This window comes from Aptenodytes patagonicus, chromosome 3 (genome assembly GCF_965638725.1).
Source record: "Aptenodytes patagonicus chromosome 3, bAptPat1.pri.cur, whole genome shotgun sequence".
In the NCBI taxonomy this organism is placed as follows: Eukaryota; Metazoa; Chordata; class Aves; order Sphenisciformes; family Spheniscidae; genus Aptenodytes; species Aptenodytes patagonicus.
Genome location: NC_134951.1, coordinates 22,379,739 through 22,956,454, shown reverse-complemented (window position 1 = coordinate 22,956,454; position 576,716 = coordinate 22,379,739). Strand labels below are relative to the sequence as shown.

Here is a 576,716-nt window from a genome sequence, read left to right as displayed (position 1 = left end):
AGCCATGATACTTGATAAGAGGCATCAGCTTTGTGAAATCAAAATTGGTCAGAACAAATTAACTAACAATTTCTGTGTTTAGACTTATTCATTGATTCATTCACTTTATCTGTTTGGTCTGGGTGTCTGTTTTCACTGTAGGGCTTGAGACAAACATATTCATTGCTTTCCAGATAGGACCCATCTTCACTAATTTTGGCTTTATAAAACTTAAATGGTTAGTTAAAGATAATTGTTTAGGCCTCTGTTGTAAGTAGAGGAGACAGATAACTCTAGAGGGTAATTTAGTCCACTCCAAGTGCAAATCTATCTTGGGATGGGGTGAACTTTCATCAGAATATGTCTCTGCCTCTCCTTTGATTAGAAAAGTAGTATAGTTCATCATCTTGGTTGCCTAACATGGAGACAGTACATCTGGATAAGATAAATACCATCCTCTGTCTCCCTGTGATCAATCACTATGGAACACTCTTCCTGCTTATGTCCTAGTAGATCAGTTCTGATTAGTAATTAGGGTGCAGGTACAAGATCATGCTTCCCATTTTTTTTTCTTACTTGTTTCTTCTGACACTTTTTTCTTTCATCCAACATGTGATCAAAGCAGATGAAGGTTTCTTCCAGGAATGGAACTTGACATGTCTAGTTAAGAAGGTAAGGCTTGTGTTTTGCTTCAAGATCTGCTATCAGCTTACAAATTGCTTCTCCTTCCTCACTGAATTTCATGTCTGTAGTTACAGGTTTATTTTAAATGTCTTGTGAAACATTCATTAGAAACCAATACTATACATACACATAAATAAATACCCAAATGAGGAATTTAAAAGACTTTAGATAAAATAGTATTTGCACAATTTTGCAGGTTAATCTGCTGATTTCTATTGCCCTAACCATTACATGTCTTTGGGATATTTGATCTGAGGAGAATAAGATATGAGCTATGCTCAATTTCTAGTAAATCAGTATTTGAAAGCAATCTCTATTCAAAAAAGTAGTTAAGTTATAAGTTCATTAAAATAACATTTTGATTTGCCATTTATCGTTATTGATTTACCATTTATGTGTATTCTGTCAAGGAAAATTAAATTGTGTGGGTTTATCTAAGAATTAGATCTATAGAAAGATAATAAATATGTTTAAATATCTATAAACTCAAATGTCTGTGCAGGAAAAATATTTTTATTTTGTTTTTAAAGACTATTATTTCTGTATGAATGAGCCAAACACAAGTGGAATAGTCCTCCAATTGTATGAAACCGAGTTTTCTGGACACTCATGAGGAAGGCAACTAAAAACACAGAATCAGTGGTAGGAAAATATTTACATTTTGTTGCTTACTAGTGTGTGTTTTCAAAATTCTTAGCATAAATGTACTGTTCTCTTGACTTATATTACCTGGCCCAATATAGCAGCATACCAACTTCATGTGGAGTGATCAGAATCAGAAACTTAGCACTCTGGTACTCAGTGCAGTGTGTAGTATTTTGGCTTACTTTTCTTTTTATGTCCTATTTTTGGTACATCTGTGTTGCTTTCCAATCATTGCCACAAATTAGTCCTTCTTTTGCCTGGCAGCATTACTGGTGCTCTTCTGCAACCAAAGAATCCCAAGGGACTCTTCCTTGCTTGCACAACCTTAGCCAGGGCTTTAAAAAAAAAAAAAAAAAAAAAAAAAAAAAAAGAGAGACATCACAGGGTGAAAGTAGAAGAGATCCTCTTGAAATAAATAAAATTATAAAAATAGCTCTTTTGTTGACATTATACACACAGCTGAAGACAAAGTACTGGTAGCCTTTCTACTCTGCCCTTAGATGACTCTTTCAGTGTAGTCACAAATATCAAACTGAACACAGAATGTTAATGAAAGCTGAGTATTGTTTAGGCCTGAAGTAGACCATTTCACAATTAATTTCTAATTTCTTGGAATTTTGAACAGTAAAAGAAATCTTATAAAGACATAACATTTGATTCAAATGTAGTTTTCTAAGTCTAATCTGTCCATTTTACGCTCTCCTTTTATAGCTCATAAAGAAAAATAGAGCATGCACCATTGAACGGATTCACAGATAATATGGAGAAGGGGCTGATTCTATTTCCTGAGGATACTAAGCTTTTCAGGGTAGTAAAGTTGAGGGCTGACTGGGAAGAACTGTGAAAAGAACCTTTGAATATATTGAGTAACTGATAGAATAATTTAGTGTAGATTAAATGCAAAGTGATGTGAATGGGGAAAAAGAGTCAACTTCATCCACACAGTGATGGTCCTGAGATGTCAGGAATGAAAACTTGGCATTACAATTGGTAATTCTATTAAAATGCTAGTTCAGTGCTCAGTAGTGGCCAGAAAAGCATACTAAACACTAGGGATTATTAGGAGTGGAATAGTGAAAAAGAAAAACACAAACCAAAAAACCAAGACAATATTTTCACTCAACATGCTTGAAATAACAAAGATCAATTATGTTCAGTGTAATAATGCAGGTTTTTTAGCTTATAACTGAAAGAACCAACAGAATTAACACTATTCCTCTGGAAAGAAAAAACTCTCTTTTGCAATAAACCTAAAATTGGCATCCAGTCTTAAGTTGTCCTGAAATAATGGACTCCATAGCCATGACATTTGGGTCATTGCCCAGCAATAAATGCAAGAGTTTCACCTGGCAAGGCGGTTTCCGAAAGCATTTTGAAATATTTAATCAAAAGTTTGGAAATGTAAAAATTGACCAGCTCCGCTGGGTAATTCTGGCCCTTTTGGAAAGGATTAACGATTACATCTTTGTCATTTTATACCTTCTATTTTTGTGTGGCATTGGCAGTGTGGATTAGGACTTCCATTTGGTGGCACAAAGTGAGATGTGTGTCTGGAAAGACTCGGCAGAGCACTCAAGGAGCTGTCAGCACTAAATAGCTGCCATCTGCCTTTGCCTTCAAATTAATATGTTGCATTTACAGAAACTTGTTTAGAGAGAAGATAGGAGTCTTTCTCTTCCAATTCCCATCTCCATGAGTACCTGAACACAGGCTTTGCGTTTTTCTCTGATAGACCATCTGAGTGAAAGGAGAGAGAGAGAGGCTACAGAAACAGCAGCTGCTGTAAAAACAAAGGGGGAAATGGCATCGCCACTAACAAAATTACAAGCTAGAATGTAGAGGTAAGCAGAGATTTTCCCTTAACCCACAACCCTAACAAAATCTGATGGGCTTCAGGAGAGGAGAGAATGAGGAATGGAAAAGTTATCCAAAATAGATCATAGCAAAGCCTAAAGGGCATTGCTCTAGGTACCTCAGAGGTAACCATACGAGTACAAATATGCTGGCTGGTCATGCCAATACTTCTGCTGTCCATGTAGACAGGCCCAGGAAAGCCGGAAGAAATGCACCTGAAAAGTACCTCTTGTATAGATATAACTCCCATGCTGCATAAAAGCGAGATTCCTGTTGGGACTGGGTGACATGACTTCATGTCTAAAGTATGTATAAGAGCACAGACCAAGAACTAACCTTAAGTTCCTCATGTGGGATACAAAGGTAGGTTCATCAGAAGAACCAAACGACAATAAACACTAGAACAGGATTCAGCCAATACTGTAGCAATATCTGTGTGTGTGTATATATATATGAGAGAAAATTAAAATATATCATACATATTGCTGTCATTCAAAAGCTTTATATAAGTTCCTCATTATCACAATTTTTGCCACATTTCCACTCACCATAAAAAATGCATATTCATTTTCTCTTTCTTGTTCCACAGGATAGAATATACTATTCCATGATGTGATATGTATCAATACCATTTATATGGAATGGTCCTCTCCACTCAGAATGCTCTGTTCCTCTGATATGTGAACTCTGTGCTTGAACGCTCAATGTTGAGGGTTATCTATGGCCTTAACTAAGATTTGCAAATTTAAAATGGAAATAAAATCACAGTGTGTAGTTATACAACAGGTGCTTGAATTACAGGATAAAAACTATTTATCTTGGACACTTTATGTGCCCATATATTGCCTATAAAATGTGTTTTTCCCTTGTTACATGAGATGTTATAGTGTCTGTTCTCTGACTAAATGTGTTATGCATAACATAGAAAAGTTCTTATGATACTAAACCAACATTCCCAAATTTCAAATGTCAGAGTAGAAAGCAAATATAGACAAATTCTGGCAAAAAGTATAGTCACCCAGAAGAATGTAATACAGATGAAGCTTCTGCATAGAAGTAAAAATAACTGTAAATCATGTGTTATTGTTTTGCATTAATCCTTTCAGCTCTAATCACCCACAGCAATGACAGGTGGCAGATGAAGATGTAGTGGAGTGGAACTAAGTGGATATAGCACTCTCATTCATCCTGCTTGATACAGTATGTCTGTCCAGGATTTCTCAATGCCAAACAGTCCATTCACAGTAGTAATAGTTTTGAACGTGCTGCATGGCTCCCAGAAATCCTAGGCAAATATCCATTACATGTACAAGCTGATCTGTAGATCTGCTGTACATTTGATCTGTTCTTTTTCCACTTAGTGTGAATTCTCCGCAAATGTATAGTAGACGACCTGTGCACACTGTCTACCTGTGCAGTACTTGTCAGTGAACAGGACATATGCCCATGTTCAGGTTTACCCAAACATACAGACATCTTAAAACATGTTCTTCCACTCCATGTGCTCCACTCTATAGCCAAGGATCAAGGTACTCCTGTTCTGGGTGGCTGGCACACATACGAAATCATAAGAGGCAAGAGAATTTGTTTTGTTCAGCCTTAAGAAGTTAGCTAGTTTATTGTTGTCTTCAGATACCTAATGGAAGGGCACAGAAAATAGAGCTGGACTTCTCTCAAAGGCACATGGTAACAGGAGAAAAGGTAAAACCATAACTTGGAGCAAGGAAAATTCCTGTTAGATATAAGGAAAGACTTCACCACACAAATGGACAAATATTCAAATGGTTAAATATTGGAACAGGCTGCCAACAGGGGTTATGGAATTTCCATCATTGGAGATGCTCAAAATTCAGCTGGACAATGCCCTGAGCAACCTGACCCAATGAGTCCCCTTCAAGCAGGAGGTTGGACTGGGTGACGTCCAGAGGTCTTTTTCAACCTACATGGTTCTGTGATTCTATAATCTGTCTGAAAGAGACTGAAATTGGCTTCTATTGCTAAAAGTCTGAAAGTCACACTCTATCACCTTGTCATCTAGATGGTGTCTTTGCTATTGCTTAGCATAAAGTAAATGCAATGTAAAGCAAGCTTTTGTTTATCCCTTTCCCTTCCAACAAGACAATAATTTATTTCAGAGACTCACTTCATCCTGATAATCATCCCAGTGCTATATTTCTCTTCTTTCTTTGGTTATTTCCAAGCTCAGAAACCTGTGTCAGATTCGAGGTTGCTTATTCAAATAAAATCTATTGCATTAGAATTACTGTGATCTGCAGACCTTATAATTTTACAGTTGATTTGCATTTAATTGATTATGTTTGTATAAGTTAGCACTGAAAGAATGATTTGAATTAGAAGTTTTAGAAAAGTAATCCTTTTTTATTGATCTGGAATTGCCTGCTGGATTTTTTTCCCAATAATCATTCAAGTGATTATTAAAAATGTATTTATTCATTTTAAATAGTAAGAGTGCACATATATTGAGTGTTCTAATAAATCTACAGGTATGTACTAGCAGAACTTAACTCACTGGTTTGCCTTCAATGGTATAGCTCTTGCACCCTCTGTAAATAACATAGAATCATCTTGGTCCCTCAAAGAGTAATTGAGCAGTAACATATAGATTATAAGGACATTTTTAGGCACACAGCTCCCAGTGAATTTCAATAGAAAATTCTAGCTCTGTGTTTCTGGTTAAATGAACACCAATATTTAGAATCAGGATTTGGATGAAAATACAGGGATCAGTTCACTTAGAATGTATTCTCTCCAGTTATTTTCCAGTAGACTTTTTCTTTTCCTTAACACAAAAGCCAAATGATTTATTCAGTAAAGTGTTAGTGATAACTGAACATAGAAAATACATATCTTTGTACTCATGGTTCTATTTTTCCTTCTGTATGACACTTTTGTGAGCAATGGCTATTGATACTAGCTTACACTCCTTTCCCAAGATATACAGAATAGATTCAGACTTTTTTTTCAGTCATGACATCTGGGAAATTAGTCTTAGGTCAACATTGTTAGATTAACAAATATGTATGACAGTACTACTTTTTTAATTATCTTTCTTCTCAGAAAATACACCACAGGAAAGAAGAGGAAAATGCCCAGAGATTCCGCTCTGTTCTCAGGGCATATTCTGCTGCTTTAGGGCAGATAGAAATGTTGGTAGAAGTCTACACCCACATGGATAACAGCAGAGGACATTACTCACTCTGCGTCTGTGGTACTCCTGGGGTAAATTGCTACATAATAATCACATCCCATCCCATCGCATGCTTTTTTTTTCAGAATCTTTGTCACATGTTTCTCACTGACCTATTTAACAAGATAACTTTAAAATTACAAGTGACCAATAAGGGAGTCAGCAATCAGTCTAACAAATACAATTGTTTCTAAGTGTATCTGCAATACAGTCTGATTTGGATTCTGACAGGGGTTCTTTTTACAAAGCTCTGGGTCCAGATAAATTTTGTTAACCCTTGAATTACCAAGCAAGCTCAACTTAGCCTGAATATTAAGGCAGCAGGCTAGCATTTGTTGGGGATGTATACAACTTTTGTCAACGTTGTACTACTATCTCATGGTTACAACTGTGGTAGCCAAAAGTACGTATGAGCGATGACTCCAAGTACCACAGGAAACCTAATTGAAAGAACTCAGTAGCTGCGCTTTTGCTTTAGTTTTAGTCTAGAGCTGGTGCTAAATTCTGTTTGTTTTTTTGTGCTGTATGCATATTTAGCAGCTGCAAGCTGTCAGTACAGGAGTTGTCCATGCATTTTGTAGGTTTGGATCTGAAGTACCAGAAAATGTTCCAGCTGTAAACAATTGAGCTGGCATCCCGTCTGGCAGAGATAGGCCATAAAACCATTCTGTCAAATACCTTCTACTGTTGCCTCATACTGGGACTAGAGCCTGTTCTCAGCCCTGTGTGAAGTTTAACAGCTGCTGGGCCTACACTAATATGCCTGGGCACGTTGAGACATTTGGCCATAGGCCGTCACCCTGCCCACATGACAGGAAGAGCACATTATGTTTTTGCGTATTGTCTGGAAAGGTGCCCCAAATGGGCAGTTGAGACTTGGCACTGAAAAGCTCAGGCCATCTTGCTTCAACTATGGTCATATAATTTAGTGGCACTTTTCTGCAAGGGTTTTATTTCTAGTTGAGGAGACTCAATGCCTACTGGAATCAGAGAAGCAGCACGGAAGCACAGATGCTCACTTAAATAGCCATTAAAATGCTGTTTGGATAGCAAATCTTTTTAGCTTATTATTAATAATCAACATGATGTGATTTATTCTGAATTTGTACAGCTAGAACCCCTATGAACCAGAGCAATGGAGCCAAATCCTGTTATGTTAATTGATACACAAAAATCAGGCAAAAAAAACACAACCAGAAAAACCCACATGGTTTCTGCTCCAGCCACTTACAATCTAAGGGCAAGGACCATTGCAATCTAAGGACAAAACAAAGTATAAGGAAACTGGAAAAGAAGGTAACAGAGAGAAAATGGAAAAGTTTATAGGAGGTGATGAGAGGGGAAAAAAAAAAGGGCTGTCCACTTCATAGCTCCACTCAGGAACACATACAACAAAATGCATATCATGATCTATGTAAGCAACATACCCTGCCTCTTAGCAAAGCTTATTAGGTTAAGCAACATCCTGTACTTACTGGTTAAACAGCCTTGAGGCTGCCTCATGTATGGTCAGCTTTGAATCAGGACAGAACTTGAACCTCTTTACACTGTCCATAAACATTATCTATATTTAACATGAGAGGCCATAATCTCAGCAGCATAGTTATTGAAAAGCAGATCAGAGGAGGATTTAAGCAAGATAATGAAATAACTTTGCAGATATCTAGAAGGATTTACAGAGGTCAAAGCAGCTAGTTTGAAAGTGTAACGAGAGTTTGGGAGAGGCTAGCATCAAATATTGACCAAAGATAGGAAACGATCATTTATGGTAATGACTGAAAGGTTAATTTGCCAGGAGTAAATCATGAAGGACAGGAAAGCAAAGACAAATAGTTAATCTCTGGAAGACAAGGGAACTGGTGGAGGCATGAATGGAGAGGGGATGGAGAGGCTTTGCAATATAGGGCAAAAGTGCAGAAAACGAGTGAAAAAGTTGTTACACTAGCTGAGAGGGAAGATCCTAGGAGCTTGCCTGAAAGATTTATAGATGGGCATCTCAATAGGATGGATAATTTTTATTAGGCTGGCAGTAAACTCTTAGCTAGCTTCAACTGTACAAATTCCCAAGTCTTACTGAGCTGTTGCCAAGACCGAACATTTAGTCACCACAGGGGGTTGCAAAGTTGGACGTAGTAGCTATCACAGTATTTTCAGATTGTACTATAAAACATGTAGCCAGTTTGATGGTTTGACTGCCAATGCTTGAGCCTCCATGTGCTACCTACTGGCTGCACATGCAAGGATTCTCTCCTGGATCTGTTAGCACGGCCTCTGCCCCCAGGGCAGAGTCATGTCGGGATGAATTTGTTCAGCACAACAATGGCTGGAGCAGAGATTCACATACACATAGCCAGGACAGTAGCACCAATAGCCTTGTTGGGTAAGGCTATCAGCAGCATGCAAGGCAGAGCACAGAATGATTCGGTAGGGTTCCTAGTAGCATCGCCATCACTCTCTCCTAAAGGAAAAAGGAAAACATTGAGGAAAGAACAGGAATGAAAGAAAAAGAGAAAAAAGAAAAAAAATAAATCAGCCAAACAAAACAGCCCCTGCAAAACCCCAAAGCATTTACAAGAGTCCTTGAATGGTAAATGGAGAAAAGGTGGATTTCCTGACATTCTATTTGCTTTTCCAGGGCTGTCTCCATATGAATGAGTGACTAACTCTGTAACCAGCATAACTTAATGAAAGCTTTCCTAAAACAGACTTTAATATAATGATGGGGTGTCCTGGTTTCGGCAGGGATAGAGTTAATTTCCTTCCTAGTAGCTGGTACAGTGCTGTGTTTTGGATTTAGGATGAGAACAAAGTTGATAACGCACCCATGTTTTAGTTGTTGCTAGGTAATGCTTACACCAGCCAAGGACTTTTCAGCTTCCCATGCTCTACTGACTGAGGAGGCTGGAGGTGCACAAGAAGCTGGGAGGGGGCACAGCCAAACTGGCCAAAGGGACATTCCATACCATGTGACGTCATGCTCAGTACATAAACTGGGGAAAGCTGGCCGGGGGGGCCGCTGCTCGGGGACTGGCTGGGCATCGGTCGGTGGGTGGTGAGCAATTGTACTGTGCATCACTTGCTTTGTGTATTATTATTATTATTATCATATTATTATTATTATTATTATTATTTTATTTCAATTATTAAACTGTTTTTATCTCAACCCATGAGTTTTTCTCACTTTTACTCTTCTGATTCTCTCCCCCATCCCACCGGGGTGGGGGGGAGTGAGTGAGCGGCTGTGTGGTGCCCAGTTGCTGACTGAGGTTAAACCACGATAATGGGGGAAACTCATTCTTTGGAAGTTACTTTGAATGGCTTTTTGCTCATCTATAACTTCCTTGAAGTTCACCTGCAAGCACTTCCTTTCCTGGTTAAATCAGGCAGTAGAGATGGGAGTTTATACTCTTTACTGCCATTTTCTAGTCCTAAATAAAACATACTCATAGTTTAACCCAGATAATTTAAATATGTGGTATTTTTTTAATTAGCATTACTTGTTTCCAGAGTGTACAGTGTAACAAGATTTGCTGTGAAAACCACAAGTTTTACTGTAATGTAAGTAAATAATAATAATAGCAAGCTGAAATAATAATTAATAATAATAATAATATAATGGCAGACAACACTGGCATTAACCTACTGGAAGTAATGAGAGAATTGAGTCCACATTGTAATATCTATAAAATGTAATAATAGCATGCCGTATATCCTAAAAAAATCACCAAGCAGTTCTGTAGCTCAGAGACTCAAGTCTTCAGCAGAAATTTCTACTCTGTTCCCTTGATACCTTTTCCTATCTGATAGCCCTGCGTACCCAGAAGGTTCATGCAGTTTAATTCCCTCAGTAAATTCACTCTGTATTTCAACTTAACTGCTTAACTGCTAAGTAAAGACAATACATAAACTTTTCTTCCTGCATCTTTTTTTTTTTTCTTCCCATAATATCCTTTCAGGGAGAGGATTACTGTGGGGGGATCCTTCTTTATTTGACCAATAGAGACGTGATAAAACATACAGAAAGAAAAAAAAAAGAATAAAATGTCTATAGAAATTATAATTATTTTGAATAAAACACCTCTTATCTGTGGTCCTCTCTCCTGGTTTCGGCAGAGATAGAGTTAATTTCCTTCCTAGTAGCTGGTACAGTGCTGTGTTTTGGATTTAGGGTGAGAACAATGTTGATAACACACCGATGTTTTAGTTGTTGCTAAGTAGTGCTTATACTAGTCAAGGACTTTTCAGCTTCCCATGCTCTACAGACTGAAAAGGCTGCAGGTGCACGGGGGGCTGGGAGGGGGCACAGCTGGATGGCACTGGCCAAAGGGATATCCCATACCATGTGACGTCATGCTCAGCATATAAAGCTGGGGGAAGAAGAAGGAAGGGGGGGACGTTCAGAGTGATGGCGTTTGTCTTCCCAAGTAACCGTTACGCGTGATGGAGCCCTGCTTTCCTGGAGATGGCTGAACACCTGCCTGCCCATGGGAAGTAGTGAATGAATTCCTTGTTTTGCTTTGCTTGCGTGCGCGGCTTTTGCTTTACCTATTAAACTGTCTTTATCTCAACCCATGAATTTTCTCACTTTTGCCCTTCCGATTCTCTCCCCGATCCCACTGGGGGGAGTGAGCGAGCGGCTGCGTGGTGCTTAGTTGCCGGCTGAGGTTAAACCACAACATCCTCTAATTTGAAGAATCCTGCAGATATTTACAAAATGCCCAATATTTTTCAGAGAATCATTTGGATGACAAGTGTAATTCTCCTTCTACACCAGAACAGTACGAAGGTCTATGCACCATTTAGCTCCCACTTCAACTAAGAAAACAGAGCATTAACATGACTTCAGTGATGCATAGCCTTGTGCAAGTCCTCTGCAGAGGGTGAGTTTCACCCTAAGGGAAGGTTAGGTAGTACATTGTGTGTTTAAATAAATGGCTTAGTCTGAAAATTCTCAGAATAACAACACTACAGGCCATTCTGTGCAGGAACATGTGAAAGTTTATTCATGAACTGGCTCTCTGGTAATGAAATACCTACCAGATTTGTATCTCCTTATAATCACCAAGCCATTTCTGCATGGTGAATGGACATACCAACCTCCAGCCTTCTTTCTAAATCTCTTTCAAAGGATGCATTTTATACACCGGTAGGATTACTTAGGTTTTGCAGTGGGAGTTCCCAGCCTGTTGCCTTTGATTTCTTTGAGTTGTATGTATAACTCCTTGTTTAGATTGATACCTCTGTCTTGACCATTGGATATATTCCTGTAGATCACTGAGTATACCATGGGCAAAATAACAGAAAAATGGAAGTCTTAACCTTTCTGATGCCAATCCAAGATCTGTTTGCCACTTATACTACAGTCATTGTTTCAGCTGTTTCATTAATCATATGAGTCTGGCAACACAAAAGAAGAATACAGAATAATTCAGACAGAGAAATGCCAGTAGAAATACTTCGATGCATTCAACTGCTATTATTGTTCTTATTCCTCTGCATTGTCTTCTGTGTGATTTTATTACTAGCATATGAAAATAAGAGTGTATCTAGTTTTAGTTGCTGCCTGTCCTCATCTGCATTTCATTGTCTTCATTCTGTGCAAATGTTAAAGCAAGTTTCAGCATGAATTTGCAACTCCTTCAGATTCTGTTTCTGAGAGGTAAGTTCATAATTGGATTTTCATTCTTTCAGTGTCAATAACAATCTGTTTTCCTGTAAAAGAAAAATATGGGAAAATTAAAGTGTTGTATTTTACTCTATTTTCTTTTTCTTTCTCCAGACCATGAAATAAAGTAAAACATAACACTTTAACTTTCCCATTTTTCTTTTCACAGGGAAATATGAATGTTCTTTGTTATCAGTCTATGACTTCCAGAAGCTAGAATGGTACCAACAAACTCATTTTCATGTGATGCTCTCAAACAGGAATCTATCTCTTCCTAAACTAATGATAGATATCTCTGATTAAGAACAGGTGGCTGTGAATAGTAAAAAACTATTGCGATTATCAACATTTTAACTGTAAATGAAACATGGAGAGGGGTGAATTTTTCTCCCTGATACTGGGGACTGGATTCCTTATGCCTGTTGCACCCCTAGGAGTATAGCTTGGTCTTTCCTATTAATTCCCCCTTCGGGCCATGGAAGACAGAAATTAAATCCCCTTTTACCCTAATCTTCTCAAGGCTAAATAAACCTAGTTCCCTCAGTTGCTTTTCATATGTAACATCCTCCAGCTTCCTAATCATCTTAGTGGCCCTTTGCTAGACTTGGTCTACTTTGTCATTACTGGACCAAAACTGGACACAGAATCCCAAATGCAGCTTAATGGGTGTTGAATAGAGGGGTATAATCCCTTGCCTTAACCTGCTGGTTATGCTTATGGCAATGAAGTTTGGCCTTCATCACTGCAAGGGCACATTGCTGACTCACGTACAACTCCTGTCCACCAGAACCCCCAGGTCCTTTTCCCAGTCTGCAGTGATGTAGAGGGCTATTCCATCCCAAGCGCAAGACTTCATACTTGAACTTCACAAGTTTCCTCTTGGCACATTCCTCCAGTTGTTTAGGCCATCTGAGCAGTAGGCCTGGTCTCCAGTGTACCAATCATTCCCCCCCGGTCTGGTGCTATCCACAAACTTGCAACTTGCACATGCCTTGCGCTCTTGGACAGCATGCTACTGAAATGTTTCTGAGCATGCTCAGGTGCATATAGGTGTTTAGGCATTTTCAGGATGAGCAGGCACCTGATTCCATATGAATCATTCTCTTCTGCACAGGCACTTAATCCTGCTTCATTCATAACCTAGCAGCTTGTGTCTTGTGCTTAATCTCCCTGTGCCTCAGTTCCTTACCGGTAAAAAAAGAGATGATAAAAATAATGGGATGTTGTAAAGATAATTATCTGTGTTCTACCAAATGATACTTCCAAAACATAAAAATTACCATCAAATGAGAAATAACAATATCTGCCTCGACAAGCTATCATCTGAATGACCAATTGAACTAAACTGGGCACCTGATTTGTTCTAAAAGCATCACAAAAAAAGGAAGAGACATTCAGTGCAGTAAAAAGTAATGGACTAATTTGGAAGGTTTTTTATTGCATGAAAGGTAGCATGAAAGACAATGCAGGGAATCTGACAAAACTCTCTGCAACAGACTTGATTTTGCCCGAGAAAGTATTTATGGTTATACTACCCGTTTGCTTTGTCCAGCAACTTACATGAATGAATGTCAGTCCAGCAGGAGAAGCACTGATATGTCTTATTGCTGGAGTCCTATAGGTGTCACTCCAGCATCTGTGTGCCATGTTTGTTATTCCTCCTTCTTCTCTTACATAAATTTATACAAAATACTATCTCCCACCACCAAAAAAAAACAACCAACCAACCCAACTTTGGCTTCCTCATTTCTCTCTAAAAGGTAATATCCCATGTGACAATGTAGTTTCTGCTGACAAGTTGTGAATATACACAAAATACAGAGTAGCTCATATGCTAGTATGAGCATAGAGCACAGCTGTTTTCTCTTTCCTATGTTGGGTGAAAATTCTGCCTCTTTTGATGTTGTAACTTCAATTTTCCTGCAACATTTCACTATAATAAATCTTTTAAAAAATGAAAATCTGTCTCACTGATATGAATTAACACAGAAGCTAATCACCTGTTGATAATATTACAATATTACAAATGGTTGAGATTTCATTTATTAGACTGTATAATCTGTAGGGCCAGGTGAATAATTCATAAAAAAAAATCATTCCATTGACTTCCCCATTTTTGCTGTACTTGTATTGTCTGTCCATATATTAAAGCCTTCTCTACATTTTACTTATTCAAAGTTATTTTTTAGAATACATTTAGTAATTAATTCTTGGTCTCTAGATCATTCATGAGTGATTCAAAGAGAATATTGTGCATTCATACTTTGAAATATTGACTGTTGATTAGTTAGTTTTGAATTAAACTGTCAGCTCTAACAGTAAACTTTATCATCAAGAACTTTATGAAAACTTTAATATGCTCCAATAAAACAAATTTATATAAAAACTAAATCTTCTGGTAGTTTATCTCTGTCTTCCTAAGAATATTCAGTACATGTATGTCATCCATTCAGATTTTTTTCCCTCTTTGGAAACTGGCTTCACAATAATATCGAACAATTAAAATCATAATTTCTTACACACTTTCTATAAAATTACTTCAATGAAAGAAAAGAAAAACATTCAGAAATATGTTTGCATTTACAGGCTATGTGTTTTTGCCCTATGACAAAAGCAAATTTCAAAGCAGTTTTGTTACTCACAACCAATGCTTCAAGCTACACCTAAATTGATGAAATAACAGGGGATTTCAGGAAAGGGGGAATTTAATATATGTATGTGGTGTTCTTGTAAGAAAGTTTAATAAGAAAAGCCACTTTTTCATTTCATGTCAACCAGTCTAATGTTTTATCCAGCATAAGGAAATGAACCTGCTGTTTTAAGAAATCTTTTCCGATTCCCTCTGCAGGACTTTTAATATCTGTTAAATTGATGAAGGCCACTCAAGGAGCTCGTAATCAGCCTTGTAAATTTCTAGCAGAGTGTAACTCTAATAAGCTCAGACTTCCATCCTAAATCAAATCTTTTCTATACAGTTGCAAAATCTCCAAGGAAAGTTTGTAGCATAATCCGTTCTAAATAAATTATGAGACACCTGTCTGTCTAACGAGGAAATTAAAGCACAAGACAGAAAATCTGTAATTTTGCAACTATTAAAATGGTAACTTCAGTGTTGTGGGTGGCAGGAAGTAAAAATGTGCAGTCTAGGAAGTGAAACTCTAAACAGACATATTTTTTATTTATTTTAGGCTTATTAAATTGAGGGCATTAAGCAGCATCCTTTTACCATATCTATTGGTAAATATCAGTTGGTGATTAAATGTGTCACTTTGCTTGGTTTCTTTGTTGAATTCCAGGGAAATCTTGAGGCATCATTTTTTTAAAATTTCTAGTAATACCTCCTGTTAGGGCTATTGGCCATTTGCACTTGCCACTAACATTAGCACTCAACATTGCTCCCTGTATAGGGTTTATGTGACAAGGTGTTGGCAGTGGGGAGCTGCAGAGGTGGCCCCTGTGAGAAGAGACCAGGGGCTGCCCCGTGCCAGACACAGCCACTTCCAGCTGTTTCCAAAACAGACCCACCACTGACCAAAGCTGAGACCATCAGCAATGCTGGTGGCACCTCTGTGAAAACATATTTAAGAAAGCTGCACAGCAGCTGGGAGAGAGAAGTAAGAAAAAAGTGAGAGAAACAACTATGCAGACATGAAGGTCAGTGAAGAAGGAGGGGAAGAGGTGCTCCAGGTGCCGGAGCAGAGATTCCCCTGCAGCTCATGGAGAAGACCATAGTGAACCGGGCTGCCTCTGCAGCCCATGGAGGACCATGTCAGAGCAGATATCCACACTGCAGCCCGTGGAGGACCCCATGCGGGAGCAGGTGGATGTGCCCAGAAGGAAGCTGCAGCTCCTGGAGAGCCCATAGTGGAGATAAAGTGTTACAAACTGACCACAACACCAGTTCCCCATCTGCCATGCCACTCAGGGGTAAGAGGTAGAAGAGTTGGGAAAGAAGGAGAAAAGATGAGCCTGGGAAGAAGAGGGATGTGGAAGGAAGGTGGTTTTAGTTTGGCCTTTGCTCCTCACTATCCTGCTCTATTTTTAATTGGCAATAAATTAAATTAGTCTTCCCAAAGTTGAGTCTGTTTTGCCCGTGACGGTAATTTGTGAGCAACCTCTCTGTCCTTATCTTGACCAGTGAGTGGTTTTGTCTTATTTTCTCCCTCTGTCCTGCTGAGGTGGGGGAGTGAAAGAGCGGCTGGGTGGGCAACTAGCAGCCAGCCAAGGTTAACCTACCACACTCTTGAACAGAATTTGGTCTGTAAGTATTAAATATAGCATCTTTATAAAAGCTCAATAGGTTGAATATTGTTTTTTTGTTTATTTACTCTAAACAGCCTATGATCTTTCCAGAAACAAAGTGTTAACTAGAACAGGGAGCTCTGTAGAAAAGAAGAGGATGCTCCTGTAATTATTATGTTAGCCTTAGATTCAGAAACCTAGAACCAAACATTTTCTTCTTTGATGATATTGGCAAAGTACTATGGATTATGGAAGGAGTGATGGATCTGACTGTGAAAAATAAGGAAAAGATCTCTGCTCCCCTGAGAAGAAAGTATGCTAGATAATGTGAAATTACTGGATATTACTGCATATTCACTAATGTATTGACAGAAGAATAGATAAAAGACCAGCTGTGATTTTTGTCTTTTTTTTCTTCTTCTTTTGGTTCTTCTCACTTAAAAAAAATATAATAATTGCTGGAGTAGCTCAAAAATATCAGGTTTTATTTAAAAAGCAAAGTTTCTAGAAATTCAGTGACAGGAGTGAAAATCCATTACTAGAATTTTCTCCTAAACTTAATTTTCTTATAATACATTATAAAGAAAGTAATAGCCTTTTTTATAGATGCCTTAGGACAGTTCTCTGCTCTGCAATGGTATTTGGAGCATTTGGAATTTACATTTGCATTGCAAAAAACATTTGCAATGGTATTTGGATTTTTTAACTTCAATTTATCCAAATAGCTATTCCACAGTCTCTAACATGCTTTGTTTTCTAAAGTACAGAGATTTTATTTTATTTTGTTTATTTTTATTTTCACAATCTGATCCATCACTCCCTCCAAATTCCTAGAAATAGAAGCTTCATCTTCTGACTTTCCAGGAAGACCTCTAACTTCCTCCAGGTGGGCATAACTTCCTATATTGCCTACTGCATCAGTAGGAAATATGTAGGAAGAAGGAATATCCCCTTGCCCCAAGGACAGAAAACTAAAAGAGACAGAAAAAAACATATTAGGATTTTTGCTTCCTGTAAACCTATTTCAGATATGTGAGGGTGCTGGCTATATATATAAATAGGTAAATAAATAAATATTTAGACTGCCCAGAATCAACCAAAATTTTCTAGTATAGTCAGCCAAGTACTAGAATCAGTTTTATATTGACTTGAGCCTCAAGCCTTTGTATATTAGGGTGGAATTTTTTCATGTCTTTATATGTACTACCAATGGTGCTCCGGAAATTTGACTTAACTGAGCATTAGCTATTTTCGGATGACTTTCATTGTATCTCATTGCCTATTGAATTGTTGAATTGCCTATGTTCAAATATAAAAATAATAAAGTGAACAGGGGAGTTGAACTTGATGATTTCCTGAGGCCCCTTCCAGTCTGAATTATTCTATGATTCTGAGATTTTGCAAAAGTGATGGATGGAAAGAAAAGAACTCATAGATCACATGTCTGTAAAGCCTATGAGTGACGCACGTTGTCAAGAGCACAAATTTTGAATGTGGAAGACATCTGCAGAGGTTTATGATAACTCCAGTTCTTTATGGTTTGATGATGAGGGGATTCTGAAACTAGTCATTGGAAAAGGTAGAAACAACAGATCTAGAGTAACCTCCTGAGTGATGACCTAATCTCTTTTTGTTCCTTGCTATTGATGGTACTTGAACAATTCTTACTGTGGGCAAGACAGTGCCATCAATTTTCAAGCAGAAGTCCTCATTAATATAAATGGAGTTTTCTACTTAGCAAGAGATAAGACCCTGAGTTTTCACTCTTCCTTCACTATCCTTTTTTTCTCGGGTTTTTTCCCCTCCTAAACAGACCTGAATCTTTTCCCTAATATTCTACTTCCATTTACTTATTGCTTTAACCAATTACTTGATTCATCTCAAATCCATCACCTTGATAGTTGTAACTGTCCTCCCTGAAGCAGTAGTATACTGATATCTGTACTTCTCATGGACTTTTCCTCCTACTTTTTTTCTTCCCTTCCAAGGTTTAATTCTCAGTTCCACCAGTTGTGTTCTCTGCTCATTTCTTCAATGGAATACATAATAGAAATACTTGATTTCCCCTATTCATGGAATTAAACTCTTGTCCAAGTTACCTGATCATTCTTCACTGTAGATAAAATAAAGTCTTCCACATTAGTAAATTTTAATCATATTTAAATTATTATTTGCATCTTTCCATTTTATTTATACTGTTTGCAGCAAGGTGCCCAAATTAGACAGAAAATATCTGCAGTGGGATCTTATCAATACCATGGAAAATTATTTTTAAATACTAGTTATAACTTTGCTGCAGATGTCATTTACCACAGCAGTAGAAAACTAAAATAAAAGTTGTAGCAGAAATGAGAAAGTATGGCACTTTAGGGAATCTCTTCATATGTGCCGTAAGTGTAAAGATTATATTACAAATGTGTTTTGACTTCTGAATGAAGCTTTACAAGAGTACTCAAGGCATTTGAATAAATGCTTAAGATTAATACTTATTAGAACATTCAAAAATTTACTCCTTATTGTCACACCGGCCTGTTCTGTGATTCTGCTCTCATCACTTCCATCAGTCCACCTACTTATTGTATCCTTTCTCTCTCCCCTGTTAATCATCCACTTTTGGTAGCTTATGCTATAATGTTACTTCCTTGTTCCAGCATTTCCTTAAAATTGTGCCTACACATTACTGGAAAAATCATCAGAGAATTTGACTTCCAGCTGACATTCAACTGATAACTACTATGCTTATGTAAATGAAGATTGTTCAGAGGCTTACAACTGGAGTACATATTAATTACATTTACACTGGTACAGAGATATCTGACATCCAGGCAAACACCTGTCAAAATGTCAAGTCCCATTTCCAAAGCAGGGGAGGTGCTAAGTCTTCTCATTCAAAAGGTTGCAGGAAGGATTTTGTATTCCACTTAATTTAAAAATTTGCAGGACCTTGCTGCACATTTGGGGGTTGGAGAGCTGACAAATGTTGCTCATGAAGTTGTAAGGATGACCTTGGTTGTATCTTTCATCAGTCCCATGTGCCATAGTATAGGAATGATAGGTAATCTTACATGTCAACAATCTGTAACTTCAAGGAGCAAGTCACTCTGTGGAGTAGCATCACAGCGAGAGTTGTGCTTTAGCAATTCTAGCAGTGGATATCATGCTGTCATGTTCTAAGTAGAAATCTGCATTGACATAAATGGGTATTTCTGACTACTAATCAATAAAAATATCTGACATTCAGTCCTCTCTCTGCTTCCATAGTGTTTATTTTTTCTTTCTCCTGGCAGATACAGACTGTTTTTGTAAGTTGCCATTGGCGGCCTGTTTTGAGGCCACATCATCAGTTTTCCTCTATGTCTAATCTTTCCCTCATTTTTCTTTATTTTTTATCCTAAATTGGTCCATTGCAAACTTGTGCTAGTTTTCCCAGAACTGATTAAAAATCTTATTTAAATAGATTGTAATTAAATATATTCAGTTTAACAAGTTAAACTCCCACACATTTCAGATGTTTCTTTTTCATTGTAAAATATTATTTACTATTGTCAAAGCTGCAATAGCGGTTTTCCAACTTTTTTGTTTCATTTATTAATAACAAATTTATACATAAACTGGTCACCAGTGTTTTCTCAACAATACTTTAATGAAGAGTGCTTTATATTAGTGCAAGAGTACTAACGAAGGGATCAAAGTTAAAAAAAATAATAATCAGTGATGGCCTGATACAGTTTCTTAATGGTGAACTAAAAAATAGACTTATTAGTGAGTTCTCATCAGTCCTTTCATTAATATAACATGGTTTTCTTGAAAAGGGGATTCAACATCATCGATTTGACTTAGTGCCTGGTGCTCAAATCAGATCTGAAAATTGACTTTTTGCATTGGGCAGTAGCATGTCTGGAGTTTCCAAAGAACAAGTGGAGTCATTACATGTGGCAGAGGATAGGGACACAACCTTCTATTCTGTGCTTGGGCAATAACTGTTGAAGAATGGCAAGAAGCCTGATAAGCAATTCCCAAATAAAAATGAGGCAGTGAACAATGTTTGTAACTGATGGTTATTAGGTCTTCTAGCATGGTTGAAATTTGAGATTTGATCCGGGGAACCACCAAAGAACTTCACTAGGCACCAAATCAGCTTCTAAAACTTTGTTTCTTGACTACTACAAAATAGCTAACACCATCAGCACTTGGAGATGGGGAGTTCCCAGCATTAAAATCTGGGAGATTTACCACTACTGTCATGTTTTAACCTCAGCCGGCAACTGAGCATCACACAGTCACTCGCTCAGTCCCCCCACCCCAGTGGGATGGGGGAGAGAATCGGAAAAGTGAGAAAACTCATGGGTTGAGATAAAAACAGCTGAATAATTGAAATAAAGTAAAATAGTGATAGTGATAGTGATGATGATAATAATAATAATAATAATAATAGAAGAAGAATATACAAAGCAAGTGATGTACCATGCAATTGCTCATCTGCTCATCACCTGCCAACCGATGCCCAGCCAGTCCTGGAGCAGCAATCGTTGCCCCCTGGCCAACTTCCCCCAGCTTATATAATGAGCGTGACATCGTATCGTATGGAATATCCCTTTGACCAGTTTGGGTCAGCTGTCCTGGCTGTGCCCCCTCCCAGCTTCTTGTGCACCTCTTCGCTGGCAGAATATGGGAAGCTGAAAAGTCCTTGACTTAGTATAAACACTGCTTAGCAACATCAGTGTGTTATCACATTATTCTCATGCTAAATCCAAAACACAGCACTATGCCAGCTACTAGGAAGAAAATTAACTCTAACCCAGCTGAAACCAGGACAACTACTCACAGTTCATATGGTTGAAGACAGCTTATCTTAAATACTGTTAATACCTAACTCAGAATTAATATATATGCATATATTTTTCTCACATTATTTAAAAGATGTCATGCATTATTACACTAAATCTAGAATTTTAAAACTGTTGTCCAAAGTCTACAATTGAAGCCGGTGATAAAAAAATATATACAAAGAGAAGATACTCTTTTAAGTAGTCTTGTTTCTTTTAGTTATTAGGCGTGAGAAGACTATTTTAAGAGTGTGTTCAATTAGCTTATGTGGTGCATTTAATAAATCAAAAAAACTGAAACCCAATTAAAGCATTATTATTCCAAACAATGAGTATAATTAATCTCACTTAACTTTAACTATGTAAAATGTATTTAATTCTTGTGACCTGTATAAGGTAGCTATCCTAGTAGGAGACAAAATTACTTCTGAGTGTCCATTTCTCTATACTGACTGTAAACAAAGATTAGAGTGGTTCTCTTAAATGCTGAAATTTACTATAGCAGTTTCCTTTTTTGTAACAAATTGGTATTATAAAGAAGAATATGTTTCTCATCTTCCTTACTCTTCATTTTGTTATTGCTTTATCCCTTTTATTAACATCGGATCTTTAGGACCTTTTAGGAGACAGTGACACAAATTAAATAGTTCTAGAAACTCCAGTATGGATACCCACATAAGTTGAATTAAAGCTGAGATGACCATTTCAATTTCTGTGTTGCTTATGATACACTAGCAAACCTGCCCTCCAGATTGCACATCAATTAGAAACTAAGGGTTAGCAAGATAATTTCTTCCTTCCTTTCTGTACGCTACATTTTCTAGCCAACTTAAAAATAAAACAATCCTCCAACATGCATCCTTCTTTACATTGATTTCTATTTTACAGAACTTCATGTCCTTTAATTGTCAGTAAAGAAGAATGCATGCCCTTATAAAATATAATCATCATGACATGAAAAAATGTTTACTTTCTCCTCATTATTTGTTTTCCATGTTTCTCTCAATTTAATACTTCTGCTGGAGAAAAAAATGAACATATTTACAGAGTAGCAATGCAGACTGAGTCTATTTGCATCTGTATACTTCTTGCAATGCATGCCACTCCGCATTTACAAATCCCTATGTATGGTACTTCCAAATACCATTAACAAGAGATGGCTCATTACATCAACCACTGTAATATTGCTATGATGGAAGTTAAAAACTAATTTCATGAGGTGTCATGATCAAACTCATTTTTACATACAAGTTAAAATTAAAACCAGATCTCTATAGGCAAGGTTTTTTTGTTGAAAGCTCCTGAAAATTAAAAAAAAAAAAAAGGAATATATTTATCAGATAGTTTCATCCTATTAGTGTGCCTTCATGTTAAAGAAACTATTGAAAGTAGATGCTAGGACAAGATTTTTATATGTTGCTGACCAGTATGTATCAAAAATACTTTTTTTTTAAAGAGGAAACTCATTAAAGAATTGAAAAGTCTAAGAACATGCCTCAGTACACAGCATTGAGAATATAAATTAGGAATGGTCTAAAATCCAAAGGTCATACTCAGACTCCCATGCAGTTAATGAAAGGACTACTAGTATAAAAGCTAGTGCATAATCTACTGTTGCACATACACTCAAGGGAAAACCAAAAGGAGTTATCTTAAAATAGTATTTCAGGGCAAGAGGGATTGTCAAACTGTACAATATTAGTGCTAACAAAAGCAGATGATTAATCCGACGTGTCTGATATCCAAATTGTTTTGTAAAGCATTGATTGACCTAAGCTGACTAAGGTACACTAAATGGTGAAATGAAAACCACAGAAGGAGGTTATGTGTAGAACTGACATACTTCTAATTTGGTCTCTGAATTCTTCCCATCTGAACTGGGAACCTGATTGCCTAATACTCCCTGTATTTGCCTCTTTCCCTTCCTTGGACCTATGGAAAACTGAGGCAAGTAACTTACCTCCTAACTTAGAAGCTTCAATACCTTTAAAAAACCTGCCAGACATATTCCATTTCTATTCTCTGTCTGCAGTGATATCACAAAATTACTCTAACTCTGAATAGAACTGAACAGAGTTTCCACCTGTCTTTGAATGGCCACAAGAGCTGGATAACACACGTGATTTACATACTGATAAATCACCAAAGATTTTTTCATGTATGTGTATTTTTCCTTTGCCCAGATGATGATTTCAGTGGAACTAATGCGAATAGTAAAAGAGGATGATAGAAATATATTGCAGTCAGTGTTAAAATTGTACAGATTTTTCAACTGCCATAGTCCAACCTGGCTTCCAAAAATAGTTTTCAATCAATAAATGATTATTTCTAGTATTATTTTTCAGCTTGCAGCCAAAAATCTTTCATACATTAAAAAAACCTACGCATTCATTTGCAGCTATGCAGGTTGTTTCCAGTGAGTGTCAGACCTCACTATAATCTGTGATATATATTGTATATTGTCACTGGCACCAGTGGGGGTTTTTTAAGATAAATTAAATAACACCAGTTCAAAGACTTGACTCTAGCACAATCTATCCTTTCACACCTTCTCCTTTCCACTACTGCACCCAATTTATGTTTTTAGAAGATTTAGATTTATACTCCCAAATAGACATAATTCTGTAAATGTGCCGAGTGTATGTATGCATTCTTACAAACTAGACTTATAACTACAATTTAAGTCCAACAAACCAGATTAATTTTAAGATGGCTTTCCTTTGCCAGGACAGAGAAAAAAGCAACTGTAACATGCTGGGGAATCTGATCTTTTATATAGAAAGATTTAAATGTGTTCAACTTCCAAGTTTATTATTTCCTAGGAGAAAAATGCATAGGACTATATAAATAAGGTGGTGGATTGAAAGACAGCAGATGTTTGTGATGGCCTCAGTATGACTGTTAAGGATAAAACTAAGGTGAATTATTGCTTCCTATGCAAGATAAACTGATTTTAACTTAACTAATTTTAGCTATTAACTACTTTTTACACTTATGTCAAGGGCAACGAAGATACTATAAGGAGAGTATGCCATAATCCAAGTCTAGGAAATCTGAGGAATGGTAAAGCAGTCAGATGTGCTCAGTTTGAAATCATGCACCGCTGATAAAGAAATGCTTTGCTTCTTTTGAACCTTTATTTCCAAGTAGTAAATCTTTCAAGTGTCTGGGGCCCTTCTTTTTCATGTTAAAAATTCTGAGCGGTAGACAGGAGGAGTGTATTTAACTACTCATTGTCAGATATGTAAGATTTAAGTAACAGGATAATTTTAATGCTTTGAAGACTTACTCCCTAACTTCCACTGCTAATTTTAAAAAAGAATATCCTAAGTATCTATTGTTCTTGAGGCTGTGCCAATGTTCTAGTGGAGAGGACAGTACCTGCTCTGAACCTACAAATACTATGCACAATAATGAGGGACTGACATGAAAAAGTCAGAACAAAAAACCACAATTAGTTGTAAAATCATAACATCCAGAGTCTACAATGGATAAGTAATTGTCTCATCACGTTGTTGGTGATACACCTGTTGGTTCAGGAAAACTCTTCTTTGCTTCCCTATCATGCTTTGTTCTTATGTTTATAGTTCTTCTAACTATGAACTGTATTAGGGCCAAGTGTTTCCAAGAAAACTCATGACCTGACATAAAGAACATTTTTGTAAGAACAGGAAATAAGGCAGGAAATAATACATCTTACCACCCATTGAGGAAATATCCAAGTAGTACTAAGCACAAAATTTTTGTCACAACTATCTTATGACAGAACTTTTTTTTTTTTAATAACTTACCAAAATACCTATATTTGGGAAAATATTTAACTTTATTTTTTAAAAAAATAAATCTTGCAGCTGAAAAGCAAAATCCTGCAGGTTAATTCTCCTTTAAAACAGGACAATAGTCTAAGAATGAAGCTTTCCATCACTGGCAAGTCTTCCATGACTTCTAGCATAATAATAAAAAGGAAGGTACCATGGGAGTTGTCTCTGGCTATAAGACTAACCCCAAGAGAGAAAAGGATCCACGAGGCATCAGAGTGCAACTCTCAGAAATGCTTTGGCAGCAATTCAGAATTATTTCCTTTGTGCCACAAGTGTTTTTGCTTGTTACTTAATCTAATCATTGATTTCATCTGTAGCTAAACTTGAAAAATGCAGGGGTTTTAGATGAAGTTGCTACCACCCCTGCCTCTGATTTTCATTCTTTCTTCTGCTTCATTTCTATCAGTATATGAACTTGATCAAAGTCATGTGGAAAGATAAGGAAACATAGGCCAGTAAAGGTGACAACAAACTATACAGTGTTCCTAATAAGGCCTTCATTGTCTTTCACATGCTTCAGGGGAAAATCAGTAGGACCCAATAACTTCCCTGAGTTACTCTAAGGCACTGTATTTGTAAATTCTGCTTTGAAAATCTTTTAAATAAATTGCACTTTGCATCTGGGTAGCATTCACAAAGCAAATGAGGTAAGAGCTATGTTATTGGATATAGTTTTGTATAGCTTTCTTATTCAATATATGTATCAGCTTATAAAAAGGCAATAGTAGCTCTGTCAAAAAGTAGTATGAAGTACATGATAAGAACTGAGAAAAAGAAGGAGGAATCCAAACACTATCATGGCCTTAATATTTTATTTAATAGTTCTATTCCAGAGATAAAAATCACGAGTATACATAGAGACTGGAAATCTTTGAATTACACTAAATCTACACAGGTACTCTTGTCACAGACAATATTTTTTGTCCTTTTTTGTAGATTACTGTATTTTTTCTTCCTTCAAAGGGGTATGGCTAAGCAACAGAGTGAAGACTGCCGTGTTTTGGCTGGGGCACCCTGGGCAGGTGGAACTCATACAAGGAGATTGACTGTTCCTTGAGATGAAATGCAAGAAATTCCTGGAGGGCTACCGTGTGATACTGTCAACGGATGGAGTGAGAGTGCACTTCATTTGTAAGAGAGGAGCGAAAATATAGTTTATTGATATAAAACTGTGAGTTAAGAAAGTTCAATGGTAAATGTGACAGTGGTTTAACAAGATTCGATGGCAAGGTACACTTGATTATTGCATAGAGGACAGGGTCAGACAAAACTGTCAGGGAGACCCACCCATACCTCCTTAGAAGGGAACTTGTTGAGCAAGTGCTGACTGACTGCGAAGCACTGCAGAAGGGCAGGGGGCTGACATGAAGTCAGTCCTTACTATGAAAAATAGGCACTGTTTTTAGAGACTTAGGGGCTCTGTAGATTCTGTTGCAAACCAAATAAAACCCTTACTGAAAGTTTCCGAACTGAAATGAAGCTCAGAAAAAGGGATTCTGCAAGGTTTTGTAGAAACTATGGACGTTTCTCCATAAACTAATCTAAAATAGGCTGAAAGATATGAGTGTTTGAGAGGACTTTAAATTATCTGAACTGGTTCTTCATTTGTTACTGTCAACATGGAATGCCTAAGGTAAAGAACAGGGATTCTGATCTGCCTGATGGTTTACTGCACTACATTTCTTCTTTTTTCAATATTTTAAGGTTTTACATATCTAGGTTTTATGTCCATGATTCTTTCATGGGTTCTGTGGTCAGTTATGCAAGAGAAATGTGGAATGGCAAAATTGGGAATGAAAATAATAAAGAGCGTTGCAAGGGAATTAATTATAAAACATGAAAAGCTACTTAAATATATAAAAAGCCAAGAGCTCTGCCGGGAATTAGTTGAGCCATTAAAGGATGAGTGTGAAGTTAGTGACAGATACTGTAGGTGACAGCCTGAAAGAATTCTTTGCTTCACTATTCACACAAATAAACGGAGGGTCAAATCCCAGAGAGTAAGGAACAGTAAATTTTCCTGTGGAGAGAATTAAAAACTGTGGAACAGGGAAAGTTTAGAGGCTTTATGTCTGTACCAGAGCAGATAGTTCAAAGTAGTCTATTAAACGTGGTAAAGGTATTGAGCCTATATACCTTATAGCTGTGAATGATGATGGAAATAGCAGGAGATTTAGGAAATGCACCATACAGGCTTTTGAAAGTGTGTAAACAGCTAGGGAAAGTAGTATCACAGAATTGCTGATTCTGTGTCAGATTGCCCCTGCCAAGAGAACAGCAGTACAAATGGGGAGAGATAGGAATAAGGGGGCAGAATTTCTCTTCCTACTGGGCACTCTGAACAGAGCCTAAAATAGGTCCCATCATTTGCACTTACTAGAGGACAGAAACTGGCTTGTTGAGGAACAAACAAAGAGGTTTGAAGGACATTAAAGCCAAAATAGTCTGAATAGGGATAGGGAAGCTCTCTCCACCGTCTAGAGCACCCCTGCAACTGTGGTCCCCAAAGGCCTGCCTGTATACTTCCTCCCTCCCTCCCTCTTTAATTCAATCACTACTGAAACCTCACAGTTGCTGTGAAATTCTGTTCTGACAGTAAGGAAATTCCCTAGAGTTCTGTTGTGGTTGGCATTCTTTCCCTTTCAGCTCAATGGAAGAAAAAATAACTACATGAAATGAAGCAAAAAATGCATAAGAAGAGCAACTGACTCCCTGATGTGGACTAAGAGAGTCTGGGAGGGACTGTGGGGGTGTACTTAACTTGCACTCTGTAGTCCCATAGCAGGCTATGTTTGGAGTTTGCACTGGGAACTGGAGAACTCTGAGAGCTGTACCATCCTCACCTTCACTCTGCTGCTTTTCATGACAGCCTTTATTGGTTAATGTGTATCTCATGATACCGCTTTCACCTACCCATTTCTTCCAGCTATCCCAGCTCAAAGGGGTAGCTCAAAGGGATGCTCAGTACCATCCAGTTCTGTCATCGATTTCAGGTGGGACATGAGTCATGGTTATGAAGTATGTAGAAATGACATTGTTTTGTCCTGTTTAGTTTTTTCCTACTTCATACTGTTTTCTTAGGCAAGCTCTCATTGAAATCACAGGGAATTTTTATTTGAATACAGCTTTTCAAACTGAGTTATTTTCAATGCTTACTGTAACTGAGACAATAAAAATAATCTCTTTCTTTCATGTTATAGTCTTAGTGTAGTGGCACAAGATCAGGATGCTCCTGGGATGGCACTGTGATATTATTGCCTAAAGGTCTCACATTTAATATGCAGTTTTACCTTCATAGGAAATGAAGGTAATTAATTAATTAATTAAATTAAAATCCCTTCTTTGGATTTTGCTCCAAGATTTCTTTCTTATATTTTCCTCTTACATATCGTGTTCAATATTTAACTATGTTTGTCAGCCACTGGCATGTATCCTTAAGTACTTCAGACATTTATCTGAATGTCACACTCCATTATTAACTTATGGCTAGACTTATAGCCATACTTAAAGTTACCTGGATGCATAGACAATATTTATTTTAACATTATTGAAGTAGCATGCTTAAGTTGAAAAGTGAAAAACGCAGGTCCCATCTTTGCCAACAATTACACCTGAGCTTCATTTTCAGCATATAAGTAGTCCAAATTCCTTTGTAGGATTACTTATCTGCTCAAAATAAAACATCTGTTTAATTGATTGCAGAACTAACACTTCATTCTCTAATAATGTTGGTATTTCCTTTAATTTGTTTGTTATGGTTTTTGATAATGTACTTTCAGTTTTCTATAAAACTGTCTTCTAATTCCATATCACTGTAAAAAATGATTAATTTTCCAACCATATGGGACACTTCCTACAGCTTTTAAAATATTTTAATATTACTGTAATTCATAATGTGTTTAATAATGTAATTCTGAATAAAACAATCTCTCTTGTTAAAAATAATTAAAAACACAGGGGGGAACTTTTAAAGGAATTGTCTTAATTAAGAAATCAGACATGACAGTGCATTTCTGTTCATTTATTTTACACTACCTGGATTATAAAAGTCTCTTGGTTTTCAGCCTGGTAATATTAAATTGAGCTTAAAACAAATGGGCAGAGTGCATGGTCTGTATTGATTGCCTTACTAAAGAAAATAGTTTTATCCCCTGAGAATATGTCCAGCCTCATGTTCTTATTCCCTCACTTTTCCTGGTCCCATCCCTATTCCCATTCTTTCTCAGTTTTAGATCAGTGCACTGCCTTCTAGTAACTTACATTTTACACATTTTGCCTTCCCCTCCCAAATGACTAAAGTAATTTTGGGAATATATTTTAAACAAGACCTTCAGCTAGTGTAAATAACTGATGTAAGTGGAACTATGCTGATTTACATGCAACAATGATCAGATCCACTCTGGTTACTGTTCAGGCAGGACTCAGCCTGGGAGAGGCAAGTCAACTCAAAGTTCTTTCTGGGAAAACTGTGGACCCACTTGTCTTTCTGCTAACAGAACATGTCCCATTTCCATTCCACCCGTGTCTAAAAAGTAAAGCAAAGCAATGTTGTATACATAAAATGGAAAAGTTGCTCGTAAGGGTACAGCATGAAATAATTGGCTGGTTAGTAATGTGTTTTGCTGTGAGGAGTTATTTTTGTTTTCTTTTAGGAGAAATCAGTATGTTTGAGAGAAAAAAAGGTATGAATACTTCTTAAACAGGAACATAGGAGGTCCTGTCTGCATAAAAGGAAAAACTTTTTTACTGTGAGGCTGACTGAGTACTGGCTCAGGTTGCCCAGAGACATTATGGAGTCTCTATCCTTGGAGATATTCAGAAGGTTTCTGCACATGTTCCTGGGCAACCGGCTAGGGCAGGGGGTTGGACAAGATGACCTCCAGAGGTCCCTTCCAACCCCAACCATTCTGTGTTTCTGTGAAACATTTATGGTCTGAAACTCTAATATACTTTTATGTTTTGATTTATAATGGGTAATTTTTAAATTACATTGTTTTTTAATTCTATGTGGGCAGCTTGTTTTTTCTATCCAAACTAAATTTGTACATGAGGAGCTGTTCTTTAAAACAAAGTGAATTAAAATATCTTTCATATTAATTTTCTTAGAAGTGAAGGAAGTCAATAATTAAGTCCCTCTGGCTGCCCTAAACTGATTTTTTTTTTTCCTCAGCTACTAAAGTCTGTGTAAGATGGCAAGCACCAAATCACTGTCTGTTCAGCATAGCCTGCATTAGCAAATATGCTATTCAAAACCAAAACCCAGTAGATGGAAGTTCTCTCTGTATAGCAAAAAAATGGTGTGAAATATAAACAAAGTGTGAGTTCTGAAATACATTAAGATGAAACTGAAATATCTATAGCAGTTCTAATTGCTTTGTCTGAGAGTTGAAAATATTTCTTATACATCTGGTTTAGTCATGGGAACCTTTTAGCTTTTTGTCAGACAGTAAGAAGTGAGCAACTGAAGAACCATGAAGATGAATCTTTCATCAACCCCTGATGCTGGGACAAAATGTGTAACTTGCAGTGAAGTTCTGTGCACTCAGTGGACTGAAAATGCCAGCTCCTCAGCTTTAGTTAAGTGGTGCAAATGAGGTAAGGGCCATCTTGTTCATTATCAGAAGAAAATGTCTTAGGTCTAAGTTAAAATACAATTTATCTACACTGAAAAGACATTAAATGTGTCCCTGTGTCACCTGAGGAGAAAATCCCTCTGCACTCTCAAATGTTGCTCTTAGTAATGATGTCATTAAGAAAATGCATTTAGAAAAAATTCTTTTTCTTATGGTGATTCTCCAAGATGACTTTTAGAATCGGTAGGAACATCTGAGACTGAATGTCATGTTTCAGTTTTGCTACAAATATTCAAGATAAAGCAAGACTGGGGTGGAGAGGAATAAATTACAATGAAATGATGAAAATAGGGAGAACTTACCATGCTGATTATTTTAATTCATTCCACCACAACGGCAGCAGAGATTATTCATAGATGCCAGTTGGAATCCATTTATGAAGGCTTTTGAGTAGTCACCTAAATCATAAACAACTTAATATGCTTCATAAGGTTCATTGCTTAAAATCTGAATACTCTAACAAATCTTCAATTCCTTTTTGTAAATCTCCTTAAGTCTTATTGTCATGATACACACATATTGAATGCCATTCTGAAGTTTTATATCGAACTTCTTATCATATTTAAGTGCTTCCCAGCAATGATTGTTACTAATGTTGTCACAATACCAATCCTTTTAGTCGTTCGCAGTAATATATATGAACATTATAGAATGTCTAAGGGTAATTGCTGATGTTAGTCAAAAACATTATAAAAGCTTTGTAAGGATAATATTTTCCAGAATTTTCAGGAACAGTGTGTTCATATTTGGTTCTTTTAAAAAGTTAGCTAAAAAAGAGCTATCATGTATCTCTCCTTAAAAAAGATACTGCTTTATTCCAGAGATTATTCCTGCCTTGTCAGAAGAAAGAAGGTGCCAGACACAAGTTGTTTTATCATAAAATATGGTTATATCCCCCATCTCCCTCTTAAAAATAGCAAATTGACATAAGGCAATAAAGTTGATCTGATAAAACACCAAGTTGTGATCAACTTGCTGCTGATACTGTATTTCATGGCATACAGTTATCAATATCCTATGCCCTCTGCAGCAATATGATATTCAGAATTATGCATCAAACAAGGTTGTGCTCTGTCTCTGTGAATAGCTGTAAACCATGCTGAGATTCAGTGTTATGTTTTGATGTTTACAAATCAGACTCTCCTCAGAGATATCACCAGAATACACTACAGACAGGGATCTAGAAAACATATTGTGAAAATCTAACTGACTGAAAGTCATTTCTTCATCACAGTGATACTAAGACACAGCTGTTCTTGTATTTAGCAGATTTGAAATTTAAGTTATAAACCAGTAGTTAATCTGCATTCCACCTAGTTAAAACATGTTGTGGTCACTTGCACAAAACATATAAGATGTCTAAAAATATCAGCCATAAGCAGGCAAATAATAATATACTTTGGTATAAACAGGATAGTGACCAAAGAAAAAGACTGAACTGTGCTGTTATGTGGAGTGCTGGTTTTAATTTAGTAAGTTTTAACATTGAAGCTGTCATTTAATAGGAAAACTGTCCATTGCATTTGACACAGAAAAAAAATCTAATTTATTAATTTAAATTACATACTGAGGTTCATCTTACCATATCTGATATGCCATGTATTTATAGGTTATGAAACAACTTTACCCTTAACAGAAAAGGCTAAAGAAGAAAATGTCATAGATACATGAAAAATACTACAAGTGCAGTAGCATATCCAATAAATATTCCATCTGTCATCAGTGATGATGAACTTTTAGTGGTTGAACACTTTACTGTCTCTACAGATATGATAATTAAGTCACAACTGTTAGAGCTATTTGCCCTTAATAGCAGAATGCTTGAAAGTACTGTGTGCTGCACTGGTATAGCATAAACACTGAGATGAACCAAATTCAACTACAGGAAAACAAACATTCTCAAAAATACAATGATTAGCAAACCTGGAAATGTGTAGGCAAATAAAAGTAGACCAAGACTAATAGGTAATATAGGCAGCTCTACCCAATGCAATCAACACCTTTTAAAATGCATATAAATGAATTTCAGTCATTAAAAACATTGTCAAGACTTAATTAGGTGTCAAAATGCCTGTTTACAGTTTACTTCTTCATGAGTCTGTGGAGTTAATGCAATTATGCTTTATCAACAAGTATGCAGTGCTAATTTCATTTGCAAAATCCACAATGCCATATTATGCTATAAAAACATCACTGTGGACTTCATTTATATCTTATAAATACCCCTGATATGTGTATGGATTTATATGTACATTTTATATTAAAACACACAAAACATCCTTCATGGTAGCAACAGAAATTGTATATGCAAGTGCGTGCATATGTAAAAATACAATAGTTTGCAAATATTTCAAAATGGCCATAAGTATACGTAGTAGTTTTATGTGTTGCTAATCCAGTTAATATGGGAATTATTTGAATAAAATTTTAAAAATTATAGATCTTGCCTCAGAGAGTTATTTTTTAAGGAAAAAATCCTCAAACTTTGATGATATAATTGTATAATCATGATGCCATTTTGTGTCATTCTAAAAGAGTTGTGTTAAATCTATTAAGGGATGTGACTGAGATTTAAAGTTTCATAATTTTAACATCAAACCTATATAATGCTGACATAAATCTTTTCCACTTCTTTGTGGAGGTGGATGAATTTTGTTGAAATGTATTCACAAGACAACATTGAAATTTAAACTGTGATTTCATTTCAGTCCTACTGAGTAGGAAGAAGACTCTAAAAGGAATCTTCAAGATCCAGAAAATGCTGTTTCCTGTGTTCTAAAGTCTAATGTTTTGAGTGGCTTCTGTAAAATACTTTTTATTTTGGAATTTTGGTTTTGGCTGTGGTTTGGTTTGCGGATTTTTTTTTTGGAAATTTTTGTGGGGGAATCCAGTGTTGCCAACTTTAAGACTTCAAAAATGAGTTCAAAGGAGTTCAAAAACCAATCATGCTTAGGAAAATCACAGACTTTGCCACTGGAAAAAACTGGGAGGTTCCATTTTCAAGTTTGCCTCCCTGGCATTCTGGTCTTAACTAATATTCCATCTAACAGCTTGATCCTAGTCCCTGGGAGTTCAACAGAAACAAGCAGTTCTATGAGACAGAGACCTCATTCACAGGTAAAAGCAATGCTGTGTTCAGAAATTACACAGATACTTTGCAAATATTGACACTTTTGCTATAAGTCCTGAGGCTCTAATACCAAAAAGTATAATTGTAAAATGTAAGTTTAAAACTCATAAAAAGTCTATAAACCCCACAGGTTTTATAGGATTCTGTAAAAGAATCCTTGAAATTCTTTAATTTTACATAAATCAACATACCTTGAAATTATGATATTCCTCTCTCTTGCTGCCACTATCCATCTCTCTGTTTCTCTGCACCTTTTAACAAAGGACTGTGAAAGACCAACACTATTAAGAAGGGCTATTTAATGGATTTTGGTATTTTCGTTTGTGCAGGATAGGAGCTGAATGTTTCACACAGAGATATTTAGATGATAAATTATAGCAAAAAATTGTTCTCATATTTTCTTGCTAGAGGACTGATAAATATCTAAGCAGTGCACATAAAAATACTTATGCAGGTGGAACACTGTGTGGTAAGCAAAGAATGTACACACTATGGATGTATGGGGAGTGAAGAATATTTCACGATTTAAAAGAGAAAAAGAAGGAGCATTCAAATTGCATCTTTGCTGTAGAAATTTCACAGTTCATTTAGATCCAAACAGGAGGAGTAGGTGGTTAGGAATAAGCTAAGGAGAACAGAGGGATAGAAAATATTATTTAATACAATGAAGTGAGAAGAATGGTACTTGGAACTGGGGACATACAGTTGGTCTTCCATTCACAGAAAGTGTAGAAGAGCATGTCCAGTCACTAATGAGCTGTGTTACTGACCTCTTAATGGGAAAGAAAATAAATTATGGTGGTGTCAATTGCATGAGGCACTGCATATTATGTTTCATAGACAGATGGGAAGATACTATCAAGTCTTTACTCGGAAGGACTCTGTCACTGTTCTAGACCCATAGTACAAAAACACTTTTAGAAGAAACTGGCAGGAAAATAGCAAATAGATTTCCAGGGACCCTGAAATAAAATGTGACTCCACACTCATAGATCAGTGGCATGCATTACATACAATTAAGACTATAGCATAACTGGCATAAGGAGCAGCAGGCATCCCAGAGAAAGAAATACAACTGGATCACAGTTGCATCTTGGCTACAGCAATGAAGGGTCAGTTGCAGAAGGCGATAGATTTAAACCAGGTTTGGGGCCAAAAGTGGTATAGTAAGAATTAATCTGGTCCCTTTTGTAGAATTCAAAGGTAGATGGATCATACAGCTAATTCTTCCCCTGCAGAGATACATTCAGACTTTGAACCAAAGCCTAGTCCATAATCAACGTATCATTTGTTTTGCTGATTCAGTGACAAATTTTATCATATATGTGCAAAAACTTTACAATTTGGTCTCTATTCTTATAGCACCTTATAGAATGCTAAATGAATAAACAATGTTTGATCAAACTATTTGCGTTATCTCAAGATTTAGGCAGAAACTACTGCTCCCTTTTATGAGATTTGTTATGCTCATTTCCAAGCACAGATATTCTTGAAGATATTTACAATTGGATTGTGAGGCATGTATAGTTCTACAATAATACCTAAAAAATGTTTTTCGATGCTGAGTATTATTTTATGAAAGGTTGGGGTTTTTTTTTTCAGAAATGTAGAACACTTGAGAAAAGAAATGATTCATAGCTTTCAAGAGGAACACTTTGCATTCCCTCACAGAGAACTTTAAGAAAGATACCAGAGTTCTACACTGTATGGGGAAAAATTCCAATATATTTCAGTCAGTGGGAGTAAGACATGAAAAATGAATGTTTTTGAAACATCCATGCCTGCCATTGTAAAACCCTGGCAGCAATACTACTTAAGCCATTGACCACTAAAAAGAACACTATGGATTTAGACCATGGCTGAACTACTAAGCATCAGAAGTGGTGCAGATAAGGACACATCTGTTCAGCTTCAAACAGACATCTTGCAATTTATAGACACCTAGAACAGTTCTTAACAGCATTTACATGTGAAAAGGACAATGAAAAATACTTGTTTTACCAAATCTCTCCCCTTTTGCAATCCACCACTTGAGATAAATAGAGTAAATAAACAAACAATTAGATAAGGTAGAAAAAACCCAGACTTTCCCCGTCTGGGTTTTGGGAGCTGGATTTCCACACACACACACCCCCAGCATTTTAATAGAAAAATGGTCTTATAATAACTGGATGAGATCAAAGTCTTTACTTTGGATAATCAGACCTTCAAGAATATTGCTGTCTTCCTGTGTAATATGATCTAAATCTGAATGGAAGAAGTCAGATTCCGGTTAATAAAATAAAGTGGGGCAGATGTGGGTTCTGAAGGATTGGTTATGCACCTGTAAAATCAGTGGATTTTTTTTCTAAAACTCATTTTAATTCTTTCTTTCTTTCTCTTTCTTTCTTTCTTTCCTTCTCTCTTTCTCTCTTTCTCTCTTTCTCTCTTTCTTTCTCTTTCTTTCTCTTTCTTTCTCTTTCTTTCTCTTTCTTTCTCTTTCTTTCTCTTTCTTTCTCTTTCTTTCTCCTTCCTCTCCTCTCCTCTCCTCTCCTCTCCTCTCCTCTCCTCTCCTCTCCTCTCCTCTCCTCTCCTCTCCTCTCCTCTCCTCTCCTCTCCTCTCCTCTCCTCTCCTCTCCTCTCCTCTCCTCTCCTCTCCTCTCCTCTCCTCTCCTCTCTCCTTTCTTTTCCTTCTTGTACACATTTTCAAAGCTGCCTTGAAATCCTTTTTCTCTTCTTATGTTCTCCTAGCCTCTTCAGTGCTGCCTTCTCTCTCTAGGAGACAATATATTCATTAAGGTAATGCTGAATTACTGCAGCACTCACACTGATACTTCTGTAAACTCCATGTGGGTGGAAATCTATTTCTGCCTAGAGCACCACTGACTTCATGGGATGATAAAGCTGTAATATGCTAAGCAAAACAGAAGCATTGCCAATGTGCAACATTTCCTTAGGCTTTCTGAAAAATGAGGACAAAACCTGGTGTCTGAGCTTCATTTGTAATAAATGAGGCTCATAAACTTTCTTTTCTGGATCTGTGTTAATGGAGGATAAGATGCATAGAATCACCCCTGCACTTGTTTATTGCATGGCATTTCTAGCCCCAGGCTGCCATAATTTTATACAGGGTTGTATGAAATAGTTGCTTTCAATACTTTGAAGTTCTGAGAACCAAATAAAGCAAGCGGTATGATGGCTAACAAACACCCAGATTCTTCAAAAGGTGTCATTTCATAGCATAGAATAACATATTTTTACTGGGCTAATTTTTTATCAAATACCACAAGCTCTTTTACACTGTTTGAAGATTTTAAAGCAGACTCAGCCCCTTGCAAAAAGGTACTCTTGCAGTAACAGTAAGTTATTTCAAAATTAATTCACAAAGCACCAGCTAGTAGATATATTTATGTTCTAGATGCTCTTACACTGCTGTAATTATCAGTTGTCTTTAAAGGGGAATATAACATTACTTCTTCCCAGCATTTTTTTTCTAGAATTGAATTTGATATTAAATCTCATCTAAAGAAACACTAGATCTTAAGTCATTTTCTTAAAATCTGGAAAGGGGTATACATAGTTCTTTTAAAATGAATACACAGAAATCATAATAGGGCACATCAGCAAGAAAATTACTAGTTTTGGAAAAAAAAAAAGAAAAAGCCATTTGATAGAATCACATTTTAGACCACTTGTTGTGTTCCTGTGGTGTAGCACAAACTTTTCTATACAAAGAAACCTGTAATAAAGAGCTTTAAATACCAGGAAAGGAAAGCTCCAATTCAAACAGAAGAATGGCTTATTAGCTTTCCTGGTTATAATTAAAAGGAGTTTTGTTCAACTCACTGTCCACAGTCCATGTAATTGTCACTTGAAATAACATTTCAATAGAGTTGAACTACATAATGAAGCTTCTTTACCCTGATAATTAACAAGGTTAAATGCCATTTCTGTAGCACAGAAAAATTATTGTTTAAATACATCCCTAGTAAGACTGAATCAAACGAAGAGAAATAATCAGCAATAGAAGTATTTATTTTATATGTTCTAATTTCCATGTAAAACAAAAAACTTCTACGTATTCCATAGGTATTTTCATAATCACATGTACTCAAAATAACAAAAAATAATGTTAATATAAGAAAAATGAAAATAAGCAATGTTTTTCAATGACAAGATTTTTTTTTTCCTCTCTGTGCTTTATTTAAGACTATATACAAATTAATTTCACATCAAAATGAAAAATGCTGATGCTATGTATGGCAGATAAACTGAATAAAGTTTGCTTTTTATCTTACAGTTTGAAGGCATAGTATTACAGTATCATGGCCCATTACCACTGCTGCTTTCTCATTCCCACATCCATTTATTAACCATTCATCTCTTTTAGAATCTGGGTCAAAAATATTACCTGGTCCTCTGTGTTATTTCATGAAAGCTATCTTTAATTAGTTTTATAAGGGTTTTTTTTTAAATTATATAACTTTTGTCAAATAAAAATAAGGTTTGATACTAGGATACTATGGCTTAGTATTCAGCCTTCAAAATGCAAGCAAATGAATAGCCCTAAATGTTTGACTAGCATTGTATATGGGTAAACACACCCATAGGATCTTCCCTGGATCAAGGTCGTTCCTCAATACTTTACAGAATTAAATGCAATTTTCTAAGTTGGGGGTTTTAAAACTTTACATGAACTGCGGGACATTGGGTATGTTTTCACACATTGTGGGATGTTTATGTATATGCATGAACTACAGACAGGATTTAAAAAATACAACCAACAAACCTTTGGATTAAATTTCATTATTTCCTCAATATCTTCTATTTCAATTAAGCCTCATAGTCAAACCTATGTATCAGCTCTCTATAATAGCAGCAACTGGCCACCTTAAAAAGCAACTAGAACAGAATGAAAATTTGGACTATATTGTTACCAGAGATTGGCTTTCCCTTCCTCATACCATCTGCAAACAAAATTTACATGGTATTGCTTCAAGTGTAATCTACTGAATTGCACATCAGTACTGAGACACCTAAATTATCTGAACTACTTCTGAACAGAACAGAACTTTTGTCTTACCAAAACAAGAATACAAAAAGAAGAGACCTGGCTAAAAAAGTGAATTATAAAATTCAAACCCTTTAATTTATTTCTATCTAGTCTCTTACTGTCATAGTATGAAAGAAAAATAAGGAAATGTAAGGAGTTGAAAACTAAAGAACAATAAAATATATGCTTTGTAGCTGCTTAAGTCTTACTGTCACATTCTGTTTAATACTGTTGACTCTTTTAGTCCACTCAGAATCATATTCTTTATCTTATATCCCAGTAGTTGGCAGATGGCAAGTGAATGTAGCTACGCCTAGAGTTCAAAGCTGCTGATGCCTGATTATTATTGCGCAGAGATGGTGAATAAAGTTATGTCTGCCACTTGGTCCTGGTTAGTTTTATGAAGTTCAAATAGCACTCTGAGTTTTACTAGTAAAGTGGAATCAGATTACATTACTAAGAAAAAAGGGCTTTCACCTTTTTGGAGAAACACAATACATTTACTTTCATATTTTTAAAAGACTTTTAAATTATTTTACCCTTTTCTATGGGGGCAAAAGCATATTCCACCTTCTCTAGCTCAGGGTTATAAAATTAAGATTTGTGTATGTGCAACTGAACTGTAATTGGGGTCAAGGATGCTATAAAATTATCTGGAAAGTAAGACCAGTGGGGGAACATGAGAAGAACCAATATATTCAGTATGGAAGAAGTGAGGCAAAAGAGGGGAAATAACTACCCACAAAGACAGAAAAGGGTGATATAGGGGTTCTATGACAAGGTTTAGATACTTCTGTTACTGAACTGCCAATAACAGAAACAGTGATACAAAGCTATAGCCAGCTGCATTTAGGTTACATATTTTCGAGGGCAGGGTGTGTGTGTGTGTGTAAATCTCTGTATTAGTGCATCAGGCAGCAAAACAAGTGAACAAACGATCATTTAGAAACTTTCACTAGGTACACAAGTGCAATCTAATCAAGACATCTGACAGATGCAAAATGAATCAAGTCCATTCTGTCAAAATGCAGGAAGATGGACAAGGTACCTGTCTCTTATCTCAAACTATGTTCTTTTATTTTCCATGTGGAACCTGACCTAACTTTCATATGTGTAATAATAAAAAAAGATGAAAAGCTCTCTCACTTATTTTGTAAATTCTGAAGTGGACACTGTAGGTATTACAAAATGATGCACACTACAAAATAGATATAGATAGAAGATATTGGGTGAGAACAGAATCACAATGCATCTACCATTCCGGACTCTCTTATTCTCATTGTCTCCCAACTCTCAGCGTCCTGTACTCTGCTGGCTAGATCTTTGTAGCACAGATGTTCAGTTCCTGGCGGTTTTGAGAAGTGTTGCAGAAGGAAAGCATGAAAGAACTCAACAGTAGTATACAGTAGTATATTTCTGATAAGAAACCAAAGACTTTTTTCCAAAGCCTGGGTTGGAAAATGAAGTCCTGAATGAGGAACTCTAAGGGGAAACCTAATAAGCCAACTTGAATGAGTAAGCTAATCCAAGTCATCGTGTAATTGAAGTTTGAGAAGGGACTATTTCCGTAAGCCAAATTCCTGAAAAATGAGGACTCCTCTATCCAATCTACACATCCCCTTACTGAGGTGAGTGGTAATAAAAATTCCCTTTAGATCTGAAAAACTCTATACTGCACGGCTGATCTTTCCAAAAGTGAAAAAGTCCTCTAGCTTATAACTGATACAAAGGCCAGTCTTCCCCTTACCCTGGAAGAGCAGCAACTCTAACCTTGGCTTGCAGATATCTATAAAATTCTGAGTTTGCTCAAGCCACAGAACATTAAAAACATAAAACTGATGCCAGTGTCATTGAGCAGCTGTAAAGTCTGAGCAAAAGATGATGTTGTCTAAGGACTCCCCACCTGGAGTACTGTGTCCCCACCTGGAGTACTGCGTCCAGCTCTGGAGCCCTCAGCATAAGAAAGACACGGACCTGTTGGAGCAGGTCCAGAGGAGGGTCACAAAAATGATCAGGGGGGTGGAACGCCTCTCCTATGAAGAAAGGCTGAGAGAGTTGGGGTTGTTCAGCCTAGAGAAGAGAAGGCTTCGGGGAGACCTTATTGCAGCCTATCAGTACTTAAAAGGGGCTTCTAAAAAAGATGGCGGCAAACTTTTGAGCAGGGCCTGTTGCGACAGGACAAGGGGGAATGGCTTTAAACTAAAGGGGGGTAGATATAGACTAGATCTAAGGAAGAAACTTTTTACGCTGAGGGTGGTGAAGCACTGGCACAGGTTGCCCAGAGCAGTGGTGGATGCCCCATCCCTGGGAACATTCCAGGTCAGGTTGGACGGGGCTCTGAGCAACCTGATCTAGTTGAAGATGTCCCTGCTCATTGCAGGCAGGGTTGGACTAGATGACCTTTAGAGGTCCCTTCCAACCCACACTATTCTATGATTCTATGACTGTTACCTCCACAGTGTTATTGTTCATGGCCAGAGGATCACTGACCTGGAGAAATGAGGGGTCTACCCTTACAAAGCAATCCTGGAAACAGTTAGTAGCCCAATCAGACACTCTGTGCTACTTTAGCCATGAAATGAACAAAATGTTCATTGTCAATGACAGTGTACACCCATCTCCCTACCAATAAGAGAAGAAACTTGGTGACTGCTAAAGATATGGAAGAAATTCAGGTTCTCACTGGAAATTTTAACTGAAAATTGCAATTTAGTATTTGTGGAGGAAAGGGCTTCCTGAAAAGTGGCAGGCTTTTTTTAGCAATTTCCATTGTGTAATAAGTGTCAGTGGAATACGTGATAATACACAGATATTTTTAGCCATTTTAATAATCTATCTAAACTTAGGGTCCAAAGGAGAACAAAAAAATATGAATAGTATTGAATAATCAAAGTTCAGTGCCTTTTGTAAAAAGAATCTCTTTTAACCAACAACAAAATAGTCATTAGCAAAAACAAAAGCATTTTCCAATGAAACACAGAATGGGAAACTTAATGACATAGCATTATTTCTTCAAGTAAACCAAAAAAGACTGCTCTCCTTTTAACTATGGAAGTAGCTGTTATTTTAGGGACTAGGCCTGCAACGTGCTGTGTACCATGAGCTTGGTGATAGGCCTGTTCAATACAGTGGCAGAAGCAGAGAAGTCATGTTTATTATAGTGTCTTTGTCAGATTTAATGAAAACAAATAGCAGTATAGGAATGAGTTGAAAAGTCAGAGCTTCTGCCTTCTGATAGTAAGAGTAGGACTCTAACAAAAGCATTTCTGTGTTCCAACCACATTCTTACAATCCTTTTAAATTTAGTTTGCAGTACTAGACAGATAGCTCTTCATGTAAATGTTATGTGCAGTTGAAATGAAAATGGTAAATAATGCAAAAGTAAATTTGGTAAGCTTGGGGAAAAGTCTATTTACTTCAGACTGCAATAACAGAGTGTGAGGTATTGTTTTATCAACGTTCTTACAAAAATGAAAAAAAATATGCCTTTGGCATGTGTACTTTCAGTAAGGATGGTGGCAGCTGGGAATTAGTCTATACTACCATGTTTAAAAAAAAATTAATTTAGCTATATTGTCTAACAGATGTGTCCTATATGAGAATGTGTTACATATTAGGTGATTTATTATTAGGTCAGTTATTTAAGGGTTTTAATTTTGATGTATTACTTAGCAAACTGATGCAGAGCTAAACACTTAATTAAAATTTACACAATATCTCTGTCACACAGTGACCCAGGCACTGGCTACCATCTGTGATGTCATGAAGTGCTCTGAAAAATTAGATAACAATGCCAGTATTATGAATGGAAAACTACTGTAAAAATTGGCTAATCTTCAAAAAAATGTGACTCTTTACACTATTTGTGTACTTTTTAAAACAGACAGTTTGCCTAAGGAAACCTGTGTCCTTTTTCATTCTCCAGGGATATCTGTCCTATCTTTTTCTACCCTTCTTGCTAGATTTTTTATGAGAACAGAATCAAAACTAAAATGACTCATCTGTTTGGTTTTTGATGTTTTTTTTCAACACTGCTAGACAGAGCTGAGCTAGCTCTGACTAGAAACTAGAGTTTAAGCTATGTGTTGTTTATCACACACATTATTTATAAGGCACTCATCTATAGCTCAGGTGCAGAAGGTAGGCATGTCTCACATCTTGTCAAAATGCCACTCTTGCTGTCAATTACATGAGCTCTTATACCTTTTGTGAAGGAACAGATCACATACCTGAAACCGGGACATCCTAATCCTGACAGTTCAGCTGGGGAACATTTATATTCACTGATTGCTGCTATCACAGTATCTGCTTTGAAGACATGCACACACACACACGGAAGAAGCTGTAAGACTAACCTACAGGCATGAACTGAGCCATACGATGACTTATGCCTGCTTCTCCAGCTAATGGCCTGAACTGAAATACCAAAGAATATTTGTCCCAGTGATTAACAGCTCATAAAATGTTCTAAAAATGTTCTATATTTTTAGCCTGTACGATTGATCAGATGTTTAGAGTATTGGCAACACTGAGCATTTGAAAATCGGGAGTCATTCTTTGAAATATCAGATGTTAAGCTCATTTTAAACAAAATGCTCCTTTTTGTCATATGACACATCAGGATATCTTAAGCTCTTAAAGATTCCTCTTGCAGCAACAAGGGAATGGGAAATCTGCTTTATCTTAATATTTTTAAGGGAGAGCTGAGATTATGACATCGTTGTATGATTCCAGGAGTGAGGGATTTAAATGAGATTCCAAATACTGTAAGAAAACAAAATTGGACAGTTATCAAAATAGCAAAAAGGTAGAATGAAGAAAATTATATCTCTTTTCATTATTAGAACCAGTTGAGGAAATTACAAAGGGGATGAATCTTTCTGCTCTCTAATCGGAGGAGGAAGAAGAAGGTGCGAATTCAAGCTAAGGAGGCAGTGCCAAGGAAGAGCTGTCCAAAATAAAATTACAACAGATAAATCAAGTTGTCATCCTTATCATAGAATCATAGGATCTTTTAGGATGGAAAAGACCTTTAAGATCATCAAGTCCAACCGTTAACCTAGCACTGCCAAGTCTACCACGTAGGCACTGCAAAATCCTGCAAGAGAGTCCAAATATGTAGTGCTCAGGGGCACATTTACCAGCACGAAGACGGTAGCAATAATCTCTCTCCCTGTGGTAACATCACTGTGCTGAGCTGCCCTGTATGTCAGGGGACAGCAAAGGCGCTGTAGCAGAGCCCAGCCCTTCAAGCCTATGCTGCTACCATCACACCATCACCTGGGACACCCAAAGCTGTGTGCACTGGGGAAGGAAGGTCATTCTGTCCCCAACCAGTCACGGTCCCTTGCGGCACCTCACGGACTGTTTAAAATAACTGTCTGCCCAGGAATAACTAATCTTTTGCGAACCTCCATGTCCTTCAGAGGGTGGCAAGTAGAGAGAGAGGCCAAAGAGTGCTCTCCATGAGCTGTACAGGCACCCACCTGAGTGTGCAAAGTTACTGGCCTTTGAAATGCATTCAAGAAATTATTGAAGTGCATTTATAATTAGACATATATTCATAAATAAAAGGTTCCCATTAGCTAAATGGTCAGTCAGCTAACCTTGGAAACAAAGGAGATGCCTGTAATCCTATAATAGTGTCCCCACTTTAAGACCTTGTGGGAGACACACTCTAAAATCACACATGGCAATAGCTTCCAGGTCAGCTGCAGGGACGGGGTGCATTTGGAGGCAGCCGAGGAGGTGCCATTGCAGTTTGACACAGGGCTAGGACGGGTTGCAAGTTTGCCTCCAATGGCTGCCCCATAACTAAGCTGTTAATGGCAGCGTGGTTGCCACAGAGCAGAGAACCTTCTAGAGGGGCAGGCTGATAGCACCCCATGGCAACAGCCAATCGGCAGGTGCCACAGGAATTTCAGCCAATCAGAACCTGGGTATTGGGTATTCTCTGCCCAATCCCATAAGTGATAGGGTCTTGGGTTGCGGGGGAGACCCAGCAGAGAGCCCACAGGAAGTGGCCTTAGTGTCCAAGGGCTCATGGCAGAGGAGGCCAGGAGGCCGCAGCCCTGCCTGCGGGCCAAGACCCCTGTGCTGACTTTACCGGCACCCTCCTGGGCTGCCCCATCCTCCTGCCACATGACAGGGGGGTTGTGTGGGAACCCCTGTGCTGGCTTCTCTCCTGGAGTGGGAATCTCCCCCACTGCAGGACCTGGATGTTGAATCCCTCATCAACATTAAACAAATCCATGGCTAAACATGCTTTTGTACCTGAGCCTATCTAGTCCCCACACTGTCAGTTCAGTCTCAAACCACAACAGATGGCAACATCACAAAGCTTGGAACAGGCACTGCCACAGTGATGCCAGAGTGCTTGTTCTTGCCATGCCAGCACTTCCCTTGCTGGGCAGGGAAGCAGCTCATCCCATCACATTATCATGACGTTTCCCATTTCTTCATCCTCCTTTCCAGCACACTTGTACCTCCCTTTCCCTGCACCAGGCCCCTCCCAAATAAACAATCGGCCCTCTAATTACTTTTTCCCCCATTTTTCCCCATTGGTCCCATTTTTGCTACATCTGTAGCAAAATTTGGTATTTTTTATATAATCACACAAATAATCTTGGTTTTATATATATAAAAAGTACTACTGTTTTGGTTATCCAAGTAAGATATCTATCTAAGTAAGATAAGCCTCACAAGTGCCTATTACCCTGCAGGTCCCCAGTACTCCCCTTCAACTACTTGGGAAGTACAAGTGCTTCTCATACAACTCCCCTGTAACCACCTTTGAAATTCAGGTATCCCTCACGGCACTATCTGTAACTTCTGTCAGTTTCTTGCATTGTTATCTGTCATGTCTGGCAATTTCTCGTGTCATTCCTCATTGTATCTTATATCCTATTTGGTTAGCTTAACCTCAGACCAGAGACTAGTCAGTGGCTTAGTCACCTGCTTGCAGCCCGAACGGTACACAACTCCTAGTTTTTGCTTCAGAAAAATAAATGGGAAATTGAATCACACTGGAGGTTCAGGAAGACTCTTGACAGAAAAAGATATTGGAATGATTTCTATCAAGAAATTATGTCTATCAAGGTATGAAATTATGTATATTTAAGTCACCAATCTTGAAAAGTAAAACCAAACAAATAAATATTTTATCCACTGCACTTGAGTGAGTGTTTGAAGCTGACATTTAAATGACAAATAGATACCTGAGTGCAGTTCTGGAAATTCATCTGTTTAGTTAAAATGCATTCTCTTATAGACCCTGAATCTACCAGTATAGGCAGAACTTTTTCCTTCTCTACCATAAAACTGCCTTTCTTTAATATTTTTAAAACCACTTTTAAATACTCACTTTCATAATCAAGCATAATTTTTGGCCTGCTGCCTTTTATCAAAGCACTTACCATGTATTGCATCTTCACTTTTATTTTTTCAGTGTGGGCAGACCGACAGAGGTGAGCTGTTCTCTAGCAAAGGTTTTATACTGATGCCAAATAGTCTTTCATTTTGACATTACATTTCCTATATTTTTCCCTTATCAACAGCTTTTTTCAGTTTGTCTGCCCTTTATTACTCTAACCCCCAATCATTCATCTCTTTCACTATATATTATTCTGTCTTATATATGGTTGGATATATTTTATTTAAATGGATAAAATAATGGATGTTTTTGAAAGTTGCTGGTTGTTTTTTTCCAAGGTGCCGAGTTAAAATTCTTCACACTCATTCTAAAACAAGTGTTTCCCTACTAAAAAGAAACAGAATATAGGAATTTGTGCTGTGTTTTTAAAACACTTCCATTCATTAAACTAAGTGGAAAGGGATTTACTGACATGGATAGAAGCTTGTAATTAGAGTAGAAGCATGTTCTGACAAAAAAGTGCCCAACTTGCCAGAGGAATATGAGATTCTTTTTTAAATGTACTTCAAATTGCCCCACAGGCAGAGGTCTATTTAACCATTAACACAGACAAATCATTAAGTTATAGGGCCTTGGCAAGTTACCACACTTATAAAATGAGTTACAGTGACTCTAAAGTCATGAGAGCCAATAATTTTGTGCAAACTCTTATCCTGTCCGATAGATATTATTGCCCTTCACCACAAAACTTGAGTAGCTGACACATAAAGTTGATGACAATAGGACTTTCTTGCAGCCTTTTATTTTTCATAGTTAAGACTCTACCAGGACTAGTATTTTTTTATGTAAAATGCATTTTTAGATTTCTTTGAGGCTTTTTTTTTTACTTTTCTTTCACATATGTTGTTACTAATTGTTTACTGAGCAGAACTAGATAGCAATGGAGAAAGCAGAAAGACCTTTCTCAGCTAGTTTTACAAACTAGCACAGGTTGGTCTGGCTCTGGTCTTGAATGATCTTAAGAGACTTCATCTTCAGTCTTGTTCTACTTTTTATAAAAGTAAAATACAAAGTTTATCTCAGAGTAGCACATGGGTCATACTCTACCCAGAGGTGGGTAACAACTGGAATTTCTCAGGGGTCCATCCTGAGACCTGTCCTATTTAATGTCATCAGTGACCTAGCAATGGAGCGGGCAATGGGCACTGGAGTGCACTTTGATCAGGCTGGCAGAGGACAACAGTCTAGGGCACGCAGGTGATACTCTCGAAGGCAGGGCTGCCACCCAGACAGCCCTGGAGAGGCTGGAGGAATGGGGTAATGGGAACCGTATGAAATTCAGCAATGACAAATGCCAAGTCATGCACCTGGGAAGGAAGAGCTGCTGGCAATGATACAGACTGGGACCTGCCTGCCCGGGGAGCAGCACTGCTGAAGAGGCCCTGGGCATTCTGCTGGGCAGAGAGCTGAGCACAAGCCAGCAGTGAGCCCTGGCAGCAGGGATGGCCAACAGCATTCTGGGTTTCCTAACAGAAGCATGGCCAGTAGTTTGAGACCATGTCTATAATACCACAGCCAGTTTGGGCCCCATAGTACAAGAATACTGATAAACAGGAGAGAGTTCAGTACAGGCCTACCAGGATGGTCAAATCCTGAAGTACTTGCCCTGTGAGAAGAGGCTGAGGGATTTGGGCATGTTCAGCCTGGAGAAGAGATAGCTCTGGGTGGAACCAAACAGCAGCTCCCCCAGTACCTACAAGGAGGTTATCAGGAAGACGGAGCTAGACCATTCACAGTGGTGCATGGCAGCAAGCATAAATTGTCATAGGAGAGTTTCTGACAGGACATAAGGAGAAACATTTTCTCCATGTTGACAGTCCAGCAGTGGAGCAGGTTGCTCAGAGTGGTTGTGCAGTCTCCATTCTTGGAGGTTTTCAAAATGAGACTGGACAAAGCCCTGAGCAACCCAGTCTGATCTCATAGCTAACCCTGCTTTGAGCAGGAAGCTGGACTACAGACCTCCTGAGGTCACTTTCACCATGAATTATCCTATGATTCTGTGATATTCTTGTTAATAATTCACAGAATCCCTTGAAATTGCCAAAAGCAAAAATGAAAATGGTACAGGGATAGTCAAAGTGCAGTTCTGTGTTAATCATACACATCCCTTGGAGGATATTTTATTTTACTTATCCAGGTAGTATTCTGGCTATCATCCTTTGTGGCTACATTAGAAATACCCTAAAATCCCTAACTGAGTCAACTTACCATTTAAATGAGGGGTAAAATATATGTAATCGTCTTGGTACTGGTGTGTTCCCCGGCTGCTTTCCAGTGCTGAATTCAGCACTTATCACAATTTTGGCTTTGTGTAGCTCAGAGACCACCCACATAACCAGAGAACGTGATGAGCCTCATTGTATCAATTTTGACGGTTGAAGCAGCCACGAAAGACATCAGCCTGAACTTCTAGAACAAGAAATATTACGCTGAGTGAGACCAGTTTATCCTTCTGGTTACTTTGCTCATTTCAATGAGCTGAATAAGGCTTTAATAGTGTCAGCATTAGACGAGAAAAAAGATTTGTAAGCAGAGGTTACATCTACTTACAGAGGTAGCCAAACCATCTGTTACATACAGAAAAAAAAGAAAAGCTTTTGAGCATACATCCTTTTAATAAAAAAAAAAAATCTTTCCCTACAAACTGTGTTTTGCTATATCCAGAGCCCATCGTACTCACAGAAATGTACTACTGCTTAAATATTATTCCATTTTGGAAAAAAAATAATATTATCTACTAACGCGAAATAAAATGCTTTGGAATAACATGCCATTTCTCTAAGATTTGTAAAACAAATCCTGAAAGGACTTATTCCACATGTGAATTATTGGGAAGAGCAAATCTTTTGTTCCCTGAATTTTCTCAGGGATTTGTAAACTTAGCACTGAGACGTTAAGGCAGCACTGAATTTTTAACGGAAATTTTACATAAATTCTCCATAAATGCAGTGTGAAGCTCCACACAGGCACAGTCTTTGTGGGACTGAGATCTAAAGACACGGTAACTGCATCAAACTACAGGCTGGAGAACTCAAGGGCTTGGTAGGAAGGCAGGGAAAAGTAAGGGTGAGTATTTGTGGTTTGCCAGTGCATGCCAACCAGCCAGTGCTGGTTTGCATTTTACCTGGGTATGGGGCAATCATACTATGTCACTGTTCAAAAACAACACTCTTTCCTGGGGAATGACTGAAAAATGCTCTGTGCCACAAAAACATTTCTATTACATTCTTAAGTATAAGAAACATACAACAAAACACAGGCATTGGTGCATTTTATAGGGTGAGGATAAAGGGACTGATTAACACATTTGTTTTTCAATTCTTGCCTGAAATTTTGATAACACTAATCTGCATGCTTTTTGCTAGCTATGAGGTCTTGAATGCTCCCTGTTTCTTTTTCACTATCTGTAAAATCCCATTTATAAAAAAAAAAGTTAAAACAGATAAATTATTACTTTGCAGTTAGGCCTTTTGTCTATCAACAGACAGTAAAAGCATCTCAAGAAAATTCAAGATGTAATTTTGCCTAGAGCTATTGTTAATGCCAGAGGGAAAGAGTTTAACCAATAGAAATTAATAGTGCATTTTTTCAAACAATATAAACATAACGTCTTTCTCCCCTTCCCTCCCAGCTAAATATTTGTAAACATGCATGTATAAAATGTGTCCATTCTTAATAGAATAAATATACACTCACATAGCAGCATCTTTTACTACTTTATTTTTACCCTCCTTTTTTTTTAATACCTAGAATATAAGATAACTTTCTCAAAAGATTAATTGCAGAATTTTTTTGTAAGCAACAAGCTCTACATATTTTACCAGGAAAAAAGATAAGATTTTTTTCAAGGCTATTAAGAAGACAAAAACATTTTTGAAATATTGAACCTTAGAAGTACATGAAAGCAAAAATCTGTAGATAGAAAATACAGTGGTTATGCAGCTAGAGGCTGAACTGAGCAGTGAAGATTCCCTCAGGAAATATAAAGAGGCTTTTAAAATTTCTATATGTAAATGAATTTCCTATCACATTTTTCAACATTTAAAAAAAAAAAAAAAGGCGCTATTTAGCACAAATTAAGTTGACCTATACAGAAAAGCTATTTTCTGTCCACAGAGGAGTACAGCAAGAAAACTGAATTGTAAAAAATCCTCTGTCATAACCTGCTCTATGCTTGATTTCAAAAGGTCATCTGCATGAGTGAGAAAAATCAGACTTTTTCAGTGCCTGTTGAATCATTTTTCTGAGAATGAAAATCTGTCTCATAATGTAAATGACAGCAAGTGACTTTTTTTTTTTAAAAAAAGTTTCTTAGCCAGTCAGAAATGGAATAATATTACAAATTAGACTGTATATAAATCACACTATTATGATCAGAGAGTAAGAGCTGTTAATGTATACCGACCAGAAGGGGTTTTGACTTCTTGTACTAAGGCTGAAATGTTCTGTAAATCCTTGCCCTTCCCCAGACTCTATTCCTTTTCAATTTTCCAATGACAGTGTAAAAACAAAAACCAGCATATTAATAAAGTTAATCTTTTTCTTTCTCTGTACACTTATGTAAATATACATTTTTTAGATCAGTGGTAAAGTAGAGGTGGAAAAACGTGTGTTCATATTTTGAGGCATCTCAATTCAAGTGTTCATCTAATGCAAGAAGTATTTGGAAAAAAAATTAGGTTTGGCTGGTAAACTCCAGTTTCGGAGTTTTTCCAGGAATACTGCAACTGAGACATGTTTCTAGCTGAAACTACAGAAATAGGATGAAGTCACTAGTAGCAGTTATTTCAAAGCTTGTATAAGCCAGCAAAGGAAGGAAAGGTTAAGAAAGTCAGTATTGGAGACAAAATGTTTAGTTGACACTGCCTCTTTTACTTAGAAATTTCTCACCTTAATGACATGTTGGCATGTTAGCACTCTTTTGCTTTATTAAGTTCATTAAGTTTTTCATCTGTCTTCAGTGACCACTAGTACAGTTATAAGCAGGAAAACTCATCTCTTTCTCATCACAGAATCTATGCTCATAAATTGTAAAGCATAAGACTTAAGATGTGCCCTATTGAGTTCTTGGGTCCAAATCTATTTTGTCCAAATGACCTCTGGAAATACTGCATATCCTAAACTTCCATATTAACAGCAAAGGTTTCTGGCATACTGCAGGCAGCACCTTTAAAATCAAATTTTTACAACAAAATACTACCTATAGAGTCAGCAGATGATAAACAGAAGGTTCATAGGTGAGATCTGTCCAGAATGGAGTATTTTTTCTCTCAACTTGAGAAGTAAAAATGTGCGGTTTTGCAGCCTTTTACCACTGACACTCAGAGACAAGTTGCCTTTGGTGTGATTGTTCTTCTGAATCCTCTCCTAAATTGTGACTAGTTCTCTAAAGCTGCAGAGATCACACCAGCTACACACAAGTCTACTGGAATCCATGGCAGAATTCACATTATCTTCCACAGATCCTGACAGCCATATTCTTACTCATTTACAAAGCATGGTCATTAGTTCTCCCACTGATATTACTGGAGTCTGATTTTGGCCCTTGGACTTTAAACTGTAGGAGGATGTGTATGACAAATATTTACTTTATTTCTAATGAACTAAGAAATATGAAAAAAACAATAATCTTGGCCTAGCACTGCACTGCAGAAAGGCCAGAGCTCTGTGTCCTTGGGAGCCTTCTTCAGGAAATGTTATAGCACTATGTCAAAAGTATGTTGGGCTCCATTCACCAAGTGAAGAAGATGCATCAAGGATGTGCTCTCCCTAGGAAGCTTAGCCATCTTTTCTACGATCACCTTTGCTAAATTCCACCACACTGTTGGCAGAGTAGTAAGAGGAGATTCTGAGCAAAATGCAGAATGCCCGAAAGCAACAGTATGTCAGATGAGCAAGGATTATTTGGCCTCAGAGGCAATCACATTAGCAACTGCCAGGATAGATACACTATTCTGAGTTAAATGAGCTGGGATAGTGGGTTGCTGTGTTTTAATTTGAGAAATGCACACAAGAATCACCAGCCAGAGCTTGTCCACTGGCACGTCTGTCTCCTCTCTTATCTCATTCAGTTGTGACAAATTAGAGAAAACCATTGGCAAGGACAGCTATAGAGTCATCCAGCTTTTTAATACGTCTGACTTCATCTGGGTTCAAGGGGTTTAACCTTAAACCGGTTTTGGACTAAACAGGTATAAAACACATGTTTAGACACTTTCATTCCATATCAAGAGTAATGTATTTTGATTCATTTAAAACCTTTCTTAAATGTGCTAAGATAAATTGAAGAAGCCTTTTTAAAAAAAAATAAAGTTAAAATATCTACTTGTTCCAGGCACAGACTTACTGCGGGACTGAAAGATTATGAAAAGGGTGTATTAGAGTGACTTAGTCTCTATTTTAGCATTGCTGGTAACTGATAGTCACACAATGAGACTGCTCATGATACTGTGCGGTTTGGGCATTAATATCAAGGCTACATTCAGTTCTACACAAGGATTTCTGTTAAATGTGTTTGCAGCCTGTGTTCCTAATGGAGAGATGTGAGAAGACATACTATTCCTGCTCCCTCCCCTCCCCTCCCCACCCACCCCCACCCCCCACCCGCCTATTCCCCACAGACTTTTAAAAGATGGGCGTTCGCCCCTTAACTTTTTCAGAAGTGAATACTCTACTCAGAATCCCTCCCTGCAGGAACATGGCAGGTTCAGTCTCTTCCCTCTTTAAAGCAAATGGCTCCCACACAACAATTCCCAGTTCGTTCTGAGTTCAGCAGAAGCCATAAGAGCTCAGAGAGGCAGTAATACAGTTCAAAACTCAGCAGGAGTCTTAGACTCTCACAGAGTCAAATAGACTCTTCCAAATGCAGCCCTTCCTGGTTTCCATCTCCTGCTGAGTGCTGTGAAAGCCCACCTCTTGCTAAGCTGGAAGCCATTACCACATCTTTTTGTTATCTCAAGCTTGGCTCAGAGGTATTTCAATACTTACCTTCACTTCAGCCACAGCACATTTCTTGTGGTTAGATTTCTCCAGATAGGAATAAGAACAAGGCTTGCAAACTATTGCATCTTTGCACTCATATTTAACAATAACTTTCTAAATTATACAGCTCTAAAGCCAGTAACTGATCCCAAAGTATGAAGCATAATATAATTACACTTAAAACGGAGAGAAAAAAAAATATTAAAAAAAAACAAAGCAGAATTTTCCTTAATGTGCATCTGTCATTCTCCAATTCACAGCAGAATTTCTCTTTTGGTGTTTACACATTCCAATCATAGTTTAAAAGAAATAGTGTTATGTGTTTTGGTGGTGGATCTAATATAATATTCTAATCTCAACTAGAAATCAATTTAAGAGAAAAGAGAAAATCTCTCTTTTGAGAGAGGGGAAGGGGATTTCAAAACTAATTTTATTCTTATGTTACCACTGTTGGGAGAAATTGTATGGCACTACAGCAGCAGTTACTCCCAGCTCTTTGTTAGCATGTGTCTAGCCTCAAAAGCAAATGTTCAGCTACTGGGTTGAAGGAAAAGGATGTCTTTTAATGTCATTTTGAAGTAATGAATAATAGGATGGAATCCCTTGCTCTAAAAGGCTCAGAGCTACTTTAAAAAGGTGCAATAGAATCACGATCTTCTCACGAACTGCATGCAAATTCACAAGCAAATTCACTCACATGAATAATCCATCTCCTGCTGATGTCACTTTGACAGGATCAGTAAATAGTAGTTCCACCAAAGTGTATCATGTGTAATGTTCAATGAGATCAGAGACATTGAAATGCTAAATGTGATTTGTAAATCAAATCCAGATGGTATGATGGCATGATACAAATGTTTTTTCTATCCTGAAATTCTATCATGTCTTCTATAATCCATCTGGCATAAAGACAAGTGTTTGATAATCGAATCTGATGCCATACATTTAAGATCAGACCAAGCTCCAATTTTTTCACATGGATCCATTTAATTGTTTCCAGAGCTCTGTGGAATTCCACTTCAACAGGCAGCTTATGGTGAAACACTGGAAAAGATTGTCTATCCTATTCTTAAAGGCCTCTGGAATCTCCAGAAATACATCTATCAGAAATAGCATCATTGATCCTGTGCTGAAACAGAATTAGGATCCAGACTGAGCATTAGGTAACCTTCTGAGAGCCCCTCAGCTCTCTGATTCTCTTCTTATATCTAAGGTGACTTCTTATATCTACAGCGACTGATGTAACAGTCAGGACCTCCGTATGAGATTTATAACAGCTGTGCAAAGTATTTTCTGCCAGGTAAAAGCAAGTCTTATTTATTGTGTGTATGAGACAGGGACATGCAACCATGCTTTATAGTGACAGAACTTTAATAAACTCAAGTTCATTGTTGAATTTTTTTTCTACCCCTTCAAAACCTCTTTCCCGAGATTTTTCCCTTTCCAGGAGCTTCTCTACTTTCCTTTCTTCATTCAACAGAAGCTTATGTTTCCTAAGAATGATTTCCAGTACCTGGAAGTTAGAAAACCCCTTGGTTCTACTGGTCAGCAGTTGTTTTCTTGCAAGTCCTTCAGCTTCAATGCCCAATCCATTCAAGTACTTGCTCAGTGGGATTCCAGAGTACATAGCAAATTCTACATTAGGAAGTTGTAAACTGGGACATTTTTCTTGCAAGATCATATTAGCATCAGAAAAATGGAAAACTTGTTTCTCAGTAACTACCTAAAAAAAGTTTCCCGATCGTATCAGTAAGAATATTCCCTTCCAAGAACAGAAGGTAGTTTTGTTTTATGCCTTTACTACATGTCTTCTGCAACAAACATCTAGGAAGATATTAAAAATTTCCACACAAAGTCTTAATCAAAACAGAGCATAATAGACCTATCTAAAAAGTAACACTAAACTGGGCTGACTGATTTCACAATAAAATGACTGAACGTTACTCAAAGTTTTTCTTTCAGAACATAATACATTTAACAACAATTCTGGGAAATTCAAATCATGCTGTCAGTAAGACACAACTGTTTTGTTATAAGCTCCTTTTTATTATGAGACATTAAGGAGAACAGCCATTGCTCTGTGATAAAAAGTCTCTTCTTTCAGTAATACACAGAGGATTAATATATATGATTCAAGTGATAGAGATTTGGATAGATCCCTGTGCATCTAAAGGAAATCATTTCTTACAGCCTTGATCCTGCAAATAACTCAGCATAATTTTATTTCAGGTATGTGAAAAGTTTCACAGACCATGGTGCAAGTTCAAGAAATAAATGACTAACAGACAAAGATAAAATCATGTTTGATTGTAAAAACTGAAATGAATTATTAAAATACTTTTTAATTAAAATATTTTTTGTCAAACAAAATCAGGAGGAAGACCTAAATTTATCTCATTTTTTGTTTATTTAATATGAAATATAAAACATCAAAGTTCAGGGTTAAAATACACAGAAATATTTTCAGCTTATGAAGTACTCATAAAATAGAACACTAGCAATTAGATTACTTCATATTGAAGTATTTTAAGAAACTATTTAAATGAAAGATCATTCTCATCCCCAAACTGTATTCTTGTGGTAGGGTAATCCCAAGTTTCATGTGTTAAACAGCCAGTGAGAAAGCTGTATTTTTAAAATGTTGGTTTACATTAATGTTTATGGTGTGTCTTTAATTAAATATTTTTCTTTAATGTTATTTGATTTGTACTACTATCTGGCCATGTTTCTGAAGAACAGATAAAAGCATCACCATATAAAAAAGAAAATCCATTTGTATCTCACTGTGACTGTAACTTCACTACTACCTGAAAAGCAATAAAATGTTTCTGATTTTTGTAAAAGAACTACAGACTAGCACAAAGTTACCTGAAAGATTGAATTCAATGTATGGCTTACTGAATTGACTTACTTATATAAATCTTTCTTGCACTTTTTTTAATACTCAAAGCATCAATTCATGATATTTAGCTATTAGCTCTTCCTAACACCATAATCCCTTTCCTGAACATTTATATCTACCTCACCAATGTAAAATCCACTTATCTACCAAAATATACAAGAACTGATGAATGTTGGTTAAGTACAGTTTCTGGGCTACAGAGGTAATAGAAATAATAGAAATAAGGAAGGTGTTCCAAAGAGAGTGAAGACCTATTGATGCTCACAAACCTGTTTTGCTAGACATTACAAGTATAGACTCAAAAATAATCCAGGTTATTCCCATTTACATACGTTAGCAAGGTAGGAGGAAACATTGTGTTATAACACCACAGAGTTGCACAATGATGTGTAAATTCAAAATCGGTGAAACTAGTCCAAAAGAAACCCTTGCGTAACTGAGAAAAATAAGACCCTGCAATGAACAATAAGCAGTTTACCACAATTTGTTGATCAAAGACAGTGCAGCCACAAAAAATGATTTCACTGTGATTCATGAATTTCTGTCAAAATCTGACTCTAACATGCCCTGCTTGTTTGTGTTGTTACTCCATCATCACAAGTGGCTTCAAAAGGCTATTCCTTATTGTACTGTTCCTGCCTGGACAGTCTCTGCCAGGTGTTAGCACTCAGCACCAGCATCACACTAATGCTTCCTGCTCCCTCTGGACCCAAGTGCTGTTCAGAGGAGTATCATAACTTCTAAATAGGGTATTTGCCAGAACAGAAGTGAGAAAATGTTGCCAATCTTTTATGTGTTTTCCTTGGTGCGGAGCTGTTTTTTAGGAAAAAGTTGCAAAGTGAAACTGAAAAATTGTGTGCCAGCATCTAGGCAACTGAAGATGAGGGAGAAATGTGGCTTCAGCTGACTTTACCTAGAGTCACAGGAGGTTATGGTTGAACCCTTTATCTGCCATCAGCTACACTCCCTACAGTGGTTGATATAAAATCCTCTCTGATTTCACTTCCATCAGGATTTAAAAGCTTCATGAAATGAGACATTCAGGTTTTGGGGTTTTTTCCCCCCACATTGAACTAACCATTTCTTCCACCTTGCAAAGAAAAAAAAAAAAACAAACAGCAAAAAAATCCATTATTGTATCCCACTGAAAAGGAACAGTCAAAAATATATTATCACCTCTGACTGAAGGTTTACTAGTCCCACTGAGGGGATGCAGTAGTTTTGTAGATGTAGTAGTCTGTAGGAACCAAATGTTTGGCTAGGAATTCTGGTCCCGATCAGAAACTGTAGTCTAGAAACAAATTATTGCCAGCATTAAATGTAAATCAATGAAACAGCAAAGAAGGTGTAGTGTTTCAGTGTTGTACATCTGAGTCAAAATGCTCCCCAGGCTAGTCTTGCCTCTGCATAGCACATGCACAATCCCTTCCTCACAGCTGTACTTAAAAAGCATTCTAGCCAACACTGTTTTATGACTTGTCCTAGTCCACATTCAACACTTATCACCACCTGCACACAGCCTGTCAGAGGCATTTTTGATTAAACTGAAGTAAAAAACTGAACTCATAAAAAAAAATGAGCAAAGGCCAATAAGATGTATATAATGTCCCTCAAAATGTGTTGTTATGAAGATCATGTTGTAGTATTTCTTAAGCTACATCTCTCCCTTATTCTTTGAAAGACCAGATGGTGGCCCATTTGAAACATCTGACACCTAGAAAAATGGAGGCATAGCATCACTTTTGGTATGCCCTTCTAGGCACTAATGCTATGTCTTAGACTGTGATAAACTCTTTATTGTTCATTGCAGGGTCTTACTCTTTTCAGTTGCACAGGGCTATATATGTACTAGTTTCATTGATGCTGAATTTACAGAGGTATAGGTGAGCAATGTAGATCTTAGCCTTTAAAAGTTTTTCCTTCTCTGAAATCTGTAAGCGAATTAGAAGCAGACATTTTGCTGTTTTCGGGAGATAATATCACACCCCTCATCTCTGCAGTTCAAGTCAAATGCAAGCTTAAATAATTGTCAATAAAATTTGGGCAAGTGCTATGTAGTTTCTAATTAATGAATGTGGTTTGCACTAATATACCTTAAGACTGCTGAAGGTATAATTCCGTTATTGTCTGTTGAGTATATATTTCTGCTCCTACATGACTATAATATTTTAGGCAATGAATTTTAAAATCCAAAAGTACTCCCTATTTTTTCAAATAAGTATAATAAACCAGCAATAAGGACAAATTTTATTTCTTGGCAAAAACAAGTATTCTCATTCCCTGTTCTAAAAGATAGGTAACAGGCATTATAAAACTTCAGCATCTTTTCTATCTGATTCTGGAAATAACGGAGCATCTGTTACAGCTGGAACTATCTGCTGGCATGCCCTGTGATATACAGCACCGCGAAACAGCAGAACACTGTCTAATGGCCTTATTGACAAATATACATTCCAAAACTCTATTGCCTACTAAGGAAAACACTGGCTGGGCTTTAATTACATCAATACACCCTATTCAATGTGGAAAATAAATCTTAAAGAATTATCTTTTTAAGGACATGATTGTAGTGACACGTACAAATGGAAATACTTACACATTTTAAGAATCATCCATCTCATGGAATTAGTTAGCACAGTGGCCTCTAGGTTCTGGAAAAGTGAATACCAATCACAGGTAAAAATAGGTTTGGTTCCATACATTTGCTGCTCACTTCAACAAGCCACTGTTGGACTGTATTCCCAGAGCACGATCACTATTAATGCCATTGACAATACTGATTAGGGAGTGCCTATACCTTTTGTTTGCAGATGACTGCTGATGAGGCATTCTCAAGCACACATTCACCCACTGCAGTGGAGGGTGGCAGGGCAAGGGTGTATATAAGCACTAGGCAAGAGCACAGCTCCCACAGTACAGCAACCGGAGGTACAGCTGGGATGAGATGGGACAGCTCACTTGACTGCAGGGCTAGTATAGATGGACACAAGCTCTGCAGAAAGGACAGGATGGGAAGACAAGGATGGGGCAGTGGTTGCCCTGTATGTGAAGGAGAAGCTCAGACTTATGGACTTCTTGTATGGGACTAGATGAGTGACAGCTTGTGGGTCAGATCAGAGGAGAGGCCAGTGAGGGTGATGTCTTGGAGAAAGTGCATTACAGACCACCTGATCAGTGTGGGGAAGTGCGTGAAGTCTTCTTTAAGCAACTCAGCCTGGAGAAGAGAAGGCTTTGGAGAGTCCTTATAGCAGCTCCCCAGTTCCTACAAGGTGGTCATCAGGAAGACGGAGTCAGACTCTTCACAGAGCCTCTTGTGTGTGCTGGAAGGATGAGTGACAATGGGCACAAGTCGAAACAAGAGTTTCAGACAATATAAGGAGAAACTTTTTTCCCATGAGGACAGTCCACCAGTTGAGCAGGTTGCTTGGAGAGGTTTTGCAGTCTCCATCTTAGAGGTGTGCAGGAACAGACTGGATGAGGCCCTACCCTGAGCAACCTGCTCTGATCTCATAGCTGACCTTGCTTTGAGCAGGAGGTTGGACTAGAAACCTCCTGAGGTCTCTTTCAACCTGAGTTATTCTATGATCCTATGAAAATGGTCTATTTCTACAGCTCCATCTACTTCACAATTGTGGAAGCTTTTGCAGTAATGCTCAATTGGAATATGACACATACAATACTTGTTATACCCCTTTTGTATCATACTTGTCAACATAGGAGACTAGATAATAGAAAACAGTAGTTCCAAAGGCACAAATACTACAGATTTTATTACCAGGGAGACCAGAAGAGTCTTTTCAGGGTACAGAAAAGAAATATGAATGATATACACTGGTCCAGAGCTCCAGGGTTTGCAGTGTTTACCCCAAATGAACCGCTGACAACGAGTGTGAAGTTCTTCCAGAACCCAGAGGTACACAGATTTTATAGGCCAATACACTACAGTGAAGAAAGCCTTTGACCATTCATGCCAGCAACACATGTAACTTTTCAAGTCTGATTCAAAGGTCGCTGGTCTTAACTGAAGTCTTTGCTATTCACAGCTGATGTAAATTGGAGTCTTTGATTTTCATGGACACAGATTAAATTCCAGCACTTTTACCAGTCTAAAGGGAGGCATAGGAGTTGAGGTAACACAAGTCATTTAGTTAAACTATCCAAAATGCAAAATGTTTAGAAATAGTGTCAGCTTTCCACTTAAGTAAAAAGATGGCAGAAGCACTTAAATATAGAAATAGAAAAAAAATCATAATGGAATCCAGATCTGTTTGCAAGATCTCAGGAAACCACTGCAACACAGAGGAAAGCCAAGTTCATGTTTATGCGTTTCAATTTGTAATACCTTAAAAACAAACAAAAAAATCAGCGTTAGCCACTTAGGACTATAATTTAAAATCACATTTAAATAAAATAATAAAGTAGAAGCTATTCACTGACCATAAACCATAAAACTAGGCAAGAAAGTTAAAGAAGGAAAAGTATTCAAAGTGCTAGGAAGATACAGGGCCAGAATTACCTCTGGGAATAGTAACAAATCTGATGATCTGTAGTTTCACCAGTAACACATTCTTTGTTATTTTTACTGAGATAGGAAGTACCACAAATCCTAACCCCATTGTACTGCATGCTTTCCCTTACAGAGCTTACAGTCTGAGACAATGTGTGACCATGGATGGAAGAGGTATGGGTGGAGAAGTAGGAAAGGGTAATGTAATAACAAGCTAACGCTGGTTGTTACACATTGCCCCTAACACATGTAATCATTGATGTGGTTTAAGAATCAGATTGTGTGATCTTTGTTTGCATACTAATTTCAAGTTTGGCCCTAAATGGATTATTTTTTAAAGCCTGTACCCCAAATGATAGAAAGCATAAGTAAACATATAGGAAACATTGTAGTTGTTATACCTATGGTATTTTTGCAAAGCACTCTGGAGCACTCAGAAATAAGAGCTAGTCTGAATGTTGTGTAGTGTTATGCCTTCCCATAAGGTACCAATGTGTTTACTGAAAGGCACTGAACCCTATTATTGGAACAGAAAGATCAAAACCTTTTTTTGGGATGTAGAAACTGCAAAACAAATCAAAGTCATTGCCTTTTCTTTTTTCCAGTTTCTCCACATTTGCCATTTATCTGCCTGCAAAGAAAATGCAACTCAGAAATACAAAAAGAATTCTTCTGTTCCCATAGAGAGTTTCAAAAGAAAACTTGCTTTTAAAATGTAAATAAACCACTGTCTTAATATGAAGAGAAAAACAGGTGGAGGGAGGCAAACACACAAAAAAAAAAGAGATGAGATGAGATGAGATGAGATGAGATGAGATGAGATAAAATAAAATAAAATAAAATAAAATAAAATAAAATAAAATAAAATAAAATATCTCTTATTATTAGCTAAGCTAGAATGCAAAGGGATCAGTAGATATGCAAATATGCAGTATACAAATTCTCCAGCAGGCTCCAATCCTCTGGTGAATAGAAAGATATGCCTGGTATTTCTGAAAAAAAAGTATGAATAAATCAGATGTCTCACGTTATGTAAAAGTAATTTTTAAATCTGGGAACCTGTCGATTGGTACACAAATAATGTATGCAGTAGGAAAATCCATCTATTATTTATGTCTGTAATTGGGGACAGAAACAGGGAAGAAATGTTTATTCAGACCACAGCACAAAGCAGTTCTGGGTAATGAACCTTACAAGTACATATGGTTGTGATTTTCAGAAATGAGTGTAATAGAGGCATAACTACCATTAATTTTAATGAGTACTGAACATCTTAATGATCCTAGACAGCTTTTAAAATCTTATATATCTTTTTCCTGTCATCTCTGACAGTTCAAAACAAGACCACAGAGGTAACTTTAAGAGTTTGCAAGTAAGAAAGTATCCTCAATGTAATTGTGTTCCTTTCTTTCCCCAGTTTTTTAGTCATCAGTAAGATGAGGTGTTCCAAGATTTGAGGATTTAGGGGAAACTCTCCTGTTTAACAGCATGAACAGGAATGTGTCAGAGGCAGTGAGAATCTCTAAAAAGAACAGGTGAAGGCATGCCACCTGCGGCAACAATAGAAACTTTGACAAAGTTGGCGAGTCTCCCTCTGTGGTCAGCAGACAGCAATGAACCCCTCCAGAAGGCAATTCAGGTAACATAAGAGGTCTTCCACCCTAAACTGAACCCTGAGTTGCATCCTTCTCCTCTGTGTGGCTACACACAAGTGTTACTGCAACCATCCTCCTGCCCTGGATTCCCAAAGTTATATTCTGTGACTCCCTGCCTTTTCCTGCTGGAGAGCACAGATGTTGTCATAAGAAACAGTTGCCCAGCACAATTTCCTTAAACTCACCAGCTATACACCCTAATCCTTCAGAGCACTACTGCACAGTATTCAGCTGAGAAAATTCCACAAAGTCAGCAATCTCCTTTTGTCCTTCCTCCCACAGACTTTAAGCCATATTAATAGGTCTTTCCTATTTTTTAATACCATACAAAAAGTCAAAGCAGACTAAATTCACAGAAGGTTTCTTGAAGAAGGATGCAAGTTTTACATTTGAAATAAAAAAGCTGGAGAAGAGTAAATGGAAGGTGTGTGTGGGAGGGATAAAGAAAAGGGAAAATTATTAAAATGTTTGCAGAAGTGTGAATGAGTATGTGAATCTACTGACGCTAATTCGAACAGAACTGCTTGAAGTTTGTCCCAGTGTAGCTGGGATGGCATATGGTGGTTGTCAGCAAATTCATGCTCAGAATGTTACGGGCTTCTTCAAATGACAAAGAAGAGAGAAAGGGGACAATAAGGAGATAATCCAAAATGTAGTATGGGATAAACCATGTTGGCTGCAGCTGAAAAGAAAATAAATGGTCTGGTCAATTGAAAGCTATAAAGTAAAAGGACTTTCGCTTATTCCTATTAAAACCTTATTCAGGTGAGAAATCTACTTATTTTTCTCAAATGTAAAAGATGCTAATATTTCAGAAGAATCACTATCGGCAGTGGTGCATATTGTAAATACTTACCTGTTTACTTATTAATTCCATGAGTAGCAAGAGGAATGTGCTAGCCTATTTAAAATGACAAGATTTTGGAGAATCAGTGTCTTAGGGATACAGGGCAAAGAAAATATTTTTCTTTTTCATTTTCTTTTTTTTTAATTAGTGGCACTATCGCAGTTCCCACTAAAATTACCATACTCTTAAAAAGTACCCTCCTCTCCCTAATTGTGCAAGAAAGAGGCAATTATTGGTTACAAAAATACTCCTGAACACTCAGCTGGATAAACAGCTGATCCCTGTGTCACTGTAAATATATTTATGTTAGTTTTCAGTTTAAATCATGAGAACTGTGTATTTATCTTTACTTTGAGCATTAGTTAAAAGAAATTCTTCATAGCAAGCCACCCAAGAAACACCTTTCTGTTGTCCTTGATGAGTCTCAAGGTCAGTATTACCAAGTAGGTTCTCTATTCACCCATGCAATTAATTTCATATGAACAGTTCTCATTGCTCCTGTACAAAAACAACAACTTTCATGCATCACTAAACATTTTTCTCTGCTTTCATGTATTATACCAAGCCTTCATACTCAGATTTTAGTAAGAGACTGTTCCAAATTACTGCAAAGCACAATTTTGCATACTTGTGTAAAACTATATGCCAGACTCCACTTCAGATCTTGTAAGGGATGTTCAAAGTCATTCTCTAAGGTATAGAAAAATGAAATTACTAACAATTTCTACCATCCACTCTTGTATGATTCTCTGAGTTTGTGAAACTCAATCACAGTTTTCAGGCAGATCTTCCTGTACTTTTTTCTTACAATAAGAACACTTGCAACAGCAAAAGAAGCCCTTAATACTGAAGGTAAGGTGTGATTAAAGCCATAACAAGAGCAAGTTTTTTGCAACGGAAAAAAACCCAAGAGTCAGATACAACAGAAAAAAACCCCAACATGTGGATATATTGCTTCTTTGTAGGTAAAACATTTTCCGGGACCTTTACATTCAGAATTTCAATACTCTGGTAGCTCTTCATCATCAATATTTCAGAATAAACTGGACAGCTACCTCTACTAAAAGAAGTCTTAAGTTGCATTTAGCAGATGTTGGATTTCTCTTCACTTCCACTATTTCTTGGAATCGATCAGAAGATGTTCTGTCTGGGTAGAGCTGAGTAAACAGGTAGGTAAACATTGCTTGGACAAATAGTTCTGAACATATATTTTCCTTTTAAAAGCATCCTTTGAAACCTGTGAGTCTTTTCTATTTTTAGTGTTTTTCAGATAAGGAGAGATTTTTATATCAGCAACTTTCTGTGTCAGTGTCCACCAAGCAAAGATATGAAGTATATCTCTAATTGTGAATATTAATATTCACATGACTGGTAAAGAAAATTTGTAGATTCTCTAGGGCATTCCCTAAGTGTGTGAGTTTCAGCTTCACAACCCTAAGCCGAATATTTGGCCTCATGCCATCCCTCATCATCCTGCTGGTGTACAGTATGAATTTCATCCAGTTTTCATTGGCTTTGTCTCTTTTGTTTATTTTTTTATCTTTCTAACCTGCAGTTTTTGCAGTCTCATCGATGTACTTCTGTGTGTGCGGTAGCCTGAACTTGAAATACCCATCCAGAACAGACAATATGGACTGCCACAATAGGTCAGTGTTATCCTCCTAGACTGAAAGAGTCACAGCTTTGAAACTCATGTCTCTTGGATGGCAACATGATAATAACAGAGGAAAAGTACTAAATATCTTCCTCCCTCTCCTACAGTTTTTGATCATTCATAAACAACAAGAGACCACATTTGTGTGTTATTTCTTGATAGGCAGTTGACTGCCTCTGTGCATCTTCTGATGTTCTTGAAGAGAACAGTTCTTTTACGAGTTCTCAGAGATCTCATAAAACCATTGAGCTTGCAAAGGAAAAATGTCACTTTTCCTAACTTTCTGGAAACAGACACTTTTGCAAATAAAAGCAAAAGTCCTGCTAGCTTTTCTGTCTCGCTGTTATCTTCATTTCCTTGGAGCACTTGAAAGAACTCATCTCACCTAAAATAGACTTTAGCTATTTAAAAGTTACACTTATAGTCTAAACTAAGCTGTGAGTGGGGTCTCTCAGCAACCAAGGCACATATTTTTTTGGTGAAATTAATTGCTCGACGGAAGAACCTATTTCTAAAGTGAGCATAGGAAGTATGATTAAGTATGACTAAATTAGACCAGATGCTTAACCTTAGATGCTGAAGTTAATCTTACCAGCATCCCAATAACGCAGTCAGACAGCATGTACTGAATATTAAATATTGTCTTTGGAGCATTACGTTCTACGGCACCTTTGAAAAAGAGAGAGCTGACCAACACAGATGAGTCTCGGAGGGAATTTCTAGAATCTGGACTCTGAGATAGCACTATCATGTCAAACCCTTTTAGTGCTTTGGAAAGCAGCACAAGAAGCCACCAAACTGAGTTTGACCAGAAACTCCAGCATAATATGGTGAGTCTTGAAGAGGAACTAAGTGTTCAATATCTACTAAGCCAAAACTGAAGCCTGCTGCCTTCTGATGAGGCCAGGAAAAGCATGGAAGGAGAGCAGTACTATAACTGCCTTGATGATACTCACAGAGAATTAACTAGAGAGTATTACATAATGAATGCTACACTTGTCCTCCACCCAAAGTGAATCTTTCTGTTGGCATAGCTACTGCAGCATGTTTGGGGAACTCTGCTTCTGTTTTCCTGGTGAAATGAGCCCAATTTCTTTTCATTTTAAATTACCAAGCTCAAGCTGAACTGTGATGAGAATTTCACAAATATCTGATTGTTTTGGAAATATTTCTCATTGTCATTTTAGGGGAATTCTGCTTAAAATAGGATGCGTGTGTTTATATGCAAGTTTATAAATAAAATATTTAAATACAAGTAGTTTCCAGGCTGAATAGCCTGTGCAGTAGACACACAAGTGCTTTGTGATTGATGGTGCTTAGTAATGACAATAGATGGCAAATGGGGATTTAGACATGCAGCTCCTGTTATTGTCACTGAGAAATGTATATCAAATTCTAACACACTGTGCTGAAGGATAATCTCCAAGAATCAGACATTCTCTCTCCAGATTAGTTTATAATAGAATCGACTTTCATACCTAGCTCGAACAAAAAAGACCACTTGGCCATGAGAAAAATTGTATAAAAATGATTAGCAGTGTCACTCAGGTTAATTTGATTATATTCATTATTCAACCTTTTCTAGTGGTCATTTTTACTTTTCATTTCTGTTTCTCCACTACACCCCGGTCTTCTGTTGTATGATGTTCCTACCATCCACTTAAGTGCAACAGATAACACCCAAAAAATAATTATTCTCTCCTGGCATCTGTCTGAAAAGTATATATTAGGAAAAGTTCAGAGAGGGCAGGCAAGGCTTTTAGGAAGTTTAAGTAAGAAATCTGATAAGGAATAATGGAAAAGAGGCAATGGACACAAAAACCAAGAGTATTGTACAAATATTTGAAGATATAAGTAACCAGATAATAGAAGAAGCGTTTAAGGTATTTGACAATGATGAGCCACATCAGGTTTTGACAGGCAAAAAATTAGATAATTTCATAAGTCTTTTTATTTATATCTTGTAAGTTACAAAAATAGACAACAGAACCAATAGACTCAAAAAGTCTAGATGTCATTAGCATAAATGTGTAATCTTCTCTACTTTGAACTTCTTCCATGTTTGAGACCCATAATAGGCTGCTAATGCATTATAAACTGCTATCACATTACCAGTAAAATATTGATAAATACTTTTATAGCGTTATCAGAAATTTTAGGCCTGTTGGCAGTGGACTAAATTTCTCATTTTCTGACCCTATTTTTGTCCTTGACATCGTGTACCTCTTTTTTTCAAATCCTACAACTTTTCTGTTTTTCTTAGGTGTCACAGTCCTGATTTTGAAGTCTACCCATCTATGAAATGTAGAAAAACATAATAAACATGGAAATACAATTTATTAATACTAAATTTAAATATCTATATAGGTAGATTAGTATTAAATGAAAGATTAACATTAATATTTTTACTCAAAGTGTGACTTTTCAGTTGGATATCACTATGCTAAAAGTTATTTTAAGAAAACATTAGCTGTGAAGCAAATGAAAGAAAATATTGCACATTGTATATTTTAAGAAAAAATACTTCATGACTTTTCCATGTAGAAGAGATTGGTTATGCAAATACAACATGGAAACCAGCAAGGGCTCCTTTTGACCTAGTCCTTTTAGCAAAGACTTGTTTTCAAAGGCTGACACACAATTCTGTTCTCATCCCAGAGCTTCCTTAAGCTGCTTGTGGAATGATAGGTTAATATTAGAGGAGTCTCTCTTGTAAACATCGAAAGCTAAAAATGTTTGTGCAGTAAAGCATGTAGGGATTGTCTTTGGTATAAGTATTAGCCTGAATTCAGTATATTTGAGTGATAGCAGCCTTTGTGTGTGCAAACTCCACCAAAAAGAAAAAAAAAATGGACAAATCTGAAAGCAGGGTAAGAAGATAAATTAATTCCATTAAGGTTATTAAAGCCAATTAAATTTAATTTGAGATAATTATAGGCAAAAATTTTTAGCACGCTGTAAAACTGATTCATCAGTTACAAGAAACATAAAATTGAGTTTAGACAAAAGGTTAGTGCAGTAAGTCAATAAAGTGAATGCAACCATGAAATATACATCAGGGCCCTGAGGGCACCACCAGCCCTGACTGTTCCTGAACCCCCTCCATGGGGGTGCCCCTACCCTGCCCACAGCCCAGGACCCCATTTCAGCCCCCTGGGGCTGCCAGCCCCTGCCCCAGCGACACTGCAGCAGGGCTGGTCGCCAGCTCCCCCAGCCCTGCCTTGCCATGAGCCCCACTGAGCTGGGCCCACCTGTGGGCCCACGTCCTGTCCCGGCCTGGCCTGTCCCTATCCCCAGGGAGGTGCCCAATGCCTGGGCCTGGGGCTGCCTCAGTGCCCCCTGGCTGCCCTGCTCCTGGCTGGGGTGGTGGGACGGGCCCTGGCCGATGGGCCCTGCTGCCAGGCCCTGCTCTGCTGCCCTGGGGAGCATCCAGCGCCCTCCGCACACTGACCCTGGGGACCTGCCAACCTGCACTGCTCCCTGAAAATACACATGGGGAGAAAACTGCAGTATAAAACTTCAGAACAAAATAAATAGTGTGGGAGCTAGGAGTTCATTCTCCTGCATTACAACCTTACACGAACTTGCACATGTTCCTTAATGTCATTCACCCAGAGAAATATGAGAGCATGTAGCAGAAATAAATACCAGCCCTTCCACCACAGTCACATGTTGTTGCCAAAGTACTTGCAGACTCTCTCATCATCCATAAATTCTTATAATTTCAATCTACAGCTGTCAGCACAGTAGTAAACAGTTCCTCAGTTAATTTTACTAAGAATTCTGGGAATAAAAGAGATTACTGACTTCTTAAATACTTGCATCTTTCAACAAGCCTTTGCATTTCTTCTGCTGTTAGAGGGTATGAATGTGGGAAAAGGCCTTAAATTCTGTGTTCAAGAGAATACAGTACAATTTTACAATACAATACAAACAAATTTATGTTTGAAACATAAACATATGAAACAGTTTCAGAAAACTTAACGATCAACTTGAGCTGTAGAGCTGTTGTTCTTTATCATAAAGTGAGTCAACACCAAGGATTCATTAGTTGTTGATATTCAAAGATGGCCATACTATGAAAACGTAAATTTTTCATTACAACAGCACTTGTGTCAACAGATTGCTGATGTTTATAGTTAGAAGCACTATCATGTGTTTCTAATCAGTATTTTCATACCCTTTAATACACCAAAGGACTTTTGCAGGTTGCTTGTCAAGGCCAAACCAACTTCACTGAAAATCTGATCACATTGAAAATAGTGATAAATAGCCATCTACTACAATCACTTATTCCTGTGGGTGGACGTTTGGGTGCTTTTCATCTAACCTATCTTTAGATATCTACTGCAGAGATACCTACCTGTGACCTTCCCCCTCTATGATCCTTTCATAATTAGTAGAAAGAAATAGACACTGTAGACATTCATATGACCTACTTTAAGCATCTTCTTCAGGAGGAGATGAATTGCACCCTAGAGGTGTCAATCTCTCCTTTGATTATAAAGAGAGTTTTAGATCACTAGTCACATGTTCAAAGAGATGTCTAGATTTGGCCAGATGAATCTCACCCTCAGTGATGTGACTGAATAGGGTCTGAGCCAGGCAAGCCTTCTCTGAATGCAGCATAGAACTGGCAGTAGCAGAACTGTAAAACATCAATGACCTTGAGACATCCTGTTATTCTAGTTCAGTGTGAAAAAAAGGATGTTGGTATCTTTACAGTATTGACTACATTTTAAACCTTTTCTGTCAGATTAAAAAATGTATATGAGATTTATTTCAGAGTATAATCCACCTTTTTTCTTTGATCGTATTTTCAAAAGAGCTGCACTCATAAATCATATAGATGTTGTATTATGTATTGGTTTAATATAGTAACTATTTTTATTCTTGTCAACTTATTTTTTTTCTTTAGAATGAGTGTTGCAAAGTTTTTTGATGTTGTTTATGGTGTTTTGTGGCTCTACATGTCATTTTACGGATTAGAAACTTTTCACTCTCTAATACTTTGCTGAATGCAAAATACATTCTATTCTGTACAGTTGCAGTTTCCACTGAGTACATATTACAGCCAATTATTCCTCATTACAGTGTAGCTGTCTACTTATGTCAGACCTCATTACTGTATCTTAGAGTCAGAATACTGGTACCCAGGAGTTTAAAATATTTGAATACAAAGTAAGAAGCCCACAGATCAACAATCTTTTGTTTATTTTTAGTATGCCATTTTCATTAGATTGACATTTTAAAAGAACTTGAATCTAGGACCTTGACTTCCTTGTTCTTGGATAGCTGGATGCTAGTGTCATGAAATAAAGTATCATGTTTACTGAAACTTTATGCAATTAGCTTGGTGTGTCAGGAAAATCATTCATCAGAGTAAGTCAAATGAGACTTTTACAGGTCAGAGAATAAAAACAAAATTAATCTTGATCATGTTAAAAAAATACTACTTTGTGTCTTACACTTTATGACTACATAAAATACTGCAGTAAAAAGTACCCAGGGAATTTACACTGAGTTATTCTTGAACAGTAGGGATCCAAATATCATGGAGGCGCTCGTGTAACTAACAGGTTAGGGAACCCAGTTCAAAACTCACTCTCAGAGATTCTTGAGATCTCTGAGTGTCCCCATTTTCAACACTCTCAGTTTCAAAGTACCTCAAAGTCTGCTTCTGGTCATGCCCAAAAGTACCCCAGTCAGAGTACTGCTGTGCAATTAGTCAGCTAGGGGAGGACCCAGGCAAAGCATAAGGCTACTTGCAGTAGCACTTAGAGTGATTTTAGGACCTGATTCAAAGGAGTAATCCAAATAAAACTGGGATTTCACCAGAAAACTAAATTGCACTAACATCTGTAGCCTCCTAAGAAGTCTGGTATTCACAAAGACGACATCCTTTCACCCGAATTCCCTGAAAGAGCTCTTCCAGAAACTGTTCTCAGGGTACGAATAAAAAAATGTTGACAACTTTCTGATCTGTGCCATACAAACTGACTCAAATACAGGACTGGAAGAGTTAATACTGGCTTTGAGCTTTTGCTATAGAACTAGTTAAAGAATTTACCCAAGAAGGAAAAGTTATCTTCCAAGTTATCTTTAAATACATGCCCCATATTCCAGGAGAGTGTCAGGTTGTACAGGTCAGGTCAAGCAGAAGGCACAGCACCTCTCCTATTGAAACTGGGCAAAACCACAAAATTCACAACACGGGAGGGAAATCAGGCAAAAAACACATCTGTCTTTTATGGTCAAATAGGTATAGTCTACTGTGACAGAAGGGACTAGGGCTGGGTTCATTAACTATTTATTAGCTCAGTTCCACATAACACAAAGACACTTAGTTTATAAATTCATGTATTTTGGCTGCAACAGAGGTTACTTTAGTTTGGGCACCACCCTATGTTGGTTAGACTAACATTTCTTTAAAAGCCTCCTTTTTATTTTCAGCTATGAAGTACATGTGACAGAAAGATCACTTGACACTGCTTTCTCTGCTGAAAGTTAAACTGTAATTTCAAAGCCTTCTTACTGAATGCACAACATACACAAATGGAATTGCAGCGTGCAACTCCTAAGCGTGATAAAATATAGCAGTGGTAACAATGGGCAACGATAATCACTTTGCTGTTCCTGAAATGCTGTGCTGCCACGGAAAGTCAGCAAGTATTGTAAGACCCAGAGCATCCTCTGTTCTGGGAAAGGAACTGTGGTGGTGATGATCTTTTTTCAATATAATAAAATTGAGTGATTTCATAACCCAATTTAATTAATTAACCCTCATTAATACTTTTGTCCTAATTCAAGTTTATAATTTGAGAAAAGAAAGGAGAGAAAGAGGAACTGAAATATTAAAGTAACTATGGAATATAAGCAGAAACTTTTATACCAGGCAACTTTTATACCAGAGACAACTTTCCACTAGGCTTTCTCTTTGCTCCTGCTGTACACTTCAAAAGTCCGGTTGAAAATTCAGCTCTTTTAACAAATCAAAGCATGCTGGCAATCCTGCCTTGAGTTAAAGAATTCATAACTTGGTCAAATCTTCTTTAAGTTATCATACAAAACTGGTGCTGAAAGACCTGTTTTATTTACATAGTTTAAGTATATCTGCTGATTAATTTCCTACAAGAAACTTGAAGGCAATTATAGATATTTAATGACTCACTCCTTTACTAATCACCTTGATACCAAAGTTACTTGAACAGTTTAAAGAATTAATCTGTTCCACTATTAATTGTAATGAAAATTATCTTCTATTTCACTTTTTCTAATGTAGGATTACTTTAATCTGCTCTTTCATTTTTGTTTCTTACTTCTTTGTTCTGCTTTTGAGGGTTTTTGTTGTTACTATTTATAAAGAAGAAAGACAAGATAGTTCTCAATTTAAATATAAATGCTTAATAGATTAATCACTGTATTGATATGAATATTTAATTTTGGTTTACTGCTTTCTTCTGAATGCAGACAGTAACTTTGTAAAATAATTGCTATATATCAATAAGACAAAATGAATAAATAATGTATTTTAATATAACACTTTTATTAATACATACAGTTATTCTAACATTCATTCCCCATATCACTGAAAATAAGTTTGCATTAGTATATTGATCATTTTCAGGGCAATTCAGTGCAAAGATGCATATTTATACTTTAGACTACTTAATTTCTAGCTATCTAGCTACATACTACTATCAAGCTTACTACAAAACAGATTTTGTTTTGGCTTTCTGTATATTTTCTGCTTTGCTTGAATTTGTAGATGTAGAAAAAGAAATAGCTTGTTTCAATTGCTATTGGGGATAGCATACGGCTAAAAAAAAGAGACAAGTGTAGACACCAGCATATGTATTGAGCTAAAGCTAGAGAAATTATATTTTTAAAAGTTTCAAAGGTTAAATTTAGTAACCACCTGTGTTTATGATTATGTGTGTATGTGTGTATGTATACACACATGTGTATGTACATGTGATATAGGTATTATATAGAGAGATATAAGTCAAGGAAGAAATTCACGTCTGTGGAGATCTAAGCCAAAGAATCTCAGTGCAGTCGCTGTGTATTGATTAGCTCGTTATTGATTACTGCACTGTGCCAGAGTGATCCTGGCAATGTTCCATCTGGAGGAAAAAGTTCCTCCACATTATTCACTGGTAGAAGGGAATAGATGTTTGCTTCATTATCTACCCTGTGAATAAAAGCCATGGATATAAAATATTAGCTCTTCACAAGTTGTTGCAACAAATTATTTATCTCTAAGGCTCACAGTTTTAACACTCATGATCAGCAGCTCGTGATGATATAAGCTAACAAGTCAGACTAAAATGTCAAAAAATCACATGCTGCACCAAGCACAGAAGCCTGATGCTGCCATCGCTAAAACTACACAACACATGTAGCAGCTGGAAAATGCTGGAACAAGGACTTGTAACTTTCTGCCCTTTGTTTTTGTGATAGCTAAAGGGGTTTGTGGGAAGATGCCCCCTTCCCTCCTGCTCAGGACAGGAGCTCTGTAAGTGTTTGCGGTGTAAAGTCTATCCCACCCTGAGGTACCTCAGCAAAATAGCAGCTAAAGGAAGCATTAGTTGTTTGCCTCAAAATACTAAAAATAGTGCTTTTAAGTGTCAAAAGAAAAAGAAGCTGCGGAAGATAAGAGAAGAAACAAGTCGCAGTGTAGAGTCAAGAGTACATGCTTGTTCAGTGAAACACTTTGAATGGAAACGAAGGATGTAATTGCATATTGCAATACTGTCACTCAGCTGGATATCGTACACCTATGAGTAGTAATACATATCTGACTTCTTGATGTTTCTGGTGCCTTCCTTTCTCCTTTTATTTTCCTTTTAAGTTTGCTCTTTCACAGCTGATTTAGTTTTTATACTCTGTGTTACATTTCTCATTGTATGTTCATTTTCAGTTTTTTTCTGGTCTTTCCTAGTTAATCTCTCAGATGATCTCTGTTCAGCTATCTTCGGAAAGGATGGAGATGCTGCATCTCCCAGGAGCCAGCGAACAGAACATTAATAGCTGTCTCAGGCAATGCTGCATATTCCATATTTTCACCCAGAATAACAATTTTACACTCGCTGCTCCACTTAAAGCTATATCACTGAGACAGATCTGACGTCTCCAGCAAAAAAGCCCAAATTTACAAGAAGAAGATGCATAACACCATTGTCCTTAATACTAAGTTTAGCATCCTGGGAGTGCACAAAGTACCTGTCTCTGGGCATATGGGTAGAGTGTACTGCTACCCTGGAGTGCCAAGATGAGCAGATGGGGAGAGGAACCAGAGAAAGCTCTGGGCAGAAGAGTTAGATTAAAATAAAAATAAAAAGGGGGGGAAAAATGGAAAAAAAAAAGATTGTTCTGGTAAACTCCCTGATTCAGTTTCAGGAAGAAAAAAAACAAACAAACAAAACAAAAACTCCAGTGGTGATATTTTATCACGCACACCTTGTAGAGCCATTGTCCCAATTACTTGTTTCCTTTGGAGTCAGTTCTGTCTCCTTTGCCCAAAATGAGGAAAGGATTTTAGATGAGCCATCTTTCTGAGGCTAAAAGAGGAAAAAAAAAAAAGACTCAGAAAAACAAGGTGTCTGAAAATCATTGCTGATGTTAGTTTCTTTACAAAACATTTTAGCATAGTTTTAAACTATTTTATCTGATGATTTCATATTTCACAAACAAAAAGGAACCCATGTTTTCACTTAGCTGTGTGAACAATAATTCTGTCATTTCCTACTTTGTTTTATTTTGGCAAGTTCTTACCACTTTCACTATTTGCCTGGAGGCCCAGTATATTGTTAACAACAAAAAAATGCTTACATTTGTGATCATTAACAAGTTCAGCAATTTTTTTTTTTTTTTTTAAATAAAAGAACTGCTTGCTTTATGACCAAGATTATAAAACTCTTAATGCTGTGAATCAACTCTCAAGATACAGGAAATATGGACTATTACTCTAGTATATCTATCTTTCTGAGGTTGTATTTTGCTACTGAAACATAGAAGTGTTTGTATTTATATAGATAAAAAGCATTTAAAAAACAATCACATTTGTTTTACTCTAAGCCACAATAATATCAAATAGAGTGAGTGTATAGTTGTTAAAACACATCCTCTAGGTGTCAGAAAGGCTTTTCAGCCACAGTGTAAGTTAACTTGACTGAGCTTTTTTATGCTGGTGTGGCCAAGGGAAGAACCACTATACTTTACGTACACGAGCTACTTATAGAATCATAGAACCATAGAATCACAGGATCATTTAGGTTGGAAAAGATCTTTAAGATGATCAAGTCCAACCGTAAACCTAACACTGCCAAGTCCACCACTAAACCACGTCCCTAAGCACCACATCTACACATCTCCTAAATACCTCCAGGGATGGTGACTCAACCACTTCCCTGGGCAGCCTCTTCCAATGCTTGACAACCCTTCCTAATATCCAATCTAAACCTCCCCTGGCACAACTTGAGGCCATTTTGTCTTGTCCTATCACTTGTTACTTGGGAGAAGAGACCGACACCCACCTCGCTACAACCTCCTTTCAGGGAGTTGTAGACAGCGATAAGGTCTCCCCTCAGCCTCCTTTTCTCCACGCTAAACAACTCCAGTTCCCTCAGCCGCTCCTCATAAAACTTGTTTTCCAGACCCTTCACCAGCTTCGTTGCCCTTCTCTGGACATGTTCCAGCCGCTCAATGTCCTTCCTGTAGTGAGGGGCCCAAAACTGAACACAGTATTTGAGGTGCGGCCTCACCAGTGCCGAGGACAGGGGCACGATCACTTCCCTCATCCTGCTGGCCACACTATTTCTGATACAGGCCAGGATGCCATTGGCCTGAAGTCTCTCTTGATTGCCCTCGGACTTCTTGTTGCAACTTCATCGCTGCCTACCTGAAAAATCAATAATACTCTGAGGGCCATACCAGGGTAGGAAGTTTTCTCTTCACATCTTTAACCCGGGCACCAGGGAGGCAGCAGACTTCCCTAAGAAGTGGGTCCAGTCTGCATACTGAGCCTTCTGTTCCCTTCAGAAGGGATTCTCCTATGACAATGACCCATCTTTTTTTCTTTATGGAAGCAGTTTTGATGCAGGGCGTAGGCTGACTTAACCTCGGCAACACCTCCAAGCTAGAACAATGGTCCTTGTTATTGTTTGGTTCCACTTCGGTTCCTCATACCTATTATACAAGGGCACCTGGGAAGGTGGGGTAGTCACAGAGGAGACGCACCTGCTGCGCTGGGCAGGAACTTGTCACCGTTGCCCCCTATCCCTTAAGTCACTGTGTTTAGCCAGGCGGAGAGAGGATAGAGAATCTTCAGTGTCATGTGCCCTGTCTGCCTGTTGGGCTTGTCTCAGGGAAGGTAGGGTGCAATTCCAGTAATCTGCCTCTCTCTCGCACTCCCTGATACTCCTCAACCTACTCACCCCCTCCCAGAGCTCTGTCATTAAGCGGAGGAGTTCCTCTAGCTGGGCGCACCTCCCACAGTGTGCTCACTGCTGCCGTCCAATATTGCGTAAGAGCAGGGCACAGCCTGCAGCCTGGCTGGCAGCGTGTTCCCAACGGAGCTCTGTCTGGGAAGCTGCGCCAGTCGTGGTGGGTGCAGAGCTTAGAGAGGCCGTGGCTTTCTGCCTGGTGGATGCCATTGCTCCCTGGTCAAGCTGGCAGAGCTTCAGCAGCCTTCCTGCACGCCCTTCCGCACAAACTGCCATGCAAACTGCCGCGCCACGCCCCTGCTAACGTGCCACGCCCTGCTTGCCCACCCTGTTCACAGCACTCCTGGTCACTAGTGCTCCCTAAGTGCACTTCTAAGGGCTTCTTTTGTACATGTGGGGGGGCTTGGCTACCGTTGCTCAGAAGTAACTTCTTAGTTACACCATTACTTCTCAGAAGTAAAATATTTTTCTTCAAAAAGAGTGGGAGACACTTCCCCTTCCTCTTGTGCCTTTACAGAACAATGTATCAAGTGAGCTATAGAGCACTTTCTACATTTCTCTCTTCTATAAATTTGGGGTCTTCATTTCTCTCTCCATTTAGCTCATATGACAACAAAGTTCCAAAATATTTCCACAGTATAATCATAATAATATCTATGCTCTTGTACAGTCATGATTACAGCTATCATTATATTTTGCAGCTTCCTGACCCTAAGTACATTATGACACTGTAACAATTTATGTCCAGGCTTTTAGTTTGGGTTACTTAGTGACCGCTTTTTCTACTCTCAAACTTTTTTCCTCTCCCACCTATTTAATTTTGGTTCCTCCTCTTTTCTGTTCCTCACAAGAGGGGAATGGGAAGGAGAAAAAGAGCTCCCATGATGGTCTTTCTGCTAAAGGAGACAAGATCCTTTTATGAAGTGAATGGCTTCCAAACAAAATCCAGACTCTCAGATTGACAGCCAGCACTTTAAATCCTGAAGACAACGTGTTCAGTATGTTGTGTCATTCTTACATACTCTAACTTTACCCTCCATTTTTAAGTGTTAATACACATTTTCATCTTTTCATCCAACAACCATTTTTTTGTGTTCCCTTGCCTTGCCTTGCCTTGCCTTGCCTTCCCTTGCATTCTAAGAAGTTTGTACTCAAACCCAACAAAAAGCGTTGACAAAATCCTCCTGGAAAATCTGCTTTATTTTATATGATTCTGCGTGTATGCATAAAGTTTATGCCATTCTTGCAACAAACTTTCCAAACAAATGCTGGTATCACATTTTTTCCCCAATGTGTTTGAATTCAAAGGATATGTTAAAAATAGTGTGAAAATCTGCATGTGAAAATCTTCACATAAATATCTCATTAGCAGGAAATAGGTATCCAACCAGATACAGAATTTGTACTGATAAATCATTCATTAGTATTAACAGCATCATCTATAGGTAGATCAGTTAACAAGGGGTAAACCTTTATGGGCCAAATACTAAAACCATATTATCTATTACCTGAAAATCTTCTAGTAGCATGTTTTTTACTTATGCATGTATTTTAGCAAGTATTTCACTTACGTTAATGTCTAATTATTCTCATTTTACCTATTGTAACACACTTGGTGTTCTCATCTACATTGAATTTAGAACGAGAGGAAATGGCCTCAAGTTGCGGCAGGGGAGGTTTAGATTGGACATGAGGAAAAATTTCTTTACTGAAAGAGTGGTTAAACATTGGAAGAGGCTGCCCAGGGAAGTGGTTGAGTCCCCATCCCTGGAGGTATTTAAAAGACGTGTAGATGAGGCGCTTAGGGACATGGTTTAGTGGGCATGGTGGTGTTGGATTGACGGTTGGACTCGATGATCTTAGAGGTCTTTTCCAACCTTAATGATTCTATGATTCTATTCTATTAATTTGGGTTCTGCTGATACTAATTTATGTTCACTTCCACTGAATAAGACGTATCACCCTCATTAGAAGACACCGTCTTTGTTACACTTACTGTTATTGAATAGTTTTCATGTAAACTGTGTGTATTAACATCTATTGTGGCTTACTCATTTATCATAGAATCATCATAGAACCAGAATGGTTTTGGTTGGAAGGGACCTTTAAGGTTCATCTAGTTCAATCCTCCCTGCAACGAGCAGGGACATCTTCAACTAGATCAGGTTGCTCAAAGCCCCATTCAACCTGGCCTTGAATGTTTCCCAGGGGTGGGGCATCCACCACCTCTCTGATCACTTATGAAGACCATGAACTTGATAGTAACAACATAGAATATTGTATGATAAAGAGAGTTAACTTCAGCCTCTTGAAGAATTCAAAATATGAGCTGAAAATTCCATCTTTTAATCACTGAGTTTGCTAATAAATTTGATAATTTTGATAAAATAGAGGCAATAAGTTATGTCTTTGTTCCCTTAAAATACTTGCAATGCAAATAGAATGATTAGACTAACTTGCAAAACGGTCTTGAAGATCCATAATGAAGAAAAATAGTCCTACAGGTATACCTTTGCAACAATATCATATAAAGAATATCCTAAAAAGACAGAGAGAGTTTACTTTCTACGCCAGATCTTGCAAAGGCCTTCAGTTTACACAGAAATTGTTATCCACAAAATTAATAATTTCCATGGGCTCTTAACACAAGACAGGAGGTTAATATATGAACTGGATGTTAACAAGTCCCTTATCAGCAGGTTCCTTTGTTTAGAACTTTTCCCAAGGAAATAGCTTTAGCTGAATTGAGAAATTATATACAGTTCCTTGAAAACAGTTTGGGAAACAAAAAGAATGTGACAAGTTTTACAGAATGATGACTTTCAATGTTGCAACTACCACAAAGACTCTCCTTCTTCCACATGTTTTAAAGAGATAATGTTGACAACATTTATTATGGAAACTGAAGTGCCTGGTGTTACTAAGAGCCATTTATAGTGCAATCACATGTCTAGTTTAAAGAAAAGTCATCTTCATTCTCCACTGCAAGAGAAGCATATTAATCATGTCATAGAGTAATCTAATATGATGAGAGAAAAATAAATACATAAAATGCCAATTTGAGCTCCTCACTTAAATCATGGCCATCAAAAATGATGCTAGGTCTATCAGAATAATAGAAATAGTATACTGAATTTATAATTCAAAATGCTATTTTTGTAGAGCTTATCAGGTACTTGTTATCATAACAGGCAATTAGAGCAAAACCAAGTTACAATAGCTTTTTCATAGCACATTCACTGAGTGTAATGAACCTACCTTTGCAATAGATGTGATAAATATAAACTCAATATAGCTCAGTGAACCCGCTTTTACTATTTCCATAAAACATTATAGAAAGCTCCATGATATATCAGAAAAATAGTCTCTCTTCAGTGTTTGAACAAAAAGTGGAATAATCCTACAGTATGAGAAGTAAAATCTTCCAGACTAGATTACCTAAAATAAGTCTCTTAAAGGAACTGATATTTCAGAGAAGATGAAACTGTTCCAGTATTTTATTTTAAAGATCACATATATGTTTCTTAAATGAGTTTTACAAATAAGAGTGAAGGAAAATGTGCATAGATAATACACATGACATTTCAAGGGAGCTATTGCTATAGACAAGATACAGATAAATATTCTGTAAAACTGTCTTATGCAATGTTTCATAAACAGTTTTTATTCAAAATAGCCCATCTACTTAGCAAAGAATTATAGGTGGACTACTACTAGTACCAGTAACAACATACGGTAGGAAGAAGAAACCTGAGTTTAAGATAGTAGGGAAAATTGCGAAGTGATTTAAAGTCAGTATCATTAACCAAAATATGAGAAAGCATGGTGATCTTTGAAAGAACATTTTGGAACATTTATGCAAGAACAGTTTGGAGGAGTCAAGAGCAAGAGTAGGCAAGGCATGAAATACTCAAGGCTCAGGCTGAATTTCAGTAATGGGAAGAAAGACCACATTCTAGTGGCCTAACACTTATACATTGAGGCTCACCTTGGATGACTAATCAAAGAAGGTGGATAAACACAAAGTTAAGTCAATATAAGAATTTTGAATTTAAGGTCATGCCAGTGTGGTTCCTTCTAACTGTATATATAAAAGATTTTGAGGGAAAGAACAAGAATTTAGTAATAGACAGTATGAATTCCACTATGGACTTTATTAGAGTAAGCCAAATTTATGCACAAAATAGAAACTTATTTCTTATTGCATACATTGATGTACATTGTTATTTTAATTTTTAACTGTTATTTTCTATTTGTACCTTTCATGTTAATGATCTGGTTTGATCAAATTCATTTTTTTTCAGTTCCTATTAAATCTGAATAGTCTCCTCTTCTACATCACATGCAATATCATTTTGTTATAAATCCTAATTTGAATAAAATTAAATCTTAAATTACACATATACAAAATGCAGAAGACAATTATGCTTTAAATTTTAGATATTAAAATGACTAAACAACTAAAGAATTTTTAGTATTTCCTAGTGCATTCTCTGAGGGTCCATTTCATTCACGTGAATATGGAGAGTTGTACAACCAGCCCACGGAGATGCTCTAAATTTTCACTTGAAACCTTAAAAAGGGTTTGTCTTCACAGTTCACTTTATTTAGATTTGCGTTCTTCACGTGGAAGAGAATCCTAGATTTTTCAGGTTCATTTTAAAAGCTAGTTAAGCTTAAAATGAAATATGTTTTGATTGAGAAAGAAGAGGTTAAGTTTCTGAATGTTTTATAAGATTATAAAATTTGGAAAATTAGAAAAAGGAAAAATAAACAAAAAATGTGATTTTTGTGGTTATCCTTTTTCTAATTTTCTTCCAAGTTCCCCCAAACATAAACTAACGTGGGGTGAAGTCTGTTCAAGAGCACTCTGACCCCATAGCACTTGAGCTTCCTTGACTCTAGGGCAGCTAAAGTTTGGGGAGAGTTTCCGCATCTTGCACCTTCTCCTCACTTTCTCCAAGGTAGAATTCTTGCTGTATCAATACTGTCTTCCTGGTCCCCTTATGATAGATTAATGAGGTTCAGTAACACAGAGCACTATTAACATCCCTCGCTTTTCATTCTTTGCTGGTGTGTTACAAACTGCTGGTTTAGCAAGCAGAACTTTTTTGTCCTTCCTGTGGGCTTCTCAAGGTGTACCCTCCCATTGTGTCTAACAATTACTACTATCCTTTCAACTTTAATGAGCATAAGATTTGATCTCTGTGCATACCTCTTTCCAAAATCATAGTTTCTGGCTTACTTTGAGACTTTCACAAAGACCATAAATGATGTGTTAATAAGGAAGTCGTGCACTGAGGGTATTTTTTCCAATTCTACTTTGTATCTTTTGATAATTCTAGGAATTCCTAATATCAGGCTTATCTACATAAAATGTATCAGTGGAACCTTAAATCCCAGCTTTATCAGTTCCTGTCAGGCTAAGTGATCTTCAATGGATAGAAATGCAAAAATGCAGGTTTTTTTAAAAAAAAAAAAAATTTTTTGTTACACTTCAAACTCTTTAGGATCTCCTGAATTAATAATAAAACGTTTTAAAAGGGACTAAATGTTTTTATCAATTTTGTGTATTCCAATATTTGACCTAAAAACAATTTCCCTAACTTTCAAATTATTATTAATATTCATTATGAAACTTAGAAAGCTGAAGCAGGAACCAGACTAGGGGAAAGAGCTAAAAACTGGGTAAGCATTATTTATTTCTGGCTTCTCTTGCCTGTTGTTTCAGATGGCAGTAGAAATTCACACACTGCTACAATAAAACTTTATGTGACCCCAAAGAAGGCGTTGGATCTCTTTTTTAATGAAGTTTTCATTAAAATTAATAGGACAAAAAAAATATCCTTTGAACCTAAGCCATTACATCTGTCCAAGAAGGTGCAGAGCAGACAGCTCACCTTGATGCATAAGTGTCAGCAAAGCAACGTGCACTCTGCTGGAGCTCTGAGGCAAAGAAGCTGTAAAAGCAGGCTTCTTTCCAGAGGGCACAGCATCACTAATTTTAAAAATTCCATTGAATGAAAAAGTTATCCTTTATATGCTAATTGATTCAGTTCAAAGAGCAATTCAGTTGTTAAAACTATGAATAAAAAAAGAAAATCGGGGGGCGGGGTGGATCATAACTGGCTTTGTGGAAAGGAAGAGTAAAATAACTGTCAAGGAAAATGCTACCCAATTCTCATTAGAAAACTCTTCTCTCAGCTACCCTGGCTTGAGGGAGGGTATCCAATGGAAGAAAAGAAGATTAGTTTTTGTCACCTCACTGATCATGTCTGACTGACTAGTTTGTCAACACAAAATGTGAAATAGTAAACATTTTAAGGCTTATAAAAAACTTATAAATGGCTGCTGCAAACAATCACTCTGAGGGAGCTGGGAGTTTAATTTTTTGCTGTGCCCATGTTTCTATTTTCATTCAATATCAGAATTTAAGTTTATCTACATGATATATGTTGTGGCAAATAAATCAGTCCAGTTAGGCTTGGGCAGCATTTCAAGTGTTAGTAAGTATATTGAAATACACTTCGGTGGGCCTTGTGACGTATAATATCCCACGGATCTAGGAAGTTTTCCCATCCCAGGGAGCATTGAAAGAACTCATCTCATGGTAATGGTGCTTTTGTTACTCCTCAGGGATGTGCGAGACCCCAGATAAAACCCTCTCTCTGTCACTCTCTAGCATCATGATGGGATGCACTCATCCTCAGGTACCGGCTGGTACCACTGGCAGTCTCTCAGACTGCAGTTTCTCTGTTCTCCATTATAAATTAAAAGGAGGCAGGGATGTAGTCTTAGATACCATCACTTTTATCAGAGGCAGAGTGAGCTTCTGTGGGCCCCTGAATATCTATCTATTATGTTTATACAATAGAGCATTTCTAAAATGAGAGAGAGAGGGAAGGAGGGAGGGAGAGAGAGCACGTCTTGTACAAAGACTATGCTGCTTAAATATTATTGACTTGATCTTATTTGCATCTTGAACATGCCTCTCCCATTTGCTGGATGGGGAGCTAACCATTAAGCTAGTAATTACTGGAGTGCCACCCTTTGCCATTTGGACCAGAAAAATCTATCCTGAACCTAAAAAATCTTTCCTTACTTGATTGCTGGTGAAACTGTCACATTTGGAAAAAAAAAGTTTTTATTTTGTCAGCCTGGCATTTTATCACAGAAACTGGTTAGTCAAAAAATTCTTGACAAGCTTTAAACGGAATCCATCATAGTGCAAAAGTTCAATATTTTCTGACTAGCATTGCTGTAAGACTGAATGTTTAAAAGCTCCCTAAAACGTTTTAATACTCTTCATTTTTTGGAGACAGTAAGAGGAAAATTCTACAAGAGTTGATGTAGAAGAGAAGGATTAAATACTGCGCTTATTCCGTGTACCCATCTGGCTCCTGATCCTTGGACTGCCCCTGCATGAAATGATAGAGGTGGAAGGGTAACAGAAGGCAGATTTAAGGGCTGAATTTTCTAAGCATTTGATCACTAATGGCGTCTGTGGGAGGGGAGGCACTCAGCATTGTTCAGGATGAAGATTCTTGAAACATGAGATGTTCAAAAGAAAGATAGGGCACAGGTTACACAAACTGGTATCGTTCCACTGACATCAGCAGAGCCGTGATAACTGACAGAATAAAAATTTGACCCAGACACCTAGCACAAGCTTTCTATTGCATGAACTTGAGACCAGATCTATGCATGACAACAGAGTGGCCCCATGCAGCGGGTAGGCTGGGGAGAGCATCCCAGGCATGTCACTGGAGTATCGACCCTCCTTTCCTCTAAAAGCCGCAGGACCTTGCCTTTGCACTCCTCCCAGTACCATCCCCCTCTCCCACAGTTGCTTCTGCTCCCAGGCACCTGGTGTCCTCACTTGTCACTGATTGCCCCTGCTTATCTCCCTTCATCAGGTTCATCACTGCTGGGTGATGCTGAAATCAGAAAAGAAGCAGAAAAAACAAATGAGAGTCCTTCCATAGTCAGTTCAAGCCTCGTACATCAGGAAAGGCTTATCACTGGTTTGCTAGACAGTCCTGAACAGGGGTAGCTATCTGTCAGAAATTTAGTTGGGCAACTACAGGTGAAAATGTTTGCGATTACTGCAATGGCATTCAAACACTGCAAACAGCTATCCTGGAAATGACAGAAAACAGGATGGGTGTCCATTCCTGAGTCACTTGGAACAGACAGCTGATGTGTAAACACTGGTCTCATTTTCTGATGTGGGAAAGTGATCTCTAGCTTATGTGCTATCAGCTTTTTGTTACAAAGTTGGAGTTGGGTAGAATGAAACAGTGCTATTCCCCAAATCCAGACAAAAGAAGTTTTGTTTCATTATCACCAACATGCACGAAGAAACTGCAACACGAACAATATTTATATCTTCACCTGAAATCAGAGATCCGGTGAAAAATGCAATTTAAGAAAGGTGAATTATTATCTATATGACTCCAGAGAAATGGCTGAAACTTTCTTTCCTTTAAGTCTTTAACAGAGGTTATCTAAAGGCATTGAAAGTGAATTATATATTAAAATCTCAACATCCATAAGCAAGTTTCATATATTAAAAATGTAATTCATGTTTTTTAGTGTAACCAGTGTTACTGACTTTTATACTTGAAAGTCTTTCAAAAAAAAATACCCGTCATGGTAAATTATCATTTGCTTTTAACAAAAAGTTTTGTTTATTACCAAGACATTTCCTACAAGGGGAGAGCTGTAAAAATCTCTCAGACCATTAACTCCTGTCTATTTATAATTAATTATTGTATTACAGTAGAGTAGATATGCAAAAGCACCTCAGTGCTCCATTGTATTGTGCATTCAATTCACACAGACGCACAGAGCAAGAAACAGCCCTTGTCAGGCAGAGGTTATGATCTGAACAACACAGAGAAACAGAGGGTCAGAGAGATGAGGAGCTTGTACAAAGTCACATAGCAGATAGGCACTGGACCAGCAACCTGAATCCCAGAACAGTTCCTCTTCCGTGCCGCCTTATCATATGGGTGAAATAATTTTTAAGGACTCTTTTCTGGACATGAAGTATTTCCACTATAAATAGATGAGTAAATGTTGGTCAATGAATATAGACAGATAAATGGAAAAAATGTAAAACTGTGAATGTCTTTTTTTACCTACATCTTTTGGTGCATGCGACTTACCAGTTTAGAGGACAGGAAATGAGGCTGTAGCGAGCAAAGTAATCATTGCACTTTTATAGAGTGTCTTGTTAAAAGATGCACCATATCAAAGACTTTCAATGAGGGTTATACAGGCAGCTTCGAACAACTCTATTGTAAAATCAGACCCATAACAGGGCAGTAAGAAAAAGAACGGTGTTCTGTTAAGGGAAACTGAAATGCTGACTTGATGTAGTTTTCAAGGAAAAAAATATTTCATATATACAGAGTTTCAAAGTTCTTGTGTGAAGGAATTTATTCAAGGGAATCATCTAATTGTGCTATGAAAATGTAGCACCTTTCTTATAAAGAAAAACAGAAACCTTTATCATTTGCCTTAACATTACATTGATGTAAACTCCAGGAGGACCATCAATCTCTAGAGGAAAGGAGCCTGATTTATCAGGTGGGAAATAATAAATGTCAACACAAAAAATAACAAGGCAATTACATTTAACAGTCTGCTGACACTGATTGGCAGAAATAGTGACAGAGATTCTTATTTCGTAATGACCTAAGGGTTCATTTTAGAAAGCATCATTTCAAAAACTCAGGTTTTTGTCTCATCATTTTATAGCAGTAGGAATAATGACGTTCTTGTTCCTTGTAATAGAAATACATTGAATCCATGTTCAATGACGCGTGGCCACTGTATCTTTCCCCTTGGAGAAAGGCAATTGCAGCAGTGACATGAAAACTTCTGTTTGTGCTTTCTCACCACAAAGAGCATTTTCTGTGTGTATTTACAGCAGGGCTTGTGGGTCCAAGATGATTGTTAATAACTCCTCTTTCTGCTTAGTGATTCTTAACTGGGAATGGTAAGAGACAAATTATTTGCTATGGTAAGAGAGGCAATACTGAAAAATATCAAAACCAATACTATTTAGTTTGGAAAGAAGAATAAGAGGCGTGTTACAGAAGTATTAAATGAAGAATTATATAGAAAAAATGAGCTGGGACAAGATTATATGAGGAGCTGCCCAGAAGTGAAACTGTGTACCACGTGTAGATTCTGACATATTTGTTATGCTCAAAAAACACGGACTAATGATCTTATCTTTTTTTTTTTTTTTTTTTTTACATTTAAGGATGCTAGGCTATGTGTCTTGGTTCTGTGAGAAAAGAGAGCACTGTAAATACAATTACTACATTTCAAAAAGCAGATGCATTTTCACTTGCCTTATGAATATCTAGATATCTCACAGCAGGGCCAGCTACAGGATGGAGACCAGGCACCCACATCTGTAAAGAAATTGCTATATTTTATGTAGTTCAAAGGAAGCTAAAAAGAACAATATATGCAGCCTTTACATGAACCTCTCAGAGAACCTCTACATTATTTTCCAGAGCTTAATGACTAGTTTGGCAGACTACATCTTTTTTCTATAGTTTAATAGATTATTCATTATGTACTTCGCATTCATGTTATAGTTTCTTTTGATTGCAAAACATTTTGTCTGTTCTTCCTTCCCTCTGGACGATTTTAAGAAAGTTTTCATTTTTTCCAACGAAAGGATAAGATATAAACTTTTACATAATAATTTTATTCATTATATGTATGCATATACATTTTGTTAGATGTCTAATGCCATTTTTTTCCTTTGAAGGCATTACATATTTTTCCCAAAAAAGGGTATAATGAAAATTATTTCTGAAGCAAGTTTCAGTGAAACTTTTCAAGGTTCCTAATTTGAACATGCTATTTTTAAAATCACAAACTCTAAATATATGTATTTTTTTCAAAAATTAGGTGTGAGCCATCTGTTAGACTAGGAATAGCTTATGAACAAAGCAGGAGAACGGTAAAAGATCAGAATTCTCCTCCTCTTTATTTCTCTTTAAGAAGAAATGTAAGCAAGCAAATGCTGCAGTATTTCTCAGCTGAGACCCTAAAATTGATGGGTTTGAAAACCCCTGAGATCCATCTATCTATCAGCAAAAACAATATCAAAATACCAGCTTCAGAGCTGTTGTGAAGTTCAAAGCCTTTTGAGGCCTTTTATTGAGAGATAAAAAGCGTTATTATTCACTGACCAATTTGCAAACATATGCTATTGCTTTAAACTATTTTTATTTTAAATGACCAGAGCAGGTAAGCATATGTCGACTAAAATGAATGTTTCTCATACAACCCTCCTTTTTCTTTGTCAGACAGCTCTGCACTATAACACAAAGAAAAACCTGTCAAGATACAATGCCACTATATCTGACAAATGGGAACACACCATGTTTTCCAAAGTTCACTGTTCTTCTACATTTTAAACTTGATCTTGGTAAAGTAAATCACTATTTTACCCTTCTATCACTTGAAGAGTAAGAAAATATTTCTATTTTGTATAGGTGGTACAGAGACCCTAGGTAAACCAGGTCATTTGCCCTAAACCACTGAAAAACAGGGTAAGACCAAAATTGCTTCTGTGATCAGGGGACTATTGTGCTCAGAGCACAAAACAAGCTACAGAACCTGCCTTGGGGAATTTACAGAATTTATCCTAGATGTAAGCTAGACAGAAAAGATGAGTCTCCAGAGACCTGGAACATATGAGGCCAGGCAGCAGGCTAGTGGCAGAGAGAGATTTCTTGTATTCCTGCTCCGTTTCAATGGACACCTTGTTTTCCTATTGTATTTCACTGGACTGTCACCTTGTAGATCTCCTGCCCTGTTCCTTCCTGCTCCTGCACAGCATACCCAGCTGCTGCCCCCTCCTTCCATACCTCCCAGCACCTACCCAACAAAACCAAATGCATTGCCCAGAAGAGTTTATTCAGCTTGGCTCACCTCAAGGGTACACCTCATTATTCAAGTTGATTTACTTCATCAGAAGAGAATTATTGAATTAACACTTTTCCAGCCTTATTTACTTGTATACATGCTATTTGTCAATTTTTATTGACTTCATGGGAAAACAGGAAAAGTGCTTGTAGACTGCTATTTTACTGATGATAACCTGACAGTTGTTTTTACCAACTCCTCCTGGAAAATGCAGATACACCAGCTATCTAACTTGGAAATATTCTTAGTGTAGGAAACAGTTCTGGATTTTAATAAAAAAGCTATTTTCTTTCTTTTAATATTGGGAGAAAAAAAGTAGACTTGTTATTTTTAAAACACCATATATAACCAGATGGGACAGCAGGCTTTGAAAGAAGGGCGACTTTTATTGAAAAGATCAAAGGTCATATCAAACTACAAATGTCTTAAACTGTTCACTTCTAGTATCTTGTACAAGTAGTTTTATTTTATGAGGTAGAATTTAGTAACTCCTATTACTTTTCTTTCCACACCTCAGGCTACTAGATACTGTAAGTAAAGTTAATCAGTGTTTTTTTAAGAAAGCAGGTTTCTTTTGATAGTCTATGTTACAATTTGTATTACTTCAGAAATAAATTGCATAGTAATGGAAAATGCTTCACAATTCTTCCTGTGTCCCTCCTTCTCCTCCTCTTCCTTTTGATTTATAATACCAGAATGTTTTTTTCTGAAAGTCCTTGATCTTGGAGAGTCTAAAACCAGATGATGCTTCCTGGAAATCAGTTTACCAGGTTTGTCTTCTCACTTCACCTTTGAGAATAGATTCTTCCCTTTCCAACATTTTCATGCTCAGGAGAAATATAACAAATATATGTAATTCATTATTTTTCATTGTGTTTTGAATAATATCAGTTTTATTCTTTAACTGGTTGAAAAGAGAAACTTCCTTGGTTAGGTACATTATATTGAAGAAATAGTGGATAACCACTTTGTCTGCAGAGAAGTTAAGCTCCTGAATTCACAGAGTATTATGTGAAAACTTGTTAACTCATGATGGCTTTGAGTTTCCTTCAACATTATTTGGAATTACTGTTTTTAGTAATTATTGTAATCATTACTTATAATCTAGGGAAGACCTTTCTGGAGAAGGTTTCCTAGACCTAGCTAAGTGACCAGGACTCGTTGATTCCCTTGTGACATGAATTTAGAGATATTGCACACAGAGTGTATCTGAATGACACAGAAGCGGACAATGGGTGTAAATAATTGTTTTCTGTTCCAGCTGATCCTGCAGAGGCTCCAAATATATATGGGAAGAGTCTGAGCAGGAAGGAGAGCCATCTGAGCACATTGTTCTTTCAGATGATTTAATGGTTAAACAGCATTACAAAAGTCTACTATTTTTTTCTCTCTTCCTTCCTATGGGAAGCTACATGGATTCCCACTGATAGGTCTTGCATTTCAAAGCTTGTATGGCAGGAACAGGTATGCCTAGATTTTCCAAGCTATGTCTTCCTTCTAAGATTTTGAACTAACAGAATTCACATCTTCATGGCCAGATCAGTATTGTAAGACAAAGGGCTACTCTAGATAACTTTACTGAAGTTTTTCACCCTGGAGCCAGATTTACAGTGCCCTCTAAAGTTCATGATATTAATTCAATCCCACACAAACAATTTTTTTTAAAAAAACTTTTTGCATACAGCAAATATTTTAAAAATCCTTTGTTCTGCAAGTGTTTATGACTTAAGGCTCTTATCAGAGAGGTATTCAACAAACATAAAGCTTACTCAGGTATGTTATTTTAACTTTACTTTCTATAACAGCTGAGTCTTCAATTTGCTCTGCTATAGTTCAGGGCTCATTAACATTTTCATTATAAACCTTGATTACTCCGGCTAAGGATATCAGCTGTTACTAGTCGCATATCTGAAAATAAAGCAGATTTTCAGCCTTGAATGTATTTTAATGCATTATTAGGAAATTTTGAATGGTTGATTGGTGAGAAAAAGTACTTTATCCAAGAACAAGATGCACTGATTCAGGCTCGGTGAAATGTCTAAACTTTTGTTCATAGCATAAAAGCATTCTTTTTAATAATTTCTAACTAAACAAACTTGGACTGTGTAAATAAGTATGACTGAACACTATAAGGAAAACATTCAGTGGCCCTTAAAATTGGTAACACAAGAAAGGCCAGACTAAATGTTCATGTGATGCAAGATCCTGCCTCTAACGAGGGACAAGAGAAGATGCTATGTGGAGCTCAATACTCTCCATTTCATCACTGATGGAAATCATTACAAACATTCAGTATCAGAGATACTTAAGTAATTTCCTTGTGAAAAGACATGTTTTTTAAATCCTCATAAATCTTAAGTCGTTGCTTTGTTGAGCATGGTAAAACCGTGGATTTATGAAGGGAAAATCATGCTTGACCAATCTGACAGCCTTCTATGACGAGGTGAATAGATTGGTGGATGAGGGGTGAGGAGTGGATGTTGTTTACCTTAAGTTTGGTAAAGCCTTTGACGCTGCCTCCAGTTATTTGGCACTGTCTCCCTTAAACATCATCATAGACAAACTGAGAAAGTATGGGTTACATAAGTGGGCAGTGAGGTGGATTGAAAACTGGCTGAACAACCAGGCTGAGAGGGCTGTGATCAGTGGTACAAAGTATAGTTGGAGGCAAGTCACTAGTGATGTACCCAAGCAGCTGATACTGGATCCAGTACTGTTTAATATCTTCATTAATGACCTGTGCTATGGGACAGAATACACCCCCAGCAAGTTTGCAGATGATACAAAACTGGGAGGAACACCAGATGGTTGTGCTGCCTTTCAAAGGGACCTGGACAGGCTGGAGAACTGGGAAGAGAGGAATATCATGAAGTTCAACAAGGGAAAGTGAAAAGTCCTGCACGTGGGGAGTAATAAGCCCACACACCTATACACGCTGGGGGTTGACCGTCTGGAAAGCAGCTCTGTGGAAGACCTTGGAATCCTGGTGGACAACTGGCCATAAGGCAGCAATGCACCCTTGTGGCACAAAAGGCCAACACCCTTCTGGGCTGCATTAGGCAGGGTTGCCAGCAGGCCAAGGGAGGTGTTCCTTCCCCTCTACTCAGCACTGGTGAGATTGTATCTGGAGTGCTGTGTCCCCAGCACAAGAAGTATGCACTTACGAGAGCAAGTCCAGCACAAGGCCACAAAGATGATGAAAGGACTGGAGCATCTCATATGAGGAAAGGCTGACCAAGCTGGGACTGTTCAGCCTCGTGACAAGAAGGGTCAGGGTGATCTTATCAATACGTATAAATACCTGATGGGAGGGAATGAAGAAGAGGAAACCAGAATCTTAGTGGTGCCCACTGGCAGGACAAGAAGAAACGGGCACAAATGAAAACACATTTGTGAAAACACATGTTGTTCCATCTGAACACAAAAAAATATTCTTTTACTCTGAGAGTGGTCACACACTGGAACAGGTACTAAGAGTCTTGGGCTCTCTATTCAGTTCAATACATCTGTAATTGCTGATATGTTTGGGGAGCAGCTGAAAAGGAATTATTGATTAAGATGCACCAATAGCCAATATCATCACGGCCAGGAGACTAGTTGTCAGAATGTGGGAGCCCTAAGTCATGTTTGTATAACAAAGATTTGACCCTCAGCTTCTCCAATATTACATGAAAGATTCCATTATCAAATGCACATTTTTGTGTGTGGTAAGCTTGCCTACAGGATCTGCTCAGACAGAGTGGAAACACCTATTTTGAGGATCTCTCTTCATGATCTGAGAGCTAGTTCTCCAAGAAGGTTTCGTTGATGCCCAAGAAAGTTTGTGTGCATATGGGATTGGACAATGAAAAGCATCTGCCTAGGGAAGTTAGGTGCCTAAGTCTTTAAAAAGGAACCACTTCATAAGGGTTATAATATGAATGACATCTAAGCATATAGGTACCTAACAAGCCAGATACACACCGAGAAACTGGGTCTATATTCACTGGTGGATTATGACCTACAAAGGTTTAGAGGTCATAATTTTCAGAAGAGTCTGGATTTGCTAAGATGAGTTTTATGATTTTATTATTTTAGTATAAAGCAATTTCAGCTATTTACAAAGATCTGGACCAGCAATTTTAATCAGGCAGCTGGCCTTTGGTGTGATTGTGGGTATAGTCCTTAGAGTGCATTAAAGTCGAAATTTAGATGGAGATTTTCTACGTTTTTTTTTTTTTTAAGTTTTGTGTCTCAGCACGCCACCTCTTTAATATTGTAATGCTTAAAATTTAAAACTCCCAATTCAATTCTTTGCCAGTGTTTCCAGGTCAGCAAATTAGCAGCACAACACACGTTATATAGGGAATAGCTCAGCTACACAATCAAAGCTCCTCAGCGTCCTCCTTTTTTAGATTTATTCTGGCTTACTCTGCTGGGTGTGAACCAAATGACACATCATACACCTCAGAGATTTTTTTGCAGCTTCTGCTCAGACTGGAGAATTCCATCTGTTCTATTAAGGATCATTAACAACCAGGAAGGTATTCCAAACAGTTTCTGTAAAACCTAAAAGCCAAAATTATAACATTATTGTGATTAGTTGGTTTTTTTCTCATTCAACCAGAATAGCTTTAATCAGCAACTGGCTGAGGAAAACTCCATGGGACCCAGAGGCAGAGGGGCTCATTAAATCATATAAAGAGGATTCTGCACGTTCAACTGATGGTGAAAGTTATATGCTGCTATAGCAGTAAATTGTCTTTGGCATTACAGTATAAATTGTTACATACTGCATTTTGAAGAAAGAAGTTTATCCTATGAGGAGAAAAGTAAAAAGCAGAAGGAGACTGTATAAATTATGCCTGAAGTACTAGCAAACATATCCACAGAGCATTCAAAATCACACATTATAATAATGATTTACATCTGTAGGACCTGAATGTAAAAAGCTTGTATTTACCTGTTCTGAATAATATGTCTCCACTCCCTCTTCTATCTCAAGCTAAATTCTCTAATGAGCTCCATACCACCTTCAAATTGCACACATTCAGTTTTTCACATGGAAGTGGCATACACTTTTTCAAACACATTTGAAGTTAATATATTTCAGGTGGTGTAATATTATTACCTGAATGTAGTGTTGTCAACACTTTATCATCTCAAAGCTGGAAGACTTAATCTTTAAAATTCTAACACAGTATTTATGCTTCCTCTTAGTGAAAACCTACAGACTCACTCCTATAGAATATATTAAGCAAGTCGGTATAACTGAAAATGAATTGCATGGCCAAGATCCTCCTTTACAATACCAGTAGCCGTTTGTTAAGTCTCTGAAGATGCAGGACCGAGTCAGGAGGAAGCAAGGATAAGGGATTTTATGCTGTTTATGCACACCACATAGTTTATGTTAGGCAAGTTAACAGTTTATAATTCTATTTCTTTGCCAAGCAAGTATGCAACTTTCTCCATGCTATCTTGCAAATAGCATATATTTCAATATTTTAAAAATATTTGAATCATGAACAGTAAGTACTTCAGAGTAAAAGGGGCAGAATAATTAGTGTCATCAGTTCAGTTACAGTCAACTTACTGGTAAAACTTATCATTTCCATATGACTTTTTTCTTATTTATTAACTTCAAAAAAGGCTGCAATTCAGTACTTCTCAGCAGGGTTTATCACTCAAATAATTCTATCCAAGTCTGTGCAGTAATACATCTGATTAAAGTTAAATATCTTGCCTTCCTCATCCTCAAAAACTACCAAGAACAGATTTGTAAGTGTGACTGTTGTGAAGGGATCATAACTATATAGTGATGCTTACATTTCTCTCTTGGTTATACTGATAGATGTTGATTACTTTTTCAGTGATGACAGGTTCATAAGAAAGATTTTCAGAAGAGAAAAATTTCAGGTTTTTAGGAAGAGTGTAATAACAAACCCTGGTGAATGCATTCTCTTGCTTTCACTAACACAAATAGTGAATAATCCATAATTTTCCTAGAGTTATTCTTGTTGTTTATACTTACCTAAGTGTCTGTATCTCAAAAAAACCACAAACAAACCACCAACTTAGAGTACTATTATATTGTCCTAGTGTTCTCTAACAGTACCATATGCAACCACTTGTTTACATCTCTATATCTAAAGAGTTGACAGTTTTTCCATATATGTTTAGGGATGTAGCCACCTCAGACAAAAAAAAAAAAGAAAAAAAGAAAGAAAGACATAGCTTAGTAATAAGATGTAGGCATTCTGTTATTGCCAAATATAAACAATGAAATAAGACACGTGGTCTTCTAGAAAAGCTAAAATTTCCTGAAAGTTTTACTATCTGAATTTCAGAATTGTAAATTTCAAAATTCACTAATTTCAGAAGAATACAATAGAAAAAATTGCCAGATAATTCATTTACATTTAGATTTCCCCATTTCCTATGCAAATTCCACAGAAATTTGGAAAATGTGCAAATGCAGAATACTTTCAGATTTAGTCCTGTTTATAATGAAATTATAGCCAGGCTTACATGATAAGCTATGATTATAAACAATGGGAAGATAGGGAGAGTCTAAAATACAAAGTATTTAAACCTATGGGGCAGACAGCTAAAAATTAACTAGGAGCATCGTGAGGGAAGCTTTTCATACCACCTTTAGAGTCAAGATATTCAAGGAGAGCTGTAACAGAAATAAAATGACTGAACTTCACTGAAAGAACTAGGACATTGTTTATGCTGACTGTAAACTCGCATTTTCACCATTTTCTCTACTCAGTGGAATGAGTCCATTCCCTCAAAGAAACTCATCCTGCTTAAGCAGACAGGGGATTCTTGTAAAGAGCAACCAAGAAAGCCAAGAGACTAGGAGACAAGCTTGACAGTTTTCCATCTCTAGTTCCTGAGAGAAGGGATAACATCTTGACTGGTTGAGTTGTTCAGAGGTGATTGCTCTATTTGTTATCAACTTACCTCCTTTCTTTTGGTTAGCAAATCATATGCAACCCACTTAAACCAGGCTTGATTTTCTTTGATTGTATCCATTATTCATGGGTGTTCACTAAAAAGTTTAGATTACTATTTTTCAGAGATAGCTTGTGGCTTTGGTTATTTGCTATTAGTCATATGTAGTATGCATTCAATCATGTTGAACATTTCTGCTCTATAAATGGATAACTACTCTGTTATTCTGTTATGAAAATCACACAATGCATTCCTAGAGTGTCATGTTGATGACAGTCATTTGTACTAAAACGGGTTTGAATTTCAGACTTTCTATCCTCCATAGCCCAGAGAGTTGACTAAAGGTTAATGAAAAATGAATATTGATGGTCTTATGAAGTAAAAAAGTACATTTACTGACCAATCAAGTAAGTTGTGTTATTTTTAAAAATTCATACAGAACTTCAAAATCTTCCTAGAGTAGCTTTTCACATGGGCTGGGAGGTATGAAATAAGTAAAATGTGGTCCCATGGACATTCCCAAAAAAATCTATTAGATTTGTACTGAATTTGGTGTTAATGTTCTCCCCTTTTTGACTTACAAACATGACTTCTGGCAGATGTAGTAGTTTCTACCAAGAGCACCAGCCTAACTTTGTTTGCAACTGTAAACCGAGTTGAAATCAATAACAGGTGCATTTGTGTAGCTGAAAACATTTTTCAGTTGGTCTCCTTGCAATTCTGAAAGCAGAGTTGAACCTGTAGGCCACCATCTACACCAGAATGACAACTATTTATCATTACCTGTATTTAGTGGATAACGTTCAAAGCTCATATCAATCCTTAAGCTTTCACAGTCATTTTTTGCTACTTTCCAAGTTTGTGGCTCATGTCAGTTTTAATTTTTCATTATCCTCCTATTTAAACCATTACGGATGTCCTATACAGGATTAATAACATTTGACATACTTGTGTGTTTGTCTATCATCTACATTTATTAATGTAAAATAATACTTCAGTAAGTATGAACATCTCATAAATGACTGTTGCATCTTATTGCCTGGAGGTTTTTGTTCACACTTAGTCAAGGTTCAGAAATTTTTCAAAGATCAAGAAATAATCCAGCCAGCCACAAAACCAGGTATAAATTCCTAACTAGAATTAGGACTGGTCAAAAAATATTAACAATCATCTAAGAATGTTTATGAATAAACACACTAACTTATTTCCAAAATAGTATGTAACCAGGTGACCAGAACACTGGCACAACCCTAGTAATCAATTAATGCATTTTTAATAGATTAGTCTTCTTTAAGTTCAAAGGAAGCCATTCATCATTTATTTATCACATAGCTTTTTCATGTTTTTGTCTTCTTTTAAAAAAATACATATATATGCTAAGAAGCAGAATATATCCTGTGCATATTGTTTGAAATATTACTAAGAATAAACAGTAAATGATCAAAAGAAAGGTATATAAACTTCAAATTACCTAGTCTGTGCTTTGTTCCAGTAAATACATGTTCAACACAAATATATTAATAGAAAGCAGAACTGATTCCTTAACAATTCACAAAAAAAGACAAGTTTTGGTTTATTCAGTCTCAATTAATTCCTCTACTATTAAAAATAAGATTGGCAATCACGGCTGCTTTAAATAGAATTACTTGAAATCTAGCGGCTTCATTTTGTAAGATCATTTAATAATCATTTGAAAGAAAATGCAAGAATTCTAAAAACCAGTGCATTCCTGTAACCCTTTAACACCATGCTTAAATTGAAAACCATTTAAAAAGCCCTTGCTTAACTCAAGACGTACAGATGTATTTAAGACAACACAACAATTCTGTTAGGGTGAGGTTGTCCTTTGAAGGACCACAATGTTTGTTATGCAAGAAAGGCGTAAATGCACTTTTTAGTGTGGCATTTCACCAATAAATGAATGTTGTTCTTATTCTATATCCATCTAATAGACACACAGACACATTTTATGCATTATTTTTATGAATTTTCTCACTCTCCCTGGAGGCAATTCAAGTGTCAGATGAATATAAAGACTTCGATGAAGTTACTACATAAAATATGACAAGTTTCTCAGTTTGTGTTTATAAGTAGTAACCCTCTGCTAAAAGTCTCGTCCTTCTGCTATGACCTAAAAGTCTACTAGCAATCTGCTGGGAATGTCCTTTACGTTGTCTCTGCAGCCACTTTGAGAGCAATGGGCCCTGAGCTCCCGCCACAGACAGCCCTGGCTCCACAACTCATGCCGCAGCGGGAAACCCTGTGAGCAGGGGTTTGCCTGGGCTTCTTGGTAGCTACATCTCTGTTAGTAATCTGCACAGGGCCAGGGCAGGGATTCAAGTTATGGTAAGCTGTTGTCCATGATGAGTCTGTATCGCTTTGGGGGAAGAAAGCATTTAGCTGTATTCTATAAACTCTCACGAGCAGGGAACCATGCAAGGCCCATTTTATTTACTGGTCTAGGCTCATGTTGTTTACAAATACAGCACAGCTGGTGTCCATGCTGTAGGTCCAGCACCTGGTCCAACCCAGCTGATGCCTGTCCAGAGCCCTGGCATCACAGCAGGCAGACTGGGAGCTGGGGCACAGCTGTACTGTCTGAGCCCCCAGTTTTGCAGTTACACTGGCAAACCTATCCTGCAGCCATAAATCCTGATGTGCCATCACCAGATGCACTGTTTCCACTGCAGGGCCAAGATGGTTTTGGGGTGCCTCGTCTTCATGCGTTCGGCCAGGGAGTCAGGGCAATTCTGTCAGAAGCCCATCTGCCTCTCAGCTGAAGCGTGTCAGACCCCAAAGGCTCAGAGACATCTGACATTTCTAGGACAAAATTTATCTTTTCCTGGAAGTTTTACAGTCATCTCTGTTCAGGACAATTCTGCTGCAGGGATAATTTTCTAATTCTCTACTAGACCGCTGGTCACTGTAGCCCATAGCTCCTTATAGGGCATCAAGAGAGAACGCCATCGTTTGGGTGGGATGCCTTCTGCTGTCCCACTGCTACCTTCTGTCCCTTGGTGACACAACAAGCTCCTGCACACACAGAGCAATGGCCCTGTCCCTTCGCACATGATAGCAAGTCACAAACAAGATAAAACCAGAACAAGATACGGTAACTCAAAACTGATTTTGTTTCAGTCTCCATTACAAATAGAGTGTCTTTAACAGTGGCTTAAAAACAAGTATAGGTTGTGGTATAATGGATTAAAAATAAAGGCCTTTTTTTGGTTTTCAAAGAAACAAAACATATGCAAAGATCCATTGGTTTATATAATTAGTTCTATGGTCCTTGTTTTATGATATAGAAAGCAGTATACTGTAATACTGAGATTGATAATACTGAGATTGATTATTTGTGATGTTGGGCAGCCACAGCCTACATTCACTTGATATATAATTGATAATGCTCACTGCTTCAGAAAGCCAGATATAAAGTGAATAAGCCTGTGGGGCCATGTCAGCTTTTGATTTTCAGTCATGTTGAGGAGTGTATGCAGATCAGCTCTTCATTAATTAACTGAAATGTTTACTGTGGAAAAGCTTAATTACACTTTTAAAAAATTATTTTGTCACATTGAATTACAAAACAAATTAACAGCAGACACTGAACAGCATAAAGCATAAAAATTTTAAGAAACAATATTTGATTAAAATTATTAAAACTTCACATATTGATCCAATTGAATGCCTGTTGGTCATGCATAATATTAAGTAAGAAAAGAGGCTACAAGAAAATAGTTCAACACACATGCAAAACTTTATGAACTCCTGATCTATAAAACTATAATTGTCATTCAAATAAGAATTCTTTACAAGTGGGAATAGGAACTCATTTAGTTTATATAAACAAACTAGTTTGAATCAAATGGTCACCATTTAACCACATCCAGTCAGGTTTTGAATATCTCCAAGGATGGAGACTCCACAACTTTTCTGCGCAACCTATGCCAGTGTTTGACCTCCTCACAAAACAAAACAAAACAAAACAAAACAAAACAAATTTTCTTGTGTTCAGATGGAATTTCATGTGTTTTCATTTGTGCCCATTGCCTCTTGTCCTGCCAGTGGGCACCACTGAGAAGAGTCTGGTTTCCTCTTTTTCATTCCCTCCCATCAGGTACTTACACGTATTGATGAGATACCCCTGAGTCTTCTTTTCTCCAGACTGAACAAGTCCCCTCTCTCAGCCTCTCCTCACACAACAGATGCTCCAGTCCTTTCATCATCTTTGTGGCTCTATGTTGGACACACTTCATTAAGTTCATATGTTTCTTGTACCGTAGAGCCTAGAGCCAGACACAGCACTCCAGATGTGAACGTGAAGGTTGTGGCTGTCTGTGCATGTACAATTTCCGGTTTTTAATATATCATTGGGAACTGGGTCACCATCATAGTGGCATATCACTATGTTATGTCCATGTTACATGTGCATCAATTTGTATAATTAGGACTGACATTACTTTTCACTACAAAACACATTCTTCGATGAATTTATTCCCGTCAATCTGTTAATAATGTCAATGTGCTATAGCATGGGCCATATAGAGTGAGCCCTCTTAAAATAATACATGACACTCTTATACAATAGTGCTTTGTACCCATAATATATTAAATACCCACTGATTTCACTGACACCTTCATCAGTTCCACTAATTAGCTTGTTTCTATATATATTTACTCTTTTCCTTGACCTTAGCAGAATGCTACAAACTCATTTAGTGTCTTAATAGACCATATATTCAATAGTTCAGTAATTTATTCAACCTGTAAGGCATTGCTCCTTGATGTTATTGCCCAGTTTATGTACTCCACATAACAAATTCTCTTTACTTATAACAAACACTAATCAAATGGCAAAGGCATTCTGGCAGTCTGCTCCGAATAGTAAAGATTTATGTCAACAAGATTAACTTTTATAATCCTTGCTTGCATGGTATTTAGACATTGTGTAGATTAATGGATCTTACTCCTACAGCTGCAGATCTCTGAAGTTCCTTCACAGTGAACTTTATTTCCCTTTGGCTTTAACTAATTGAAGATAACTGCTCTACATAACTGCTCGTGGCATTAGCTGTGAAAACTCCCGGAGTCAGACAACGGGACAGTCCTTGTTTGTCAGGGACCTGTGTGATTTAGCTCAATGATGTAATTGGTAGATATGAACTGAACTCACAATTTTATGAAAACACATTACAAAGTTGAAATGTACTGTCAGAACACAACACAAAACAAAGCACTACTTTCCCAGATTTACTGCAATACTTAACAACTAGAGCATCTATCACTGAGGACATCTCATTAGTAAAGATACATGACATGAAGACAAAGACCATTATAGAGCTGAATGAAAATAGCTTTAAAGACAAAGTTCTTTGTGGTTTTTTTTTTTAAAAAGAGGTTCCTTTCTCCAATACTAAGGATTAAACAAAGTAGGAGAAAGCACATTTTTTTTTAATGCAAGCATGTTCTATTATCCTATCCAATTTAATATTACTTCCTTATGTGCTCCATCAAAGTTATCCACATCTAATCAAAGAAAAAATTACTATATTTCTACTTATTAACACAGCAAAGCAGAAATAGGAAAGATCAACTTCCTTTCATTTGCCACAGCCTAAAAGAATACACATGAACTTTTGTCATAGTTATCTTAAAGAATGATAATTTTTTTTTAGACCATTGCAACCTGATTGCTGGGTTACAGTTTCATAGATTCATTAATAACTTGTAATTGCTATAAAATGAATCTCTATGTTATCTCCCATGTAAGTCAAGATGTGTTTATTATCATCAATATTAGAAACTATGCCTTATTTTTTTTAGTACTGCCTTGTTCTATCATTCTAGTGTTGCCCCTTGTGGAAGGCCTGTTTTCAGATTAAAGACATGTAAACACAAGAAATGTCATACTGCCTTACAACAGCTGTCCTTCTAGCTCAACAGTCTGTCCCTGGCAGAGGCAAGAGGGGATACTGCTTAGGGAGAACCTTGCCAGTATCTGTGGTCTATTCCTGTCTTATTCCTCTAACATCCATTTTTAGATTCCTGCCCAAAAATTTTGATGCCTGACTATTCTATTTATTGACCTGATGATTTATTATCAAAAGGGCCTTTTTGTATGGAAATATTTTGTCCATAAAAAAGCCACATATTAGATTTTGAACTGAGCATCTTAACACTGTCTCTCCCCTCCACCACTTTTTTTCCATATTCCTTCTTCTACCTGTTTTGAACTTTCTAATTTTTCCAAAATCTCTCCAACTTTAGATTTCAGAACTGGATGAAATAACAGTTGCACTGCTGTAATTGAAAAAGGCAACATTACCTATTTCTTCCTGGTGTTCTCCTGTTTACTTAGCCAACGCTCCTGTGCACTCTAGCATCATACAGGGATTTCATGTTCAACTGGTAATCTATTACTACCTCTCAGCTATCCCTTTCCAATGGAATGGCATGCCAGCCTTCAATCATTTGTGGCCAAGTCTATGCTGCTTCTGGAGCATTCATCTATGGTCTGCTATACCACAGGGGAATGCAGACTAACTTGAATTTGCTATGTGAGGTGTACAGGTTTATAGCGTATTTATGCTTCTTCTCCCTAAAGGGTTTATTTACTTACATTGGGTAATTTTCTTTGTCTTTAAAATAAGATTGGTTAAAGGGTAATTGTCCTTTCCAAGATAACTCATTTTATTGTTCCAGAATCTAACTGTTAATAATATCTGATTTCTGTACTGCAGCACACTGACATAAGACAGTTAAAGGTACCTTGTGTCCTGGTTTCGGCAGGGATAGAGTTAATTTTCTTCCTAGTAGCTGGTACAGTGCTGTGTTTTGGATTTAGCATGAGAATAATGTTGATAACACACCGATGTTTTAGTTGCTGCTAAGTAGTGCTTACACTAGTCAAGGACTTTTCAGCTCCTCACACCTCCTCATGAGAAGCTGGGAGGGGGCACAGCCAGGACAGCTGACCCAAACTGGCCAAAGGGATATCCCATACCATGTGACGTCATGCTCAGTACATAAACTGGGGGGAGTTAGCCAAGGAGGGGGTGACCACTGCTCAGGAACTGGCTGGGCATCGGTCAGCAGGTGGTGAGCAATTGCATTGCGCATCACTTATTTTGTATATTCTTTTATCATTATTATTATTATTATTATTATTATTATTATTATTATTTTCCTTTCCTTTTCTGTCCTATTAAACTGTCTTTATCTCAAGCCACAAATTTTACTTTTTTTTTCCAATTCTCTCCCCCATCCCACTGCGGGGGGGGCAGTGAGCAAACGGCTGTGTGGTGTTTAGCTGCCTGCCGGGTTAAACCACCACACCTTGTCTTCAAAGCACAGACATCTTTGCATTTGTCCCATTGATTTTTCAGTTTTCCGTAAAACACTGATATTTTCTAGAATCCTTCCCAATTCAAAGAACTGATCTATCACCTTGATAACTATTGGACTTAACTGTTAATCAGTAGCTTTGTTAATGAAGGAACAAAAATGTTGAGAAGATGTGTACTGTTGTTTTAAATAAGTTGTTTTAAAAGTAGATGGACAAATGTGCTGAGACAGGGATGAAGGTAATCCAGACATTCTAGGTAAAAGTAGTAATTATTGGATATTGTATTATTGTATTCCTAAGCCTAATAAGATCCCTCTCTGTGTTAACATTGACTATTACTGAAATACCTTGTCATTGCCAGCTCGTAATCCTATAAACTCATCTGTGTTATTTAGGCATGACCTTCTCCCTGATTTCCTCTTACCTGCTGTATTGCTTTCAAATGTCCTGTCTTCAAAACTAGCTTCTGCACAATATTTCATTGCCTCCACCCATTTTCTAGCACTTCCCAACTGCCCTTATTCACTTCGCCAGTGAACCTTTCTGCATCCCACACGTAGCACTAGTGACTTTTCCTTGTCAGTCCTTCTCTATACAGCTCCCCTTTTCCTGCCATTCCCAACACAAGGAAGGCAATAGAGAAGGAATATGCTCAGAGGTATTCAGAATTCTGACAAAAACCAGATCCAGCATATTTTGCAAGGGTTTAGGGTAGAGGTAGGTAATGAAAGAGCCTCAGTTGGTGTCTCCAGATTCAGAAATTCTTCCTCTAGCAACTTAACCCTTGTTGCCTGGAATTGTTCTGAGACAGACTTGATGCCTGAAACAAACAGGACTGGTATTCTCCACTTTATTCATGGTTTCCTTTGTTGTTGTATAGGGGAGAAATGTTGGAAAGGAAGCAGATGATGAAAAAGGAGTTGTCAACCTCCAGCTGCCAAAAGGCACCCTTCCTTCTCCCACTTCTTCAGTGTCTCCCCTAGCTGCATAGTGGATAGAGGAGATGATGGCATAGGCAATGGCAGCAGAGATTGCACTCGAGGTCGGGGGGGAAGAGGGGTGTCACTGTACCTTCCCCTCTATGACCAGATGGGCATCCTCTGCTATGACTAATTTTAGCTTTGACACCAGACGTTCTTCCTTTCTTCTTTTAAATCGTGGTGTCATACATTTTATCATTAGTACTGTATAGCTCACTGCATGCTTAATGTTCTGTTTTGTCCTAATGGAGGATGTGGTAGGACTGAATCTCTGGAAAGATTATTCATGGTAATTTGCCCTTAGTGTCCCATAAGAGTAACATCAATAGCAACTGCAGGCTACTAACTCTGACAAAGTCTTAATCCACCTGCCTTCATAGTTTCCAGAGAAGTTTACATTCCTAATCCCTAGAATTTTTTATTAACAAAAGCAAGGAAATATTTCCTTGCTTATGACACCTGTCACATATTCCTCACTTTCCTGAGGATAGTAAGATCTGACATAGCACCTCTGCAAATGGGAGCAATATAAGTCAATGTATAGTAGTCTTAAGCACTATTAGTGTTTGTATATACTGCCTATCCCAGCTGATACTTCTTTTCATCAATCAACTGCTCTTCCTTTCTGCCCCTTATATGTTCTTTGCAGCATGCTCATATGATATAAAGAAGGTTTTCGCTCTCAGGTTGAGATAATTCTATTGAGATATGAAACATTTAATCCTGTGCAGCCAGAGAAGCTCATGTATCAAGGATGTCATTTCTGCCTAACCTGATCCTTAATTCTACTTAGATTCTATAGATAGTTGAACCAGACAAAAATGTTAAGTGACATGCTGAATTTAAGCAGCGTATACTTACATTCGGTTTCTTTCTGTCACCAACTGCACATTTTCACAAGCCATAACAAGCTCACCTGTTGCACAGTACTAACTGAATTGGTAATTAGGGTGCCAGAAATACTGAAAAAAACCCAGTACCATTTTAATTGTGCAACCTGCTCTGGCTGTAGCAGTGGAATACCTGTATATGACAATGTTTATTGCACCATATCACATTTTTAAAAAAAGTTACTTGAAGCTATTAAGAGATTAATAGTCTTGTCAACAAGCTTTTTGGAAAGAAAACTTTAAAATTTTTAACATCTCTGTTTGACAAAGGCAGAAAGTGCCAAGCACGGAAAAACATCATAGACCTTATTATCTTGTGTAATATCTGTCTCTTGTATCCATATTCATCTTTGGTCTTGTACTTTAACTGCAAGCTTTTCTGGGCAGTCCTTTTTGGTACATATTCACTGTTTAGTAGAGGATATAGACATTACCAGTGTCATTTTGCTGAAATCTTTTGAAAAGGATCCGCAACTTCATACAACATCTCTGAGCAAAACATAGAAGGTAGGTATTGCTTCTTTAAAGGGGTGAACTTCTAAGTCCTCTCACTTTAGACTGGACATCTATGGATAATGTTCAGTGGCTCCACACTTCTCTCCAAGGTGCCTTTGACAGAAACCTTGCCTTTGTAACTACAACAACATAGCCAGAAGTGAACTGCAGTAGAATAGCTAAGACTTTCTCAGAGAAACACTTACTATTTCCTTGATTAGTTTGCCCAAGCCAAACACAGGGAAAATGCCTCTCAGGCAGCCATACATCACTGTAGTCCTTGTTGTCTATATTCATCATTGCTTTTCCACTTCTGTTTAATTTTTTTTCCCTATTTTTCACTTGATTCCTGATCTCACTCACTATTGAAAGTCGTTGAGCAGGAGAGAGCCCTTCTCAGCAAAGTTTGGGTGTGGGAGAGCTCTGAGACCTTGGAAAACAAGTGCCTGGGGGCAAAAAGGTACATGTGGATCAGAAAAGGGAACAGAGGTGAGATTACCTCCACAGGCCCCAAAACACTACCCCTCACACAGAGCAGGTATTTCAGATGTTGAAATATTGCACAATCTATCTGGTAGAACATCCCCATTTAGTCTCATATTCACTGCAGGCAGTAATTGCAATCACCATGGAAGTGATCAGAAAGACGACGTAACTGCTTAGTTTGTCTTCGGTTGTTGTCTGTGCAGGGTGAGACTGAAAATTTCTGCTCATTAGCAGTATTGAAATTGAAGAAAGTGTTCATCTTTCAAAATAGACCAAAAAACAATCAAAATAAAGTAACAGCTACTATTTGGTAATTACAGAGAGTTTTTAATCCTATCATCAGAAAAAAAATCCTCTCACAGCAACAATGAATTTAATTTTGATGTCTGCATTGCCTTTTTCAATAGCAGCTGATTCTTTTTTCTTTAAAAAAGTGGTGAAAAGAAACATCATGCACACCATCATAATAAGTGCATGCACTTCTTCATTAACTTTTACCTTCATTATCCCATTGAAGATAAAATACTACTGGATTTGAAATGAAGGTGGACACTGGACATTCTTAACATTCATATGATGAATATTACATTCTCACTGAATAAAGAACATTTATACATTTTTATCCATTTTCCTCACATTTGCACTATCACTGTCCGTGATTGTCGCGGATGGAAGCAGAGCGAGACTGCACTTTACTTGTAAGAGAGAAGTAACAATACACTTTATTGATATAAAACAGTGAGAGTTCAATGGTAAATGCGACAGTGGTTTAACAAGATTCGATGGCAAGGTACACTTGATTATTTATTGCATAGAGGACAGGGTCAGACAAAACTGCCAGGGAGACCCTCCCCTTGAGCCATGAGGTTCAGAAAGGACACCCTTGCTTTCTAAACTCCTTCCCTTAGAGGAGTCTAGGTGCGGCTGGATCCAATCCTAGTCCCAGACTTGGTCAACGGTTTATGTCTAAAGGATTATATATGAGCAATTAATCCTTTATATCACTTAGCTAAGATTTCAAAGTTTAGCACGCTGTTAGTCACTTACCGAGTATCTGTTGCGGCAAGGAATCTCTCAACCTCAAGGAGTAACCTTGAGAGGTGTCCCTACTCAAGGGGAGATCCTGGGGTGCAGCCCCCTGCCGTACAGGATTGCTCAAAGGGCTGCTCACTGTTTATCAGGGTAAGATTATTGACTCATAGTCATATTTGCACACTGATAACTGTGGTTAGGTGGGCGTATTCCTCACCCTTGGTTACTGTGTTGTTATCTGGCTCCCGAATCCACTTTGAATGGACGCAGCTATCACTATCAGAATCCATTAATGACCGCCCCTGGTAGTTATCGCCTGAGGAGGGTTACAGGAGATAAAGATCAGGTTGGGCGGGGGAGCACACCAGGTTGGGCGGGGGAGCACACCATCACAGTGATGTGCAAGCTTGACTGTATATTAGTAGGTATTATCTGTTATGAAAATAGTACAAAATTCTTTGAACTGAACTAGAAATGTAGCATTTCCCTGTTTCTGCATGATGAGAATATAATTCTGAGAGTGTAAAATACTATTTGTTTTTAAAAGTTAAAAATAAAAGTCTTCCTTATCTTTCTCTGAAAGTATTAATGTTGTACAGTCAGGAACGATTACTGTCCAGAACTGAGCAGCTGTGTTATATATTCTCTGCAGATATACCATAGCATTTGGTTATTAAAGACAGATCTTCTGGAGATGGAACATTAGCTTTGCTTTAAACATGTTTTGTCATTCCTCTTTCTTCTTCAAGTTTATTTTTCCTTGAAAATATAGAAACAGAACCTTCTTAGACTTTGCTCACACAGAATACACACTGTTATAAAAATAAAAGACTATTAGCGATTAAATCAAGGCCTGATATAAAAAAATAGATTGGTTTCATCATTTTAGACAAAAATATATTCCAGTTTATATAGTATGTCATGTATGAAAAAGTATGTCATGAAAGTTATTTTAGTGTATTATCATGCAAGGATAGTTCATCTGTTATATCAAATCAAATTAGTACCTTTTTTGGCAATGAAGTTCAGAATTAAAATATTTTAATGTATTCCCTATGTGTCCTGAAATCATTCGTAGAATCTAAATCACTTTAGAACCTCATAAATATGAATAAACTCTTTTTTCTCATTAGGTTTGTTTGACTTTTGTCTCTAAAGTTGATAACAAAAAATGAATCATCCAGCAATGTATCAATCATGTGAGATTACAGCCATATGACTAGACAATATCATTAACAAGAAATTGTAACACATATTTAAAAATAATTTCCAATGGCAAAGGGTAGATAGCATACTTAATACCTTTTCAAAACAATCTAGACTTCTTATTTAGATGGAATTCTTCTCTTGAAAACTGTGGAAAGAGGTTTGAAATGAAATTCTAGAGAATTAATTTCAATGCAATTTTCTAAATTTCCACTCTTAGTAAAATGTTCTGATTGGAAAAAACAATTGCAAAGTTTTTCAAAACTATTTGAAAAGTTTGCAGCAGTAAAAATTAATTCCATACAAGGTGTCTGTCAGGTGTCATGTATATGTTTCAGTCAAACTTCGAAATTATGCATTTCATGAAATTACTAAAATATCACTTATTTCATTAGTAGATGAAAAATATACATAGACCTTATTATTTGGAGTCACTGGAATTATTAATGCAAAAGAATACATAAAATTATTTTTGCTAACAAGTTTCTAAATTTGCTCCTAAATGACAGATTAATACACATCACTTTATGGAACTGTTATTTAGTTTTCCACTTGAGACTGTTCCATGAAGTTTTCACAAGCAGTAGTCACTTCCCAGATTGACCAGTTTTCCTAAGAGAACAGTTTTTATATATGCTGCAGGGTGGGTAAGGCAGAGGTATTCCAAGTCTTTTTGACCTTCATTGCTGAAACTCAGATCCACAGAATCAGTCTCTTTTGGTACCTCTCATTTCTCCAAGGTTTCAAAGAATATCTCTGATGATGAGAAGAAAACTATTCTTCCCAATGTCAGTGTCACCATGGAACTATTCCTGGAGTTGACCCCAGCACCCTCTTCCATCATAACCTATTCAGGTAAAAAAGAGGTAAAAGATCTTCTGAGCACCATGAGACCATGCTGGAATCTTTACCTTTAGGTATCCCATCAGAGATTTAAAGATGAATCCTTTGACTTCCCCCACTCCTCCAAAATATCTCAGTAAATGGACCTGATGTAGGTTAAAAGTAGTTCACAGGTCTAAAAGCATTCAAAAGGGGGATGTTTTCACCAAACAGCAAAAGAAATTTCTTCTTTTCTTTACTTTCTAACCAGTTGGGACAAATAACCAAGAAAAATAAAAGAAGAAAGCATACTTGGAGTGTATTTGTGTACAATAAAGTTCCCGGAAGGGAAAAGAGCCAAAGGAAGCTCTACCTCAAGCTTACAGAGTTGTTGGGTACAGAGGAGCATGGACTAAGGGCTTGTCTTGCACTGTTTGAAACTACTATTAACCTCATCAGGAAAATGTTTCTTGTTGTATTACTTCCTATAAACACTATTTTTTCCAGTAGTGAGGCAATAAAATGCTCTTAATGCCAGGTTTCACCATACATATATATCAAATGGATATAGGTCTGCTGGCATAGATTTACATAGCTTACACAGTATCACAGAATGATTGAGGTTGGAAGGGACCTCCCATCTAGAAGCCCAGCTAGAACGTTTAGCCCAGCTAGGACGCAATCTGGCCACTGTTGTTAGAGACAACAAAAAATGTTTTTACAAATATATTAATGACAAAAAGAGAGCCAAGGAGAATCTCCATCCTTTATTGGATGCAGGGGGGAACATTGTCACTGAGGATGAGGAAAAGGCTGAGGTACTCAATGCCTTCTTTGCCTCAGTCTTTAACAGGCAGACCAGTTATCCTCAGGGTATTCATCCCCCTGAGCTGGAAGACAGGGACGATGAGCAGGATGAACCCCCCATAATCCAAGAGGAAGCAGTCAACGACCTGCTACACCACCTGGATGCTCACAAGTCTATGGGGCTGGATGGGATCCACCCGAGGGTGCTGAGGGAGCTGGCAGAGGAGCTCGCTAAGACGCTCTCCATCATTTATCAGCAGTCCTGGGTAATGGGGGAGGTCCCGGACGACTGGAGGCTTGCCAATGTGACGCCCATCTACAAGAAGGGCCGGAAGGAGGATCTGAGGAACTACAGGCCTGTCAGCCTGACCTTGGTGCCGGGGAAGATTATGGAGCGGTTCATCTTGAGGGCACTCACAAGGCATGAGCGGGACAACCAGGGGATCAGGCCCAGCCAGCACGGGTTCATGAGAGGCAGGTCCTGCTTGACCAACCTGATCTCCTTCTATGACCAGGTGACCCGCCTAGTGGATGAGGGAAAGGCTGTGGATGTGGTCTACCTGGACTTCAGCAAGGCCTTTGACACCGTCTCCCACAGCATTCTCCTAGAGAAGCTGGCGGCTCACGGCTTAGACAGGTGTACTCTTCGCTGGGTCAAAAACTGGCTGGACAGCCAGGCCCAGAGAGTTGTGGTGAATGGAGTTACATCCAGTTGGCGGCCGGTCACGAGCGGTGTTCCCCAGGGCTCAGTACTGGGGCCAGTCTTGTTCAATATCTTTATCGATGATCTGGATGAGGGGATCGAGTGCACCCTCAGTAAGTTTGCAGAGGACACCAAGTTGGGTGGGAGTGTTGATCTGCTTGAGGGTAGGAAGGCTCTGCAGAGGGACTAATCTAATGATTCTGTATCTTGAAGCTAAAATCATCAAGCCATAAACTATCCTGAACTATTGTAATGTCTTTTTTTTCAGAGTAACATTTGAGATTATGCTCAACAGAAATTAATTTGCTCTGTTTTTGCAGGTGAAAGATTAATTTTCTGTATTTAATCTACCTAGAGTCTCTAAGGTGTCAATAGTTTACTCTTGGTAGGTTTTGATTTCCAAGACCCTAGAAACTAAAAAGCAAACCAACAACTACTCAATCCCAGTGAATGGGAAAAAAAGGCAATATTCTAAAGTAGGATTTCTCATCTTTGTGAAGTATGCAATATTTACTGATAGTTTGGCAAAATTGCTTTCTTACTCTTGTTCTAAAAGATGCCTCCAGAACAGCACCTTATAAAAAAACACTTCAAATGTCAGTACTCCTGTCCACACTCAAGGCTCTTTAACTTCAGAACAGTGTAAGCGCATCTGTTCTACATTGTCACTTGCCCTTCAAATTCCAACAAGCCCTAATAGCTCTCCAACTAATCCATATGCACCTCCACACTTACACTGTGATCCCTTGCTTCACTTTATTTAGAACTGCCATCCAGCATGACCGTATAGCATCCCCATAGATATCGCTGCACCAATGTGACCACCAGAAAGCGATAAATCCCAACACAGGGGCAAAGCCATGATTCCAAGTGCCCTGCTCCACTCAGAGGCCATGAAGTCATGACAAGGACCAGATACAGACTTTAGCCAGGCATCAACATCCACAAAATTTATTCCTGAAACTTCTAATATATTATTGAATAAACTGATGGACTAAAAAAACCTAGAGGGTTTAGCATCTCTGCTTTAGGAATCCCTGAACCCCATGTCAATGGATGTTATAAAAATATTCTGGGGTGTTGTGGGTTAACCCCATAGGCAGCTCAGCCCCACGCAACCACTCAATCACTCCCCCCCTTCTCGCTTTTACCCTTTTTTTGAAGGGTAAAAGTGAGAAAACTCATAGGTTGAGATAAAGACAGTTTAATAGGTAAAGCAAAAGCTGTGCACGCAAGCAAAGCAAAACAAGGAATTCATTCACTGCTTCCCATCGGCAGGCAGGTGTTCAGCCATCTCCAGGAAAGCAGGGCTCCATCACGCGTAACGGTTACTTGGGAAGACAAACACCATCACTCTGAACATTTCCCCTTCCTACTTCTTCCCCCCCAGATTTTATTGCTGATCATGATGTCATATGATATGGAATATCCCTTTGGCCAGTTGGGGTCACCTGTCCCAGCTGTGTCCCCTCCCAACTTCTTGTGCACCCCGAGCCTACTCACTGGCAGGGCAGTATGAGAAACAGAAAAGGCCTTGGCGCTGTGTAAGAACTGCTCAGCAATAGGTGAAACATCAGTGTGCTATCAACACTGTTTTGGTCACAAAACCAAAACATAGCACCATACAGACTTCTATGAAGAAAATTAACTCTATCCCAGCAAAAAAAAGTACATGGGGAAATGTTACTATCTGCTTTTATACCCCTCCCAGATATTTGCAAATGGCCATTGTGAAAGTTTGTATAGATGGACTCCTGTATGACAGCATTGCCATTTTTATATAACGATGTCTTCTGATGGTTTTAAACTTTCACTACCAATGCTTTTTATAGAACCAAAGAGTGCTCTAAATTGAATACTCAACAGAGGGTATCCGGTTTTCATATATGCAATGTCACAAACCTACACCAGAATCTGCCAACAAACCTGGAGTGTAGCACACTCTTTTCAAGCCCCTTTTATTATCCAGACATAGATTTTCAGAATCTTGCAGGCTGTAAGATTCAGAATCTTACAGTTTGCAGAGCCCATCATGTACCTTCCAGACAAAGTTCTTTGCTTTACTACACCTTTTAATTTGTATTACAAAATCGAAAGTCTGGTTAAATTCTTCAGGATGTTAAAGCAGCCCTACATAAAGATATGCATCTTGTCAGATTTTATCCTGACATGTAAATGTAGATGATGACACTGGAAGTCATTCCAGTACTTTGGAAATAACCGTGTCTCTGAAACTGTATACAAGAGGGGTTTTATTTCTTTTTATAGAAATGTTTTGTAGAAATGTTAATACTTGCTATAGGATTCGGATTACTTTTCATACTTTATGAGTGAGAATTGTTTAGAAAAAGCAAAAGAAAAAGACTGACTTTAATACAGAAGTTGCTATAACAGGTGCACTAATGATAGAAAAAAGTATCTTAAACATATTTTAGCAAAGCACTTGGACATATGGTTGTCACGCCCCACCTGCGGGAAGGGGAGAGTGACTAAGATCCGCAAATCCCCTCGGTGTGGATTAAGGTGAAATAGCACTCAAGGTCCAAAAAACAAACTCCAACTGTAATGGCACAAACACTTCTATAAGCATCAACCCTCTATGTCTTAATATATAACACAAGCTAAGCGGCTTTGTGGTGAGTTGAGGTAGGCCTTGTATTACTTAACAACATCAAGAACAGAGAACAAGAAGGAGAAGGAAAAAGAGAAAGAGAGAGAGAGCTGAGCAGCAGGAAAGTAGAGAGAGAGGGACAAAGAGATCACCAGTCCTGGATCCAGCGTCGGACCTGCCAACGGGGGGGTCGGTGCGGAGAGAGAGTGCCCCCGGGGGCTCACGTGCGCCCCTATTTATTGGCTCCAGCCCAAGGTTTCTAGAGTCTTCTCTCACCCCAGCTCCAGGAGTGGTTGAGACATTAGTCAGTCAAGGAGAGTGACACCAGGCCCCTCCCCATGGCTGGCTTCTGGAGCTTTCCCTGGGGCATTGTCTGTGCTTACAGCACAGACACGTGGGCCTCGTCCCTTACACCACCCCGTGGCTCAAACACTCCGAGGTCCTCTTCAATGGTGGTGATCTGAACATAGCGCAGAGAGGAAGAGATGGAAGAGAAGGAGCGGCGAATCAGGCACCTCAGTACAGCAAAGCCGATAGCTAGACCGATTAATATTAACAGAAACATTACTAAGGCTTCTACTATCCAATCCCACCATCCCGTAAGTCCGAGGCTTTTGAGCAAAGTTGAAATCCATGAGGCTGGGTTCCAATTTCCCGTCCAATCACTCGGTAACATTGATTGGAACAAGTCTCCTGTCTTGGCTGTGATTTCCTGCATCCTCTGACGGGCTTCCTCGATCGTGGTCGTAGCATTGTGTATGGTAACGCAGCATTCTCCAGCCGTATGGTTTAGTACTCCACACACACCTTGTTCTTTAACTAGCAGCATGTCCAAGGCTAAGCGGTTTTGCAAGGCCATCTTCGACACCTGCTGTACCTGTAAGTTCAATTCTCCAAAAGCGTGTGAGGTCCAATTACTTAAAACATGCATTTGCCAGGTTAAATTTTCTAACACAAACTGGTGTCTTTTAAGAGTTACATATGGGGTAAATATATTTTCTAACATCAGAGATGTTGTCATGCCCCAAGTATAATAGTCAGGTATTTGGACTCCATGCACTGCCCACTCAGGTGCAGACTGGGGTTTTTGAGTATCTCGTTTCCTTCGGTTGTACCCAGAATTAATAAAGTCAAAAGTTTTGGAGGGGCACATTGATGGAATCCCGATGGCACAGCGTAAACCTGCCATTTCATGTACATGTAGGTGTGAGTACATCTTCCCATTTGAACATGCCCAAAAGGTACCTTGAGGGGCTAGATATTTAGCAGTGGAGCATGTTGATGGGTCGTGAGATTCGGCTAGTTTGGCTTCCCCTTCCCACGCAAGATTCCATTTTGTTTCGTGGGTGAGTGTAACTCCACATTTTAATGCAGTTTCTTGATTGATAATGTTTCCATAACACATGGGATCTCCAGGCTTAAATCCTGGTACTGAGAAACCCCAACAAATGCACATATCTCGGATCAAGGTTCGTAGTTCTGGTACATACCAGGTCTCTATTGGATCCCATGATAACGAATCACAGCTAATTATTCGTGAGCAGTTCATTAGAGGAGTATCCTCATAGGGTAGGGGATCTATTTCTCGCGTATGAACTATACTATCTGGGCTGGATAGGAAATGCTTAAAGGACCAAGCATATTCATAACGAGAACGATCATGGTGGGCGTAGCCACCCCATTTACTAGGAATTTGAATACACCAACCGGGGGAAAACGGGACATTATATTCGTGGTCTAGGGGTTCACCGTGAGGCGGGGAATCCCACCACCGTACCAAGTTACAGGGGATCTCCACCTCTCGGGGACACCATGTCCATTCCAGTACAAGATTGCAAGGGATCTTCACTTCCTGGGGACATAATGTCCAGTTCTTTCGGGCTGCGAAGGCAGCGCTTGTAGTTCCCTTACAAAGTTGTTGCTTCCAACAGGTAGCATTCCACATGTCTCTCCAGGTCCTGTTAATTGGAAATAGGTAGGCCACTGGAGAGGGTGTATACCATGTTGTCCCGCTATATTCTTGGAATGGGAATGGATCTGCTCCCCACAAACATTTTCCTTTCCCATGTGGATTTTGGATGCACTTTTGGTTTAGTATCTCTAGCTTTGAATTTAGAATTCGTGAGAAATTTAACCAGATAATGGCAAATTTAAATCCCGCTGACGCAGATGTGGGGAGGTCCACACAAAGACCTTGGTCTGTTCGATTCCAGATTCGAGTAAAGCCAGTAATCAACTCCCATGCCAAGTTAGGTTGGTTATTCAAACTCCCAGTTAGTTGAAACAAGATTGTACATTCACAAAGTAAGAATATAAACTTCTCCCACACCATCTCTCTCCAGTAAAGAAACAGAGCAAGCTTAGTAAAATCAGACAAACAGTGCAAAGAATGACCCACTCAACAACCGAAAGCTTAAGTCCCACGGTGAGCTTCTGTCAACCTGCAAAATATATTCATAAAGATGAACAATGATTAATAGGATGGAACAATCCATCGGGTATGGATTCGGTGACCCTTCCCATGTGCGTCGGTGGCCACCCAGGTATAGAGATTTAGCGGCTTTTTCAAAGTTAAAGGCACCGCTCCCACCGTCGGTAGGTCCACCAGGACGGGTTGTCCTGGATAATGGAGCAGATTCACCGGGTCTTTAGCCTCCCTTTTCCCAGGGAGTATGGACGGAGGCTTGGGGCAGAATGCGGTGAGTCGTGGGCACCCGTTAATTCCCCAGCGGCTATTAACTTTATATACTGCATCTGATAGTCGCTGTGCCCACCCAGGTTCGTGCGGTTTCAGAGCTCGCTTTAAGAGTCCGTTGGTGCGCTCGACAATGCCGTTTGCCTGGGGGTAGTATGGGGTGTGGAAGATCCACTGTATTCCTTCGCTTCGTGCCCACTCTTGAACCATCCCGGCAGTAAAGTGGCTTCCATTATCCGATTGGATTGATTGGGGTTTAGGTAGATAACTGAACCATAACTTTAAACCTTTTACAGTATTATCTCCCGTCGCTCGTCGTACTGCTTCTGCTTGGGTCAATCCCGACACCACTTCAACTCCTACTAGTACATATTGTTTTCCTTCAGAGATCCGAAATGGACCAATGTAGTCCACCTGCCAAGTGTCCCACAACCCTTTATTATCTCTTATGTGCAGAGGCGGGTCCTTAAGGGGGTTGTGCTCCCCTAATCGGGTGCGACATAAGCTGCACGCGGAAATAATAGTGTTACACAGCTCTCTGGTTACAGACCACCCTCTGCTAATTGCTTCCCTAAATAGATCTTTACTTCCTGAATGGCCTCGTTTTACATGTAACCATTCCAACAGGTGTTCCCATTTTTCCCCCTCACCTTCTACAGCCATTCCTGCTAAACGGGTTAATGAGTCCACCTGATTATTCAGAAGGTGAGCTGGGTGATTCCCAGCTTGGTGTGCGGCAACCCACCCTACTAGAAAGGGTTTCTGCTTGGCGATATTTAGGATTTCTTCCCATTTTTCTCGTTGCCACACTGGTACCCGATTGACCTCCCACTGATTCTGTTCCCAAAACGGGAGCCATTCGGTGCATCCCTTGAATACAGCATATGAGTCTGTGTAAATAAACACTGGTTCTTTAGTCTCAGCCTCTTTAACAATCACGCTCCACACAGCTACCAATTCTCCCACTTGAGCACTTCCCTCCCCTTCTGTTACGATTCGGTTCCCGGAATCAACATGCAGGGCTACCGCCCGGTATTTCCACGTCTTTCCCTCTCTCCTGGAGGACGCATCAGTGAACCACACGTTTTTCTGGTGGGGGTCAAATGGAGGGGCAGGTTTTATATAAGATGGGGGTGGTCCCTGATTTGATTGGTTGTCAGGAGGTTCTTGTATTTGGAGCATTTTAGGTGCTCCCTCCTCTATCTGGCGCGTATGGCAGTAATGATCTAATTGCGCATACCACTTTCTTATTGTTTCTCGTTGTGCAACCCCCGCAGGGGGTGGGGTTCCGGCCAGTACCGGCTTCAAGACCTTAAAGGGTCCTTGAAGAATGATTGGTTGTTGCCGTATGATTTTTTCAGCTTCTTGTAGGGCTAAACTCACCACAAAGAGGCCCTTCTCCCAAACTGAGTAACGCTTTTCTGCATCTTTGAAGCTGCGCGAGTAAAACCCAATGGGACGGGTTGGACCTTCCGGTCCACGCTGCCACATATGTATAGATAGTCCATGGATTGCAAAACCCCATTCAATATAAAGCGGGTCTGTTGGGTGTATGGGCCCCAAGGCCTGATATACCCCAGCCTCAAAGATTAACAACTTTAAGGCTTCTCCATGGATGGGGGTCCAGTCCCAGGCGGCCCTCTTGCGAGTTAAATCATAAAGGGGGCGGGCTATGATGGAGAAGTCTGGGATATGCTTTCTCCAAAATACCAATAAGCCTACGATATGTTGCAGCTCCTTTTTATTTCCCGGCATCCGTACTTGTTCGAGGGTAGTTAAGGTTTCAGGAGGAATACACACTGTTCCTCCCTTCCACCAAATACCCAGGAACTTTACCTCGGAAGATGGGAGTTGTACCTTTTCCGCTGGAATCTGAAGCCCCAAATTTTCTAGGTGAGTAATTATCTTAGATTGGGTTTGTCCCACCGCCGTGGCATCGGAGCCGCCGATCAATACATCGTCGATATATTGATATATTTTGACCCCCTCTGTGGGAGTGACTCGGGCAAGCTCTTGTGCCAGTGCGAAGTGTGCAATGGTCGGCGAATGGCGATATCCTTGGGGGAGGCGTGTGAAGGTGAATTGCACACCTTCCCATGTGAAGGCAAAGCGATCTCTGTCTGCTTCCTGTAAGGGGACCATAAAAAACATATCTTTCACGTCAATGGTTGCTAAAATTTGGTGGGCTTGCTCCTGTATAGTTGCGATTAATTCGGCCATGTTAGGCACTGCGGCTGTCAAGGGGCCTGTGTTGGCATTTAAACGCCGATAATCAATTGTCAGTCGCCATTTTCCATTGGGTTTACAGACTGGCCATACCGGGGAGTTATAAGGTGAGTAAGTGGGGATGATTATCCCTTGTTCTCGCAGTTCGGCTATCACAGGAGCTATTCCCTTCCTTGCTCCTAATGGTAAGGCATAGGGTTTTACATTAACAATTTTGGAGGGGGGGAGCGCGGGCGCCGATTGTAAAAGTCTTATGAGAGCTGTGGGGAGTCCAAATTTCCACTCCCTCCCTTTCGAGTCTACCCAGGCTCGCCCCTTCAATACATCAAGTCCCAAAATATTCGTAGGCAATACACCCAGTATCATCATAACCTCAACAGGGAATGTGTCCCCCGGCAACCAGCACTTGACTCGAGCTGTAGGCTGCGGTTTGGAGTTTCCAAACACATCCGTAACCCAGATTTGCTTTTTGTCGGTGACTATACCATTGCGGTTAGCAACGTCCGCCTGAAGTGCTGACATCTGAGCACCTGTATCTACTAGGAACGTAACGGGGGTTTTAAAGGGACCAAGGGGAAATGTTATCAATAGGTCCCCTTTACTATTTTCTGTGAGCCTTCTTAAATGGACCCACTGGCCGTCCCCCGGCTCACTTACTGGGGACGGCGCGTCCAGTTTCCCACTTCCAGGTCAATCAAATCCTTTTCGGGGGCGGTAGGAGCTTTAGAGGCAGTCATTGCCCCATAGTCCAATTGGGGTTCTGCCCTTATATTCCCCCGAGTAGGCTGTTCAAATTTGGAAGGCATTTTCTTTTTGTCTTTCCAGGCTCGGATGAGTTTTTCTAAGGCCATAGTGGGCATACCATCCATTATGTCCTGGGGAATCCCCTCTTCGATTCCCTCGGCCCACAATAGGTTTCTCTTTGCCCCCAAGGTTCGTGCAGGGGGCAGGGGTCGATCCTCCTGCTGTTCCGCTCTCCGCACTGCAGTTTTCGATTTGGTGGCTCCCCCCGTGATTCCCATCCTCCTACCATAATTTATCAACTCTTGGGCTACTTCGCCCCAAGTCATGGGCCCTCCTCGGGCTCGTCTCCCTCCTCGTGGGGCTAGTGCGTCCCGCAAACGGTCTTGCAGTTGCACTGCATATAGTTTCAAGGAATCAGGTAAACCTCGGATTAGGGGGGTCATTCTGTCGGGGTTAGCAATTAATAACATTGGGGAAGGCTGTTGAGGGACTAAACGCCTATCATGCATTAATTGAAGACAAGCAGCCTTTTGCAGACTCTCGATCAAGTGGTTCGTGGTCGGGGTTTCAATACACACAGGATCTCCCCTTTCCAAGGGGTCTAGACCCCCTGCCCAATAGGCAGCTCGCTGAGTTAATGACCACAGCTCCCTGGGGTCATCGGTAGTTAGGAAAACCCCTGGCCCCCAGTACCCCTGGGCCTCATCTTCTGACAACAGGATTCGGTCACCACCAGTTAGCGATACCCTCCATACATACTCTGTTTCAGTTTCTTGAGCCAATCTAGTATATTTCTCTTGGATTTTTGACATTTCGGCCGCTGAGTACGGCACCGTTCGGGTGGTGATTTGCGGAGCTCCCCCACCTTGGCCGTCATCAGTGGTCTCAGTTTTAATCACCGGCCTCATCACCACTTCCCCATTCTCAGGGTAAAATATTTCTCGCTTGATTTCTAGCTCTTCACTTGGGTACAAAGGTCTTAGGCTTTCCTTTTCAGCCATCTGGGCCAAGCTTGTAAATCCTGGCACACTATCCGGAACAGAAACAAGATCTGTCCGGTCGGGAGATTTTTGTCCCCCTTCCTCTAATTCGGACCGCAAAATTTTTTCTCGGTCCAGTGCATCTGATAGGGCCGCATGGAGTCGCTGAGTAGTGTTACGTTCAGCCACTAGTAGACCCTGCAGGGTTTTTATTTGTTCTTGTAAAGATTCAACCATTTCATCATTGGTTCGCTTAACCAGGTGCCTCTCCTTCTGGGCTGCCACTAGTGCTGCTCCCAACACCGCACACACCGTGGCTTTCCCTTTTCCCGGTCGAGCCTTTTGTTCTTTCATGAGGGTTGTGATTTTGTCCGCTACAGCTTCTGGGTCGTGCCAACTACTATAGGCCCATGCCATCCCTGGTGGGGAAGGGCATGCCTTATATTCCTTTAACTTTTCAACCACAGGGAGGCAGTCAAGCGCTGGCATTTCCCGGGCAGCCATGGCTTGCCACTGCTCGTACCTCTCCCGGCTTATAGCTGAGAGGTCACTTCCCGGCTCTCCCCGCCCGCACTCACCGGGTGGAGAGTCGGTATCCCTTAGGACCTTCCAACACTGAGGGGATCCTGTCCGTGACGCCAATTAATATGTCACGCCCCACCTGCAGGAAGGGGAGAGTGACTAAGATCCGCAAATCCCCTCGGTGTGGATTAAGGTGAAATAGCACTCAAGGTCCAAAAAACAAACTCCAACTGTAATGGCACAAACACTTCTATAAGCATCAACCCTCTATGTCTTAATATATAACACAAGCTAAGCGGCTTTGTGGTGAGTTGAGGTAGGCCTTGTATTACTTAACAACATCAAGAACAGAGAACAAGAAGGAGAAGGAAAAAGAGAAAGAGAGAGAGAGCTGAGCAGCAGGAAAGTAGAGAGAGAGGGACAAAGAGATCACCAGTCCTGGATCCAGCGTTGGACCTGCCAACGGGGGGGTCGGTGCGGAGAGAGAGTGCCCCCGGGGGCTCACGTGCGCCCCTATTTATTGGCTCCAGCCCAAGGTTTCTAGAGTCTTCTCTCACCCCAGCTCCAGGAGTGGTTGAGACATTAGTCAGTCAAGGAGAGTGACACCAGGCCCCTCCCCATGGCTGGCTTCTGGAGCTTTCCCTGGGGCATTGTCTGTGCTTACAGCACAGACACGTGGGCCTCGTCCCTTACAATGGTTGACATCCCTAAAGACATATTTAAGAAACTTACAGGTTCAGATACATATTAAAAAAATATCTGAGAAGTTCAACTCAGGCAAATATTTTTTCAGCCTATTAATATCTATTTGACACTTCTCATTATCTTGTTACATAACGTTCTATACTATTATATCACTGGTGTCACTCTACAACACAAACAAATCAAAGGCTGTCTTATCACTAAGCATGATACAAGTAGGAAATACGTCTGATTATACTGTGCAAGTTGCTCTGTTTTGGGTCTAAATAAATTACCTTTTTCTAAACTTTTCTCTGAGAATGAGGGAGTTGAAACTATCTTTTGCTTGTGTACTTGTAGTAATTTTTCTTCAGCAAGCCTAGATTGAATTTTAGGACACTATTCCCCAACCAAGAGTATATTTTTCATGTTTCATTTTAGCAGAGAAGAAATAAATAAAAAAAGGGGGGAAAAGACAGTGAAAAAAGATATTTAAAGAATTATACAGTGATTATTTTCCTATCTGAACTTACGTACTCCTTTTAAGAGGGCTAATCTCCATTTTCCTAATTTATCTGCTTAGTAGGAAGATATTATTGCCTGTTTAATTTTACATACTATTCTACAAGTTCATAGCAAAACCACATTTTTACTGTCTATCAGAAGAATAAGTTAAGAGTAGCATTGCACACAAAATGTGATGCAGTTCAAATTCAACAAATCATTCTTTCAAAGGATCCAGGATTACACTGTGTTAAACTGAACTGTATGCATATGCATTTTTACTCTGATCCTGGCAAATAAAATTTATATGCGAACTTTTTAAAATAACAAGCTGGAATTTTGCTAATACTATTCTTATTTTTGCAAAATTTCATTAGGATCTCTTATGTATATAATACTTGCAGTTTGCTTATAACATTTTTAATTTAGCTGTTCTTTCAGGTGTAAATATTCATCAAATTTAAATTAGTGAAGGCTTTCAAGGACAATGACAAGTAAAAGACAAAATATATGTACAAATATAATGCATGTATAAAAAGAAAACCAACAAACTACCAATTGCAAAGTCATCTATCTTATATCTGACACTATTTCTATTATTATCCACACTGTATCTAATACCTCTGTGCTTGGCTATATCAAGAAATATGATTCCTGTCTTTCTTTGCACTCCATCCTCATTTTCCTCTGAAAAGACATAAGTAAAGCACCAGTTCAGCAAATCTGCTATTCTTTTATCCTTTCTATCCCTTTCCAGCTATAATTTCAGTGGATCAATTTTCTTTTTTATCTTCAGTCTCCCATAAATATATTTGAAAAACAATTTACTATTAGCTGAAAAGCACTCTGCAATTCAATGATTAGTGTATTTTTGTGTCCCTGATTCTCCTTTTAGTATTTTTCTGATCATTTTTATGTCTACTTAGCAGACAGCTTATAGTTTGAAAACCTTACATTAATATTTTACTCTGAGGTCAAAAAGTTCTGCTAACCTGGATTCAAGATTTGAAGACCACCCTTTCAATCTATAACTCTCAGAAGGGAATGAGGTAGTGGTGTTGTTAAAGAGAAAAAAAAATCACATATAGTGAAAAAAATCTGTTCTTTATCATGCACGTTAAAGTATCACCTATTTATCTGTGTAAGCATTCATATAGCTGTCATCATCTCAGCATTTAACTGCTTCCCAACTATTTAAACAGAGTAACATATCTAATTGCATTTCTGCTCTTATCTCTCTTCTGAAGGAGACACAGCTGGATTGCTGTGACAGGAAGTTACAAAGGGAAAATACATAAAAGAAATAAAAGTTGTTTTTATTATAGGACGTGTTAAAATTTAACTGATTCTTATCTGCTGCATCAGTGGGCATCGATTCCTGTCCACGATGAGAGCTCCGTCCTCAGAAGCTCATGAGCCTCCCAGGACTGGCTGACCTCTCCACCTGTGCCAGCAACTACAGCTGAATGGAAAGAGAAGTGATCTCTGAAGTTGTGAGGGACTGGTCCATGGAGAACTCCATCTTTGAACTGCATTGTACGAACGTACACTTTTCCTTCTTTGTTACTTTTATTCCATCTTTGGAAGCAGTGCTATTTTTTGATCCAGCAATTCAAAAATAGCTGTGAGGTATCATCCTATGTAGTCCAGTGATTCACATTGAAAAGAAAAAAATAAACAAAAAAAAACCCTAAAACATAACAAACAGCAAAGATGCCAAAGCTACCTCTCTGTCAACTTTTTAATGGGGATTTTAAGATGGTCAGATGTACTAATTAAAGATATCTTGGAAAAGACTTTTTGTGCTATAAACTTCGAAGTTTTGAAAAGTTAAAAATTACAGTAGAAATATCTGCAATACAAATAGCAGTCTTTTTATCATGCTAAACTTTCCTCAGATGCCACAGTCACAACATTTTTAACAGCTTTTGCCTAAGGGTTTGGGATATTTAAGCTCCATTCTCTGTGTGCAGATTGGATTGGTCAAATGCAGAAAGAACTAATTCAGTAATATTATACTGAAGAAACATTCTATTGTTATATGCTAGGTCATATTACTTGTCATTTATGACTAGTTATCTATTCATGAAAATGTTCATAAATCCTTAAAGCATTACAAAATTAAGCATAAACAAGGGTGTATCAAAAATTTGCTCTAGCTGTGTTTTGTTTTCCTTCGCTACTTGTCATTTATTATTCTCTAGTCTTTAAAAGTTTCAGTTATCCAATTAAAGAAAATAAAAATATAATTTGATTTATGAGACATATCACACTCACTGAGTTGTCAATGTAAATAGTTTGCAAAGAGTACATAGCTGGCAAATTTCTAAGAAATCATTCATTTTATCTGTGTGAATAATGAATACATCAGCCAGAAAGAGAGGGTAGTTTTGCATAATCTTTATAAACAGGAACAAAAAAGATTACTTAAGTTCAGCCAAGAATTGGTTTCCAGAGAATAATTTAACCAGCAGCACTAATGACACTTGAAGTGTTGCAGCATATGGTAATTCAGGGGTGTGTGTCCCCCTCAGTATTTCATTTGTCTGTTCAAACACTATAAAAAATCATAGGCGTGCATATATGCACATATATGTATGTACATATACATTCAAAATACATTAATGAAATCTCTCTCTCTCCAGCTTTTATTAGTTATTTTCATTTCATATTTCATTTTCCTTGTTGCCTGCTCCCATCTGCAGAGAGTTCCTATCTAAGAGCCTACAAAGCTCTGGTTACAAAATATTGTTCTTAAAGAACCCTAATAATTAAGTTCTTGAATATATGTGAGCATATTTTTACATGTATATATTATAGACAGTGTAAGTCAGCAGTAAGGGCAGACAGAATGACATAAATTATTGATGATGATGATCAGGAGGGGAGGTGTTTGTAAGTTGAGCTACCTTCAGAGCTTCTGGTTGTTTTCTGATGGGCATTAGAATGAAAAACGTTAACTATCTACACACAGCAGAGCATGGCTCAGATTACCTCATCCTTATGCCTCCCACACAGCTGGTTTCAAGAGCTGTTGCATACCATAAGGTGTATGTTCCTCTATCTGCCCCCACCATTCATTTTTCCTCCACCGTTCTTGGTTTATTCCTTTATTTCTATGACTGTTTCTAAAATAGCCTCTTCCTATGAAAACTGTTTAAGAAACTTTGCACAAAACCAAACTAGTGCAACCTACAGAAAAAAGCCAAACTTGCCTATTCAAAGGCAATCTAAATTTCTGATTTCTTTGAAAGGCTTTCTTCCATTACTTTGAATTATTACCACTGTTCTAATTTTTCTAGGAGTACAAAGATTCCTAGAATTACTACTAAAATAAATAAATAATTTGAAAGGTCCTTTAGTAGGCCGTTTGTCTACTATTAACTTCTATTTAGCTTTGCCTATTATTTCAACCTAAATGGTAATATATCAGCAGCTCACCGCTCTACTGCACTGAATATGCCTTTTCCTGTTTTATTTTCCCCATCCCCAGTAAATCCTGAAACATGGTATTTTAACCCCCCGATGAATTTCTAATTCAGTGTCCCTGTCATTGTAATATTAATCTCATACAGTGCTTATCTTTGAAAACAGGAAAAAAAATACGAGAAAGACATTAGAATTCTTTTTAACATATTATGCTATGCCATACCAGCATAAGGCTTATAGTTTTACTGCTGTCCTTAGTGATGAAACAGAATCATGTCTTCAGCTCTCCTTGTTTCATGAAAGTTTCCACAGTTATCTGCCTTAGGGATTTTGTTCAATTTTATTTTTAAAAAAGTGAAGCTTTCATTAACGATTTTTCAATTTCTAAGTTGTCTCTGTCAGCTGCAGCCACAGTATCAACTCTTAGAGAGCAAGACCTGCCAAAGGTTGGGCTCTTGTTGGTTTGCTGTTATGTGACCCCAATTCAGCAAAACACTTAAATATAGTTACAAACTTCCTGTATACATACAGACACATTGACTGTGACTAATTTAATGCCTGAAATTAGAGACCTGTGCAAATCCCAGCATGAATTTAGGTCTGTATTTGCAAAATTCTTCTATAAATAGTGCTGCATTTCAGAAGAAAATGGAAATTTCAACAATGCCACTCTCCTTTACTTTTTATGAAGCACATTTTGAGGGAGGATTTTTCTTTTCCTTTGAGAAAATTTTCACAGCAAAGGTATAAACTTTGGACATCGCTGTGTGAAACTTTGTGGTAGGATTAGAGTTTGCAACTGCTTATGCTGTTATAGATAATCTGTTCTTGACACACACATGAGACTGGCTCATTTTTTCTTCAGGATATTACTGAAATTCAAGTTTTTTATTTGAATTGCTACAGAAAATTATGCACTTGGCTTGTTTATTCCTGCATCGATGGAATGCGGACTTGCAAACTTTTGAGCAATTCACAAAGCGATATCTTTGGGCAATTTATGACAAGTAAAACCAATAGGTGGTATCCAGAAATTGTCTTCCACTTATATTTTGGTGTTGCTTAAAGAATATGTGATAAGGCTTCATTGCTTGTCATTATTATTCATATTGTGGTAGCACTATGTAATTCTTATTGGAATAAAGGCCCTGCTACACCAAAGGTGTATTCTAGCGCCATGCTGCACTTACTTCCCCTAAAGAGCTACAGATGAAAAAAATAAAATACAGATATCCACTTCCTTGGGTGGGAATGTTGATCTGCTCGAGGGTAGGAAGGCTCTGCAGAGGGACCTGGACAGGCTGGGTCAATGGGCCGAGGCCAACTGCATGAGGTTCAACAAGGCCAAGTGCCGGGTCCTGCACTTGGGTCACAACAACCCCATGCAGCGCTACAGGCTTGGGGAAGAGTGGCTGGAAAGCTGCCTGTCGGAAAAGGACCTGGGGGTGCTGGTCGACAGCCGGCTGACCATGAGCCGGCAGTGTGCCCAGGCGGCCAAGAAGGCCAATGGCATCCTGGCCTGTATCAGAAATAGTGTGGCCAGCAGGAGTAGGGAGGTGATCGTGCCCCTGTACTCGGCACTGGTGAGGCCGCACCTCGAATACTGTGTTCAGTTTTGGGCCCCTCACTACAAGAAGGACGTCGAGGTGCTGGAGCGTGTCCAGAGAAGGGCGACGAGGCTGGTGAGGGGTCTGGAGAACAAGTCTGATGAGGAGTGGCTGAGGGAACTGGGGTTGTTTAGCCTGGAGAAAAGGAGGCTGAGGGGAGACCTCATCACTCTCTACAACTCCCTGAAAAGAGGCTGTAGCGAGGTGGGTGTTGGTCTCTTCTCCCAAGTAACTAGCGATAGGACGAGAGGAAATGGCCTCAAGTTGCGCCAGGGGACGTTTAGATTGGACATGAGGAAAAATGTCTTTACTGAAAGAGTGGTGAAACATTGGAAGAGGCTGCCCAGGGAAGTGGTTGAGTCCCCATCCCTGGAGGTATTTAAAAGACGTGTAGATGAGGTGCTTGGAGACATGGTTTAGTGGGCATGGTGGTGTTGGGTTGACAGTTGGACTCAATGATCTTAGAGGTCTTTTCCAACCTTAATGATTCTATGATTCCTTGAGTCAGTAGACTGGAAAGCACTGACCTTTGCAGGCGGTTTGCACCTCCAAAAGAGGAGCAATTATCTCTGGCATTATCACTAAGTTTGCAAGTGAGAGAAGATTCCTGATGCTAAATACTTAAGCTTACTTCAGTCACACAGATTCACTACTGGGCCAGTTAAAACAAATGATAAATGAATAATTCTAAAAGACATTAGTCTTCAGTCTGGAATTAGGGTTGCTGCCATCAGTGGAAAGCTTACATCACTCAACATGTGAGTTTTAGCATCTCTTCCACATTTTACATAAAAAATGTATTTCTGTGAGTAATTATATTGCAACTCTGTGGAATTAGCATAGGATCAAGAAAGATCTTGAAGAAAAATACTATTTGAACTTATTAATCAAGGGAATTTGTCTCAGTGTGGATACACAACTCTTAGAAACACAAAATCACAGAATCACAGAATGGTTGAGGTTGGAAGGGACATCTAGAGATCACCTTGTCTAACCCTTCTGCTTGAGCAGGGCCACCTGCAGCCAGTTGCTCAGGACCATGTCCAGGTAGCTTTTGAATATCTCCAAGTACGGAGACTCCACGGCCTCTCTGGGCAACCTGTGCCAGTGCTCAGTTACTCTCACAGTAACAAAGTGTTTCCTGATGTTCAGATGGCACCTCCTGTGTTCCAGTTTGTGCCTATTGCCTCTTGTCCTGTCACTGAGCACCACTGAAAAAAGCCTGGCTCCCTCCCTTCAGGTATTTATAGACATTGATGAGGTCCCCCGAGCCTTCTCTTCTCTAGGCTGAACAGTCCCAGCTCTCTCAGCCTTTCCTCATAGGAGAGATGCTTCCATCCTTTCATCATCTTCATAGCCCTTCACTGGACTCTCTCCAGTATGTCCGTGTCTCTCTTGTACTGGGGAGCCCATAACTGGACACAGTACTCCAGGTGGGGCCTCACCAGTGCTGAATAAAGGGGAAGGATCACCTCTCTTGACCTGCTGGCAATACTTTGCCTAATGCAGCCCAGGATGCCCTCAGCCTTCTTTGCAGCAAGGGCACACTGCTGGCTCATGTTCAACTTGCTGTCCACCAGGACCCAGGACACCAGGACTTAGCCAGATATCCTTTTTTTTTTTCCCAGACTGTAAAATAGATCTTTGGTTTTAAAACATTTTTTAAGCTGTTGTCATATATTTCAGTATAGCAGCTTTAAATTACACTGGACTTATTAAGCAGTTAAAAATTATATGCTACAATTTCTAAATAAACAAACGCTAAAGAGAGAAAGGGAGGAAGGAACTACTTTAAAGAAAGTCAGAAACAGCTGTAACATCATGTGACCTAATCTGTGACATGGACTAATCTCATAAATTGACTGAATAAAAAGAAATTTAGCATACAGTGCTCTTGCCATGTTCAGCCTCCAGGCTGTCTTCTAGTATACGATTTGTCATTAGATTAGGGACTTTTACTCACTCAGAAGCAGCACTAGAGGAAACTCATTTTCATTAATAGCTTTTGTGGCAAAGCTACGCAGACTTTCCTATGCCAGATCTCACTTTCTTCACTCACCTGGCATTATGCTGGGAGCCTGGTGGAGTAAAAATATCTTAAGTTACTTCTGTAAAGAATCTTTATACCAGATAACCATATGAAAGAATCAAGAAAAGGAATAGGATCATTATTTAATTACGGGTCATTTACACTGGGCGAAATTCTCCAGCCCTGTTTTTCTGGTTCATTTTTAATTTTTCAGAATCCATGAGTTGGGTTGGTAAATGATTCAGAAGTATCAGAATATGAGTCAAGTATATTTTGTGGCTTAGCAGAGTTCTTCTATGCTGACAGAGCGGGCCACAATGTGACACCCAAATTTAGGTGTTTGCACATAGATGTTTACATGTGCAGCATGAGTCTAAGCTCCTATTTTACCTACTGGGTATCATGGGCTGAGTTTCATCTGCCAAAATGTAGGCATCCGGTGTCATTTGAGATGCTCCAGTGTACTGGAAATATTTGCGTGGCGTTGGCAGATCTGACACATAACTTCCAAGAGATGTTTGACCTTTCAAAGCTCCATCTGAAAGCCATATGGGCAACTTTTGGGCATCACAAGTGGGACCAGATGGATATGTTCAAGAAACTGAATTGAACCACCGTCTTTAAGCATCTGAGTTAAGCCGGTACAGAGCAATGTGTTTACACTGCAAATAATCTGACCAGTCACAAAGTGTCCTCTTTAGACAGGAAGTCAAACTATTCTCAAGGCTCCATTGACTGGATTGACTAGAACTCTACTCAATAAAATTTGTTCTTAGGCACAGGGATTGATTTGGGTATGCAGACAGAAGTGTCAAGTGCCATTTGATATAACACTAGAATATATGAGTCATCTACATGTGGTTGGTAACATGACATAGGGACTAGGGTAGATGTGAGCCTTTCTGAGGTGCACCCCAGCAAAAAACTCCAGGCCACCTCAAGTGGCTTAGAAGTTTTGATGAGGGTGAGTCAAGCACCCAGAGTACCTGTTGCCACATACATGTAGACACAGGTATGTCAAGCTCAAACAGAATCTTTTGTCATCCTACATGACATTCTAAGATTGCCACCAACATGGAAATTAGATGCTATAGTACTAGTTTTGTTTTTACATCTGTTACTTGTGTTCTTCTTTACATAACTTTGGTAGATTTGGAGGCAATTTGTAATAACACAGGCTTCTTGACAGTTTTGAAGAATAGGTGGCATAAATAAGAACCAAGCTGTGAAGGTACTAGTAGACACTCTCATAAGCAAGTACAGAAGATATGCCATTACACTTGAGTTCTGGACTTGGTCAGATCATAGGTGAGGCAAGATACCTGAGACTATATATAATTGAAAGAGCACATTCACAGTGAAAACTTTTGGGCCCTTTAGTTTCAAAAGAGTAAGCATTCAATAGAGGGAAAGCAAACGCTTTGAAAAGACAAAGAACAAAGTGCTCTCTAGGTAGAACTTGTACAAATACACAAATGAGAAATGCAACCAAGAAAATGGGTGGCAGGGTCCATTCATTGTCATTGTGCAATTTTGACTCCAGAAACTTAGTATCAGTCACAGGGCTAAAGAAATGCAACTCTGTGGTTTCTGGTTTGTAGCTAGTTCAGATTGTGAGACCAGCTCCTCATCTACCTCTAAAGGACTGTGCCATCACACACTATAATTCACTTCTTAAGCAGTTCTCAAACAGTTCTCTGAACGACTTTCAAAAATGCATTGTATACTTATATTGCTATTTATGCATTCAAAGTGAAGATGACAAAATATTGCATGCCACTGTGAGATTGGCAGCTTATAATTTGAATATTCAGAAATAGAAAATGCTGAATAACAAGAACTATGATCATTGAACCAAATAATCTCTCTGGAGGTCTAGATGTGGTAACAAAGACTGACTTCACAGCAAGACTGTTAAATCTACAAAGTCATTAATCAAAAAGCACATCCATCTAAATGGACTCAAACTTGGGAGGAACACTAGAATACTATTAGCTGCAATTACAAAGGGATATTTACCTTTTATTTGAACAACCTGATGATGGACAGTATTGACAAAAAAGAACCTATTGCAGAAAAACAGTTGAAAGAAACCAAATCACAACTTTCCAAACAGTTTTGAGATGGCATTAAAGTACCAAGTGTGAAATGAGCTGTGGCTTCCTCAACCTTAAAAATTCAATCAAATTTTACTATCTACGTCTGCTTCAGTCATCTATTTTCTTCATAATGTTAACGGTAAAGTATTCAATAAGGTGCATTTTCTCACCATTCGTTGGGAAGCCATTAATAGACTTGGAGTTTACTGGAATATTCAATACACTGCAATATTCTGGATCTTATTTCCTAGTTATTTGATACAGCCCTCTGCCTCCAAAAATTAGGCTTAGCTATACAACAAAGTGTTCAGCCCCACCAAAAGGTTCACTTCCATGTGTACACTTTGATAGCACAAGACAATGTTGACATACATAAGGAGAAAAAACACTTAACTTCATAATGGGGACAGTTGTTCAGCCTTCAACCATTTGCTCCACAGTCCAAAAAGTCCTTAATTAATCTTTTCGTGAGTAAGCAGGGAATAATCAACATTATATCATTGCCAACGCCAGACCACTGTTCCAGGGTTGTCCTCTGGTGTTACTGCACAAAATAAAAGTCCATTTAGATGTTTGTAGTGATCCTGACCAGAAGACCATTGTTGATGGTTGGTTTAGTGATCCACATAGCAGTTAACCTGAGTAGGTCTGTGCTGTGCCTTCAGGTTGTGTTGTGCTGCACAAATCCCTTGGCTGCACAATTAACCTCAGCCATTGCCTTATACCAGAGGAGCCTGCAGGCAGCTCCTACTTGGTACCAGCAATTATGCCACCTCCATAGTCTTGCTTTTATCTAAAAGTGCAGCAAGAAGTTCTCATGTGAACATCTTTATGAATAGAGTTGTTTTCTTCTAAGAAAATTATTTAATAGCTCAAGTGTCCAAAAAGGAGGAACCTCCTTCCATGGACAGGATCTGCAGTGTGCCGTGGGAAAATCCGTCTGGAGTCCGCCTGATGCTGCATGAACACAGGGTGCCCAGCATTTGAAGGGACATAAGATTTACTTGCTCTCTGTATTCCTCTTCTTATTCTGTCTCAGTAAAGCAATTATCTTATTAAGCCATTTGTTGGGCCTTTCTTACTGAGATCCGGCAAGAGCCCTGCACCATCTCTCTCCTCACCCCCGCCCTGGTGCAGAACAGTGATATGATGTCTAATCAGTGCAGATCACGGCGACGTTAAAATTAGTAGCCATAACCTGTTTGTTTCATCAAGTTCCTTGGATTAAGGCAGCACAAGTACTACACTGGAGTACCACAGTACAGAGTATTTTTCAAATACTCTGAACAAGTGAATTTTGAGTAATTTTCCGTCTTCTCTCTGCTCCTGGGAAACATTTCCAAGATGCAGGTTTCTTAGTGTTATGTGTAGCATCTGGGAGCATTGCGCAAGGATCTGTCTAAAGGTTAATGAAGAATATACTTACAACCCAGCAGTCAGGCTCTACAAAGTTCAATACAAGGTGCTTCTTAGATTAACGTAGAAAGTTTTTTCCATGGGATAATTAGACTGCTGATGTTACTCACTTCGAAGTGGCACTTAAATAATTGTGATGACATCTGCTAAGTGCATTTTGAGACAGTCCTTTATAATTAATTACTCATTTTCATGAATCATGCATCCATCCGAAGTATACCTGTTACCACTAAGATGGTGGTAATGGAAATTTAGTAGCATTTTTTATTTTTTTAGTGCATTCTGGGGTTGAGATTTTTGTCCATCTTTGGTGGACATTATAGCTGAGTTATTTCAGTTAGACACCCTGACAGCCTTGATTCCCTGGGCTATATCTATACCTGCTAAATCATTGAATGTTCAGACACTGGTAACAGGCTCAAGTTGACAGAGATGCACAGGCTGCAAAGCTGTAGCAACTTCTCTTCTGGGCAAGGGATGTCTTGTGTGCAAAATCACTCCTGAGTATATGTGAAAAAGAACAAGAATTATGGTATAGTCTGCCTGTGTGCCTGGCGCTTTTAACACAGTTTCAAATACCTTATTATTCTCATAGTACAATGTGTGTATATATTTTTGTATATTTATGTTTGTTTGGTTTCTTATTTTTAATAAGAATTCCTTTTAATCTATGGATATATAAAACTTGTCTTAAAATGAATATAATGTTTGTTTTATCATGCTGTAAGTATGTTTTTTTCAGATAGGAGAATGTTTTGGTAACAGAATTATTACTAGTACACTATCACTACTGAGTAGTAGTATTTTATATAGAAGGTTATCATATCTAAACAAAGTCCTTAGCTATATATATCTTCAAAAAGCGTTATTAGAACTTTCCACCTAAGGGGTATCAATATGAGAAATTTCTGGCTGTGGCTGACTGACTAATAGCTATGTTTGGTGAGGTGACATGGCCCTTTTTCATTTTTAAGTGGTATGTAGGTCTCCCATATTTCTCCCTTATCCTCCAGTCTAATTTTTTCTAGATGTAGCCTTCCAGACCAGCCTACTTTTTACTTTTTGTCTTGTTGGATGCCAGTGGACTAAAGGGAAAAAATACTGTTCTGGGGTTCCTACCCCAGAATCCTTGGTTGTTGAGAAGGAAATTGAAAGATTATTTTGCTTTCATCATTTATAGGCAGGGTGAACAGCAAATTCCATAGTATCTGGGGCTGAGACACATGTATTCTGACAAAGGCCAAGGAGCGACTTTACAAATATAAAATAAAAATCTAAGGAAGTTGCAGTTATTGCAGTACAATAATAAATAATATCTATGCAATCAGTGGTATCTCACTGTGGTCTTCATCTACCTAATGGGAGGATACAGAGCAGAGAGGCAGGTACTTACTGGAAGTTTGTAGCAATGTGACAGGGGCAATGGACACAAGTTGCAACAAGGGAAATTTTGACTAGACGTTTTCCCCTCCAAGAGTGGTTAAGCATTGTCACAGACAGCCCAGAAGTCTTGTGGGATCTCCAACTTCGGAGATAACCAAAGCTCAACAGGACAAGGCCCTGACCAACCTGCTCCAGGTGACCCTGCTTCAAGCAGGAGGCTGTGCTAGACAATCTCCAGAGGTCCCTTACAAACTAAATTATTCTATGATTTTGTGAAACACTCTCTGTCCTTTTCCTTCACCCTTAATAAATTTTGTCTGTGATTCAGTCAGCTTTCCTAAAAGCTACACAATCTGACAATTCAATTTTAATTTAAATGACTACTCTGGAAATTATGTGAATGCTATGTCATGTTTTAAAATGTGTTCTAGCTTTGTAAGGGCCTCACCCTGGCACTTACTGTGGTAAAGCTGTCAGTGGTTTAAAAGTACAGTAGCGGTTATTTGTATTATTTTAATTAACATATACTAAAGACTTCATTATAAATACCCTGTTACTCTATAATGAATAATGATAGTTGTATAGATGTAGCACTGATTTTACAGTCCTGAAATTCTATTTTAAATGAAATCTAATGATCTGGAGATGTCATTCACTTTGGTGGCATGTTGCAGAATGCAAAAGATTTAATGCCATGCCTAAGCAAGTTGTAATTGAACTATCCAGAAATTTAATTTGGTTGCATGAAAAGGGATAGTAGCCAGATTTTGTATTCCCCCTTCCTATAATACAATTTATGTTCATTCTTTAACTGTCTTGCAATTATCATCAGTAGCTAATATGAGTTTATCAACAAATCATCAGTAACTTAATTTATACACATATTTTTAGGTTGTACAAGAATGAAAGTTTCATGGTGAATAAAATTTTAGTTAACAGGGGAGGTTGCACTGCCAACTGCTATGCAAATTAAAGTCACTGAAGCATTGTTCAAAGCTCTTGTGCAGATCTATTCAGTGCTGCAAATATTTAATTTTATTCTTTTTTAATTAATTAATTAGTGCTGCTTTTTGTATGATTTGTCATGTATTTCTGATGTGCACCAGAATCATAAATCCTGGCACAGCTGATAAGCATAGGAAGATCTCCTCTGGGACATAGTACCACTTTGGATTGAATGCAAAATAACAGATGCTTCGATAGTGATAATATTACCTTGCCCAATTACAGTGACTTAAATAACTGTACAAATGTTACAAATTCACAGGAATCATGTGGGCAATAATATTTACTTGAAATCAAACTGGATAAAAACTAGCAGATAAACCAAAACAGTTTAAAAATATGGTAACTATGAAGAGTTAACTATTAACTATTTTGGTTGGTGAGCAAAGGTAACCTCAAGTAGAAAGTTTGCCTTCTGTAGTATGGGGTAAAAATTCTGAAAGTAAGTGGAAGTGTTATTTTTGGCACTGGCCAGTAATGACAGCTGGATTCCAACTTCCTCTTAGCCAAGTGACTATATGAAGATGTAAGTACTCAGTGGCAGCTCACCTACGTCCAGCTGAATGGGCCTGGAAAGCAAGGCTTTCAGAGAGCCAAGCAGAAACTTCAGTTCCTCTGCCTTTGCTTCTGCCCTGAGGCAGGTGGCCCATCAGCATTTCCTTTGACTCACATATTTCCACCATCTTTCATTTCTCAGTTCTCCCACTACAACTGTTGGACGATGCCTTCCTTGCAACATCCTTAGTTACAGAAGGAGCTACGTGAACTTTAACACTTAGGAATTAGGGCTGTTATCTAATGCAGGCAATATTAGTGTCGTGGTTTAACCTCAGTCAGCAACTAAGCACCACGCAGCCGCTCGCTCACTCCCCCCTACCCCGGTGGGATGGGGGAGAGAATTGGAAGAGCACAAGTTAGAAAAACTCGTGGGTTGAGATAAAAACAGTTTAATAATTGAAATAAAATGATAATAATAATATGATAATAATAATAATAATACACAAAGCAAGTGATGCACAGTACAATTGCTCACCACCCGCCGACCGATGCCCAGCCAGTCCCCGAGCAGCGGCCCCCCCGGCCAGATTTCCCCAGTTTATGTACTGAGCATGACGTCACATGGTATGGAATGTCCCTTTGGCCAGTTTGGCTGTGCCCCCTCCCAGCTTCTTGTGCACCTCCAGCCTTCTCAGTCGGTAGAGCATGGGAAGCTGAAAAGTCCTTGGCTAGTGTAAGCATTACCTAGCAACAACTAAAACATTGGTGCGTTATCAACTTTGTTCTCATCCTAAATCCAAAACACTGTACCAGCTACTAGAAAGGAAATTAACTCTATCCCTGCCAAAACCAGGACAATTAGACAAATGAAAATTATTTAACTTCTAAAATCTGAAACTACTTCTGTGAAGATAATGTCGGCAAGGGTGGTCAGTACTACAGAGAAGCTTCTATATGGGGAAAGACCATAGGTGAAGCAGAACTCTGCACCTGGGAAAAAAAAAAAGAAACATTTTGGGATACAATGAAAATACAGAGAAGGTAAAAGATGAAGGGAATACTCATTTTTTTGCAACACAAGAAGTAGGTGGCACTTAAAGAAAAGGTCATGCAGTAGATTTAAAACCTGCAATAGGCATTGTGTTTGCTTGTTTGTTTTTTCAAACAGTGAATGATTAAATTGCAGAACTCGTTGCCACAGGATATCACCCAAAAGTATATATGCATTTAAAAAGGACGGGATGTTCATAGAAGATGGGACTCAGTCATGTCTCTGAAGTCTGGTGGTCCAGAGAACTCTGGATTGTAAATTCACTAAAACACAACTTGTTCAAAGACAGGAAGGTTTATCGGGCTTTACGTATCATATAGTTCTTACACTCTTTCCCTAAATATCTGCTGCTGACCAGTATCTGAGGTAGGATATTGAGTTATTTTGTATGGACATTTGACCTACATGTATAGATCAAAAGCTGTAGCTAGAGAATATAACTAGAGAGTGTAGCCAGAGAAAGCGTGAGCCATAGAGATTTTACTTTAATGCCACAGATCCGTACTTTAAATTTGTAGCCCCAGGATCCAACAAAAGCAATTATTTTTCCCCCATTTTTCTTAAAATAGAAACTTATAGTTCTGTGAACACTGGAACCGTTGATTTTTTTATTTCCTTTAGAGTTGTGCCTGCTGGTTAACTCTGAACTTAGGAAAAATAATTACCATTGTGGCATTATAACGCATTGGATCATTGATATCTAACTGTCCTTCAGTTATGGCAGTAGTATGGTTTCTTTTCTCTATTCCATGCCAAAGCTGTTCACTTCTTAATTTTTAATTGAGTGGCATATTAAAAAATTGAGCAAGAAACATTGGGAAACACTTACATATGTGCACCATGATTGTATAAAGCTTGCTTTTTCAGGAGATGAGGCTGTGGCAGTCCCTTTAATGTCCTCTGCCCTTGCTTTCTATAGTTATCTGCAGCAGCTACTCAGTGACACATTTCTAACCATTTCTTCTTCCCTATGACTGTTCGCAACCACTACCAATTCTACGTAAGATGAGCTAAGAAATTTCAAATATTCTGAAACTATTCTACCCAAATAAAATAGAAAATGTGATCCTATCAAGCTTAAGACAAAAGAATTCAATATTAAATGACAGTCATTTAAAACAGATTTGTATGTTCCATTTCATCAACTTGAAATATGCTTTCAAATGATTCTCGACATTTAGTAATTATGCAGTTTTGATTAAATCAAACTATATACATAAACAATACTGGCAGTGAATCTGTCACCATTTGTTTTCAGAGATAGCGCACCATTGACATGAATACAGGAGTACCCTAACTTTCAGCTATACGTTTATTCTCATGTAAGACTCAGAAATGTTTAATTCCATTTTATGAAAGTCTGAACTATGGGGAAAAAGAAAGATTAAAAAATTAGTCTTATTTTCAATGCACTCCCAGGCAGATTTGGCTCACAGATTTCCATCCTGCAAGGATGTGATTTCTAACATTTTTTCCTGCCTAAATCATGATTATTCTAGCAATTTATGAGAAGTTATAAGTCCTGGTTTTGGCAGGGATAGAGTTAATTTCCTTCCTAGGAGCTGGTACAGTGCTGTGTTTTGGATTTAGGGTGAGAACAATGTTGATAGCACACCAATGTTTTAGTTGTTGCTAGACAGTGCTTACACTAGTCAAGGCCTTTTCAGCTTCCCATGCTCTACCGACTGGGAAGGCTGCAGGTGCACGGGGGGCTGGGAGGGGGCACAGCCAGGACAGCTGACCCAAACTGGCCAAAGGGACATTCCATACCATGTGACGTCATGCTCAGTATATAAACTGGGGGAAGAAGAAGGAAGGGGGGGATGTTTGGAGCAATGGCGTTTGTCTTCCCAAGTAACCATTACGCGTGATGGAGCCCTGCTTTCCTGGAGATGGCTGAACACCTGCCTGCCGATGGGAAGCAGTGAATGAATTCCTTGTTTTGCTTTGCTTGCGTGCGCGGCTTTTGCTTTACCTATTAAACTGTCTTTATCTCAACCCATGAGTTTTCTCACTTTTACCCTTCTGATTCTCTCCCCCATCCCACTGGGGGGGGATTGAGCAAGCGGCTCTGCGGCCTAACTAAGCTTAGTTGCCTGCTAAGGTTAAACCACGACAGTCGTTTTTGGCGCCCAACGTGGGGCACGAAGGGTCCGAGATAATGACAGGTTTGATTGGAATGTGCTAGATCGAATTTATAGCTGTTATTGCTGTTTAGCTATTAATGGGCAGGCTTCTGTGCTTGCCATGGGGCTTGCTTGCCTTACTGTATATTAGAGTCTAGTGCTCGTTAGTGGCTGCTTTTTGCTTTCGCTGCTTGCTGTACTGCGGTACTGCTTATCATCTTACTCTGCTGTGCCTGGGAACATTTTGATAACAGCAACAGCCATGCGCCTGGGCTGGCAGATGGCCAGGGCATCGCTGCTGTTTCTGTGCTGCTGTACCGGACAGGCTGGAACTCCAGTGTGAACTCGAATCAAAGGGACTGTGACCTGTGGATGAGTCCATGCAGGAGCAGGACACCCCAAAGCGTCTGTGGCCGTGGATAAGCCTATGCCAGAGCAGGTACATCTCGAAGCGTCTGTGGCTGCGGTTACATTTGTGCTACAGCAGGTTTACTTCTGAAGGGACTGTGGCTGCGAGTAAGGCCACGCTGGAGCAGGTATATCTCTGAAGGCATTGTGGTCCATGGAGAAGGCCGTGCTGGAACAGGTGCATCTCAAAGTGACTGTGGATAAGTCTATGCTGCAGCAGGTGCACCCCTGGAGAGACTGTGGCTCATAGATAAGGCTCCACTTGGAGCAGGTACAACCCTAAGGGACTGCAGTCTGTGCGTAAGTCCAAGCTGGAGCAGGGGCAAGGGGAGGAGTTCATTGCAATGTTAAACCCTATAACCTGGCCCAAAGGGACCAGGGGTGGAGATTGTAATGGAAATACCTTTAAATTGTTGTAACCCATGATTTGAGTTGCATGTTATAGGAATTAATATAGCAGGAACCACCCAAACCAGTGGAGGACAAGCCTTACAAGAAGCAGTGCAAGTGCAGCAGTGACCTGACCTGAGCTGGCTTTGGTGCCGAAAAACTCCACAGAACACACCACCTCTGTCCCGAGTGACCACCATAACAGATGGAGCCCAAAGTCATGGACTAAATGAACTCAATGGATATTTCATGGACATTTCTGGACATTTTACAAGGGTGGTCCATAGACTAAGGGAATATCTGTGTGTTATATCAAAGGATGGAAAGCAGGGTGGGTAGTTAATGAGGTTGTACTGGAAAATATGGGACTTGAGCATGACGCAGATGGTATAGAATAAGGGGTGGATATTGTCCTGGTTTCGGCAGGGATAGAGTTAATTCCCTTCCTAGTAGCTGGTACAGTGCTGTGTTTTGGATTTAGGGTGAGAACAATGTTGATAACACACCGATGTTTTAGTTGTTGCTAAGCAGTGCTTACACTAGTCAAGGACCTTTCAGCTTCCCATGCTCTACTGACTGAGAAGGCTGCAGGTGCATGGGGGGGGGCTGGGAGGAGGGCACAGCCAGGACAGCTGACCGAAACTGGCCAAAGGGATATTCCATACCATGTGACGTCATGCTCAGCATATAAAGCTGGGGGAAGAAGAAGGAAGGGGGGACGTTTGGAGTGATGGCGTTTGTCTTCCCAAGTAACTGTTACACGTGATGGAGCCCTGCTTTCCTGGAGATGGCTGAACACCTGCCTGCCCATGGGAAGGAGTGAATGAATTCCTTGTTTTGCTTTGCTTGTGTGTGCCGTTTTTGCTTTAAACTGTCTTTATCTCAACCCATGAGTTTTCTCACTTTTACCCTTCTGATTCTCTCCCCGATCCCACTGGAGGGAGTGAGTGAGTGGCTGTGTGGTGCTTAGTTGCCTTCTAAGGTTAAACCATGACATTATACTTTATAAATGTAACTTATTTTACTCTTATATTGAAACCAAAATAGATAAGATTGAAAGACAGATGACAGTCTTGCTGAAATTACTGGGTTTGGTAGAAAATTTTTCCACTTTTTCTTGCTGATAGCTCTATTTGTGAATGAATGCTCAGCTAGTTTTGTACATTCTTGACATGGACATACACATTTGCATAGGTACACAAACATGGTCAGCAGGCACTAGATGTATAAAAGACAAGAAAATATTCTGAACAAAATCCTCTTTCAAAGATGTTCTCCTTCAGTGTTAAATGCATAACCTTTAATAGCCAATTTTCCTCAGCTATATTATGTTTTTGCTTATTTTATTTGACTCTTCATGGTCTCCTGCTGGTCCGAATAAGAGCTTCCCAGATATTTGAGTCATTACAGCATGGCGTTTTAGGTACTTTCCATGGTGCCAAGTATGTCAAGTCATGAAAATTATCTTCTTTTAGCCTGGGTCCACCTAGCTCTATGTGAGGAAGAACTTACCTAGATCTCAGAGCAAAAGAATTTTGCTCAGAAGGATTGCTTAATCCATATGTTTTTTAACACCCTCTGAGTGGTTGCAGTGCAGTTGTTATACTACTAATCATTCAAGACCCATGTCAGCTCATGTTGACATTGATATGGCTCAGCTGGCATTGATCTGTCCTTTCACTTCTCAGCTGCTCTCTGCTCACTGGAGAAGAAAGCAGAGACACAACTTCTATCCCACCTGCTCAGACCAGCTGAGGTACAACCTTGCTTTTGGGACTCCAGACAACACAGTCAGGGCTCAGCACACTGCTGAGGCTGCTCACCCCTTTCCAGTGACCCCTGAAGTAAAGATTTGGGAGGAAAAGGGCACTGGGTGCCTTAGTAACCTGCAGCCACCCTTCCCCAGCCAAACTTCTTTCTCCTCCAGCTTAGCATTGGTAGTACCACCTTTAATCCCTGAATCTCCTCCTTCAACTCCAGCACTGCCCAATGAAATAATCATTCTTCAGACAAAATTACAAAATTATAAAAAGTTTGCATCTGAGGCTGTTAAATGAAAAGCTTATTCCCTTGGTGTGAATAGGCTCTGATGTAAACAGCTGTTTCAGACTCCAGAAGTCAGTGTTTGAAGACCTCTCCCAACTCAGCTCTTTCTAGCTGGCTTTACTGTTGCGATCCTGATGGCAGCTGATATGTTATGGCAGGGGTTTCACTGAGCACCTCAAGGAAGCTGAAAGGAGGAGACAAGATCAAGCCTTAATTTCCCCAGACAATTTGGTTCCTTTGCTATTACTGGGCCTTAGCAACCCTCCATCATCTTCTCATCACGGTACACAAGATGACACATAAAGATCAAAATAAATCTATTAAAAATATATATAAACAGAAAAAAATTATTATACTGAATGTTCACTGGAAAAATGGCACCAATATATGCAGTATGGTGCCATAGATGCTTACATTAAAGCAATTGTCTCTGTAGACACAATGCAACTTTGATTAAGATTATTTTCATAGAATCATAGAATAGTTTGGGTTGGAAGGGACCTCTAAAGGTCATCTAGTCCAACCCCCCTGCCATGGGCAGGGACATCTTCAACTAGATCAGGTTGCTCAGAGCCCCCTCCAACCTGACCTTGAAGGTTCCCAGGGATGGGGCATCCACCACCTCTCTGGGCAACCTGTGCCAGTGTTTCACCACCCTCAGCGTAAACAATTTCTTCCTGATATCTAGTCTATATCTACCCCCCTTTAGTTTAAAGCCATTCCCCCTTGTCCTGTTGCAACAGGCCCTGCTCAAAAGTTTGCCACCATCTTTTTTAGAAGCCCCCTTTAAGTACTAATAGGCTGCAAGAAGGTCTCCCTGGAGCCTTCTCTTCTCCAGGCTGAACAACCCCAACTCTCTCAGCCTGTCCTCATAGGAGATTTGTTCCATCCCCCTGATCATTTTTGTGGCCCTCTTCTGGACCTGCTCCAACAGGTCTGTGTCTTTCTTATGCTGAGGGCTCCAGGGCTGGACACAGTACTCCAGGTGGAGTCTCACCAGAGCAGAGCAGAGCAGAGGGACAGAATCACCTCCCTCAACCTGCTGGCCACGCTTCTCTTGACGCAGCCCGGGATATGACTGGCCTTCTAGGCTGCGAGTGCACATTGCTGGCTCCTGTCCAGCTTTTCATCCACCAGTACCCCCAAGTCCTTCTCAGCAAGGCTGCTCTCAATCCCTTCACCCCCCAGCCTCTGTTGATACTGGGGGTTGCCCTGACCCAGCTGCAGGACCCTGCACTTGGCCTTGTTGAACGTCATGAGGTTCACATGGGCCCACTTCTCCAGCTTGCCCGGGTCCCTTTGGATGGCATCCCGTCCCTTAGGTGTGTCAAACACACCACTCAGTTTGGTGTTGTCTGCAAACTTGCTGAGGGTGCCCTCGATCACACTGTCTATTTCATTGATGAAGATATTAAACAGTACTGGTCCCAGTACGGACCCCTGAGGGACACCACTTGCCACTGATCTCCATCTGGACATTGAGCCATTGGCCACTACCCTCTGGATGTGACCATCTAACCAATTCCTCACCCACCAGACAGTCCACCCATCAAATCCATACCTCTCCAGTTGAGAGAGAAGAATGTTGTGGGGGACCGTGTCAAAGGCCTTACAGAGGTCCAGATAGACGACATCTGTAGCCCTTCCCATGTCCACTGATGTAGTCACTCCATCATAGAAGGCCACTAGGTTGGTCAGGCAGGGCTTGCCCTTGGTGAAGCCATGCTGGCTGTCTCGAGTCACCTCCCTGTCTTCCATGTGCCTTTAGCTTCTAGGAGGATCTGTTCCATGATCTTCCCAGGCACAGAGGTGAGGCTGACAGGTCAGTAGTTCCCAGGGTCCTCCTTTCTACCCTTTTTAAAAATGGGTGCAATGTTTCCGTTTTTCCAGTCAGCAGGGACTTCACCTGACTGCCATGACTTCTCAAATATCATGGGGAGCGGCTTGGCAACTTCATCAGCCAATTCCCTCAGGACTCTGGGATGCATCTCGTCAGGTCCCATAGATGTATGTAACTTCGGGTTCCTCAGGTGGTCATGAATCTGATCTTCTCTTGCAGTGGCAGGGACTTTGTTCCCCCAGTCTCTGTCTTGCAGTCCATCCACTCGAGAGGTGTGGGAAGAGAGGTTGCCAGTGAAGACTGAGGCAAAAATGTTGTTGAGTACCTCAAGCCTTCTCCTCATCTGTTGTTACCAGTTTGCCAGTCTTGTTCATCGGGGGGTCACGCTTTCTTTGACCTTTCTTTTCTGGCTGACATACCTGTAGAAGCCCTTCTAATTGTTCTTTGCATCCCTTGCCAAGTTCAGCTCCATCTGTGCCTTGGCCTTCCTGACCCCATCCCTACACAACCGGGCAGCGTCCCTGTACTCTTCCCAGGATACCTGTCCCTGCTTCCACTGCCTGTGCATTTCCTTCTTGCCCTTTAGTTTGACCAGCAGGTCTCGACTCATCCATGCCGATCCTTTGCCTTCCTTGCCTGATTTCTTACACCTGGGGATTGCGAGCTCTTGCACGCTACGGAAAGTGTCCTTAAAGAATCATAGAATCATAGAATCATTAAGGTTGGAAAAGACCTCTAAGATCATCGAGTCCAACTGTCAACCCAACACCACGATGCCTGCTAAACCATGTCCCTAAGTGCCTCATCTACTCGCCTTTTGAATACCTCCAGGGATGGGGACTCAACCACTTCCCTGGGCAGCCTCTTCCAATGTTTCACCACTCTTTCAGTAACGAAATTTTTCCTCATGTCCAATCTAAACCTCCCCTGGCGCAACTTACGGCCATTTCTTCTCGTCCTATCACTAGTAACTTGGGAGAAGAGACCAACACCCACCTCACTACAACCTCCTTTCAGGTAGTTGTAGAGAGCGATGAGGTTTCCCCTCAGCCTCCTTTTCTCCAGGCTAAACAACCCCAGTTCCCTCAGCTGATCCTCAGAAGACTTGTTCTCCAGACCCCTCACCAGCCTCGTTGCCCTTCTCTGGACACGCTCCAGCACCTCAACGTCCTTCTTGTAGTGAGGGGCCCAAAACTGAACACAGTATTCGAGGTGCGGCCTCACCAGGGCCGAGTACAGGGGCACGATCACTTCCCTACGCCTGCTGGCCACACTATTTCTGATACAGGCCAGGATGCCATTGGCCTTCTTGGCCGCCTGGGCACACTGCCGGCTCATGGTCAGCCGGCTGTCAACCAGCACCTCCAGATCCTTTTCCGACAGGCAGTTTTCAAGCCACTCTTCCCCAAGCCTGTAGCGCTGCATGGGGTTGTTGTGGCCGAAGTGCAGGACCCGGCACTTGGCCTTGTTGAATCTTATACAGTTAAGATCTGCCAACTCTGTTCTGCTCCCTTGTCCTGAGGGCAGTTTCCCAGGGGGTCCTATTGACTAATTCTTTGAACAGCTGGAAGTTTGCTTTCCTAAAATTCAGGGTCCTGACTTTACTCTTCGCCTGACCCATATCCCTCAGGACTGCGAACTCCACCAGTGCATGATCACTGCAGCCCAGGCTGCCTCCAATCTTGACATCACCAATTAGCTCACTTGTGTTGGTGACCAACAGGTCCGGTATCGCATCCCCTCTGGTAGGGCTGTCTATTACCTGCCTTAATGTATTCCAGGAGTCTCATGGATTGCCTACAGCTCACCATGCTACTTTTCCAGCAGATGTCAGGGTGGTTGAAGTCCCCCATCAGGACGAGAGCCTGCGAGTGTGATGCCTCCTGTAGCTGGAGTAAGAAGGCTTCGTCAATAGGCTCCCCTTGATCAGGTGGCCTGTAGTAGACATCATCCACAAGGTTCCCTTTGTTGCCTTGGCCTCTAATTCTCACCCATAAGCTTTCAACCTGTTTGTGGCTATTCTTCAGAGACAGCTCTCCACACTCTATCCATTTCTTGATGTAGAGGGCAACCCCTCCACCCGTCCTTCCTCGCCTGTCCCTTCTGAACAGCCTGTAGCCATCGATAGCTGCACTCCAGTCATGGGGTTCATCCCACCAAGTTTCAGTAATGGCAACTAAGTCATAGCTTTCTAGTAGCATGGTGGCTTCCAACTCCTCTTGTTTGTTGCCCATGCCACATGCATTGGTGTAGAGGCCCTTGAGCAATTTTTCCATACCTAACCTCTGAGATTCTCAATAAGAGGTGGTGGAAAAAAAAGAAAATGTTTTGTAAAAAAATGGAATATGTATTTTTCAATTTTTAATTGAAATTCTAGCATTTTAAATTATTTTGAATTAAGTTGGTTGTTGGGTAACTATGGCAGTCACAGTCCACCACAGAAGAGAAATGTCATTATTAGATCAACTGATACAGTTGGAAAAAATAAGGTTTAAAAACCGAGTCCTCCTTCAAGTCTGAAGCTAAATGGGTCCAAGTTGAGATTTGTTTTGTGAATTAATTAATTCATGAGCATGCAACTATATTTAACTATTATTGCAGCCACTGACATATTTGGGAATTATTTCCTTCAGTAAGAAATAAAAACTATTTTGGCATAGTTTAGCAGGTCAGCCAGTGAATCAGCAAGCTTGTGAAAAGCCAGAACTGATGAAATCTGCTGTGACCTTGAAAAAAAAGTCAGGTAAGTAATTCTTTGCACTTCATTCTGCCACTGAATTAATTATGTGGAAAAGGAGAAGTTGTCCTTGACTGTCTTCAGTCCTTGTTGTGAATCTGGGACCAAATGTAGTGGGTGAAGCCTGTTGTGCTTTCTGACCTGGGTTCCGTACATCCATACTGCTAGCTCCTTGTCCTGCATAAACCCCCGGGTTTTTTTGAACATGTTCTAAGAAACTTGGATGACTGCTTTGCTTAATACAAGGTTGTTATGCAACCTGACTTCTTGTTCAGTATTTTTTCACTTAGACTTCAGCTTTGCTCAGTCCTACTCCTTCACAAAGCAGTGAAGCAGCTAATTAATCCCTGCTTCAACTGAGGTGCTGTAGTCATTTTGCCTGTGTTTCTTGCCATGATGAAAAGGAGGACTCCATAAGTAATAAGATAGGAAGTTATTTATTTATCTTTAAAAACTGTCACCAAAAGTAAGGAATATTGGCATGTATAGGATACATTTATGGATTATACTGCAGTCAAATAGAATAAAATCAGGCTTGCTTTTAAAATGGTGATCAAAACCTTCTGTCAAACTTTCTTTTATGGAACATGAGAATGTCAGTCTTACAATGTGATCTAAAATTTAATTTCACCTTCTTCAATTGTTGTATTTGGCCTATTATATTGCGACAATTTAGAAAAAGAAAAAAAAAAAACAATCCACAACTTCCCAGGAAAAAATATAGTTAACCCACAAAACCATTTTGTACAAAAGTCATGCTACCAGTCTGAATTTAATGTGGCAGCTTGACATACAACAGTGATGTGAATAGAAGCGCAAGCTAGGCAGAGAGTGGGATGGCAATGACAGTGGTCTGCAGGCAAGGAAAGGAAGGGGCAAAGCACACGGACTAGTGAGGAAGCAGTACACGGAATAACAGGAGAAGACATCAGGTGTTCAGACTTGGAGCCAGAAAGATTACAAACCACTCGGGAATAAAGCACTCTTTTCAATGTCTATTAGGAAGTTTTCCTATTTCTTTCTACATATTTGCTGCTTTTTTGTATTTCTGCTGCTTAAAAAAGGTGTTATTTCTTGTGTGCTTTATTTTTAGAGAACTAGGAGTAGGTAAGAACCTCCTTACACCCATATTTCTGAGTTGCTGCTTCAGGTTTAAGTGTTCAGCTATGAGCTCTATAGTTTGAAAATTTGCTGCTTTCACATTGCTCTTTTAAAGAAAATCCCATTGCTGAAAACAGAGATGCTTGCAAAAATTAGCCAAGGGCATTAACTGAAAGGAGTTGCTGTTTAATATTTGTCTATAAATAGCATTAATCAGAGTGCTTCTCTTCTTGAGAGACCAGCTGTTGGGTCTGTTTAAGAAATACACACTTATTAGACAAGAAGCTGAATAAATGTTGCTGTTTATGTGAGAAATATAAAAACTTAAAAATACATATGTTTATATTTATGTATTTGGAATATATTCAATGAATTTGAAATACATATATATTTCAAGTATATATGTCAAATATATTTGAAACATATGTATATAGATAACATATTAAAAATACGTATTTATTTAAAATTTGGTGTTTAAAGGGTTGGACTGACATTACCACAGCAAAGCTTTTAGCCTCTCACAGGACTTGTACATGTTAGAGAGAAGCAGCCCCCAAAAAGTCTATTCAGAATCATTCCTCTAGGGCTTCTTGGAGTTAGGGTAGTTTCAGATTAGATGTTTATTCTACAGCTGATTTTCCAGGAGAAACTGCTACTTAACATTAGTTGCAAAGTATGAATCTAAAAATACTAATGTTTTTATGCCGCAGGTAGAGCATTGGCAGTTTAGGAAGTAGGCTGACCTCAGCCGTTAGACAGACATATCCAATGACAGTGTGTTTGAGTGGTAAAATAAGTTTTAATGTAAGTTATGTGAGCAAATCCCACAGGTTTTCCTCAGTACTTTCCCCTACTTCCAGAGCTCATTATCACTAATAATAGTGAGGTGACATCAGGAATAAAAAAAGTAGCCTAAGACCACCATTTATTTTGTTTCGTAAGTGGAGATTAGCTATCTATGTCACTAGAAAATGTTGTATTTCACTAGAACCTCCATGACTATTTTTCAGAAATTCACTCAAATGCAGGGGCAGTTCTTATCTGGACAGCAATGGGGTCCACCCCCACGGGAACTTCCTAACCCTCAATAAAATCTTACTGAGTTTTTTTTCCCCCCCTTGCTGAGTGTGGATGGCACATGTCAGCACCCAGCCCAGCACCACGCCATGCCAGGACAAGAAGTACACACTGCCAGAAGTAGACTGCACTGCCCAGTGGGAATACTCACCAGCTAAAAAGTGCTGGAGACACAGTTTCAGTGATATTTGCCTCATTGTGATTAGAATTATTTCACTCTTTCAATTTAAATCTCTATTTTTAGAGCTTTTAATACTTGCTTCTGACTTAATTCTTGGCAGGTGACTATATGAGGTGTTGAAACATTTGAGCTCACACTTCCTCCCGCTAAACTGGTATTGCATGTATGTACAACTGTTGCATATAGCAGAGATTTCTGAAAGTAGATGCTACCCTGCCATCTATAGCTTCTTCAGAAAGCTTATAGCTGTCAACGTGGCCTCCTATTAGCGAGGATCAGAGTAGCTCTGGAAAGTCATGTAGAGTCTCTGAAAATACCAGTCAGCCACAGCAAAATCATTTCTATGTTGCACAGCCATGTCGCAGTCCTGCTAAGCAGGAGGCTAAACAGAAATGAAGAGACCGATGTGAATACTTCCTCAAAGCCAGGAAAGAGCCCAATGTATTTACAGCAGAATTAATTCCTGATTTGGGATTCAGAGGTCACATCTACACCAGCATCAGAAAATATTCCAGGTCACTGGATCTCTGTATAGAGTCAGTAGAAAACCAACTACCAGACTTTGGCATATTTTTGGTCCAGGTCAGGTAACAGGTCCCCCAAAGAATTAATGAGTATTTGAAAGGAGTGTGTCTCCCCCACACCCCCTCCCAATTTGGAGACTAAACTTTTTATTGTTGCTAACTAACGGCCTCAGTGCCAGAGAATGGTACTTGGCACATTTAATTTGCTAGTATAGATATAGCCAGAGGGTCTATAAAGAGTGTTGTCAGAAGTATAGCAGATTTCAGATGCCATCTGAACTACTGTGATTCTTTAAGCTTATCGGGATTGTAATACACATAGCCAATAATTAAATGTGAGAAAACCTGAAATATGGCTTGAAAGCATTCTATTGATTTATTTAAAAATCTAAGTATGTTGGTTAGAAACCAGAGGAGCACAACTCTAAAGTAAGACAAAGTAAAGCACAGTAATTCTGCAGAGTTTATTTTATAGCATTGTAAGTACATATCCCACATATCATGCTCAGATTCTTAAAGATAAGTTTTTAATTGTACTTTAGCCAATGAATTATTTCCAACACAAACATAAAACAATAACAAAAACAGCAATAGGCTTACCAATACTTACAACTTTAATTTTCTGGTAAAGGAATATAAGACCATTAGTGAGCTCAGAACATTGTCCCTCTGGAGTAAAATAAAATAGCTTAATATTTTCAGAGCTGCTTAAAGCATAGAGCTACTGTATTTTCTCAAATTAAAGTATTTTCATTTCATTGTGCTGAAGAAATAATACTTCAAGTATTTATAATGCATAGATATATAACAACTGGTATTTTTGTTTAATAGCGCATAGAAAATAAGGATAATGGATTTTTGAAAAGTAAGCTTCAGCAGCCTCAGGGACCTGAGGAGGCGATATATCGATGAAGTGTTCGAATGACCTCTTAAAATTAGTTTCCTGGTTTACATGAGATGTAATATGCAAAGACAAGGTCCACTGATCTTATCTCTCCATTTTAAAAGCTTGCTATCCACGTTGGTAGCTTAACTGTTTGTACATTACAGTCCTTTTTCATTCATAAACACCTCAAAAAACCTCACTAACTGTGATGTTAGAGCAAAAGTGGAAAGGGCAGAAACACAAGAAAGCATCTTGAAATGCTGGCACAGAAGAAAAAGCAATTACAACATGGAAGCAATTTAAAATTCAAATACAGGGAATGCAGGTGAAATAGACCTGACACAGCCCCCCCCCCCCCCCCCGATCCCTTCATGAAGGTGAGAGGAGTCACAAAAAGCAATAGCATAAATACATTTTTTAAAACAAATTGCTGGCTCTGAGACATTTAACTACCTTTAATTAAGTCAGGAAGAACAAGTTATCAGACTGTGCCACAGAAGTTTGCAGATCATTGCATTCCTAACAAGAATAAAGCTTTTGAAAGATCCTACTTGCATTTCATAAAGCAGAAAAAGGTAAGAAGAATTTGAAATATTTAAAACAGATGTTTGTGATATTGAGTTAAACATCCAGTTTTCATGAATCTTTAGGCCCCACTTGGGATCAGATATTAATGGGCCTCGGTAGCCTAAGACTAAGAGAGTGACGTTAGAAGAGGTTGGATGTAAGTCCACTGTACCACAGTGAATTAAAAGCCAGAGCAATTCAGTCAGCTCGGATTGCATGTTCTGGCAAGGCGAAAAGGAGGACTATGCTGCACAACAGAAAATCAGGCTCCCACACAGCCATTTACTCCAGTAAGTGCACAAAATACTAACAGCTTAGCCTTTTCAGCAAGATACAATTAATACAGTAGATGTGGAATAAAACACTGTTTCAGCGTCCTGCCTTTCAACAGAACTGCTGTAAGGAAGATCGTTAAAATGTTCAGACTGGAACAGCATACAAAGAAGCAAAGCCTAAGTTTTCTGGAGAGAGGAAGCAGCACCGCACAGAACACCAGCAGGCTGCATAAAGATGGCAGCAGCTGCCATCAAGGGAACTTCTGATCACCAGGAATGATTTTACATGTATCAGCATCAACGGCACTTCTTCACAGAATTTGTTTGGGAAACTTTCAGGGTTGGATATCTCATCTAATTTTAGGTGTGTATTTGCTAGACCTCTGAGATGGTCCCCCAAGTTACTCAGACAGTCAGTGTTGCAGAAATAGCTAATCTTAAAAACATAATTTGACTCCTTCTAAATGCCTGTTTTAAGAAGAGATGAACTCCACCTTAGAAATTACTTTCTTTCCATCTTTGCATCAACTGCAAAAGTCCATATGAATTACTCGGATGTAGCTTAGGTAAGTTGTATAATATTAGTCAAATGTATTCTAACTCAGGCATCACAAGAGCTCATGAAGACAGAAACAAAAGACATACACAGAGAAAACAAAAATGCAGTTTAAGAGAACAAACTAAATGAAAGTATATAAAATGAAAGAAATTTAAAGCCTAAAAATAGAAAGAGGGAAGACAATTCCATAGCAAATAAGTTAGTGAGATCATGCTAAAGCCCGTGACAAAGAAGAAATATCAGAATCTTAAACTCTCTGTGAAAATGCATTCAAGAAATGTCAGATCTATCCTGCAAGTTTTGCATAGGTTTATTTAGGCTGAAGAAATAATTACACCCTACTTCTGGATTATTATTCCCAATATCTCACATTAGTTTGTTTTAGGGACCTGAAAAAGCAGCTGTTGAAAAAGCAGGCCAGTGTGTAATGTTGATACCTACTAGACATGGGTTCCAACTTTGATAATGACAGGAAATAAATTACAATTAGATTGTTAAGAATTTAAATATTTGGCAAAAGAGAACGGCTTTAAGTGCAGCACAACGGTTGTGTCCATATCAGCAAGTAGGAAGCAGACCCATAGGGAAAATCTTGGTGCCCAAGACCCTACATTCACCCTATAACCCTTCCAAAGTACTCTTACCTAAAAACAGTGTAACTGCTACATAGATTTTGGAGGAAAAATGAGTTTGGGCCAGCTGATATAGACTGTGGTTGCTGGATCATTAATCTTGCATGCTATTTATATAATATTGACTGTGAAAGATACTGTCATACATCTAGCTGTGATCAGGCATTTGTCTTGATAATAAATAGATGGTAGTACATGTATACACTGCATATATGAATAGAAAAGTGTAGGCTTCCATCTTTCTTTCATGAGAGGTATCTTTATGATTGAGAGGTGATTTTGCATTACTAAGACTATTTTCTGCTACCTGCTACAGAATAACTTAACTCTGTGCTTCTGAGCAAACAGCTGGGGCTGTCCTCCCTGCCGCGCACCAGCGGGTAACCGAGCGAGTGTGCGAGTGTGCCAGTGAGGTGCGTGAGTGAAGAAGTGCACGTACTGTGTGAGCAGCTGCCTGCTACTAACAAGAGTGGCTTGATTTTATTAATAACAGCCTAATGACTAAAGGGCATTCTAAGAAATTCTAGTTGTGATCCGTGTTTTCCCCCAGCTCAATCTGCTATCAGAGAAGGGGGATTACAATGGTCTGTCCAACCTACCTTTAGCTACCTCAAAGCAACCACCTAGAGTCTCTGCAAACACCAGACAAACATATCAATGTCTAATGAGTTTCATACCTTTGGCACTTCTTGTGTCTTTTTCTCTTTTGACTATCCAGAAGGCTTAGATAGGCCTGGACTAGATAGCAAGCTTTTAGACGGCTGAAGCAGGATGAAACCTTGCCACGGTGATGTCAAAATAATGTGTAAAACCCTTTCAGTGAGGTTACTTTCTCTACTGTGGAGATGTGTGTATATCACACATATAAGCATTACATCAAAAAATTACTTCTTAGGGAGTTACATATCTTAGAAGATTTTAAATTCCCCTGCGCACTGATAAAGAACAAAGGAACTTTTGTTAAAGGCAAGTCATATTGTGAAACAGCTAATGCTCTAAAATTAGAAATCCTGAGCACCCCAAACATAATCCTCAGCGAATGAGTCAATTTAGAGAATAACATTTCAGTTGTATTTAAAAATATATGACTGCATCCCTGGATTTTAAAATCTTTTGACTATTAAGAGATACCATACGACCAGCATATGACGTATGGTCATATGCTCGTCATATATGACGAGCATAGTCAAAAATATCAGGTGAAACATTCACATCGGGTTATACTTGCCTTTGAACCTTGAATATGCTTTGAACCTTCAAAATTTTTACACTGATGTTGAAATTTGCATCTCTTAGTAGTTCCAGTGGAACATAACATTAAAAGGTGCCATGAAATTGTATAGCTTGACAACCTGTAAATCATGGGCTATAAACCTTCACTCTGTTTCTTCTCTTTATCAGCACTCTTCTATAGGTCTAATAATACATATTTGAACTAAATAGCAATTGTATTTTACTACTCAGTGTTCTAATCTGATACTTAAAACTAACTTTGTGGCAATTTTTTTCCAGGATAAGGACCAATAAGAGATTAGAGCAAGCTGGTGGACAGAGAAGGTAGAGGACAGCTAAACATTCTGAAAGGAATTGGGAGATAGTGCTTGTGTATTTCTTTCAAGCCTATCAAGCTTGCTGTCATGTTCAGACTTACTGGGTTTTTTTAAATAAAACTGCCTGTGTAATTCTATTTACTATATCAGCAATGGCAGAAGGGAACTAAATTCAATGACTGATGGGTCTGCTGCAGTCCTAAGAATAGTCATAAAAAGTAGTCACATTAAAAATTAACAGTCAAAAAATGTTAATGTACTCTCTGATGGGTACATTTTTTCATTGTATTTAAGAGTTCTTGATTTCCAAATATTTAAACAGATCATCTCAAAAATATTTGTCATTTCCTAATTGTGTCCAAAGTATCAGAAAAAGAATTAATTTATAATCTCTATATTCTTAAAGTCTTTGCACTTCTCAGTCTGCTGTTTGTGATTTCCATTACCTGTTTTCCCCAAAGGTCACCTACGAGCTTGTTTGCTTTCATGGGATTACAAATACAGTCTGGTCACAGAGCAGCGGTAACTACATCTCATCTTTCTTTCCTAATTCATCCTGTTTTCCTCTTCTTGGCATATTCTCTGGGGATTTCATGCTTCCTCTTGCTACATCACTGTTATAAAACTAAAAAAAGTAGGTTTCACAGTGCTAATCTCACTTTCCTTATTTTTTTCCTTATCTTAAACCTTGTAGTATTCTGAACATTACTATAGTCTCCCCAGCTCTGAGTGTGAACCAGCATGACAAAGAGCAATAATCTCTTGCATGGCACCTATCCCAGCATGAGTAAAGGCATCCCGTTGCTGAGACACTGAGGTTGAAATGAATTCACATTGATAGTGCTTTATGATTACTCTTTTAGGTTATTTTGGTGATTTGTTTATTGTTTCTGCTTCTCTATTTCTTCTATTTATGCTGATTATCTCTACAGGAAAATGTTTCTTTACATGAAACGTTGAAATATTTGATCTTATCTTTTTTAAAAATTAATACTGTATTTAAATCACTTCCTTAAATAAAATTTTATATTAGTTTCAGTCATAATATTCTCCTTATCTATTCAAATATTCTGTTACAGTAGGCTTTAGAGTTTTACAAGTTACAGACACTACTTAATCCATTAAGAAATTATTTTGTTAGCTTTCTGCTGTATTTTACATAGGAAGGAGCTGATGCCTCCAAGATTAAGAGTTTCACCTTTGCCTTAAACATGTTAGAACTAATTTTGTAGACAGTTTCCTCTGAGATCCAGCCCTCAGTATATCAGCACAGATTCCTGAAAAGGTTAGTGCTTGCAATCACTTCAGTTCAATAACTGATTCATATAAATGCGTGTTATGTGCGTTGAGATAGAAGAAGCAATACTAAGAAAATGCAAACCCCTTGGATCGTCGGTTTATTCTCCAGCAGGAAAAAAGAACTGCAAAAAGCCCCAAACATTTTACTAACTGGCGGGCAGTCATCATTGTTTGCTACGGGGTTGGATTACAGGTCAGGAATATAAAGGCTGCTTTTTCTATTCCCACTCCAGGTGTACAAGGCTGCCATAAACCCAGCTGAGTTTATGTTGAAGGATTATCTGGGAATAGTCTTGTAGTACCTTCTGCACAAGATCATTGTGACTTTTACAGGTCATGTGGGCATGAAAAAAGGAGATAAGGATAGCACCCCTTTAACTTTAGCTAATGCCATACCTGTAATGCATTAAGGACAGCTGGCTTCCTGACAGTGATTTTTCAGATAGTATGTGAATTATATGAATAGTTTTCCAGTGAAATTATAATTTTAATGTCTCTTACAAGGCTTGGGTACACTTCACAACTTTTTTTATCCCTCTGTTTAACCTTAGGGAAATTGCCACGTGTGTAATTTCCAAAAATGTATAAGCCTTTCACTATTAATGGACTTCTTATCCTAAGTCAATTAAGAGCTTATTGAAAGTTCTGTCTGCCAAGACTTTTCTTCCCAAGCCTGTCTGCCTTTTCTTTAAGTTTCAAGAGCAGCATTTTCCCATATGATGTGTATTAAAACATGTCTATGTATAGGATCGGGAGCTTCTATACACTACCATAATACAAATAATTAAAAAAAAAAATCTTGATATCCAGATTGGTCAAAGTTACATTGTGGAAAGTCTCTGTACTTAGAGCTGAATAAAAATTTGTAACTGATTACAACAGATGAAATTAAACTCCTCCTACACTTTTAATGACAAAGGTATTCATTCCCTTACTGTAAGCATTGCCCCTAACGGGACTTTCAAAATTAGAATGATGAAACATCGTTGTAGAATTTAGTAAGTATCAGCACACTGTTCAAAACTGACATGCAAAAATTTTCATTGAGTATTCAGCACAGAAGTGGTCAATGGCTTCCACATTTAAGGTCTTCCGCTTATCTAATACACTTCATATATTCATGTATGTTCTCATTCATTCCAGACCTCATTTGTTAAACACTACCTGTCCTTGAAAGAGTAATAAGAGCATGTCTAAAGCAGCTTGAACAAGTCACACATTCAAACAGCTATTTGAAATTTTTGTATGTTTCTGCTGAAATATTTCAACTGTCTTACAACACCAGTTGCACACAAAAAATTAATTCCAGTCAAGATATGTCAAAGAATGAAAAGGTTTGAAATAGAAATCTTGCCAAATAAAACTATTGCGAGGAAACCCTTATTAATGAAAAACTCTCATTAGTGCTGTGGCATCTACATTATTTTCTGCCCCTGCCTTTGTATCGGATATCACTACAATATATTTTGAATATTGTCTCAGGACCACGCTTGGTATCACAGAAGTAGCTTTGAAGGAAGCCTACGCTCAGGCAGAGACTTCAGGTGAATTTCTTAATGTAACAGAGGAAGAATACCTGGATTCACTCTATTTATCTGAAATAGGTGCCCAACTTTGGCTTGTGCGGGCATCCTTGCAGGCAGCTGTCAAGCTGGGAGACATCTTCAGCGAGGGCCCAGGCCCCCACACCATACGCACATAAACTATTCCCACTGAGCAAAGGGCCACAAGAACAGTTCTCATCCGCGCGACTCCCAAATTACACAAGAGGGGAAGGGAGCAGAACGACACCTCTGTGAGGCTTCCTGGGAAGAAGAGAAAAGGGAGCTTTTGACTCAGTTGCTGCAGAACTCATAGTCTGCATTGCAGTCGATGGATTTTCTTTGATGAATGCTACCAACAGCAGGACTTTTGCTGAAGCTTTTCCTCAGACCTGTGCACCTGCAGAATACATTTCATTATGCAGCATAGGAGATAACCTTCATATATTATAAACTTAGCAAAAATGTACAAAGTAAACCCATTGTACATACCCAGTATTTGATTTGTGAACTCTCACAACTTGGTCTACTCAAAGCAAATGTTTACTAGAACACAAAGAGGCACTTTTCCACAGCAAGAGGTCTTTCCATGCCAAGTTTCAGCACTTGATACCAGCAGCAGCAGAAGCGGTTCTGTTAAAAAAATTGCAACTGTTTTTGTCTGTTTGTTTTGCTTTGTTTTTTCGTGTGAGAGAAACATCTTTCACTCTTCTTTTTCATGGTGTTCTAGAAATCGGTTAACTTACGTTTAAAGAGAAAGAACAAGCCTGTGGGAAGAGATTAGGTCTAGGAAACTGTTCCTCAAAGTCTGAAATTTAGGAAAGTGATGGGCAAGTGAAATATGTGCTTTGAGACTATATTGCTTTCTGCAATGAAAAATCGATTTTCCACAGACCTTTCTGAAACACATTACAAATTCTGAAAGTGTAAGAAAATCCATGGATTTTACTTCTTTTATTTAATTTTCAAATAATTGGAATTTATTTAAATATTTTGATCTTGATTGACTTACAGCATATCCCTGCACTTTGAGGGATCTAAATACAAAGGGGTTGGATTTTCTGGTTTATTCAGGGCACACTGGGGAATCTGTGCACAGAAGGTCAGATATTACAGATGCTGTTTACTTCAGCCTCTGTGTACCAAAGGGGAAAAGTAAACTCCCTGCAAATCTTCTCACACACAAAAATATATATTTCTGCAACACTGGAGAGCAGGCTGAAAGTAGCGAAAAACAGAAGTGTTTTTTAGTTAGGTGACCACTTTTACAAGATTTTAACTAATTCTAAATCCACCAAATGAGATAGATTTAAAATGACTGTAAGTCTGCACATATAGAGGCCTAAAATTCTTGTCACTGACTGATACTATGTTCATCATTAAGCACCTCTACTTGCAACACTGAGAAAAATATTATGCTGCCAAAAAGATGAAGTATTATCAGCAGAAGCAGAGGCAACATCCCATGTAAAAAGGAAAAAAAGAAAACCCCAAAACCCTGGTGTTTTCCATTTCATTTCTCCCCTACAAAAATGACAGTGTTTTTTAAAAGGTATTCTGCCACAGTGAAAGATTGCAAGGCTCAGAGATTGCACATACATTCTCTTTTTTAGTGCCAGTTTTACTCATAGGTAAAATTATAGTTATGATTCTACCTGCATATGTCAAGGTGCCATGCATTCCCCAAGGATGGAGAGGAGAAAGTCCTTGGAGGAGCTGCAATTCTCTTTGTCAACTCCCCTGGCCAGGCAATGGGAGCTAGATGGGGTAGTATCTCCATACAAAATACCTGCCTAAATAACAAAAGCAATCTTGCTTAGCGTGATTATTCAGCTGTGGTAGCTAATACGATAACAAATCATGGTGGGGTTTTTTATAATATCCAGATTGTTTTAATCCTACATAATTTAGTGGCCTAAATTTCTGTAAGATACATTATTTTCAGTTTATTCAAATCAATACACTATTTCAGCTGAAGCAGAATGTGGAAAATGGAATAATGATGACTGGTCGTTACTTTTTAAATCTAAATTGTAATTCACACTGAACTGCAATAATGTCAGCAAATGAACACAGAGGCCCAAAAGTATTTTTCAAAAATAACACTGAAATTTCAAAGGAGGAGCAGTCTTCTCATACTTTTTTTTTACCATGAAAGGTCTATTTCAAGATAAATAGTGGAGAAATCATAAGAAATGTTAATATTAATGCAAAACGCATTACCTATAACATTATACCTACACTGGGTTTCCAAACACAGCTCCTGGAAGGTTTTTTACGACTAACATTAGCACTTACTCAAAATAATAATGGCACAAATTAGACACAAGACTTCATAATTCAAAACAATTTGCAGATTCAAACAGAGATACTATCAATGGTACACACAAAATTGGGCTTGCAAATTAGAGACTACTTTTGAAAATTTGGCCCATTTCAAACGCTAATCGTAGTGGACTAGCTTGACTAATTTTAGTAGAATGGTCTAATATTACTGGTTTCTAACATTGACGGAAAACATCAGATTCCCCCAAACCTTTTAAAGGAAAGAGAGTAGCAGCTGATCATTGGCTTCAGATTTTACTTTTTACTTCTTAGTGATCTCAGTGAGGCAAAAGTTGGATCCTTTAACAAATGAGAACAGCTTCAAATACAAAGAAGTGGTTTAGGGAAACAAAACTTAACAATTTTAGTTGTGGTTTGCTTTGAAGCACTTGGAATTAAATGACCCTGAAATGTAAACAGGGCAAAACCTCATGAACCAGGTTACCATACTATAAGTGTTGGAACTAGTGTTGAGCTCTCATTCTATGATACAATGGAGAAATATGCTTGACTATGCTAGATGTCTTTACATTAAAAGAAAAGTGTGGGGGGGTTGTTTTGTTTTTTTAACAAAAGCAGCTGACCCTTCTGTAAGAAGACTGTCTTGATGTTGTGTCTTGAACTTTCTTCAACAGGCTGCCCAGGGAAGTGGTGGAGTCCCCATCCCTGGAAGTATTTAAAAGACGAGTAGATGAGGCACTTAGGGACATGGTTTAGTGGACATGGTGGTGTTGGGTTGACGGTTGGACTCGATGATCTTAGAGGTCTTTTCCAACCTCAATGATTCTATGATTCTATGATTCTTTAAGGATACACTGAGGCCCCTTTTTGAGATCAAAGTGGTACTCAGTACTTCGTAGTTTTCCTTCGTTTAAAACTAAACAAATGCTTTCTGAGCGTATGAAATCACTTGGCATAGGTTGGCATCAACTCTTTTGGGTAAAATATTTACCTAATAGATTAATTATGAAAGCACTAATTATTCTGTATGTCTGTAAGGCAAACTGTTCCTTTCTGGAAAAGCTTCAAAATTCTGACCTAGTGAGGCATTTCTGTCAGGCACTAAAAATTAACATACAAATTTACTGAACCACTAGCAAACTTTGATGTTTTAATTCTTTCTGCTATGAAGTGGGATGATCTTTTATTTCAGGAGTAATCTTTGATGTTGGCAGTTACACAAATAAATTAGGAAAATTAGGAAAATCCCAGTGACAGGAAAGGTGTTGATGAATTACGCCATTGCACGAATAGATTCTTAAAAGTGCAGATGACTGACTCACTACAAATAAATGTATGGTTCATGTAAATTCCTGCTAAATTAACCCAGACAAATATGTTGCCTAATCAGTACCCTATAGCTACTGCATAGATGTATGGAGAAGTAGTTTTACAGACATAGTTCTTTAGGAGGTGACTTACCGTTTCTTCAAAGTGATGATATCTGTTTCATTCAGTGTGGTATCATATTTTTAAACTTGTATAGAACAAAACACAGGTTGCAGATAATATAGAAGAGAGTGGCAAGATTGTTCAAAATCTTTTTCTATGGGTGGTTTAAAAGACATAGCCCAACACATTGACCTCACCGCCAGCATTTTCATTAAATTGCGCAATATTTATAACCCTCAAGTAACAGAATCAGTCCATTTCACTCTTCCTATGAAACACTGCGAAACTGGAGATGGCCTATGGTCAAATGCCGTAATGGTGAGAGGGCAGAAGGCAGCCCCCTCTGCTCTGGAATTCCCTTCCTAGTCAAGAGGACAGCACAAATCTGGCTTTTAGGTCACTATTCAGTTTCAGACAAGCTTAGAGGTTTACTAATGTATTTTATATTTATCAAAGGTCTTTGCACTGACATGATATTGAGCATGAACTGTTAGTTCTCACTGGTGTGCTGTTCACCACACAGAGCTGTTCTTGCCGATCTTCCTTCCTACCTTAGAGGAAAGCCTTAAGCAAATTGCAAGATCTTTTGAAACTTTCTCAGGAGAGAGTTGGAAGAAAAAACTCTATCTACGTTAGAGTTTTAGTTTGGATTCACTTCTGAAGTGAATCTTCTGACTTACCATGCTTGGGTTGGCACTGTGGTGTGGTCTCAGAGTGCTTAAACTGCATTTGGGTATTCATCCAGGACAATGATGTGTTGGCTGGAAATAAATTGAAAGGTGCTCTCCAACTGCTGGGGCGTTCAGTTTGGGAGACCAGACAAAAATTACTCTCCTTGAAACATGTATTGGGTAGGCATAAGGTCCTCACACCTGTTCTCTATTTCTGCACCATATTTTTGGACCATACTAATTACATTACTGCTTGTGTAGTCATAGCTGGTAAATTCAAGGAGTGATGGAATATTAGGGGATATTTTGGGTTGGCTGTTTGTTTTTTGTTTACAGCATTTCAAATCTTCCGTTTCCTGGGACATACTCAAATAATTTGTCTCAAGTTTCAATTTATGAGGGATTTACTAGTAATACTGGCTTTGGAGATTCTCTGTTCTATCCGCTCCCCTAGCAACTTATTTCCCTTTACTAGGTAATTTTTAACGTGGATTTGTTCAGGGATGTGGTCTACAGCAATACAAACAAAATTGTTTTGGCACAAGCCAAGGGGTAGCACACACAGCATGGATGTGGAAGTTTCTTAATCAAGTGCTATCACCAATAGCTCTCATAGTGGAACTATGGACTCAGCTATTAAAACTAAAAAGGCTTTCTCACCTTGCAAAATTTTGCTTTTCAGATTAGGTACATATATAGGATACACCCCCAAAATAAATAGATTGCTCCTTCACCTTTGAATGATCATATGACTTTACCCAGTAATTAATCATATTTAACATTATTTTGCTACTCCTAAATTTAAAACAGCCTCAGCTAATGTCTTTTCTCTTTACATAATCTATTATTGATTTCTTTTCCTATTCTCCCACAAATGTAAAGTCACAAGCACTGCCTCAGAGCAGATTAATTTCTGTACTAGTTAATGTAATAAGTGTCTTGACCTAATTCCGTTAACTATGTTCTGAAGTTAGTTTTATTCCTCCAAATTCCTAGTTTATTTATCCCAATAACTCTCTTCTAATAAAAAATAAGCCTAATTGTACAGAGGGAAAATAGGAAAATAGAGATAACAAGTGGTTTGCCCACTGAGACTTAAGAAGTCAATGACATTTTTCCAAGTGAGAAGATTTCTTCATTATTCTTTAGCTCTCCTTGCATCGCAGTGTTATTTCCTCAACCCTCCCTTGGAATTTTAGAATCACGTTTAAATATGTCATAATAGATTAAATCAGAAACGTTGTTGTGACTGCATGTATTTTTTTTTTTTTTAAAGAAGCTGTTGTTTTGGGGTTTTTTTGCCATGTATTGAGTTTTCTTTTTCTATAGGGGAATTCTGCTGTAACTGACTGCTGTCTATGAGTGACAAATGAGACACAGTGAAGTCTTATACATGACAGACAAAAAATTTTGGTTCCAAATCAAATTTGATTACTCTTTTATTACTGTGCATTACTACCTGAATTGGAGCCTCTTTTCTTCTTCTTTGTAGGAGCATAGAACTGAACTTCACTTTGTTTGGCACTTTGAAAAAGTCCAAACTATATATGGTTGAAGTTTCTGGGTAGGTCTTCTTGAACTATTTAGTAATCCAGATTGTTTCCAGAGTTCTACACTTCCTTAAAAATTATATTATAATACTTCATTTTTAATTCAGATTCCTCTTTCTTGATGCTGTTTTTCTCTGGGCATAATTAACAGTAGTATCTTCAGGGCCAAAAACACTTTTGAGCTTTTGAAAAACACTTTCCTTTCTATTTCCATCAGAATGATAACACAGGTAAACATATCACTGCACTAATTTTTAAATATTGCAATAGAAGACTAAAGCAGTTCCTTAATTTATAGAATCTAAAATAAAATAGTTTGCTTTCAAAGGAGAAGAAACAAAATTAAATAGAATGAAGAATGCTAGAAGCAAGTAAACAAACAAAAAAGTGCTGTCAACATTTTTGCAGCAGTATTTTTTCTTACTATACAAACAGCAATCCATACAATCCCCTTTCATTCTTCAGCAGACAAATTCTAAGTCAAAAAGAACTTATTTATATTAATTACCTTTTGCACAAATAATCCTCTTGCATAAAACATTAACAATGGCTTTTGTAATATATCCTTGGCGAGTGGAGAATTGTTCAGCTCTCTGATTTCCTGTTTACAGTGTATGGCCTATCCATATATATCGAATTGGATTGAATTTCAGACCCATCGAAAACCATAAATTCCAATTGGTATCAAAAGTAGAAGGAAGCTAACAATTGGTAAGAGGCCACAAAAGTAGATGATGATTACAAGAAGAATTAGAAGAATTCAAAGTCATGAGTGATCAATTAAAGTATATCTAAAACATCAGATAATAATTATATGCAGGTTGTTTTAACTAAATTATTATCTCTTGCTTAATAAAAACTACATCTGAATGTATGGAGAAGAGGCCACTGACTTGATCAGAATAGTAACAGCATTTTTACACAAAGTATGACATTTACAATTGGATCTTCGTCTCACTGAAGCTCACTGCAAACTCCCTTGGACATAAATCTTAGTAAGAATTCAGAGTAAACAGCTCACCTCTGACAGAAAGAGTAGCAATTGAATCAGTGGCTAGTTTTATGTATTGTCTTTCAGTACATTAAAACAAAATTGCTAAGAAAATCTGAAGGAACTGAATGGAACAAATCTGTTATTGAACTTGCCAGTTTCGTAAAGGAAATGACAGAAAGGTGTGGGGGGGAAAGCAAGTAACAGGACTATAGACACTGTTCTTTATATTGATTGAATTTAGAACTTCTGCTGTGATACGCACTCAAAATCGTATCTAAGCCCTGCCTCCACTATTTAAATCCCACCTGGGATCTAGAAAACCCGTATGGTTTTACATTCCTCATACAGGGTATCTGTGTAGTTGCAGCATATTGGATACAGGTCTCGCACTTGAAATGGTAAAAGTCTGAGAACATCCTCTCATATAAAATACTCTGAATTTGAGAGGGCTCTTTCTTCCCCTGATACTCTATCAAAGTTATTTCTACTTTATATAGTTTTGGTTGAATAACTACCTTCGCTGGGGTATTAAGATCACTTGGGCCATACTGGGCCATACACTATTTTTAATGCAACTAAACCAGATGCCATCTTGGCTTGCACGCAAATTTATTTTGGTAGCTCCACACATGCATCCCCAATTACTATTAGTACAAGACATTTTAGTGTCTTCAATTGACGCCCAGTTTTTTGGTCTCTACCTTACTTTAGAGAAAAAGCCTGTTCTGCAGAACAAAAGCCTCCCCCCACCCCCCAAATCAGGACTGAACTGGGTCATCTGTCTGTGTGTGTGAGTGTGTGTATGAGACAGAGTGAATCTCCTAGACGCTTCTTCAGAAATACTGATCCAGCAGGGTTTTATTTCCTCTTCTGCACGGTGGAAAGGGTGGTTATCCCCTTGAGCTTTATTCCCCCTTTGTACATTTTATCCCCTCTATACAGCTATAGGGTTTCATTTCTTACCTCTTTGAGCTTCGTTGGCTCCTCTATAAATTCAGAGCTCCTCTCCTCTAGGGAAGAAGCAGAAGACTGCTCCTTGGCCAAGGACATTTAAAAGGGGTTCTTCTGATTACTCCTCATCATCAATGAAAGACTTCCCACAGCGCTCTCTGCTCTCTCCCCCTCTCAAATTTTCAGCAAGTCCTTAAAGGTTTGCCTACGTTGCCTTCATACTCCACCACTTTGTTGCATTAGACCACAAGCAATTTATTTTGGCTTAACAGAACACTGATCGTATGCAGAGCCATGAATTTATTAGTAGTCTAATTAGTGTCTTGGCAGCCTAATACAACAAAGACATATATTAATCCAGTTACAATGATACTAACACATGTATTCCAAATTATCCAATTATTGCTAATCCCCATTAATTTTATTCTTTCAGTTATATGCTGACTTTCTGCAATCTAACCCTATCTCCTAGTGTTACACTTACCCTTCCCATGTCCTTCAGGATCCTAAAATTGACACTGCCAGCCCCACCTGAGAAGAGGAAGGGTTTGCACTGAGTCACCAGTGACCTGAGTTCTCTGCTGGGAAGAGCCTCCTCTTGCTTTTCTCTCTGCTCTTGGGTCTCCTTAGGGTTATTTTCATACAGGTCTTTTTGACTGCCCTGCCTCTTCTTGTTCCGCTCAGGTTAGTTACACAACGACCACTTATTTTTTTCACCGCTATGCTTACTTAGACCATACAATTGCAGAGTCAGCGTTAAGCTAAAGCAAAACCAAGTTGAGCAATAGCCTCCTAACTCTTAGGCAATTTTTCTGTTACAGATCCATAATTGCCCAAACTGAACTGCTGAGAAGTCCTGAAGTTAGTCATAAGTTCATTAGAAAGCCTGTGGTCAGCTGCTTGCAGTACAAAGGTGTATAAAAAATACTGGTTGCTTTTGTTTAGGTTCACTTAATCTTTGCATTTAATTCCTGTGTAATGACAGGAAATAAGCTTGATCAATACTTTATTTGTCCATTCTATGAGTATGACTGAATAATGTAGCAATAAAATAAAATTACAAATAACTTGGTAAAGGTAGCTAAATGTCTTTGGAAAAGTCATTTGGTATGAATATTTAGCACATGTTTTCCTATATCTTAGAATACAAGTATGACTGTAAACCTTAGAGCTTAAAAGGTAGAGAAAAATTGGATTTTAAAAAAAAAAAAAAATTGTGGTGCCAGAGCACATCGCAAATTTTTGCACTGTTGTAGAATGATGAGCAGAAAAGGGATATTACAGCTGCAATGAACATTTTCTTTTATTTCCTATTCTATTTTGCATGGGGACTATTAAATATAGACTCGCCTAGCATTTTTCAGGCAATAAAACCAGCAGCAATAAAAGCATTCTTACTTCCTTCTAATTGTCCACTTTTACATTTTTTTAACAAAGCATGTTTGTCTCAAGTGAAGCTGCAGCCACTTCTCTTTGAAAATGAGCTGAGAATTGATTCAAAAAGGTATAGTATAGTACAGTATAGTAATGCAGCTACTTGAACAATTCAAGAAATGTATTGCACCCTTGATTCTGCTCATGAATTACCCACAAATGAATCAACAAATCCATAAAATCATGTGCATCAGTACTGAAATTATTCAACAAACAAGGCTATGGAATTTTTGGCAGAAGTAGGCCATGAATTATGTACTCATAAGTTCCTATCTGATTTATTTATTGGTTGCCCAAACTGCATAACATTGCCTCTGTTCATTGATTATAATTTACCAATGCTTCGACTTACAATCAAGTTTATTTTCTTTGTGATACACATTTTCTTTCTTAATTAAATGAGTCTTGGCTACTTGCATACATTCATATGATTGAATAGATTTTGGTCAAATACTGTTGAAACATAAATAATGAATCTAAGCAAACAAACTATGTGATATGACAAATAGCTCACAATTAGGCTTATACATTGGCTACGAAATGTAATGAGCAGAAACCCAAGCGAAAGGGAAAGCTGGAAGGAGCATCACATGCTATCGCAGTGACACAGGCACTTCCCAAGAAGGAGGGTTTTCTGTATCTTAGTGCCTGTTTTCAGAACTGGTAATTATTTTGGTGCCAAGCAATTGTTGGAAAAAACTGAGTAGTACCAGTAGGTTTCCAGAATTCAGCTATTCCCCCTCTCACAAGCTGAGCACTTGTTTGTGCTTTCTTTAGCCACAGAATACTGTATTCCCTCTCGCATATTGGCATAGCTTCCACAGAACATCTTGGCATGCTGCTGTCTGTAAAGAACCAGCACACACAAAATACTACAGTTTGCAGAACATCAGCTCCTCCGTTTGGTAATATAAGGCAGATTTGAAGGACAGGCAAGTAAAAAAAAAAGTGCTTAAGAACGAGTATTTTAACAGCAGCTTCAAGAAACAGTACTACAATCTTGCTTGGTTTCACAGAGCCGTTTAGCCACTTGCTTGCCACTTACTACTTGCTGCTTTTACTCAGTTGGCGATGAGTGATGGAAGTCTACACTGATGTTTTCAGTTATCAAAACTGTCTGCTTTTGAAGTAAGAATACATACTGATCAGTCCAATATCCCTCTATAAACACTCGCTGGGAATACATCTTTCAGAGACCAGTTGTTCAGATACCCATTTCTGATAGTCTTTCATAATAACCTGCTCAGGGCAGCAATGACGAATTGCTCTCTTGACTAGCCTGGGATGTTGAACTCCTGATTGATGCAGTCAATACTCATTCCTGCAACAGTGACAGCCAAAAGAGTACAGGTTTGCCCTAGTCAGTCCTTGACTTTGGCAGTAGGGTGCCATGGTAAGGTGTACCTGTGCCTGAAAAAGGGGTCAGGAGCTGGGAAGGACGGTTTGGCAAACTTCCTTGCCATCTCTCCCACCCGCGGCTCAAGCTGCCTGTGACAGTGTGCTCCCACTCCCCGCGTAAGCAACGACCACCAGTGGGGGTCATGATGGCTGCATCCAGCTGATGCTGGACTTTGGGGATGGATGGCAACATAGTAGCTAAGCACTGTCTGGAGCAGTGACCCAAGCATCTTGCTGGTATGCAAATATAAGTCAATCATCTTACTCCATAGATAGTGGACAGACCAGGGCCCGTTGAGCTCTCCTGCACAGCAGCGGGCTGCACGGTGGGATCTCATCTTGAGTAGGGACACCTCTCAACCTTGAGGTTGAGAGATTCCTTGCCGCAACAGATACTCGATAAGTGACTAATAGCATGCTAAACTTTGAAATCTTAGCTAAGTGATATAAAGGATTAATCGCTCATATATAATCCTTTAGACATAAACCGTTGACCAAGTCTGGGACTAGGATTGGATCCAGCCGCACCTAGACTCCTCTAAGGGAAGGAGTTTAGAAAGCAAGGGTGTCCTTTCTGAACCTCATGGCTCAAGGGGAGGGTCTCCCTGACAGTTTTGTCTGACCCTGTCCTCTATGCAGTAAATAATCAAGTGTACCTTGCCATCGAATCTTGTTAAACCACTGTCGCATTTACCATTGCACTTTAACTCACTGTTTCCTATCAATAAAGTGTATGTTGCTTCTCTCCTACAAGTGAAGTGCAGTCTCACCCCATCTGCAACACCGTCTCCCGTAAAGGCATGAGATGCTTATTTCAATCACCCTTTCTCAGTGAACAGTTGTTCAAGGAAATTTTTTGTTTGTCTGTTTGAAGTACAGCAGCCTCTTGCTTTCATTTGATGTTACGGATAATTTTACTGCCTCTTTCCATTTTGCTACTGCTGTATGTACAGCTACAGTTTCTTACCCTACGCAATGAACTGAGTTCTGGACAGTGAGTTACAGGGTATTTGATGCACAGTATAGATTTGTGAGAGCAAGGAAGCGTTTGTCTTTTGAAGCAAAATAAGATACCTGTGAAATTTTAGTAATTTACTATTGTATATTTTAAGCATACTCTGGCAAATTACTGTGCTCTGATGGGTGGTGTTACTCCCTGTAAATTGCCCCTTACTCAAGAGCTTAATACACAATAAAATAAACATGGCAAGTGACGAGTAGGTTGAGATGGGGGTCTAATGCTGACTGTCAGCGTACTAGTGTCTCCCTTACTCCTTCTCCTAAATTGGGGGATGGCTAAATAGCAGCATCCTCATCAAGACAGGCAGCAGTTTCCTTGGGACATGTGGCATTTTTACCTTGCCTTACATGTGATTTCCAACTCAGAAACTTCTAAATTGTATTCCTTAGAAAAGTATGCTCTACTTCCCCATAGCTTTGATCTCTTCCCCCAACACAAAATTAAATGAAGGAGCATTTATTTTGGTAATAAAATATTAAGCATAATGAAGTTCACAAAGCAATTAAGTTTTACAAAAGGGCCTTTTTCCTGATGAATACAGCAAATACTAATGTATAAAAACTAAACCTGGAACATCTGCAAATTTTGGAGTTTATATTAAAACAACAACCTGACTTCAATAGCTGTGTGAATGTTTTTGTATAGACAGAGAAATGTTTATAATGTCTGCATAAGACATACCTACATTTCCTGGAAAATCTAATTATACCCTTTCATCCACTTCTCTTTAAAAAGCCTTTAACCTTGACATCTATTCGGCTTAGTAAAATAAATTATTTATTGTTTTAGTGGTAATAGTCTTCTGTTTCCATTCTCTAGGCCAAGTATCATCTCTGGATGTGTGCTTGTTTGTGCGAATGTGAGCATATGTATGAAACCAGAAGGAAATAAAGGGCAGGTCTGTAATATGATATCTTCCGAATTCAGCAGTTCGCGTCAGTTTTCATGGATACTGATTTTATTAAAGTCTTTCCGACAATTTGCAATTTTCCTATTCTCAGCTAAGTCAGATCTTAATGAAACTTTTTGGGCATTATATAACACCCCAGAATCATGAGTTTGACTTAAAATCATGGTATATTACTGAAAACATTCAGCATTCTCTTGACTTACTGTCTCTTTGTATGATTACTTTCTTGATATTTTGTAGATTTTTATGAAATCTCAAGGGCTAGAAATTTTCAAATAATTGCCTTATTCCAAATTATAGGATTTAATGTAATCCAGAAAAATAAAAACTGTCATCACTAAAATAGCTACTTGACAACTAGCTTCCATTTGTTATATTTCAGGAATAGCAAAAGCAAAATCTTTTGCAGGATCAGGGATGCAGTGAAACTGAAAAATTACAAACAGAGGAGAGGGAGAAATGCTTTTCACTAGTAACAAACTGATCAAGGCATCAACTCCTAAAAAGCTCATAGGTTTCTTAAGCTATTAAACCTGAGTGTCCCTTGAAAATACAGATATTTATTAGATGAGACTATCACAAATTGGCTTAGCTCAAATTACATATAAAATAATGAATTTTTTTTTTCTAATCCTCCCCCAAATCATATGTACCCACTTACTTTCAGTACAGCAACAGCATAGGAGAATATAATTTTGTGAAGTGTACTCATTAAATCCAAAAAGAACTAAGCATTAGTAGTTCCTTAGCTGTCTGATGCTATCCAGTTTTCAGTGAATTCCATAAATCATTTATGTAATTGTCAATGTTAAGATAAGCTTCTCAGGAAGTTATATATTGTGTGCAAGGCTTATTATATGCAATTGACAAAGATTTTTAAGTTTAAAAAGTCAGCTTGTAGATAAATAGAAACATTCTGAAAAGTAAGGACTTTCTATTCTACTTATCTCTGCAAGTCGTTTCCCACATATTTTCCCTGTATATTATCATACTGCTATGCCATTTATTTTATATTTACATGAACTTGCATCTCCACTTTTTAATCCCCACTTATATTTATGAAAGAAGAGCATGAAGAAGAACCATGAGAAGAAAAGCTGGATGTGGTAAGTTTGTAATGGCAGCAAAACTATTATCCGTACTAGCAAATATCCATCAGGACAGCTGCTGTTATTTGCTGGTTCCTGGCAACTCCCAGCCCTTGGAGCCTGGGGCAATCCATCTCCAAACAGGCTGCAGCTCATCTGTGTGGCTTTGCTTTCCTTGATTGTCTTTAACCTTAAGGAGGAAGACTCACACGTCTCAGTGCCAGCACACTCTGTGTGCACTTAAGTTCGTATGGTCATGTTAGGCTGTGGCCCAGACTCATCTCCTCTAACATTTCACACTGCCAGTGTGTCGTCACACACTTTTCTACAGGCATGGAGTGAGATAAATGGCTTTTTTAGGCGCAGGATGGACTGGGGCAGATTGGCTTTAGTGCGAGCTCCACCTCTTTAGGAGAATGGCACTGACTCCTTGCTGCATGGCAAACTCCAAGCCTCCAGGCATGGCAAAGAAAACAACTGAGGCACAGATGGAGCACCCCTGGAGAAGAACTGAAACCCCATAACCCTGCAGAGCAAACTGACCTCTTGTCCACCTCTCTCCATCTTCTGCTGGGCTCCAGTACATGCAAAGATGAATCAGTAGACAGAGATGGCAAGCATCATTTGCTTGTGGTAAGATGTGGTTTTATGGAGGTCAGGTATTTTTGGACAGGGAGACTGGGGGAGAGAGGAGTTCATACTAGGGTAAAATATAGCAGTGGCAGGCATTGTTTTGTATGGAGTTACCTCCAAGTAGATGATGCATGTTTCTTTCCTGCTTAACTCTTGTGCTGCTTCTACAAAAGCTTTTGCAAAAAAACCTGTAAAATTAGGTAGAGAAAAATCTTTAGAATTAACTTTAGAAAAAGTCTGGCCAGCTCCACTCACTCTTTTTTCTTGTTATATATTTGTGTGTGATAGCTTCTCATCCTTGCATGACAAGGCAGAGGCTTCAAAAGGGAATAGAGTTGTCTTTTCAAATTACAGTTAAATAAGAAAACAGAAGGGCATGTGCGTGAAACACCAATCTTCTTAAATTGATGGGAAAAGTTAAGAGCTTTCCCCTCTCTCCCCTCAGAGAAGAAAAATACGTCTACTAATAGAGTAGTATGTCAAGGACCAGGTTGAACCTCTTCTCTTTAGGGTCAGCCTCAGCATTGCCACCACAGACCTACAAGAAGTTCCCCCCAAACTGATGGCCCGGGGCATGGGCGGTGGTTAGGAACTTGGATGAAGGCCAAAGAGCAACGGAAGAGCAAAAGCTGATGGCAACGTTCAGGGGTGGGGACTTTTCCCACCGACAGACGGATTGCCCTGTGTTATCCAATGTCAAGGGTACCAACAATACTTGAGGGATGTCAAACGGCTCTTGGTTTTGTTTTGGAGATCAACGAGCAAGGGCCGCGCGCTTTACAGTGGCGGAAGCCGTGTGTGGCTGTGGCTTATGACCCCGACGCCAGGCGCAATTGCCCGGTATGGCCCGCAGGCAAGACGGGGCGGGGGGGGCCAGCCGCTTGCTGTGGCAGCCCCCCCGTACCAGCCTCGCACGGGCTTAACTTCACCTGCCCGACGGCCTTCCCCGGGGGAAGGGTGCGTAAGGCCGGAGCTCAAACCCGCCCTTGCCTCGGGCCGCCGCCCCGCGGGCAAGCGGCGCCGGTCGGGAGCCCCGCGGGGCGGCGCGGTCGGGCCAAGCCGAGCCGTACAGTGCAGTGCCGTACCGGGGAGGAGCGCGGTAGCGCTCGTAGCAGCACCCAGAGCCTGGCTGTCGGGATGCGGCCGCAGAGGGGAGGGGAGCGAGAGCGACGGCGCCTTCCCCCCGGAGAAGAGCGAAGTTAAATAGCCAGCGCGATTCCACCGCCTTCCTCTCCCCTCGTGGCTCCGAGCCTCCGCCGAGCCCCCCCGTCCCACCCCCCGCCCGCCCTGCCGGTGCCGCCGCCCCGCCCGGGCAGCGGGGCAGAGCGCGGAGCGGTGCGGTGCGAGCTTGCCCCAGGGAGCCGGGACGCCGGCGCTGCCGGTAGGGGCGGGCGTTTGGGAGTCGGTGCCTGAGGCGCCGCGTCCCGCCGAGCCGCCCGTCTGAGAGGACTACGCCAGCTGCATGGGAGGAGATGAGCGTGGCGGGGAAACAGCCTCCTCCAGCACCGCTCGAGCGCCCCGGCAGCCTCCTCGTCCCCACCTGGGCAAGTACCCGCTTTCCCCTCAGCCCGTCCCGGTACCAACTCCCGCGGCGGGGCGGGGGGTGGGGAGGGTCCCGCTGGCGGCGCTGCCCGGAGGGCGGGAGAGGAGGCGCCTGCGTGAGGGCAGCGGGAAGTGGGGCGGTGCAGGCCGGGCCGCCGTGGCGGGCTGAGGCGGGGGGAGCGGCGGGACGGTCGTCTCCGCTGGCTCATGGTGCCAGCCCCGCACGACGCCGAGGGGCTCTCGGAGGGACGAGGCGGCAGCTGCCGAGGCGCAGCGCGGCTCCCTCAGGCGGGGCGCCCGCCTTCCCGCGCTTCGCCCTCTCAGCCCGACACCGGCCGCGGGGGTGAGGAGCGGGGCGGGCACCGGCGGTCCGAGCGCGGTCGGCTGGGATTTGTGCCCCGCGCTGTGGGCGTTGTACTTGCTGTGATCGCGATTTGCAGCCCGCCGTGACAGGTTGCAGCGGGAGGGTCGAGTTTCCCGGGGACAGCGTTGAATCGCTCGGTTTGTAACCCAGCTGCAAGCCTGTGCTGACAAAAAAAATCAGCTACTTCGACGTATTTAGTACCTCATGCACTTCTAAGAGAAGTCCGTGAGGGAGTTGGAAAATAACTTGCTACTTCACGGCAACCTATTTGGAAAATCGTTTATGAATGATGCCCTCTGACAGTGGTTCTCAGCTGTCCCTGGTTTATATAAAATGTAGTAGGTATGCCTTGCATACCTTTTAAAATCATTACGGGCTCTGTGGTTTAACGCGCCGCTCTTTTTTGGCATGTAAAGTGGTTTTGTTGAAGTGTAATCACAGTGTTTTTCAGTCACTGTCTAAAAAAGTTATTCACTGCATTTATATAAAATAGTTTACTAGTGGTAAAATAAACAGCTTTTTATTTTTATTTGCCCTGTCCTTCGAGCTATTTCTGTGACCACAGCCTTGCAATTTTTAAAGGAAAGCTGTGTTATCTTCCTCAGGTTTTATCCAGAGTGTTGTTTAGAAGGCGACTCCTTTCAGCTGCATGAAGGATGACTTAAAGACGTGTTCCCCCCTCACAGTGAATTCATAACTGCTTTGAGCCTCTGTAATTGTAAAACTGAGAGTAAATATTTGGAAGATGCAAGTGTAGGAGCAAAGGGTACAGGATACCTGACATCATAAGCATGTACGACAACTGCACAGAAATCTGTGGAAAGAAACTGTTGTCTTGTGCTAGCCGGCTTTTGCACTGTATGCACTGTGTATTTGCATCTCTCTTTTGACTGTGTGTGGAGATGCAAACATTTAACCTTTGGGTTTTTAGAATTTCTATAATTCAAAAGGAAGTAATCGAATTAAACCTACTGTAGAATTCTCTGTGTTTTAAAGCTGTTCCACAGCTCTTAATTTGTAAGACCTGTTCCTGAAAAATAATCTGTGCAGCAATTACCTAAAATGTTAACAGCTGAGTAGGTTGTATGGCAGTTCAGAATATTTCAGCGTTAAAGGTGAGGGATAATCACTATCATTATGTGAAATTTATGACTGGTACTCTTGTAGTTATGTTAAATGTATATGTTTAAGGCCAACAGGACATGCAGTTCCTTATGGGACTTCTGCCTGGGGCTGAACTAGATGCTAAATGAATGGTGAACTGTCCTTTTGGACAAGAGTGGTAGAAACTAAAGGGTTGTGGCTATACAGTTTACCTGGACCCCAAATGGGAAATAGTACCATGAATCTAAAGCTTTGGCAAGCTGTCTGTTTCCAATAAACACAGAACAACTTAGCCTCACTTTCCGGAGTATTTTAAATAGAGGTGTATGATTGAAAGAAGGCATGTCTTAAAAAAAATGCCGTGTAGACATTAAGTTCAACAGGGACATCTTATGGCAGATACTTATTTAGGTGAGTTCATAACTGCCTGGCTCCCCAGAGATGCCACGTACTCAGCGTCTGGAGAGAAGTATGCTCAAAACGTCTTAAAAAAATAAGGACTTGTTTTATAATTAACAGTGTGATAAGTGCTTGACTTGCATCTTGAGTTATTTAACAGTATTGGAATCTAGGTCTGTTTCCCATGCTAAAAGAAAAAAGTATATTTTAATATCGGTGTATTGACTGTGTCTGTGCACATTTTTCTCAGAAACAAGACATAATAACACTAGTTACCATTTAACTACTAAATATTGCATGCTAAGTCCAATTCATTGTTGGGATTGTGGTAGCTAGGCAGTCTTAATACTTAAAGGTACATGTATTTTTTTTTTTCCTCTTCAGAAGGATGACAATTAAATACGACTCCTTGGAAAGTAACTCAGCATACTTTTAAATTAAAGACAGAATGCTAGATTTGAAATACAATAATAATGTATTTTGTACACTTGTATTTTTAACACTAACAAGCTCTTTTAAGAACGTTTCTCACAATATACCTATAAACTTCTTGAAGTGCAGTCATTTATGTTCTGTTCTATAGAACTGAAGTTTCAGTCAGACCTTGACTAATGTTTTGCCAGTCTCTTCTTAGTGTAATTTCTGATACTTGTTTCGTTCTTACTGAGAATGAAGACCCATATTCTTACTAAGCTGATTTCAGAAAGCAGCGTATGTTTCCTCTTATCTGTAGTGAACTTTTTGTTCTGATTTCTCATATAAATCTTCCCCCTCTTTGCCCTTAGAAATACTCAAGAGGTCAAATCCCTTAGGAATTATTACCCACTATGTCAGTGTGCCTGTGCCATGATTTTACATGCATTTTATGGTCCCATTGATCTAGTATGCATTAGATACTGTGGTTTTCATTGTGTTGCTAGAAGCATGAAAGGGAATGATAGCCTTACAGTCACTCGTACTGTTGATATGCCAGGATTTTAAATGAAGAAATAAAAGTGTGTAGCTCATTGCTATGTATAAAAAAACCTTGTCACTAGTTTGGGGTTTTTTTTGGAAGAGGGACTATTTTCTTAAACTTCTGTTGTGCATGTTACATGTAGTAGACCCAGTTTTCTAATAACTTCCATATGCAACCACAAAAAAGCTATCAGTAGACTTTTTTTTTTCAGCAGAAACTCAAAGGAAAAAGGTGACACGGAACTTTTTTGGATAGTGCTCTTTTCTGGAGTTACCCAAATTGTGAACTCAGTAAGAGGAGGAAATGCAGCACATGCAGATTTTCTATTTCTTTTCTTCTCTTTTTTTTCACTATGTCTATGTAATTTAGATACTTGGATAGAGGTGCTAATATAAATATTTACCTTTTTTTTGGAAAGCAAGTCCTGGGGCATTGATGCTTTTTTCAAAATTTGGCACCCACTAATACAGAAGCCTCCTGAAAGTGAACACTAGGTGTCATGTTACCACAGACATTGGTGTCTTGCCTTTTCCCTATCTATCTTTTTAGGGTCAACATTTAATCTTGCCATTTTCTTAAAATAGATGACCACCATTAATATTCCACGCCAGTATTTTGGTAGGCTTGGACTGCATTCAGTCATACTGTATGTGACTGTAAGAACTTCAACTTTCCTATGTTTTTTTATTAAAAGTTATATCAGCACTAAGATGGCAGGGATTTCAAGGTTATTTCCAAGATCTGTGTACGCCACAATACAAATCAATAGGATATACTTACTAATTGAAGCTTTTCTTCCCACACACTCATTTTCCATTAAAATTCTTGCTGGGCGAAAGCTGATTTCAGAAACTTTTGTCATGAACAGAATTTGTCTCCTGATTTGGGGATGGAAAACAAGAAAACAGATGACGGAACTTCATGACAGAGAGAGGATGTCCACATATTCCGTTGTGTGAAGCCTAATAATTACTTTCCCTTGTAGATTTTGTTGACTTCCCCTAATTTGGGAAGATGTTTTTTCCCCTCAAAGTCTGTAAAATTAATAGTTTTAAGATCCTGTTAAAGAAATTTACCAAGCGCTTACTAAATATCAGAGTATTCAAATGTTTCATGTTTCTTCACTTGGCTTCCCTGCCGTCACAAACCAAATCTGAATCCTGCTTCTACCTGTACATATCTCCATGAAAACAGTTATCAAACTGATAACAAACATATTCAAGTTTATGGCTTTAACATTTTTATGGAAATAAGACTTGTGCCCACCTGCTGCTCTGAAAAACAATGTCTGATCTCAGAAAAAGACCAGCGTTGGTATTCTTTTTACACCTCAGATCTGTGTTTCATATTGTAAGCAATTTTTTTCTGATGTTGTAAACATTTTATGAGATGAATATAAATAGAATCACTTTCACTTGGGAGTGCAGAGACTGCTGAGAATAGAAATGGTAGCAGAGCTCAGCAGAAGGAACAGGGCACGACAGTGTTCTTACAACACGGACACCTAATATTGCTTGTCAGTGGCATCATGATAATAGAGAAAGCAAACACAGGTCAGACTCATTCAGGTTGAAAGGGACCTTGGGAGGTCCACAAGCCTAACCTTCCCCTGAAAGCAGTGACTGTTGAATTCAGGCTGAGTTGCTCAGGTCTTTTCCCACTGCATCTTTAAAACCTTTAAGGATGGAGACTGCACAACCTCTGTGGGCAACCTGCTTCCTGCTGGGTTGTTTTCATGGTGAAGCAGGGGGCTGCTGTTAGCTCACCCCCAAAGCCATTTCTTCTTTAGGTTCAAGCCAGCCTAGCTTACTCAGCCTCTCCTCACAGGGGAAGTGCTCCTGCCCCCTGACCGTTTTGGTGGGCATTGATTGGACTTGCTCCCGTTTGTCAATGTGTTTCTTGTATTGCGGGGCCCAAAACTGGCTGCAGTTTAATGCGTGCCAAGTAAAGGGAAATGATTACAGGGATTGCATCTCTGTTGTTGCTTGGGCTGTTAGCCTTTGTGGCTGGCAGCGTGCAGTGGCGACTCTGTACAGCCTTTTGTCCACCAGGACGGAAGGATCCCTGGTCCTTTTTAGTATTACTCTCTTCCCTTCCCTCCCCCCCTCGATGTCTCAGACAGAAATCCTAAGCAACGAAAGTTTTTAAAAAGCAGATGGCTAGTAAAAGTGCCTCTTCTTTTCCTCCATTAGTTAAGAATGAATGCATAACTCGAGGGGAATTTAGCAGATTATTGTACTTGCTTTTTTGCATGGTTTCATGTACTTCCCCCCCTTCCCCCCAAAAAAAGCAGGGAAAGGCTGACGTTGACTTTCATCTGAAGTTAAGATTCATTTACTATAAAAACTGCATGTTAAAGTAAAGTACTTGGAATAATTTAGTGGATTTGCTCATCCTTCATATTACTGACGAAGCTGACAGTTAAAGCCAACGGAGGCCCAAGACTGTGCTTCACACCAGACACCCTTTGTCAGTAACACTCATTTAATACAGATACGGTCTAAATTTTTTTTGGTCTGTTCTCTTTGAAAAAGGCAGGCTGATTCTACCGTTTTGAACTCCTCTGTATCTGCTTGTCTGAACTTTCTGTCTGAAGAACAGTATGACTCCAGCAAAAGCTGTCGTGCTGGAACCCTTCTGCCACTCTTTATTTATGTATATCAGCAGGCAGATTTCTGTAATGAGATTTATAAACTCTCTAAAGGATATAACCTTGAAGAGCTGGAACCCTTTAGCACAACCTAATCAATATTATCTCATTTATCATCTCCTTGTGAAGTTCAGATTGTAGTAGGGACAAAATGCATTTGTAGTATTTAGAGACGTTCTGGGCAGGAAAATCAATGCAAAACCTCAGTTGTTTTGTATTAAAGAGGCATAGGACATGCTCATACTGTATGATACCATAAAACCATTAGCCTTATAATGCTTCCCTCCACCATACCAAAATTGCATGACTGTTTTATGCCTGTTGTTTTGGGATTTTTACCTTTGCACAGTTTATATGAGACTTCTAAGTCACCAGATGAATAAAAACTGAGGAGAAATTTTTCCCCTGAAAAGGCGAGTTCTGTGTAATGCGATCTGCTGTGCAAACTGCATCCGGAGTAGCTTTTTTCATAGGCGGTTATCATCCGCACTATAAACACAGTTTAGACTTCTGTGTCTAAATGGTCTGAATGGCCGACTCTCATAGCACTTCCTTGATCTAAAGCAGTACTGACTTCTGCACTTTACTTACAGAGATGTGTAGCAGAGAGGGGTTAAATGAGTTGTTGAGGACCACAGAAGCAGTCTTATCCAGACAGAGATGGAATCAAAGCCTTTCGGTGTCAAATCTTTATCATCAGCTCTTGATGATTCTTCCTTGCCACAAAATGGAAGTTTGGTGGTTGTACATTTTGATGGGAATTCCCCTTTTATGCCCAGTTTTGTGGGAGGCCTAACAACAAATGGAAAGAGTTCAAATGGGGCTCAGGGTAGCTCAGCCTGTGGTTTGTGATGGGATATTTTCACATAGCCAGTGGAAGAACAGTGCATTAGCTGCACTATGCATGCTGGTGGACAGAGCTTCCACAATGGTTCATTGTGGTTTGTACTAACAGTTGGTAACATCTGTCTGTACACTGGATAAACTGTAAATAGTAGTATACTAAGTTTCAGAGTACACTGTGAAGTGGGTGAGCATTATTGTTCCTACTTTACCAGTGGAGAAGCTGAAGGAAGGAGGTTTTAGTTAAGGTTTTGAGTTGGTTTTTTTGTAAATTTGGATTGAGTAAATTGTCTTTCAGTACTTTACATTTTCTGAATACATGATGAAACTTCTCCAAACATTATGTGGAGAATGTTTTTCAGTTTCAAAGTTTTCTTCCATATCTCAGTTAGAATTTGTTGGGGGTTTTTTTGGGTTTTGGGTTTTTTTTTTCTTCAGTAAATCATGCACTATCCTGTCCCATCCAATAATGGATGCGGACTTCTTTGGAGAATACTCATTCAACTTGTGAGCACAAACATACTTGCTTCTGCTGCTTGTGTAACTAAGTAGTAGTATGTTTAGCATCACCATGAATATGGATATATTATATTACGTAGTTTATATAATAGCTAATATGTAACATGAAAAATACAGAAAACCCGCATACATATTCAAAACAGTACTAAATGATATGGGAGATAGTCATGAATATTTATTTTATTTCCTCTACAGAAGCTGTCTTTTTCCTCTAGGTGCATGTAAAACTATTAAGTTTATTGGAGGCACGTGTCAGAAGAATTGATCTCATATTGGATATCACGAGGATGGATGCATATTTGGAAACTGTTCGTCACAAGCATGTGTTGCCATCTTCCTCTCCAGCAAAGGCTGTTCAATCAACAGGCAAAGAGATAGATTTTTCATTTGTTTCACTGGCTGCAGCTAAGACGTAGATACTGCAAGGAAATTCATAGGCACATATCTTCCCATACAAATTCCATCTAACGGTATTAAGTCATGTTTTTAGAAAGGCTTAAGGAATTACTCATAGGTGGTGGTGTGTTAATAAAATGCAAGTTTCTTCTACACTAATAAAATACTCTCTTCAAGCAGGCATTACAATCTAATTTTATATGATGTGTCTTTTCCTCTGTTTTTTTCAACGTATCCTGCTGTCTTACGCAGCATTTTTGTAAATGCAGCATTTAGATGTTCTTCTACCATGCCTCACGAGCCCCAACAGAATGGCAATATAAGGATATACAGTAATCTATGCTGTGTGCTCATTTTCAGAATACCATTGAAGCGTAAGTAAGCATATGTTGCCAGTTCATTCTGACAGTCTTGTTTTGTGATGTAGCTATTGCTTTTCATAAAATCTTTTCCTTTTCTAGTTTTGAATTGTCAGTGTAGTTATCAGTTGCATCAACACACTCTTTTATGCAACTATTTATTGTACTTTTCATTTAAAAGATGAATTAATTACTAAGGCATCTGGTGCGTCATATGGTGCATATGCTGGATGTGCTAAACAGAATACTCTTTTTTTAAATAATAAGAGAAAAATGACATTACATAAAAGGATTAGACTTTTTAGTGTGCTTTGAAGAGTAACTTTGCTGTATTAAAATCTCCAAGTCTGTTATTCAGGATTTTGTGATCATTAAAGGAATCTTTGATTCTACCGGAACAAGTGTGCATACCTGTATGTGTCTGTACTCGTAATACGTGAAAAATAGAGGGGAAAAGATGACACTATATTCTGACAAGAACTCTATTGTACATGGGCTAGTTATATGATACTTCTTCCAAGTGATAATCACAGAATAGGTTATGGTTAGTACCATTTACAATTCATAAGGCAAGAAATTTTTATTCTTGCTCTCTATAGAAATTATGTATCCTCCAAGGTTATGAAGCACTAAATGAAGACCTTCTCAGTCTTCAGATAATGTATAGGTAATAGATACACTTCAACCCACTGTATCTAACTCCACACAAACCTCCAGTTTCCTTGGTATACTTAAGTCAAACTTCACACTCATTTTACATTAGGAAATTACTGAAATCTACCATAGCTGAAATTACCAACTGACACCAGTTTAAGGTTGAATTACTAATTTGTTACATAGTGTCATCGCCAAGGGAAGGATGGCAGAAATTGGATATGGACCAATTTATTCACTGTTTACAGTTACAGATCTTTGCTCCCAATCAAGTGAAATTGATATGTATCACCCTTTTTACTTATAACGTTTCAGAAGATGAGGCTTCAATCTATCCAGTGTACCTTCCATTTTCAAAAAATTAATTTCCTCATTGAAATTAGACTTCCAGAAGTTTTAACAGCTGTGGTTTTTTTTTTTTGTTAAATGGGACATTACCAAAAGCATGGCACCGTCACAACTCAGTTTAAGCAATCAAGGTTGGAGATGTAGCAGGATGCGTTTGTCTCAAAGGACTTTCAAAAGCAACCTGATCTTTTCAGAAAACATACTGAATCCAACAAGAAAGCAGCCTGTTTTAAGCATATCTAGCTTAGGAATATGCGGGTATTCCTAAAAGTAGATAGTCCAGGAAGCAAGTCTGAAGTCGGAATTGTCAAAATGCTACTGCAGCAACCTACTGGTGAGAATTAATGAACTGAAATTCTTTAGATCTGATTTGCATACACAATCCCAAAGAGCTTTCTGTTGTTTATGACAGTCAGACAATATAAATTGTAGCTTGGAAGAATGCTTCCTTCTCCTGACTTTTACTACCTGTAAGTGAACCTTTAGAGTAAGAAAACAAAAATTAGATTTGTAATTCTTACCAAGGGCAAATTTGTAGCAGTTGGAACCATCTTAATACTTAATTATCTTGAGGGACTTAATACCCTCAAGAATATTTCTTTCACATGTCAGGAAAGGGGAAAGAATGGGTAATCTTTTACTGACTCCAAGTCAGGAAAAAACCCAAACCAACCACAATTAACAATCTGACTCGATTTGGTTTTTGTCATCTCTTAATTTTTTTAGTTTATTGTGTGACTAATTGTGCTTATGTGGTATTATGCTTATGTACCCCTCTACTTCTGTACTCCACTCATTTCTACACCTTCTTTATAATCCTTGCTTTATCACTAATTAAAAAAAAAAAAAAAATTTCAGACTTTGTCATTAGCTGAACGTGTACTCTTTGTAGGTGCTCCGTTTCACAGTTCATCACATGAGTTGACAAGAAGTAAACAAAAATGAAGACGGGAGAAATTTTTTTTTAATTTTTTTTTTTTTAAGAACAGAAACATTATAGGGTAGTTATTAAAGGGAATAGATGTGAAAGGAGTTAGTAGGCAGACAGGTGTTACCTAGACGTCAGGGAGCACTGGGTTGTTTTTTCTGGGTGACTTGTATCTGTGTGTAGTAGGAAAAGTCCATACTTTAGTCTCTGCTATCTCTGTTTCTTCTTTTCAGCTTTCAGTAGTTTGACAGACTTTCATAAATGTCAATAAGGTTAACTTAATGTCTGTTGTCTGTAGCTTTCATAGCTAAATGTAATTAAATGTAGTAAACCTGCTTGAGTTGACTGTAGTTCTCATAATTCTAGTGTCATTTTAATCTGACCAGGGTCAATCTAATTCTGTTTCACAAAAACATCTTGCTTCATCAATTTATAGCGTAAAATGAAGACTTCATCTTTCAAAATTTATAAAATTTCCCCTCTATTAGTCCAATATGCGATTCATTGCCAAGTGCCACAAAAAAAGTGCAAAGAGCGCTTCATGTTTATTTTTTAAGCAATTAGTGTTAGGGCTGTCTGCTCTGGGAGAACTATAAAAATATTTTTATATTTTGAAAATTAGCTTCAGGCTATGCTGCCTTACAAAAGTTATGACTTAGCCCAGCATATCTAGCAGGAGTAAGATAAATAAAACAAACCCCCCAACCTATTGCCATGGTTTATGGCACTGAGGTGTGAGATGAACGTAATGCAGTTCTATAAATTCCTTTTGGATGGAATTTATAAATGGTAAAAAATAGATTGTTTTGTAGAGCATCATTATTTTTCAAGTATTTCTGTGAAACTTTGGCGACGCCAGTCAAGAGAGTATTATCAATATAAATTGAAAAACTCTTGTCCTAGGGAGAAGGGGTCTTTTCCATTTAAATTAAGTAATCAAAACATTCTCCAAAATGAAAGATTAGGGAACATTATTTAGGGCTAAGGATAGTGTTTCTCTGTAACTGACATGTCTGGCTATGAGCTCTGCTTTAATTGTGGTGTTGATGTTTCATTAGGAGGGCTTCTGCTCACTGAGAGCTAATTCTCTATCTTAGATTTAATTGGATGTGACTTAAAAGAACAATCCAAGCAGTAGTCTGTGTTCTCTATATATAATCTGCAAGAAATACTAAAAAGTATTTTCTTTCTTAAACATAATGGAAAATTGTCATCTTGAACATTATTGCACAGAATAAAAATGTAGATACGCTAATTGTAAATTGCAATCTAAATAGTCTCTCATCAGCTTGCTTGATATTTACAGATCAAATATCTTGTGGAACTAATTTCATGTTCTTATGTGAAATTAAGGTGCTTTTACTAATGAGCTCTACAGATATTTTTTATGACTGTTTCAGTTAACTGGAATGTAACAACTTACCTTAGTTTTTCAAAACTTAAAAGTCTTCTAGTTTCTCCACTGGTGGTACAGGGTAACCTATGATTTAGAGGTACAGCCATACCTCGAGATCTGGGAGTTTCATTGGATGTGGTCAAGTAACTGCTGTAGAAGCAGAATAATACTCCGTTCAGATCGTACCCTTCTGAAGATAGGTTTTGGTATCTTTTACATTCTGTAGTGGGAATTACTGGCTACCGACTGCACTGAGGTGGCCATGGCTTAGCTTCAAGCACTGAAATGCATTTGATCATACTGTTAAACTGTTAGCATTTTCCTTAGCATAATTTTGTCCTAGGCTAATTAGCAGTCTTCCAGACAATATCCAGACTGTGACTTGGGACCGTTCCTGTGGGCAGCACGATTGTGGTTCATGTCTTCAGGGAGGGCAAAAGCGTTTAGATTCACTGATACGAGCTGTGCCAGCTGACCTCCAGGCCCTCAGCTGGTTTATTTGCTAGTATAGATGCTACTGCTTGAGACTTGTCCTCTTTGCTGTAGCTGTCCCGTTTGTCAGTGATAATAACCTGATGTGCTCAGAAGTGTTTGAGACTTGCTGACCCTTTTATTCAGGGGAATTTACCACCACTGAGCTCAGTAAATGACTTGTTTTTTTCAAAACAAGCAAATGTTTATATACTCTGTGGCTTGCAGAATAAAGCATAAAATGGTGATGGAAAATACTCATTCCAGAGAGTCTTTATTTCATCCTAGGACACGTGCATTAATATTTTACTTTGGATTAGGGACATGGTTTTCAGGTGAATCTCATTATCATCCGTATTTATTGCCATGTAGTCTGCGTTGTAAAGTGGTTTGTAGTGCAGCAAAGGTACATCCTATGTTAGTAAGTAGTGCATCTGAATATGAGTAGATTTGTGGCGTAAAACAGAGGGACTGAACGTTCACGCTGTATGAATCTTTGGGGTTTTATTTCAGATTAGCTCTAGCCTGATCCTGTGGACTGAACGCCCATTTGTGGTTGGGCTCTCTAGGTTTGCCCCTGGAGCACACCTCCAGCTCGTGTGCTCCGAGACCACACTACAATGCAGACCGTAGCATGAGAAATGGGAATGTCTGGGGGAGGTTTGCTTCAAAAATCTGTTTTTAGTGTTGTTGTGGTTTAACCTCAGCCGGCAACTAAGCACCACACAGCTGCTTGCTCACTCCCCCCACAGTGGGATGGGGGAGAGAATCGAAAGGGTAAAAGTGAGAAAACTCGTGGGTTGAGATAAAGACAGTTTAATAGGTAAAGCAAAAACCGCGCATGCAAGCAAAGCAAAACAAGGAATTCATTCACTGCTTCCCATGGGCAGGCAGGTGTTCAGCCATCTCCAGGAAAGCAGGGCTCCATCACGCGTAACGGTTACTTGGGAAGACAAACGTCATCACTCCGAACGTCCCCCCTTCCTCCTTCTTCCCCCTTCTTCCCCCAGCTTTATACGCTGAGCATGACGTCACATGGTATGGGATATCCCTTTGGCCAGTTTGGGTCAGCTGTCCTGGCTGTGCCCCCTCCCAGCCCCCCGTGCACCTGCAGCCTTCTCAGTCGGTAGAGCATGGGAAGCTGAAAAGTCCTTGAGTAGTGTAAGCACTATCTAGCAACAACTAAAACATCGGTGTGTTATCAACATTATTCTCATCCTAAATCCAAAACACAGCACTGTACCAGCTACTAGGAAGGAAATTATCCCTGCCAAAACCAGGACAAGTATGAACTAAAATGCTGATACAGATCCAAGCTGAATGTCTTTCAGATGCAACTAAACTGAAAGGTGTTTCATAGATGCACCTGATTAATTGCAGCCACTAATGAGGTCCATGGGACTGTGCTATAGCAAGTCCAAAATAAAACCTCCCCAAAATGCCCATGGTAGGAGTGTTGCATCCTTGACAAAAGCAGTTTTGCTTTGCAGATCTACTTCTCTTGTGATGCATCACTAGTCTGTCTGGATATAGGCTCAATAAATTCGATTCTATGTTTTTGTATTCCAAATGTGATTAAAAGGTGCAGCCGCCTTATTATCTGCGTGCTCTCTCCCTCTCCCTCTCTCTCTCTCCAGTAGTGTACAAATATGGAGAGTACCTGTCTCTTCCTTGCCCTCCCCCGCTAAACCCCCACTTCCCTTAGAATATTTAGGCTCTAGTGTAATGCATAGCACTGTAGATCAGGCTGAAAGAATAAATGTTTACAGCTCTTTCTCTTCCTCCTTCTTAGTACTCCTTCCCAATTCTCTTACATTTGAGAGGGTGTGATTTGGAGTATTGTTCTCAGATATGCTACGAGAAGATGGAAAATATTCCCTCAATTTGCAAATTCCCTTAGTTAGACAAACTGAGGAGCTCTGTAGAGGAAAGAACTTCTGCTGCTTGTTTTGCTCCTCTTCTTCATGGACTGCAGAGTACTCATCCTTACTTGGTTCTTTTAAGAAGTGGGGCAGAGCAGGTTGGTGAAGAATATTCCAGGCAGTAGACATGGGTAATTTTTGAGGCATGCAAAACACCCTCTTTTTTTCTAGGGGAAATTAGTCTTCCTATTAATTCATCAGGAGAAGTTAGGAAATAAACTGAAGATTGGGGGAAGATTAGAGTTAAAAAAAAATCTTTTGAAAATAATATTTCAGGTGCTTTAATTTTGGTTTAAAGCATCCTTGAACAAGAGATAACACCCATAACCTAGTAGTAATGTAGGGTTTTTTCTGCCTACAAAAAGCAATATATAAATGTGACTGCAGTTCCCAGTGCCCTAATGACTTAATTCCCCATTAGTCTCAGTTCCTGTTGCAGGTTGCCAGGTCTTGCTAGTATCTTTACTGTTAGTCTGCCAACAATTTGATTATAGTGGTAGTGAAGAGAAGTGAGTATACAACACAAAGTTTTTCTCATTATGGATCAACCAAATGGTAGGAGAAGGACCTTTTCTGGTTTGATCAAGTTTAAGGAGAATACATGTCACTTCTTCATGCATTACCTGTGTCTGTTTACAAACATTCCTCGCTATTTTGTCAGGTTTGATACTGTACTTTGTCTGGCACTTTGCTCTACTTTTCTTGCTCGCGTACTGTGGGGCTGCACTCCTGGTGGGTAAGGACACTGTCCCTGCCTGCCTCACGACCACCCTGAGCTCCCTGCTTACCTTCCCTGGTGGAGCAGCCCACTCTCGCTGCTCCCTGGCACCTGGAGACCCAAGTTGATCAGGATCAGATTGAGTTGATTAATCTGCATTTCTTCACTCCTTTGCCTTTACTCCTTTTTTTTTTTTTGCTGCAGTTGAAGTCTGCTGTTACTTCGTTTGGTCTTTGCAGTAGGATATTTGCTCTTTGCAGCAGCTTTCTGTGTATCTGAAGACTGTTAATGTATCTTCTGTACTATAAGCAGCATCAATCCCCTGACTCTTTGAATCACGCATTTTTTTTGCTTTCAACTTTTTCCAGTTGGCCCATATCTGTTTGTAAATACTGTTTATGGGATTCCAGCTGTGGCCTGGTCAATATGCTGAATTGAGCAGGATTGCTCTAGACGTGTCTCATGAAGTACTCATAATTACACATCCTGGAGCATGAAATAGATGATTGACTTATGTTCAGCTCATGATTTTCTCTAATCCTCCAATTTCTATTATGAAAAAAAAAAGGTTCCAATGTTTTTGTAGTTGTTTCTTTCTGTTAAAATGGTTTTGTGTGCTTGACTGTGTTGTTTAGCATCCAGATTTACAGCCTTTTTGATAGCAGAATCCCTTTATACGATTGCAAAGTGAACACTATTCTGTGGATAATCACCATATTCTGGGTACTATTAACAGTTTCACAACTGAATTGATCATGACAAAGTTTAAATACTTACTTAAACATTAATTCTTTTTTACAGCAGTGATAACTAGTTTAAATGTTTGAGTTGGGCTACTTGTGTGATATCTGTATAGCATGTTCTATAAAGAGTATTCAGAGCCATACACACCAATCAAGTCTACAGATCTACTACTACTCATTTGCTTGGTATATGTGGGAGGAACAGGATTAGTAATTGCTGTTCAGTTTATTTCATGAATTGTGTGGGAGAATTACTCTGCTTAAATTGCTGCTTAATTTTTCTTCACAAAGTAAACTGGGGAATTTGTGATTTAGGAATCAGAAACCTTTCAGGAATAGTATGCCATATAGCATGCGACTTCACACTCAGATGTACGTATGTGCGTATACTTTATGTTTTTCTACTTTGTCAGGCTGGAGCTAAGTTTCAGTTGGAGCTGGGAGAGTCTGCCTCTTTAAGATACCTGAAATATCTAGCTAGTATGTGAGATCATGATTCCCAGATCCAAGGTTCAAGTTTAGATTTGGTGGAATCTCCATCCTTAGAGATGCACAAAGTCATCTGAGCAATCTGTTCCCATGCAGTTTCATGGTGAAGGTGTTTTTCATTCATTGCAATTGTAATTCTAGTAATTATTTCTAAAAAGAAGAAAATGAAGAAACACAAGTAGATGAAGGCCACCTTTCAAAAGTTGAATTATTTGTTTTACCACTCACTGTCTTCTCTAAAGGAGAAAATCTGTAGAAGAGTACAATTTTGAGGATTATGAAATGTTCTTAACTCTCTTCTTTTCCAGAGTTTTTTGACTATTAGAATTATTTTATGAAGGAGAATAAAGGAAGCCTCAGTTACAGACATTTTTCAGAGTATATTAAATACAGATTTGGCCATGACATTTATCTTCTTGATCAAGGAAACTTCTGGATCTAAGTGATGTAAGATCTTAGTGTATCTCCATACTAATAAACAAAGAGAATTATATTCTGTCTTGCTGTTACTTACTTTGCTGCATGAGATTACTTTTGTAATAGTGAAATCTGTAGCTAATTAGGTCCAGCCATCTCTCCAGCCAGAGTGGAGTGACAGACTAGAAACCTCCTCCATGATCAATAATGTCCGTCACAATACTCAGGATGTCAAGTAGACTTGGCCGGATAAGAGCTTTGTTAAACAGGGAACTCATGACGTAAGCTTCAGTGCAAAAATGCAGCAAAGATGGACTTCAAAGGAGGAATTTAGAAATGTTGCATGGTTGTGTGGGAATGGTGTCAGGACAGTCAAAGCTCAGCTGGAGTTAAGACTTGCAAGGGACACTGAGGGCAACAAGAAGAGCTTCTATCACTGTATTAGTAATAAAAGGCTGAACAGGGGAAATGTGGGACTGTTGCTGAATGGGGCCAGTGAAAGTGGACACAAAGCTCAGGTACTTTGGGATGAAAGGAATAGGTCTCAAGTTAGGATGAGAGGAAACGGCCTCAAATTGTGCCAGGGGAGGTTTAGATTGGGTATTATGAAAAATTTCTTCACCGAAGGGTTATCAAGCATTGGAACAGGCTGCCTAGGGAAGTGGTTGAGTCACCATCCCTGGAGGTATGTAAAAGATATGTAGCTGTGGTGCTTAGGGATATGGTTTAGTGGTGGACTTGGCAGTGTTAGGTTTACAGTTGGACTCGATGATCTTAAAGGTCTTTTCCAACCTAAATGATTCTATGATTCTACTTGATACCTTCTTTGCCTCAGTCTTCAGCTATCAGGTGTCCCAGGCCTCTGCTTTTCAGGATAGTCTAAGGAGGAGAACTACCGGTAGTGGGTGAGAGTCAAGACAGAGTTTCCTTGCAAGAACTCCATGGGACCCGATGGGCTGCATCAAAGGGTGCTGAGACCACTGGCTGATGTCCTTGCCAGACCACTCTCTATCATCTTTGAAAGATCATAGACATCAGGGGAGCTTCCGGATGAGTAGAGAAAGGCAGATGTTGCACCCATCTTAAAAACAGGCCTAAAGGGTGATACGGGGAAATACAGGCTGGCAGCCTCACTTTGGGCCTTCGCAACATCATGGAGTAAGTCCTCTTGGAACGTGTGAAGGAGATTTCATGGGCGCATGAAGGATAAGAAGGCGATTATGAACAATCAGTGTGGACTTAGCAAGGGTAGATCATGCCTGACCAACCTGATTGCTTTCTATGATAAAAAGATGGGATTTGTGTACAAGGGGAGAGCAGCAGATGTTGCTTACCTGTACTTTAGTAAGGCTTTTGAAACTGTCTTCCACAATATTCTTGTATCAAGGATGCAGGTACATGATGGTCTGGATGGGTGAACAACCATGTGGGTGAAGCAAACTGAATGGCTGGACTCTGGGGATAGCGGTTGTGGGTCAAGCTCTACCTGTCATAGCTGACCCTGCTTCGAGCAGGAGGCTGCGCTAGAGACCTCCAGCGGGTCCCTTCCACCCTCAGTCATACTGTAATTCGATGAGTCTGTGTGGTACTTCTAAGAAGTGAAATGTAAGTAAGATAACCTGGATGGAATTACAGAAGTAGTATCCAGTACTTTCTTTTCAGGTAATGTACTGATTCATGTAATAATGTTTGATTTTTGTCAGTGAAAAAAAATAATTGTCATGTTATGTCAAGGCTCTTGCTCCTTCAAAGATGCTGTAAATAAAATTAATTAGGACAGAAGGAGATCTAATCCCCAGTCAAAACATGGGAAAGCCACACAATAAAATGGCTGTTAGTCCAGAAATGCCACATTAGATGGACACTGTTATTAAACAACAACTAGGAATATTTTATCTTCTAATATAAAGATTTAACTTTATGGATATATATCAGTGGGATGGAGAAAGTATTTTCCAGGAGAGTTTTGAAAGCTAATGTTTTAATTTCTTTTTTCTATAATGTGAAATGTATGATGTTCTTCTGCAGCAATTCATTTATTAAAACCTTGAAAATGCTGGCATTCAGTAATGAATTTTTATTTTCATATTAGCAATTTAAAGTAGGCAAAATTTATTAAAGATGTATTATTGGGGACAGACAGAACTACATTTCAAATTCAAACCCAGCTTTGCTGTTACAGTTTTTAATTACTTAGTATCAGATCTTTTAAAATAGTAGCTGAGAAGGTGATATAAATCTGTTGTGCTGTTCAGGATTTTCATTATAATAGAAGTACTTAAATCATGAACCAGCTGAACAGAACTTGGAAACTCAACTTTTCTTTTCTTTTTTCTCCCAACCAGGACAGAAAAACAACAAACCTGGTTTGTAACCATGGAGAAAAATTATATGCATTTAAAAAGATGAAAAACTAACTAAAACATGCAGAGATATAAAAAGAAAGAAGTAGACTGAGCAAAATGCAGAGGGGAAATAGCAGAAAAGAAGTGAGACTAATTATTTTCGGCAAAAATTTTTTTTTCTTCTGCAGCTGTGGTTGTCTCGATTTTCTAGATATAACTGAAATATTTTATTTATCTCAAGCAGTAAAACACTAAGCAGATCTCTTTTCTATATGAACTGCTGTGTGGAAATCCGAGTAAATAACATCTGCAGTTATTTCACAACTTACATTAACAACTAAAGCTTAATTATTTCTTTTTTCATTTTCATCCTTATAATACCGATCACTCCACACAGATTGTTACTCTTTTGTGGCCGTAACTTTAGATGCACTGGATCTCATTAACATAAATGCAATTTCTGTGGGATGCTTTAACTTCACTGAGAGTGTACAGTATATAAATCTGTATGTTTGTAACTAAATTGTCAAAGTTAGGCCTGAGTCTTACTTTCCCTTGTGCATGAGTGTGCATATGTGTAGTTTGTTTGTTTCCTGCCTGCCTTAGCCCTCAGTAGTTCTGGAGATTTACAGAGCCAGACTGTGCTTTGCATTTATGAAGAATTTCAGAGAACATGCTTTCATGTTCCATGAAGCATAGATTTCATTTGTGATGCATATGAAGGCTGAATGCAAATACCTTAAAGAAATGTGTGGGAACAGTTTATTTTCTGAGCTATTTAGTCCAGAGTATAGAAGTAAACAATACCCAACAAATTCTGAAAAGTTACTTTTTCAAAAAATGTGCAATCCAGATTTTTGCCTGAAATCACTCATAATTTCAAAAAGGATAAGAAATAATTTTTTTTACTGTTGCAAATGATGATAATTAATGCCTAGCATGTTTGGAAGTTTTCTTTTATCGGATACGGATTTTACAAAACTCATTAGTTCCATATGGTGAAATAGATAGTGAAAAGTTATTTGTGTGATCATTATATTCCATTAATCTGTAAACAAAACAAATAAACCCCCCATTCTTCCTGTTTCACAGGACTGTTGTGGTTCTCTGAAAGTACTTCTCTGAAAGTGCTTCTCTGTAAATCCTAGTTGAGAAGAAAATTGTGGATGGTCTTAACTTTTTTAGGATAATTTTAGTATGTTTTTTCTGTACCAGGAAGAAAGATAGTGCTGTGTAGATTTGGGTGGGAACACTGGGTTTTAGAGATTCTAATCGTAGATGTGAGCCATCAGATCACGGATCCTGACTGGCTGAGGACAGCAATGACAGGAGGTTTACATCAGGCTCGGTGACCTGTTCATTTGAACGTTGCATCCTCATAACCTGAGCTGTAAAACTGAGGATATATACAAATGTTTCTTACTATTTGGCATTCCTCTAACGTCGCATAACAGCTACTGTTTTTTCTAAACTCGCTGTTTATGAGGCGGGCTCATACTCCGTTAGTAGATTCATTAGCTAGTTTTGGGGTTTTTTAATATAATTTTTATTTTTAAATCTGATTGAAAGGGTTTGGAAAATGAAACAATTGTTGATTTACTCTCCCTCCTTCATCCACCCTTTCAGTCAAGCATTTTGCGCTCTTGTACTCTTAAGATTGTATCATCTTTTCTCTCATAACGTGTGGTTTTGACGTTGATCCCTGATCTGACACTGAAATGCCAGATTTTTTTCATACATGTGGGCTAGACTCTAGCCAAAATAAACTATTCCTTGTGTTTATAAACATAAGATAAATATTTATTAGTGTTCAAAAGCTCTGAACTGAAAACAGATTTTGAACCAGCGGAGGTAGTCAATGACCACTGGTGTTTGTTAACTCTCCTTTCCTCTGGGAACCTTTTCCTTGCTAGAGATAGCATGCAAAGCTTGACTCTCAGTGGCTCCATACTCTCAAGTATTAGATGAAGTCCTTCTGTGTTGGGCACCAGGAAATGGAGCTTTACACAAATGAGTATGTCGTTCCTGCATTTTGGGAAGCTTGTCTCACCAGCGTCCAAGAGTGCCTATTTACCGATGTCAAACTTAGCACCTTCCAAACTACATTAAAAACCGATTTTAGCATTACATTCTAGATCAATATACATTTTGACTCTTGCATTTGAAAATGGTAACTGCATATATGTTCTCAGAATGTCCTTTTCTGCAGCAAGTCAAACACTTTCAGATACACATATTGTGGAAAGTCAAAGCAAGTTTTGTTTCTTTTCAGTTTGTTTTACCTAATAAGTTTCTTTTGGTCCATTAATGTTGTACAGACAATGTCACAAATCTTTTCTGTTTTGGCTATTGCATGGACCTACTTCTGCAATGTAATTTATAGTAATGGGATTATTGAATGACCGTAATAGTTATCAAGAATTGAGGTAATAGATATAGGCAGAGTAATTTCATGCTTTTCAGATGAGATTATATTACATTTAGGACAGGTCACAAATGACTCCATGACTTCACCAATTTTAATTAACTTTAATATCTAAGAAGAAAAAAGAACCTTGTTAAATTGTCAATCCTTGTAACTTTGGTTGTTCTTTTACAGCTAGCAGTTTTCTATGCAAAAGATCCTATCTTTTAATTTTTTTGACATATTTCCTTTTCATGGTCTTTTCAAAATGTTATTTTGGACTGTCCTTGAAACTGAAACGGGTGATCTGCTGATCCGAGATTGATTCTTTGCCAACCTGCCAATCACTTTTCTGTTTGGGAAAGGACTGGTGTTGAAGAAGCTTTGATGCACTTATTTCGGTGTTTTGTCTGTGAAAGCCATTTAATGTGCGGCCTAAGATCTCTTAGGGTTAAATACCAGGCCTCATATTCCCTCTCCTAAACCATGGAAACTTGCACAAAGGGCAGTGCTTGCGAAGTAGGCAGTGCAGTGCTTGTCACTGCTGTAGTACTAGTTAGTGCCCTTGCTAATTTCTTTCCCTCTAAATTAACGTATACATGCCACTAAATTTAATATTTTCACGGTTCTAACTTTGTTTCTTCTAGACTTCTGTGTCATTCGCTTAATCACTAAAGCATGCAGGAAACCTCCTCCCAGCATGGCAGAAGTCTGCAGAGATGCTCATTTTAAGCACCACCCTGCTCTGTGCTGTAATGGCTGTGCCATGCTGATAGAGGTTAGCCCTGTTAGTTTAATTTTCGCAATTAGCAGGCCGTTGTAAATACAACTTACTTTAAGGCTGAGAGAAAGAGCAGGATGTAAAATGTAAGTTACAGTATGGCATTTCACAAAGCCCTTGTGCCTTCAAAACCAGAAGCAACGCATTTTGGTGGTGGGAGTCAAGCCTCCGAACCCTGAGGGCACCACTGGGCTGCAGTGTCCCTGCCCAAGGCCCAGGAGCCCCATTTGAGCCCGGCCTGGCACCCTCCGTCCCCTCCTGAGCCACTCTGGCACCGGCTGGCGCCAGCTTTCCTCCCAACTTCTTGTTTGGGTGTCCTGGCTTGGCCTTGGCTTGCACCTTTGCCTGATGTTCGGTGGTCTGTTGCCAGGACCACGCTTGCTGCCGGCTTGCCTCCCCCTTGGGAGCACCCCTTCCTCCTGCTGCTCCCCAACACCAAGTGCCAGCCATGCAGGAGCTGGCTGTGGCAGCTGGCCGGCTGCCACTGCTTCAGTGGTTGCCCGAGGCTGTATTTAGTCCTGTACCAGCTAGTGTTTTTCCTCAGATAAGGTATAGAGCAGGATAAATGGCAAGCAAGTGGTATTGATTTTGTTTACATGTATAGAAAACGTCTGCAAAAAATACAACTGAAGGGATGTTATTTTCTGCCCCAAATAGCATTATATTCTCCAAAGCTATGAATTTCAAAACAGTAACAAAAGAAGTGAAGGTTTATAATGAAAAGCTTTATTAAATACACTGTTGAGTAATCTTTCAGGAGGCTGTTTGCTATAGCACTTCTCGTGCTCATTATTACTGACTAAACAGAATAATGCAAATTGTAATAGCAAGTAACTTTTGTAATCTAATCAAACCGTTTCAATTTTGGAATGCGTTTCTTCTGGAATTTATGGGCAACCCATTACCATTTTGGCAAGACATTTATTATTTCTGGCTCCTCTGATAGGTGTCATGTTTCAAGTGATAATGAGTCTGTAACTTCACTTGGCAGTTTGTTTAATGATCGGGTGACTGTAATTTTTTCCTCTGGTAGGGATGCTAATGTACCCTACTGCAGCTTGAAGTGTTGCCTCTTGTTCTGTCATTAAGAACAAATGAAATTAATTGATTCTGATTTTCTTTCAAATCTGTAATGGTACATTATAAAATAGTTGTCAACTCTACTGTCAGAATTTTCTTTCTAATGTGTCTGTGCTGTCCAGTAAAGGGTCTGATAAAATGACAACAGTAATTGGAGATAAGGAGTCAAATGAGGAATATTTCATCTTTGTGTTTCGATAGAGAAGCGATACTTCTGATTGCAAATCTCCTGTATTCTGGAGAAAGCTTGACCAAAACCCAGGAGAAGGCAACCTGTATGTTTTTTTTTTTCTCATTTAAAAAATGGAAATTGCTATTCATTGAAATTGGCAAATAATACAGCATATCTGTTTTGATCATTTCAGGTTGTTTCTGTATACAGTAACGCTTTGAATTGAAAATTCACAAGTTCATCATGAAATAGGTTGGGAGATGGCAAATGTGGATGAGAAAGGTTAGGGCAAATAAAGGGTAGTGTGTGGTTTTCATGGGAGCCCAAAGTTAGCATCGCAACTGAGGACAGAGCTATAATGTGTAATCTTACTATTTTTAGCAGGAAATTCATTCTGAAACCTAGTAATGTCAGTGACAATGTTGTATTACTAACTACCCTCCCACCAAGATGATCAGTGACTACAGTACATGCTTGTATGTTCCTTTCAGACTTCTTTTTTAAGTCTGCCTTGTGATTCAAAGAACATCCACATTTGCACTGAACTGACAGAAGTTCCTTAGCACCGTGACAGATGTAGTGGGGAAATCTTGAATCTGAGGCCACAACTATTCCATGTGATTGCAGTGCCTGACTCTCAGCTAGCAGTGTAGAGGTCCCAAAAAGGTCTCACTGGATAGTAAAATAGTTATTTTATTCTGTGGGGAGGAGCTATGCAGTCCTCATTTTCAAGTTAATTAATATTTTGAAATCAGTTATGTGTAAGTATGAATAATGTTTCCTGTAATTGATAATACAACTTTATTTTATGCTGAGTGTTTTTCATAACCTCCTGTGGTCAGTGAAACTTGGTTGAATACTCAACTGAAGTATTTTTCTATCTTCCTCTTGTCAGGCTCATAAGGCTTTAATATTAAAATAAAGAGAAGAAAGTAGGAACTAGCTACAGTAGAGGAAAACTTGAAGCTACTCCTCAGGACTTTTGCAATAAGTGACAAATAAAGGGATTATATCTCATTTTTGAAGGGTACACTTTATATTAGCATGGCTCTGCAATCATGGTATGATTAAAAGCTGAAGACTACAGCCAGTGCTGAGCACGTAAGGCATCTGTAGCACAAATAAGTGTCGACTGGTGTCTCTGTGGTGACACTAAGTTGAGGATTTCAGGATTACTGTCCTACATGTTGCCTGCAAAAAAGACTACACAGCAAGCAATATGGTTAAGTAGGTGCAGTTAGATTAAATGCATCTGAGAGAAGTCCTGCGATACTCCTCCAGTGAAGGTGATTTAAGACTGAGAAAGCATTCCGAGCTGGGTGTTTGTGTAGACCCCTATCCTCCTTTCTTCCAAACTATTTACTTTTTTTATAGCGTCGTAGGATCCTACTGTCTATATTAAGATTCAAATCAGATGAATGCTTTTATCTTTTTCCCGTTGTTCAGTATAAGGCAGTAGATGTGGTCTCCTCATTTGTTTAAGGGGAGACTTTTCTCGAGTTCCCGACTCTGGGAGAGGGCCAGCAGCTCTGCAGTTTCAGCTGAACGTGTGCGTGTGTCTGTGTATCCACCCATCCTCTTGAATAGACCTGGTTCCTCAGTGTTTCACTTGCTGCTTTTAGCCGTATCATATGCTCAGTTTGTAGCTGCCTGACAAAGTCTAATGTACATGTCTCCTTCTTGCACTGATGAGAGTTTGTTGGGTCCCCAAGATCCAAGAGTTGAGTCATGACAGGACACTGTTAGGCTCAGCTTTCTTGTATTAACGTTGTTTGCAGACTTAACCACAGTTTCTTTGTAAATCCAGGTATCTGTGTGTGCTTTCTTTGAGCCTACCAGGCATATGTTTAAATAGACTAGCACATCTGTTCTAAGTGTGTTGTCCTTTTGAAGCAAGAATATTATGTGATGTTACTGAAATGTCAGGAATCATTGTACTAGTGTCCTTTTCATCTTTTTTCAAACCTAGATGTGGCTGGTTTAATCATTTAAAAAAGGAGGGTGTGTGTATACGTGTGCTGGGGGGTGGTGCTGGGACATAATGGAAGTGGAAGAGGAAAGAGGTGAAGGAACCTCTTTCCTTTTGGAAATAATGTGGAGAAAATCCAACTACCATTATGTAAAGAAAAAAAAAAATCACTTAGTCTTGTATTTTACTTTTCAGTTATAGTGGAATTTTCTACAATGATGTGAAATGCACTGGTGGAATTTTGAAATACTGCCTTCTTTTAGCTGTATTCTAAGAGCAAAGCTGGAGTTTTTAAGTTCTTCTGTCATGTGAATAGTTGAATACTTTATAGTGTCTGTTGACTCCAGGAAGAATTGAAATTGCTTCTCTTTGAGTGTGTTACAGAATGAGGTCTTTATATCAGAATGTTACAAAAAAAATTTTACAGCATAAATGTTTCTTAGGATTTACTTCTCTTTAAGAATGACATATTTCAGGGACTAATCAGTTAGCCAGTGTCATCTTAAAATGCCTGATTCATTTTAAATGTGAATCAGTCCCTCATTTTGAGTCTTAATTCAGATTAATTGCAGGTTTGAGGATATACACTTGAGTCTCTCATTTAAGCTTTTAAAGATCAAAGAGTTGCTGTCTAGCTTCAAAGTGTGTTACTAAAACCCTACATAAACAGTTAAAGTTGACTCAGTGTCTTTGGAGCGAGACTCTAACATGTGTACAACACATGTTTGTTAACACAAAATTAGAAGTATCTTAAGGGATGCTTGCAGTGCTTATGTTTTGTACTTATTTGCAGAACAGTTGCAAGTTTTACTTAACACAATTAGGTAACAACTACTGAAAGAGACAAAGTAAAGGTTGATAAGTAAAAATAATTTCTTAGGAATACAGTCAGGCAACTGAAGCAAGATTTAACCTTTTTCTGTTTGTTTTCTATCCCTAGTGAGTTGCTGGGTAATTGCATATGCTGTAGGCTATCTGAAAGAAGCAGGGCATTTTTTTAAGCTATGTTTCCCGGGAGCCGTTTTCATTTCATAATACACATAGCTGAGTTTGACTTGATTAAATTGAGTAAATGTATATCTGTAGATTAACTTTATTATTCATGTCATGGAATAGGAATGAGTTGATACTCACATAGTCATTTGGGAACTGTACTCTTGGGGGGGGGTTAAGACAAAGAAAAGAGAATAATTTTTATGAAAATGATAACATCTGTTAAAGCAACATTTATGTAAGCCCTACATGTACTTTCTATTTAAATGCGTTGCGACACAATTATGACACTTTATTCCTTTCTGTCTCAGTCAAGTAATCCTAATTTCGACAAAAACAGAGAACAGGCTGCCCAGGGAAGTGGTGGAGTCCCCATCCCTGGAGGTATTTAAAAGACGTGTAGATGAGGCGCTTAGGGACATGGTTTAGTGGGCCTGGTGGTGTTGGGTTGACGGTTGGACTCGATGATCTTAGAGGTCTTTTCCAACCTCAATGATTCTATGATTCTATGATTCTATAAAATTATATCTGATTTAAGGTGATATGCAGTGAGCTGCTTGTATTTCACTGTCAGATATTCCTCTGTTACCAGTGCTTATTGAAGACTTCCCTGGCCAGCTGTTTCCTCCTGTCCTTGCAGCACTCCTCATGCGCTATCAGGACTGTCCTCACTCTTATCTCTCACCTTGACCATGTACGGCTGCAGATTTTTCACCTGTTGTTTAAGAAATGTCCTGTAGACTGTGGTTGCATTAGGTCTCTGAGGATGCTTCTGTGAGATACAGAGGTTCATTGCCACCATCACAGCGTGGTCCTGTTCATGGCTGCGAGAACAGCCTGTGCTCTCCTGGTCTTCTTGTTATGCATAGACAGTAAGAAGCAACAAGGACATAAGATGTAGATGTCTCCAGAAAAAGTCTTTATCTGTCTGAAACCCTGAAATAACTGTTAATTCACATCAGTTCACATTACTTAGAGAAAACATTGTGAATACTGGTATAGTGATAATATGTATTAATGTTATGAAAAACATAACTTTTGTGATACTGTGATGCTGTGAAATGACACAAATTCAGAAATGTGTGGGGTGGACGCCAGTGTCGTGGTTTAACCTCAGTTGGCAACTAAGCACCATGCAGCTGCTCGCTCGCTCACTCCCCCCACCCGGTGGGATGGGGAGAGAATTGGAAGAGCACAAGTGAGAAAAACTCGTGGGTTGAGATAAAAACAGTTTAATAATTGAAATAAAATGATAATAATATGATGATGATAATAATACACAAAGCAAGTGATGCACAGTACAATTGCTCACCACCCGCCGACCGATGCCCAGCCAGTCCCCGAGCAGCAGTCCCCCTGGCCAGTTTTCCCCAGTTTATGTACTGCGTGTGATGTCACATGGTATGGAATGTCCCTTTGGCCAGTTTGGCTGTGCCCGCTCCCAGCTTCTTGTGCACCTCCAGCCTTCTCAGTCGGTAGAGCATGGGAAGCTGAAAAGTCCTTGACTAGTGTAAGCACTGCTTAGCAACAACTAAAACATGGGTGCGTTATCAACTTTGTTCTCATCCTAAATCCAAAACACAGCACTGTACCAGCTACTAGGAAGGAAATTAACTCTATCCCTGCTGAAACCAGGACAGCCAGGAACTGTTTTGTTTACTGCAACTTGCGTGTCATGAAATGGCCTCCCACCGACATATGTATGCAGCATGTTTAAGTCAGTATCACTTAGGTATGGTTTTCTTACTAGCACAGAGTTGCTGCAGCAGAGTGCCGGGCTTGCTGGGCTTCAGCCTGTGTACGGCAGAGGCAGCGAGAGTGAGCAGCTGCACAAGAAGCCCAGGGTGATGGCCAGGCCAGATGATGTTTTTTTTCTGACTCACTTCCAGGAACATGTACACTTTCTGTAATGGGAGAGACTTATAAAATCATGCATTTTGCATTTTTCTTGCATCTTTCACTGAAACACTGATTAGTAGGCATGGGCTGTACTGAGATATGCACTGTTACATTCATATGCACTGTTAGCTCATGAGTTCAGATGGTATTTTGTTTGATTTCACAGGGGCAGACTGATAGTTCCTTGAAGTTCAAGAAGGAAAAAACAGAATGGTAGGAAAGTTCAATGTCTATTTTCTCCTACTGAGAGCGCAAAAAAGGTTATTACAGCTTTGGAGAGAATATTTATTTTCTTCAGCCTCTTATGTGATCACTGTTATAGAAGTGTGTTCCTCACTAAAAATACAAATACAATTAATGCTGAATAAATAAGTACTTAAGCAGCTAGTTGTGAAAGTAAATAGTCGATGAAATTTTTTTTATTTAATTTTTATTTCATCAACAGTAAGTTGCTTTTTCAGCCACTGTACGTGTTTGGAAACAATCCACTATGTGAAGATTACAGACTAAGATGTGGTCAGTGAGAAAATTTTGATAGCTAAAGCTCTTGTATGTAAAATACCATGCAGCCAGCTTTAAATGAAGCTTCAAACAGGTAGGAATGTCATAATTCTGTGCACACTAACTCATGCCAATGACTTCTGAAGAGAAAGTCATACATCAATTTTTTTCAGGTCATCCTGTTTCTAAATCAATTAGCTACACCACTGAATTCTCACATCCTCTCTTTGGCTGTCTCAGTTTGCCCTTTGTTTGGATATACTGCAGATTTGGAAGACAGTAGTCTTCTGCAGTGCTTCATGTAACTGTGCAGATCAGACAACCACATATAAGGCTGTGCTATTGCAGGAATGCTTGGCAGAAAATGACGCCTCTTCCACCTTCATTAAATTACGTAAAATTTTCACTTCATGTCTCTGGTATTGGAAAAGCAGTTGCTGATGGAAACAGCATGTCCTAGGTACCACTGTTACATTGGAAAAGAGAGTTGATTAAGGAAAGATAAGAACTTTTACTTGTGTGTCTAAGATCATGGAATATATTAAGAAACAAAATCAGCACTCTTTTTTTGTTCTTAAAAATATTAGTAAGCAGGTGTCTGAATGAAAGAAATATACTGCTTAAGAAAAAGTGTTATGTAAGGAAAAACCCATGTTTGAAATGTTTAAGAAAGCCATATTTACCATGTTCAAGTACCATAATTTACTAAATATATTCGGCTATTTTAACTGTTATTTGGACATCAGTTTCATTTTAAGGTTGTACAGTGTGGATATCTGATATTTTATACAACTGCTGTTGGTGAATAAATAAGACAAATGAGCTTACTGTAGCTGCATTCCTGTCTTAATTTTAGGTAAGCTACAATACCCTTATGATCAAACACCATATTGCAGGTGGGGATTTGCTTCTCCTTATCTCCCATACTTTTTCTGGAAAGCTGCTGTATCATTTTTTGAGCAGAAATATTAGTATTTTTAGCCCAAAACTATTTTATGCCTGTTGGTTTTGTGCTGATAGTGGGTTTTAGGAGAAATAAAAGTCACCAGACATGGAGCAGATCTTTCTTGTGTATTTGTGGAGAATGACCAATACACTTGTTTTTCATTTCCTAGGCTAGAAAGCCAAGTCTTTTCAGGTTTGTGTGAAACACTGTCCATTCCTCTGATCCTTCTCCTACCCAGCTTCTGTTATCTGTTCTAATCTGACTTCATTTTCCTTTAACATAGCCAAAATTTTGACACGCAGATGACATTTTACCAGTGTTTACTCATCTGGCTTTCATCCTTGTCTGACATTACAGAATGATATTTCGGTTTTATAGCTTCCACTCTCATAATACTGCTTTCTTGTCCAATGAGTAAACTTAGAGAAGAAATTTTTTGTTTGTCCCTGCTGTATGGCCCTGCACTGTGTCTTAATGAACTGTGTAGCCTACTTTTATACCAGTCCCCAAGGCTGTTAGCATCTTCCTGGAAGGCCCTAACTGGTGGTAACCATAGATTTTACATCATCAGTAGGTTCTATTCGTGCTTTTAGCATTTCTGCTGTCATCCTGCTCCTCTTTCCTTTCTGATTCCAGAGATGATTGTGTGCAGACAGGTGCTTGTTTGGAGGGGAAAAAAAAAAAAAGAGTGAAAATAGGGATTTGGAATAAAAATGTCTCATCCTTTAGGATTAGCCTTTCTACAGTGATATTAACATGAAAGACTTTAAAAGCTTTTTTTCCCAAAGAAAATTAAAGACAGAATAAACATTAAACATCATATCTTTTACTTAAGAAATCTCTACTTGTAAAATTGGATTTATAGCCCTCTGGAACTTGTGATTAAGATTAATGTGGAGAATAAATTTTTAGCTGCCATTACAGACATCAAAAAAAGATTTGTATCGTTAACCGTTGGTGCCCTCCTCTCAAGGATTTTGTATGTCTTATCAGAACATGTGACTGAGATATAGTAGCCATAAGTATCTGATTAAAAGAGATGAGCAGTGGGAAAAGTTTATGCACAATCTGTGCAATCTTGATTTAAGTGGAATTGAGTGAACTGATTTTTGTAAAAGGAGATCAAAACAGTTGAAAATTCCAGTATTCCTTGCATATAATTTCTGTCAAATTATTTGGGATAATGCACATCCCGTTTCTCACACTGAACAGTTATATCAGTCAGCTGCTTACCAATCTTATGTGTCTGAAAATCATGCAAAACAGCTTTAAAAATCTCATAACAGTTGTGCAAGGTTCATGAATCTTTCCGCTTACAAGGAAGTGAGAGCGTTGTCTCCTTGGTGAAGGTATAGCCTGGGTGCTTCAGAGAACTGTGAGTTAACTGCTTTATTCAGCACAGGTTTTTTTCTTAACAAAGGTAAATTTCACTGTAGAGCTGTGTTAGTGCTTGCGCTGAAACCATGGTTATTTTGAAATTTGGGAACGGCTCTGAGGTTAACTACATCTGTACCATTTCGTGCTTGGAATTTGCTTGTGGGAGGTCCTTCTGAAGCAAGGCAGAGAAAGCTCACATCTGACTGCTCGGTAGCCAGCAGTCATGCCCATCCTTTCCTTCCTTGTCTAGGTATCTGCACAGCTAGCAAACAGTGCTCTGCCTCACAAGCCTATTGTGTGTAATTCTTTCAAGACTGTAAAGCAATTAGATGTTGTGTGAAAGCGGTTTATAAAGTACCTTACATGAGGCATTGCTGACACGTAATGCGTTTGTACTTTCTTATCATATTCAGGAAGACAGTATTTTTCTTACTGACTTTTCTATCTCTTTTCTCCTTTTAAGCAGAAATTTTTTTGATTAGTGAACTGTCCTTCTGATGTTGCATAGACAGAAAAATAACTGAGTGTTCCAGGTACAAGTCTTAATCAGCTTAAAATAGAAAAATTTAAATTAATTTTTGATGGGTCAGTCTTACTTTTCCAAGAAGATGAAAAATACGAATGTTTCAATTTCTGTAATGCTATATTATTGTGGCTGTCACTCAGGCTTTTCTTGCTAATCCAATGAAAGACTAATGTATTATGATTAAGTACAATAATTCTGGCAATCCTTTAAGGCCATGTTATGACTAAAAGTAAATTAGTTATGAAAATATTCTGTTTTATTTTAATAAAAAAGCATTCTGTTTTATTTAGAAACAAATACCAAAATCTCTGTAGTGAAGAATGCTTTAAAGATACTTTCTTTTATATTTAAATTAATTTTCAAAAGAGAACATCACAATACTTTTTGGGAGAACAGAGCAATAAAATCTTAGTGAAACTTGTTGTTTAGTTAATATGCATCTCAAAGGCTTATAAGTTGTACACAAGATGCTTGTAATAAACAGCATTTTTTTATTGTTTCATAGCGATAAAACAGGAAAATGCACATTTTATAGAAGAAAAGATATATTCATGCTATTAATGTTTTTCATAAAGAAATAGAATCATGGAATCATAGAATCATTGAGGTTGGAAAAGACCTCTAAGATCATGGAGTCCAACCGTCAACCCAACACCACCATGCCCACTAAACCATGTCCCTAAGTGCCTCATCTACTCGTCTTTTAAATACCTCCAGGGATGGGGACTCCACCACTTCCCTGGGCAGCCTGGTCCAATGTTTCACCACTCTTTCAGTAAAGAAATTTTTCCTTACATCCAATCTAAACCTCCCCTGCCGCAACTTGAGGCCATTTCCTCTCGTCCTATCGCTTGTTACTTGGGAGAAGAGACCGACACCCACCTCGCTACAACCTCCTTTCAGGTAGTTGTAGAGAGCGATGAGGTCTCCCCTGAGCCTCCTTTTTTCCAGGCTAAACAACCCCAGTTCCCTCAGCCGCTCCTCATAAGACTTGTTCTCCAAATATTTTGGGATAATTTGATAACAGTTGCTTTTGACAAAATAGGCTGTTAAAAAATTGCATAGCCTAATTCATTGGTCTTTTAGTCTTCCATCAACACAGTTCTTACAGAGGTGGAAGAAGGGCAGAGTGTATGAAATCATTCTCAGTTCCTAATTGACAGAGGTCCTGGATGGCTACTCAAGAGCTAAAAAGGGGGAAAAAATATATGGAGAGTTAATGTGTTACAAAGAAAAGCTGATACATCTGTGAGTTGCTACCTGGGAGAGATCTTAGCTTCACTGGGGTTAGTATTGTTCCTCGTAATGATGGTAAGTTCTGTTCATCCCTGTTAGCACACCAGTGAGGACGATCCTGCAAAACTAGTGCAGACAATCTCACTTTCTCATAATCACTGTCAAGGGTTGGATTTGTGGTCTTTCAAGTTTGTAAATGGAGGTATTCAACACTAGTCAAAAAGCTGTTATCAAGTCCTGTATTTTATTCCAGCTGTTGGCTGTTTGCCAGAGAATTTCCTCAATTAATGCACACCAAAATACTGCCTTACAACATGTTCTGAATGTCAGGAGTAACTTCTCATGATATTTTTGGTGTAGAAACCAGTGTTTTTATATTTCTTTCACAAATTTTCTGTTTCTAAACCTACTTTAGTTCATGCTAGCAAGTAGGTTTTGAAGTTTTTTGCAAGCTTTTAAAAACTAAGCTTTTTCTCAAAAAAAATTTTTTTTTTTTTTTCAGTCCAGCTCTGTTAGGAGAATGACATGACAAACAACTGTATTCTGTCACTTCTTGTCAGTTTTGTTCCTTTTTCTTCCTGGAAAGGAAAGCCTTTGTCAGTTTAGGGAGGGCTGTTGTCATTTTTTCTTTCTTCAATGGTGAATTAAAATTAGCCAAGGTAGCTCCTGTGTTAAGTCACATGAAACTTCATGAAAATATTAAACTTTGAGCTAGAAGAGATGTGGAGGGATTTTTGTTTGTTCAGTTCTGTGTGACTGATGTATAACTTTGACAATTCAATGTCTCTAATGAAAAGAAATTTCAGGAGTATCTTTTTTTACACGAGGCAGGTTTTTAGTTTGGTTTTCTTTCAGCTTGGACAAGTCCAAAAGCGCTTACATTAAATGGTGTCTAAAGAGGAGAGTTTACTTTTGTTTATGTAGTTTCTATGAAACTTTTATTTTTATAGAAGAAAGGGAAAGCATTTTTAGCAACATTCTGCAACTTAAATACTTTCTTTTTTTCAAGACTACAGTTTTATGGGAAAACAATTTTTGCTAAGGTGCTCACAAATACCACTGAATTTGATTTCAGAATGGTGGTTTGGATGTGCTGTGTTATACTTTAAAAAAATTGAAACATGCAATTTGCTGTCTTCCTATTGACCAGTGGTTCTCATACTACATCATGAGCTACAAAGGAAAAAACAAGATGGAACACCAAATGTTCTAATTTTCACAAATCATTATGTTTAACATTAGGATTAGATATCTGCTGATGCTTAACAAACTTGACATTGCAGATTTGGTCTAAAGCCAGCGTAACATCAGTATAAATCTTCCTGTTGACTCCAATAACCATTGGATTTAGATTTTCAGAAAGCATAGGAATAAAATGGCTTCTGACTTGGTGAAAAGGGAGGAACGTTGGCCATCTGGCTAGATGCAGAGGTTTCAGACAGGAAACTTGACTACTCTGAATGTGCATCAGATCCACTGGAGCACAGAGGACATCAGAAAGGCAAGAGCCCAGCTAGAACACAATCTGGCCACTGTTGTTAGAGACAACAAAAAAAGTTTTTACAAATATATTAATGACAAGAAGAGAGCCAAGGAGAATCTCCATCCCTTATTGGATGCGGGGGGGAACATTGTCACTGAGGATGAGGAAAAGGCTGAGGTACTTAATGCCTTCTTTGCCTCAGTCTTTAATAGTCAGACCAGTTATCCTCAGGGTACTCGGCCCCCTGAGCTGGAAGACAGGGACAGTGAGCAGGATGAACCCCCCGTAATCCAAGAGGAAGCAGTCAACGACCTGCTACGCCACCTGGATGCTCACAAGTCTATGGGGCTGGATGGGATCCACCCGAAAGTGCTAAGGGAGCTGGCAGAGGTGCTCACCAAGCCACTCTCCATCATTTATCAGCCGTCATGGTTAACGGGGGAGGTCCCGGACGACTGGAGGCTTGCCAATGTGACGCCCATCTACAAGAAGGGCCGGAAGGAGTATCCGGGGAACTACAGGCCTGTCAGCCTGACCTTGGTGCCAGGGAAGATTATGGAGCGGTTCATCTTGAGGGCGCTCACAAGGCATGTGCGGGACAACCAGGGGATCAGACCCAGCCAGCACGGGTTCATGAGAGGCAGGTCCTGCTTGACCAACCTGATCTCCTTCTATGACCAGGTGACCCGCCTAGTGCATGAGGGAAAGGCTGTGGATGTGGTCCACCTGGACTTCAGTAAGGCCTTTGACACCGTCTCCCACAGCATTCTCCTCGAGAAGCTGGCGGCTCACGGCTTAGACAGGTGGACTCTGCGCTGGGTCAAAAACTGGCTGGACGGCCGGGCCCAGAGAGTTGTGGTGAATGGAGTTACATCCAGTTGGCGGCCGGTCACGAGCGGTGTTCCCCAGGGCTCAGTTTTGGGGCTAGTCTTGTTCAATATCTTTATCAATGATCTGGATGAGGGGATTGAGTGCACCCTCAGTAAGTTTGCAGACGACACCAAGATGGGCGGGAGTGTTGATCTGCTCGAGGGTAGGAAGGCTCTGCAGAGGGACCTGGACAGGCTGGATCGATGGGCCAAGGCCAACTGCATGAGGTTCAAAAAGGCCAAGTGCCGGGTCCTGCACTTGGGTCACAACAACCCCATGCAGCGCTACAGGCTTGGGGAAGAGGGGCTGGAAAGCTGCCTGTCGGAAAAGGATCTGGAGGTGCTGGTTGACAGCCGGCTGAACATGAGCCGGCAGTGTGCCCAGGCGGCCAAGAAGGCCAATGGCATCCTGGCCTGTATGAGAAATAGTGTGGCCAGCAGGAGTAGGGAAGTGATCGTGCCCCTGTCCTCGGCACTGGTGAGGCCGCACCTCGAATACTGTGTTCAGTTTTGGGCCCCTCACTACAAGAAGGACGTTGAGGTGCTGGAGCGTGTGCAGAGAAGGGCAACGAGGCTGGTGAGGGGTCTGGAGAACAAGTCTTCTGAGGAGCGGCTGAGGGAACTGGGGTTGTTTAGCCTGGAGAAAAGGAGGCTGAGGGGAGACCTCATCGCTCTCTACAACTACCTGGAAGGAGGTTGTAGCGAGGTGGGTGTCAGTCTCTTCTCCCAAGTAACTAGCGATAGGATGAGAGGAAATGGCCTCAAGTTGCGCCAGGGGAGGTTTAGATTGGACATGAGGAAAAATTTCTTTACTGAAAGGGTCGTTAAACATTGGAAGAGGCTGCCCAGGGAAGTGGTTGAGTCCCCATCCCTGGAGGTATTTAAAAGACGAGTAGATGAGGTGCTTAGGGACATGGTTTAGTGGGCATGGTGGTGTTGTGTTGACGGTTGGACTCGATGATCTTAGAGGTCTTTTCCAACCTCAATGATTCTATGATTCTATGATTAAACCTTTCAACGCATTTTTGTGTATCAAATGTCAGGAAGAATTCATTAATGTATACTGGCATGAAATCTCCAGAGGCCTCTATAAAACCATTAATATATTATTACACATTACATGTACAGACCCTTGTGACTTTATCAAATTCTCTAAATATAATTGTTTGGAATGTTTTCCTAGATTATACTGAACTAATATGCTCAATATGCAGTCGAGCAACTGATGTGCTCAAATTGTATTTGTAGTTTTACTTTTTACAATGCCAGTTCAGCATGTCTAAAATTCAGCAAGAAATAAAATGCAACCAGCAAAACAGTCTCTCTTTAGTGTTGGGGAAAGAGCATGTGGTCTTTGTTTAGTTTGTTAAATGATGAAAATATATGCATGCGGCAGAAACTTGCTAATTTGCATTTGTCATGTGCCCACTCTATAATTCAGACAAAAATTCAACATCTTTGTTCTTTCTAAGAAAATATTTCACAACAGTGCTCTGCTTTTAGGTCTTCTGTTACTGACTTTTCAACATTTTGTAAGATAGATCATCACCTATATGCGACTGCGGAATATAATCTTAGATAATTAAAACCAAGAAGTAAATTCTCACATATTACTCTACAATTTTTCAGAGTTTTTGAGTCGATCTGCAGCTATTTTAGATTGCATTGGGAAATTTAAACTATGAGTTATTGAAATGTATGCACATTACACAAATAAATTGTTCTAAAAATGAAAGTAGGCCAGATTTCTGGAAACTCCATGCTTAAGTTTGAGTTAGAGTGACTTCTGATTAAAAGACTTTTTGCATCCAGGTACATAATGAATGCTTATTCCTAGCTATTTATTTGCTTGTATTACTTGAGTTTTACAGCAACGTCTTCATGTTGCTTGTTCAGCACTATTTTTATTTAAATTTTGTCTTGTTATCTTTTAAATTCTTTACATATAGTTTCTTTATATGCAAAACACATAAACATCTGATCTTCACTATCAAACAATATTTGCAGATTAGAACTTAAATTCTAGTATGGAAAGGAAAATTGCTGGTAATATAATCATGGAAGTAATTATTTTTTAATCTTAGTGGCCTGTAAACGAAACCTTTTAAGAAGACAAAGGAGAAAAGGATGGTGTAAAGTCTAAGGCATTGGAAGTGCTGTAGAAAGAAAAAAGAGGTATCTCAGGAGCTCATCGTAGACATTTGAAATGAAGCCCATTGGAGCCAAGGGGAAGACATCCCAGTGAGGTCTTTCAGGCAGGCTGTGGTTGAGGTTGTGTCAGTTCTTAGAGTCACAGAACCACTGGGGTGGGAAGGCACCTCTGGAGATCCTCTAGTCCAACCCCTTATTCAGAGCAGACTCAGCTGGAGGTGGTTGCTCAGGGCCATGTCCAGTAAGGCCTTGAATATCTGCAAGGCTGGACACTGCACAGCTTCTCTGGTTAACCTCTTCCAGTGCTTGACCACCCTCACAGTAAATCTCTTGATGGTATATCTCAGTATGACCAAAAATAGGGCCAGAGCAATTTATGACTGTACTTGCTACTTACCTTATCCACAGTAAGCCTTGTCCTTACTTACTGTATTCAGTTGTAGTTTAAGTAGAGGGCTAAGGTATGGTTTGTCACACTGCTGCATGCTTTTTTTCTTTTTCCCCTGAACAGAGTGATGGTTTCTCTTCGTGTCATTAGAATTGCTTGGCTTTATTGCAGTGGTCCTTTTAAATCCTTATGGGGATGACAGTGTGTTTTAGATTAGCTCAGGGTCTCATGCCTGATTTCACGTCCACAAAGTGATTTCAGTAATGTAAAACTAGTCAAATATTCTTGGTCATGGACAAGCTGTGCTCAGAAAGACCTTCTTGTACATTGTGAATAGTATAGGAAAATGTATGGAGACTGCTTTGTGCTGTTGGACACTGTCCTGGTTTCGGCAGGGATAGAGTTAATTTCCTTCCTAGTAGCTGGTACAGTGCTGTGGTTTGGATTTAGGATGAGAACAAAGTTGATAGCACCGATGTTTTAGTTGTTGCTAGGTAATGCTTACACTAGCCAAGGACTTTTCAGCTTCCCATGCTCTACTGACTGAGAAGGCTGGAGGTGCACAAGAAGCTGGGAGGGGGCACAGCCAAACTGGCCAAAGGGACATTCCATACCATGTGACGTCATGCTCAGTACATAAACTGGGGAAAACTGGCCGGGGGGGCCGCTGCTCGGGGACTGGCTGGGCATCGGTCGGCGGGTGGTGAGCAATTGCACTGTGCATCACTTGCTTTGTGTATTATTATTATTATCATCATATTATTATCATTTTATTTCAATTATTAAACTGTTTTTATCTCAACCCACGAGTTTTTCTAACTTGTGCTCTTCCAATTCTCTCCCCCATCCCACCGGGGTAGGGGGGAGTGAGCCAGCGGCTGTGTGGTGCTCAGTTGCTGACTGAGGTTAAACCACGACAGACACAAACAGTGTCTTGTTGCTGGTGCTCTGGCAGAGCAGATCAGAGAGGGAGGCTGCACAAAAGTGGCTAAGTTTGTGGAAGAAAAAAAAATTATGACTGTAAAGAATAAGGACAAAATGTTTATACTTCTCCAATGAAAAAGGAGTTTGGAAAGCTTTAATGTCACTTGGAAGTCAGAATGAAAGGAAAACAAGAACCTTTAAACAGAGTGTTTCTAATGTGCTTGGGGGAAGGAATTTGGGTGCCAAGAACCTCAAAAAGAAAGAAGGCTGCAATAATCATACTATATAATTATCGTGGTTCAGATAGAAGAGGAAAAGACAGAAACTTGCATGGTATTTTTGTATGTTTTCAAGTATTGTTCATATCCCTGGGGCCTCCTTTAAAATCTTACCTTCTCTGCAAGAAGAAGGATAATGGAAAGTGTTTGACAGGATGGTAGTTCTTTATATTTTATTTCACAACTTTCACACTGGAAGGAACCTTCCAAAAATACCAGTTTTCAAAGCTCTGTTATTTTTAAAGAGCAGCTGATCACAAAGGCAAGTGGTATAAGAAAGAGCATACCTGTTATGTACCTACTTGTAAGCCTGCTGCCTGAACAGACAGGAGGTTGAAATACAGGTTAGGGTGAAATTCAGCTAACCTTGCTCATACAGACATTCTGTGTACGTTCAGAGTTTCAGGTATACAGGGTTTTTTTTGAAAACCAGAATAAGAAAACCACTTTTTTTTCCTTTCAGCATGGGAAAACCTTTGTGTTAAGAGGGTTGCAGTGGAGGTGGGCAAACCTGTATGTCGCCTTTTAACTTTCAGTGTCATGTGGGACAGTTGTAAATGTATGTAGTATTGAAGTAGCTGAGAGAGCAGCCTCAAAGTGACACTGAACATGACCACAAGGAAAATACATTCTTTATCTGTTCTTGGGATTTGTATCTGAATCTCTGAGGATCGTCTGTCTGTGTTTAAAATGTAATTTCAGTGTGACTTTGAAAGAATGAGATGATTGAAATTTAGAAATTTTTTGTGTCGGTTGTTGAATGATATTGCCCAAAGTAATTACAGTGGTTTTGATTGGCATAGTTTTTAGCTTTTTATGTAAAATATGTTCTCAGTAAGAAAGTCTGGTATTTTCTCCCACCACTTTTATCCCGGGTGAAATTTTCATTGTATGCCTAAGCTTGGGACTCTTATTCTGTGTCTAGTCTTTTCAAGCAATCCTAATGAAAAATGTCTTATTTAATAATATGAATTTTGTTTTCATTTGCATTTCTCTTCTGAAAACAGTCAAACCTGCAGAGAGAAGAGCAAAATTAGTCTATTAATAGTCTAGGATTTCTAAATGTGATAAACTGAACGAGATACAGCAATGTGCTATTCCTTCAGCTATTCTTGGCTGCAAAGTAAGGCTGAGAGTACTTAATGGGGTATGTTTAACACTGTATTGTAGTACCTAAAAGGAAGCTGTGGCTAATAAGAGAGAGAGAATGTACAGAGAATAATAGTATAGATATAAATACGTAGAGAGAATAAGCAGAATGTTATGAAAAAAGGTGTTAAGCTGTTATGCTGTACTTTTCCTTTCCAAACAAAGAATTTTTATTCTCTTGCATTGCATAGATCCCTTATTTATATATGTAAAGAACATTGAAGAACATATGCAAGAATAATAATATGCATTTAAAAAGAAATTCTAAATGGGAACTCAAATATGCAAAAGTATCACACTATATACCACACAAAATCAATACAATGGTGAATACTGATTCCCAGAATTCTCAAAAATAAGCTCAGTCATATATAATATTGCAAACGAAGAGGATGACTGCACCATGAACAGGTGCATCATTTTGTAATGACTGGATGAAATCCTTATTCAGTATGGCAGTTCTAAACAAGTACAAAATGTGCATGGTTTTGTGTGACATGGTTGGGAGTAGATATGATAATGAAATTAGTGACTTAAGGACATGTTTCTTTCTATCTGGAATATTCTACGATAGATATTAGTCCTAATAAAGTAGCTGGACTATATTTGGGTACACCTGATTTGAACTGACTGTAGTAAGTGAAAAGATTTTTGCTAGTTTGAATTTGTTTGTTTGAACAAATGATTAAAAATACACTACAAAGTTGATTATAAACACACACACAGAAGGACAGAGAAAACCTTGTCATCGAAAAGTCAGTAATTCAGTGGACATGATTGTTATCACTGATTTTGAGGAAAGTGGTTATTTGAATTTTTGTCTGGATGTCTGATAAAAATATGAAGATGAGCAAGGTGGAGAGAAAGAAAAATGATAGGGAAAAGTAGATAAGAGGAGTGACTGGGGAGAGATAGAGCTGTCACTTGTTAAGTAGAAAAATGTGTACCATTTGTGTGATGGTTGCTTCCAGGAGAAAAATTGTTTTATCTAAATAATTCTTACCATAGAATTATTTAGGTTGGAAAAGACCCTTAAGATCATCAAGTCAACCGTTAACCTAGCCCTGCCAAGTCCACCACTAAACCATGTCCCTAAGTGCCACATCTCCACTTCTTTTAAATACCTCCAGGGATGGTGACTCAACCAATTCCCTGGGCAGCCTGTTCCAATGCTTGACAGCTGTTTTGGTGAAGAAATTTTTCCTAATATCTACTCTAAACCTCCCCCAGTGCAACTTAAGGCCATTTCCTCTTGTCCTATTGCTTGTTACTTGGGAGAAGAGATCGACACCCACCTCACTACAACCTCCTTGCAGGTAGTTGTAGAGAGCGATAAGGTCTCCCCTGAGCGTCCTCATGATCAGGCTTGAGGGGTGGAATAGGCTTCTATATATATTTGTAAATGTTAAAACACCAACATTTTCCAGCATCTTGGTGTAGCTGAGCAAAGCTGGTCTGGACTCTACTTCTGAAGAATTTTTGATGGATGGGAAGGCAGTTTACTGAAGAGATACCTGGTCTAGCCGAATCAGGTATTTTAGGCCCCAAAGCAATACAGATGTGTTAGTGTCCTTCAACCATTTATCCTTATTGAGAAATGTAGTACTTCAGGCATTTTGGAGCCACTCGAATATTATGCTGCTTCTCAGAGCCAAGCTAGCTCAAGTACCTCACTTCTATTCCACTGAGACCCTAAGCATTGACTGCTGCTGGTTCCAAGGCACCATTTTTGGCTAGAATACCAAATACCTGATTTTAAGGGGCCTACATTCAAAATCAGGCCTTGGATCCGTAAAATGTGTATTTTGGAAATCTTTTCTCAGTTAAGCACTTATGTACCTCTCCAGAATTATGAAATTAAATTGATTCCCTGGGATATATTCCAACAGAGCAGTCATTAAAATCAAACAAATCCTACTTGACTGGCATGTAGAGTTTTAACTGTTTTCTGATCTTTGTGAAGATACTCAGCAGAGTTTGCTTACGAGCAAGTTTGCAGCAATACTTTATCCTGCAGAGCTTTAAGTGGGCTTTGCTGTCACTGCAGCACAGTGAATTTTTTTCTATATATTGCAGGATTAGATACAAAGTGTTTTTCTGAGTTGATTTCAAAACTGAAAAAGATAATAAAAACAAAATGCAAAGAAAAAACGAGAGATTTATTGAAGCATTTAATTTGTTTTCTGCTCCTTACATCCCAACACAAGTGTGAGCTGTTCTGTTGTTTTCATGTAGACATCCAAATACCTTGTCTGTGTCAGATGGATGCGTTTTTTGTTGAGTTCGCACATTGGTATGATATACTCATGGTTTTAAAAGGGATGAAGAATGCATGTCTGCTTGATTGTTGATGAAGGTATGGCCAAAATTGCTTTAATGATATGTTTTAGTCTGTAGAATGTGTCAGTATGTAAGACTGTCATTAGGTGTATATTTTCTTTTATACTAGTGTTTTGTTTTTTTTAAAATGACTAGTCATTATTATTTCAGTCTTTAAAAAAATACTCCGTAATAATGACTACAAGTTTTTTATTATTTCTAGCTAAAATATGAATAAATTATTCTTTATGATATTTTGGAATTGTTCCCCAGTTTTGGTTATTCCAAACCAATGCAAATCATACAAGATCATCAAACCATTTCTATGACAGTATCCCTGCCTGGAGCGCTGAAATAACTCTTACCTCAAAAAACAGATTGTGACGTATTTTAGAACGACATCTAAGATCCCGAACTGAGATCAGGTGTTTGCACAAATGCATATGGAAAACATCATCAGTGGAACAATTTCTACTTGCAGTAAGGCAGAAATAAATTTGAAGAAGGGAACAAATTTTAACTGAGTATGGTACAGAATAAGTCGTTGTTACTTATATCTTGATTGTGCTAGGAAGTCATATACCCCTGTAATAGCAGCATAAATTCTCTGTCTCTCTTAGATCACATAGTTTCAGGAAAAAAATCTAATGTCCCAGGAAGAATTGAACTGGTTTGTAACATCATTACTTCTTGCTGTTGTCTTCTAAAAACTTGATTTACTTTATTATGTAACATTTTTAGGAAAAGAGATGCAGATGGTATTTCAACTGTTATCAAATAATTTTGTCTGAAATTCATTAAAAATATAAAAAATGAAAAAGTATATATAAAATCAGATTTAAGATATGTTAGATTTTTATTTGCAAGTTTGTTCAGTTTTATTACTAAAGACAAGATTTGTTGTTACATCATGGTTTAACTTTTCTGTTTTGAACTTTGATTTCTATCACCTGTTTGCCAAAAATATTTTTTTCGTGTGTACCTTTGAGATTTGGTATTGATTGCTGTCATGAAAAAATTCTAATGCATTGCAAAGTCTATCTGGCCTACCTCTGACTTTAATTCAACAACTCTGTTTTCATGTAGGGACTGTATTTCCAAATTAAAATATTCCAATACTGCAACTAATTACTATTCTGCACAAAACATGAAGAAAGTTTACATTGCCAGCGTATATGAGGTTGGTTGCTGTTGTGAGACTCAGCTCTGTGGATGTAACGTGAAATTATGGCCACTCTTTGGATAAGTATGAGATGTCTTGGTCTTGCACTCCCAATTTGAGATAGACTGAGTATTTAGTCTGAAATGTAGTTTTGTCTTCCCACTCATTCAGTGTACCTACCTGTTTTTTTAATACTCATTATCCATGTGATAAGTAGAAATCCAAGATTTAAGTAGAAAAGCAAATATGTATTCCATAATTCTTTAAAACTAAAGTTAGTTCTGTGAAACTCTTGTTAGTGTGCAAACCAGGATTGAGTTACAGAAAAGATTTAAAAAAAAAATACACCAACTAAACACAGTTTAGGAAAAAGGATTTTCACAGACGAGTGTATTGTTTGCATCTGAGATTTATTAAAGGTAGGGTGGTGAAACCAGGTGCTTCTCAACCCTGCGTTTCATGGTGAAGTTCTCAGTGATGCTGTTATATTAGGTGGAAGACTGGAGATTACACAGCACAGACATTTGGGGGCTGAGGCCATTGTGACTCCAGAGCAGGCCAGGACCCAGGGACGACACTCCCTGAAAGTCCAGAGCTGAAGTTAGGGGCAAGTCACTCCTTTTTGGATTCATTTGATACTGTATATTAAGTGCCTCTGTGCAAGGAGCTGTGCATGCAGGAAGAGCAGGACAAGCTCATGGAATTACTTAGGCTGCACATCCGCACTGGTGTCAGTTTCTATCTAAACCAGTGCCTGGAGCACCCCTGGCCCCTGGGGCCACGGCTGGGCTGGTAAACTCTCCCTTCCCCAGCTGCCTTCTGGGAATGGTCCCTGACCCAGATTCACCCATTACCCTGCCCAGGGACTGGCCACTGCCAAGGCTGACTGTCAAGTTTGTTAGACCCTGGCTGTAATGGCGACTCCAAGTTAACCTGGACAAGTGGGGCAATAATCACCTGAATGCTAGACAACGGTAAGCACAGCTAAACCAAGCTCAAATAAGCTCAGGCCAAGACAAATCCAGACTCTTAGAAGTGTGGAGACTCAGCACCATCAGGTCAGTGCAGACTCTGTGACCTTTTAAAGGAAAGACAAAAGCCTATTTCCTGGGCTGTCCCAGAAAACCCCCGCATTTTGTCATCTGGATGTTTTCCAGATGCAGGAGACTGAAGGCTGCTTGATGGGTCTCACATGTGGGTGGACTCTGGTGCCACATCCACGGCACAGTGAGGATCTCGTTTCGTCCTTCTACGGCTTATGAGCTCTAAGTGCAGTGGGTTGGGGCCAGAGAACAAAGTTGTTCAGCTGGTGATGCCACCATACCTGGATGTGGAGTATCCTTCTTTCCAAAGCCCTCTGAGTTTCAAGTCTTACATACGGCCTTGAAAAGTGCTGCCTTTTTATGCATTTACTTTTATTTTTAACACTGACTCAGTAATAAATGTGTCATAACAAAAGCACCAAACAGAATGACAGTCAAGGGTAAAACTGTAAGTTAGCAACTTTTTCAAGTAAGGTCCATTTAGGCTTTTGCTTTGTATAGTATTATAGTGTATGCAAAGGCAGTGTTTTGATATCTTGCCAAATCATACACGCCTTTCTCCTTGCTTGGGTACAAAGGTACAGCATCTTGCTATAGCGGTAACTATTCGACGGCATTGGACCTTGATAGTCCACACTGGGATGTCAGCATGAAGCCTAGCAGTGTTTGACCCAGACTAACTAGCGCGGAGCCAAACCCTCCTCAGGCAGAGTCACAGGTTAGCAAGAGCCGGAGGAGTTTGCGTGAGGCCCCTGGGATTGGGACAGAGAGCGAGAGCTTAGTAGTAAGGACACAGGCTTGTCAGCAGGGCTCCAGGCCAGAGAACAGTCCTGGCACGTTTAATTCTTGAGTCTAGACATAGTTTTTGGACTGAAGCCATACTTGGGGCAGCAGCCAACAGAGTAGATAAGGAACGCACAGACCACAGACATCTGCAGTGTCACTCCTGCTTCGAATGAGAGCTGACGGCTCTTTTCTTCACCTTGCAAAGCACTTTGCTGTGGAAATGGAGCAGGTGAACTCCTGCTTGCTGAACAGACAGAACATGCATGCTGGGCAGTGGTGCGCAGCAGTCAGCCAGCTGGGAAGCCAAACATCATCCTTTTTGACACAGTAAATTTCTCTGTAACATGTCCTGGGTACATAGAATCATAGAATTATAGAATCACTAAGGTTGGAAAAGACCTCTAAGATCATCGAGTCCAACTGTCAACCCAACACCACCATGCCCACTAAACCACATCCCTAAGCGCCTCATCTACACGTCTTTTAAATACTTCCAGGGACGGTGACTCAACCACTTCCCTGGGCAGCCTCTTCCAATGTTTAACCACTCTTTCAGTAAAGAAATTTTTCCTCACGTCCAATCTAAACTTCCCCTGGTGCAACTTGAGGCTGTTTCCTCTCATCATATCACTAGTTACTTGGGAGAAGAGACCGACACCCACCCCCCTAAAACCTCCTTCCAGGTAGTTGTAGAGAGTGATGAGGTCTCCCCTCAGCCTCCTTTTCTCCAGGCTAAACAACCCCAGTTCCCTCAGCCGCTCCTCATAAGACTTGTTCTCCAGACCCCTCACCATGGGGTCATCACATGCTCATTACTGGTTAAAAACTCTTGCTTCCTCCTAGGACAGGGGTAGAGATGCTCAGGCACCTTTCTAATGCCATAATCCTGCCCAGCTCTCCTCTCTTTGGTGGCATGTCCATGAAGAGACAGGGCTGCTGACAGTGTGAGCTGCTATTTTAATGTCAGCTGTTGCTCATTCCAGCTAAGGGAGGAAAAGGGTTGGGCAAGATATATATAAAAGGTCTGAATTGGGAAGGGCTAACTTCTTCAGCTGTAGGTAGTAGACTGGGTTTTCTTGCAGGTTGGGGGCTTAGGCCTTCTTGTGAGGAGATGTAGCAGCTGCTGGCGATGCAGGGGAGTGGGGATGGATGATGGAGCAAACTGAAGCTGGGACCAGGATGGACTGGGAGGAGAGCCTGGAGAGGATGGCATTGCTCCAAGGTGATCAGCTCTGACTTTGTTGGATCATTCTACAGGTCCCTTGGCCCAGCCTGGCCAGCCACCCAAGACAGGTGTAAGTATGTGTGTCTGAGAGATTGTTTTCCCTTGAGGTCTGCATATTTCTCCTGTACTTTAGTTAGCCACTCACAATAAAACTACACTGAGTGTAGCTTGTTTCTTGACTAATTACTTCTTTGGGTAGCACACTCTTTTCTTTAAGATCATGTAGACTAAAGGTATTTGTAGGATATTCTTAGAAGTCCGTATCAATGTGCTTGCAAATTATTTTCTGAGTATGGTACTAGGAACAAAAATAACATATTTCTGAGTTTCATAATCCCTGCAGCAATATGATAAGGCTTTTCTATCTTCTGGACTTATAGTGAAGGTTCAAGATATTAGAGAGGTCTTTAAAGTGCCATTCTCTTTGCAGAGCTGAAAATTAAGGAAGATACAGCAGATGATAATGGGAAAGGGAGGAGTCCTATAGAATTAAGTAACAGCCTATAGTTAGGTGGTATAACATAGTGATAGGAGAACGATATGTTAGAATGGCAACTCTTTCCAGGCATCTATAATATACATAAACAAACATGTGGTGCTAATTAGGAGTGGCATTACAGTAAATTAAAAGTTTGCATATTTCTTGTTTTAATGGATGCTTCATTATATTCATTGTTTTTCAGCAGGCATCATCTGTTTCATTAATTTTCTTTAATCTTGAAAACATAATGCCTGTGCCATATGTTGTGCTGTCTTGCTCAGATAGTATGTAGACAAGGAAGACTTCTATATTTTGCTTCAGATTGCAAATTCCTTTTTTTTTTTTTTTTTTTTAAATAATTGGAAGGGACTCTTGGAAATCTAAGACTCATGGAATTTTTAATGCCTTTTGTGTTGTTCAGGGTACAGGAATGGTATTCTTAGTTCCTTTGAACTAAACAATTCTAAAAAAAAAAAGTATGGGCTTAATTAAAAGATGTTGATAAATATTTTGTAAGGACTGCTTGAAAATGTCCACAGAGTCAGACTAAAGGATGACAGAATCTAGATCTTAATTGGCAAAGGGACACCATGGGTAAACTTTTGCACAGCTATTTGGCAAGCTGAATTCCCTTCTTGTCAAAATACGCCCATCTCACTTTCTTTGAGAACTAAAAAGTAATCCTTGCTTACAAACTGCTCTTAAAATGAAATGGAAAATAGGGATTGGAGTTGTCCTCAATAAAATGTTAATTGCAAATGAAGCCAACATATGCCAATGCATTCTTTTAGCTTGATTCCTAGCTGCAGTGTTGAGGAATGCATTTGCTAATTGAGTATGTAAAACGTTTAGCAGTCCAAATCTGTAGTGACTTTAGAACATTTGGCATATATTAATTAATAGGGACTGGGTTTTTGAAGGAGACTTTGGGAGCCATTAAAAATGCAAGTGGATTCTGTTTTGACTAGCATTCTGTTTGGTTGGGTTTTTTTAGCTTTGGGTCCTGCTATGTCTCTTCAGGGTAAATTGTTCATGCTGATATTTTTAAATTGTTTGGTAAAAGCATTATGTTAATTTTTGTAAGGTTTAAGCATGATATACTTCCTTAATATGTTGCAGTGAGATTTTATATTCTGATTGTTGTCTAACAAGACTTTTTTATAAATAAGGAGCATAATGTTTGTTAACATTTAATGTAAATGCTAAAATATGAATATTTACTGAGCTATACACTGTACTGGAGATTATAATTCCAATTTACTTCCATTACTACCTCATAGAAGGGCAGTATTCCTAGTATTTCATTGTTTGTTTGTTTTTGTTTTTTTTAAATAGCAGTTACTTCATAAAAATTTGGGGGAAAGGGTAAATATCTCTGCAACTTATTAAATGGTTAGTGCACACTTTTTTAACTTACAATTTCTATTAAAAATTAAAGATTGTACCTTTAATATTTCCCGTGTCATGCTTGGGGCTGATGCATCTGCATGACTGAATTTTCTAGGGTTATGAGGTGCAAGTGAGGCTAAGTACTGCCCAAAAAAGGCAGGAAGGAGGGGGTGGAGAGTGAATGCTGTGAGGATGCTACCCAAGGACAAGTGACAGCTCACTTAGAAGCAAGTGGTTTGTTTTCTGCCTCGCACGTACCGCCCATTAGACACAGTTTTTCGTCAGTGCTGTCTCCTGACCTGTGCTGGGGCATTTGCTGAGGAATGCTAGTTAGCACAGGCCAAACTGTATCAAGGAGTAAGCTGACATTTAATTAGTATGGGTGACTTCTGTCCATGTCCTGGCCCTGGTTCATTTGTGAGAATGGATATGCTTTGGGAAAAGTCACAGATTTTTCTTAGAATTTTTCATCACTTTTAGCATGTATCTGACTCAGATTGTTTCAGCCTTTCATTGTTTGATACTAAAGCCTTGTCCATCAAAATGACAGGCCTTCTGTAACGTACTGATTTTTTGTCACTTTAAACATGCTTGCTGTTATTAGATTGCAAGCTAAGAACATATATTTTCTTGAATTCCAACCAAATCTGTAAGAACTGTTTGGGGAGGGGTTTGCTGTGGGCTCGTTCTTTGCAACTCAAATTATGGATCTCTAATAATGTACAAGGTAAATACTGTTCAACATGAGAAAGATCTGATAGCTATAAACAATGCGGAAATAACTAGAGTAGTGATACCTGATAAGAAATTTATAAACTAGGCATTTATTCACTTCATTGGTTTATAGATCTATGTCCTTATTGTTTCCAGCAGATTTGCATTTAAAAATGGTTATATGCAAAAGAGCAAACTCTCCCTGCAGATATAACACTCCAACATCTTTTAAGGTCAATAGAAGATTTCAAAAGCAGTAACTAGAGTTCATGTCTGGCATCGTGACTTTTTCAGAAAGGCTTAGGTTGCAAGTCCCAGCAAAATATTTAATTCATCTTTTATATAAATTATTCATTTAAAATATTCATAGTGGATATAGGAAGTATGTGTTCCACCTCAAAATACTGTAGGTAATATAGTAAAAATTGTGCTTCCAGATCCAAAGAAACTACTGCTTCTAGCTCAGGCATAATGAAGTGGTAACAGACAGAATAAACACCTACATAATGACAAGGATCACAGAACTGTTCAGGTGGGAAGTGGCCTCTGAAGATCACCTAGTTGAATGCCTCTGCTCAAAACAGGATCAACTACAGCAGGTTGTTCAGGGCTGTGTCTGGTTGGGTTTTGAGTATCTCCCACTGTGGAGACTCCACAGCCTGCCAGGGCAATCTGTTAAGTGTTCAACTACCCTGTCAGCAAAATAAGTTCTTTGATGTTTAAATGCAGTTTTCTGTATCTCAATTTGTGCTCGTTGACTCTTGTCTGTTCTGGATCTGTCTGGGTCAGTCTTCTTACTGTCTCCTTTAGGTATTTATACACATTGATAAGATCTCCCCGGAGCCTTCTCTTCTCTGGGCTGGACAGTCCCAGCTGTCTGTGTTTCCTCATGCAGTTCCCTACACTTGCTCCAGTATGTCCATGTTATGCCAGCCAGCACTCCAGATGTCTCACCAGTGCTGAGGAGAGGGAAAGCATCACCTCTGTTGACCTGCTGGGGACGATCTTCTTCATGCAGCCCAGGCTGCTGCCAGCCTTCTTTACCACAATGGCGTATTGCTGGCTTGTGGTCCTTGATCATGCTCAACATGGTTTCCACCAGGACCCCCCAGATCTTTTTCTGCAAAATTGCTTTCCAGCACCAATTGCCCCAAGCCTGCATGGGTGCATGAGGTTATTTCTTCCCAAGTGCAGGACTTCGCACTTTCCTTTGGACTTCATGAAATTCCCATTGACCTATTTCTCCAGCTTCTCAAAGTTCATCTGAATGGCACACAAATATCTTGTGTATTACCCTTCCTGCTTGTTTTACGTAGTCTGCAAACTTGCTGAGGGTGTGCTCTGTCCCATTGCCAGGCTATAAATTACAATGTTAAACAGTACTGGTCCCAGCATCTACCTCCTGGGTATTCCGCTAGTGACTGGCCTCCAGCTGGACATCATGCTGCTCGTCACTACCCTTTGAGCTCAGCAGTTCAGCTGTTTTTCAGTCCACCTTGCAGTCCACTTACCTAATCACTGTTCTTGCCTTATCTTCCTTTTGCTGCTGGTATTTCAGTACTTCAACTTGTGCTTGTTGCCTCTTGTCTGTTCTGGATCTGTCTGGGTCCGTCGTCCTTACTACCCCCATCAGTATGTATATATGTTGATAAGGTTCCTCTGAGCCTTTTCTCTCAGCATCTCATAATATCAGGTGCCCTGTAGAAGCCCTTCTTGTTGCTCTTCACACCCCTCACCGGATTCAGCTTCAGATGGGCTTTGGCTTTCCTGACCCCATCTCTGCACACTTGGACAGTGTCTCTCTATTCCTCCTAGATCACCTGTCCCTGCTTCCACCTCCTGGATGCTTGCTTTTCCTGTCTCAGTCCAGTCAGGAGCACCTTGTTCACCCATGCAGGCATCTTGCCACCTTTGTTTGACTTCTTGCTTGTCAGGATCAACCATTCTTGAGCTTGGAGAAGGTAATCCTTGAAAATCAATCAGCTGTCCTAGACTTCCCTTGCCAGGACTGTATCCCATGGGATTCTTCCAAGCTGATCCCTGAACAGGGCCAAGTCTTCTTGCCTGAAGCCCAGTGTTAGCACCCTGCTTTTTGCTTTCTTCCCTCCTTTCAAGATCATGAACTCTACCACCTCGTGGTCACTGCAGCAAAGGCTGCCTGTGGCCTGTGCATGCCAAACCAGAGCATGGTTTTTACAGAGAAGTTATGAATAGAGCTATAAAAGAAGCATGTTTGAGCTAAAGCTTATTAAAACGCAATAAAAAGAAAAAAAAATAGAGTCTGTGTGGCATACTCGGATTTAATCATAAATTGCATATCTCTGTAGAGATTTTACTAAGTTGTATCTATACAGAGATTTCATTCATTTTAAATTTTTTCATAATTGATTTAATCCATTGTGCCAGACACTGGTAAAAATAATACTGTTTTTGACAAAGAGTTATTTCATTTGTTAAATGTCTGGTATATATTGTGAACTCTCTCATTTTGGTAGCACAAATGCAATTCACAGGTAGCTGTCCTGCCACAAATTGTTTTGACACTGAAGAAGAGAAAGTATGCCTTACAGGAGAGAAGAATCTTTCCTTCACTTTACATATGTATGTTTTTCTTAATAACCAATTAGTGCAGTGACCGCTAGTGTAAGATGGACAGCAGATTGCTTTTATTACATGACAATAACTTCTGGTTTTGGGGAAAAAGTTGAAAGTCCTGGAGCTTTTGAATCCTGTTGGAAACTAAGTGCTGCTCTTACCGCTACCAATTACAATGAAAAACTTTGGAAGATGTTATTGCAGGCTATTAATGTTCTGTGCTCCACACACTGTAGTTTTAAACTAATTGGAATTCAATTTTTTCAAGTATGTTTTGGCTTACTCTTTATTAAGGTAATGGTATTTTTGTACCCTTTTTCTGACATTTTTGGTGCCTCTTGAAGAACTGTGTGTTTCTGTATGCACTTTTGCTTGAAGCAAACAAAGAACATGTAAAAGTGTACTGCCTTCTCTGCCAATGCCTCACACAACCTGAAAAGTGTAAAGTAGTTTCCATCTCTTTTTTTTCTTACCATTTTGTGTTTAGATAGAGAGACTACTTACAAGCATTAGAAGCACAGGTAACAGAGACGTCAATTAATGGGATTGAAGAGAATGTGGTAGGTGCTCTGTAACACACGTCATGCAGTTCAATGTTAATGTGTGGTTCTTTTACCCTGTAGTACCTCTTCAATGAGCATATCAAAACATACAAAATGTGAGATGTGGAAAACTAGATCTCTGTAGAAATTAGTTGTTGAATGTTTTTTCTATTGCGTGTTTCTTGAGTAAAATTGTGAAGACAGCACCCTAGGGCTTCACTTAGCCTTTGAGATCTTACAGTCAATAGATAGAGGAACATGGATGAAAATAATGTCAAGCCATATTTGTTCCTTTCAAAGAATGGGTTCGAAAAGACTCAGTGCTGTTTTATCAAAAGTGTCTCAAGTAATGAACATGATCTAACAGGTTTCAATGTATGGAAGTAAGTAGTCCTAAACTCTTTGAGAGTTGCACTTGGTAAGCAAAGAGAATTTATAAAAAATGGTATCATGATTTCTTGTGTACTGCAAGAGGAGTTCCACATTAATTCCCTGTTACTAGTGGAAAAGATTATTTCCTACTACAAGCTTGGGACTCAGTATTTGCATGGCAAATTTCACTTCTTTTCAGTTAATATCTTTGCTTGTAATTCTGCACAGCTAATTCTTTTCATCGTTGCCCCTGACAAGACCGGTTTGGGCCTTATACCTTATATTTTGAAAGATAATGGAAATACACAGACTCAGTTAACAAGAAATTCTTCTAAAAGCGATGAAGCTCTATCCAGTGATCTCCACTGCAGCATTTTTAGTAGGCAATGGTCTATATGGATTATCTCATCTTAAATTTTCTTGCATCTTTGCCTGAAATATTTGGTTAACTTTCAGAGTAAGGATGCTAGTGTAGATAGTGTGTGGATCTGACTTAGTATGAGAGACACATTGGGGATTAGCATTGTTTCTGGCTATTTTTGGAGGTGAAAAAATTTTGTATGGACACCTAAATTTTCTGAGCTAGGTTTTTATGTGTTGCTAAAATGACCAAAAATAGACAGTGAAATTTCTCAAATGAAGCCTGACTTTTTTTAGTTGAATGACAACACCTTTTTGAGTCAGTTTCTCAGGAAAGGTTTGTATTCTTTTAAGTCAGTTAAATGCTACTTCCTTCTTATGAAGGTTTGTCTGATTTAGCTTACAGATCTACAATACTGGTGGATGCTCAGACATTGAGTGCAGATTTTGTAACATAGGAACATCCTTGCTTAATTCATGATGCTGTCAGGTGTCTTACCTAGCACATGCTGATGCTACATTTTGATACCTGGCATAATTTAATTTGTGTCTTAATAACTGTGAGGAACTTGAGGCAACCACTGAACTCATTCCAAAGTGAGGTCAGCATATCTAAATATCTCCATAAAAATCTTCCCTTGCCTCAAACATACTTTGGAAACATGTGCATCTATGAAACCAGATGTTGTAAGATCTGTTTTAGAAAACCCTAGATAATTTCCAAGGAGAGACATGGAAACTTTTTGAAAGATCAGATTTCAGTGTTTATCTCAAATGTTTTAGTACTCAGATTTGCTTGTGAAAGTAAGAAAACAATTGGAAATACCCTGGAAATACAGGTAAAGTCCCTCTAACACCTGGCATGTTTTCTAAACACCTTTCCTCCAGACAGATTACAACACTGAGCAATTTCCACCCAAAAGGTGATAGATTCAGAATGTTCTGAAAGTTTGTTTATAATAAAATTCTGAAGCTTTGAGTATTAATCTAGATCTCTTGGAGATGTTAACCTCTTTATTTTCAGTTTGGAGATTTGTATGCATATATATGTGTGTATGGTTATGAAAATTGACCTAAATGCACATGTATCTTTTACTAATGTCCTATATTTGCATCACTGCTTATCAATACCATAGTGCAGTGACAGTTTACATTATACTAGTAAATTAAAGAGTGCTGGGGCTTAGACTGGAGACAATTCTGAGTTTAGGAGTTGGCATTGGCCAAAGGCTGTTTATACTTGGCAGTTTGGGTATGCCTCTTCCTTTTTGGAGACAGAGGTTGTGGAGAAAGAGCTGTTGCCAGCATGCCCTTTGGTGTCCTGGTCAGAGAAAGGCCCTTGGAAGGCTTTAGTTTACTACTGTAGAGATAACCTAACATTTCATTGGCATTCCTTAAGGAATCATAGCTCTTGCTGGAAAAATATTAATGTTTTGTTGACTTGTTAAGGTAAATGATCACATGTAGATTTTAGCAAAGATGGGAGGGCCTAGGGTGTAAGAGGAGCAATCCTGTGGAGAGCTGGAAAAGCAACTAAGCCGGAACAAAAGATTGAGCTCATGGAGTAGAGTGTTGCATTTCTGTCATTGAAGTCAAACCCTAGGAATAAATGAGAACTTTTGCTATGTTTTAGTGGGGAATGGCACTTGCTGTCATTGTAGGCAGCTGGCTTGGATTAACATTTGGGACTTTCTTTGACAAAGCAAGAGTTTTTGCATGTGATGGGGAAAGTGAAAGTTTGAGAGGATTTCTGTTTAATTAAGGGATAGCCCTAATCTCAGTATTTGCTTTGATCTTTCCCCAGTGTCTGTTTAATGCCAAAGTCTAATTCAGTTAGAGTGTAACTGTGGACGGAAAATGCCTTTTAATATTTCCAAGTGAAAAAAGATAAAGAAGCAAACACAGAAACATAGGAGCATATATGATTTAATTTTCACTGAACTCATCTTCTATGGGGGAAGGTGTATGCTGGTAAATGATTGGTATGGAAATACAAATCATCTTGCGCTAGATGTTTAGAAGGCAGACTAGTCTCAATAGTGTCAGTGCTTTTCTGTTTCCAGTTGAAGAAAGGAGGAAGAGACCAGGAGAGGATGAACAGAGAGCTGTATTAGAGAGGGCTGACTTGTTTTTCCAGATATGATAGGAGGTATTTATAAATCTTAGAATCATAGAACAGTTTGGGGTGGAAGGGACCTCTAAAGGTCATCTAATCCAACCCCCCTGCAATGAGCAGGGACATCTTCAACTAGATCAGGTTGCTCAGAGCCCCGTCCAACCTGACCTGGAATGTTCCCAGGGATGGGGCATCCTCTGGGCAACCTGTGCCAGTGCTTCATCACCCTCAGCATAAAAAATTTCTTCCTTCTATCTAGTCTATATCTACCCCCCTTTAGTTTAAAGCCATTCCCCCTTGTCCTGTCGCAACAGGCCCTATTAAAAAGTCTGTCCCCATCTTTCTTATAAGCCCCCTTATACTGGGTTTGCGTGGCAAGGTTTTGGTAGTGGCGGGGCTACAGGGGTGGCTTCTATGAGAAGCTTCTAGAAGCTTCCCCCATGTCTGATAGAGCAAATACCAGCTGGCTCCAAGAGGGACCCGCTGCTGGCCAAGACCAAGCTAGTCAGTGATGGTGGTAGCGCCTCTGTGATAACATTTAAGAAGGGGGAAAAAGTTGCTGCACAACAGCAACTGCAACTGGAGATAGAGGAGTGAGAATGAGAGAAACAACTCTGCAGACACCAAGGTCGGTGAAGAAGGAGGGGGGAGGAGGTGCTCCAGGCACTGGAGCAGAGATTCCCCTGCATCCTGTGGTGATGACCATGATGAGGAAGGCTGTCCCCCTGAAGGCTATGGACATTAATGGTGGAGCAGATATCCACCTGCAGCCCCTGGAGGACCCCACGCCAGAGCAGGTGGATGCACCCAAAGGAGGCTGTGACCCTGTGGAGAGCCCACGCTGGAGCAGGCTCCTGGCAGGACCTGTGGACCCATGGAGAGAAGAGCCCATTCTGGAGCAGGTTTGCTGGCAGGACTTGTGACCCACGCTGGATCAGTCTGTTCCTTAAGGACTGCAGCCCATGGGAAGGGCTCACGCTGGAGCAGTTTGTGAAGCACTGCAGCCCGTGGGAGGGACCCCATGCTGGAGCAGGGGAAGAGTGTGAGGATTCTTCGCCCTGAGGAGGAAGGAGTGGCAGAAACAATGTGTGATGAACTGACCTCAACCTCCAGCCAAGGTCAAACCCACCACACCCCTTTAAATACTGAAAGGCTGCAATAAGGTCTCCCTGGAGCCTTCTCTTCTCCAGGCTGAACAACTCCAACCCTCTCAGCCTTTCTTCATAGGAAAGGTGTTCCATCCCTCTGATCATTTTTGTGGCCCTCTTCTGTACCCGTTCCAACAGGTCCGTGTCTTTCCTGTGCTGAGGGCTCCAGAGCTGGACGCAGTACTCCAGGTGGGGTCTCACCAGAGCAGAGTAGAGGGGCAGAATCCCCTCCCTCGACCTGCTGGCCACGCTTCTTTTGATGCAGCCTAGGATACGATTGGCCTTCTGGGCTGCGAGTGCACATTGCTGGCTCATGTCCAGCTTTTCATCCACCAGTACCCCCAAGTCCTTCTCGGCAGGTCTGCTCTCAATCCCTTCACCCCCCAGCCTCTGTTGATACCGGGGGTTGCCCCGACCCAGCTGCAGGAGCTTGCACTTGGCCTTGTGAAACCTCTTGAGGTTCACACAGGCCCATTTCTCGAGCTTGTCCAGGTCCTTCTGGATGGCATCCCATCCCTCTGGCGTGTCGACCGCACCACTCAGCTTGGTGTCATCTGCAAACTTGCTGAGGGTGCCCTCGATCCCACTGTCTGTGTCATGGATGAAGATATTAAACAGTACTGGTCCCAATACGGACCCCTGCGGGACTCCACTTGCCACCAATCTCCATCTGGACATTGAGCTGTTGACCACTACCTTCTGGATGCAACCATCCAAGCAATTCTTCATCCACTGAACAGTTCACCCATCAAATCCATATCTCTCCAATTTAGAGAGAAGGATGTTGTGGGGGACTGTGTCAAAGGCCTTGCAGAAGTCCCGATAGACAACATCCATAGCTCTGCCCTTGTCCATTGATGTTTGGATGTTTTCTGTATCATGTGGTTTCATGTCAGAATACATGATTATTGACATCTCTGTGTCCCTCTTCTTACTATGTACCACTACATTTTTGTGAATGCACTTGATGAACTTGAGGCAGAACATACACATATGTATTTGAATTTGTCTTTATTCCCCTACTCTTTTATCTTCAGTTTTAATGGTTTGAAGGTCATTGAATTTACCTGATTAACTGTAAGTGTTGAGGTCACTTAGGAAGACTTACTTGGTAAATGTAAGCAAATATTTAAATTCTTATAACTTCTTCTAGTTTGAGATTTTGTGTACCTTTTTTGGGGAAAGCTGTAAATGAAATTAAGAAATCTTTAGGTATTAATATTACAGTTTTGAAGGTTTTTTAAAGTGGAAATAAAGGGGGAAAAGCAGAAAATTTTATGCTGAGGAAAGGCACAGTTTAAGTAAAGCAAAAGCCATGTGCTGCAAGCAAAGCAAAACAAGGAATTCGTTCACTACTCCCATCGGCAGGCAGGTGTTCAGCCATCTCCAGGAAAGCAGGGCTCCATCATGTGTAATGGTTACTTGGGAAGACAAATGCCATCACTCCAAACATCCCGCCACTTCCTTCTTCCCCCAGCTTTATATGCTGAGCATGACTGTGGAGGACTGGTTGGCTGAGCAGAGGCATGTCAACATAGAAATGGTAAGTCAGCAGGATCTCAAGAAGTGGCGAAAACAGCTGGTGTGAGAACCAATAAAGTGCAAGGACACACTGACCTTGTTTACTCCGGCATAAAGCCGACAAGGGAGTTGTGGTTAGCAAAAGGGAACGGCAGCTGGGAGAAACAAGATGTGTATGTAAAGGCTGGCCTTTAGGCTACTAACCAATAAGGAGCTTGGCTTTTGTAATATGTATGAGCTAATTAAGGAACCTATAAAGTGTAATGATTGTATTCTAATAAACGAAGTCTGCTGATCCCTCACATTGAGTGACTGCTCCTTCCCTCTGCTTTGGCGAATGGCACGACATTTGGCGCCCGAACAGGGACCCGGCGACCCGATAGCGGAGTCCGGAAGCCACGGCCAGTAGAGAACTAAAGTGCGGTCCTGTAAGCAGCGCAGGAGGTGAAAGGGATATTCGTCCCCGCACCCGGGAGCACCTAAAGAGGCTGTCCCGCCAGCTACGCGCCGCCGAAGTCTGCAAAGGCTGCAATAGCGCGCTCTTTAAAGGTATGAACAGGCAAGCGGCGTATAACTTGCTCAAATGCTTCTTAGAGAAGCGGGGCACAGAAGGGGTAGATTTAAAGAAGGAACTCACTGACCTGTTAGAGTATGGGGTAGCCCGGGGAATTTTTTCAGATCCTAATACGGACTGATAACGGAGCAGTCTGGCCAACTGCCTCCCAGTGAGCGACCGCTATCATGGAAACAGAGGCGGCAGCTGTGTTGCTCGTAAGCATCCTCTCCAAGAGAGGGATCGAGACAACGGTAAAACAATTATGTACGTTGATTAGGACAACGTTGGGGACATTTTAAGGACAGTCAAACTATTTTTTCTGACCTTGAGTGGCGAGAGCTTGGCAATACTATGTGGGAGCAGACTATCACGGGGGATGAAAAGTCAAAGAAGGAGATTAAAACAGTGCGGGAACTATGGAGGTCTGTGTCAGAGACTTTAAAAGCCATGAAAGCTGAAAGAAAGGTGGCTTGTGCAGCCACTCAAATGCTAGCCCCAGAACCCTTGCCTGATAGACCGAAGAATACAACATCTGGACTGTTTCGGTTCTTTGGGCCGTCTGCAGTCCGAGGTATGTCGGGTACCCCCAAACGAACTGCCTTGGAAGCCAAGTATAGTGTTCTGGGGGGTGACGGCGCTTCTGAACTGCTTGAAACGTACCCTCCGCTTACGGACTGCAAAGATGCAGAAACTAGCGGTAACGGGGCCCCTCTTTCACCTGAGGCGGTCGCGGAAGAGCGATGACCCGGAGAGGAGGAGCGGCTGGTTCCGTTAACCCCTCCGTGGCCAACAGCCCCGCCTCTAGGAGTCTCTTCAGGTGCGTCTACTCCACCACAGGGTGACAGCAAAGAACAGAGTATGGCTGGGACTAATGAGCTCCTGAAGAAGGTGGTGCAACAGTTACAGGACTTAACAATTACAGCCCAGAGGGGAGGAATAGAACACCTGTCCGGGGTATCAGGGGAATCCCTACCCCCTTGCCTCTCTGGACCACCAGCGACGGTTCAGCCCAGACGCTGGAGCGAAGTGGCTAGAGACGCTATGCTGGACGGGCAGTGGCAAGCGGTATCCAGCTTGGGGGCGAGTGCTTTTCCTGTGCTGCAAGAGAATAACGGCAATAAGTGGGCACCTCACGATTGGAAAATCCTTCAGCAAGCAAAAAACACTGTGTCCCAGTATGGGATAAAATCAGAAGCTTCACGTCAAATTGTAATCTGGATTTTTTCGGCTGACCTGATCTGCCCTTCTGACTGCCAAAACCTTATGCGGCTTTTATTGTCACCTACGCAGTATTTGTTGTGGGGGTCGGAATGGTCACGGCGGGCGGCAAGTGCTGCGGCACAGCATCAAACGCAGGGGGATCCCCTCTATGGGATTACCGCGGAAATGATAACGGGGACGGGAAGGTTTAATAATATTAATGCTCAGTTGGTTTTTCCTATTGCTTTGTTGCAGTTGTCTGCCAAACTGGTGCTAGATGCCTTTTTAGCCTTACCCGGTTCGTCCACTCCATCCTTTAGTTCTGTACAGCAAGATGCCACTGAAGCGTATAGTCATTTTGTCGATTGCTTGTGGGGGGCGATATGTGGAAAAAAAAAAAAAAAAAAAAAAAAAAAAGAGAGAGAGAGGGGAAAAAAAAAAGAGAAGGAAAAAAAAAAGAAAAAAAAAAGAGAAGAAAAAAAAAAAAGAAAAAAAAGAGAAGAAAAAAAAAACCAACAAACAAAAAAAAAAACCCAAAAACAAAGAGTGCCTACGGTGTGTACCATGAGTATTGTGTCAGTGTTACCATTGTGATAAGAAGTGGTGGGCCCGGTGCACGCGCGCACAAAGGTGATCTGAAACTTGCTATCTGAAAGAAATAGTGCTGTATAGAATATTAATAACCACTGGACACGAAATACAGTTCACGAAACTGCCAAATTGATTATTGTTTGTATTAAAAAAAAAAAAAAACCACAAAAAAACGAAAAAACCAAAAACAAACAAACAAAAACCACAAAAAAAAAACCAAAAAAAACCCACAAAAAAACCCCAAACCAACCAAAAAAAAAAAAAAAAAAAAGAGAGAGAGAAAAGAAAAGAAAAAAAAAAAAAAAAGGCAATTCGCCTAGAAGAGAAAATGTTGAGCCAGGCAGATGTGATTGTAATTGGGCTAATCTTAATAATCCCAGGGTCGGCAACTATACATCGCATTAACCCAAGGGAAAATACGTGGGTAACCTGGGCAAATAAAACAGGGCAGCCCGCGTTTTGCCTTTCCCTCGCCTCAGCAACTGAGCCGTTTAGGACTTGTTTGTTAGGTATGCCTGGATATAAGGAAGGTGACTTTGCCAGGTTCAGTACTGGCAGTTGTACTAATGTGACTGCAACTAGCAACTGTAGTGCTAACTTGATAAAAGGATTAAATCACTCGCTACCCTGGAATCCCCAGGAGTTGGAACTATTAGGGTCGATGCGAGTTGGAAATACATCTAAAAATTGGACTCAGACATGTTTTATATTTGGGGGACCCCTACAGACGGGTATCCACTTCTACCAGGCAAGAAATTCGACAGGGTGGACTAATGTCACCTCTCACGCATCTTACTACAAGTATCAGGATGCGGGCGATTTTTGTGGTACCAATGACAGTGGTAACAGCTATGCTTTAGGAGCGGCTGGAGCGGAAACAAAGGGAGGAATAGGGATCTGGAACAATGGTACCCCAAAGGCGTTGCCCCCACAGATATTTTTAATATGTGGGGACAGGGCCTGGCAGGGTATCCCAGCAAATGCTGTAGGAGGGCCATGCTACTTAGGAAAATTGACCCTGCTGGCTCCGGGACAAAATTGGTGGAAAACCATAACAAGAAAAGGGCAACAACAAAGACGAAAAAGAGCCGCCACGGGTCTTTCCCCAGACTGTCGTGATGACGTAATTCTGCCTAGCGACACCGAAAAGGTCTTCCTTTCACTATTTGTACCAGGCGCTGCAGCTGCGAGGGCCCTAAATGAGGTAGGGAAATTAGCTTGTTGGGCTAAAAAGCAGGCTGATATGACAACAGAGCTTATTGAAAAATTACTTGCAGATCAGGATAGCTTCCATCATGCAATTTTACAGAATAGAGCTGCTATTGACTTTCTGTTATTAGCACAAGGACATGGGTGTGAGGATTTTGAAGGGATGTGTTGTATGAATCTGTCTGACCATGGGGAGTCAATCCACAAACAGCTACAATGGTTAAAGGACCACACCAAGAATATTCAACAAGATCACGGGTTATTCGATACCTGGCTTAAGAATATATTTGGGGAACTGCCATCTTGGATAATAAGTTTAATAAAAGAAAGCTTATGCATTTTAATTGTTATATTAGTAATAAGTATATGCTCTTGTATAATTTTTAGCTGTGTGAAGAAAGCAATTATGAAAATTGTTAATCAAGTCTGGGTTGCTCAAAAATAAAAACGGGGGAATTGTGGAGGACTGGTTGGCTGAGCAGAGGCATGTCAACATAGAAATGGTAAGTCAGCAGGATCTCAAGAAGTGGCGAAAACAGCTGGTGTGAGAACCGATAAAGTGCAAGGACACACTGACCTTGTTTACTCCGGCATAAAGCCGACAAGGGAGTTGTGGTTAGCAAAAGGGAACGGCAGCTGGGAGAAACAAGATGTGTATGTAAAGGCTGGCCTTTAGGCTACTAACCAATAAGGAGCTTGGCTTTTGTAATATGTATGAGCTAATTAAGGAACCTATAAAGTGTAATGATTGTATTCTAATAAACGAAGTCTGCTGATCCCTCACATTGAGTGACTGCTCCTTCCCTCTGCTTTGGCGAATGGCACGACACATGACATCATACGGTATGGAATATCCCTTTGGTCAGCTGGGGTCAGCTGTCCCAGCTGTGTCCCCTCCCAACTTCTTGTGCCCCCCCCAGCCTACTTGGTGGTGGGGTGGTGTGAGAAGCAGAAAAGGCCTTGACTCTGTGTAAGCACTGCTCAGCAGTAACTAAAACATCCCTGTATTATCAACACTGTTTCCAGCACAAATCCATAACATAGCCCCATACTGGCTACTATGCAGAAAATTAACTTGACCCCAGCCAAAACGAGCACACTCCTCTTCTGGGGGTGTAAAATAGATCAGCAGGCCGGACCTGAGCTGTTCCCTGCCATTTGGCCTCAGGGCCAGAGGATGATTGTGGTTCCATCAAATTCATTTCGGTTTTATCCCACTGTGTCTGTTAGCTTTCTGTAGGAATAGTGGGGAGATCCCTGGCAGCTTTTATGCTTAGGGAGATGTGAGTACTATAGTATTTATATTTAACCTGTTGTACGGTTTGTACGATACCCCCAATGAGTATAACAAATCTTAATAATATAATAGAAATAGAATTTTCCTATCGTTACATATTTGTGTTCCTGAACAGAAGAGTTGTGATATGAGAGGGTATGTGGGAACAATACAAATTCACATTATTGGCTTCTGACAACTGTTGTATCCAACTGAAGAATTTGATTACACTGTTAAAATAATATTTATTTTCCCGGTAGGTTCTGCATTGATCTTTAGTCATATTGTTTATTGAAAATATTTGTAGACTGTTAAAGGCCTATTTCTGTGCTAAGCAGATTTTTGTTGATACACAAGGGTGATGTGTTTCTGATCACAATAAGATTCTCAATTTAATAGCCAGAAATCTAAGAAGCCAGTTTGAAATGCTGGTGTGTTTGTTTTCAGAAGAAAACAATTATGAAAAGTTGTACCCACCCTGAGTGTGCTGCTGGCTACTTGATGACAGCCTTTCTCTCCAGGATAGTTTAATTGTCCAAAAAGTTTAGAGGATTACATTAACTGGTAGAGGATTGTTGGGTTCAAACAGAATACTTGCATGCTTTATTTTATTCCAATCTTAATCTTCGCTGTGGCATCCCACAGCACACAGTAGGGGAGAAAATGTCTGCCCCTTTTGTCTTGGTTTGACTCTTTAGAGGCACGTGCTTGGTGCTCATAGGGGGTTCTGCATTCATGCCAGAATGCCTTGGTCCTGGGGTTACCTCATGCTGTGGTTTAACCTCAGTTAAACTGTTAGCTCACTCCTCCGTCCCCGTCCCGTCCCCCTGTGTCCCCCCCCCCCCGTGGGATGTGGGAGAATTGGAAGAGTAGAAGTGAGAAAAACTCATGAGTTGAGATAAAAACAGTTTAATAATTGAAATAAAAAATAATAGCAATAATAATAATAATGTAATAATAATACACAAAGCAAGTGATGCACAGTGCAATTGCTCACCACCCGCCGACCGATGCCCAGCCAGTCCCCGAGCAGCGGCCCCCCCGGCCAGCTTTCCCCAGTTTATGTACTGAGCATGACATCACATGGTATGGAATGTCCCTTTGGCCCGTTTGGCTGTGCCCCCTCCCAGCTTCTTGTGCACCTCCAGCCTTCCCAGTCGGTAGAGCATGGGAAGCTGAAAAGTCCTTGACTAGTGTAAGCACTGCTTAGCAACAACTAAAACATGGGTGCGTTATCAACTTTGTTCTCATCCTAAATCCAAACCACAGCACTGTACCAGCTACTAGGAAGGACATTAACTCTATCCCTGCTGAAACCAGGACACCTCATTTTTCTGGAGAAGCAGTAACGTCTCCCGGACCTGAGTTAATTCTTTGCTTCCACAAAGCATACGGTGTAATAGAAATCATAAGAGAATTACGCTACTTATGAGATTCCAATACTACTATTTCCTATATCCTTAACTCAATATAAACAACTCTCATTCTGAATTCCATAGATGGCTGAATGCATTTAAGAATCTAAAATAGCTAAATTCAAGTACCCAAACATGCTGGTTATGCACTTTTGCAATCTTAAGGAAAAGTGATACTTGGTTAGAGAGGTTTTGACTGGATAACTGTATCAGTTAATTACCATAATTAATGCAGTAATTGGTGTTGTTGATCTACGTAGGCTTTATGTAAAACTTTGTAGTAAACTAGAAAATGCAAAACAAAATCTTGAAATAGTTCTTCCTAGAGGGGAAGGGTAGCACATCTCCTCTATGGCACTTATTTTGCCTATATGGTTTAATGTTTCAGATGTAAACAGTATGCAAGTGTTCCTTACAATGCTCTCAAATCTCATTTATCACATTAATATTGTTCTGTTTGGCAACAAGATCCAGGCAGTGAGTTCAAATGAATAATGTCTTTGAGAATTTATGCATTTTGTTTTCCCATAAAAGTAATTTCATGTCTCTCTACTTTTTCTCAGAGATATCACATCTTCTGATATTAGTGACCCAAACTTTCTTATTTCTGCCTTCTGCTGAAGTCAGTAAAAATACACTAACAGTGAAGAACAAAAATAATCTTTACTATACTTCTAATTATATACTATAAATCATGTATTGTCAACTTTTAATCTATTTTGTTCTTTACAAATTAATTGGGGTTAGTTTCGGTAGAATACTTGAATCTTATTTCTCCTTGTGAGTTTCAGTTCTATTTCTATGATTTAAGAACTTCTGGTCAGCAAGAAGGATGTGAAAGAATACTAATTTAATAAATCCATGCTAATTTTGTGTAGTGGAATTGACTGGTGGAGATGCAGAAGATGAGAACAAATAGAACTAATTGCCAGCTAACCTTTATTCCCAACTCCTTCAGAAGATTTCTTACCATAGAACAGATGTCTGTAGGATCACCTCCCTTCAACTAGGAGTGGCAAAATGTCGTAGAATAGCAAATATTGGAGTCTGTGCTGTACAGATTCAATTTTTTTCTGGTGTTTCTTGACTTACTTACATGGCAAAGAATGGTTTGTAACTAACCTTCTCATGAAAAAGAGAACCACTGCCAAATAAAACTTAAGAAAAATCCTTTTCCCAAGCTGCTTTGTACATGCTACATAGTTGATCCCATATTAATTTGAATTACATAAAGTCAGCTCAGATTTGGAATCTTTATCTTTAATTAAAAAATGTTTTCAGCAGAAATGATCATTTGGCACTGAGTTTATAGAGTGTTAATTACGTTACAGTAATTAATTCTACCTCACTTTGTGACAAAGACCCTGAAATATGTGCCAGCCTAACAACACATGCGCCGAGTCTTTTGTTTATGCCTTGGCAGAAGCGTCCTCTCCCTCCCAAAAAAGAAATTATAGCTCTGCTTTAGATACATCTGCTACAACTACTAGTTAAATTGTGTGCTTTTATGCTCTTAGGTAAGCTTTTCTACAAAGTTTATAGGTATATTTTTTTTTTAATGTTAAGGCTGTTTATCTCAAAGTGTTCTTTTATTTATTTATTTACTCCTTTTTACTTTAGAAAAGCTACCAGTGCCTCCAGTGGAAAAGACTGCCTGAAGGCTTTACAGTTTCTGTTAGGTACAACCTTACTCTAGTAGCAGTGCAGAGCTGCTTCTTTGCAGAGGATCTCAGGAGGGACTCTTTGCAAAGTAGTGGAAATCAGCAAAAGCTTCTCCAGGGTGGAGAGAGAGCTCACCAATAGAGGCACAGCCTCTGTGGCTGGAGAAAATTGTTCTAGTAATTTACTTGGTGTCTAATCAGCTGAACTGTCCAGTATGTGTTACCATCTGCTGTCATGGTTCACTTAAAACCTCCAGTTACTCCATTGTTTGTCCTCTTGTTTTCAAATGGCTCTGGCACGGATCTTTTCCAAGACTGCGCAGCCTTATTGTGAGAGAGACATACCTTTGTTTTTTGATGACTCTGGTGACTAGACTCAGTGTAAAAGTTTCCATATGTTTATAAACAACTTGTATGTTCCCAGGCTCTGAATCAGGCTGATATGCATTTAAGGTTCTGAAGGGTCTAAATTCAGGTTCCTGGAAAACGTTGGTTGTGTTGCTTTTGTACTTTTTAACAGTGGTGAAGGCGAAGCAAAAAGGTGATCTAGTAGCTGCCTACAAATATTTGAGGGGCAATTACGAAGCTGATGGAGCCAAAATCTCCTTGGTACTGCCAGGTACTGTAACAAGGGCACAAATTGCAGCTTGGGTTGAGGGTTGGGAAAAAAATTCCCTCTGGAGGATGGGGTAGTGCAGCACTAGAGCAGGTTGCTTAAAGGCTTTAAAACCTCTTTCTAGGAAAGTTTTTCAAGACTTACCTGGGCAAAGAAACAGCTGAATTGGTGACTTCATGCTGGACATACTCCCACTTAAAGCTTGAGGTCGGACAGACCTCCAAAGGTCTTTATTGTTGACATGATCCTGTATCTTAATTCTGAAGTGGACCAGCCAGACCCCAACCGTGTGGTCACTCAGTTCAGCCTATATTGCTCAGTGGGCTCCCACGGGAAGGAGTGGGCCTCCAGCATGGTCATTCTCCTCCTGAGCCATGTATTCCCAGGTCCTCCCATATCAGGCTTGACGTTCAGAGGCATACAATGTTTCTGGTGGAAAATAGGGTTTTTAACTATTTATTTTCAATTTACTAGTGACCTGGTCTGACTTCCCCTTGGTTGCTCATGCCTGAGCAGTAGCAGGAATGTACAGGTAAGGCAATACTGGGCGTTTAGGTTGGGAAAGGCCACCCATGGAAACACGATGCAATTACATGGTGGGGGGGAGGGAATAAACACCATTCTTAAATATAACTGTTTGTCTCTTGGTCACTGGCAATTCATATTTTGAGCAAAATATCCTTCACTTGCTTAGAAAACTGCAAGTACTGAAGAATGCATTTACCTAACCAGTAGCATGCAGACATAAAGGGAAGACAGGTAAAGAGAAGACACTGCGGAGAGACTCATGTTTATTTTATGGCTGGATGGTGCATGGGCACTGCAGTCAAATTATGGCTCCTGCTTACATCAGCAAAATCCCTGAATTAGAATAGGAAACAAGATGAAAAAGTAAATCTAGTTGAGTAGAAAAAAAAAATCTTTTAATAGGAAATTGGTTTTGGGGAAGAGAAGTTTTAATTAGTCTTGAAATCTGAGGAACTATCTATATGTGCTTTTGTGGAATCCATATCTGCTGGCATGCAGTACTTGTACACAGACATCACAAAATTAAGACCGTCTACCACCCATTTACAGTTTCTTTTTAAAAACTACTGGGAAGATGCTTGTTTTGGGAGGATGTAGTTTTTCAGTGATTTGAAGTCTGGGAAAGGTGATACCTGGGAGAAAAAGTGCTTTTGCTTTCCTATGGAGTAACACACAAAGTTCAGCAAGTTGAACATTTCCCAAAGTGCCTCTTTTATTGGAGATTATTGTAATGTTGGGCATGGGAACTGAGAGCAAGAATGCTGTCTTCTGTGCTAGAGGAGGTTATAAGGTCATCTGATCATCTGGAGGAATAGATTTCTAATACTGAAAACATTTTTCTCAAAAGAATGTAACTTTTTTCAGACAGTCTGCCTTTTCTCATCCAAATTCATGGACTGTGCACCTTCTCAGAGCCCACTTTTGTCTCACATGTGCAATGGTGCATACCACTGACTACTAAACAGTAACTCCTCTGAATTACAGATAAATATAGAAAGGCTTCAGGCATTCAGTAAAATACATTTCATTTTGTGCTGAAGGAAAGAACTTAATCCTTGGCAAGTTGCATGGTTCTAACAGATTAAATTACTTAAATGTTATTCTCCTCGTGAAAACCTGCCGTGTTAAGAGCAGCCTTTAAAAATTATTTTCTTGAACAGTATTTTCATGTGGGAATATGATCCATTTAGCAGCTGCTCATGTGTGTGATTACTGACCTAGTAATTGATCGCTTAAACTGTAAGTTTATAAACATGCATATGTTTTAGCTTTGTATATGTATTTTTTAAAACTACTCAAAAGAGCCAGCTAATAATCAGGTATGTGGATCCAGATATTTTTGTTACTTTGCTTTTCTTTGAGGACAAAACATAACTGCTTTAAAAATGGAGTGTGGATAATTAAGTGATTCAGAACAATAATCTCTTTGAAACAGATAATTTTGCATTCCTTGCAGACCAATCTGTCAGCAAATTAGTTAGATTTTGGCAGATTCGCCATGTGTAGAACTAGGTTTCTGTTGAATCTGTTGAATCCCTTGTTTCTAGTTCAAATGAGTACTCTTTTTTTTTTAAAAAAAAAAAAAAAGTACATTGTTCCTTTAATTGAATGATTTTAAAAAAAGAAAAAGGCCAAAACATTCATACTGCAAACACTACTGGTATTCAGCAGATACAGTGTATAGAAATTTAAGTTCTGGATACTTCTGGATTTAGAATATGTAGGTGTCTATCTTCACTTGAAATTTGCCATTCTCCTTGTCTACTGCTGGCTGCAAAAGACGTATTTTAATAATTTTTCCCACATAAGTTGTTGAAGGCAAAAAAGGTATTCTTACATTACTTTCCTTTGAAGAAATGAGATGTTCATCTCCATAACTGATTTCTTTTTTCCAGAAGTCTTTTCTGTTGTCAGCCCTTTCCAATATGAATAGGGAATGAATTAGTACTATTAGTAAGGAAATGTGATGTTCTGTCTGTTTGGCAAGAAATATTTTATCACACAATGTAGTTAGTTTGCTCACAGTTAAATAGATACCTGGCTAAAAGGTGAATCAATCCACAAGACAGAGGGCATACAAAGGGAAAGGACCCTTGATTATAGAAGTATTCCTATTTTAAGTATTAAAACCAAAAAGTGAACCTGATTTGTAACTCCTTACTCTGGCTGCTGCTGGAGATTCAAGTTGGAAGTAGTTGCTAGGAGTGCTCTGGGGTTTGTGTTGCAGGCAGAATAGCTGCCTAACTTTGAACATTTTGGTTTAATTGGCTGGAATAGTATATGTGCACCCAGAGGCTAGGGATTGGTATGCATCCAATTAAGTACAGCTATGGGACATACAACTGTACTTCAGTGTTAAAAGTTGATAGGACTGGTTTTGGCCAAGCAGGGTTGTTGAAAATCTATTCTGTTATTTTCTGGATTTGCACTGCCTGCAGACCAGCTGTTTGCAGTCCCACAGCTGCTGGTTCCAAACCAGGAATCCTACTTGGGTAGCAAACTCCTACCTGTATCACAAGAAATATTTCCGTTGTCCATGACAGGCTACAAGCTTGTCGTACCTCACTTGGCTTCTTGACAGGGGCTTGTCAGGCATACTTTGAACTCTTCTTAGGCTTGCCTGGGGCTCTGTTACAGCTTGTTCAACTGTAATAGCAATTGCATAATGACCAGGAAATTGTTTCCTTATCTGTTTTGGTTTTAGTTTAGTTTTGTAGGATTGTGTAGTGAAAAGCCATTTTTTTTCCATAGAATTTCATACACTACTTACTACATTGTTCGTCATAGAATGAGTTGCTACTCCACGTAGGATGAACTGTCTATGACTATAGGAGAAAGGTATATCTTAGAGGAACAGAGGCATGGAATGACAGCAAGTGAATTAAATTGCAAGCACAGAGCATGATACACAGATCCCAGAGCTATAAACAGTTTGTCAGTGTTCAATTGCTGATCATGGAGGGGAATGAACTCTGGAACGAAGTAAAAATGGTTTTAGGAATTCAAAAAAGGAAAAAAAAAAACAGCATCCAAGATAGAAAACATAGTAAAGCATACTATTATATTCAAGTTAAATGGTATGTGGAATTGCAGACCAAAGATGAGAAAACACAATCCCTTTTTCATCTACGGCACTTCATGATCTAAGTTTTCCTGTGTTTGGGTTGCCTGTAGTTAATTGCTTTCTCTGTGGAGAAAGAGACGAGTAGGAAGGTGGCTGTGCAATGAGATACTTGAGCAAAATTCCAAGGCAGCAGCTCAGTCTTAGCTTAACTTCAGCAGGACTGTGTAGGTATGTGCCCAGCCATAAAAATTAAGTCAAATCTGAGCATGAGAGTGTAGTTTCTCATTCTGTTTTCTTTGGCAGTAAGATGAAATTGGGTTCTTGCTGACCAGTTCTTTTCATGAATCTAATTTACAGCCTGGCCCCATAAAGAATTGTATTGAAGTAACTGAAGAAGCTGCAAATTGGGGGATGGGGAGAGTTGGTTTGGATTCTTGCATTGCCTTTGCCACCAAACAAGTTGTAATTAAATCTTGAAGTCCTGTTTGCCTAACAATGTCCCACTGTAGTGCTTAAAAAGAGTGCTTTTAAAATGAGTATGTATTCATGTTACTTTTTCACCATCTTGCATTTGTATAGGGCACAATGGTACCGTGCTTTTCCCAAGTGTTTTTTGCTAACAATCTACCTGTTTTGCCTTCACCTGCGTTGTGTGGTACCATTAAAAATAATTAATTAATTTATGAATGGTATACTCATAATTTCAGTAAGTATTCATAAATTATAACTGTTACCTATCTGTTAGATAAAGCTTACGGCAAGACTTATTAACAAAGTTCTTCTGATATTGCACCTAGTCTCCCCTTTTTTTCCCCAGATTTCTTTAGGCACCTCTATCAAAGACTGAGAAACAAAATATTCTTAGCAAGTGAGAAGGCATTTATGAGGAAAGAAATTTGATGGGAAAATGTTTCAGCTTTTCTTAAAGGTACTTTTTGGGCCAAGTCCTTGTCAAAGTCCAATGTATTAGAGAATCCCGAATAATTTGTGCAGCAGTTATGTATAGTTACCTTTATCTGTATGAGCAATCATTTTTAAATTTGCATCATGTGTTTTCTGCCATATACTAACTGACTAATAAGTAGTGTTCATTTTGTGCACTATTATATGGTCCAAACAGATTTCAAGTTGGATATAGTCATAGTCTGATTTTCTCAAAAATAAAATGCTGGAGTACTAGAAAATTTTTTGATAAACAATTGAACTTAATATTGTGAAGTGTAATTGCTTTCACTAAATTCATTGAATTATAGGTATATATTTATATATAGCCATGGGTTTATCTAATGCCAGATGACTGGCGGGACTGGCCAATGTGGTCTTAATTTGCCAGGATCTTCTCTCTTGCTACCTAAAGATATTAAGAGTAGTGCAAGCATTTGTGATAATTCTGCTATAAGGCAGGTGAATCTGGACTGAGTTGTCCAGAAGGACTATATAGTGAGAAAATACATAACAGGTAGTCCAAGACATAGAAAAAGTATGCAGCGGAGACAGTAAGAGCTTGTCAGGGCATGGGGGAGAAATGGAAAATACAGTAAGGAAGGAGGGAATTTGAGGGGGAAAAAAAAGAGACAAAATGGTTATCAGATATTTAAAAAAGTGGGAGTTTGCTAAAAGCTGCTGGTTTAGGACAGAGGTTATATGCATGAAATTGTATGCCTTAGTAGCATCATAGTTACTTGCTTTGCATTCAATGCAGGCTATGTATTGGGGGCGGGGGGGGAAGTAGTTTGTGTCACTAACATATATGTACTCCTGCCTCTGTTCCATATATCTTCCAACAGTTATGTGGCATATTGTTGTTGAGATGTTAGTGACTATAGGATGTTTGATACCATGAATGACATGTAGGATTTTTATAACTTGTTTGCACTTTTACTCATTTCTGAATATTTTTGGTTGATTAGGTGTGGTAAGGACTAGAAAAGAGGTACAATCACATAAGTTTCAAGTGAAGATGGATCATGTGGCAATGGTTTGCTTGCTAATAGCTCACTTGCAGGAGGGATGGAAATCCTTGCAGGCAATTTCTACGTGGTATAATTAGCATTGTTTATGAAATCAAATATAGTGGAAAATGTTTGTTATGGGGCGTGATACAAGGATCTTCCTTATGGGCACTCTGGTATGGTCTTCTGTGTATTCATTATGAAATTACGATACTGAGCCAGAATGGGTATCAGCAGAAACATCTCTGGAACCTTGTACAGTCTTGCATTAATAACTGAGTGGAGCTTGGCAATCAGTTTTCTGCTTACTTTTTTTGCTTCATCTTCAGGTTTAATCTCTGCTTCATTCCTACTGGCCTTTATCATAGCTGTTAGCTCAGTGGGGGAATATGATACCACTTCTTGGTAATACAGATTGAATGCTGGTGTGAGTAAAACTCCTTGTACCATAAGTATTTTATAGCTACATTTATTATACGTAATATAGTGTGCTTTACAGTAATCAGAAAAAGAATAATGGATTTGGTATATTATTCTGAGTTAATGATATCATAAATATTCTTTTAGGAGGATAATACACATAATATGTGGGGCACATAGTATGCAACTTGTCAATGCAAACTTCGGGGAGAATAAAATGACTGTGTAACATCTTCATTGTTTAAATGGAATAAGTGGGGATGTGAAACAGTATCCTCCAGGGCTGGAATATTTACTGAGGAAGGAAAGTAATCTGTGCTCTGAACATTCTCAGAAATTCGGATTCAAAAAGAAGACATAATCAATCTTCCTAATGACTTAATTGCCACAACCTGGACTTACTGTGGAGACTTTGTGAAATGGACTACAAATAGGAACAAAAATCTAGGTAATCATATTACTTCTAGCTGAAAAAGAGTTTGGCATAACACTGTATCCCCTAAGCACAAACTGAAATAGTAAAAATGAATTTTAAAGACGGGATGGACCATTGAAAGGTAGTGAATTCTTATTCATTGGCTCTGTCACACAGCAGTACTAAATCAATAATACATTAGCATAAACTGTCTTTAATAAGCATCTTCGTTATTGACTCTGTTCTCTTTCTGATGTTGTCATGCAAAAGTTCAGAAACCTTTCCTGTATAAAGTCATCTTCAATCTGCAGAGATATTTATTTCACGAAGGGACTGTTGCAGAAAACTGTATACCTCACAGTTTTTATCTAGCATACTAATAATGGCTTGAAAAATTATATTCTTCACTGCTGCAGACAGTTTTGAATATTTGTATTTCCTTGCATTATTGGTTGGGTTTTTTGTTTGTTTGTTTTTTGTTTGTGTTAGTCCCCCCCCCCCCCCCCCAAAGGAGTCTTTGGATTGCTTTTTAGTTTAGTCAGCTCTCAGAGTTGTACTTGGCTTTTCCAGAATAACACTCAATATGAAGTAAAATGTTTTTAATGGAGCCATTTTCCATACTGAATACTTTAGAGCACAGGAAATAATTTTTATTGTTTCTTCCAAATATTTTACTTTTTACTTTATCTGTGTTATGCTGACCACATCAACATTTAATTCTGTTCAACCCACAGCAAAGAAACTGGCACTTTTTGCTATTTCCCACTGTCAGGAGGCTTTTGGATGTCATAAGCTTAGATTTTTGAAGGAATTAAGAATGCGATGACTACATGAGCTTTCTCAAGCCTTCATCTTTGCAGAGGTTTGGACAAGAATCAGACTCTTCCTATCTTCAGTTGCAATAATGCCCTAAGATAAAACCCTAGAGGGAACGCTTTCCTGAGACTAAAAAGTAATCTGGCAAGACAGCCTGGAGAACAGATTGAGGATCAAGATTTGATACATAGATTTCTGTGTGAGGTAACCTAAACAATAGATAATATGAATGTGTATACAAAGAGATCTGTTTCCTTCTGTTTCAGACTTTAGCCTCTGGTGCACAGTCGCCACACAATTCGTTGAATGACCCCTGTGAAAACTGTTTGGAGGAGAATGACAAGGATTCCTATGAGTTGGCATAACAACACTGGCAATTTCAGTTAGTTGCATTTAACTGCAAGTTAGAAAATAATTTTTCTGGAGGTCAGGAAGAGCATCTCTACAGTACTGTGGTGGTGTTTTTAGGCTCAGGCAAGACTGATGCAGGTAAGCTGCCAGTCTCTTTACTGTGGGCTGCATAGTAGGATGAAGTCCTTCATATAGTGCTGCTCGCTGCTTAAATATTGTAATAAAATTAATCCTGTAGGGCCTTTCTAGCAGGCTTTCTACAAAGAAGGCCATAAGTCAAGGATGGAAAACTGACTTTTGTTTGGGTGAGATTTGCTGTACCTGTAGGTATGCTTCAAACATAAGATAAGAAAATGGAAGTTAAGAATAGAAACAGAAGCAGCTTTTTACTGGGGTCAGAGCAGCAGTGTGTCTTAGCCCATCAGTCTGTTTCTGGCAGTGGCAATACAAGATGCTGTTCCATATTCTAACTTTGGAAACTGTTTTCCTTTAACTTATCTAGGGCTTGGTGAAAAGCACTTTTGTATTCACCTTACCCACAGCTTTCATGATCTTGTAAACCTTGCTTGTATTCTCCCCAGACTTTCACTTTTGAGACATCCAAATTCCTTAATTTCTTTGAAGGGCAGCTGCTCCACTCCCTTGGTTCTACACTTTTAACTCTATTGTGTCTTCCCTGAGATGGAGACTGGAACTACACGTAGGACACATCGTATGGATGCACTGAATTTTATCATTAGAAGTTGAAGAGAGATTCCAGAATAAGACTGGTGTAGTTTCTTGTGTGCCTTATGGTATAGATGCCCAGCAAATAGGGGCCAGAGGATGATCTTGAGTTTTTGGTATTCAGAAGTACTGTTTCTGTATTTGAGTAATAGAACACTTCAGATTAGGTAGTAGAGACTTTTCACATGCATTAATTTCAGAACAAGCCCAAAATTGGAGGAGATGGTGCATCAGTTTGTTCCCAGCTCAATAGCTATGACTTCATGAAGGAGTAAGTATAGAACCTAATACATTTTTTTTGGCAAAACTAATTTTATTAATTTCTGTTCAGAACTGATCCAGGGACTTCTTACAAGGCAATCACTTGTGTATGGTAGTTCCATATCTGTTACTTTCATGTTTTTGGCAGACAAAATCAATATAAAGACAAATATATTTTTCATTATAATGCTGTGGAATTATTACACTATAAATTAAAAGTTTACTTCAGTGACAACTTAGGTGTTAAAGGTTTTGAGGCAGTATATATGTAAAGTTTAGTTAACTTATTTTGGAGTGAAGTATGCTTGAAAACACTTTACTTGTTAAGAAACCCGATATATTCAAGAAAGATACCAATGCAAACAATGTAAGAAAGCATATGGGTTGTCTAATTGCGTTAATTAAATTTATCTAACGTTTTTTTTTAAATTGCCAGGCAAAATATTTCTCTTTTCTATTACAATTACAACCTATTATATATTGTACTTTATTTAGATTTATTATGTTTTATTTTCTTTTATTCTTTGGGTTTTTTGTCTTTTTATGGGTTTTAATACCTTACAAGAAATTAAGATGAGTTTATGTGAAGCCACAATTTGGATTTTGGGGTTCTTCTGCTTTTCTCTCCAAAATATCCTACAAGGTAGACTTTTAATGGTTGTTGGCATCTAGGTTTATTAGCTTAAAGAGCTGAGGCTTTTTGTTTTGTAGAGGGAATTGATGTACGCTCAGTAGACAGCAGTTGCCAGTGAAAGCATAGTAATTTCAGTGTATTTATACCTCTGCATACTATCTTCTTCCATATCTTGGAGCAGCTATTTCATTTACACATCTCTCTGCCAGCATCCCTGTCATTTGATTATGCATATTCATATGTCATAAACAAAGGTGCTGTGAATATTTGAAATGTGTGCGTATATATATGTATGCATGCGTGCCTACAAATATATCTACTTATGGCTGAGCAGAAGAGGAAAATTTTATCTTTCTTTTCATGTACTGAAATGAGTCTGTTAAGTACCTGTTGCAATCATATAAATAACACATGTAATATTAAAACAGATTTTTGATAATCAGTCTGACCAAAGTACTTAGAAATTTACTCCCATCTTTTATCTTGTTAAAAGAATAATATGAATTTATTTCTTACCTTTCAAGTTAGCAAAGATTTTTACTTGTGTCTTGTAGTATTGTATCTATGCAGACAAAAATACTCAAGAGTTTTTATGTTCAAGTTGCACATGTCCTTTTAATTCAGTTTCTTTCTGTTTGTTTTTTTAAGCGAGAAGGGTTTAATTTCTAAATAAACATTTGTTAATAATATGTTTCAGTGAATGAGTTTTAATTTTCCCAGAAAAAAAAGGGAGTTGAAATTTGAAGCATTTGAATTACCATGGTACAAAATTTCAAAAGAGAAGTTCTAAAAGGTGGAGCAAGTCTATAAATTTGCCTGTCTGAACAAGGTAAACTTTGATGTGATAAGAAAATTTTTCATTTTGCAGAATTGTCTTAATGCTTTTGATTGTTCTTGGTTTTCTCTGGACAACGTTTTGCCACAATTTCCACAAGAAAAATTCTCTACCATTCCTTATCTCTCCACTTGATATTCCATTTTCTATCACTTCTTCCTCTTCTGCCCAAGGGGTCCTGGAAATCGGTGTCTAGTTAGAAATCTGGAAGAGATCTGAAAGATAATAAAGTTTTTACTGGGTTATTGAAGGTTGGTGGCTGGTAAGGAAGGGATAATGAAGTTAATTGTCTCTTGCTGGGAAGACAGGAAGACTTTAAGACTCTTCTTCATGCTGCTTGAGAAAAGCTGGCAGAACAATAGTGTATTTTTCCAAGCCATCTCTTATCTTGAGTAGAATGACAGATGGTGAAATAAAGGTGAGAAGTGGTAAGGTAATGAAGGCTCTGGGTTTATGGTAAGAAAGTAATAAAGTAGTAAGCTAATGAAGAAGGATCTGGTCTCATTTCCTGAAGACCAGATCCTTTTGCCTGCTCAGGGACCTGCTGCTGAGGTCAGGGATCAACATGGGATGATTCATCCCATGGTATGCAGTTTCTAGAGAGAAGAGGAGAGCCGGTTGCTTTTCAGGGATTACCTTCTCCAAGCTCAAGAATGGTCCATCCTGACAAAACAGAAAAATGAAGCAAAGATGGCAGAAGGCCACTGTCAGTGGAGCTTCTCACTAAACTCAAACATAAAAAGGAAATGTACAAAAGGTGGGAGTAGGGACAGATGACCTGAGAGGAGTATAGAACCACTGAATATGTAGGGACAGGGTTAGGAAAGCCAAAGCCCATTTGGAGTTGAATCCAACAAGGGTTGTGAAGGGCAACAGGAAGGACTTCTACAGCTACATAGAATCATAGAATACTTTGGGTTGGAAGGGACCTTTAAAGATAATCTAGTCCAACCCTGCCTGCAATAAGAAGGGACATCTTCAACTAGATCAGGTTGCTCAGAGCCCCATCCAACCTGACCTTGAACGTTTCCAGGGATGGGGCATCTACCACCTCTCTGGGCAACCTGTGCCAGTGTTTTACCACCCTCAGCGTAAAAAATTTCTTCAGCAGCAAAAGGAAGACTAGGGAGAATGTGGGCCCGCTGCTGAATGGGATGGGGAACCTGGTGATGCAGGACATGGCAAGGGCTAAGGTACTCGATACCATCTTCACATTGGTCTTCCCTGGTAAGACTGGCCTTCAGGAATCCCAGGTCCCTGAGGCAAGAGGGAAAGTCTGGAGCAAGGAGAATTTTCCCTTGGCTGAGGAGGCTGAGGTAGGGGAAAATTCAAACAAACTGCACATACACAAGTACATGGGACCTGATGGGATATACCCACTAGTTCCCCTGAGGGAGCTGGCCAGTGTCATTATGGAGCCACTCTTTTTCTTTCAAAGGTCAGGGCTAGTAGGGGAGGTTCTTGTGAACTGGAAGAAAGCAAATGTCACCCCTGTCTGCAGGAAGGGAAAGCAGATGAATCTGGGGAACTACAGGACAGTCAAGTTCATATCCTTCCCTGAGAAGGTGATGGAGTGAAAAATCCTGGAACCATTACCAAACATATGATGGACAGGAAGGTGATTGAGAGTACTCAACATTCACTTATGAAGGGTCTGTCCTTGGGTTGGTCTGGCTTTACCAACCTCATAGCCATGACTGTCTCAGTGGATGAGGGGTTAGGAGTGGGTGGTGTTTATCTTGGCTTTAGGAAGGCTTTACACACTGTCTCCCATCACGTTGTCATACCCAAACTGATGGATACGGATTAGATAAGTGGACAGTGAGTTGGGATGAAAACTGGATGAACTGCTGGGCTCAGAGGGTTGTGATGAGTGCAAAGAAGTTGAACTGGAGAACGATCACTAGTGGTGTTCCCAGGGGTTGATACTGGAGCCAGTACTGTTTAACATCATTAATGACCTAGATGAGGTGACAGAGTACACCCTCAGCAAGTTTGCAGATATAAAACAAGGAGTGGCTGATACACCTGATGGCTGCGCTGCCATTCAGAGGGTTGGAGAAATGGAAAGAGGGCAATCTCATGGAGTTCAAGAAAGGGAAATGTGAAATCCTGCACCTGGGGAGGAATAACCCCAGTACCAATACGGGGTGGGGGCTAACCAGCTGGAAAGCAAATTTGCCAAAAAGGACCTGGGGGTCCTGGTGGACAGCAAGATGAATATGAGCCAGCAATGCACCCTCACAGCAAAGGCTGCCAATGGCATTGCTGGCTGCAATAGGAGCAGTGTTGCCAGCAGGTTGAGGGAGATGATCCTTCCCCTCTATTCAGCACTGAAGAGGCTGCATCTGGAGTCCTGTTCTGGGCTCCCCAGTACAAGACACATGGACATACTAGAGTGAGTCTAATGAAGGGACATAGAGATGCTAAAAGGACTGGAGCATCTCTCATATGAGGAAAGCCTGAGAGAGCTGGGACTGTTCATCCTGGAGAAGATTTGGGGGGGTTTCTTATCAATGTGTATAAATACCTGATGAATCATAGAATATCTCAAGTTGGAAGGGACTCCTAAGGATCATTGAGTCCAACTCCTTGCTCCTCACAGGACTACCTAAAACTAAATCATATGACCATGAGCATCGTCCAGATACTCCTTGAACTCTAATACGCTTGGTGCTGTGACCACTTCCCTGGGGAGCCTGTTCCAGTGACCGACCACCCTCTCAGTGAAGAACCTTTTCCTAATGTCCAATCTGAACTTCCCTGACACAACTTCATTCTATTTCCACGTGTCCTATCACAGGTCAGGGAGTAAAGAAGACAGAGCCAGGCTCTCTGCAGTGGTGCCCACTGACAGGTAATGGACACAAACTGGACCACTGTATATTCTGTTCAAATATAAGAAACATTTTACTGTGAGGTTGGTCAAACCTTGGAAGAGGTCACACAGGTTGTGGAGCCTCTATCCTTGGAGATATTCAAAAGCTGTCTGGACATGGTACTGTGCAGCCTGCTCTAGTTTATCCTGCTGTGAGTAGGCTGAACCTAGGTAGTCTTCAGAGGTCTGTTCCAACCTTAATTCTACTGTGACTGTTGTGGTGGAGTAGAGTTATGCATTATGTGTCTACCTAGATAACCACACTTTGAGCTCTGTCTAGTTTTTCTTTTTCCTTAACAAGCCTAACACCCTTTCCTGATCCCATCCTGCAGTGCTTTGTTCTCTTGCCTGCTCTCTTGGCTGTTTTCCACATCCTTTTAACTTGTGCTACCCTGCGTCTCAGATATGTCTGAGCACGTTGCTGCTTGGAAAAGTGGGTAAAAATTGCTGTCTGTGAGCCACTTGATGCTAACTCTCACAGTCCTCCAGATGCTTGTCAAGATTTAAGAAACGCTGCTGAAGTACAAAGAGAACAGAAGCTCTTTGGGAGAATTTCAGTAGTAGTGGATTCCTTCTTCCCATGTGAGAGGCAGTTAGTGCTAATTTTCTTCCGTCTTAAATGAAAAATGGTGGTACGTGGTTTGATACAGTTAAAAATGTCTCAGTCTTTCATAGTACATTTAGCCTGTTGTGGTTTCTCTTCAGCCAGCAACTAAGCCCCTGTCCTGGTTTCGGCAGGGATAGAGTTAATTTCCTTCCTGGTAGCTGGTACAGTGCGGTGTTTTGGATTTAGGATGAGAATAATGTTGATAACACACCGATGTTTTAGTTGTTGCTAGGTGGTGCTTACACTAGCCAAGGACTTTTCAGCTTCCCATGCTCTACTGACTGAGAAGGCTGGAGGTGCACAAGAAGCTGGGAGGGGGCACAGCCAAACTGGCCAAAGGGACATTCCGTACCATGTGACGTCATGCTCAGTACATAAACTGGGGAAAGCTGCCCGGGGGGGCCGCTGCTCGGGGACTGGCTGGGCATCGGTCGGCGGGTGGTGAGCAATTGTACTGTGCATCACTTGCTTTGTGTATTATTATTATTATTATTATTATTACATTATTGTTGTTATTTCAATTATTAAACTGGTTTTATCTCAACTCATGAGTTTTTCTCACTTCTACTCTTCCAATTCTCTCCCGCATCCCACTGGGGGGAGGGGGGGGTGGTGGTGGGGGGAGGAGTGAGTGAGCAGCTATGTGGTGCTCAGTTGCCGACTGAGGTTAAATCACAACAGCCCCATACAGCTGCTTGCTCACTTCCCCCCCCCCGGTGGGAAGGGGGAGAGAATCAGAAGGGTAAAAGTGATAAAACCCGTGGGTTGAGATAAAGACAGTTTAATAGGTAAAGCAAAAGCTGCGCACGCAAAGCAAAACAAGGAATTCATTCACTGCTTCCCATGGGCAGGCAGGTGTTCAGCCATCTCCAGGAAAGCAGGGCTCCATCACGCGTAACGGTTACTTGGGAAGACAAACGCCATCACTCTGAATGTCACCCCCTTCCTTCCTCTTCCCCCAGCTTTATACGCTGAGCATGACGTCACATGGTATGGGATATCCCTGTGGTCAGTTGGGGTCAGCTGTCCCAGCTGTGTCCCCTCCCAGCTTCTTGTGCCCCCCCCAGCCTACTTGGTGGTGGGGTGGTGTGAGAAGCAGAAAAGGCCTTGACTCTGTGTAAGCCCTGCTCAGCAGTAACGAAAACATCCCTGTATTATCAACACTGTTTTGGTCACAAATCCAGAACATCGCCCCATACTAGCCACTATGAAGAAAATTAACTCTACCCCAGCCAAAACCAGCACACCTGTAGTCCATTTCTATTTTATTTTCTTGTCAGTTAAGCTTTAATTTTCAAAAATAACATCTAAAATTTCCTAAGGGGTGTTGACTTTAATGTCACTTTCATGCACTGTTCTGATTGGCAGTAACTCTCACACATAAAATACTTCCCCCCCGCTCCCCCAAAAGAGTAGAAGTATAGATTTTATTGGAGAAAGAAATGTTGTAAATGTCTGCTGTCCTTTCAAGTTTAGTAGTTATGGAAAAAAAGCTTGTTGACCCTTTAAATCACAGTTTGTACAGCAGCTACTTTATTGTTTTCTTAAGTTCTTTTTTAGCATTCTAAAATGGCTTCAGGCACGCAGTCCTATAATTTCCAGTGTGAAAACCACAGCAAGAATAAAATAAAACTTTTAAAAAAACAACTTTTTTTTTTTATTGTTTCATATCAATTCAGTAGTATGTCTCCAAGCAAGAGAGAAATGTAAAACTATTTTTTGTAGAACAATGAGCTTTATTCTTTCTAGTTACTAGTAGTAAATCCTAATTTCATCTTTCCAAGGTTACTGTAATGGTGTGGCTGTGTGCTTTTAATATATTGAAGGAGGATTTTTTTAATATAAGGAAAAAATCAATTTAGAAATTTTAATGATGCCTTGCTCTAAAAGCTGCCTTAGTTTTTGAAGAAAACCCTAGTTTTCTTGAGGTCAAGTTTTTTTGTTTCATTTCTTGGACTTTACTGTAAGTTTGTGCTTTTCTTACTTTGCGTGGAGATGAAATACCTTGGTGTTAGGAGTATATTTGCATAAGAAGCATTGATAGTAGTATAATACCAGATGTTTTAAAGTACTATAATATATGGAAAGTAGAGAACTGAAGCAATATTCAAAGCAAGCTGGTGATATTTTGTTAACTAAACTTAAATATAGATGATTAGGAAATGCTTGAAGACTCCAGGAGCGAAGGTTGGAGTTTCTGTTTTATTTTGTCAACTCTAGCCATCCATGAATATGTATTTAAATTTTCTCTCTATTTTTCTTCTTTTAAGCTCAAAATAAAGACTAATAAATTATACTTGATTCATAAATCCTTGGTAAATAGTTTCCAACTATTCTGTATAATGTCTTGTTCTTTTTAAAAATTGGTGTATTCAGTGTTGCCTACTGTTACATCTATTCAGTGTCAATATACTAGTTCATTAAAATGTTGATATCAAATGTTTTGTGTCAAAAAATGAAACTTCTGTCTATTAACAGATGTTGCTTCCAGTTAAACAGTAACTTCTTAAGAATGTTTACATTGTGATTGTATTTAGGTCAGAGAAGGTGGTGGAAGTAGGAATATATATTTTTGTTCATTTGAAATCAGTTCTTGTTATTCATATGAGGAAAATACTGGTGAAACTGAAGAACTCTGAAAACAAGTTTTGTTAGAGTAAAAGCTAAAACGAATCCCTCAAAGTCCTCAGTCCCGCACACTGTTCTGCCCAGCTCCCAAACAGCTAGTGGAATTGGTGAGATACTTCTGTGTACTAGAGGCAGATGAATTCCCTGCCGGGGCTTATAAACACTGCAAGGAAGTTGACAATTACAGTTAGTGTTTGAATAGCTAGGAACATCAAACAGAAGGAAACTTCCTAGTCATTGGGTCCTCTTCTATTGCTGCTACTTACGTGTTGAACAGTTTTGATAGGTTTATTTAGAAATAGGGTTGGCTGCTTAATTTTGCTTTTTTTGTATCACTTGCTCTGATGCAAATGCTGCCTTCAGCTTGACTAGCTCTTACCTCCTGCATGTTCCCGCAACCTGAGCTGTGCTTGACAGCAATCCTATTCTTTTCCTCTCCCCTCTTCTTGCTATGCAAAACAAATTATTTCCTTGTAATGTTTTTATCTTTAATTCAGTCATCCTTGAACAAAAGTGACTAGAATTAAGCACAGTATTTCAATTTTGAATCTTTGTTGTGCTCCAGTATCTCCTTGTGAGATTTGTTTATGCTGTGGTTGTGCTACGTTGATGGTTCAGAGCAACTCTGTGCAGCATTCCTTCTCTTCCGGCCACGGAGATCTTAATGTTTCTAGTCTTGACATTCATAGTCTTTACCATACTACCAAATCTTAACTATTTCCTTAAGGAAGTATAGTCCTTGCTCTTCATATTAAGCCTTTCTTGTACTGACAGTATCTCCTACCCTTGTGCCATTATCAACTTTCTTTTAACAGACCCTTATAATAAATTATAAATGCAGTATTAGGTACATTTGGACAGAAGAGTATCCTCTGGGGAATTGCCCAGGTAGCCTCCCTCTGGTTTCGTACCTTTTCCCTTCAGTGCAGTGTGTCATTATTTTCTTTACTTATCTCCTGCTTTCTATTTTCTTGTTTTACTGACATCTAGGCAGGTTAGATCTATCAAATACTTCTCATCTAGAATGGCAGGGTAGATGTCAAATTAAGTTGTATAAGATAGTTTTTGTTATAATGATAATGTGTTTTATCATGTGTTGTGTTTACCCTGTCCTTTAATTACTGCTTTTATAAACTGTACTGTCTCCTTGCATGACGGTGAGGTCAGAGTAAGATGTCATCCTTGCCCATTACCTTCCTTCCAAAGGTAATATAGGGGCTTTACGTACACGGTAGTCTCTCCAAATCTATAAAGGAAATAAACTTGCATGATTACCTGTAACAACTAAGCTCTGTCTGTACAAGCAAAGAAAAGTATAAAAGATTATTCGTGGGGTAACATAATTTGTGTTGCTTGGAATTATTTTTTATAACTGAAATCCCATAATAATGCAAACTTGCATGTCAAAAGAGTTGTTAATTGTCAGTTATCTAGCCTTGGGAAAGTGCAGGTGGACTATAGGCGGTTAACAGAGTTGGACACTTAAAATTTCTTGACATGGTACTTAGTTTACATTACACTATACCATCTGAGCAAATACAAGTAGAAAAACCTCAGCCCTTCTGCTTATTAACACTGCCATATATATATATGCACGCATACATATGTATTTGTGTGCATGTGTAAATATATGTATGGATAGATGCGCATAGAAATATGGATATAAATGATCTGAATGCAATTGCCTCCTTTTTTGTTTTACCTCATCTCCTCTTAAAGTTACCAGGGGAGAAAATATAAGCCTTATACAGCTCTGGAGAAAAGTATTCTCCAGAATTATGCCTTTAGTAAATTGAAGGGATGCATAAAGACCCATTGGAAGACTGAGAAAGCAACGTTCTGTTGCATTAAGTAGAAACAGAAACCTTGTCCATCAGCATTGCCCGACTGTTCCGGCCACTGCCCAGTTCATGTTCCTTAAGGCTTGGAGTCTCACTGGAGTATGTAACAGGAAGATGAAGAACATGAAGGCAGAGAATTGAATAAACTCGATAGGAAACAAGCATTTACCTACATAAGTACAAGGAAGGAAGCATTAGAATAAAAGCAGTCAGATTTGCATCTGAAGTGTGTTTTTATGCCTTGATCTTACTGGCTTTGTCTGCTTTGACGATGAATAGGTACCGTGAAAGTAACATTGTATTAAAAAAAAAAAATATTTTGCTTAACGCCTTTTGTAATTAACTCTGTCTGGCTACTTCAGCAGGTTACAGTATTGAACTAAGCTGTGAGTTTTGTTTACTGTCTGCTTAATATCTGATGATTCTTCCTCTTCAGAACACTGTTACCAAAGATGGAGCCAGGAGGGAGTTTGCGTATTGGGCTCCATTAGAGTGCACTGGTAGGAAAAATACATAAATAAAATTGAGAGGTGACGCAAGTTAAAATCAAGCTCTCCAAACCACTTACTCTATGAACACAGGCCAATGATTTTATAAAGTTACATTTAGCAGATAAGTATAAATGTGTGTTGCTATTTTCTGTAGTCTATGCCAGCAAAAGAGAGTCCAGCTTCATTGTGCAAGCAGTATAATTTCGTTAGCAAAGAACAGTTTCCAGTTTGATGAAAGGTTTTGAGTACAGCACTTTACTAAAGTAGCCAAATGCCCTCCTCAACCAGGGATTGCCTACTGTCTGTCCATCTTGGCAAAGGAGCAGAAAAATAACCCTTTGTGCTCGTAGAAAGATCCTAATTGTCTTGAGTGTAATTAGAGAGAACACTAGGTCTGGAAGAATTAAGTGCTTCATCAATTACGATGATGTTCTTGTAATAAAGGCCATTTCTTTTCTCTCTTCTGTAGCAACAGAATAGTCATTTACATTGATTCAGAAGCACAGGTAATGAGTCCTTAACATGAAATATTAAGCTTCCTTTAACAGAAGTTTGATTTGCTTTCACAAGTAGAAGATACCTGATACTCTGCAAACTGCCAGCCATTAAAGTTCCTGTGCTATAGACTAGTAATTTGGAAGTGTATCATGTATTGATTTACTGTGTGACTCCTGTCTGGGAACATAATATGGCTGATGTATAATGGGGATAGTTAGTGATCAAATTATAGCAGGTGAATATCCTTATAATAATGTTCAAGAACTATGTTGTAGGTTATTATGATAATGTGAGTGAAAGCTGAGTTTGATAATTCACATAAGGAAATCCCTAAGATGGAGTAGGAACGTTAAGGGTAAAATAAGAAATAGGTAAGAGTACTTACAAAATATCCTGAGTCCTGTTGTTTCTATTAAATGTACTGTAAATCAAAGTAAAGGTCATAAGCAGATTGAAGAGGTAACTTGATTGTGGTCATCTGCTTCAATTTTATTGGTCATTTATAATTGAATTTAAGTATTGAGCAGAATTTGAGTGTTGAACTATCTGAGGCTTAGGTGAAGAATTAAGAGATGGATTATCTTTCAGTGCATATTTGTGTACAGGTCTAACTGCATATGATGTTTTAAGAGTGTAGGACTGATTCTGTACTGAATTTGGGATTGTAAAAATACTCTCATCTTTCTTAAATAAATCTTGCATATTCAGAGGTATGTGTTTTGACAATGTTTTTACTGAGTTATCTCACAGGTGTTTGTATAAAACATTAATGCATATGTCTAATTACTGGACAGGAGTTAGATATTAAATCAGTGTATACACCGTGGTGTTTCTTTTGTCTATTAGAATCTCTGTGTAAGTATACTTAAGCAGAAAGCTTCTTAGGGCAATGTTTGTACATCAAAATAAGTTATTCATAGTAACCCATTCCTGCTGAAAGCGTATATCTAGTGAAGAAATGTTGCATGTCTGACAGTAAGTAATAATGAGAATTGCTTGCAATCCTTCATTATGTTGAAGAATTGTTTCCATGAGTTTTGTAAATGTTCTGTGGAATTGTATCAATTTATTTACTTAGACAGCACAACTTGGAGATAAATAATAAAAATGAGAAATGTTACTGATACTGAGTATTTTGATTTTAAAAACAGGGAAAGACCATTGTTACATTTTGGCCAGTACTCCCTTGAAACAATGCCAAAAAAATATTTACTTTTAGGTCCTAGAAGATATAAGAACAAATGTTTCAAGATAGAATTCCTTTAAATAGCCAATTACTAACAACACAAGAAAATAATCCATTAAAAATAGTTCTCTGTGTTTTGAGAAGTTCCTTATTATGCTATCTTGAATTGAAAATCCTTCACACTAAGCGTGAAATAGAAGTACCAGTTTTCTATTCCATATCCTCAAATAGAATAGTTGTGTGGGATTAAACAGGGAAAAATAGTGCCTTATTTTGCTCCAAATAAATTTGGTTTTAATCCTAATTTAGGCATCTAAATGTTCTTTTTCTAAAGCTAAACTAGTCATCCTGTATACCTTTGGAAGATGAATTGCTATCTGTAAAAATAGCTGATCTGCTATCTCATCCTGCAATAGGAAAATGAGTCTCATTTTGTATTGGTTGTGTTAGCAGCTGCAGATATTAGGATATGGGATGCTTTCCTGACCTGCATAAACTCATGTAATTTTTCCTTAATTTTTGTTTGCTAAAGCAATTGAAGTTGTTTAAAAGACAAAAAAAAAATCACAATTTGATAACTTCAATCTAGATTCTGAGAATATCATATGTCATTCAATGAAGCTAATCCCTATTTTCAGAGATCACTGTTGCAGTCAAGTTGTACAACTTCTTGGTGACCCAGTCCAGGGCATTCGTCTGGTTGAAAATTAAACCTAGAAAAACATACAGGTGTTCTTTCATCAGTCTGATGCCAAAGCAGTAGTGTTAGTGTGAAGAAGGAGGCAGAATATACAAGTGGAAGTGGAATGCTTTAGATATATTTAAGCTGTTACAGAGCCACAGTCGGGTGTTTTGAGATGCAATTTCTAAATAATGCAGTGAAAAGACTAGTTTTAAGGAAGTTCTTTATTTCTAGAACATCGTGAAACTGGAGGAGGCCAGGTAAATACAGTTAGTTCAAATTCAGAGAAAGATTTCAGCTTCTACAGCAAGTGACCAAGGCAGAGGATAAGGGCATCTTCAGGCTGAACTGCTGCCTTCTGCTGGTGGGGAGAAACTCTGGCTTCTTAGCTAATTATTGATTGGGGTGTCCTAGGCTGTGCTACGTGTGGTGTTCATAGGATAAGAACCTAATTTATAAAACGTTTAGTATGTCTCATGGTTAAGGCTTTCATAAGTTTACTGCCACTTCGGTTCATTGGCACTTTGGCTCTTGTGTCTGCCTCAGAAGCATTTGAAAACTTTGAGGCTTTAGCATTAGTGGAAATTACAGGAAAACATACATTGTATGAAGTTAAATAGTTCTCTATTCTTCATATATTTAAAAGTAAAATTATAAGCTGCATGCAATTTGAATATTTATAGTTCGTGCTCTTGCCTCTTTTGCCATAGTTGAGCAGTTGCCATGGTTCCTATTATACTGTCTGCTTTAGAGGCAAACTTCATAAACAGACATTAAATGGAGCCGGGCTTCTGAAGTGTACTACGTTTGTAGTGCTCTCAGCTGCATCTTGAATTCATCTGTATTTTCTGGCTTCCCTCAATAGCATGGAATCAGAGGTCAGGGCTCACAAGAATTACAAATATTAATACAGAATATTAATCTCCTTCATCTGTCTTACCAATAAAGAGCAATAAATTACTTGATTAGACTGTTTGAAGGGTGTGTATTAAGAAGTAATTAATTGAAAAGACCTACTGAGGTTCAGTTAAATGTGGGTGACAACATACTCTGTAGGCATAATAGTTCAGTTTATTCTGTTTTGTGCAGGGCCTACTCTTCTTTCCAAAGGGATGTGAATGGGGATAGACAGTTAACATAATTCTGTTTTGCAAGGATGAGAAGACTGGGGCAATTTGCAGGATATCAGCTTCAGGGAAAGAGGTTGAAAACTTGGAAAAGGAGCAGATTTATACGTCCTGTTACTGTATTTACATCCTGTGTAAATGGTGGGTATGTGGAGGTATCCACATATCCATTCAACTTGTCATGGAGAAATGAATGGAAATGTAATATTCCTATGAACTCCTGAACAGTACACACCTCATGACCAAGTTATGACTTCAGTTAAGAAGTGACTCTATAAAGACAACAGACACATTGAATTTGTGGTCAAAGAGCAGAATTTTTCAACATAGTTTCTCAATGATTAGTATAGCAGTTAATTTTTTAGTGATTTACTTTCACATTAATTACAATTATTTTTCTTTTCTGTTCCACTGCAGTTCTCTTACAAGGGGAAATTATTGGCTCAAATCAACTTAATCAGCTGTCCATTTCTGACTAGAAAATATTACTAAGTTTAAATGTTGGATTTCTTAACCAAAAAGACTGTTAGATGCTGAAGGTAAATGAATTTAAATGAGAAATAAGTTGCAAATGGTTTCTTTATACCTCTTTGTATGAAAGAGTTTAATAATGACTAACCCACTTTGATTTGTTACAACTCTGTGTTTTTAAATTGAACTTAATTGTCTTCATATAGTATGCTTCAAAACTGCTCAGAGAAGTTGGTGATTTTCATAAAAGGCTGCTTTTCAAATGGAACTACATGCACCTGAATGTATTTTGGAATTAAATAGTATGGTCTGCATTATTCAGGGAAAGCTAATTAGAGCGTCATGGCTTTGTTTTGCATCCGTAAGAATTTATGAAGAAAAGAGCAGTGTACTATTTTTTTGACTATCAGATGCTTGATATTTGCCTACCCGTTTCTGTGTGAGGATTTAAAGGAGACTGCTGGAGTCTGTGTGTTTGAAACAAGCAGTTATGAACAGGATTGAATAAAGCTGCTACAATCCAGGAAACACCAAGGGGCTTGAGAAGACTGTGGAGAAGTAACTGATGGGGAATACTTCTGGCCTTGCTCCAGCCAGGCTGGCAAGGCTTCTTCTCCCTAAGTTTGTTCTAGGACCAAAGAGGACAATAAAACCTTTAATGCTGGTGATACAGAAATGAGACTAAGCAGTGTTGCCATGAGGGGGAACAAAGGGAGATGTGGAAGTAGGAGTGCCCTGTTGAGCAGTACTACCATAAAACTAAAGGTTGCATGCTGGAGACGGATGTAGCTGGGCTGAATAATATTTGGCAACAGTTCATACTCTTCCATTCTTTTAGATATGGTGCTTTGTATGAGCGAATGATTTTTTTCCTTAATATATTCATTTTTATTAACAGCTGATGTAGAACTTTATATGGGTACTAAGTGCATCTGGGCCTGTCCTGTTAGTGCAGTTAACTTGTTCCTAGAGTTGGTGAATTATGCTCCAGCCCCTCTTCTCTCTTCCCCATCACTTGGGAGCTGAAGATAACCAGACTTATTGCCTTAGGGATGCACTTGACAATTGACTAGTTTAAGCTTACTTTACTAATTAAAATATAATTACTGTCTCAGTTTCAGAAGTGCAATAATTAAATAGCCACAGAGGGATCTGGCATGACACTGCTGAGACCATTAGAGGAGCAGTCTTTATACAATAAGGTTTTGAGTTTCTTTGATAAGGCTTTATAATGGTCAATAGGTGAAGTACATTAATTACTGCGTAGAACACAAATGTGCCTTTGTGTCAATTCTCTCCTTTGTAATTTGAGTTTATGGTGATGCCTTGTAATGTTCATAATTTCTTGTTAGTGTTTTGCTTGTTTTGTATTCTTGTATTCATATTGAGCTGCTGCAGGAAAAATGAACTTAGGTTTCTGAACCTACTTGTTTGTAGCAGTGGTTACTGCCTTCAGTAGAGTGTGTGTGTATATATAAATAATGCATGAAGTCTGAAGTCAAAGAATGATTTTTAGAGAAATGAGAATCAGGTGGGCTGGGGGAGTAAAAATCATTTTGATTACAGAAGTTAAGTGAATTTGAGACTATTATAAAAGCAAATTCCTATTTTTAGAGTAATGTTTTATTCAGTATATTGAATAGCTAATAAATTTTTTTGCTAATTATATTAAGGAAAAGGTGTTTAATACTGAGCCAATCATTTTAAATTCTTTTGCAATCAGATGTTATATACTACCTATTCTCTAACCTTCTCATAACTTTTAAAATAATAAAATATCCTACCAAGGGAAAGATAAGTTAAAGTACAGCAGCCACTTTTTTACCATTAATTATTTCAATTAAAGCACTGAGGAAATTATGTTAATAAATATTTGAGATTCACACATGGAAGCTATTAGTGAAGTCTTTCAACTGCAATTTTTATTTTGTGTTCAACTACATTATCTATTTGTATATAATGTGAAATAAGCATTAGACTACCATCCGTACGCTCTTCAAAAACTTTGACAATGCCATTGTATTTCTCTTAATTATCTATTTTCTGATTTTCATGTTAGTGTAAGTTAAAAATTTGTGTCACACCTAGAAGTTCAGACTCTGGATCATTTTCTCCTTTTTTCAGGTGCCATTTGGAATAGCATTATAGTTACAGTTGCAAAACAAGTTCTGTTCATCACATTATTTAACAAATCATTAACCATTGTATTGCAATTTTTATGATGATATTGGAATTGGTGTTTTTGATATTTGGGAAAGCAACTTTATCACCTTTGGAAATCATCTCGAATAGAGAAAATCTTTAAATGTTTAGTAAAAATCATCAGTTAGATGTATGAAATTAGGAAACTTCCTCCTCCCTTCTTAGCCATGCAGACTTTGTTCCCTGTACAGATATGATAAAACCTGGAATAATTTTCACTTCCCAGTTAAGGAATTATTATAAAAAGCATCAAATGAAGCTGGCTGGGGAAAAGTATGAAATTTATGAAATACCACTGATTGCTGCTTCTGTGACTCTGGGTATTTTTTTTTCCCCTTTAATTACTTCCCTTCAGTAACAATGGGACACTTCTGAATGTGTTGTTAATGGTGGGAGTTTGGTACAATGTCCTGTGCTCTGGAAGTCCTGACCTAGGTTTTACATCAACACTTCATGTTCATTAGAAGAGCCCTCAAGTTGTTCTGAGTAGGATATAAGGCCAAAATGTTTCCTGCCAGGAAAGAAGATAAGATGTTAAAAGAGAGAAATGGAGAGGTAGTCTGAAAATGCGTAAATCTACTTCTTCTGGCTTGTAAGAACCACAATCTAATCATCCCCAAGAAGATGTTCTTTGTGAGCTATGGGAGGTGTGCTTATAAAAGTCATAAATAATTACCCCATTCTTCCTGTTCTTTTAACCAGCCAGTGCTTTGAGCAGTGGTTGTGTCTCTTCTAATCCCACTTCAAGCATACGCTTCAGAACACCGTTGAAAACCTGGACTTATGCTGAGCTGTCTGTTGCCGTAGTGAATAATTCACGCATAGAAGTGATACTCCTTTCTCAGGAGTGTGGCAAAAATTAAATTAGGATAGGATAGAATAGTTCCAGTTGGAAGAGACCTACAGTGGTCATCTAGTCCAACTGCCTGACCTCTTCAGGGCTGACCAAAAGTTAAAGCATGTTGTTAAGGGCATTGTCCAAATGCCTCTTAAACACTGACAGGCTTGGGGCATCGACCACCTCTCTAGGAAGCCTGTTCCAGTGTTTGAGCACCCTCTCGGTAAAGAAATGTTTTTGTAATGTCAAGTCTGAACCTCCCCTGACACAGCTTTGAACCATTCCCATGCATCCCATCACTGGATACCAGGGAGAAGAGATCAGCACCTCCCTCTCCACTTCCCCTCCTTGGGAAGCTGCGGAGAGCAATGAGGTCACCCTTCAGCCTCCTTCTCTCCAAGCTAGACAAGCCCAGAGTCCTTAGCCACTCCTCATAGAACATGCCTTCCAGCCCTTTCACCAGCTTTGTTGCCCTCCTCTGGACACATTCGGGTACCTTAACATCCTTCTTAAATTGTGGGGCCCAGAACTGCACGCAGTACTCAAGGTGAGGCTGCACCAACACTGAATACAGCAGGATAATCACCTCTCTTGACCGGCTGGTTATACTGTGTTTGATGCACCCCAGGATGCCACTTGCCCTCTTGGCTGCCAGGGCACACTGCTGGCTCGTATTGAGCCTGCTGTCAACCAGCACCCCCAGATCCCTTTCTGCAGGGCTGCTCTCCAGCCACTCCTCTCCCAATTTATACTTGTGCCCGGCATTACTCTGTCCCAGGTGCAGAATCCGGCATTTGTTCTTGTTAAATATCATGCCATTATTGCATGTGAAGAACTGTACAGGAGGAACTGTTCTATATGCACAGGATGGAGTAGAGAAGAAAATAGATTTTTTTTTTTTTTTTTTTTAGCTCAGTGATACACCACCTCTTAAGAAAAGCTTCTACAAGTACATTGGTCAGAAAAGGAAGATTAAAGAAAATGTACCCCCCTATAAATAGGACAGGAGAACTAGTGTCAACCAGCATGAAGGCACAACAGGGTTTTTTTTTTTCCTCAATTTTTACTGGTAGTCACTCTTCCTACATCTGTCAAGTCCCTGAACCTCAAGGGAGGGACTTGGGGGATCAAAGTCCATCCCATCGTAAGTGAAGATCATGTTTGAGACCACCTGAGGAACCTGAACACAAGTCCATGGGACCTGATGAGATGCATCCTAGGGTCCTGAGGGAGTTGGCAGATGTAGTTGCTAAGCCACTCTCCATCGTATTTGAAAAGTCATGGCAGTCAGGTGAAGTACCCGGTGACTGGAAAAAGGGGAACATTGCACCCATCTTTAAAAAGGGTAAAAAGGAGGACCCTGGGAACTACCAACCAGTGAGCCTCGCCTCAGTGCTTGGTAAGATCATGGAACAGATCCTCCTGGAAGATACACCGAAACATATGGAAGACAGGGAGGTGATTAGAGACAGCTAACAAGGCTTCACCAAGAGCAAATCGTGCCTGACTAATCTAGTAGCCTTCTACAATGGAGGGACTGCATCAGTAGACAAGGGAAGAGCAACGGATGTCATCTACTGGGACTTCAGCAAGGCCTTTGATATGGTCCCTCCACAACATTCTTACCTCTAAATTGGAGAGATATGGTTTTGAGGGATGGACTGTTAGATGGATAATGAATTGGCTAGATGGCCACATCCAAAGAGTTACAGTCAATGGTTAAATGTCCAAGTGGAAACCAGTAACAAGTGGTGTCCCTCAGGGGTCCGTTCTGGGACCAATACTATTTAATATCTTCTTCAATGACATAGACAGTGGGATCGAGTGCACCCTCAGCAAGTTTGTGGATGACACCAAGCTGTGTGGTAGTTGATTTGCTAGAAGGAAGGGATGTTTCCCAAAAGGACCTTGACTGGCTTGAGGAGTTGGCTTGTGTGAACCTCATGATGTTTAACAAGGGCAAGTGCAAGGTTCTGTCCCTGGGTTGGGAATTTCCACTCGGCCTGTGGAATGCCTCTCCTTCAAAGAGGTGCCCTCCCTGCGCGTCCTGCTGCGCAAACTGCTGCATCACGCCCTAGCTGACGTGCCACAACCTGTTTGCCCGTCCTGTTGGCAGCGCTCCTGTTGGCAGCGCTCCCTGGGGCTGCCTTTAGTGGCAGTGAGGGGTGGCAGCCGTTGCTCCTGGCCCCGCCCACGCCTTGTCAGCTGCCCTCGTCAGAGCTGCGGGCTCCTGGCAGGTCTCTGCGCTCCCCTGTGGGTTCCCCGGCTCAGGAAACCCCTTGTACACTGCGATCCACCACTGCGCTGTGGGACGCGCCTGCACTGGAGCTGATCGCCTCTGCGATCAGACCTGCAATAAGGTCTTTCTTAAAAACCTCTGAGAATGGAGACCCCACAACATCTGCGGGCAGCCTGCTCCACTGTTGGACTGTTCTCAGAGGAAAAGTGTTGCTTTGTGTCCTGTCTTACTCCGATTTATGCCCATTTTTTCTCGTCCTTCTTCTGTGTACCACTGAAGAGCCGGGCTCAGTTTGCTCACTAATCTCCCCGTAGGCACTGGGGGGCTGCTGTTAGGTCCAATTGAAGTTGCCTCTGCTGCAGGCTGCACAAGCCCACCTCCCTCAGCCTCTCCCCACAGGGCCCATCCCCACCATTGCAGTGGGCTTTGCTGAATTCATGTGCTAACTGAGTCTCCCCCAGAGCAATGAAGTAAAAAGTCGATTTCCACAAAGAAAGAGACTGTCTCTTCATGAAATGGTATTTTAAAATATAAAAAAGTTACCAAAAGTATTTGAGAAAAAAGAATGTTCTTTACTTAAAAACAACAACAAAAAAACCCTTAAACTCCTTGCAGGTCTTGAGAACACAACTTGAATCACTCCATAGTGCCACTATCTGCCATGTAAGTTAGTCAGACATTACAGCATAAACCTGTCAAAACAGCTCTTTCCTCTTTTCTAAATGGAAAATTTGACAGGCCTTTTTTAGTAAATGGCACAATTTTGCAGAAAGTACTAGTGATATATATTATTAAAAGTCACATTTTCATTAGGAAATAATAAAAGCTAGTGAGTTCTTTGGGAGAGCCAACATACACCTCTAAATTAAAAAAAAAAAAAAGACTTTCCAAATCTCATGTCCTACTTTAATTACCCCTTTATAATCTCTTCTTAAATAAGAAGCACCACTGAGATAATCAGAGTATAGAAATATAATCCTTTGTATTGCATACTCTTTGTGAAGCCTACAGATAAACATTTTGTGAAAACTTTGCAGTTCCTGTAATTATAGAAATAAATTCGTTACGTGCCTTGCCATCTAGTTACTACCTCAATCTTAGTAGTTTCACCAAGTTAAACACCCCAGTAGAGAAACAGGGATCTGGGCCTAATACTCTTTTTATGCAGAAAAACTAATGTTGACTGAAGTAGGACTTAAATTTCTTCACAGTAGATCATACAGGCAGTTACATAGCCAGTAACGTGCTAAACTGGAAGATGCACAGGCTCCTGCTATTTCAAAACAGTGGCTATTTTCTGTATAGTGGGTTCTACTTTTTAATTCTTCTTTGCTTACTTATTGTTGTAATGGTTTCACTTTAGGTAGGTGGTCCCATACTGTCAGTTCGTAATTTCTGTGTTTAGTTTATGGTTCATTTTGTCCTGTTGTCAGAAGAAGAAGACAGAAAAGTGACAAAATTGGAAAAAACGGTTATTATGTAGAAGCCTACATCTAGCAGCTATACTATGTACAAGTGCAGACCATTGTGAACCACGATTCTAAAAGCACTCCAGGTATATATGACTTAATACAATCCCTTTAAGCAGTCACCTGTACTGAAACTCCAGTGTTTCTCCTTGAATTTTCGTTAATTTCCCCCTAGACCCACCAAAGATTTTTTTTACATTTGGCGAAGACAACTAGAGATAAATCATTTTGATTTATTTGGCAGACTCCTGCATAATCATGAATGGTAAAAGATCATGAATGTAATAGGAGGTGTGCTAGAATACAGATATCGAGGTATACTGGCACCAAAGTAATTTCCTTTTGTTTAATTGCTGGTGTAGAAATTAATAGTGCACCACAAACTAAGTCACACTTAAATAAATAGGGGGCGGGGGGGGGGGGGGGGGGGGGAGGGATTTGTGACATGGACTTTAGCAAGCTTATTTTTCAGATACAAACTTCTACTAGAATTCTCTTAAAATCCCATCAAAAGTCCTCCACACCAATTCTGTTCCACATTTCCTAGCAAATATGAAAAGCCAGGATTTTATTGATTGCAGTTTTCAGAAAAAGCTAATGGCTAATACTTCCAGTGGACTACCCTCTGAAACAGCACAAGTGGGGGTGGGAGTGGGGGGAAGGCAAACAAGAAAGAGCAAGGCAAAGATAGAAAAAATGATAGGCTGAAGCAAAATAGGTAGAAAATCTGACCCATATAACTCAGAAAAAGGAGTTCTGTAATATAGGATTATGAAACTGAGAGGTAGTAGAAATAAAGGAAACCAGGAACGCAAGACAAGGCAACCAAGAGGAGCCCACGAACAGGCATGGCTGCAGTTCACCCCTAGCAGCTTGTCAAGTTTGTTTTGCCCCTGTTAGAATAAGCAAACTAAAGCATAAAATGAGAACAGGACAGAACCACCTCACCTTGAATCAGGGCAATTGGGAAGGGAAACAGGAAAACAGACCACAAAAAGACCAGTGCTTTCCTGATTTGATGCTTTTGGCATAGCGTCTATTCACAACTTCCAGAAGATTTAGCTTGCTTAAACATACATTCCCCCAGAGTTTCTGTTTAACTTCTCTGCTGTATCTTTATTTGAGTTAAACATGTTCTGAATCTCAAAAGGCAAAGAAGTCGGCTGCACATAAGCATGTAGAAAGATCACATTCTGGTGTAAAATTTTTCATTAATTCACTTTGACTTCTTGAGGAAAGATATTCTGTTGGGAGTATTCATGCATATACACGTAAATATGTAAATAAATACAGACACATATATTAACACTGGGTGATCTTGTAAAATTCTGAGCACTTGCTGGTTCATTCAAAAATGCCAAAACAGGCATCTGTTGTGTTGGACGGCTCCATCCATAACCAACATTTATAAATATTTTTTTTTTACACTGAATATTGTCTGGGGCTTTACAAGCCTTTACATATTAACCTTTGCAATACCTTTAATTTTGATTTTTATGTGTTAGGGGTTTGAAACTTTCTTAAAATCAGAGCCTGGCTGGGGGTGGGCAACAACGTAATAGGTATTTATTAGGTCTTTTTTTTTTAAACAAGCAGCAAAACAAACTCATCTGTTTATAGCCAATAAAACTTAAAACTCAACAGCTCCCCCCCCAACGGCAAAATCTTAACTCGAGCAAAAAAGTACTAAAAGCAAGATCATGGCTCAGTGAGAATACTGCCATTGCCAATAGTGGTACCAATATCTCACAACAAAAGTGAAAGATAGAAGTTCAAAAAGCCTAATATTTCTATAAATTTAAACAGCTAAACTGCTTGCTGCATACAGGATCCTTAGCCGTAGTGTACACCCAACAAAATTTCTGCACATTATTTCCTTCAAGGATTGTGAAGATGTGTTGGTTGACTAGTGAAACACAAGGCATTTTAAGATTGTTCTTTGAAGTGAAACTTCATGTTTGTATTATGGCATTTTTCTTTATGAGGCTCTGCAATAGTCAGTTACCAGAAATAAGATTAAAGCTACTTCTTAGTCCATTTGCGTATGGACAGGGAGAGCAGAGATAGATCGTGCTTATTCAGAAGAACCTCTGCATGTTTTATACTGTATTGTGCAACCAAAAGTAATTCTTAAAGCTTTACAGTTACACATGCTTTATATAAATTAGTGGTGCAGAAACTCTTTACAACTTCAGCGTGTGTAGGAGATGCTCCCATCCAAACTTGAGCTGCTCTCTCGACCTTGAAACGTGCTGATTTCCCTGTCTGTCGGGCTGCTCTGTGGCTGCTCTCATTCTTTTCTGTCAATCAGCTTCTCACTGATGCTAATTAGGGTGATAGAGCCTCACGTTATTAGGTCTAAATTAGATAACTTGGTGGCGAACCCAGCAAATGCTGATTAATGCATTTCTGTCTGGGTTATGTAGGCTTTTGGAGGCTGTATGAACATGTGTTGTGGGAGAGGGGCTTCACAGAGTGCATACACCTGCATTCACACCTATGTCAAAAATAGATCTGTTAATTATGGTTTGTGGAGATGTCAGATATAAACAAAGAGCTGTTTTGTTCATAAATTATTTTAAAATAGTATCTATTATGGCATTGCTACTTTTGGAAAGGGTAGTTAGAGCTGGAATGATAAAAGACTCAAATAATATTTGAGACCAGTATCATTGGTTGTTTCTGCTATGTACCTGTAAACTCAGAAATACTGTTTTCAGTATTATTTCCTACTGGAGTATTAACTGTTATTATACAACCAGCTGTTTACAGTTGAATGTACTTTTTAATCTTGAAGGTGCAAACAGTATGTGAATTTAAAATGGATAATTTATTCCACAGTAACTCTGCCTCATCATCATTCTGCATTATGATGAATGTATGGTGGCTTATTTCTTCTCATAATACATCTCCGTTTACTTGAGGGTAGTAGTATACCACAGTGAACGAACTGCTGTGGAGGAGCCGCTAAACTGTAGACTCCTATCTAGACTTTCTCATGTTTTCACGTGCTGAGAATAGCAGCTCTCAGGTCATGACTGGGAGAGGACAATTTTAAAGTAATTTTTTTCTGTTGAAATAAAAAGCAGTAGAGTTGGAGGAGATACCTAATGTGGTAGTAGCAGAGTGAGACTTTACAATGGGTTGTAATGTTTAATCCTTTGTTCCTGAGGAACAAGACTTCTAAAGGCTGTGGCTGAACTTTCTCTGTTGCTTCTCAGGCTCTCTGTGGCCATTTTCACCCTACTATTGTTTTGGTAGGACTGCACAGTGGAGGACTGTTTTGGGAAGGGCTGTGAAGCCCAGTGTTGTGGCACTGCCATGGTCCCTTGAGGAGAGCGGTGTCCCGCTGCACTACAGTGGTGAAGGGGAAGCTCCGGCTGTAGCGCTTGCAGCAGTAGTTTCTAAACTTTGGTCTGGTCAGATGGGGGATCATGGAAGCATCTTGCCCTTTAAAGTGTTTTCAGTTGAAAGTTGGATTATAGAAATAAATACCAATAAGGCTTATTAATGTTGATCTGTGAAAAATCTTAATGGGTAAGAGATTCTTTGGTTTCGTCCCACACTGGGGACTTGCAGTATAAAAAGGCAGTAAAACAAGCACAGAAGGATGAGATGACAATGTATGCGCCCAAACAAGGTGACAGCTAGCTCATAGTTACATTTTCATTGAATAACTCCATTACAACTTTCTAACACAGCTTTTAAACAAAGTGCAAATGGTTGTGCAAATACAGGCAGCTGTCACCATACATGAGTATAAAACAGGGGAATCCAAGTGTTCCGTTTTGGAAGGAGAAAGAATAATGAAGAGAAGAGTGCTGATAATTACAGTGCTGTTACAGTGTCAATGAAGTATTGGTTCTCTTTTTCCTGCTGCAATGTCTTCATTATATTTTTGTGGATGACTTCTTGTTTCAGTGTGATCTTTTACAAATAATTCAAGTGACAGAAATATGAAATCCAATTATGTTCCACTGTATTATATACCAAGAGTTCTTTCTTGACCATGTTCTTATTAATCTCTAATTGCTCTCATACTGAGATGTTAAGTGATATTGTTAGTATTTTTGTTTGTGTGCATAATGGTAAAGCAGAACTGAAAACTGCCTCAATACACACTAGATTGCTATCTTCCTTTTTTTTAATGATTCATTTTAAGTATGGCAAGGTACTACTTGAAAAGACAATTTTAAATTAAGCTATAATGCAAATTCTTCCAGACTAAATGCCTTCAGTGCAGAAAACAACTTACTATTTCTTTTGGTAACAGCTAGATTTATCTGATCTGTCTTTTCTTAATGTATTTATTGTAACTTACTTGGTTATCCAGCAAATACCACATGAATAAAAATATCAGGTAGATGTAAAAAGGGAAATGCTAGAATGAAGTCCAAAGCACTTCGCTCTTTTTCCTGACCAGTGATGGATATCAGATTATGCTTGACTATGATGTTCGTCAATGAAAAAAGACTTTCGCTAAAACTTTTCAGAGTTTGAAGCCCTGTGAAGCTAATGGATGTGATCTGGGAACATCTGCAGATAAACCTGGGTTGCTGTGCCTTCTGTCCTCAGGCAGGCTTCAAAAGCTGTAAATGGAATGGTGATGCATCGCCTTGGCTTACCTGCCTTTGCTCCTCCTGCACTTAAAGGATCTCTGAGCCCACGAGAAAAGCCCTGTTTTTTAAGGCTAGTGACTGGAGTAGCAGCCAGCAGCCAAATGAAGTGCAGATAAGTGAGAACTGCACAAAGGTTTTCAGGGGATTTGGGGAATGAGAAAGGGCCTTGTTCCTTGACTTTTGTTCTCTCACAGAAAATTGTCAGGTTTGGCTTCAGATACCGACTCTGGCCATCAGCACGAGGGCATCCTGGAGACCACGGGTGGAAAATGTCACCGTTCATTTATGAAGATTAGAAAATAATTAGTTAAAATAGTTTCCTTTTTCCTGCAGTCTTAGGATAATACTGTTTGTGTAACTGAAATAATGGAAAAGAATAACATCTGTCCTCCTTCTACTTTGACATATTTTGTCTGCCCTGCTAAGAGAAGCAGTGGACATAATCCATCCAAGTGCCTAACTCTTTTTTTTTTTTGCATTTTATTGTCCTGCTCAGTTGCAGGGTTCCTTAGTCCATATTCACTGTAATGACCTTTCAGGGTGAACATAACCTCTATGAAATGTACAGGACTTGGCTATTCAATGTGTTTTTTGAGCAACTTGGCCTATTTTGGCTGTTCTGTAAAAACATAATATCCATAAAGACATATTTTTTCCAGCTCCTTTTCATACTTTGTAAAAATACATGTATATAAATCATAATAACACTTAGGTTCTTTGATAATGCAGTGTTCTTACTTTTTTATTCTCGTAAGGCAAGATCTTCAGTAAAAGTTTATTTGTATTTAAAGGAAACTAATAGTTTTCTAAGAGATCTCAACAATGTTAAATAGTATGGTACAGACATATTTCATTTCCCATCTGTCTTGCAAATACTAGTGAAAAGGCAGGTGTTTTAGAAAGTATGTGGCTGTTCCTTCAGTTGCTACTTTTCTTCACTCCCTGAATATGTATTTTGGCTGCAGTACTGCACTTTACCTATCACTTAAAATTTAAAAATTCCATCTTTATTTCAGATTTAGTTTCTAAAACTGCAGCTTACATTTTCAACACCTTGTCCAAGTAATATATATTTCAAATACCTGCTACTGAAAATGACACTCATCAACCTTGTCAAGGTTTGACTTTTATTAGAATTGACACCTGCTGGTGAGGAATATCCTCCAAGTTGGAGATGTACTTAGTTTGAAAATTTGCCAACAAAATTTAGTCTTTACTTCTGAGTTAGCTAGGAATAAATAAGATTTAATTGACTTTTTTATTTCAAACATCAACTTACTTTCTATTTTTTATGGAAACAATAAAAATGAATGGATACAAAAGGAAAAGATAAAGATTAGAATATAAGGAAAGACAAAATTCCTTATGAAATTTATTTGTTTATGTGAGGAATTCAGAAAATGTAAAATATAGCAATGGTAAATCACTTCATAGTGATAGTTATTGAAGTATTGCCAAAATATTGACAACCTAAGTTTTCAACTTTTTTATTCAGGGATATTCCTGAGCTGTTGACTGTGTGGGTTGTTGTTTGTTTGTTTTTTTAACTCTGGTGTCTTTTTCATCTAATGTTAGTCAGTATGGTTTCCCAAGATTGTATCATTGCATCTCTGCAGTTATCTAAAAAAATGCTGACATAAAGTCTTCATTAAAAAAAGCCCCCAAAAATTCCACTGCCTGTGTTATAGGAGGAGAGGATAAATTTCCTAAAGGAGGCTGCTGTTGTACCAGCTTGCTTCAGGTGGTTTCTGCTTTTAAACACTCAGTATTGTTTAGATATTAAAAGAAGGCATTTACTTTCCCTGTGCTTATTAAATAGGACATGCCTACAGTACAGAACAATATCTTTTTTCAATCTCTAATCCAATTAAAGTAAGAAGGTGTTTCTGAAAGTTCAGAGCTGGTGTCTGCAGTCACCGCAGTGTAAGCCCAATGGACGAGCTAACAAACCTTTTGAAGTAAAACCAAATTGGGCTCCAACTCAGAGGGGAAATAATGATCCCGCTTTACCAGCAATATGTATAGACAGAACTGAGCTCATGAAATCAAATTGAATTAGTCCTTAATAGATAACGCTGTACAGTTTTACATACAGCTAGTAAATAAGTGCTATGGGACAATTAAGGGACAACTTACGTTTTCTAGTCTTTCCTCTGACCAGTTTATTTTGGAAAGAGATGGTTTGGCGTAATAAAATAAAAAAAATCCCTGAATTTTCTTTAAAAAAGGAAGATTCTTGCTAGTGGATTAATAAAGGTTAGGGAACTTGTCCAAATATACATTGTGGTATGTCCAACCGATCAAGTAATTTGTAATTTCAAAGCATCTAGAAGTAAAGCAAAGTAATTCCAAAACATGCACTTTTTTTTTTTTTTTACCGCTTAGGTTGCTTTTTAATATGACTAATGTAATACTTTATTAAGCAGAAGCTTCATGCAACAGCTTTTGAGGGCTTCATATGAAATTCAGTCTTCCCTAGTTATTTTTAATCTTGTGTACAAGATGCAATATAAACATGCATAGGTTTATTATCAATTGTAATCAAGTTTCTTTTTTTAAAATAATTTTGCTCGTTTATTGCACCTGTTTGTGCCTGGTGCTTTCAGTTGCACAGTGATCACTGTATAAATTATTATTTTTTTGCATTCATGCTGAAATCACTTTCATCATCATTCTTCCACAGATTTATGAACTTTTGTAGTGTTTCCTTCTTGGAGAAACCATCTTCTTTTTTTTAACCGCACCTTTCATTTCTTGATTCAGTTTTGGATAGCTAGATGAAGAGAAAAATTTGCAGAGCTTTGCAAAGTAGAGAATGCAAACGGGAAAAAAAAATTAGCAGATTCTGGAAAATTTCTAGTCATGAAATTAAACATTTGACATTTTTCAGGTGAGCATCAGGAATGAGGAAAGGACCCACGGAATTTTTATATAAATACTGAAAAAATAAGAGACATCCAGTCTGGAAGTTAAGCCCTAGCTACTTATCTCAGCCTCTTGACAGGAGTATGGCTTGCTGGGACTTTGAACTTGAATTGCTGAACCTCTGATCTTCCAAGAATTTTATGAGAGAGAATGCATTTATATATGAAGTCAAAGAAAAAGTGGAAATATAACTGAATAGTTTTCTGAAATACCATCTCAAGTTTATTAAATTGAAATTTTTAGTGCTTACTCATTATTGAGTCTTGAATGGCATTGGAGTATGTATTTAAGACACATATGAAGGCAGCCCAGGAACTTCTATTTTATGTATTTCATGTAGCCAGGGTGAGGTTAGAGAGTCCTGGAAAGCACCAACGTTGCTGATGTGATAGCTCTATAAAGAAATCAGCAAGTTGCTTTATACGTAGGAAGTAAAGCTGAAAGAATGAGTTACACTTGAGAGAGTATGGCTTTAAAATAAAAAAAATCATTGTAGTGACTTAAGGATGTTATTAGAAAAACATTGTGGCATCAAAGTGAAATAGTTTGTATTAAATTCTGCTTACAAGGAGCCACTGTAAATCTGGACACCAGTACATTATAGTGGTGTAGTTCATGTACTCCCATGAATAATCTATATAACCACTGTTTCATCGTATCTGTCTGAATCACAACTTTGGTAGTGTGTTAAAAGTCAAGTTCACTTGACAATGTTGTTAAGCATAGAAATAACAATCCTCTTTTTATCGTAAGTGCAATTCTAAATGCAATTTTTATATTAAAACTTACTTAAAGTAATATCTTCCTTGCTCTTCTCTCCAGTATAAATTACAAGAATTATAAGGAAGGAGATAACTATGAAATAGTGTGTAGTGATTTTTTTTTCTGTAGTTTTTCTGGATTAAAACTACTAGTAGAAAATTAACACAGGAGACACTAGTTACTTCTGGAATTTCATAGCATTTAGGTATAAAGGACAATCAGTCACTAATTCTGATCTCACATATATCATAGCATTTAACTTTACCCACTTACCTCTGTATTAAACTCAGTTCTTGTTTTGTGGTTGGATACAAGACAACCCCTGGAAGAAAAATCTGTCTGCACGTTTCAGTTATGTTACTGTCAAACATTCTTTAAATGCCAGCCATTGGTCTTCCTGTTCCTCTCACCTTTAAAGATACTTATGCAAAATAGTCAAGATCTCTAAACTTCTTTTGATTAATCATAGAATCATAGAATCATTGAGGTTGGAAAAGACCTCTAAGATCATCGAGTCCAACCGTCGACCCAACACCACCATGTCCACTAAACCATGTCCCTAAGTGCCTCATCTACTTGTCTTTTAAATACCTCCAGGGATGGGGACTCCACCACTTCCCTGGGCAGCCTCTTCCAATGTTTAACCACTCTTTCAGTAAAGAAATTTTTCCTTACATCCAATCTAAACGTCCCCTGGTGCAACTTGAGGCCATTTCCTCTCGTCCTATTGCTAGTTACTTGGGAGAAGAGACCAACACCCACCTCGCTACAACCTCCTTTCAGGGAGTTGTAGAGAGCGATAAGGTCTCTCCTCAGCCTCCTTTTCTCCAGGCTAAACAACCCCAGTTCCCTCAGCCGCTCCTCATAAGACTTGTTCTCCAGACCCCTCACCAGCCTCGTTGCCCTTCTCTGGACATGCTCCAGCACCTCAACGTCCTTCTTGTAGTGAGGGGCCCAAAACTGAACACAGTATTCGAGGTGTGGCCTCACCAGTGCCGAGTACAGGGGCACGATCACTTCCCTACTCCTGCTGGCCACACTATTTCTGGTACAGGCCAGGATGCCATTGGCCTTCTTGGCCACCTGGGCACACTGCCGGCTCATGTTCAGCCGGCTGTCGACCACCACCCCCAGGTCCTTTTCCGACAGGCAGCTTTCCAGCCACTCTTCCCCAAGCCTGTAGCGCTGCATGGGGTTGTTGTGGTCGAAGTGCAGGACCCGGCACTTGGCCTTTTTGAACCTCATACAGTTGGCCTGGGCCCATCGATCCAGCCTGTCCAGGTCCCTCTGCAGAGCCTTCCTACCCTCGAGCAGATCAACACTCCCGCCCAGCTTGGTGTCGTCTGCAAACTTACTGAGGGAGCACTCGATCCCCTCATCCAGATCATCGGCCCCAGTACTGAGCCCTGGGGAACACCACTCGTGACCGGCCGCCAACTGGATTTAACTCCATTCACCACAACTCTCTGGGCCCAGCCGTCCAGCCAGTTTTTGACCCAGCGCAGAGTCCACCTGTCTAAGCCGTGAGCCGCCAGCTTCTCGAGGAGAATGCTGTGGGAGACGGTGTCAAAGGCCTTACTGAAGTCCAGGTAGACCACATCTACAGCCTTTCCCTCATGCACTAGGCGGGTCACCTGGTCATAGAAGGAGATCAGGTTGGTCAAACAGAACCTGCCTCTCATGAACCCGTGCTGGCTGGGCCTGATCCCCTGGTTGTCCCGCTCATGCCTTGTGAGCGCCCTCAAGATGAACCGCTCCATAATCTTCCCCAGCACCGAGGTCAGGCTGACAGGCCTGTAGTTCCCCGGATCCTCCTTCCGGCCCTTCTTGTAGATGGGCGTCACATTGGCAAGCCTCCAGTTGTCCGGAGGACGACTTCCGCTTCAGGAAGGGTCCCCCGGCGCGATCCTCCTCTCCGGAGCCCTTCGCCTCGGTGGCTTCGAGTATAAATAATAAACTTAATAAATAATAATAATAATTTAATAATAATGATAAAAAATAATAATAAATAATAAACTTAATAAAGTTAAAGTTAAACTTAAACTTAATTAAGCTTAATAAACTAAGATTAAACACCAGAAGTTTCTCATGTTTTTCTCATTCTTGAGTTCTTGAAGGAATGCAATTTTTAGAGCTTTTTCCTGTTTTTTCTAATTTTATTTTTTTTAAGATGTAACACCATAAGTTCATGGAGTGTTTTAGGCTTTACAGGTGCTATGCAGAGATACTATGTAGTTATCTGCTGTCACTCATTATATCAAAGGTTTGTTTTAAGTGTGTCTTGTTAGATGTTAATGTTGAGTTGTACAACCATTATAACTTCCTTCTTCCCAAAGTAGCTTCTCGATTGTGCTGTACGTGTTCTTGGATATATAACTTTATATATCCTCAAAACTTATTAAAAATCACACTATTCAATTATAATTCCCCAATGAAGTTTTTTTATTTATTAATCGTTCAATAAATTGTTTTGTTTCTTCCAAGCTATTTTGGTAGCCTTTATTTTTAACCTAAATATTAGGTGTGTGTGAACTTGCCAATTTTCAGTCCACCGATCTAATTGTCCCTTAATCCACCTTCCCCCTTTCATGACTGTTTAATAGTTTATTTCAAACAAATACAGAATATGTAAAAATTTAACTTGTTAGAGAAAGCTCAACTAGTTACTTTACTAGGGGAAGTAAAGTGCCTTTACATGACTGTTATGCCTGATGGTGAGGCTGGGCGGCACTTACTGTCGTGGACACCCTGGTGCATATACTTATGTCCAGCAGTTTGCCCAGCCCAAAGTAAGGAGTGGGACCCAAGGAAAGCTGGGGGATAGTGGGAGGGGAGAGCAGTGTGAACTGGGAACATAGAAAAAGGCTGTTTATGAGGATATTGGATGGAATCTGTGTAAAACCAAATAACATCAGTTTTGCTGCTCATGGAACCCCTTGCTTCACCAGGCCACTGCAGATTTTCAAGTATACCAGCATATATAGAGTAAGTAAATTCCATTATGCACTCACCTCTATCAAGCTAACTTGTGAATTTCTCTAAGAAATAAAAGGTTTTTTTAAGAAGTTGGTTTTCCTTTAACCTTGGTGACTGACATTTTTTGTTTTCTGATGTGTTAATATCAGATGACAATGATTATTTTACCTGTATATAGTATCTGCTAATCAGTTTGTAGTTACCTGGGGTATCCTACTTGCTTATCTAAGAGTGGCACTGTGCTTTTTATAGTCATTTGGAATTTTCCTGCTATTCCATGATTTGTTAATAATTAACGTCAGTGGCCTGAGGTGTCATGAGTTGTACTGTATTGCTGTCTGATGGCTACTGTCATAATTTTGAAGGCCTATCTTCATTATGGTTTTATTTTTCTTTCTCAGATTTTTGTAATTTATACAGTCTGATTTCTGCTAATTTCTAATGATTTTCCTATTTGTTAGATTTTTTAATTTTTCTTTATCTCTAATAGCTACTTTGACAAGATAGACTTTAATCTTACTTTCTTCCTTATGTTGGTCTTTTTTCATTCTTTTGGTCTCTTGACCTCTCACATCTGCCCTCGTTAGGCTGCTGATCTGCCATCTATTTGCATTTTGTCATTGCTGCTCCTTTCAGCATCATCCCCCTCTCCTATTCAGTTATCCTTCTCTCTGTTAGGCTTTAGCTTTATTAACGACCCATCAAGTGGAGTGCAAAATTACAGAACAGGAGCTCTGAACACCCTGAAGTAGTTTCTGTCAATTAATTTGCTCATGTATTTTTAGAGGGTGTGTTCTCTAGTATAAAGCTTCTTCTTTTATAAGCATAGTTTGCTCCTGAGTGTTTAAGCAAAGCAACAAGGTCTGCTCATTTTTGGCTGTCCTTATCCTTTCGCTGTCAGTATGTCTGACAAGGAGTTGGCAGAGATTGAGCTTGGAGAGGTGTTGCAGGAAAAACTCATTTACATTGTTTAAATCAAACCAAGAATGAAGCAGTTTATTTATTAATCATACATAATTAACTGATGATTGGTATACTGCGTGTTCAGGATCAATATCAGCAATACAGCAGATAAACTACAATCGTGGACACTTACCAAAGTGTTAAGAGACCCACACATTTCTGAACAGCCCCTATTTACACACCACACATTTACATCTCCAGCTGGAGGTGTGGGTGCTTCAGCTCTGCGTGCGCCCCCGCCGCTCCCCACAGCCTGCTGGGGCTTGTCCTGGTGCAAAAGTCCCCTCGAGGTCCTGCAGGCACACTGAGGTGGAGGTCCCCACGTGTGGCACACCCAGCCAGGCGCAGGTGGCCTGCAGTGGCTTGCAGTAGCCTGTTGATTTCAGTAGTAGGACTAGGCTGCAGCAATGCCGTTGTTAAATTCTGAGTACATACTAAAGTGGTTTGCTGAGTTAAGTCTTGAGCGAATTCTGAGTCACTGACAGGTCACCTGTTTTATTAGATCACCTATTTTTTACAGGTTGCCTTATTTTCCCATTCAATGTAAATATACTCAAATTGTTGTATTTTTTAGGACAGTTACAGCTCTGCATTTTAGCCATTATGTATCCCTGTAAGTACTGAATTAATTACCGTGATTTTACAAATTTGCCTATCTGTGAATGTGGAAAGATTTCTACTTTACTGTAAAACCTGACCTTACTAAGGTTAGTGTTACATAAAATTTATAATGCTCACTTTGTTTTTAAATTAATCCCCTAAAATGATTTAAAATACATTTGTCAACACATCCTCAAACTGACCTCCAGTCTGACCCACCCCAGTAAGCTACCGTTATGTTATAATTAAACTACTGAAATAAATCCATGAGACTCCTTTGCAAAAGTCAGATATTCAGGCAGCATGTATGCTGTGTCTTCATATCCTTTTTGCACATCAGATCTGAGCTTTGGTTTAGTACCTGATGAAGACCTGTGAAGTTTTGTCACAGGAATGAAGCACTGATACAGGGGTATCAATTACACTGATGTGCTTTACACTGTGTGGAAGTGGGTATATGGGGGAGAGACTGAGGATGGAGCATACAGGTGATCTGAGGTGGCTTTCTTCTCCCCATTCTAAAACCGTATGTTTCAGTTTGTGAATTTATGTGCAGAGTCTATCCTGTCTTCCCTGCTTTGCCAGAAAAAGTTGCAGTGTGTGAACAATTAAGTTTTTAGCTTGGTGCTACTAGCTAACTTGTTGGCTACCTAAATGCAGTGTAAAAGTGGTTATGGACGTGTTGGCAGATACGGGGCTAAATGTGGAAATTGCATGTTGGAGTGCAATTCAAATTCTCTGCACATTGCTCAAAGTGGAAACCAAAATGAAAGGTATACTGACGTGTTAGAAATTACCCTTAATTTTAATTGCATTTTCTACGTTTCTATTCATGCTGCCTATTCCTTGTTTCATATAGAAGTTACAGCATCTTAGATAATCTCCCTTGGTCCTTTAACCATTGTTACACGCCTCATGAAATCTTTATTATCAATAGTTGGTGACTCTGAAGGCACAGAGGAAATACTGAAAGGTTGATCCCTTTTACCTAGGTAGGCAACCGTCACTGATGCAAGGCAGTTTCGATCACGTTTACATGATGATGATGGTGATTTTTTTTTTTTAGTATTGCGGTGTTGGAACATTGAGAAGAGAAATTAAATAAACTAATGTCTGATTTGTATTATGTTCAAGAATGAGTCACAACTTGTTTCTTTCTTCCCCAGTAAGTAATTTGGCCATCCCACCGTATTTTGACAAGGGATACTGATGTTTTAAGAACTGAGTAACATGTAGTGCCTTTTAGTAACAAAATAATTTCTTAATAATTAATTTTTAGAATAATTTTAAATACTTCAAGTAAATTCTCTGTTGGTGACCAGGAGTGTTTTAGAAAAAATAGGCTTGCCGAAATTTTTGCTGTGCATAGAGACTTTCAACTACAGCAGATGGGGAGGAAAAAAAAGTGTTCACTGTATGTATAATGATAAATTTCTTATAGGTTAGAAAGATGAATATTAAATAATGAATACTTAAATTTTATTATACAAACAAGAGGTAGTTCTTATAGAACCGTATTCATAACTAGTTCCTTAGTGCTGGTTTCTGCCGTAGACACTACGGCAATTTAACTAGCAAAGTGGTTCTAGACAGAAAAAAATGGAATGGTGATTGATGAAAGCAGCAGAGAGCTGTTAGCTTCATTTTCATGAATTTTGGCTGTGTGCTTGCAGATGCTAGTATTACATGTTTCTCAGTTGCTGTTGGCCATCCTGCCAGGTAGGAATGGAGGTGTCATGCATAATAATGAGTCTGAGAAGTCATTAAGCTAAGCAACCTGTCTACCCGTTTCATCAGATGCTGTTCCTCATGTCTCACTTCATTCTAGGCTAACACTGCTTTCCAGAAAACGTGAAAATAACACAAATGTAAAGGGCCAAATCCTACTGCTGGTCTTCCACGACCTTTTTAATATCTGAGATCAGGCTGCAGAGCACAGAATATTTTTCAGTGTTCTGAATCTGTATTCTTTCCAGTCTCAGATGTAAGTGTTTTGGCACTAATGAAATTCACATTCAACATCGTGTAGTCTAAGAGAACACAATTCATTTCTACATATACGTTGCTTATTACGATATTACTTTTTACCCTCACGCAAACATCTTTAAAAGAATCAGCTTAAACTTACTGATTCCAAGTAGATATGATCGGTACTTCCCTGTGGCTGTGTTACAACGGTGGATTTGCCAACTTAAGGTGGGTTACTCTTTCTTAGAGTGGGGACCCCATTGCTGTGTCATCAGTATCTTCCAAAAAGAATTCCTTGTCTGTGAAGAAGTGAGTCTCCCCTGATTGGAGGCTGTGTTATTATTTCATTAGGGATGATGTTCTCTCTTTTCTCTGTCTCTTCTTGCTTATTTTTTTCTTGCCAAACTATTTCCTATCTCAAGATGTATGAAAACAAGGCTACAGAAAGATATCAAACAATCACACAAAAAGATTGTTTTCCCTGGAAGAAACAAACAAAACCTGTAAGAAAATATCCGTCTTGAGGCAGTATGAGTACTGCAGAGAGAATGATGCCAGAAGCTCAGCATTGCAGTGGGAGGAAAAAAAAAATTAGGAGTATGTCTGCTTATATTCTAATTTGGCACTCCTGTTTTGGTATTCAGTGCCAATTATATGAATAACACAAACTGTAACAGGAAGACTTATTTCTGAATTCATGCATGACAAATCTAAATATTCAGAAGAATGCTCATACTTTTGTTTCTGCCTACATAATAATTTGGGACGCTTTTCAGGTGTAAACAAGATGCAATTCCCAAAAATAATGTCCTGATTAAAAAAAAAATGCACTTTTTGTACTTCTGAAATATGAATTATCTCTAATTTAACATGGAGAGGACCGAGTCAGAAATATCGGCATGTTGAAAGGCAAATAACTGTGTCCTTTCTTAAAAAACTTTGCTTTTACAGACTGTGGAAAGAAGTCTGCCAAAAAAGGAAACCCACCCTATGCAATAAGGACCGTGACATTTTATGGTAATTTAAAAAAACAAACCAAAACAAAATAGAGGCAACTTACATTGGAGTAGGTGTAGGTAAGTATGCAGACACTTTCTTTTAAATGAAAGAAAGGCTTTGGTAGAGAGATGTTAGGAAAAGCAGGAGAGAATATATTATTGGAGATTGTCAAGGTGGAAACTTGCTGCTTTTTTGAGTATAAACCAAAGAAAATTTCATTTAACAGATAATTTATCTTTTGGGGAATGCTCATTTTTATTCAGGACAGCTTATGGCATCTGACTCCATCACTTTTACATCTTTAGATATCATTAAGTTGGAAAGTTGTATAAGCAAATTTAGTATCAAAATGAGAATAATATCATGTTTTAATTCATAGTTAGTTTTTGAGAAACTCTATGGACACCTGCACTTTAAGTGTAGGTAGGCCTTTAGAGCTAAAAATGTAAGCTACATTTACGGTAGCCAGTGGCTATTCATATGTGTATGTAACTTACTGAAGGTTTACGGTCTACTTACTAATTTTCATAGTTTTAAAAACTGGATTTTTGTATGTGTTAGGACTGTATGTTTGTGACACTGGTGATGGCATAGATGTCACAGCTGCAACAGTACTGAGTCTTCAAGCTTTCACTTGCATTTCACTGCCTCCAGCTGAAGTTTTTCAGGGATATTTTTCTGAATGATGAGAGGGTTATCACTGAATACATATGCTTGGAGAAAATGCGCTGCTGATGGAACTAGCATAGTTGTATTGGTTTAAGTGGAGTTACAGCAGGGTTTGCAGCTCATCGTCTACCCTGGAAAGATTCCCCTACGCAGTAAGCGTGACTTAAACATGTCTGAAGAAAGTGAAAACCATTTGTTGTCCCCTTGACCCAATCTTCACAATTAGGAATGTTCAGCCATGACAGACCCAAGTTAGATGGATGCTGTGTGAAGAGGACACAAAGTAGTTGAGCTAAGAAGGCCTGTGATTTATGAATAGGCTGTGAGACGCCGTTGCTTTCTCCTTCCCTTTTCTGTTCTTTGCTGTTTCTGCCTTTTTGTACCATGTCAAACACAGACCACTTTTCTGTTTGTTCAGTGCCTGTTACTGTCTTACCTCTTTCCTCTTGCTTGGTAATGAGGCTGGTGTTTGCCTATCATCAGATCATAATGCCAATTTCTGTTTTCCTCACAACTGTATATTTTTCAAATGATATTTTCTGAAGTTTTATTTTTGAATGGGCTTATTTAAAAAAAAGAGCTTCCCTGAAGTTCAACTCTTTAATATTTGCGAAATGTTTACCCAAAATTTCTATTTCAGCATTTCTCTTTTGGGTTACTGGTTTGGGATCTATCTTTAGCTGAATGAGAGGCACCTTCTGAGGGTGGTTAATCTCTGAGTCCTTTGGAGATCACTATCTTTGTTCACTGAAATCTCAAGGAGGTTAGTATGAATATGTTCTTATCTTAGGGATTTCAGTACCTAGAATTTGATGTGATGAATTTGGGCTATGTTATCTTAGTACCTTCTCTACAGACAGAACAAGGGCTTTTGGTCCATAATTAAGGTTCCAGTTACTGCATACAATGTACAATCAGTAAATCCACTTAGCAGGATGATTAGTAATCTCTTTTCTACCTCCATAACTTTAAAAAATTTGTTCATATTGCTTTTGACTGTAAAAGGCACTGAAGCTGTTCACAAACCATTAACTGTTCCAGTCCTAAGATATGTTGAACACATATAATGGAAAAAGAAAAATTAATTTTGTAACTGCAATTCAATAATGTCTTATTTAACTAAGAACTGCATTTTGTAAGATACATACTTATGAAAATGTTCCTAGATCTTTTTAGTAATTTCTAACACTTATCACAGTTCCCACCTTTAATCAAATACTCATTTATGCTGAAAGCCCTTTTTAAAAAATGTAAATAAATGTCTGTCAGAAGGGCAAACAGTTCATCAGGTAGATACCACTGACACTTTGAATGCCATTTTGGTGCCTCTTTGTAGCCTGGGAACCTGCAATTTTACCAGTCAGCTGGTTTAAAGCCACTGCCTAACAGTAAATAAGCTGTTCTAAGTTCTCCCTCAAGACAGAGTTTCCAAAACCAGATTGTTAATGGGTGAGAGAACACCCTTATGCCACAGGGCTTGTTTCCATATGTTCTGTGCTCATGCTTTATATAGAGGCACCTGGTTGAAAAACTGAGAATAGACTTGGCAGTTTTTGCTGGTGTGTCAGAGCAACTAGGCAATCTGAGTCTCCTTGCAGGCCTATTTCAGAATTTTACCTAAGTTAACTTGAACAGGTTTCTATTACCTGACTCCTGAAAGTCCTCTTTTATTCACTTACTTAATTGCATACTCTATATGAAAAATCTGTGTCTAGTCTAGAGCATTCTCTTCCCACCAGTGAAGTAGGGAAATGGTCAATAGGAGTTAGGCTGCTTAGCACAAACCAGGACTCCGCCAGGATCTTTTTGGATTTAACTGTTGGGTCCAATCTGCTCTTAATTGAGTAATATCTTATTCTCAACAGCTGTATCCTTCGTTTTACCTGACAGTCCTGACTATTACTTAGTGTAAAAAAGACTCTTCAGGCTCCTGTTTTGCCAGTTGGTTTATCCTTCAGCTCATAGGACCATAGACTGAGCCATTTCAGAGAGGGCCAATTATCCATCATATCCATTATCTTCTGTATGACGGGAGCGAATTTTATGACCCTTGGAAGAAAGCAAGAATTCTGCACAATTATACAGTAGTATAACATGGAGGAAAACCTACCTTTCACTTACAGACTGGCAGGCAATTTATGAACTTAGAAGTGGCTTTTAGAAATAAAATTGAAACCAAACATTTTTACAGCTATACCATATTTTGCATATTTTTGGGTAATTTCAAAATTATTTAAAACAATTCTCTAATGTATGCATTGTCTTCATTTAACAACATGGAAACTGAAACATAACGCTTAAAAAAATCCACAGGAGTCCGCAAGACTGATTTCAAACATGGGATTCCTGTCCTCGTATGCAGTTAGACAAAGGTCCCTACAGCTGAAGTGACTGACCTAATCTAGTCATAGCAGTACGGTGCTCTCAGCGAAAAAAATTTTCAACAGGGTAAACTGGTCTGTGCAACTCACCATCTTATAAAAGCTAATCTTTTTTCGCTATCCTAACAAGATCATATAAAGCTTAGCTACTTTACCTTATGTATATCCCATATATGTGTATTTTTGTGTGGAGAAAAAGGTAGATACACACACACACACACACACACGTGTGTGTATATATATGCATGTATTGGAAATGTTGTAGTCTCTTTTATTGAAACAAGTACTCATATCAGTATGTTCATTGCTTATTTCCTGAAGGAGAATGGCAACAATTGGTGCTTATTTTGACTTTATAGATAGTGGTATTTTAAAATTATGGTGTAACCAAACTAGTTAGGAACTGCTTTAAAGCTTCAGAAGGGAAAGGAATTAATTATATGCAGACTTTTTTTCCTCTTTTTCTTTTTGTAGCCAGGACATCAGTATGTCTAGTTTCTCTTCCATAATATGAATGATATGATAAGAAGATATTTCAAGTCATATATACGCATCCACAATTGTAGCATTCTCTCAGTTTGACTTTATATGACTGACTTGTTCCGATGTAGGAAGACCCATCCTCATGAGATCCTTAAATTTTGACCAGAGTGGAAAACACCATTTTCACAGACAACCTTTGGGGGAAGGATTTTCCCCCAAAATGGGAGTATGCATTAAGTAAGGGATCAGACCTTAGAACATTATGCTTTATTGTCCACTCTACTGCCCATATATTTGCATGATCTCTATACTACTGTTATGCAGACTATTCTTTAAATTAGACCAGTAAACCTCTAACAGGATAAATATTTTTTTCACAGCCTTTCATGTGGCTGTTTCAATTTAATAGATTGTTTGGGATTTATTAATTCAGTTGCATCATTTCACTTGATTTACCTTTTCAGCCATAGCAGTGAATAATATAAATAACTTCAAGTTTAAATTTAAACTTAAAAATTTTAGAAGATCATAGTTCTTCCAAATGCAAGAGCTTCTGTCAATTCTTCATCAACTGCCTGTTTCCAGATGAAAATCTGCATTTACCTTTAAGTTTTAAGATAGTTTTAAGAAACATTTGCAGTATCTCCATATCTGATGATGATACTCTCAGTCACTTTATTTTCTCTTACTTAACCACAAGATGTTGGGAGTTCAGGCTTCTAGAGGAGAGAAAAAGGCCAAAAGCAGGATCCTAACTTCAGGGTTCTGGCAAGCAGACTTTGGCCTGTTCAGCGATCAGCTTGAAAGAATCCCATGGGATACATACAGTCCTAGAGAGAAGAGGGGTCCAGGAGAGACCCCTCATGGACTTTCAAGGATCACCTCCTCCAAGCTCAAGAATAGTTCATCCTGACAAGCAAAGGCAGCAGGAGGCCTGCATAGATGAACAAGGAGCTTCTCACTGAACTCAGATACAAAAAGGAAGCATACAAGAGGTGGAAGCAGAGACAGATGACCTGGGAGGAATGTAGAGACACTGTATGGTCATGTAGGAACTGGGTTATGAAAGTCAAAGCCCACCTGGAGTTGAATTGCATGGGGGCATGAAGGGCAACAAGAAAGGATTCTACAGGTACATCAGCAGAAAAAGGATGCTGCTGAGTGGGACAAAGAATCTGATGAAGGACATGGAAAAGGCCGAGGTACTCAATGCCTTCTTCACCTTTAATGGTCTTTAACGCTTTTGCAGTCCCAGGTGCCCAATACCAGTGGGAAAATCTGGAGCAAGGAAGACTTTCCCTTGGTGGAGCAGGATCAGGTTATGGAATGCTTAAACAAACCAGACATACACAAGTGCATGGGACCTCATGGGATGTATTCACAAGTGCTGAGGGAGCTGGCTGATGTTATCGCAGGGCCTCTCTTTAAAATTTTTGAAAGGTCATGGCAATTGGGAGAGGCTCTTGCAGACTGGAGGAAAGCTTGTCTTCAAGAAGGACAAGAAACTTGGATCCTTGGATCCTTGGCAAGATCCTTGGAAAGGTGATAGAGCAAATTCATCTGGAATCATTTTCCAAACATATGATGGACAAGAAGGTGATTGGGAGTACTCAGCATTGATTTATGAAGCAGAAATTTTGCCTGACCAACCTCATAGCCTTCCATAATGAAGTCATTGGCTTGGTGGATGGGGGGTTAAGAGTGGATGTTGTTTATCTTGACTATAGCAAGGCTTTTGACACTGTCTCCCATCATATCCTCATAGACAAATTGATGAAGTATGGACTAGATGAATAGAGAGGTAGATTGAAAACTGGCTGAATGGCCAGACTCAAAGAGTTGTGATCAGTAGCATGAAGTCCTGCTTGAGACTGGTCACTAGTGGTGGACTGAGGGAATGAATAATGGGTCCAGTACTGTTTACCATCTTCATTCATGACCTGGATGATGGGATTGAGAAAACCCTCAGCAAGTTTGCAGATGATACAAAACTGGGAGGAGTGGCTGATAACACCAGATGGCTGTGCTGCCTTTCAGAGGGACCTGCACTGGCTGGAGAATGGGCTGACGTGAAGTTCAAGAAAGGGAAATGCAAAGTCCTGCACCTGGGGAGGAATAACTCCAGGCACCAATAGAGGCTGGAGGCTGACTGGGTGGAAAGCAACTTTACAGAAAAGGACCTGGGGGTCCTGATGGACACCAGGTTGAACATGAGCCAGCAATGCAGCCTTGTGGCTAAGAAGGCCAACAAACTTCTGAGCTGCATTAGGCAGAGCATTGCCAGCAGGTCAAGGGAGGTGATCCTTCCCCTCCACTCAGCACTGCATAGTGAGGCAGCATCTGGAGTCCTGTGTCCAGTTCTGCGCTCTCCATTACAAGAGGGATACGGACATGCTGGAGTAAGTCCAGCAAAGGGCCACAGAGATTAAGGAACTGGAGCATCTGACATATGAGGAAAGGCTGAGAGAGCTGTGACTGTAGAGCCTGAAGGCTCAGGGGAGTCTTACCAACATGGATAAATTCCCGACTGGCATGGGGCAATGAAGACTGAGCCAGACTGTTCTCAGTAGTGCTCACTGAAAGAGGCAATGGGCACAAATTGGAATACAGGAAATTCTGTGAAAGAGGATAATGGTTTTTTTCTTTTTGTGTGGTGGTCAAACACTGGAAGAGGTCATAGATAGGTGGTGGAGTCTCCATCCCTGAAAAATACTCAAAACCTGACTGCACATGATCCTGAGCAACCTGCTGTAGTTGACCATGATTTGAGCAGTGGGTTAGACTAGATGATCTCCAAGAAGCCCCTTCCAACCTTAACCCTTCTGTCTTTCTGCCCTAGTGTTTTCCTGTATGTTTTTTTTTTTTATTAAGTTTACAGTCTCAAACAAACCAAAAAACCCCACTTGTGAGAGCAGAAAAACGAATGTGATTAGCATTTCCATGCTTCTAATAGTCTGATTGCAGGAAGAAAAAAAAAATAATCCACATTGCATTTGTTTTATTAATTGATCATTCTCAAAAAAAGCAGCACAATCAGGAAAACAAGCAATGAAGTGGGCTACTAACATGGATTTTCTACATACCTTGAAGTGGATTACTCAGTATGCTTAGTATTGTGGGGTTTTTTTTTCCTGTTTTCTCTTCTATAAATTTGTTTGGAACATCTCCATAGAAATCTGTTCTATATCTCAACTATAACTTTTTAAGAGGTTCCTGTACTGTCTGGTATAGTTTTCATTTTTATGTTCAGTTTTCACCTTTGTTTATGCAATTGCTAAAGCTACTTTTTTGTGTGTTTGTTTCTTCATTCTTTTTTAGCAAATATTTTGATTGTTCAAACCTGAAATATTTAGTATTTAATTTGCCCCTTGGTATTCTGAGATTGTGTTGAAAATAGTCAAATTTAAAATGATACAACTTAGATTTTTTTTTTTAATATCATTTTCATTTCTAAATGATGAAGTTGCCTATGTTTATAATTTGATAATGTACCCTTTACTTGTTCAGGAACTTGAAGAAATTGTTAATGAGGTATGAAAACCAGCATAGTTTGTGGAGTCTCAATATCAGTTGACAAAGTGGTTCAGATGGGTTTCATCTAAAAAACTTTGCAGAATCCTGAAAGGTGTCCTTCTGCATGAATTTTTATAGTTATGGTAATAAATATGCTATGAATGTTACAACTTTAAAAGCTGTCAACATTTGTGAAAAAATTTAAACTAATTTTTTTTACAGTGAAAGCCTGACTTGACTGAGAATTTTCAATTGACTTCAACTTCATTGGGACTAAAATTAAATCCCTAGGATTTTTTGGAGCATTTGTGCTAGAATGCTGTTTCTCTTTTATAAGAGGAAAACAATAGCTTAGTTTCCTGTACAAGGAAAGGAGAGAGATTATTTAAGATTACTCACAGGATTTTTAATGGCCCATTAACATCCGTGTGAATCATCTGAATACAGAAAATGTGTATTCCTGTAGCACAGAAATCAAAGGAGGGTAACAAAGGCTAAAGTAAGCCTTTGACATTTATGAAATGAAGAAAACCTAAGCAGGAACAGGGGAGGTGCCCTGTACTGCCCCTTCTAATCAAAAAATCCTTATATGCAAACCAGAAAATCCTTACATGCGATGCCTTATGTGCAAAGGCATTGCAAAAAAAACCACAGTAAGTTTTCAGTTGTAGGAATAGTTAGGTCTGAAACCAGTAATTCAAAATGAAAATAGATGTTTACAGAAACACTGAAACAGTAATATTCTTACTGTTTCACCTCTTAACATTTTATAGAAAAATACATTGTTTTTCTACTGTGCAGAATAGGGGTAATAGAAAGTATGGCAGTATGTAAAAGGGATATAACACACACATACGTAAATAGTACAGTTGTGGCAGGGGTAAATGGGGTTAAACAGTCGATCAGCTATAACAGTGATCCTTATGGTGGCTCGTCCATCTGCATGCTGGCACGTGTCGAGAAGGAAGTAGTAGAAAACGATGGCACCATTTACATTAATGGTCATCCCAGTGAGCCTTCTGACAGTGAGAAAACCAGTGGTAAACCTCAGGCTGGATCCTGTTTACCACCAGCTGTGTTTTATGGGCGTGTTATTTAGCTGCACTTTCAATTGTTTTGGATAGCACTTTTGCTAAGTACAGCTTTTGTAAATTCTGTTTCCATTTTTCACACAGATTTTTAATACTCTGAGCAGAGTTAATATGTCAGATTCTTTTATGGATTAGTAACCTATAGTGATCGTTCCTGCAAAAGACAGATGTGTTTGTCGACAGGCAGCTACTCTTTCTCTTAAGCATGCGATTTTTTAAAATTGCCTTTTTTCATTTTTTCCTCAGTATTCCTTTTCTTTCATTTTTATCTTTTCCCGTTAGTACTGTTAATTCCTCTTACTGTTTTTCTGTTCTTGTCTTCTCTTCCTCTTCTCTAACAATGCTGTGTTATGCTAAGAACCATTTTCCTGTCTTTCCACATCCATACCTCTACTCTCTTGCTTTCCTTCACAAAGTACAAACAATCTTGTGTGTTGCCCTGCAAATCTGACTTTTATACTTGCATAAAAATGTGAAACTGTTGATAGTGTGTTTAAGATCATGTACCTTTTTCCAGCACAGGCCTTTCATAAATATGCTTCAAATATACACGACACAGGATTTTGTATTCACGCTGTCCCATCACCAAAATACTTGTGCACACATGGATGTTATCTCCTTTGGCATTTCCGCTGTGAAATATCATTAGGGTAATCTGGCAGTAGTTCCGTTACAGTACTGGTATGACTTCATGATGCCGCTGATGTTGTCAGGAAAGGAACAGCTAAAATATCTGCTTTCTCTCTATCTAACTGTAGTTTTTTATCTGTTTCTGACTCTGTTTTAGTTCTTTGCTTCCATGTTCTGAACTTAAAATAAATCCCCTCAGTCCCTGCCTTTTTTCCCTGCCATTTCTCAATAATATGAGTTTGCTCCCCTATCCTGTTCATACTGTTCTGGTGAATGCCTTTCTCTGACAGTATAACAAGATTTCCTAATATCCTTGAGTTAAAAAATTCTGGTGCTGCTTGGCTGGCTGACTTCTGTTTAATGCTCTTCCCTGCTAAGCACTGATTCCTGCTTTACTTTGTGCAGGAGCTCTCTTTTCCTAACTCGCTGCTGTTTCAACATGTGTTTAGTAAAGCTGATATACCTCTCCCTCTGTTGTCTGCTTTCTTCATGCTATCTTGCTTGCAGGCCCAGCAGAGTGACTGCCCGGTCCTTCACTGTGCCATGCTGACTTATGAATCCAGTCAGAGCTAATTCAGCGATGTTTGCATCGGTCTGCAGTACATGATATAGATCATCTTTATCCCCAGCCTATGGCAGTGAGGGTTTTCCATGTGGTGTCAACCAAATATTGTGCCAGTCCAGTGCCCTGTGACTAACAGTAGTGAGGGACAGATGACACTGGAGGGGCAATTATGGATAAAAAGCAAATTCTGCAGCAAGTTTATCACTCTGAAACATAGCTTTTTGTCAATTTTGTCAAAACCCTTGAAATGTCCAAGTCTTTTGTCAAGCAGCTTACCTTCAAATGCTTTTGTACTCAGTTGTTTATTGTTTGTTTCCTACCAGTTTTATTTTTGTGCTTTGGTACGTGTGTCCATATGTGTAAATGTACCTCCATAGGCATAAACCAAATGGTTACAGTGCCTGTGTATCACAGTCAGTTGCCTGCACTGGTTGTCAATCAGCAAATTCTTGAAGTTGAGCAAGATACGAAATAAGTTTTATATGCAACTGCCAAAATCAGACTTAGCACCAGATCCAGAATACTTTTTTTTTTAGCACTAGTCTTCTTGTTTGTCTTGATGCTAATGAGACTAGACTGTGTATGTTTTAAAAATAGGAGTTTCTTTGAGTTCTGGACATTTATTCATCCCAGACCATGTATTGTTTTTAAAATTAGAGATGAACATATATCTCCACTTGCCACCTCTGATTACATGGTTTTATTGCTGTCGTGGTTTAACCTCAGTCGGCAACTGAGTACCACACAGCCGCTTGCTCACTCCCCCCCCCTAATAACTGAGCATGACGTCACATGGTATGGAATATCCCTCTGGCCAGTTGGGGTCAGCTGTCCTGGTTGTGCCCCCTCCCAGCTTCTTGTGCACCTCCAGCCTTCTCAGTCGGTAGAGCATGGGAAACTAAAAAGTCCTTGGCTAGTGTAAGCATTACCTAGCAACAACTAAAACATCGGTGTGTTATCAACATTGTTCTCACCCTAAATCCAAACCACAGCACTGTACCAGCTACTAGGAAGGAAATTAACTCTATCCCTGCTGAAACCAGGACAATTTTCTTTGAAGAGTGGTTTAGAATACATAATCTTCATCTTAAGAAATCTTCATCTGAAGAACTCTAATTCAGAGAAATCACTTAATTTTCAATACTTACATTACCTGCATTTTTTTTTTTCAATTACTCGGTATTCCGGAAAACCTTCAGTTGTTCCCAGATTTCCTGTTTATTTTCTGATATTTTCTTTATAAGCTTCCAGTTTCTGAAGGTTACCTTTTTAAGATCTTTAATCTGGTTATTTCTTCATTTTTTTAGTTTTTGTCCCCAGCAGTAAGCTTTAGTACTTTTTTCCTAGTTGGAGTTGAGTTTTATTTTCCATCTCTGATATTTGCAGGTATTTTTCCAGCTTCTGCATTTTGTGAACATCTATCTATCTATTTATAATTGATTCTCAATACTACTTTTTAGTTCGGGCTTGATTCTAGAAGATTATGGAAGTGACTTACATTTAACAGTGGTTTAATATAATAGTTGCTTGTTTAAAGGCTTTCTTGTTGCAGAAGATTCAGTTGAGACTAGCCCATCTTTGTGTGCTTATCACTAACTGATAAGATGATTTAATAAATTCAGTAAGTGCCGTGGAGAAGTCCCAGCAAGCTCAGAAACTAATTGTTTGAAAACTTGTATATCCATTTGAAAAAGTCCATTCTTTGTAAAGTTTATAACATACTAATCAACTATATACAAATTGTATATGCACATATATCTTTTGGATTTTTTCTATTGACATTATTCCTAAGGAACCTCCCTTAAGAACAGAATGTAACTGTAGGTGTTTGTCAGTAATGTACTCTTGTTACAGGACATTTTGGTTTTGAAATTTAGGTGTAAACAGTCTGTTTCATCTTTTTTCATGGCATGACGTGCAATCAGTTATAAATCAGACTCTTCTCCACCTTTTAATAATGGCTGTCTAGCTGCTGCTCTGATTTTTGCTTTTGAATATGAGATTGCCATCTAAATTTTAACTTCTTAGAAACTTACCTGCCTGGCTCCTATCTTACTTGGCCATTCTCTGCCAATTCCACTACATTTTGTAGAGGATCATAAATTTAATCCATCTTGTTAGGTAGCTTATACTTTTCTCCTCTATAATGCCTCTAATTTATGTTTTTCTTTATTAATTTCAGTAATTAAAATGGTTGTTTTCTTATTGATAAGTCATCCCCCATACTCAGTGTTTCAGCCAGTTTGATGTACTTTAGGAATGTTCTGTTTGTTAAATACAGAAAGTATGAAAAAGTTACTGATCATCACAATTACATTTGAGAATTGCAGCCAAGACTAGAAGAAGAAGGTTTAACAGAGGTTAAAATTAAACATGCCATTAAGTCCTTGGATAAAGCATGAAATTGGACTGTCTCGTTTCTTTCCAAGCTAGCAGCCAAACGCATGGCTAAAAGGATTTTCACTTCCAACCTCTGGGTTTATCTGAGCAGCTGGCCTGTAAAAACAATAATTACAGGTGTAAGTAAAAGTTGTGGGGTTTTTCCTTTCTTTTTTTTTTCCGCTAGACTGACTTTAATGGTTAGGAACTCTATTTTAAATCCTGTTGTATTCCTGTGATTAATCTTTGCCGAAATCTTGCTATGTCCAGTAGCACTAGAAACCAATACAGTATGAGAAGTTCTTACTATAATGGTGATATGGATTTCTTTGCCATTGCAGAATTCATATTAGGGTGATGACACCATAGAATTTAATTTTGCCACTTTAAATTTAGAAAGAAGCTAGAAATATTTACACCCACCTTATTCAGAAATTAAGCAGTTAGATATGGCTTTGCTTAGTTGGTTTTGGCAGAACAACACAACACAGTTTAATAGAATAAAAAAAAAAACAATTTTATGCAAAAGCTTGAAAGAGAATGAATATGATGGAGCTGTATCAGTGTAAAGGGGAAGGATAGCAAGAGTGGGATGAATTTTGATTAATTTTGCTAATAATGCTATTCCATTACAAAAACCGTGATGCCTTTATATTGGCCATACTTGTTTATTCTAGATTAAGAAAATGGGTGGGTTTTTTTTAATTATACTCCCAGTTCTTCATTTACCTTTTGATATATCAACAGGAGTGTTTATTAATCAGCTGAAGTCCTACCAGGGTGAGCTGCGTGGTACCAGCAATAGAAATGATCACATTAATTTTCTGATTATCTCTTAGCTGTTTCTTAAATAATCTCCAAAGAGAATGTTCTTGTGGTCTTTTTCATCTATTGCTAAGTGGTTTAGTTTGAAGTGTGAAATTTATGCTTTCTTGTTTAACTGGTATGAACCTGTTGTAAGCATAGGAGCATCTTTATATTCTTAGGCTATTTAATTCTGTGCTACTGTCCAGTTGTCTGAAAAATGAGGTGTAGTAATAAGCAAGCAATTTACTTAAAGATATTATCTAAATCAAAATAAAACTAGGCAATTTTTCTAATAGTTTGTGCCTTGGCTGTTTTCTGGGATAGAATCTGTATGCTAACATATTCAACTATGTCGCACTATTATTTAGCATTGTTTAGAATTTTTAAGCAGGCAATTTTTATTCAACGTGACATTCTGAAAGTTCATTTTCCGAACATGCGTTACAGGATTCAAATATTTGTGTCTGATGTTTTGAGAGGTGCATGAGGATGACAATAATCAATCCTATCTAATTAACTCATGACACACTGAGCTTGCAGTAATTAAACAAGACATTACTGCTTACTTTCTAATGATTAAGATCACACAGATTGAGAGCCAGCTGTTAATCACTTTTCTTGCAAGGCAATGTCATTAACAGAAAATCCCAACAATCTACCCCTAAGGCTATTTTTAAGAGCTTTTGGTGGACAGGCTGTGATGTAAGCAACAAAATAGACTTTTAAATGTTGTATTTTGAGAGCATCTTTTCAAACTTCTGTTACCTTGAGTTAATATTCTTTCTTGTAGATTTCTATATGCCACTTCAAAATTTAGGAAGAACTCTGTTCTGAATTGCTAGAACGTGATATTGTCACGCTGCAGTTAAAATCTTCTAAAAACTTGTAATGCTAATATACCTTTTACAACTGTATGTAGTGAAATGTCAATCCATAATATTGTTAATAAATGCAGACATAAAAAAATAAGAAAAATCTTTATGAAAACAGTAATTTCCAAGGTGCGTATTTCAGATATAATCTGTGCTTTTGGGAAAAATGCACTCAAATGTTTCTTGAATATCTGTTCTTGACCATCTTTATTTGTGATGCTGATTCTTATCATACACTGTATTGAAAATTTACAATGTATTGTAATTCAGTAACTTTAGTCTTAATTGACTTACCCTGGAATCAGTGATGTCCATCAGATGTATTTCACTGGCTCTGTTGTGAATGTGAATAACCTCTTTAAAATGGGTTATCAGGAATTTGTGATCTTCACTAACTGAGAACAGTGATTCTGAACACTATGAAACTATGAAATGGAGTTACAACTCTAATAAAAATGCACAATCTAATGTCAGTCTTGAAATGCTCAAGAGTATTTAAAAAAATAGTAAGACAAAGATAAGTACTCTTACTAGCTGCTTACTCATTGAGGCTACAAAGCAGTTGGTTTGGGTTTTTTTCTTAATTTTTGGTGAGTTTGGCTTGAGGGTTTGCTTGTTTTAAACAGGAGCTGAAAGAAGATGCATATGTTCCAAGTACATCTTAAAAGTTAGGCAGCTATTAAGTTGGTTTGGTTGAATATTATTCTAGATAAAAGGGGGTTTTTTGTTGATTTTGCGATACTGAAAATAATCCACTGTTAAAAATTAACATTGGCAGTTGCTTTCCAGCTGGAATGAAATTCAGACTTAACTTGGTTTTACTTTAATTTGAAATATTTCCCTTCAAGCTACTTGAAAATATTTCCCTTCAGGCACGGATGAAAGCTGAACGGCTGGACCGCTGGGGCAGCCACAAGTTTCATCAGCTGCAGTGGTGCACCAAGATGTTGGTGCTGCGGTCCCCGCTGCAGTTCTTCTCCTTGTTAGGAAGGGAGGCGGAAGCAGCTGGTGGTGGGCTACGTGTCTGCGTGCGTATGGAGGGCGTGAAGTGGGGGTTGTGGCCCCTGCCACGACTGTAGGTGTGTCCGTCATAGTCCTGGCCCTTGGGCTCTGAGATGGGGTAAGCAGGACTGCTGGGCCTAACGGATATAATGGCAGCACTGCTGGGCCTCATAGGTGTAATGGCATTGCTGTACATGGAAATTGGATGGTCATGATACTGGTGATGGTAGGCCGTAGTACTTCAGAGCAGAAAGGTGTCTGATCCAAAGCACTGATCTCATCCAAATCATTTCCGTATCATCTGACATTTTTACCTGTAGTGAATGTAGTGACTATAAGCAGTGACAATGATTTTTTTCCTGATGTTTTTTTTTAGTTAGATTATCATGTTCTTTATGTATTCATGTGTCAAATAAAAAAATGTCAGTTTTGTTATTAACATTATTATTGCTTTTATTATTATTTTGGCATGACAAAATAAATATACCCATTTGCTACTCTATTGCTATAGCCTTAGTCTAGATGGGTGGGTGGACAACTGCTGAGATGCTCAGGTTGAGGATAGTCATTAATGGGTTGTCCTTTACCTGGATTATTGTGGCAAGTGGTGTTCTTCAGGCGTCTACCCTGTGACCCGTCCTCTTTAACATCTTTGTCAGTCACCTGGAAGAAGTCACAGAGGGCTTGGTCATCAAGTTTGCTGATGACACCAAATTGGAGGGTGCAGTCAGTACACCATTGACAGAGACCTAGGCAAGTTAAGAAATGGACTGCCAGGAAATTCAAGAAATTCATGAACTAAACTCATGAAATTCAACAAAGTCAAATGCCAAGTCCTGCACTTGGGAAGGAAGAGCCCCTGGCAACGACACAGGCTGGGGCCTGCCTGTCTGGGCAGCAGCTCTGCTGAAGAGGCCCTGGGGGTCCTGGTGGGCAGTGAGTTGTACTTGAGCCAGCAGTGAGCCCTGGCAGCAGAGAAGTCAACAGCCTCCTGGGCTGTATTAGGAGGAGCACAAGCAGGAGATCAAGGGAAGGGATTATCCCTCTCTACCCAACACTTACTAGACTGCCTCTAGAATACTGCATGCAGTTTTGGTTCCCCCAATACAAAAAAGACATTGATAACCTGGAGCAACCAAGGTTGAGCCTTGCTGATTGGGGCTGGGAGCACTTGCTCTGTGAGGGAGCTGGGCTTGTTCAGCCTGGAGAAGGCTTCAGCAGGACCTAAAGGCAGTGTTTCCATGTCAACAAGGAGATGTCACGAAGATGGAGCCAGGCTCTTCACAATGGCACATGGGTGGGCAGGACAAGCAGAACTTGAAATCAGATACAAGGAAAAGCTTTTCCTCATGAGGACAGTCAAGCAGTGGAGCTGGTTGCCCAGCAAGGCTGAGCAGCCTCCATCCTTAGAGGCTTTCAGCCTGGGCTGATTGCATAGTTGCCTTGCTTGGAGGTTGGGCTTCAAACCTCTCAAGGTCCGTCCTACCTGTGATGGTAAAATGATGTTTTCTCTCCTGATCTATGGGAGTCTTGAACTACTCTAAGATATGGGACAAATCCATACCATTTTGTCCTCCATAGCATTTTTACAGATGGTGGTTCTGACTTGTTCGTAGAACCCCTCACCCTCCTAGTACTGGGAAACCGTAACCTATCTGAATAGTCTGTTTAAGGGCTTCATTATCATTATAGTCAGAATTTCTTAAAGGAAAAAGTATTAAGGTCAAGAATTTTTGTCTCAGCAGTTGTGAGACAGTGTCAGTAGGTGTAAAAGCCATAGTATGCTAAAGCTGAGAAAAAGGACAAGTCCATGTATATTTACAGGAAAAACATTCTCTGTAAGGGAGCGCCATATAACTAATTTCAGAAAGTTATAATTAATCTCTGTCTTGTATCTGCTTTTAGTTTTACTGAATGGTTCTTTGTGTGCTTACGCTGCTAATGGAATCATTAATTTTCTGCGTTCCACAGCTGTGTAACCGCTCTCACTGCATAGCTGCTGTCCTCATCCATTTGTTCCATGTTGGTCCATTGAAAAGCCTGTATTTGTGTTCTCACTCAAGGCCCCTTAAGCCTGGAATTATCTTCTCGTCATGAAAGACAAAGGTACAGTTCTTCTTAGGGTACAGTCCTCCTTCAGATTAAGTGCTATAAAAATTACGATTATTAACAAATTTTATTGTAGATGTCACTCATCCATTGTTAAGGCCCCTAAATGATAAACTTCTTGAGGTCTTAGTAGTTATTTTTCATCTCTCCTATGGCAGTTGCAAGTTGTTCAGTGCAGGTGTCCTTCTAAAGCCACTCAGGCTTTCTCCTGGATGCAGAGGTTCAGTCATGTGCAAGAAGTCATGTAATTCTGAATATTAGCATCAGAGGCAAATAGATCTGAAATAAATTGTCTTTTCTGGGATTTTGCCCTGTGAGAGGGTTAGTACCTGTACCATTTGGGCAGATGTTTGTTCAGTTTTCTCTCAGAATCCCGTAGCAATGAATGTCTGTAATCTGTCCCAGCAATCTGTTCAAGAACTTCAGTTTTCTTGTAGCTGGAATATGTTAAAAGGAGGAGATTTCTGAATTATTTTCTTATCTGATTATTCCATTTGTCTTTGCAATAGATTTTGAAGTACTTAAAACTGTCATTATGTCCTCTTGTATTCTGTCTTTAAACTAAACAACCCGAATTTGTGCAGAATTACTTACAGGTCCTATTTTCCAGATCTCTCATCACTTCTAATTTTTTTGTGTTTCTCATGACCCTTTTCAGTTCATTACCTCTTCTATGTAGTGTAGCCATGAATCAACACTGACATAATAAACACTATAAAAAAGGAAACAATGTACTGGGACGTATTAAATGCAACACTGGTGATGGATGACTTCATGGGCATGAAATTATTCCTCCCTCACAGTCATCAGTGTTTAAGGAACCTTCTGTACTACCCAGCTGAAGAACTGTGTTTACTTTTGAGCACTGTCTTGTGAGAGTGAGAAAAAGCAAATCAATAGGAAAGAATCTGAAGGAGAGCAGTCAAAATATGTTCGCCTTTATTGCAACATGAAGATATTGATGCCAATATTTTGCTGTCAATCCTGACTGCTACCTACCTGTTTCCTTTCCTTAAAAAATGGTGAAGAAAAGCTTTTCTTCTTCCATGCAAGTGACTGTTCTTCCTAGAGTGTAGCACCTTGCACTTTTTTTTCTGTTACACTTCATCCCATTTTTTAATTTTTTTTTTTATGTCAGTCAAGGCTATTCTAAATCTGAATTCTGTCCTCTGAGAAAATGACTTTTGTCTTTTGATCACGAAAGGAGATGTGGCGTAGAAAACATATCAAACCAGTTACGAGAGAGAGAGTAAATTTGAGCCTGCTGTAACTTAGTGGTCAGAGCACTGGCTATGTGGGACTATATTCTCTTTCTGCCTAATCTGAAGTGATGTAGGATAAAAATCAGTGACTCCAGTTCTCATGTGTCTTCAGCAAGTGTTCCAACCATCAGTATACCACAGACACGGAATTTCAACAGAGTTGTTTTCATGAAAAGAAATTGAAATTGGATTAGAGAATTTTATCACTAGACTTCTGAGGTGTAAATATTGCGGATAAAATATTTGTCTGGAAATATAATGTGGAATTTCAGTTGGAAAAAAAAGTTCAAATATAGTGCTTAAAGAATTTTATTTACAAATGAAGAAAGATCATTTATAAACGTATTTTAGCAGTTAAAAATTGAACTGCCATGCCACTGAAGCTATGGATATATTTATTAAGGATGAAGATGAGTAAATGGTGATTTCTGCTGGAGGATCAATGTAACTCAACACAGAGGATTTTTTAGATAAACTAGGGGAAACTCCAGATGATCCATTTGTAGGATCTATAAGGATCTAAGACACTAATACTCCATTTAGTTGGCAGCAGTAGTGATCACAATTGCTAAAATACACTTAGGCAGAGGGAATGAGAGATTTGGAGTTACTGAGAACTTCACAGTTTAAATCAAAACTGCACTGCATGTACTCTGACATCTGCTCTGAATGCATACAAATATATTATATGATTTTATTATGAATCTCATCTGAATTTTCTGATCATCTGTAAGAGTCTTGAACATTTTCTGCCTCCCTTCAAACAGTTACTAGCATGAAAAGCCTGACAAATACAGCTCTAGTGCATTTGAGAAACAAATGGACATAAACAAGTAAATAGTTTCTATAGGAAACCTCGTACACCTCAACACCACTTTTAAACTCTGCCTCATTTTTTTGCAAGCTTTTTCAAAATAAAACTTACAGCAGTGAAGACAAGTATTTTATGCCAGTAAGACTGAAGTTTGACTTAGAGATGCCTACTTCAAAACAGAATTTTCATCTGTGAGCTTTAGGCTGCAGATACAGTGCATTGAAAGAGTTATGGTATCTTGAGTGGGGTCCCAAAACATTATGCTGAGCGGGGAGCGCTTTAAAGCAAGTACACTGGCTGGGGACCTGACTTAAGTAGTCAACAATAAAACTGATAAAAGGATTTGTCTGCAATTCTAGCTCCCTCTAGAGAGTGATGTTTTCTTCTCTGTGGTATTGACGGTTTTTGAGCTTGCTTGAGAAAGTAGGTTTCAGTGGTTTTTTTTCTTTCAAAAACAGAGCAGTGACTAAGCTTGCTTAAAAGTCACAGCTACTGTGATGCTTGTGCTACTGACCTCCCTTTCTCTTCCTCCCACCATGTATGTGGGTGTGCACACCACACACACCCCCTTCCTGAGGTCAGCGTCTAGAAAACTGTCAGAGATAGGAAAGTCAACATTTAATTTCCTCATCTGCCCAAGTGAGTTTAAATTTATATTTAACCTCTCATTGTATTTATGTATATATGTATGTAATATATGTACTTATATTTACCTCTCATTGTAAGCACTTAAATCCTATTGAGATGCAACTCCCTATGCACTTTCTGCATGTTTTTTATTACAAAACGCATGTAAATTTGGTATATGATCCCTAACATTACTACATAATTTTGGGGAGTTATTTCCGCTGCTCAGTCCTCACTTTCTAATACCAGTTATTAGAATGGCTACTGTATAGACAGTTTTTAAATGATAAATCAAGACAAACATAGCATAGTTAAAATGCTGGATATACATGTACATGCAAAGGCCAAGTTCTCATTAAAAGATCCTTTTTGAAGGAGCGCTTTGTCTGGGCTGGGATTTGCCCACTAGAGTTACGTACGCCATCTCTTTAACACAAAGAGAGAACAAGGGAATGTGCTGAACTCTGATTCAAAGCCATTTATAATGGTGTAAAAAAAGCCAACTTGAAAGGCTGAGAGAAATCTACATTAATCTTACTGATTCTGAAAGCAAATAAGGTATTGCTGCACATCATCTTGGATCACGTCAGGAGTTGGATGAAGTGTGAGGTAGGTATTGGATTTTAATAGGAACAGATGAGCTTCAGTGAGACTTTCAGTTTAAGTAGTGTGGTGGAAAATACTGCTATTTATTTGGTCACTCTACATATTTCATTTGTTACTTGATCATCTGTTACAAATGAAAGTTCAGGGTTTTTTTCATTGTGTTACTTCTAAACATAGGTAACGATTACTAGCCAGAGAAATGTTCTGAGTTTAGGCTGTATAAAGAGCTCTCTAGAGCTCTGTTCTCTCGATGTCTCTGTAAAGCATGCTCTGGTATGTCACCAAAAGTAACAGTGGTTGCCAGTCCAGGTGGGATAGCGATGCACAACCTCTGAATAGCACCAAAATGCGGGGACTGGTTTTTCAAGGCAGTTCTTCTACTGTTTGAAAATACTCGCTGTTATGCAGCATGGCTTTTAAGCGGATGATGTTGGCACAGTTTTCATACGTTGTCATTCACAAAATTGTATTGATAAAACATCCACACATGCTGGAAATTTAAAAAATTTCAAAACCTTGGGAAAATGAAGAAATGTTGGTTTCCAAACAAGTGAGAATGATTAAGGCTTTAGACCCTCACTGAACTTTGTTTTCTTTAGGCATTCCCAGCAAACACTAAGGACAAGATTTATCTGCCCGGAATTAAGACACTTGTGTCTGAGTTGTTACTTATATTTATTTTTTTTTTAAGTCAAAGCAGAGAGCTATGATGCAATTTGTTCCCTTTTAGATGGATGTATAAAAGAGATCAGGTAAATCATGCTTAGAGGTGTCTGTTGCTTACCACTTGCTTGACAGAATCTAAATGGCTGTCCTAGATGTGGATTTCTGCACTGTAATCCTTTGGTGAGATCCATTTCAAGCTGAAGATACTTACATGTGGATGTCTGCTGGCATGGCCGATGTCTGTATCCTGTTACAATAATGGAAATCTGGTCCTGCCTCCAGCTAGAGAAGGACCTGGATGTCCTAAAAAGCCTGTTTCAGCCTTACATGCGTGGAGGTCTTAGATATCCTGAAGTGTCTTAAGTGGCAGCAGTGGCCTACATGGGGACAACTGCTTTGAGCCCAGGGACAGCAGAACCACATGAGCAATTCAGCTAAGCAACTGCTGTGTATATACTTCAGGGTAAATTGAATTGCTCTCTAGGCTGCATTTTCCATTTCTACTATAAGGGAGGCTTTGATGCTTGGTTGCTGTGTAGAGCTACACCACGTCCTAATTTAAGTGCCTTAAGCTTAAACTGATCCTGCCTTTAAAGACCAAAAGGTTTTATTGACAATCACCACAGACCTTTCTTCCTAATTTTATAGAAATTAAAATATTATTATGAAGATAATATTCCATGTTTAATTTTATTTTAAAATCCCTCAAGCATTCATTCAGTGCGCAGGACATGTTTCTTCTTTAATTCCATTACTCTGTTCTTTACACAGTCTACTATTTAACAAAACATAGATTAACAACTTGATTTTAAATCATCTTTTAAAAACAAATGGTGCAACTAAACCCTAAATTATGCTTGATTATTCTTAAATTGCATAGAGGAAAGTGCAGTGTTGTGATGATGCTTATATACATTATAAATTAATAAACAAATACTACTTTAAAAGATGATCATCCATTTCAGAACAGGTGTTTTGCTTTTTCTCTTCTGTGCAGTGACTGTAAAACTCTGAAATTGCATTAGTCTGCTTATTTTAACAAATAGCTATAAGCAGTCCTAATTCCACAGTTTTTGTTTAAGGAAATACCTGACTGAGTATTAGTGGGAAATTTGTGCGTAAGTAAATAAACCAAAAATTAAAATAGAATTTCTTTTCTACTACTCATGGAGAAAACATTGTTTATACCAAACACTTGACTATCCTATAGAGTTTACTAGTCATTAGTCCAGTGATGATGTAACTTCAGAAATCTATGTCCATCTTGACCTAAACAAATAGAAATTCTGTAACACCTGTATTCATTTGTGCATTTTACAATGTGAAAACATAGTTTTCTACTCCATATCTTAAAGGTAACATTTATGAAGGGTACAGGTCTTTTTCTGACACAGTGGAAGGAACGTCTCTAATTCAGGAACAGCATTGCACTTCCCCACTTCTTGCTGAAACTGGAAAATGTGTTCACATACATTTATACATACCTATCTGCTTCTAATATAGTTTCATAATAAGTCATACAATTAAAAACAAATAGGATATCATTCAATGACAACAATCCTTTGTGGAACAGTACAATGGAGATTTTTTTTTTTTTTTTTTTTACATATTAATGTCTACTTAAAAGACTATTTAGCCTGTATTACACAGTACAGAAGAGGCTTTTTCTGTCCAATCCATTTGAAGACTGAAAAGCAGACCAGTTTTCCACTTTCTGTAAACAATGCTCATTTATATGCATTTTATATATTGAATGGGATGGAGGTTGTTATTGATCATTATTAAATGTTCATATTCTTAAATTTTTGTTTCTGTGCCTTGCTTTCGCAGACTAAAACTGGTATTGCATTGTTGTATGATGAAGTATCCGAAAATGCTTATGACATCCGACTGAAGCTTACAAAAGAGGTATTAACAATTCAAAAACAAGATGTCGTCTGTGTTAGTGGAAATGATCACAGTGCAAATGTAAGTGCTTCTATATCTCTGTGCTTTCAACTGTGCACTTTAATGTCTTCTGCAGAGATAAGTTTATGGTATTGGAGTGCAAGAGATTTTATTGGGCAATAGAAATATATGTAATCATCAGTTGTTGGGTTTTTTGTGCATACTTACATTCTTGCGTATAAAAACTTTTTTTTGGCCAGTGCTATATGTCCTTTATTCTGACATATGTAACCTTAACAGGAGAGAAAATGTCTGTAAGTACTGAGATGACAGCATTCTTCCACCAAATATTGTTAGGCCATTAAATGAAGGGGAAGAAAAAAGGTTTTTCCCATTGAAAGCCTTTTAAGAAGAAACTAATACACCAGAGTTTTCTTCATTTGTGTATCAAGTGTTGACAGGATGTCTGTTCAAGGGCATAGAGCTGGCTGAGAGAACACATGATAGACACTTAATTCACTTTAATTCTCTTTCAGGCACAGATGGAGCTTAATCAGTGCCAGCATGTATGTGGTGCTTTTTTTTCCCAAAATTCAGTTATGCTGCTTTTTCAAAACACGTGGTGCCCCTAAACTATAGAGGAATCTTCTGTATCACCATTTAATAATGTCACTAGAAAAGCTGGTGGCATTTTGCATAAGCAGTACAGCAGTGGTGTCTAGATTATGGGCGTCACCAAATAGTGTATTTTATTTCCTCACATAAACAGTGTTCCTCTTAAAACTAAGTGTAGGTATCCCAAATTTTACTAAGTAAAATTAATTTCATTAACTGTGCTGGTATTTGCTAGAGTGAACAATTCATGGCAGTGTTCTCAGAGAGGGCCAAGGGGGAGCCTTTCTGTCTGCTTGCTGTATTGCACATGTCATGTAAACGTAAAATCTGGCACTAGGGGACATAAAGTGAGTTTGTGATACTCTGCTAAGAATTAGGAGCCAAAAAAGTATATAGTGGGTATCCGTATATACATATGTGAGTATGTCAGAGAGTCTGCCTATATAACACAAAAACGTTTCATTCCTGCCATAGTAAATATTTATATAAATTGTTTAATATCACACAAAAAATAATTTGAAATAGCTTTTAGTAGTTAGAAACATTATGTACTGGTTTCAAAACTTGTCCATGAAACTCTGTGGAACATGACTTGCTCTTAAAAATGTTCAAAAAGGTTGCATCAGTTGGCAACTAGTGGGAAGCCACTCAGTGAAGTGAAAGGCATTTCTGGTTGGTTTGCTGAAATAAATATAAGCCTCAGTCAAAAATCATCTGCTTGCATATACTTTCTACTTCACTGAGAAGCATGAAAAACTCCAGCTTTTAACTGCAGGCATTACTGGTAGTGCTGATAAATTGTATGCAAATTGTGGTTGCAAGAGTCAGTAAAATATCATGTGACTGCAAGATATGGTGTCTGTGCATATAAGTATACGTGATTGCTCTGGACTCAATGGTATTTAAATGCCTTATGTATAAACTTTCATAGAAAAGAATCGAAATTCTATCCTACCTAGTCCCAGATTACTTCTTGACGGAATCAGCACAGGCTGGCTGCATCTGAGAAAATGTATCAAATCTGTATATGTATTGATCATCACTCGTCGATCACTCAAGAAAGAAAAAAAAAGGAAAAACACCACCCAAAAACAAAACAAAAAACCCACCCACCCAAAAAATCAAACTCCCCTTCCCCCCCCACGCCAAAACTAAAGCAGTACAAAAAACCACCCCAAACAACTCACCAGGTCTGCCTCTTCCTTCTAATATCAAGGTTTGGGTTGATTTTGATTTTGATGCATTTTACTCCTACATTTTATGGGTACCCTAAATAGTATTTCCTGGTGGAAGACAGGACAGGAAGACAAGCTCTGATAACACTTGAGGGGCTGGATTTTGAAAGAAATTCTTGAAGGCAAGAGTCTCTGCAGAGGAGGCAGAACTGGGATATGCAGCCACTGCGTACAAAATGAGCTGAAGTTCCTTGGTTGTATTTCATGACCAGTATTGATTACACAGTGGGTAAGCCTGGAGAGGAGTGACTTCTGGGACTATGTCAAATGGAGACAGTTTTTCCAGGTTATAGAAGTAGTGTTAATGTGTAAAAGTAAGGGAATTTCAGGTATAATTCAGATGTTCATTTAGGTTTGAGATGCAAAGTATTATGTGGCTCTAAGTATGAAATCCATGCAGAAGGGATTTCTCCCGCCTCATACTGTTGATAGATAGCGTGAGCAATCCTGCCAAGCTGACCTTTCCTGGAAAACATTGTTAATGTTATCTCCTTATTTCCCTTAAGTTTACTCACTGAAGACTCTGAAAACTAAATTTTAAGGCTCTGATCTGTTGTTTTTCCGTGTCCCTTGCAAGATCTTCCCAAGATGTTCCTTTCGGAAAGTGTTCAATCCTCATGGGCTTCTGTTGTCAAACCCTAGTGAGAAAAATGGACTAAACTGTGGCTTCGTGGCAATATTTGCTTTTTCTATATTATAGTTTGAACCAAACAAAAACTTTTGGAACACTAGCATTTAATATAAAGGCCAATCGAGTGCAACATGAAGATGAACACCCTCTTTTTTACAGTATCTAAATTGGTAGTATATAGGAGCTCAAAAACAGAATTTGAAATCAGGGTGAAATAGCTGGTAGTTATCTAGCACTGTTTTTGGTAATTCTGAAGTTCTACATTTACAGCTACGCAAGATAAATTCCAAAGAGATAAATGCTTTACTTTTCAGGTGGTTCAAGAAAATAATTTTCATCCCTGTGCTGTATGACTCAAAATATTAATGGAAAATTGTAACCTGACTGTCAATTATATAGCAAACATAAACAATCACGTTGTCTTACTGATTTATTCTCCTTCTTTCTATTCTTCTTCTTTCTCAGGTATTCATAGTTTACACATGGCTATTCATCAAACCAGTTCATTTGCAACAAAAATAGAAATAACTCGTTTACCTTCTTTCTGTAGTCACCTCAAACACGTAGGAGGGGAAAAAAAATCTTTTGTTTTTAGAGTAACTTTTCTTCTTAGGTGGGATATGTGAATGGAAAAATATTGAAAAAGAAATTTCTGTGTCTACTTGTGGTAATACTTTGTTCTCCAGCCAGTTTTGTGGGACAGCATTCGTGGGATGCATTTGCTTCCAGCCTCCCTGTCGCTGGCAGGTTCGTTGATCCTGAGGAATGCTGAGGACAGGATTTGCAGCCGTGCATAATTAGCTCTGCTAGTCCCGTCCAGTTCTGAATGCTACAACGAGGACTGGCAAAGACATCAGTGATCGCTAGCGCTACTGTCATGGGTTGGACTTTCAGCAATAGAGATTATTCCCAAGGATAAAAGGCTCTCACTATAAAATACCTTTTACTACCATCATCTAGATCTGTTCTTGTTTCATGTTTTGCCATCTGCCATTCATTTAGGTGCTACTTTTAAGCACTCAGAAAGCTTCACTTTTGATGAGAAATTGTAGAGCTGGCTTTCTGTAATTTAATGGCAGTTCAGCCCATTTCACTAGTTCTTGCTATCTTGGACTTGGATGTAGAGTAATGAGAGAGAAGAACGTGGTTTGTGAAATTCAAGATGCATATAGAAGAAATAATGTAAAGGCAACTTTATTTTCCTTAGTTTTCACATTTTTCACAGTAGACAAGATGGCTTTTAAATATCTGTAAAAATCCTTCTGGAAGTGGAACCATTGTGGGAAACAATATTTTCTAGTGTTTGATTATATACTATTACATTTATAAAAAGTAATTTATATATAACTATATATAATATTTATATATTTTAGATTCATGTGATTAAACATGCGCTCTTTCCACCAAGGTGTATTTCAGAACTTCAGATTTGGCAAATCCAAGCGTTCTAAGCAAGTCTTCATGACGTAGTATTATGTTTGGGGTGTTCAGATTCGTAGGAAAAAGGAGAATGTACGGGTGCATAAAAATCGGTGCGTGCTCATAGAAGCCAAACAGGTATTGACAGAAATGGTGTACTGAAAATAAATAGACATTTTTCACTATCTTCTATGTATTTTTAACAGAAGATTTTTTTTTCCCCTGGATTTCAAGTTTAACAATATTCACAGAAGGGAATTAATTGTATGACAGACAGGAAGAGATCCATTTTCAGTCAAAGGAGAAACAGGGAAGCATTAATTTTTATACTTTATGCTTCATTAAGGGATGATTTTGCTTTAACTTTTTGTCATTCCTCATGCTAAAATTAATTTCTTAGATACAACGCCTCACTCCCTTAATATTCTTTGTTTTTCTTCCACGTGTATTGCTATCATCCTTCTGTTGTCAGCCCACCGTTTTATGCCTCTCCTCTTTTCATAAGCAAGTTTTTTTTCTTTTACTTTGTATTACATTTCTGTATCTTTTTTTCCTGCTAATTCCACTTGCAAAGTAAGAAAAAGAAAAGAAATGCATCTGGCTTTTTATCAAACTCAGTCCTCACAGAGCTGAATTGTCTCTGGTTTGGTCAGTGGTCAGGCAAATAGGTTTCTAATGCAGGCTCCTGGCATCTTGATTGGAAGAAGGCTCCTCAGAGGCTTATGTGAGTCTAATAGAATTAGAATAACAAAAACCTTTGCATCCTGGGTATGCAATTGTCCAGCTTCACAAGCCGTGTCTTAGCTGGACTTTATCAGAATGAAGCAAGGTAGGTGAATAGGGAAGAAAAATAGCAAGATTAGTTGTTTTGTTGATTCAAAAAATAGAAACAGTGCCTGAAAGTACTGTTTAAATCCCTGATGAGACTGCTGTGACTTTATAACTCAGATGCTAATAAGGACAGAGAAGAATGTTATTTTAGCAAACCTCTAGGGAACGGTCTGCATTAAAGTCTAAAAGTTTTTTTTTTTTAACCCAAGGAATTTTCTATCTAGATAACTACTAATATTACTGTTTGCTCAGTGCCTGTTTTACCATCACTGGTATGGTATTTTAGTCCAAAACTACTTTTAAAAAAGCTAATAATTAACAATTTCTAACTTTTTGGAAACTTCAAGTAGATGATTAAAGAAAGACTCTTCCTTTTGAAACTAAGAACACTTGTATGGAGAAAATACATTATTTAACCATTTGTTATTTGTTTTCCATGCTCTGTAAAACTGACCTAGATATTTAGAAGATAGCTATCAAGTAATTCTTTAGGATCTTTATTATGAGAGATCATAAGCTTGTGTTGCTGTCACTTTGAGAACAGTTAAAAGTTTGTATCACAAAATAAATAATAAATATGAGTATTCATCAGCATGACAAAAAAACTTTATTATTAAAGATAAAAAGAGTAAGTAGCTTAAGTAAAAAGGCTAATAAATGTAACAGAACAGAAAAATGCAAAGGACACTATGGATATCCCTGAAAAATAATCTCTCCCTGAGACATGGGAAGAGTCCAGCTGAAGGTAAGCGTTCATACCAACAAGATAGAAAAGAAAGGCAGCACAACATTGGTGTTACTACATGGTAAACGAGGCATATGTACAAACATATGTGTCCTTTATTAAAATTGCAATTAATCTATTATACACAGAGCCATGACAGACTGTCAGGATTGGTAAATTGGTATATTGTGGGAGCTTGCGTAGCAGTTTAAAATCTTCAACAGTTAGGGGCAAAATATCTGATTGCAATGGAAGCATAAGCCTTTCCAGTTACAGTATGCAGGATATTGATGGGTGCAACCTCCACTGTTCATCTTTGTCTTCACACCAGCCAACATGTGAAATGTTGCGCAAAGTGAATACAAATGAAATTACTCAAATAAAGAACAGCTGTGGTCTGGCAGGATTTAGCTATAATTCACTGTTATAGGATGTCTTTTTACTCAAAAGCAATCAGCTTATTTTTAATGGGAAAAGAAAGAAGTGTAATCATATCTTGCCACAGGGTCTTATATATGTTGTTAGTAACTCTGGAAATCCATATTTGTAGATGATCTGCATAGACTTAATCTATATTGTTAGTCTGAGAACAGTCTGAGTCCCAGGTTCTCTCATAGCTCCTGCCAAAGAAAACTCCTGTCCCAAATTAAGCATCTTGCAACTCAGTGGGGGAGTTCCTGAGGATTCTTGTGAACTCATACCAAGACTGAATGTGTATCATTCAGACACATTTAATATGATCACCACACCCTGGAGAATAAACTACAGTGGGGTCTGTCACAGTCATCTTTACTAGAATAGATCATGGAATAATTTAGATTGAAAGGAACCTCTCGAAGTCATCTAATTCAATCCACTGCTCAAAGTGGGGATAGCTTCCAAGTTTGGGCAAGTTGCTGAGAGCTTTGTCCATTCACGTTTAAAATATCTCCAAGGATGGAGATGGTACCACCTCTCTGGGCAGCCTCTTTTAACGCTTAACTGCTTTCACTGTGAAATTATTTCATGCTGTTACAGTCAATTGGAATTTCCTTTGCTGCAAGTTGTGACTGTTGCCTTTCGTCTTTTTTTTGGTGCATCCACGAGAAGAATCTGGTTCTGTCTTTTGTATAATTCTCCTTTAGCTTGGCAGGCTTTGAAAATAAAATGAGTAACTTCATTTTACTCTATTTAAAAAAAAACAAACAGAAACAACCCCCCCCCAAAACCTTTGATCTACAGTAGTGGAAACAGTTATAATAAGATGAACCAATAAAAATATCTTATTATACCATATTTAGTAAGGATGCTATGCAGCTGTCCCAGATCTTCACTAGCATGTGAAAAGATCTGCTCTGTCTCTATACAAAACTCGACAGCGACTGGCACGCCTCAGTCGATTTTTATAGCTGCATTCTTCCTGTTCCTTTTGGGAAAAGGTGAGATCCTGTGCAATGCAGGGAGTTAAGTTTCAAAACTCTCTTTCCAACTCAAACTAATCTTTTCCTTTCTGTCTATGTGTTCCTTATTATAGTTTACTTCCTCTTCATGGAAGTGGAGAATGAGGCATCATCTCATTCTGGAGAACAAGTCTTATGAGGAGCGGCTGAGGGAACTGGGGTTGTTCAGCCTGGAGAAAAGGAGGCTGAGGGGAGACCTCATCGCTCTCTACAACTACCTGAAAGGAGGTTGTAGCGAGGTGGGTGTTGGTCTTTTCTCCGAAGTAACAAGCGATAGGACGAGAGGAAATGGCCTCAAGTTGCGCCAGGGGAGGTTTAGATTGGATGTAAGGAAAAATTTCTTTACTGAAAGAGTGGTGAAACATTGGAAGAGGCTGCCCAGGGAAGTGGTTGAGTCCCCATCCCTGGAGGTATTTAAAAGACGTGTAGATGAGGCGCTTAGGGACATGGTTTAGTGGGCCTGGTGGTGTTGGGTTGACGGTTGGACTCGATGATCTTAGAAGTCTTTTCCAACCTCAGTGATTCTATGATTCTATGATTCTATGATCACGTGTCTTTCCCTCCCTTTCTTAAGGTTTCTTGACTTACATTTCCATTGTCTCCATAATTGGTTCCACTTTTGAGTTACACTGTCTTTTTAAGCAATGCAACTATTTCTATTTTCTAAGAATATAAAACAGTCTATTAAAAACTATACAGACTTGGGACTAAAGTTTATACAGGCACCCTTTGTACAAAAAGCTTTTCCTGAAGGCCAGGCATGTTATAACCAACAGTAGAGCAAATCTTATTTGTAATAAAGTTCTTTGATTGACACCCCACCCCCAATGTAGTTTTACGGAAAAGCTGTTACATTATTTTTCAACGCATTCTTTGATTGTTTACCTGGTGTCCTGGTTTTGGCGGGGATAGAGTTAATTTTCTTGCTAGTAGCTGGTGTAGTGCTGTGTTTTGGATTTAGTATGAGAATAATGTCCATAACACACAGATGTGTGTTATAAGATTCTGGTGGTTACAGTTCCTGAGAGGGCAGTATTAATGACTTGTGGAAATGCACAGGTGTGGCACGTTCAGTCTGACCAAAGTGGCTAAGTCTGTGACGTTTACATTTTCTTCATGCTCCACTGATTTCTTAAGATTTGTGTATACTCACTATTTTTAATAAAGGCTGTGGGACGTAAATAAGTAGTAACAATAGTGAGTAAGGAAGCGATCAAAACTCAGGCTTTCTGGCTTCTAGTTAAGTGTTCTTTGACCCTGGACTGCCACATACTGGAAGAAGGAATCTCTGTGTCCCAGTCCTAGGTGATGGCACTGCAGTTCATCTGATGTGCTGCATGATACGTCATATGGTCTCTTCACATACCAGCATAAGGCTCCGTGGTTCTAGCCTTATCATGCAGATGCCTATATTGTTAGACTCAGTGATTAATCATAATCCAGCACCATCCTTCATTAGGGCTGCTGCATGCACTCTCTAACCTTGGTATGATGTTTCTTCTGAATTCCATCTGGAAATAATTTTAGCAAGAGGAGCCCCTACTGTAGTTTAAAATCTGTATTTCTAGGAAGAAAGTCAGGCAATAGGTGGACTGCAACCTGCAGCCACTGGGAAGGTGGAAGTGCGCTGCCAATCAGTGAGAAGTGAGGGTTGTGTGAGCAGAAGTGGAAATCTCTGTACTTGGTGGAACGTTAAACACATGCAGAACAATTTGCTGAGGAAGCTCTGGGGCTGGAGAGGTGGGGGGTGTGAGCTGAGAAGATCCTCATCATGGGAACTAACCATCTTTAGGAGAAGCCTTTCTGAACGATTTCACATATCCTTGTTCTCCACCGCATCCTCTTTTGTTCTTTTTGAATATGTAACAACCAGCAGGATGTCTGTATTTTATGATACATTTTACTGGGTCTCACATTCTCACAGGATCTGTTTCTTCAGTCATTTTTTATCTCATAACTTCCTTGTCATAGCTTCAAGAATTGCTGAAGAAAAGGAAGACAATATGGCTGGTGTGTTAAGTAGCCATCTTTATCTTCTTACCCCTTCTGGTATCAGACTATTTCTTCCCTTGCGTCCATGCAGGACAGGTTGCAGGCTTCTCTTGTAACTCTTCACATTGCATTCTTGTTTTGCTTCTTCCTTTGCCCTGCGTGTTTCCCAAGGGCCTGGGTAGCGAGCTCTGCTGTTATTGCCATCATTGCCTAAGACTGGCTTTTATTTTCTATTGTCAACCTGCCATGTAGTATCTGTAGTAAATTTGACATCTTACTTTCAACAAGTAAGGAGGCCTTTTGAGACTACTCTTTCCAATAAATGACAGATGCAACTGTAGTAGTGGGAATAAAGTTTGTTTATCTAACAAAAAATAGTACTCTGAGCTACTCTGAACAATGCAGCAATGAATGATTTCTTTGCTCACATTTTCCTGTCTTCCTGTTTAGCCGCTTACCTTGCTTACGGAATAGTCTGTTATCTGTTAAGGTAATAGTCTGTTGTGGTTTGAGCGTGGGGACTAGATGAGCTCAGATACCAAGGCGTGTTTAGTCATGGCTATATTTAGTGTTGACAAGTCACTCAGCATCCCAGTCCCACAGTGGGGGAGATGCCCACCCATGAGAGAAGCCAGTATAGTGGTTTCCCACACGACATCCCTGCCCCATGGCAGGGGGACAGGGCAGCCCAGGAGGGCACTGCTAGAGTCAGCACAGTGGTCTTACACGTACTGATTAAGTAGAAGGGAAAAGAATAAAAATAAGTAAAAATGTTGACAATCTTTGTCTTCCAACCTATTCTAGCCATTGTGAATGGGCTTGTTAGTTAGTTAGTTAGTTAGTTTCAAGAGAATCTGGAGAAGATGGGCTATTTCAAGTGTTCTCACATTTTCTACCATGTATTTCAGTTTGATGTTTGGAAATAATATATGCATTCATTAATATTTTTATGTAGACTGGCACAGAAAAGGGAAATATGGTACATACAGAATCTTTTTCCAAATATATCTGTTTATATCAATGAGTGTGGAGTACTTCAAGCAGAATCTCCTTCTGAAATCCCTTTAGTACATTGTTCATTAAGATAGAGACATATATAACATTTTTCCTAATGAAAGATCCTAGAATCATAGAATCATAGAATCACTGAGGTTGGAAAAGACCTCTAAGATCATCGAGTCCAACCGTCAACCCAACACCACCATGCCCACTAAACCATGTCCCTAAGTGCCGCATCTACTCGTCTTTTAAATACCTCCAGGGATGGGGACTCAACCACTTCCCTGGGCAGCATCTTCCAATGTTTCACCACCCTTTCAGTAAAGAAATTTTTCCTCACGTCCAATCTAAACCTCCCCTGGCACAACTTGAGGCCATTTCCTCTCGTCCTATTGCTAGTTACTTGGGAGAAGAGACTAACACCCACCTCGCTACAACCTCCTTTCAGGTAGTTGTAGAGAGCGATGAGGTCTCCCCTGAGCCTCCTTTTCTCCAGGCTAAACAACCCCAGTTCCCTCAGCCGCTCCTCAGAAGACTTGTTCTCCAGACCCCTCACCAGCCTCGTTGCCCTTCTCTGGACACGCTCCAGCACCTCAATGTCCTTCTTGTAGTGAGGGGCCCAAAACTGAACACAGTATTTGAGGTGTGGCCTCACCAGGGCCGAGTACAGGGGCACGATCACTTCCCTCCCTCCTGCTGGCCACACTATTTCTGATACAGGCCAGCATGCCATTGGCCTTCTTGGCCACCTGGGCACACTGCCGGCTCATGTTCAGCCAGCTGTCGACCAGCACCCCCAGGTCCTTTTCCGACAGGCAGCTTTCCAGCCACTCTTCCCCAAGCCTGTAGCACTGCATGGGGTTGTTGTGACCCAAGTGCAGGACCCGGCACTTGGCCTTGTTGAACCTCATACAGTTGGCCTCGGCCCATCGGTTCAGCCTGTCCAGGTCCCTCTGCAGAGCCTTCCTACCCTCGAGCAGATCAACACTCCCGCCCAACTTGGTGTCGTCTGCAAACTTACTGAGGGTGCACTCGATCCCCTCATCCAGATCATTGATAAAGATATTGAACAAGACTGGCCCCAAAACTGAGCCCTGGGGAACACCGCTCGTGACCGGCTGCCAACTGGATTGAACTCCATTCACCACAACTCTCTGGGCCCGGCCGTCCAGCCAGTTTTTGACCCAGCGAAGAGTACACCTGTCTAAGCCGTGAGCCGCCAGCTTCTCAAGGAGAATGCTGTGGGAGACGGTGTCAAAGGCCTTACTGAAGTCCAGGTAGACCACATCCACAGCCTTTCCCTCATGCACTAGGCGGGTCACCTGGTCATAGAAGGAGATCAGGTTGGTCAAGCAGGACCTGCCTCTCATGAACCCGTGCTGGCTGGGCCTGATCCCCTGGTTGTCCCGCTCATGCCTTGTGAGCACCCTCAAGATGAACTATCGGCTTGGTGGCTGTAAGTCTTAGTCTTTCATAAAGAGTAGGCTGCTTTCTTAAATGCAGTTCGGTTGTCTTTGAACATATGCAAGCTTGTTTAGTCAACACCTATATGCTCCACTGTTTTCATGAATCAGAACAAGACAAAAGTTTTACTCAGACGTGCAATTAGGCAATTTGAATTTCCTTTAATACTTAAAGCATTACAAAAGTCAAAATTTTAGTGGCCTTCTCAGGTTTATAATTTGTTGTTCAAAGAGACAATACATTTCCAAAATACATATTCTTCCACCGTAGACTAAATCCAAATGCAACAGCCAGCCTACCCACTCAAAGAACTGCTTGACATACAAGCAGATCAAACCACCTGTCAAACACTTAGCGGGTAAATCTGCCTTCTCTTTCCATTGCTGGTACATTTGACACTGGACAATGCATTTGTTTCTCAGAATTTAGGTGCTAGAGAATGTCATGGCCAAATTGTTACCCCAATTCTTAAACATAACGGTAGGTATTACAAAGCCAGTATCGCTTTGAGAAACAGGTAATAAAATTCTTGACAACGTGCAACAGTACAAGGTCTCAGAAAGATAGGAATATTTCATGTTGGTATCCTGGCCAATTACAGTTTTAATAATTACAGTCTGTCTATTTAAATGTGTCCTGAAGTTTCATGCAGGGCACTTATTCTTCCTCTAATCTCCTAGAAACAGAAATCGAAACAAAACAGACCTACTATGTGGTGTGCTATGGGAGGTACATAATTACTTCTGCTTTGTAGCACAACTGGAATGAGTGATCATTATAGTATACACATTGAGTACTTTGGAAGCCTTCAGAATGAAGAGTTTTAATAAACTGTAGATACTAGTAAAGGATATCATTAGCAAAACAAAATGCTAGTTAAAAAGCAAAAAAAGTATTCATTTCAGCTTTCCTGTTCAGAGTGATAATTAGTAACACTTTCTAAAGAGTTTTCCTTGCCTATAAGGAAATAAAATTACACAGCCATCATACAGTCAACTATAGCTCTGTATTTTTTTTAAGGTTTTTCTTTTTAAGACTGATACAGATGTCTGCCTCACTTTAGCCTCAAACCATAAATAAATTAGTCTGAAAAGAAAAATTATATATAGCCTGCAGGCAACTAAAGAGTGAAATAAGTTGCTTGTATGTTTGACTGAGACATAAACACTAGGTTTTCAGCTGCGTATGTGCATGACATTATCATTAATGTCACAAAAAGATAGGTTTTTTTTCCCCACAAATATTGCAATTCATTTTTGGCAAGAAGTTCTGGAGTAGAATTTTCTTTCATAGTTGCTTGCAAAGCTAGTGTGAGTTTCTGTCCAAATTTTATAGTCATGAAATTTTGTCATTGCTTAAGAAGTTCAGAACTGAGTCAGACCTAAAATCTACTGAGCCCACTGTCCTTTTTCCAACAGCAGCCATTAATGTTTCCCTAGAAAAGCCAAACAGGGCAAGAATATGTGATGCTTCTCTTAACACTTTCCCTGCCCCAAGTTATTCAGTGCCTTCTTGAGCAAAATGCAGTTTTGTAATAGCTCTTAACAGATTTATTTTTGCTATAGTTGTCCAATATCCCCTTGAACACATGTAGACTTTCAACATCCAGAATTTTTTTCTCACCAGACTCTAGAATCTACTATACATTGCACAAAGAATCACCTGTTTTTGTTTGTTCTGGTCCTAGTTCCTAATAGTATTATTTGATGCCTCCTAGTTTTTGTACTGGAAAAGGCTATAACAGCTGATTCCCGTTCACTGTCCTCTATGCAACTTACTGTATTGTAAGAGCCTCCTGATCCCCAGTCGTCTCTTTTCCTGGATGAAGAGTTATAGCCTATTCTGTTATTCCGTGTACAGGAGTGGTTTTGTGCTTCCATCATCCTTATTGGCTTTTTCTGTACCTTTTCTAGCAGTTTCAGGTATGAAGGGACCAAAACGGTATGCAGTTTTCAAGGTGGGGTGAACTTTGGGTTTCTACAGTGGTATAATGATGTTCTTTGTCTCTCTTCTTTTGCTAAGACTTCCAAAAATTTGATTTGTCTTTTTGTTCACTACTGAACACTGCACTGATGATGTCATGGAACCATCTACTTTAACCCCAAGGTCTTACTCCTTAATAGAAGTGACTGAATCAGAATCAATCCTAATTCCTTATATAAATAATGTAAATGGGAAAAATAATCTCTCTCACTAGCTTTGATCTGCTGTTGTATTTTGTGTGCTGTTTTGTTGCCCGGTTACTATTCTGTAAGATGTTCTGCAAATATTTTCAGTTCCCTTATTCTTCCTGTCTCAGTAAGCAGCAAAGTTAATCTTACTGCTCCTACCTTTTTTTTTTTAATTCTTCATGAGTATGTTAGATAGTGTGGGTTGCAACATAGGCAACAGTGGAACTTTACTGGTGACCTTCCTCCATTGTGAGGATTATGCATTTAATCCATCCCCTTGTTTTCTATCTATTTTCTAACTAATTTTAATTAGCAATATATCTGTGCGAGACTGTTCCCTCACAGTTCTTATGTTTCTATAACTCGCCTTTAAAACATACGTTGTCTCTTCCAAGGTAGATCAAGTTCATCAAAGTGTCTGCCTATTCTGTTCTTTGTTATAGTTTCTCTCACTGTCTAGAGTTGTTCCCCCCCCCCCCCCCTATAGTTTGTTCTAATTTGTTTAGTGCAGGCCTTAAGTTTCCTAAGCCTTAACTGGAAACTTTTATAAAAAAATGGGATTTTATTTTCAGTGTTTTACTCTTCATGTATCAAGGCTTTATTGAGAATTATCCTGATTTGCTCCTGCTTTGATTCATCCCTGAGTTCCTTTAAGGCTAGGGTGAATGCTATCTGCCCCTGGTGATTTGCTACTGTTAGTTAGTCAATTTGCTTCTAAAGTGGTTTCAAATTCAGCCAGATCCATACATCCTTTGTGCTACAAAGAATGTTGGAGGAACGTCACTAGTTTCTGTTACACTAGTGAAAAGTGTTCATTTATCTTCCCTTCAGTAGCCTTATTTTCTCTGAGTATGCCTTTTATATCTTGATCATAAATAGGCCCTGCGGTTTCTTTGGCAGACCTCCTGTTCCTGATAGATTTGAAGATTTATTATTGATTTTGATTCTTTTTGGCAGGTGTTGGAACTCTCTTTACTGTTACTGCCTAATTCTGTTTTTCAATTATATTTGCTTATGTTCCTTTCTCTTGTCTTCATTTGAATATGATATCCATTAGTCTTTACATGTAGAAATCTCTCTTAACCTCCTCTTTAGCCATGCAGTTTTCCTTTTTCTCTTAATTAAGCACTTCTAGTAAGTGGCATTCATTGTCTCTGTGCTTCCAGTGTGGTACCCGTAAGTACTCTTCACGCTGCCTATAAAGTTTTAATTTTCTTAGCTGCCCCCTTTATTTTTTCTTTCAACAATATTCCTCACTTTTGCATAGTTCCCTTCTTGGGAGCACAGTTGCATAAATGTTGAATGTAAAGTACATAGCAGTTGCTATTACAGAGTACCTTTTCAGCTGTAAAAATTTTAACTACATCCTGCATACTATACTCAAGACTAGAACAAGTACTGTGTCTAGTCTTGTGAGCTCCGTGAAGCAGTGACTGATAGAGACCTGCTTTTTGTTGACTGCATTATATCCTTATGTGTATCTGTTCAATCCACTGGAGGTTAAGTGAAGTCTGTTACCACTGTTACATTTCTCATTCCTGTTGCCTATTTGCATATCTCACTGTTACCATCCTAGTTGAGCGGTCACCAATACAGACTTTTGCATTTAACCTGGAATCTGTTGTTTTTCCTTGTTGCGGTAATTGGGTTGTTAGTTTTATTTGAGTCTAAATTTTCTGTAGCACAAGGCATTTACTCTGCTGTTTATCTAGCCTATTTTACCTTTCTTATATACTTTGCATCCCAGAGTGTTTATACCTTTGTTTAGTTCACATTTAGTGCATTTTAGAACATTTTGGTTTTGTTCCTGGCACTCTGTTTTACATTTCCTGTTTGTATTATTCCCTCCCTGACCTGTCCTTCACTTCAGGATACAGAATATCTCTGTTTGTATCCATAATAGAAGCAGTCTATTATCCATTACATCCATAATTATACTGTCTTCTGTACCTGTCAACTTTTCCAATGGTACAGTTTAAAACTTTACTTATGGTCTTCCTGAATTTTAAGTACCAGCAGCTTTGGGTCCTTTAGAGTTCAGATGAAGTCTGTGCCTCCTGTACAAGCTCCCTTTGTTGCAAAAATGCCGCCAGTTTCTGATGAAGCTGAATCCCTGTTCCTTGAGCCACCTCTTTAGGCAGCTTTCAAACCTTGCCTGTCTCCCCAGACCTGCAGAGACTACTGGAAGAGTTTTGGAGAACCTTACTATAGAAGTCCAGGTCTCTAGCTTCCCTTCTTGCTACCTGATTTTCATCCCTAGTACTTACTTACTGTCTTTTCCTACTTTTTTGGTACAAATGCAGACCAAACCTCCCTGGTGCTTCTTGGGCTAAGCAGGATTCCTGTGGGATGTGCCACCTTGTATGTTTAGTCAAACATTTTGGAGTCTTCTCCCTGGAGTGATAAACGTATCTGTCTATTTGCCTGGTCATCATCTACCACCATTACAGTTGTCTGGGATCACTGCTTTAAGAAGAGCATTCTCTCATCAAGAAAATTGATGTCATCCATTATGAGAACTACCAATGGAATTACTCCCACATCACCAACTTGTTGCATCCTGCCAGATGCGACTTGTGGGCTCTGCTGTACGATGTTCCTGAAAATCTTCTCAATGAGCTGGATATATGTGCCTTCTTCCTCTGGGGAGGGTACTCAGATCTTTGATACTAACACAGTAAACTGGATAACTCTCATCTTCCATGAATTCTGCCTTCATTTCTTCTGTGAGAAAAGATGGAAGGACAGCTCTTTGATGGAAGGACAGTTCTTTGAAGCTGATTTCTGTGTTCAAGGGATTTGCAGCTTTCTCTTTCTGTTGTTGAGCACCAGCGAACAGTAAAGGTCTGCCAGGCTTTTCCCAACTAACACATTCTCTGGACAGACAGACATCTGCTTCTGTCATTGCCTTTGCCTCCTTGCTTTACACCTGTGGCTGGGCATCGGCATTCTTACCAATTTCTGTTCCCTATAGATCATTTTATGAAAATTTCAGGTTAATTTCAATGTACGTGCCTGGAATCAAATATTTGATGGAAACTTTATTCTGTCACCACTATAAATGAACATCAGTTCTCTATTTTAGACTGCATTTGAAACATACTGTATGTGCACACAGTTGTGTTTTCATGGAGGTCTTAACCGTGCTGAAACCTGTCGGTTGGGTATTTAATCCACATTTGTATAGAAGATTAGGTTTTAATACAAAAGATTCTTGATAAAATGTCATCAGCTAGTCTTGTCCTTCCAACTCGCCACAGCTAACAGCCTGAAGGAAAAAGCAGAGGCAAGCAGACAGAATTACCAGTAAAGTAGTCTACATTCACGACTTGTATTACCAGTAGTCACTCAAGTGCACAACCAGCAAATTCTGCTTTGGCAGATAGGGTTGTTAGTTGGATTTACTTTCATGAAACCTGAGTTTGGCTAAACTTTTGACTCACAATTATAACAATATGTTTGTACCAGTATTATTATTTTTTTTTTATTTTATAAAATTATTTACTAGTGTGACACTATTAAAATTATATCTATAGTGCCAGCTATAGAAGCATCATCATTTAGAGTATATTAAGAGAAATTTTTTTAATGTTCTTTGGACCAAGGACTTTGTCTCACTCTGTGACAGCTGTCAGAATGTTACGTGCTTTTCTATCAGAATTTAAATAAAACCTAATACTAATATGTATGTTATTTTACATGTATGTTTTTATTGTACATGGCTAGCAATGCTACCAGTACTTGTAGGGATAATTAGAAATACTTTAATTTAAATCTGTGCATGTCGTTAATGTATATTGGTGTCCTTTTTCTTTCTGTTTATTTATTGTGAGATCCGTCATACACAGGTCTATGTGACTTCATCTCTACTAGCAAATAAAAGACAGCCATAGCACACATTCAACGTTGTCTATACTGCATGTGAGTGTGCTCCCTGGCTACGTTTTGACTTGTGCCAAATTGTCTGTGCTGGGTGTTGGTGTACTCTCTCTCCGTTTTGGCCAATGTCAGTTATAACTCTGTTAAACAATGCCTCAGACCAAATCAGGAGATGGCATGTGTCATGTAGTGTCCCAGTTTGGATGGTAGTCATAGTGTTTTCAAGGAAAGAAAATTTAGTAATGTGGATGGGAGTTTTACTGTGTTGCTTTGCTGGAGAAAATCCTCCAGCCTGCTTTATTTTAGCATAGGCATGGCTCGTGAGACTGGAATTGTAAGACAAATAGTCTGTTCTTTGGTTTGAAGGAGAAGTGAAAAATACCTTCCAGAATTTTGAGTTACAAGATGGGGAAGAACGAAAGCAAAGAAAGGTCCTGAGAAGAGAACGGGACCACAACAGGATAAGTTAGAGGGGACAGTGTGAAAAGATCAAATAAAAGAGAACAATTACTGTTTAGCACATTTTCCTACAAAACCTGAAATCGAATTCAGTAGTGTCTTGCAGGTATCTAATGTTGAATCTTCTCTAAGTTACACACAATTTTTTTCTTTTTTTTGGCTCAGGTAGTGAGCATCTGTATTATGGGTTTAAGGGTCCAAATGAAGGACCAAATGGAAACTAGCCTGTAGTGAACCATGTGAATTTGTGTTTTTTCCCCCAAAATTGTTTTTAATTTCCTCTTTTAAAATAAAGTTGCAAAGTCAAATATTAGTTAGAAATACACAGGCTATTGTTTCTTGAATCTTAGCTTTGTGTTGTCTTTTGTGTTGGAAGATATGCAGGGAATGAGTTGAGGGGTTACAGGAAGAAAAGGATAGTCTCAATATCTAGTGGTGAATGATTCTGGCCATGAAATAGAGGTGCAATGTAGTCCTAGATGTGTCATGTACATAAACTAACACCAAATTAACACTGCTGATCAGGAATTAGGTGCAGCTTATCTTCTAATGTGAAATTATGATGTGTTAAAATGCTGAACGTTCAAAGCTAAGGCTGAAGCTGGTCAACAAGATACTTTGAACAGATAAATTTCATACAAATACTTAGAAAAAGCATTTAGGCATTAATTGTCCCTCAATCTTTGTGTGCCTTCATTCTTGCTCTGTAGAATGAGGATACTTTTGGCAGGTTGTGAAACTAATTTCATTTATGTGGATGTACCTAAACATTGTACTGCTTACTAGCATAAAGAAAAAGCCCATGAGTATTTTAGTAATACCACATTTAGAACTAAATTAAATTTGTGTTCATGAAATAACATGACAGATCATGCTTTAAATAAAGATAAAAAATAAATATCTGTACACTGTAAGGTCTCAAGGCCATATTACTGTTAAAAAAAGTTTTTAAAAAAATCCAGTTATGGTGTGTCATTCTACAAAAGTTTAAAATCTTGTGTCTATAGGCTGAATGTGTCTGTTTTCCACTTCAAGTCATTGAAATTTTCACTGTATCTGTCCGTAAGATTTGGTCTTCTTCGGCCAAGGAAGATACTTTAAAACTGCTTAATCATCCCTGAAAAGTGCTTAAAAAAAGCTAAATATATTTAACTCCTGGCATCTGTTTCACTACTACACAAATCTCTCAAGCTATTTGGCGTTCCTGTGGCTCTTGCCTGCTACCTCTCCAATTTATTTGCATCATTTTCAAAATGAGCATATCAGAACTAGCTGTATTATTTAAAGTGTGTGGATCACTGCCAGATACAGAAATAATTTATAGTCTCTCTGCTCCTTCTTAATAGTCTCCTGATGATGTAGGATTACACTAGTGATTTTGGCCATGAAACATAGTTTTTTCTCATACTCAGCATGACTCATATGTTTGGTTTTTTTGCAAGACTACCTTTTGCCAGATAGAGTGCTTTTCTCTATTTGTTTGAGCTGTTTTATAGAGTGCTTTTCTCTATTTGTTTGAGCTGTTTTCCTTGTTACAAGGATGACCTTAAATGACCTTGACTTTGAATTGCTGTATGCTTAGAACCTATCCTGTTCATCATTACCTTATCAGAAGTGTTGGCCCTTACAAACATCACTGCAATTAATTTAGATGATTTTTTTTTAGATCACTGATTTTATTTTTTTTCTTTTTTTTAAATAACCCAGGTACTGTCACTATCCCACAAGAAGCATATCCACTAAACAGTAGCTTTATATCAATTACATTTTGATTTGGAAGCTTTTAGCTAGCCAATTTACATGTGCTTAAAATACACAGTATTATTTTGAATAGTTTTATGTTTTTAACCAAGTTTTTGTGGGGTGTCAGATCACTGCCTTATAAGGGTTATTACAACACTGGTACTCTGTCATTGATATTGGAAATTTCATAGCAAGTATTCGTGTCATTTGAAAAGGTATTTTCCATAACACTTTTTCCCTTTAAAATTATTCGTCTTTAAATCCTTATGAACTGGTTTTACTGTTATTCCATAATGGAATGGATAGTTCATTGCCAGATTTATGATCATCTGACCTTAAAGCTTTGTAATATAATGAAGATCCATGGCTCCACTTATATGATTTCAATATTGACCCAGTATTAGCTTTCTTCTAATCTTCTGGAATTGTACACCATTCAATTTTTTTAAATTTCAAAATCAGTAACTGTTCTCATTTAACCTGGCAGGCAGCTAAACACCACACAGACGTTTGCTCACTCCCTGCCTCCCCCACAGTGGGATGGGGGAGAAAATTGAGGAGGAAAAAAAAAAAAAGAGTAAAATTTGTGATTGAGATAAAGACAGTTTAATAGGACAGAAAAGGAAGGGGAAATAATAATAATAAAAGAATATACAAAATAAGTGATGCACAATGCAGTTGCTCACCACCTGCCGACTGATGCCCAGCCAGTTCCCGAGCAGCGGTCACTGCCCCCTGGCCAGCTCCCCCCAGTTTATGTCCTGAGCATGACGTCACATGGTATGGAATATCCCTTTGGCCAGTTTGGGTCAGCTGTCCTGGCTGTGCCCCCTCCCAGCTTCTCACTGGCAGGGTATGAGGAGCTGAAAAGTCCTTGACTAGTGTAAGCACTACTTAGCAGCAACTAAAACATCGGTGTATTATCAACGTTATTCTCATGCCAAATCCAAAACACAGCACTGTACCAGCTACTAGGAAGAAAATTAACTCTATCCCAGCCAAAAACAGGACAATAACAAAAATCTATCTATAGAAAATGAAATGTGATGTTTGGTCTTGTATGACCGCTAGTCATAGTCATAGCAAATGATAGACTATCATAGGATTGAAATAAGTTTGTGTAAATGATCTTGATTATGACACTTGATTATGCTCAGCTTTTGACATTTTATTTTGCAATTTGAACGTCTTTAAAAGTAGGAAGTTTTTGCATTTTTTAAAGGTAGCTCTAATTAGAAAAGCTGTTATGTAGGAAACGTTTAGGTACATGTTTAATACCTTCTTTCAAAGTGTGCTTTAATAGGAATATTTGAAGCTCTGTAATAAGCAACTCTATGAACTATGAAAGTATAAATATCAAGATTATTACAGTATGTTATGCAAATGGATTGCTTTGTAGGGCTACAAACCCTATTATATCATCAGTATTATAATTCGAAATGTACCTATCAACCACATAAAAATACACTTTAGTTATAGTTGAATGTATAAGATGCCAATAAATAATACCTTGCTTGTCTTTTATAAAATGGCTAAAGCTATCCATGTAGTGTATTTGTATTTGTTGTCTAGTAATGCTAAAGCAATCTAAACTGTCAAAATATTTACTCCATTATCCCTATGTGATGGGATATATTGGGATAATTTGTTTACAGGTTGTAAGTGTAGGTGGAGAGAAACATGAATTAAATAAGCAGAGAGGATTTATGTCATAGAAGATGACTCCTGGGAATGAGTCACTGTTCTAGGTGTTGAAAGATGGCATTCTATGCAGTACTGTTCTGCACATTGCAAAAAAGTTCCCCTCCACTCTATAATTATTGTCAACAGATGAAGTCCTATTATTATGTTGTCAGACACCAAGATTTACACATTAATGAAATGTCAAGTTCAGCACACTATTAAACATATGATAGGTTGCTGTAGAAAAATATTGATAAATGTTTATCTTCTTTATGCACTTAAACATGAAATGCAAGAAAATAACCATCTGAAGCAGACTATCACTAAATGTCTTTTGGCATATGCTGCAAAAAATTGGTATAGGCCTGAAGATATGGATTAGAAAACATTGGTATTTTTGATTGCAAAATGAGAATAAATGTCATGTGCATACATGGTAGCAGTTAAAGTAGGTAAATCAGCTATGAAAATGCACATCTCAAAGCTCTTCATATTATTTTCTCATGAAAACATTTGTCAAAGCAAAAGCATGTAAAAATTTCTGTTTAGGAAGAATATCACTTCAGCAATAGAAAAACATCCTAAAAGTCTGCATATGCAATTCATACACAAGTTTTGCTCTCTGTAATAAGGAATTAAATAAGTGCCTATAAACCAATGTTGAATGATACTTCAGAACTGAACTTGATCACTCAGATTGTAGGGTACCTTTGAGAATTAGTTTTTTAAAAGTTAAAAACAGTTTAGAAACATCTTCTATGCTTATTCAGATATTGTGTTTTCACCTAAATTTATTTTTTCTGCAATTTTTTAAAGCACAGAACTGTTACACTTCGTAGACAACCAGTTGGTGGCTTGGGCTTAAGCATAAAGGTATGGATAACTTCTTGTTTCTTCTTTTAATTTTCAGTACGACTAGTTTACTTCAGTCTTAATTGAGATCTCATGGTTAATATGCATCTTTTACAGGGTGGTGCTGAGCACAAAGTGCCTGTCGTCATATCAAAAATATTTAAAGACCAAGCAGGTAACATATGTTTATGTTATTTACTTATATAGTACTGTAGCATATGTGGGTTTTTTTTAAAAATTAGATGTTCTTTAAACTGAGAACTGAAACATATGTATGGCTCATTCTCTCAGCCTCATGCTATCTTTAAGCCTTTCTATAAATGTCCAAATGGTCCATGTGCCTTTGTGTTGAATTTAAAATGTATAATTTTTTCAAGTCTTTAGGACCTGTACTTGAAATTTTACTGATAAGTAATAGTTTCAGAAAACATATTTTTTACTGCAGTAAGACAGTTGTGTTGTAAACAAAATATTTAAAGTTACTTGTGAAAAAAAACCTATGACATAGGAAATCTATTGATGTACTTAACTTTAATAACCCAGAGGATACAAAAATATAAACCAGACATATTTTTTTCCCCACACAGTAATTCACTGCTCTACGGTATGACTAACTGTGCCTAGTTGCAAACACAGAGTGATTTGTAATGTTTATTATGGTGATGATAACACAAGATCTAAATCAGTGTAGTCTAACTCAGTTAAGTATTACATTGACATTTATCTAGTAAAAGGAGCCTTTGGGGAACCATGTCAGACCTTGGACTGATCTTGGCAAATTGGAGAACTGCTCTAGAAAAAAAAGGGACCCTTCAGTAAGGAAAAAGAAGAACCGTTGCACATGGGTGGGCAGTGCTTTGCAAGATGAACTAAGGGTCTTAGCTGATGAAAAACAAAGTCATATTTTCTTCTCTGGTGGACATGGACATGGAGACTAGTTTGTTCTTTTCTGGCATATTTGAAGATTTGTCGTGTTTCTATGGTAAGCTTCTATGTGTTTCCTCTCTTCTCTAGAATAAATCTACCCATTTCATGTAATCTTTCCTGCAAGAAAAGACAGAGCACTGCACTGTGACCCTCAGTGCGTGTCCTGCTCCTTAGAGGACTCAGAGACACTGACATGATCTTTTGAACTCATCAGCCTCTCTTCCTGCTTTGCTGCAGTGGAGATGAAGCACGTTTACTTGGCACCATGTTCAGCCTCGTGCTTTACTAGATCGCAGACTGTGCTTGTTTTTCTCCTCTGCATTTTCTTCAGTGGGTCCTTATTTTTCTTGAAATGTAATAACCAAACTTGGTAACCCATTTTCAGCTGATATCTAGTGAATATTGAATGGATTGGCTATGCCAGTATCCTGTCAGAAAGACTGCTTCAGGTTTTCTGTGTACAGTACTACATATATTTCAGTATGATAGTTCTTTTTATGATATTGTTTCTGCAGTGAGGAAGAGAAGGTGTTTTTATGTCAATTGTGTTATTGTATATGGAACAATAATAGGCTCCTTGAATACACAGCATAATAAAGCATAGTAAGAAAATAAATACCTAATAATAATAAAATTAATATAAGCATTCAGGTCTAAGGAAAGTAATTCAGGAAATTAATTGCCAACAAGGAAAACTATCTCCTGCCCTCTTAGGACGTAGTACTTTTAATCAAGGTTAGTAGTGAGTTTGTATATACAATACTTATATGCAGAGTTTTGTACATTGTAGGTAGTTTTTCATGAACTGCATTTATTTGTAGAGTAAGAAGGGCAACAACAATTTTATGGGGTCAGCTGTTTACCTCAAATCTCAAAATCTCCTCAGAAGATACTTGTTTTAAGATCTTGTAACCTTTTGTCCAAGGAAGCTCCAAAGTGAGTAGCGGTTATAACCAGAGGCAGTGCTGTATCACAGTAAGCCCATATGCAATGTTCCTGGCTGAATCAGTGAATGGCATGAAGACACTGACACACCTTGCAAGGTATGAAGAAAGTAGTCTATATAGTATCAGTTGCGCCACTAGCGTGAAGAAGAGAATCTCAGCCCTGCTTTCAGCGTGTGTTGGGGTTGGGTCAGGTCAACTCCTGAGGTCCCTTCCAGCCTGAATGATTCTGTGATTCATTTAGCGCTGCAGATGCTAAAGATCAGAGATATGTGATAGAAATGCTTTTTGTGGCACATTCCTTCCTGCACTCCCATTCTGGTTACTGAATGTCTGTGCAACAGAAAACAGTGTGGAGTTTTTTATTTGTTTCTCCTGGAAAAATGAGTATTTCTAAAAAGCATCAAAAGATTTTGAGAAAAATTTTGGAAGTCCAGAACCGTCTTATGCTGCAGATCTTTTTCTTTTGATATGATCTCAAAAATCTGTGTGTTGCTGTTATTTAGTATAGGAAAAAGATAATAACAAAAGCTATTCACAGCATTACTTCAATAGTATCACATTTAATTGGTAATTAATAGTAATGAAGAGAATATGTCCAAATTTAACTCACAGATGACCTTGAGGGAATATTTCTGGTTTAAGATTCTAGTGCTTTAATGTTAGAGGAAACAATCTGGTAATATTATTTAAGGGAAAATAACAACAGTGTTTTAAAAACATGTGCATTCTTTCTCCCCATATATATATATACATGAGAATGCATACATATGCATACTTAAAAATATATATATGTTTATGTATAAAAGGATATCTAGAAAAATATTCGTTTTGGATATAATGAGAGGAAGTGTTAAGCATGAGGGAGAGATGAAACTCATACAGATTTATCTCAAACTAAATTTTGGACTGAACATCTGTATGTTCATAATGTGAATAAATCACCAATGGACTTTAATTATACAAGGTACTAATAACAGTGAAACTGATAGGCTAGCTTCAAAGGTGGCTTTGAGTTAAGCAGTGAGATTAGTTGCTGCTTCAAGCAAATATACTGAATTTAAAAAAAAAAAGTTGTATCATGCAGTAACATTTGAAAATACATCAGTTACCTGATAAAAAAGGGATTTCTTATCAGGAATTTCACGATGAGGAATTTTACTATTTTGTGTCCTTGAGTAAAATATCCAAACTTATGTGAGTAAAATTCTTCTTACTGACTAAATTACTGATTTCCTAAAATGTCTGATAACTTGTGATACTTTTTGTGAAATTTAATGCCTGTTACATGACAACACTGCAAAATCATATTTCCAACCTTACTTTGTTTGGATACAGTACTATTTTATAGTTCTAAAGCTAGAAGTATAATACAATAAAGCAGTTGCTTCTTTTTTATATCTGTACAACCTTTGTGCTATCCTAAATAATGTAATTAGTCAGCTATCTTTGTACTCTAAATTTTTCAAATGTTGGAGAAGTGATTTTGTTGGTATTGACCTAAGCAGCAGCTGAAGCCATTTGCACTTCAGTTGTTAAGATAAGGTGAACGTTTCAGTTGGATTTGATTTCATTATTCAACACAAGCACTTCTGTAGCAACAGCGGTAATAAATACTATTCTTACAGTTTTGACTGGCTTAGAGACCTCTCAGCTGTGATCACTGTGTTTATAACTTTGAAATTAAGTTATCCTGGATCGCTCTATTCAATAAGACTTTCCTGAACAAGTTCACTGAAACATACACAGAAACTCAATTCAAGAGCATAGCTTTACATTTCTGAAAGGCAAGATTAAGTGGTCATTCAGTGCTGGAGACTAATGTCCAATGTATTACAAATCACAGTAAAGAATGTCCTGAGTTTTTCCTGAGCACATGCCCTCCTCAACAGTATTAAGTAAGAGCAAGTTTAGTTAATGCCAATTACTCATCACTGAGTTTAGGCCTTTTACATTTTTCTGTGGATTCTGTCTTCAATTCTAACAAAGGTTACATTTTTTTCATACCACCGAAGCTTTTGCTAAAGTTCATTTCAGAGGGACAAAAGTCCTGTGCCAGACAGAATGAGAACAAGTAAATGCAACACATTTATAAATTCAAAAGTAAAGTGATATAATTAGCTACAGAGTAATTTTAATCCCATAGGCAATTATTTCTCTTCCAATGCAAGGATGTTTTTCTCCTACCCATATATCAAATCATCCAGTTGACTCAGTGTATTAGCAACATTACTAATAATCTCCCAGATTATGAAAAGATACTATTGATGTTGAAGCTTCTCAGCAAGATTTTCTGAGACTGATTCATGCTTTCTCTAGGGTTTTTTTAAAATGTAATTTAATACAGTATTGCTTTTCCTGTATTTTCCTTTTGAAACTGGCTTAAGATAGAGTAAATCATTGTACAATAGTTGGTGATTTGCTAGTAGCTTCTAGGTGTGTATTTTTTTTATATATGTATTATAATTAGTATTAACAATTTTTATATAGTAAAGACTGCAGTAGGTTTACAGTCAAATAGATGGAGAATCCTGTTCTCAAAGATGTGTAACTGAATATCCTGAACTTTGAAAGGAATCAGATCATTCAGGCTTACTTGTACAGTGAATCCGTAAGATGTTTTGTCAGATCCATTAAATATACTTCAAAGAATCCTTACACACAATATATGGGTAAAGTGTACGAGCTTTCATGGGTTTACATCTTTCTTTCTTTTATCTGATATTCCCATTTTTAATTACTAAAGAGTCTTTATGAACTTGTGGAATCTAAAGGGTGGAGACTGTAAAAATGAACAGGCTTTGAAATCTAACCTCATCATACATACAAGTGACTTACTGCATATAGTATTGGAAATTTTAATTGTATAAACATCAAGCAATCAAATTTCTGGTTTGTGTTGCAGAATTATCAAGTTAGCAATCACATTTTGTTACCTTGATGCAACTTTCCATTTTCGTGAGACCTGCTGTAATAATCTGGCTACTGCTGTGAGCTCTGCTCATATCTCCTATAACATGTGGAGTCAGACAAGCAGCAACGGTGAAACAGAACAGTGGGTTCACCTCACTGAGGCGTGATGAAAATAGTTAAATAAAATTAAATAAAACCTGGTAGAATAGGGATAGTTTGCATTTTGCCCGTTTCAAAAAAGGTCCTCTCTTGAGAGCCAAAATTGGTTAAAACCTTAATTTGAAAGCATTTTTCCACCTTCTGTGATAAAAAGTGACTTATAACTCACATTCTGCTGTATTGAAAAATCTTCTATTTTGTGTGTTTAGTCCATTTGTGACTGGGGATGCCGGATACCCTGGCAGGATTAGAATGAACTCAGGACATTCAGCCCTGAAACATTGTTGGCTTAAAGCTGTGTGCTCTGCAAACACAGGCTGTGTCCAAATATCACATCCTGGCTGCCTGCATTCAGGACCATTTGTTTGGAGGACATGGTGTCAGTTTGATGAGGGCTTTTAACAGTTTCACTTACAAGCCAAGCAAAGATGGTTTAGTATGGAAGCATATGCGATACTTCCCCCATAGGTATTTTTTTCTGTGCTGACTCCGGTCATCCACAAGGGTGGTACAACTAGGGTAACCAAGCCTAGTCTGAACAAGTTGGTGGGCATGATGTGAGATTACCATTACACTGCACAGCATGGTTGTGTTCGTAGCTGATTTTATTCATTCCTACAGCTGTACTCACCTTTGCTTCATCAGCCTTGGAGATTCATTACGCTGAGCCAGCCAGGTGAAGATTAAGGATGAGTTAAATCCAAACGGATGTATTTGCGTTTATAAGGAAGTCAGAATGGATCAAAAATTTGTGTTATGCTTTACGCTAATGAAGGTGAAGACTGAACACAAGGCCATCTTTGAACATAAGAAAGGCCTCATTTGAACATAAGACATTTGAAGCTGGATGGTATTTAATATTTGTACACTGTTTCCTAATATCACTTACAAATTTCTTCAATATTTTTTAGGATTATTCATATTTTCTGTCATTAATTTTTAATTATCTTTGCCAGTGTTACTTTATTACTGGAAAGCTAATGATATCTGAAGATAGCATCTACTCACTGTTCTCTCTCTTGGACCTATGCCTCCAGCTCTAAATTTATTTTCAGAAGGCACAGAAGAACATTCTTAGCGTTTTGGATTTCTTTTTTTATTGTTGCCTCCTCAAGACTAGGCAGAGCACAAAAGGCAGTACCTCTTGATAGAAGGGACATCTTAATGAACTGTTAAAGATCAGCCAACAAGTAAAAGGAAGGTATTTTGATCCCTGATTCAGGAAAGTATTTTTATTCAATGTAATAGTTAAGAACATACTTAAGGTCCAATGATACTAATAACAGTCATTGTATATTTAGTGAGAAGCATATAGGTAGATGAATTCTTGAGTCGAGGTTCTAGAACAGTTTATACTACTGGGTTTTGTTTTGAGGGTCAAATGCTGAAGCAAGAGACTTAAATTATTGACCTAAATCTAAAGAATTCTTTGGGTAGAAGGATGCAAGGAGTTACTTTTTAAGTGTTTATTTAACTGAACAGGCACGTACTTAAAATCAGATCTAGTAAATGTTTTTAAGGTGGTAATGTTTTCATTGTTACAATGAACTGCATGTTTTTATGCATCAAAATTATTCATAATTCCTGGACAGAAGAAAATTTGGGATGAAATATTTGTAAGTTTCACTTAGAAATTTTGTTTTGTTGTAGAATTTGTGTTCATTTTTTAAATAGGATTTAAGAGCTTGATGAATCCAGAACACATTTTTACAGAGAAAACCAAAGCATTCCCATTTTAGGTCAATTTGAAATTTGTTTTCATTCCTTTGGTTTGGCTAAAAAACAGAAACAGTGAATTAGCTGTCCAGCTCTAGATTTAGGCAGTTGGTTATGTACTTTCCCAAAATGAGGCTTTACATATGTATACATACATATATATATCTCTGTGTGTGTCTAAAAGTCTAAAGTTCCTGATACTGAATAGTGCTTTTCTGTTAAGTATATAATGAAATTGTATTCAAAAAGTATATCAATCATCAAATTCTTCATGCATGTGAAGAAGATCAACTTTCAGTAAAAGATAATTAGCTTTGCTTAACAGCTATGTTAAAATATAAAATGTTTCTGGAAATTGTGTTTTGGTTCTATAGGGTTTTATAATGAATATTCTCTTTGGAAGGTGCATTTTGCAGTTTATGAAACAAAAAGGTAGATATAAAATCTGAAAAACATTATTTGTAATTTCAGTGCACCTATAATACGGTTATCATTTTTGTACTCTAAACTAAATAGAGAAAGGTATGAAAAATACATTATATTGTTTTAGTTGTCATCTGTTCCAGGTAGCAGTTGAGTGAGTAAACTGTGGCCTTAGAATGTACAGTTTCTGTTCTTTCTTCCATTCACTTACCTCTAATTGGCAATGTAGTTCCCTTACGAACCGCAGAAATCTAATGAAATAACACATAAAGTTACTATTTGAATTTGTTACCACTACAGTCCAGGTTGAAGAAAAAGGTTAATGATAATTATTCTGTGCAGAGAAATCAGAGAACTATATAGTATGTTTTCATTCAGATGATAAATTCAGGAGTGAACTGCCTGAAGTCCCTCTGAGGATGGATGGTGTTTTGGACTTTGGATTTGGAGTTTGCTTTTACCACAGTGCTTTCGTACAAAAACTGGAGAAGCAAGCAGCTAGGCAGAAAACACCTTTTAACTGTAACAAAGGTTCCCATTGCACTGAAAGATACTAATTAAAATCAGAGTAAAACTCATTCAGATTATTTTGGGGCTGAAGCAGTCAAGAATCATACACAATATTTGATGGAAAGAGCAAATGTAAGGACCCTTCTGCTTGGACATAATGTTGCATGGAATAATATGAGAAATTTAATAGCATCCTTTGGCAATTTCAGAAAAGTTCTTGTTTTGGTCTTTTCACTGTTCTTATCTTTCCCTTACTGGTTTCTGAACTAAAGACTTTTTAGGCTATTTTAGGAACTACATCTCTTCTTCTCTTGTAACTCATTTAAAGCATGTATTTCTGCTACTTTTGGCATCCCCCCTTAGTCTCCAAGTTTGTTTTCCGGTTATCACCTCTACAGCATTTAAAACTTTTTGCATACTGTAATAGAATTTAATGGAAACTTAGTTACATATTTTGGAAGAAAAGATTGAAGATGCCAGATTATAATTTATTTCCTTTTATAATGTTACCTATTCATAACTTGTCTAACTTTATATTATGTTATTCAGCTCAGAAATCCTTTTACATATGATACTAATCATATGTCTATTAAAGCTAACCTTATGCCTTAGAATATTGCAATTGTGTGATCAGATTCATCTTCCTTTACATTGCACTACATTCCTTTGTCAATTTATTCACCTAGTGATTAATTAATTTTAAAATGCACATGACCGTTTTTACCTGAAAAATATTGTAATAATTCTGAAAATACCAAGTTTAGATTGATTGTGCACATAGGGTACCTAGAGCTTCTAACACTACTAACCGTATTCCTAAAAATACCACATTTTTGCAATTTTAAATAGCTTTTCACTGACTTTTAATGGAGTGTTAGCTATGCTTGGCTAGTAGAACATTTTTTTTAAACAAAATATAACTTATTCATGGTTATAACTATTGCTTTTGACTCTTAATTATTGCTACTTATTTCTGAATTCTGTCCACATAAGATGCATGAGTATTTTTACTTTTATTTTCAAACTCAAGGGACGACTTAGCTGTGGTTAGGCAAGTATCCCAAGTAATAAATGACAGTAGTAATGTAGCACTTTCAAATTTTTTGAAGATACATTTTAAAAAAAATCTGCTTTGCTTTTCTTATAGTCATATCTTAGTTGTCATGACTTTTCTTAAAAAGGCAAAATTTTAAAATACTTACAGTATTAATGTTTCAATTTTGTTTCCTTACTTTGAGAATTGATATTTTTCTATAAAGGCAAAATCAAATTATGAAGAACTGATTTACTAAATGCATGTAAAACTAAAAGTATTTTTCTCTAGTAAGAATTTATCATGATAACCATTCCTGTGGGCTCTCTCCACTGCAACATCTGCAAGTTAATCTGAGCTAAATTAGGCCTCTTTCCTTAATTAAAGAACTAACCTGTTGTGTGTAGGTTTTCTTCACTGAGTTCATACTGTAAAGTTACTTGTTTGGAAACGTCTACAAGAATCACATTGCCATTTGGTTTGGCTTAAGGAACTTGCATCGAGACATACAAATACCTGGACTTCTTCAGGAAACTCAGACCATCTGAATTTTTCTCCTCTTGTTTCCTAAAGCAGGTCTAAAGTCTATTTAATCACAGTGTATGCTGGTACTTTTTACAGATCATGTGATAAACTCGCAATGCAGCTCGTGTCACAAACCTGTTTGCAATCAGAAAAACATCCAATAGCCTTTTAATTTTTGCTTTAGTTACTAAACTCTTAGTTATCTAAGAGTTAGATGGGTAGAAATAAAACTGAACTTTAAAACTTTTTTCCGTACTGTCTTTCAAAGCACATTTAATTAAAAATAGTGTCACGCCCAGGACTTTTCCAGATTCTAGACTTCTCAGTTTTGGTATACATGCAGCCATTGTCCCCACCAGGTCAGTAAAATTTTGGCAAATTTTGGCTGTAACATAGGCTCTCTGAATTATTAAGCAAGAGTAACAAAATGGTATTTTGAAATTGGCCTCAGAAGACAGTTATGATATAATCTGCCTTCTAAAAGTCATGTCAGGGAATAAAAGGATTTGGTTTTTAAGGTTAAGGTTCCTTAATGCCCATTGGTATGCTTTTGGGTTTGCTAACTGCCCTTACACATCTTCCTCATTTTACTTTTTGGCATATATAAAATATAAAGCAATATTTGTTTGTAATAAAGCTAAGTTTATCCCAGTAATAGTTTGCAGTGAAAAATATTAGAAATTTGTTGTTGTGGTAGTTGTCCTTTCAAGTTGGATTCAATGCTAGCCATTGACAGAAAAATGGTTTTATCAGTAGAAGATTCTAGTAAGCAGTATGTTCTGAAAACCTATTTTTTGCTGAGGTCATCTAAAAGGAGAAGGTGAAGGAGCAAAGCCAGTATCAAACAGCTATCCTCAAAACAGATTCAGCTCTGTAACATTTTTCCTGTTCAATATTTTCTGATTTCTTTAGAATTAAAATATTTCATTTGAAAAAAAAAGCTAAAAGTTTTAGCAATTTATGTCTTGTGTTTTCAGTGTGCTTTAATTACTAACTGTAAAATCTCCAGTTTAAGCTAATTCTGTTTAAAAAAAATCTCATAAGATGGTCGTAATTCCAGAAATAATTATGTGTGTGCTGATCATTCAAGAATACAGTGGAGAATGGGGTGAGAGAACTGCCCGTAAGGGACACTCACACTAAAAATTAATAGAGAGAGAGATGGGAAATCACAAAAATAAACAGATACAGATAAAGTGAAAGAGAAGAAAAAAGACAACAATAATGGAACAGAGAAAATCGTGTTTCGTTACAGGACAATACTAGACATGACACTAAAAATAGGAAGTATATATATGGTTAGAAATGTCCATCACTTCAGGTTTTTTTGCAGTGGAACCTGTCTTGGTTACCTTTTTCCAGATTGGATTCTGCTATCCGTGTGTAATTTTGGGGGATGATTCTTCTTAATTTCCCTGGCAAGTTTTACTCAAAACTTCTAAGAAAATCTGTCTGCTCCCAATATGTGATTCTTTGCTCCTCATGATGCTTATTCTTTTCTATGAGAACAGTTCCTGTTTCAGTGTTGCTCCTGTAGCAATGGGAATTAGAAAATCAAAGCCCAGGTTTCTCTCAGCAAAAAGATCCGGAAACTGAGATGGGTTGCACAGAGCATGAAGGATAATTCTCATGAGAAGAGTTAACATCTGAGAATTAAACTAAATCCTGTTTTCATTCAGAATATCTTTATTTACAACAAATACTTCCTTAATAGGTCAATGTTATTTCAAATTAATGGTATTTTAAACAAATACACTGATATATATAAGCATATCGAATATATTCCTGTATGCACCTTTGCAAATCACAGAATTGTTGAGGTTGGGAGAGACCATCCTAATAATGGTACATTTTTCATATGGAACAAAATAATAGTTTTCAGTTTTGAACACAGGAGTGCCAATTTCTTGCTATAAATTGTGGTTTCCCAAATTTTCCCATATTAGCGCTTCTAAGAGCAGCAGCAAAAGTAGTTGTCTTTTGACCAATGTACGCATTCGGTCTCTATCCCCACCTCTTGCACACATCAGCTTTCCAGCTAGGATCCCTGCCCGTGACTTCACTAACCATTCCAGTATTACAAGAAAAACACAACCTTACATTGTCTACAGGACCTTACCTCGTGCAGTGGGTAGAACAGAAGAAGACTGGGTTTGTTAGTACTTTTTTTATGGAACAAAATCGGAAGAAAATTACAGTTGCTAGCATGTATGTTGTCCTAGACAATTCTTCATATCAGTAGCATGCACATGTTGCCATATGCCAAACTGTAAGGAAAACTATATCCAGAGTGATCAGTTCTTCCTCAGATGCTTGGATGAAAAGTAGAGTCTTTCCTCGTGACGCTTGTGATGCCTGTGCACTGTTACAGTTTGTGTTGTTCTTCATATAGTCCAAGCTGAAGAAAAAACAGTTCTGACTTCCCAGGCCAAACCAGTTTTATCTTGAGTTAACTTTGCAGATAAATGTTGTATTCTGTGCAGCTATGCAAAGTGCCACCTAAAATACTGTTCTGCAGGATGGCCTCAGCTTTGCAACAGTCGCATAACCTATTCCCAGAGTAGCATTTTTATTCACTGATCTTCTGTGAGTCAGCAGGAGATTCATTCTGCTGTTAAGGCATTCATGATCAGGGTATTGAGGAGGATCAATGGCAATTTCTGTAGCACTGCTGAATATCCCACTCCTTAATTCACATAAGGCCCGTTATTATCTCTCCGAACCTGTGCTCCCTGCTACATCCAGTCTTCGCCTACTCCTGTGTCCAGTACCTGTCTCATGTCTCTCATCCTGTGCATCTCTCACACTGAATTGATTCTTACAATGTGTTGATCTTCAGTGCATCAGGCTTGTGTATGCTTACATCTAGAAGTGACTTCTTGATGGGTAGATACAGTACTTTTAGGAACATGAAATGATCTCTTTCTGCTTGCTCCATACGGACTGAGAAAAAGTGGAGAGAGAAGTCCCAGTTCCCCATCTGCTGCTTAATTCAGCATGGGGAACCTGGCACATTAGAATAATGGTATGGGTATTTGATGAAACGTATTGTATTATTGAGTGACTTCCAGCTTTTCTTTACATGATAAACTGGACACATATAAAGAGGAAGAAATCTAAAGTAAGGAAACCTCACGGTCAAAAATAGAAATTTGGAACTTTTTTTTTTCATTATTTAAACAAATGAAATTTAACCAAGTCTTGTAAAGAGTATATTCAGTTTTCAAAACTTTCCTAACAAGGTAGTTTTCAATGTTTGAGTTAATATAGTTGTGTTTTAAAACATAGATTAAAAATGTCAAATTGCTTGTCTTCAAAAAAAAAAAGAATAAAGCAAATTGCAGCAGGCGTAACTGTCACGACTGTAGTTATGTCCAGTTCATGGGAGAGGAGGGGAAAAGGACATCTGGATAACTTTGAGAAGTCTCTTGCATTCTCTATACCAATTTCTCCAGTCTTTTTTTTTTTTATTTCATCTAGTTTCTTAACTATTCCTTTAGATTTTCTTTATGCAGTGAAATACTTACGCATATATTTAAAGGTAAGCTTATGAATTCAGAGGTCCATGAAGTCTATGCAACTCATTGTGTGCTTTAAGCAGCGTGGTTTTGTGCATCATTAATAATGTCAGAGGACATAGTACCTGGTATTTCTTGTGTGATTCAGGAATTCAACAAAAATTGTGATCAATCTTGAAAAATATAAGGACATCCGGTTATTTACAGACTCAAATCTGCATAGAGTTGTGCATCAATTAACGTGGTAAGTCAGAATTTCCCGAGAGTCTGTTCAGTAAGTTTACTATTTTACAATCTTGCAAATTTTGGAAAATTTAATACAGCCCTTCTTCAGCCCTAATGGATAGGAAAAGGAAACAAGGCAAAGCTAGAAAGAATTACTGGTTCTTTTCCCTTCTCACTGAGTGCAAAATAATTTATCACAGTTCATGGCTCTGAATTTTTTTTTTTAATGACTAGAATGAAGGCTCATTTTCTTTTGGAAAAGTTTTTCTTTTGGAAAAGTTTTGAGAATATCAGAAAAGTCTGATATTCTCAAAAATAAGATTTTTATTTTAATGGTTATTTTCATATAATTTCTTCAACATAAGCCCCTTTGGGTTTCCCTGATGCTTTCCTCCTACTTCAGTATCACTTGTAAATTTAAATAAGGTATCCCAAGGAGCTCTTTCTCAAGTGTTTTGTTTTTAGTACTGATTCATTTTACCCAGAGTGACTGATAATTGCAGAACAGCCTTTCATAGACACCTTTGTATATGAGGATGTTACCAGTGGGAGAAAAAGTCCCACATAGCCTGGAACATTTTACTTAATGTTTTTGTCATGTAGAGAACATATGACTTAATGAAAACATCAGTAGGTGTCTTGTCTTCAGGTTTAAAATATGCTTTAGAGAAACAATACTGCTTTTTTTTCTCTTTCCAAGGAGTTTTTCTTTGGAAAAGGAAATTCTAATATTCTTGTAAACTATATTGTAACTTCTGCATCGTAGTGACATGTCCTCTACAATTTGATTTGTGGGAATATTTTTGTTAGAAATCATAATTGATTTTAAATTATAGACAATTGGCTAAACCCAAAGTGTTTCATCACAGACTCACAAGCATAGTTTGCCAGAGTTCCATCACTGGCCATGATGGCAGCAGCCATGGAGGTGTCTACATTATTGGATTAGTTTGCAGTGTAATGCACTTTTGGAGCAAACGCCCTGATTGTCCTCATTTTCTGTGCTTTGTTTCAGTTCATAGAGCATTTGGTATCAACCACATAATGCTCCTTCTTTCATTTACTTGTCTGGACAGCTTTGATTGTGTGTAGAGACTCTGCAAGCAGGATATAATTGCTTTGTGCTCTTAAACTGTAAAATTTATTGGCTAACACACACAGTAGGTAGCTGGGAATATTGCAGTACTCATCACCCCTGTGGAATGACTGATGAGTCTTTGCTGACCTGGCAGTCAACAGTCAGGTGGGAAAGGTTCAGCCTCCATTGCTCCCTGGACGGGATTTGTCTTCAGTGCTGCTGAGTCACCATCCTCCAGCTACCTAGTTGTCTTCCTTGAGATTTTATACCTTTTCATGTCAGTGCTTTTCCTCTTCAAGCCTGGAGCTGTTAACTAGCCCTATCTCAAGAATTTTACCTGTGTCTGGAATTTTACCTTTCCTATTTTGCGTGGATACTAGTCTACATATTTTATTATAACTTTTGTTAGAACTAAGCAGTTTTCTCGGAAGACTTAGACAAGATTACACAACTGTGCTGTTGTGTCATTATGCAGTGGGTCACGGATAGCTGAACATCCAGGAGGATGATGATACCTACCTGCCTGCAAATCTTCATGACGCGCTCTTCCATCAGGATCTCATCTTTCACTCAAACATTTTCTGGCTCAGTATGCTTTCCTTTCTTACCAGCCCTACATTTTTCTGGTTTTACCTCTTACAGAAATTCTTTCCAAACTTGATCTCTCGCATCTCTACCCCTCTTTCTTTTATTGTGCTTCTTTTTCAATATTGCTGTTTCCAAATGATCTTCCCAATGGCCTCCCAGAAGAGCCAACAAGACAGGACCTCAAGAAAACAACGCTACCTGCTACCCACGTATGCCATCCTCATCACATCTGTGGCCTGCAGATCAACTGACTGGTACTTGTTGAAGTATAAATAAACACATCTGCCTTGCTGCAGTGAGTTGGGGTGTGAGTCCTACTGCAACCCCCACACAGACAGAATAATAGCCCAGGATTGGCTTATTAGGGGTGTATTCCTGAAGCACGTTGAGAACCCACTCTCCCTCATTCAATTGATGTCCAGGCTCTGCACTGATTCAAGTTGCAGGGACCATTGCATTACTTGTAAGCAAGGTCTGCTTCTGCGTATTGTGGCCTCTTGCAGCTATTACTGACAGCAGTGCATCACTGTGTGGCGCTGGTGTGCCTTAGGATGGGCTGCTTAGGGGCCCACAAAACAGAAAGTTTTGTGCACTAGCTTTCCTTGGGCAGCTTCACATCACCTGGGAGCATACAGGCTGGGAGACCAGTCTAACTGATCTGAATTAAAATCCCTGAAACCCATACAGTGTGGGTGTAAGGAGCCTCAGCACCAACTGCTTTGATTCCTGATCTATCTCTGTTCTGCCTCATCACTTGCTAATACAGACGTACTCAAAATTGAGTCAATCACACACAGTGGACAAGGCATGCACCCTTTGACTTTATTCTTTTATACTTTACTGCAACTGGAACTTCAAACACACCCTCTTCCTTCTATCTCCAGTTCAAGTATGCTCCCGCTTTCCTAAAGCAGCCCAATGGCCCCAACGTAAGCATTGAATTAAAAATTATTCACGTTTTTCACTATTGGTATATGTGTTGCTAACACGTTGAACAGAAGTTTAGTATTGAGATGCCCAAGGTAATGTTCAGCACCTCTAGCAATGTATATACCCAATATAGGCTACTTTGTATTGCTTCGTGATGTTTATGAACTGCTTTAATTCAGTTGCATTTTTGTACATATATGTCTCTTTTCTATACCAGCTATTAACAAATTGTGTGCATATTTTTAAATATAAAGCGGGTTAAGAAGTGATGTAAAAACCTTCAATACAACTTGTAGTGTGGTATTTAAAATACATAGTGAAATCTTTCCTAAGTACTGTTCAAAGTATGACTAATGAACTGTTATCTTTTATCTGCCTAAAGAGTGATGAAAAATCTATTAGAAAGACAAATTTAATATAAAAAAAGCTATTTTGTACGAAAAGTACATTTGTAGTGGTAACAGCTATATTGCAGAAATGGTGAGAATACTCTATGCATTTTTTTTTCTTTTTTACCTCTGTTTCCATCTCTCAAAATACTGTCTTTGTTAACATTTATTGCATTCTTCAAAGCCTCAAGCTGTGACCCTATAAGATCATATATAAGATTAATATACCTTATTTAATTATATCAGTCTTTGCAGGATCAGAGCCTTCCTTTCAATTAAGTAATACATTCCAAGAGATAAACATCCTCAAATTCCATTAAAAAGTAAAAAATTTAAAAGTTAGAGAATACACCTCAAAAGTGTCATTGTTTGTATCTGTGCAGAACTGTTTGTAGTTTCATTACATTATTCCCATTAACTCCGTAAGGCAGGAAACATGCAAATTACAGAATGGAATAATGTATTTTGTTATTCTCAGGAACAAAGCTAACTCAAACTTCATGTTAAAGGGTTGTATTAAATTCTAGGCACAACCTCTTTAATTGTTGCGGTCCCTGTAAATTTGTTCAGGGGGAAAGGAATTGCTAAGTAGTTTCAGAAATTCCTATTTCCCTTTTGTGGAAGAATAATGAAAAGTGTGAATCACACTTTCCACATAATTTAATGAAATCCTTCATTAATGAGAAACGACATTTGTATTCCATATTAAATAAGTTCTTTGTGCATGGAAAGTAACTCTCTTAATTTGTTTAAAATTGCTAGGAATCTATTACCTTTATAGGACGAATACTGATTGCTATGCCATTGGTATTTTCGCAACCAAATCAGTTTGAAATGAAGGTTACAAACAGCATGCTGAACCAATTGCTGGAAGAGAATATAGCATTATTTTTCAGTACTACTTTCAATTAAAATGTACTCCTTCTGTAATCCCACAGCTGACCAAACAAGAATGTTATTTATAGGAGATGCAATAATACAGGTCAGTAAACATTCACTTTTTCCACAGACATTTGTTTAATACTTGCCTTTATGTTTATGTCATTAACTAACTTACACATTGCAAATCATTTTCTCCCTATCGTATCTGTTTTTAGGTTAATGGTATAAATGTAGAAAGTGCTACCCATGAAGAAGTGGTAAGTCATTCCACTTGATTTTTTAATAGTGTACAGAATATCCTGTGTCCATACTGTTCTGTCTCTAGCCTTTCTTCATATGAGTTTACTCTTTTTTACTATAAAGACACAGTGCTGTAGTCAGGTTTGTCATAAATGTGATTATTAAAAGCTTAATTTTGGCTGTTAGCATTTGTTATAGTTTCTGCACTCTTACTGTGACTCTTCTTCATAGTAAGATATATGAATTTGTGGCACAAATGTACTATTCCAAAGTTGAGTCTCCATCATTGTTTATTATAGTTTTTGCATCCCTTAGATAAAGTAAGTATTTCAAAGCACAAAATAAGGCAAAAATGCAAAATCCTGGTAGGTTACCTCTGTTCTGTTCAGCGGAGTGCAACTGCTCTTCCCAGAATAGGAACTATACCAGTTTTATCGATGAACACATGATCTCTTTTTTTTCCCTGTAAACTGTGCACTGGGCTGCTTGCCATGAAAATTCAATAGAATGCAAAGAAAAAATTAAAAGGCCTTTACTATTTAAGAATGAATGGTGAAAATACGAAAAACATGCATTACGTTTTTATGATGCTACTGTAGGTACCAAAATGTCCTTTGGGTGATTACAATTAGTCTTTCAGGGGTTGCAAATAAATTGAATAGTCTTTTATATATATAAATGTATATGGATATATAACACATGTATATGGATATATAACACATGTATATGGATATATAACATATATATGTGTGTGTGCACACATATAGTCTTTATGGATTATGCCTTTGGTATAGTGCCTGATCCATTGGGATTGAGGGTGCTCCTAAAGGGTTCACCTGCTGTGGTAGTACATTTAATGGTAATTAAATTCTCACCTTCTTAGTACTGCAGGAACAGGGATTGAATTAGTTTAGTAAAGAATCTGATTTAACCTACTGTAAAAACAGCAGTTAAAAATTAGCATATGTGGGGTGAGTGTCATGATCCTGCTAAGGTATTTAAAAACTTTGATTTGCTTTCAGTGCAATTGAAAGGGACTCAACTTTTGTAGGTCTTACCCTTGCACACACTGAAAAATAGAAAATCTAATTAATGTTTTGCTACCTATTTCTAAATGTGCACTTGTGTGAGAATATGGGGATTCCTGATGGGAAATATATAAAGGAACAGGGTTGTTTTATTTGGTGAAATGTTGTAACTATTTCAGTTGTGCCCTATTTATATTTATGTACTATCTACATTATTGTTGTGGGCTGTGGTGCACTGCACAGTGCTCCTGTTTCATGTTAAGACTTCTCAAGTGCTACGGAAGTATAAATAGTAATAACAATAGCATACAATGTTATACTTAAACTGTTTCTAAATGTTGGGACAAGAATGGGAGGAATTGAGAAACCAGTGGTGTTACATATTTTTAAATTTCATCTTATTCTGTAGGTCATTTTAAGATACTATTTATCAGATTTTGTGGAAGTGTCTTTATGAGGAAGCAAGAAATGTGCTTAAACATGGGCACTTTTTGATGGTATGCACAGGACTAAGATGCATTTCCTGTCTTCAAGCCTGAGTAGGCATATTGGACACATCCTAATTCCTAGCTGTTACTCCCAGAGGTTATAAGGCTATAGATAATAAATAACCATAATAAAGGAATCTTGTACCTAATAAGACCATACCCACATGCAAGAAAGAAGAATACAGAAAATATACAAAGATCTCAACTTCAGGCTGGGAGGAGATTAAGGCACACATCTCTCTATCTCGGTTTTCATGGGAAAACCAGTGTGTGTGGATTGCTGTGACACACCGAAAAGGTCCCTTGCCCAGGATTGTACAGCACACTGTGGAATGCAGTCACAGTTTCTGCATAGCTTTTGAATCTGGTGATGTTCAGTTTGGAGGAGTCTTGAGATTGAAGAATGGAATTATGGTGACTAGTTCTAGCACGATATGCTGACTCTCGCTGGTGCATTCATTTTCATGGTAATGTTCAAGAAACGGACCAAGGTCTTCCAGTGAGTTTTTAATTTGCTTAAAAGGAAAATTATTAAAATGTTTTTTACATTGCTTTATAGAATTAAGACGGCAAGGACTTCTCTTGGGCAAAAAATAAAATAGGGGACTACTTTCTTCTTTTAAAGAGTGCTGCTTAGCATTTTCAGTGCTTAGATGCTTGCAGCCGAACCTCAAATAAAAAAGTACCTATCAATAGTTACTTTATATTAACTATCAGAGTTTAGACAAGAGGTAAGCCAGAAGTTGCTGGCTGAATTTCCAGAATATTTTTACCATCACATATTCTCCAGTGGGCCTAAAATGAATATCTTAGACCAATGTTCTGGCAGCATTTCTTGCACTTTCCCCTCCACTTCATACTCTGCCCCAGCTGGAGAATCACTTCTAGAGCAACACTCAGACTAATGCCTTGAAAAGCACAGAGGATGGGATATGGCTGGGAACCTGTCAATTTTGGAAGCCACTGAAACAAATCACCAGCTCTTGAGCAGGTGTATCAAAATGGTTCCTAGCAATAACATGTTTCATAGCATCTGTTCCCTGTGCTGCCTACTCTCACCTGAACCACTGATACCTCAGCCCCATCCTTCTCCTATACATCACTTCCAACAATTCTGTACCGTATAGCATTGATAGGCCACTGCCTCTGCTGCAGTGATGAATGCTGATTTGGTAATGGATAGCCTAAGGTTCAGCAGCTTCAAGGCTTTTTCTAAGGATTCTTACCTAGTCTTGTAATTATGAAAATTTTATTGGATTTCATTTGAAAATGTAGTGGGCATTTGCCATTCTTACTGACTTAAAGAAAAACAGCAGTCGATAATATGCTTATTTTTTTTCTTTTACTCTTCCAGTTATTTCATGCGGTTTTGAAATACAGTTTACCACAAAGTTTGGACTAACCTGAAACAAAATAATTTATTGAATAGTGGTTAGTTTTTAACTGGTTTATTTCATTTATCAGGTTGACTGTATGTGGATAAAGCCAGTTCACATTCACTCCATGTGCAGTGCTTTTCCGGTCTGCAGTGCAAGGCAGTAGATAAAAATTGTTACCCCCTGTTGCCTGTTTATTGGCAGTTATCAGTCGATTCACTGAGAACTGTATCTCAGAATAGCATCTGTAGCAACCATAAATGACATGGGCTTTGACAGTCTTATCAGCAAGGCAGAAATTACATGGGCAAAGGAACTAAACTTGCTTTTATTACTTGGAGGTGATCTCTCTAGGTCAAGATAAAGTGCAGCTGCATGATCTTGTGGTCCCTTTCTTGGTGTTGATTAATACCATCAGGCTGAATCTCTAGAATAATTACCGACAACCTCAGTAAAGCACAGGGTCAGGTCTATTGTGTACCGGTGAACCGCCCTCCTGCTGCTTGTATTGTTATTGCACATACAAAACTCTCAACTTCCTGAAAGTTATTCCCCACAAAATGGTAAGTTACATCCCTTAAGGATCGTTTTTCAGTACCATGAAGCGCTCCAGAACTGTCGATGTAACACAGCTGTGCTGCAGTGGTGAGGAATGACAGAGAAATGCATAATGCTGCTCTTTGCCCTGTACGTGGGAATTCAATAGAAGCATTGAACAAAACTTCCTGGAACAATTGTAGGCCATATGGCTGAAGGAAGCTCCAGAAGGAAGAGAGATCTCAGTGGGCCAGGAGATAGATCTGCAAAGAGACTTTTCTACTACCACAACCTGCTATTATAATCAGAGTCGGGTTAGATAAATGGGTCAGGTGGTAGAGGAAGGGGCTGATTTTATGAGATTTGAGAAGAGGTAGGCTATTGCCAAAGTTCCTGAGAGAATGAAAGATGTTTTATTTCTTATTTTTATCAAAACTATGTCATTGCATTTTTATGAAATAATAGTTGAGATTTCTCATCCAAAATAAAAACCTCCTTATGTGAATGTGGTGTTTTTGCAGTTGAAAAGAAATGCTTCAAAAAGAAGGGTTCATTTAATGTCCCTAAGCTTTCAGCTTGTAGGAATCAGTTGTTTGTCAGTAGCTGCTATTTGTAGATGGAACATGTCAATGATGATGCGCTTGTCTGCTACCTGTCAGGAGGTTAATATTTCTCATCTCATTTTTGTTGGATTACGGAGGCCCAGAGTGTGTGCGCTTGCACACAAACATGGCACATAAACATCTAAAGTGAAGTTTATATTGAATTTAGGAATAAGTCTAAGCAATGCATTTAATTTTTAAAAAAAGGAAGCCTTCGTCTTACATTCTTGAGGGTCCATGGATCCTTATGTCTTTCTGTTTGATGATAGTGGATATGTTTAAACTTCTGGTATGGCACAGATCCAGAACTGCAATAACGTTTGCTTGAAAAAGGGCTTCTTTCATCTGTAAGGTTGTTAAGGTATGCAAAATAGGAAGTCCCACCCCTAAGTTCCATTTAGGGTTCAGAGACCACATAAACCATCAGCTTTGAGTTTTACATACAGTGCAGTAGGTTTGGGCACCTAGAAACACCACCAAAGAGGGTAGTGTTACAATGTATTAAGAAATTAATATAGTAGCTTAGTGATTAAGGGTACTTGTCCAGAAAGCAGGAGATTAAGAATGGAAGACTCATCTAACTTTTAGGAAGTCATACCTGCATCTTCTACCTCTGTAAAAAGTGCCCTATTTTCTAAGTGTGTCAGTCAGGTTAGGTGAGAGGCACTCCAGCAGTTCTGTTCAAAAGACACTCAGCAATGAGGCTTGGGTAGTCTCTATTCACCATGGGTTGCATTTTATACTTAACATTGTTAACATCATACAAAGTATTTAATCAATGGGATCCTGTCAAAGGTTATTGAGTAATTCTTTTGGCTTGCTTTATTTTCATCTGGCACCATGATCTCTTACATATTCAGTCATCTACTTCAAGATGGGACTTCTGAAACGTCATCCTCCAATATAGTTTGAACACACTTCTTCTTGCTGCTTGCGTTCTGGGTGGTGAAAACCTCTTATAAATACCTGACTCAAGATTATGAATTGTATTGTGTGATCCAAGGGACTGTGTACTGGGTCTGGCTGGGATGGAGTTAATTTTCTTCATAGCAGCCAGTATGGTGCTGTATTTTGGTTTGTGACTAAAACAATGTTAATAACACACCAGTGTTTTCATTATTGCTGAGCAGTGCTCGCACACCGTCAAGGCTTTCTCTTTTTCCCACTCTTCCCCGTCCCAATGGGTAGGCTGGGAGTGGGCAAGAAGTTGGAAGGGGACACAGCCAGGACAGCTAACCTGAACTGACCAAAGGAATTTTCCATGCCACATAACGTCATGCTCAGCAGTAAAAATTGTGGTGAGGGTTTTCTGGGGGAAGCAGCCTTTGCTCGGAGACTGGCTGGGCATCAGTCTACTTGTAGGAGGTGGTGAGTGATTGCCTTTGCATCACTTGTTTCGTTTTTACCTTTGTCTTTGCTTCACTTATTAAACTGTCTTTATTTCGAAGGTTTTGTTGCTCTTGTTCTTCCTATTCTCTCCCCTGTCCTGCTGGTGGGGGGAGTGAGTGGGCGGCTGTGTGGGTACTTAGCTGCTGGCTGGGGTCAACGCACCACAGACTACTAAAAGGGATGCTGGTGGCAAAGGTAGAGATACTGAATTACTTCACTAGTGCCAGCCATAGTGATAAGCCATTAAGGGGCAGAAGCAAGTACATGCTGCTTGGGTTTTTTGGTGTTGGGGTGTTGGGTTTTTCCTGTTTGTTTGTCTTTTGGTGTTTTGATTATTTTTTTTTAATTGTAGCTCTAACAAATGTTTTCAAGAATTTTCTTCAGGATTTTTATTTTGTTTTGTTTCACAATGGCATGTCTGGATTCCTTGGTGTTTAGACTTTTTCCCCTTTTGTTCTTAATTTCTACCATTTTAGAATATCTGCTGGTTCCCCCTTATAGCATGTGAGGAGGTGCACTGAATACTGACTTAAGACCCACTGGGGTAAATACATGGGAGAGAAGGCTACAAGATCTGGGAATTGTAGGAAAGGAGGCCAATTTGTTCTGTCTGCTACCTACCATCTTCACAACTGGCACTCTGGAGATGCTTATGTAGATAGCTGATCCTGATTGTACCAAATATGTAGTTTTGTTTCTTGACCCTTGAACTTCAAGCAAGGTTAAAAGGTTGCTTTTTACTCCTCTACAAGCCAAACAACTAGCTGGTCTGTCAGCAACAATTTCACAACAAACTGGCTTTCCTGTTTTTCACTTCTAATTACTAGAATTTGCTTTTCTCCACAATCACACCTTAGTTCTGGCTAAGGGTATGGATAGAAACGTAACTCAAAATCAGGACTGAGGAAAATCCTGCTTTTACAGTAGGTAATACAATAGACTGTGGAAAATTGAAAATAATCTATTTTCCTTGAAAAATAAGTTTATTTTTAGAAATAGTGTATTGGTGTGGAGAGACTGTGAATACAGAAAATGTTAGTTCAGAGGTTGATATAGTTTTTGTATTGCTCATCTGAGAGGAAGATTAATTTTGTTTCCCTGGTGGCTAATCAGGTTATCACCCTGTACAACACAAAAGGAACAGTTGATTCTCCTGATGGGAGAGAGAGGGGGAAGCAGAGGGGAGGAGTAATTTGGTTGAAATTCACAATGGAGAGATACTACTTGGTATCCTCTTGGCCGGGACTTCGGTTTTCAAGATACTCACAATAAACTGTGAAAGGAAATGAAACATGAGGTGACAGTTTGATGATTCAACAGAATTTTTCACGTTGGTAAGGATCATAGAATCATAGAATGGGTTGGGTTGGAAGGGAACTTAAAGATCAATTTCCAACTCCCCTGCCATGGGCAGGGACACCTTCCACTAGACCAGGTTGCTCAAAGCCCCATCCAGCCTGGCCTTGAACACTTCCAGGGAGGGGCCATCCACAGCTTCTCTGGGCAACCTGTTCCAGTGTCTCACCACCCTCACAGTAAAGAATTTCTTCCTAATACCTCATCTAAATCTTCGTTCTTTCAGTTTAAAACCATTACCCCTCGTCCTATTGCTGCACTCCCTGATAAAGAGTGCCTCCCTGTTTTTCCTGTAGGCCCCCTGTAAGTACTGGAAGGCTGCTATAAGGTCTCCCTGGAGCCTTCTATTCTCCAGGCTAAACAACTCCAACTCTCAGCCTGTCCTCACAGGGGAGGTACTCCAGCCCCCTAATCATCGTGGCCCTCCTCTGGACCTGCTCGAGCAGGTGAAGGATAAGGGAGAGCTGTGAAGACTGGCAGTAGGACTCAGTGATTCGGTGGCAATACAGTAGAAGGTGATCTCCTGTACAGATGGTAGGATAGACAGGTTGTCCAGATTGTCTTTCTTCTACATACTACCTTCTGTGAACAGCCTTCTTGTGCAGTGTTCTCTGCAACAGCATTTGAGGGAAACCCAGGGAAATTCCTACTAAAGGCTACTCCTGAGAATACTTCCTTGTCTGGCATTTTGTGGTGTGGGCTGGGTGCTTCTCTCTCTGTACTTAGTGGAAAAGGGAAATGAGATTCAGAAAGATTTTAGTGAGTCCCCAAGGTGAGCACTGCCCTATGATGAAATGCACTAGAAGCGCCTATGTGTATCCACCGTAAGCAAAACACAGATGACGTGATGGTTTTTCATCACTGGAATTTCTCAAGATTCGATTGGACAGGGTGCTGGATAATCTCATCTAGGCTCCCCTTCCCATGGTAGGTTGGGCCAGATGATCTTTTAAGGTCCTTCCCCACCTGGGCTGTTTTATGATTCTATGATTAGTTCAAATGTAAGTTTGAATGAAATTAATCCCATTTCAAGATAATAAACGGTTTATTTCCATTAGCTAGAAAGGGAGAAATGAGGGTCTAGGTATATAAAATGAAGAACTAGGTGCTACATGGTATTTTTTTTCTTACTATATCTTATTCATATATTTTTACAGTAAATTAGTGTGTTTCACACACTTTTAGTATTTCACACAAATGTTGATCTATTTGGAATTTTGTTCACTGACCCAGGAAAGTACTTAGAAACATTTCTTTCTTTTTATTTATGAGTAGTCTCACTAAATAAACAATATCCATTAAAATGGAGAATCCATTCAATGGGGATTGTTTTAGATTTTCAGAATTTGAACTGTTTTTAGCTAGTAGTTATCAAGTGGTTTTGCCAGATCTTTGATAACTTCAGATGTTTACTGTAATACTATTTAATGTGTTATTGGCATGTCTGGCAGGGAGTAATGAACTTGTGCTTCAACAGGCTGATTCATTAAGACACAAGGAATAAATCTGAAAATTGCTTATCTTCCTTGACATATTGAAATTTTATTGTCATTCATCCTTTATTCCATCACCCATTCTGTGTTAGCTATTTTAGAAGTAAAGTTCTCTGCATGGTCTTCTGGAATTCTGTTACAAGTGGTAGAATTCATAGATTATGAATTTTATCCATATAATATCAGAAAGAAAAAGGTCAAATAGAAAAAAATTGGAAGATACATACCTAAAAAGGTACGTAATGCTTAACTGCTCAACAAATATCTCATAGCAAATTTTATAAGATAATAAAAAACATAGAATTATAGTGATGAATTAATAAAATCAATAAAATCATAAAAATAATTATAAAATAACTTGTCAAATTAATAGATGCTTGTGAAGTAGCAAGAATACATTCTTGTGATTTACTAATTTTACTGTGTAGTAATATCTTATAGTCATATTAATGAGTAGATTTTATTGATTTATGCTCTTATTAAAATCATTAATGTACTTCTATAAACAAATTAAGATATATATTTACAGTGTGAAAACTGCAGTGTTATGTTCTGTAGGTTTAACTACATGTTAATATTTGAATAGGTAATTCAGTAATACTTACGGCAACAACCTTGTGACATTTGGAGAAAGGAAAAATAAAGTTTTCATTTAATATCCATAGAAGGTTTAATACCTTAAGATTCCTGCCAGAAATAATCAACAGTACAGATCAAAGTTCAAGAGAAATGCTCATTGTTTTGCTAGATTGCCCAGGTAGTTGCTACATGAAAATTATAAATACCCTTACAGACATACACACATTTCTGACCCGAGACTGACGCTTAACTTCAGGTTATTCCTTGAACTTTTACAGTTTTTCCTGCGGGAAGCTTTTCAGTTTGAACATGGTCTTTCACCCAGCAGAGGAAATGTTTTGAAGTCAAAACGAACAGCATAATTGAAATATGACAAGTATAAAATGAGAGTTTGACCAGACAAATGAAGGAAAAGACAAATATTTTTCTACATAGAAAGACTGTGCATGTTTCATTTCTTGGAGATCTATCTTAATGCTGCCAAGATGAATATTCTCAGTACTTTCAGCAATAGTCTACATGGTTCACTTGAATAGTTATTCCTTTGTACTGCAATTTTATTGTTCTGTCAACATAGAAGAAATATTCTTCTAATATTGGAATGATAATTCTACTAGATCCAGAAGAACCAGCAACTGAGATTTTCTCACATCACGTGAAGACTGTCTGATTCCTTTCAATGTCATGGAACTGTTTGATTTTTTTTCTTCAGCTGCGTGGCTCTCCCATTTTCTTGGTACTTTCCAAAATTTGCTTTTAGATTTCTTCATTTTAGTAAATTATTTCTGCTGAGAGTTTAAAAGTGATGTTATAAATTGTTTTCATCTAAATGAAGTTGTGCTTCTGTATTCCCTATCCCTTGCTGTCTTACTTGCACACCCTAACAAAAGCAATCTGTTCCTCCCATTCTTTTTTTTTACACACATTGGAAGAACAGGTGGATGCTACTAAAGAGCATTTTAAAAATGAACAGTTACCAAAAAGAAAAAAAGAGACAATAAAATGGTACACACTTTCTGAAATAGTCTATATACATTACTGCAAAGTTTAGCTGGAATTACATCTTACTGTATGAATGCAAGTTAAAAAACAGTATGTGGTATTGCACAGAAACTTACCAGTAGTGTCTTAAATCACCTCAACATCACACTCTATTTCCAGGAATTGCCATGTGTTCAAGTAATGCAGATGCAGTAGAGTGGAAATAAGAAATCAATCTCTCTAAAAATTGCATTGAACACGTAGAGAAGAAGTGTGTGTGCATTTTTGTGGGGGTATATATTTTGTCATGGGAAACCTAAAGAAATAGGAAATAAAATAATCAAACAAAGCAGCTGTTGTGCTTCCAGAGAGATGACAAACAAGTCTCAGGAAAATGTCAGAGAGGAAAGAAAAGGAAGAGCGGTAGGAAAGCACAGAAAATCTGTTCCAGTGACTTTTTGAAAGGGCTTTTGCTGGTGCTTTCCCTGATCTCACTCAAGTAACTAATACAATTTTTTTAAAAAAAGTAAAAACTTAAAATATACAATTGACTAATCTAGAGTTCAAGTGGCTTTCCTTCTCATATATATATATATATATGTTTTTAGACAGCTTAATTAATCAAAACATGTAAAGGAAATAAAATCGTGGTACATACTTTCACAGCCTTGACGTTACCACTTCCCTTCTCCAGATCATCTCTGTTCATGAGAGCTGAAGAGAGAGGAAGAGGAAAACGATGGAGATTTCTCTAGAACAACCTGGCAGGGCTATGCTGTGAAATACCTTAGGGGGATCCATCCTTATGGGTACCCACTGAGTCTCCCTTTATTTTTTCCAAAGTATTTTTATGTTAAATGCTTTTAATCTTTTGAAGGTAGTTTGAGCATTTTCTGAATTTTCTTCTTAGATAGCTTCACAGTTGTTTCTTAAAAAAAAAAAATTAAAATAAAAAGGTGTTTGAAAAGAACAAAGCCAAAACCTTTAGCATGTTGTACTTTTCTTACTCCAGCTGATTTCCAACACTGACCTACATTGTCATTGGATATTGGAAAGGAAATGTAGAGGTTTTTACCTATCAGCTTTTCTATGACTAGTTTCTGTGTATGAAATATGATTTATTTAGTTTGTGATTAGGCATATCGTCTTCCCAATATGTTGCTGTTACCATTATTTCTTTAAATGGGCAATTTGGGGCATGGAATAAAGGGGTCGCATCTTGACTGGCATAAGGTTTTGATGTGCTCCAGGCTAAGAGGCTATCTCCAGTTACACACAGACATATGAACAGAAACAACATGGGTAGAATCCATCAGCCCTAAATATTATTGAGAGGGAGCTTGCTGAAATGATCTCAGACTCTGACCGCTTGCTTTCCCCATTATTAGGAGATTTACATTTGAGATCAGCCAAAGCAGGCATGTAGATTTGTAAGTCACTTTCAAACACAATGCAATTTTCAGATACAGCTGTATGAGAAACTGCAACATTTCTATAAATAAGTTTTCATGAAGAAACTCTTTAACCATGAAACATTCAATAAGTTTCTGTTTAGTTAAAGCATTTTAATCTATTTTTAGGACTAGAGAGGAAAAAAAAAGATATCAAGCTTCTGAAGATTTTAGGAAAAGAAATTACTTATTTTTGAAACAGGACTTGATAGATTCAGGAACAGTGCTGTATGATGTCCCTTGTTATCCCTGACAATCGCTAGAAAGACCTGTCTACTCTTCCTTCCTTTGATCCTTACATCCTGTGCATAAACTAGTCTATGTCTTCATTTTTGGTCACTCTGCTGGGTTTCTACTCTGGTTAAGCTAGCTTCTCTGAAGCAATGTTTTATGCTTTTGACTAATTCACTACCTTATATTGGGTGACCCTCAGTATTTCATCAGGGTATAAAGAGCTACGGAGTGCTATATACTCTAGCTCAATGTTATTAAGAGGACCAAGCTGCAAGCTAATAGTTAGTGTACACCCATGTGATATTGAATAGATTAATTAAATAAATGTGTTTGTAAAAGATTAGACTTACGCTGTTTACATAAGAGAAACTCCGTTATTTTGCATTTTGTAAATTTCCTGAAATGGTAAGGAAAATATAAGTTATACAGAGGACTTACACCCGCATAAAATTAACTCATTAGTAAAGTAGTTGTATTTCTGATCACAAGGAAGATTAACAAACTCCTTTGAGATCACTGTACGAGCTGTACATCAGTATTGTTTCTCCTCAAAAAGTCATTGACTTAATGGGAATGTGATCTAAACAAGTGAACGGGTCTGATAGCTGTCGCTAGTATTTCAGGCACATTTGTTTAGCCACTGAATTGAGGCTGGATAATGGCACCTGCTCTTGTTCCTTATTGTAGATAGCAGACAAACCCTTACTCATAGAGCAGGAGTGTATTCATACACTTCAGATGGCAAATAAGCTAGCACATTGCATCAAAACTATTAAAGAACTGGATCAGGAAATCAAAAGTTTTTTTGCTGTTGTCATTTTTTGTCTAGTATGGTATTAGACAGCAAAAAGTCTAATAGAAAAAAGTATAGCCCTGTATTTAAACAAATATGGCTCTACCTGTAATCAGGACTCTGGGGGAAGAGAAACTAATTCTTCAGAAGACTGTAACATGTCGGTGAGATTTGCATGATGTTCCTCTCATCAATTAGAATGATTTTTTCCAGTACAGGAAATTTTTAGTGTTGAATAAAGGAATATACTTTATGATGACGTGTGCTGAATAAATACTGGCCTGTACAGTAGCACAATTGCAAGGAATCATGGGCTGGGGTCCTGAGATAGTGTGCAGAAGGTTCAGGTATGGGACCTTGCCTAACACAAATTTCTTTCTGATGTGTACTGAATATTGCAGATGATCCACTGTTTTATGGTGATAGTAGCACTTTCATGCTTGGGGAGTTGTGGAAACAAAAGCATTGAAGGCTGACATACCGGAGTACTATTACTATGAAACAGTGCTGAATTTTGTCCATAGGTATTCCTATTATCCTATTATGTTCTACATGCTGTAAGAATTTCAGTGTAAAAGAGGAATGTTTTTTATTTTCTAGGTGCCCCAGTTCTTTAAGCCTGAAATGGTGAACATATGGATGATTACAACTAAATTCTATGCTTGAGCTAAAGTGAAGGGCAGTCTGTTGAGCTGATCAGTCCGTAGGTCTAGGACTTCTATCTTGTACTTCAGCAGTGAATGTGTAGACACCAAAGCAGTTCTCAGTGCTTCTTACATTTAGTCCTGTATTAACTGGATGTCTGTGAAACATCTATTAGACTAGGAAGACTTAGTACAAAAGGATCATTGTGGAAAAGTTTGTTATAAGAAAAGGAAGCAGTGCCCAAATTGTCAACAATTTCTAAATAGGAGAACGCAGCCTATGACCTGCTGAGTTTGATAGCTTCAAAAGCTTCTGGTTTAGCTTTTGCACTTGGCAGCACAAGACAGCCTTCATTAAATATTGTCTATCATTCAACTGAAATTACCTTCATCATCATTTCATACCAGTGGACGATGACAGAAGTTTTCTGGCTGATATCTCTCTCCTCAGAGGCACTTCTAGTCAGATAAAATCCTTTTCTGAGAACTCTACAAATATGCTATGAATACAAGCAAACACTGACAAAGAAAATGGCAACAGTAACAGCTACATGAAAACCTGCATTTAGTCTTTTTAGCTCAATCTGTGCCAATTGGAGTTTGTATAAACACAACCACTTAACTATCATCTAGATTTTCAAATATATTTGAAGAATATGAACCTGCAGGGTTAGACTGCTCCAAATTGTTTGCTTGAAAAGGCCTGCGTTTGGGATGGAAATGTTTGCGTTTCTACAGATTCTGATTCCACTTAAACATACACGTTTCCAACCACGCTCAGTCAGATATGTGTATGTGTATTTGAACTAGAAGTGTCACTTTAATACTATAGTATGTGTTGCTGACATACCAGATATGTCAGTAATGATTTAATAAAGTTTCAGTCTAAGTATGTTTGTTTTCTGGTAATTTGGCCATTTCTGTCTGTTGTGATTTTTATGATACCTGAGACGATTCTTCTTTTTTCCAAGTAATGTGTAACAGTAGATGAACAATAAAACATACTGCTTATTCTAGAATTGTGAGTTCTGTGGCTTTGAATTTTTTTCAATTATAGCACATGGATAACAGTTGAGACTGACCTGAATTTCCAGAGAGAAGTCCCTGTAATGCTCTGATATTCTTGGAATTTTTTGAAGGATGGCAAAGTTAATTTCTCAGGGATGGGTCTTCATGCTTCAGGTAATAGTTAGCCTTAAGCAACTTTATTTAAACTTCCATTGCTTCAGGGAACAGCTGATTTGGCTCAGAATATACTTTCCAATGCACAATATGTGTCAGTATCTTTCATATCCCAGATACTAGTGTAAGCATTGTTTTGAAGTGAAACACAGACTAAAGTGTGTAATTAATTGGAAAAAATAATGTACAAAATAATGAAAAAACATTTAAATAGTTTCCTTTTTTGTCTATAATTCCTGGTAATTATATCATACAGGAGCAGTGTTACTTGTTTAACTTAATAATGAAACTTCGTGGTTAAAAACATCTTTTACTGCATTTGTAGGCAGAAATAAGAGAAAAGTGCTAATTGAGTGAACTAAGAGAAATTGCAGTTTAATTTAAATCTGTGAAAATTTCCATAAGCTGCATTTTCTTGATAGGTAGTTAATGGAGAGGGGACATTTTAAAAGTGATAATAAATAAGACTTAGTTTCTCAGAGAATAGCATGTTTTATTTTTGAATTGGAAGATGCAGATTCTCTACAATTTCAGTGCCCAGTCTGGGACATACATACCAATTGCTGTTACATATCCACCGTGATGGGGACTCCTTAGATACTCATCCAGCTAAAGGGACTGATTGGCAAGATGTGACTGGTAGCAAATCTATGTGAATATAATAGGATGAAAAAAAAGTCAAGCACAAGGAGAAATGGGAAAAGCACCAGTCCCTCTCCTGCTTTAGTTTTCTGTGTGTTTTGTCTCCAGTTAATACCTTTTCTGCCTCTGAATTTAGATCTGATTCTTTGACAAACAAAAAACTTTATGGCTTCTCTTAGTGTGTAGTGCAGTTGTATTATACTTGGTAGTTTTTTATATACCTATAGCCATAGAGGGAGTTGTGCCTTATGAGCTGTGGTGAAAGCTTGCTGTGAACCCCAGTTCCTGCTGAAGCACAAGAATGTCATGAGAAAGCTCGTAGATTATATCAAGGAGTGGAGCAGCAGTGTGATTTGGGTGCAGAGCTCATGGTGCACTAGAAATCTCAATTCATCGAGGTCTAAATGTTTCACCTACTCACTGACATCTGTCCCAGTAAGATATATCTGACAAAATACACATGCAGCCCAAGTTGGAGAATTGCTGCCTGCCTACCTAAGATCTTTCTTCTCTGTCTTCCTGTAGTTTATTCTGAAGTATAAAATCTCTATATTTTATTCAAGGAAATTGATCACTTCAGCAAGATTTTCCAATCTCTTCTACCTCTGACCAGTAACTGCATAGCAAGCCCAGTTCAGTGGTATGCAAGTGCTGTTTTTAACTACGAACTTTGCATGGGACTCATAATTTAATAATCTGTATTACTCATTCATAATAATATGAAATATATATATATCATCTTGTTGAAAAGCCATTCCCAATAAGGGCCATCTTTCCCTTTGTAACTGTAAACTTGCAGTTAACTTTCCTGTGTCTGCAGTCATGCCATCCTTCTGAGTGTAATTCATTTCACTTTGGAAGTGATCATTAATAGCATCCTCTGAAAATACAACATTATTCTCTGTATTTTTCTGGGTAATTAGAAAATTTTGAAGTGTCCATACATGTCTGATGCTGGTCAGCTTTGTCTTTTTTGTGTTACTTGAGGGCTTTACATTTCAGTAGAGGGATGAGAGTACAATACTTTTATCTATGGGTGGTATCAGTAACAGTGCAGTACTGTGTCACTATTGTTGCTATGTTGTAGCCATGACAATATTCTGGACGGAAACTACTTCATAAAAATAATTTTTTACTTCACCATTTTTCTCCCATGCTTTGTCTCATCTTTTTAAATTTTAGTTCATTAAAATAGAGACTATATTACATATTTGCAAAATGACAGGTAAAATAAAATTTCTCAAAATTGAAGTAATATAAGCATTCATCTAATGATCAGATAAAAATTGTAGAATAAACAACAGAGGTAAGAGACCACTAATAAATTAGTGATGGTAGTGATTACCTACTTTATAGCTTTTCTTATGCATATCTGTATGTTTGGATATGTGTATATATTCTGCAGGCTACTGATGGCTTTCTGAAATTGTTAATTACAATATTCTAAAGCTCAGTTTGCAGAAAAGAAAGAGGAGAGAAGTTGATCCACTTATAAAGACAGATTACAGAACATTGCAGTAACGATCTGTCACAAAACTAATGCCCTGAATCTTTCATATTGTAATAGGAAGAGGCCAGAGTGAAATAGAAATATATTAGAATCATAGAATAGTGTGGGTTGGAAGGGACCTCTAAAGGTCATCTAGTCCAACCCCCCTGCCATGGGCAGGGACATCTTCAACTAGATCAGGTTGCTCAGAGCCCCCTCCAACCTGACCTTGAATGTTCCCAGGGATGGGGCATCCACCACCTCTCTGGGCAACCTGTGCCAGTGTTTCACCACCCTCAGCGTAAAAAGTTTCTTCCTTAGATCTAGTCTAAATCTGCCCCCCTTTAGTTTAAAGCCATTCCCCCTTGTCCTGTTGCAACAGGGCCTGCTCAAAAGTTTGCCACCATCTTTTTTATAAGCCCCCTTTAAGTACTGGAAGGCTGCAATAAGGTCTCCCTGAAGCCTTCTCTTCTCCAGGCTGAACAACCCCAAGTCTCTCAGCCTTTCTTCATAGCAGAGGTGCCTGATCATTTTCGTGGCCCTCTTCTGGACCGACTCCAGCAGGTCCACGTCTTTCTTATGCTGAGGGCTCCAGAGCTGGACACAGTACTCCAGGTGGGGTCTCACCAGAGCAGAGGGGCAGAATCACCTCCCTCGACCTGCTGGCCACACTTCTTTGCATGCAGCCTAGGATACGATTGGCCTTCTGGGCTGCGAGCGCACATTGCTGGCTCCTGTCCAGCTTTTCACCCACCAGTACCCCCAAGTCCTTCTCGGCAGGGCTGCTCTCAATCCCTTCATCCTCTTCATACTCTTCTTTTAAATATATACTCTTCTTTAAATATATATATATATGGATTATCTTCCAGTAGCCATATAGAAGGCTAATCTTTTAAGCTAATTATCCATCACAATCTGAGGAAATAAAACCACAAGATGCTACTCACATGTATGTCATGGACAGATTTTCAAAAAAGGAGTGGCTTGACTCATTGGCAATATTATACCAAGTTGTGTAATTCATTCCGTGATTTCCTCAATGACTATGAAAGGTGCAAATGTCTTCAGGCACATACACAAATGTCAAAGAATAGTACTGGTAAAGTAGAGAAGTATAAGGAAAAGTTATTTGATTCATGGTATATAATTATGCAGGATATCTATGATAGATTTCTGTAAAAATAATTTTACTTCTAATTATAGGATAAGATACCTAAGTGAAAATGGAAAGACTGGAAGAGTGTTGCAAGTCACTGCAGAATTAATAAATTGACTGTCATTTTCCTAGCATATTTGTATAAATTGTTCAGACACAAATGCTTGTTTTGGAGTAGCCAATTAAGCATTAAGGAAGACAGTATTGCTCATTGAATACTGCAAAGATATTGTCTAAGATTCTTATCTAAGAAGATAAGAATCAGAAGTATTTATTGGAAACCACTTCATAATTGAACAATGGAAAAGCGACAAGTGTCAAGAAATCATTATTTCCTTGAACTAACTTAATTCTGCTTCATGCTTTTCTAATACTGTTTGCAATCCAATTTTAATTGTGTAAGCTTTTTTTTAAAGCCACTTTGCTTTCACTGTCATTTTAAAGACTACTTGTACTGTGAGGTCTCTGTTTTTCATGCATCTTCCTTACCTACTCATAGACGTAAAAGCACAGTATCAGATTTTTCAGTTCTACTTACACACGTTGAGCTGAAACTGCCAAGGTTCCAAAAAAACTTCCAAACATGCTTTAGTCTAGGAGGCATTTTAAGTACTATTGTTCCTTTTTCATTCTGAGGGTTTAAGATTTTTTTAAAACTTTTAGTTCTCTAGATTTCATTGGGTTTTTTACTATTACATGTTGTGATCTAATTCTCTTCATATGTTTTACTACAACTTCTTGATTGTTTGCCTGCTGCATTACAGGCTTGTACATAATCTTCCACCCAGGTATTTGTCAAGCCCAAGACTTGCACTTCATATGAATTTCAAGTGTTTTATTTGTGAAATGTGTGTACTTCAAGATCAGACATTCATAGGAAATTCACTTCCTTTTACTTCAGAGTTTTTGCTTCAGACTTTTAGTCTGAGTTAGGTGTTTAATCTTAAATTTTCATCTATAGGTGCGAGATAGGATTCATTTCATCTAACTTCAGATGTTTAAAGTATAAGACTAGCATCCAGACTCTCCTTATTTAGAGATAGACACCTGCAGGTGATGATTCCTTTTTATCCTAAGATCTTTACTGATTTCTAGGAAAAATATTGACAACTACTTTATAGTTGAATCTTTTAAATGGCCAAAGTTAAATGATGTGACTTCTGCTCTCGGAATAGACCTTAGCTAAAGGGCCATATACACGAATTGATTCATCAAAGACGTGCTCCTTTTCAATTTTAATTGCTGTTACGGTTCTGATCTATAATAAGACAGAACCTGATTCAAACAGCCAAAACCCTGTCTAAATCCCTGAGCAGTGTGAATATTAATGATCGGGTATGTTTGAAGGTTTCGAGCAAGCCACGGTAAACACAAGGCACCAGAATTTAAAAAGAATGCACGTCAGCTATGAATTGTGCCATTGACTTGCCTGCCTGAGTTAGGTATATAGGATTTCCCTAAAATGGGTGTTGACAGTAAAAATGAGGCAACAAAGGTCATTTGGTTTTCTTAAAATATGAGTCATATTTTTCTCTGCAGCCTCTGGACTGTAACTAGCTAAGTGAGATCTAGAAACTCCTATTTATATTTTTAACATTCTCTCTGTTCTATTCTTGAGAAATGCATGTAAAAAAGAGAAGCATAATAAACCCTGGCTTGATGAATGCACTTAGAGATATGCAAAATCTGCAAATGAGAGCCAGCATGAAAAGCAAGCATTTCCTTTGATGCCCTTTTCTCCTTCATACGTATGAACACACAAATAAGTGCATACACACACCCCGTTAGCTACAATAAATGTATTTAATCAACTATTTGAAGAAAAAAAACACTCACTTTTACAATTCTCCTTTTATAGTAATACTACAGTAAGGCAACAGTGCAACAGTGAATGTTACTCCAAAGCTACTGGATTTGTCTTTTTGGAATTACTGGACTTGTGTGAAAGCTTCAGCATCACAGAGCAGTGCATTGTTTAGTGACCTTCCATACTGTTAACACCTTCTTGTGAGCACTGAAATTAATTTTTTTTTCTTAGTATGTGTGTGGTTCAATACTACCACCTCTTCAGACACTGCCTAAGAATACAAAGTAGCTGCAGGAGAGTATGATACAGTATAAGTATCTTTTAAGGTATTACTGCTTGGTAATTTTAAACCAAAACATTAATATTAGAGTTCTTTCCTTTTCAAAATATCATTTGAAATAAAAAATGAAATTTCATGCTCTGCAGCAGTTTCTAATCTACTGTTTTGTTTTGTTCTGTACAGATTTTGGATTGATTATCTCTTCATAATATTTGACTAAGATCTTCCAAACGTACATTAGGCAGTATGTCTGTCATGCTGTCTCCTCTCATCTCTTGACAAATGTAAATATTTGTGTGTGAACATTCTTTGCTTAATTAAGAGGAAACATAGATCTTATGCTGTGTTTGAAAGTTTTCTTCAAAATGTTTATTAGGAAGTTAAAATTCTTCCTTGTTATTGCAAAGTCAAAGAATTAAAATGGTTCACATTTGTTGCTTTTCTAAAAAGCCTATTGTAAATAAGAAAGTGAATTCTCAGTATTAATTTTATTTGGTTTATGTTTCTTCCCATTACATATTTCAGTACAGTGTTGTGACTATATTATAAATTTGTTGTTTTTTAAATTATCTATTGGATTTTACAAAATACTGATGTTGCTACACTGATTGTAAGCTAAAGTCAGCATTACTAATACATTTACCGCACAGTGATGAGTAAAATGGTATCGCAAGATACAGCAGCATTCAGTGACAGGATCTTGTATTTTTTGCCAACTCTGACCACCTGCTACCCTGCTACTGACTTTCTGACGTTTTTTCTTTGGAAGGGAATACATTGGGTGTCCTTTTCTCTTCCTGCCATATCACCTTTTTGGCATTGTTGCACCCAGGCTGGATTCACTAAACCTAGACTCTGTGGATAGCATTGCTGCACTTCTTCCTTTAACTTTTTTTTTTTTTAAAACTGTCTTGAACCCGTGGTGGTGGGTCAGCCTTGGCCAGCAGCCGAATGGCCACCCAGCTGCTCTCTCACTCCTCCTCCTCAACAGGAGAGGGGGAGAAAATAGGATGAAAAAGCTCTTGGGTCAACATAAAGACAGGGAGATAGCTTACCAATTACCATCATGGGCAAAATAGACTTGACTTGGGGAAAAGTAATTAATTCTATTGACAATTAAAATAGATTTGGGTAGTGAGAAACAGAGACAAAAAAACTGAACCAACAACTTCCCTCCACCCCTTTTCCAAGGCTCAACTTCAGTCCTTTGTTCCCGACTCCTCTACCTCCCCTCCCGAGCCGTGCCCTGCGGTGGGTCGGTTGGAGCCGGCTGGAACCGGCTGTGTCCAGCACGGGGCAGCCCCGGCCTCTCCTCACAGAGGCCCCCCCTGAAGCCCCCACTGCCAGCGCCTGGGCACCTACACCCCATGCACATATAAGTAACATGCGTTACCCTCCTAATTTCAAATCAGGGCATTTGTTACCCCCTATATGCTGCAGATGTCAGCGCGGCTGCCTGCAGGATATTTACTTGTTGAATTTTTTGCAGCCACATGTACTTGGCCTGAGCTTGGAATTTTTTTTGAGGATCAGGCCAAATAAATGTCTTTCCACTTCTGGGACCAAATCAACTTTCATGTAGTGGTCAGGAATTTAAACAAGTGATTTTTTTTTTTAATTATAATAATATTCACTACCCAATTATGTGCAAGATTACGAAGTGAAGCACATCCGCTGTTTCAAGTGCTTACATGTAATTTCATAATTAATTACTTCTTTTTAAAGATAATAAAGTAATTCACTATTTGTTAACTTTATACATACACTTACAGAAAATATTTCCAATTATGCTTTGTTGGTCAATGACTCCAAAATTCAGTGGTTCTATCAGTACAGTGTGGCCAAAAAAATTATTTACTGTCTTTTATAAACATTTTGGTCACATTTAAAAGCGCTTGATGTCATTGTGAAGGCTCCGTTGCAATGTAGTTTAGCATAAATAGTGCAGAGTCATTAGGTGGTGTGGCTGGGCTAGAAGGAGAACATCAATTCATTTCAAGGCCTAATGCAGATACTAATGAAGTTTGGGAAGACAAATTCATCAACCGGAGACTGAAAAGTGACCGCAGTCTAATTTAAACATATACAAGGATATACTGATAGTTTCTTCAATTTTTATCATAGGCATTTTTCATCTCTAGATCAGTTTATATACAGATATACATATATATGAAATACATACAAATTTTTGTATGTGTGTCTGAACTATGTTTTCACATATGGTCCAGTATGACTATTATAAGAGTCTGTTTCAGCTTTTGAACAAAGCAAGCATAACCTTTATATGTGTGTGTGTGTATATATGTGTATATATATGTAGCTCAGCTATATATGGCAGAATGATAGTGAAGGTCTGTAAGACGTGCTTCTTTTTAGCTCCATTAAACTCATCATGGATGTATTCCAAAATGGAATTATGTTCAGGAATATGCATTTTGAATCTTGCTGGTGCATCCAAATATTATGTGATGATAGTTCTATATAAATACCCTAATATTAAAGCATTACTTTTGAGGAAAGGTTTATGTGAGTTGACATAGATTTCATGAGTTTCTGAGCATTTTGTGCAAAGTAGCTGATCTAAATCCACAAAACAAACATTCTATTTTAATATTCTAATTCTATTCTAGTTTAATTTAGTTTAATTAAATTTAAACTATTGAGCTTTACCTCACTTGAAGATAAACTAGAACTTATGATTGAAGATAATGTAGAAATCCAGAATCTTTAAATCTGGCACTAAATTTAAAACAAAGCATCCAGTTACTGCAGAATTTCAGAAGTATTTAAGAGTAATGTGATAGCTGAATCTTGACTAGAAATTTTGCATATATGTATATATATTAGTCTATTTTAATATATATAAAATAGGCCTTTATAGATATCAGACTGTTTCATATATATCATATATATTTTATATGTATAATAGTCTGCAAATAAAGGGAAGAACTATCTTTGTAACAGTAGGGTAGAAGTAGCAGAGGTACCAATCATCTCGAGTCCTTAGTAAGTAATAAATAATGCCTAAAACATTGCAGGAAATAAGGGGCAGAGGATTTCAGGAGACATAGTTGTTCTTATACATTAGAACTCCAGACACATTGGTTTGGTTTGCAGTCCTGACACACTCTTGGATGACCTTAAAGAAGCATTCCAATTTTGCTGTGCTTCAGTTCCTGGTTATTCCTACTGTGATCATCCTGAGAGGGTTTAGTCAGAAATCAATGATCATAATGGTTTTTTCCACAATGTTTTTTTCCACAATGAGACCTCAGGTTCTCTTGTAGTCAATTGTCCACAAAATCGTTGACTTGAGTAGAACACCTCATATCACTTCACTCTTTTCCGGAATATTTTTATAGCCTAAAATTCATAACCTCTGTGACTGCTTACTTGATTTCTTCACACATCCTGGGTTTTCATATCCATCAGGCATAAGCTTGAGGTTTTCGTATAGGTGAATACATCAGTCACTGGTGGAAGCATTATTTCAGGTGCACAAGAGGAAGAGTTATAATGTTTGAGGTAATCCTGCATCTCGTGATGTTGGCCAGCGTGGCATTGTGCTAAAATAGTGGTCTGGAGCAACACAGGCACCAGCTTCCTCCAAGTACAACATTAGACCAGTAAATACATCTATAGGAGTTAGTTTGCTGTGGTTAGTTACTTTTCTGCTTGATACATGCATGCTCTGGTTGTGCTCAGATTAGAGGCCACAGGCGTTAGCATCCATTTCTGACACACGGGATCAGGGCTGCAGACCCTGTGTGCAGGCCACATACAAACCAAATGCAATACTTGTTTCCTGAGTGTCATGGATATGAAACTGGGGAATACCTCTGCCCTGTAGGAGGAATCGAGTTCCATCAAAGACGTTATTTGAAGCTCTGCATTTAAAAAAGCTCCTTACACAGTAGTGTGCTATGCCTTTAATTAAATTCTGATGTTTTAATACATGTGTCTATACACATATGTGTGTGTATACGTGTTCCCTTCTGGTTAGCAAATACTTTCAGATAATGAAGACAGTCACAAAAATCAAGGCTATATTTGAAACAGAGAACTGTGCTTAATGTATCACGTAAATTAATCAAACCAAATACTTAAGATCTAGATATGTATGATGTATTAATAAGTATTTATGTGTTTGTTTATACACACACAATTAATGTATTATATCTACATAAACACATAATTCCCTACTACCCTATGCCAATTTTATAAAATGAATTTGTTTGTAGAAGTTGTGTTCAGCTGGTATATAAAATCAGGTTGCCCACCAAATTATTTACTCAGGTTATTCCATTGGTCTTGCCTACTCTTATCCGTTGTTGGTGTGGCTTGACCCTCAAGCTATTCTTCATTCCCAGTCAGAAATGTTCATACTGAGTTTCTTATAGATCAACAGAGATGTTGATTTCATTGTAAGTAATGTGCTTTCCATGACTGGTGGTTCTTTGGTTTAAAGTAGCTGTTATTTGTCACACTGACAGGTACACCTACTGCGAAACGCTGGCGATGAAGTTACCATCACTGTTCAGTACCTCAGGGAAGCTCCATCATTTTTAAAGCTCCCATTAGGTAAGAGGAAATTAATGGATAGGAGTAATCTGTTTTCCTCTGTGCAGTATTCTCATAATATGACAGTGACAGAAATAGGAATTCAATCCTTGAGTGTTTTACAGGAAGAAATAGAGAATTGTGTGTGTACTTTATTGCTTAACATATAAGAATCTAATGCATATTGCATGACTGCTTCTGTATAGTTTATTCAAAATAAAACTGAAAACCTCATTAAAATGCAGTACAATCATGAGTGATATCTGAAAGTTTTTCTACAGAAGCTTTGCCTGAATACAATAAAATAGTGTTTACAAACATGTGAATCATACATTCACACTGAAAGGTATTTTCAGGACACTTACCAAACAAATGGATAGCATTAATTATGCATATTTCATAAATTACTTTGATATTTTGATAATTTTTTGTCAGCAGAATTATGATGTGACAACTGAGTAGTTTAAGAGTAGCAATAGTAAATTGTTTATGAACAATGCACTGTTTATGAACAATTTGCTGGTTAGCAAATATAAATATTCAAGATAGTCACTTTAAATCAATGTTGCAAGTAGAAAAGTGTACATAACATATCAGCTAACTTAATCAGACCAAATAATTTTGCTCCAGTTTATCTTACATATGATTCTCTTAAGCCAAACAGATTTAAACTGTGTCTTGTTTTGGGGATTTAGGTAAGTTGGGCTCAACTATGTACTCGTTTTTTCTTGATTTCAACAGAATCATAGGTCTCATAGGTCTAGCTCTGGTCGTTAGAAGAGCATCTGTCATTTCATCTAGATTCTTACACCTGTTGAAAACAAACTTGAGGGGCCTCTACTAAGCTGAACTATACATTTCATGCTAAAACCATTATTTCAGTTCTTACTGCATATCATTTCCATTTGAAAATGGAATCTAAATTTGAAGAAATCTTATGTTTATATTTGGAGATCTTTGTCTGGTCAGTGTCCCTTATAATGAAACTTCAGATTTTCTATCCTAGGTCATCAGACAACTATAGACTAATATCTATAATGCCTTGGATAACTGTATCCAAGCTTAGGTATGACTTTGGCAAGCTAGCAGGGTCTTACCAGTAGTTTCTGTGTTGTAGACCATATTCATTTGTGGTTATGACAGTCCTACTAGCAATTTTATCTCATCTTGTTGACTGACATCACATACACACTTGAACTCTATCATTTGTGGTCGGTTAACCTTGGCTAAGAGCCAAACTCCCACCCAGCTGCTTTCTCACTCCCCCTCCTCAAACAGAAAATGGGGAGAAAATAGAATGAAGAAGCTCTTGTGTCAAGATAGAGACAGGGAGATCACTTATTAATTACCATCATGGGCAAAATAGACTCAACTTGGGGAAACTTAATTAAATGTATTGTATATTAAAATAGATTCAGGCAGTGAGAAACGAAGACAAATAAATTGAAACAGCACCTTCCCCCACACCTTTTCCCAGGCTCAACTTCATTCCTGACTCCTCTACCTCCCCTGCAAGTGGTGCAGGGGGATGGCAAATGAGGGGTTGGGGTCAGTACACAGCGTTCCTCTCTGCCACTCCTTCCTTCTCACACTTTTACTCTGCTCCAGTGTGGGTTCTTGCCCCCGGCTGCAGTCCTTTACAAACTGCTCTAGCATGAGTCCTCTCCATGGGCTGAAGTTCTTCAGGAAAAATCTTCTCCAGCATGTGTCCCCCACAGGCTGCAGCTTTCTTCAGAACATATCCACCTGCTCCAGCATGGGGTCCTCCATGGGCTGCAGTGTGGGTATCTGTTCTGACGTGGTCCTCCATGGGCTGCAGGAAAATACCTGCTTCACCATGGTCTCTCCATGGACTGCAGGGGAATCTCTGCTCCAACGCCTGGAGCACCTCCTCCCTCTCCTTCTTCAGTGACCTTGAGGTTCGTATGATTTTTTCTCACACTTTTTTCCTCACTCCTCTCTCTGCTGTTCAGCATTTTGCCCTCTCTTAAATAGTTTCCCAGAGATGCTACCAGCTTGGCTGTTGGGCTCAGCTGTGCCCTGCAGTGGGTCCGTTGGAGCTGGCTGGAACCGGCTGTGTCTGGCACAAGGCAGCCCCTGACCATCTCTCACCCCTGGAGCCACCCCGCCTCCCAAAACCTTGCCACTTAACACACAGTACACACTCTATGTCAGACAGCTGCCACCTTCACAAGGAGTTCACGCAGGTCCAGGAATATTGGTGCCCTCTTGGTACCCCATGGGAGAGAAGAGGAAGTTAGCTGACGCCTGCGTTGCCGTTCTCACCAGGAGGCACTGCAGCCATTCCTGTCTGGGAAGCTGAGATCATGGCACTGCTTCCACAAAGTGTTGTTTCTGGAAAGAGAAAGCAGTGATTAGCAGGGCAACCAGATCATCATCTATCTCCGTGTGACCAGAGGTGCGTGCAAAACTTCTGTAGGTAAATAGCCTCCTGAACACTTCAACCAGGAACTTTCACCTTACAAAAACCTCCATTCTCTTTCAAAGGGCCTGTTTCATGGCCTGTGGCCAGCTAGCACCATTTGGAGTCTGCCCCTGAGTACTGTTGTTCAAAGAAAACCTGTTTGGAATAGGGAAGACAGTGCCATTTTAGACAAGCTATCACAGACTGTCAACAAGCACAGCAGAGAAGCAATGCTTCTTAAATGAAAGAGACATCTTGGATACAAACTGCTCATTTTGGGCAGCTTATTAGACTTGCCTCCTTTATGCAGAGCATGAGGAAGTCTTTGGCAAGCATACTACCCTGCCCAGTCCCATGTATGACCCCACGCCTTCAGTCCTATAGTACATGCTCAACAAAAGGACTTGCTAAGTATAATGAGACAGCTGAGGAACTTAAGAAATGACCCTTCTTCTGAACTGAACCTGGACCTCAGCACAGAGCTCACCTGCTCCTCTCCAGGATGTTCTGTGCAGCCATCCAATACAGGCTGAAACAAAGCTCAATGAGTGAGATGATCTTTGGTAAGTGACTTGACATAAATACTCATTCTTGTGGTGAGGAAATAAGTGAATAAGGTGTAGAAAATTATGGAAAATAGGTCTGGTTTAGGGCCATACACTGAAGTTAAGGAGAACAGCAGTGGTGGACAAAGCACCCCATTTCAAGAAGAGCTTTTCACAAGCCCATGCACAAAAGGGAATTCCAGTCATGAAGCATCAGTGACACCTATAACAAGCTAAGTAGCAATTCTACTATGCAATAAAGGACTTCCCAACTCACACTGCAGGCAAGATTTAAGTGCATACATGCATAAACCTGAAGTATCTTGGCCTTTCCTAGCATCCCAGAAGACTCAGGCACATGGTCCCCTACCTTCAAGCATTCAGTCAGATCAGCTGCTATGCTGGCAGTTTTAGTACTGTGGTGTGTTCACTTTAAATGCAACCATACTGTCTCTTTCTGTTAACCAGTATTATTACTATTTCTTGTAAGTACATCATCAGGAGTAGCATCTGCCTCTGCTGCTTCCTTCTCATACCTCTTCCTTCCCTACACTATCTCATGCCATGGCTAGCAAAAGCACAAGGTGTCACAACAGGGAAATATCTGCCTACAGTTCTCACCACATTTTTCTGGTTGCTTCACTCTTTCATGGATTGTGAACAACAAATACAGGATTTGGCATGGGTTTAGGCATGGATACTGATTAACTGGCACTTAAGGGTGAGACAAGGACTGCTTGTTTCTGTGTTTGGAGGAGGACCTAACCCAGGGTGGTATGCCAGTACTGATAGTTGTCTCTTTCACAGCTGCCTGGGATTCTTAGCCCTTACTAGACTATTATGAGGCTGTCTATAATAGTAAATTAAACTATGCCAGCAAATATTCTCTGCCACAGGAATTTGATCAACAATTTTATAAAATATTGCAGAATGCTTGGCATAATTTTGCATAGGGCAAGTACTTCTTTCTCAAAAAACTGTCAGGCCTGGATCAGAAGTTAGCATAGGCCAGTAGGGTCATTAATTGTCTGCTTCATTGGGTTGTCTGGCTCCATGGCTAGGATGATTCCTCATCCCATGGCCTGTAGTTTGCTCTAAGGTCACTGTCAGCTAGAGAGAGGATACATTTGTGTTTCTGGAAACCAAAGGAAGGAATTTTGTTTTTTGGAGCTGGGTCAGGAAATTATTAGTGGCTATGAGGGTTATTTGTTAGCCTGTTACAGAATAATTAGGGCATCAGCTCTTGGGTATTGTCATTAAAGATTCTCTGGAGCTAAGTCCATTATCCATCGCAGAGTTGAGCAGGACTTGTAGGACCCTTTTAGGTAAGATTCACTGCTGCTGGGAAGACTCTTCAGGACATTTTATGCTAAAACAGGCTCTCTTCAGAATTTTTATTTTTGATAGTTATACCAAATTATCAGAATATTCTGAAGTTGCAAAGCTTGCAGTGAAATTAAAAATCACCAGGAGTTTTCCTTTGATTTTAATTTTGTGGTTGTTCTGGAATGGGCTTTTTGTCTATTGGAGGTTGTCTATGACAATTAGCAAGTTAGATAAATGAGATTTTATTTATATACAAGAGGTCTCCAGTATCATTCAGCAAGAATGTTGTAAAGGATAAAGTCTTCCTGACTGCTTGCTGTACATTGATCTGCTGTCCTGCGTTTTGGGGGTTTTGTTTGTTATTTAGAGATTTAGTGTAATTCACTGACTGAAATAAACAATCACCTGTTGATGGGACTCTATCAGAACTTTAACAGAGACCTTTCTAGGTCTAGAAAGCTTAAGGCTTTTAAAGTTACAAATAAAATCCAGGCTTTATTAAAATAAGTAGTAGAATACCTAACTTTTTAATTGAAAAATCTCAGTGATTCTATCAAAAAGAATATAAAAGGATTTATAAACAGCTCCTACCTGTACCACTGCAAATGAGTTCTTGCTTCAGGTTTAGTGTCAGCTAGCTTGGTGATTTCCTGAGTTACTGCTAGCTCTGCAAAATCCCCTGTGATCCTTACAAAGTTTCTTTCCCTCACCTCGGAGTTCTGCCTGTCTTTTTCTTGCTACCCCCAGGGGCATCTCAGTCTCTTTTGTGAACTGCAGACTCCTATATCCTTGCTATCTCTCTCTCTCTCTCTGACCCCTTCTCACCTTACAGGGTAAGTTTTTTTTTTCCTCTGAGAATACTCAGCTATTGGCCAGGTAAAGATCAGGCGAAGATCTCTTCCACAGGATACCCAGCCTTCTCAAGAGAACAAAAATGCCACAGCTGAGAAAAAGCAAATTAAACAGATGAAGCCTGTCATAGTGTAGGTTTGTATTTCTCATCTAACTATGATTTGGGGGGGGATAAGAAGACAGCTAGGCAATAATGATTGCTGGACATCTCAAAACATCCCAAATACCTTTTTTCTGGCATCAGTACCCATCAGGATACTGTACTGTGGTCATGGATGGGGGAGTTACCTGTAGCAGATGTTTTATTTTACAAAAACACTTTGTTTTGACAGTCTTTCTCAAACTAACGTTCCAGAGTTTGGACTGGTACCTAACACTTGATTTGGAGTCTCATCTACTTGGGCAAGGGCTACAGTAGCAGATAGTGCAAGATTTACTTTGTGTTAATATATTTTGTATCATGTATATCATATATGTGTACATACTGTGTTTTGTTCTAAGAACAGGGAGGAAAGACTACCTGATTTCTCTAGGGCTGCCATGTAGGGACGCAAACAGTGCTCCTTGGAGAGACGAGAGCACTGCACCTTCCATGAAAGCAGTTGAGCATATACATTATGAGCTTCTAAAATGCCGAACGAGGCCATGAAGGAGTAGTGTATAAGTGAGTGAGGCAGAACAGGCAGGGAGCAGACTAAAAGACTTGTGAACTTGCTTGCAATTGAGTAGTGGAGGTGGCATAGCCTGAGAGAGGCTAGTTTGTTGTGACTCAGAAAACCAAAGAAAGCTGCTGAACGGAAAAGCAAATTTTCGGGGACACTGTGGGAGGAAGGAAATTTGTTCCTTAACCTTTTATTCTTAGCTTTCCCATGCAATGGATGTCAGTTTTCTCTACTTAAAAAAATAAATTATTCTAATGTAGTATTTTGTATTATGGTAAAACCTAGATTTAGAGATTTGAAAATACTTAAATTCCTGTCTTTTGACATGCTCAAATTGCTGAAGAAGTGGGATAATTCCACTTCAAGAATCTGATTGACTAATGGACCTGTCATAGTTGTCTCCTGCCGGAGACAGTGGGATTCCCCAACAGGCAGACTCTTCAGTGGATAATTTAATGCCAACTTCTTTATTTCATTATTTTTATTTTAAAAAATTAGAAGTTATCTTCTGTTCCAGCAAGTCACTGTGGTCATCTGTGAGTCTGAACGTAGATTTTTGTGGTCTACTGTACATATATAGTAGCTACAAAATGTAACTAGCTACTAAAGTCGGCGCTTGGGTTAGACCCATACAAGCAAAGCATAACGGTTCCTTCTGCTCACATCATCTACTGCTGAACAGAAAGGACACCAAATGAAAACATGCTGAAACTTTAGAATTGAGGGTATAATTCTGAGACCTCAGCACTGAACTGACAGAGATTTGTTATGGAGAAAATGAGCTTTTGTTGAATTAAGTTCCATTTTGCTAAATCTTCCAGATATGTGGAATAGATACATACAAAAATACATGACGAAGAATGACTTTTTGACTTTTGTGATGTTAGACTTGACAGACCTATTAATGTGAAATGATTTACAGGCAATTTCAGGTGACTTCTTCAGATGGAAAAATGAGTTTTCAGTGATGATGAATATAATGCTGTGAAAATGATTTTATGTGCTTTATTGATAAGACCAAGTGCTGTCTGATAGTAATTGTATATATACACGTTAACATTTTACATTGTAGCAAAAATTACACAATGATGTGGCTTTGTGCTGTTTCCGTTATTGTATGTGACAAAAGTATTAAGCTTTTCTGGAGTCACTTTAACTACTAAAGCAGGATCATGATACATAACTGCTAAAGGAAGAGGTATCTTGAAGAATATAATTGTGTAATCTTAACATATTAACATAGTATCAACATTTCAAGACGACTGCTTTTAATTTCTCAGTTTGAGAAGGTGCATCATTCTTGAAAGTCATTGGCATTTTAAGAAAAAGATATATCCGTTAATAAAGTGTATGTATGTGTACAGTTAGTACTTGCCTGAGAGTTTTTTAGCTTTGTTTATAAATACAGTCCATGGTTATATTCTAAGGTGAGGCTTTCAACACTCAATAGGAAATTTATTCATTAAATTAATGGGATTTGTGTAACAATTTCTTACTTGGTTTTGCATATCTCATTCTCGGTGAAAAAAGGCTTAATCCTGCAAACATTTAAGCATACAAGTAGTTCCCGTGAGCACAGCCTCTATGAAATGACATCTAGCTACCTTTTTTCTTTCTGGACATAAAGTATAGCATATGGGCATTTTATTGGCTGTCATTCTAAAATGCAAGTAGTACTTCTGGCTTGGTTTGGTGATTTATATTAAAAATTCTTCCTGTGTTTTACAGCTGGAATAGATATTGCCTGATATATACATGTATTTTTAACATAAGCAATTATTTTTCATGATCTGATTTCCAGGTTCCCCTGGACCATCCAGTGATCACAGCAGTGGAGCTTCATCACCTCTCTTTGACAGTGGCTTACATTTAAATGGAAACTCAACTAACACTGTAAGCAAATGAATAATAAAAACATGGTGTAAGCTGTGTAAGTTCTCTTCCCATTCTCAGCTTCAAAATGTTAGTATAGGACTGTAAGACTACCCTAATTTTTTTGTTGCTGTTGTTTGCTTGCTTCTTTGTTTGATTGATTTTTAAGTGCATATACTGTAAAATTCTGTACTTGCAAAGTAGCCAACATGGGGCCCTGGTCTGCTAGGTTCTTACTCTGAGGCAACTGAGAAGCTTGTAGGAGTGAGCACAGTAAGATTTAATCATTGTTTAGGCATGAATTCTTGTGAACTTTTGTCATACTTTGTTGAATTGTAGTATTGTACTGTTGAATTTAGTCCAGCTGGAGATGCTGAAATGTACATGGAATTTAGAAAATAATGTAAAATTGAATTATTGAAGCAAACTTTCGTGATAGGAAAGAAAGGGAGAAAAAGAGAAAGAAATAAAATGGGAAAGCAGACTTAGGGGAAAAAAAAAAGTCTGTTTCTTTAATCCAGAGGATATTCAGTTCTTTTTTCTGCAGTGAACAGCTATGATTGAATTAATTGCAGCATTGTGGGGAAAAAAAAATTCCTTTCTCCAGGAAAAATGCTAGTCACCGAAGCCAAAGAAGATAGGATGTCTTAGTAGGTGACAATGTTGCTCTTTTAAAATGAAGATTGAAGATGTAAATACTAGCTGTAGAAGGACATGGACCTTCATGCTCAAAACTTGTTTAGCTTCTAACAAATTGCAGCTGTAGTCTTTCAGTTGGATATTAAACTTTACAGAAGGAATGCCCAGAGAATGGAGTGAAGGCTTCTCCTCTCCTCTGTTTTTCCTTTTCTTTCCTACTCAGCCAGAGATGTCAGTGTCTGCTGCTTACTGTACTTCTTCCAAGCTTTGCACGTTTTTGAGCACTGTCTCTCTAAACTAATCCTTAAGGCTTGTTTTCATCTGATAAAGATATATATAATATAAATATATATATGAGATAAATAAATAAATAAATAGAAATATGCTTTGCTGTGCTGATACCTGTACCTTAGTGCTTGGGGTCCAAACTGAGCATAGATACAGAAGGTTTCATGGTTATTTGTTTTTAATGACCCAGACAATTATTACCTTTATTTACTTTGTATTGTTGTCTTACTAAATAACCCCAATCTGTCCTCAGGGTCCAGCATTCTGCAATGCCTGTCCACCAGGTGCTCTGCAGACAAAAAAAGTCCTTTCTCCAAAGAGCTTACATTATAAGAAGAGGGCTATGGTCATAATAACTTTCAGTAATCATTATGACTGTACTGTGGGCATTGCACACTTTGAATTCTATGCATTATAAAAACATAAATAATTGGCTGGAGTTTTGTAGACTTGTAACAGAGTAATTTAGAGTTAGTTTCCAAGGTAGCACACAAAAGACTCTGCATAAGCTTGAAATATAAGTGGAAAACCAGAAAGTAAAATAGGGGAATACTAAGCTTGCTTTTATACAGCACTTAATTTTTCTGAAGCTTGACATAAAGTCACATGAGGAGCTATGTATGCACCAGACACTATGACCTAGAAGTGAAATAAAGCAAAACAATCTACCTTATATCTAGCCTAGTAAAAAAGTCATGATCTCCCTTCATAGGAAACAAAATGAAAAACTGCCAGATTCTTATTGTGAAATGCAAAAGCAAGGTTCCAAGTATTCTGAGCAGGAATGACTGGCTTTTGAGATGGTCCGCTGGAGGTGTGTGGTCAAACTTTTATCAGACCAAGCTGTGAGTGTAACTGAGCTGTGATCAGATCTTCAAAAGTGGTTATAAATGTGTTTCAACTACCAGCTAGTGAGTGCTTCTACTTTTTTTAATTAGATATTTTCATTTTTACAGTAAAGGAAGAGCAGAACTGACATTTCCTATAATGGTATTGCCCAGTAAGGCTAAGGATATTTAAATCCCTTTTCAACGTGACCTTGGTAGGGGAGATCTGACTCACTTTGAATATTGCATCTTGTAAGTTTGTGTTGCAGTTGTATGTACCTTCCTAACCACAGTCAGATCCATGCCATATTAGACAATGTCCATATATTTATGAGTGGAAATGCTGCTCCAAAAAGCGCACAGTGTAAAGGAAAGGACGTGAATGAGAGGTAAGGAATTACTGTTATGCCAATTTTACCAAGCTGTCATTCAGCATGTCTGTTCTGAAAAATAATAATAGAGACACTTGAGCTAATGCTGTATTCAGGCTGTAACATTCACATGGCACAATAGAATATGTTGTGGTGATACTAGCTTATATCATATAGACAGTAGTATAGCCATGTTAACATCAAGCTCATTCTGCCTAATATGATTATACCATTTTCAGTTCTGGTGCTAGCTTGCCTCTGTTAGATATATCTTTATCACCTCTGCTGTGAAGCATGTGTTATATGTGATGTGATACCATCTTCAGGATTTATATACATCCTCCCTATAATATCAGAGCAATTTGCAGTATAGCACTTCAACAGGGTTCTCTGGAACACAGAGAAAGGAGCTGAAGTGCTCTCTTCACACCTAATTATTTTGTGCTTGAGCACTGTGACAAATACTATAGAGATTGGTAGTGGTAGATACATTCATCTGTGTCTTATAAGTGGTTTATTAAACACAATGTGAAGTTTCAGAGCAGAACATAAAACGTTCAGAGGAGGTGGTCTCTAGGATAGTGATTACAGGTTACCTGAAGGATTCTAACTACAAAACAATGAAGAAAATACTGTAGAGATACTCTCCTAGATACCTAAATATTCTAGATGTCCAGGCCAGCTCTCTGGAGAAATTGGGGGTGAAAAAAAAAAAGACCGGAAATAAAACAAATTCCTGTGTAAGACACCATTGAATAATATGATAGTTACGATGCAAAGGGAAACGTAGTAGGTTTTCATTTGTTTGAAAATCCAGCTTCCCTGAATTGTCTAAAAATGATGTTCTAATAAGTGAAGTGAGACCAGAGTAAATCATGATTTTCTGTGTGTTCATGTAATTTAAGAACTCTAATTTAATTTTGATAGTATATGTGTAGTTCAGTTGGTTAAATGAAACTAAACAGGCACTTAAAATTTTCTAAATAGCTTTAAAATATTTTTTCCTTGATGGCTTTTAAATTAGAAAGTTCTGCTTTAAAAAAGACTGCCTACTTCATCACCAAGTACAGTTTTTAAAAAAGAAAAACTACAGCTGCTCAATTCTTGGTGGGACCAGTAGGATGCTAAATCCTTAATGTCTATAGTAGTCTGGTTCCAGAGTGAGAGAATGAGATGACTCAATCCCAAGCATGTAAAGGCAAAAAGGGAAGAGGATCCAAGAAAGGTGGGGGGACACCCTCTTATTGAGACTAAAAGCTATTCTGATGGATACTTTAGTGGAGTGTGTGACCAGAGCATTGAATTGAGATTGAATTGATGCCCTACCTCTGAAAACTTCAATAGTTTTATTTTTTTAATGTTCCTGTAGTGTCTTCCAATTCAGTATAAACACACTATTGATCATTCTTAAGTTTTATTTTATTCTTCATTTTTATCATACTGTAGCTCACTTTAAAGAAAAAAAGTTTCAGGATTTCAGATCAATACCTTCTCTATTAGAATGGTTTTACGTGTCATACTGATAGACTCTGCCAACTCTTGATCTGAAAATCCATTAGTTTCTCACTGAATATGATAGCAATGTAACTTTAAATTGACTTCCAGTTCACAGTGTATCATTTATTAACTCTATCCCTGCTGAAACCAGGACAGTAATGTACTTGCATAAAATGTAATCAATGTAATAAATACAAAAAATAGCTCACTTAGAGGTACAGCACTGGTTACTGTCATGAAAGTAATCATCACCATGTCTTCCATTTATTTGCTAAAGAGAAACTTAAAATAGATGAACGCAGCTAGCTACACTTAAATATTTTGGACTGCCGCTGTGCTGAGGACCTTTATGAAATGAGATAAACATGCTGCAAATAAGTGTGCTCCTTTTTCTCAATTAATAAAATACAAAGTGACTGTCCCCTTTCCACCTACAGGGAAAAATAATCCAAATTTTCTGTTTCTGATTACACCTCTCAGAAATCATAGCAGTAGAAGCTGGAAAAAGCCTATTAAATAACACCTTCCTACTCCACTGCTATAGAACTGTTAAGGAAGAAAGGCTGAGAGAGTTGGGGTTGTTCAGCCTGGAGAAGAGAAGGCTTCGGGGAGACCTTCTTGCAGCCTATCAGTACTTAAAGGGGGCAAAAAGATGGCAGCAAACTTTTGAGCAGGGCCTGTTGCGACAGGACAAGGGGGAATGGCTTTAAACTAAAGGGGGGCAGATTTAGGCTAGATATAAGGAAGCAATTTCTTACGCTGAGGGTGGTGAAACACTGGCACAGGTTGCCCAGAGAGGTGGTGGATGCGCCACCCCTGGAAACATTCAAGGTCAGGTTGGACGGGGCTCTGAGCAACCTGATCTAGTTGAAGATGTCCCTGCTCATTGCAGGGGAGTTGGACTAGATGACCTTTAAAGGTCCCTTCCAACCCACACTATTCTGTGATTCTATGAAATGCTTTTGATATTGAGTATTGAAATTGTCTAATTTAGATTTAGCTGTTCAGAAGTGCTGTGTTTTTCTAATTCTGATTAGAGCTGATTGGGACTTTAAGTATGACATTAATGAAGTGAATAAAGGTGTCTTTAAAAGTCTTATCTTTTAGTTGTATTGATCCTTACTGTCACTGCTAATCCTTTCAGCAGACTTATTTCTTCTAGTATTTAACATCTGTTTGATCATGTCGGTCATTTCTTCTGCACAGAAATGAAACACTTGTTTAATTTCCCAGTAAAGTTTAAGTCAAGTATGGTTTTAGAATTTATATTTTTTAACTTAGAGCCTTAAAAAAAGCTGGTGAAAGGAAATATGGCATTGAAAATACAAAGAAAGTCTTACTAGCTGCTAAATAAATGAACACTGAACAAAATTTGCTGCTTTATGACATCTAATACTAGTTTAAAAAGTATTCACTTAAAATACTGAAAATTAATCTGATATTCACACACTGTCAAAGAAGGCGGCTTCAGTTTTTTAAGTGGGGCTGGCCTAAATCCAAGTCTGTTTCCACTGGAAAAGAAGTCAAAGACCAAGAAAGGTCAGATAAAAGATTATGGCTTTGTTATTTATCTTTCAGAAAAAAGTGCAGCAGGATCACAATGGAACTAATATGCCAAGTAGGAAACAGTAACTTGCATTTACTAGGTGTCTTGTTTCGGTTTTTAATTATACATATTTTCCCCATACACAGCCCTTTCATGTAAATGCATTGTTTCTTACAGTTCTTATGAGTTTGTTCATTTTAGTTTGCAGCAGCAGCAAAAAGAAAATGGCTTAGGAGATACAGCCCAATTTATTACTTTTTTTTATAATTTCTGATAGAAATTGGGTCATTTTCTTTATCCTTATGCATTTCCTTTTTTTTTTTTAATTACATTTGCAATTAAAATATTTTGAGTCCCTTTGCTTACTTGATGGATCGCAGGGAGCAATGCATCTGACTAGTCACCAGTAATCTGCTTTGGGCAGAGTTGTATTGCTCTGTAGGTTGCACCGAGTGCATTAAGTACCTTTCATTTGCACAGATAGACAAAGGATTTTTTGGGAGCGGTGTTATTTATTGTGAATGATGCTCTTCTGTTTGGCCTATGATATTCAGGAGTGCAGAATGAGAGCTGTGAAGGAATTAAATTTGCATTTGATTCTTGGACAAAATCATCTCTCTTTTTTCTATGATGTTCTCCTGCCTATGACTACAAAGGTGCAAAATGGACCACTTCAGGTCAGAGCCAGATTATAAAGAGAAGTTAGAAATTTGAAGCTCTGTTGTATGAGTAAACGAAATTATGACCATTTCTCATCTGTTGCCAACATGCTGAACAGAAAGAGCAGCCATCTCTTATGTGTATTAGCAGGGAGTATCTGAAGCCCTTGGTTAGAGGGAAATACATGTGGTAGCATTCATGAGATTGAAGACTAAATGAGGAAGCTGAAGTGTTAGAAGAAATGAAAGCAAGCTTTTTCTTTTTCTTTTTTTTTTTTTAAACTAGAAAGATCCATCTACTGTTGCCCCAGTTAGCGTTTGATTACTGTTCCAAATACCAGCCCCTGGTAATGATCAGCATGGAAACAGAGAGGCACGTAGTGATGACCTGTTTCTAGATTTGATGTTAGCATAGATGAACTCCAGCAGTTCAGGTACACTCTATAAATGGCTTATAGTGAAAAATGATGGTAAAATTGAGGCAACGAGTTCTTCCACAAAGTTGCATCCAGCGTCATTCCACAAGTTCCTGCAACAAATTGACACTTACTGAGCTCCTAGTTAGTGATACAAGCAAGAGTCAAGCCTCAGATTTATCCTGAGGGATGTGCAGACCGTGTGGAGTTCAAAGAATTTCCCTAACCTTGAGCTAATTTTTCTAAGCAAGGACAGCACTCCCCATTTGGGGATGTAAAAGGCTGCCAAAGGCTTTCTGTAACAGCTGAAGTTTGGGTACACTTGCATTTATAGTGTAACACCATAATAATCTCAACGTTATATTTTGTTCTGTTCTTTTCCTTATATACCTTTAATGTTGGGGTTTGATTTCTGACTGCTACAATAGTTTGAGAAGAGTCATAATTACTTCCTGCTTTTTGTGCTGACATTTAATATAAACTACTCTGGCCCCTGTCCCCTACCCCCCAAAGGAAGAATATATCTGGAAAAGTGTTCCAGGCAAGGTTGTTGAGGTTACTCAGGAACCAATTATATACTAGCCCAAGGGAAACAAATTAAAGAAAAAGGTGCAAGATTCTGTCAAATAGTCCATATGTATTCTCTAAAAATACCTGAGTCAGGCTTGTACCTTATTGGTTCACTGAAAAAATAATAATGTAATAGCGCCTAGCAGCACAGCTGTAATGAAATATTCATTCATATTTCCATTGTAAATCACTTCTAGAGAAACTTATATAATTGAAATGTTTTTAATTTGTTCCTCACCGGTAGAATAGTAATCCCATTGGTTTAAATGCTTAGCAACTGCAGTGAATAGGGCAGTGTAAGTCCCTAACACGTACTGCTATACAGACTCTCTATTTAACCCCACATATAGGTGCTTGGTGTCTGCAAAACCATCCAGTAATTAACAAGCATTAAATGTCTTCAAGAGAGTCATTAAATTTCAAAAGCATGCATGTGATGCAGCATTAGAATTAAAACAGTGTTTCTTTTCTGTGATAGAAAGGGAGGGGTAGCATCCTTGTTTCACACACTGTTTCACCTTCCTCCCATTTAATTAAACAATGTCTGTCAATTAAAATAATGTAAAATAGAGCTGTGTAATTAAAAGTTGCTGCTTTCACTGAATTTTAAAGACATCAAATTACTCGTCCAAATTGTTGCTTCCTCTGGAAGTGCTTGTTTCCTGTGTAGTAGCCTTTATCTATTAAATGATTTGGTGATGCATACTTTACCAGATAATTGCTGTCTTCTTAAAGCTGTCACAGAATTGTGCGCCTGCATCTAAGAATTCCATTAAAAATAAATAAACACAGACCCTCTCCTGAATTGATGCTGCATCAAAGGAATGCACAGGTATTTTGATATCGTCAGTAAATCCCTCTGAATTCTGAGACAAGTTGAATGCTCTAATTGACCCCTATTTACAGTAGATATCTCAATAATGTGTTTCTTTAGCTGGGCATCACAAGAGTTTCCCTCATGTCTCTACTCCCAGCTGAACACTTGTTAATTGTGTTATTCCACGATTAAAGTAAGCTAATGTAAGATTCTTTCACTGCTAAATGGATCGGTCTTGTTTTCTTCTCCAACCACTCTACAGCCTCTGTTTCCTGTCTGTCCCTGGAGTAAGTATTAGCAAATGCTCAGCTATACATTGATCAGATCAGTTCATTGATCCACTGAAAACTAATCCTACCTATATATAAAAATATATAATATTTGTATATACAATATATACATATATTTCGGTCACAGACCTGACAAAACTATAGAGACAGCTCATCCAATTCACTGAGTTGAATGGTTGCTGGTGCTGTTGCAAGAAATGATCTAACTCTAATTCTCTTTCTCCAGAGTAAGTGTAAGACAAATCTGCCTACTTTGAAAAGCATATTATATTGAGGGCTTTCTTTTGAGTATGCTGTAATATTTTTAGCACTGGAGTTTTGACAAGATGCACTCCAGTTTGCACCAAAAAAGATACAGGAAGGTTGGTATTTACTAATCTAGAAGTTTTTACCAAAATCCATTAAAACTTATTGGCCAATGTTTTCAGTTATAGCTTAAGGAAATGAAGCTATACCAAGCCATTTTTTAGCATTTCAGAGTTCAAGGACCATCTGGATGATGCTCTCAGTCATATGATTAGTTTTAGGTAGTTGTGCGAGGAGCGGGGAGTTGGACTCGATGATCCTCATGGATCCCTTCCAACCTGAGATATTCTGTGATTCTATGATTTCAACCTCAGAGTTGTTTTAACGAGGAAAATATTTCAGTATATAAATATCAAACGTATTAATGTTGTTAGCACTTTTATATACATATTTTACAGAGAAATATTTTATATTCTCAGTAATGCATACTAAAGCAGAAATAGTAAAAATACCTCAAGCGATAAATAATAGCATCATCATAATCATCTCTTTTTGAACCAGTACCAACAAAAACAGTAATCTAGAATTAGTCATGCCTCTTCAATATACATGTGCTTGGTAGAAATACCAGTTTACAAAACAGGCTCAAGAATTTAATGATACAGTTTTGCTTTAAAGCAAAAAATGGATAAATTCCAAATGATCAGTAAAAGGTTATATTTTTTCCTAATGGATATCACACGATTTTTTTTTCATACAATAATTTAGGTTGGAAAAGACCTCTAAGATCATCGAGTCCAACCATAAACCTAACACTGCCAAGTCCACCGCTAAACCATGTCCCTAAGCACCATGTCTACATGTCTTTTAAATACCTCCAGGGATGGGGACTCAACCACTTCCCTGGGCAGCCTCTTCCAATGTTTAACCACTCTTTCAGTAAAGAAATTTTTCCTTACATCCAATCTAAACCTCCCCTGCCGCAACTTGAGGCCATTTCCTCTCGTCCTATCACTTGTTACTTGGGAGAAGAGACCGACACCCACCTCGCTACAACCTCCTTTCAGGTAGTTGTAGGGAGCGATGAGGTCTCCCCTCAGCCTCCTTTTCTCCAGGCTAAACAACCCCAGGTCCCTCAGCCGCTCCTCAGAAGACTTGTTCTCCAGACCCCTCACCAGCCTCGTTGCCCTTCTCTGGACACGCTCCAGCACCTCAACGTCCTTCTTGTAGTGAGGGGCCCAAAACTGAACACAGTATTTGAGGTGCGGCCTCACCAGTGCCGAGTACAGGGGGACAATCACTTCCCTACTCCTGCTGGCCACACTATTTCTGATACAGGCCAGGATGCCATTGGCCTTCTTGGCCACCTGGGCACACTGCCGGCTCATGTTCAGCCGGCTGTCGACCAGCACCCCCAGGTCCTTTTCCGACAGGCAGCTTTCCAGCCACTCTTCCCCAAGCCTGTAGCGCTGCATGGGGTTGTTGTGACCCAAGTGCAGGACCCGGCACTTGGCCTTGTTGAACCTCATGCAGTTGGCCTCGGCCCATCGATCCAGCCTGTCCAGGTCCCTCTGCAGAGCCTTCCTACCCTCGAGCAGATCAACACTCCCACCCAGCTTGGTGTCGTCTGCAAACTTACTGAGGGTGCACTCGATCCCCTCGTCCAGATCATTGATAAAGATATTAAATTGAACTGGCCCCAATACTGAGCCCTGGGGAACACTGCTTGTGACTGGCCGCCAGCTGGATTGAACTCCATTCACCACAACTCTCTGGGCCCGGCCGTCCAGTCAGTTTTTTACCCATCGAAGAGGACGCCCATCCAAGCCATGAGCAGCCAGTTTCTCCAGGAGAATGCTGTGGGAAACGGTGTCAAAGGCTTTACTAAAGTCTAGGTAGACAACATCCACAGCCTTTCCCTCATCCACTAGGTGGGTCACCTTGTCATAGAAGGAGATCAGGTTGGTCAAGCAGGACCTGCCTCTCGTAAACCCATGCTGACTGGGCCTGATCGCCTGGTTGTCCTGTACATGCCACGTGATGGCACTCAAGATGATCTGCTCCATAACCTTCCCTGGCACCGAGGTCAGACTGACAGGCCTGTAGTTCCCCGGATCGTCCTTCCGGTCCATCTTGTAGGTGGGTGTCACATTTGCTAACCTTGTATTTCCTTTTAGATTGTTTTACCTTTCAAGCTTCACCAAAATAACAATAAATTAACTTTATTAAGTCATATAAATTAAAATACATTCATTGAAAGTTAAGTTTGCAAGTATATATCATGCCAGTCTTTTGAAACCCTCAAATACGCAATTTAGCAAATAACTGCAGAAATTAAGGAGTCTTGATAGAAAATCAAACTCTTACAGAACACAAATAAGGCTTTTGTGAAATCATTTGCACTGGTTATATTTACAGTTGAAAGCTCAAGTATTTGTAAGAATGTCCTCTCTTTATTTCTCAATGCTGGTGACAACAGCAAGGCATCGTGGTAGCAAAGAAAAAAAGTAGCTTGTTTCAAGGGGAGAAATCATTGATGCTAATTAGTTTAGTCTTTCAAGAATAAACTGTACCAATTATTGTTGCCTCTTTGCTTAATTGTGGTATGAGAATGTTTGCAATAGACACGTTGCTACTTCAGGTATAGTCCTTCATCTACATCCACTATGAAGACTTTGCAAGACTTGCTTTTCTGCAAACCAGATAGTATTTGTAATATGAGATGAAAAGTATATTTAAAAGCAATCTTAAGCATGCTGAGTAATATGACCCTGAGTATTTCTGACTCCAAAAGTAAATTAACCCAGCTTCAACCTGCCTGAAGCCCATGTTTAACAGAAGAGCGATATGTCAACCTAAAATATCACTGTGTCTGCTTTCAAAGTGCAGCCCTAGCAGAAATTGCAAATTAAATTACGAGGGAGGATTCAGAAACACTTCCTTCTGAGGACATGATATTTTTCTTACAGAGATTTAGAATCAATTACAGTTTGAAAAAAAGTAAGGTAAAATAACTGAGTTTCCCAAGCTCTTGCAAATCGTATGTCACAAAAAGATGAAAAACTGACAATCCCAGCCAGCTGTGATCTTTTGGCTTCCTTCATATGTTCTTAGTGGAAACTTAATTATAGAGACGTCTGATTAGGTCTATCACTCAGTGGAGGACTTTCTGGACTCATACTACTTATGAGAAGACTTATTGGTTTCCCCATGAGTTATATAGTTGTTTAAAAAAGCAACAAAGCACTTGCCTACATTGTCCTTCAAAGGTCAATGATTGCTAATGGGATACAGAACCAGACCCTTCTCCAGGCCAACAGTACACAGCTGTCCCAGGTGGGTAGTGATTATGTGTCATTACAACCTGATTCTTGTTTAGTGTTCTGTCAAAAATGAGATTTTTGTGTTCAATCCATTTCTTCACTGGCCAAACAAATTGGCATTAATTGGCAACATTGTTGGCGGTCTCAGCAGAAAGCCAAAGGTGTGAAATGAACCAGAGGATAAAAGCTGTGATTGCAGAGATGATCTCTAAACAGCCAAATTTTTTTAGTGCTTTGGAGGAACGGTGTGGAGAGTTTTCATCATGAGCAGCAGCAGCTGTTTAGTAGCAGAAGGCTTGAAGGTCAGCCAGCTCAGTACACTGGGTCGGACCAAAGGACCATCTAGCCAAATAGCTTGTCCACAGCAGATGCCCTCAAGAGAATACAAGAACATAGGAAATATGTAAAATTATTTATAGGGTATATTTTCTGCACCTCCAATGATTTCTGGCATAGGGGCTTCCTGAGCCAGAGTTTGTTATATAGAGAAATACATTCTTTCTTTGTTTTTATTCTACTGTATTTTACCCTCTAATCAATACCCCTGCTTCTTATATGAAAAGGGCAAGTGAACCACTGTTTCCTAATCCTTTTCTCTGTTATTTATGTTTTTACATACCTTTGTCATACAAGTCCCTCAGCTGCTTCTTCTCCAGTCCAATGAATCTTTGTTTACTTAATCATTATTTGCATGGAAACCATTCCATTTCTTTCAACTCTGCTTTTCCCACAACAGCAAGATCTTATTTTTGAGTGTTAATTGCCTGTTCATATCCCTTTACAATATGGAGAAAGTTAATATTTTCTTTCATCATGTGCATTCCTATATGTTTTATCTACTATATTTTTTTAGCAGTCCTTTTATCTCTCAGTCATTCAGTATCATGAGCTTCTGCAGCTGTTTGTAGTTTGGTTTTCTTTTTATCGTTCTTTGTTACTTGTTGTGCATAGTAAACTTGGTCAGTCTGGTGTTTACCATCTTGTGCAGATCATTAATCAATATGCTGAACAGTATATGTAACTGTGGGAGTCCACTGATAGTGCCCCTCCGCAGTGAAAACTGGTTCTTAACTGCTGTGTTTTGCTTGCTGTATTTTAGCTAATTATTAATTTGTGTGAGGATTTTGCCTTATTTCACAGCAAATTAGTTACATTTTTGTGAGGGACAAAAGGTTTTTGGAAACCCAAGTATGCCTTAGCAATTGGTTCTCTCGTATTAACAGTTTTGGTCAACTCTAAAAGATTTGTGAGGTGTGACCTCTGTTTGCTTCTGAAGCAAAGACGACCTCTGAAGACTTGCTTCTTCCCCAGTTTGTTATTTTTAGCTATGTGTTTAGAACGGGATACATCAAAGGATCAATTTCAGATTGAAGTGTTAATACATTTAGGGCAAACTGAACAAAATGAACTGCTGGTCCTATGATAGTATTTTGTTTCTATGCAATGGTCGTATGGCCATATGTATGCCCTCTTTTGTCCTTAAGAATATAAAGAGGGGTCAGTCCAACTTTCAGCTCTACCATAAACTGGTTATCATAGAATCATAGAATCATAGAATCATTGAGGTTGGAAAAGACCTCTAAGATCATCGAGTCCAACCGTCAACACAACACCACCATGTCCACTAAACCATGTCCCTAAGTGCCTCATCTACTCGTCTTTTAAATACTTCCAGGGATGGGGACTCCACCACTTCCCTGGGCAGCCTGTTCCAATGTTTCACCACTCTTTCAGTAAAGAAATTTTTCCTTACATCCAATCTAAACCTCCCCTGGCGCAACTTACGGCCATTTCCTCTCGTCCTATTGCTAGTTACTTGGGAGAAGAGACCGACACCCACCTCGCTACAGCCTCCTTCCAGGTAGTTGTAGAGAGCGATGAGGTCTCCCCTCAGCCTCCTTTTCTCCAGGCTAAACAACCCCAGGTCCCTCAGCCACTCCTCATAAGACTTGTTCTCCAGACCCCTCACCAGCCTCGTTGCCCTTCTCTGGACACGCTCCAGCACCTCAACGTCCTTCTTGTAGTGAGGGGCCCAAAACTGAACACAGTATTTGAGGTGCGGCCTCACCAGGGCCGAGTACAGGGGCACGATCACTTCCCTACTCCTGCTGGCCACACTATTTCTGATACAGGCCAGGATGCCATTGGCCTTCTTGGCCACCTGGGCACACTGCCGGCTCATATTCAGCCGGCTGTCAACCAGCACCCCCAGGTCCTTCTCTGCTGGGCAGCTTTCCAGCCACTCTTCCCCAAGCCTGTAGCGCTGCATGGGGTTGTTGTGGCCGAAGTGCAGGACCCAGCACTTGGCCTTGTTGAACCTCATACAGTTGGCCTCGGCCCATCGATCCAGCCTGTCCAGGTCCCTCTGCAGAGCCTTCCTACCCTCGAGCAGATCAACACTCCCGCCCAACTTGGTGTCGTCTGCAAACTTACTGAGGGTGCACTCGATCCCCTCATCCAGATCATCAATAAAGATATTGAACAAGACCGGCCCCAAAACTGAGCCCTGGGGAACACCGCTCGTGACCGGCCGCCAACTGGATGTAACTCCATTCACCACAACTCTCTGGGCCCGGCCGTCCAGCCAGTTTTTGACCCAGCGCAGAGTCCACCTGTCTAAGCCGTGAGCCGCCAGCTTCTCGAGGAGAATGCTGTGGGAGACGGTGTCAAAGGCCTTACTGAAGTCCAGGTAGACCACATCCACAGCCTTTCCCTCATCCACTAGGCATGTCACCTGGTCATAGAAGGAGATTAGGTTGGTCAGGCAGGACCTGCCTTTCATGAATCCGTGCTGGCTAGGCCTGATGCCCTGGTTGTCCTGCTCATGCCTTGTGAGCGCCCTCAAGATGAACCGCTCCATAATCTTCCCTGGCACCAAGGTCAGGCTGACAGGCCTGTAGTTCCCCGGATCCTCCTTCCGGCCCTTCTTGTAGATGGGCGTCACATTGGCAAGCCTCCAGTCGTCTGGGACCTCCCCCGTTAACCAGGACCGCTGATAAATGATGGAGAGCGGCTTGGCGAGCACCTCCACCAGCTCCCTCAGCACTCTCGGGTGGATCCCATTCCATTAGTAGAATATGGCTTAGTAAGAAACAGACATTTGAAATTTGGACCAGTTCGACCCCTTTGTATCCTTTGCCTGTTCTTGGTCATTAATGTTCAGATCATGCAGTAGGGTTTCTGCAGGTATAAGTAGTCCAGAACTGGGGGAAAAAAAATAAATTACTCTTCTTAGTGTGTTTTTCAAATATCAAAACTTTGGAATTGTCATTTTCTTTAGGAGTTTATATCAGTTGTAGCAGTTTAGCATTTTGGCAGGAATATTTCTGTACTGTAGTATCATAACTTTGGGGTTAATAGATTTTGACCAAGTGGTTTTGGCCATTTTTTCCCCTTCAATTCATGAATCTGATGAATAGCTGTGATGTAGATTTTCTAAAATTCTGATCTTTACTTACATTGAGATACTTTTTTCTTTACACTGGTATCCTACTGAAGCATTTGATTGAAGTGTAAGGGACCAAATGGAAACATTAAATTGCCAGAGTGACCCACTCAAGAATTTTTTGCTGCCAAATGCTCTTAAATTGCCTAGAATATTACAGAATATTGTTCAACAGCCTGCTAAAAGAAGTACAGCTACTAGTTCACAAGAAAAAGACAGGTTTTTATGTTTAAATTGTCTAGATGTTTTCTGTATTTTGAGACTTGAGAGGATGGGAACAATAGGTGAAGGTGCTTCAGGAATTTTTATGTTCCTTTATTTTCTGATTCTTGGATTTAAATTCAGTGATCATATTCAAGCATTTATGTTTGACTGTAATAAGCCACCTTCTGCTTTATTCTTAGACATTTCAGTTTCCAGACAGGCATGTTAGATTATGTTGATAATTTTCAACTTCAGATTGCATGTGGTTCTGTCAATTATTTTAATTTGTACAGAATTCTAAAATATGCATCAGCTTCTTCACTATGATATTATTAAATTTATATTAAGCTTTGGAGACACCTTAGCATTTTGTGGCTCATTCTATGAAATAGCATTAGTCTATGGACTTGATTATGAAATATTCATACTGCAACAACACCAGGAGATCTCAGTGAAGTGAAAGCTGGATTGTTCTAGGGATTGCAAATACTCTAAATGAAATTCCTTCCCCCAAAGAGATTGCAGTCTAAAAGATTCTTTAGTGTTACCAACTCCAGCAATTTCATTACAAATTTTTCATTTACTAGAAAAGTGTCCCTCAATCACTAACTCTCAGTTGTCCTGTTAGAATGTGACACTCACTATTTTGATTTATTTAAAGAAGTAAATAGAAAGATCAGCCCTTGCTGACTGTAAGAAAGAGCTTTAGGGGAAAAAATATTAACCCTAAATCCTTATGAGCAAGAAAAAGAAATAGAAATAGAACAATTCCCAGAATGCTCTTTATTTTGAGTAAGTTTTATGGCTAAATTTGGGTCATTCTGTGGTTTATTTGCTTTTGTAAGTACTACTCGGTGCATATTTACAGCTCGTATAAAAATAACCAGCTTTCAACTCCCTTCTCTACCGGAAAGTTCTCTGTACAACCTGGGACAAATAATTTTGGTTCAGAGACAGCAGAAATGCCTAACTTTGACCTAAATATCTGTGTCTGTCAATCCCTCTCAGCTGCCTCTCTGTAAATAGTATTGCTATCCTTATAAAAGAATGAAATGCTCAGCTGTCATCGTAGTGCAGAGATAAAAGTACCAATAAAAACTTTTCAATTTATCATTTTTATGCATTCTATAAGAAACTCCTAGCTTGTTCTATTGTTTATTTAATAAGCATTTTTTTAAGCTCATAATCATGCTCATAAATCTGGGTTGGTACACTGAGCAGTGGTTTCCAGCATTTTCTAATCTTTTTCTGATTTAATTGATTTTTGCCTGTAAACACTGTTTTAATATAATTTGCAAAAAAAAAACCAAGTTACCATCTTTTTTTTGACAATTCAGGCATAGTTCTGTACTTTCAGTCATTGATACAATGATGTAAACCTCTGATATTATTTCACAAGGAACAAACTGCATATTCTGCAAGTGTATATTGACTAAGATGTATATCTCTCTGCAGTTTCCTGAATGTTTTAGTGCTAGTGGTTCTGTGACAACTTTTAAAATTTCAGAAATATTTTCTTTTTATCATGTTTCATTCTTGGTGCCTTCATGCACTATTTAGTTATGATACATAAGATGGTACATATATGAGCAGGCAGAACAGTCTGCATATAAGCTCTAGTTTAGGTTTGAGTAGAGCCTTTTATCAATAGCTATATATCCAAGCTAATTCTCCTAACCTAAATTGCATTTGCACATATTTGATTTAAGGTTATTCTCTTTTGTATGCCATAGTTACATGAAATGAGTGGATTGTAAAATTACATATTTTCACTATTCTGAGATCTCAACATCTGTTACTGCTTAGATAGTAGCAACAATCTTGCCTTTCTAGTAGAAGCATTTGAAGGAAAACTTCAAAGATGAAATTTCAAAAATCATTAGTCTATATATGGATAGTGATAACATAGAAATCAGAATTTTAAATCTACTAATAAATAACATTATGGATAAAAGTTACAATGCACAAATAAGAAACCAGTATTCTGTAATGTAATCTTTATGTTAGGATATTATTTGTGTCTTTTTCTCCGATGATTGTTCGAGACATGTAAAAGACCAAATTAATTTAAACCAAAAATGTATTTTATGTTGCATTTAGAGAAAATTCAGGACATTTATGACTAACAACAATTTCCTTTTTATTGGCAGTTATAAATATTAAAAAAAAAAAAATCTTTAATGTTAAGGCAATACTGAAATTAAGTCACAAGCATAATATCAAGATAGCTAGCATTCCTTTCTACATGAATGCTTCTTTTTATTTCTCTACTAAATCCTGAGTTTCTTGAATAGTTTTATTGCTATGATTATTCGCTTCTGAGACAAGCAGAGCCAGAGATACATATTCATGTTTTTTCACTATATTGTCTGATAAACTGCACTTACTGATTCTCATTTATTCTGTACAGGCTCCATCATCACCTTCTTCACCCATAGCTAATGAACCAAAATACGAGAAGCGCTGGCTAGACACCTTATCAGTTCCTCTGTCAATGGCTCGAATCTCGAGGTACAAAGCTGGAACAGATAAATTAAGGTTTGTAATCTAAAAGGGGAAGTAACTGGGTTAGCTAACTGTACCTAATATTTTGCTGCGGAGTGTTGGCTGTATAAGAATTCTTTGAGTGCAGATATGAAAGTCTTCTTATTAAAAACTATGCAGATCATAGAATCTTTTTGCATTGCAGAGACCTAAGTAATGGTTCATAAACTAGCTGTGGAATAGGGTGTCAGAGGTGATTGTCCTGGACTTCAGGAAAGATGAAAGCAAAAGTGAAGTTTAGTAAAGCTTCAATAAATAATGTGCTTGAGAAAGGTTTAACACATCGCAGCATGCATCAGCTTTTTTATGCAAACCATTCCGTGTGGTAGGACTGCCTCAAATCTACCAGTAGTTGTGGTCCAAGTAGTCCACAGTTCTCCATATGTATGAGAACAGGAGTTCATTCACTGTTACTTTCCATTTTCTTTATGGGTTGCCCTATATTTGATTGCTTCTAATTCTTGTTAATGAGAGAATTGGAATCTCTATTGAAGCATCAACTATACAGGTCACCTGCTACCAGGAGGTACCAGAAATTCATGTGTATACCTTTCTTGTTCTATGCCAGATTTGTTACCTGTTTCCTGAAAATGACCTGAAAAACATTTTTTTTTTCTAGTAGGACAGTTATGCTGCTTTTAATTGAGAGCAATTAGTCTCCTAAATCAGTTGGCAACTCCTCTCCCAGATTTCATGTTAAAGCATCACAGGTGAATAATAATAAATTGTACGGAAAAGTTTCAGGTTCTTCCACAATCTTTGTCTGAACTCTTACTTCCATTTTAGTCTCTCATCACTTCCTCCACCACTTTCTTCCTTCCTACTTCAACTGACCAGTTCATGTGGTCCAACCTTTCCCAATCTACCACAGGCCTCCAACCATTCAAGGCTTAGAAGTTCTCCTGTGAATTAAGTGAGCAAATCTCTGTGTGCACATTTAGACATCAACTCATCATCAACTTATCATCAATATTCTTAAATTTAAAGGGTAAGTGGAAGAAGATAAAACATTTAAGCCTCTGAGTTCAGTTATCACCCTGATAGTTTGAAGCAGTTTCACTCCTGTTCTGTGCACTCTGTGCATTAGATGGAGCAATCCCAAGGGATTCCAGTCCCAAAAGAGCAGTGTGTGCATTTTGAGAATTCTTTGAAGTAAAACACCTTCTGATATTGTACTGGGTCTGGCTGAGATGGAGGTAATTTTCTTCATAGCAACCTATATGGTGCTGTGTTTTGGTTTGTGACTAAAACAATGTTAATAACACACCAGTGTTTTGGTTGTTGCTGAGCAGTGCTTTCCAACATCAAGGCTTTCTCTTTTTCCTGCTCTGCTCCCACTCAAGGAGTAGGCCGGGGCTGGGCAAGAAGTTGGGAGGGGACACAACCTGGGCAGCTGACCCCAATTGACCAAAGGGATATTCCATGCCATGTAACATCATATTCAGCAATAAAAACTGAGAAGAAGGGGTTTGGGGGGAGCTAGCCATTGCTTGGAGACTGGCTGGGCATCATTCTGCTTGTGGGAGATGGTGAGTGGTTCCCTTTGCATCACTTGTTTTGTTGTAGGTTGGTTTGTTGGTTTTTTTTTCCTCTTCCCTTTGCTTATTAAACTGTCTTTATTTCAACCCACCAGTTTTCTTGCTCTTCCTGTTCTCTCTGGAGAGGGGTTGGGGAGTGAGTGGCAGTGTGGATGCTTAGCTGCTGGCCCAGGATCAACCCATCACAGATATATTTTTCTTGTAAGGATTAAGGAGCTTAGTGTTTTCAGTTTCAGTCTTGGAGAGACATATTCTCTTGTGCTGCATCTTGCTCCCATATATATTGAGTGTACACAGCACTCCTTTATTACTGTATTTTTTCCTTTTTGTTGTAAACACTCTAAAGGAAGATGAAATTGTTCCATAAAGCGTATCACCAACCCATGATACTTTAGTTCTACTAAATGCTCCCTGCTTGTTTTGGTAAACCAACAAGAATATCTATATGAACATTAAAGGAATACCACCTTGAGATTAACTGCAGATGAGGTGTTTCCCATGTTCTTACTAAAGCTGTTTATTTTTGCCTGAGGGACACCAGACTGCTTTTATCTTGTTCTCTCCTCCTCTGAAATACGTGTACATATTCTTGCTGTTATCCCACTTGTATCCTTCCTTTTACATTTCCCCTTGTTTGGGGATTTGGTACATTTGTCTTCAGTAATTGCTCTCTAAAATCAAGTGTCTGCTTTGCATGAAATAAAACCTACAAGCAATTACAAGTATAAATGGTGACATCATCTAGATAACAATCCTCCTTTCAACCCTATCTACACATCTCTGCTCCCTTTCACATTTCAGCCATCAGTCTAAAGTCATTTGAATGAGTCCATGACAATTCCCATGAATGTGTCACGGATGCTGCTGACTAATTTGCTAGTTTTGCCATTCTCTGAATATTTACTTGAATAATAGAATACCCAGTTGGAAGGGACCTCAAGGACCATCTGGTCCAACCTTTCTTGGCAAAAGCACGGTCTAGATAAGATGGCCCAGCACCCTGTCCAGCTGAATCTTAAAAGTGTCCAATGTTGGGGAATCCACCACTTCCCTGGGGAGATTATTCCAATGGCTGATTGTTCTCATTGTGAAAAAATTTCTTCTTGTGTCCAGTCGGAATCTCCCCAGGAGTAACTTGTACTCATTACCCGTGGTCTTTTCCACGTGACTCCTTGTAAAAAACAGAGTCTCCATCTTCTTTGTAACAACCCTTTAAATACTGGAACATGGTGATATGGTCTCCCCTAAGCCTTCTTTTCTCAAGGCTGAACAAACCCAGTTCTCTCAGCCTTTCGTCATATGGCAGACTTCCCAGTCGTTTGATCATCTTTGTGGCCCTTTTCTGGACCCTCTCCAGCCTGTCCACATCTTTTTTGCATAGTGGGGACCAAAACTGAACACAGTATTCCAGGTGTGGCCTGACAAGCGCTGAGTAGAGTGGGATAATGACTTCTTTGTCTCTGCTGGTGATGCCCTTGTTGATGCAATCCAGTATCCTGTTGGCTTTCTTTGCCACAGCAGCACACTCTTCACTCATATTGAGTTTGTTGTCCACCAGCACCCCCAGGTCCCTTTCCACAGAGCTGCTCTCCAGCCAGGTAGATCCCAGCCTGTGCTGCATTCCTGGATTATGTTTTCCCAGGTGCAAGATGTTACATTTGTCTCTGTTGGATTTCATAAGGTTCTTGTTAGCCCACTCTTCCAGCCTATCCAGGTCTTCCTGCAGGGTGGCTGTCCCTTCCAAAAGTGTCCACTTCCCCACTTAGTTTGGTATCATCGGCAAACTTCATCAGGGTACACTTGATCCAATCATCCAGATCACTCATGAAGATACTAAACAGTGTTGGGCCCAATATCGATCCCTGGGTGACCCCACTTGTGACAGGTTCCAGTTTGAAAAGAAGCTATTTACCACCACCCTCTGGGTGTGGCCTGTCAGCCAGTTCCCCACCCACCGCACAGACCACTTGTTTAGACCATAACGCATCAGTTTCTCTAGGAGGGGGCTGTGGGAAACCTTATCGAAAGCCTTGGAGAAATCCAGGTAGACAATGTCCACCGCTCGCCCCACATCAACCAAGCAGGTTACTTTGTTGTAGAAGGCAATCAGGTCTGTCAAGCACGATTTGCCCTTGGTGAATCCGTGCTGGCTTTTCCCAATCATGTGCTTCTTTTGACTTGTGATAGCCCCCAGGAGGATTCATTCCACATAACTTTCCCAGGGACTGAAGTAAGACTGATGGGCCTATAATTTCCTGGATCCTTCTTTAAGCCCTTCTTGTACATGGGGGCAACATTAGCCTTCTTCCAGCCTTCTGGGATGTCCCCCAATCTCCACGACTTCTCAAAGATTATGGAGAGTGGCCTCACAATGACATCAGCCAGCTCTCTTAACACCCTCGGGTGGATATTGTCAGGGCCCATCAATTTGTAGGGGTCAAGCTCCTGTAATAGTTCACATACCAGCTCTTCCTTCACTGACAGTGGATCTGTGTTTGCATCAACCTGGATTTTTGTTCCCAAGGCCTGGGGCCCAACCGTGCTGGTAAAGACAGAGGTGAAGAAAGTGTTGAGAACTCTGCCTTTTCAGCATTGTTGGTGACTAATTCACCTCTTCTGTTTAACAGCGGGCCAGTATTTTCCTTCTGTTTCTGCTGGTTGTTTACGTACCTGAAGAACCCTTTCTTGTAGCTTTTGACATCTCTGGCCAATTTCAATTTGAGCTCAGCTTTTGCTTTTCTAACTGCATCTCTGCACACCCTGGCAATGCCCTTGTAGTTCTCAATGGGTATTCGTCCTCTTTTCCATCTCTGGTACGCTTCTCTCTTCGTTTTGAGCAGATGCAGAAGCTTGCAGTTAAGCCAAGAGGGTCTGCTTACTTCCCTTACCTTTAAAGGGGATGAACTGTTTTTGTGCTTCCAGGAGAGCGTTCTTGAAAAACTCCCAGCACTCACTGGCTCCTTTATCCTCCATGGAAGCTTCCCATGGAATCCCTCCCAACTGAGCTCTGAGCAAGCTGAAGTTTGCTCTTCTAAAATCTAAAACCTTTGTCTTTTTACTAACCTTCAGCATGCTCAGCAGGATCCCAAACTCCACAATATGGTGATCACTGCAGCCAAGGCTATCACTAAGTGAGATATTACAAAGCAGGTTTTCTTGGTTTGTGAGTAGCAAGTCCAGCAGGAACTTGATGGATGACATGTGAGCTACTGTATTGTTCTTCCAACAAATGTCTGGGTAATTGAAGTCACCCATAAGAACCAGGTTCTGTTGACCCAAAGCTTGCTTAAGTGCCCCAAATATTGCTTCATTGGCCTTATCGTCTTAGAGCCTATCTGCGTACATTGGTAGACAGCATGCCTGCTTTTTCAGTATTAAACGAGTCCATGAGTCTATATGTCATCCTTGAAACTTTTTGTCTCCCTTGTGTTCTTTGTCATAACTTTGTTTTATTGCAATGCTTCACTATATATTATCTTCTAAGTTATCTCAGTTGGTCTTGAGAAGGTGCACTGGCACCAGAACAGGCAGATTACTTTTTAAGTCTGTGTTGTTGAAATATTGGAACTATCTTCTGTAGTGTCACATACACAGCTGTGTGCCTTCTCTTCAGCTAGATGGACTGTATGAAAGGCCTTTTTCCTTACTCCCTACCTGAATTAAGTTCAGAGAAGTCTGTATCATTCTTTCCATCAAAATTATCTATATCTCTTTGGCTTTTGACATTCCCTTGTAACTATGCAAAATGTTATGGCTTGGGAATGAAGCCTGTATGATTATTTTGCCGTCTATCCACACTCACAGGTAATGCACACTCTGATTTCTTCAATCCTTCTTTTCCCCGATAGAAAAACAGCTTTTTCACCTGTGAAATTCTTGCAGTTGGCTACAGCAGACTTAGCATACTTTTTTTACTAAAATCTATCACAGACTGATTGTTTTAATATATAGTATTGTATATTCTATTTATAGTATCTGTAAGTCTAACTACTCTTGCTGTTCTGATGTGGTAAGCTGCTGTCAGCCAGTCTGGATGGCCCCTCTGACCTCATTCACTTTTCTTCTCCTTCATATACAAGATTGTTTCATATTTTCAGCATTCTTTTTCTGGTAGTGTAAATAAGCTCCGACTTCCAGATAACCTTAGGAACAATAAAAAGATTGTCATAAGGTCGAACAGAGTCTGATATGTTACTGAAGGACATCTTTTTGTTGCCTTTATTTTTAAAAATATAGAGTATGACAATGTATGGCATGTCAGCATCTTGCTCAATATTTTTGACCATTTTTCAATTAGAAACATGTTATATAGCTAGAGTTGTCTGTTAGACTGTGGTATACTTTTAATGTGGTTTAGATCAAATCTAGTCTAATCTAATCAGATTAGGCTATATTACTTTGTGGTTAAACTATGCAGTTTAAATTCCTCAGTATTTCATTTGAGTTTTCCGGTAACTTTGGCAAGAAAGGGCATACTTTTAGCTCTTGTGTCATGAGATGGCCAGGAACACCTGTATCTGTTTGATTGTTATTCTTTTTTCATTATAAGAGAAAGGAGTTACCTTTGACTTTCCATTTCACTTGACTTCTCATTTTATTTTTCCCAGGAAGGCTTAAGACTGGTGACTTAATGACACAAGAGTATATTTTTCATGTATTTTAGATTTTGTCAGCACCATAGCTATTAACAGAAACAAGAAAGAATGGGATAGATATCTTCCTTATACATAAAGAGGAATGAATGAAAATACTGCAGAGTGGGACTGTGAAGTGTGTTTGTCCATATCACAAAACAAAAGCAAAAAAATCCCCCAGAATATTTTAAAGGAAAGATAAGAAATGTAATAGATGTTCTTCCTCTTCTCAGTGCAGGATCTTTCCAGTTATATCTTCAGAAGGTATGAACATGGAAGAGAAACTTTTTATTAACTACCGAAATCACCTTTAATTAGTGTATTTCATATTGTTGATATGATTGGAGTCTATCTGAATATTTCTATGCAGCATGCTGATTAGTATTTTTGATTACTTATTAATTCAATAAATTTTTTATTCACTTGCCTTTATAATATAGCACCACTACTTCTATCATTCTACACGTCTCATCATCCATCAACGTAATTTTCCTCTATAAGAGGTGAAGTAATATATACAGTGAGAACTCTGTTCCTGTGAATACCCTTAATTGCTAGCTGGTAATGGAAACATTTTTTGACTGTTGAGGATAGAGTTGGTGATGTAAATTTATCAGAGAAATAATGAGATCATTAAGTCTCATGCAAAGGAATTTGTAGTTCATGTCATAGTTCAGAGTGTTTTTATTTTTAAGATAGAAAAGTAAAGATAGTTAGTCTTATAGAAGTTGGAGAACGTAGTTCATTCATTTATAATCTTTCATTTTTCTTATGGAATGTCTAAATCCTTACTTGGAAAAATGTGTGGGTAAGTATTTTCAGTCCTTACAGCAGATACTGAAAGTACTATATAATAATTTTTATTTGGTTTGTTGACTGGAGCTTTAAGTGAAGATGCAATAGCTTTAACCTCTTGAACATTATGACTTTAGAGACTGAAAAAACTAATTGCTTATTTGGAAGATGGAAATTAAATTGAATAAATGAGTGGACTGGAAGTAATTCAGGCCCAGTAGCTATGAGCCCATGTAGCTATGAACCCAATTACAAAACAACTTAATTAGATTTAAGTATTATTTTCTATTTCTTGGTATTCTGGCCATTGCAATTACCACAGAGTATTTTATGATTTTTTTGAAATTTTTTTTGTTGTTTTTTTTTTAATTGGCTCACTGGTTTCTTAACTGAATCTTTCTGAAGGATTCTATTTTCCATTTTAACATCTCGGTAAGTTAAAATGCCTTTAATTAGATAAATAAATTGGAAAGATAGATTGGAATTAGATAAGCAAATTGGAAAGTAAGAAATAGAATAAACCATTTTGAGAAACGTATAGGAATTAAACATAATCTCTCCAAGTTACAAAAACTGAATGAGTATTTGGTCACAGTTTTTAGTAACGATTATGTTGAACATGAAGGTAAGAAGAACGAGTGTGTACCTGAAAGATATCACAAACTGATTTGGACCAATGGGGTGGGAGACAGGGGGAGAGAGATTAACATCTGATAAAAGGTAAGATGAAGAAGAAAGTATAGGTTTGGAGGGATATTATTAATAGGGTGTCTTAAGGGCTATTTGATTGATGATGCAGAAAACAGTACGCTAATTAAAACCATTGGTGGCACAGAATCAGCATCATCGGTACAGAAGAGGAGCACAATATGTTATGAAAGGATGGAACTATTGGAAATGGGATGCAACACAATAGTACAAAGTGCAGGGGGATGACATTAAGGATTGTTACTGCAACAAAAAAAACTATGAAATAGTTTTTCATGGGAGCCTAGTGGAGCCTCTTGGTAGATGGCAGCAGAGGAAGGCAAAGACAGTTAGGTGGAGAAGAGCTCTGAAACACCACTGTCCTTCAGACTTAGAAAGGAGAAATAGATATTTGAGAGTATAGCAGGAAAAACACTTTCCAGAAGTAAGAAGCATTAAAACCATTATACAAACACTGCTAAGGCCCCATCTAGAATCTATGTACAATTCTGATTATTCAAATTAAAACATAAAATTTTCTATTGGAAATTTTCTCTTTTCTCAAAAGGTATTGTACTGTCACTTGCTGTTCCTATTTTTAGCTGTAGTATTTTAGGATTTGGCAACTGAGGTTTCCTTTGGCGCTTAGGAATTTCAACTTCTTTTTTTTCCATTCTGCATAGACGTAGAAAGTGACATTCATTTTCAATGGCTTTTAGACCTGATAGCCTTGTAATAAAATTGATATATTTCACTGTGGGCCATGTTTTGTGATTTCTACCATGCGTATTGACTTTTTGGCTATAGTTACAAAGTACTAAAACTAGCTTAGCATCTGCCAGTATGGGAGTCCATTCTATAACCTTTGTTCGGAATTTTTGGATCTTTGGAGCACTCCAGAAAGCACTTTATTATGTCATTAGGAATATGAGGCACAGGACAATTTATTGTTTTTTACTACATTGTTCAGGTGCTATGTAAAAAGAATAAGCCATGAAAGTCAGTGGATTTTTTAAAAAAATTGTGCTATGTACGGTTTTTTAAGGACTGCCTGAAGACTGCTATGTGTGTTTTTCTTTGAAAGCATCATTAAAATAAATGTTTCCTGTATGTTTGTCGCAAGTCTGCTCAAGCAGGAAATCAGTTGCAAGGGATCAGGTAAATGCAGGCTACAGAAAAAGATCTGCTCAACAGAATGTAAACAGAAAGATATGCGAGAAGCGACCAGGCATTTTGCAGATCTCTCCACAACCAGAGACTCACTTACCCTTGGCTAGAATAAGCTGCTAAATCAGAGAAAAATCAAGGTATAAGCAGGAAAAAGAAGCTAGACAGAAGCTATGCCAAACAGAGTAAAAGATCAGCACTGAATATTGATTCTTAGAGATTGGGACCACTTTAGTACCTGTTCCTCATGTGAGAAGTGACGTAAAATGTTTTGGCCAGAAATTAGACATACTTTTGAATGCAATATACTTGCAGTCTAAAAGTGTATCAAAAATCAGCGACATGAAAGCTAAGGAAATTGCTGTTTCTTTGTGCTCTAGGGCAATATATTCATATGCTTAAATACATTCTTTTAATTCTCATAGAATCATAAAATCATAGAATCATTGAGGTTGGAAAAGACCTCTAAGATCATCGAGTCCAACCATCGACCCAACACCACCATGTCCACTAAACCATGTCCCTAAGTGCCTCATCTACTCGTCTTTTAAATACCTCCAGGGATGGTGACTCAACCACTTCCCTGGGCAGCCTCTTCCAATGCTTGACAACCCTTTTGGTGAAGAAATTTTTCCTAATATCCAATCTAAACCTCCCCTGCCGCAACTTGAGGCCATTTCCTCTCGTCCTATCGCTAGTTACTTGGGAGAAGAGACCAACACCCAACTCGCTACAACCTCCTTTCAGGTAGTTGTAGGGAGCGATGAGGTCTCCCCTGAGCCTCCTTTTCTCCAGGCTAAACAACCCCAGGTCCCTCAGCCGCTCCTCAGAAGACTTGTTCTCCAGACCCCTCACCAGCCTCGTTGCCCTTCTCTGGACATGTTCCAGCACCTCAATGTCCTTCCTGTAGTGAGGGGCCCAAAACTGAACACAGTATTTGAGGTGCGGCCTCACCAGTGCCGAGTACAGGGGCACGATCACCTCCCTACTCCTGCTGGCCACACTATTTCTGATACAGGCCAGGATGCCATTGGCCTTCTTGGCCGCCTGGGCACACTGCCGGCTCATGTTCAGCCGGCTGTCGACCAGCGCCCCCAGGTCCTTTTCCGACAGGCAGCTTTCCAGCCACTCTTCCCCAAGCCTGTAGCGCTGCATGGGGTTGTTGTGGCCGAAGTGCAGGACCCAGCACTTGGCCTTGTTGAACCTCATACAGTTGGCCTCGGCCCATCGACCCAGCCTGTCCAGGTCCCTCTGCAGAGCCTTCCTACCCTCGAGCAGATCAACACTCCCACCCAACTTGGTGTTGTCTGCAAACTTACTGAGGGTGCACTCGATCCCCTTGTCCAGATCATTGATAAAGATATTGAACAAGACCGGCCCCAAAACTGAGCCCTGGGGAACACCGCTCGTGACCGGCCGCCAACTGGATTGAACTCCATTCACCACAACTCTCTGGGCCCGGCCGTCCAGCCAGTTTTTGACCCAGCGCAGAGTCCACCTGTCTAAGCCGTGAGCCGCCAGCTTCTCGAGGAGAATGCTGTGGGAGACGGTGTCAAAGGCCTTACTGAAGTCCAGGTAGACCACATCCACAGCCTTTCCCTCATCCACTAGGCGGGTCCCCTGGTCATAGAAGGAGATCAGGTTGGTCTAGCAGGACCTGCCTTTCATGAATCCGTGCTGGCTAGGCCTGATCCCCTGGTTGTCCCGCTCATGCCTTGTGAGCGCCCTCAAGATGAACCGCTCCATAATCTTCCCCGGCACCAAGGTCAGGCTGACAGGCCTGTAGTTCCCCGGATCCTCCTTTTGGCCCTTCTTGTAGATGGGCGTCACATTGGCAAGCCTCCAGTCATCTGGGACCTCCCCCGTTAACCAGGACTGCTGATAAATGATGGAGAGCGGCTTGGCGAGCACCTCCGCCAGCTCCCTCAGCACTCTCGGGTGGATCCCATCCGGCCCCATAGACTTGTGAGCATCCAGGTGGCATAGCAGGTCATTGACTGCAGGTCATTGACTGCTTCCTCTTGGATTATGGGGGGTTCATCCTGCTCGCCGTCCCTGTCTTCCAGCTCAGGGGGCCGAGTACCCTGAGGATAACTGGTCTGCCTGTTAAAGACTGAGGCAAAGAAGGCATTGAGTACGTCAGCCTTTTCCTCATCCTCGGTGACAATGTTCCCCCCTGCATCCAATAATGGATGGAGATATTCTGTTCAGTAGTGTGAAGCCAACATAAGAAGAGTGAGCTGGTTTATTTTTTGAATCTTCATCCTCATGATATTTAGCTTCTAGTTTTAAAACCTGTACTGCAACTAAGTGCACAGGCAAAAATGAAGCACTTCCATTCTTTTCAGGATGCGTGTACTCCACTTTCCCCCAAAGATGATGTTTTGCTTTGGAAAATTGATGTGACACCTCTTCACTCTTGTTTCTTCTATAAAATAGCATCCCTTAGAAGACAGAATGATGGATCACACCATGGCATATTGCCAGCAAGCAGAAGAAAAAGCAAAATAAATTCTGTCCCCCCAAAAATATAAACAGATCATTACTCTCAGGGAATTGTTCATATTAATATTATGAATATTATGAATATTATGAATATTATATAATATTCAATATTATGAATATTCAATATTATGACTATATAATATTCATATATTATATATTAATATTGTTCATATTAATATTACCACTGAGGTCAAAGAATTACTACTTTTTGTTTGTTTCTGGAGAAGTTGAGACTTATTTTGTCTTTTCTTCTGCTTGCTGACAAAATACTAAATTCTAATCCACCAGGATTAGCTCAGCAAGACTGTAATCCCAGATGTCTTCAATAAATGACAGGATAAATAGCCTTGAGTTTCAGCAGCAGACCTGCTTGCTTCCCACTAACTTTGACACAAAAAAAAAAAAAAAATTCTGGAGCAAGCTGAATATGTTGAAGTCATTACTTAGCTTTTTCGCTGTTTTCAGAGTATTATGGGAAAAAAACTGATTTGCATTGTGTTATAATAATAATAATAGTAGTAAAGTTGTATTGCTCTTTCTTCTGAAAGCAGAGTATTTAGATTTCAAAGAAATCCACCACATTACTAAGTGTAAGTCAAGAACATGGACACCTATTTTTCCCTAACAAACGTGCCTGAATTTCACAGACAGTATAAACTGGATATTTAAGTCATGCGGAGAATTCAACATCTTGAAAAAGTAATCTTTTGTATATAATTTAACTATGACACTGATGATCTCTGTAGTCATGACAGAGATTTGTTGTCGTGAGCTAGAGACTCTCCTCATGTCAAAAGACTTACAGAGCTTGAACCTGAAGCTGAACTGGCATTACAGTGGCAGGCAGTCCAATAATTATTATCCACATATAGATTTTGTTAGCCAACTTATGTGTCAAAAAATTCCTAGAGACACTTATGTATTATATCGGTGATTGAAGCCATTGACATATCAAATCAGCTCTGAAGACATCATTAAGATAAATCCAGTCTTCCTACAAGGGATACTGTGAAACACAGTTGGGTGATTTATTAGTTAAAATTTTAACCTCTCCCGCACACTTCCATTGTTCTTAAGGAGCAATTAGAAAATAACATGCATCTTTATTATCCTAGTGATTAAAATAAATTGTAAATACTTGCATTAAGACTTTTTGAAAATACAGCTGAAGGGTTTTGAACTTTAATAATAATTATTTTGCTAATGCATTCAGTAAGATGGTGAAACCAATCTTGTTTGATTTGCTAATTTATATTTTCTACTGTTTTCTTGTACTTCCTAAGTAGAATTAACATGTGACTTATGCTCTGAATCTAAAAAGACATCTGCATGTCAATAACTTAAGGCAAAATGACATTCCACCTAAATTCTGTGGGACCATTCACATGCTTAAAATCTTTGTGGGATTGGAGTTTAATGGATGAGATTCATCTCACCTGACTGTAGACATCTAATAGTCATTCACCTACGAATGTGCTAAATCCCTGGACTCACCTTGGAGTCAATGGAGAGAAATAAGCATCTCCAGAGAATGATCCAGCTCACCTATCTTGTGCACTTGCTTATGATAAAACAAAATAGTTCCTGAGTTTAGCATGACTCACTTACAGAATCATTGAATAATTCAGGCTGGAAGGGATCCTGGAAGTCACCTAGTCCAGCTCCCTGCTCAAAGCATGTCTAATGAGATCATATGGCTCAGGGCCATCTCTTGCCAATTCCTGAACACTTCCCAGGGTGGAGATTCTACAACCTCGCTGGGCAACCTCTGCCAGTATTTGATCACCTTTGTGGGGAAAAAACCAAAACAAAAATCTAATGTTGAACTGAAATTTGCCATGTTCCAGCTTGTCTGCTGCCTGTCATCCATATACTTGGGCAACAGAATTTTATATGCTTGAATGGGGTGAAATCCATCTCACTTGAATTACCACTAACTGATAATTGTGCTGGAATTATAAAACACATATTAATAAGTATATATACACTCTGTTTTCCAGCCCACCACAGTGACTGGTTCTGCTACACATTCTGCACTCAAGAGAGGACAGTAGTACACTGATACTGCATATAACCCTGCAAGACTCCTCCACCTCTTTCTTCCGTACAAATAAAGCATGCTGAGACTGTAATTCCTCAGATTTTTCTGTCTGCAGCAAAGCCAAATACCTCACAACTGCATCCTACTCTCTTTTCTCTTTCAGCTGGCGATATTACTCTTGTTCTTTCTCCTCAGCAGTGCCAGTGTAACTATTTGTGTGACTTCATGGGGAACAGGATAAGAGGTCTCATGAATGCTAAAACTGTCCCCTCTCCCACTATCCTTTTCTTCTGCACAAGTTATTACAAATCTAATAGAATACAGCTGCTTCTACTGCCACAGCAGTTAAGAAAATACCTGTAGAAGCATAATGTCTTCAGTTATCTTACTTCATTAATCCAAGTTGAATACCAAAGTTACCAAAGTTACAATACTGGAAGCAAAATGTTCACAAAAAAACCAAACATGAAATGCAATCCAAGTTCACGATTGATACTTTGATATATTTTTAACTACATAGTTTCTGTTAATAGTCCAATTATATAAGCAAATTTGAACATTTTTTAAAATATGAGGCTATATGTCATTTACAATACAAAATCCCATTATTTTTAACACAGAATTTCAAAGAGATTGAGTAATTCAGATAATTCTTTTTTTGGGAATTTCCATTCAGATCCACCCATAGTCCACAAAACTTCAGGCTAAATAGAAATTCTAGCAAGAGGGCCATATAGTACTGTAAGCAAGCCACTAGAAAATGCTGTAAGAAAGGCAATAAAAACTCAAGTCAGACATCAAAAAATCATACAAACAGGAAGAAAGACTGATTTAGGACCTGGGAAGATGCAAAGCTGATCAAATCTGTTTGTCTGTATCAGCATGGTAGTAAACTTCAGGTAAACCAGCTGCTGTCAGATAAGCATCTAGGTTTTTATTAAGGAAATACAATAAAACATTGAGGTAACTCTAATGGAAAGATGGTTTCACATGCCACAGATACTGAAAATCTTAAAATGTATTTTGCTGAAATTCTTAGCCTCCAATAAAGTAAAAATTCAGCTTTTCCCGTTTCAACTAACACTAAAAATACATTTTGTCTTAGAAAAGTCTTTGGATTTAACACCTCTATAGTAGCTAACTGCTCGTACAGCAAAATGTGCTTTATTAATATTAATTAATATTAATTGTTTAAAAGTGTCAATGTCAGGAAAACAATTTAAGTCTACCAATGCCAATCTGTTATTCTGACTGCCATTCTCACAAAGACAGTGTTTATTTTATTAAAATAAATTAATGCAGTAAACAAAAGCCAAAAGAGACTAGGAATGCAGGTCCATTCATCATTTCACCATGAAAGTGAGATAGAAAGAGGCTGAGTATAGAAAACAGTGCCTCATGCTCCTTAGTGGAAATGCTTGCAGGAAACAAAGTTACAGGTTGGGAGACAAATCTGAAAATAATGTGAGGGTAATTTGGCCCAAATTTCTAGAATTTAGGAAAAGCAAATGTTCATTTCTGGTTCTAGTTGCAATAGTCAGTACAGTAACAGCAGGAGTAGAAGAGATGGGAATTTCCTCTAACTGTGTTTTAAAATGGGCTTGCAGCCTCAGAGAAAAAAAAAGCCAAGACATGTCATTGTATTTTGTGGCGATGAGATGACTTCATAGCATCTTAAGACCTCTCAAACTTACTATTTGGTATTAAATGGAAAGCTCATCCTTGTCAGCTAACAGGAATAGGTGCTCAGTTCCATCTCTCTATTTTTTTCTTTTCTGTGTTTTGAGGAAATGGAGAAAGGCATGGTATTTAAGCCTCTAGAAGTTATTTTATCCTGAATTCCAGTGCTGTCTTGGTGCTTGCATTGATTGTTTCAATTAAAACAAAAACAAAAGCCTCAGCATTCATTTTATTAAGCCTTTATTTTTAGTTTGGATATTTGTTTTTACTTGTAGCCTTATATACACTGTGCTTTTCAGACCACAGTGTGATACATGTAACAATATATTATGAGATATGTAGAGGAAAACTATTGTAACTAAAGGCAAGAAATAATCGTAGTAAAGTTGAGTAAGGTTGAGAGCAAAATCACTCTATTACTAGCACAGACTTCGTGGCTGGCATCTGTAAACTTTGGAAAACCCTGGCTCTTTCTTTTCCTATTTCATTTAATACACTTTCTGGTAAAACTAGCTTTCTGTCTGAGTCAGCACAGTGGGGACAGTGGTGCCCCAAAGGTCTCAGTCCCCTGTGCCAGGCAGTGTGACCACCTCCGGCACATCAGAAGCCTTGAACCAGACAGAGCTCCTGGGGAAGGATGTCCTCGTGTCAGTATGCAGGGGCAAGGGAACAGCTCTGCAGGAAAGGGCTTGGGGATCTTGGTGGACACCACATTGAGCATGAGTCAGCTGTACACACTTTCAGTGATGAAGGGTAACCACACATGGGGCTGCGTTAGTAAAAACATAGTCAGCAGGTCAAGGGAAGTGATTATTCTCCTCTACTTTGCATTCCTGAGGCCACATCTGAAATACCTGCATCTAAAATACTGTGTCCAGTTTTGGTCTTCCTGTGGAAAAGAGATTTGTATCTTAAACCAGTTAGTGAGGAGGCTGGCCTAGAGGACTTGTAGGATCCCTCACACCCTATTTGATTCTATGCAAATAGCCTGTCAGTGAAGTGTTCAGATCTCTAGATGCATTTGTTTGAATCTTGTTAACTGTCTTTTATAACTGATCACCATATTTTAATAAGGTAAAGGACAACAGGGGTTTTAGTGTAATCTGCACTATTGCCAGCGCCATGTTTCAAATGATAAAAGATTGGTTAATTTTTATAATAAAACTTGTTATTTTTTAATCTTGATTGCCTGTGTTGGTTGCATTAGTTGTTAGCCAAGGAGTTCCCTTCTGTGATCTTTCATCAGCCACTTGTATAACTTCGTGCCACTTGGATAAGGCATTCACACTGCATACCTTTATGCATCTACTGAAGCTGAGTTAGTATCTAGGCACCCTGTGGATTCAGTGGAGAGCACATACGATTTCTAGGCTCTGTTAAATGCTCTGGATTGTCCTCTCTGTCTGTGTAAGGATTCTAGCATCTTAGCTTTGATATTTGAATTTGATATCTTAAGTTAGGCATTGTGAATGGCTTCTCTTCACGGCACCAAATTAAGTCTGTTTTCATGCTCCACTGTGTATCAATGTTCCACTGTGTATCAATGCATAGGGGATGACAGATTTTCACTGTCTCAGTGGGATGTTGAAGAGATCATACCATAAGTCATTCCATTACAGCGCTGTTGGGATCTTTGTCAGAGCCTTAGGTAAAAGGAACAGTATGCTTGAGAGGTGATTATTTCACTCTGTTTACTTGAAGACAATAAAAGGATTTGTTTTGACCTTTTCTTTCTTCCTGAAGAGATGAAACATTTCATTTACTGAAATGAAAGTGACACAGAATTGTGCCATTGCCATCAGGTTTTAGTAGTTACCATGATAATTCAATCATGAAAGGAAAACAAGGGAATCAGCCGATATATATTTAAGCGTTCAGACCAAGAATGTTATTTTTGTGACCAGCAAATATAATGCTTTACAACTCTTTTAACAGTAAAGCATATCAGTTAATGTATATATATCTGTTAGGATACTTTGTCTTGTTAATATTGTGTGTGATGGGTATTTTATATTACCTTTTTTAGCAAGTATATAGAGTTCAGTATTCATGCTCACCATCAAACTCCCTACAAATGGCAAATGTTAGGTTAATAACTTTTTCAGTAAGTCATGAATGAATAACTTCCTATTAACCTCTGTGTGTCATTTTGAATGCTCATGTTGACATATATCATAAATTAAGCAGTAGAGGACTTCACCTTAGAGCAGAAAATCCCAGGAAAGCCCAGTAACTTCGTGGAGCAGTATTCTTGATTCAGTAGTTTGCTTTCTTCTAGGTTAGTACCAAAAAGAAAGCAATATAGCATATGAGTATAAATATCTAATTTTTAAATGTAGAAGGTAGCAGTGATACTCTCCAAATTATATACAAAGCAAACATATGCACAATCATTCAGATAATTATAATTGTCTTTCACAATAGTGTATGACTAAAACCTAACTCTCATGACACTCATGGGCACTTAAATAATCTACGTAGCTTTCTGAAGTTTAGTTGCTGAAACTATTGCATGTCACATGTTTTAAATTTAGACCAATGTACTTCCATGCCACTATTTAATGAACTTTTGTTGTTCCTATTGAAAGATCTCATAGTTAAAAAAGCATATCCCACCAGCATCCAAATGTGGGGGATTTCAGAGGTACATACACAGTGCTTTACTGCAGATAGTAAGGAAACCATTGGCATTTGCAGAATAAAGTTGCTATAAACACATACAAGATGCATAAAAAATGAATAAAATGCAATTGCACGGTAGCATGTGTCGATGCTGTTTTAAGAAAGGGCCCTACATTCAAAAATTATTTAAAGAAACTTCTAAGTACATTTTTCAAATTCCTGTGTAATAGAAGAGCTTAAAGGAAGCATTGCTTAGAATGTTATGTAGAAAAGTATAGGAATGCAAGAAATTAAAGCTAGGGAAGGCAGTTCTTTGCAACTTAATACATTCCTAGTAAATGAAACCAAAATGCAGTAAAGAAAATAGTCATTTTGGTTTAAAAAATGTTTATGTTTGTTCAAAAAGATCTAATGCATACTTCCTGAATACACTACCTTAAGTTCAGTAATTATGAACATAATATTTATACTCAAGGGAAGTAAATGATCAGCACATATATATGCTGGTACAGAGAAAGTACTTATTGTATGTGTTGCTCCTGGTACTGCCCATTATTATCCTTCTTTTTTGTTGCCTTTCTTTTGATTTGTAAAGTTAAGACTCAAAACTTGTCAAAAAGTGTAAAAATCACTTGAACACTGAGAAATATTGGGCAGTTTCAGAAAATTGACGTATCTTCCTTTACGGATATATTTCTTCTTACTGCAGATCTAATGCATTTGAAGTGCTGGCACTCGATGGAGTTAGTACTGGGATACTTCAGTTTTATACAGCCCAGGAGAGTGCTGACTGGCTGAGAGCAATATCAACTTACATCAGTGATTTGACACTTCAAAATGTATGTTACTTTCTGCATATTTTCTTGTCTATGCTATTGTAAAATTATTTCTAATTTTCCAAGGGTAGAAAATAATTCACATTTAAGATACAATATATAAAACGCATGTGTATGGGGAGGAAAAGGAGAAAGGAAAGAGCAGGGAGAGGTTGTCTGGTCGATCAAAAGTATCAAGAAGTTTTCAAGACTTGCAGTGTTATTGTAGAACAGAGAGTAGTAGAAAATCAGATTGCATTTATTATTTTAAAGACTTTTTAAGGCAAAATATTTATCCTTTCTGGTCATTTCACAGAGCTTTAGATATGACCAAATATTTCATTTTTACATTTTTGTAAGTAAAATGTGCTTGAAATTAGTATTTGTTGATTTTGAAGTAGGCATGTGGAAATCCTGTAGCTAGTGAAGTGTGACTTATAGAGGCTTATTGGGAGACAGTATTTTTACCTCTCTAAGTTGTCTAGGAGTTGATTTATTTAAGGTCATATTATTTCATCTTTCTCCCTAGAAGTATAAAGGTGCTTATGCTGTTTTAAGTTATTCCTGTAAATTCATAAATAGCATTTGCTATTGCAAGCAGAAGTATTAAATAATCTCTGGAGAAACAGAAAATTATTATTTGGACAGCACATTATTATTATACCAAGAAAGAACAGCTGAAAACTATTGAAGATTCTGGAATGAATCATAAAGTTAAATAGGGAACTCGATAATGTACAATATTGAAAATATATTTCAGTCTTTTTGAAATGGTAGAAATCGATGATGAAAACATAAGAGCACAGCTGTCCTGGAAGAATTGCCTGTACAGGTTTTTAATCTTTTTTTCTTTAGATGTCTTCAGACTGTAACTTCTTTTATAAATGATGATTTAGTAGCATGTCCTTAATTTATACTTTGTACTCTAGGTTAATTGTTGCTTAGTTCTTCAGATTATATTGTGTAGAATTTGTATTGGATTTCAACATAAAACTTTGGTCAAAACAGATTATAAATTGAATTTATTTTTCTTGTCTTCAAAAGTTACTTGGAATCACATTTGATCACAATAGTTCATTTATTACATTAATCCTTTTTAAATATTCAATTGCTTAAGCAATGTCTCTGACAAAATCGACCATTTTTGCTTATGATGCATTCTTTATAAGTATTCTCTATTCTCTATTTAGTGATTTACATTATTTACATGGTATTACTATTTGATAATTCTAAGAAAGCAATGTAAATTATTAATGAAATTTCATAATTCCTTCTGTGCGAATAGCAAAAAGAAGTGTATGGTAATATTTTTAGAGCAATTCCAGTTCATAGTTACTAAGCCCAATTCTTTTGCTTTCTAAAGAAATCCACTAAATAAAAGCCACTCCAAGGATATAGGTGAATAAGACAATAAAAAGTGGCTATAGATGCAAGCAGGTTTTATTAGTCGTAGGGTTCTAGTCTGTTTTTTTCAAATGCAGTATGTGCAGTAGCATGCGTCCTGACAGTGTCTTCACGGTGGTGTGACCTGTCTGCAGCAATATTTTATTATATACTGAGTACTTGCATTGGTCTTCTCCGTTATCTATCACAATAGTGAATTCTGTAAATGAAATAGTCCATCTGGTGTTTATATAACTGGCGGTTCCAGGGAAGGGTCTGAGAAACAACAGCCATGATAAATTTACATGTTTTGTGTTCTTGGTGAGATACAGAGTAAACTCTATACAGATCGTATGAGAAGCGAGTAAACTTTTTGCTTGGACTTAATGTTTTACAGGTTTTGTCAGGTGTGCAGCCTGTGGTACAACTGGAAAGGTCTGGCCAGAGCATTATTTTAATTACTGATCATCAGAACAGGAGATGTACTAGTCAGTGAGAATCCCTTTTATTGCAAACCATTTTTTGAGACCAGGACTGTGAGGCTGGAGTGCAACTAAAGTGTATAGCAAAAGAAGGCTGGAGAGCGCTCTCTGCCTCTGGGCAGCCAGAGGACACAGACTGACATCCACAGTGCTTAGGGCAAGGCCTTTGAATTAGGCTTCTTGAAAATCCATTTTGAATGCTTTCTATCACCTTAATACTATCATTTCACAAAATTATTCTTTTCTTATCATACTTCTGAAATTGACATTAGGGAGTGGATCTGTAATTCCTCAGAGCTTTTTCCTGTTTCTGCACTTCTCCACTTCTGTAGAGTGTCTCCTCCATTCTTCAGGAGTACCTGAAGATAATCACTACTGGCTCAGAGATTATTTCAGATAATCCCTTGTTTACTTATGGGTTGTGCTGGTTTTGGCTTGGATAAAGTTAATTTTCTTCATAGTGGCTAGTATGGGGCGATGCTTTGGATTTGTGCTGGAAACAGTGTTGGTAATATAGAAGTGTTTTCATTACTGCTGAGCAGTGCTTACATTGAGTCAAGGCCTTTTCTGCTTCTCACACCACCCCACCAGTGAGTAGGCTGGGGATGCACAAGAAGTTGGGAGGGGACACAGCTGGAACAGCTGACCCAAACTGAGCAAAGGGATATTCCATACCATATGACGTCATGCTTAGCATGTAAAGCTGGGGGAAGAAGAAGGAAGGGGGGGACATTTGGAGTGATGGCGTTTATCTTCCCAAGTAACTGTTACGCGTGATGGAGCCCTGCTTTCCAGGAGATGGCTGAACACCTGCCTGCTGATGGGAAGTAGTGAATGAATGCCTTGTTTTGCTTTGCTTGCGTGCGTGGCTTTTGCTTTACCTATTAAACTGTCTTTATCTCAACCCATGAGTTTTCTCACTTTTACCCTTCCGATTCTCTCCCCCTTCCCACTGTGGGGGGAGTGAGCGAGCGGCTGTGTGGTGCTTAGTTGCCGGCTGGGGTTAAACCATGACAGGGTTAATTTCTTGAGTCCTTGCTGACTCTAAGTTCAATTGCTTCTCCAAATATTTAAACTATTCATTTCCTATTCTGTCCTATGCCATCATCTCTGTACATAAATTAATTGGTAGATACATGGTCACAATGGACCTTCTTGCTGATACTGTTGGCATAAAGAATGTCAGCATTTTTACCTGACCTATTACTAAGTATTTAAGCAATACTTCCCATTGTTCACTTTTTACTTCCACACATTTTTAGATTTTGTCTGTGCTGATACTTGTTTCTTGACTTTAGCAACTCTTCCTGCACCTTAGTCATTCTTACTTCATCTGTGCCTATTCATGCTACTCATATACATCCTTTGTCGTACACATTTGCATACCATTTTGAATAATTTCTTTTAGAATTTTAGTTCTTAAAGAGCACCTGATACAGATTAATTGTTTTCTTACAGTGCACCCTATCTTTCATGTATCACTTTACCCTAACATACTTTATTTTGCTATTTTACCCTAATACAGTTTCGTTCAGCAACTGGCAGCTCTTTGTCAGGTCTCCTACTGATGCCAGAAGACAATCCTAATGTAGGCAGTACAAAAATAGTTCTGCCACAATGTGACACTTCTGCTAATGTCAGAGTAGTCTTCTGAAGTACTGAAACATCTAACGTCTATGCAAAGGCAAGCTCTCTGGGGATCAAGTGTAAAGGAGGAGTCATCTTTAGTGAAGTAGTGAAGATGTGAGAAGTTGTCACTGCATAAGGATGCTACCCCTGGATGTTAGCACATCTAGAGAGTGTTACTTGGTAGATGAGAAATAATGATTCTGGTACTAGCCTGGAGAGAGTTAGTTCTTATAAGACAGAGGAGCACAGGGAATACTGCAACATAGAGAAAGATGTAAGGATATCTTTTCAGCCCTCCTTACTGATATATGCCTTGTATGCTTAGCTCGGAAAACCTCCTAGTAACTGTCAGCTTTACAAGCAGTATGGATTACTTTTTTTTCTAAGGTCCCTTGCCCCAAACTATTCATCACTCTGTTCATATTCTTGTTTTTCACGTACTTTTCTACTGGTGTGAAACTTCCCTATCATCTTCCTTTGTGATTCAATCCCCAATCTTCTCAATGTTCTCAAAGCTCTTCATGTCTACCTTTGGCAGAAGAAAATAGAGACAAATCAGCACCTCACATTTATTTCTTCATATACCTCTTTTCTCGCAGAAGGAGGTACAGTTAAAGAAACTGAGGGGAGAGAGGGAACAGAAACTGGCAGTGAAGCTGCTTGTGATGAAATAAGAAGCACAGGAAACAAGTTGATCTGCATGTGCTTCTCACTGCTCCTGTTCTTAATTTGTTCAGCTAGAGGGTTCTTTGTAGGCTGAAGTGGCAATGCTGTGCTGGAGATGTTTTTTTAGGATAGAGTTCTTTGGAATAATTTATATTTCTCTCTCTGTTTTGCACCATTCAGATCTTAATTATTTTATTTGTAACATAACACTGAACGTTAATGTAGTCATAATCAGTAGAAACACCTGAAGGTAATGCTACCAGTTCATTTACATTATAGAGACTTGTTTCTTATAACTTTCTCAAGGTTTTATTTTTTTCCCCAGTATATTCTAATGGTGTTATTTAAAAAAAATATATTCACAAATAAATGAGTAGTTCATAAGCAGGTAAGAGAATGAGTTAAGATGCAGTTGTTCCACTTCAAACATTATTTATGATTTTTATAAATCATTCCAGTAGTTTCATTGGAGGATCGTAGAAACTTAAAATCTGGCTTCAAAACAAGGTTATTAATCCGGATCATATTTATGCCTTTGACAGCTTTTTTAATTGTGTATGTCATAGTGTGTAAACCTTTTCTTTTACGCCTTCATGTACACGTGTATCTAAGTGATACTCCATATCGCAGTGGAGTGAAATTTCTGTTTGAAAAGGGAGAGATATGTGAAATATGAGCTTTGAACATGCATATAAAAAAAGAAAGAGGATTGAGAAGGTCTTGCTTTCTTTACACAGCAGAATGTGGGGTACCTGTAGATGGAAACAAAATCCTTGTGTGTAGGAAGCAGAATACAAATTTGACTGCCTCAATGATTATACAAACAATTCTATTCCCAGGCTGAAAACATGTGATAATATTTCTTTGCTGCTGCTTTTTTTTTTATTTTTAAACTCAAGAATTTCCATTTGAAAGTACCACAGTTCAAACCGTTGAGGTTGTAAAGGGAAGTCAGTAAGGGTAGGAATCACATCACCTAAATTTAGCCAAGCAACAAGCAGTTGCATAGGATACTCTTATAGCCGGGAAAAAAAAAATAGGTGCCTGTCAAGATTCTTCTCTCTGTCTGCTGTCTGGAAAGAGAAAATAGGTATATTAGATGTATAACTCTTTCCTTTTTTGGCTTGCCAAAGTTAAGTGACATAAATCGCAGCCTGGGAGGTATTTAGATTTAGGTATATGGTTCTGAATCATTTCATCCCCATTCTGTTCCTGCCCCGTATGTATTCATTTAGAACAGAGTATAGGAATTATAATTGCCTAATAGTTCCTTTTCCAAGTTGCCTGCAGTCTTTGCAGATCCAGGTTTTTTGTTTCATTTCCCCTGCTGTCTCCAGCTCCCATTACTGTACTGCAGTGCTGAAAGCTCATGCGCTGTCTGCAAGGTGTAGCGTATCCCATTTGTATTCCTGTCTCTCTGCACCAGCTGTGGAGGCATGGAGAGAACATGTGGTGCCAGGGGAAGTGGAGAGTGCATACTTCCCTCTCCTCAGCCCCATGACATAGGTACATAATGTGATGCAGAAGAAGATTTTTCCTCTCCCTACAGTTACGTGAGGGCTGCAGCCATCCCTGCTTTGAATAGGGAATGAGCTAAGACTGTGCAGTGAATAGCTGTGGAGTCCAAAGCAATCTTCCCTATTGCCCTTACCGATGGGAAGCTGGACTGATTATGAGGATACTCTTCACAATACTCTACCCTCACTCTGCAGAAAAACTGCATGGCCAGTCTCACACACAGGTTTCCAGGAACATCTGAACACAATAAAATAAAAAGTAGGATAACAAAATGTCTTCCTATCATACAGGGAGCTTAAGTAGTTTGACTGAACCAAAAAGGAGGGTGAAAGGAGACAGGATCCCTGCTAGCCCTGGGTTTTTTGCACTGTTTTATGCTATAGTAATCTTATTATTCAGCATGTCTTTGGCCACCTGCAAGGAAATAATATTTTCTGTGTGTATAACATGGCTTCTGTATAGTTACTTCATGAATGTGTCTCTGAAGCACTGGAGAAAGGCTGGAGCTCAATATGGGCAGGGTGTGACAGCATTCCTACTGACAAAGTATTCCAGGTGCCTTTTCGTTATGTCCTGCACAACTGCTCAGGGTTAAGCCTATTACCGAATCAGACTGGTGGGGTCTGCTTCCTTCTGCAACACTGGGCATGTTACCAATTTGTTTTATCCAAGTTACAGAGTGGGGTTCTTGAGTTCTCGCTGGTTTGTTACTGTCGGGGCCCCAAGAGCACCAAGAAGCTCTGCCACCTCTTCCCCCTCCCAGGGTGCTCCAGGCCACCTCTGGCATGGTGCAGCCATGCACCCCGGGGTCAGGCTGCTGTAGGCAGAGCTGTGTGTGAGACCTGCGAGGAACCTTGCTGGGGGCCCCCACCTCCGCTCGGCAGCTGCATGTCAGCTCTGTCCTCATCATCAGTCCTTGTCTGTGCTATGGTGCAGGTGCCTACACCTGCAGGCTGTGACCCACCTCTGTTGTGGTGGTCCCCGTTCCTCCTCTGGGGTGGCAGGGAGGTGATGGGGAGCATAGCAGGGCCCCTTCAAGGGGCTGGCAGGCTCTCCTGGCACTCTACCCAAGGTCACAGCCAGGCCGGGCAGATGGCCCAGGCTCCCAGCAGGTCTGGCCACCTCATCCCCAGAGCCTCAGTCACTCCCAGCTGTCTGACCCACCAGCATACCTGCACGTTTGACCACACAATTCAGTTCAAACAGGCTGCAAAAGTGAGCATATGGGGGAGAAGGAGCCCTGATGGCCCACAATGGGTTAGGACTGACTAATGAGCTCCTACAGCCCTGAGCCTTGGTATCACCCTGTGTCCATACAGTCAAGGCTCCTGCTGCCATCCTGTACTCCTCCACATCGCGTTTTGTTCTAGGGTCATTTTGTTTACAGTCATAGATAATTCACCCTATGCAGAATAATGACTTGTTATTGCTATTAGCTACAAATGTGTGTGTGTATACACTTTATATGCTTTATATATATACCTGTAGCTTTTATATATGTATAGATCATTACATCCCACAGCTGTACTTTGCTAAAACCAAGTAGGCAATAGTCTCATGGTCATTAGATGTTTATGTTATGCCTAAACAAGCTGTAATACACCTCCAGACAGTCCAAGACAACTCCAGACAAACCCTGACACATCCTGAGGCCCATGTCATTAGCATAACACAAAGCCTGTTGGCCTCTTACAGGTGTGCTCGCTCTGGCTGGGATGGAGGTAACTATCTTCATAGCAGCCATATGGTGCTGTGTTTTGTATTTGTGGCTAAAACAGTGTTAATAACACACCAATGTTCTGGCTGCTGCTGAACAGTGATTGCACAGCATCAAGGCTTTGACTTTTTCTCACTCTGACACACCCCACCCTTCGCAGCGAGGGATGGGCAAGGAATTGGGAAGTGACACAGCTGGGACAGCTGACCCAAATTGGCCAAAGAGATATTCCATACCATATAGCATTGTGCTCAGCAATAGAAGTGATGTAGCGAACAAAGAAGGTGGGGGTTTGTCTTCCAAGGTGGCTGTTGCTTGGAGACTGGTTGGGCATCAGTCTGCTTGTGGAAGGCAGTGAGTGGTTGCCTTTATATCACTTGTATTTTTCCTGTTTCCTTCACTTATTAAGCTGTCTTTATCTTGACCCATGAGTTTTCTTGCTTTTGCTTTTCCTGTTTTCTCACCCTTCCTGCTGGGAGGGGGAAGGGAGTGAGCAGCTGTGTGGGTGCTCAGCTGCTGGCCAGAGTCAACCCACTACAACAGGCAATGGCATCACCATATTTACTGAGCTACGTGGCTGCTTCCAAAGATTATCCACAGATTTGATCTTAGAAATCTGGTATGGCCAGGATACAAGCGATAGCCTTGGATTTCTTCTGCTCTTTTCCTGTGACAATTGTAGTTTTCCCTGTGCATAGCTATAACTTTTGGTCTTCTATCACAAGCCTTTCATTTGTTATGAAACAGGCTTTTTGACAACAAGATCCTTTGCAAGTACTCATCAACTGTAGGACAGTTTGCAGCTTATATCCTTGCATATAGGGTAGTCTGTCTTTCCAGTCATTTAATCTTTTTCTGTCTAGATTCCATATTGTTAGTACGCTTACTAATATTGCACTTTAAAGTGTTTCACTTTAAAGAAGGGAATACCTGTCAGGGTTTGTCCACCACTCATCTATGCAAACTATGACGGCCAAAGAAAAGCCAAAATCAACAGAACTCTTCATTATCTGAACACAGAGGAAAAAGAAAGATATGTAACTTCATCTTGAAGAGTAAACTAAAAGGAAAGCCTAAACAATATTCCCTTCATCTTTAAACATGTCTTACACTCTATGGCCTTCATTTCACAAGTATTTAATCACATGCCTCATTTATAGATCTGCTTAAGCAATTGTTTAACTGAGACCTAAGTGAGGTATCTACAGTACAGTATAATATTTTCACTCAGAGTGGAAAAGTTAAATTCATAAATGCAAATCTTTATGAAGGATTTAATGAAGACTCTGATAAAAGGCTTCCTGTCTTTTGAGTCCTTGGTTTTGTAAGTTTAGTGTAATAGTAAAAATCTAGTATTAATTCACTGAATGATTTAATTTCTTATAAATATAATTGGAAGTATTAATACAGTATTCAATAACTAAGTCAATGCTAATTGCATCACAGAAACTTCAGCATACTAATATCTCCGTGTATTCTTCCATCTCTCTTTCATAGATGAAAATGGCAAATAAATGCTGTTCTCCCTCAGAGCAGGTAAGACTTTCATTATATTATCCATTTTTTTTCATTCTTGTCATTGTGTTAAATTGCAAAATTTGTAGAGCTTACATACACACATTTAGTCAGTTTTAAAATTCTAAAACCAAGTCTTCTATGGTTTGAAGTTCTGAAGTGACCTTCTTAATACAGCAGATTCTTACTAATCCACAGTGATGAGTAGAATCCTCCACTGTAGACCTAAAAAGTGGATTAGATGGAGCCATGAAATAAATGAGAGGGTGACAATGGAACTCACAACCAGGTCTTGGAAAGTGTAGTGTATGTTTGCATGCAATATTGCAGCAGTGAGTCTGACAAGTTAACTCTATATTTACATCACATATGGTGCACAGATAGCCAAGGAGTGTATTACAAATCCAATCTGTTTTGCATGTGTCGTGCTGTGTAGACTACGTTTGCCATGACTGTTTGGGACTTTTGGAGCTTAGGAGCCTGATGAGATATTTCTTCCGCTCCAACTAGCCAAATGTCCTGAAGACCCAGATGAATTTACTGCATTGGGAAGTATTCTTACTTCTTGTAGCATTGCAAAGAGTTTTTTTATTTACTTTGTAAAATATAATAGTAGCATTTTCCAGGCTAATTCTGTAATTCTGAGAAGTATTTTGAAGCTTGTGTTATAAAACTATTGAGTTTCACTTACATGTCCTTTCATTGCATCAATGTGGCATTGAGTCATTACTCAGGAACAAAGAGCCCAATCCCTGCTGTTTTCAAAAATGCTGGGTTTGTGGATTATAAAAGTGAAAATTAGGCAAGGTATCTTTTATACTGTTTTACTGCAGAAATTTATTATGGAATTTTATTACAGAAGTCAAAGACTGAGTCAAAAAGTTCTTCATATCGGGATCAAATAAATATTTATTAGTTTGACAGCTTGTGTATTCTTTCAAATGTCACCGTTTCGTCATCTTATTTGTAAAATGTACTTGGACATTTATAGACTCTTCTAGAAGTTATTAAAAATATTTAACCATTGAAATTTTTTACATAGGAAACTTTTTTTATATTTGGGTCAGTACTTCGAAAAAAAATACACCTCAAAAACCACTACAGACTTTAATTCTGTGTATAGTAGATAATCAAGTTACCCCCCAAACCAAAATAAATACCTATTCTGTATAAGAAGGGAGCATTTAATTACTGTCTCTGCCATGGCTTTTAATTATTAATTAAACTGATATGAAAAACAGATGATTATGAATGCCAGGGGAAAAGGTATTGAATTTGGATATCTTTTGTTGGATGAACTCTTTACTACAAGTACTTTAGTAAATATTTAAAGTTTATTCATATCAGTTTGGGCACACATAACGGGTTTAGTTGACAAAAGGAAGACATATTCTTCCTCAATTTTTAAAAAAATATTGGGGACAGTCATACAACCTATCACTAACTACCTAATTTGATTTCCTAAATAAATGGGCTAGTCTCCATAAACTGCCTAGATAGTCAGTGCAGAAAACTATTCTGTTCCAGGGAGTTGTTCAAATGTGAAATTTGATATCAACGCTTTAAATCATCCTTTATAGGAGCCTCTTTTTCTGTCTTGACTACACTGAGGTCCTGAGAAGAGTAGCCTCGTAGCATATTGTTTAAAGTAGGTGCCTAAAGTTAGGCAGTACAAATCTATCCCACTTTTTCCATTCCAAATATGAAAAGAAGGGAAGATACAATTAGAAACTTAATTTCAGGAGTTGAAAATTTAAGCTGGGACTGACAGCAGCAAACATTAGATTGTTCTCTGCCAAAAAGTGAGAAAAAATAAAATTTATAATGAATTTGGGCAGATCAAGTAAATAAAACAAGCAAACATAAAAATATTAAAGGAGCAAATGTGAAAAATTAAGACTTTAAAATGCCCTGTGAAAATTAGCTTTAAAAGCAACCAGAATGTGAATCTCTCATATATCTCTCTCTCTCTCTCTCACAAAGGAATAAAATAAAACTTGGCAATGATAATTAAAAACAGAAGAGGACTTGATCTGCCCGAGATTAATGGAGCCTATTAATGTCAGTTACATAATGTTTGTACAAACCTGAATAGCTCTTATTAATGCAATTGATTTAAAATTTAGAGAAAGGAGAAGCTTAAAAGATTGACGGTCACTCAAAGAGCTGCCTTGAAGTGAAATGGTGATAGCTGTAAATTTATCTTTGCTTTTGAGTATGGACATTCCTGAAGAATTAAACAGGTTCTTAGAGGTTCATTATTGTGTCACCTGCGGTGAGTTTTCTTCATTGCCTTTAGAGTCCAACTTAATATTTCATAAAGGGACGAGGTTGGATCAGCATAGATTTCATTGAGATTCTGTTTTTCATAGGTCATTAACAAACTGGGATTCAGGGTGAAGAACATAAAAAATTACTCTGCTAAACCTGTCTTTCTTCCTTGTCTTTCATATTGCCCCTGACGAGTTTTACTGGAAACTGAATCTCCAGAACATGATGAATTCCATGGGCAGACAACTAAGCAAGTTGGAAAGTGAAAGGACTAAGATATTAGTTTCCAGGTCTAAACCGGGTGTATTTATGGGTTTCTTTGCCAAAAGAAGATGTCAAACAAAGAGTTTGGACTTTGCCCTGTGTCTGTGATCCAAAGTTAGAAAGAGGTAGTAGGAAAGGTAGTAGCAGTTGTCATTATTATGAATATATTTGTGCTGTTAAAATAAACAGGACCAGGTCATGAAGCTAATTGGCATGGTCTGGCTACTTCCAGACTTTCAAATTCTCTTCTCCCACCAAATCAGGGTGTCTGCATTTAAACTGCCTATTGGAAATTATTCCCACCAATGCTTAGATCCCAGACTGTCCTTGGGAATTGTTTGGAGAGTTCTAGTTATCCGAGGGCATGTCATGCTAGTTAGTCCATGTCAAGGACTACAAGATTTTAACAAATATGCAGGGATTACACGAATTTGAAAGGTATTAAATAACTGCTGAAGCTCTGGCTCTAAATGTGTGTATAACCTGTATAGATGACGAAGCACACAGCATCTACGCACTGGATACTTTTAGAGCATATTGGTGCTCCACAAGGAGAGAAGGGGATTGAACCAGTTTGTACATTATTTTATTGAGTATGGAGGATGTTTACAGCCACCATTCTCCAAATATTGTAACTTTTGATTCTGCTTGATATAATTTATTACAGTGCTCTAGAGACTCGAAAGCACTTGATTCTGAGTTATCAGTAGGCGGTTAGATTTGGGACTCAATTTTCAAAAAGATACACACTGCTGGATTGCTCTCTATTTTTTATGAAACAGTAAATTAGGCAATTCTCTCTCTGTACAGAAAAACTATTTGCAAGGTTTTTTATTTTGTTTGCTGGGTGTTTTTTTCTGTTTTTAAGACTAATATTATCATTTCCTGTCCTCTACTAAAACAATACAGTTTCTTCTCAGTAGAAATAGGAAAATATTGATCAGATATTAATTAACACTATGTATATTTTTTCTTGTGATTCTGTAAAACAGATTTTCACTACTTCTAGGATGCCTCTTCCCTTGTTTGTTTCAACTTTTTGCAGTGACCTCTTCATTGGCCTCCAGAGGAAATCATACAGAAAATGAAATCTAGAGACAATGATTGTAAAAGCATAGCATGTGATAGTACCAGGAAGGCCAGGACACAGATTAAGATGCAACCAGCAAGGGATAGCTGGGTAACAAAAAATTACCCTCTAAGTGTATTAATAGCAAGAAGACAAAGGAAAATGTTTGTCTCCTACTTGGCATATCAGAGGTCAGCCCTCACTGAAAAGGTCAACTGCAAAAGATGGTTATTGCAAATAATGCTAGCAAAACCCAATAAAATCTCAGATTACAATATAAAGGGAAGTTTTGATGGTATGTATGCTTTTAATGCCTGGTGATATTTGAAAAACTGGTCAAAGTAATCTCAGAGCTATTATCAAGATATTTCAGGGAATTTGTGTCTGCCAGGTGATATATCAAAAGATTAGGAAAGGGCAAACATCATGGCTGTTAATGGAAAAAGAAGGAGAAGTTGGAGAATTAGAGACTAGTCAATTTAACTTCAACCTCTAGAAAGAAATTTGAAATAAATAAACAAAATATTTGTATGCAGCTGCAAGATAACAAATGAATGACCACCCTGAAGGATTTGTCAAGAATAAATAGTGACAACCAATCTAATTTCCTCCTGTGATAGTATAACGCATCTTGTGGATGGGCGACAGGCGGTTGCTGCAGTGTATCTTGATTCCAGTAAGGTTTATGACAGTTCTTGACATTACAATATTTTAAACAAGTATTATACGGATTTGGTTGTACAGACTTTGTTGGATAATCTAATAATAGATATAAATGGTTCACTTTCAAAACTGACACATTGACTAGAAGTCCTGAAAAGGTCTGTCCTGGATCCAATTCCCTTGAATACTTCCTTTATGGTGCGTTAGCAAAAGCAAGCCTACTAGTTTTGCAGACATGATGCTTTAAAATACAGTGTTAGACATCAGAATGATCTTGACATATGGAAGAATGAGTCTGAAGAACAGTATAGAAGCCAATTAGGGTACAGCACATAGACAAGAATAATCAGGTATATGTGAGAGGCTGTGGGAAACAACTGGAGAAGTTGTTACTGGAAAATACTTGAAAAGTATCTGGGGATGTAAATTCTTTTAGGGAGATTTGGTCCATCCTCCATTGCCTTGCTAGCACTTAGGGAGGCCATCCCAGATGCCCCTAACTGTAGAAGCCAGTCAGATAGAGATAGTAAGAAAAACAACAGGTTCATTGTTATGATTTATTATTATGGTTTGTTATTACATCAGCCTGTGGTAATCAGGTACAGGGCTGATCAACAGAGACCCCCAAAAGCCCAATTCATATGGTTTACCTTATATTCCTTTTCCCCCAGTTTCTTCCCCTCCCAAATAAGGAACCCACTCACATTTTACCATTGGTCCTTATTTTTTCTGATTTTTACATGCTTATTTGGTTATTTCAGCCTTAATCTGTGATAGCACCACCACTGTCTGTAAGTCAGCACCCCTTTTTCATTATCTTTTGACATTCTTCACCCATTCTTCACTTCCTTTTCATATATTTCACCTGCTAGTTTATCCCCTTATTGTTTTATTGGTACAGCCGCAGGCTTGAGATAGCCAGCTGACTTCTCCCTTTGCATTGTATGCAATGTCCAGCAGTTTCTCACATTGTTACCTTGTCAGTTTAACATCATGCCAGGGCTGGCCATTTACCTGCATGCCATAACAACCGTGTCTCCTTTGTGGCTCTTGAGAAAGAGGCAAGCATCGCGGGCTGTCCCTAAGTGAGTTACTGCAAGACATGCTAAGTGTTCCTTTTGCTGTAAGGCCTTGGCAGGAGTACTCCATCTGATTTTGTGCACTATATTTCCAAAAAGATACTGACCAGAGGTTTTCCATGGCCTCTGTGGAGAGGTTGAAAGAAAGACAGAGAGGGAGGTATGAAAGAAATATCCAGGAATGATAACTTTGTGCTCAGAGAATCATGTGAAAAGAAGCGAGGAATGATGCCACACAAGCTACATGTTCTTGTTCATGGATTTTTGCTCCATTTATGAACTGAATAAGCTTTTTTTACTTTTCCAGTCTAAGGCCAAAATCATTTGAGTCTTTAATGGATAGGGTAAAAAAAGTCTTAAATTGTGGTTACAGCAAGAGTGATTCATGTCTGACATGAGGAATAGACTTCCTCATCACTAGTAAAGACAATAAAGTGCTAGAATAGATTGTTGAGAGAAATTATGAAGTCTCCATTACTGGAGATCCTTAGGACATTAAGGAAGCATTTTTTAAAAACAAAATAGGTATCATGGGTACTGCATTTTGGAGAAAGCAATGTAATAAATTTCTCAGAAGCCTCTTTTCCACTCTGTTTTTCATAATTATATGATCCTAATTCTAAATAAGGAACTTTTCAAATATGGAGGGTTTTCCCATTGTTCCTCATAGCAGAACTGCTGCCCCAGGTATGCCATGAACAAGTTTGCTTGACTTCATCCTGCAGAATAAAAGAAACCCTGCACATACTCTTGTAACATCAGTTTCTCTTTTTCTTTTTATTTTCTCAAAAACAGAGAAAAATGTTTTAAAAATATATCATATAGCAATAAAATTACTTTCTCCTAATTGTTAGTCTGGAAAAGTTAGATTCTTGCAGACTATAATATTAGAACTTACACCTCTAGAAAGGGAGCAGGACTAAATTCCTTTAAGCATAAAGAGACCATGTAGAGGTAGAATTGAGATCTTCCTTGGTAACTTTTAACTTTATTTATATGGAAGGTCAGTTATGCAATTCCTAATGAAATTCTCTTGGTCTGCTTCAGAGATTTTTTTCTGGGACTTCAGGTCTTCCACTGAAAAAACCTACTCTAACGGAAGAAGGACCACTTTAAAGCACTTTGTTGTGGTTTAACCTGGCAGGCAGCTAAACACCACACAGCCATTCACTCGCTCCCCCCCGCCGGTGGGATGGGGGAGAGAATTGGGGGGAAAAAAAAAAAGTAAAATTTGTGCGTTGAGATGAAGATAGTTTAATAGGACAGAAAAGGAAGGGAAAATAATAATAATAATAATAATAATAATAATAATAATAATGATGTTGATGATGATAAAAGAATATACAAAACAAGTGATGCACAATGCAGTTGCTCACCACCCGCCAACCGATGCCCAGCCAGTTCCCGAGCAGCGGTTGCTGCCCCCCAGCCAACTCCCCCCAGTTTATATACTGAGCATGACGTCACATGGTATGGAATGTCCCTTTGGCCAGTTTGGGTCAGCTGTCCTGGCTGTGCCCCCTCCCAGCTTCTTGCTGGCGGGGCATGAGGAGCTGAAAAGTCCTTGACTAGTGTAAGCACTACTTAGCAGCAACTAAAACATCGGTGTGTTATCAACATTATTCTCATACTAAATCCAAAACACAGCACTGTGCCAGCTACTAGGAAGAAAATTAACTCTGTCCCAGCCAAAACCGGGACACACTTAAACTTTTTAACTTCTAGTCAGTTAGCTAATATGTAGTGCCCCTGTGAGGTAAATAACTATCACTGATTTTAAAGGCAAGCAAACTGAAAAAAAAAAAGTCAAGATATTTGCCAAACTTGGCAAAACAAATTATACGTAATAGGATACTGAAAACTGTGGTTGCATTTCTGACCATATTGCATGAAATCTCACTATGGTTTATAAAACAAGTACATTCACAGTACATTCATGGTATTCGTATGTCCCATTTTTTTGTGTAAATAGTTTATATTAGCTTAGTTTTTGAAGTTGTAAGACTTCAAAACATTGGATTCTAGAAACTCTATAGAATGTGTCAGACAAAGGAAACGTATTCCTATTTAAGGAAAAAATGTACAAAAGAGTATATTTAAGCAGTGTTTCTTACCCTAACATGTTGGCCACATCTTCCGGCGGTCAGCTGGGTCTTTGGTGTCTCTGGCAGTGAGTGGCACAAGGCAATTCTGTCTTTGGTGAAAAATCATGGTCTCTGATTAAGCTGTCTTCCTGAGCTTCCCTTGGCTGTTAGAATATTAAAAAAAAATATTAACAAATCTTCTTTATTCTCCTTTTATTTGTGCATTTCTGCCTTGTGGCTTGTGAGAAAGATTTGAGTATATAATTTTCTGCTGCTCTTCACAGCTTTTAGAACCTGTTGCTTTTCCATTCAGTATTACAGAACTGTGATTTCACTGGATTACTACTATGAGTAGTAATAAACCTTCTTCAGGATTATTCTCCAATTACAATTATGTTAACACATTTTTAAGCAGAATTATCATTTTATTGATTGGGGGATAACATGTAGAAGGAAACTGAGACTGAATTTTCAGACAGTTTTTTTCTTTGAGGACTCTTGCAGCGGCTATAGCAAACAGCTATAGTTTGAAAGGTTTTCTTATTTTATTTGGTGGGGAGGAGAATATCTTGTTAGGTGTATTTTATTGTTGTTTTCATATTGCTAAAGAATAAAGTACACATATAAGACAAAAAAAAATTGTGAAGGATCTGAGTTTTCCACTTTTATTTAGTTTGATTAGTTCGTGCTGCACAAATAGTGCTACTGATTTAGTGTAACATAAGAATGCATAACTAGTAAGGCAACTTACTGGTACCTATCCAACTTACTGGTACCTGTCTTCAAGAGTGAGTTTTGTGGTTTGGATCCTAACTTGAACAAGAAGGCTATAATGAGAAAAGGTGAGTGATATCAGCCCCAATATTCCCAGCCTCCTTGTTAAAACAAGCAAACAAAGAGGAGAAACAATTATCACTACCCAAAAGGACTCGTAATCCAAATTTTGCACAGGCAGCCAATTGCTGCACAGATACACAAATTCAGATACATATCTGTCGTCATAGTTCCCTTCAGATTAGTACAGACATGTTGCTATTTGTGGCATTCAAACTGTGCCCAGCTTGGACTTATAAATTTCATTCTTGAGCTGAAGCACATGAAACACTTGAGTGTCATCATTTCTAAGTTCCTCTGCAGTTTCATCTCTAAAACATTATGTTTTGAATAGTAGCCATTTGGACATAACCGAATACAATTGATGTACAATGGAAACCATTAATGTAATGCATCAAAGCTTCTAGCATTCCAAATTTTTTTTTTTTTTAGTTAATCATTATGTATGTGAGAGGACTACCTTTTTTTTTTTTACCCCAATATCTGTACTTTTCAAAACACACAGTCTACCACTTGCTTTGGAAAAGACTAAAATATTACTTAAGCTACCTCAAGATGTACTTCTCTGCTTTCTTAATTTTGTATTGTTCCGTTGTGCTTCATGGTATGACACTGGTTCTTAACTTGCAGGCCAAGCTGGCATCTGCGTCTGTTGTAGATTCTTATGCCACTTTAATTACATAAGTGTACCCATCTGTTCTGACATGTCATACATCAGAGATCTACTTGATTTTCTTTCTTCATTTCCCTCTGGAGTGTTTTGCATCATTTACTTTTCATAACTATTTAACTAAAAGTACTATACACAAAAGGTACTGATTGCTTTATTAAATGTAACACACATTAAGTTTCCTGTCATTGCAGCATCTACATGCTTTATTGCTGTAGGAAAACAATAAGTGCAAATAAGAACTTTCATTTATCTGCTATGATTGGATTACATTTTGTTAGTGACTTGTTTTATCTCCTCATAATGAGTGCCATTGCTCATTTTGTTCCTACAGAAACTTTTGGAAAGTGTATGAGAATATATTAGAAACTTAATAATACATCGATGATGTATGGGTAATTTTCCACACAGCTTCAGATAGCAGTCTCAAATCGATTATGCGGTATGGGAATAAAGTGGTGAAAGCAATGCTGAGAATGGGACAGTCTGTAGTGTTATGCCTTATGAGCACTCCTTAAAACTTCAAATGGCAGGTTTCAATCCAAATAACAGAACAGTTTTTATCCCGGGACTAATATTCCCACTGATGTACTGAGACCCAAATAAAATCTCAGTAGCCTACTTATGAACCACAAACAGCTTATTGAGTACCAACACTTGGTTGCTTCTGCTCCATACAGACTTTTGTTGAACTGAATAATTATTCTTTCTCCATTTCTGTGGTCTAAATGACCATTAAATAAACCAGTCAATAAGAAAGATGTGTGGAAAGAAAGTAAAAATATATTAGATTTTTTTAATAGCGCTATAAAAAGATGCATAATTTTATTATTTTTCCAATATATGTGTAAGTAAATCAAACACTGATTCTGATAAAGGAAATTCTTCTCTTTTCCTTCTTTACTTTTTTAAGGACTTTGTGTCTTTATAGGCAAGTATACATTTGGAATTCTCTTTTCTTTATGTTTTTTCCTCCCAAATATTTTTTCATTGATTTTCCTCTCTTTATATACTTGTATAGTGTGTTTCCTTTTGTTCTTTTCATTTTAATTTCATATTTTCTCCTGTTTCTTTATTTCTGGTCTTACTAAATTGATTTCTTTCTCCTCCTAAATGTCTTTTCCTCTTTCTCTTTCATATTCATTAGTACTTACTTTTTAGCTTGCTGTCAGGTTATCCCCAAACCATGCAAATGACAGTAATACAGGCCTAAACCCACTGAGCTCACCAGTTATCTTCCAGTAGCAATCTACCTAGCCTGACTATTGCTTCTTCTCCAAGAAAGTATCTCATTCAGTCTTTCATATCTGATAGAACAATCCGTATTTAAATCAACTCAACGCTTGCTTTTCTCCTAAATATACAAAAATGCTAAAACAAATGAACAAACAAAAAGCTTGTGTGTCTTCTAGCTGTACTATATTTCTCTTCCTAAATGTACATATGTACTGAAACTTCAATCAGTATTCCGCAGAGATACTCTTCTTCAAATACTAAATTGATCTACAAATATGCTACTTGCTGAATTTTTTCACATCTTCATTAAAAAAAATGGAACAGGTTGATGTAGGCATTCATTTTATAGGTGTCTTTTAGAAAGTTCAGGAAATGTTGCAACGTTTTGTTTACTAGCACCTTTAATACTTAGGCAAGTGTTTCATGGTGCCAACACACAAACCATAATCTTGGGATTTAATAGACTTTTGAAAGCGTTTTTACTTTTTTTTTTTAATGACATTGAACTATTATATACTAGCTAGTTTTTCCAGATAAGTTTTTATTTTCTTTTGTAAGATACAAATCAGCAGACCCTTTTTTCTTATTTCTACTATGAGGTATATAATTGTTTCCTTGTTCCACAAATTATGTTGACAATGGAAAGCTAAGTAATGGTTTTAAAGAAAATGAAAATTGAAAAATCTTTAATCAGTTTCTGATATCTCTTGGGAATTATAATCAAATTTAGAAACAAAAAGGATCTTCTTATATTTTTAAGGGTTCTAAGATTTTCTCTTTGCTTTGATGATCTATTATTTGGGTTTTTTTGTGATTGAAGTTCTTTTATCCTGGAACTGGAGTTTTTGTTAGTCACTTCAATCAAGGAGAGTAATGTTCAGTGCAATGTATTCAAAATGTAACTGAGGTATTGCGGTTTAGTTTTGTGTAGACTTTGATGAAGTGGAATGAATAGGTGACCTTATCACAATCCATATAGATCAAGAATGGTACTATAATGTTGTAATAATTCAGTGAGTAGAAAGACCATTCCCCAAAAATCTAGTCCAGTGAATGTGTTTTTGTATCATTTTTTTATTTTGTCTGAGGTTGAAAGAGATTTCAGCATACAGAACAGCTTAACATTGAGTTTATAGCTGTTAATAATTATAAAAATCTGTTTGTCACGTGGAGAAGGGTATACTTCAAACCAAGTCTCTTGATTCTGATCTACCACAGGTAGACTGGTCACAGCATGGTGTGACTGCAATAAAAATAATAGTAATACAGTTCCATTTCAGTAAAACACTTAGAACACATGCCCAAAAAATATGTCTGCAGCTAATTAGAAAATGCAGTCTTGTGTTTGTAGCTAAATACATAGTCAAGAGAATTATCCAGAAGATTAAGTGGTACATTAAATCGAGGCTATAACATTTGGTGCTCCTGTCACATCTTGCAGCCTTAGATAAGAATACAATAGTGATAGGGCCTTCACGCAAATTCCATAAAATAAGTAAAGGAAATTATTCCCATTTCACAGATGGAAAACTTTGACATAAAGCACATTTTAATTGAAAAACAAATCTCATTTTACTTCAGTTAGAGAAATTCAGTGCCCTTTTTCTAAATTTAGAATTTTATTCAAAGCAAGTATGGTTGTCTTTTGCATTACTGTTGGTACTTAGGACCAATGCTTACAGGCCAACCTGTGGTTTCTGTCAACTAGATAAATCAAGTTTTTCCTGTCAATCACAGGAAATCACGTGTATTTTGAAGTGAAAACACAATCTTGACAAGTGGAATTCCAGTCTCCTAATACCATCCTGCCTGAGTTTCAACAAAGAACTTCATATTTTCCTTCTTCTAATATATTAAATAAACATCTTTGGTTTGCAACAAGATATATAGTTACATTTCTCAGAATGTGCCATGTTTGCTTTAATAGATGATGTTTGATGAATGACCTGGGCAAGCTGCAGACTTTATCTGTGACTTCGTTTTGCCATTTGACATTGTGGATAATTCCAAAATTATTTGTTGAGTGCTGCTGTAAGAATAAATGGTGATGATAATGATGATGAACGAAGAACATAATAGAGAGCCATATCATTTGCTTATCAATTTATCAATTTAATCAGTAAATTACTTTTTTAGTAAAGATTTTAATACTGTTACAGGTTAATAAATGGTGTCTATTTGCAAGTCAGCAAACATGACTTTATGAATGTAAAGGAGAATATTGTATTGTTTTTGCCCTGTGATTTGGGCATTATTCTTTTTGTCTGTATTATTTGATATTATATTACCATGCTGATAAACTCAATATATAATATAGTTTGTAGTAGATTTTCAACAATACTATAGTATATTTTGTTAAAGTAATGAAGTGTCTGAACATCCTGTTTCTAAACCTTTGCTGACTACTATAGAAACAATGTTTTGGTGAGAGTTATTAAATTTACACAACAGCAAAGTGAGAATTGGAAAGGCTACTCTATTTATTGTGCTGTTTCTTAGCTCTCCTTAAAATGTTAATGCTGGAGCTCAGCAAAGGAGTAGAGAGAAGGATTGTCTGGCTCAACATATTGATTTATTATTTATTTCTGAATAAGTTGATTGGTAAGAGACATAATTGATACATTGAATAACAAAATTAGAAAACAATGTGTGAGTTTTTCATGATATAAGAGTATGATCATGCATCTATACTATTAGCTACTCCCTGTCCATTCTTTCCACCTTTGTGCTCTGTTGGTAATAACTATGGGTACGCACACTGGGCTTTCAATAGAAAAGCATTCCTCAGATCATCACATTTTTCCCAAATCTATCCATAGAACAAATGCTGAAGTTTTCATGCAAATTAATGAATGCCTTATTCAGGCTGTTTCCACTGACTTCCAGTAAAGCTCTGTGGCCTCAGTACATTCATAAGTGCTATGACATTTCTGCCCCTGTGTAACTCAACATTTTCCATAAGCGTAGCTTTAATCGAAAATGAACAAGCTTATCAGCAATAGCTGTATATTTAGATTGGTAGATCACTCTAGATTTGAGTACCTGTTTCAAGGGCAATATGTTCCTCTTAATGTATGCAAAATGAAGCCTAAAATGTTTACATTTGTTATTTTTGGTGGGTAACTACATTCATGATACTCTACTACCACACTATAGCATTATTCCTTTATAAATTTGCATTTACCTCAAAAAGGAAGCATGCAGTCTTACTTCTTAATTTTACTTTTTCTTAAAATTAATTTATCTGAAATATAAAGACATGTATTGTAATACTGTTAGAGCAAAGTAGTGTAACAACAGAATTTGACGTTTAATTATATGATAACATAAATTGTCATGAGATAGTGTATATAAAAAAAGTGTATAAACTCTGAAAGACAATCAGTGTGACAAAGACACTTTGTTAACAGTGGCAAACATGAGCATACAGAAAGCTGTTTGATTTCAGATAAATCTAGTGATTTGTTTAGATGTATTTCTTTAGAGTTTCATGTAACAGAAATTTCAGTATGTCCAAGTTTTGACTGTGCTATAGATAATGTAGGATCATGTTTTTTTAAAACAGCTGGCTGAACTATTTCAGTACACCTAGGTTTTCAGCTGGTTCAAGTGAGAGTCTGCTGAGACATATATAAGTGGCTTTTAAAATGGTGATTATTTCAGACAAGATTCAACCTATACTGTAAGTTTAAGTCTCTTCAAGGACTTCTGACACACTGGCATGATACCGTACACTTCAAGAGTATGGTAGTGGTGGGAAGGCAAATGTGAAGAAGGGGATGATGCATCCTATTCTAATATGACCAATCTTCTGTGTGGAAAGATTGACCTATTCAGATATATCTTATGCTCCACTGAAAACTAGAGCTTTAATTTCAATTATTTTCTTTTACAGGTCATACATATGGGATGGGTAAATGAGAGACTTGAAGGAACTGGTTCATCTCAGCTCTACAAATTCAAGTTTCTGGCATTGAAGGGTTCATCCTTCTACATTTTCAGCACTCCACCGGTAAAAAAATAATATTTTTGTGGCAGTTTCATTGTAAATGGAAACCTGTTTGTTATGTCTGGATTTGTTTTTCCTTATCAAGTGAAGTTGTCAGCTGAGATTTCAAAAGACGTTAAAGCCATAGATGCCACTGAATTTCAATAAGCTTTAGGTACTTAACGTCTTTTAAGGTCCTCTGAAAATCTTACTGTACCTGGATAATTCAAAGAATTCCTAATAGGGAGTACGTGTTTTACTTTTTAAAGTTGTTAAGTTCAGATTTTTCTCTGGTTGGTTAGGCCCAATATTTCTTACCTTATTTATTCTGAAGTATTTTGTAGACGTAATGAGTTGGTAGTTACTCTGTTTTCTTAAAGAGAAGATACATCATGAAACACACCATCCATACTATTAGTTGATACTTGTGGGTTTTGCACACAGGCAAGGGATTGAACTGTTACAGAGAATCCAATGCTAATTGTACAGTTTGAACAAATGACATCTTGCTTTGATAATTTACATAGCTAGTAACGAGAATTCTATTTCACAACAGATGACTTATCTAATACTTCTCTAAAAAAGCCTCATAAAAATTAATTTAAAAGAATGAAACGGAAATGAGCTGTAGAATTCTAAACTTTTTAAAAGTGACCCATACTTACCACATGGTATTGTTTTATCCTTTCTTTATTTTTTCTCCAGAGTGCCTTTGCTTTAAACAAATCAAAAAGAATAAAATGTGAAATTAGAATGCAATTTCAGTTATACAACTTCCTTATGGTTTTGCTCAGAAGGTGGTCAGCCTCCCAGTTTCTTCAGCTGATCCAAAGAAAATCTGATCCTTTACATGTGTACCATCTGCAGTACCTTTGGGAAGTACATACTCTTTGAACCTTATATATGAACCTCAATGAGAAGCAATCAGTAACATTTTCTCTCTCTCTAGATTGAAATTCTAAATCCAATGATTTCTATTAACTTCAAGCATTTTTAAATGGCCAGTAGTATTCTTTTCAAAATGAGACAACACATCTGAGAGAAGTTTTTTTTTTTCTCTCTAAAAAATTATTTGTTAATATGTTAAGTCAAGGAACTAAAATTTGATTCAATTACTACAACCCAATTAAAATGCAAAAACAATACAAAAATATTAAACAAATAAATAACACACCGCATGAATAGTTTTCCTTTATAAATTTTAATTATTGTTTTGAGACCTGTTTTTGAAGAAATGTTTTTGAAATAACTAAAACTGTCCATCTACATGATACTAATTTGGGATAAACTACTTCATTTATCATGTTCAGCACTCTGCTAAGAACAGAGAAGTGAGGATGAATGTTTGGTAGTATTCATACCATGTTACTTGTAAGTATATACTATACTCTATTGTGTTTCTGCACAATTTTTTTGTAGAAACAGTGGCTTTGCAAAAAAATGAACAAAGGGGACCCCTTTGGTCAAGTGCTATGTCATCCCAGTAATCAGATACACCAGTAAGTGTTACAGAGCCTACAAATCATAAAACCTGTTGACCAGTTTTCTTGCTATTTAATCATTCAACAGATGTTTTATATCAGGGGAAAAAAATAAAACAGGAAATTGGCAGTTTCCAGAAGCCACCCACCTGGAGAATTCAAACCTGCATCTAAAGCCTCACTTCAAAGATGATTATCAGTGTCCTGAGGGCACGTCCAGCCCTGACTGTCCCTGACCCTCTTCCCCGGGGCTTCCCCCACCTTTCCCGCAGCCCAGGACCCCATTGCAGCCACCCCCATGGCCATCAGCCCCTGCCTCAGCAACACAGCAGGGCCAGTCTCCAGCTCCCCCACAGCCCTGTCCTGCCCAGCCATGGGCCCCAACGAGCCAGGCCCACCCACGGGCCCACATCCAGGCCCAGCCTCAGCCCGTCCATGTCCCCAGGGAGGTGCCTGGTGCCCAGAGCTTGGGTTGCCCCCAGTCCCCATGGCTGCCCTGCTCCTGGCTGGGGACATGTACTGAGTCTGGCTGGGATGGAGGTAACTTTCTTCATAGCAGCCCGTACGGCACTGGGTTTTGTATCTGTGACTAAAACAATGCTAACACACCAGTGATTTGGCTGTTGCTGAGCTTTGCTTGCACAGCATTTCTCTGTTTCTCACACTGCTCACCCCGGGGGTGGGCAAGAGGTTGGGAGGGGACACCGCCAGGACAGCTGATCCAAATAGGCCAAAAGGCATATTACATACCATAAAACATCATGCTCAGCAATAAAAAATGGGGATTTGGTCTTCAAAAGTAGCCATGACTTGGAGGCTGGCTGGGCATCGGTCTACTTAGAGCAGGCAGGGTGCAATCACCTTTGCATCACTTGTTTTTTTCCTCTTTCCGTCACTTATTAAACTGCCTTTATTTTGACTGCCTTTATTTATTTTTGACCCACGGGTTTTCTTGATTTTGCTTTTCCTATTCTCTCCCCCATCTCACTGTGGGGGGACGGGGAGTTAGAGAGAGGCTGTGTGGGTGCTTAGCTGTTGGACGGAGTCAACCCACTACAGGGCGATGGGATGGGTCCTGGCTGGCGAGGACTTTGCCCTGCCAGACCCTGGGGGAGCTCCCACGGCACCCAGGGAGCCACCAAACCATGCTGTGCCCTGACACTGGTCTGTGTCACATGTCCCAGCACTGTAGCTGGAAACACAGATCCCCTCACAAAGCCATGCATAGAGCTGTTTCACTATTTTTAGAGATATTTAATGGTACTGCTCTTACCATTACTCCCACTAACTTTTTTTTATTATATTAAGTGAAACATTAAAAAATGCATTGTTCTATCACAAAAATACAGATGTTTTAACTTGCTTGATCTTTAGAAGAGTTCAACGTGTTTTATTTCAGAGGTGTTTCTATGACGGTATTGCTTTTTGCATACTGAATCAATGTAGTGTATCAGTGTATCAACGTAGTGTGCACAGAGTAGATTACCTACAAGTCATACAGTTATCCTTAGTTGTAATGACCTTACCCAAACTTTACAACTGCTTGTAAAAGGATCTGGTGCAATTTCTACTCTTTTTCTACTTGAGTAGTTTGAAAGTAGTACACTCTACATTGAGTGTAAAAGATGATAAGAATGTAAATACAGCTGCTAACTTTTGTAAGAATGGAAAACAGAGTTACCCATGGGCAAAAATAAAGAAAATTGTGGAAAAAATGTGGGTATTATAATATGAAAGAAATTACTATGGTAAGTAATATTCTATTTATAGTCCATTTCAACAGTATCTCAGATAGCGTTTCCAAAAATGTAGATGCTTCACCATAGAAGTAAATATCAAGATTTGTGTGTGATTAACAGAGAATGGTCTTTCTGCATCCCTAAAGTGGCTTATCTGACTGCATTTAAGAAACATACAGATTTCATTTACAGATTGCTATATTAGAATTGTGACACATTTCTGAAAACTGCACATGTGAAAAACACCATTGCACAAATAGAAATTATTCTTGTGTCAATGTTAATATACAAGCAGTCTTTTATTACATTCTAAAAACATCTAATAAATTTCTGTCAATTTTCAGATCTTGAAAAGGTTCTGAATTCATATCCTAGAACAATTGGAGAGACATTATTCAAAATTGTCACTCAAGAACAAACTGTTTTTTATGTCATTGAAAATTTCCAGAAAAATGAAATGTTTTCGTTTTATGGAGTATGGGCTTTATATAGGGGAGGATTGTACTGTTTGATTTTTTTATGTCTTAAAGTAGCCATATCTTTGGACCTGTTGTGTTACCCTTAATTACAAAACTATCATTTTCAACATGATTAAAGAAATCACTAAAGTGGTTTATGTGAAGGCAGCTAGGCAATCACTGCATATGCTGCTTATAGTTTTAAGAAAAGGAATAAATACAAGAATAATGTGAAAGTAACAGAAATAGTTCCACCTTTGAAAAACATTATGGAGAAGAAAAGCTTGCATAATGTAATTAGCACATGAGCAGTGCTTTGAATGTTAGAGAGTACTGCTATGTAAGTTCTAAATACTTGTATTTGTAATTTACATTATACATAGTGTCAATGTAACATATTAGGACAGAGGTCGCAATGAGTTGGAGGGCATAGACTTGACCATGAATGCTTTTAGTGAACTTTCTAACTCTACACACAAGTCTGTCTTTATTTTGTTCTATTTGTTTTATTTATTTTGACTGCTATTTAGTGTGTGTTTTGTACCACCGAGTTTCAGTTGGTTTGGACATCTTTAGGCTTCTTATACTGCTATATCATAGTTTATCTCAAGAATGTTTCTTGATTTTTTTTTTTCCTTTTTAATATCTTTTTAAAATTATACTTGGCTCATTTTTTCCATTGAAGAGTGAAGAGACCAGTGAAATGAATTACTCTTGACCTAAAAGTATTTCGTCTTTTGCCTAGACCTGTTTAGTACTTCTAGGTGGGTTGGATGCTTCTGCTTAATTGTCAGATAATGCAGCATTCTCTGTGTTCCCGTAATAAGTATTACAGCCACTTTGATCTTTTTCTTCCTTAATTTTTACTCTTTAAATTTATTCTTTCTTTTTTTAATATTTTGGGGGGCACTTGAGATTTCTGGAATCAGATTCAGTGTTCATAGAAAGTCAAAGAGTATGTTATGTTCCCTTTGACTTTAGTGAGTTTTGAAGTGTGATTCTCTCTTACATGCACCCCATATTTATTTCTCATGTCTAGTCAATCCTTCAGTGGTGATCTCTGAATAGGCACGAAAGTCTTTTATGCCTATTTTATAATTGCAGAATTCTCTTCTAGGGAGTAACTTTTTCAGTTTGTTGTTTGCTACATGTATGTGTCAAAATGAATTTAACTTTATTGTTTTCTCTTTATTTTAAATCATAACTTTTTAAAGAAAAATCAATGATTAACACACACATTTAAAGCTAAGTATATTTGGAATATGAGCCTGAACTGATGCTGAGATCGCTTGGTCTATCAAAGTAAAACTAATTCTGAGGAACTTACAGAAACTCATGCTGAAGTAAAAAGTACTTAGCACTTTGTAACTCTACCTACTTGTTTCAGTCTCTCATTATGGACTTAAAATTGTAACTTTAGGTTCCTATTTTTCTATCTGTGATCAGCTCAGTGTTATCTGCAAAACCAGGTATTCAAAACATCACATAATGCATTGAGTTAACTAAGGAGTTGGTCTTCTAACCTACTGTTAGTCATAAATTCATGTATTAGACAAACAAGAATTAAATGGGAAGCTCAGTGAATGCTAATTGGTACTTTCATGTATTTTGACACTATTTTTGACACTTTGTCAGAACTGAATTCATATGAATGAAAGTATGTCTCATTAAGTGACCCATTCTGAATATACCTTTTTTGAAACATTTTGTCAAATGCTTTACTAAAAAATAATTATGTTGTCATGCTAAAATAAACCCAAGAAATTGCAATGTATAGAATACCTACAGGAAAAATTCCAAGGGGAAATAACGAGAAAAACTTTTTTATTGCCTAAGGAACATATTTCAGTATCTCATTTATCTTAGTTACCAGTCATTACCCAGTTATTAAATGTGTGATGATGGATAAGCCTGCAATAAACTGAAACATCCTTTAAAGCAAATGAAGGATATTGCACTTTTTGTGAACTTTTCTGATTCTTTCCAGCTCTTCTCACTGACTAGCAGTATATGATCATTTGTGATTTTTTTTAAAGCAATGCAGTCTTTAACAATAACATTTTAAACTTAGACACACTACGATAGTTCTGAGAAAACAATAAATAATGTCAGCTGTCTCTTTGGATTCTAGTATCCCTTTGTAGAATGTTTGTTTCCCCTCCTTAAAATCCCTCTCAACATGTCATTCGTGTTCTCCTGATGACCTTGCACACTATGATATTCAGACTGTTTCACTCTTGGCTTTAAGTACGGTAGCCTTTCTCTGACGTACACAGTAAAAGAAAATCTTGGCTTATATAGGTGCCAACAACAGTTATCATCATCACTAGCTATCTCTGCTGAAAAAGTCGTAAGAGGTTACAGAGAGTGAAAGGATGAAAGAGGTGCACAGGATAATGGGGAGAAGACTGAAGTATTCAGAGTGAATTTAATGGCACAGCAGTGTCACCATTGTCCATGGTAGCATCATTAATAGCTGCAAAGAACCCCAACAGTTTAAATTAATCTTCAGGAATCACAATAAATGATACGAGCAAATGAAAGTTCAGTCATGTCTCAACAGCTTTTAGGTTATAGCCTGTGTCACTAAATTCAGTTTCATAAACAGCAGATTAAGTTGGTGCTTAAGCTTTTATACCTTGTCTAGCCACTAATAGGAATGAAGCGTTCTCCTGCTTTTAACTGAGACTGAAAAGAATCTTTCCCTTTGAGAAATTCAAGAGCAAATAATGAACTAGCCACGATTCTAGGCTGTAAACCTTATTTTGTAAGAAGCATGAAGATCCCTTTTGAGGATCAACAGTAATGGGCCAAAACCTGTATTATTTAATTACTTTATTTTCAAAGCCATCAAAGTAAAAAATATTTCCCTGTAAATAAGGATTAAGCAAAGACCTGCAGTACTTGCTCTATGTGAGCATGTTTAAATGTATAATATTTCTTTATGAATAGGCTTTATAATTCCACAGTTTCAGTTGTTTCTAAACTTGTGTTATTGCTTACTCTTAGCAATAATTAAAAAGCAAAACTCAAATAAAATACTGAAAGGACCTTACTAGAAGGAAAAGAGTAACGGAAATCTAAAAATTAGAAATATATGACACTCAAACTTGCTACATTTTATGAAGTGATGGGAGGACAACTATAATATCTAAAATTGCTTTAATTTAATTTTCTAAAAAAGCTAACATTAGATGTAAATTTGACAAAGTACCTTTAAAGTAGTACTAAGTACTTTTAAAGGTAGCTATAGGTAGTGTTTTGAGCTTTAATTTATGATGAGACATTGCTCATAATAAAACAGAAAAAGTATATAACATGCTTTTACATATTCTACTGCATGCATTGTATACAAGTGATGTTTGTCATTTCATTGTTAAAATATAAAAACTGTCAAATGGACAACCCTAGAATATAAGTCCCTTTATATCCTGAAAAGATATGGTGATAGAACCTCCTCTTCTAGAGGTCTTCAGTCCCATTTGCAATAGGTGATTCATCTCATCTGAATTTAGTCATCTAGAAGTTAAAGATCTAATCTACAGTTAGAGAAACTGGGAGAAAGCACTGCCTTTTCTTCTTTTTTTTTTTCCCCTTCTTTCCCAATATGGTGAAATTAAGATTAGATTATTAAGAATTAGATTAAGTTGTTAAGATTAGATACTTCTGATGTCTAAATTTAGGTGGGATACTTTCCACACTAAGAAGAAAGAATTCAGGTAAATTCTGAAACTGCTTTGAAACACGTAGCTGTGAGGTCTACTTATTAATAATGTTCATTAGTTTAAATTGGAGTGGACATAAGAGCATATAAGATTAGAAAGAAACTAACACCAAGTTCACATTACTCCTCCAACAGCACTCTGAAATAACATTTAATAACCAGTAGAAGTCACATCAGTCTGCTCCTAAGTGTTGTAGTGGTTTGGATTTTCAGCATTTTATTTTCATTTTGCTTAATGGTTTAGAATTTATGAAGGCCTGGAAATTCAACTTAAAAATAAATTTTATAAAATCATGTTGATCTTCATGCAAAACATCAGGAACAAGATTGATTATTATAGGTGAACTATGTGCTATTGTGAATACAGAGAAAAAGAATCTGTTACTGAATTTCATAGTTTTTTCCTAGTTAAGTTACATCCACAGAAACCAGATGTTTTACAGCCAAATTTTTCTTTACCTAAATAATTTAATTTAATTTTTCTGCTTTCTTCCTTTTGGGAGGGGCACAGGAACAGGGCAAAGCTGCATCTGCCCTAGTATTTTAAAGTATCCAAGTTGCTATTAGAGTCACCAAAACACTTATTTCCATGTGCTAAAGCCTCAGAGTTACAATTTAGTCAAATTCTTCATATATCTATGCAGCCATTCCTGTGCATTCACCAAGAGCTAGGATTTTGCTCTGAAATATATAATCAAAATAATGTGTATTGCCCTTGTATTTTTCCTATGTATAGGTTCTTTTTTTTTTTTTCTTGAACTACATAGGCTAGGTACTGTTTTTAAAAGAAAACAGATTATCACATTATATCATGAACTAGAATTTAGGGAAAAACTTCAAATATCACTCTAACTGTCAAATTTTAACAGCCTGTCATGTCATCAGGATAAAGTAACAAAATCCAAAGAAAACAAAAAATATGTCTTTTCATATTCATTATTAACCACACAGCTCACATTCTTCTTAATTTCAAATATTACAGTCACCTAGTCCTCTTCAGTTTTTAATATAAATATTAAGATATTGGTGCCCTAGTGTATGTAAACTCAAATCTGAATTTAGGAATGCATCTTGGTCTGTTGATTGTAAGATTTTTTTTAAATTAAGACACGAAGCTGAATGACTCTGGGTTTGAGACTCTGGGTTCCCTGTGTTAGCATGTTGGAGAATAAATAGGCTTATGTAACTCACCACAGAGATTACAAAGAGGTTTCCATCATACTGTAGTAATAATGGGGAAAACAATCAATGAAATAATTTAATACCTTTTAATTATAGTAAGACTCCTGTAGATGCTGTTTCTGTAAAAATTGAATGCTATTTGACAGTCTTTTCTAAATGCTGGATATTGAATGTAGTAATGTGCCTATATTTAAAGCATTCAGTAGAATATTGATGGGTGAAATCTTTTTAATTTCTTTCATCTGTACATGATTTTAGAATAAAGAATGTGTTGTTAATATTTTCTTTTGATATTATAGGTAAGCACACTAGACTGGGTACGAGCTGAAAAAATCTATAACCTCTGTGAGGTTCTATTTAAAATTCATAAGGTAGGTTTCCTAATAATTACAATGATATTATTTAGTAAAGAAAGCTTGCTTTTTCCTCTTAATGATATGCACAAGTTAATCTTAACTAGCTGTAGCTAACATTCAAATAGTTTATCTGTTGTTAAAAAAAAAACTATTTGTAATGGCTAGTGCATTAGCTATGCAAGTATAAGAGAATATGGTAAATGGATAAATCTCCAAGTGAGTAAGTTACTAAAACGCTTCCATGTTGAAGAAATTTTTCAGTATTGGAGCTGGTCATATGAAGTGCAGGTGAGACACACAGCTAAGCATAATGAAACTGGATATTGCTTTTTTCTTGGTGGCTCAGATTTTGAAGTGAATGTGATAAAGAATGCTTTTGCTGTAATTCTTGATTTATATAAAAATACTTTAATTTCAGTAATTAGAAGTATAAAATTATGTCCTTTTTAGATCATGTGTAATTTGCAAATATTATAGTAGGTTTTACCTTACAAAGGGCAACATGGTGCATTTGTGTACCATAGAACTCTTCATTTTTTTCCACGACCTGGACACAGTGTCATGTTTTCTGTTTAGCTTGTCCCAAGCAAGGATTTTGGGCAAAACCTTAGCAGTCTGTTTAAATAATTGACTTACAGAAGATATTTTCTAATAAGTTGCATCAGATAGATTAATTTACTTCTCTGCCAGCTAATCAAAAACTGCTTTGCAGGTGAGGTAAGGCTAGATGAGAGCCTACTGGACTAAGAGAGTGAAAACAAACATATTATCAGGGGGAAAAAACAAAAAGATCAGTCTTTTCAGATAAAACGCTGTTTCACTGAAAAATCACAAATGAGCTTTAGTTCTCACCAACTGCTGTCCTCTCTGCTTTTCGTCCTTTGACCATGTACTAATGGTATGGAGAAGGAAGGTTGTTGCTCTGTTACCTGTACAGATCCTTGACTTAACATTGCACCAAAGGATAACTGCTTAAGTTTTTTTTTTTTGTTGGTTTTTTTCTGATGCAACTCAGTTATTCAGGACAATTTACAGAAGAAAGAGTGAAAAGAAGAGAACAAAAATTCATAGACCTGACAATAACACTCCATTCCCCTTTACTGTCCTGTTCAGCATAGAAGGAAGTTCTCCGCAGCACTAAATGACCAAATTCTTCAAAGAATTGGGATGGCAGGGAGTTTCCATGTCCTGACTGCTCAAACTGCTTGTCCCAAACAGACTTTCAACAACATAGGCATGTTTCCTACACCAATTTTGTTGACTGAGATTTAAAAAAAAAAAAAAGATAAATTGAAAACATTATGAAGTTACAACCAACAGAGCAAGGAACACACAGAACTTGACAGAAATCGAGAAAAAACAGCTCTCAAACATGAGCTGACATCTACATTTTACAGAGGTGTCAGTTCCGTTAAGTGGCTGCTAAAAGAGCTTCTGCTGATGTCAGCTGTCAGTTTTGCAGCCCATCATTGCCTGTTTTTTCTCTGTTGTAAGCCTGCTGTCAGTGGGCAGGGGAGGAAGGTTCCCTTCCCTGGCAAAAGTGGGGAGAGGGTCTTGGGCAGTGTCATGCCAGGAAAATAGGAATCCTGGAGTTCGGGACTTGAGCTCAGCTCCAGAGCGCAGGCTGCAGGAGCACAGCCATATTTTTGTGGGCATAGCATTATTTTAATGTGACCATGTCTCCAGCTGGGTACATGTGGGCAACTTCAGGTCCTGCCCATCATTGAGACAGCAGCAAAGAGCAGAGGCTCTGTCCCAGCTTATTTGTTCTGTCTCCTTAATCTTTTTTAAAATTTACTTTTTCCTTATAAATAAGTCAGGCAGCAATTAAATATATACTTAGTTTGCCTTTTGAAAAGATTTTGCTATGGTTTGGGTTTTGTTTTTTTCTCCTTGAAATGTTACTACTGATTTGAAACTCAGTCCTTCCTTGAATATTCTGGTAATTTCAAGGACAATCTATCCTTAAAGCAAAGTCTGTGATACTTTTTCATTAAGAAAAAGAAGTGTGACATAAACTACCCAAGATTCAACTCTTTAATGTTCTTGAAGTTTTAATAAATGAATGCTTAATTGCCAGTCTTCATGAATACATTCGCTAAAGTGCAAAAGCTCAAATTCAACACTTTAACCTCTTTTCTGTTGATTCTTTGGTATAAATGACAATAAGCCGAACTGAGCAAATCCAAAAAGATAGCAAAAGATCATAACAGATTAAGGTTTCTACATTGCAGACTGAAAGATGGAGTTTATGTTGTAAAAACTGCCATTTAGGGAGGGTGTTCTTAAGGATTTTCAGAAGCTGGTTAGAACTAGTGCAAAGCTGTGGTGGAGAGTGCTACTGTATCTTCTCACGAAAGATGGATTTTAAGGCGAGGTGCACTTGTTACCTAATTGTAAGCTTCTCATCTGTGTTTATTATGACACAAGAGTTAAACATGGAAAATAAGAATCCAATATGGAAATTGCATTTCAAAACAAAATGTTTGCTATATTTTAGATTTGTGTGTGTGTATACATACAAACATATAAATACACACTTGCATACACAAACATGCAAATACAACTATGTGAATTAAAATTCATCAATCTATCACATACTTGCATGTTCATGGACATTTAGTGGTAACAACCAGATGATTGAAAATGTGATCTCTTTTATCTCATGTGTTTCTTCCTATACCTTGCCTCATACCTCATATTTACTGGAACTGTTACTGAAAACATGTATTTTTCAGGGGTGAGAATATTAGATGCATTTTTAAATGCCACCTGTCTTAAGAACATTTTATTTTCTTTTATTGCCTGGTATTTTCACACGTCGCATTTTCACATACAAAGTAAAAAATATTAATATAGTAGTCCATAAGCCAGGATGAGCAATACTGAGTCTTGAAGCAGATGTAGGTGTAATACCTGTTGCTCCATGGCTGCTGATCTGAACACCAGATGATCCACAGGTATTTTGTTCAGCTTCCTTTTCACCAGTCCAAAGGAGCATCATAAAATAACTTTGAACTTCCTCAAGACTGTTCTCACCTTGGGTAGCTGTGTACCCTGGTGGCATTATGTGCTGCTTCTGAGGTGCCCCACAAAACATCCATAGCTTAGCAGACTAGACGAGTAAATTGCATAAGGTTACATTTGCCAGCTTTATGTTATTCATTAATTCACCAGCACAAGCAAAATTTTCAGTTCCCATCTGAGTATTTTCATCCTATTTGTGAATATGAGAGCAGTACACAGAGGAAGGTGTGCTAGCAGAGCATTTGTTTCCTCTGCTTTTCATTACTATAAAGTGGATCTTCACTGCTGTCCTGGGAGGGCAGTTGTGTGTGCCTCTAGAACAGGAGGGATGCAAGGCCCTGAACATTTAAGCATTTATTTTACATGTATCGGAATATTTTACATTACATTTGGATGCTCGAATTCCAGTTGTTTGTTTGTTTCCATGTGCATGGGGTTTCAACTATAGCCTCAATAGGCTATGATGAACTATTAAAGGTTCTGGAAAAATAAATTCTACATCTTTGTAAGGCTTCTCCTGACGACAAGATTCTGGGACATGGGTACCACTGCAAAGCTGCATTCTGGTCTTTTCAAAGCCACCTAAGTGCAGTCAAACATGACTGCTTTTACCTCAGATCTGCTTGATTAGAGTCAAGTCTCCTAAACCTAACCTGGAGTGCTAGAGAAAGAAAATTCTGTTTACAGGTGACTTTAGAAGATAAGAAATAACATTTTCTTTGCAAATTGCTTTTTTTGTTCTCTCACTCTTTTCTGCCCCATGCCATCATAGAGAAATAGAGATAGGAAAGGGCCCTACCTGATAAATAGAAATTTTTAAAAATGCGTAACTTGGAAATTCAGTCAGTGAAAGTACTCAGATGTATAAGCAGTAGCTTTTTTATTTATTTTTATTTTTGTCTATATTTATGCTAATCAATGAAGTCTTGAAAGATTAGGGAAGTTTCTTGTAAGAATTTGTTTTCGTTTACAAAACATTCTGTTACAGGGATATTTTTTATTATGAAAGACTAATGTGAAGTTTCTCTTCTTCATCTTGAAGGTGATGGCAGGATCTCACTTCACTCCCCTTGTAGTTGCAGAGCAGCATTGGCAGCTATTAGGGGACATTTGAAAGCTCACGTCATTTCCAGAATTAGCCCTTGGGTGCTTGATAAATTACTGCATTCCTTGGTGTTTAGCACATTGGAACCCAATTAGAACAGAGTAGTTATATTCTCCTGTAAAGCTGGTACACAGCTCTTGAATTGTATTCAAACAATGCAGGGATTTCCTTCCTTTTCACTGTAAACAACATATTGCTACAAACTCCTTTTAAATTATGTATGTATTGCTTAGGTAACTTTGACAGTATTTTGGAACTGCAGAAGTAGCTCAGATTACAATGATACAGTGAAGCAAAGTGAGTAAGAAGCAAAGAGAGAAGTTGCCTTTGAAATTATTACTTAATTCTCAGAACATTTCTTCAAGGTAATTATTAACATAATGACATAACATATCCAAGTACCTATCACTTACAGAAGACAATGTCGCGTTAACTGTTTGTTTTTGCTAGATGAAGAATCACATACTGAAACATGTCTTTCAGCTCTGGCTTGCTGATGATTGCTGGCTACAAGCAAACTTGTATTTAGGTATTCATCAGGACTTTGATCTTGAAGACCAGAGGCCATATTGTTTCAGTGTTATGGTTGGACATGGCAAGAGTCATTATTTCAATGTAGAGCTGGGCAGCGAGTTGGCGGTGTGGGAGAAATCATTTCAAAGAGCGATTTTCCTGGAAGTTCAAAGAACAGGGGTAAGTAATGAATAATTTAAATCCTGGAGTCATTTCATCAGTAAAATAAGTATAACAAATTTTTAGATAATTTGTATGTTTAATAATTGCATCAGATTGATGTGCTCCATGACTAAGGATCTGAGTACACTTTAATACACTGAAGGCTTCTGAAAGCTTCATCATCACATCAATATTTGTATAACAATGACTATGTAATAACAGTCTGTGAGCGTGTTATGACAGTTTGAAAATTGGAAGTTGACCTTGATTATAACAAACTGGAAATGAATACATTTTACCACTGGAAAACAATTTCTGTGGAGATTCTTTAGTCCACCTTGAACATTTTCTTCCAGAAAGCTTATTTTCCACTCACGTAAGGTAAATTTGTTATGTTTTACATTATGGTTCTGATTTCAAAGAAGAAATATTTTGCTCTTACATTGTTAATTGTAAATTGGGATTGTCCTTGTTAACATTGGAAGAGTTTGAAGACTTAGCATAAAAGTGAGAGGAAAGTTTATGATAGTCTTAAATCCTCAAAATTAAACAGCAGATTATCACTTTCTACTGGGTCATAAAATTCTCTCAGGTCAATTATTTTCTCAGATCTGAGGGTGCACTTCCCATTAGGTGGTTTTAAATTTAAGATAAAGATTCCTGGTACAGTTGTCTAAATGTGGGTGTCTGTTAGCACTGTGGTCACTAAACTCCCATTAGAATCAGTGAGTGGAGTCCAAAGAATGATTGTGCTTATACGAAAGCAGATACTTTCTTCTAAAGGAGATATTTTATGGTAAGAAGACAGAGAAGATAAATTGATTTTGATTTAAGTTGCCACTTAAAGAACCTCTATACTGTTACATAAACAAGTTATTTGCTGAATATCTAGATCCATGCTCCTAAGTGAACTGGACCAGTGGTACGGGAATGTATGGATTAAAAGTATAGGCCTTCTCCAATTAAAAACATATTTACACGGTTAGCACAAATGCAAGCTTGGTCTGGTATGTTCGGGTTTGCAGGGACCTCCTAAAGATGTTTACAATAGCAAGAGCACTGCATCACAGCATTGCATTAGCACAGCTTGCAAGGAGCAGGAGTCCTTGCATCAGCTCCCCTAAATTTCCAGATCTCTGGGATTCTAACGAGGTTGCAGGTGCTTGCTGAGAACCGTTCCAATTGTCTCTTCAGACTGATGAGGTAACAAAAAAGACTTTGTAATGGTGATGCTGTTGCTCCTGCACTTCTGAGAAGGAATGCAGTTCTTCAGAAAAAAGTTAATTCTTCCTGAAAAAATGCTGGGCATCAAGCAGGGATTAATAATTCATACTGAGTGTGCATAAAATATTTTCTCACATGAACTGTTCAAGAAATTGTGATACAACTGTTTGACCAACCATTCAATGATCCTATTTATTATCCATATAAAAAGCAGATAATATATAGTTAAAATTAAGTATAACAAGGGTGGAGATTAGCTCGTTCTGTAGCTGATTCGATTTCTGAAGTATTTATTGTTAAATCTCAAAACTTGTTCTTTTACAACCTAACAATCTTGAAATTAAGGGATAATTCTTTGCTTGTGCAATGATTTTTTGTCATTTGAATCCAACAATCTTCTAGATTGATATCACACAAAAGACATTAATATTTCTTCCAACTGTGGTTTAACCTATCTGAAACCTCCAGGAGAGGCATTTAATTAAAATCCTGATTACAGTGCTTAAGTCTTCATATGTGTGTTCCCATATCTTAATTTTCTCTCACTCAGTTGCATACATTCAGGTTTGTTGTAAACCACTATATAAGTAGGATGCAAAGCACTGCGGTCACTCTCCAGCAGTGAAAAATCTTTTGACTCCACTATTTTCTTTCTTCCTTCAAAACATAAATGCTGCTTCGAATGTCCTCCTTTTCAGAGGGGTATCAAGAGCAGCATGAATGAGGTGCAACTTAACATTATATAGACTATTTCAAGCCATAGAAAAAGAATTGGCATTTCAGTATCCAGAAAATTGAAGGTTGTCACCGGTAGGTTAGATTGTCCATAAAAATTCTTTCTTTTGGAGAAGGACCATAATTGCAGATGGAAATTCATTTTTATTCATAAATGATTGGGCACAATTCATGGCAGGTGTTGGATTGCACTGTGTCATTTCAGCCATTCTTATTTAAATGTGGCTTGGTTCTGTTTACTGTTGAGGGTCATTAGGATCTTGTCTTTGACAGAGTTGTTGTTAACCTTATCCTCTACACGTTCTTTATGTTTGGTGTTTCTATAAGAAGAGTTGTATTTCTGAGAAGATTCTGTCCTTACACAGTTTATGAAAAGAAATATTGAGGTGCAATGGTACGTTCAAAGGTGCTTTTGAATTTTGTACTGTCCATGTTGTGTGATTTTTTTATACATTTCTTCTGAAAATGGCAGCTGTGTTAAATGACAGAAACAATGCAATAAAGCAGGAAGAAATCCCTCTCACAATATCGTTCCCCTATAGCTTTAAGCTATCTTAAAGCCATATTTCAAGCTGCTAATGCTTACAAAAAGGAGTCTACCAAGAAACTGTGAAATTCAGTGATCCTGATATAATGAATATATTTACAAACAATTATAGCAAGCAAACTTATGTTAAATCCATGTGCTAGAAACATCTATATTTTCTTCTTGTAAAAATATTGTAGTCGCTGATGGCATAATTTGGACAGATGGGGGCAGTAAAAATGCAATAGAAGTAGGGCAGGAAGGCAGCTGAAAGGCAGAAAAAGTGCTGCTAAAAAGTATTTCCATGAGGTTGGTAATAAAAGTTAGCATTGCAATGGAGGAAGATAGGCAGTGAAGTCCTCTCAATCATAACTAGAAGTTCATTCATCTCCTACAAATCCCAGCAAGCCTCTCTGTCTCACCTGGAACATCCTAAACAGTGCAAGACCAATTAATGATGCTCAGATGAAGTAATTTTTCTTTTTTTTTTTTTTAAGTTTTTTACAGTGTGGACAGTCTTCAAAAACAAAAGGCTAGCACTTTTTCCAGATCTCTTACTAATTCTTTGACCCTTCAGGGTAGTCTTGTCAGTACTGCGGGATTTTCCAATGTTGTCTTTTATAAGTTACTTTCTCAGTATTCTTCCCTCTCCTCAAACTGTTCTCTCCAAAGGAAATTATCTTGACTCATCTGAGTCTTGGTTTGATTGTTAAAATAACGCAGAAACATCTTGATGGGATGATTTGGATCTTTGGGGTCTTCAGTCTTCTTCCACAGAAGGGCAGAGAAGGATATTGCAGTAGTATTTGGTAGTGGACAGAGGAAAGAGTGACAGTAATGCATTTTATGGTCAGCTGTTGAAAAGTTGGGTTAACTGTTTTGGCATCTTAAAACTTTGTACTTATTACATGGATGGCAGAAGACAGAGAAGAGGAATCTGCTTCACGAGATGGAAGAGGTCTCAGAAGACTGAAAAAAACATGCAGGGGGAAAATCGTCTGCTGCAGTGTCGCTGAAATACCTGCAGTTGGTGTATATAGTGAGGAGACATGGTTACATACTCTCCTCATTTATCTAGCAACTTTTAAACATGAAAGAAAGTTTTCCCTTCATGCTTCCAGCTGTGATACAGATGCGGCAAGCTCTTTTGAATCCTCACGCAGCTGAATGACCTAGTTTCATTAAACCATTTACTTTGGTTGGACAAAAAAAGTTGTTTAATATGAGTTACTGCAAAAATTAAAATAGGTCAGAAGTTGGACTCCACTCAATCATAACAGAATAATCAAGAAGTTTTGCTGCATGGTTATTTTTTGTGCTTAAAGGTAAGTACTTCTAGCAAACTTCTTTCCGTTTTGTTCTGTAACTCAATGACTGATCTTGACAGACAAATAAACCCTGGAAATAAAAATATAATATATATTTGTTGAGGACAAGGATATGAATGTATTGTGCTAAGAGAAATGTTAGCAGTAAAATTCATGTTCCTGGAATGATACAAATTCCTCCTGTGAGGAATATACATTAAAAATAATAATAATAATAATAAAAAAATTCATGAATGTTGTAATAATATTTCACTTAAATCAATGTCATGTGAACATTATTGGAGATCCAAAAACATTTTGTAAAGAACATAAATATATGATGCAATTATCCCGTGTTTTCCTTCTTTATATTTCAGTTAATGTATATCTGCTTCTGTGGATGTTTTATCTTTTTGTATGTGTTTTTGACATTTACTTATTTTCCTAAGAGTTAACAACAAACCATTCTCTATAGTGAGATTCTTGATGCTGAACATGTAAGCCAGACTAGCTCATTGTGGCTCAGAATTGCTTGCTGATTATGCCTGTTCCTGGATAAATGCAAAAATAAAAAATAATTATTGGGAATAATTGTGCATGCAAACCTGCAGCTTTGTTTCTATAGGATTCCCATTTCAGTTTTGTTTCCACAAATATTGTGCTGCTAAAACACCATGATTAAAATTCCTTAAAAAAGAAACAATGGTTAAAACAAATGCAATTAATCAATTCATTTTCTGTTTTGTAAGCAACAATGAATTCATTACAGAGGAAAGGAAACAGAGAAACAATCTCTGTTTTCATCTGTGAGTATGAGCAGTGTTCCACATTTATGAAAGATGACAGACATGAGAGTAACACATCTTACAGTATCCTTAGTTCACCATCTTCCTGTTCCAGACTTTTAACATTTCCCTCTATACACTGTATGTTCTTTGGGATGATCTATATGAAATGTCTGAGGAGTCTACAACCACATTACTGATGATTAAAACAAAACAAAAAATTGACGTAATTATTTTGAAGAAGTGGTTTACACAATATCCTTTCCTCAGCTTTGTATCTCTTTGCCTTTTTGCTTGATGGACTATCACTGATTAAGTGTCTGGTCCTGGTTACTTTTTGATATCCACTCTTCTATTCATCTTTTTTTATTTCCTTGTAATATCTTGTCATAGATTTTACCAGTTCATCAGTTTTAATTAATTTCTAACCCATTCATAATATTCTCGCCTGGGAAAGATGAAGTTGCTTTCCATGAAACATACATCATTTATTGTACAAATCCTTTCAGAATCCATTGTTGACGGGTTTTGGTTTTCACCTCTTGTTTTTCTAGTAAAGATTTATGGTTTTAAAGTTTTCTTTATAAAACTTATCCCTCTTATCCCCTCTTATAAAACTGCTTCCCTCTCATCCCTCCTCCACAGCTCAGGAAATAATCTATGCAACCTCCTCATTCCTACAACTGCTTGCTGTTTGTTCTGGACTGTTACTTAATTTTACATGTGTATTTCTGTTAAAAATCCTCTGAAAGGGTTCACTAGAACTAATTGAAAACATACAGAAGTGAATAGGTTGCTTCCAACTGATTTCAATAACTCCTCCAGGAAAGCAGTATTTTCTCATAATTTCCCTTTAAAAGCGTTCAGTTGACTATATTGTGTAAAATATCAATATATTAGTGACTGTATGCATACGTACTACTTCCTAACCTGTCATAAGCAATAACTGGTTTGTAACATGAAAAGTAATGCTTATATTTCAAGTCACCTACTTGCTTCTAAGATGTGTAAAATCACTTATAACAATGAGAGACCAAAAAGCAAGAACTGTGCAAAACTGCACTGACATTTTAAAAACCTGCGTTTTCACCAAATTAAATGGATTAATAGCTCCCATATTTTGAGCAGCTCCAGAAAGAGCCAAAATTAATTTATGTATTTGGGCTTTTATTCTCAATCCACTGGAGATAAAAGTAAACTCCTCATGATTTCAAAATTAGGAGCCAGCTGGAGAAATTCCTTTACATAAAAGTTCAGATGGCTTCTAAACAATTGTTTTTGCCACTGAACATCAATGTATATTTTAGTAACATTCCTTTATATGTGCTTAAAGTTGAGTGTTCAACAAGCCACTGAGAACGTGAACAGTGATGTGCGCTGGTCAGTGATATGCGTTCCTTGCATTCCCACTGTATGGTGGCCAAGCTGCAAGGAAGTGTGGAATTAGCCCCATCTGAAACTATTTTTTAGCGTGAAAGGTACAAGTCCACTTGAAGATTTTGGATTTAGTGAAAACTGAAGAAAAGAGTTTGTGATGTTCAGATCCAGGCAGCCTAAAAGAAGTTTAGTTCCTGGGTCTTCTTCCTGGAACATTGCACAAAAGGGGTTTTCTAGTCATCCTCCAGTGGCATTTTGAATTGATCTTACTACAACTCAAGTTAGATGTAATCAGAATAGATCTTAGAGACTGTGTCCCCACTGGGACTTGAGCAGAGATTAGGTATTTTTCCACTCATCTTCCTATCACAGCTAACCTAACTCTTCCAACTACCTGATTTCTGAGATGCTCAGAAGACTTTGGGTGTTTCAGTAACTCTGTCGTCAAAACAAGTGCACACACTCATTGTTTCTAGGCATCTTTGGGAATTACGTGGTGCTTGAGACATGGTAATCTAAATCAACCTCTGAGCAAAAGAAGTCCACCTAAATAAACAAATTAGCAGAAATTAGGCAGTCTGAATAAGAACTAGTTGTCATTTCTAGCTTATGAATCTATTAATTCTTCATGGTAAACTGAGAGGATGAGTAAAACAGGATTGGTTGATCACAGAGTAATCCTTGTGAGCTCCAAATAATATATTTAAAATGCAAAAATGTTAAATACAGCTGGCAATGCTATCTTAATTTTATATTCCATGATGATGAAAAAGCATATATGAAACAGAATTATATATAGGAATCCCATTAAAAATGGAAATGCCACCATATGCTAATTTCAGAACTGATTTCTGAACCAAACAAATAAGCAAAGTGAATATCCTCCTTAAATTCAGGTGAGATATTAAATAGCAGTTAGATTAGGTTAGATTTATAGGGTCATTAAAAGATACTTATCGGTTTGTTACCTGAAGCACTCAGTTTAATTACACAATTAAGTTTTAGATTGTTTTCATTATGTACAGAAAGCTTATTACGATTCCAATTTAACTGGTCATCTTTAGAAATGCTACTAGATTCTAATTCATTTTCACACTGATGCAAAAAAACCACCATTCTCCAAGCCAAAGAAAGATGCTGAGAACCATACAGATTAATTGGGAATACATTTGTAAAAATGATTAATAATTCAACAATTCAGATACCAGGTGAGAATCAAGCAATGCACCTATTATAATTTTTAAAAAAGCAAGAGAATGTACCAATTTACAAGGCTATTGAACAAAATCTTGTTTACATATTCTGTATTTTAAACATGATTAATATAAAATGTTGATTTTCATGAGGCTACACCAATATTTCTAAAAATAGTACTATATTCTTAAAATTACAAATTATTCATATTGAAAGGGTAAATCCAAAGACTTTTATGTATATATATCAATATATTCATATTTATTTATAAATCCAAAGATTTAGATAACCACTATGTGGTGTGAGCCTAGTTTTGTTATTATCTTCCAGAGGATCTTGTAGACTTGAATAAGGATGAAACTACTAAGGTGTTCAAGAATTTACTCTCATGGAAATTCAAATTAATAGAGTAGTATTACCTTAGAATTTTGATACTTTATTTTATGTTTTCAAAAGTTGGTGTTCCCTATTATTCTCTGCCTGTGATTCCTTTATAAGGATCAGGTAGAAAAGCAAAATCCCAGTCCAAGCATCATTGATTCAGTACTGAATTTTGTACTCAGTAATGTCTTTTGTTGACATTTCTAATTAAAATCCTTTTTCAACTGCAAAATTCCAGAATTTATAGATCACCAGAAAAGAAAAAACCTTTGTAATATAATAACAAACTGTATCAAAACCAAGTCAGTGCCTTAGTTCCACTAAGATGAATGGTGCCAGCCTGATTACTATGATTGCTACTGAGAATCTGCCTCAGGTATGTGAAAATATACTTGGGACAATCTACAGGTAGGAAACTGTTAAACATTCGAGTGACTGTTGTATCTTGCTTTTCTGTATGGAAAAATGAGTTGCTACAAAACCACGAAGCTGTTGCTCAGGCACAGAGGTGAGGAAGCACAATCTGTGCCTGACATAAGCCAAGGCTAAAGAGTGCACATTGACTTTTCACTGCTAGATGATGACCACTGCTAAGCTGCTGGCCTTTCATTTTGTCCTCCTACCTCCATTTCTCTCACTGCCTTTTCCTACAACCAATTTAAGCCATAGTCTGCCTGTTCAGCAGAGGACGCAGCAAGTCTTCTTTCTTCTGTCAGATTTACATTAGCCATAGGTTCATATTACAGAGAGAATGCCATGACCATGAGTAGGCATCCATAACTGCATTATCTGCTCGTCTTGCCAAGTAATAGCTGAACCTCTGACGGTTTAGGAGAAATTAGTTGACGTATCAGTCTTCCTGTAGGAACACAATTCCCTGCAGAGGAACGTTTGCTTCAGGCCGCATGTGCATGTAGCCCTAGTCTCTCTGTGACAGTGGTTTAATGCTTAATCCCAGTTATGCTGAAGTTTTCTGAAAAGGCGGTCTGTCCAATGAGAGCTCTACTAAGAAAACCATTTTTGCAGTTAGCTGCTATAATGTCACGAGCATTACAAATTACAAATAGCTTAGATCAGATGATAGATATTTATTTCAGTTAGAACAGCTGTTGTGTGGCAGGAATTTTACTTATGAGTGTGGCTCAGGTTGTAATAGATGACCTAAAGGTAAAAGTTTCAGGCGTAGCACTATCCTGAGAAAGCCAGCATTTAAAACATGAACATACTAAGCATAGGTGTTATTTTCTAAAGCGCTAAGCACTGAGCTAGCGCCGCTTCTACTGAAATCAATAGAAGCTTCCTCTGAAGTTTGGTGAAAATATAATGAGCCATTATTTGAGTCCTTTGAAAAATCATACTTTTAGTGCCAGTGTGTCTCTTGCATACATATATGCTGAACCACAGATGTGCATCGATGTTTAAAAAAGCCGACTATAACTATGTCTTCTTGAAATCATCAGATTACAGCACCATTTTTTACAAGAGAATGTACTTTTTTTACTAAAACCCAGTCAAGTATGTAAAAAAGAGTCATTTTAGGGCATTAAGATGCAATTCCTTCGATTGTAGCAACTGCAGTTCTTGAAGGAATGTACAAGATTTTTAATCAGATCTGGTTTGTTTCAATAAAGTGGTTTTAGTTGTATCTATCGATAATTATCACAGTTCTGTAATCTTTCAGTTGTGACATGATGAATTCCTGAAAGGTATGGCCAAATGAGTGGATCTGCCACATTTTTTAAGTGACGATGGTATTCATTTGATCACTCTCACAGAAATTATTTCACTGATCCTTTTGCACAGTTATCTGGAACAGGAATACACCAGAGCTTCGGAAGTCTGTTCTGGATGAAATTTCTGAAAACTCTCATGCTTCTGATGAATGTCAGATTTCATTGTCATTTCATTTTCCCATACGTAATGTGGATTCAGAGTGAGAATGCTTTCGATGTACTTTATAAATGTCTTCTGAAAGTTTTGCTTTAAAAAAAAACGTGATGTATAATATAAAATATTTTATCCTAAAATAACAATCAGAATTTTAAAATATGAGAAAGCCAAAGAATGTGCATTTTTAATTCAACTCTTTTGGAATTTAAAAGAGTTTAAAAAGCACTTCTGTTTAGCACAAGTAATTCCACACAAAAAGACTGTTGAAGAAGATTTTGCAGGCTGTCTTCAGAATTAAGGGGTTTAATTTTGTATGCCTCCTAGTACACTCTCTGTATGTGGGCTGAGATACATTTCTCAGTACAACCATAACAACTCTGGTTGCTCTTATCATCATCTCCACATCCTACTCAGAGTTTTTTTATGCTAAAAGTGGAATTTTCAGAAAAGCTCATTCTTGACCTAGCTGGTCCCATATTAAAGCTTTTACCAAACTCTAGGTTTTGGTAAATGCATTGGAATCATTAAGAAACCTTACTCCCACCGCTCCTGTATGATTTAATAGCTTGTAAAGAGCTGCTGTATAAAGTCTTAATGCAAGAACCTGTGTTCCAAACTGTCTGCTGTGGGTGTAATTTTTTTCCTTACCCTCACTGTATTTTAAATACTGTTGTGCATTATTTTATTTCTAATGCATAATAAAAGAGCACATCATTTAGGTCCTTCTCTGTTTCAAGCATTTAAGTTCCTCTGACAAGTCCTACAAACTTCCTCCCATTTTTTACAGACGCCCACACTGACAGAAAAACTCAAAAAAATATTAAATGTAATATGAGGTGGGATTTGGTCTCAGAAATAAGAAGAAACAAGTATCAGTGATATTTGGATGATATTAAAATTTTATCAGTTCAAATTGGCAACCTTGGAGTCTTCTGTTAATATGATTGAAATGTTGACCACTAATTGATTTCTAGGGAAAACTCTTACAATTAATTTCAATTATTATGTTAATCTCCAGTTTAATAGAGAATGACAAACAAATTGCTTCCCATACATTTAGCCCATTAGAATTCCACCCTCCTCCTCATCTGTATACAATTCACTTTCTTAAGTCTTTATGAGATCATGGACTTTGTTGAAAAGTCAGCTCCTCTAATAGGGAAAAGTGCTCAGTTTGTGGTATTTCTAGTTGTTCTGTTTGAGATTTTTAGTCACTTAATTTTGATCTGCATATGGCTAAGCTTTTTTTTACATTAAATAACAAAAGACAAATCTTGAATAACTCAAAAGAGCTTTGCCGTTAACTTTAATAGATTTTGGGGTTATCACTAAATTAAACATGCGCTGTTGTTACTGGCTTGTCTCTATATTCTTTGCTAGTTAACTATAAAAAAGGAAAAAGATCAGAACCAGATCATGATGGCTGTTTTATAATATATGAAGTAGGTACTGTTTTTACTGAACAAATAAAACTGTGTCCTCATCAATTGTGTTATTTTACATGTAAAAGGATGACTTGTCTCTGGAAAACAATATTCCAAAAATATATTCATTAGATTAATAAAATAATGTTAATTTAATTTTAATGGAAATACTCCCTTGTTCTAAGCAAAGTCAAAGTTTTACTAAGATTTTAGCATTTAGTATATTGATGACATATTATTTCCACACAGAGGCATAGCACACATTTTAACTTAAAGTGAATGAGTGAATAATATGAATACAGTATGCAATATGTATACTGTATGCATATGGATATGGATATGGTTCTTGCCCAAATGCTTTGCTGTCTGGTTATTTCTATCACTTACTTTTAGAAAGTATGTGTTAAACTCTATAACTTGAGTATAGTGAGAAATAGGGTCTGTGTTCCCACTTACATGTAATACACCTTTACAGCCCATCTTAGAGCAAATGTATGTATACATTGATAAAGTAGTTGACAGAGTAGCAGGGGAAATGTGTAGTTTAAGCAGTAAAGTGTAATGGTATTGTATACTTTCCAATTGCTTTTTGGAAAATAAACAAGCAAAACCATGTACGTGCCAAATTTGTATTCATTTAGGATAGAAGACCAGTATTTATTTCTGTATTTTAGCTGATGAAAAATGCTAGAATTCCTGCTCAACAGAACATAGCTGAGTCCAAAATGAATTAATATATTGCACATGAATGCTGTAGTTAAAGCAGAAGTGAGGTTTTTCTTCATGCAAGACAATAATTAACCACAATGTAGCCAGGCATCAGCTGAATTTTTGAAACTGTAAACTTGATGAGGCATTAGGAACAACAGCACTAGAGTTATAAAAGTAAACTCCATTAAAAGGAATATACACTATGTCATTTTTCTGTGTTGCCCTTACATGAGCAACATCACTGAATCTCATTTGTTCCTTAGAAACTTTATTTGCCAAGGAAATAAAGGAAATCTTAGGAAAAGGAATACTGACTGAAAAGGTTGGTAACTGACCGCCCTGATTCTTTAAAAATGATGTAAAATCGTATTTTTTTACTATGAATCTTTGTTGATGATCTCAGAATGTAAGACCTCAACTGACAGGCATTGTTAGTAATCATGATTTTAAAGCATTTTACTGAAAAACAGAAACAAGTGGAACCCCTATTTCTTCGACAGAATACAATCCCACATCAGAGTAACATTAAAAGATTGTCTGTCTTCAGAAAAAATCCAGAGATACTACCTTGGACATCTATGACAGAACTTAGGCAAATTTAGGCCCCCCAGCCAAAACATTTCAAAAAGCTCATATTCCAGTAACCACAAAAATCTATTGCATGTCCAGATTTATTTAGAAGCATTTGGATTGCACAGTCCCTGAAGCAACCAAACTTACTTCTGCCTTCAGGCTACCCAGGAGACCCATATGTCCGTGCCGAAATCAGAAGGCCTCTGATGTGGCAGGCATGCTCGCTTCCTTCTGGCTTCATACTACGGCTCTGTGTGGCCAAGGACCCCTACACATAGAAGGCAACTCAAGGAGAGGAGGAGTCCTCTTTTTCTTCCTTGCCTCTCCTTCCTAAGCAGCCTGTGTCTGGGCTGCAATGGTGCCTATTACCCACCAAGTCTTTGTGCTTCCAACCATGTCGTGGTTGTGACTACATGTGAGATGGTCCCCCTTTTTGTTTGTTGCCCAGGCTCTGTCTCTCACTGTACAGATATTTGAGGTATATTTATGCCCTCCTCTCTGAGTGGAAATAAGAAAGTCCCTCTTGTCTTTTCCCATGCATTCATTCTCCAGTTTTAGCATTTACTCACCTCTTGACTTGGGTATCTAACACCCATGAACCAAGTTTAAAGCCTTTCTTGTTAGGTTAGCAGGTCTGTTCACAAACACATTCCCTCCTTCTGAGGGAAAGAGTCATCATAACTGATGATCATAAAAGCTGGTTTTGAAATTAATTGTCCTGTCATTGAGCATATTTGTAAAGTCTATTCTCATTGTTAGACAGAATCCTACATCAGTCTTTGTTTTAGAGTACTGAAGCAACCTGTCCCTTGTCCTCTCCCTGTTGTAAAAACTGATGGAAGATAAGCATGAAAGAAACCTTTCTTTTTTTTTCCATTAAGAGGTAATTAACCCAAGCCTTCAATGCTAATTACCTTCTGCGAATTCCAAGATGTATGCATAGTCATGGAAGATGTTAATTGATGTGGATAGCAACAACAACCAAAAAAGTACTAAGTTTCCCAAGCCTCACTGTATTAGTTAACTGTAGGATCATGCTGGGATGGAAGTGTCAAGAGTTTTGTAGGTGAAAGTGAGAGACAAACTGCTGACCAGCTGATGGGACCTTGTTAGAGGGCTAATATCTTGCCCTAGGGTAAATGTAGGGACTTAATTTCATTCTGAAGGCTGCAGTAGAAGGGCACTTACACTCTCTCACCGATACCTCCTGCTCCTAGATGCAGGCCCTCTTTTCCCATCATTTAGCTTCCAGGACTCTCTTTTTCATAACTCTGCCTTACCCAGCCTTCTTGCTCCCCTCCAGGAATCTCAGTCCCCTGCAGTTTGTGCACAGACAAGAGTTTGGTTTTGTATCAGTTATTTGCTGAGGAGAGGCAGGAATTTCATTAGCAAGAAGGAAACACTGTGGCCTGCTTTTAACCTTACCCTTCTGCTTTTGGAGCAAAGAGGCTTGCTCACTCTCAAATGAACTACTCTGGTGAAGGGGACCCAGTGTGGAGGCATGGACAAGATAGGCAGAGAGTTCATGTGCTCGGGACTGCTCAAGCCTGGTATTGCCAGTATGTGAGATAATGCTAATTAGTGCATAATGATATTAGTATTGCGTGATACTGCCTATATTTACAGTGCAGTGCTAGCATGATAGTGGCATGCTGGCCAGCATAAGTCTGCCCAAAGAAGCAGCTGGAACATCCATTGGTTCTACAGAACAGCTCCAATGGAACCTGTCATCGGGAGGGCAGGAGCTCCAGGATCCCGAGACAGCCTGCTAAATGAGCAGGATAGATCAAAGCTGAATTATTTCTGGGAAATCTCTATCTCTATGGGAAAGATAGTGAGTGTATATGTGTAGTCATTGTAACTGTTAAGCCCTCCCAAGGTCTAGGAGGACAGATACCAGTGCCAAAGATAGAGCAGTGCCATACTTCTGAATAGGGACAGGAGGTCGAAGAAATTCCTTCTATGAATGAGTCAGAAACACTGTTCTTCCACTGTTTAGACAGTGATATTATCAACTTAATGATCTTTTCATGAGTTAATGGTATATGCATTGAGATACTGATACCTGAACGATTACACAGATAAGAGTTTTGTAATTGTCTTTTATTACAAATAATTATCCTACAGATCATTTTACCATTGCTTGGAAAATGTTAAATAATTGATCTAGGATGTATACTACAATTTTCTTAGCTGTTTGCAGTTCAGGCATGAGGCCCTCCTTTTAACAGCTAAATTCTTAATACTTTGACTAAAGAATCTCGTCAGGCTTAAATTCCCAGTCTACATCCCCATAATGTTCAGAATCACCAAGGTTAGAGCTGGAAAAACTTTTACATCTTGTCTGGAGCAGTGCAAGCCAAAGATGGTCACTATAGCATATTTGTTAATGTTTAGATTTTTCATATGTGTATGAGCTATGTAAATTAATGTGGCTATTAGGGTATAGCTGTGTGACTGGAAAATATTTTAAGGCATATCTTAAGGTTGATAACCTTGTAGATTCTCATCTACCTCTGCTTACAATCCCTAAGTGTTTTGCGATAGGCTAGTATTAGACTTAAGCCAGGAAAAACCTCATTTCCAATCAGTAAGGAAGGTTTTTTAAATAACCTATTCTTTTCCTCTGTGTTGCTTAAACTGTGAGTTCTCAAGCTGGCCTATATGCAGAGGTATTTTATTTTCTGCAAAATTCACTAAAAGACAGCTAAGCCTAGATTTCTTACGTTAAACTTCCATGTAAACAGTTGTTATAGATAACCAAGGGTGATCACACAATTGCAAGTCTACAGGAAGCTTATTCCAAAGGCAAGAATGAAAAGGGATAGTGCTCTGTACTAGTGTCAATGAGTGGAGATGGGGGTCCTTATCACAGAGCTGTCTGAGAACCTGTTCAAAGTTATTGAGGAGATGCCATAGGCAGGCTTTTAAATTTATACGGCAAAACCCAAACTAATTCTGTTGTAAAGAAAACGTCATTAGTGTATTTTGTAAGTATAAACCTTATATATCTATTTGTAATGTTTATCACAGTGAAAATGCAGCATATTCTGTTTGTCTCTAGTATTTGTCTGCAAATTTCCAAACCAGTTCCACTATTTGCAAATATTGAATATTTGTAAAATACTCCAGGCTAATTATTTGCGCGTAGTTCATTTTAGTATTCACCATTTGTGGCTGAGCAATTAGATGCTTATCCATTGGGGTAATCTAATTTAATATGTTTTAAAAATTGCTTTGCTGAGTCAGAGCTCAGCTAGTATAATGTTTTTAATTGGAAAATAATGGAGAATAAGTTATGACTGGTGCTTAATGCCACCTTATAATTACTGAATAAAATGTAGGGATATTTAAATGTCGTTCTAATTGAATATCAATCACTGAAATCTTTTTAAATGCCAAATAAGATGATCTTTAAACACCAATGAACAAAATAACTTTTTCAGAAATAATACACATCTCTGTCATTGTTTAGCTGATTATAACACTAATCTGTACTAATAAATTAAATTTCATTCCCAGCCCTTTCAAAATCTTTTACAAAATGTCATATCTGTAACTCAGAAATGCTTATTTTAGCATAACTCTAAATATTTTTATTAATAGTGGAATGAGGAAACCTTTACAATTACTAAATGCAGAAGTTTTAGATTATACTAAAAATCTTTCAAAAAACCATTAAAAGGGCAATTTTCAACTTAAGCAAGTTTATTAATGCTTTCAATCTCCTCTAGGCCATTCTTGTGTGAAAAACATTTTTTGGAATTTAAAGAAACTATCCAGATACAAAAATTTCATGTAAACAAATGTCTAGGCGTGAGGGAACATTGCGGTTTATGAAATATCAGTGAGAGCAAAGTAATGCTCCCTTGGAAGAAAAAAAACCCAGAAATTTCATAAGGCACAAGGGTATCATTTTAAAAATGGCTGGTAAGGTGAGGTGAGGAAAGGCTGGAGACAGGATCTGATCTCTACTCATGCTGAAGGCAATGCGCTTTTTGCCATTAACTGTGAATGGTGAATGTCATCCAGCTGTTTCATATTACAGCAGCAGCAGAAGCTTTTTCATGTGCTTTCAGAATCCGTCATATACCCAACTTAGCTAGCGGTAAAAACAAATGTAAAGAAGAATGTTGACTGACTTTTTACTGTAAAGCTTATTCAGAAGTTTAAACAGAACTTCTGGGGTTTGTTACTAAAACAGTTTTTTTTCTTTCTAACCTGAAAGGTGGTCAAATAATTGGTGTATATATAGCACTGTCTAGCAAGTATCAGTGCTAACTAATGAGTGATAGTTATTAGTTCTTCTTAGTAAATTACATTAACTAACATTAAGTAACATAATGCTGCACTGGCATGTCACCCAAGTTTACAAATGAAAAAATGTTGCAAAATAAAAAAGATTGTCTACAAAGTTCAAATCAGACGGAGAGGTCAAGTAGACAGATAGCTTTTTCATAATTAGATTGCAATGACTAAACATTTAGGCACTGTTACCTGCACGTTTGCTGGAAATGATGTCAGAAGTCATTAATAGGTCAAGTCTAAGCACTTTTCTAAAAGTTTGAAATAGTCAGATTTGGCTTTGCTTGTTCTGTGTTGCATTTTGTAGGGGATGGTTTCCGAGAATATGGTATTTATTTTTAGAAGAGTGACTTGAAATACAGAAGACCTCCAGTTAATATCTAGCTGACAGATCTGATACTGACTTACAGTCAGACGTTTTTGACAATTTTAACATGTAATAATATAAAGCAGTACCAGTGTTGCCAGCTGAGTGTCTTCACACACAAAAACCTGCATAAAATATTATTTTTATATGATAAATGACGATGGTTGTCCTCTCAAAAATCATACTTTTTTTTTCCAGTCTAAAACATATATGTGCAGTTGGCAAGGGGATACCCTGTGTTTCACAGTCGACTTTGCTCTGGGATTTACCTGTTTTGACAGTAAAACAAAGGTAAGACGAAAAAGAAAACATAACTCTGTTTTGTTTTACTGTTATTGAAGTTATTAGTAACTGTAATTTTTTATGTTGATCAGTAATGGTAATTTTTTATGTTGATATTGAGTATTTCTTCCTCAAATGTACTGTACTTTTTATTTATATAGCACTACTGAAATGTAGTCAGTTTGGGACTTGAAAGGGACAATATAGTTGTGCCTTAGCATGTAAAGATAAATTTTGGAGAAAGATATAAAAAAAGTAATTTCCTTTTCAAGTAATAAAAGCAAAGGAAGGTTATATTTAACAGAGAACTTAGTTTCTTGTAATGAAGAAATTCCAAGATTTTTAAAAGATTACCAGTCATGAAAAAAATGAAGTGTCACCTGATTCTATTTGTTTTCAAGCTACAGATATAAGATTAAATATTCTTTCATCGTAAGAAATTTAGGCCATGTCTAAAATAAACAGACCAAGGGCAAATGCATTTCAAAGTCATAATCTATAAGATTAAGTTCACTTATCTTGCAGAACAGTGGCTATATACAAAGTGCCTACAGGGAATGGTTTATGACACATACCAACTTCCAAGCCCTGTCTATAATTCTACTATTTTATATATAATTTAGTGATACTTTAATTTAAATTTTTCTAAATGGATTTATACATTTGTTTGCCAGTAGAAGTAAACATACATTCAAAAAATGTTTCTGCATTAATAGAGCTGTACAGTAGAAGGTGTGTCCTCTGAAATATGGTCTTCAGCTCCAAACTGAAAGGATTTTTTGAATATATATTAAAGAAATTCAGTCAGTCATTCTGAGTTAAGAGGAAACATACTGCTTTTTGAAATATTGACACAGGATCTAGTTTTTGTGTGTTGGTGTTTTGGGGGTTTTAGGCCAAAATGCACAAGTTTATTGAAATTTTTGTGCAGAGAAATAATGACCGAGATCATTGTTATTTGAAAATTTAGACTAATTGCATTAAGTGTGCTATCCTATGAGGTAGCATAAAATCTCAGGAAATACGTTTGCATACCTTTCTCTGCCTCATGTGATACTGCATTCTGAAATTGTGCTTTTTCCACAATTGTACACATTTTGTGTGTAGCCACAAATGAACTATAGAAAGTAATCTCATTAGTTTGGACTATAGAAAATGTTTCTTTTAAATGTGAAGATTGATTGGGTGTACTCCCACCTTTAAAATTATAAACTTGTCTATTGATAGGACTTTAAGCCACAGTGCCTACCTTCAGTATTGATGATGAGGAGGATTTAGATCAACCTTTGTTGCTTACCTAAAGAGAAATACAGGACACCATCAGATAGATTGATTCTGTCATTAAAATTCTGTTGTAAAAATTATGGAGAGCTCAAGTGCGTTTATTGTTTATCTGTGTGAGAGATGGAGATGTCCTCTGCATCCTCAAGCCTGAGTGAGGCAGTAATGGGTGGCTTCCACCGTTCATCTTGCTTCCATAATTGTCTGCTGGAGTTGACTGTGTTGCCCCATACTCATCGCTTTTTCAGAATATTTCCTACCAACACTGAATAGATTGTTGAAGTGGTCAATCAATTATCAGTTTATTAGGGACACAGCAATTTTGTTGAAAAATTTATTTTGCCTTTGAGATAATGAATTTCAAATTAAAGTCACCTATTGATGCAAAGAATGCTCTTACACCACAGCAGGCGTTCATACAGGCTTATTAAAATAAAGGCCAGTCCCCTGTCTGCTCTACGACTCTAGGCCTGGATCTCAAAATTTGGGCAACCAGCTCATGTACTTATTAAAAAATGTTCTTTACAGTCTGGAAAATAACATAGAAAGGTTCTTATTGTTCTTATTACAAATGACAAAATAAAAAGGGCAAGATCTGAGCAATCTGATCTAGTTGAAGATAGAATCACAGAATCATAGAATAGTTTGGGTTGGAAGGGACCTCTAAAGGTCATCTAGTCCAACCCCCCTGCCATGGGCAGGGACGTCTTCAACTAGATCAGGTTGCTCAGAGCCCCGTCCAACCTGACCTTGAAGGTTCCCAGGGATGGGGCATCCACCACCTCTCGGGGCAACCTCTGCCAGTGCTTCACCACCCTCAGCGTAAACAATTGCTTCCTGATATCTAGTCTATATCTACCCCCCTTTAGTTTAAAGCCATTCCCCCTTGTCCTGTCGCAACAGGCCCTGCTCAAAAGTTTGCCGCCATCTTTTTTAGAAGCCCCCTTTAAGTACTGATAGGCTGCAAGAAGGTCTCCCCAAAGCCTTCTCTTCTCCAGGCTGAACAACCCCAACTCTCTCAGCCTTTCTTCAGAGGAGAGGTGTTCCACCCCCCTGAAAATTTTTGTGGCCCTCTTCTGGACCTGCTCCAACAGGTCCGTGTCTTTCTTATGCTGAGGGCTCCAGGGCTGGATGCAGGACTCCAGGTGGGGTCTCACCAGAGCAGAGCAAAGGGGCAGAATCCCCTCCCTCGACCTGCTGGCCACACTTCTTTTGATGCAGCCCAGGATACGATTGGCCTTCTGGGCTGCGAGTGCACATTGCTGGCTCATGTCCAGCTTTTCATCCACCAGTACCCCCAAGTCCTTCTCGGCAGGGCTGCTCTCAATCCCTTCACCCCCCAGCCTCTGTTGATACTGGGGGTTGCCCTGACCCAGCTGCAGGACCTTGCACTTGGCCTTGTGAAACCTCATGAGGTTCACATGGGCCCATTTCTTGAGCTTGTCCAGGTCCCTCTGGATGGCATCCCATCCCTCTGGCGTGTCAACCGCACCACTCAGCTTGGTGTCATCTGCAAACTTGCTGAGGGTGCCCTCGATCCCACTGTCTATTTCATGGATGAAGATATTAAACAGTACTGGTCCCAATACAGACCCCTGCGGGATGCCACTCGTCACCAATCTCCATCTGGACATTGAGCCCTTGACCACTACCCTCTGGATGCAACCATCTAACCAATTCCTCACCCACCAGACAGTCCACCCATCAAATCCATACCTCTCCAGTTGAGAGAGAAGGATGTTGTGGGGGACTGTGTCAAAGGCCTTACAGAGGTCCAGATAGACGACATCTGTAGCCCTTCCCATGTCCACTGATGTAGTCATTCCATCATAGAAGGCCACTAGGTTAGTCAGGCAGGACTTGCCCTTGGTGAAGCCATGCTGGCTGTCTCAAATCACCTCCCTGTCCTCCATGTGCCTTAGCACAGCTTCCAGGAGGATCTGTTCCATGATCTTCCTAGGCACAGACGTGACACTGACTGGCCTGTAGTTCCACGGGTCTTCCTTTTTTCCCTTTTTAAAAATGGGGTTTATGTTTCCGCTTTTCCAGTCAGTGGGAACTTCACCAGACTGCCACGGCTTCTCAAATACGATGGATAGTGGCTTAGCAACTTCATCCGCCAGTTCCTTCAGGACCCGCGAATGGATCTCATTGGGTCCCATGGACTTGTGCACCTTCAGGTGTCTTAGATGGTCTCGAACCTGATCTTCTCCCTCAGTGGGCGGCTCTTCATTCTCCCAGTCCCCACCTTTGCCTTCTGCAGCTTGGGCGGTGAGGCTCGAGCACTTGTCGGTGAAGACTGAGGCAAAAAAGTCATTGAGTACCTCCGCCTTCTCCATGTCCCAGGTAACCAGGTCTCCCGTTTCATTCCAGAGAGGGCCCACATTTTCCCTTGTCTTCCTTTTATCCCCGACGTACCTATAGAATCTTTTCTTGTTGCCTTTGACATCCCTGGCCAGATTTAATTCTATCAGGGCTTTAGCTTTCCTAACCTGATCCCTGGCTGCTCGGACAATATCTCTGTATTCCTCCCAGGCTACCTGTCCTTGCTTCCACCCTCTGTAGGCTTCCTTTCTATGTTTGAATTTGTCCAGGAGCTCCTTGTTCATCCGTGCAGGCCTCCTGGCGTTTTTGCCTGACTTCCTGAAGATGTCCCTGCCCATGGCTGGGGGGTTGGACTAGATGACCTTTAAAGGTCCCTTCCAACCCAAACTATTCTATGACTCTATGATTCTATGATTCTATGATTCCATGATTTTGCTTAGGAGTGTGGTGGGTTGACCCTGGCTGGACACCAGGTGCCCATCAAAGCCGCTCTATCACTCCCCTCCTCAGATGGACAGGGGGAGAAAAAATACGACAAAAGGCTTGTGGGTCAAGATAAGGACAGGGAGATCACTCACCAATTATCGTCACGGGCAAAACAGACTGAACTTGGGGAAATTAGTTTAATTTATTACCAATCAAATCAGAGTAGGGTAATGAAAAATAAAAAACTAATCTTAAGACACCTTCTCCCCACCCCTCCCTTCTTCCTGGGCTCAACTTCACTCCCAATTTTCTCTACCTCCTGCCCCACAGAAGCGCAGGGGGATGGGGAATGGGAGTTGCAGTCAGTTCATCACACATTGTTTCTGCCATTCCTTCCTCCTCAGGGGGAGAACTCCTCACACTCTTCCCCTGCTCCAGTGTGACGTCCCTCTCTTGGGAGATAGTCCTCCATGAACTGCTCCAGTGTGGGTCCTTCCCATGGGCTGCAGTCCTTAAGGAACAGACTGCTCCAGCGTGGGTCCCCCACGGGGTCACAAGTCCTGCCAGCAAACTTGCTCCAGCGTGGGCTCCTTTCTCTCCATGGGTCCACAGGTCCTGCCAGGAGCCTGCTCTGGTGCGGGCTCTCCACGGGGTCACAGCCTCCTTCGGGCACATCCACCTGGTCCAGCGTGGGGTTCTCCGCGGGCTGCAGGTGGATATCTGCTCCGGCGCCTGGAGCACCTCCTCCCCCTCCTTCTTCACTGACGTTGGTGTCACAGAGTTGTTTCTCTCACATATTCTCAATCCTCTCTTCTGACTGCTGTTGTGCAGCAGTTTTTCCCCCTTCTTAAATATGTTATCACAGAGGTGCTACTACCATCACTGACTGGCTCAGCCTTGGCCAGTGGCAGGTCCGTCTTGGAGCCGGCTGGCATTGGCTCTATCGGACACAGGGGAAGCTTCTGGCATCTTCTCACAGAAGCCACCCCTGTAGCCCCCCTGCTACCAAAACCTTGCCACGCAATCCCAACATAAGGAGTTTAAGTGTCTTTTAGAAAACTCTTTTCTAGAACAGTTTTTGGGGATTCTTAAACTTATTTGAAAGAATTACTTCATTTCCTACATATTCTGTTCCAGGGTCATCATGGGCTTAACTTATTCAGCTTTTACTATTTTGGGCCCATCACAGAGGTACTCTTGTGGCCTGCAGATGCTTTATATCTGATCGCAGAGATTCTTTTTATCTTGTTGACTTGGTTGGTTCGTCTTCCCCATCCTGTGCCTCCAGCCGCTCTTCCAAGGTAAAGGGATCCCAAATTGTGCATTTTCTTCCACCTTCCAGAGCCATCTACTTCTCTTCTTTTCCACTCAGTGTCAACTGTTGAGAGAGATGATGACTCCAGCAATGCCTATTATTGCTAAATTGTTCCTAAGTTCTTGTTTCATCTCCTCCCTAGCAGTTATATTATGTAGCGAACATTCATCTATCCTATTTAGATCCAAACTCATTTAAGCTTTGCATACTTTTCAGGTGGTCTAATTAGGCCCTCTGGACCCAGTTAAAATCTGTTCATGAATGTAAAGTTTAAGCACCATCACAATGCTGTAGCACAGTTGGGTTTTTCTTAATCTGTTATATTTGTCTAAGTCAATGGCGTTTATGTCTGCAGGGAACCAGGAGATGAAATCAGGATTTTTGTGCCCTCTGTAAACACTTTTTTATTTATAGGTCATTCCCTTTCAAACTATGAGTAGGGTTCTGAAGACCGCTGGTAGCACTGGTCTACATGAAAAAAAAAAAATTTGCAATGAGATGTATTGAAAATGGAACATAGCAAACTTTTTTCTCTGTGTGCTTTTGAAATAGCCTTCAAAGTATTTAAATTGTGTTTCCTCAGCAGTGTTGAGGGACTGAATCACATTTCAACATGTGCATAGAATTTTCATTAAGATTATAGGCATTAAGGAAACATCAGCAGGAAGTCTGGATGCAAGTTGTTACCTTGTGGTTTTTTTAAACTTACACATTTTCAGGTCATCAATAGAAAACATTCAAATAAATACAGAAAATGACATTGGTTTCAAAAACAATTTCCCAATGTTTGTTTTTAAAAAGTATCTCCATAACTATTGAAACATACCTGTCAATGTAGGATCTGCCAACAGTAGTAAGATGCCATGCATAAACCTGTAGGAGACCAAGAAGCCTAGATTCGTATATATTTTACAAACAACTGTGTAATGTAGAACATATTTTTGTGGTTTGCAAGACTACATTCAATAATAACATTTTTGCATTTCTATAACTTATTTTATCTGAGGATTTCAAACCACGTTGCACACATCAGTAAATTCAGCTTTGCAACATCTGTGTAAGACATTATGTTATGCAGATGAGCCAGCTGAAATATGAAAGATCGAGCTATGATATGGAATTGTGTTCATAGTGAAACTGATACAAATATCTTCATGGATCTTTCTAGAATTAGGCTTTTGCCATGGATTTTGATATTAAGTAGGCAACTGAAACATTTACATTTCAGAGAATTCTAAAAAATTGTTTAATTAGTGAATATTAATATTGCATATTTTGCTTTCACATATGATATAGAGCTGTTAATTTTATTTGCTCTGCAACCAGCCTGTTATCATGTGCTATGTTTACTGCCCTAATGCTTTATCTTAATACATAAACATTGATCATCAATCTATAGTTCTAGGTAAGAGTGTGTAACAGAGCCCTTAGTCAAATTTCTTTCTCTTTAGAACGTGCTGTGGAGGTTTAAATTCTCTCAGCTCAAAGGCTCTTCAGATGATGGGAAAACAAGAGTAAAACTGCTTTTTCAGAATCTAGACACCAAACAAATTGAGACAAAGGTAAGCAACATCCTCTTTCTCAGTTTAGTAAAAAATGAAATGGAATTACTATCAAGGCATCAAAAATTCCATTTACTACTGCACATGCATACAGTGAACTCCACATCACAATTTATCTTTTTTCCCTATTCTCTAGAAACTCCACAATAAATGGAAGTGATGAAGTATCTATAGATTTATTACTCTATTTGTACAAGCCTGTTACTGAGTTGTGTTATGATGGTGTTTTACTGTTTCAGAAAGATGATTTCCGTGAAGTTGTTTAGTCAACCTATAATAGATATAATATCTAAAAACTGCTTTTAAAAAGGATAAAGGAAAAATAAAACTATTTAAATGCTAAATATATTTTTAAGCTGCTATATAGTAGACTTAAATTTTAAGCAAATATGTACTTAAGGTTTACCAATAAAGTAAAAGATGATTGTGTAACATTTAGTAGCTTAAAAAAGGGACTATTCTTGCAAGAGGCCAAGCAATTCATGAAACCTATTGGTTCTACCGTGAATTAAGAGCACTCAGTGCTTTGCAGGATCTGGAATTAAGCTGTGGAGACATCCAGTCACTACTATAGATGAGACATTACTGGTGTCTCTTTTTTTTCCTCTACCAATCATCAAATAAAATTGTGAAATTAGAATTCAGATTCCCAACTGAACTTCAGCAGTTTCTAATTCAGGACTGTAGTTTGAATCATCATCTGGAGGCTTGGCTGTAATGCCTTAATCTGTGCTGATTCTCCTCTGCGGTCCCAAGCTTGATGCTGAATAAATAAATAAAAAGATATAAAGATAATAAATAAAGATATTTTCAATCATGCAGTTTTAAAAAGAATGAGGAGAACTTTGATGTAGTGTGACAGAGAAGAGGAAGGTAAGAGTGAGGTTCAACTGGGATTTAGTGGACAAAAGCCAATGAAAACAACAGAAAAATATCTGAAGATCTATGAAAATTCTCAAATACTCTTACCTGGGGTTGTACAGGTTAAAGTCACTTATGAAGTGATACTTTTCCATAGTGACCTTACACAAAGGTTATATATTACCTATCCTTCTAATGTTTAAACATTAGACATGTTTAAACATTAAACATTTAAAGAAAATCTCTAACCTTCCTTGTTCATCACAAAGTTACAACAAATGCAATATGTCTTTGTACATTTTATTAGTAAATATTTCAGTATTTCATCAGCAAACTTAACCTGAGTTCTCTGTTGGCTCTATTGTAAAAGATATTAAATATCTGTTACAAAAGGTACAATACTATAATAACTTGACTATAGTAGCAGGTCATTTCCACTTCATTTCTCACAGTACTCCTTGGAGACAGAAAAGGATTACTATCATCATTTTATACGTGATCATCTGTTGCAGAGAGCTCACGTGAGTTGTTCCAGGTCAGACAGGAAGATTGTACTGGTGCAAAAACCGTAATCTGAATCTCTGAATCTGTGTATTAAATCATTAGATAATCCATGTGTGTGATTGGCCAAGGGCTCCAATTCCATTGTTTGCAATGGAATTCCATTGCTTTAATACTGGATCATTCCTCTTTCTGTTATGGGAAACAATCTAATTTTTTAAAATTTTATTTTATTTTTATTTCTGTGCTCACTTCAATTGTTTTTAATTGGTTTTACCTGTATTTTACTCTTTAGATAGAAAATTTGTAAATTTTAGCATTTTTATGAAAATTGGATTATCTTTAAAATAATTATAAAAGTGAGTCCTAATGATAATTTTACAGCAGATTTTGTCCAGGAGACAGATTTGTTAAAACATTAAAAATTATTCTTTTGCATAGCTCTGATGAAAACACCTTGTAATTGGCAAAATTTTCATGAATATTTATGAGGTACCTTGAAATTATCAGATGCAAGATGATACGTGATCAGTTCATACAGAATTCTAAGTATGTATGTACCTAAATGTACATATGTGTTGTAAATGTTGGAAGAGCCCAGGAAAAGCTCATTAAAGGCCAGAGGAAAGGCTGATACCAAGTAGCTAAGGATTTATCAGGATTTCAGTGACTATACCTTTTACCAGTGCCTCTGCACAGTGCAGTGTAGCCACTAGGATTTCACATTAAATGGGACTGGGATACAGCTGTGCAGCCTCTCCACTTCAGAGAATTGGTATATATATTCAGGTATATGCCCACCACCTAAATGGTTTTATTTCTTAGATTTCAGAATTACAGACTTGTTGGGAAATAACCAACACTAATACTCACAGTATAGTACAATATCTGCCTCAGCTTATTGACTGAAAGAGATTTCATAGAGCCAGATGGTGCTGTACGGTGAAATGCAGCCGATAATGAGAAACAGAAAATGTCATCAAATAATAGAATATTCATTTTTCCTGAGCAAATGAGCCACTACATGTGAAATAATACAGATGACTTATGTTCATTTAACATCATACAGATGATTTATGTTCACTTGGCAGTAAACAGGAGAGTTAAGATTGCGAAAGAGTTTTCCAGATTATGTCTAATTCTATATGCTTATAAATTCTTAGGGAAAAAAAAAAATCACATTGGGAATTCTATTTTTGCATCTTCGTGACTAGTTAGAGATGATGTTTTTTTTCCTTGTGACACGCACAAGTCTATGGGGCCAGATGGGATCCACCCAAGGGTACTGAGGGGGCTGGCGGAAGTGCTCACCAAGCCACTTTCAATCATTTATCAGCGGTCCTGGCTAACCAGGGAGGTCCCAGTTGACTGGAGGTTAACAAATGTGACGCCCACCTACAAGATGGACCAGAAGGAGGATCCGGGGAACTACAGGCCTGTCAGCCTGACCTTGGTGCCAGGGAAGGTTATGGAGCAGATCATCTTGAGTGCCATGACACAGCATATACAGGACAACCAGGCGATCAGGCCCAGTCAGCACGGATTTATGAAAGGCGGGTCCTGCTTGACCAACCTGATCTCCTTCTGTGACCAGGTGACCCGCCTAGTGGATGAGGGAAAGGCTGTGGATGTGGTCTACTTGGACTTTAGTAAAGCCTTTGACACCGTTTCCCATGGCATTCTCCTGGAGAAACTGGCTGCTCATGGCTTGGATGGGTGGATTCTTCGCTGGGTAAAAAACTGACTGGATGGCTGGGCCCAAAGAGTTGTGGTGAATGGAGTTGAATCCAGTTGGCGGCCGGTCACAAGTGGTGTTCCCCAGGGCTCAGTATTTGGGCCAGTTCAATTTAATATCTTTATCAATGATCTGGATGAGGGGATCGAGTGCACCCTCAGAAAGTTTGCAGACGACACCAAGTTGGGCAGGAGTGTTGATCTACTTGAGGGTAGAAAGGCTGTACAGCGGGATCTGGACAGGCTGGATCGATGAGGCCAGTTGTATGAGGTTCCACAACGCTAAGTGCCAGGTCCAGCACTTGGGTCACAACAACCCCATGCAATGCTACAGGCTTGGGGAAGAGTGTCTGGAAAGCTGCCTGTCGGAAAAGGACCTGGGGGTGCTGGTCGACAGCCGCCTGCAGTGTGCCCAGGCGGCCAAGAAGGCCAATGGCATCCTGGCCTGTATCAGAACTAGTGTGGCCAGCAGGAGTAGGGAAGTGATCGTGCCCCTGTACTCAGCACTGGTGAGGCCGCACCTCAAATACTGTGTTCAGTTTTGGGCCCCTCACTACAAGAAGGACATTGAGGTGCTGGAGTGTGTCCAGAGAAGGGCAACGAAGCTGGTGAAGGGTCTGGAGCACAAGTCTTCTGAGGAGCGGCTGAGGGAACTGGGGTTGTTTAGCCTGGAGAAAAGGAGGCTGAGGGGAGACCTCATCGCTCTCTACAACTACCTGAAAGGAGGTTGTAGCAAGGTTGTAGGTGTTGGTCTCTTCTCCCAAGTAACAAGCAATAAGACAAGAGGAAATGACCTCAAGTTGTGCCAGGGGAGGTTTAGATTGGACATTAGGAAAAATTTCTTCACCAAAAGGGTTGTCAAGCATTGGAAGAGGCTGCCCAGAGAAGTGGTTGAGTCACCATCCCTGTGGTGCTTAAGGACATGGTTTAGTGATGGACTTGGCAGTGCTAAGTTAACGGTTGGACTTGATGATCTTAGGGGTCTTTTCCAACCTAAATGATTCTATGAATCCCTCTATAAATTTTAAGCCAAGTGCTTCTTCCTGTGCACTTCAGTTTTAGGTGAAGAACAATACATTTTTCCCTTTAAAAAGTTTTCCGTTCGAAGGAGCTAATAAGGCCTAGATTCCTGTCAGTTGTTTCTCCTTCAGGTCCTTCATATTCCCTACAACTTCCCCTCAGTTTCCCACTTCAGTACTTCCCTGCCTTTAATACTTCCAGTAATAACTCCACTTCAACTCCTTGAAATCCCCCAAAAGTCATTGCAATGCATTCATACTACTGCCAAGTCCCAGCATATTTTTATCCAGCCTGACAATGGGGAAAAAGCTGTTGCAGCTGGCTTGTAGGTTTGTGTGTATTACCTGGTTAGATAACCCATGTATAATGGGCGGCCAAGGGACCCCTGCCCCGGCTGCTGTTCAAGGCAGGAAAGGACAATGCTCTCCCTGCCTTCTCTTCCCTGCAGGGTGGTAACAAGAACTCCCAATCCCTGCCAACAACTTGTGCCACACTTCTAGGAATTCAGCTCCTTTGAAGTGTCCACCTCTTCGACAAATAGGGCAAAAATTGCACACGGATATGATTTCATCACTTCATTTCTGTAGGAAATCAGACTTATTTTTTTAGAAGAGAGACTTAAAAATTCTGACATTGCAACATAGCATGTAAATGTATCTGTATGAAGGAGTAGCTCTGCGACTATTTTGAAAGGAGGAGGAGAGTGGTTGATTATGAAGTATTCCTGGATTGTGGCATTAATGTGGAGTTTGAATCGTCAACTGTCACTTGGATCAGCAGTGTGGAATTCTTTGAGCTGGAGATTCCTTTTCATGTCCCTTTGGTGGGGAGCTCTTAAAACTGTGTGCTCTTCAGCCACATGGAGCATGTTGACTACACATGCGCCTCTTACACATAAGAAGTTCATATGCAAAAAGATACTTGCTTTTGTCTTTTCTTAACAGTTACAACTAAAAAAAGACATGAAAACAAGAAGAAAAAAAAAATCTCTGAATAGTAGTAGGAGAGAGCTGAAGGCATGAAGGCAAGTAATAATTCATAGTTTACTGTGGAAACTGAGTAAATAGCGAATGAGAAGGATAGGTTACATGCTTTTTGTTTGCTCCAGTTATCAAAAAAATGCAATTACATCCCACATTACAGTTAAGATCAAGGGGTTATAAACACAAACCAGAATATGGAAGGAAGGTGCTTGAAATATTTTTAAATGTTAGTTTTTGCAGTATTTAGGAGCCAGTGAAAGTTATGTTTGAGAAGTCCAGGTAGATGGGTAAGATTACAGAGAGAGAAAACATAGCAGCTTTTTTCGGTTTTTTGGGTTTTTTTTGTTTTTAAAAGAAAGGGGATCAAGGGGAGACATAGAGACTTACAGACCAGTTGGCCTAACTTTAATAGTAGAAAAATAACAAGATTATTAAATAAACACCAAGATTATTAAATAAATAATTTGTAATTATAGAGAGAATAACAAAGTGATAGAAAACTATCAAGGTGGATTTTTGAGAAGAGGCTGTAGCAAAATTGCCTCATTTCCATTTTATTACAGGCTAACTACTCTGGAGGGAAACAATACGTGTGATCTGTCTTGACTTTATTAAGGCTTAAACATAGTCCCACATGATGTTCTCATAAATAATTTTGGTAAATAGTACCTAGTTAAGTTACCATGAAAAAAGTTAAGAGTGATTGAAAAAGAAATTCTAAAAGTAGATTCCATTATTTGCTTGCAAAATGGAAGAATATAACATACCCAAATTTGCCTGATCTGGATTCACATCTCTTTAATTTCCTACCTGATGGAAGTCTGAAGCTGGAGCACGCTCAGTGAAAATTATATCTTTATATAAGTTTTCCAAGTAAATTTTCCAATGAACAAATGTGAGCAGATTTCACAGGAATAGCAGAAAAGAAAAGATGGAATTATGTTTTAACAATTCATTCACGCTAAGAACAGAAAGAGAGTTTATTTATCTTTCTTCACTACATTTGGTCTTTTACTAACTTGGTCTCAAATATTTCACTGAAGAAGGAAAGAAAAGTAATCATAGTGTCACTAAACTATTGTGAGCCATATTAAAGCTTCAACTAAATGTTGCTGGTCTCATACATTTCTTGTCTGTTATACATATAACTTAAAAGCCCTGCATATTTATCTGAGTGCATTCAGTATTCTTTCTTCACTGACTTCAAGCCTCAACTCTTCTGTAATTTCACAGTGGTACAGTGGTACAATGTGATCTGATTTTGCAATTAGACTCTGCAGCAGTTTTGCAGAAAATCCTATTCTCTTTAAAACAGGAGAACTTCAGGAGAGTGATCAAGGACAGGTCAGCAACTGTATTTCTTTCTTTAGATTTACTGTATTCATCTGAGAGGATATTTATTCCATATTAGTACTGTTGAGAGATATGGCAAATTAAGGAGTGTGCAAGCAAAGCTCTCTCTTTAGAGCAACATTAATCTCTAGCATCAATAAAGTGTAATCTAGGACTCAAGCCCTTCTTTGTTTTTATTAATATGGTCTTTTGTTGCTGAAGTCTGGCAGTTTACTTCTGAATATCTTGAGAGCTTGAAAAACATTTGCAAGATGACAGTAGATAAGAATTAAGATTTTGCCTGTGTGACAGTATTGGACAGTCTGATTGCTTTTGGAAATGTATTTTAATATTTGCTGGAATGGATGAATTTAGTTGGCTGCTCCTAGACAAGCATCTCCAGAACAACTTTTCAGATGGGTTTCTTATGCATTAGCAAAGTTTGCATCTGCCAATGCAACATTTAAGTGTTCCAGATTTAGCAGTAGACAGTGGCATTTGGAATCACTCAAGCTGAAAGTGAAAAGCCATTTGACTCTTCCAGATCCCTGTAGAACACTGTTAAAAGACTTAAGTACAATTGATAGATAGAGTTGCAATTCATCTGGCACTGAATGTTGGCATCATAGATCTGGTTCTTATGCTTGCACGGTAAGAGCACCATTTTAGCTTATCCTCCTGCTCTTTGTGCAAATGACAGTCACAAAGAGGAGGCCAAATAAAGTTCATAGCTGAAGAAGCTTTCATGCCATAGTTGGTAATTTATCTTTGTGTGTTTATAACAGTCTTAACAAGCTGTACAATACTAAAATATTGGTTCTTTTCAACCATGATATGGCAACCAAGCCCTGGTATACTTGCTGAGATATAGAACTGAATTTAAAACTTCCTCTCCTTTTTTGACTTCCATGTGGACTGGAGCTAAAACTTAGATATCTTTATCTGTTCTTTTTTTACAAAAGATATGGTTATCATTTCAATCTGATTGAAAGAATATGCTGAAGAATACAGTAGTAATAGTTGTGCTGTTGTCAACAACTAATAAACACTGAAGCTTGCCAGTGTCCTTAAAGAAGTCATGAAATGCACAGGGCACAATAACACTATCTGTCAGTGTCTCCATTATCTGCCTTTTATGTAATACAGGATCATGTCTTGTTCAAATAGTGATTCAACAGCTCTCGGAAGTAGTCAATAAAATTAAGAGTGTATGTGGTAATGATGCAACAGGCCTGTCAAGCTCTTTATGATATCTAATAAATCCAACTCTCATAGGTGGGTGAATGAAACAAGAACATATATTTTTCTTACTTGTCTGTGCATATACAGTGATCAAGGTCAGTGCAGTGTGCACATTTTTTATATTCTCAGTACCAGCAGGCAGTTTTTGCAGTCTTGTCCTCCCACTGCTTTAATCCAATCCTTTATGTTCTTCTCTTGCTGTCTTCCTTCTAGTGCCTTTGTTGTACTTAATCCACTTATTAGGATACATAGTAAACTGAAATAGCTTTGGTTATTGAAATATTAGACATGCACAGATTCTTCTAAATACACCTAAAATAAACTGACAATCTTAATTAAAGAAAAAAGCAGCAATCACAGATAAGGCAAGCAAGCAGAACAGTGCTGTTAGATGATATAGAGCAAATAAAATTACCAGTTATTCAGTCATCTGCCTGGCTGGGTATGGAGAGAAATGTTACTTAAAAAAAAAAAAAAAAAAGAAAAACAAATTATCAGAGCAATGCATTTGTTTGAAAGAAGTGACATTGGTGTTATTTTCTAGGAAAAATTCACATTGCATTCTAAACCTGGAGGGGCCAAATTCCACTCTAAAAACCATATTCCAGATGGTCTCTTGCTAAGAAACATATTGTCTTCATGTCCTCTGACTATGCAACATCTACATTTCCCCAAGCCAGAAGGCCATCCCTATCTTTTACCAAATCCGTATTTCCGAACTACCCCCGAGTCGTCTTCCCCTTTCCCTGTTGTAATCTGCATGCAAGCCATATCCGTCAGCAGAATACCAGTTCTCTGAGCAACTTCTATCCTGAGCCTGCGCAAATCTGTACCCCAACTTCTGCTTTGGATATACGTGACTATTCCCCAACGCCTGTACCTGACTAGCCAGCTTCAGGATTGTGAAGGCAGCCAGCGCAGACATCAAACACAAAGCACCGCAGCCTCACCCCCATTTGTGGTCTCCTGTGTCAAATACTACTGTGATCAGCTGCATTTCTGGGAGTTTCCGGTGCATGAGGCCTCAGGTGAATCCCACGTCTCTGATACTACCATAGCTGACCATATCTAACTGAGCCCTGCAAGAGGACACCTCCAGAGCTCTGCTCCTCTTTTACGATCCCAGATGATCGCTCACCCCCACAGATAACCTAACATAAAATAGTGAAGACATGAGAGAGCACGAGGGGAGCGAACCAGCTGGTAAACCGCATGAGGAGTGCTTACATGCCACCTATTTGGCTACCCAGCTCTGTAACAACTTTCAAAACTAGCACCACTCTTGAAAATAATCCCCCTGACTGAGGGACCTGCAGTATTAACTGGAGAAAATACAGTGTTGTCTTCACATAAAACATAGGTTTAGCGATACTGCTCCTCTTTCAACTGTATGTAGATTATCTTTTATAGAAATAAGAGCATATTATTAGTATTCAAAAGGTTATTCACAACAGATTAGCCAGCTTCTCTCAGATACACAAGAGGGACTACTGCAGTTTGATCCATACTCTGAACTCTGATAGAAACAAAGAGGACTCTGCAGTAGGGGCATTGGGAAGGACTGACTCCCAGTGATGAGACATTCCCGTCTTTGCTCTTTTCTTATCCCAAAACTCTTCACATAACCTTGTCAGAGCAGTCTGAAATCCTGCCTATAATCTGTGTTAGGTTACCTCTGATTGCTTATCTTGATAAACATGTATAGATGAGAAGTGCACAAAGCCAGAGTAGAGAGATGGAAAGCTGCTTCTCTCAGTTCGTTTGGCTGCATTCAGTCAGTGTGTTGAATGTCAGAACCTGAGGTGAAATTCTTGGATGATTTCAGTTGATTTTGGAGCAAATCTAAGATTAATGTGAATGGTTTTATATTTTAGAATTTATTGTTATTAAAGATGGTGATTCAGGAGATGTAAACCTTTGACTTGAGCCGAGAACTGATATACTGAGGCCTGTATTATTTCATATTGACTTGTATTTCATTAATAATCACGATTGTGTACTTCATTTTAGTTTTATAAAACTTAGACAATGAGAGTTAAGTAACGCCACTGTTTTTTTTCTGAAAGTGTTTATATTAATTTTGTTTAATATTTACAGTAGACATCTACTATCAATACAGTATATTTTAAGAAACTTATTCCCATACTTGCTCCATAACTATAAATCAAAATAGAAAAAGCAGATTTTTAATGCCCAAAAAAATCAGAATAAAGATTACATGGGCTTAAATTCCTCAAAGCATTTTAACCAACATTCACGCTTCATTTTTCTTTCACAAGATCTAATTTTGAGTATGAGGCCCAAATGATTACTTCAGTAACCAAATGCCAGTTATTAACAGTTACATAAGTGCTTAGTTTGATACAAGTTCTCAAGAGATTTTTCTTCTTTTAGGATAATTATTTCTTAATTTATTGACTAGCAAGTATGCAAAAGCAGAAGTTTGAGAGAGTTTTGCCTCTTCCCTCAATGTTACCTTATTTTCTCCATGTTTAACTAGGTATAAATGATAGTAAATAGCACATTCTGCTTATCGGTTATATTGGTTTATGCCTCTATTTTTTTAATTAGGAATGTTTTGTGTTTGCTGTTCTTTTATAATCTTGGAAGTGTCAGTTTGTAATTTGTATTAGATATCGAATTATAATAATCTGTTTTAAATTGCTTATTACTTCAACTGTTGGCATCAGAAATGGCTATGCATTGTTTCTGAATTCAGCTATTTTTTCTTGGAAAGTTGTAGGAAAACCGGTCAGTAATTTCAGAGAATTTTTGAAGGGAGGGGAGAGTCATTTCATTTATGTTAACACATTCTTAAAACTGTTTAATTGAGAAATCCTTGTGTTTCCAGGTTCTGGAAGGAGTTAAAATTTGTTTGTCTGATGATGACCCACCCAAGACAAATCATTATACGCATCTAAAAATCTCTGCGTACATATTCTTTGCAGGACCTAGGGGCTGAAAGCATTGTTTGTTCTCTTAGGCTTCTGTGTGCACTGAGAATGCACTATAAGGAGGACAGCTTGCTGCCAAAACTTTCTCTGTTCCAAGGCTACTGTATCTGAGAAGGTCTTTCCCTGTAGTTTTTGTGGGTGTTTCATAGAGGGTAAAGGCATTTGTAAGGCCTGTTACACCACGGGAAGAGCATATCTTGGGAGCTTGTTGAATATCATTCTATTACTCTTATTGTCCAGTACTATTACTTATTGTCACCTTATGCTGGAGAGAGTAGACGGCAACAGAAAATTACATTTTTCTGTGAATAATAAATTTGATTAGTGGGAAATAAAATCCCTGAGACAATAAACTGTATGTGCCTGAGGCTGTAAAGAAACTGTGCACAATTTTTTTAAAAAATCAGCAGAATCTCATCATCATGAGGTAGAGCCCTCAAATATTGTCAGGGTGTAATGGCTTCTTTCTGCCACTCCTTGTTTCTCTTTTCCTTTGCTGCTTCTTGCTTCTTACTAATTTCCTCCGCTCCAGTGTGGCTCCTCCATCGGTTGTGGTCCCTTCGGGGGTGTTACCTGCTCTGCCATGGAACACCTCCCGATGCACTGGCCTTGTTGCCTTTTTGGGGAATTTACGGCCTTTTCTTAAATGTGTTTTCCCAGAGGTGCCACCATTTTGGCTGCTGGTCTCAGCTGTGCCCCGCGGTGGGTCGGTTGGAGCCGGCTGGAACCGGCTGTGTCCGGCACGGGGCAGCCCCGGCCTCTCCTCACAGAGGCCACCCTGCAGCTCCCCTCACTACCAAAAATTTCTCAGTTATGCCCAATATAGGGTCACAAAATCATGCCCCACAAATACTAGCGAACAGTTTAAGACATTCATTAGTAGTAAAACCACTCCTGCCTAGTAAATACAAGACCTTTGATAGCAAAATGGTGTGATGGTGAGCTTTTCTGGAGCAGTAACCTTGAATTCCAAATATTCTGTTTGAGGCAATTTTGTTGAGAAGATACCATAAAATACTGTGACCGGAAAAGCAGAAGTCCAGTGCTTTGACACTGGCAAGCATACGGAGTGTGCCTCGATAAACTACTATTTAGGCAACACGTTGTTGAAAACAAATGTCTTCTCCCCAAACCAAAAACTGTCCCAAATGTCCCCACAATATATTTACCAGCTACTTTACAAATAGTAGTATCATGTAAATTGAAGATCTTTATCATATTTGTTGCCATTGTGTCAGAATATCACTCCATTTCTTTCTGGGGAGACTGGGAAAAAGAAATTTAACTTGTGCACAGAAGATGAAATATGTTATAAAAAGTCAAGGGAATTTGAGAACTGTTTACGAGTAACTCTGCCTTTCTCTGTGAATTAGGGCATATGAACTTCAAACCCAGCCATATTTCTATACGCAGGCTGTGGTGTGACTTTACTTTAGCTTCCACTCTGCCTCTGGCCTCCCAGCTTGCTTATCTGAGTCTCCTTCAGAGGCTGCCAAAGTATGTGTCCTCCACACCCCCTCTGGCTGTGACTTGACACCACATCATCCCCAAACATTCTTAACTTATCAAATATTTTAAAATACATTGCGATATTTGAATGTTCTTGCAAGTTGAACGCTTTCATTGTCCAAGCTGAGTAAAATGTAAACAATAAAGTAGCACAGAGTGAAAACTAAATTGACATGCGGAACTGCCAGTGAACGAGGTACAGATATACATCTTTTATTCTTAACACTTTTAACTTTACAGTTTCCTATAAAGATTAAAATTTTCATTTGAAGTCCGTTTTTGTTTGCTGACTAGTCTGTTCTGTATTTATGTAAAATGTTTATAAACCTGAATATGAATTCACATTTTCTTTTCTTTTTTTTTCCTCTTACTTCCTCTTTCAGGAACTTGAATTTCAGGATCTGACGGCAGTTTTACACTGTATTCACTCCTTTATAGCAGCAAAAGTGGCATCTGTGGATCCGGTATTCATAGACAGTCAGAGCATTGCAAGAAAATATATGTATAGTAACTGATATCAGATTATATGTTGTGACTATGGAAAATAAATTATTTTCTTAAAGAAAGTAGTTATTTCATGCACAATATTGCAACTTTGTGATTTTATAAGAAGTCTATAGTTGTGTTATCTGTAACGTTAAGAGTTTTCACAATTCGTTAAACATTTTGAATCTATGAGTTAACAAATATTAAGTCAAACTGAATCAGTTTGTCATCTTCAGCATTAATACAAAATTCTGAGTGAATATTCATTCAAAAATATGTTATGTCATTTTGATTTCTGCTGTCATGGTCATACATACTCCCCCATATTACATAGAAACGTGGAATAACATCTGAAAAGTGTGTCTCCAAAATTTGGCCTCTAAGTCTGTTTTGAAAAGTGCTGGGCACACAGACAATTTCTACAGCAAAAAAAGAACTAATTATTGAAGACAACTGCCATAGGAATTGGACTTTTATCTTGCTTTGATATGTTTGAAAAATAATAGTTCTGCTGTCCAGTTCTCTCGAGGCCTGAGAGTTTAGCTCTGGCAAAACACTAAGTACTGTTTCAGATTGAGGAAAAGACTTAAGCACACACTTGACTCTAAGCATATTAAGAAGCCCCAGTGTATGCACAAGGTAATGTTAAGTATGTATTTAAATATCGTGGTAGATCAACTGAAGAGCTTTAGAGTCTGCTAAGGAGCCTAACTATAGGCATTCAGTTTTAGCAAACTTGCCATAGGGTTTTCTTATCTTCTAATAAAGCTTCCATGAGTCATTCGTTTATTCGTTCATAGATTGCCTTGACGCTATCCGTTGATGTGATGCTCTGTATGGTTGAGAACAGCTTCTTTAATAACTGTTTTGTTTGGAGGAGATTGCTCCCAGTATAGGGTGAACATAACAAAACATAAAGATTTTTCTGGGCCATCTACGGTTTTTTTCCTACAGCTCTAACCCTGACTTATACACAAGCAAAGTGAGTTTTGTCCTTGCTAAGGAAATAATATGATACTACTTTTGACATATTCCTAACCTTCCTTCTGAAATCATCTTCTTATATGCACAGATAATACTTCCTGCTATTGAAAAATTATGTAACATGAAGACATTTTAATCTTAGGGCATATTCCCTGTAAGTAATACCAAATATTGCAGGTTTCTGTGATAGAAGTCTCAGTTGTTCTCAAGCGCAGTTTTGAGGCAACATCAGGCAATTTTTTTTTTTTCCAAGAAAATAAAACAATCAAAAAATCAAGCAAGAAGAATATCCTAAATAGATACAATGGGTATGGACCAAATTCATCAAAGTCCTCCCTAAATTTTAGGAGTCTAGTAAAGTATCCTGCTAAAGTAAAAGCCTAAAGTTACTGTATCCTAAGGAAAAGAGGTAGGTGCCTTTAAAAGCTCTCAGGTGAGGAATGTTTTTACATAACTTCAGCACTTAAATTTAGTCAGAGAGGTTCCCCCTTTCAGATCTTAATGTAGTTAGCTGTCTTGGCAGACTGCAATGGGGCCTCAGGCACTTACTTTAAATGGCTGCTTACCTGTCCACCTAAAGCTTAGGCACAAATACAGTGCCTAAAGTAGGTGATTTGATCCTACCATAAGGATTACCTGTTGCCAAGTGTTATCCATAGAGAAATTCATTTGAACAGTAGAGACTCTGTTTGCAATTCCAGTGTTGTTTACAGTTCTAATGTTGTTTGCAAGGAGGGATGGTAGGAACGCTAACTCCTGTTAAAACAATATTTAGCAAAGATGAGAAATATTTTTATTAATTGTAAATAAATATTTATAGCCATTATGGTATTTTTTAACAAATATCATCTCAATTTTATATTACATTTTTTCCAAAAAATCAATCAAAAAATTGCCTTTCTCAAACATGCTTTTATTCAAAATATTTCCTTTAATTTTCAGCTTTCTATTTTATTTTCAGCTCTTTGTATTTACTGAGATTTTAACATTCACAAATTATAGCATTAAAATTAGAATAGCTTTCCTACAATCAATTCTCAGTTATTAGCATGAACTATTATAAATGACAGAGTGTCTGTAGGATGAAGAATGATGGAATTCCTGCAATTTTGTTTTTCTGCTGTTTTCTCATATACAAAGTTCAACACTAACATGGAACAGTAGAAAATTGTACCAGCTAGTACTGAACTGGTACTACAGTCAGACCTCTAGACTTAATGTTTTAAGTATCATGTGATTAAAAACACAGTGTATCTCTCCAAATACTGTAAATAAAAACTTAAAAGAAATTAAGCTTAGTTTATTAAATAATCTTTCATTTCTACCAGAAAGTTCTGCAATTCAAAATGAGCATTATTAAAAATTTTTTTTGTATTTTGCAAGAGCAGCTGGATATTGCACATTTTCATTAGCCACCTTCAAAATTTTTATATGAAGTTGCTTATACTAATTTGAAGTTATTTTGTTATTTGTTTCATGGAATTTCTAAATTCTTTTAGTCTTTTGGTGAGCTATGTTCTCTACCATTTTTGCAAGACAGTAATTTTCTTCTGATGTGTCCAAATCCATCTCAAGGAATATTAGCGAAAAATTTCTTATAAATTCACGTGCTGGATTTTAGGGTTATATTTTAGAAATGATTCTCCAAATGTATTTTAATGAGGAACCTGAAGATCCTTGTTAGCTCACTTGCTTTTTCCTTCCTTTCGCATTCTGCAGCAATCTCAAGGCAGGGACGAAAGGCCAGTCTTCTGAGGAAGTTGCCAGAGCCTGGGAAAAGCTAACAGACTGCTAGTTGCTTAGCTGTTACACAGGTTGTATAGGACTTCCATAGCACCTTGCATTTCTTCGTAATTCTCTTAACAGGGTAACATATACCTCATATGTGAAAATGTTGTACTTCCAATTTGTTTGGTTGTTTATGTTCATTTATTACATTTTTTTATTGTCAGTAAAGCATATTATTTTATCATTGCCTTCAGAGTGTGTGTCATCTAACATGCATATATTTTTCCCATCAAAGGTCTTGAGTATTTGCACCGCTTCTCAGCTCACTAAAGACCTCAAAATAGTAGGATTCACAAATAGTAAATAGATCTGCTGGTGGGTAGGTACCTTCCACAGTCACCCCTCAGGAATTGCACACTGAGGCAGAGGACAGTTGTTTTATGGTGACTGGGCAGCTGGAATGTCAAAAATTTAATTGCTAATCAAAACAGAAAACAAATTTTAGTATGCTTTGTTACGTACTTGTGATACATTAAGCTTTAGTCTTACTACCTCATTATTCTTTTGTGAATAGTTTTCCTTTATTTTTTCTAGGGAGACAAAGTGGTACCAGAATTGAATAAGGGGTAGGAGGAGAGAGACATTTGCTACAGCAGAGCCATAAACAGCAGGCTGAGGAAAGAAGCATACAAACATAGAGTTAGGAAATTGTGCACCATCACAAAATCAATATAGCCACTCATGACTAGAAACAGAGTAAAACCAGGATAATTTCTATATGTTCAGATTATCTTTATGTCTTTAATTTAAACTCAAAGCTTGGTTAAAAGACTAAAAATAATCCCATTTGCAAACATGATTTTGAGCAAATGAGTAGCACCATTGATATAAATCAGAGCAAGGGTCATCAGTGACAATAGAAATTAAGGAGCGGTACGGCATGAACTTGGGCACTGGACTTGAATCATACTGTTGATTTGTTAAAATAGTTTCTGGCTTTGCTCTACAGCGATTAAAATCTGCAAAAAAAATCCTGTGCACAGTTGAGCTAGAGTCAGCTCAGGTTTGTTCCCAGTGAGTGGCTTGGTTGTGCTACCCTGTTTAAAACACCAGAGCGTTTAATAGAGGGGATGCAGCCAGACCCTGCCAGATGGCCTCAGGGGTAGAAAAGAGGCCCTGACAATTTTAGTTATAAATTTAGATGTTGCCAGAGAGTCTCACTGACTTCAGTGGGGGCAGGACCTCACCCACTGTATCTGACCTATATTATTTAATTTTATTTTTGCTTGTAATCATAAAGCATAGAATTATAATACTGAGGCTGTGCTGATCCAAAGCTCAAGTTCTGGAAATCTGACTTAATTCTTTTCACAGTAGGATCTTAGAAAAAGTATTTCAAAGTGATTTCCACCCTTGAGCCAGTAGGCCTGAAGCTTAAACAAGAATTTTTTTGGAGAGGAGGGCTAAGCTCTGACAGACTTTGCAACCATTAATCTAAAATCCTGTCTTATATCTGAAATACATTAATTCATAAATAACTTAAGACAAGGCATGCCTTTTCCACAAAACCTTTAGTGTGTCGTCTGAGCTTTGTAGTGGCATAAGCAGTATTTATAAATGCCTGCATTTCCTTTTAAGTAGATTTCCATAAATGTTTCTACTGATATACTGTCAGTATTTTATAACACCTTCCCACCCACCTGAATGTCTCCTCTATCACAGTGTTCAAAGTGGGGTGTGTGTAATGGCAATGCAATTTTTCTGCTTTTTGTTGACTGCTGTGATTGGTTGATTTTTGGTTTAATATAGTTTGCTCGTGTCGTCCAGTAAGCTTCCAATGGCAGAGAGGGTGAACGTTAGAAGGGAAACCCTTTCCTTCATGCTCTCATGAGAGGCAAAGAGAAGTCAGTGGTGATTTCTGTCCCTCTTTCCAATGCATGGGAAATGGACCAAAGCACTGCAAAAATGGAAGCAGGAGAGGGATGGACAGATGGACAGGCTGTGCAATCTTAAAAACCTCCTTTACTTAAGCATGCAAGATAAAAGTACGTATCACTCTTGAAATTTCATAGAGAAATTCTTCTTTCAGTGTAATTCTCTTCCTTTAAGTTGCTATTCATTGAGTTATGGCTGCTGAATAGGAAAATATTTCAAAGAAAATAATGTAAAATATATCATGTAATGATGTATTTTGTTTCTTAACCTATGCTTCAAAAATGTTTAGGTACTTTTGTATTGAAGCATGTAGAGAAGAGATTATCTTAGGTGAAGTAAAAGACCTTGTAGTAAATTTGTTAGAAAGTACAAAAGGGATTTGTGTAGCATGCAAGATGAAATTGAAGATGTATTTTAATCTGGTTCAACCAGAAAAACTCTACAAGTAAAATCTTTTCATTAAATTTGAAGTTACTACATTCCATGGACTTGAGCCAAAATCCACTGCTGTTGTAAGTCCCAGTGACTTAAATGGGATACCCTGAAAAATGACAAAAAGAGACAATTTTAAATAATCCACAGGGGAAGAAAAACTCTTTTCTAATATTCCCTTGGTGCACAGCTGCCGACATTGTCAGTAAAAGGATTCATTCCTACAGAAAAAACTGCTGACTTTTCAGTAAGGAATCAAACTCAAACTATTTGGACTGAAAGCTGTAATCTTTTATTTGGAAAGGCTGCCATGGTGCCCTGTAAGAGTTGCAGTTATGCAGGTATTCAGACCTCTAGTCTAGATGTATCACAGACTCTTTTTTTCAGTACAAAAACATGATCTATGGTGCAAGTCTACACTACATCAGGAGCTGTGAGTGGCAGAAGGGTCTCAGCTGCATAGATCTGCAGGATTGCTGAACAACCAAGCAGGAGAAGGAAATTGAATGTAAGAACTTTATTTTTCTTTCTTGGTTACAAATTATTCTTGGAACATTAGTTGTGTTATATTTCTAGGCTAGGTAGCTGCCAGGTTTTTAGATATCTCTAAATCCTCAAATATGATGGAAACATGATACTCGATGCTTGTTAATGAATTAATGTAGAAATTAGGTGTACAGTCTGTGTTAATCAGCTGGTTTCAACTCTGTAATCAGTGGAAAGAGACTGGCAGTTCCAGGGAGTGCTTTACTCCTTCCTGCGATAGATGCTAGTGGATTGAATCATGTTCTGAAAAGGCAGACATCTTTCTCCATCGACTAGACTAGATTTTGCTACGCTACAGCATAGTTTTTTGACAGCTCAGTTGCATATAGATAGCATTAGTCTCAGATTTATATACTAATACAATAAAAAGTAGCAATCGTAAGCAATGTTGGAGGATTATGAGAATAAAATAAAACAATCCTGAAGTGAATAGAGTGTAAATCAGAAGTTTGTCGTCCCCTTAAACAGGCAGAGGGGGGAAGAAAAAGCCTTAGCCTATTTTTCCAGCTAGCAGTTACTACCTAGTGCTTAGTAGAAAATATTTCTAAAATGAGGCAGTAGAAATTGTATTAATTTGTAGATGGGTTCTATGTCCCAGGGAATACACTGACTCTTGGAACGTCAAGCTACTCATAAAAAAAAAAATTAGAGACATTCTACTGTGTCTTTAAGCACTTTGTTCAATTAACATTCAGAACCAAGCTAAATTACTGCCCTACAACATCCATAAGCAGAGTACATAATCAGCTCACTGTTTTCTTTTTGCACAGAAGCTGGACAAATATTCCCCAGCTGAGTTAATATGAATATTTAATTTGCTTTAGGGATAAAACTTTCCCTGTGTTTTAAAGTAGAAATGCTTTTCTGAACCAATGTGTTTAGTCAGATTATTTTACTGTTGGATAAAACTGGAAAAAAACCCCTGTTCCTTAAATGTTTCACACCAAAACTTGGAGAAGTGCTATGATTTGCATTTGTCTTGTAGTCCAGCTATATTCAATACTATGAAGAATTTTCAGAGCAAAGGTAGCAGTTTTCTCCATCTCCTGCTACTAAAAGCACAGTGGCTTCCACAAAAGCCCCAGCACTTACTAGCACGTATTGCATCTTGGTGTTTGAGATATAGTAGTGCTTTCATAGAACTCAAATGGGGAAATGTATGCAGTCAGAGAGAAGTAGGAAACTTAGTAACATCAAAGCAGCTGCAGGGTTGAATGTCAAAGAAATTTCTGGGCTTCAATTCTTTATGGCAGTCAATGATGTTTTTATCAGCATTTTTAGCATTATTACAGATTTATTTCTCCCCATTACCAGGATATTCATAGCAGGATGAAAGGAAAAGAAATTAGATTCATAACCAAACTTGTATTTAATTTGCCCTTCACCTTCCTTTGGATCAAGGCACTGAGGAGTTTCAATTAACTCATCCCATACGGTAGGTGAGAACGCTGTCATGACAGTGCCAAATTCTGAGTTCGCAGTCATTTTAACTTATATAGAGTTAACTTCTTCCCGGTCCTGTTATTAAGTTCCCTGAGTTTATTTGCTTGTTGCTTTGTTTTTCACTCTAATTTTTTAGAGTTTTACTAAGATTTCAAAATACTCTCAAATGTTCTTTTGTTTCATTACAATCTTTTTCATCCTAATTCTATAAAGGCAAGTACTTCTAATGCCTTTTGTTGCCGCATTAACCATTTCTATTCCCTCAATATTTTTTGCATTTCCTTTTAATCTCTTAGTAAGTTTCTCACACACAGTTTTTATATCCTGTGGAGAAAGATCTGCAATTGCAATCAGGAAATTACCCCACAAACCATAGTTTTTGAATGCTCATATGAAAAGGATGTAAACAAGGTTTCTCTGCTTTAATCATTAAGATCTTCTACTGATTTTCCTCTTGGAAGAACTTGCACCATACTTCATTCTTCTCTGGTATATTCTAGTAGGCACAGTGGTGCGCTACGTCTTTTCCCTTGCTAATTAGTATACATCCCTCAGCCACAGATGCCTTTTCATCATTAGTAAATCCATTTATATGTCATGCTCTCTTATGATTTTACTTAATCTAGCTAAGAGGCATGTAAGTTTCCTGGGTTTTTTTGCTTTCTCTATCTAAATATCTTTGTCAACCATCATCAGGTGGTTCTTTGCACTCAGAATTGCTTAACTCCCTTTCCTTCAAAGGAAATGTTCTCCTTGTTTGACATGATTGATATTTTGTTTCCTAACAATACAGGCAAGTAGGCAAGGTATAGGTGTTATTTTTTAAAAATTATTTTCAATATTCTTTTTAATAAGCACAGTATTTTCTCTCCCATCCACAGCTGCACAACTTTTCCAGCAGTGCTTGCAAAAGTATTTTGGTTGAAAGTGCATGTATGTTAAACTGTGTAATAGTGGGGCCCATTTTTCCTTAATACTTGCTAATAAATTGCTTCAATTTTGTTGGTGCATCTTTATCTGCGATATACATTACCCTTTGATTTCTCATGCCACTTCATATTTTTTTCAAGGTCATTTTTCTGAAAGATTATATGTTGTGTTCATTTGTCATAGCTCTTTCAAAAAAATCAATCAACATTTGTTCTTTTATACTTACATTCTCATCTCTTGGTCTGAAAATATTCAACTGCCTGAAAAAAAAATCTCTGTAGTTGTTCTCAAACAATTGGCTTCATTGATGTTATTTTTGCTTCTCTTCTTTTTTTTTTTTTTTTTTTTTTTTTTACAAAAATATAAGAAGAAAGTTAAGATGTGGAATTTTTGGTGGTATGCTCCGTCCTACTCTTTTTTTTCCCACATTCCTTTCTTTAATTTGACATTCAAAGCACACCCAGCATTTTCTAGAAGATTGGACGAATTATGTCTCTGTGGCATGAAGATGTCCCCTCTAAAATCAAATGTTAGGAGTTCAAATTGTATGAAAAAAACCCACAAGTATTTACATGGGGCAGGTCAGTGTTCACTATTCTTCGACAGCACAGTTTGGAAATTGTCAGAACTGTGTGCAGATGTACTTTAATTAATTTGAACTCCAAATAAAATTGAAACCAAGGGAATGGACATTTCATTAAATATTGCAAAAATTAGGAACATTTTTATAGCACAAGGAAGAGAGAATATCTCAGTATCAGACATGTGGTTTTGTTATATTAAGATGTTATCCAAACCATATGGACATAAGAACTACCATTTTGTGTCTGACTAAGATTTGCATAACCTAGAAAAGCCAGGAACCAGTATCAAACACTTAGGAAGGAGTTTCCCAGACTGATTCAACTCTTCAAAAAATCTCTTGCGTAGACAGACTTCTTGTCCCCATCACTTTAAAGCACTGTATACAAGATTTCTAAAAGCTGAACTGTAGCACCTGACAGTATAACCCCATGCCATTCACTGTGTGCTGTTTGCAATCTGTTTGCAGACTGCCTGTAGGATTTCCCAACAGAGAGCAACCTCCAGCTAACAAAAAACAAGACGATGATGTATTTAAAACACCCACAAAAAGGTTACATAGCTAGGAACCAGGGTAAGTTATCGATAAAACTGTAGTTCCTCTGTGAACTGTAGTTAGTGACAACATTGGAGACCAGACTCCAGGCAATTAAACGTCCAAGAGGCAGCTTGGGAGACAGAGCTCCATAGCCAGCTCCCCCCTTGCTATGAACAGATCTTGCAGTGGCAAAAAGATGGAGCTGTTCTATTATTACATGTAAGTGATTATTTAGATTCCCCCAAATGGACCTAATAATTAATATTGCTAAATATGCAACCATCTACTCACTACAGATACTCACCTTGAATTCCTAGACCTTCGCAGTTGTTTACTGAGCATGTTTCATTTAATATCTGCAACAGGCTGGGAGTATGCGTATAGATGATTGTTGTGCCTCAGCTGATGAGCGGAAATCATTAAGCTGTAATAGCTTGCTTACCTATGGTTGTTTATCCGTGAATCTATCCTTTGACTTTTCAGGTCAAATACATTAGCCCCACTAGAAGTGTGCTTCAGTGGTGGGTTTGAAACGAAATTAAGAATGTAGAAAAATTTCTACAAAATATTCTTGGTGTGACAAGAGCAAGCAGAAGTAGTTACATTATGAGTAGAAGAAGAATCAGAAAATAAGCACACGGTGCACTTGAGAAGTCTATTCAAAGTTATCTTTTTTAATTTTTTAAATTCTAATAATTTCTAATCATATCAGACGAAGTCATTTATTTTGCACTCATACTTATGCAGAGTGGGAAAGTCAGACTTTAAATTGTAATACTATAGCATTTTCAAATGTGAGAGGTCATTCAGAGCCTGTTCAGTTGCATCATTGGTTAATGTTTCTCTCTTTAAATGCATGCCTAACTCCTTTGTGGCCTTATCCAAAGCCATCACCATTCTTACTGCTGGAGGCTCTACATCCTGCACATTCCCTATGCCATGTCAGAAAGCAAAGATTCATTACTTCTTATATGCATTTTGTCTCAGATTTTTGTTTGAGAGTGAGGAACAGTTTTATGTTTAGACCCAGAAGAAAAATGCTTTCCTTCCTTGAATTAAAAATGAAACAAAATGGGGCAAATATTCTGAAAAGCTGTCTTTAAATGGAAAAAACCCCTTTCATTTAGCACACCCCTTTCATTTAGCACAGAGTTCCTAAATCTTTTCTATGCCCCCCTCTAGTGCAAGATGAGAAAGGGAGACTAGGAACTGTATTTAAATCTCTGAAACAAAGGTATGTTTCTCAACTGTTTCCAGGTTCTGCCATTTTAATAATAGCAGAGCTTTCAGGCTGACCAGCCAGGCATGGAGAAATACCTTCTTCTCATTAAAAATTCCTGTACTGCAGATCAGGGCAGAAACTAATTCACTGTCCAGAAGTACTGAAAATGAGACATGTTTGATTCTCCTCTTTCCCTTTGTGTTCCCTAATCATCTTGGTTCCATATTATTCCACGATTTTAGCTGAGCTTCCTCAGCGTGTTCATCACCATGATGACCAAAGCACCCACCACTGTTTTCTCCTCTGAAAATGGTGCCTAATACAGAAGATTTCCAGAGTGAAACATCTTGGGTTAATTCACTGCCTAAAATTTGTGCAGTTGTCTCTTGTTCACCATATACAGGCAAAAATGGGCTAATTTGAAGTTCATAATGAGACGCAAGTGTACTTCGTCTGGAATGACTTGCCACTTAGTTTCAAACATTTAATATTTACATACTTAATTTTTTTGTGAAAAACAATATTCACGATACAACGTGTCATTACAGTCAGAAAGATGAAACTTAAGTAAAACCGTCTTGTTAATGAGATATAACTGCATTCACAAGGCTCTTGTCTGTAGACCACAAAGCTTTGCAAAAACATATGTAAGTACTTCTAACCTCCTCTTATATATGAGGTAACTTACTTCTGTTCAATCACTTTTCTTTATGCCCTAGCTGTGTGGAATGTTTGTAATAAAGAGCAGGACTGCATACCCTACTCCATAAACAGTCAACTAGACCACTGATACTTAGAAGTAATTTTAAATATGAATTCAATGGTGGGAAAGAAAATGATATTTAAACTGTAAAAGCACTCTCTCAGATGAAAAACATGGGATGTGAACGGAAAAAAATGCAAACTAGTGAGCTCCACTGGAACACCATGCAGCCGGGTGCTTGGGAATATGCTGAGTGTGTCCTAAGAAGCTGTTTTGCAGACTAGAGTAGGCAGCAAACACAATTACAAACATGTGAAGAGCATAAAAAGAGAATTACGCAACAATTCCTTGCACGGCATGAGGAGAAATACTGCTCAATTATTAAGTAACACTGGCCCTATCAGAGAAAGTGAAATCTTGTTTGTTTGGTTTTTTTCTTTTTGTTCTAGTGAGTGATTTTACAAATGCAAGTACTTTCTGTATTTCTTCTTGAAGCATGTAAATTTATATCTCACTGCCTTGCTCCCCAGATTATAACATCATCCATCCCTTTGGGGGGACTTTAACATCCTCTCAGAGGATGAAATTCTGTTCTCCAAGAGGTCGGTTCACTGCTGGTCACTGAAAGTTTTCTCATCTCATTCCTTTGTGTTGGCTCATCCCGCAGCAGGTGCCTGTTCACAAGGCATATTTCTGCTATTAGCTGTATTTATTCACCTATATCAGCATCCTTGGGTTGTCGGGGTTTTTTCATATCTGGTCTAGTGCCTCTGTTCATTCCCCCTGGAAACCAAACATTCTGTTCTGTTGAACAATTTATTCAAAATTTCTTATTTCCAGCCCATATTTTGGAGTACTTAAATCTCTCAAAGACAGAGGGAGATAGGAGTTTAGCCCCTTTTTGAGCTTTCTGATAACTCACTGTATTGACATACAAAATGTCAGTTATTTGAAAATTTTACTTTGACATGATATCATCTGACGTACATGAATTATTATTTATGCTTATTGCATTATCTTTATTCAATTACATTTAAAAGATTGAGTATTTGTTATATAAGCCATTATTATAAAACCAGGAATAACAATTTATGATGTTAGATGCTCAAATCTGTATTTCCCTTTATATCCACTGGAAAATCCAAGAAAATTAATGAAATGTTATGCAATAAGATTGGGATTTTTAATTTTAATTCAAGTATTTTGGCATCTTTCATAGTACATATAGTCTAATGCTAGTCCTGTTTCCACAGAAACATGACTAATGGCTTAGGTTGGTAAAGATAACATTCCATAAATCACTTATGATTTCAGACTAGGGGGATTTAGTTCTCAGAATGTGCTCAGGTTTCACTTAGCTGTAAAAGAATGGAGATGACATTATTCTTTGTGAAAGTGGTAAGTAAAAACAAGGGAAAGCTAACTGACTTCTATGTATTTGAGAAAAGTAGTTGTTAAGTGTCCGTGAAATTTGTATTAATAGCATTTCCGCATGTACTTTTATATCAACATTTCCACAAATTTCTATCTCAAATACCATGGTAAATTTGTCCACTGTGGGTGGCAAACACCATTAGTAACAGAGCCACACACTACAGCTGTGGGAATTTCCATCCCCAAATGATCAGTTTGAAATATGCAGCCACTGCTTCTCCTCCCCTCCCCTCCATCATGCGATCTGGTTTGCAAAGTGAAAGGCAATTGCCACTTCTTGGTGAAAACTTGCAAAAATACATTATGGACGTCAAGTGTGGAGGTTTCTAATGAAATTAGTGCTTTTCTCCTGCACATGAGTGTCACCAACAGTGATGTCTAGAGCTGGTTCACATTCTGATCAGCCACCCACAATACAGCATAAGGCTGATTGCTGCATACTCTTGTTCACTGGATAAAGTGTATATTTCAGATACTCTTTTTAATGTCTTCTTTTTCTCACCCAAAGAAGAAAAAGGTATGTGAATATCCAGTGGGCACTTTATAGGAAATGTTTTAAACCACTTCCAGACATGCCTTTGAAACTCGGTGGGCATCAGTGGAATTCCCTGAGAACTCAGGGCTTCTAGGATTAAATTATCAGTGGTGACATTAACACTCAGGTTTTCCCCTCTAAATGCCATTTATTCTTATTTCCACCCTGTAAATCTTTCTTTGTTGAAAGGGAAAGATCATCTTTTCTTCAGTAATTGACATAAATTTTGAAAGATCAAGTATATTGAAGTCTCTGGCACAGGAAAAAAAATCAACGTGAGCTACACCAGGTAATTAGCACAAGATTTTCAGTTTTAAAGCTTTACACAACATGAACTCAGAAGTTCTTTTTTAAGAAGAAAAACATTTGAATTAGTATACTGTATTGCAGCCAATAACTATATCTTATTAAATGTTTCCTACTCTGTTGCAGCCAATAACTGTATCTAATTAAATGTTTCTTGACAGTTCACTAGCTCTGTCCTAAAAATGCATTTGTTCAGCAGTTCATAACAGAGCCAAACCTAAATAGGTATCAAAATTCTATACAGACACATAGAGACTGTTTGAACGTTGTTCATCTTGGCCATGTGGCAATTAAACGTTCATTGATTTTCTATGAGTTTTTGCATATTGCAGGTTTCTTTCCCTTTTAGTGGAAAGTTGTATTGAGGGCCAAAATATTGTGCAACAAAATGATGCCGTAAATGTGATCATTTTAGTATAGGGAACTACTTACAGGTAATCCCATAATTAACAAACAAAGGAAAATTAACAATATTTTTTCATACTCAAAATGTTTCACATCTAAATGGTATTCATTATATATTTTGTTACACATTTTATGTATTTCAGTTGGCAAATTTAAAAAGGCATCTGAAATGCAGTATTTTTTGTGTGTGTAGCTTTGCTTTTGTTCTTTTTTTTTAATTGGAAATGCAGCCTTGCAACATGTGCATGATTGTAGATTTACATAGTGTAAAATTACTGTAATTTTATCTGTTCAGTTCAGGAAGTCAGAAAGGGATTTAATACATAGTAAAGATTAAACTAGGAAGTAATATAAAGGCAGAGTGTATATATTTTGCACTTTAAAAACTTTTATAACAAGAGAACCTATTGTCGTACAGTATACTGTAATTCCACTTTCTAGTGATACTCTTGCTATTGTCACAGTGTTGTCTTTACATCTGGATATGAATAGTTTGTATATGTACACACTTCAAAAGTGATTTCTATAATGGAATATGTGCTCCCTGTCACTGTTATTAACATCCAACTGGAAAAATATTCACCAATTATTTTTTTTATAAATTATGAATGTACAGTGTAAATTAGTAAATCAAATATTGTAGCAATGAAGAGATGCACTTTAAAAATGTAAAAGTGTTTATCTCCAAGAGTGTTATTTTGTATAGATGTTTTTGAATAAATAATTTATTGCTCATCGGTGTTTTTTTCTCATTTATGAAATAAATATAAGGGGTTTGTTAGCAGCTATTTGAGGTTTGTATTTTATCATCAGTGAATTGGTGGTTTTCTTACTTCTTAAAATGAAAGTTTTGTAATTGGATCAGTAAAGGACTTAGTCACATTTCACCTTTCATTTAATAAATCATCATTGGCTTGATCTAGTTCCTATGACAAAGCCTAGATGTGATCCATGATGCAGCCCGCAGTCCTTCTCGTGATCAACCAGCGAGCAGACCTGGCCACAGCAGCATCCTTCAGCCATGAAGACCAGTTCTGGCTGTGGAAATCAAGGTATGGAGAGAGGGATACATAACAAGCTTTCAGTCTTCGGACAAAACAGAGTCAGGGTCTGGCCTTTGTCTATAATCTGGAACAAGGAATTAGAACCTCCCATGGTTTAAATGCAGCCAGTTGAGATACATTTGTTTCAGTGAGAGATCAGTGCTGAAATCCTGAACTGAAAGGTGCTAAACAGCAAAATGTCCACAGCCTTCAAAGCTGGGCATAATTCAGATTTGTAATTTGAGGTTTCTTGTATACTTGTTTCTTGCTTTGCTAACAGAGGAAAAATGTGATGTGTTAGGATCACTGTCAACTCTACTGGGCAGATGTTTGGAAAAAAGGGACTTCAGGAAAGTTTTCTAAACATTTTTTTTTTTTTTTAAATTCTTCTAGTATATCTAGCCTCTAAGACAAAAACACATTTACCACCATATAAGTGATACTCATATTGTTAATAGTAGAATTATCCACCTGTAGGGGCTGTTAATTGTAGAAAGAAATTCTTCCTAAAGAGAATAGTATTTCAAGAAGAGGAGAATATATTCTGAATGAAAAATAAATCCTGAATTTGAACCTGAAAGAAAAACAGTATGTGATAGTAATGGAGTCGAGCTTTAATCAAAGACAACCTGAACATAGTTAACACATTTCAGGCACCCCAACTCTTAGTCTTTGAATCAGGAGGTATCCTAGTATCACAAAAGTGTATCTGAAGTGAGACTTAGGCAACTAAATTAAAAGTAGAAATTGAAAAAGCAACCACAGAAAAAGTCTTCTGTCTGTCACCAAATCTGAAGACTGTAAATCTTTAAATGTCTTTAATACCCCAAATTTCCATGTATGCTGATGTGCTCTCCGTGTAGGCAGAGGGCAAACAATTGTGAGGAAGGCTGCTTGGTCCAGGGAAAGGCTTGATGCTATAGTGTGTTTTTAGAGTGCGGTCAGACCAGTCTCTTCACAAAATGACATGGCAGCTGCCATTTCTATTAAAATATGTACTTCCAGGTGGGGAGAGGCAGAGTGACCCCATTATTTAACTGCCTGTTGATTATAGCACTGGACCCAGAGGGGGAAATGTTCTTCTAACAAGCAAGCTCCTAGAGCAGCTAGGTTTTTAGGTGGTATCATTTCCTGCCTGTCCCCCTTCTCTGCTCAGGGCTACCCCCTGAGAAGGAGAAGCAGAGGAGAATATGTGGCTGCATTGTAGGTCACAGTGTGGCATTTTAACTCCAGCAGTCCCTGAAGGGGGCTAGTTTAGTATGCCAGCCTTTGAGCAGCACCAATGCAGGAAGGACAGGAGGGGCAGGGCAGATAGCCAGAGGGGCTGCACGCTCTTTAAGCAGCTTCTCCTCTTTGCCTCGGCATGTGCTGGAGCCCTTGGGTGCAGTGTCAAAGCTGCCTTCTTCATCTCAAGAGGCTGCTGTGAATGGCAGCGCTTTTTTGGCCGCCTGCTGAGGTTGTCCTACTATTCAGGGGAGGAGGCAGATTTGCTGAGGAGGGAGAGTGAGCAAAGATTAAGGTGCAAGCTTCTGTAAACCAGCAGGCAGGGCACTCATCTGGGGAGGTATAATCCTGAGCTCTGGTCCCCTTTCCAAAGAGAAAAATGCAGAGAAGTGAGGAAGGTCTCCTTTATGTGCAGCTTAAATTGCATTTTACTATGACATATTGGACTTTTTCACTTCCCTGTGGTAGTAAATTGTGCTTCTCATGGCAATAGATGTAATTGCTTTGCACTAAATTATATTAACTATTTCAGATGGTTTGTTCTACTTCACGCTTGGAATGACAGGGCTGAATTATTTTCTGCAGTACGTAGCTCAAAAGAGAAGAAAATTCCTGCTGATTGGGAAAAAAAGGGTTTTTTTCAACTGCAGAAAAAAATGTTTAGACAGTGGCTAATTTTAAAGGAATAACATTTCTTTTGTTCTTATGATTTTTAAAGCCAGTTGCTGTTAGTTGTAGACTTCCTGACTTTTTCCAAAAAAGGGAGCTGTTCTTCACAGTTCACTTTTATTAAACTAGGTCATGCTCAGTCTTCACTGCAGCTGCAGCCCATGAACTCAGGACTGGTAGCATTGCACCTGACAGAGAAATGGCTAGGTTAATTTTTAAGTACTCGAAGAGGCTGTCTTCCTTTTCTTTCTTCTGAGAGCTGGACTTTGTTGTTCATATGCAGCCTTGTTTAATGATTCAGGTGCAGCTTTTGTGCATCTGAAGGAGGAACTTTACTTGATGGTGTCGAAAGTAGAGCAAGAAGAGCTTAAGACTACTTGTTCAGTATCTGCGCCATCTGTGAAACTCCCATTGCATGAAATACTTATTGCCTACCCAGCGCAGAGGTAGCCGGTCTAAGAGCCCACCCTTTCTTACCTAGGAAGCTGCAACAAGCTCAGATTTGCAGAACAGTCTTTTCTTGCGCTCTCAGAGCGGGTAGTTCCGAACCCAGCAGCAGCCCCAGGTCCTTTCTGCAGACCTACACCAGTCTGACAGTTTGGTAGGGAGCACTACAGAATCAAAGGATTTTACTTAAAAGATATTTGTCTAACTAGCATGAAGTATTACTTGTTCATGTTTTTTAAAGCATGTATGACCCTCCCTGTTAGATACAAAATTATGATGGAAATCAGGAGAATGGTTAAGTGACAGTTAAAAGAGACCCAGGACAGAAGAAGTAGGGTAAGGAACAAAGAATCTGAAGGAAAATAGAGAGAGAGGGGGATGGAAAAAGGAGGAACAAATGGAGGGTGTGGCATGGAAGGTGGTTGGAAAACTGGCAATAGAAATGTGGGATCAGCAAGAGGGACCTGCATGAAGACAGTGAGAGAGGTAAAGGTAAGTGAGGGAAGGGATGAAGGGAGGGTGTCCTGGCCTGGAAAAGTGGCAAATGCCTGTACCTTTGACTGAGAATCAGAGTGGTGTTCCCTTTCAGATGATAACATTGAGCATATTGAGGTGCGCACTGGCGGGGGGGGCAGGAAGCAGGATGGAAAAAACACTGAATAGAGCTGGGTCAAAGGGGGGTTGTAAGGTAAGACATTTCCTGGTGATGCACATGAGTTGATAGAGTTTGTTATGACCATAAAATTACTGAAAATTGCTGGAAAAAGATCAGGGCTGGAAGGAAGGACCTCAAAAGGGGAGGGCCTTGTATTTGAATGTCTTGCCCAGAATATTTAAAACTTGTTTATTATCAGAGCTATTTTGTTATAATTTGTGCTCTAATCCAACTCACTTTAGAGTTTAGATGTACTCACTTTAAGGAAAAGGTGAGACAGTTACACCTCAAAGCTTTGGCCAATGTGGGGAATATGGAGAAAAAGTGAAACTTCAGCTGATAAATGAGCTCAAGGTAAAACACACCTGAAAAGAAAAGAGGAGAAAGTAATTGGGGGTTTGAATGGAAATTAGTAAGGAAAAGCAAAGTCAGAGCAGTCTGTAAAGGGTGCAGAGCCATCTGAATGTAATGGCTTACACACACAGTTCAGGTTAACGCTGACACATGACGCAGATTTAAATGAGGGACCACAACTTTATTTTTACACAAGTATTGTATCTAAGTGTAGCAAAAGCCTCTTGACTAACTGTCCTTTGCCAATTCATTCTTACCTCTTTCATGCTCTGAGCAAGCTTTTTATTCTTGAGAACTACTGTAGTTGATCAATACAAGATACTCTGAAATATGAAAAAAATACTACTAGACATAAGATGTTACTAATAATACTTTTAATGGAGGACTCTTCACATTTCTGTAAGAGGGCCAACATAACTGAGGCACATCATGCCTGTGCCTGTTCAACCTTCCAGCATCTTCTAAAACAGCATCTGGCCTTCAGATCTCAGATCCAAATTCTCCAATCCAAACATAGAGCAAACCAGTCCGTTCACTGTATAAGGTGAGCCATAAAGTACTGGGCTTTCATGGGAAGAGACAAGACCACTGCCTTCTGCACCTTCCTCCTCCTTGAAGTCCCACATTGAATGTATATGTCCCTGGCATTCTCAGGGCTAAAGGAGCATATGTACACCTGTACGAGGTTGTACATATTGGAACATCCATAGCTTCATGAACGTCTTCTTCCTGGCTCTCAGAGAAACTTTCCTGCATCTTCTGTCCTGAAACCAAGATGAAGCATCTGTTAAACCAATACCCAGACCTGGCACATGCACTATTTTAAAAAGAATGTTGTGGCACAAGCAGTGGAGTGCAAAAGTTGTCACAAACTACGGTCCCCATGGGGCTCTAGCCATCTGCTTGCTAATTACGTATACCACAGCCTGGCTGTTGCACAGAAAACAAACATTGCTGCTGGCAGCTTTGTCCCGCCATATAATTACTGCAACTGGCGCAGGCAGAATTCCAGGAAAGTTATGCCTTTTTCTGCCCATTACTGTTGCCACTTTTTGCATGTTCCCCCTTTAAAAGATATACCTGCTCTTTCTGCCACCTTCTACCTCGTTCTAACCTACTTGCACCTGCCTTTCCTGGCTTGTGCTAATCTCTCTCTCTGACAGTGAAAGTACATCACATTACCCAAGACGTGCTTCCTACGCCACAAGAACTTTGCTCATATTGAGATAATGTTGATATGGCAGTGGAGTATTTAACATCTTTTATGCAACCTTGCATAAAAGTCACCTTGTTGATAAGACAGATATATTAACTGCCTCGTCAAATGAAGCTGTTTTTCTTTGTTTCAGATGAGATCTCAAGAGGTGACAGTTAATTCAGAGCAGTCAGGGCATACTCCTCTGGTGGCCAGATCTCTAAGAAATACAAGATCTACACTCATCAGCATCTTCCTTTCCTCCCTACTGCTTTTCCCTGTGCATGAATAGCTCTCCCCTGTGCCCAAATAGTTGACAACAAGGGACAGTAGTCCAATGTGTTCAGACTTGAGAAGAAACAACCTGTGAGAATGAGCATTGCCTCCCCCAGATCACAGGCTGCTTGGGCCCTGTGTTACACTGCTGGATAGTTATGCTGTTACACAGGCACACAAATGTGATGATTTTTTTATTAATGCAAATTCAGGTACTTAGTTGCTTTCGCAGTTAGGCAGCAACTGAAAAGAAGTTGAGGATCTAAACTTCTCTGTGCCTCAGGGGGAAGAGAATATGGACATAATTCCTCGATTTATGTATATTAAGAAAAGCTACCTGGTGTCATAATATTACTTGGTTTTAAATGATATATGAAGATTATAAACACATCTGTATGGGTTATACACATGACTTCAGACCCTGCTTAATAATTTCAGCAGGTGGAGGAGTGATTTCTTATTCATGGTCCTTCAAAGGTATTACATTATATTTGTCACATCCCAAAGCTTCTACTGGTCCTCTTGTATAGTGTGTCCTTATTTATGGATGAATACTCACACCAAATTGATTAATCGTGTCCTCCTGTTAGAGCTCTAGGAAGTTCATTTTGTCTTACAGAGTGGCCATCAAGAGAGCCTGGGCATGTTATTGGGTCTATTCCATCACACAGTGAAGAGTCTGATATAGTTCTGTATTCCATGCTGGCAACATTCAATCACCTTGAAAAATTGATTAGAGAGGACCCTTTTTTTCCCGCCAGCTGTTTCTCTAGTGAAGACCCTTTTGTTACTTCAATACTGGTAAATTAAACTATATAGAATCATAGAATCATAGAATAGTGTGGGTTGGAAGGGACCTCTAAAGGTCATCTAGTCCAACCCCCCTGCCGTGGGCAGAGACGTCTTCAACTAGATCAGGTTGCTCAGAGCCCCCTCCAACCTGACCTTGAAGGTTCCCAGGGATGGGGCATCCACCACCTCTCTGGGCAACCTGTGCCAGTGCTTCACCACCCTCAGCGTAAAAAGTTTCTTCCTTAGATCTAGTCTAAATCTGCCCCCCTTTAGTTTAAAGCCATTCCCCCTTGTCCTGTTGCAACAGGCCCTGCTCAAAAGTTTGCCGCAATCTTTTTTATAAGCCCCCTTTAAGTACTGGAAGGCTGCAAGAAGGTCTTCCCGAAGCCTTCTCTTCTCCAGGCTGAACAACCCCAACTCTCTCAGCCTTTCCTCATAGGAGAGGTGTTCCATCGCCCTGATCATTTTTGTGGCCCTCTTCTGGACCTGCTCCAACAGGTCTCTGTCTTTCTTATGCTGAGGGCTCCAGGGCTGGACGCAGGACTCCAGGTGGGGTCTCACCAGGGCAGAGCAGAGGGGCAGAATCACCTCCCTTGACCTGCTGGCCACGTTTCTTTTGATGCAGCCCAGGATACGATTGGCCTTCTGGGCTGCGAGTGCACATTGCTGGCTCATGTCCAGCTTTTCATCCACCAGTACCCCCAAGTCCTTCTCGGCAGGGCTGCTCTCAATCCCTTCACCCCCCAGCCTGTATTGATACCGGGGGTTGCCCTGACCCAGGTGCAGGACCTTGCACTTGGCCTTGTTAAACCTCTTGAGGTTCACACAGGCCCATTTCTCGAGCTTGCCCGGGTCCCTCTGGATGGCATCCCGTCCCTCTGGCGTGTCGACCGCACCACTCAGCTTGGTGTCATCTGCAAACTTGCTGAGGGTGCCCTCGATCCCACTGTCTATGTCATTGATGATGATATTAAACAGTACTGGTCCCAATACGGACCCCTGCGGGACGCCACTCATCACTAATCTCCATCTGGACATTGAGCCCTTGACCACTACCCTCTGGATGCAATCAGGAAATGTTCAGGATCTGAGTTATGATTATCCCTAAGGTAAAATTGTGAAAATTGTCTCTGATATGATTTTGCCCCAGGCCAGCCAACGGTCTGCTGAACAGCCCCTAGGCATGGCTGAGGAATTAGCATGGGCCAGACACTGTTTGTTACAGGCACTTTTGCTACACACATCTTGATTTTAATAGGAGATTTCCAATAGTACAGATGAAAGCTGTAGTATCTCAAGTGCATTTAATTTATCCTACAGAAGTAGCTTTCCATTCCAGAGACTCCAGTGTTCATATACAAGCTCCACCATATGGCATTGGCATCTTGTACCAGAGAAAGGCACCCATGTCTTCTGTGTGTGCCTTTTGGATGAGAAGTTATTTCATCCTTAGTAACATTACTGAAAACCAGAAAGAAAGCTGGATATCAAAATGCTGCAAAATTACACTGTACAAAACATGGCATGGACTTATAGCACTTATATTACAGTAACATAGATATGTATTTTGAGTGCAATGTAACCATAGGGTTGGAGCTCTTTTGGGGGGCAACATGTTGCCAGTGTGCTACCAAAAAGCATCTACAAAAGTTGCTTCCCACCAAAGGACATGTATCCCAAGTGTTTATTTCTCATTAACACAAATTTCATTATTTCTGATGGGAACTGTGATCCTCTCAGAGGGCAAATAATTCTGCTGTCAAATATCATTGATCTTACTAGTGCACAGATTTGTTTTTCTGTCAGCCAAGAAAGTGCATCAGGGATCAACTGCGTAACTGAAGAAATAAGGGGTATATTGTTAGTAAAAACAGACTTAGATATTTTCTCACTGTGGTACCCATAGCAATATGCAAAAATGTTCAGATAGTTTACAGCAATATACACATGAGCAGATATCAGCTGATCTGCCAGGCAAGACCTCATCCCAGACTGCCCATAATTAACTGCTTACGTATCATTATATACCCTACACTAAGCTGGTGGTTAAAAAATCAGCCAGCTGGGTGGTCATCAGCGGGAGGCTGCCCAGCTGGAGCTCCTTGCTGCCCGCAGCACAGCAAGGCGGGGAAGCCGGGCAGGAGCGTGGGCTGGGGAGGACGGGAAGGGCAGCGGGTAGGTGTTAGCTACCAGTTTGTGGGAGGAGTGATGAGAACACTGGGGGAGGCACAAATTTGGTGTCCTTTCTGCGAATTCTTGCATTTGTGCTCCTTCTCGCAGAGCTGGTATCACAGTATCAGTCACTGGTACTCAGGGAAATTATACGCGAGAGCCCTGAACCAAAGCATGCCCAGAGGGTCGGGGCCCTGTGCAGAAAGCTTTCTTCTTCTCTTTCTTCCTCATTGCACACCCGTGTAACCTCCGTCAATTTTTAATTGGTTTTTTGCTACTTGCAAGTTACATTTTATTTTATGGTCAAGATTGTTTAACTCCAGTGCAGCTCACAGGTATTGTATCTTGTTATACCTTTTTCTGCAGAATTGAAAACTTGTTCCCTATAGGTTTTTTTTTTTCCAAGTGTAAATGCTCGACCGCATCAGATGTCACTCCTCAGCATTTTCTCACCAAACAAAGCACCTTCACTGTTTTAAGCCTCACATTGTTCAAGCTTACTCACAGTCTCCAGACCTCAGAAGTGGACATGATGAACTTGTAATAGTCTTATCAATTCCATACATTGACACCAGATCAATTATTTCTTTTTTAATTCTCCTTTTGTATCTCAGGGGCACACATTAGTTTCTCTTGCCAGAGCATTAACCTGAAGGTCTGTTGAGAAATTTATCAGTAATGATTCCTTTATACATTTGTTTTTCCTGAATCACAGCTTTTCAAGATTCTCTCATCATATGTATGTTATCTGCACAACTTATTTCCAAAGACATTACCTTATATTTGGCTGCATTAAAATAATTTTGTTGGATTTGTCAGTCTACCATGGTATCTATTATTAATTTTGCCTCAATTCAAATATGAAGACTTCAGTGAAAAAATGAGTTCTTTTGTTGTGTCTATCTCTCTGTAATTTCATATATATATATATATACACACACATATACACCTACATAGAAATACACACACATTCGCACACATACTTTTCCCTGTTCCTTCAGCTATTTGGTAACCTCTGCTTAATTGTTTACAAAGTATTGGTTCTCATTAATATTCATTTAAATATGATGGGGTTTGTTCTTGTCATTAGTTACTATTTAATGCTGCATGCTTGATAATTCTCATATGCCTTTTTCAGTTGGATGTTTCAACATAAAAATGAGAAAGCTGTAACATCTCGTTTGTTCAGTCTGAGAGTTTTCTAAAACATACTTTATCTAGCTACAGAATGCTTCAAACTCAGCAGGGCATTAAAAATAACAGCTCAAGTTTTGTGGAACCTTGACATGACGTCAAATAGCCAAGATGTATTTATTACTCAGTCATAAGGCTCACTTGAACACTAAATGTCCCAGAGAGTAGTGCTGTGTGACCTCTTAATATCAGCACTCATGAATAATGTTTCATTTAACTTCTTCAGGTCATTTACTTTCCTGATTTGTGACAGACTAATGGAAATTTGGAGATTAATTCAGAAGCACACTCATTTGCTTGAGTGAATATGAACTTGGATGAAAACAGTTCAAGAGTATCTCATTAGATTTAAAATGTGTTTTCTAATTAACAAAATGTGTTTATAATGTAGGATGTGTCTAGTGAACAATCCATCTAATGAGCTGGTGGCCATCTTGAGAGATTCTTTTATTACTTGATTTACTGAATAGAAGTCTAATTTTTCACTGTCTGTTTGTTTCCCTTTATTACCTCTTTCTCCAAACTGTTTGACAATTCCACCTCTGAAATGATTTCTTACTGTGTTAATATCTACCATTGCCTTTATCTTTTAATTAATCAAAAAATTAATTAAAAATGAAATAATAAATTTGGAAAGTCAATGCCACGCTTGGGAAAACGCAACCTACCAGGCAATTCACTAAAGCAGACCAGCAGAAAACATTTAAGTGTGAGGAGAAATTCAAGCACTGCTACTCCAAGTTATTGGAACGTTTGTGCCCACAGAGGGCCTTCCACATCACAACCTTGACAGCTGTAATGCCTAATTTTGGGAAAGGTATCCAGTCTAGAAAAACCTAGGCTTTTTGGACAGTGTGCAGAGAGAATAAGGCTCTTCAGAATGGGGTGTACCAATGCTGTCATACTGAGACCATATGTCACACATAACACACAACTACCATAAAATATGCTTCATGGTATAGCATTTGCAGTGCTCACTGCAAGGCAGGGTCTCTCTCCAGTCATGATTCTCTCTTCTCTCCTTTTATAGATGTCCATATCCTTTTCTTGAGCACTTTGACTATGCCACCTCTTTTCTTTCTTTCAAGTGATGGGTACAAAATGAAAACATGTTGCCACTGCTTGGTTTTTCACAGTAACTTGGTGTTGGAAGGCAGGAGGTGAAAGACATTGGTCCAGTTCCTACTGCTATCCAAGGAGCTTCTGATGTGAGACATCCATGCGTCATGGTCCCCGCCATGGTTCCCACCAGGGAATTATTCACAGAATATTTCACTCATTGCAAAGCACTACAAAAGGGCAGGAACATCCCGCATCTGTGGACACTTTGAGTATGGCAGTGAATCACTCTCAGTACCGGCACCTCCCAATTTTCCTTCTTAAATCCTCTGTGGATTTGTCACTAACCATGCTGAAAGCCTCATTCACAGCAGGCAGAATACTAAAATTAGTTTGTCATAATTGTATTAGGTGGTCATTGTTTTTATTTTCCTAAAACAATTTCTGCTTACTGTTAAGTTACAAAAGATCATGCTTGTTATCTTGTTAGTACTTAATCAGCTTTATGGCTACATGACATATGATGTATCTACCCATCATCCTTAAGTCCAAGACATAAACTTCATTATATGATACCTCCGTGGTCTCTGCAAGAAGGCCATGCATTGTAAGAAGGCAGAAATCTCACCATTAAGCTTACCATTAAAATGATTTGTCTGGAAGAGATTGAGTTTGGCCTGAAATCAGTGCTTTATCAAGATAAAAGATTAATTTTCTGTCTCATTTTAAAAAGAAAAGTTTTTGTGATTCAAGCCACTGAATTTCAGACCTTCTAAAGACCTTAGAAATTGTTCATCTGTTCCACATTCTTCCACATAAATCATAATTTGCTCTTTAGTTAAGGCAGTGTTTTCAAACAGTGATGTGCAGGGTTGGCATGAATTCAGACACAAGAAATTGAGTGGACTCTCCTCTGCAGCTAAAGTTACCTTTACAGAGTCTTGTTCTGCATTTATTACAAAGTATAATAAACCACAGCACATTTAAAAAAATACTTAGGGATACTTCCTGTAACTTGAGTTTTAAATATTGCTTTCTTGCATGAGATACAATGTTAATTTGGGTTTAAATCAACATTTTAACAAGACAATGTCACGGTCTATAGATTTATTCAGTTAATGTTAATTGAATTTCAGTAATCCCAGTTATTTACACATTATATTCCACCTGTTTCTGAGAAAAATACTTTATCTGAGAACATGATTTCAGCATCATACACTAAAATTAGTATGTAATGACCAAATCCTGTTGATCTTACTCAAGGTAAACCATTAGCCTAAGGAAAGATAAGAATATAAGATAAATTCCACCAGCCTGGGACAACTTTTCTTCTTCAGGATGAGACCATAACTAATCTGCAAAGGCAGGGACATTATTTTAGAGAGCAAGTATGGCATTTGGATAACCAGGCACCAAGCCATCCAGGTGGATAAATAGTTTATTCAGCCATAGACCGTCGCACTCTTCCAGATCAGCAAGCTGCTTGTTCTTTCTTCAAGCTTACTTATTGCAGCAGTAAATGTTCAAAGCTCTTATCTTCCTTCTTTGGTTATAGTACTTACTGCTAATCTGGATGCTGTTAGTTACTATAGACAGCCATTTAGTTATTTACTGGCCTACTTCAGTTTATTTCCTCATCTTTTTAGCTATTTGTAAATCATGTGACAACAATTTAATCACAGAGCCTGAGGAAAACTAAATAACTCCCCCCCCCCATCTATTATTCACTGTCTTGTAAAAAGGCTGAAATAATATCTGAACTATTTAGTTACTATAGAACTATTTGGCCACTATATGTAACTGTATTTTTTCACTTATTATTTATCCTTTAATTTTAGACAGCTACGTATGCCAGTTAAGCTGAGCTTCAAGTCTAAACATAAACCATAGAAATTAGTCCCAACAGCCATTTAGCTCTGTATTTTGCATTTGACAAAAAGCAACAGTGAGTGCTGAGAGAAGCCTGTAAAAGTAGAACAAGAAAAATTCCAGCCATAGTCAATTTGTGATTCAGGGGGTTCCTGAAGCAAATCTTGACTCTCACAAGCCTTGATATATTTTTATTCCACAAAATTCTCAAAACATTTCTATGAACTCTTATAAACTTTTTTTTACCACAGCTTCTTGACACAAGCTGTTCCACGGTGTAACTATGTGTTGTTTACATAATTGCCTTCTTTTGTTTGTTTTCAACCTGCCACCTATTGACCCCTAGTTCTGTACTGGAATAGACAGTGAATGATCATTACCTATTCACCCTCTTCATCCCATTTCTGGCTTCAGAGACCTCTGCAAGGTCTTCTCTAACTAAAAAGAATAATAGCAAAAAATATTTCTAATAAAATGGGATTGGTTCTAGAAAAAAACCTATGTGTTTAAAGTGACTAGAAGTGATGGTATTGATGAAACCCAGCTAAATTGATCTCTCCTTGTAAACTACTTTTCTTGCACCTTTTCTTGCATTTTTTTACTTGGTGACATTTTGCTGAACTAACTAGAATGAGACTAATTGCTGTTATTTGTGTGATGTTAAGCTGGAACTTCAGTGAAATTGCTTCTGTTGGAGTATTGTACAGTTATATGCACTTTTTGCCTCTCCTCTTGCAAAAGAATGTTCTTGGAATTTTAATAGCCACAAGAGATCAGAGACTAATTTTTCTATTATAGATTAGACATCCATATTAACAGAGTGTCCTTCACGCCATGCTAAAGCCCAGGATTGTCACTAAATACTACAAAACAATGTAATCTGCTATCAAAAATAGCTCCTGCAGCTGCACAGATTTATCTTGGAGGTCTCATTCTAATCCAATGCTTGTAAGAACTGATGATGCCTTAGAGAGCCTGGTAGGGCTGCAGGCTGTTACAGTGCGAATGTAAGAGTTGTTCTGAGGTTATAGAAATGTGTCTGTTCCCTGTATCAAACATCAGTTGAAACTGCATAATATTTTAAGTATGGGCTAATTTTTCTGAATACCATAGTAGGTCTGCAGAAATTCATATATGTGAGTAATCTGAAATTCTATTGCTTTGGGGTATTTCCTTGAAGAGAATTTATCTTTTTATCAACAAGTCAAAGATTTACTTTATAGGTCTTTAACTTTTAAGAACACAGATACAGTACTGCTCTTCATGTGCAGATTCAAATCTTGGGAATATAACATATTGAATGAGTCAATTTAAAACTTAATATGGTTAACTCTTAAGGTTCACTGCTGCTTTTCTTAAGACTGATGTTTAGCATAAGGACTGTTTTATACTTGTCTTGTACTCAATGTTTAGACAGTCATTGATCCATGCAGTTTCACTGCTAGGCAGAAAGGTCTGACGCCCTTTCTGCAGAAAGAATGGCTGAAGACAGGCAGCTAACAGAGAATCCGAAACAAAGGGGATGGATACATTCAGCAAGATATTAATCCAAATTGTCTGCACTGGCATGTAGGCAATATATGAATCCTGGATTCAAGAAATTTAAGGTTGTTCTTGAGCCACTAAACTTTGCCCTCTTAATTCTCTTTCAGCAGATTTCAACAACAGGATTCTGAATGAGCTCCAGTAAGAATGGGAATACAATGGCATCTGTCTGTCTCAGTCCAGTGTAATTAAGACTTCTCACACCTTCTAACTAAAACTGTGTTTGAGGGTCAGTGGGGATTTAAACATTTATACTCTTAAATTAAAATCGGGAAAACACAAAATAGATACTGCCATTCAAATTTTTCATCACAGATCAGTTTACTGCATGCAACCATTTAAAGCCCACTGTTGACAAATACTTCAACTGCAACCAATGAGCAAAGGTTGAGATCCTCATTTAAACAAACCTTTATGTAGGTAAGCTCTTTTTGAACTAAATGGGGAAGCTTTGATTTTTGACTCTGAAACTGCAAAGAAAATCAGACCTGTTTTTCACTTTAAGAAAGCCCCTCAACTCCCAGAAATTAAACCTGTGATACTTGCAAAATGTATGAAAAGATATAGGTGAAAGCTCCTTATTCTATCATAGAATCATAGAGTCATAGAATAGTTTGGGTTGGAAGGGACCTCTAAAGGTCATCTAGTCCAACCCCCCTGCCGTGGGCAGGGACATCTTCAACTAGATCAGGTTGCTCAGAGCCCCGTCCAACCTGACCTTGAAGGTTCCCAGGGATGGGGCATCCACCACCTCTCTGGGCAACCTGTGCCAGTGCTTCACCACCCTCAGCGTAAACAATTGCCTCCTTATATCTAGTCTCAATCTACCCCCCTTTAGTTTAAAGCCATTCCCCCTTGTCCTGTTGCAACAGGCCCTGCTCAAAAGTTTGCCGCCATCTTTTTTATTAGCCCCCTTTAAGTACTGGAAGGCTGCAAGAAGGTCTTCCCGAAGCCTTCTCTTCTCCAGGCTGAACAACCCCAACTCTCTCAGCCTTTCTTCATAGCAGAGGTGTTCCATCCCCCTGATCATTTTCGTGGCCCTCTTCTGGACCTGCTCCAACAGGTCCATGTCTTTCTTATGCTGAGGGGTCCAGGGCTGGACGCAGGACTCCAGGTGGGGTCTCACCAGGGCAGAGCAGAGGGGCAGAATCACCTCCCTCGACCTGCTGGCCACGTTTCTTTTGATGCAGCCCAGGATACGATTGGCCTTCTGGGCTGCGAGCGCACATTGCTGGCTCATGTCCAGCTTTTCATCCACCAGTACCCCCAAGTCCTTCTCGGCAGGGCTGCTCTCAATCCCTTCACCCCCCAGCCTGTATTGATACTGGGGGTTGCCCTGACCCAGGTGCAGGACCTTGCACTTGGCCTTGTTAATCCTCTTGAGGTTCACACAGGCCCATTTCTCGAGCTTGTCCAGGTCCCTCTGGATGGCATCCCGTCCCTTAGGTGTATCAAACACACCACTCAGCTTGGTGTCATCTGCAATCTTGCTGAGGGTGCACTCGATCCCACTGTCTATGTCATTGGTGAAGATATTAAACAGTACTGGTCCCAATATGGACCCCTGTGGGACGCCACTCATCACCAATCTCCATCTGGACATTGAGCTGTTGACTACTACCCGCTGGATGTGACCATCTAACCAATTCCTCACCCACCAGATGGTCCACCCATCAAATCTGTACCTCTCCAATTTAGAGAGAAGGATGTTGTGAGGGACCCTGTCAAAGGCCTTACAGAGGTCCAGACAGACGACATCTGTAACCCTTCCTGTGTCCACTGCTGTAGTCACTCCACCATAGAAGGCCACTAGGTTAGTCAGGCAGGACTTACCCTTGGTGAAGCCATGCTGGCTGTCTTGAATCACCTCCCTGTCCTTCTGTTAGGTATTTGGAATGGATCTGCTTTTCTCAATGCTTTGTTGTGCCATGGAAGAATTCAGTCTTCTTTATGTTTTCTTATGTAAAGAAACACCCTTAAAAAATTTGCAATTTCGTATGGGCTTAAAGAGGTATTGCAAGTTTGACTTCTTGTCTTCTATCTTAAAGCCCCCAACAAAGCAGCATAAACCTACTTTTCCAATAGAGGTCTGTTTCCCTTTACTCTCTGCTTACTTTTCACCCATGTCCACTCACCTTTGCAGGGAACAGGATTATGGATGATATTCCTGAGCTGAAGTTTGCTATAACAACAACCTTGAGTTTTTTCTCCAGTCAGTTCACGTGCTCGTAGGTTTTCTTTTACCACCATATACCACAACCACCAGCTCCAGGATGCTCCCTGCTACCCAACCCCTACTCTACTTATCACCCATGGCAGAGATCAAAACACTGATCTTTGGCTCCACCTTGTGATCTCCCTGTTGAGACTAGCAAAGATGAAATGAGGGAATCTTCAGTCCTGATTCCAGCTCTTATTTTGATCTCTCTGCCTATATAGAAAATGGAAAAAAACAGCCAGTTAGATTTTTTAGGTCAAAATACTGACTTTAGAAGAAGCAATAGGGTTAAAAAAGTCTAACTAAATAAAAATAGGTAGGCTCAGAAGTGTGAAATAAATTATCCAAGAGAACAAAACAAAATAAAAAGTGCTGCAACGAAGTTGGTGGGCAATCTGGGGGTTATCGTCTGAGTTTAAAAACATCATTTTGGTAAAGCACCAATGCTAGAACACATAAAATAGGACACAGAGTTGCCTTCTTTGTCAAATACATTGACAAAGAGAACTAGTGAAAAGTGTACCCAGAATTTACTTTACTGCATAACATGGTAACTTTTTTTTTTTTTTTTTTTAATCTGAACATTTGTCCTTCGCATTTCCATGAAAACAACTCTGATATCGGAACTGACTACATAGGTAGCCCCTGGTTCCTAGCAGGACAAAAATAAACAAGTCAAGCATTAACGTCAGTTTCTGCTTTGTGGGAACATACTGTGGCCAAAAAGATTTTGAAATCATTTACACTTTTAAAGCTTGAATGAGTATCAGTGCATAAAGCTGATAGCGTAAGATGGGCCCCTGGAAAGTACTTCACTTTCATATTTCAGAACATTTACTGCCATCGATAAAGTACAGAACTGTGGAAGATAATCTGCGCAGCAGAAAAAAGGTCAGACTATAAAATATTTGCTTGCCATTTTCCAGAAGAAATTAATCATACTAACTCATGAAATATAAAAAGAATGGGTGTTTTCCCATTGAGTTTCTATAGGCAATATTGCTTCCCTGAATTTTTAGAGTTGATTTATTAATTATTATTTCTTATGTTGATAGAATATAGAAATAAAAATATTTTAAATCTTTCAATCTCCAATCAACATAGCACATGTGAAAAATGTTACCTCTTGGATAGTTTATATATTTGTACTGCTGTAATAACTACCAGAAACCAGTGCTCTGAAATGGAGAATATAGCTCACATTTGCCATGTGAGCATATTCATTGTGCTGCTTGGATACCACGGTTAGACATGGATAGGAGCATAGAGGGGTCTGATCAATGTTATTATCAGTTTGGCTAGTTTCACTATCTTATGTGCAATGAGTGATTTACAATCAAATCATGTTAGTGCACAGAGAAGTTCAAAATGAATGGTAAAATATTGCTGAATTTCTAATATTTAGGCTAAGTGTTGCTAATATTGTCAGAACATATTATGTTATAAAAAAAAGTGATGTATCTCCTCATGCTAGAAGTTTCTCAAAATGGAAAAAAAGTAATAAGGAAGGAAGAACAAAAGAGAAAGTGAATTACAGTTATTTCTAAAGATTAATATTTTGAACTTCAAAAACATAGTCAAACATGGCTACAAATCTAATTTAAAAGTAAAATTTACCATAAGCGGGAAATTATTTATAGTATGGCTTATAATTAGAAGATGAAGGTATGTATTTTGTCAACAATTATCTCTTCTTTTTTGTAGATGAAAGTATTCATTATTTTGGGAATTTCAGCAGCTATAGCCTTCACAGCTGTTTTCTTTTCTTTCCTTCAGATAGGCAAAGATATCCTCCTTGGTAAGTAACAGAAAAAAATACATGTTATTTTCTTTTGTTAGTGATTACTGTTAAGCTGAAAATACACTGGCACTGCAGACAGTTTAGCAATGGCAGTTTAGCTGAATCTCTTCTTATGTGCAAAATACACTGTCTGACTTCTGTGAGAATTATTCCATGGGTGTTTTCTTTTAAAATGCAGCTTCATAAATTCACAAGGGAAAACTTTGTGTGTGTAATGTATCTTAATTATGCATTTTTTGACTAGGAGTGATTTTACTTTCTTAGTGACATTCATATGTCAGATGACATGTTTACAAGCATGATTGCTGGATTTCTTTCCCAGGCTGCCAATCACTACGTTTAGTTAATCCTGGGCTAGAGTCAGTTGCCATAGGATGTCCCACCTGGCACCCTGCTGCTGGCCCATGAGGGTGCCTGTCTCCTGTGGGTCCGTTCTCTGTTAGCACCCTGTGGATACTGGGGAGATTTTAAAGCATCTCAGATTACAGTGGTGTCTATCTTCAAACAATATAATCTTGCCATTTTATACATCAGAGCTACTTCATTTGCATCTGTTCAATAGAAATCAGTTAAATCTAGTAGACTAGTAATACAGCAGATACTAGATTGAATTTTAGGAGAATTCTGCACAGACCAATTTTGCATTAAAGTAGGGCAGAGATGATGAAGAAACAGGATTTCAATCTTTACATTCTCTTAAATTATATAGCTGTAGATATGATTCATAAGGGATGGTGATATGATTCCTTAGGAAAGTTTTCACCTGAAGTTAGTGTAGAATCACAAATAAAATAAAATTATATCCAAAATAAATTAAACAAAAAAACAATCCCCAGGCCATTACTTCCAATGGGAAATCTTTTTTGGATCATCACTGAGAAACAGAGGATCAGATTTATTTTCCATAGTGGATTCTCTACTTGGAGCTTCCATATTAATTGTTTGGAAAGACATGGTCTAAAATGAGGTTATACTGTATGTTAGTTAATACAAAATGAATATATACGGACTGTAAATAAATGGAATAGATGGACTGCAAATGATTCTTTTTTATAGTAAGTGTTCTTTGGTCTGATGGGAACAATACAAAATAATGTTTATTACTGCAAGAACCACATTTTTGAAAACACTGCATTGGTACCAAAATCATACTTCTCAGTAGAAAAGGAAGAGAGACAATGGTATTCAAGTATAGCAGGTGGATCTTCTCTTTTTGATCAGAGTCTGAATCAATACCACATGGTGAACAATCCCTTGAGCATAATACATTTCTCAGGGGTAAAATCCCTAAAAGTAATAAAAAATCATGCAATATTAAATTCTAAAAGAGTTAGCTGTTGTATGGCCTATAAAGATCAGTCTTGTTTTTTAACATAGACTCAAAAACATTTTCAGACGTAACAGAAATCTGAATGATAACATTAAAAGAATCATCTGAATATTTTATCATGCAAGAGAAATAACTACTGCTATACTTAGATGCTGAGAAGATCTTTAGTAGATTGGAGTAGAATTTTGCCTAGGAAAGATTACTCCTCATCACACATTTTTTCACCTTGAGCTGAGCACCCTATTCAAAAAATAGACCACAGATATAGCGCAACATGGACTACAGATAAAATATGTCACCTAAAATTAAACTGTACATAAATGATGAGCAATTGTACACAAATGATTGTTAGCAATCTATTATAATTTATGATTCATTTTCTAAGAAAAAATAGGCAATCCCACAAAACACAGATGGGAATTAAACCACTGGACTTTAAATATGAGTGATTCATTTAATATAAAGCTAGATGTACACAAAAGAGGAATAATCTCTGTTCCATGATAGCATTACGCAAAATAGCACAGCTGAAGTATTATTAGGTTCACATATATCTTTCCATCAAACATAGGTGGAGAAATGAGAATAGGGCTTTCATGCATTGGTCAGATCCCAGAAGGTCTTAAAGTTTGTTAATTATGCCTGAATATGGACTTGAATTCTTCATGTGGCTCAGGCCAGTTCATATTACCTGTGAGGGAGGCTCAGATTTGTCCTGTCAGTCCAAGGACAGTTTAATGCAAAATACATATGAAGCCTAAGGAGCATAATGGCATACACAGAACACAACACATTTCAGCTGGACCTGTTACATTTGGTACTACATAACATGTGCACAGCTGGATTTATACTGGAAGAAACAGAAGGAAAGTCTAACTCTTCAAACCTTATAAGTTAGGGAAGAATTGATTTACTACCCCTACCTCATCTTTCAGAAAGGTCAGAAGACACAACATTAGTTTCAAGAACACTAAAATATGGAGATCATTTTAATGGGGAAATATTACACATACCTTGATATTACAAACCTGTATTTTTTGTAAATGCAAGTATTTTGATAAATGTATTACTGAATAACATATTCAACTTACTTTTTTTTTTTTTTCTCTGTTGAGAAGAAACTGAAGATAACTGCATTACTGAGGCTATCCAGAAGGGCTCTAGTCTGGTGGATTATGCTGCACATTATACACTGAAAAGGTAAAAAAAAAAAAGTGAAGGATCTATTCAGCAAAAAGCTTTTGTAACAGAGAAGTTTGAGATCAATCTGTTTCTTTGAGAAAATATATAATGATAGATTATGTTTGTGATCATCTGAACCAACATAACCTTGTGCATTATCACCGCATAAATTGCTCTCTTAAAATGTGAGAAAAATAAGAAATATGAAAATAAATAGGAATGTTTTTCTGATCTAAGTAGCACACCACATTCCATTAACATGTGGCTCAAAAAATTGTAATTTTATGGACGTTACGTATTTTTGAACATTAATTATATTTTTTTTCCAGTGCAGAGATGGGAACAACTCCTATGGCATCAGTGTCAAAACTCTATTGCCTTAAATAGGACTGTTGAAGTGAATTTCACATTTCCCCTTCCATCTAAAACAGATGTAATGAAAGTATAAGGGAAAGAAAATAAAACGTTTATCTTGAACTTTAGGTAGTGAACAACTTAAGGAAAGCTCCTTTGTGCTTGAGTTATGCTATGAGCGTGATCTCTTTCTAGGAATGATGAAAGCGCCTCAGGATGACTAGCCATGGGACTAAAAAATTCAACCATTTTCTGTGTAGCTCTGACTAGATTTCTGTGCTATAGAAAATTTCTCTCCAATATTTGGAACACATCAGCTAAGTTTTACAGGGTGCAATCACCACCCTTTTGCTTAGACTTTCCTAAAGGACTTATCTCTGTGTTTTGAAAATGAGTGACAATTTTCAGAGCTCTGGAAGAGACAACTGTTTATAGGGACATAACCTGTCAAGAACTATGGCTGCTCAGTACATAGAGACTGACGTCACTTTCATTTTAGTAGTGTTAGTACTTCAGTTACAATCCTGAGGCATTCAAATTTAAAAACGTAGGTCTCAACCTTTCAGTGGCTTAGCTGCCTCATGTACCAAATAAAGATGCTGATGTTTAACTCTCTCACAGAATGCTGCGGCAATTATTTGGTCAATATTTGCCCAATATCTTAAAGATGATAAATGCTAAAAGGTGCTAGAAGATAAATGCTTAAAGATTATTATTTCAATTTTATTAGGAATAAAACTGAGACCACATGCTCACCCCAGATGAATCACCAGACATGTTAAGCTTCCTTCAAAATATTGTGTTATGTGGATACATAGACTCTAAACAGCATTGTTATTCAAAAGTCTTATTATTGGGTTCCCTTTATAAGAATGGCAGATTCACAGCATGTCTGAGGTTGGAAGGGATCTCTGGAGGTCATCTGGTCCAACCCCCCTGCTGAAGCAGGGCCACCCAGAGCTGGTTGCCCACAACCATGTCCACACTGCTTTTGAGTATCTCCAAAGAGGAAGACTCTACAACCTCTCTGGGCAACCTGTGCCAGTGCTCCATCACCCTCCCAGTAAAAAAGTGTTTCCCGATGTTCAGACAGCGCCTTCTGTGTTTCAGTTTGTGCCCATTTCCTCTGGTCCTGTCACTGGGCACTGCTGAAAAGAGCCTGGCTCCATCCTCTTTGCACCCTCCCTTCAGGTATTTATATACATTGATTAGATTCCCCCTGAGCCCTCTCTTCTCTAGGCTGAACAGCTCTCTCAGTCTTTCCTCATATGTGAGGTGCTCCAGTAATAATTATAGATATATTGTTATATAAATATTACAGAAAAGGCAAACAAATAGGACATTTTCTCTTCTACTCCCATCTTGTCCCTTCCCTGCTATCCCCTCCCTTCTCTTCACTTTCCTTTCTTCCCCTTCCCCTTTTCTTTCCTCTTTTAACAACAGCAGCTGAAAATTAGATCAGTGATTTAAAACTGTTAAATTAAGTACTTGATCTGATAGACGTTGTTAACCTTTGAATTTTTCGTAGGCAGAACATTGCTAGTAATAGCGTTCTGAGAACTGGTTATGTCTTTTGCATAAGTTTGGGGTTAATCCTGTAAGCAGCCAAAGGCTTGCACTTTCAGCAGAGCGTCAAAAGATGTGCATTAGTATCACCACTGAGGCACATGCTTTCCTGTTTCATAGAATCAGAGCCATAAGTGTCCAACACCTGCATTAGGAGTTTAAGTCTCATAAGACTATCACACTTGTTCTAATGCTAACTGGTTGTCCTGGTTTCAGCTGGGATAGAGTTATTTTTTTTCCTAGTAGCTGGTATAGTGCTGTGTTTTGGATTTAGCATGAGAATAATGTGATAACACACCGATGTTTTAGTTGTTGCTAAGCAGTGTTTATACTAAGTCAAGGACCTTTCAGCTTCCCATACTCTGCCAGCGAGGAAGTGCACAAGAAGGACAGTTGACCCAAACTGGCCAAAGGGATAGTCTATACCATATGATGTCATGCCCAGTATATAAGCTGGGGGGAGTTGGCCGGGGGGCAGCGATCACTGCTCGGGAACTGGCTGGGCATCAGTTGGCGGGTAGTGAGCAGTTGCATCACTTGGTTTTTTTTCTTTCTCTGGGTTTTTGTCTCTCTCTCTCTCCATTACAATTTATTATTATTATTGTTGTTATTATTATTATATTATATTATTTCTAGTATTAAACTGTTCTTATCTCAAACCATGAGTTTTCTCACTTTTGCTCGTCCAATTCTCTCCCCCATCCCACCAGGGTCGGGGAGGGGGAGGGGGAGCGAGTGGCTGTGTGGTGCTTAGTTGTCCACTGGGGTTAAACCATGACACTGGTATAAAATACTTGGTCTTTCAATTTACAAATGATCATTACCAGAAGTGAAAATTGTATTTCTATTGTGTGCTTTTATATAATTAAATTCATTGTGGCTCAATTAAGTGGGGCAGTGAGAATTATAAATATCATTAAGAGACTTCTTCCTGTTTTAATATAGACTTGTAAATGCACTCTACACCTGCCTCTTAGACATTAGTCCTGGCCATTTGCAAAGTACAGAGGACTGAACTATTGTCTAAGCTGGTCATTACATTGAGAAGTGAATGTGTTTAGTTAAATACTTTTGCATTTTCATGTCAGTTTAAAGCTACTAAGGCTTCTTTCCTTTGTAAGTTTAAGAATACTGTATACTTGAATTAAAGCTTTGGTCAGCACATAGGCTAAAAACAAGAAAGGAAATCACGTGACTACATATTTGAGCTTCTGGAAGTTATGGAGGTCACAGTGCTGTGAAAACTCATTTTACTTTGACTTACAAGTAATTGAAGGAAACTACAGTGCAATATAGATGAGCTCAGTGCTGTCTTTGAGACTGAAAAGCCAGTTCTGAGATGAAAAGGCAGCTCCTTTTTCAGGTTAGAATAGGAAAACTCTTAGTTGTTCCATGTACAATAGTCCAACCTGATGTTTGCTGAATTCATGATCTAGGTGTCTGAACTGCAAACTGAGTCAAAATAACTGGATTTCTCCCGAGACCTCAGTTTGACCTTGAATTGTGATTAAAATGGACAAGTACATTTCTTCACAACAGTTGTTTAATATCATCACTTAAATTCTTGAATTGTTGTTTGTGTTTTAGAAATTTAGTTGTGTTAGAAATTACTAGTTGTGTTAGAAATTACTTCCCACGTTTTAAGGTCACATAGGTCCCAGTATGGTCCTCATAGTCTGCTGTGCTGTTCATGATTGTCTCCCCTTGCCAAGTGCTTCTCATGACTGTTTGCTAGTACCTGTCGGCTATTCCAATTCGCTTCTGGCTTTGTTAGTCTTTAAGAGTAGGTGTTCATGTTTGTCATTGTAATATAAACAGTCATCATATTATTAACATAGCATAGATGGAACACAATGGCATCATCATTAAAATGTATTATTTGTGTTACAGTGTCAATGACAATGGGAAGTTGGATAAGGCTTTCAGAGCCATATGTCATCTGTGCAGTTATGACACTTACCCAGTGGTATGTGCAAATACATTTTTAATTTATCACCAGGTGCATTATAAAATACATTTTGAAAGTAGTAGTTGGCTTGCAAGAGTAAACTGTAGTTTCAGTAAATCTTGTTATAATAACGAGTACAAATTATGAAACTTATACTAGCTTTAACTAGTGAATCTCAGCACTGCTGGGAGGGCTCCCGATTCCGACTGTGCATTCTTTTTATATTCTGCTGAGTCTCTGCTTTTTCTGGGTTTTAAGGTGTAGAAGAAACTAAAGATAACTCCAGAATGGGCAAGCTGTGCAAAGTGATAGTCTCTTAGGCCCGTGTTGCACACAACTGCAAATGATCATATATTTCTCGTGTTAGAACCTGGTAATTAACTCAAAAGGACTGATGAACTAGTTATTTATGAGAGAGATGTGAATTATGTTGGTAGGTCAGGTGGTGCTAGATATTTGGTTTGAGTGAGTTTTAGATAAGACATATTTTTAGACTCCTGTTTGAACTTACCCTAACAGATTGAAGGTGAGTACAATTCTAATAAAAACACAGGAGGTTTTCTCAGCCTATTTAAAGAAAGAAATTATCGAAATTTCTGAGCGTATTTTAACATATATTTTAGCTGAAAGCACAGTGTTCTTAGCAGATTAAAAAGTATAGATGACAACCATAAAAAAAATTAAAGCCTTAATAGCAGATTAAAGATATTTCTAACCGTCTTAATGCTGGTACAATTACTTTTATTTGGTGTATACTACATTTGAACTAGATTGTTTCATGTTTTTAAAGAATCTAAATTGTAAACCCCACAATTTAAGATGCTTTTTCTATTGGCCCCTATCTATGCCAACTCAAAAGGACCATCTACAGAAGGGACCATCGTGGGATCATCTGTATGCACAGGGAAGTGGAAAATAATTTTCAGTGTTCCAGATAAGAAGTTATAGTTGCAGAAACTCACTAAGTATGATCAGTTAGTCAGTGCCAGTCTGGTCTTAAAGCAGACTGGCTATGTACATACACACTACAGGAAAGAAGAAATTATATTCTTTGTAATTTTATAACTTTATGACTTTATATTCTGCACAATGTCACTGTTTTGAGAGATCTCCTGAATGGTGACAAATATCTAAGGCAGTAATTCAGGCTAGAAATCTCTAAACAAGATATTCTATAAATATATTAATTTAAGACAGAAAGAAATCTCAGACTCAAAATATCTGAAGCCGAAAGAGAAAGTGTGGCTTATACTCCGGAGAATTTATTTTAGGGTTTGGTGGTTTTTTTAATGTACATATATTTTTGATTATGATCTGTCATGAGACTTAGTAACTGAGAGTCTGGCAAGCATGAAGAACCTTCTGTCCAAACACCATGGTCTGCACTAGGACTTATATTCTTAAACATGTATGAAAAACATTTCATGTCTAATTTCATGTTCCTAATAATGATACTATCAGAGGTCATTCTATTAGCTTTATGGGGCTATTTCTGCATTACAAAATATTGATACAGTTTGTAACTTACACAGTGTTCAACTTCAGGAGTGTGGGTAAGAACTAGAAGGGACTAGCATACGTACATTGAATAAGGGCAGGGGGTGGAACGGACAGGAAATGTGGCAAACTAATGACTGCTGTGATAATCTTACAGTATCTGGGAGATTAGACAAAAGATAGAAAATATCTCAAAATGGAACATTTCTTGCCCTTAAGGGTGATGGTTGTTCAGTTTTGGGTTTTTTGGGGGGGTTGTGGGTTATTTTTGATTCTTAGCTCCTAGCTAATTTGTACAAATGTTATTTAACTCATTTGTACAGACATGTTTGTCTGTTCATATAAGATTTTTTAAATTATGCATGACCGATATTACCCTCATGTGGATATTAAAATATTAAACCTGAGTTCTTGCATTTAGTTATATCATCTTTCTTTTCTTTTTAACTGGGACACAGTTCAGGACTTTTAATATGGTAGGTTCTTCACCAAATTCCTAATTGTCTATGGAAAACCTGAAAAACATGGTGCTGAGGAGCAAGATAGCTCTTTTTCATAGTTGCAAGAGTTCTTGAGCTCTGCTCTTGAAAGGAAAGGAATAGTTTCTGTATAAAGAATATATAAGCAGGCTAAGGCTCTTTTGGATCAATTAAGGACAAGTTTAGCATCTAGAAAAACCCTTGGAGTTGTATTTTCTTACTTAATGCTTTTTACGTAAGCATGTTTCTAATTTTGCAAACAAAAATTTAACTATTTGCTTTGCCTAAATCAAAACTGTTGTTTCCATTTTAAACTTGTCTTATGCTTTAAACAAACCTAACTGAATATGACAGCACAACATTTTCATGAAAATTGCATATCCAAATAAATCTGTGCTGCAGAGAAGCCCTTGGGGATGTCTGCAATCTATGACCCATGCTGAGTAAAAAATAAATCTTGCAGTGAATCACAGAACAATTGAGAGATCTGAAGACCATCTAGGCCAGTGCTGTGCTCAGAGCAGGGTCAGCTAGAGCAGGTTGCTCAGTGCACTGTCCACTTGGGCTTTGAATATCCCCAAAGATGGAGACTCCACAACCTTTCTGGGCAGCCTGTTGCAGTGTCTGACTACCCTCACAGTAAAAAGGATTCTTCTTATGTTTAAGTGTTTATGTTACAGAAGTTATCTCATCAAACCTGAGCTCCTTAAAGTTAGAGGTAAGGCAAGGCTGTAAACTAACATATATATAGCCATTTAACTGTCTAATGAAACCCTAGTAAACTAATTGCTGAAACTCCATATACAACTAGTCAGTGCGAGGCAGGTGCTTGGACAGTCTTTGAGAGGAGACATGTCTCTATCATCAACTGCAGATGGCATCTAGATGACTGTGGGCCAGTTGCTTGACTCCTAGGTGCTAAGGCATTCGTGAATCCACCTGCAATGATTGAGATGGTCTTTGATATTAAATGTTACATGAAAGCAAAGCTTACTCACTTAGATGTGTCTATAGTGACACATATTGTGTCACTATCTTGCACATATAGTCACTATATTGTGACTATCTTGCACAAAGTCTTCCCAGCCACTTTGTGTTGCAGGCTGTATCCATCCCAACAGTTTCTGTCTCATCCTGTAGGCTTCTCACAAGCTTAACCCTGTTGTGTCCCCCCCATGGAAGGGCACTTTCCCTTTCTTTCCAGAATTTTCCTTGCAGAACAAGGTCACAAAGTAGTCTTCCTCTCTGCTTTCCCAGCATACCCTTCAATCAAAGTACACCTTAAACTTGGAACATATCCAACATAGACAAATGCAGCTATGAATAAGTTCTAAAAGGTTGTGTGTTAAAAAACCTTCTGTATTTTATCTCAATTATAGAAATATCCAAGGAAGGGGAACAGCAACTCCTACCTTGCTGCTGGCTTTCTCAAAATTTCCTGAACAAGAGAGTCAAGATATTTCCCAAGCAGCTGAACGAATGGAAATGTCAATTCAAGTGCTGAAACAAAAAGTTTGCCAGAAGCACAAACGTTCATTGCATCCAACTGGTAAATATAGTATATTGACATTAGCAAAACACCCTGTTGATTTCTTGAATGTTGTCTTTTAGATTAAAGTTAAGGTTAGCTTCACTTTTGTTTTACCTTCAGCAGGAGTACATATCTTGTCCGCACCCTGAGGCCAGGATGCCCTCTCTTTTGTTCTTAAAAGCACCTCACATAGTCACTGTTTTACATTTTTCTTTGCTGGAGTGTGGGCTGTGTTCCTATAGTTGAGGAGAGCAGCACTTTGCTATTGGCATCCTGTGAACTCAATGTTTGTATTGCCTATAAATCAGATTGCATGTCTGCAGTGTTGCAAGCTTCTTGTTTACAGTGAAATATCTATCTTCCCCAGCACTTTGGGTTTAGTGCTTCTGGGGCCTAAAGTCTACAGATAAAGTAATACAATTTCTATCACTCTATGGCACTGACATTTTCAAATACACTTCCTCTGGACATTGATGGCCTTATTAATATCTCTCTTTTAAGAAAATACTTTCTTATTTCCAAAACTAATTTTATAATGCATTGCTGTTGCACATTTATTTCCACTTTGTTTCTATTTTAACTGGTTTTTTATGTTAGATGGAGAAAGGAAGAGAGATAGTCCAGAAAGTTCAATGATGTATAATTGTCTAAGTAAAGTAAAATTCTTGTTGCCGTTAATTAGAGATGAATTTCAAGTTGTCTGTCTGGTGTCTGGAAGGCTCAAAAATTCAGAAACATTGACTTTTTTTTCTATAATTTAATTCTGTCACTTAAAGCAGCATGAACTGGAGAATTATAATTTGTATTCTCTGTCTTAGTATTACAACATGACATTATTTTCCAAGATATGGAAACATTAGAGTGCTGTAGACAAACATAAAGGCCCACAGGTATTTTATTATTTTTTTCCTTGCAGAAACATCTGGCTTACTAAATTAATGGGACATTTGTAGAACTAAAAATATATCTATATCTATATTTGTGTATGTGTTCATATATTTATATATACACAGACACACACAAAGATACAATTATTTTTCTGCTGGTGCAGTTTTAAAAGAAATTGAATTTCTAAACTGTAGAACAAATACACAAAATTCTTGTTTATTTTCAAAACTGAAACAACTTTAGTGGAAGATAAATAGACGCTATACAGCTAAATAGACGCTGCCATGACAAAGAGCAGTTTTACGTGAATTAAAGAACTAAATTGACTTTAAAGAAAAAATATGAGTCAATATCTAGGCAGCACAAATAACTGGGGAACTGGGCTCTGAGCATAACTTTGAACCTGAACTGACATGGAAATAAGCTGTATCCACAAATTTGGCATGAGTAGCTAGTACATAATGACAAGGTTATGTAGCCAGTCTAACAGCCCATTCTCTCTGTTCTCACCCCTACCTTGCACAAGTTCTAGCTGCTCAGCAGAACATTTTTTTGAGCTGATTTGGCTCTTAAACTTTTTTTTGTTTGTTTTTCTGGCTTACTTTTTTGGCTTGATTAGTGGACTAAAGCAGCTTAGTTCAGAGTTGGATGGGCAGAACGGATCGGTGGTGGGACTGGGTGACTTGCAGTAGCCAGTGGGGAGACAAGGGCAAGAGGTAGATGCTACCTCTACCATTTTCTTTCAGCATGTGATGGTTACAGTCAGTTTGAATGGCAAGAGTTCTCCGAGTTCAAGAAGGACATTGCTTCTCCTTCACGTGCACCTCTACCCCCAACCTGCCATACATGTGTTTACATACATGCATGGGTGAGAGTGGGTGCCAGCTCTCTGGAGCTTGCACAAACTCCAGACTTTGTCCCTCATCAGCAGAATGCTCACTGGGAGACCCATCTGGGATCATATTACAAAGATATTAATAACATGCTGTCTACTGGTATACAGCTTCCCTGATTTTACCTAGCTTCCAAATTCCAGCTAATAATTCTAGGCCTCTTCCACTCCACACTTAATTATATAGTCAGCTGTAGCGTCTTTAAATTTCTGCGTCTTTCCAGTCCCACATTTTACCTCCTTGGTATATACTTCTTCTTAAATGGCATTTTTTACACCTTTGTTGTAAGCACAGGGGCTGGCCAAGCAATGTCACTACAATACGGGGAAAGAAGGAAGCAGAGAGCAGACTAAAGAAGGAGAAAAAGGAGCAGGTCAACCTCAGATCTCAGCTACGGCTGGACTACTTCCTTCTCATTCTCTACGCATCACATAATAAAACCAGCTCTTCCCTTTCACCCTCTAGCTCCTCTAAGTCCTCAAGACTGACCCCTGCAGCACTTCTAAGTGCTTTTTCCTAGGAAGAAGAGAGGGGATGCTGTAGTTGTAGCTGACAATAATGCCTTTTCTCCTCTAGCAGCTATATAGCAATGGAGCAAATTGCTTGTTTGGGTTCTTCCTTTCAGATCTTTTATCAGCTGATCTGCTCACTATGATTGCTAACATTTCTGGCTGTCTACCTTATATGTCGCCACCAAAATGTCCCAACAATTGCTTAGCTAATAAATATCGACTCATCACTGGTGCCTGTAATAACAGGTATGTATGATAAGAATTGTGCCCTGAAAAATCCTTCTTTCTTATTCTTTGAACTCAAGAAGCTATGTTTACTTTTTTCTAGAAAAATCGGGGGGGGGGGGGGGGGGGGGGGCGTGTATGACCTCAATCAGCTAACTTTGGCATCAACATGTCTCTAAATGAGGTGCCTCTGAAAGCTCCCAGAGGAAGAACCTCTTCATCTAAACTTTGGTACACTAATTTTTGTGGACAGGCTCTCCCTATGAAGGCTTCTAAAATGACGTAAAGAACTTTAAATTTTGGGAGGACTGATTCAGTAGATGCCTTTTTCTATATAAATTAAACAGACTGAATCCTAACCCAGCATTCATTTTTTATTGAATTGGACAAAATTATATTGAGCAGGAAAATATAATTACTTCATGAGGAACAATAAGAAAATCAAGTAGATTCTCATTTTTGTATTTTTCCACAACCTTAACATTTAGCAAGCATGCATCTAAAAATTCTGGGTGATATATTTATTTTTATATATCTATTTATATAAATATATGCTTATTGGCTATCTGAACGACTATTATTTACTACTATTATCTACTTGTTACCTGATATATGTGGCAATTGTTTCCTGCAAAACCCAACATAACAGATGCACCTGTATTTTCAGAATCCTCCAATGCAATGAGGGTGTAAAACTGAGAATGAGAGCCCTTTTGAGTACAAGGGTAAACAATATTTATACTCGGCAGCCTTTGGATACATAGGCAAAAGGTCACAAACTGAAAGGCAGACTGTAATGTTACAAGTGAAGGGCTACAGAGCTGTAAATGGAAGGCCATTAGCGTTGCACAGGTTAAGGCACTCTGCAGTAAAATTCTGCAGTTTTATAATTCAATCAGTCTGGTTTTAGGAGATGAATCTGTTTTGCTACATCACAAGTAATTTGCAAGGAACATGCCTGATAGGCTCTTTGTTGAAAGGACACAACCTGATATGCATCAATGTTATAAATCTATGTGGATATCCATAATTTCCCCCAGGCACTTGCACAGTTGCTTGCAATCTGAACTAACAGCTAGTATAATATTTGCACTGACAACTCCATCAGGGCTTGAACACATTGGCCAAGGTTCATGCAGCTGAACATAGGCACATGGCTGAAGCTCTTAATTTGCAGGCATGGCTGATGTAGTCTTTCTCTCCAGAGACGGAGAGAAACACACTCTGCTGTGAGTAAGGTAAAACATCTTTTTCTCTTCAGTGACTCTGGTAATACCAGGATATGTATAGGCATTTCAGTCTGGTTTCTAAAGCTGGGTAGAGTAAATATGGTCCATTGAGTCTGGTTAGTCTGTAGTCACTGTGTTCTACTTTGTATAGTTTTATGCTTGCACCAAATCGGTGTTTAAACCCATCACTCATATTTGGTGGTATTTTAGACTCTTTGCTCTAAACATCTGTAAAAGGTGCAAGGCAGCAAAAAAACCAAAAACAAAGACTTTGAAACCAGTGAGTCAGATCTTAACTTAGTCTAAAACTCTGTGAGCCTCTTGAAATACCTTAAACTTTACTGAAATACATCAACTTAAAAGGACCATTATACTATAATGTAAACAACATATTCTATGATGTAAGCCAGCTTCAAAGACTTCAAACATTAAACGAAGTACCAGTCTGTACTTTTCCTTGCTTTACAGCTGCCACTTTCAGGCAGAAAATATATCAAGACTTATGTTGTATTTGTAATTTTAGTCACCCAGTAGGAATGTGCAGCTGTGCTGTAGGTCAGTAAATGCTGCATTTCATAGGTGAAATTTAAAAACAAAATTCATAGTGGAATTAATTGTTTACATATAAGAAAAATCTATTGAAAGCTATTTAAAAGTGAGCATGGAATTTCTTTACGGCTGTTTTACTTAATCAGATCACATATTTGGGACAAATCAGATAGATTACAAAGTATTTATTCCACAGCACTGACATTACCTTGTTTTAGTGTGAACTTCCTAGAACAAAGGCATAATAGAATAGCATAAACATGGCCTTCTATGGAGAATATCAACATAACATCAGACATTCCCAGCAGTGTCATTATCCACATTTACTAGTAGCAGATATCCACAGATTTTACTTTTCTTTCTGCCTGAAGGCATATCTGTGTATAATAAGCAAAATAAATTTACAACATTATTTTTTAATGAAGAATAAGGGAGACAAGGCATGTCCAAATAGCTATTTTTTTCCCATTTTTTATCCCAGCTAAATAGCATTGATCTGTGTAGTTTTTAGTGTTTAGTGCAATGAGAGGAATTCGAAGGTGAAGGAATTACAGGTACTAAAAGAATGGAATCTCACAGTGCAATTAACCTCACCTAATCCTAGCTTTCTGAGGTAGTTATATGTCTGCTGCAAGGCTGCAGCTTTGGCTGTTCCTAATAGTGAGAGATAGGAGGGATGACAGGATGGCACCCAGGAATTGTCTGTCTCTCTGGCTTGATGGACAGGTGTTTAGGTGACTAGATTACATTTTGTATGCCTAATATTTGGGCAGCTAGGAGGAATTTTATCTGCAGCATTTCTACTTCATTGCTGTGTCATTAACCATTTCATCAGGTAAGGACCTGATGCTTCGTCTGAAGCTCTAATACCGTCAGAGTTAGGGGTATGAGTATGGCTCACCTAGTGGAAAGAATGAGCAGTCCTGACTGAATCCATTGACTATAAGAAGGAACTGAGATGTTTCCTTAATGATAGCTGCTTCACTTCAATACAAGCTAACTGTTCAGTTTAGTGGCAGGCTTATCTTTCAGAAATTTTCCATGTTTGCCAGAAGTTATGTCCATGGCAGCTCAGAGCAATGTAAAACATGACAAAATCCAATTATTAAATTGCCACATGGCATTCGTTCTTTCTACCTGAAACTAGGCAGGGCATTAAAATGACATTCAAAAGACATAAATCTGGATAGTGAACTGCATCTTAAAACTCCAGGTTCCTCCTAAGAGAGCCAAAACAAAATCCAAACTGTGATTCCAATATTTCACAAGTGAGTGAAAAGTCCCACTTCCCATAAACAGAATGTATAGTCATCAAATTTGACTACTCTATAAAGCTGTATGGTACCAAAATGTCATTATTTCTGCTGTCCTGGATAAAAACCTTTTTAACTCAAGCAAGATTCCAAAACATTAACATGTTTAATGTAATAATAAAAAGGCATGTGAGAAGGGTTTTACCAAAGTAACATTCCAGTGATCTGCTCAAATATAAAAGCAATCAGTAGAAAAATCACTGGTTAAGCAGTTAAATTAACATTTCATTATTTTTAATTGAGTGAAATAGCACTACACTATGTGCAGTATTTTATGCAATTTCAATAAAGGCAAATCAACTGTAACTAATTTGAATGCTTTATTAAAGCATACTTCAACCTTCAAGTGTGAATTATTGTAGATAATTAAGTGTATTACTGTACCATATAGCTTGGCAAATTGAGCCACTTCAGTGTGCCAGAGATCAATGAAGTATTAATAAAATAATTGTTCCCTCTTTAGCGTCCCAACAGAAATATAAATGTATGTTTTAACACCGTGTAGTTCTACTAACTGTCTGGGAATATTTCTGGCTCTTTGTGGCTTACTTTACAATTTTGCTCAACTGGGTACATTGCAAAAATTTTATTTCTTCTTTTTAATGTCTATATATATTTAACAATTATGAAATATATTGAACAGGCCATGTTAAAAAAACAACCAAATAAAAAAAAACCTAAAATAGTCTCTTAGGAAAAATGTATTAGAAATGTTCATGATAGAAGGAAAATTAATTGGGTCAAGCCCAAGACTCACTGACTATACTAATAAATAAAAATCACCAGGAATCATTTCCTGGCCCTCAAATCAAGTATGATCTGACTCTTGCCACCCTTTCACTCTTAGACTTTTGTCTAAACTTTTTTTACTCCCCTTCCCTCTTCTAAGCAGGCTGGCTGCAGGATGGCAAACTGGCAGGCACTAATCCCAAGGTGTGCCCAGCTAGGTGTCATTCAGAGAAATGCTAGCTGGCGTGAGCCAAAACCACACTGCAGTTAGTGTTAGCAACTTAAAAGCATAGTTAAATGCATACCAGTGCTTGGGCTTGTGTATAGGCCCTCCTAAAGCTCTACCCAAGTAATTAGTATAGATGCAACTGGAGGGAGCGTTGCCACTGAATTCAGCAACTTCAGTCATCGTTCCCCTTTCCTCAGTCCTTCCTCCTTGGGTCTTGCTAAATGATTACTCCTGTATGACTAGTATCCATTTTTCTTTTAAGCTTTCTACACCTTTTTTCTAGGGCTTCTTTATATTTTTCTAAATCTTGATTTCCTAGCTATTGCTCTAAACAAACATCTTTTAAAAGATGCCAGCAAAGGCACTTGAGAGTATATCTGACTTTATGGGGAATGAGGACACTATCAGGAAATCACCACTGGGGCAAGTATTTCAAAGATGTCAAAAGGTAACCAACTTACATTATAGACATAAGTAAGATAGTAATATTTCATTAGTAATTTAATTTTTCTTTATTTGCCTTTCGAGTCAAACTGATGTTGGCATACATGAAGACCAGTATTTGATGCCTTTTCAAAGATCATTACATGAACATCTTATTGCAATGGAATATTGCTCTGTGGTTGATGATTATTTTATATTATTTTATATTTACATTATTTTATATTCAGATTATTTTATATTCAGAGTATAAATATATTATAAAATATATAAATATTTTTTATTCAGAATATATTCAGAGATGCAGGATTTTTTTGGTTTTGCTGCTGTTGTTGCTGGTTTTTTGGGTTTTGTTTTTTTCTTTTTCCAGGGAACATCCTAGATGGGGAGCATCCAACACAGCCTTGGCTAGGTGGCTTCCACCAGCCTATGATGATGGACTCAGCCAACCTCGAGGATGGGATCCCAGTGTCCGATACAATGGAGTCCAGCTACCCTTGGTTAGAAAGTGTGCCACGAGATCACTTGAAACACTTACACTGGGCTATAACCATACCTGCCACCACAGACCTCCATTTGCATCAGTAAATCAAATAGCAAAAGAAGCCATTGAGCTCAGTTAAGGAGGTGTTAGCTTTGCTAAAGCATAGGTTCAGTCAGCCAAATAGTGAGAGGTCCCCTGCACCTGGGCTGGGGTAAGCCCAAGGAGCAGTGCAGGGGGGCACTGACTGCCTGGGGGGCAGCTCTGCCGAAAAGGACAGTAGTGGAGAGCAGGCAGGGCATCAGCCAGCCAGGCGCAGGGCAGCCAGCAGACATGGGGTGATGATTGCTTAGCCTAGAGAAAAGGCGGTGCAGGGTGGATGTAATCACAGCCCTCCCGTGCTGAAAAGGCCGTTATAGAGAAGAGGGAGGTCTTCACAAGGATGCACGCTGACACGGCAAGAGGCAATGGTCACAAGCTGCTCCAGGGGAAATTTTGTCTTGATACAAAAAAAAAAAAGTTGTGAGAACAATTAAATGTCAAAATAGGCTGCCTAGACAACTGCTGGAATGTCCCTCATGGGAAATACCCAAGACCTGGCTTGATGGGGCTCTAAATAACCTAATCCCTGTTTTCAATAGAAAGCTGCACCATGTGGTCTCCAGAGTTTCCTTCCAGCCTATACTTTCCAGTGATTTTACAATTATTTGTTTCAATAATGGTGCCTTTATTCAGGGAAGGAGAAGGGGGAAAACAGGATTGGGTGTTAACTAAAATATAAAGCACATAAATGTGCTAGCATGTGTACGTATGTATGCATGTATACCGTTTCTCCTAGATTAGCGTGCCTTAACTGAACAAGTATTACTGCCAAATCATAACTTCATTCTTTAGATAGACCAAGTTGCTGCACTAAGAAGGCATTGCAATATTTATAGATTTTAGCAGCTCATATACTTAAAAAATAGCAGAGCTGCTTCAGAGGGAAGTTTGAACAAAAATATTTGCATAGAGGACTGGGTGAAAAATTCCCCCGGTGCAGTGTGCAATGATTTGGGCTGGATTTACTATTTCTGGTTTGTCATCATTGCTTTGAAACCTGACTTTTAACGGACTCAAAGTCTTGTTATTTTAACCACCGTATGTTTAATAAGGATGAGCAAGAGAATTTGGTGTTAATGTCACCTGCAACTCATGTTATTAATTAAGTAACATTGTCTCTAAGCCGCTGATGATGAAAACCTGATATTTACACAGGTAAATTTCCAGTAGATGGTACAAACTTCCTTTTTCTAGATTCATTAGGGTACATGCTTGTGAAGTAAAACACACTAAAACAAAACTACGTGACTGCACCTAATCTGATCATATCTGACCATCAACAAGGTTCTCTGCTTTATTTTGAAGTAAGATAGGAGAGAACTAGTGCCATAGAGGTTTTTCCTCATTTACATAATTAAGTCTTTTTTTGTACTTTTAGCTATCCAACTATATCCTTTAAAAAGCAAAATGCAAATAACGTGAAGGTGAGAGATAAGTGTGAGGATTACTATGAAGCAATATTAGAAGACAGGGTAGCTGTGCAAGTTAACAGTGATAAGAAAATCTTACTAACTGCAAGAAAAAAAGTTTGTGCTTTGTGGCTACCAAAGCTATTAAAATACTGATATAAGGACTTGTATTCCTGATGAGCTCTACGTATCTCTGCTCTTGACTATTTCAATATAAAGCCTGATGTTCCTAACAAGTCCCATGTTGCCTCTTGTCCTTACCAATTCTTTTTAACTGCACCTGCCTTATACATTCATTATATAGCCCTTATTTTTATTACAGACTCTGTGACTCTATTCTATGTGCTGCCCTTTCAATTACTTGACTTCTAAGGCAGCTACTGTATGTGAGGGAATATTTTGCTGCATGAGGGAGAATCTGTGAATAATAATGATACCCTAATCATCACAAACTGACTGCTGACTTTGCTCTGATGGTTTTGCTTGGTTATTAGTATAGGCTGGACATATAGCATAGATGTCTCCATGTGTTCCCCCTCAGAGCATTTATATCTCTATGCAGCTTTCACAGAAGTGCCTCGGAAATAGGTTTTGGCTTCTCCCTGCCTGTGAAAATGAAGCAGAGCTTTCAGCTACCATGTATTTCCAACCTAGCTTGTCTCCTGGTCTGCATCAGCTGCTCCATTTATGTACGGAGCAGCCCAGAGCCTCTGTGTATCCACAGTGATTTGAGGTTGCCCAGTGAACAGAATCCATTTGTTAAAGGAGCAGAAAACAGAATAAATAGAAAGAAAACTTTTAGACCATCTAAAAGAAATGTGTGGTTTTCAAAATTCTCTGGAAAGGAACAGATCAAAGATACACTGCTTATTTGGCAAATATATATAAACACTCATCTGAAACATCTTTGAATCTGCTTGTGGCACTGGTATCTCAGCTCCTGAACAGAAATGAGTCTGTCAGAGGTTGGGTTTTCTGTTGTTGTTGCGGGTTTTTTTTGGTTTTGTTTTTAAGAAAACCATAAAAAGTACTCTACAACATAAAGTATTCTAAAGGGGAAAAAAAAGTTAGCTTTTGTCACTGTTCCCCCTGCTTTTTAGTGTTTTATCGTTTTGTGAGACGTAAATATTACTTAGCACTCAAGGTAAACTAGTTCTCTTCCCAGGTTCATGAAGTGACAAAAAAAATTATTCACGCGTCTAATGAGGCTGTTACTGAAGACAACTTGTATTCTGATATTATTATGGTGTGGGGACAATACATAGACCATGACATTGCATTCACACCCCAGAGCACAAGCAGAACCACCTTTCTAACTGGAATGGAGTGCCAGATGACATGTGAAAAACAAAATCCATGTTTTCCAATAAAGGTAAGACTCTAAATTAATTTCTTTAAAAGAAATTCCAGGATCTAAACAGGTGAATAAAGTAAAGCACATTGGTGATACACATACACTGAAATAATTATAAAGCAAATTGATAGATCACCCAGAAATATTAGAGCAGACAGTGATAGAAAAATTGAAACCCAATGCAACTGTTAAATGAAACAAGTGGATATTTAAATTGTTTTGTAAAGACAACAAACTACAGCTAAGGTACTTAGTACAAATATCAAATTTTTCTACCTCTCAGGTTTATGTTGCAGAGAAACCTTACTAGCCCCACCCCCGCCAATGTTATTGTTCTCATGCTTCAAGGTTTTGAGTTCCACTGGGGAAAATAGGGAAGCAGTCATAAATAATTCTGTTTTTACAATGCCAGCCAGATAAAGTGAAAGGATCTTAACTTTACTCAGTGAAAGCAAAGATATTTCCAGCAGCTAATGCAAACTTTTGAAGAGAGCTATCTTTTCAACGTATGTATAAAATGATCTTCAGGGAGTTGCTGAAACTTATATACATAACCTCTTTGCTTTGAGTAGGCTGAAAACATGAATTCAAAGCTTGTTAGAGGGTTAGAGTAAACATAAATTGGTATAAATATAGGATCTTGTATTCTTGTCTAATTAATTCAAAAGTATAGTCATTCTTTCACTCAAAAAAATAAGTAGCAAAGTCAAACCAATTTTTTGTTTCTTAAAGTGCAGCCTGTTCATCTCATGTTACAGGAGAGCCCTATGCCCATTACAGCCCTTGGACTGATGCCCCCATCTCTATCCAGAGCAACCTAAATTATTTTCCTTAGGGTTGGAGCTTGATTACTGACCAGCTTCTCTATGCACCTGAAGCCAGTGTAGGGAATCATAGAATCATAGAATCATAGAGTCATAGAATAGTTTGGGTTGGAAGGGACCTCTAAAGGTCATCTAGTCCAACCCCCCTGCCGTGGGCAGGGACATCTTCAACTAGATCAGGTTGCTCAGAGCCCCATCCAACCTGACCTTGAAGGTTCCCAGGGATGGGGCATCCACCACCTCTCTGGGCAACCTGTGCCAGTGTTTCACCACCCTCAGCGTAAACAATTGCCTCCTTATATCTAGTCTCAATCTACCCCCCTTTAGTTTAAAGCCATTCCCCCTTGTCCTGTTGCAACAGGCCCTGCTCAAAAGTTTGCTGCCATCTTCTTTGTAAGTCCCCTTTAAGTACTGATAGGCTGCAGTAAGATCTCCCTGAAGCCTTCTCTTCTCCAGGCTGAACAACCCCAACTCTCTCAGCCTTTCTTCATAGGAGGGGTGTTCCATCCCCCTGATCATTTTCGTGGCCCTCTTCTGGACCTGCTCCAACAGGTCCCTGTCTTTCCTGTGCTGAGGGCTCCAGAGCTGGATGCAGTACTCCAGGTGGGGTCTCACCAGGGCAGAGTAGAGGGGCAGAATCCCCTCCCTCGACCTGCTGGCCACGCTGCTTTTGATGCAGCCCAGGATACGATTGGCCTTCTGTGCTGCGAGTGCACATTGCTGGCTCCTGTCCAGCTTTTCACCCACCAGTACCCCCAAGTCCTTCTCGGCAGGGCTGCTCTCAATCCCTTCACCCCCCAGCCTGTATTGATACCGGGGGTTGCCCTGACCCAGGTGCAGGACCTTGCACTTGGCCTTGTTAATCCTCTTGAGGTTCACATGGGCCCATTTCTCGAGCTTGTCCAGGTCCCTCTGGATGGCATCCCATCCCTCTGGTGTATCGACCGCACCACTCAGCTTTTGTGTGTCATCTGCAAACTTTCTGAGGGTGCCCTCGATCCCACTATGTCATTGATGATGATATTAAACAGTACCGGTCCCAATGGATGGTTCTGATGGAATAAGTTCCATCAGAATAGAAAACATTTTCCCCTAGCAAACTGTAATTGATAAGTATGCCACAGTCTCCTCTTGCCTTAAATGCCTCATTCCACTTCCATTAAACATAAAGGAAAATATTCTGCTAACTGTAATGGGAACTGAATCAGGTCTTGTGTTGAAAGATGGCTCATCTTCCATTTGGTGAGACAATCTAAAACACAAGGAAGGCTAAGTGAAATTAATGACTGCCTGCAATTTTACCACAGGCAGGTGAATTTCTCTCACACCCAGCAGATACGGACTGTTGAATGTTTGCAAGCATAGCTTGAGAGCATTCAGTAAGAGCACAGACTTCTTAAAGAATCACATTCCTAGGACACATATGAAGTATCAAGTTTGAGTGTCTGGGTAACCTGGTTTGGCCACAACAGCCCTAATTACAGCTATTCTTCCATAGTTCTGACAAAAATCTCAAATTTCTGTCTGGTGCAAGAAATTATTTACTCTGTTTATGCTGTTAAGTAATAGTCTTAGAAATGTTCTCATTTCCAAAGTCTTATCAGGAGACACAAGGGCAGAAGTCCATTCCCTGACCAGCAGTGCTTCACATGACGTGTGAAGGAGGTCGAGTGTGTCTCCACCATATGACACAAGGTGGCTATCTCTTGACTCCCATTTTTAAAAAATCAATTTGCTGTAGATATAAAACTGCAAAAGTCTTCTAAAGCTTGTGTTTTCTGTTTATGACATATTCTTTGAAGCAGTGCAATTAGTACTGATCTTTATGTGCAAAACTACCACATTTTTTATCACTAAATAGATTTTTCAATTGAGAAAATACTCAGACGGTTGTCCATAACTTGAATCAAATGTGGATCACAGGGACCATAGAAGTCTAATCACTGAACCCTGACTAGCAAGCCTGGAAATTCCATCTGCTTAAAAAGGAGGCAATTTAAGGGATCTTCTAAAAAGGACGCCAAGGCTAATATTATTCATGTGGCAGCAGCATTACAGTGCAGAGAGAAAGAAGCTGCACAGATCACCATGGCATATAGCTACAAGTGCCTCCTTCAGTGCTTTAAACAAGGGACATATTTTGGATTTCTATCTTGGAGCTGTGAAGAGATTCATCGCAGAACATGTTTCAAGGATGCTCTTGAAAGCAAGTTACTTGTACTAAATCTAGCACTGAACATAGCCTAGGAGCTGCTCCTGCTCAGTGTAGACTAGCAGGGGAACAGGGTCAAGGCATACCCATGGTTACCTTTGGGAGTTAGTGTCTGAAACTCAGAATGGCCATGGGAGGACATATAAAGAAATTCAGACACAACCCTGTAAGTATTAGGTAAGTTTCCCAACTTGTGGATTCATTACTTGATCACAGTCCCATGAATCTTTCAGCTCCTTTTTGTTATTTTTCTGTTGTTCACAGCTTAAAGAGGGACAGATATGAAGATGGTTGTTCTTTTTCTGTACTATGTCTAGTATTTTGTGACTGTTTTTGTGAAAGGCAAAGAATACACACTATATTAAAAAAAATAAATAAAGGAGGGGGCTTGTAGTTATTAGTGTGACAAGAGGAACTATTTTTTGAACACTGAAACAAAATGCTATTTCCCCCTAGAACTGATTTTCTTCCTGAAATCTTAAGTAAAGCTAATCTCCACCTATTAAATATTTGGAAAACAGCCACAGTTAGTTTTATACATTCATTTTGTGTATGAAGAAACGCTGGCTGGTTTCCAAAGACAGTGAAATCCATAGTATATTATCCAACAATATAAACAGAGATGCTGCAGTTTGCACTCTTGCTGTGTTCCTAGAACAGCGGCACCCAAGGGACAATCCACCCACTGAAAAGGACAACTGCGCTTAGAGCTATGCGCCCTCTCTGGGGGTTTCACTGGGGAAAGGGAGCTCCTGACTGTGCAGGTTAGGGAAGCTGTCTGGAAAATGTTCTGAGTCAGTGCAATTCAATGAAGGATTGAAAGCTGAGGTAGTGCATTAATATTAATAACAAGTGTAGGTAAATGATTCATAGGTTAGCAGGAACGATTACAATTTTCTATTCAGGACATTTTCATAATAAAGGCTATAGAATTTCACCCAGTGATTCTCACATTGAGCCTGTAGCTTCTGGTAGAGCCTGAACATTTTTTTCTGTATCTTTTCAGAATCCCATCATGTGGGAAAAAAAAAAAAAAAGAGAAAAAAACCACTAGCTTTAGTTTATACTTCTTTTACAGCAGCCTGACACATGGAACAGGGTTGTGGACATAACCTGTCATTCCTCAGATGATTATTTCAGGTTAGGGGTGAGACATAATGAGGCATTAGCAAGACTTTCACAAGACAGCTACTGACTATTCAGTATTAATTACATTGCTGACAATAAGTTAGACATGGCGCATGCACATAGTAAGATACAGTCCTGAAAAGCTTTCGGATACAGATAAGCTTTCAGTTAGTTCAGATACAAAATGATGGAAAAGAAACAGAGCCCCAGAAAAGTGAGGCGATTTGCAAAAGGTGACACGCAACATGACAGGTTACTGTCTCAGCTACAAATGGATCAGTCTGTGAACGCTCAACAACCAGCAAAGTCAGCCCCTGCCTTTTTCTTCTGTGTTTCAGAGGTAGCAGCTCACTGTCAGATGGGGTCATTGACTCTCCTCCGAGTTTCATGTCCACAAATAAACATGTTTTCCTTATTGGCAAACTTTCATAGACCATAAGCTAGGTGCTCTTTTAAGTGTACAGCAAAAATCCTTTTACAAGGTCATTCCCCACAGAACAAATTCACAATAAGAAAGACTTTTCTTTAACTGAAATAACAGTTTAGACATTGTAGTACACTGAAACAATTAGTGCCTTTCATTTTCCTACACATGAAAGAATTTCACCATAAACAGGTTCGACCATGCATATATAACAGTTTAAATCAATGTGCAGCTATACTAGGAAAATTATTGTGGCCAGAGAGGGTTTTGTTGTGAGTTTTTTTCCTCTAGAATTATCCAAGGCAGAGAAAAAATTGATATGGATATTCTTCATTAGTTTGGGAGAAAAACGTGATTCTGTACCCATTTCAGCAGCAAAGGGTCTTTTTTTTCTCATATTATTTTTGATGTCATTTGAATAATAATGTAAGGAACCTCTCATTTGCAAATTCAGCTGCTGGCTGCACACTTCTTATCCCGTGAAAAGGGAAAGGGCTGCATTACACAGTTCTGCCAGCCCCTTAATATTCATTACTGCTGTTTTTCTCCACTGGGGCACAGAACGGTTTGAATTGAAATTGCAGAGGCAGTTAACTAAGCTTATTCAGTATGAACTTCATTCACTGTTGATATGTTTTGTTGTGAGCCTTGCTGTTTAACAACTTAAAGGCTGTTCATACTTTTTTCCCCAGTGATACCTGAATTCTTCCAGGCTTTCCTGATAACTAGAAGCAGGAGGCACTCAAACACATACAATGCTGTGGCAGGTATTTGTAGTATGAGATGAGCTTCTTGCTTACATTACCAGCTGAAGGGAAAAAAAAGCCACAGTAATAGCAAGAGACTTAATAATAGAGACAAATACTAAATAGAAAACCCAAGGCAGAGAAATTACTGATTTCAGCAATCAGTGAAAGAAAGAAAAAGGAAAAGAAATTATATACTTCCTTCAAAAATAACCTACTTTGATTTGCTAAAACCTAACTAGTAAAGAAATATTGGTAGAATTTCTTTGCCAAACAAAACTTGAAAACCAAATTAAACCCTTTCTTAACTTAAATGCTTTATTGGTATCAAATCCTACTGCCATGAGTTCTCAGTAGTAAGAAAATTTTACTTGATATAATAAATGAGGTAACAATGTTATTATATAAAGCTCTTGAATTCCTTTCCAAAGTTGCCTTGTTACTTTTACCCCCAGTCTAATAATCTATGTTTATTATCTATGACTATTTTATCTTCACAGACTGGTCTCTGTATTATTAGAAGTATGAAGAAGAAATTACAACATTTTTATATAACACCTGCAGTATTCACTCTCTTCTGCCAAACAGTTTTCAAAAATTAAAAGCAAGATTAGAATACAAATAAAAAAGGTTAGTTCAGGTGTCTGTACAAAACATTTATTTTCTCTTAGTCAAATGTTTGAAGATTTTTTTTTCTGGGATATTTCAGCAGCTTTAGTAAGTGTTATCTGTTCCTATTTCATGTTGATCAATTGATAAGAAAACCCCAGTGTTATATTCCCTGAAACTCAGACTCCATGGTTTATATAACATTTCTAATTGAGGTTAATCTTTTCTAAACTCTTGGAACTGACACGTTGTTATGGCTAGTTGATGGTGTACAATGCAGGGCTGTTAGAATTTGGAAATAATGTGCTTTTCAAAAAAACAGAGTTCATAAAGCCAAATGTGCATTAGACAACAAAGATAGATTTTAGTTATTTTGAAACCTGGCAGTTTTTGGTTTAGTGACGAACTCTATTCTTTGAAATAGAATTGATGTTCCGAGCTTTCCTTTTGGATATCCTATAATGTGAACAAAACCTTTCTCCTTCTTCCTTTCTATCCTCCTCCAAGATCTCTGCTGCTCTCCCCACATCTGTTAAGTTATTCATGCACCATTTTCAGTGCTCTCCTGTGGCAAAGCTTCTAGCTGTCTGGTTTGGGCTGTATTTTCCCCTAAGACCCTTACCTATATGCCAAGATCTAATGTGATAATTCCCACATGTTGCTTCCGTGCCCTTTACCTATATTTGGAGTAGCTGACTGTGCGACAGGTTGGTTCAGACTATATGAATGCTGCCTATCCAGCATCCACACAAAGGCTGGATCACCATTTGACCTCAGTCTTTCGGCTGTGTGTGGGTCAAACCAATAAAGGACTGGGAAGTCTTTCATTTGGCAAAGGCTATGTTCAGCCTCTACTTCTTATAATGACAGACAGAATTTAAAACTCGTAAGACAGCTGTCGCTGTAAAATAATGTGGGGGAAGTGTTGTGGGGGACTGGCAGAAAGCAGAGTGAATAATTACATATGCCTTTTTTAGTTAGGAAACTGGATTAAAATTAGGTATCGAAACAAAGCTTTTACAGCGCGCTGCTGCAGACATTGAAACTCTTCATTACATTTTTATGTATACATATAAACTTGCTGTTTCACTTGGTGTTCAGTAGAACATAATTTGACCAGATGTTCACATCTTCACTATGATACATTTCATGATGAATTTTGATTGTGAAGCCAGGCTAATTTAGGTGTAGATCTATGCAAAAAAGGTTACATCAGTAGCTTGCTCTTATGACAGAGTGAAGGTTTTGGGGTTTATTTCTGTCTTTTCTTAAAAAGGGTTAAATAATGTCTTCGCTTAAATCCAAAGGAAAACAGTCTCTACAGGTTTAGAATATGTCACTCCAGTAGATGAGATCTGAACAACTGAAAACTGAGACAGAAGATGGAAATATTTACACAAGCCTTAATTCCATATCCACAGCTGTTACCTTCACCTCAGAAAATACATGTTTTTTTTTTTTTATGCAGGTGACCACCAATGATACATTAACTGCAGGGACGAATTGCCTACCGTTCTACCGCTCATCTCCTGCGTGCGGCACTGGTAATCATGGTATTTTCTCTGGAAATCTATCAGCGCTAAATCCAAGACAACAGATCAATGGCTTAACTTCTTTCCTTGATGCTTCTACCGTCTATGGCAGTACCCCTGCTGTTGAAAACAAACTGAGGAATTTAACAAGCAAAGAAGGCCTTCTTAGAGTAAACGTTAAATATTATGATAACCATCGGGAATACCTGCCTTTTACAGACCAGATCCCATCACCCTGCGCACAGGACTCGAATGCGAGTGAAGGTGAGAGGATTGAATGCTTTATGGCTGGGGACAGCCGATCCAGCGAGGTCACATCTCTGGCAGCTATGCATACGCTGTGGCTGAGAGAGCACAACCGCCTGGCCAGAGCCCTCAAAAACATCAACGGCCACTGGACCGCTGAGACAGTCTACCAAGAAGCACGGAAAATTGTCGGTGCTCTGCATCAGGTTGGCTGCTTATTTGCTTATCTACATGTTACAGTGAATATCTTAGAACAGAATCAATCACAAAACTTTAAATATATTTCTGTGAGTGGCTTTGGAGATGATGTTACGTTTTCTTTGCCACCTATTTCTGCGCTTCAAATTTGGCATGTTCAAAGTTTGTTCTGTTTTCCATTTTCCTGAATACAATGTCGTTGTCCTTAGTTTGTCCAGACCCCTCAGTGCTCCAATTTTCTACCCTGCTTCATCTTTCTGCAGGCTCCTCTGGTGTCTATTTTGTCTATTGAAGAGGCCTTTTCAGATGCATTTCTTTGTAGGGTTTTTTTGGTAAAGGAAAATTAAAAAGTAATGTCTCTGTATTTACATAGTGTTCAAAATGTTTACTTTCTCATAGGAATTATATAAAATAATAACTGTCCTGTGTAAAAATGCTCATGAAGTTCTCAATGGTACATTAATGCATAAACTTCAAGGGCTACTCTTGATAGGAGATAGCAGGAGAAATAAATATGGGAAAACACAGAAGAAAAGAGTTCCTAAGAATGTTTAAATTAGACCTGAGAATAGGAAAATCTATTTCTACTCAGTATTTTACTTTTTTCTCCCCCCCACCCCCAAAGTAGCTATGCAGGCTTTCACTTCTTTTTTTCCTCACAGTTCTGGTATTCCATGTGGACAGCTTCGGGTCCTGCAGACCTTCACGTGACCTTATCATAAATGAAACAAAATGAAAACAGTCAACAGGATTTCCCTGGCACAAAATATAATCTGCTTGCTCATAGTGTTGGAGGCATTCAAATCCGGATGGCATCAGGACCCAGACGGATTCCTCCAGTGCGAGCCTGATAGGTGGGAGGATGTTGTGGCTCCCTGTCCTCAGGTCCAGCCAGTACAAGGCCAAGCACTTATGCCCAGTAGGCGTGCACGTGGGTGCACACACACATACAGAGCAGGCCACACCAACCAACACACACCAAAAGCAGCGCCTTTGCTGGCACTCAGGAATGTGAACAGCAGGGATGGCCTGACCCCTGTTCTCTGTGGCTGCTCAGGATTGAAGCCCATTAGTGAAGCACGCACACAGGCAACGCGGGGGTCTCCTGGGCAGCCTGCACAGTGGCTGGCCCCAGAGCTGGTCCAGCTCACGAGGCCTGGGCCCACAAGCCCCTGAGCCTCAGGGTCCCACTCACTCTCTTTGCAGGTCCTCAAGTTTCTTCTGCTGATCGTCACCTCTGGCTTGGCTGGAAACTCACTAGTGATCACACACGCACATTCAGAGTAGAGAGTACAGCCACAAAGGGGGTAGTGAGAAACAGGATTCCAGAAGAATATAGCTTAAACTGCAGAGATCAAGCACAGGGCTCAGTCAGACGAGCACACTGATCAGCTAACTCTTCACACTCAGACAGCTCCTTTTATCCCCTTTTCCTTCTATTTCCCCATGCTTTTTCCAGTCCACCTTGACCAAGTCCAGCTTGACCCTCCCTTTCCCCACCTTTAGTCCTTTTCCTAAGTACCTCATAGTGTTTCACACATTCCCACAATCCCCTTAAAACATTGCAAACGAAGTTCTTACACAGTCCCCCCAGGTCCTCTCCTCCCCGCACCTCACAAAGACTCCTACCCCCTGCAGGCAACTGCCCCTTTAGCTTGCATGATGTCCGGGGGACAGTTTCTTTCATTGGCTCATCTTGGCGGGTTTCACACCTGGGCTTGGGGTCTGGCCATTCTCTCAGGTGGCCTCAGGGAATGGACAATCCTGCGAGTCTATTTTCAATGGTTTGGTTACTCAGGTTACTCCGCTCGATGTTGCTCCTCCAAACCTCATAAGGGCCTTTGTGATTGTGGAGATTCACCTTTAATCAGACAACCTAAGACACAGTGATTCAGCCTGTCTGTTATAATCCATAATACTGGGTGAGCAATATCAGGACCAGAATAATCTGAAGGCTAAGGCACTTTCATACATTTTCTGATTCGTACAAACAGACTTTTTTAGTACCAAAAAAAGACTTTTTTGAAGATGAACTGGGTAAGGAGGGAGGAAAATGTCACTATTCTGATAAAACACTTTTCCTTTCTTCTGCCACAATTTTTAGTCAGCAGAATATGCAGAATGTTTCCTCTAAGAAACCACCGCGTTCTCTGGCATGTTGTTATTTGCACTTAAAGCCAGATAACTTCAGAAAAGTAACATACTTTATTTAATTGTACTTAGTCCTTTTGAAAAGTTTGGCTTTTTTATATATATATATATATAGGTTACATTAACCATGTCAGCTCCTCTGACGTAAATGTGCTTTTGCATTAAAATAATGGCACCGACAAGTCAGAACGGTTGTTAATACTTGTTAGAAGAAAAGTGCAAATCCAAAAGTAGGCCTCTGTGCGTTCATACACTTCTGATTTATGTCCAGTAACATTATGGCCTGAAAGAAAATACTTTGTGTAAGGCAATACGCTGCATGAATCTGGGCTACTCATTATCTCTACCAGTATCACAGACTAATGAGATTTGCCTATGGCTCATTAGGAATGTGTTTGAATTATTATCTAGCTGGTTCAGAGACATTCATTCAAGAGAGATAATTGGAGTATCTCTGTTAACCAGCAGACTAATGACAGCTCTAGCTGAAGTTACCTTGAGATTTCCACTCTAAAATTTAGTTTCACTTGCTACACATTTCTAAAATTCTCTCTTTTTGGAATGAATACTTTCAAGTGTATTCTTTGCCTGTGGGTGTGTAATTATAGAGAATTGAACAAAAAGCCTTCCTTTCTTCCTAGAATAAGGCCATACTTTTCCTCCTAGATGCTTTTTTGGCAGCATAAATATCTCTAGTGACAAGCATTTAATAATAGAAATTTGACAAAGTTACCAAACATAACAACTGCCTTTTGATATCCTGGACAAAACAGATTTTTTTTGTTACATTGTAGGCATATTTCACTGATAAGTAGCAGTTTATACAAGACACAACAGTGGTTAACTCTCCCCTTGTATTTTACAGGAATGGCACATGCTTAACTCTAAAGTATTAACACTGCAGTATACAGTGGTAAAAATACATACTCTGATTTACCTAGTGTTTTGTGCAAAAAGACATTTTTTCGTTGTCATTTACTAACTGAAATGAAACTATCTGCTTGTTTTGCTTATTCCTCTTTTGAACTGAAAAACAGAATAAGGGGAATTAGGATTCCTCCTTTTAAGCTATTTGTAAGAAAATAGTTTGAATTTGTTTTCCTTTCAACAAAAAGTGTAGACAAAACAGGAAAAAAAGCTCAATTATGCAAAGCTACAGTCTTAACATTGTTATTTTGTACATTTGTGGTCTGCAGGATGCAATGGCATGCACATGTGCTGTTCCTCCCAGAGACCGTTTCCCCTGATGTGCTGCCGTTTGGATTGTGAAAGCCAGATGATGTGGCACTAGTCAGAGTGAAGCAGGAGTTTTGCAGATCAATCTGAATCAAATTCTCTTTGATTTATTACAGTATCAGAGAACCATCTTTGAATTAATGGCGTTACTGCCAGTTGATCCCAATTGTATCTGACAACCGCCTTTAGTTTTCAGTGTGTATATAGGTGTTTTTTTCACTTCCTTCTACATCTGCTTGTGTTCTCTGAACATCTTGCATCCCTACCTCTCTGCCATGATTCGAAGCGTGGGTTGAAAGTGGGTGTCTTCTGAGGCTGACATACTTTAACTTAACTACAATTATTGGGTTCAACATGGCTAACTTGGATGAAACTTGTTTGTGAAATTAGATGATTAGATAACTCCCCTCAGAGCTTAAACTCTATCAAATTATAAAATATAAATAAATAAATAATAGATATTATAAAAGAGTGTGTTGCATACTGTCATAACTCATGTTTATAAAGAGTATAGTTCAGACTATTAACGGAACTATAATAATGTCTTCATTATTTATTAAAAATTGAACTATCATACAATCACCCTTTACAGAAAAGTTTAGGACTTCAACATCATTTGTAAATCCTTTAATATCTACAGTGAGAACTTCAAACCAACTGTGCTTAGCACTTTAATGAATTAAACATCATTGCTATGTTTGATTGTTGTCTATTATTTCTGCAATCTTTCCCAAGTGCTGGAGCTTCATTTAATTGGCTCTTCGCTCTCTCAGTGAGATACTATTCCTTTGCAGTTTCCTCTGGCCAATGGCAAAGACAAGTTGCACTTTTGGCCTTACTTATTCTTATGATAGTTGACATATTTTTATATTCTCCCTTCCACCCTTTTTTTTATCTTCCTTTTCCATCCATTGTGCCCCATTTATACCTACTTTGGAAAATGCTGGAAGGGTTTTGGCAAGGGAAGTCTGCTGAACCTTATGAGAAGTGGTATGAATTTCTGTATCTTTTGTACCTAATTTAAAATAACTTTTAACATGAACAAAAAATACTCAAAAATAATCTGAAATTGCGTAACCTATTTCCAAATACCTAATGTATGGCTGACTTCTGCTGGGGATGACCCAGCCTGGAGGCAAACCCAGCCAGGATGCTCACTGAGTTCATAAGGATGCTTGGGAACCCCTGTTGTAATTCTGCCTTCTGAATGAGAGGGACACTGCCTTTCACACTAACAGCCTGTTTAACTTGGAGTATCATTGTGTTTGCAGGTCAGGATTCAGTTACTTTTCTATAAACAGTGCCCATGTGATTCATGATATGATGTAAAATCTGTACAAAGCCTTTTCTGACAGTCTTGTAATCACTCAGATCTTGTTTCTTACTGAATACTTACCAAATGATTGGTTGAATTGCCAGGAAATCAGAACTTTATTTTCTCTGATATGACTAAATGTATAACATTTAAATACTCTCAATCCCTCTGTTACTATCTGGTCATATAGACTACTAAAGTCATTTAAATATTGAGCATATGGGTTTCTGTTTAAAAGACAGTGCCCATTTGTCATCATTTTTCACTGAATTATACTATTGAAACAATGATGGCCGTGAGACAGTAGAAATATTGACATTATTGATTAAAATTAATTTCTTCATGAGACTTCTATGGAGCTTGGAGTTGATGCTATGAGGGGTTGAATGTCTCCTAAGAGGACCTTGGATTACCACTAATCTCATAAGCGTCACAAGGAGTTGAGACCACCCAGTACCTTGCAGGTTCAGACTCATTATATTCACATAAATCCCTTATGCTGCTGCAAACACCTGAAAGTTAACCTATTATTCATAAATAGACTCAAAATAAGTAATAAATGGTAGAGCAGTTCATTGTACTTGTTTGCATTTTCTTTTCCATGTAGTCCCTTTCTGGCTCTGATTTTATTGACGTATTTTTAGGCAAAAATATTCTTTTGTTTCCACAGGATAATCTCAGTTGTTGAAGGAACACTGTATCGAAAGAAAGTATTATGCTTATTTATGCAAAATATGAGAGGAAATAAATCTTTCAAATCATTCTCTCAGAGCAGGGAGTGCATGCAAAAGAATTTTAACAAAAATAATTTTGATGTTTGTCAGCTCTTTACACCTTCTTTAAAACTTATATATGTGTCAGTTATGAGAACTTGTAGCAAGCCTCTCCTTGACTTCACAGAGACAAATTCAGGCAAGGTATGTTCAGAGACTACAGAAAGACTGGATGCTACATGCTGATGTACTTTATATATGGTTCTCTGTCAGACTCCAGATTCTTTCTGGCAGTATCATCTTCTGTATTAGTAACAACTTCTTAGTCTGTATTGTCTAAAAATCACTTCCAATTGATGGAGCCTTATTTAGCCATTGGAAGTTTCCATCAAACAGATGCCTCTCAGCTCAAGGCAGGCATAAGACCCCTTTTTACCTTAGCCTTTTAATTTTCATGTCTTGAAAAGTCAACCCCTCTTCCCCTACCAAGGAAACAAGAAATGAAGATCTTACCTCTGGAGCAAATGAAAAATCTGAATTACCCTTTCCTTCAGGGAATCTGGCCTTTATGAGCAGCTTAGCTTGGGATTTCATTTACAGTGAGCCAAAAAATGACAGTCACATCAGGATGTTTGCGTCCATGGCTAACCTAGTCCTATTTAAAGTCTTTGCTTGTAAAAACTAACTCTAAATCTAAAATTAGAAAGAACTGTTGTCCTGCAAAACCTTTGTGAATGTAGCAAAAGGTTAACTTCTCAAATGTACAGTGTCAGTATTAATTTCTAGTAATTATTTTATTTCATTTTCTTCATATGTTGTACTAACAGAGCTGTAAAAGGAATTCTAACCTATTGTCTTTCAAATATTTGTTCACTGCATGACCTAGCCTGAAAACATAAAGAGGTTGTTACCTCTGCCTTCTGAGAAAAGTGAGTGAATTCTGGAGGGGTTTGCTTGTCTCTGTGCTGTGCCTAAAATAAAGATACAAGTTTTTCATAAGGTCATTTTATGCCAACTAGCTTTTCAATATGCACTATATCAAGCTCAAAGTACATTTGTCTGTATATTTTATTGCACACTATATTGAATATGTAAGGTATTTTATTTAGTTCATTATGCTTCGTATTCATCCCATTATGTTTTACTGAGTTCAGCATAATCTTTAACCTATAACACACTTTCATTTTATTTGGTACATTAGATCGTTTTCCCCTTTTTTTTTGGTCATGATTACTCATATGTTTTTTTCATGCTGTAATGCTATTACATTATAAAAGCATTTGACAGAAGGTGTTTGTCAGCATTTTCATTTTTGAAGTGTGTTTTTTAGGAGTCTATAAATCGGCTTGAGTTTAGCATAAAATGTCTACCAAGGGATTCTGGGCACCAGTATTTTAAAGCCTCATCATTTCAAATATTCAGTAAAGAGGATTTCTGTCACAAATATATGTCTGAAAATAGAATCTGTTCATATCAACAACCATTCTTGAAAGATTTTATAGTAATTCATGCTTTCATTGCCATTTTTAAGGGCATTATAATTTACACCGTCACAATCAGGTCTTTAAATCTCAGCACACGTCCTGTGAGCTGGATTACCCCCATAGATGGGAAGTGAGCAACAGTGGTAATGTCTACTCAGGAGGCTTTGGTCTAGCATTTATGGTACAAGCTAACAGGGGCCTGGCAGCCGTACTGCACTGAGCCATGCCACTGATTCTCTCCAGTCATTTGTCTCCTTACTGCAAAAATAAGAACGATATTGTTTACCAGCTAATACTGCTCTTAGCCATGCCAAGTGCTTGGGGATAGATGAGTGAAGAAAAAGGCATTTAGCATGTTGGAATCATTACTATTCACCTATAAAAACACTGAATGATAAATGTTTCTTTTTCTTTTCTTTCAGATTATTACTTTAAGAGATTACATTCCCAAAATCATTGGTCCAGATGCTTTTAATCTATATATCGGCCTTTATACAGGTTATGATCCCACAATGAATCCTACCGTTTCTAATGTATTTTCAACAGCTGCTTTTCGTTTTGGTCATGCAACAATCCAACCAATAGTAAGGCGATTGAATGCACAGTATTTAGATGATCCAGAACTCCCAAATCTTCATTTGCATGAAGTTTTCTTTAGTCCCTGGAGGCTCATTAAAGGAGGTATGGTTTTATTTAAACGGGTTGGGTTTTTTTTCCAGAATATCGTAACTTTTTTCAAAGTTACTTATCTTGAATTAGGAATAAGAACATTTATATAACTGCATCACTGATTTAAGTTGTTAAACTGGTTCCAGAGCATTAACATGAACTGGAACAATTGTTCTGAGTTAAATAGTTCTCTGAATCAGACAAAAGTTATTCTCCAGGTTAAACCAGTCTGGTAGATGGACAATAGATTGATGATTGATGATGAAGATATTTCAAATATTTTTTTGGTGGATTAATGTATTATCAGGTTGCAAATTTTCTTGCACCTGAAGAAGCGGATGGAGCCTTTTCATAGCACTATTACTCCTATTTCAACCTGCAGCACATTTTTGCATTTGTTTGAATGTAAAAGCCTGTGGCCAATGTTTAAAAAACATAGAAGCATACATGCATTCACATTTGTTAAGAAAGTTATAATGGTTTATATATATACTGTAATGTTATATTATTTTTGTGTTTAAAGGAGGCTTGGATCCTTTACTAAGGGGTCTTCTAGCACATTCAGCAAAACTGCAGATGCAAGATCAACTACTGAATGAGGAATTGACAGAAAAACTGTTTGTGTTGTCCAATAATGGTTCACTTGATTTAGCATCGTTAAATTTACAGCGTGGCCGTGATCACGGACTCCCAGGTCTATTGATTTTTCTTGAATTTTCTCCCAGCTGGTAACTGAACTATAAGTGTGTATATTTGGGATGTAATTGTAAGCTTTTAAATAATAGCTTTAGTAAAAGTAACTTAGGTCTCTCTTAAAATGTAAGTAGCTAATATTTTTAACTTTGATGGAAGCAAAATATTCCCCAGCATTTGAAATTAAAATAACCTGTTAAGTCTGAAATCTGGAAGGACAGTACTAGTGAGTGGATCTGGGTGTGCTTGATGTAGGTACCTGAGGCTTGTTCTTGCTGGAACCAGCTCGAGAGGAGTGGGGTTTCTGCCCACAGCAGCTACTTGCCATTGGCAGGCTGCCCCCAGCCTGTGGGACAGGTCGACTTAGACACAACCTCATTGGCTCTACCGACCATAGAAGGTGTTGAGATGTCTCCAGGAGTGGTGTAGATGGCTTATTTAGGTGTACACCTCATTTTGAGAAATATTACACATTTGTGCCTGTTTTTTGCACTAGCTTTCTTACTCTAGTCAGCCCAGGGTGAGATTGAACTAACAGTCAAAGAGCATTAGCCCATCAGCCCATGGGTGTACTGGCTTAGAAGAAGACTGCTGGAGCTTAGTTCAATTTGATTGCATCAGCTGTTAAAATATACAGTATGTTCCCAGTCCTGTGTAAAAACCTCTTACAAGCATGCCACAGCTACCCTTAGCATGGTAGACAGAGCCTCTTTCTTTTTTGGTACTAAAACTGTGTCCTGACCCCCTGCCTGATCAGACAGCTTGTCTGCATGAATAAGGAACAAACCTGGCTGCCCTTCTATGCTCTGAGCCCAATGTCCCACCCATGGAGGTAGGACTGACCATTGTCAAAGGGCGTTACGTCTCTGGGTGACAACCCTCTCCATTTCTCCTGTACAACTCTGCAGCTAGGAATACACAAGTCATTGGCCCTGGACAGTAGAAATGAAGTCTGACTCCGGCCTGGAGTTTAAAGCTCTCAGTCACACAAGGGTAGAAATGGAGGTTTGATCTCCCAGACCAGAAATTAAAGTTTTGTTGGGAGATGGGTGTGTGTGGGGGGGTGTGTGTTAATTCCAATGATGTAAAAGAATGTAAAAGAAATATATTTTCCAGAGAACTGGACATGTGCCCTAGGACACTCTCCTTAATAAAGTGCTTTAGTTACTAACTTCATTCATGTTACTTCTTGCCTACTCTTCACCTAACTCCTGTATTCCTAGTCTGGAAATCTCAAGACACAGTGCATACTCCTATTATCTATTATCATGTTTCCATTGCTTAAATATGGAAGAATTGTTTTAAAACTTTGTTTTCCTTCATGAAAATGATGCAGCAATTTCATATCCTGTAGTTTCAGATCCTGCCATCATTTCCCCGATCAATTTAACCAATAATAATAGGCCTATTTTTAGACATAACTGTCTATGACTATGATTAAAGTTGTCAGAATCCAGTGCTTATAAATTTATTAATTTCATATATCATGCTTAACAGCCAAGTCTAATCTTCCTCTTTTACAGGTTATAATGACTGGCGAGAATTCTGTGGCTTACCAAAACTGGAAACTCAAACTGACCTGAATACAGTAATAACCAATCACAATGTCACTGAAAAAATAATGGAATCGTACCATAATCCTAACAATATTGATGTTTGGCTTGGTGGTCTGGTAGAAGACTTTCTTCCAGGTGCTAGAACCGGTCCCCTGTTTGCGTGTATAATTGGAAAGCAAATGAAAGCACTAAGGGATGGTGACCGGTGAGTTTATTCATGCTGTTGAATCATTTGTGTAATATGCAGAAGCAGTGGAGATTTTACAGATATGTGAGAATACTTCCCAGAATATAAGACAACATGATACTTAAACAGGCTTTAAACAAATTATTCCCTGCCACTTCCATGTTTTTAACTTCGCTCCTTCAGTTTTGTTGGGTGACCTTTTGCTTATTCTTCTTTGGTTTGTATATAATTTCAATTCCAGATGACATGGAGATTGTTTCTGTGGTATTGAGATGCCCAACTTTGCACTCCTGGTGGAAATACAATGTGTCACCAGCAGTTAATTGTGCCAGAGGCAGCTAACTTCTCTGTGGATGGATGTAGTACTGTGCAGGCTTTAGCTATCAGGTCCCTGAGGGCTGCACTGGACTCAGGGTCCTTAACTGGAAGAACCTCAACATTTTCCATGGCAAACACAGCAAAGTCAGAAGGCATAGGCAGGGAGCTGTAATTCAGGCTTCCTAGAGGGGATAATAAAAACACCATGTACCTAGTCTTATGTGAACTGGGACTGCAGAGTGCTCCCAGAATTGCCTCATCGGACACAGCATAGTATGTCCCTTCACCCAACACTGCACAACCACCACCAGGATCTTGTGCGAGTTCAACCTTCCACACCAGGAAGGCAGGAGAAATGCAACTTCAGGTCACAAAGGGGTGCAAGATGCAGTTTATATCTTGCTTCTGCTCCTGAAGCAATTATAAAACCAACCTTTTTTTCATGTCCATCATGTACTTGTGGCAGTAATTTCGAATCTCATGAGAAGACTGATTTTAAACTGCTCACACCATGCTAGCAGTGGTGTTTTAAGTACATCTGGTCCTTACACTCACCTTTAAGGTCCTCTCATAAGTCACTGTTCTGGAAAGAAACCATTATGTAAATAAGCATCTGAGACAGAATTTAAATCTGAACTTTAAAAAATGTTAATTAATTAGCTCACAGGAAAAAGCGATGTTAATCATAAAGGTGGTATCTTATTAGCACAAACTGTATAGACAACAAACATTCCACTCAGCTATGTTAAAAATGTGATTGAAAGTCTTCTGAATCATACAGGCATACTTGACCCTATCTGGGGAAGGGTAATCTATCGAGGTCCTTCCAGCCTTGTTTCCATTATTCAGTGTCTTATGATACTACTAGCATTAATTAAACTTAAGCATAATTTAACATTAACTTCAAATTGAGAAAAAGAGTTCTAATAATAAAAGAATTCCCTAAGTTTCTGCCTCAAAGTTTGTGTCAGCTAACTTAAACGTGAAATGGTATTGTCATTAATACTATGATAAGGAACTATCTAAGAGAAGTTAGAAGTATGTAAAAACATGTTATAGTTGTCACACAGTAAGTATAAGAACAGAAAAGTCTAACATTCATTGCAGTGCCTTGTCAGATAGAGTATTGGGTATTATCTTGTAACACTTGTAACACTACCTGCTTACTAGATATCCTAATTGACATGTAAATAAGTAGGGATTTCAAAACATCTCTTCTAACATACTCACTTAAGTTCAGAAATCAGGACTAAGTGGAATTTTTTACTGATTGAACTCCATCCTGACAGCCTTAAAATCTTTTGTCAGTAATCTGACAAAACATGAAGGGATTTCTTTTTCCAATGTACTAAACTCAGGTACTGTCTTAACCTCAGCCAAATCACCTGGAACAAATTGTTTCTGTTCCATCAGCTTTGACTTTCTTTTTCTGTCTCTCCTACTCTGAATCTTTTTGTGATCTCAGGATTTGCAATAGTTGGGCAAAAATTCTGAAACTGACTTTGTCATTCTTTGCATAGGAGGGCTTGTGCCTCCTTTATTTTTTTTCTTTTCTTTCTTTCTTTTTTCACTCTAACACTGTAAAATTCACCTGTAAATTTTTGGGCACCTGATACAGATCAGTTGGAGCAACCTTTGTTAGAGTAAACACCTATTGGCTGGGTAGATTAAAAAATGATTTTGTGCTTAAGCCTTCTCAGCAGTGTAGATGAAACTGAATTTTGTGATGAAAGTAGAATAGGTTTTAATGTATAAGAAAGGGGAAATGACAGGCGTAGGAGAGCTGAGTGGAGCAAAGTCTCTGATGGCTTTGGTTATGGGAAGGGGCCTGGGAACAATCAATGAGGTTTCAGGATGCTCTGAGAAGTTAAGGGACAGTGTGCAGGTGAAGGGTAGGAGGAAGGCATCTTTCTTTTTTCCTCTTTCCAGCCCCTCCATCTCTCCTGCACTTCTTGTCACAGTGCTGCTGAGGTGTGGGACATTCACTCCATCCCTGGTCCTGTAGATTGCCTCCTCCTCCAATATAGGTAAAGTGGGACAGGTTTCTCCCCAAATTGTCCTGCTGTAGGTAACTATTTGCCTATAAAGCCAGTTTACCAAAATTTCACATGCACTTACCTTACTTAACCAGTATACTCTTGTTGGCAGCAGGGTCCAATTTGCCCTGAAAAGCCCTCCCAGAGCACACTAGCAGCCCTCATGTTCCCCAGAACACAAACAGGACTGTCAGACTTCTCATTTGCATGGTACCATTTCAGGGGGCTCATAAAATGGTACCATTTTATGCTGCACGTCAGGTTTGCACACGGTCCACAGTCAACATTGCTGTTGATCCCTTCCGATCATAAAAATGTAAACACAAAAACCACAGACTTTTCTAGAAACCCCGGGCTTGTTCCCCCAGTATTATGGATGCCCACGTCCTGTGTTAAACCTGAGGTTAATTTGTATAGTGTGATTGTATCCATACTCTACTGCTAATGGTCCTAGGACATGTTACCATAAACCCTGCCTAACATTTAGGAAAATCCTAATTGGCCTGACTACCACAGGGAACTATCTTAGCAGTGTAGCAGTGCTTAACACTGTTTAATGCACTAATGCAGATGTGCTATTAAACGCTCCGCAAATATTTTTTGCCATTCATGACGTCTTTTTGTACAAAATGTTTATCTTTTCTTTTTTCCCCCAATGTTTTCTTTCCCTTTCTTTTTATCTTTAAGCACATATGTATGTGTGTATGCACACATATATAATATATATCATTTAATAGATACACCTGTGTAGCATCAACTGTTTCTTCTGTTCTGCCACCGCACTCCCGATCTGACAGAATGGAAAAAGCAGCTCCTCTCTCTTTCAGCCAGTCTTAGCTTACCTTTTTGTATGATCAAAAGCACAATTACCATCTTACAATTTTCTACTATAATTAAATTGCATATCTACAGCTTTCTTCGCAAATGAAGAACTCCATATTAAACAGAGGAGCATTCAGCAATACCTGTTTTCATAGCAACCATTCAGTAATTGCAAGCAGAATTCAAAAGCTATGGTATGGGGAAATCTAGTATGGCTACTCCTGTAATTCTCCTGTAATTTTTGCTTAAAGCAATTTATAAGTGCACAGTGAATGCTGGTGTGCATAAGATTAAGCATCCAGTTCAAACAAATTAGTTCCAAGTTTTTATCTCAGGATTGTAACTTTTTTTGTGTCCCTGTATCATCAATGAAAAGTAATTCTGCAGATGTGAATAACTAATAGTTTTAACCAGCTGACTTTAACACATCATTTGAGTTGACCAGTACGTCAGACCCACACTAGCCTTTTCATGACTTTCAGGCTGGGTATGTAAGTCCGCAGATCATGGTGTTACATAGGGTACTGTGAAAGTAAGAATAATCAGCTCTTTGAATTTGATCTTTTCAAAATGTTTCTATCAATCTTTCCAGATTTTGGTGGGAAAATGATAATGTTTTCACAGAAGCTCAAAAGCATGAACTCAAAAAACACTCATTGTCCCGCGTGATTTGTGACAATACAGGGATTTCTGAAGTGCCAGTAGATGCCTTTAAACTTGGAAAGTTTCCACAGGATTTTAAGCATTGCGACGATATACCTGGGATGAATTTAGAAGCTTGGCAAGAATTCTATCAGGAAGGTAATCTGGTAATTACCAGTCTTTTCTGACAGGAGGGGAGAGTAATCAGCAGTTAGAGCACTGACCTTGGTTGTGGCAGGTCTTGAGTTACTGGTCTGATGCAGATCTTTAGTATTTCTACCACTTAGAAATGGGATCTAAGTCTTTCTCTCCTTCTTTCTCAACTTCCTCTGTAAAAAAGAGAGTGTTTGCCAACTTCACTCTGATAACATGAATGGCTTGTGATATATTCAGACATTATGGCAATTGGGGCAGGAGTTCTTAGACAGATAGAAAATATTAACTAAGAACTCTGCAGAACATATTATTAGAAGATAATGCTAATTTTACAAGCATTATAAGTCAAACCTGAGGTATTCCATATAAATTCTTGTCCAGAAATGAACAATTAAATTTTTGATCATCTTAAAACATGTCAGTAATTTACTGAAGTTAATTTATAGCAGTAATGCAGAATAATGTCCATTTTCAAGGGTAAGGTGGTAATTTTTTAAGAGCTTGTAATACAGTCTTTTTATTCATAGAGGAAATATGTGGAACACCAAAGAGTGTGGAAAATGGTGATTTTGTATACTGTTCCGAATTTGGAAAATCTACAGTGACTTATTCATGTCAGTATGGATTTCAGTTACAAGGAGAAGAGCAATTAACCTGCACAAGTAAAGGATGGAACTTTGAGGCTCCCGTTTGTATAGGTATCTATTTTGTTGTTGTTGTTTCTGAATTTTCTAAAAGTTAAAGTCAAGCACATCTCATCAGAAGTGAACTCCCTCCTATGCTCTCTTGTAGTCAATTTTCTGGGTCTGTAGGTATGATAACATGATAATGTGAAACTATCCTTGCTCCAGAATTGCTATCTCAATCTCTACCCATCCTGATTCAGCAATCAGGTTGATGATAGGAAAATGTCACTAAAAATTACCTAATTAAGCAAAAATGAGTCAATTAACAACCAGTAGGGAAAAAAGCAGCAAATCAGAATTATACATTGCTTCTTCCAACATTCAACATAACAGCAAGACATGACAGTTGTCATTTTCCTATCATTGTTTCAACGGATGCTCTAGATACAAAATGAGTTCAGCACCAGTAGTTCATGTATCATCCTAATAAGTTAAGCAAAAATGTCAAAGAAAAAAATACTGTGAAGTGAATAAGTGAAATTAAGCAAATTAATTATCACTTCAGTTCCAACCTCTGTCCCCAAAATATCTGTGAAAAGATTTGCCAGAAGTGAATTACTTCTGCAGGTACAAAAGTAAAGCAGGTGAAAAATCAGTAAAAACATATTGTCTTTTGACATTTCATGCACATTTTCAGGGGAATTCTTTTATCTTCTCTCTTCCTTTTGCCTTATTTTTACTGTTGAATAGAATAGGATAGGAAGAAAGTGAATGTGGCAAATATTTAATTACAAGACCTTCACTCGTCGCAGCTATGAAGGATGAATTCTTTCTGTTCACATTTCAAATGTGTGTGCTTATAATGGTATGTGTGTATATATATTTATTTATATATATTTATTTTTCTATATATTTGTATATATAAATCTATACACACACACACACTCAAACTGCTCAGCTTTATAAGAACATGAAAGAAAATGAAACCTGAAAAGGCCATATTTAGGAATATATTATGGATGGTGGTAAATTAATTTGAATGCAAGTGCTGCAGCTGATCCACAATAAAGTCTGCTTATCAGTATTTCTGTGACAGCAGAATAGAAAGCTCTTCATTCTAATTGTATACCTGGTATGGAAAAAGTCAAATGAAATTTGCAGCTCTTTCCTTTATTCAAATCCTATTTATCCACTGAATTCCACCCACATAAATACCATATAAAGAAATAAAGCTGTTAAATGAATTATAATAAAATCTTTTCAATAGATTAATGTTCTGGCAGCAAGCTGAATAAATAAGTTATATGAATGAATCATTCCTTGTCCTAGTTTCTTTTAATACGTTCAGTAATGTAAACAAAAGACTGTATATCTGCTATAGGAAAACAAGCTGCTGCATATATTAAGTAAGCAATGCCTTTATTAAATGAAAACCATCAAAACCCACTTATGCAGATGCTACTTGAATTTTACAGTAGAAAGCACTTTGTTCCATGCATGTCTGTGCAATGTGTTCTCATTCTTTTACATGTTCAGCAAATTAGGAATAAGTCAAGCAATATAAAGAGGAGGATAGAGCTTAGCATTTCTGCAGATGGTTTCAAAATTATATGCTGCTCTGGAAAAGAGAGTGGCCTGCTGGCAAAAGCATAGGAATCTGAGAGCTGTTAATTCCTGCTTACTAACTTCGGCTTTGACAGAAATCATTTCTATTGATTCAGGAAGTCATTTAGTGCTAGACTATGCTACCTTCCTTTATATTAAGTGTTATCTTACTCTTGATAGATAACTCTGTTTACTTTGCTTTAATAAAGTATTGCTGTCTTTGAGTAGTAGGGTAGGCTGGTAAGATCTGACATGCACAATTTAATGATGGAAAAAAGAATTAGCTAGTTAACAGCATGACTTATGGATGTACAAAAGCTGAAATAGCACATTTGAATTACAGTGCAGGCAAAGCCTGTGCAGGTTTTCCTTCCCAGACAATGATGAAGCCAGTGGGAGTTAACCCAAAATGTAGTCTTGAAGGGAGTAATACTTATTCAGGAATCTTCATCCTGAACAACAGATTATTTTCCTGCTTCAGAGAGGTGTTATAAGAGTTAGTGTTTCTTAAGGGTTCTGAAGTTTAAGACTATTCCTTGCATGATTAGTCTTTTGACTCAATTGATGGCTAGCTTTGGACACAGCTACTGCTTTTGTATTAAAATTTCAGAGAGGATCAGGCTTGATCCTATTTCCAATGACAGAATTCCCCAAGTGAACTGAGTGACAATGCTAAGCTAAGTCAGTAAATCATTTCTACAGGGTCAGTTTCTAATACTGATCAAAAAAAGCTACTTAGCCTGAAGTATCAGATCAAACATTATGGTCGGGAAGGAAAGGAAAGGAATATAACCAAAAGGAGAAGACACTGAAGGCTCAGCTAGTTGCCCACATATGGGCTTGCAGTGCTTCCTAGGACCGTGGGTCAGAGACATTGAACAAGCTGGCAAATATTATACAGGACTAATGGGAAACTATCTAAGACAGTGCTGGACACCTATCTTTAGGCAACTGAGTCAAGTCCTGCAAGTAAATATTACACCGAAAGAAGAAAGATGCAGAAATATGGAAAAGACTCCATTCTTTCCCTCATTGGGTACCTTCTCTTCTGCATGCCACACTGACTCCCATTTCATCACATAATCAGAATGTGAGAGTGAAAGGTCTTGAATGGCCTCAGGAACAATGTTTATGTAAATTTTCCAATGGATAATTGTTCATCTGCTCATCATTCTGTCAGGACATTGTCATTTCACAGAATTTATATAGCATCTAGAAACAACAATCTTTGCAATAATATCACAGGTTACTGTTATAAATTTTGTATCCAAAACTAACCTGAATCCTTGGCTCCTCAAAATCATGCCTAGAAACGTATAGAACTGTGTCAGTGTTATTATTTTCACTATCTCTATAGAGCACATTATGGAAAAAGTTTATAGAGGAACTCAAAGTCTTAGGACATAAACACGTGCAAGAAGAGCTCTCAAGTTTACAGTCTGCATTTTTGAAAGTTCAGTCAATTGCCATTTGTAGCTTTTGGTGGATTACCAAAACAACATTTTCTTTTTTCATCATTTCCAGCTTAAAAACAAACAAAAAAACCCCAAAATCAAATCAAAACAAAACAAATGCAACTTTGTGCTTTAAACAGTAGCAACGAGGATCTTTGGCAGTATCTATGTGTCATTGAAAGTGTACAATACCTTTCATTTATGAATACTTGTAGAAGGTGTGTATGAGAAGGTAGTAACCCCTCTCTGTAATTTGTAATGATTATTGATCAGTGTCTATTCATTTTGCAGACATCAATGAATGTGAAAATGAAATTAATCCACCATGCTCTCCTTCTGCTAAATGCATTAACACTAAAGGCAGCTACAAATGTCTCTATACTGATCCTTACAAGCTGGCAGAAGATGGAAGAACATGCATTGGTAATGCTTGCAAACCTACTGTCCATTAAAATTTTCTCTGTTCTGTTTTACAATGCTGTAAAAATCATAAAATTGAGATTTATTGAAGACCTGTTAACTTACATAAAAAAACTCTACACAGTCATGGGCATAAAGATACAGTCAGATTCTGTAAAGTAAATGAAGGTATTGAATAAATAATACAGACACAGAAGTAAGCTGTTTTTTTCCATTCCTACTGTGTACAAACCACTAAGTATTTCCTGACAGTGCATATGAAGGGGGGATCAAATCTGGCTCAGTTTCTCCTCGTTAGTATCTAAATTCAGCATCTGAATCTTAACTAAGTTCCACCTATTACATTCCAAAACTGTTAACCCTTTTAAGGCTAGCATAAATTATGCATTTTCCTGTTTTTCAGCTTTTCAGCATGCGCGGAAGCTGTATTGGGTCTTAAGGTTTAGGTGGGGAGTATGAATGTAGTTGCCCACTGATGCTGAGCAATACCTGTTCTGGGGAAAGAGTGCCTAGATCTGTCAAAAGCTCCATGAAAACCTGTAATCCAAACTCAAGTGGATGGATACCTACTTTACCAAAGTGCCCAAGGGAAGCACAGAAAGTTTAGAGTGCTCAAATCTTGCATATTCAGTGCTGTATGCCATGCAACCATAAGTAGACTGAATCTCACTGATGACAAATTTCTTGTTTCCTATTTCAGCAAATACCTTGCTTATGACATGTGGGATTACACTGTCCCGTATTATTAATTGTACAAAGAAAACACAGGATGATAATTCCCCAGCAAAATAATTACCTTCTTGCAAGCAAACAGTTATCTTGAATGATACGATGTACATCCAGTCAGTTTTCCAGATGTGGTTCAGGATCACATGAGCATATTTCCTCAAGTGAGACCTCATCCCTCAAATGAAACCTTAAGTGAGGCCATGTGAGATCACCAAAGGCTCAGGAGTGAAGGACAGTGGGAGACCGCACTAATACAGCAGCACTTGGCATCCCTCTGAGCAGGCACACCAACAGAAGTACCTTCTCAACAGTGAATGTTGCCAGAAGGACCTACTTCTCTCTCACTCTAGCAAATGCAAATGCAAATCCTCAGGGTCAACTCTTTCTGAGATAAAACCAAAAAGGAACGGTGCTAGTCATTCAGAGTTTCATCTTTTGAAATACCAGAAAAATAGAAAAAAATACCTTATTTGTAGGTGTTTCTTATCTTTATTTACAGTTTATTCCTTTACCCATTCAACCATGGTCACATTTATTTACCACTCTAAATCCAGAGACAAAAACCTGCCTTCAGATTAGCTTAAAGAGATTAGTTCACCGGTGTTGAGCACAACAAAGATTACATGAGGACACTGCACTGGCATGAATGTAAGGCAGCTCCAAATACAAGGTAAATTTTATGTTTCAAGGGAGGAAACAGAAAGTGCTTACAGTCAGTGCTACTGTGCCAAGTGATCATTACCCCAGACCAAGTCAAATGTGCTTTTCAGAGCTTTATTGGCTTTCTGACAACTCAAGAAAATGGGTGCAGGTACAGCCACCCAGGCCACTGCTGAATGTCTAGTATATAAGGTTAGTGTCTTGCTTTAGACCTCAGTGGCTAGAGGAGTTTGTCATCTCCATGGACCCATCCTTGCATGTTATGTTAAGGTTTGGTTTGTTGGATCTCTGGAGTCAGTCATTAACAGTTTCTGCTATGTGACACACATTGCTGCTTCTTTCAGCTTAAAGCTATGGAAGAAAACATCCATTGACAAATGACTGGCAAAATTTGGCAAGTGAATACCTGGGTCTCCCTTGCATTCTCTTATAGAAATAATGAGACTTGCTTTAGAGTATCTCTGCCACAACTACATTTTAAACTGATTGGTCAATTTGAAATTGTGGCATTAATCAGTCAACAACTCTTTAAGCCACTGCAGAGTGTCAGTCGTTACATATTAGTTATAATTTATACTGACAAACTTTGAAAAGACATCATCCCTCTTCATAGATTCAAAGATGTAATTGCAGCTATTCTTTACCTCAGTATTGGTCCACTGGGAGCCCCTAAGCTAAGTACCATGGGCAAGGGGCAATGTTTGAAGATGAAACCTTCTAAAAATGTGCTGTCCGAGGCATACATACTGAAGAATTAAACTAAGCCCAAGTTTCAGTGTTATCATTATGTGAACTGTAACCCAGATATGTATTCCTGGGGAACAACCAGAAGGAATGAGAAGTCTGTGTGCGGTTACAAGGCTATGACCTCACTGGGATCACAAAAACATGGTGGGATAGCTCACATGGCTGGAGTGCTGTGATGGATGGATACAGGCTCTTTAGGAAGGACAGTCTGGGAAAGTGACAAGGAGGGCACATCACACTTTTTGTGAGAGAGCAGCAGGAATGCATAGGGCTCTGCCCCGGGATGGGTCAGTAGTCAGTGGAGAATTTAGAGGTCAAGATTAATGGGCAGAGCAATATGGCTGCTGTTGTAGTGAGTATGTGTTATGGACTTCCTGATCAAGAAGAAGAAGTAGGTGAGACCTTCTTCAAACAACTGGAAGAAGCCTCAAGTTCACAGGTCCTGGTCCTCATGGGGAACTTTAACCACACTTTAACTTGGAAGGACAACACAGCAGGGCACAAGCAGTCTAGATTTCTGGAGAGCATTGACAGCTTCCTGACACAGGTGATCAAGAAGACAACAATGAAAGGTCCTCTGCAGGACCTGGTACTTACAAATGGAATCACAGAATGGTTGAGGTTGGAAGGGACCTTTGGAGGTCATCTTGCCCAATCCCTCTGTTCAGGCAGAGCCACCTAAAGCCAGTTGCCCAAGACCATGTCCAGATGGCTTTTGAATGTCTCCAAGGATGGAGACTCCACAACCTCTCTGAGCAAACTGTACCAGTGCTCAGTTACCCTCCCAGTAACAGTGTTTTCTGATTTTCAGGTGACACCTCCTCTGTATCAGTTTGTGCCCATTGCCTCTTGTCCTGTCACTGGGCACCACTGAAAAGTGCCTGGCTCCATCTTTTTTGCACTCTCTCTTCAGATATTTATGTACATTGATAAGTTCCCCCCTGAACCTTCTCTTCTCAAGGCTAAACAGTACTAGCTCTCTCAGCCTTTCCTCATAGGAGACATGCTCTAGACTCTTATCATCTTTGTGGTCCTTCACTGGACTCTCTCCAGTATGTCCATGTCTCTCTTGCACTGAGGATCCCTGGACGCAGCATTCCAGATGATGGAAAGGACTTTTTGAGATCAACTAGTCAAACCTCCCTGTTTAAGCAGGATCAGCTACAGCAGGTTGCCCAGGACCGTATCCAGTCAGGTTTTTAATATCTCCAGGAATGGAGACTCCAAAACCTCTCTGGGAAAACTGTTCCAATGTTTGACCACCTTCACAGTAAAAAAGTATTTTTTGTGTTTCATGTTTTTTAGTTTGTGCCCATTGCCTCTTTTCCTGTCAGTGGGCACTACTGAGAAGAATCTGTCTCTCTCATCTTAAGTCCAACTCAGCTTGATTGTCTACCTAGACTTTGGTAAAGCTTTTGACATTGTCTTCTATAAGTTCCTCATAGACAAGCTGTTGATGTATGGGTTGGATGAGCAGACAGTGAGGTGGATTGAAAACTGGCTGAATGGCTGGACCCAGAGGGTGGTGATCTGTGGAACAAAGTCTAGTTGGAGATCAGGAATTAGCCATGTACCACAGGGGTCAATACTGGGTCCAGTTTTGGACATCTAGTCCAGATGTTAACTAACATCTAGTTAACAACCTGGATGATGGTGTAGAGTCCACCCTCAGAAAGTTTGCAGATGACACAAAACTGGGAGGAGTGGCTGATACACCAGAAGGTCGAGTTACCATCCAGAGGGACCTAGACAGGATGGATAAATGGGCTGACAGGCACCTCATAAAGTTCAACAAGGAGTAGTGCAAAGTCATGCACCTGGGGAAGAACAATCCAAGGCACTAGTATATGCTAGGGGATGACTAGTTGGAAAGCAGATTCGCAGAAAAGGACCTCTGGGTCCCAGTGGACACCAAGTTGAACATGAGCCAGTGTCGTGGTTTAATCTCAGTCAGCAATTAAGCACCACGCAGCCGCTCGCTCACTCCCCCCCACCCGGTGGGATGGGGGAGAGAATTGGAAGAGCACAAGTTAGAAAGACTCGTGGGTTGAGATAAAAACAGTTTAATAATTGAAATAAAATGATAATAATAATATGATAATAATAATAATAATACACAAAACAAGTGATGCACAGCACAATTGCTCACCACCCGCTGACCGATGCCCAGCCAGTCCCCGAGCAGCGGCCCCCCCGGCCAGCTTTTCCCAGTTTATGTACTGAGCATGACGTCACATGGTATGGAATGTCCCTTTGGCCAGTTTGGCTGTGCCCCCTCCCAGCTTCTTGTGCACCTCCAGCCTCCTCAGTCAGTAGAGCATGGGAAGCTGAAAAGTCCTTGGCTAGTGTAAGCATTACCTAGCAACAACTAAAACACCGGTGTGTTATCAACTTTGTTCTCATCCTAAATCCAAAACACTGTACCAGCTACTAGAAAGGAAATTAACTCTATCCCTGCCAAAACCAGGACAATATCCACCCCTTATTCTATACCATTTGCATCATGCTCAAGTCTCACATTTTCCAGTACATTTTCATTAATCACCACCCCCCTTTTATATATATATATACACACATACACAGATATCATTCCCTTCATCTGTGGGCCATCCCTCTAAAATGTTCGGTGAGTTCATTTAGTCCATGACTTCAGGCTCCATCTGTCATAATAATCTTCCAGGGCAGGAAAAAATGGAGATGGTATGTGGTGTTGGATTGTTTCAGGTTGAAGTCAGTTCTGGTACCATCATCACTGTGCTTTGCTTGGTTTCACTGAAGTTATTCTTCATTAATCTGGGTGATTCTTATTGTAATAACATTAGTATGGCATATAATATTATTAGTATTATTAGTATATCTGTGTATTATTAGTATAACTATTATAACTATTATAACTATAATTAGTACTTAACATCACATAATTCAGATCATTGGCTATTCTCACCCAAAATCAAATCCCCTTGAGGCACACATCGGACTTCCCCATCCTTCCGCATTATCCACCAAGTGCACCCAGGTCCTTGAGCAAAAGCAATCCCACAACAGAAGGGTCCTCCGAGAGACCAGGCAAGGTGGACAGCTGTTTAATCTCCTCCGTCTCCAAGGCAGCTATACCAAAAGCCCACCGGTACCCTTTTGGGTCCTTGAAATACCCTCTCCTGAGGTAGTCTATGCCAAGGATGCACGGAGCATCTGGGCCAGTCACAATGGGGTGCTTCTGCCACCCATTCCCAGTTAGACTCACTTCGGCTTCCAATACAGATAGCTGTTGGGATCCCCCCGTCACCCCAGAAATATAGATGGGTTCTGTTCCTATATATCTTGATGGCATTAGGGTACACTGTGCACCGGTGTCTACCAGAGCCTTATACTTCTGTGGGTCTGATGTGCCAGGCCACCGAATCCACACAGTCCAGTAAACCCGGTTGTCCCTTTCCTCCCCCTGGCTGGAGGCAGGGCCCCTCTAATCCTCATCACAGTACTCGTTTCTCATTTCTTGTACGTATGAGTCAGAAGTTTCTTTATTAAGATCAAGAGTAAGATCAGCCCTTCTACTCTCTCTGGGGAACTGCCCGCTGGAAACTGGAGCAGCAATTTTCCTGGAAGAACCTCTTTCTGTGATTGTTTTCCCTTGCAATTCGCGTACCCGTGCCCCTAGGGCTGCGGTAGGTTTCCCATCCCACTTCCTCATGTCCTCTCCGTGGTCACGCAGATAAAACCATAGGGTGCCCCGTGGTGTGTATCCTTTATATTCTCTCTCTTGAGCAAAAGAACGCTTACTTCTAATAGCCGAGATACTGGTCCGTATAGGTGAGGAGTAGGACCTATCCTCTCTGAGTTGCTGGATCTCCCGGGACAGTTTTTCGGACAGTTTCTCCACAGCCGAGACGATGGAGGAAGAAAGACTTTCCTCGTATTGCCGGAGTTGACTAGCCAATTCATCCACTGTTTGTTCCTCTCCATCTTTCCAGGTTATCACTGCCAATGAATTGGCGTATGACGATGGTGCGCTCCTTATAAACTTCCGCCACATGGGTCGTGTGCACTTGACTTCGTCTGGATCTTTGGATAGTTGTTCATTGTTCAGGTCATCATAAATCACCTCCAGCACAGCTAATTCTCTCAGAAACTGGATACCCTTCTCCATGGTGACCCACTTGCTTGGGCGACATATGACATCTTCCTTAAAGGGATACCTTTCCTTCACGCTTGACAAGAGTCGCCTCCAAAGGCTGAGGATACGTGTCCCTTTTCCAATTGCTTTGTCAATGCCCCCTTCCCTAGAAAGGGATCCCAGCTGCTTGGCTTCCCTACCCTCTAATTCCAGGCTACTGGCCCCATTATCCCAGCATCGGAGCAGCCAGGTGACAATATGCTCACCTGGACGGCGGCTGAAATCTTTTCGTATATCTCGCAGCTCACTCAGGGATAGAGATCGGGTGGTCACTGCCTCGTTTATGAGTTCTTCCTCTTCCTCCTCCCCGATCAGCGGCCGGCTTTCCTCCTCCCGTTCTCGTGATGGTCCTTCTCTAGGGTCATCTGTCTCGTATACTTCTTCCTCCGGTTCCCTTTTAGAAGAAGCTTCTTCCTCCCTTACTAAACGAGCTGACTTCCGCTTCCAAGATTTCTTCTTGTGTACAGGGGCGACTGATACTGGCACAGGCTCGTTCTTTGGTTCAGCCACAGGGCGTGTTGCTGGGGTTGGAGTGGCCGCAGTGCAAGTGCATGACACCGGAGTCTGAGTGGCCGCAGGGCCTGTTGCCGGGGTTGGAGTGGCCGCAGTGCATGTCGCTGGGGTTGGAGTGGCCGCAGTGCATGTCGCCGGGGTTGGAGTGGCCGCAGTGCAAGTGCATGTCACCGGAGTCTGAGTGGCCGCAGGGCCTGTTGCTGGGGTTGGAGTGGCCGCAGTGCAAGTGCATGTCGCCGGGGTTGGAGTGGCCGCAGGGCCTGTCGCCGGGGTCTGAGTGGCCGCAGAGCCTGTCGCCGGGGTTGGAGTGGCCACAGGGCCTGTCGCCGGGGTCTGAGTGGCCGCAGAGCCTGTCGCCGGGGTTGGAGTGGCCGTAGTGCGTGTTGCCCGGGTTTGAGTGGCTGCACGGCCTGTTGCCCGGGTCTGAGTGGCTGCAGTGCGTGTTGTTTTACTGTCAGAGCCAGAGACCTTCTCTTCCCTTTGAGGGTACTGAATGGTGTTGAACAGGGCTCGGTAGGCATGGGCCAGGCCCCAGCACGTTGCAATGAGTTGCATCTCTCTAGAGTTGCCAGGGTGACAGCATACTTTTTCCAAATATTCTACTAACTTTTCAGGATTCTGCACTTGCTCAGGGGTGAAGTTCCAAAACACTGGGGGTGCCCATTGGCCTAGGTACTTGCCCATCTTGTCCCACACACCCTGCCACTCATAATTATTCAGCCTTGGGGCAGATCTCTGGATGATATTCTTAAATTGCTTACCAACTTTAGACAAAACCGAAACAATATTCCCAAGAAGTATTAATAGAAGTATCTTAACTGCCCAAGGATGCTCAAAATACTGAAAAATTACTGTAATGAAGGAGGAAACATCATAGAAGAAGGTAGTGACACTGCCATTCTGTATTTCCTCCGTAAAAAAACTCTCAGAAAAGTTACTGCAATTGCTAGTTGTCTCCACGATATGGTATCCATGGTACAGTAACGGCTTCATTGCGAAGTTTACATACCACAGAAACGTCAAGGTCAATGTTCTAAAAACAAACCTCACAAGCGAGACATTACTATTCACTGCAGACCACAGCAAACTGCAAAACCCAACACCAATCTTTAACATGTACAGCAGGAAAAAGAGCGCGATGCAGATTATACAAATCAATATCGAGAACAGAGAAACCAACATTGTGACCCTCAACTATTAACAGATATAAGTTCCTTAATACACTCCGGTTAATCTGTTATTATCTCAAACCCTTCGTGCCCCACGTTGGGCGCCAAAAAGGACTGTCGTGGTTTAATCTCAGTCAGCAATTAAGCACCACGCAGCCGCTCGCTCACTCCCCCCCACCCGGTGGGATGGGGGAGAGAATTGGAAGAGCACAAGTTAGAAAGACTCGTGGGTTGAGATAAAAACAGTTTAATAATTGAAATAAAATGATAATAATAATATGATAATAATAATAATAATACACAAAACAAGTGATGCACAGCACAATTGCTCACCACCCGCTGACCGATGCCCAGCCAGTCCCCGAGCAGCGGCCCCCCCGGCCAGCTTTTCCCAGTTTATGTACTGAGCATGACGTCACATGGTATGGAATGTCCCTTTGGCCAGTTTGGCTGTGCCCCCTCCCAGCTTCTTGTGCACCTCCAGCCTCCTCAGTCAGTAGAGCATGGGAAGCTGAAAAGTCCTTGGCTAGTGTAAGCATTACCTAGCAACAACTAAAACACCGGTGTGTTACCAACTTTGTTCTCATCCTAAATCCAAAACACTGTACCAGCTACTAGAAAGGAAATTAACTCTATCCCTGCCGAAACCAGGACAGCCAGCAATGCACCCTTGCTGCAAAGAAGGCTAAAGGTATCCGAGGCTGCATTAGACAGAGTATTGTCAGCAGGTCAAGGGAGGTGATCCTTCCCCTCTACTCAGCACTGGTGAAGCATCATCTGGAGTGCATTGTCCAGTTCTGGGTTCCTCAGTACAAGAAAGATATGGAATTACTAATTTGAGTCCAGTGAAGGGCAATGAAGACGATGAAGGGACTAGAGCTTCTTTCATACAAGGAGACCTTCAGAGAGCTGGAACTGTTCTGCCTGGAGAAGAGAAGGCTCAGGGGGGTCTTGTCAATGTGTATAAATACCTCCTGAATTGGAATTAAGATGAGAGAGACAGACTCTTCTCAGTAGTGCCCACTGACAGGAAAAGAGGCAATAGGCACAAACTAAAAAACATGAAACACAAAAAATACTTTTTTACTGTGAAGGTGGTCAAACATTGGAACAGTTTTCCCAGAGAGGTTTTGGAGTCTCCATTCCTGGAGATATTAAAAACCTGACTGGATACAGTCCTGGGCAACCTGCTGTAGCTGATCCTGCTTAAACAGGGAGGTTTGACTAGTTGATCTCAAAAGGTGCCTTCCAACCTCAACGATTCTTTGATTCTGTGATTAGGTATAGAGAAAAGGAACAGGTTTCTAGCAATATTTTACATGGTTTCTCTGTAAACTGTGGTTCTTGACATGCTCGTGTGTGTTTCTCACTGTCATTTCTCATACTGTTTCCATTGAGAAATAAGTAGTTAGTTAGCTACTTGACAGTAGATTGCTCCCAAAAAAATTTGTATTAACAAGTGAAAGGAGAATGTTACCAACAGTCAACTGTGTTCTAGTTTGTTTAATTTCCATATTAAAAAAAAGTATGACAAATTTATATAAAACAACTTTTCTGTGTTTTTACTTCAGCTGATATAATATGTTTTTATCAAGGTTGTTGGGTGGCGTGGTTTGTTGGTCTGTTGTTTTTGCATTTTTAAGGACATCATTCATAAGGCCCAGCTAATTTCATGGTATATTTAGAATGAGGTTTTGAGCCTTGGTAAAAAAGGCAGTGCAAAACTTTTCTAAACCAACATGTTGATCATAATGAATAAGCAGCTGAAATTCAGCAGTAATAAGAATTTGGGGATCTGCAGTATAGAGTGATTTAAAATTATGAGAGCACTTCACATTATTATGAGCATTTCAATCTTCAAAACTAAAGTACTCTTCAAATTTTGAAGAGCTCTAGTAATGCTAACTATTCAATACTGCAAATCTATATAACCTTCAATCCTGTTTTTATTGATGGAATTCATCTGTAGGCTCAAGTTTTTCTTTTCTAGGGTTGGATAATGTTTTTGACTCAGATGGAAACTTGTATAGGGTAACTTTATTCAGGAAGTGAATCCGTTGAGTTGCCTCAAATCAAAGTTGCTCAGCCCTTACCACTTTGGTCCATGGTTTGTGTAAGTGTTAGAAGTTTAAAAAAAAATTATGAACAGAAAAGTTCCAACTTTCCATGTGTGCGTACTCCAACCACGAGAAAAAGACTGTAATGTTGACACACAGTGAAGATATTTAAAATGTGTATATTTTGCCTCCTAATCATTTATGAAGGCTTAGCCAATGGGCAGAAACTTTTTAGATTGAAGTGTGTCATATGATTAAATAATTATGTGTTTCTACCCTCAGGACAATGGAAATAAGCTTACTTTTATAAGTCCTATTTTCTTTGATGTGATCTCAAATTAAAAAGGAATCTAGATGTATTTAGCCACAATTTTTTTAAAAAATACAACAAATATAAAATACATTAAAACTTGAAAAAACTGTATTAAAAATGCTTTCAACCAGCAAACTAGCGTGTGTTTACATGATTGATGGATGAGGATTATCTAAAGTGCTCATGGGAAACTTCTGCCTAATTCAATGACTAATACAGTTTGGACTTTACTTTATAAATTACATGATAAATCCATGAAAAACCTATCCAGTGTGTTAAATTTCTGAAATTTTAATGGGACCTTTGGGTGCCGCTACAATAAGAATACATTATGCATTAAAGGGATAAAAGCCTACTGTGTGAGTGCTCTCAGTCTTCCTCCTGTCAATGCTATGGTCAAAAATGAACAATATTGTGCTCTTACCTGGTAAATGGAGCTGAGATTTAATTCTGTCATTAAAGTTGTCACAATGTAGTCCAAAGGAATTAACATGAACACAAGTGAATAGGTTTAAAACTAAAGATCAGTATAAGTAAGTGTGAAGGAGTCTTATCTTCATTTCTGTAGTCTTGGTGAGCAGGTTAATTTTACCTCCAACACTGCATACTGCAGCAAATGTAACTTCAAACTGGGAAGAAACTCATTCATTTTACCATGTTGTTTCCCTCAGTGCTAACAATTACCTGTCTGTTTCAACATAAATACTCATAAATATTCAGTCCCTCTCTTAATTTTTAAGGATATGAAGTCCAACTCACTAGGAAGTGAAGTTATTTCACTTGTAAATTCTCCATTTTTTCTGAAGCCCAATTCCAAAATTCTGGAAACCTTGCTCTGGAAAAACTTGGGTTTCCTTCCACTCAGTTTAATTCAGCTGTTGCGAATAAACGGTCAACTGGTGATACTGCATTTACTGTTGTTACTTCAGTAGCTTTCCTCTTGTGCCTTCATGACAACTTTTAGCTTTGAGATTATATTGTATCTGTTTTTCTCTTCAGATGATGTTTAAATTTGATTGATGGCTTTTCAATATTACAACTTGAGAACTGACCATAAATCTTTTCCATAGCCAGTTTAACCAATTTGTATGGTATATATGAAAAAACCCAAACAATTTAGTTCTCATTGGCTTGATCAGAGGACAACTCCCACTAAAGAATTGTCCTTAACTGTTAATCCCAAAGACCAAATAACTTGAGAGAAGATGAGAGCCAGCAGTGACATTTCAGGTTTATCTGTAATACTCCAATAATAGGTCTCTGAAAGACCAAATAAACTGAAAATTAAGGGTAGTTCCCTCTCTACTACTGAAATAAGATCTAGCTGCCAAGAAATAAGGATGTCGTTTCACATAAAATATTTTCAGTGTAAATCTGAATGAAAATAAGACATTTTGATCCATTTAGTTAAAAAAAAAAGTGATGGTGAGACCCTGTAGTCTGTTGTTCTGCGTATGGGCTTTCTGGTTCCTTGTAAATATGTGTTGCAAATGCTCTGTTTTGGGAAAAGGTGCTCACAAATACTTTCAATCAACTGATGTTTATTTACCTAGTCTATTTGAAATCACTGATAAAATTGTCAACAAAAGTGGCAGTATGTTGGTGTGCATGCTCTCACCTTTCATTTCTCTCACTCTAAATATATATCTTAGAAAAATAGTATATAAGAAACCCAGCTATCAAATAGCTTTAAAATTGCATTTCATTACTATATAGCCTCATTGTAAGGAATGAAGTCCTGAAATCATAAGAAGTTTGCTTTCTACACTGAATAAAACCTGAATAAAGACTTAAGTATTTGAGACACCTCTCCCCCTTCCTTGCCATAGTAGTAGTCCAGGCTCCCAGACACAGTGGAAGGTTCCTCCTAAGCTGACAGGCTACAGTTGCACTGTAACCCACCTGAAGTTACACTCCCAAAGCCTGCTACTAGAAATGTGTGCTTTTATGTCTACCTATTCCATGCAAAGATGAGTTCAGGCTTCCTATAAACTTTAACCACCTTGCTGTAAGCTTTGCCTTAAATCTGGAATGTCTCTTTTCCTTCCTTGTTGTTTGATGTTACCACAAACATGGATGAAATGGGGAAAGGCAGCAGAGACCTGTCCACACCTCATGATCTCTCAGCGAGAATGCTCTCTAACATGAGGCACGCAAGCCCAATAGCTGCTCTTGCCCAAAAGTAATCTAGAGAGGCAGCAAATTTTGTCACTAGCCCAATGTGAGGGTACTACTGAGCATCAGTGTCTATTTGGGCTTTGAGTTTTTTCTCGTTCTTCTACCTGGGTACCTGTGTGAGTCCAAGGCAGAACCTGTTATCTCAATTGTTATAAAAATATGATTCATTCAGAGGAGATAATTTCTGTATCTAATACTGATTTGCAAAGGGATAGTGACAAGAGGCCCCTGTCCAGTTAGAGCAGGATCGGCACCAGTTCCTCATTCGATTAATTCTTTACAGACCTTACAATTTAGACAGAAGATAAAAGATGTGGATATAACAAATACGATGGGAAAACTTACAAAATAGTGGTGAGGCAATTGTGATCTACTTCTGTAGTACTCAGACTCTTTGATCTTTCTAAGGAAACACAATGCACCTTTATTTTCAATTTTGAAATTATTGTATAGGCAGTATAGTTGCTGTGTGTTGCCATATATATAGCATACTTTTTGTTGTTGCAGATGCTGGAACAATTCCTAAAGACTCTTTAGTTTCCATCATTTTAGGGGTCATCATGATCATTTTTTTTACAATATGGTGTTGGAAAGTACTACGCCAGTCATAAGTTTAACCAACTTTTTATCTTATTTATCTAAATATGCAAACATTTGTTTTCTTCTGTGTAGAATTTCTGCCCTTCATTTTTTTTCTCTGCATAGTCAACTAGTAGCAGACATAAAGTTCCCAACACCTGACCTTTGGAGGTATTTCTTCTTTTCAGAGTATGATGATTAGACTTTGTAAAGCTTTACGTTTGCTTATTGTAGAATGTAACAGAGAACATTCAACACATTTTCAATTATTGTTGAACGTACTGAATTAAACTGAAATGGCATTGAAAACATGCAGTGAAGTTTTTGAGTTCAAGGAAGGGAAACAGTTTATTTTTATATGTATTTTAAAATTAGATTCTGTCTACTTGTTGCTGTTTTTACACTTCTACCTGAGTAATGCTGACAGAATATAAATTTGGGATTTAATGGATTAGACCTCTCAGACCATGCTTTCCCAGTTACTTTCTGACTCATTTCAATCTTAAAGAATGAAGTTATTGAAGTTGTAGATAAGATCATGTCACTTGACACTATGGGGACACACAGATTCTTTTGGAGGTCCTCAGCAGAATGATGACAGCACTAAGTTGTAGTTACAATGAAAGCTTTATTTTTTTTAACAGAATGTTATGATTAGCATAGCATAGAATTTTATAATCAGGGTAGCACAGGATTTTTATAAGCAGAATCAGCGTAGCACGATTTTACAAGTAGTGTAGCACAAAATTTTATAGCACAGCTTACTTTATGGTTCCTAATCACCTGGACCTTCTGCAGACCGGGTCAAATCTTAATACTTGGCTTGCCATATCAAAATAACAATCATAATCTAGACTTGAAAACAGATAGAAGAATACGAGTCACTCAGTCCTTGGAGGAAACAGATGATGGTGGAGGCATC

General features: G+C 38.4%; 2 protein-coding genes across 2 annotated transcripts; both read left to right on the top strand.

Moving 5' to 3' along the window:
• The first annotated feature begins 170,775 nt into the window (after window positions 1-170,775).
• On the top strand, window positions 170,776-484,225 carry SNTG2 (syntrophin gamma 2). Its single transcript, XM_076335436.1, has 17 exons — window positions 170,776-170,940; window positions 303,662-303,799; window positions 325,819-325,875; window positions 325,972-326,029; window positions 342,671-342,714; window positions 342,830-342,871; window positions 366,855-366,942; window positions 374,533-374,624; window positions 392,152-392,279; window positions 410,664-410,793; window positions 419,662-419,700; window positions 433,745-433,861; window positions 442,721-442,792; window positions 447,393-447,602; window positions 464,582-464,674; window positions 471,464-471,574; window positions 484,094-484,225. Exons 1-17 carry the CDS (start codon window positions 170,869-170,871, stop codon window positions 484,223-484,225), a joined length of 1,623 nt encoding a protein of 540 aa, XP_076191551.1. The 5' UTR covers window positions 170,776-170,868.
• A 32,110-nt stretch (window positions 484,226-516,335) lies between these two features.
• On the top strand, window positions 516,336-562,707 carry TPO (thyroid peroxidase). The gene is given in 14 exon segments (XM_076335435.1): window positions 516,336-516,429; window positions 516,611-516,661; window positions 518,881-518,962; window positions 526,168-526,337; window positions 528,726-528,858; window positions 533,698-533,827; window positions 536,485-536,691; window positions 544,085-544,600; window positions 551,914-552,172; window positions 552,684-552,854; window positions 554,377-554,614; window positions 558,365-558,573; window positions 559,098-559,268; window positions 562,547-562,707. Coding segments are annotated over 14 exon segments (2,592 nt in total).
• Window positions 562,708-576,716: the final 14,009 nt, after the last annotated feature.

What these genes read in the sequence shown, in the direction of transcription:
- SNTG2 (XM_076335436.1), top strand. Translation starts at nt 170,869, where the DNA reads ATGAGCGTGGCGGGGAAACAGCCTCCTCCAGCACCGCTCGAGCGCCCC. An exon ending in ATTTTTAAAGCTCCCATTAG is followed by an intron (nt 366,943 to 374,532) that starts GTAAGAGGAAAT and finishes TCTGATTTCCAG; the next exon opens with GTTCCCCTGGACCATCCAGT. An exon ending in TTCTATTTAAAATTCATAAG is followed by an intron (nt 442,793 to 447,392) that starts GTAGGTTTCCTA and finishes CATGTCTTTCAG; the next exon opens with CTCTGGCTTGCTGATGATTG.